This window comes from Homo sapiens, chromosome 18 (genome assembly GCF_000001405.40).
Source record: "Homo sapiens chromosome 18, GRCh38.p14 Primary Assembly".
Lineage (NCBI taxonomy): Eukaryota > Metazoa > Chordata > Mammalia > Primates > Hominidae > Homo > Homo sapiens.
Window position 1 is genome coordinate 14,503,441 of NC_000018.10, and position 576,716 is coordinate 15,080,156.

A 576,716-nucleotide genomic window follows, 5' to 3' on the forward strand; every position below is an offset into this window, starting at 1 on the left:
CCCCTGGGTGGTAATCCTGCTGCTTTCTGTACTCGAACATAAAGTCCTCCTCAAGACAGCCTGTGGTCTGCCTCTTGGCAACCAAGAAGCCCGCAGTGACATACGAGCCCCGAGCCATGGACTGGAGCACCAACGGCAGTGTACACCCTACTCCTGAGCCTGCCTCTAATGTCCTCTGTGTGGTTCCATTTGTAGAACAGTTGTTGCACTGAGACTTGTGCATGCTGGGCAAGGCCAAGCTGGCTCAAAGAGCAACCAGCAACCTCTGCAAGGGTGTGCCAGGAGGAGGTGGACCAGCCACGAACATCACTCGCTGCCGGACATGGTACCTCAGTTCTTCTACCCTAAAGGTAGGGCCCCAGTGCCATCTGCTTTTCCTCAGTCCTCTGCTCCATCAGCCATCAGGTGGCAGCCACTCAGGCTGTGGGAACCTGGCCATCCCGGCTTCGTTGAGGGGGTGAGATTGGTGGCTGGTCCAACTGCTCTAGGCACACCCTTGCAGAGGCGTCTGGTTGCTCTTTGAGCCAGCTTGGCTTTGCCTGGCATGCACAGGCCCCAGGTACTGACACACTGCTCTGAGTGAGCGTGTCATGCCTGGGACCAAATTCTAAGCCTGGCCCGGGTCACAGAAGCCTGAGTCCCCTAGGTTGTAATCCTGGCTGCTTTCTGCACTTGAACATAAAGTCCTCCACAAGATGGCCTGTGATCTGCCTCTTGGCAACCAAGAAGCCCAAAGTGCCATATGAGCCCTGAGGCATGGACTGGAGCCCCAAAGGCAATGTACACCCTGCTCCTGAGCCTGCTGGTCATTTTCTGTGTGGCTCCATTTGTAACACAGTTGTTGCACTGAGGCTTGTGCATGCCAGGCAAGGCCAAGCTGGCTCAAAGAGCAACCAGCCACCTCTGCAAGGATCCACCTGGAGCAGGTGGACCAGCCACCAACCTCACCCACTTAAGGAAGCAGGGAATGTGTGTTTGTACCATGCATTTCACTACAAGTACATTTCTCCTGAGTTTGGTGGCCTAGGTTTTCTTCTAGGTTTTTTATGGTTTTAGGTCTTAAGTTTAACTCTTCAATCCATCTTAAGTTAATTTTTGTATAAAGTGTAAGGAAGTGGCCCAGTTTCAGTTTTCTGCATATGGCTAGCCAGTTTTCCTAACACCATTTATTGAATAAGGAATCCTTTCCCCATTGCTTGTTTTTGTCAGGTTTGTCAAAGATCAGCTGGTTTTAGATGTGTGGTGTCATTTCTGAGGCCTCTGTTCTGTTCAATTTGTCTATATATCTGGTTTGGTACCAGTACCATGCTGTTTTGGTTACTGTAGCCTTGTAGAATAGTTTGAAGTCAGGTACTGTGATGCCTCCAGCTTTGTTCTTTTTGCTTAGGATTGTCTTGGCTACTCGAGCTCTTTTTTGGCTCCATATGAAATTTAAAGTAGTGTTTCTAATTGTGGGAAGAAAGTCAACGGTAGCTTGATGGAGATAGCACTGATTCTATAAATTACTTTAGGAGATATGGCATTCAGGCACAGAAATGTCCTTGTGTTAGGCAATACCATTCAGGACATAGGCATGGGCGAAGACTTCATCACTAGAACACCAAAAGCGATGGCAACAAAAGCCAAAATTGACAAATGGGATCTAATTAAACTAAAGAGTGTCTGCAAAGCAAAAGAAACTATCATCAGAGTGAACAGGCAACCCTCAGAATGGGAGAAAATTGTTGCAATCTATCCATCTGACAAAGGGCTAATATGCAGAATCTATAAAAACTTAAACAAATTTACAAGAAAAAAACAAACAACCCCATCAAAAAGTGGGCAAAGGATACAAACAGACACTTCCCAAAGGAGACATTTATGCAGCCAACGAACATGTGAAGCAAAGCACTGGTCATTAGAGAAATGGAATTCAAAACCATAATGAGATACAATCTTACGCCACTTGGAATGGCCATCATTAAAAAATCAGGAAACAACAGATGCTGGAGAGGATGTGGAGAAATAGGAATGCTTTTACACTGTTGGTGGGAGTATAAATCAGTTCAACCATCGTGGAAGACAGTGTGATGATTCCTCAAGGATCTACAACTAGAAATACCATTTGACTCAGCAATCCCATTACAGTGTATATACTCAAAAAAATATAAATCATTCCAATATAAAGACACATGCACACGTATGCTTATTGCAGCAGTGTTCACAACAGCAAAGACTTGGAACCAACCCAAATACCCACCAATGATAGACTGGATAAAGAAAATGTGGCATATATACACCATGGAATACTATGCAGTCATAAAAAAGGATGAGTTCATATCCTTTGCAGGGACATGGATGAAGCTGGAAACTGTCATTCTCAGCAAACTAACACAAAAACAGAAAACCAAACACCACATGATCTCACTCATAAGTGGGAGCTGAACAATGAGAACACATGGACACAGGAAGGGAAACATCACACACAAGGGCCTGTCAGGGTTGGGGGCTAGAAAAGGGATGGCATTAGATCATGGGTTGGTGCATGCAGCAAGCCACCACAGCATGTGTATACGTATGTAACAAACCTGCACGTTCTGCACATGTACCCCAGAACTTAAAGTATAATTTAAAAAAAAGAAATTTGCTTTTAATTAATCTTTTCATCATAGAACTTGTAAAGAAAATACTTCTGAATCTTCTACTACCACATCATAGCTGGGACAAACTGCTGATATTTTAAAAGTAACACAAATATCAAACAGAAAGAACTAGACTTAGGAACCAAACTCAGGTTTCTGTAGTGAACAGGGCAGAATCTTAACTTTGGGTCGCCACCACTACTCCTTCAGTTTGGCCTTGGCTAGCAAAAGATGCAACCACTTATGTAAAAAATAAAAATAAAAAAGTTAAAAAAAATCATTTCTGCTAACTGGATTTTTTTTTTTTTTTTTTGCAGCCACATGAGTTTTAGCCAATTCAGAAGCCTTGTTCCCCACAATTTGGAGCATTCTTTGGATCTGACCAAGTCAGGAAGAGATGGGAGAAAAGTGAAACAACATCAACAAAACCCCAAACATAAACAAACAAAAAGAGTTAAGCAAAACAAACAAATGCACAATTCATATGATTACTGAATGTTCTAATGGTAAGGAGAAATTAAAAGCAGCTGGTGAGTAATCTTAAATTTTAGTCATTAAGGAAAAATTTTAAGACAAAACTCTAATTCAGCTACTTACCTGGAAATAAGTCTCAGGCTAGTGATTGTTCTCTGCCATCTTAGAAGCTGGAAAAAACTTACACTCACCTTCCCTGTCAGAAGCAAGCTGAAACTCAAGAAAGGAGGTGCCTGCTCTCCATCATCATGGAAGCAGGAAAACTTGCCTTGTTGGAAATAAGTAAAACTTCAGAAAAGGAGTTGTATGGCAATCAATCTTAGATATCAACCAAATTTTGGGAGATCAGGGATTCTCTGCAGGGGAGAAGCTCCCTAACCTCAGCACATTATCCTATTGGTTTGGGCAATAAAGATAGCCCAGGTTGGTATCAAGCAATAATGAGATTTATCAAAGGTCAGGACCACCTTTGTAATCTCCTTCTCTGTGTTTTTTTTTTTTTTTTTTTTTTTTTTGAGACGGAGTCTCACTGTCTCTCCCGGGCTGCAGTGCAGTGGCACGACCTTGGCTCACTGCAAGCTCCACCTCCCAGGTTCACACCATTCTCCTGCCTCAGCCTCCCAAGTAGCTGGGACTACAGGCACCCGCCACCATGCCCAGCTAATTTTTTGTATTTTTTGTAGAGACGGGGTTTCACCGTGTTAGCCAGGATGGTCTTGATCTCCTGACCTTGTGATCCATCCATCTCAGCCTCCGAAAGTGCTGGGATTACAGGCGTGAACCACCGCGCCCAGCCCTCTGTCTTTTTTTTTTTTTAAATCTTTATTGGTATAGTCTGTTTTGTCAGAAACTAGGAGTGCAACACCTGCTTTTTTCTGTTTTCCATTTCCTTGAAATATTTTTCTCCATTCCTTTATTTTGAGCCTATGTATGGCACTGCATGTGAGATGGGTTTCTTGAAGACGGCATACTCCAATGGGTCTTGGTTCTTTATCCAGCTTGCCCCCTGTGTCTTTCAATTGGAGCATTTAGCCCATTTCCATTTAAGGTTAGTAATGGTATGTGTGGATTTGATCCTGTCATCATGCTGTCAGCTGGCTCTTTTGCAGACTTATGTATGTGGTTGGTTTTTAGCATCACTTGTCTGTGTACTTCAGTGTGTTTTTGTAGTGGCTGGTGGTGGTCTTTTCTTTCCATATTTAGTGCTTCCTTCAGGAGCTCTTGTAAGGTAGGTCTGGTGATAACGAATTCCCTCAGCATTTGCTTGTCTGAAAACGATCTTGTTTCTCCTTCACTTATGATGCTTAATTTTGCTGGACATGAAATTCTGGGTTGAAATTTCTTTTCTTTGAAATGTTGAATGTCTTTTCTGGCTTGTACAGTTTCAGTTGAGAGGTCTGCTAAGTCTGATGGAATTCCCTTTGCAGGTGATGTTGCCTTTCTCCCTAGCTGCCTTTAACATTTTTTCTTTTATTTTGACCTCAGAGAATCTGATGATTATGTGTCTTGGGGATGATCTTCTCATGGCATATCTTACTGAGGTTCTCTGGATTTCCTGAAGTTGAATGTTGGCCTGTCTGGCTAGGTTGGGGACATTCTCATGAATGATATTCTGAAATGTGTTTTCCAAGTTGGTTCCATTCTCCTCATCTCTTTCAGGTACATTAATCAGTCATAGATTTGGTCGTTTATATAATCCCATATTTCTCGGATGTTTTGTTCATTCCCTTTCATTCTTTTTTCCCCCATTCTTGTTTGCCTGTTTTATTTCAGAAAGCCAGTTTTCAAGCTCTGGGATTCTTTCCTCTTCTTGGTCTATTCTGTTAGATGGTCTTGCACATGAGATGGAGCTGGTCTGACCTCAGCCCTCCCTAGTCTGCTTGCCTCTCCCAGGACCCCAGCCTGGCCACACCTGCTTACAGGGCACTCTCAGGTGCCCACACATACTACAATAATATTCATAATGCAATCACACACAATCACCATGTGACTACATTATGAAAATTCTTCTAGTGTGATTTACAGCTCTGTCAGGTCAGTTATTTTCTTCTTTATACTCACTATTTTGTCTGTTAGTTCCTGCAATGTTTTACAATGATTTTTAGCTTCCTTGTATTGGATTACAACATACTTCTTTCACTCAATGAACTTTGTTCCTACCCATATCCTGAACTCTGCTTGTATCATTTCAGACATCTCAGCCTCAGCCCAGTTCTGAACACTTGCTGGAGAGTTGATGCAGTCATTTGGAGAAAAGAAGGTATGCTGAATTTTTGAGTTTTCAGTGTTCTTGCACAGAGTCTTTTTCTCATCTTTATGGGCTTATCCATCTTCAATCTTTGAGGTTGCTGACCTTTGGACAGGGTATTTTTCCTTTATTATATCTGATGACCTTGAGGATTTGATTGTGGTGTAAGGTGGATTCAGCCAACAGGTTTTGTTTTTGGAGGATTTTAAGGGGCCAACATGCAGCTCCCAATTCTTGGACTGTGTGCTTTAACTCTGGGGAACTTGTATTGGGCCACAACTTTGTCCTCTGGCTCCTCGAGGTTTGGAGTCCACTGCACTGAGGGGACCAAAGTGCAGCAGCTGTGGCAGAATGCTAGCAGATGCAAAAGTCCCTGCCTCCCTGTGGGCATTCACCCAGTGGTGGAGGCAAAACAGCTGGGGTGTGGGCCACGGGCCCCTGCTGACTGTGTGTGCTGTTGCACTGGAGGTAGTGCTGGTTTGGGGTGGGTGGCTGGCCAGTGAAGGTGCCTTCTCTGATCCCCCCCAAGCAACAGTGGTCACTCAGGGTATAAGAAGGTCCCTTTTCCTCTGCACAGCATTACCTCAAGGGTGAGATGCTAGCAGGGGTGGGGTTTTTGGTTCTGTGCCCACCATGGCTTCATCTTCAGTGGCAGTTGGTGTGGGTTGGGGTGTGTGCTGCATTCCCATATGCTGTTAGGGCAAGTACAACAAAACCCACCTGTGTAAACACACACAGCAAAGTGATGTAGGAAGTTTCCATATAAAGGGCTGCAGTATGGAATGGTAATGTGCAGGCTAGTGCGTGGCTGTAGAGGTCACCTTGCTGCAGCTCTCCACTGATCAGGCACGGTCCGCTTGTACAGAAGCTATGGTGTGGGCACCCGAAAGTGCCCTCTAAGCAGGTGTGGCCTGGCTGGGGTCCTGGGAGAGGCAAGCAGACTAAGGGGTGCTGAGGTCAGACCAGCCCCATCTCATGTGCAAGACTGCCCAGCACAGATCAGGTCTCAGAGGAGAACTCTCTCAAAAGTGAATCCTCAGCACAGCACAACTGCTCTACACAAACGTGGCCAGACTTCTTTTTTAAGCAAGTCCCCTTTTTTACGAAGAGAACTCTTAGACCTGATCTGTGCTGGGCAATCTTGCACGTGAGATGGGGCTGGTCTGACCTCAGCACTCCTAAAGTGCTGGGATAAAGTGTCTCATAAGAGCAAGTGGAGCCTAGAGACATAGCTGTCCCTGCCCTCCAGGCTCCACATCAGCTGACTTGCTGCTCCACTACTTTCCTTGTCTCCTGGGGGCTCCACCCCAGAGAGGTGTAAGTTAGCAGTTACTTAATGTAATCACCCCAGGATGGAGGGTCTGTGTTGTGGGCCCAAGCCACGGTTCCTTGTCTGGTGATGAGCAGTAAGGGGTGTGTTGTACCTGTGGAAGATGGACTGACTTGTTCCTTGTGTCAACTGCAGCTTGTTGGAGGTGTCAATATGGCACTTAGGGTCTTTGCTCCCTTGATATTCTGAGGGTAGCAAGGGCAGTTCCACTGCAGAGGCAGTGGCAGAGAGGATTTCTGTTGCTCCTGGAAGCTCTGTCCAGGGAGTTGCTGAGTTGCTACTGGCTTGAAAGCTCAAGTGGGGGGCTGGCTGGAGACCCAGGCCAGGAAGACCTGCCCATCGAGGAGATATGGAAATGGGCACCCACATAACAGTCTGGCCACTTTTCTGTGGGGCTGCCGTGGTATGCTGGGGGTCCACTCCAGTCGCCAATTGCCTCGTATTTTCCAGTGGCTGAAGGTATCAGCAGTGAAGCCTGAGAAAAAGCAAAGACGATAGCCTGCCCTTCCCTCTGGGAGCTCTGTACCTCTGAGGTATGAACCTGTTGCCAATCTCAACACACCTGTAGGATGTGACTGGAAGCAAGTTGAGAAGTCTTGCCTAGTAAGGAGGAACAGGAATAGGGACTTGTTTAAAAAAGAAGTCTGGCCACGTTTTTGTAGAGTGGCTATGCTGTGTGGGGGGTTCACTTCAGCCCCTGGTCTCCTCAGACACTCTGAAACTCTAAGACTGAACTGGCTGAGTCATCCAAACAGCAAAGATGACAGTCTGGTCCTCCCCCTGGGAGCTCTGACTCAGGAGGCCTGAAACCTCTGTGAGCCAGAGAACAGCAGTGAAGGTGGCTGGAGACCCTGGTTGAAAGGCTCCACCCAGTGATTAGAAATGTGGTTGGGGACTGGCTTAAACAAGAATCTGGCCACGTTTTCGCAGGGTGGCTGTTCTGTGCTGAGGTACCACTTCCACCCCTGGTCAGCTTGGGCTCTCCAAAGCCCACAGGCCAGAAGGGCTAGTTGCCCAAACAACAAAGGTCATGGCCCACCCCTCTCTCTGGGAACTCTGTCCCAGGAAGGTTTCAAATCTCCATTGGCCAGGGAACACTGGTGGGTGTAGCTGGAGGCCTCAGGTGGGAGATCCTGTCCAGTGACGAGGAACAGGATCAGAGGCCTGCTTACAGAAGCATTCTGGACATGATTTGGTAAAGCAGCTGTGCTATGCCACAGGATCTCTTCTGCCCCTGGTGGGTTTGTACTCTCCAAAGCCCGCACGCTGGAATCGCTAAGTTGCCCAAACAGGAAAGATGGTGGCCTGCCTCATCTTTTCTCTCAGAATTTATCCTGTGTGATGGAGCTTAATTTTTAGGTTGTTAATTTTACTGTCAGCGTTAGAGTTGTTCAGAAAGAATCTCACTGTTATCTTTTAGGTGAGATATATGAGAATTCATTTTCTCCTGTAAATAAACCTGTTCATGTTTGTTCTCTGGAAAGAAGTCCCTTTCAGCTATCTGACTTTGATCACAATCATGTAGAGCAGTAGTCAGTCTACAATGACATGATTGAATTTCCATTTCCAGTGTTTCCTAGCTGTGTCTTACATTCTCCAGTTCAGAACTGAGCATTCTCAGTTGTCAAAATCCTAAGCTGTCCACTGTACTTAAATATTGGTTTTCGTTAATGCTTCTTCATTCAATTGCATAGCCCTTAGAAGTTTATCAGTCTTTTCTTTCACACTTTCAATTTCCTCCAAAATTTTATTTTCCCTTAGCTGGTTCTGATGTTTTGTTTCATCTAGTTCCAGTCTCCAGAAATTAGCATGGCAATTTCTTCCTGCAACATGCTGTTTTCACGCAAGAGATCTTCTTCTTTCTTATGACTAAGAGAAAGCTAAGTAAACAAAGGGAACTTTTAGTTAGCACTCAATAGAATGACATATCATGATTTCTTCTAAAATTAAAGAATGACATTTATATTTGTATAATGAAATAATTCCCATAGTGGATATTTAACTGGAAAAAAGTTGGACAAAACTTCAAATCTAAAAGAGTGTAAATTCCAAAAAGTTGAAATATTTATCTAAAGACCATGAAAAATAAATCACTAGAGGATTTTTAAGAATTTCAGAATTGGAAAAGCCTTTCTCTGAATTACAAAAAACCCAGAGGCATAAAATAGAAGATTAATACATTTGGCTACATTTTTTAAATTGGGTTTACACTCTGATATCTAACCTATAAACCACACCATCATAAGAGCCTTAGCTATGCGTATATTAGGACAGAAGCAATTCCTCAAAGTTCTTTAAGTTCCTTTTTCTGAGGAATGTTTTATCAATATACTGCTGTCCTAATATTTTTACAGTCAGTTGTAAGCATTACATTTATTCATAACTGTTAAATCTAAGCATTGTACCCTTCTACAATGTACACATCTGCGTCTAAGCATTGCACTTCTACCTACAACACTCAACTCATTTAGGATCACGATTCTTAAAAGGAGAGGTCAAAAAATATATGCAGCCAGGACCAGTGGCTCACACCTGTAATCCCAGCACTTCAGGAGGCTGAGGCAGGAGAATCGTGTGTACCTGGGAGGCAGAGGTTGCAGTGAACTGAGTTTGTGCCACTGCACTCCAGCGTGGGTGACAGTGCAAGACTCCATCTAGAATACACACACACACACACACACACGTATATATGCAACGTGCAGGATTTTTGCCAGGTCTTCTGATGCTACTGCTAGTGATCCTCCACAAAATCACAGTTGCTTCTGTAGTGTAAATATATAAATACAAAAGAAGCCTTTTATTTCAAAATACAAATGGTAAATAAGATATAACTTACAAGGCTTTTCTTAGAAATCATGAGATTATTTGCCATTGCAATAACTTTTCTTTCCTCTTTATAATGTTTGAAACATTATAGTAGTAAGTGTGAAATAGGGGAAACATACTCAACTATTCATCTGGGAACAAAATACTTATCAATAAATTATCACTAAATGTGTATCATGGCATGTCATTGTTTTCAAAGCTCTTTGCATTGAAATGAGAAACTACTCGGAGCAAACTGTTCCTCTCCTCAAAAGCAAGGATAATGACATCCACAATGTGGCCTCTGACCCAGCTGTACATTTCCTACTTTCCTATTAGTGAAAATAACAAACTGACTTCTCTATTAATATTTTAAAAAGAACGAATGTCCCAAAACTAGCAAATCTGTTGTTAGTAGCAAAACTTATTTTTGATATTGGAAAGATAATCAATTCTTATGAAAAATATCAAATGCTTTTCCTTTGGATTGAGGCCATTGTGAAGGTCACTACTCGACTGTTGCAGGCAAATGCAGTTGAATTAAGAACATGGCTTTATCCTATATGTACATATATAGATATATGACCAAGGATATACAGGGTGTGTGTTTACATATATACACACACACACACACACACACGTGTGTATATATGTGATTTAAAAATCCTTTATACCTTCCAAAATAAAGCTTTTTAAAAATATATACACATATGAAAACATTTGAAAATGACTAAAGAAAATACCTCAGAATTCATTTTCTTTTCAGCCACTTCTATCTGCTTTTGTTTATTAGTCAGAATCTCATCTTGTGATATTCCAGTGTTCTGTTCTTCAGAAAGTTGTTTCCGGGTATCATTTTGTTCGTCACTAGAAGAAATTTTAATTTTCATGAAATACTGGAGGTGTCCCTAAAATGATCTACAGGGCAAGATGGCACCATCAGATGTCATTCACACAATGCATATCTGCACATTAATCCAAGACAAGACAAAGGGGTCTCACATCTGTTAACCCTGCTCTCCCAGTCATGTTGGCACCAGGGACTAGTTTTGTGGAAGATAATTTTTCCATGGACCTGAGGTGGGGGATGGTTCCAGGATGATTCAAGCACATTACATACATTGTGCACTTCATTTCTATTATTACTAATATATAATGAAATAATTATATAACTCGCCATCATGTAGAATCAGTGGGAGCCCTCAGCTTGTTTTCCTGCAACTAGATGGTCTCATCTAGGGGTGACAGGAGATGGTGACAGATCATAAAGCATTAGATTCTCATAAGGAGTGAACAACCTATATCCCATGCATGAGCAGCTTGCAATAGGGTTCAAGTCACACTCCTATGACAATCTAATGTCACCGCTGATCTGACAGGAGGAGGAGCTCAGAAGGTAATGTGAGTGACAGAGAGTGGCTGTAAACAGATGAAGCTTCACTTGCTCCCTACCACTAACCTCTTGCTGTGTGGCCCAGGTCCTAACAGGCCAGGGACTGGTACTGGTCTGTGGCCTGGGGATTGGAAACCCCTGTGTCAACCCAAACTTTTTATGTTTATTTTTTGGAAACAGTTTCCACTTATATTCTTGATTCCTCTGTAATTTATAGACAACTTAGAAATTCCCTTTGGAACAAGACAGGGTCTAATATTGTGTTTTTAACATAGAACTTTGAATTCATTTTATCTGTGTATGAGAGAGAGATGTGAAATAAACTGATCAACAATCGCTTTCAATTTTACTTTTATTTCATGCATATTAAGAAGAAAACTGGGAAGCCCTAAGGCAGAGCAATTGGGCAAGAGAAATAAAGGGCATCCAAATTGGAAAAGAGAAAGTCAAACTCTCTCTTCAGCAATGATATGATCTTATGCCTAGAAAACTCTACAGACTCCTACAAAACACTCCTAGATTTGATAAATGAATTTAGTAAAGTCTCAGAGGTTACAAAATATACAAATACCAATGAATAGTACCACTATACACCAACTACAACCAAGCTGAGAGTCATATCAAGAATCCAATCCTTTTTACAATGGCTGCAAAACAGCAAAATACCTAGGAATATACTTAATGAAGGAGGTGAGTCATCTATCAAAGGATAACTGGAAAACACCACTGAAGAAAATCACAGATGATACAAATAAATGAACATACATTCTATGTTCCTGGACTGAAAGCATTGATATTGTGAAAATGCCATAGTGCCCAAAGTAGTCTACAGAGTCAATACAGTTTCTACCAAAGTACCAATGTCATTCTTCACAGAGTTATTTTAAAAAGCTGCCATTCATGTAGAACCACAAAAGAGCCTGAATAGCAACAGACATACCAAGCAAAAGGAACAAACATGTTGGCATCACATTACCTGACTTCAAATTATACTCTAAGGCCACAGTAACAAACATCATGGTACTGGTATAAAAGTAGATACACAGATCAATGGAACAGAATAGACAACTCAGAAAAAAGGCCACTTACAACCAAATGATCTCTGAGAAAGGATACAAAAACATACACTGGAGAAAGTACACGTTATTCAACAAATGGTGCTGGGAAAAAAAGATAGTCACATATAGAAGAATAAAATTGGATCTCTACCTCTCACCATGTAAAAAAATTAATTCAAGATGGATTAATGGCCTAAACCTAAGACCTGAAGACATTAGCCTAGGCAAATAATTTATGATGAGGACCCTGAAAGCAAAAGCAACAAAAATAAAAATAAATAAACAAATAAATAAATAAATAAATAAATACCTAATTAAACTAAAAAGCTTCAGCACAGCAAAAGAAATAATCATCAAAGTGAGCCAACAACCTATACAATGGGGAAAATATGGGCAAATTATGAATCTAACAAAGGATTAATGTCCATAACCTACCAGAAACTCAAACAAATCAGCAGGAAAAATACAAATAATTCCATTAAAAAGTGGGCACATGACATGAATAGACATTGCTCAAAAGAAGATGTACAAATGGTGAACAAGAATATAAAAACATGCTAAATATTACTAATCATCAGGGTACAATAAAACAACAGTGAGATATCACCTCACTTCAGCCAGAATGGTCACTACTAAAATAAAAAAAACAGCAGATGTTGGTGTGGATGTGGTGAAAAAAGAAGAGTTATACACTGCTGGTGGGGATACAAATTAGTACAAATCTATGGAAAACATTATGGAGAGTTCTGTTAAAGTAGATCTTACCATTCTATCCAGCATTCTCATTTCTGGATACCTACCCAAAACAAAAGAAATCATACTCTCAAAAAGACACCTATATACATATGTTTACTGCAGCACAATTCACATATGCAAAGATATGTTATCAGCCAGTGTCCATCAACTGATGAGTGGAATAAAGAAAATTTTATATATATATATATATATATATATATATATATATATACCTATACCTGAGACTGGGTAATTCATAAAGGAAAGAGGCTTAATTGATTCACAGTTACACATGGCTGGGAAGGCCTCAGGAAACTTACAATCATGGCAGAAGGTAAAGGGGAAGCAGGCAACTTCTTCAAAAGGTGGCAGGAGAGAGAGAAGTGAAAGGGAAAGAGCCCATTATAGAATTATCTGCTCTTGTGAGAACTCACTATCACGAGAACAGCATGGAGGAAACCGACCCCATGATCCAATACCTCCCAGCTGGTCTTTCTCTCAACACCTGGGAATTACAATTTGACATGAGATTTGGGTGGAAACACAAAGCCAAACTACTGGGGGGGGGTGTATCCTTACTTTTAAAATATCAAAATGTCATTATTTATATTTCAAAGATAGCAATTTTTATTAGTAATGATTTTGTTTGAAAATAAAATGACCTGGTAAATTTTCTTCACTTTTAGCCTAGTATTTAGTCAAAATATAAAAAGCTGAATTTGCCAGCAGCAAACTGTAATTACTTTTAAATGAGGTAAAGTTGTATAAGAATATCACCGTTATTGTACTGAGAAGAAAGTGAACAAGAAAAGGAATTTAAAAAGAGAGTAGAGTATCACTACCATATACATACATGAACTGACAAAGAGACTAAAATCTCCTACTGGAGATTATGTTAGGACTTGAGCAAAAGCTTCTAAAAATACCAAAAACAGAAAGAAAATAATTAATTTTAAGGAATAAATTATACAGAGAAATATGTATTTTTTTAAAAAGAAAACAGATATTCCTGAGAGCTGTTATTAACCAATTCACCTTGACCAAAATTTTAAAATGAAGTCTACAATTCTGGAATATAAAATAGTTTCATTTTGAACATAGTTAATTGAAGGCAACTTTTATACAGAAAATTTTCAGTTAAAGTTGACTCTAACTTATGAAAGAAATGACTTGTACCAATGGTAACAAGAAGCCACCCAAAGCCAGTTTGAAATCTAGTCAATCAATGACCACTGCTCTTGCTCACCAACCAATATCAATGTGAGCAGCTTGCTTCTGAAATACAGCCACGCAGCAGTACCTGCTCCATCAGAATAGACAGTGCCTGACCAGTATTCCTCTTACTATAGGAAGCAAAAATTCCAACTCTGTCTCTTTATTTCAAATACCAAAGGTTCATAATCCCTTGAAAAGAATTTTCAAGTCCATTAAATGTGCCACCCTAATTTTTTTTTTTTTTAAAATAAAATACTAGTGGCCAGGCGCAGTGGCTCATGCCTGTAATCCCAGCACTTTGAAAGGCCGAAGTGGGTGGATCACCTGAGGTACAGAGTTCGAGACCAGCCTGACCAACGGGGTGAAACCCCATCTTTATTAAAAATACAAATATTAGCCGGGCATGGTGGCATGCCCCCGTAATCCCAGCTCCTTGGGAGGCTGAGGGAGGAGAAATGCATGAACCAGAAGGTGGAGGTTGCAGTGAACTGAGATCATACCACTGAACTCCAGCCTGGGGGATACAGCGAGACTCAATCTCAAAATAAAATAAAATACCAGTAAACTTTGCAATTCCTCTGACTCAGTTTGCCATAATTACAATTATGATTACTAGTAAAAGAATAAATAGTGAATAACCACAATATTGGGCTTTTCTCTCTAAATAAAAAAATTAATATAAAGAATGTAGCTTATTATAAAAAGCCAAAACAATTTTAAAAATGCACATAATTACCGGGCAAAACTGTTAGAATGAACCATGTCAAACATTTTTAAAGTGAGAATTAATCAAACAATATATCCAGGATAAACTCCATTCACTCATTTAATAAGTATTTATTAGGTAGCTTCATCCAATATGCTAGGCCTTTTTCTAGGCAGTGAGGATATTGTAGTGAAAAATAAAAACCCTATTCATGAGAGTGAGAAAAACACACAATAACAACAGACAGATAAGGCAAAATATACAGGATGTTACAGGAGAAAAACTAAAGCAGGAAAATGAAATGTTTATGTGTTTGATGGGGAGGGTGGTGGGAAAGTTGGGATGGTCAGAGAAGTCCCTGCTGAGAAAGGGGATTTTTTTTTTCTAATACAAAAAACCTTTTATTTGTATATAAAAGTCTCTAAGAAATGATGACATAAGGTTAACAGCGTTGATGTCAAGATACAAATGGGTTTGAAGTTAGAGATGATAAATCACTTTGTTTCACTGAACCTTCCCTTCGTTACGTTAGAGAGCATCCCTGGTAGGCACCCAATTGAACCTTAAGCATGACGCGTCTGGGTAGCACACCGTTCTTCCTCAGAAAGTGGTTGTTCCTTAATGTGTTTCTTTTTACCCTTTTTCCTCTTCTTCTTAGAAAGGGGGTTTTAAATAAAGAACTGAAGGAATGGAAAGAGAAAGCTAGGAGGATATCTGGGGAAAAAGCATTCCAGACACAGGGAACTGCGAATCACAGAGGTGTGCCTGGCATCTTTAAGCACTAGGGGTAGATAAGGGATGGCAAGAATTCAGTGTGGCTGAAGCAGAGCAAGGGAGATAATTAGGAGGAACTTTGACATGTACTCCGAGTGAAATGGGAGATAATCAGAAGGGCTGGGGCAGAGGAATGAAACAATTTGACTTATGTTTTAAATACATCCACTGAGTTAAGAATTGATGAAAAGGGAAGTTTTTAAAAACCAGGACTATCAATTCCCAGTCTATGACACTCATCTAGACTGCAGATGAGGGTGGCTCAGATGTATGAGATATGACTGGCTTCTGGACATATTCTTCAGGTAGACCTGACAAGATTTACTGAGAGATTAGATGTGAGGTGTCAGAGAGAGAGAGAGAGATGAGTCAAGAATGACACCAAGATTTTTGGCAGAGCAACTGGAAGAGTTGCCCTTAACCAAAGTAGGAAAGACTACATGAGGTTTAGCTTTCAGGAAGGACATCAGTAGCCCAATTTTGGATCTGACAAGTGTGTGATACCCAATAACTAACCAAATAGAGATGTCAAGTAGGCAGGCTGATATAGAAATCTGGAATTAAGGAGAGAGATCTGAGCTGGAGACATACATTTGGAAATCACTAGCATATACACAGTAGAAAAAGTCATGAGGGGCCGGGTGCAGTGGCTCACACCTGTAATCCCAACACTTTGTGAGGCCAAGGCAGACAGATCACCTGAGGTCAGGAGTTTGAAACCAGGCTGGCCAACATGGGGGAATGCTGTGTCTACTAAAAATACAAAAATCAGCTGAGCATGGTGGCATGCACCTGTAATGCCAGCTACTCAGGAGGCTGAAGCAGGAGAATTGCTTGAATCCAGGAGGCAGAGGTTGTAGTGAGCCGAGATCACACCACTGAACTCCAGCCTGGGTGACAGAGCGAAACTCTGTCTCCAAAAAAGAAAAAGAAAAAGTCACAAGAAAGAAGATTGAGGAGTGAGCCCTGGGAAACAACAATGTCCAAAAGGAGAAAGATGAGGAGGAGCAAGCAAAACAGAACATGATGAATGGACTAGAAAGGTAGGAGGAAAAGCCTGAGGCAGTGAGGTCCTGAAAGCCAAGTGAAGACGCCGTTAGGGAGGAGATGTCCTCCATTGCCTCAAATATTGCTGACAGATTAAATAAAATGAGGTGGAAGAAAAGTGCCTAGATTTATTACAGAAAAAAATTAGTGATAATCTTGAGGAAAAACGTTGGAGGACTGCTGAAATTGAAGACTTACTGGCATGAGATCAAGAGTGAATGAAAAAAAAATTTGAGTTCGTGAGTGTAGACAGTTCTTTTAAGGACATCATACTTAGGAGTCATGGCTGAGAATGTTGTAATTTTCTTCCACAGTCATGGAAAAGTAATAGACAAATAGTTTCAAATTTTACATAACAGGTGTAGTTTTCAAATTTTATATAACAATTACATATTTTAAAGCTTATAAAAATTATACACATTTGGCATTAAAAATGCCAGACCAAGGTGTTAAATTCTTAAAACTATAGAACTAAAAGTTGCCTTGACCATTTCTAGATTACAGAAGCTGATTATTATTTTGTTCATGCTTATACATAAAGACCAAGAAAAACTAAAAGCTTCAATGAGAGTACTTCTTGCTTGATAAAAATCAGCCAATTCTAGGACAGTTGATACTCATCAAATATACAAAGTAATTGATCACTGTAAAATACTGAGTTCTATTAACAGGAATAAAGTGGCAGAAATGCAGAAAATAATCTTATTTTACAAATGAAATTTTAAAAATTATATGACATCACTGTGGAAAAATATGGTGAGGTGAATACTGAAATATATCCTTTTCTCAAAGGAAAGATAATGTCACACATGCAGGGCACTTTTACAAATAAGTGTTACTGCATTAGCAGCACCTTCCTTTTAGCACACGGGTCAGCAAATTAGCACCTGTGGGCCAAATCCAGCCCACTGCCTGTTTTTGTAAGTAAAGAATCTTGGAACACAGCCATGCTTATTCACTTTACAGTCCATAGAGTCAATTAGCTGGGTGTGATGTTGCACACTTGGGGTCCTAGCCAGTAGAAAGGCTGAGGTGGCAGGATTACTAGAGCCCAGAAAGTCAAGGCTGCAGTGAGCTGTGATCACACAATTGCACTCCAGCCTGGGCAACAGAGACCCTGTCTCAAAAAAAATAAATATATATAGTCCACAAAGCCTAAAATATTTACTAAATGGCTCTTTGCAGAAAAAGCTGGCCAGCTCCTGGTTTAGCAGATGAAAGATACTTTGATATATTTTAATAAAAGTTTCACCCAATATACTCAAATGTTTATATTAAATATAGATCCCCATGTACAATCCCTTGGCAATATTCAGATTGAAGGTCCAATATTTCGGCACTCAGGCACTGACAACAAAAATTTAATAACTAGCAATCTTGTTGCTAACAAGGTACAGTGTCCATGTAGCGTGTAGCTTCCATTTGCAACACAGCAGATATTACAAGAATTCTAACAAAATTATCTTAAGATGTGTTACCAAACTAAATGCTTTAAATACATTTTAATTGTGAAATAATCAGTATACTCTAGATCTAACCTCATTTGTAAAAAATGGTTGCATACTGCATTATTTTCTGGGTATGAAAATTGAGCTATTTCCTATTGGTAAGGATTTACTTTTGATAATGATAAATTCCTATTGATAAGGATCCATCTTTTTATATAATAATGCTGTAAGGAATGTCCTTACACATAAGTATATATGTGACAAATCTATACAAATATCCTTAACATACCTACATATCCTTACTATGTTATATATATGTGTGTGAATATGCTACTAAATTAATGTTCAAAATGTATTTACCAACAGTGTATGAAATGTCTTTTTCAATGAGACCATTTCCTTTGCAGCAACACACATGGAGCTGGAGGCCATTATCCTAAGCAAACTAATGCAGGAACAGAAAATCAAATGCCACATATTCTTCTTACTCATTAGTGGAAACTAAACAATGAGAACTCATGGACACAAAGAGGAGAATAACAGACACCAGGGTCTACTTGAGGGTGGAGTGTGGCAGGAGGGAGACGACCAAAAAACTACCTCTCGAGTATTTTGCTTATTATGTGGCTGATGAAATAATCTGTAGTCCATACCTCCATGATACAGTTTACCTATATAATAAACCTGCACATGAACTTCTGAAGCTAAAATAAAAGTTCATTAAAAAGAAAAGAAAATGCCTTTTCCCTCACATTTGCCAATGCTGGTTATTTTTCAAATAAATTAATGACTGGAAAAAACAGTAACTCATTGTTTACTGATTTTCATTTTTCTGATTAACAGGCAAGGCTGAATATTCTAGTAAAAGTATAAAATTTGTTCATCATGAATATTAGCCCAAATTAGGATTAGTTTGACAGCATATAGTTATCTCCTATTAAATGTTGCCATAGGCTTACCTGTGATACTCTTCATTCTCAGTGTCAGGAAATTGCTGATTTTCAGGTTTTCTGCTCCTCCTTTGTGGAATTAATCCATCATCACCATTGCCAGCACTGGCACCATTAGTCAGGTTTTCTGGTAATCCCACAGGATTACTTCCATGCTTCTTTATTTCTTCTTCAACCTTGAGTGGAAGTTTGATATTAAGGATGGTTATCACTTTATTGAATAAAAATAACCTTTTTAATTGATTTTATCAATTGACTCAGTTTGCCATTATTTTAGTCATTAAAAATATCTCACACTTAAATTTGATCATATATACAGAACTATTACCGTATAATTTTAAGATGTAATTATCATGTCATTAGTATATCATTGAAATTTTTGTAAAGTCTTCTTGATTGCTGTTTGACTGAATAAAACAGAATTTTCCAAAATTCAAAAAGGGCCCTCCTTCATTTTGTGCTTTTATTCCCAAAAACTCTTCAGAATCTTATATATGAATTTACCCCATTTGACTCGTGGGAACACAAAAATAAAACGACATAGACACAAAATGTGTCTTCTGTCTTTACCACCTAGATTTTACATTAAACACTCAGATGTAGAGGATGAGACACTGGGGGACTTCAGGAATAGAAAGGAAGATGGCCCTTTTCTGCACTAAGATATTCTCCTCCCCCACTGCCTTTGATCGTTCTTTTTTCGTTTGGTTCCTGGATATCAAAAACATGATGGTGCTCACTGAAACATGAAAACCAAAGTTTGCCACAACACAAGGAGCAGAGTGAAACTGCTGAAGTGCAAGCGTGGAATTCCAGAAAATTAGATGCTCCCCAAATTTCACATTCAATAGCTATACAATTTTCCAGCTGGAAGTTACAAAGAATAAGTAATTATCTTCTTTAGCCACATTATCTAGTGATAATCAGACTAAAACCAAGAAAGATAAAATGATTGGTCCAAAGCTCCTAAAGTGGCATTACCTAGCATTTTATGGCACCATTCAGGATTGTTCCATAATAATGAAAGAATCTCTCTAGGGTTTGTATCTCTTGAAAACTCAATGTACAGAACTCTTTCTGAGTCAAATATTAAATTTTTCACTGGTGATTTATGCTACTTACATGATAGGATCATGTATGCCTACACTTACTACACTTTGTTAAACAGCATAACATAAAAATCTAATTCAACAGAAACATTTGAACATAAAGGTATACCTCTCTATCACAGTCCTTATTTATTTCTGGTTCTTGAGACATTTTCTGCAGATGCAAAAATAGAAGGTTAATTTGCTTGTTGTATTTCCATGTATGTCTCCTCTTTTGGAATGCATGTTAAAATAATTTTATTCTTAAGTAATCAAGTATGGACATGAAAAATTAGAAAATAAAATAAAATTTAACTGTTAAAATAATTAAATAAATAAATAATTAAAATTAAGAATTAACTTTTTAATCTATGTTTAGCTACTGCCACATCATTGGCTTCTGACTAACATGTGAAAAATAATTCACCTCAGACAAAGGGAGAATAAAAACATCAACCAGCAAACTTAACTTTGTTACCATTTGTTTGGACTAAACTTAATTTGTTATGTGTTAAATCTACCAAAAATGAATTAGCAGATGATTTGTAGTGTTCCAAAGGCTTCCTCACTTGAAAAGAGCGTATCTCATGAAACCCTAACTAGTGAGCCCTTGTAGTGCACTGAAGTGCTTTTTTAAAAGATTCCTAATTGGATTGTAGGCACGCTTTAAATTATTAGGAGCTGAAATCAACACCAAACAGAAAGAAATGCAAATTCTTAAATTTTAATTGAAATTATATGCTGTAATATGATAGTGTTATGTATCTAGATGATCTGCTTAAGTCCAGTTCTAATATATTCTAAGGTGTACTAATTATAGTGGATAAAATTTTTTTAATAATCTGTACTGATTTTCTGCAACTAAAATAAGGTAGAAGGTTATTGTGTTTGTGCACTAACACCAAATGTCCCATTCTGCAAGATATGATTCTTGTAATAGGCAGTTGGGTTGCTTTTATGACCTGGTTTCCTCCCTGAGCAGAAATGCTGAAGTCAGTGAGAGACCACAAGGCAGAATATGTCTTTAACCTTGGTATCAGTGACTGACAATATAAAACTGCAGATTTTCAATCACTGGCCGTGATTATTCTTCAACCATGAATCCAGCTCAGGGACCTTCAGTGTTACATTGTTCATAGTTCTATTGCTTAATAATATAATCCAATAATTGATGTTACTTTATCATGTTAGGGTGTTGTAAAAATAAAAGAACAAACAAAGGTCTGGAATATGTTTTTGCCTCTATTCCAAAAGGAAAGATTAGCTATAAGCTAATCAAAAAGGCAGATAAGAATATTTTAAATAAGAATACTGTAAAATAAGAGTATTTTAAATTTTATAGTGGTTATGTTTTTAAGCTAAATATCAAATGTTAAATTAGAATTTATTGATTCTTCTGTTAATGAGATTGCTGAATTTATTAAAATAAATTTTAAGAATCTTATTAAAAAATTCTTAAAAAAAGAATCTATTGATTCTTAAAACCTAGTCTGAAAGGTAATTTCATTTGGACTATCTAATATCGTTAAAGCAAAGAAAACAACATTAAATCAAAAATTTAAATTTAAAATTTTCCATGCCTCTGGCTGGCTATTTTCACTGACTTTAAGCCTTTGTGACTCTTCCTCTGATGTTAGCTTTAAGTCTTGTTCTGTTGAGAAATCCATATATTCAGTTAAGATGAACCACTTAGAACAGTTAAAAACTATTGCCTTTATAAAAACAGATTGAAGACAGCATTTTATTTTATTTCATAAATTGAGTGTTTAGTCTTTCATGAAATAGTTACTTAGGAAATAATTCTCCAAAACTTCAACAAACCACTTGGGGAGACACCTGATGTGATTCACTCACAAATTCATCCACCCCACATAAATGAACAAAACCACCAGAAACACAACTTTAAAATACAGTAGAAACATATAAGGTAACTCAGTATGTTGTTCACTTCCTAATAGTGAAGCAGGAAATGTAAAGAAAAGAACATTTAGTTTTAAAGAGAAACAAGTTTTCCTGCACTTAGCTACTCTGACTCTAAGGATAGTATCAGGCAGGGCCCAGGAAAGGTCGTGGTTACCCTGTCTGAGAAGCCAGAGCCCACAGGTATGGGCTCCAGACATCCCAGAGAAAAGTTAAGAAAACAAATTCCTTTACCATCTCCCCTCCCCCTCAGCATTTATTCATAGCTATTTTTACAAATGCATATATTTTGCAAATTCTTGTTTTCCTTCAATGCAGCTGCAAGGTCACAAGCTATGCAGTGGTTGCAAAACTGTCACTATATGATTAACTGCCTTTGTTCTGCTTCTGTAAGTTTGCCTATATAAGCCAAGCCCTGTCTTTGTTCAGGGCTCAGGTTTTTGATGCAAATCCGCTGAGCTGGTGTGCACCTAAATACAATCCTCTTGTTTGACCCACTGGGTCTCTCCTGCCTCCTGTTTTCTGCAAAAATAGTATCTTACAAATGATTTCCAAAATTACTACTGACACCTTTGTTAGTGTACAATGTCTTCTTAACATCTAAAATGTTTCCATCCACTATTATGACAAATTTATATTCATTTTTCTTTTTTTTTGTTTTTTTGTTTGAGCCAGGGTCTTGCTCTGTCACCAGGCTGGAGTGCGGTGGCACAATCTCAGCTCACTGCAACCTCTGACTCCCTGGTTCAAATGATTCTCCTGTCTCATTCTCCTGAGAAGCTGGGATTACAGGCACACACCATCATGCCCAGCTAATTTTTGTATTTTTAGTAGAGATGGGGTTTCACCATTGGCCAGGATGGTCCTGATCTTTTGACCTTGTGATCCACCTGCTCCAGCCTCCCAAAATGCTGCAATTACAGGTGTGAGCCACCACACCCAGCCTTATTTTCATCTTTTAAAACAATGCTATGGGAAGTCTTCCTTGATTCTGCAGATCTTTCCCCAGATAAACAGGTAACTCCTTCCTTGAGGTAGCCTTAGGACCTCACTGATTTTTCTACTGCACCTTTACCACCTGAACTGTACATTATTCTTCCACAGGTCTGTCCCCTCTACTCCAAGACTGCAGAGGACAGTCTTGCACATCATCTTTGTAAAAACAGTCTTTATTTTACTCAGAAATTTCTTATTGAGACCTGCTACATACATGCTAGGTGTTAGGGTTTAAAAAGAATGAAAATAAAGCCTGTCAGGGATGGCTTTTCTAGAACACCTGCCCAAGCAGAGACTCAAATATTGAGGCTAGCTAGATTAAAAGTGGTAGAGGGCAAGAAAGGGTGACAGCATGCCACACAGCAGCAAGAGCAGGAGCGAGGCCTGAAAGAGTGAAAGTATTTGCCTGCAATAGAAGGAGGAGTGAGTAGGGCATTAAGAGCCACTCAGTAATGCCAGAGAAAGGGCACACAGGGAAAAGGGCTAACGATGTAGAGTAGGGCAGAAGTCAGATTATGAAAGCCTTATGTGTACTTTTAAGATGCTTAGACATTAACGTTCAAGAGTGGTCCCTGGTCCTATCTGTATTTAGATGTAGATCATTTTAATGCCAAAACCAATATTCCTAGTGAGCCATTATTCATTAAGACAAGGTGACAGCTAGCTCATGTGGACACAGCTGAGATGATACTACGTAGCAAATTCTTAATAATTCTCATGAACACTTGGAAAGTCAATTCTATAATAAGTCATAGAAATTATAATAAATCACTTAATATTTGGGAAGGTGCTTTATAAAGTTATAGTGTATATGAATATAACTAATAGTTGTGAATTCAGAGCTGTGACAATAAAGCAAAAAATCACACTGTGTTTGAGTCAGCAATATTTAGATTTCTATCTAGTCTTCCTACCCAGTCCATAAATTCTAAGTATAATCCTAGTACTCGCTCTCAAGTTTAAGTTAAATGCTAGCCTATACAAAAAACACTCTTTCTCTTACTTCTTTTTTGTTATTTATATGTTGCTTTGTTTAAAGGAAGAACAGAAAAATGCCCTGCTAAAGGGATTCTGTTTGGCTGCAGGCTGCAAGAGGGGAAAAACACAAAGCACATTTTGCAGAAAATGATTTTTTAGAAGTCAGAACTATGACATGAAGTCAAGCAGGGCACTCTAGGACTGACTTTGCTGTGCTTCCTTAATATGCTCCTTGCTCTCTTTCTTTTCTGGAAGCTGTGACTCACACAGGTCATGGAGAAAATTTCCTACTCCTTCCTCATGTCCAGGTTAAATACTAGTGTACAACGTGGAAACCTGTAAATTATCTGACATTTCTCTCTGTCCCCCAAACCTTTCTCATTCAATTATCACTAAATCATATTGACTATACCTCTCTTCTTCCTCTGCTTTATATTACCACTGCCACTGAGAACATAAACATTTACAAAATGGCTTTTATTACAAACAACCCTTCCAACTATTAATGTTATTTCTTACATGAAAAAAATTAAGCAAAACAAATGAAAAAAGCATAACACCAAAAAAAGGCCAACACATTAAAATGAGTAACTGAGATTCCAAACTTTATTTTGCCATGGGCAGGTGAAAACCTTAGAATACATTGATACTAGTCCAAGGGTGTGTGACATGGAAACTATAGCTGACTACTGCAAAAGCTTCCTTTGTCTCCTGGTTTCTTTACATGGTTATCTTCCCTCAATCCCAGCAAGCTATAGGCCACAGGCCAAATCCAGTCTGCCTTTTGGCTTTGTAAATAAAGTTTTATAGGAGCTCAGTCATGCCTGTTTGCTTACATATAATCATGGTGGCTTTCACACTACAACAACAGACAACAGCCTGGTTAAGTAGATATGACAGAGACCACATAGTCTAAAATATTTCCCACCTGGTCCTTTACAGAAAAAGCTTGCTAACCCATTTTACACCATAAGCAGAATATGCCTTAATACTCAAATTTAATCTTGTAACTTCCCTGCTCAAATTTCTCCAATGAGCCCCTGCAGCACACATTGTTGGCTCCCTATCAATAGCCATTCCTTATTCTTTCTTGCAGAAGAAACACAAGTCTATTGGGATATTTATTATCCCAATCCCCCTCCTCAGCCTCAGAAAGAGAAATGTTTATTCTAAGTTAATCATGTATTTGCCTTCCCAGTGCCTGGTTTGGGAATGAGCATGTGGTGTGACCCAGCCAATGGAATGTTACAGGAAGCCCCTTGCATGCTTCTAAGTTTTCTCCCTGTTTAAAAGACACATGTGAAGAAAAGCAGCCCTTGAAATGTTGTGTTGTGAGAACAAGATGTTTGGAGCTGCTGCGGATTAGCCAACCATGAAAGGAGACATGAATAAAACACTGCCAACAGCACAGCTGAAAGAGGGACAAGTGGGATCCTAGGATATCACTGAACAACCAAAACAACTCTGGTTCCTACTGTTTTAGCCACTGCTCATCTAGTATTTACAGTCCAAAGCATTGTACCTGGTAAATTTCCCGTGGCCCACAGGGTAAGACCTACTCATTTCTATAGTATTTAAAAAGTCTATCATAAACTTGCCTTAGCTAAGTATTCACCTTATTCCCAACCTCTGGTGTCTCACACTTTTGGTACTAGCAAAAGTGAACTGCTCAGAAACCCTGCAAGGTTCACTCAGCATCTTGCGTTTTGCACTTGCTGCTCTTCCTGCCAAACAGGCAACCTCATTAGATGTTCTTCTGGCAAACACACAATCTTGTTGCATGTTCCTTCTGCCAAACATTATTCTTCTGCTTCTTTACCTAGAAAAATTCTTCTCACTCTGCATGCTTACCTTGAATCATACCTACTTTTTTTCAAAACTTTCATTCCTCATCACATATGTCTGGCACATAATTAATATATAATAAATCATTATTATAAGCTTCCAGTGGGCATCGAGCACACAGTAAGCACTGAATAAAGTAGTAAAATAATAAAAATGACAATGATAATAACAAGCTCCTGTCTGTATTTTTAATTGTGTGTGTTCTGTAACATTAGAAAAATGATTAGTATCTAAAGGACATTTAATAGTTATTTGTTAAGTGGACAAGTGAAAACATAGAAATGTTTTCTTTGTAAATTCTGTTGAAAAAGCACAGAAATGAAATAGAGACAGCTCTACTATGAGCACCTTAAGGATCAAAACTACATCTATTCCATCTTTGTCTCCTGCAACTTATAAAACCTAACTTACAGAAGCTTTTTGATAAATAGATGGCTAAATTAAAGGTGTCCTAATACAGTTTGGATTATACAATGTATTAGGTGTCCACAACCAGGTGGCATACTAGTATTTTTGTTAATGTGAAACATTTTTCTACTTTTATTATAATCTGCTGAGCCTAGAAGTGGGCAATTTGTATATTTATTATGACAATCTTTTGGTAAATGGTAGCAGAGCATCTTGTTCTAACAAAATTACTGTTATCAAGACAATTGACCAGCAGGTAGAAGAACACATCTTGTTCCAACAAAGTAAATGTATCTCTTTCCAACTTCAAATGAGGAGGAATGAAGTCAGTAAGAGTGAGACCTTGTTGGGACAAGGATATGTAACATGACTTGTGCTTTGGCGTTCTTTTGTGATCAAAAATTCCTTACTTTTATTTTTTTATCTACGGTAGGACCACCCAGAGCAGGGGCCCACAACTCTCAGGTCACAGACTGGTACCACTCCATGGACTATTATGAACCACACCACACAGGAGGAGGTGAGCAGCAGGCAAACCAGGGAAGCTTCACCTGTACTTACGGCCACACCCCATGGCTCATATTACCGCCTGAACTCTGCCTCCAGTCAGATCAGTGATAGCACTAGATACTCATTGGAGCATGAACCCTGTTGTGAACTGCTCATCTGAGGGATCTAGGTTGTGTGCTTCATATGAGAATCTAATGCCTGATGATATGTCACTGTCTCACTTTGCCCCCAGATGAGACCATCTAGTTGCAGAAAAATAAGCTCAGAGTTTCCACGGATTCTACATTATAGTAAGTTGTATAATTATTTCATTATATATTATGATGTAATAATAATATAAAGTAGCACAATAAATGAAACATGGCTGAATAATCCTGAAACCATCCCCACCTTCCCCCAGCCCATGGAAACACTGTCTTCCACAAAACTGGTCCCTGCTGCCAAAAACATTGTGGACAACTGACCTAAAGTAATTCATTATCACAAGTCTTACCTGGATTGCTGTTTTCAGAAGAGATTTTTAGCATCTGTTTTTCTTTATAGTCAGAAAGTAATTCACAAATTCTATGTATAAAAATGTAATAAACCAAATTACTATTTTAATACTGATATAAAAAATACTTACCAAATGTAAAATTCTTAGAGTATTTCAAACAATATCATAATATCAGAATTTAACAGTATTATCCCATACACTTATGAGTACATTCTACAAACTTTTCTTTAAGCTTCTAATTAAAGCAGAAAAAAAATTAGGTGAAATGCTCATAAATCAAGGGCACTGTGACCCAGTAAATCAGCATGCATTAGCATGACATTATAGAAAGTGTCCCAACTCTGCATAAGTCCTAGCTCCATAATGAACAGCTATTTGTTCTTGAACAAATTTCTTCTCTTAGGCTCAATGTCTTCTTCTACAAAGTGAGGACTTTGCTGCCTTATTTCACTAGGTTGTTATAAAGATTTAACAAGGTAACATTTTTTAAATGCTCAGAGAAATAGTAAAGCAATGGAATAATCTGTTCCTAAACTTTATGACTAAAATTATCTTGGAATCCCAAATAAAACCCCATGTGTATTTTGTTCATAGGTTCTAATATGCAAATGCTGTAGTTTTCAGAAAATGTCATTAAGTCCTAATTTTGCTTCTTAGTTGTCCTACTCCTTATGGCTTATAATTCAGGGCATCTCAACTGTGTCATAGTTTGTAACTAAATTTTTTCATAAATCTCTCATTAAAGTAGATAATGTGATTGTCCACTATTACGGAGTTGACCAATTTGTTGTGCTAAGGGCAGAAAAACCAATGGATGTTAAGACCTGGCTTGGAGCAATGATCCTTCTCTATAGACTCAAACTCTGAGCCAGCAGATGTTTGTTAGGATAATGCTTTATATTGATGTTCAATTCCAGCTGACATGGGAGACCAAAACTCTACTTTTATTTTTTTCCGTTTTCATGAAGAAGCTGCAAATTGACATTCTCTAATTTTTGACATACATACTTATAATATATTTTGCATCGAACACATTATTCAGCTCTAAATCATCTCACAGACCATCTTCCATGACTATTTTTGCAGCACAAATCACATTTCGATATTTTGGTGGCACCCATTTTGCTTTGATTCACACTGTTTCCTTAGAGCTAGTCAGCAAATAGTGAAATGATCTTCCAGTGACTGCACAAAATATGGAATGCTTCAAAGAGTTGTGCTGCCTCCTTATGCAGAAGCCATGCTAACTTTCTCTGTATTGTTCCAATTTTAGGATATGTGCCGCCAAAGCAGGCACAAAGCCCTACTTTTACACATGATTTGTGATGAGTCATGGACAAGGCTTGGCTCTTGTCCATGACTCATCACTACTTACTTAACCTACTTGAGATTCTGAGAATTCTCTTCAATGGCTTCCTGTGAGGTACAATTTGAAAATATTTTAAAATCTTGAGCTAGAGATGGAAGTAGCTTGGATGATTTTCATTATCATGTAAATCAGATCACTCAAGGGGCCAACCACAGCTGGGAGCCACTGCTTGGGGAAGGCTCATATGGGACTTTCTACTGCCTAAGGTTCTACACAGGATATAAAGGTGCCTCACAGTATAGATCTGGTAGCAAAGAAGAAGAAACAAACACTGATCTCTTTCTGCCACATTATTTGAACCCCTCTGACCCTTTATAACAAGCCCACCTCATATCTGCTAGAGAAAAGACCAACAACGGCCTGAAAGGATCTCTTACCATGAAGGTCTCAGCTCATTCTTGGCTAAGATGTGGGTTCCACATTAGGTTCTGAATACAGGAGGAAGGGTCAATTTGCTCACTTTGTGTGCGGATAAAGTCAGGATGCCCAGCGGCCAGAGCAGGGTGCTGGTGCTTTGGGAACAATGGCTGAGCATATAAGCATAGGTAAGGGAACTAAAAAATGTTGTAACTTCAAAGTCACTGTATGAATCCCCATGAAGACTTGAGGGATCTGAATCAGTAAGGGCATCTTGGTGTCAAAGGTCAACAATTACCAGGCAGCAGAACCAGTTTGAGTGGCAACAATGCAGCAACAAAAACAATGGAAACAACAGAATGATTGGAATGTCCTTTTTTTTCTCCTCCTTCTGACTTGATAAAAGGGACTGTCTTCCTTGGATTTAGTGAACCCCTTTGGTTCTTGAAAAATTCAAGGAGTATGTAGGAGATAGTCCCCAGAAGACAGTACAAGACTTTCTGCTAAACTGGACATTTCAAGACCCAAATAACTAATCAGAAAAATCAAAGATGTGATACTCTTTTTTATCCCATGCATAGGTGTTATACTTGGATGAAATGAACAATATTGGGATCTCTAAGGATAAAGGTCTTAAAAGTCCTGAGGTAAAGAATCCTGCACCCATTGGTACTTCTAACTTGTCTTGCTTTTTGTCTGATTTCTGGCTGATGCAGGGGACTAACTCACTGCCAATCTAAAACTACCTGAACCAAACTATGACATCTCACCTGATATGTAAGATGCAATTGTTATAATTATTTTAAACCTCAATTTAGCATTAACTAGCCTTTTCATGTAAACACTTACACATGATGATGACTAGAAACAGCATACTCTCTGGCCGTCTGTCCAGATAGATCTTGAGAAGATACATCAACATTTTGCTCAAGGAGAAGATTGACTATACTTGCTGATCCACAACATACAGCAAGTATGAGGGCAGTTCTAAAATTACAGAGATAATTTCTCCTTTAGGAACTGTAATAAAGTTATTTTAAAAGCTAATTTGATATACTTTACCAATTTAACATCTTGCCTGTCCATGCAGAATCAAACATTTACATGCACTAAAAGACATAAGCATCTTGGGTGCTCAAGAGTTCATCTTTGTAAAATACCACCAAGGTTAAAAGGAAGGGACAAAAAGGAAACCTCTTATCTCAGTGGGGTATTGCATAGCAGAAGCTACTAATTTAAAGTCCTTTGATGGGCAAGAAACAATGCTAGGGCCACTTATCTGAAGTGGACAAAGATTTAAGTGAAGATTTTGTCACAGCTTCCCTAGACTGATATGCTGTAATAGAAAATTAGCTAGGGGGTAAGATAAATAAGAGCTCTCTGCATGCTGAAAGCAGTAATATTAATAATAATGGTAAGAATAGTAGTCACAGGAGTTTCAGTTAATGATGCCAATAAGCATGTGCTACACACTGAATTAAATGCCACATGTATCTTTCTTGCTTATGCACAGCCAACTTTGAAGGATATATTCTCCTACTTTTCACATATGACAACATATTGGGTGGTAAATAACGTTCCCAATGTCACACACGTAGCAAGTAAGAAAGTTAGGAATTAAATCCAGTCTTGTGTGAATCCAAAGCCTAGCTCTTTTCTCTCTCTTTTTTTTTTTTCCATGCCCAGCTAGTTTTTTTTTTGTTTTTGTTTTGTTATTTTTTTTTAATTATACTTTAAGTTTTAGGGTACATGTGCACATTGTGCAGGTTAGTTACATATGTATACATGTGCCATGCTGGTGCGCTGCACCCACTAACTCGTCATCTAGCATTAGGTATATCTCCCAATGCTATCCCTCCCCCCTCCCCCCACCCCACCACAGTCCCCAGAGTGTGATATTCCCCTTCCTGTGTCCATGTGATCTCATTGTTCAATTCCCACCTATGAGTGAGAATATGCGGTGTTTGGTTTTTTGTTCTTGCGATAGTTTACTGAGAATGATGATTTCCAATTTCATCTTTTCTCTTTATCACCCACCTACAGCTTGCCTTCATTAAAGGAAAAGTGTATCCACTTAAAACTATCTTCACTCCCTCTCTCCATACCAACTAAAAATAAAAACATCAAAATACACTGGAAATAAAGAAGAAAAAAAGCTGTTGAACCCACAGTATGTGGGAATAGCAATTAATTGTCATGTGGCGATAAGCTAACATTAATATTCTTCAAAGAAAGCAACTTAAAGCAGAGTCGTTGAAAAGATAAAAGGATTTTCAACTCCTATTTATGTTTAATACAGCATATTTAGTGGAAAAACATATAAGATACAGAGGTTAAAACCTACTAGAAAGGGTTAAGAAGTTCAATACTGAGTCATAAAGTAAACTGAAAGTTAAAGTTCAAACTTCATAAAATTAATATGAAATCCCTTTAGCTAACATAAGATCATGTAACCAAAAACATCATACAACAAATAACATCAGTCAATATAATAAGAGAAGATGAATCCTACTAAAACAGTTCTTTATGTTGCCCAGTCCAAATAATTGCTTTTCTACTTAACTGATTTGTGTTGATACTGATCACTATGTCCCAATAAGTATAATTTAATCTTATTAATTTATTATTTATGACTTGAGTGACTGCTATCAATCTAGAACAACACACAGATTAAAAGAAATAACCATACCTTCCATATCTATCAAGTGCATTTAAATTAGCTTTTTTCTTGATTAAAAATTTCACCACTTGCTGTTTTTGTTCATGTACGCCAAGCAAAAGTGGTGTGAGGCCACACTGTAAAACAATATAAAACAAAAACAATATGTAATTCAAAAAATTATGTATTTCTCAACTGAACTGGAAGCTTATGGACTTACACTCACAGAAAGTAAATAAAATTTGGTCACTTCCTTCTCACTCTTCTGTACTTTCCCACATGCCACTCCTTCCCTTGGAAACATCCCTTCTCTGCCTCACCACATTAAATCTGATCATCTCAAAAACTCACTTTAACATTTACTGTTTCCAAGACTCTTTGTTTCTAAACGAGCATTTGGCATGGCACTTTTGGATGATTTTTTTTTTCATTTAAACAAAAAGCTTCTTGAGGGCGGGGGCTGTATCTTTTATCTCTATATTATCCAACCCTAAGACAAAATTGTTGTGTATAAAGCAAGAATTTGAATGTAAAATATTTCTTTAGTTTCACATGTTTTACCAAAGTTCAAGCTCCAACGTGCAATAAATATTGCTATTAATAATCACACTGCCCATTTCAAGAATTTTTCCAACATTTATTCATTTAAAATCTATTTGTATTTAATTTTTCCAGATTGTTAACTAGATAGATAATCAGTTCATAGGATTACTGAAACTAAGAGATTTCCTATCTGTATTCTTAATAACTCCATGGTTTTTAGTGTTTAAACCTGCCATCCTGATTAAGCCAAAGCTCTACAAACTTAAGAGACATACTGGATAATACAGCTTCAATTGAAAAAAAAGGTTTAGAATTTGCTACAATTCTGAGAAAACTCTGCTCTTAAAAACGACTTACTGACCTAAGCACTTGAATGATTGAACAAAGGGACACAAAGTCCTGAGAGAGCCATCCTCTACTTATTGGAAGACTACTCACTGCAAATTTCTAAAGACCTTCTGAATGGCAGTGAATAACTGATGGTAGAAAGGAAAAGCTATTATTCTGTAAGCTGATAGATAGTGCCAATAATATTCATTTTAATGTCCCAACGACAGAGATAAGTCAGACTAGGCCAGGAATGGTGGCTCACACCTGTAATCTTAGCATTTTGGGAGCCTGAGGTGGGTGATTCACTTGAGCCCAGGAGTTCAAGATCAGCCTGAGAAACATGGCAAAAACCTCATCTCTACTAAAAAAAAAATACAAAAACAGATTGGAGGACCACCAGAGCTTAGGGATGTCAAGGCTGTGGTGATCTGTGACCGCATCACTGCACTCCAGCCTGGGGAACAGAGTGAGACCCCATCTCAAAAACAAACAAAAATTTAGATTAATGTTATTGGAAAGGAAAGATTTAAAGGAATTAGCACATATCCAACTCCAACTCTTCTAGAAATATCTGAAGTTTCTGAGATATAAGAATTTACATATTACACTTATGTATTCAGTGGTTAAGCAGGAGTGTATCCGGATTTTGAGAAATTTGTTGTTGTTGTTGTTAGAGACAGGGTCTCATTATGCTGACCAGGCTAGACTAGAACTCCTAAGCTCAAGCAATCCTCCCACCTCAGCCTCCCTAGCAGCTGGGACTACAGCCATGCACCACCATGCCTGGCTTCAAGGAAACATTTTTAAACATACATATCCAGGCTTTATTAGACTTACTCTATCAAAATCTTCAGGGGAAAACCTAGACTTGAAGATTATTTAAAAATTTTCCTGAGGTAACTGGAATGCACAACTCTAGCTGGAAGCTAGTGCAATAGACAATTATTTCAGTCTCATCTCTCATCCACATAAACAATTCCCTTTATCATTTGAGGATCTGGCCAAAAAGAGGAAAGAGTAGGAGAGAGACTCATTTGCTGAAAACACCACAAAATTTTCCCCAGTAAGAGTAGAACAAGGTCTAGTAAACTCAAAATCCAACCTGATCTTTTTACTTATAAGCCTCTTATCTCCCACCTTCCCATCAAGACATTCTAGAATTGAAAGCAGAGTTGAGACTCTAATTGGCCATTTCTACCAGAATAGGATACTAAGTTGGTTAATTACTTGTTATTCCTTCTACTCAAGGGTTTCCCACTACATTACCACATATTCACTGCCAATCTGGTTCCTCAGAGGCCTCCTAAAATTTATCTCTAGGCAGTTTACAACCCACTAACTCCCTCTCCCAAACTGAAAACTGTCATTCTCTAAAATGGAAAAGAACCCTGTCTCACCATATAAAGGAAACGAATGAACAACAATAACAACACACACACACACACACACACACACACACACACACACAAAAAAAAAAAAAAACAAAAAAAAACCTCTTCATGGTCTTTTCCCCCATTACCTAATTTCCAAGTTGGCCTTGATATTTCTGATTGCTGCATTTTTCCCTTTCCACTTCTGCCTCATGAGCAATCAGAAATATCTTAAGCCTTGCCACTGAGAGATACATCACCTCATATCTATTAGTGTTTTTTTAGGAATTTGTCAAAGTAGCAGGATTACTATTCACTGAAACATGTTTAAGTTTTCTTGGAGTTTTAATGTAAAACCTATTTCCAGGGCAAATTTTGTCATTTTACATTCGTTAGGGAAAAAAAAGTTGGCAGGGAAAAATTGAAAAAAAAAAGTATTACCTTTTACAAATTCAGTGTTTTTTTTAAAAAAGCATTAACCACAAGTGCACTGAAAAAACTGTACCCTCTAATGCTTCTTTAAAAGTAACAATATTTAAAATAAAGTCTTAGATAATTAAGTCATTTCAAAATATTTTCATTCAGGTTATGCTTGAGCTTCCAAATACGGAAAACTGGCCCTTACACAGGTCAATGTTAACACGAATGCATTTCAGTATTTTGAAGATAAAATTGGTAGATCTATACCTTGTTTTTTGATTCAATATCAGCACCATATAAGAGCAGTGCTTTGGCCATTAATTTATCTTCATTGTGGACAGCATAGTGTAGAGTGGTATTTCCATACTCATCTGGAATATTTTGATCAGCGCCATGTTCCAGCAACATTAACACACATTCATCTTCCTGGCATTGTACGGCCTGTCAGTATTAGACCAAAAACAAATTATTAAGTCCTAGGAATTCAAAATAACATTCCACAGCTTTCACCAACTAGTTATATTTAAATGAGAAAACTCATTTTTATGCTATCTATTGAAATCAAACCCATCTCACGCTGATATAGTTGACTACTGCATACCTTTATCAGAGCTGTCCTTTTTTTGTTGTCAAGGACATTAAGTTGACATCGTCTGTCCAGCAGGAGTTGTACTACTTCTGAATTTCCATTGGCAGAGGCCAAATGTAGAGCAGTCCTATGAGAGTGAGAAGACTTCAGGAAATTGTAGTGCACTAGCTAATGCCACATTAATGATTCATGTAGTTGCAAACACTGAATAGCCTATTACTCTGCCTTCAAAACAAACTCAATTTTCCTTTGAAGAAAGCACACTACTTATTACCTCTCATTACTCACTGTATTAATGAAAGAGCAGCCTATTTGAATAGAAAGAGCACAGCTCTTGGATGACATTCAACTTGGGCTGGAATCCTACTTGAAGCTCTGTCGCTTCCTAGCTGTTGCTTAGCCTTTTTGTGTCTCAATTTCCTCATCAATAAAATGGGAATGAAAATAGTCAGTTTCTCAGAGGAAACCACTGTAATGCTTAAATAAGACTCTACACAAAATATAGAATAGTTCCTAACACAAATAACAGCTCAAAAATTGTAAGATATTATAATTTTTACTAATACCACTAAAGACAACATTTGAATTAAGTGAAACGATACAATTAAACCTACACTTTCAGGTACATTTTAAAGATTACAGGTAGCGCTGTACTGTATTTTATTGAGTCTAAGATGGTCATTGTCTCCATGTTTTAACATTTCTTACACGGAAATACCACTTATAATTCATGATTTACTATAATTATAATTGGCAGCATTTAAATAATTTTCTTAGTGAGACATAAAATACAATCCCTGGTGCCTTACATTAAGTAGAATATGTTATAATATAACAGGTCTGGGGCAGTTCCAGTCAGATGACTAGCATTTAGATAAATTTTAGTTCTTAAAAGAACTATGGAATAAGAGGGCTGAGGTGAAAACAAAAACAATTTTCTAAAATAATCTATTTCTTACTTTGGTTTTCAAAAACTTTAAGCCAAAGAAAACTTGAAATTCAAATGAATAGCATGGGCTCATTTTTTTCAATACTTAGATTTATAAAATGTATGTACATCAGATATTTCTAATCATTCATATTAGGATTTAAGACTGTTATAAATTTTCTCTTTTTAAAATGGATTTATGAAACTATTTGTGGAGCTTTTTTCAACTTTTACATTCGGGGATACAGGTGCAGGATGTGCAGGTTGGTTAACATAGGTAAACGTGTGCCAAGGGGGTTGGTTGTACAGATTATTTCATTACCCAGGTGTTAAGCCTAGTACCCGTTAGTTCTATTTCCTGCTTCTTTCCTTCCTCCCACCCTCCACCCTCTGATAGGCCCCAGTGTATGTTGCTTCCCTCTAGGTGTCTGTGTGTTCTCCTCATTTAGCTCCCACCTATAAGTGAGACCACGCAGTATTTGGTTTTCTCTTCCTATGTTAGTTTGCTAAGGATAATGGCCTTCAACACCATCCATGTCCCTGCAAAGGACAGGCTCTTGTTCTTTCTTTTATGGCTACATAGTATTCCATGCTGTTTATGTACCACATTTAAGTTCTTAAAACAGCTAAAACAGTCTTTACCCAAGCCTTATACATTTTCAAAAGGGCAGTTAAGGGTTATCTTTCACTATTTTCCACCTTCAGAAATGCTTTTGTTTGAAAGCAGGGAGGAAAAGCTTCAATTGAGATTAAGTCCTAATGCCCCAATTTTGATTCTCTCAGCTTGCTCAGGCGCAGCAGGTAAACATGAAGTTTTCAAAGGTGGAAGGATCCTGAGAGATGGCAGAATATGCCTGCCATATAATAGGTGTCTGGCTTATGTTTGATGACTAAACGGATTGAAAGAATGGATAAACATAGGTTGGAAGTTCAATATTTTTAAAAGAAAACTCCTGTTGAGTAGAGCAATACATTTGTGATAGTAACGATCATTTATATTTGCTATTTTAGTTTTCATAAATATATAACTAAACTAAAATAATTAATCCATACTATTTACACATGTTAATCTATATATAATGAAAGATAATTATATAATAAAATGTATATACAATAAAATCTACCAGAAGAGGTAAACAGAAGCCCTCTACTTCTGAAGAGGGTAAAAGTTCACAGAAGATAGCCATCCACAGGTATAAAAATAAATAATAGAATGTGAGAAATTATTTGTATCTATGCAAGTAGCATATTCCTTCTCTTCCCAAGTATTATTTCATTACTAATGAAACTTAACTAAAACTTTTCAGATGTTCATTGCAGAAATCACAGATAAGAGAAAGGGAAAAACTTCACTTACAAATCCCCAGAAATAAGTTTGATTATATTTTCCACATATTTCCAGCTAACACAAGAGCAGATTCTGTTTGTGTATATGTATAACAAACTGATTTTTTCTCACTTGATATAGCAAAGTACATCTTTGCATGCCGACATATCTCTGTATCTACTGACACCCTCAATGGTTACATATTATTCCATCCTATGGATGCACTAAAATTTGTTCATAAAATCTTTATATGAGTTCTCAACACATGGCTATTTTAAGCAATACTAAGAAAAACAGCTGTGTCTGTTTCATATAGATATTTCAGTATAATGGAATAGATGGGTAAAAGGCATACACATTTTAAAAATGTGGTTCTTACCATCAAAGTGTCTATTTGAAAAGTCGCAGCAACTTAAACTTTCAGCAAGTAATATAAGTACCACTGTTCTTCACCCTCACAAACTTTGTGGACAGAAAACAGTATTTCATTCCTCTATATTTATTTATTTATTTTTATTTATTTATTTTTTTGAGATGGAGTCTCACTCCATCACCCAGGCTGGAGTGTAGTGGTGCAATCTCAGCTCACTGCAACCTCCGTCTCCCTGGTTCAAGCAATTCTCCTGCCTCAGCCTCCTGAGTAGCTAAGATTACAGGTGCATGCCACCATGCCCAGCTAATTCTTTGTATTTTTAGTAGAAACGGGTTTCACCACGCTGGCCAAGCTAGTATCAAACTCCTGACCTCGTGATCCACCTGCCTTGGCCTCCCAAAGTGCTGGGATTACAGGCATGAGCCACCATGGCTGGCCTTTCATTCCTCTTCTAACTTAAACAGAAAATAGTCTTTCATTCCTCTTCTAACTTAAATTCCTTCTCTTAGCAGGAATGCTATGTTTTCCTATGTGCACAGGTCACTGGTAGACATGCAAAAAAGTACCTTGCCCAATTTTAAATTGAGCTTATTTTATTATATCTGCATATATATGCCGGTTTCAGAGGCTCATGACTGTAATCTCAGCACTTTGGGAGGCTGAGGTGGGTGGATCACAAGGACAGGAGTTCAAGACCAGCCTGGCAAAGATGGTGAAATCCCGTCTTAAGAACACAAAAAAGTAGCCAGGCATGGTGGTGGGTGCCTGTAATCCCAGCTACTTGGTAGGCTGAGGCAGAGAATTACTTGAACCAGGAACCAGAGGTTGTAGTGAGCTGATATTGCACCACTGCACTCCAGCCTGGGCCATGGAGTGAGAGTCTGTCTCAGAAAAATAAATAAATATTTGCACATATAAATAGGCATTTGTGTTTTCTTCTGGTACTTTTCTCCTTTTGTATCTTTAAAATTTTTAATCTATACTCCAGGAACTTATTTTTGTGACATAAAAATCTAGGTAGTTTTCTCCAAACAGCATGCATTTAATTTATGAATAATTCACCTTGTTTTACCAATATGAAACATCACCATTATCAAGTGCTAAATTCTTACATATATTTGGGTATTTCTGGATTTCCTATTCTGTTCTGTTCATTTATGTCTTTTCAGCTGTTAGTAAACAATTTGTGGAAATAACACATGCACATTTTGATATCTGGAAAAGCAAGTCTTTTTCCATTCTGTTACAAAAAATCAATTTATCACAATGATAAAATACATCATGTGCAATTTAAAGACACTAAGACTTTGCTATTTTTATTTGGCTTATGTAAAAGTGATAAACACAGAAAAAGCTCACATCTTAAGAAAAACGAACCTTCCTATTCAAAGATATGAACCATACTTCCCATTTCAGTTTCCTTTTAAGGTTACTCAGTAAAGAACGTATTTACATAGGGCACATCGATATAAAATCCATATTGGATTTTATTTGAAAAATATTTAGCCCAGAAGTTGATATATTATGGGGCTTAGTTCTCAATATACACCTTTCTATAGTGTATAGAACATTGTTTTAAAATGTGTACATTAAAAATAATCTGCTGCATTGACTTAATTTTGCGAGTTAAATCACTTTAAAACCGTCTATTAGTGTTCTATAAGGGAAATTATAATTGGATTGAAAATCAGCTAACATTTTTTGTGTTGCTGTTTATAAAGGGACCTGGGCCCTGACCTCTCTGAGGTTTCCACACCCAGGGTGGTGTGGGGCCTGCGGAGGAAGAGAAAGCCTGGCTCCTCCCTCCCTGCGCCAGGAGGGTATGTCCCCATCATCCCCCCATGTCCCGCCTCCTCCCATCCCAGGCCCAGTTACCTCTTTTGCTTGTCCCTCTTGTTCATGTCCGTGTCCCTGAGCATGACGATGAGATCCTTTCTGGGGACCTTACCCCACCAGGCAGCTCTGTGGAGCTTGTCCAGATCTTCTCGACGGACGTGGTACCTCGGCTCCATGAAGGCGCTGTCGTCGTAGTCTCCCCAAGCGCCCACGTTGCTCTTGCCGCTCCCCCTGCAGCAGGGGAAGCAGTGACAGCACCACTTGCCCATCTTGCTCCTGAGCGTCTTCATAAAGGAGTTGTCATGGTCTCCAGAAGTGCCCACGTTGCTCGTGCCGCTCCCCCTGCAGCAGGGGAAGCAGTGGTGGCAACACTTGCCCATCTTGCTCCTGAGCATCTTCATAAAGGAGTCGTCGTGGTCTCCAGAAGTGCCCATGTTGCTCTTGCCGCTCCCCTTGCAGCAGGGGAAGCGGTGGTGAAACCACTTGCCCATCTTGCTCCTGAGATCGAATGGCTTCTTCACAGCAGAGGCAGCGGGCATTGAACAAACCTCAGTCACCATCTGCTTTTAACAGCCCGGGGAGGCCGGTAGTAGCGAACAGATCGCGTCTACCAACCAGTTTCACCAACTAGCAGGAAACCCTGGGTTTCCAATCTGTTTGAAGAGAAAGGTCAATCCCAGCCAAAACTTGCCAACCCCAGCAAGGGAGCCCAGTCCACCCCACCCAGGGAAAACCCACACCCACCCGGGGAAAGCCCACGCCCACCAGGGGGACCCAACGCCCACCCCAGGAAAGGCCAAGCCCCCCCTCCCAAGGAAACACCCAGCCCAGTCAAGGGAATGCCAAACCCAGCAGAGAAAAAGTCAAGCCCAGCAAAGGAATGCGAGGGAGGAAACGCCAATCCAAGCAAGAAACACCAGGCAAAGCGACTAACGCCAAGCCAAGCTAGGAACGCAAGGCCAAGCGAGGAACGCAAAGCGAAGCGTACCCGTTACAGGTAAGCCAAGCCGTTATGCGCGTGCGGGGCGCGCGTGCGGGGCGCGCGTGAGGCGTGCGCGCCTCAGACGTTACGCGGCGTGCGCGTGAGGCGTGCGCGCGTCATTGCACGTGGTGCAGGAAGTGGCCGATGTGTGCAATCCGGGTGCGCAAGTCTTGGCGCCACAAATGTCAGTGACAGCCTTGCGTTACTGGCAAAGTTCATGGGAGTTGGCCCAGCTTTCGGGCCACTGAGGAGAAGCCTGTGGTGGGAAAAAGCCTCTTGAAGCAGGACTGGGGCTAGAGCGCCTGGAACTCGAAGATGCTGACAGCCTCCTCTGAAGAAAGCCCCCAAGACACTAGTGGTGGTGCTGTTGCGGGTGGCCGCCGCTGCAGCTTAGAGCTCTGGTTGGCGGAGCTGGATGCAAATGGCCTCAAAATCTCCGAGCACAAGACGCCCACGGAGCCCAGGGCCTGCCTGAGGCGCCTTCCACACCTGCTCCTCCTTGGTCCGCACCCAGAACACAGGGTCATCAGCAACGGGGCACTCGGGGCCACAGAATCGGGGCTGGGCTGCTAGCTCCTGCTGTGGTGCCCCCTGCCTGGTGTCCAAACCAGGGCCAACAGCTGTGGGGCTTCTGGCCCGGGGTGCTTCGCTTCACTGGCATGCAGTAGGGTTGAGGTGCAGGCCGCTGTCTCCAGGCCTGCAAGAGGGAGCTGGGAGGAGCACCTACCACTGATGGGGAGATGCAGGAAGGCACCCCCACGTGCAGATCCTGGGAACAGGACACTGCCAGCACCAGGGAGCCAGATCGGAGCCTCCCTGGCAGCCTGTGAGCTGGACCCAGGCAGTGGCACCTCGACCCTCCTGCTGGGACCCTCCTGCTGTGCAGGCTTATGTAGCCAGGCTCCAGGCTGCTTCACCCATACTGCAGGTGCTTTGGTGTGGGAGGAAAAATGCATTCTGGCCGGGCACTGTGGCTCACGCCTGTAATCCCAGCACTTTGGGAGGCTGAGGCGGGCGGATCATAAGGTCAGGAGATAAAGACCATCCTGGCTAACACGGTGAAACCTCATCTCTACTAAAAATACAAAATACTAGCGGGCATGGTGGTGGGCGCCTGTAGTCCCAGCTACTCGGGAGGCAGGAGAATGGCGTGAACCCGGGAGGCCGAGCTTGCAGTGAGCCGAGATCGCATCACTGCAACCTGGGCGACAAAGCAAGGCTCTGTCAAAAAAAGAGAGAGAGAGAGAGAGACGGAGAGAAAGAGAGAAAAATGGATTCTAAGCCTGGGACACCGACCTGCTCTTGCCAACAAAAGCAGAGGGGAAGCCAATTACAAGTGCAAAAAAAAAGTTTTTATTTCAGTGGGATGAATGTCTAGGTGTGCAGTCACTGGAGTAAACGTCACTGGGACATGATGTGTAATTCTTTGTGTACATCGCTGAGTTCTGCTGCTAATGTTGTTAAGAATTGGTGTATCCATGTTCAAGAGAATTACCGGGCTATAGTTTACTTTTTTGTACTATTTTGATATCAGAGTAATGTTAGCTTCATAAAATGAATTGGGAAAGATTCTCTATTTTCAGAAAAGATTGTGTGTATTGGTGTCAATTCTTTAAGCAGTACATAAAATTCTTTAGTAAAACCATTTTGTCCTGGAGATTTCTCCTTCAGGAGTCTTTAAAATTAGAAATTAAATGTCCTTACATTTTAGGGCTATTAAATTACCTATTTTAGATTGGGTGAGTTTTGTGGTGGTTTCTGCTTTTCATGAAATTGGCCCATTTTCCCCAAGTTGTCAAATGTATGTGAATGGAGTTGTTCATGACGTTCCTTTATTATCATTTTCATGTCTTCAAGGTCTGTAAGGATAGCCCATTTCATTCATGAAATTGGTAATTTATGACATCCCTTTTTTCTTTATCATTATTAGTTAAGGTTTGTCAATTTTATAGATATTTTCAAAGAACCAGCTTTATTTCTTTGCTTTTCTTTGTTGTTTTCTTTTGGCTGTTTCATTTATTTCTGCTCTTATCCCTATTATATTCTTTCTTATATTTGTTTTGATTTTATTTTGCTACTATTTTCTACTTTCTTGATGTGATAGCTTGAATTTTTATTTGAGAGATTTCTACTTTTCTATTATATACATTTAGTGAAATACATTTTCCTCTCAGCACTGACGTCAACTGTGTTAAATCAAGTTTGATATGTTGTATTTTTATTTTTATTCAGTTTAATATATTTGTTTCCCTTGAGACATTCTCCTTAGAAGTGTGCTTGCTGTTTAGCACTATTCACAATAGCAAAGACATGGAATCAACCTAAATGCCCATCGGTAATACACTGGATGAAGAAAATGCAGTACCCATACAACATGGAATACTATGCAGCCATAAAAATGAAGGAGATCATGTCCATTGCAGGGACATGGATGGAACAGGAAGCCATTATCCTCAGGAAACTAATGCAGAAACAGAAAGCCAAACTTCTAATGTTCTCACTTATAAGTAGGAGCTGAACAATGAGAACACATGGACACAGGGAAGTAAGCAACACACACTGGGGCCTGTGGATGGGGGAGGGAGAGGAGAGCATCGGGAAAAATCTCTAATGCATGCTGGGCTTAAACCGAGGTGATGGGTTGATAGGTAGGGAAAACCACCATGGCACAAATTTACCTATGTAACAAACCTGCACATCCTTCACATCTACCCCAGAAGTTAAAATAAATAAAAATGTAAAAAAAAGAACTAAAAAAGTATGCTGTTTATTTTTCAAGTATTTAAGATTCTGCTGTTATTTTACTTTTTTATTTTTAATTTGATGCCATTTTGGCTGAAGGATACATTCTACAGGATTTCAGTTTTTAAAAAATTCTTAATGTTTGTTAAAATCCAGGATACAGTCCATTTTGGTTTATGTTCTGTGGGTACCTAAATGTTCTGCTGTATTCTGCTGCTAGGGGGTGGAGCCCGTTTTTTTCTTTTTTTTTTTTTTTGAGGCAGAGTCTCACCCTTTTGTCCAGGTTGGAGTGCAATGGCGCAATCTCGGCTTACTGCAACCTTTGCCTCCCGGGTTCAAGTGATACTCCTGCCTCAACCTCCTGAGTAGCTGGGATTACAGTCATGCACCACCACGCCCGGCTAATTCTAGTATTTTTTTTTTTTTTTTTGTGACGGAGTTTCACTCTTGTTGCCCAGACTGGAGTGCAATGGTGCGATCTCAGCTCACCACAGCCTCCACCTCCCAGGTTCAAGTGATTCTCCTGCCTCAGCCTCCCGAGTAGCTGGGATTACAGGCATGCACCACCATGCCGGGCTAATTTTGTATTTTTAGTAGAGATGGAGTTTCTCCATATTGAGGCTGGTCTCAAACTCCTGACCTCAGGTGATCTGCCTGCCTTGGCCTCCCAAAATGCTGGGATCACAGGCGTGAGCCACCGGGCCCAGCCTTAATTCTAGTATTTTTAGTAGAGATGGGGTTTTGCCATGTTGGCCAGGCTGGTCAACTCCTGACCTCAGGTGATCCACTCGCCTTGGCCTCCCAAAATGCTGGGATTACACCCACCGCACCCAGCCAGTGGTGGAGCACTTTATAAATGCCAGTAAGATCCTGTTGCTTGATGGTGTTGTTGAGTTTTTTTTTTTTTATATAACATTGATAGTATTTAGATCTAGTTTTTCTACCAATTATTGAAAGATGCTTGTTGAAGTCTCCAATTACAATTGTTGATTTGTCTATTTATTCTTGCAGTTCTATCAGATTTTGCTTCACATATTTTGTAGCTCTGTTATTGGTTGCACATACATTTAAGATTGCCAAATCTTTTTCGTGAACTGACTCTTTTTTTCTTATGTGATGCCCTTCTCTGTCTCTCCCAATTGTCTTTGCTCTGCAATTAATTTTAGCTGGTATTGAGATAACACTCCTGCCCTCTTTTATTAATGTTTACATAACATACCATTTTTCCTCCTTTTACTTTCAACCGATCTATATTATTATTGTGTGCTAGTGTAGACTCTCATTTCTTCATCTTATGAGTTTTAAAGAAAACTCCTAAGACTGGTTATAAATAGCAAAACAGACCAAATGGCAATAACCACCTACCCACTAAATCTTGTCATGTGATATTCCTGTATATCATACTTGCACCTTCTCTGTTCAATCATTGTGACCCACTTCAAAGAATTTGGCAGGTTCAGCACAGTTTCTTATATACATAACTAATTGTCCAACCTTTCTCAAATTTCCAGTCAAATCTTAGCTCTATTTACAAAACATATATTTTGGATAGCAAACTAAAATTTATTTTTTTACTAAATTCCATATCAATTCCTCTCTAAGAGCCACGGTAACTCTTTCTTTCCTGGTATCCAAAAGACACAACCTTGGCTGGCTCTGATTAACATTTGCTTATACATGCTGATAGGCCCACTAAACTATGCAATTATGACAGAATAATATTAAAAAGCTTAGAATTAATCTGTTTTCAAGCCCAAGAGTATATGAAAAATATAGAACATTTACCAATTAACTTTGTATTAGGCACTTCACACATTTCTCATATTCTTATTTAATCCTTGTAATTGCACAAATGATCTTCTGTGGTAGGCATCATCATCTCTTCTTTACAACCGAAAAACTGAACTGAACATCAGGTAGCTGGAATTAAGCTGGGCTTTTACTGACACTCACCTTTGTGCCAGTCTTAGAGAGGTTGCACATCTGACTAAAATGTTCACACTTCTCTGAATCCGCTCCATGTGTAGTGTCTTTCTACTATGGCTTGGTGACCCAGGTTTACTCCTGGGGCTTGCTTTGACCAGTGGAACTTTGGCAGGCATTACAAAAGCAAAGGCTTAAATGGAGTTTGCATAATTAGACTTGATTTGTGCCTCTTTCACTACCATGAGACAAACATATCTCAGCTAGTCTCTTGTTTCCAGGAAGATGAAAGAAAGGTGGTGCAGATCCTCGTTAGATAATTTGCCCAATGCAAGCCAGTAAATAATAAAACCCCCTCCAGTCAGTAAACTGCAGAAGTGCAAGTTCAGTGAAGCCCAACTAGTTTCAACCTAGATCAATTTGGTCTTAGATGTTTCCAGATACTTGAGCTGAGAGGATAAATGATTATTTTTCTGAGTTGTGGGGTGGTTTGTTATGCTGCAGTTGATAACCAATACAAAATTGGAAACTCTTTCCTCTGCTTTTTGCAGATGACAAAATGAAACACAGTGTCTGATTGGAGAAGCTTACAGAAGTGTTGAAGCATCTTTGTTGACCGTGCATAAGGAAAGTTCAACATTAATGTTAAGAGGCCAGAAAGACTGGGTTTAGGTGGCTTGTTAGTTTTTCTGTCCGAAAACAGTACATGATGTTCTCTATTAATCTAGGACAAAAGATGAGAACTGAAAGGAAAGGATAGAATACTCTCCATGATGTACTGTAGTAACACACCGGTATACTTCTCAGTATATAAATGTCAAAAAGAATTGTTCTGACTAGCTCCTCTCTGTATGCCCTGCTGGAAGAGGTAAAATATAACATGCAAGACTCACTTTTGCAGTTAAAGTAACCAGGGAAATTTTAAACGTTCCATCATGGTTTGACAAACTATAGCCCATAAGCCAAATCTAGCCTGCTGCCACTTTTTATTAAGTTTCACTGAAGAAGACAGCCATATCTCTCATTACATATTGCCTATTGCTGCTTTTGCTCCACATTAGCAGAGGTGAGCAGTTGAGAGCGACAATACAGCACATAAAACTTGAATTACGGTGGTGGCTGCTTTCCCCCTCTCTATTTGCTTGTCCTTTATCTGTTTTCTTTCTTCTTTTCTTTTTTCTTTTTTTTTTTTTTGAGACGGAGTCTCTCTCTGTGGCCCAGGCTGGAGTGCAGTGGTGGGATCTTGGCTCACTGCAAGCTCTGCCTCCTGGGTTCACGCCATTCTCCTGCCTCAGCCTCCCGAGTAGCTGGGACTACAGGTGCCCGCCACCACACCTGACTAATTTTTTATATTTTTAGTAGAGACGGGGGTTTCACTGTGTTAGCCAGGATGGTCTCAATCTCCTGACCTCGTGATTCACCCGCCTCGGCCTCCCAAAGTTCTGGGATTACAGGCGTGAGCCACCGTGCCCGGCCTTGTCCTTTTTCTGTTTTCACACTCCTCCCGGCTGTGTAGTCACTCATTCTCTCTCATTTATCACAGCCTTTCCCAGTCCTGACTTACTATCTGGCTCATTTTAGAAAATGTTTGCTGACCCTTGCTGTAGAGTGCTGTAGGAAGGCATGGCTGGAAGACGTTGGACTAGAGCAGGAAAGTACAGCTGATCATGTGAGGAAATCGTGTTGGTGTAGTTGTGGCTGTGGTTGTAGTACTGTGGTTGTACTTAACAAATGGGAAAAGAGACATGATTGCAGGGAATTCTCACTGGAGTCCATTGTGAAATTTGAGGTCGATGCTTCTGTCACTCACCTGCTGTAGAAAATTATTCAATGGCTTATCTACTTTAAAAAATCTTATTTTTATGCAGCACCTTTACAACATTAGTGTCATCCCAAAGATTTAACTTGATTTCTAGATGGAAATTTGAACCAAGAGAAATGGGACACTCTGGAAATGTAGCCAGGCCCAGATATATTTTCTATAAAACATCGTGTGTGTGTGTGTGTGTGTGTGTGTGTGTGTGTGTGTGTGTGTGTTTAAAAGGTATCAGTCAGATATTGCCCCAATAATATGTATGCTTGGATCAAGCACAAAGTGTAGACATAACTGCAAGGCATATGCTGTCTGACCATATTTCAGAGCGCTCTAAATTATTTATTTGTTGTGTGCATCCTCCAGCCCTGACAAATCCCCAAGGATGAAATAAAGACTACACTCCTTTCCACTTCAAAGTTCCTCTCAGTTTTACTGTTCAAATTACGGTGGTGGCTGCTTTCCCCCTCTCTATTTGCTTGTCCTTTATCTGTTTTCTTTTTTCTTTCTTTTTTTTTTTTGTTTTTTTTTGAGACCGAGTCTCTCTCTGTAGCCCAGGCTGGAGTGCAGTGGCGCGATCTCGGCTCACCGCAACCTCTGCCTCCCGGGTTCACACCATTCTCCTGCCTCAGCCCCCGCTAGCAGCTTGGACTACAGGCGCCCGCCACCACTCCTGGCTAATTTTTTGTATTTTTTAGTAGAGAAGAGGGTTTCGCCGTGTTAGCCAGGATGGTCTAGATCTCCTGACCTCGTGATCCGCCCAGTAAACTAGTTTTCTGTAGCTTGTATACTGTCATATATTCACAAGGATTCATAAAAGAAATATTCATTCTTTTACATTGTTTCATATCTCTTAATACCTTTATTTTCTCTTTATTTTCCTTCAGATTTATGAACTAAAACGTTAATGCTTGAAGCTGAAACTTTTTCCCTCAGCTTTTGTACATGTAAATCTCTTTTTATATTGCAACTCTTCTTGCCATGTTCAACGTTATTAAAATATGTTCACATTTTTGTAGATGGATTGTTGTGCTAGTAACATTTTTGTAAACACTTTTCCTTTGACTACCTTAATTTGCTTTCGAATTTTTTCACAATCCTTACAATATCATGAATTTTGAAAACATGGAATAAGGGCTTCTGACATTAAGAAGAATGGGTTTAACGAAATCAGCTAATTTGGTTTCTGAGTATATTTTGCCACTCTTTAGCAAAACCATCATAAAATTGTGATAGAAGATGTCTGTTAGTTGTATGGGTGGATTGTTTTAAACACTGGCTGGGTATGCATAAACAGTCATTTTCTTTTTTTTTTTTTTTTTTTGAGACAGAGTCTCACTCTGTCACCCAGGCTGGAGTGCAGCGGTGTGATCTTAGCTCGCTGCAAGCTCCGCTTCCTGGGTTCATGCCATTCTCCTGCTCAGCCTCCTGAGTAGCTGGGACTACAGGCACCCACCACCACGCCTGGCTACTTTTTTGTATTTTTAGTAGAGACAGGGTTTCACCGTGTTAGCCATGATGGTCTCGATCTCCTGACCTGGTGATCTGCCCGCCTCGGCCTCCCAAAGTGCTGGGATTACACACATGAGCCACTGCACCCAGCCTATATAGTCATTTTTTAAGATAGAATTTTAATTTTAGAATAGGTTTAGATTGCTAGAAAATTGACTATAACACAGAGTGTTCTCCCATACCCCACACTCAGTTTCCTCTCTCAGTAACTTCTTGTACTAGTATGGTAACTTTTTTGAAACTAACAAGCCAATATTGCCACATGATATTAAATTAAAGTCCATACATTGTTTAGATTTCCTTAATTGTTATCAAATGTTATGAAGCCATTTTGATAGGAGAAAAATTTATGGTATATATATACAGATTGACCACCTCCAAAGAAAGAGGGGAGGTAAATAATAAGAAGGTCTGATGTTTTGCTATAATTTTTACAATCACAGTTTTAAATCATGGCATTTTCCAAAATTTATTAGCTATGTAATCATAGTCAAGTTACTTTGCCTCTTTAAGCCCTACTTCCTTTATGTAAAAGTGAGCAAAACAATAGTATCTCACAGATTGGTGATGAGCATTAAATAAAATGTTGCAGATAAAGTTCTTAGTAAAGTCTGGAACATAGTTCTCAATAAATGTTGGCTATTTTTGCTATTATTACTAAATTTAAAGGCTGAAGACAAGCCGACTGATAGTATTCAGAATTACTCATAGAATGTTTATATTGGCTCAGACTGATGAGTATAACAGACCCAATATTCACATTATCTCCAGGTACAATTTGCCCTATGAGACACCTGATATAGTAAGTAGCCCGTCAGGTATCCAGCAGTAAAAACTAAATTAGAAGAAGGAAGTCCTGTCCCAACTGTTTTGACATATTGTGGCTGAATTTTTAGGTTTTAGTGAAAATAATAATGATGGCTTGATCTTCAAAGTTTTTTTTTTACCATTTCCCAAATAGCTGGGGATTATTGTAGTGTAACCACTTAAAACTCTGATGAAATGTGGAAATAATTTCTTTTTCTAATTGATACTTTGTGAGTGCAACTACTTTGCATTGTGCAGAGAGAAAAATATATATTCCAGGTATTCGCCATATCAAAAGTGCACAAACAAGTCCCTAAATTTCTTCCTGTCCTCAGATTTGCACCATAAAGTTTCAGACCAAATAAAAAATTGTTTTTTCACTAATTTTCTTTGAGGAAATGTAAGAGAAAAAAAAGAAACAAGTGTTTTGAAGGGTAGAATTTTGGCAATTATATGAGATTGTAAAATCTGAATGTGGATTAGCTTCAACCCATCAAAGATTCAAGAACAGCTACAGTTCTAAGAATGAGCCAAAAAAACCCCAAAAAAACAGGTATGCATTGAGGGGAGGGAATTAGGAAGGGAATTTATAGCCATTCAGACATTTTTCCAACATTAAGCCTTCACGAATTTTGCATTGGAAAGAAAAATTTATAAATTAAGAAACTCAGTATCCAGTCCACCCTGTGATAAATGCTGCAATGTGCCCAAGCATTCCTAGTTGAGTATGGCTTTGTGCTTTGCCAATCATAACAATGGGAGAGAGAAGTAATAAGAGCCTGCATGAAGCACTGTGCTAATGATAATGTTCCCAGTAAGAACAAAAGAGAGGCTATTACTTTTAAACATCATTGAATATAATCAAACACTGGGTAGGCTTGTCTGTATTTAGATTTTATAACTCTATGTTTATAGCTATAAAATAAAAAAGACATGAAATTTCTGTCGTTAAGAAAACTATTTATTATTACAAATGTGAATTTCTCTAGACGGTAAATTCTTTGAAATTAGTTGACTTCATGTAAGTTTATTTGTTCAGTAACACAGAGTAGACTTCTTGTAAATAGGAACAAGCATGCATCTGATCAAGATCCACTATTTTCTTATATATATATCCCTTTTCTGCCCTCCCTCAGAATACTATCTTTCACAAAACAACACACATCTCTTCCACCAACTTCTCCCCAGAATATTGCATATTCGATCAGTGTCCACAAATGTTAGATACAGAATGTTAAATTACTATTAGGTTGGTGCAAATGTAGTTGTGATTAATGGCAAAAATCTCAATTATTTTTGCACCAACCTAATAGTAACATTGAAAAACAGTATTAGTTATTCAACATCAAAAAGATCTTCCGGAACAGTCATCACCACAGATGGGCCGAACTATTATTTGTAGGGCATTGCAGTAAGTTAGAATTTTATCAAATTCATAAATTAATGGATATTTTGTTAAGGGATGTGAACAGCCTGTAGTATAAATTTGAGCTATACATTGTTGGGAGAACAAAATAATAAAACAATATAATAGTAGCAATCACGTGGTGACCTTTCCATCACACTTACAATTTTCAATGCACTTGTCTATTTATCATTTCATGCGTGGATGGGTTAGCTGAGTGGCGGGGCCATCAGATGTCATATATACAGATGACTCCCTTCTATACACCCTTCTGCAATTAGTTGATGTATATTTTACTTTTGCTTTTCCCTTCCCATTTCACTACTAGTTAAAAATCCTAATCTTGAGTCCTAAATCACACCTAGTTTTACTCATGTGTAGTTGTACCTGACAAAGAATTACACTACATAAATTCCATCCATTAGAGGTGTGGCCAAATGGACAGAAAACCATTAACATTGATTACTTCAGTGCATGTGGGATTGCAAATGCAGATGAGAAGGAGAAGATTTTTATTTTTTCTTTATATAAGTTTACCTTATTTATTCTAATAGAAGGCTCAAGTATCATTTATAGTGAAACATTAAAACTTTCTTAAAAGTTCATGTCCTTAATGTTCTGTAAAGGGAGCATAAACTCATTTATTGCAACAAATGCAACAATTTATTTCATTCCTCAGATTATTGATCCTAATATAAATAAAACTGTTCTGAACTTGCACAGAGATATTTAAACAAACAAACAAAAACTAGAGAAGAAGTGAAAAAAAAGAATGCTTTTTAAATTACTTAATCATTGTTGATGGACTGAAAACATCCAACTTACATCTCCTGAATTAAATCTGATATTTTCCTGGAGAGTAGTGAGGAGTAGTTGAGGGTAGATAGAAAACAGAGTGTATTTTGAAAAATGTAAAATTTAGAGAAGCTTAATTTAAACACTCCCTGTGTGTCAAAGAGCTATTAAATAAAATTTTCATGATTTTAATGTAAGTCAATCTGAACTAGCATATGGTCTAAATTTCTCTTAGGTTGCACATGGATTTAAAATGTAGGGGGAAAAGATCACTTGGCAAATATGCTTTTGGTTTTGAAAAACTTCCAAATGTTTAAAAAGTACTTTTCAAATCAACCATAGCCATATGCATCCAGGTTTTCTCATTCTCACCACTGAAGGATAAAAAGAACTAGAATTAAGGCAAAATGGATGGAGAGGTCATACATATGCTGTAAAACTAAAATCAGTTGATTCTTTAGGGAATTGGTTAAAAAAATAAATTTAGTCCTTATGGCAATTTAACCCAAAGAATCTAACACTTATTCTTAGTGACTTAGGATCATGGATGATATTAATCTGTCACAAAATGATTCTATGACTATTTCCAGAAGTGGAAAAGTGCAGAAATAGAAAATGCACATGATATTGCTATTTTATTTTGTTCCAAGTCTTGTTACTATTGGTGGAAAACAGTGTTCCAAAGGAATGAATATTTAGATAAATTATGGCATGAAGAATCATTTTCAATCCTTTATGCATAGATACATTGATAATAACTGAACATCTTTGGCATCTGGCTTCCAGATACAGTGACGATTCCCTCACGATATCTAGAAATTAAATAGATGTGCATGAACACTTTAAAAAATGTAAAAACATTAAATGTCAGCTATTTTGAAATAAGTTATTTTTTTAAATAAGAAGCATTGTTAATTAAAAATTAGAAAATAGAGAGCTATATTTGGACAATTAGTTACTCAATGTTTTTTCCAAATAACAGATGAAATATATTTAGACGTTTTTTGTTTTAAATAAATGCAAATATATAGATGTAAAACAAATCAGACATTGCTACAAATGAAATATGTGTGCTGTCTGTAATTCTCAAACATTGAATAATATTCAGTGAACTTCAACACATGCCTCTGGTGGCCCGTTAAAATTCATTGTAATGAATTTTGAATTAGACTCCAAAATGAACACACTATTTTCTTAGCTTTTAGTGTCTGTTGGTTTTTTTCTATTTTCATTTTTTTTTTTTTTTTTGACTGAGGTGGAGTCTCACTCTGTCACCCAGGCTGGAGTGCAGTAGCGCAACCTCGGCTTACTGCAAGCACCGCCTCCCAGGTTCAAGCGATTCTCTTACCTCAGCTTCTCAAGTAGCTGAGGTTACAGGTGCGTGCCACCACGCCCAGCTAATTTTTGTATTTTTGGTAGAGATGAGGTTTCACCATGCTGGCCAGGCTGGTCTCGAACTCCCGACCTCAGGTGATCCACCCACCTTGGCCTCCCAGAGTGCTGGGATTACAGGCGTGAGCTACTGCACCTGGCTGGTTTTTTTTTTTTTTCTATTTTCATTACTAAGACTAAACAATAGTTATGTGACTGAATACAGCTGATCATTTTACCAACTCCTTTCAGCAAATTCATTTTGTCATTTTAATTAAGTACAAATTTAAGAAGTGAATAAATATAGATACTATAGCACATATATTTCCCAAAACATAATATGTGTGTGTGTGTGTGTGTGTCTGTGTGCATTTGGGAAATAAAAGAGTATTATATTTTACTCAAACAACATCAAACATGCGGTCAGGTAAGTTTGATGAAGAAGGTAATATTTCAGCCTAAGAATGAAAATTCTGTAAGACAATGTGTTACTTTATAGTATCAGTTATGTGACCCTTCCACATTGATATTTTGGGTGCAATTAAACCCTCTTTGCCATATACCCTTGGGAGAATAGAAGGTTCTTCACGTTTTTCCATTCATTATAACTTCTGTAGGATGGCCCACAAATACATTTCCTGGACTATATTAAGGAAACGAAAGCAAACAAATATGAGAAAATAATAAAGGTAAGTGTCTGGGAGGGTGGGAAATCAAATTCAGTGGGGTTTAAACTATATCTCATACAAGTGCCCCAAAGTTGTGCTTTTAGAGAAATTCACCTTGGAAAGAGACATGGTCAAGTGATATATTCCCTTTACCTTTTTAAAAAAACAATACATAGCTGTATCCTTGGAAGAGAGGCAAGGAGTGCTGTAGGGTGACTATCTTTGATTTCTGTTGTGCTTCAGAGGAAGTGTAACTTTCTTAAAAGATACCTTGACTTTTGTCATATTTAGCTATTCGTTCCTTTTTATTTAGGAAAAAAAGTCTGAGCCTGCTGTGGCTTGGGCTCTTATTATCTTTTCTTGGACTTCTTGGATCTCATAAATGATAACTCTACTTTTATTGTTGCCTTCTCCAAAGGAACCTGAATACCAGCGTCACCTTCATTTACCCTAAAGCATGATTCTCTGCCTAAGAAAACCCCTATAGCTGACATTTACATTTACTTTATACCTCTCTTAATCTTTTGAGGAATGCCTCTCTACCTATTCTGCATAGTAAAGTTCTAATTAATTACAACTATGAAACAGATATTTCCTTTTCTTATGTTTTATATATTGAATTACTTTATTATTGCCAAGCACAATCTGCTTTGCTAAATTATTCAATATAAGCTTGCCTCTTCCATTAGACTTTGGAATTCCTGAGATAAGAAATTACGTTTTATTCTGAAAGTGTGCTTAAATCAATGGAAAGATGGTTTGTCCAAACAGGATATAGAGGAATAGAGTTATTCTGTACACAGCCACCTTTAGTTGCAAGAGCGGCTAGAAATAGGAGTTATGCTACCTTTTTAAAGACGTCCTCAGCCAGGTGCAGTGGCTAGTGCCTGTAATCCCAGCAATTTGGGAGGCTGAGGCAGGCGGATCAGGAGGTCAGGAGATCGAGACCATCCTGGCTAACACGGTGAAACCCAACTCTACTAAAAATAAAAATAAAAATAAAAATAAAATAAAATAAAATAAATTAGCTGGGTGTGGTGGTGAACGCCAATAGAGGCAGAAAATCGTTTGTTTTAACATCCATTCATGTCTGTAAAAAATTCTAAGTACATTGGAAATGAAAGGGAACCTCTCCAGTCCAATAAAGGGCAATTATGAAAAACCTATAGCAACCATTATAACATATGATAAAATCTTGAATGCATGCCCCTTTAAGATTAGGAAGAATGCAAGTATTCATGCTTTCACCACTTCTATTCAACATGTGCTAACCACTGAAATAAAGTTTTTTTTTAAAGGTATTAATATTAGGAAGAAAAAATAAAAATCTATTTATTCATAGAAGAAATATATGTGTAGAGCATACTATGGTGTCTTTAAAGAACTATAATTTACAAGGAAATTTATCAAGGGTTGCAGGATACAAGATCAACATTTAAAAATCAAATCTTGGTGAGAATGTGAAACAACTATTAACTCTGAAAAATGAAACAAAGTAAACTTAAATGTTCTTCTTCCTTTGATTTTTTTGTATAAAGTGTTAAGGATATAAAAATATTAGAAGTCATGCCATAAAAGTAAAAAAAGAAAAAAATTCTCTTTGAATTTTTATTTTTTGACTTTTCTTTTCTTTTCTTTTTTTTTTTTTTTTTGAGATGGAGTCTCGCTCTGTCGCCCAGGCTGAGTGCAGTGGTGCGATCTCGGCTCACTGCAAGCTCCACCTCCCGGGTTCAGGCCATTCTCCTGCCTCAGCCTCCTAAGTAGCGGGACTACAGGCGCCCGCCACCACGACCAGCTAATTTTTTTTTTTTGTATTTTTTTTTTGTATTTTTTATTAGAGACGGGGTTTCACTGTGTTAGCCAGAATGGTCTCGATCTCCTGACCTCGTGATCTGCCCACCTTGGCCTCCCAAAGTGCTGGGATTTAAGGTGTGAGCCACCGTGCCCAGCCATTTTTTGACTTTTTAATAACAGTCCTTCTGACTGGTGTGAGATGGTATCTCATTGTGGTTTTGATTTGCATTTCTCTAATGAATAGTCAAGCTGAGCATTTTTTTTTTCATATGCTTATTGGCCGTATACATGTTTTCTTTTGGGAAGTATCTGTTCATATAAAAAGTGGTAATATTTTTTGAGAAAAAAATGAATAAATTCAGAGACAAACTCTTTTGTTGGTTAAAAGTAATATTATTGAATATATACATGCCAATGCATAAATTGAATACAATTTAATAAAATACCAGTAATACTTTTCATTGTAAAATTAATTCAAGATTATCTAGAGGAAAAAATCTATCCAAGGTGATAAAACTTTCCTAGAAGGATTAAAAAGTCTCCATTTTGAGGACTATTTTAGATCTTCAAATTAATTTTATCTTATGTATTAGAGTGAACATTAAGAGGTGAGTAAGATCCTGGATTATATGCACAATTATGAAAAAAATCATGTTTTTAAAAGTTTTGGTGGCAAGACTAACCTACTCCAAGATGGGGTTGTTATTCCACCTAAGAACGTATCTAACCTCATTCATTTTGCTTCCTTTCTCTATTTTCCTTTGTGCAGCTCTCTTTATCATTGTTTTCTTTTTGTGGTTATATGGATTTGTAGACTGTGCATTTATATGGACTGCCATGCGAGCTGTCACAGCCCAGGCAGTGGAGTGTGGTTGGCTTGTGGGTAGTAAGAAGAATTTACCAACAACTGTATAGATTTGGAAAGGAAAGCTGTATTAGATGGAAAGAATGCTGCAGAGGAGTGCAGCAGGGCTCCTCAGCAAGAGAGGACTGAGTACGCCACTGCACTAGATTTTTCCTTAGGGTATTTATGGACCTTAAAGTGGGAGCTTAAGGGTAATTTTTACCATATTAGCCACATAGGTCATGGTAAACAATTACATTTATAGACATTTTGGTGCCTTGATGTCAGCAAGGGTTGCACAATGAGTTTAGAATACATGCATTCCAGAGATGCATAGAAATTCTGGTTACTCACAAATTTTTGGAAAAGAAATCTCATACCAGATGCCAGCTTTACATAATAGGGATGTCTAATTACTTCTGAATTCCTTAGATAAGGAGTTCTGCCTCTAGATGGTCTTGCTCTCCTCGTGGACTAGTATCTCTCTGTCTCTTCACCTTTTTTTTTTTTTTTAAGTCATACGACTATCTTTCCATTTATGTCTCTGCTAGTCTTTCTTTTCCCTTTTCTCTTGATTTTTATTTTGATTATTGTAACTTTTTCTGTACTTCTCTCTCTCTCCTTTCTTCTTTCTTTCCTTTTTCTACTCTTACACTTTGTTTTTGAACTGTGAAATAAATTAGAACAAATATATTTGGTGCTAAATTATGTTTATTACCCCCAAATCTGTGTTCTTATTTCACTTGTAAAGTGACCCATAAACTCAGTGTTTTCTTTAAAGCAAAAGATTAAAATAATTTTAAAATAAAATAAAATTAATTTGCATTTATTTTTTCTGACTCAATTAATTTTTAAAATTAATAATCTTTAATGGAAAAATGTTTTTCATCCTTGTTTTAGTTGAGCAGAGTGAAAGGGAACAAATTACAAATACCAAGATCATGACACATCTTTTCATGCTATGTAGGAGGTCACCTTCCCTTTAGCAATTGTTCTATCCTATACCAAGAAACTATTTTCTCTAAGAAGAATTACGCAACAGTATTCACGAGCTTTTCAATATTTCCTTTGCTAATGTCCTTATCACCGTCAACATCCTACAACTGAGGAAGGTGCTTATCTTGCATGCAAAATTTAAAGGCGTGCCCAAAAACTCAATAGTAGAGATAAACATTTTAATCAATATTTTGAGAAATCAAAATTAATTTTAAAATTTGTGATAAACAAAGTACCAAATTTTAAGCAAAGTCAGGATCAGCAACTGCCATGTTGAGCCACGTTGGAACCTGAGGCAACAGGAAAAATAAATAATATTGGTGAAGTCTTTTTTAAAAATTATACTTTAAGTTCTGGGATACATGTGTAGAATATGCAGGTTTGTTACATAGGTAAATATGTGCCATGGTGGTTTGCTGCACCCATCAACCTGTCACCTACACTAGGTATTTCTCCTAATGCTATCCTTCCCCTAGCCCCCCACCCTGTGACAGGCCCCCGTGTGGGATGTTCCCCTCCCTGTGTCCCTGTGTTCTCATTGTTCAACTCCCACTTAAGAGTGAGAACATGTGGTGTTTGGTTTTCTGTTCCTGTGTTAGTTTGCTGAGAATGATGGTTTCTAGCTTCATCCATGTCCCTGCAAATGACATGAACTCATCCTTTTTTATGGCTGCATAGTATTCCATAATGTATATGTGACCAATTTTCTTTATCCAGTCTATGATTGATGGGCATTTGGGTTGGTTCCAAGTCTTTGCTATTGTGAACAGTGCCTCAGTAAACATACATGTGCATGTGTCTTTATAGTAGAATGATATATAATTCTTTGGGTATATACCCAGTAATGGGATTGCTGGGTCAAATGGTATTTCTGGTTCTACACCCTTGAGGAATCGCTACACTGTCTTCCACAATGGTTGAACTAATTTACCCTCCGCCAATAGTGTAAAAGGGTTCCTATTTCTCCACATCCTCTCCAGCATCTGTTGTTTCCTGACCTTTTAATGATCACCATTCTAACTGGCATGAGATGGTATCTCATTGTGGTTTTGATTTGCATTTCTCTAATGACCAGTGATGATGAGCTTTTTTTTCATATGTTTGTTGGCTGCATAAATGTCTTCTTTTGAGAAGTGTCTGTTCATATCCTTTGTTCACTTTTTGATGGGGTTGTTTTTTTCTTGTAAATTTGTTTAAGTTCCCTGTAGATTCTAGATATTAGCCCTTTGTCAGATGGATAGATTGCAAAAATTTCCTCTCATTCTGTAGGTTGACTGTCCACTCTGATGAGAGGTTTTTTTTTTTTTTTCTGTGCAGAAGCTCTTTGGTTTAATTAGATCCCATTTGTCAATTTTGGCTTTTGTTGCCATTGGTTTTGGTGTTTTAGTCATGAAGTCTTTGCCCATGCCTATGTCCTGAGTGGTATTGCCTAGGTTTTCTTCTAGGATTTTTATGGTTTTAGGTTTTCCGTTTAAGCCTTTAATCCATCTTGAGTTAATTTTGTATAAGGTGTAAGGAAGGGGTTCAGTTTCAGTTTTCTGCATATGTCTAGCCAGTTTTCACAACATCATTTATTAAATAGGGAATCCTTTTCCCATTGCTTGCTTTTGTCAGGCTTGTTAAAGATCAGATGGTTGTAGATGTGTGGCATTATTTCTAAGGTCTCTTTTCTGTTCCATTGGTCTATATATCTGTTTTGGTACCAGCACCATGCTGTTTTGGTTACTGCGGCCTTGTAGTATAGTTTGAAGTCAGGTAGTGTGATGCCTCCAGATTTGTTCTTTTTGCTTAGGATTGTCTTGGCTATACAGGCTCTTTTTTGGTTCCATATGAAATTTAAAGTTGTTTTTTCTAATTCTGTGAAGAAAGTCAATGGTAGCTTGATGGGGATAGCATTGAATCTGTAAATTACTTTGGGCAGTATGGCCATTTTCATGATATTGATTCTTCCTATCCATGAGCACAGAACGTTTTTCCATTTGTTTGTGTCCTCTCTTTTTCCTTGAGCAGTGGTTTGTAATTCTCCTTGAAGAGGTCCTTCATATCCCTTGTTAGTTGTATTCCTAGGTATTTTATTCTCTTTGTAGCAATTGTGAATGGGAGTTCACTCATGATTTGGCTGTTTATCTATTAATGGTGTATAGGAATGTTTGTAATTTTTGCACATTGATTTTGTATCCCGAGACTTTGCTGAAGTTGCTTATCAGCTTAAGGAGATTTTGGGCTAAGATGATGGGGTTTTCTAAATATACAATCATGTCATCTGCAAACTTTGACAATTTACCTCCCTCTCTTCCTATTTGAATACGCTTTATTTCTTTCTCTTCCCTGATTGCCCTGGCCAGAAATTCCAATGTTGTGTTGAAATAAGAATGGTGAGAAAGGGCATCCTTGTCTTGTGCTGGTTTTCAAACAGAATGCTTCCAGCTTTTGCCCATTCGGTATGATATTGGCTGTGGGTGTGTCATAAATAGCTCTTATTATTTTCAGATACGTTCCATCAATACCTAGTTTATTTAGAGTTTTTAGCATGAAGGGGTGAATTTTATTGAAGGCCTTTTCTGCATCTATTGAGATAATCATGTGATGTTTGTCATTGGTTCTGTTTATGTGACGGATTATGTTTACTGATTGGGTATGTTGAACCAGCCTTGCATCCCAGGGATGAAGCCAACTTGATCATGGTGGATAAGCTTTTTGATGTGCTGCTGCAATCGGTTTGCCAGTATTTTATTGAGGATTTTTGCAGTGGTGTTCATCAGGGATATTGGCCTGAAATTTTCTTTTTTATGTGTGTCTCTGCCAGGTTTTGGCATCAGGATGATGCTGGCCTCATAAAATGAGTTAGGGAGGAGTCCCTCTTTTTCTATTGTTTGTAATAGTTTCTGAAGGAATGGTACCAGCTCCTCTTTGTACCTCCGGTAGCATTTGGAAGGCAAGCTGATTAGCAACCTTAAATCCATCTACAAAGTCCCTTTTGGCAATTCAGGTAACATATTCACATTATAATATTGTAAGGTCTTATATATACTTGGTCTATATATAATTCATTGTTCTCAAGTCCCTTACATTGTCAGTTGTTTTTTGTGCTTCTCCAATATTACTTAGATATTACAGTTTTATAATTTGTTTGCAGATTTGATCTTCAACAAAGCTGACACTGGGGAAAGGACACACTCTTCAATAAATGGTGCTGGGAAAATTGGATAGCCACATCCAGAAGAATGAAACTGGACCACTATCTCACTATATACAAGAATCAACTCAAAGTAGATTAAAAACTTAAACAGAAGACCTGAAACTATAAAAATACTTGAAGAAAACCTAGGGAAAAATTTCCTGGCCTTTTGTCTAGGCAAAGAATTTATGACTAACACCTCAAAAGCCACAAACAACACAAATAAAAATAGACAAATGGGGCTTAGTTAACTTAGAAAGCTTCTGAGCAGCAGAAGAAATAATCAGCAGAACGAAGAGACAACCTCCTGAATGGAAGAAAATATTTGCAAACTGTTCATCTAATAGTGGACTAATACCTAGAATTTACCAAAAACCCAAACAACTCAACAGGAAAAAAAATTCCACTGGAAAGTGGCCAAAGGATATAAATAGACATTTCTCAAAAGAAGACATACAAAGGGCCAAAAGATATATGAAAAAATGCTCAACATCACTAATCATTATATAAATGCAAATCAAAACCACAATGAAATATTATTTCCCCCTAGTCATAATGACTATTACTAAAAACAAAAACAAAGCAAAACAAAATATAACAGATTGAAAAAGGAACTCTTCTACACTGTTGGTGGGAATGTAAACCAGTATAGCAACTGTAGACAACATTATGGCGATTCCTCACAAAAGTAAAAATAGAATTACCATTGGAAACAGCAATTTTACTACTGGGTATTTACTCAAAGGGGAAAAAAATCAATATACCAAGGGGATACCTGCACTCGCATGTTTATTGCAGTACTTTTCACAATGCAAAGATATGAGACCAACCTAAGTGGGGGTTTGGGCTTATGAAGGTGATAGTAAAAAGACTCAGGGTTTGTGAAGTTGGTGAGGGATTTTGCAAAGCTCTTCAAACGGCATGAAGAACTGTTGACCAGTGAAGATGGCAAGGTGGACGGCTCAGCAGCCAGGGATGTGCTGGTGCGCAGGGGCAGTAGCATGATGTGCAGGTGTACCCAGCCATGTTTGGGGTACTCAGGTCCCAAGTGGTGCTTGGAAGAGGTGATGAAGCTCTGAAATAATTTCCGAGCATGATCTATTATCAAGCCAGTAACATACAAAATACAGAATATTTCATGATGATATCCTCCAATAAAAATCATGAAAAAATAAAACAGAAAACAAACCAACAAAAAATGTGGTGTATATACACAATGGAATATTATTCACAGCCATAAAAAAGAATGAAATAATGTCATTTGCAGCAACATGGATAAAACTGGTGTGAAATAAACCAGGCACAAAATGGTAACTATCCCATGTTCTCGCTTATATGCAGGAGCTAAAAAAATTTCATCACGTGGAGGTAGAAAGTGGAAAAATAGATCACAGAGACCGGGAAGAGTGAGTGGAAAGGGCAGGGGAAAGAACAAAGAGAAGTGCACTAAAGGATAAGATAGGAGGAATAAATTGAATGTTTGATAGCAGAGTAGGATAACTATACTTTAAAAAGTATTGTACTGGAGTGACGAACACCCTAAATATCCTGACTTAATCACTATGCATTACATACACGTAACAAAATTCCACACGTATCCCATAAATTTGTACGAATAAAAAAAGCTTAAGTTAGCTAAAAACCAAAACATAAAGCAAACAAACAAAATGAAATAATATTTCTAATTCTTGACTACTTTAATCTGATTTGCCTTCACACAAACTTTGAAAATTATTTTGTGAACTCAAAAATATCTCATGGTTTATTGAATTTCATTTTATAGGAGGGAAAATGTATGTGTTGAACGATGTTGCATTTTTCTCCAATACCATAATAAGTATTTAAATTTATTTGTCAACTTTTTTTTTTTTAGAATAGTATAGCTTTTGTCATTTATAAACAACACATTTCTGTTTAAGATTATTCCTATTTACTTTATATAGCCTATTGTTCATCTGAATAGGTTCTTTTTGGCTACATTTTAACATATTACATTTTAATATATTACATATTTAATATAATGTTATATAATGTTAAATATATTTATTTAACAATTAAATATATTTAAGTTCAATATATTTATTTAACAATTAAATATATTTAAGTTCAATATATTTAAGTTCAATATATTGTTGAATAATTTGTAAGAAGGTTATTGAATTTATTTTCTCATTTTGAAATTTGCCCTTGTACTGAATTATCTGGGTTTACTTTTTAAAATTCTACTTTATAAAATTATCTTAAAGTAAAATGGACCTTTTCTTTGTTCTGGTAAACAATCCATTAATTTTAGCATATATATAGATTATGTAATCAGCACCACAACCAAGATATAGAACAGGTTACTAATACCAAAAAACTCCTTCATGCTCTCTCTTTCTGAATTATTTTTATTTCTATTCTTTTTCTGTTTATTCTCTTGCCTTTTCCAGTATTACTCTAATAATAATTATACCTGTTTTCCAGGATTTATACAGTTTTCCAGGATTACTCTAATAATTACTATATATCCTTATTTCTTGTTTTACAATTGGATACATATTTTAGATTTACAGCTAGCCCTCTTTTTCTGTGGGTTCCATATTCTTGGATTCAACCAATAGCGGATCCAAAATATTAATAAAAAACAATACAAATAATACAAATTCAGAAAGTGATACAGTATAACAACTAGTTACATAGCATTTATATTGTATTAGGCATCATAAGTAATCTAAGATGATTTAAAGTATATGGGAGGATGTGTTTAGATTGTATACAAATATCATGCCATTTTAACTCAGGGATTTGAACATCCATGGATTTTGGTATCAGCGGGGGTCCTGGAACCAATCTTCTATGGATACCAAGGGACAACTAGAAAACTATTAAATCTTTATACCAGTTTTGTTAAGTTTTTAAAAAGTCGTTTCCTTTTTCTTCGTAGAAGGAAAAACATCTTAAAACTAAACTTGCTTTCTTATTTCAAAGAGTGCTAGAAATGTGGTCAGCTAGGGAAGATTTTCTTGGGGTCTATTGCCAGACCTGTGGGGAATGTAGGATGGATATGACAGTTGGGAAGAGTTCAGTCTTTGAGGTATTTGGGAAACAAGTCGTGCTTAGAGAGCAAGCCACAGATAAATGATTGACCTGCAGGTAAATATGGCAAGACCCTTGGCTTATGGTTTTGGGTTGTGAATCCACATCTGTATCTTCCTGGATAATCCATTATGAACACTTCAAAAATAATGATAATTATTATAAACATCCCTGCTATTATTTCTACTATATTTTATTAAGTACTTTCCTTGTAGTAAGCATTGAACTGAATGTTTAACGTTTATTTCTATAATTTAATTTTTACACTATTCATCTAAGGTACTCCATACTACCTCTCTTCTCTCCTCCTGGCTATGTTGGACTTTCCAACGTCCCCCTTTCTATGATTCACCTATCCCTCGAAACAGCTATCAGTATTAGTTTGTGCTAATTTTTTAATGTATTGTCAGAAACTTTAATGCATGATACTTCCTTTAATACGCAACTTCCAGTAAGCAAGTATTTGCTGGAGACAAATTGCCTTAGCCTAAAAGAATAATTTTCCAATTGTTGGATTTTGAAAACTGGGGCATAAATATGGGAATATTTCCATAACTAAAGGAGTAATTTTTGTTCCCCATATGCTCTGTAAATGACTGCTTCAATGTTTTCTTCTCCTAGGCCAGTCCCAGTTGTGCTTTTCTCCAATGAACATTGCTACATCACAGGAGTGCATTCCCACTTTAAATAGCAAAGACACACTTCACAGTTCTTGTTGCAACTCTGTGAAAAGTTGGGTCAACATTTTAATGACTCCCACTGCAAGTAGATTATAGTGTTTAATCCCTGATCTAGTCAATGTCACTGCTTTCTAAGGGGTTTTATAATAAAGACAGGAGAAAAATATACATCCGTACTCCAGGCTTCTGATGCTTACTAAAGAACTATGGTGATTTCAGTAGGCTTGCATATGTTATTAATAATAAAACACACTGATTATTTCTGAACAGCATTGTTAAATTTGGATTTTGAAACCTAGAAAATTTCTTAAATTTTGCCCAGAAAATATGCTTCAAGCTTTACATAGACCATCTAATATAATTCTCACAAGTAGAGGTCAAATCTTAGGCTACTGAGACATAAGTGAAGTCAAGAATACCGTAACTACTCTTAACTACTGGGCAATATACTCCTTTTAAGAATTCTCAAATATCATTCCATGACAAAATTTAAAAATAATTTTTTTTTTTTTTGAGATGGAGTCTAGCTCTGTCATCCAGGCTGGAGTGCAATGGCACCATCTCAGCTCACTGCAACTTCTGCCTCCCAGGTTCAAACAACTCTCCTGCCTCAGCCTCCCAAGTAGCTGGGAATACAGGCATGCGCCACCACGCCCAGCAAATTTTTTTATTTTCAGTAGAGATGGGATTTCACTATGTTGGCCAGGATGGTCTTGAACTCCTGACCTCATGATCCACCCACCTCGGCCTCTCAAAGTGCTGGGATTATAGGTGTGAGCCACTGCACCCGGCCAAAATAATTTTTCAATATTGACAAAACAATTTAAATATGTGCAAATAAATGGAGATGTAACCAGATTTTCCTCCACATGGGAAAACATGAGGTCATCTAAAGGAAAAATATTGCTGAGGGTAACATTTATTTGTATTTTTATTTTTGAGATGGAGTCTTGCTCTGTCTCCCAGGTTGGAGTGAGTGGTGTGATCTCTGCTCACTGCAATCTCCGTCTCCTGGATTCAAGCAATTCTCCTGCCTCAGCCTCCCAAGTAGCTGGGATTACAGGTGCCGGGATTACAGGTGTCCACCACCACACATGGCTAATTTTTGTATTTTTAGTAGAGACGGGGTTTCACCATTGTTGACCAGGCTGGTCTTGAACTCCTAGCCTCAAGTGATCCACCCATCTCGGCCTCCCAAAGTGCTGGGATTACAGGCATGAGCCATTCCACCCGGCCGTGAAAGTAATATTTACAATTTTGATATTTAGTGTTCAATCACAGAATGAGTTAAGGACGGAATAATAAGGTAAATTATAATTAACTGAGTACAATTCATTTCCAGTACATTTGCTTCTGCACAGCAACAATTAAAAACAAATTAAAAATTTTAAAAATGAATCAGATTTTTTCCCATTTTTATTTTTCCACTTCTAACTGGACTCTGAAAGTTGCTGCAACAGAACAATTGCTATAATCCTTCTATTCTAAAGTCAGAATGTGTAGTCAATGTAAAATTTGTGATAGTTATCCAAAAAAGAAGCCAAAATTGTTTTGGAACATTTGTTTTAGTTTTTACTGCAAATCAGATAAGACTTTTTCTTTAGACTAGAAACCATGCCACTACTTTTAACTAAAAGCAATCAGCTAATCTGCAAATTTAATCAGCCAATCAGTTAATTCAGAAAAAAGGGGGCACATAATCATAAAACTTATTTTTTCACTGAATTGATACATTGGCACTGTCAGACAGTTAAATCTATATGTGTATTGATCTACAATCTAAAATTTCAATAGTCAGAAGTCTCAGGCATTCATAATGCAAGATTTTCTTTTTTATTTATTTTCAAGAATTTTTGGAAGGATCATTGGGAATAAATTAATGGAAGAGAATGAAGAAAATAAAAGTAAAATAGTTCTTTTTTTTTTTTTTTGAGACAGGTACTCACTTAGTGCTCAAGCTGGAGTGCAGTGGCATGTTCTCGGCTCACTGCAGCCTCTGTCTCCACCTCCCAGGTTCAAAGGATTCCCCTGCCTTAGCCACCCGAGAAGCGGGTGTGGGATTACAGGTGTGTGCCACTACGCTTGGCAAATTTTTGTATTTTTAGTAGAGACAGGGTTTTGCCATGGTGGCCAGGCTGGTCTTAAACTCCTGCGCTCAAGCCATCCGCCTGCCTCAGCCTCCCACAATGTTAGATTACAGGCATGAGCCACTGTGCCTGGCCCATTTTTGACTCTCTTTCCATTTGTTCATTCTTTGAGTTTGTAACAATGATTTTATTCTTTTCTTAGCATATTAATATTGACTATAACTTAAATATTAGTATACTGATATTTTAAAATTTTTGACATTCGTCCACCATGTTTCACTGACATAATGAAATCTTTTTTAGTGTACCTTGAAAACTTTTATTGAAGAAGGAATGAAATATTGCATTTTCAAAGACGGATAAGTTAGAATACAGGATTAGATAAAATTGCATTATCTATTATAATTAAATTATTATCAAAACTAGATAAATATTCAAATATATAAAGTGAAATATTCAAATGTGTAATATAACAAGGGAATTCATGTAGTTTTACATGTGGAAAAAGCAATTTAACTAAAAAAAAGATTTAGATGCATATAGATTTATAAATGCCTGATCTAACACTATATTTTTTTACTTAATTAATTTTGGTCTCATCAAATTTTCCAGTAACCTGGACAAATTTCCAGTTACGCAGCTAAAATTTCTGTAGTCAAAGGCTTAAATTTCATTAGGTGGCTGGCAAAGTAAACACTACCTGGTCACAAAATTAGCTTTCATTTACTAGGACTAAGTTTCACTTGTTTTGTACCACACTTTTGACTGTTTGGTAAAGACATTGATATTCCGTAGGAAATAAAATTTCTAGAACTTGGGAAGCACTGTAAATGAAAAAATTAATTTTGAAAAATAATTCTGAGTTCTTAATGTATCTTTTTTGTTTGTTTTTTCTAGTTTAAAATATAGCTTTGGGTAGAATGAAGAGAATTAAATGAGGGAGATTCTCTTTTTAAAACATGTTTCTATGAAATAATAAATTACCAAAAGTGGAGAATAACTCTTGTAGGTTACAAGAATGCCTTTTGGTTATCAGTTGTCTTATGGAATTAAGAAATTAAAAATTAAATAATTTATCACCCTCATAAGATATTAAATGGATCTTCTGAAATCATTAAAGTCTTAGTTAAGTCTAGTGTTTAACAATAGTTGACTCAAAATATTCACATTTTTGTGTGTAAGAGAAACCTTTGAGAGTTCAACACTTATTTTATTTTTAGTTTTATTTACATGCCTTATTCAGTAGAGCACACAAATGTAATGTAATCTGCCTCAATAAATGTGTATTACATAACTCGTTAAGTAGTATTCAGATAGGTGTATAATTGTATGGGCATGTGATGACTACAGCTCAACGTGTACTAATGCTAGTCAAAACCAAGAGGTTAAACTTTTCAGATTATATCTGGTAGCAAATGTTAAGTGATTCCCCCCAAAAATGTTTACCCTGAGAATTTTTAGTTGGATTCTAGTAATCAATCTTTAAGCGAATGATAAGTTAATATGTGGTTGTAGAAATATCACACTTTCAAACTCTGTAATTTTGTTCCTTTTACAATTATAAAGCTGAGTCTGCAGATGAATGGAGGGGTTCAACTATTCCAGAGTATCTGAATTCATGTTACTTGGACTTACTGATTCTCCTGAACTCCAGATATTCTTTTCTGTGGTGTTTTCTGTCTTCTATTTAATGACCATGTTGGGCAACTGCCTGATTTTGCTCACTGTCCTATCCACCTCACACCTTCACTCTCGCATGTACTTCCTGCTCAGCAACATGTCTCATTGACATGTGCCTGTCCTCCTTTGCCACACCAAAGATGATTATGGACTTTTTTGCTCTGCGTAAGACCATCTCTTTTGAAGGCTGCATTTCTCAGATCTTTTTTTTACACCTCTTCAATGGGACTGAGATTGTGCTGTTGATCTCCATGTCTTTTGACAGGTATATTGCCATATGTAAACCTCTCCACTATTCAACAATTATGAGCCAAAGAGTGTGTGTTGAGCTTGTGGCAGTTTCTTGTTGGACAGTGGGCTTTCTACATACAATGAGCCAATTAGTTTTTCCCTCTATTTGCCCTTCTGTGTTCCCAATGTTGTAGACAGTTTTTTCTGTGATCTTCCTTTGGTCATCCAGTTAGCTTGTATAGATATTTATGTTCTTGGGACCTCCATGATTTCAACCAGTGGTGTGATTGCTCTTATAAGTTTTCTGCTTTTGCTCACCTCCTACATCATTGTTCTTAATATTGTCAGGGACTACTCCTCCACAGGATCCTCCAAGGCTCTTTCTACCTGTACAGCGCATTTTATTGTTGTGTTAATGTTCTTTGGGCCCTGTATTTTCATTTATGTGTGGCCTTCCACAAACTTCCTGGTAGACAAAATTCTCTCCGTTTTCTATACCATCTTCACTCCCTTTCTGAATCCACTTATCTATACTTTGAGAAACCAGGAAGTGAAGACAGCAATGAAGAAGAAACTGAATATTCAGTATTTCAGTCTTGGGAAAACTGCTCCGTGATACTTCATGCAATGAATAGCGATCTCCTTTGTGAGATATAATATCAACAGTTATGTTCTTAGAGCAATCAAAAAATTAAACTTAGAATTTACCTTTCAAATAATTTAGTTTAAATTTATGAAAAGAAGTCAGGGATAAGAAATGTGCGACATCTTGACGAAAAGTTAGCGCAGTGTTTACAAACCTTTTGAGTTATGGGTCTATTTGATAATCTGGTGAAATGTAAAGGTGATTTTCATAGAAAAATGAACATATCATCAAAATTGTGAACATAAATTCAGGACTTCATAGACCTCTGGATCCTACAAACATACCTCGGATTAAGACTAATTAAAGAAACCTGAGATAAAATATGAATCTCTTGTTTTCTAATCCAGAATACTCCCATTCTGTACAGCCTTGTGGTACTCTGATGGTGTTTAGATTAATTTAGAAGTATAATTAGCAGTGCAGGACAAAACAAGTATAACACTGGAAATAGTTTTATGGGAAAATTTATACTGTGAAGAGATTCTTTTAGTTAATGTTCAACAATCTTGATTTAAGGGGTTCAGTTGTTTGAGTTCTGTGTCAACTCTGAAAATAAGAGAACAGTTCAAAGATTCAGAAATTTAACAATACAGTTTCTTAATAGGTGTTTATACCACTATCACACTTCATAATTAATATAGTAAATAATCAAATAATAATTTCTAAAGTTTAAATCATAGACAGTAAACTATTCAAATGTGACTGGCTTTCAAAATCGGGCTGAAAATTATAAGTATGATGAATTTATTTACTACCAAGACTCAATGTTTGGGAAAAATATTAGCTATTAAATTAATCATAATTTTTTCATTTCCAAAATAAATATTGCAGCATATTATTAGTCTTAGAAGAAGCTTTGTGTCTAATTTTCAACATAATATAACCTATGGAAAGAAAGGAAAAAAAGAATTTAAGAAATACATAGCATGATTCTCCCTAATTTGGTATATTATTGATCATGTTAAATAGATTTTTCATTACAAGAGAGTCTTTGGAAATCAGCCAGTCCAATTTTCTAACAGCTGACGTATTGAAGGTCCAGAGAATTCACAGGACAGATTTAAGGCTGAATCACTGTAAGGGGCAAAGACATTTCTGTAGACAAACATGGACCCTGGAATTAAATCTTGATTCTGTCATTTCCTAGTTGTATTATCCCTGGGGATTCACTTTACCTTTCCCTTTTTCATCTCTAAAAATATTGTAAAAGGTAAATTAAATATTTGTCATGACTGCTTTATGGAAAGTAATACAGAATGGGTTCTAAAAATGTCGTTTCTATTTCCCTAAAACTTCTTCCCAAAATACATCTTATATTAAAGTAGTATGCCTTTGAAGAATAACTTCTTTCAAAAAAAGTCACTAGCAGGTTAAATTCGATATTCTAGTTTTAGCATGTCTCTAAGACTGCAGCTTGTTAAGACATATGACAGAAAAACGAATAGAACGTTTTCCAGTTTTTCATTACTAATATGGTTGGGGTGACAAAACTAGGTTAGATTGCATGGTATTTTGATATGCTGATAAAAATGTGTCTACTTAAAATGACTGACGTACATAAAAAGAGTTCCAGAAGCAATCAGTCATCATAGATTTGAACAGCGAGTAGCATAAGAAAAACACGACTTTGCCTTGCAAAGAAAGAAATGGCATTAATAGTTTTGCCACTTAAAAGTCCAAGATAATTGTAAAACATGCTTCAACACAACCTCCAATCCAAATATTTAACATTAAATAATGTGCAGAAGCTTATGAAGAAATGTAGTGTTGGAGCTAGATAGAAAACCACATTTTAAATTTGAAACACTAGTTCATTTTAACAAATTATAGACATAAAGTCCTTGCCCATGCCTATGTCCTGAATGGTGATGCCTAGGTTTTCTTCTAGGGTTTTTATGGTTTTAGGTATAACGTTTAAGTCTTTAATCCATCTTGAATTGATTTTTGTATAAGGTGTAAGGAAGGGATCCAGTTTCAGCTTTCTACATATGGCTAGCCAGTTTTCCCAGCACCATTTATTAAATAGGGAATCCTTTCCTCATTGCTTATTTTTCTCAGGTTTGTCAAAGATCAGATAGTTGTAGATATGCGGCGTTATTTCTGAGGGCTGTGTTCTGTTCCATTGATCTATATCTCTGTTTTGGTACCCCTACCATGCTGTTTTGGTGACTGTAGCCTTGTAGTATAGTTTGAAGTCAGGTAGCATGATGCCTCCAGCTTTGTTCTTTTGGCTTAGGATTGACTGGGCGATGCGGGCTCTTTTTTGGTTCCATATGAACTTTAAAGTAGTTTTTTCCAATTCTGTGAAGAAAGTCATTGGTAGCTTGATGGGGATGGCATTGAATCTATAAATTACCTTGGGCAGTATGGCCATTTTCACGATATTGATTCTTCCTACCCATGAGCATGGAATGTTCTTCCATTTGTTTGTATCCTCTTTTATTTCCTTGAGCAGTGGTTTGTAGTTCTCCTTGAAGAGGTCCTTCACGTCCCTTGTAAGTTGGATTCCCAGATATTTTATTCTCTTTGAAGCGATTGTGAATGGGAGTTCACTCATGATTTGGCTGTTTGTCTGTTATTGGTGTATAAGAATGCTTGTGAATTTTGTACATTGATTTTGTATCCTGAGACTTTACTGAAGTTGCTTATCAGCTTAAGGAGATTTTGTTCTGAGACAATGGGGTTTTCTAGATATACAATCATGTATCTGCAAACAGGGACAACTTGACTTCCTCTTTTCCTAATTGAATACCCTTTATTTCCTTCTCCTGCCTAATTCAGGGCAGGCCGGAATTTCCAACACTATGTTGAATAGGAGTGGTAAGAGAGGGCATCCCTGTCTTGTGCCAGTTTTCAAAGGGAATGCTTCCTGTTTTTGCCCATTCAGTATGATATTGGCTGTGGGTTTGTCATAGATAGCTCTTATTATTTTGAGATACAGCCCATCAATACCTAATTTATTGAGAGTTTTTAGCATGAAGCATTGTTGAATTTTGTCAAAGGCCTTTTCTGCATCTATTGAAATAATCATGTGGTTTTTGTCTTTGGTTCTGTTTATATGCTGGATTATATTTATTGATTTGTGTATATTGAACCAGCCTTGCATCCCAGGGATGAAGCCCACTTGATCATGGTGGATAAGCTGTTTGATGTGCTGCTGGATTCGTTTTGCCAGTATTTTATTGAGGATTTTTGCATCAATGTTCATCAAGGATATTGATCTAAAATTCCCTTTTTTGGATGTGTCTCTGCCAGACTTTGGTATCAGGATGATGCTGGCCTCATAAAATGAGTTAGGGAGGATTCCCTCTTTTTCTATTGATTGGAATAGTTTGAGAAGGAATGGTACCAGTTCCTCCTTGTACCTCTGGTAGAATTCGGCTGTGAATCCATCTGGTCCTGGACTCTTTTTGGTTGGTAAGCTATTGATTATTGCCACAATTTCAGAGCCTGTTATTGGTCTATTCAGAGATTCAACGTCTTCCTGGTTTAGTCTTGGGGGGGTGTATGTGTTGAGGAATTTATCCATTTATTCTAGATTTTCTAGTTTATTTGCGTAGAGGTGTTTGTAGTAGTCTCTGATGGTAGTTTGTATTTCTGTGGGATCGGTGGTGATATCCCCTTCATCATTTTGTATTGCATCTATTTGATTCTTCTCTCTTTTCTTATTAGTCTTGCTAGTGGTCTATCAATTTTGTTGATCCTTCAAAAAACCAGCTCCTGGATTCATTAATTTTTTGAAGGGCTTTTTGTGTCTCTATTTCCTTCAGTTCTGCTCTGATTTTAGTTATTTCTTGCCTTCTGCTAGCTTTTGAATGTATTTGCTCTTGCTTTTCTAATTCTTTTAATTGTGATGTTAGGGTGTCAATTTTGGATCTTTCCTGCTTTCTCTTGTGGGCATTTAGTACTATAAATTTCCCTCTACACACTGCTTTGAATGTGTCCCAGAGATTCTGGTATGTTGTGTCTCTGTTCTCGTTGGTTTCTGGGATCTAATTAAACTAAAGAGCTTCTGCACAGCAAAAGAAACTACCATCAGAGTGAACAGGCAACCTACAAAATGGAGAAAATTTTTGCATCTGACAAAGGACTAATATCCAGAATCTACAATGAACTCAAACAAATTTACAAGAAAAAAACAAACAACCCCATCAAAAAGTGGGCGAAGGACATGAACAGACACTTCTCAAAAGAAGACATTTATGCAGCCAAAAAACACATGAAAAAATGCTCACCATTACTGGCCATCAGAGAAATGCAAATCAAAACCACAATGAGATACCAGGTCACACCAGTTAGAATGGTGATCATTAAAAAGTCAGGAAACAACAGATGCTGGAGAGGATGTGGAGAAATAGGAACACTTTTACACTGTTGGTGGGACTGTAAACTAGTTCAACCATTGTGGAAGTCAGTGTGGCGATTCCTCAGGGATATAGAACTAGAAATAGCATTTGACCCAGCCATCCCATTACTGGGTATATACCCAAAGGACTATAAATCATGCTGCTATAAAGACACATGCACACATATGTTTATTGCGGCACTATTCACAATAGCAAAGACTTGGAACCAACCCAAATGTCCAACAACGATAGACTGGATTAAGAAAATGTGGCACATATACACCATGGAATACTATGCAGCCATAAAAAATGATGAGTTCATGTCCTTTGTAGGGACATGGATGAAATTGGAAACCATCATTCTCAGTAAACTATCACAAGAACAAAAAACCAAACACCGCATATTCTCACTCATAGGTGGGAACTGAACGATGAGAACACATGGACACAGGAAGGGGAACATCACACTCTGGGGACTGTGGTGGGGGAGGGGGGAGGGATAGCATTAGGAGATATACCTAATGCTAAATGAGGAGTTAATGGGTGCAGCACACCAGTATGGCACATGTATACATATGTAACAAACCTGCACACTGTGCACATGTACCCTAAAACTTAAAGTATAATAATAATAAAATTTAAAAAAAACAAACAAATTATAAACTCTTCCTTATGTCAGCTAAGCAAATAAAAAAAAAAGGTTAAGGTGGAAATGTACTTTTACCTCATTTTGACTTTTCTGCCAAAATTCTCATCTTTGTTTTTGAATATTAATCTCTGCTCCTGAAATGTCAATCTTTACTTCAATAATTATTTGTTGGACATGTACTCTGTTTCAGGCCCTCACTGGGTGCCGGAGATCCACTAGAATACAAGATCTGTTTCTGTGTCTTTGAGGGACATGTATCCAGCAATTAGTTACATCAGTCCCTTGTAGATGTCAATTCCAGTGTCACAAATTTCTTGTTTTGCAACGTTGAGCAAGTTTTTTTCAATGTTTCTAAGCCTCAGTTTTTTTACCTACAAAATGTAATAATATTTAACCATTAGTAATGTTGTGAAAATTAAGCAAAAATACATGTAATATATTTAACAATGCTTGGTGTTCATTAATGCTTTAATATATACTAACTACTTATATTATTGTTGCTGTTGTGTTAAACATGCATAAGACAGCAGGTACTAGAATGGAAATAAGGGTTCTTACTTGAAATTAAATGGCAGAATTTCATACTGTAATAGGATGTATCAATTTACCTAGTATTAATTAGTGTTAAAATACTGGATTTTTGTCAATTATTATTAGTCTTTGATGCATTTCTGTAGCTAGCATTGTCTTTTGTATGTGTTGGCCTTTGCATATTTTTCCAAAGAAGTATTATATACTTTTGGGGTTTCTTATTTTGAATTGAAGAATATGCTAAGATTGCATAAAAGGAAAAATAATAAATACACTATGTTCAATAGGTCAATGTCTTGTTTTTTGTTTTTTGTTTTTTTTTCACAGCAATGATTTTAAATAAAATAAACATAGTTTAAAAGTCTGAAGTATTTTGTCCTTCATCTCTTACCTATTCAAAAGATAGTAATGGAAATGCTGTCTTCTATAAATTAACTGAGAAGTAAATGACTTAATAGTTATCTATTGAATTTTTTAAAAACACGTTAATAAACAAGGCAGACTTTGTCCAGACTTATAAAAATATAACAAATTGTTTATTTTGAGACATAGTAGAATGTACTGTTCAGGAAATTGTTAAAAATAGAACCATAAAATTAAAGCATGAAGTAAGACATTTCATCTAATAAAAGCCCTAAAGCTGGAGAATAAATAACCTCTACCGGGGAATTTCTGGTAGAAGAGCTCATCTGGGGGGAATCAGCTAAGCCCTGAACTGTGCCCTCAAAGCCTTACTCATGGAGCCTACTTAAAATTTCTGGATAAATACAGCACGTCAGATTAGCCATTCTTCAACTTGTTCCACGTGCCAGTATCTGAATATGGCTCTCACATTTGCAGTACCCTTGACTCCTCCTCAGACTGCAGTTTAGGTGACTCACTTTAGAGGCCTTGTCACCAAAGAAGGAAGATGAATCAGAGGTACAAAGAGAAGAAATTGGAGGTAGAATGAGAGGAAAAATGGATGCATTCAAATAAATAGTTAGCTATTAATAAATTCACAATTTTGATTCCCCTTTTTTCTCATCCACTACTCCATACAATCCACTAAATAGTCCTCTTATTTTAAAAATATATATTGACTTAATTTATGTCTCTTCATCTCTGCTGCCATCTCCCTAGACAAGGCAGTTGTCTAGGCTACTAAGACAATGGCTAGCCAGTTATCCCAACACCATTTATTGAATGGAGAATTCATTTTCCATTGCTTGTTTTTGTCAGGTTTGTCAAATATCAGATAGTGGTAGGTGTGTGGTCTTATTTCTGGGTTCTCTATTCTGTTTCTTAGTCTATGTGTCTATTTTTGTGCCAGTACCAAACTGTTTTGGTTACTGTAGCCCTGTAACATAGTTTGAATTCAGGGAGCATGATGCCTTCATCTTTGTTAGTTTTGCTTAGGATTGCCTTGATTATTCAGTCTCTTTTATGGTTCTATATGAATTTTAAAATAGTTTTCTCTAGTTCTGTGAAAAATGTCAATGGTAGTTTGATGGAAATGGCACTGTATCTATAAATTGCGTTGGGCAGTATGGCCCTTTTAACGATATTGATTCTTCCTATCCATGAGCATGGAGTATTTTTCCATTTGTTTGTGTCATCTCTGGTTTCTTTGAGCAGTGTTTTGTAGTTCTCCTTGTAAAAATATTTCACCTCCCTAGTTAGCTTTATTCCTAGGTATTTTATTCTTTTTGTGACAATTGAGAATGGAATTTCATTCCTGATTTGGCTCTCAGCCTGACTGTTGTTCATGTATAGGAATACTAGTGATTTCTGAACATTGATTTTGTATCCCAAGACTTTGCTAAAGTCGTTTATCAGCTTAAGAATCTTTTGGGCTGAGATTATGAGGTTTTTCAGATACAGGATCATGTCATCTGCAAATAGGGATAGTTTGACTTCCTCTCTTCCTATCTGAATGCCCTGTATTTCTTTCTCTTGCCTAATTGCCCTGGCCAGAACTTCCAATATTATGTTGAATAGGAGTGGTGAGAGAGGGCATCCTTGTCTTGTGCCAGTTTTCAAGTGGAATGCTTCCAGCTTTTGCCAACTCAGTATAATGTTGGCTGTGGGTTTGTCATATATGGCTCAATATTTTGAGGTATGTTCCTTCAAAGTCTAGTCTGTGGAGTGTTTTTATCATGAAGGAATGCTGACTTTTATTGAAAGCCTTTTCTACATCTATTGAGATAATCATGTGGTTTTTGTTTTTAGTTTTGTTTATGGAACATTACTATTTTAAAATTGGTTTAGCTATTAGATTCTCACTAGATCTTATTCAGTGTGTTCAGAAAGCACTTGTATTACTATATCACCATTGAAAAAATATTTGAATACTACAGTTTAGTGTAATTGATTTTCTTTGTGTTCTTATATTCTTAAGTTTAATTTATTTTTAATTGACAATAATTCTACATATTTATGTGGTACATAGTGATGTGATACATATAATATGTAGAGATCAGATCAGGGTAGTTAGCATACCCATCATTTCAAATATTTATCATTTTTTGTTGGGAATAGTTGATATCTTTTCTTCTAGCTATTTGAAAATATAAAAAATATTATTTTTGGCTATAGTCATCCTACAGTGCTATAAAACATAAGAACTTATGTCTCTAATCTAGCTGTGATTTTGTGTCCTTTAACAAATGTCTCTTTTCTCCTTTTTTCTCTACATTTTTCAGCCTCTAGTAATCTCTATTCTGCTTTTTCCTTCTGTAAGATCAAGTTTTTTTTTTTGTTTTTTTTTTTTTTGGTTTTTTTTGAGACGGAATCTCGCCCTGTTGCGTAGGCTGGAGTGCAATAGCACGATCTCTGCTCACTGCAACCTCTGCCTCCGGGGTTCAAGCGATTCTCCTGCCTCAGCCTCCCGGAATAGCTGGGAACGCAGGCACCCGCAACCATGCCCGGCTAATTTTTGTATTTTTAGTAGAGACAGAGTTTCGCCACGTCGGCCAGGCTGGTCTCAAACTCCTGACAGGGGATCCGCCTGCTTCGGCCTCCCAAAGTGCTGGGATTACAGGCGTGAGCCACCGCACCTGGCCAAGATTAACTTTTTAAAATTTCCACATAAGAATGAGAACATGTGATGAACAGCTTTTTGTTCCTGCTTTATTTCACTTAACATAATGTACCCCAGTCTCATACATGTTGTTGCAAATAACATGATTGTTATTTTTATAGCTGAGTAATATTCCATTGTATATTTGTACTGCATTAAAAAAATCTCTTCATCTGCTCTCAGACACGGGTTGATTTCATGTCTTGGTTATTGTGAATAGTGCTGCAATAAATATGAGGCTACAAATGTCTCTTTGATATACTGATTTTCTTTCCTTTGGATAAATGCCCAGTAGTGGGATAGATGGATCATATGTAGTTCTATTTGTAGTTTTTTTGTTTTCTTTTGGTTTGGTTTTTAAAGGAAACTCTGTATTGTTCTTCATAGTGGCTGTGCCAGTTTATTTTCCCACCAATAGTGTATAAGAGATCTTTTTCTGGCTCACGCCTGTAATCCCAGCACTTTGGGAGGCCGAGACAGGCGGATCATGAGGTCAGGAGATTGAGACCATCCTGGCTAACATGGTGAAACCCTGTCTCTACTAAAAATACAAAAACTTAGCCGGGCATGGTGGCGGGTGCTTGCAGTCCCAGCTGCTGGGGAGGCTGAGGCAGGAGAGTGGCGTGAACCCCGGAGGCAGAGCTTGCAGTGAGCCGAGATGGCGCCACTGTACTCCAGCCTAGGCGACAGAGCAAGATGCCGTCTCAAAAAAAAAAAAAAAAAGAGTTCTCTTTTCTCCACATCCTCACCAGAATTTATTATTTTGTCTTTTTGATAATAGCCATCCTAACTGGGGTGAGACAGCCTATCACTGTGGTTTTGATTTGCACTTTCCTGATGATAAGTGATGTTGAGCATTTTTTCCACATATTTATTGGCCATTTGTAATTCCCTGTATATTTTACCTTATGTGTACAAGATATTATTCTGAGAAGGGTCCAGACTTCACCAAACTTCCAAAGGGATATATGATGTATTTGTATATGCACACACACACACACACACAAACACACACACAGAGCTAAGAATCCCTGGAGTGGGGATCAAGAGCACCGTAATTGAAACTGGATTGCCTGATTTGAATCTAGCTTTTCACCATTTTCCAGGTTTGTGGCTTGGGGAATGTTAATTAGCTTCTCTATTCTAATTTTCTCATCATCTTGTAAGCAGAGTTTGTAAGTTACCAGGCTGCAAGCCATAACTGTCCTCTATTCCCAACGTGTTTCGTGTTCCCTCAAAGATTTATAAAGAAATCAAGTTAATTACCAAAATTAGATAGTGGAAAATTTCACAAATAAATACAGATTTATTTATTTTCATGAAAAATGAAGCAAACAAATATAAGCCCGGCAATATTTGGCCAGAATTCCAAGTTGGAGCTCAGCTTTTAGATCGAATTATAACCAGAGACCTCGTCTCTCTGTTTTGTTTGCACCAGGCCACTCCATTCATGTATATTACACCAGCAGTTCTGCCTACATGAATAGAGCAGCCTCGTGCAAAACAGAACCTGCCCTTTCTACCACCATGCCTACAACTTTTTTTGCATTTCTAACTCTCACTTTACTGTAATCCACCCTTGTTCCTAGCCTTTCATGCCTTACTCTCAACAAACATTAGCATTTGTTGAATCACCAGGAATATAATGTTTTTACAAATTATTCCTATATGAGACTTTAGGTCAAGCAGGATCATAGAATCTGTTATACTTTTATCCTCTTCTTGTTTTATACCTCTCTTCCTTGTATCCTGATTCGTTTTCTGTTTGTACTCTAGCAGAAATCTGTTTTCAGTCATTGGCATTTCATTATACACTGAAGAGCTATGCTAGCTCTTCCAAGGATATGTCTAATTATAAGAGGATAGGATTTTTCTCTAGGTGAAGTATCTCAGAATTAGTAGGGAGGAGATGACTGTCGTAAGTTGAATTTTCTGCCTTTTAGGCTACTCTCAGTAAAGATAATCCAAGAAATGTTTTTTGGCCCTTTTTACATATCAGAATCTGTGAGATGTACTGAGGAAACAGAAATGATAACATAACTTTCCTATCCTTGAAGAGATTATATTCTAACAAGAGGAAAGATAATTGCCATGGTGTAAATTTGCATGTAGTGATATGGGAACCTAGGAAAAGGCAAGTCTAAATGTCCCTGGCAAAGTCAGAGTAAGCTTGGAGATCAGATGTAGTGCTGAATTTGAGATCTGAATGACAGGTTGGAGTAAAATAAGCCAGGAAGGGAACAGCATGGACAAAGGCAGAGGAGCATAAAATGCCCAATGAATTCAGGACCTACATTTGGTTTACTATTTCTGGAGCACACGATATTAAGTTAGTAGTAGCGGAAAGAGAATCTGTGCTGATAGGAGGTGGTCAGAGCCTTGGATGCTACTATAATAAAGACATTAGGCATATTGTAGAGGTAATGGGGAAGCACTGATTAAGTGGGGGCAGACTATCAGCAGCTGCTTAACTTTTATCCAGTTTCTGCTGTGAGAACTTTTTACAGACTTCTCGGGTGATTTGCTTAGGATGTTTTATCTTATTTTTCCCTGTAGTGGATAAAAGGATGCTAAACATACAGTCTGCACTTGAAGACTATATTGGAGCTACAGAAAAAAAGTTATCCTTGTTCTTTTTGTCTCTTTCCACCCCTCCTGTATAACTTTGAATTTGCTTGTTTTGACCAACATACTGAGACTTGGCTTATGTGGAGTTATGTGGACTATTAGCCTAAGTAATTTCCAGACCGAAATCTCTCTTTTCCCTCTTATTACCTTCTTTCCTCAATGCCTTATGTCTTGAAGCAACTTCTCAGGGTCTTTCTACCTCCCATACTCTGAAATGACCTTATTGGTTTATGGAAATCTGTTCCTCTGCATTGCAATTCTTGCATTTTCACTGATGTGGCAGTTGGTGGAAGCCTAGACCTTAAGATGATAGAACACCTGGAGGGGAGCAGGAAGGATTGCCGAAGAGATCTAGATATCCCTCATGAGGGAGGCACTGCTCAGCACTTGTTTTTCCAGGTGTGAAGTATTCTGACTTGATACTAATTTTGACAATTTTCATCCACTATTGATGAATATCATATATTTATTTATTCTCAAATATTTATTACTGAAAGTTTATAATGTGATGGGCATTATTTTATGGATTACAGAAAAAATAGCAGTGAGGCTGGGAAATAGAAAGCAACAAATTACTACAGTGTAGGATTCTGCCTACCTCCACAGCCCTATTTTGCATTTTTCTCCTCCTTGAACACTAACTTCCCTTGTCTTCTAGCGTGCCAGGCTCCACTGCTGTTGGGGCCTTTTCCAAATGCCATATATCTAACATAATGATATCCATTTGCTCAACCTGCCCATGTCCTATACATGTACCCTCAGGACTAAACCTTGATGGAATTTCTCCAAGAAGTCTTCCAATGACCACAGCAACCGGGGAAGGTTCCAGCATTATATGTTCTTTCGCTATTCTATACATGTTCCTAATAGTGCCCAGCATAATTATAATTAGAAATGATTTTGCTATTCTTTATTGAATACCTTTATATCCCCCCTCTAGACTGGAATTCCTTGAGGGTAGAGAGAAATACATCATATTTACTCTCTATTGCCAACAAGTAACAGAAGGCCTGGCATACACAGATACTCATGCACTTGTTGAAATATTAAATGAGCTGCAATGATAGAAGTATCTGCAGGTTAGTTTTGGAATATAGAGGAGGGATTGGCCAATTATCACAGGTATAAAGGAAGGTTAATTGATGTAACAGAATGTGGTGATAGTCTAGTAGAATCTTAAAATAGGATCTTAGGACAGCAGGGTTGAGGGGAGAGCATTCTAGGCAAAAGGAAGAGCATATGCAAAATGTGGAGGGTAAAACAACATGATGTGTTCTGAGAATGGAACTCATCCATCAGTTTAGAAGAAAAAGATGCTGGTTAGGAGACTGATAAGATATGAAGCTAAAGATTTAGGCATTTAGATAGACCTTAAACTACTTATAAAGGCAATTTTTTATTTACAAATGTGCATACCTTTTGAAATAAAATCTTATTACTGAAGATTTATTCTATGAATACGTCTGGATACATAAGAAATGATATATGTTCACTATTACTTATTGTGGCACTATAATAAAATAAATAGGAGAAAACTTCATTAACTATCAGTAAGATACAAATTAAATAAATTATCCATAGAGTGAAATAATATGAAATGGTAAAAATAATTAGAACTCTCTGTACTGATATTCAAAGCTTCCATACTATTAAGTAAACAAAAAAATAAGTTGAGATATGTAAAATGAATACTCACTTTAAATGATAAGAAGCAAAAAGTATTAATCTATATTTGAATCTGCTTGTATCTGGTTAAAGAAACCACAGATATGGTAATAAAAATTAAATAAAATTAATAAAGTAGATTCAGATGCGTGTATGTTTGTGCATGTGTATGCATACATGCAAGGGAAACTGGAGAGATAAGAGCAGGGATGGAAAGCACACTTTCAATTTTATATATTTTGATACTATTCTGATATTCTCTTTTTTATTATATTACCTTATTTTTATTTTAGTATTATGTCATGCATCAGTTTTATCTTCTTATCAAAGTTGATATACACCTTTCTTTATAGAATTTCTTATCAATATCTTTTTTATTTAAGCAGTTACATTTTTAATTATGAACATGACAATTTCAGCAAAAATAATGTACCAACTTTGTGCCAATAGTAGTGGAGGATGCAAAGGAAGGCAAAATCTAGTGGTCTGGAGAATCTTCCAATTTAGTCAGGAAGACATGCAGCACATAACTAGGTGTATGTTTAAGTATTTTACCATAGATCTACAACATTCATGACATAATCTCAGCTACACAGGGCAATAGGAACACCTTAAGTATTGTCAGGTAAACTAAGAAAATGTAAGTGATATTTTAGCAGTCAGTTATGCTCACTACCTGGGTGATGAGATCATTTATACCTCAAACTTCAGCATCATGCAATATACCCATGAAACAAACCTGTACATGTACCCTCTCAATATAACGTAAAAGTTGAAATTTTTTGTACATATTATGGGGTACATGTGATGTTTTGATACAGGCATACAATGTGTAATGATCAAATCTGGGTAACTGAGGCATCTATAACCTCAAGCATTTATCATTTCTTTGTGTTAGGAGCATTCCAGTTCAACTCTTTTAGTTATTTTTAAATATACAATAAATTATTGTTAATTATAGTCACCCTATTGTGCTACCGAATACTGGACCTTATTCCTTCTGTCTAACTGTATTTTTGTATCCATTAGCCATATCGTCTTTATCTCTCCCTCCCCACTACCCTTCCCAGCCACCATTCTATTCTCTCCATGAGTTCAATTTTTTTAGCTCCCAAATATGAGTGAGAACATGTGATATTTGTGTAAGTCAGCTTAATAGCTTCTGAACAGCTTGACTAAAGAAACATACATTGTATTTTTTTCTTTTTTTTTCCTAACTAATGTTGGTGAGGATGTGGATAAAAGGGAACCTTCGTATGCTCTTGGTGGGAATGTAAACTGGTACAGCCACTATGGAGAACATTATGGAAGTTCCTTAAAAAACTAAAAATAGTACTACTATATAATCCAGTAATCTCATTCCTGGGTCTATATCCAAAAGAAAGGAAATCAGTATATTGAAGAGATATCTGCTCTCTCATGTTTATTTCAGCACTATTCACAATAGCCAAATATGGAATCAACCAAAGTGTCTATCAATGGACGAACAGATAATTAAACTGTGGTGCACATACACAGTGAAATATTTTTCAGCTATACAAATGATAAAATCCTGTTATTTGCAAAGCATGGATGGAACTGGAGGACATCATGTTAAGTGAAGTAAATCAGGCATGAAAAGACAACTATCACATGTTCTCACTCATATTTCTCACTCATATCTCAGCTAAAAAAAACTGAACTCAGAGAGAGAGAAAGTAGAATGATGGCTACTGGAGATTAGGAAGGGTAGTGGGGAGGGAGATATAAAGAGGATATGGTTAATGGGTACAAAAATACAGTTAGAAGGAATAAAGTCTAGTATTCGGTAACACAATAGGGTGACTATAGTTAACTATAATTCATTGTCTATTTAAAAATAACTGAAAGAGTTGAATATAATTTTAGAAAAACATTTTTTTCTGTATATATATATATATACACATTTCTGTATATCTGTATATATGTAGAAAATATTTTAAGCTATTAAATTTAACTAGTGCATTTAGCAATGTTGTTTGATAATGGTTAATTTTTCCCAAATTGATCCATAGATTTAATGCAATCTCAATCAAATTTCTAATAATATATTTGAGCAAATTGACAAGCTGATTCTAAAATTTATATGCAAATACAAAGAGGTAAGAATATCCAAAGAAATTCTGAAGGAAGGCATACACTACATATATCAAGACTTTCTTCAAATTTTGAAAGAAGACACAAGAAGTCTTCATATATGGTAGACTATGTCATCCTTTGAAACTTTCTTGACTATTCTTGCCTCTTTGCATTTCCAAAAACATGGAATTAACCTAGATGCCCATAAATAGTAGACTGGATGAAGAAAACAAGATACATATACACCATGGAATACAATGCAGCCATAAAAAAGAATGATATCATGTCCTTTGCAGCAACATAGATGAAGCTAAAGGCCATTATCCTAAGCAAAGACACACAGAAACAGAAACAAAAAACCAAATACCACATGTAGTCACTCATAAGTGGGAGCTAAACATTGAGTAGGAATGGACACGAAAAAGAAAACAATAGACACTGGGGCCTACTACAGAGAGAAGGGTGGCAGAAGGGGGAAAATCCAAAAACCACCTATTGAGTACTATGCTTATTACCTGGGTAACAGAGTAATCTGTATAACAAACATCTGTGACATATAATTTACCTATAAAACAAACTTGCACATATACCCCTGAAATAAAAATAAAAGTTAAACAAAAGACTATATATTGAAATCTTGTATTGGTAAAGAAAAAAGAAACATGCTAGTGAAACACATTAGAGATTCTGGGAATAAAAAGAAAGTATATAGTCACCTGATCTATGAGAAATAGGATAATGAAGAGAAGAAACAAAAATATGATGCTTGGCAATTATGCTCCTACCTTGAACAAACAACTACAAAAAAGCTTGGCTCTAAATTCACAAAATTCACAAAAATAATTCAGAATAATATATATCTCTATATAAATAAAAATAAAGCTTTCAGAAGATGATATAGGAGATATAGGAGAATGTTCTCATGACTTTTGTATATGCAAGGATTTCTTAAATACGACAAATTATTTTAAACAAAAGAAAAAATGACAAACTAGACTTCATTAAAATACATTATCAATCATCATTAAAGACATTATGAGAGTGAAAATGCAGCTCATAATTTGGAAAAGGAAATTTACTAAGCATATAAGCAGCCCCCAAGATATTCCTCCTTTTAAACTTTATATTGAAAATACTAAAAGTCTGCTTATAAATCAGTAAGAAAAAAGCAGACTAATGGATAAATGGGCAAAAACTTGATAAGCTGTTTACAAAAGGAGATATTCAAATGCTCAATAAGCATATGAAAGTTTGCTTAACTGTATTAATAATTATTCATATACATATTGAAATTTTAATGCAATATGTATTTATATACATCAGAATGGCTAAACTGAAAAAGTAATACTCTCCTAGATGTTAATTAGGATGTGGAGCAACAGAAACTCTCACAGACTATTACTGAAACATGCATTTATACAATCGTTTTGGAAAGCTGGAAGAATATACCAAAAGTGAACACACATATACTACTCTACCACACACTAATTCTACTAATTTTCTCCTAGTTGTATGTCCAACATACAATATATACTAAAAGGCATGTATGAAATATTCATAGCAGTTCTATTAGTAGCAGAACTGTAATACAAGCCATATGCCCATCAACAATAGACTAAATACTGGTATATTAATAAAATAGATTACCATACAACAACGAGAATAAAAGAACTATAATTGTACACCAAAACATAGATGTATGCTGAGCAAAAAGTCAGACAATAGTTAAAACAAACTGTATTACTTTATATAAATTCTAAAATGGCAAATGTAATCCATTTTGTTAGAAGTCAGGGGACTAATTACTCTTCAGTTAACAAAGTCAAAAACTGATAGAAAGTTTAAAAGGAAGAATAACTTAGGGGCTGGTAATGTTCTTTAGATCAATCTATTAAATAGTCATGTGGCTGAGTTCATGTGAAGGTATGGTAGTCTCCCAAAAGGTATTCATGTCTTCATTCCTGAAATTTATAAATTTTACCTTATATTTGAAAAAAGGGGTATTTGTTGTTGTGCTTAATTTATGAATCTTGAAATCTGGAGATCATCCTGGATTATCTAGCTGGGCCTAAAATTCAATCACATGTATCCGTGTAAGAGGAAGGCTAAGAGAGACCTTATACATAAAGTGGTAGATTGATATAAAGTTGGAGCAAAGAGATTTGAAGATGTGAGGGTGATGTGGCCAATAGCCAAGGAATCCTCACGGACACCAGAAGCTGGAAACGGCAAGAAACAGATTTTTCTCCAGAGTTTCTGAAAGAAGTGTGGCCCTGTTAACATCTTGATTTTGATCCAGTGATACTGATTTTGAATTTCTGTCCTCCATAACTAAGAGAAAATATGTTTCTGTTCTTATGAGCCACCCAGTGTGTAGTAATTTGTTACTATAGGAAACTAATACAATGGTGATTCATCATTCATCAAACTATACATACACTTATGATTTGTGATTTTTTATGTTTCTGTTACACCTCAGTAAAGAGTTTACTAAAAATTAAATGCGTAAAGAACAGGCTTAAGTGATGTATGAACTTCTTCAACAAATATTAATAAAGTTTTTATTCTATCCAGAATTTCTGCTAACTACTGGGAATTTAATGATGAGAAAAATGAAAAATATCCCAGTCCTAGTGGAAAAGGCAGGTTAAACAAATAGCTATAGAGTCTAAATTGCTTTGATACAGACTTAAGAGCAGGTAAGAAAAATCTGAGGCCTGAAGTATGTTAGTAGACAAAGAAGAAAAGTGAAGCTCTCCCTAGTACAGAAATCTACTTACAAAGGAAATTATCTACAAAGGATAATCAGATAACCACTGCACTGGAGAAATTAAAAGCTCAGATTATAGGAGACAGAGTAAATTACGGGGAACTAAGTATTCATCAATTTTCTTATATCTTCTTCTAGAGTGTAGAGCTGTTACTGGAAAATAGCTCCCCTTCTGGAACTACAATTCTTAGTCACCTTTCTTCTAAGCAAGGCCATATGTCCTATTCTTACCAACAAAATATCATATTCTTATCAACAAAAAGAAATAATTTGACTAACATAGTAATAATGAAGTCTGCCTTAACTCTTTAGTCCTTTGTCTGCCAAGAGGATGCAGAAGACTCTGGGATCCTAAATAAATCTTAAATCAAGAAGATGCAAGAGGAAGTGACACCAATAAGATAGCTGACTAGAAGTTCCTAACACTCAACCTCCTCCCCGGCCACCACACAAAAGGACCAAAGAAACAAATAAATAACCACATTTCAACTAAAATATATGAAAGAGAGCCCTGGAGTACAACAAGGAAATGGCAGAGACCATGTGGATCACGGAGACTCAGGATGGCCATATAAAAAAGGGAATGGAACACTCTGCCTTTACCATCTTTTCTCTCCTAGTGGGATGAGGTCAGAGCCAGGGCAGACTCTCCTTACAGAGAAAAGGTATGCAGGAGGCCCTCAGCAACACAAATTAAAATGTGGACACCCACAATCTTTGCTCCTGGAGATCACTGTAGTCCTTACAGGTCCTAGGCCCAGCCTGAGGAGTTGCCTGGAGTTCACATGTCTATGTTACTCCAAACAAGGAGCTATATTGTGTCTCATCCTGCCCTATTATCGAAGCTGCTGCAGTGTAATGACATCTTGAGACTGAAGCCACTGCTAGGGTGCCTTCTCATTTGGGGGCCAGTAGCCACTCTATCTTCCCATATCCTAGGCTTCACTGCCACTACACCACACCTACTCATGGTAGCGCACCATTCTGCAGCTGAGCAGCTACAACTTCTAACCCCATGGAAACAAACTGCCAAGAAGGCACTCCATCTTTCCATCCCAGTGACTGCGGTATCTTGGCTCCGTCTACTCAGAGCCTAGGACCAGCACAACAGCTGTAACCTTAGCACCTGAGCCCATGTGGCACCCTGTTCCCCAAGGAACAGGCACTCATGCCCAGTGATGAGGCTGTACCCAAGCTAGCATAGCAGCCTCACAAACTCCTGCAGCCTAAGACATTTTCTTATGAGGAAATCCCCCTATATGGGACTTCATGGCTGTATCTTGCTGCTCGGACTATCAGCATATTTCTCAGAATATTTCTCAACCTTGCAGGCCAGGAAATAATGGGATAATATATTCAAAGTGCTGAGAGAAAAAAATAAAACTTCTAGTCAAGAACAGTATACTCATCAAAGTTATTCTTTAAATATGAAGGAGAAGTAAAGTCTTTCCCAGACAAGCAAAAGTTGATGGAATTCATCACCACTAGAACAGCTGTACAAGAAATGCTTAAAAGACGGCTTCAAAGGATGTTAATTGCCACCATGAGGTGAAAGGATGTTAATTACTACCATGAAAGTATTTAAACTCACTGGTAGAAGTAAACTCATAATTAAATTCAGAGTGCTACATTATTGTAGTGGTGGTATACAGTATGAAGGTTAAAAGTCAAAATGGTCAACAATAACCATAGCTACAATAAGTTTTTAAGAAATAAACCATATAAAAGATGTGAATTAAGACAAAATTATAAATTGGGTTGGAGGGTAAAAGTCTAGAATATTTGCAGGCAATCAAAGTTAAATTGTTATTAGCTTAAAATAAACCTTTAGAACTATAAGATTTGTTATGTAAGCCCCAGAGTAACAAAAAAGAAAAAAGTTACAGCATATATGCAAATGAAAAAGAGAATGGAATAAAACCATGAAACCACAAAAGCAAACACAAGAGAGGAAGAAAGAAACAAAGACCTACAAAATAACCAGAAAACAATGAACAAAATGGCAACAGTAAATCCATAACTATCAATAATAACCTTCAATATAAGTGTATTAAATTCTGTAATTAAAAGATGGCTGAATGCATTTTAAAAACATACAACTATATACTGCTTACAGGAGACTTACTTCACCTGTAAAGACACATATTGACTAAAAATAAAGAAGAGAAAACTATATGCCATGCAAATGGAAATCAAAAGAGAGCAAAAGTAGCTATACTTAGATCAGATAAAATAGACTTTAAGTCAAAAACTGTAAAAAGAGACAAAGATGGTCATGATATGATGAACAGGTCAATTCAGTAAGGGGATATAACAACTACAAATATATATGAATCTCAAACCAAAACACCCAGGCATATAAAGCAAATATTATTAGATGTAAAGGGAGAGATAGACTCTAATGCAATAATAATAGAGGACTTCGATATCTCACTTTTGGCAAAGGACAGATCATCTAGACAAAAATTCAGCAAAAAAAAACAACAAATATAAAGCGCACTCTAGATCATGTGGACCTACCAGATATTCACAGAACATCCCACTCAACAGTTGAAGAGTATGCATTCTCCCCATCAGCACATGGAAGTGTCTTCAGGGTAGATCAGATGTTAGGCCACAAAACAAATCTCAGCAAATCTGTAAAAATCAAAATCAAGTATCTCTTTTGACCATGATGGAATAAAACTAGAAATCACTAACAGTAAAAACTTTAGAAACCATTTAAATACATGTAAATTTAACAACATACTCCTCTATAACAAATGGATTAATGAATAAGTTAAAAAGAAAATTCAAACACTTCATGAGACAAATGAAATTGGAAACACAGTATATGAAAACTTATGGAATACAGCAAAAGCAGTTCCAAGAGGGAAGTTTACAGCAATAAACACCTACGCCATAAAAGACAAAAAGTCTCAAATAAACAGTCTAACCTCATACCTCAAGGAACTAGAACAACAAGAACAAACATAAAATTAGTAGAAAAAAGAAATAAATGAGTGGATATAAGTGGAATAGTGACTAAAACAATACAGAAATCCTTGAACAGAAACAAACCTTTAATTAGATTAACTTAGAAAAGTAGATGGAAGGTTCAAATAAAATCAGAAATAAAAAAGTATACATTACAACTGATGTAACAGCAATACAAAGGATTATAAGAGACTATTATGAACAACTACATGCCAACATATACATATACAACCTACCAAAATTGAATTATGAAAAAGTAGAAAATCTGAAGAGACCAATAGTGAGCAACAACATAGAATCTATAATAAAAAGTCTCCCATCAAAGAAAAGCTCCAGATATGATGGCTTCACTAGTGAAATCTACCAAACATTTAAAAGATGTTATCAATACTTTTCAAACTATTTCAAAGTAATTGAAGATGAGAGAATTCGTCCAAACTCATTCTACAATGCTGGCATAACTGATACAAAAACCAGTCAAGGACACAACAAAATATGAAACGACAGGACAATATCTCTGATAAAAATAGATGCAAAAATATTTAAGAAAATACTAGCAAACCAAATTCAACAGCACATTAAAAAGATCATTCACCATGATCAAATGGGATTCATTCTAGATAATACAACCTACATAATACAATAAATGTGATATAGCACATTAGCAGGATCAAGGACACAAGCTAATCTATCACTTTGATAAACAGAAAAAGTATTTGACAATATTCAACAATGCTGTTTGATTAAAACTCTCAACAAAATGTACCTCAACACAATAAAGGCCAAAAATGATAAACTACAGCTAACTGGAGAAAAGTTGAAAGCTTTTCCTCTAAGATCTGAAACAAGACACAGATGCCAATTTTCACCACTTTTATTCAACATAGTACTAAAGTTCTAGCCAGATAAATTAGGCAAGAAAAATAAATAAAAAGGATCTATTTGGAAAGAAGGAAGTCAAATTGTTTATTTCATGATTTTATACATAGATTTTATATAAAGGTTCAACCAAAAAGCTCTAAGAAGTGATAAATAAATTCAGTAAAGTTGCAGGATACAGCATCAACCAAAAATATCAGTAGCATTTCTTTTTTTTAATAACTTTTATTTTAAGTTCAGAGGTACATGTGCGGGTTTGTTACATAGGTAAACTTGGGTCATGGGAGTTTGTTGCACAAAATAATTTCATCACCCAAGTACTTATTTGTTCTATTGGCTGCAGGGTGACTATAGTTAATATTGCATATTTCGAAATAATTAGAGGAAAGGATTTTAAGAGTCCTTACCACAAACTAATGATCAATGTTTTAGATAATGAATATGCTGAATAACCTGATTCTATCATTACTGAATATATGCATGTATTGAAACATCACACTGTGCCCCATAAATATGTGCAATTATTATGTGACAATTAAAAGCAAAATAAAACTTTTCAAAAATAAAGATGGAAGAAACCTGGGTTGCTCAATCTCTGACGGGTGACCAGTCACCAACCATAACACTACTGAGCATAGGTACATGAGCAGATATATCATTTCATGTGGCTAAGTACCTAAAATTTTATGATATTTTGTTACATTAGCTAGAATTACTCACACTAATAACAAAGAGAGTGAGATATAAGCCTGGGTAGAATAATCAATTTTAGAATGATGTTGTTAAGTCTTACTAAGAAATCTCAACTTTGCTAAAAGGACAATGGAAAGATTGAGGTATTTTAGGAGGTTTAATGTTATATATTTAGACTAAGCAATTTGATTGATTACAGAAAATGTATTACAAATAAAAAAATCATAATGAGATAAGTTGATGACACCTATTGCATCAATCCAGTGTGTAATGAAGTTGGGCTAGTTGAAGATCATAGTAAAATAGAATTGAACAGACTCAGAAGTAAAGTTTATATAGATAATGCCTATTACTTGACTACATTTGACTGTAAGGGAGAAACAAAATTGGTGTAAAATTTTCTTGCTTGAGGAGCTAGCAAGACAATACACAACTCCAGGAGTTCATTCATTTAAAAAATGTCTTTATGAATTGTTACATAAGGGAAAGATAAGTTGAATATTGTCCATAATGAATTTGAAGTGTGCATATGAAAACAAGTGGAGATGCTCAGTAGGTAATTGAATATATAGAAAAATATACAGAAAAAAAAAGCATGCTATTAAAAAAAAAAGTACCTTTAACACCTTCTCACAGGAGAATGACAAAATTCCCCCTAAAACCAGAAGCCATTTATTTAGTGAAATAGCTTGGTGGGTCACATTTTTGTAAGTGTTGAGCAAGAAGCAGACCCATTACAATGGGTCAAGAAGTGTATTAGTCAAGGCCACAGAAGAAAACATAAAACCTATTTGGCAAAGGTTTTCAACATAATATGAGAATCAACTATCTATAAAAATCTTGGCAGGATTAAATGAGGCATCCTACCACCAGAACCAGCAGGAAGCTTTATTACTCTTGGCCTGGAGAGACAAGTAGAGGGTTAGAAATTGTTGAGAGCTAGAGCCATAAAGGGACCTACAAGGTATAAATACTCAAGGATAGATTACTAGAAGAATTCTAGTGAAGTGGCAGGGAGGAGAAACTGAGTAAAATCCAGACCTTTCTCTCCTTTTTCCCTCTAATCTCCTGCCAGCTCCTTTTATTCTCCAATCTCAATAAAGGCTAGAGGCAGAAAAGCCCAGATAATGTAGCCATGATAATGAGCCAACAGGGGCCTAGAATAGAAAAGGGTGGAGAATGAAACAAACAACTAAAGAAAACTTCAAGAGAAATCAATGGGAAATGATGACCTGGGGACAACCGACATGATGTAGTAGTTGATTTCAAGAATTTAGGGTATAAATGGGAAGAGATGAATTTATAGTTGGGAGGCGATGTGTTAAGAAAGTTAGATACTTAAGAGAGAAAGTTGAAGGAATTCATACTAATGGGGATGGGTTTGGTTTTACAAAGTAAGAAATGAATTTATACAGTACATATATACATATCCTAAGAGCCCATGTCAAGAAGAAAATCCAAATATCTTGTTCTAGGGTGTGAGAATGATCATCAAGACTGTTTTCTGTGCTTCCTTCCCCCTAACATTACATAGGTCCATAATGGCTAAATCTCCTTACTGTCCAACTGTACAAGAAGGGACCTAATTCTGAGTGGTCTATTTCGGTTCATTTCTATGCAAATTATCTGGCATTAAAATTCAATTTAAAAAATTAGCTCAGCTCCTATTGTGCCACCAGGATGATTTAAATTCTGTTTTTTCTTAAAAGAAAAGGAGCAGAACATCTCTAAATCTTTGCATTTCAAATATTTGGTTTCAGTTTTGGGTCTGGTTCTCAACACTGACCACTAGTATTAACATACAGTTTACTAGAGGAAACTTGTGTCAAATTTTCTATAACAATAGTCACAACAACATATAATGAAAAGAAAAAAATGTAACATCAACTAGGATGGGATGCTAGCGTCGACAGTTTATTTTTACTCCTGGTATTACAACCTATATTTTCACTGTTTTAAAAAAGATTCAAGTTCCACATGAACCTAGCGGTACACTAACAATATGACAACAACGTAGCCACTTATCTCAGTAAAACAAAAATTTTACTACTTTTGGTGGTGCCTTGCAGACTCATTTTTTTCAGAAATTGCTTATCATCTGTTTATTTATAATATTCAAGATACCCATAGGTGATATGGAATGAAATGATAGCCAATTGTATTCATTAGATTTTGCTCCATATTAAGCCACCTCAAAATTTATTGAATTAAACTAGGAACCATTTTATATTTGTTCACAAACCACATGAGTACCTTTTCTTGTCTGGGCCAAGATGTTTGATTTCTACTAGGATATCTGGTAAGTCTGGGTGAGCTGGACAATCTATACTGACCACCCTCATATGTCTGGTAGCCTCCAGGTTAGCAACATGAGCTAGTTTACTGTCAGCCAGGCCCCAAATTCTCTCCACGTGGTCTCTCATCTGCCATCAGCTGGAGCTGACTTATACCTGAATGAGAGCTTGTTTTACATTATCAGGGGTTTTGTGAGGTAGTTATTATACACTTGGTGGCTTGAAATCTGCCATAGTGGGAGTATTTGTACCATAGACATTGGAAAATACTACATATCAGAGCCTTCTCTGCCCCCTTTACCCCAAGAAACAGCTCCTAAACATTTACCAGGACATCATTGCTTCTTGTCTTCCAAAAGACTGGCTTAGGCTCAATTCCATGGTGGCCTCAGTATTCCAATAGTAACAATAGAGGGCAGTCCCAATGCAAAACTCTCTTGTGCTATTATTCCTTTCAGCAGAACAAGACACATGGCCAAGTCCAGAGTCAGTGCAGAATACCACTCATGAATTTAAAGGAACCAACGATTGATTCACAGAGTAACTGGGGTGAATCTCAAAGGCATTATGTTGAGTAAAAGAAGCCAGTGTCAATAAAAACATATGTATGACCCCATTATAACATTCTCATTTTTTAAAAAAAGAGTTTTATGGTATTTTTGAGAGGTAAAAAGTAACCACCTCGCAGCCGCTTGTACACTCATTTATTCAGTGAATCAATAATATTCTGTGGGCATCTACTATTTGCTAGGTTCTGGGCCAGGTGTTGGGGTGATGATAGTGATCCTAAGACACTCAGTTTTTCCCCACGAGTCCCACAGTCTTGGAGTGGAGATGCAGGAAGGAGAGAGAAACAAAAACATGTAAGAAAATCAAACGAGCAAATTAAAAGTTTAATGAGTGTTATGAAGGTAGTAAATAATGTGAGATGAGAAAAAACAAAGGAGTGAAGAGGGTGGAATGGTGCTCAGAAAAAGCCTCTCTCTGCTCTGTGTAATGAATAATCTTTTATTTAGTTCCAGTGAGAAGGATATACAATAGAAGAGCCGAAGGAAACAATATTCAGGCAGACAAGAGAGAAATGGAAACTCCCTGAAGTGGAAATGGATTATGTGTTTCAGAAAATGAAAGCAGGAATTTAGTGAATGACCAATGAGTGAGAAGAGATGAAGCTGAAGGTTAATATGTAAAATACAGGATATCAAGGGCTCATTATGGAGACTGGATTATATTTCTAGAGCAATGGGGACTATGATGGTCCCTTGGTGTCTATGGGGAATTGGTTCCAAGATCCCCGCAGATACCAAAACCCATGGATGCTTCAGTCCCTGGTATAAAGTGGTGTAGCATTTGCATATAACTTATGCACATTCTCCCGTATACTTTTAAATCATCTCTAAATTACTTATAATATCTAATACAATGTCTACATATCACTTCGTTTAAGTGAATTCAATGTAGTACTTGGTGTGTTGCAAATTTCAGTTTTGATTTTGAAGATTTGTGGAATTGTTTTTTTCTAAATACTTTTGATCTGTGATTGATTGAATCCATAGACACAGAACCCATGCATACAGAGGAATGACTGCATGTTTATCATTTTAAAGTTGTTTGACTTATTTATCTTATTTTTAATGATTTATCTTATTTTTAAAGACTGCTCTGAGCATTCAGGAGAAATTGACTGGAAAAAAAATCAGTGCAGAGAGCTGGAGATTACTAGAAGCCCTTCGAAACATTTAAGGAGAAAGAAAGGGAAGGTTTAGACAAGGGAAATTGTAATAGAAAGCTTTGATGGAAGTGGGAGTGAGAAAATGGAAGGAGCGAAGTTTCTGGTTGAAGCCACTGCGGGAATACAAATGCCGTTACCTGGGTTAAGGGAGACTAAAGGAGGACTAGATTTGGAAACAGAAGAACTGAAATGCCTGTGAAAATTAAACAGAAGATGTGAAGAAGAAACGTGGTCTATCAGTCTGGGCTAACGATTGGGCTCCTTTCCTCAATTAAGCTCATCAAATTTCCTGGGCACTCACTCTGTGCCACAACATTTACTTTTGTCTTTGTCGCCTGCTCTTCTCTGTAGATTTCCTAAGTCTTTCTACAGCTCTAATGGGATATGTTTCCATAACATCCCAAAGCAAGCTATTTTTATATCTGGGCAGTTTTACCCACTTATGTCTGTTGTATGGTCAAGTACTGCGTAGTGATAATTAAAATATTGGATAATTTTGGCAAAATATTGTGTTGTATGGAATTTGAAAACCTTGACATAAAAATTTTCAAGAAAAGGAAGAAGTATAAGATTAGAGAAAACAAAATTCTAATTTTCTTAGACCCATTGCTGGATTTGCATTTCTTTGGATCTAGTTTTCTTCAGGCCCTGTGCATGTGTGCTAGTGCTTACTGGCACCGTCACTTTAGATAAGGACAAAGAAAGCATAGAGGCAGAACATTAAATGAGGGTAAATGTAGTTGCTGCAAACTTTGAGGTCACTACATTTCTGTCTCATGACATATGTTCTCATTTGCAATTATGGGCAAACAATTTAAAAGTTCTTACCATCTTGATATGGGGGAGAAGCAACCAAAATAGTGTTAATAACTACCATAGCAAGATGAATTCACTTAACGAAGTTTGTTTTTTAATTGGCTTTTGCAATTCATGAGATTGCCTATCTGAGACTTTGGGGAGTATCATGATATTTAAATAGTTCCTTTATAGGCTCCTGTGATTCCCTTTTTTAAATTATTTTTTAAAAAGTTTTGGAAACTTCTCCTCTTCACCCTTTTGTTACTTTCCTGAGATTTATCTCAAAATTGGTATGTGGAATTTAATCGCATCAAGCTTAAAAGCTACTATACATGTTGCCACTCAGAGAGATAAAGGGATTCTGGGCTAAAGTTATTACCAAATCAAGGCAACCTGGGTTTTTGAGCATGAGGACTTGGGGTTTGGGTGTGAGAGCCTAATATAAAACAAAATAGTGAATTATTGCTGATTATTGTTACTGCTAACACAAGCATGGGATTGAAGTAGCAAGATAAAAGTGAGCATGCTGATGTATACTTCAGAAAGAGCAGAGAATATCATTGGGCACAACTTTGTTATTTTAGAGGTAGGAGGATCACTTGAGGCCAGGAGGTCAAGGCTGCCGTGAGCCATGATCACATAGTTGCACTACAGCCTGAGTGATAGAGCAAGACCCTGTCTCTTAAAATAATAATAATACTAATAAAAATTTATTTTAAAGACCAGGTAGACATCCTTAGATAGAGGTTTTCCGCAATCAGATCCTTATTTAAGCAATATATAGCAGTTAAACGTATGTTCTTTGTGCATTCAAACCTTCAGACTACCAGTGTGCCTTGTGACGCTAACTTTAGCACTAAATTGTAGCTGCTTCTAACACAAAGTTAGGATTATAATAATATCTACTTTATAGTATTGTAAGGATAATAAGGTAATCATTATCCTTATCCTGGTTACATATCACTGCAAGATAACTAAATCAATCTCATCATACATTCGCATATGTTCTCTTACCCATTATACATGTTTTTAGAACTTAACCCTCTCTGTCAGACTTATTTTATTACCTATAAAGTTTTGTGAGTCGAATATTATGAGAATATTTTCTAAAGATATACAAATAGAAAACAAACGTAGCAAAAAAATGGATCTAACAGATAATAAAAATGGACCCCTATTAGATTAATAAAGAGTAAAACAAAAGGATATTACTAAATAAGACAGAAAATTTGAAAACATGGAAGCTCTATTTGGTCAAAAATTACTGAACAACTTTTAGAAAGCAATTTGCTGTATTTATCAAATTATGTCCATATTCATGAGCTGATAATTGTATTTCTAGGAGTCTATCTTGAATAATTTCTTCCCTAATTCTGTAACATAAAATTAAATGCATATATATATATATATATATATATATATATATATATATATGTACATTGGAAATGATGAACTGTAGAAAATATAGCCTCATGAAGAAATGGGTAAAGCAAGTCATAAGGAGAAAATAAACTGTTGATTTTCTCAGTGCAAGAGTGTCATCTGAACACCTACTATCTACCCACAAAAACTGAAAATTAAAATTAAAAAATTAATAAAGTGTCATCTGAAACAGACTGACATTGTTTCCTCGTTCTGAGAAAACGCTGCTCCACTCACATAATGAGCTAGAATAATTCTGACTTCAAAATTTGAAAAGGGTCATATAAGAAGGAAAAATTATAGGCCAATCTCGCTCAAAAACAAAAATACAAAATTCCTTTAAACAAAGAGCAATACAAATTCAGGAAAACAGAATAATAAAATAGCATCCATTTGAGATCACACAGCAATGCAATGTTGATGAACTGAATGAACATTTGATAATAATTTAATACAATTCACTGTATTAACAGAATAAAAGAAAAACTGTATATATAATATATATATAGTTACTTCAATAGGTGCAAAAGCTGTTTAAAAATAATAATTATTGTTGTAAAGAAAATTTTCATAAAGAATATAAAAAGTATATATGGCTGAAAAGTTTAATATCAGCCATAAGCACACAATGCTATCTAGGAATGACACTGTGATCTACTCCCCTTATTTGAAATATCAACGCTGAAGGCAAAAATAATTTTAACAAAAAAGCCAAAAATGTAAACATAAAGTAGAAGGAGGTGAGGTTCACAGCACATGAGGTGAGGAGGTGAGGTTTACAGCACATCTAATTCAAAAGGACTTTAGAGGCCAACTAGTTGAGTGGTTATCAGATTCATCTGATCATCAAAATCCCTGGAAATTTTTTTTCCTTTTCAACTTTTATTTTAGATACAGGGGATAAATGTGTAGATTTGTTACAGGGGAATCTTGTGTGATGCTCACACATACGATGGGATCCATACTCTAAACCTCACATACTGAGTATGGATCTCACAGGTAGTGAGCATAGTACCTGATAGGTGGTTTTTAAACCAAGCTCCCTTTTCACCCTCTAGTAGTCCACAGTGTCTATTGTTACCATATTTATATTTGTATGAGCTCAATGTTTAACTCCTAGTAATAAGTAAGAACATGCAGTACTTGGTTTTCTGTTCCTGAGTTAATTTGCTTAGGATTATGGCCTTCAGCTCTACCCATGTTGCTGCAAACAACATTATTTTATTCTTTTTTATAGCTGCATAGTATTCCATGGTGTATATTTACCATTTTTATAAATCCAAACTATTATACCACTGATGGACATCTGGGTTGATTCCATGTCTTTGCTATTGGGAATAGTGCAGTAATGAGCATACAAGTCCATGTGTGTTTTTGGTAGAATGATTTATTTTCTACTGAATATATATCCAGTAAAAATGGTAAAAGAAAAAACACCCTACAAAATAGAGTGTTATGCCACCAAAAATGATAAAGTAAGGAGCTAATCTAAAATCCCTCTTCCATAAAGAAATGAAAAATTGACAAAAATTTACAGAGCCACTGTTTCCATATCCCGGAGATTAAGGAAAGGCTTACAGCAACCCAGGGAACATTTATTAAAGAAAAGTAGTTTGGTTCTTAACAGTAAATACTAAAAAGAGCCCGTTAGGTTGAAGTAAAAGTCCTAGACAGTAACTTGAATACATATGAAGAAATAAAGAGGACTAATAAAGGTAAATGCATATGTAAATGTAAAATACATAAATACGTATTTTATTTGTAATACTTTTTTCTCCTACCTGATTTAGAGGATAACTTCACAAAGAAACACCTACAAATCGACTTGTTGTTCAGCACAACATGTATAAAGATGTAATTTGTATGACAATAACAGCCCGGAGAAAGGGTAAAAACAGAGCTATAAGGAAGCAAAGTTTTAAAAATATTATTGAAATTAAATAGATATTAATCCAAACTTGATTGTTATAAGTTAAGGTGATAATTCTAAGCCCCAGGGAAACCACTAATACAAGATAATTAAAACAATATACTAGCAAACATATGTTTAACATGAAAGAAGACTATAATAAGAAAGAGAAACAGAAAAGATACAAGACATATAGAAACAAATAACAGAGTAGCGGATGCCCTACCTTATTATTAATGACTAAATGTAAATAGATTAAATACTTCAATTAAAAGGCAGATATAAGCAGAATGGATTGAAAACATGACTTATCTATATGACGCCTATAAAAAACTCACTTTTGATTCAAACATACAAATAGGTTGACAGAAGATTCATGAAAAAAATATACAGTATGCCAACAGCCATAAGCAAAAGAGAGTTGGAGTGGATATATCAACATCAGATAAAATGGACTTTATAACAAAACATCTTTACATATATATATATATACATATATATATATATACACATATATATATAATACTTTCAGTTTTAGGGTACATGTGCACAACGTGCAGGTTAAATATGTATACATGTGCCATGTTGGTGTGCTGCATGGCACACACCAATGTTAAATGATGGTTAACTCATCATTTAACATTAGGTATATCTCCTAATGCTATCCCTCCCCCCTCCCCCCACCCCACAACAGGCCCCGGTGTGTGATGTTCCCCTTCCTGTGTCCATGTGTTCTCATTGTTCAATTCCCACCTATGAGTGAGAACATGCGGTATTTGGTTTTTCGTCCTTGTGATAGTTTAATAGAGAGAGAAGGACATTGTGTAATGATACAAGCATAAACCCATCAAGAAGATTAAACAATTTTGTACACGTGTGTATGTGTTTATTTATTTCATTAAATGGCAACAGAGCCCTAAAATACATAAAGAAAAAAACTTACGTAATTCAAGGGAGAAATAGACAGTTTCACAATAATAGACAAAAATTTTAGTACTTTTAAGTAGAACACTAAGATAGTGTTCAGCAAGGAAATAAAAGACTTGAAAAACTCTGTAAGTCACCTAGACTTAATGTATTTATAAAACACTCCACCAAACAACAGTAGAATACAATTTCCTCAAGTGCACATAGAACATTCTCCAGGATAGACCATGTATTAGGCCCTAAACCAAGTCTCACTAAATTTAAAAGGATTAGAATCATGCAAACTATGTTTTCTGATTACAATGGAATCAAATTAGAGATCAATAACACAATAAAACTTGAAAAATTAACAAATAGTGGAAGTTCAACAACATATTCCTAATATCCATTGGACCAAAGAAAGAATTACAAGGCAAATTATAAAATGCTTTAAAATGAAAATGAAAACACAGCATACCAAAACATACGTAAATCTTTGTGACTTTGGATTAGGCAATAATTTCTCTGATTTGACACCTGAAACACAAGTAACCAAAGAAAAATAGATATTTAATTTTATCAAAATTAAAAACTGTTGAGGTTTAAATGACACAATCTAGAAAGTTCAAAGAAAACTCACCAAATGAAAAAAAAAATTGTGAAGTTATATCTGACATGGGTCTCGTATCCAGAATATATAAAGAACTCTCAAAAATAACTAAAGACAAATAACCTACTTAAAAATGGGCAATGGATTTGAATAGACTTTTCTCCAAACAAGACATGCACATAACCTTAACCACATAATATTGCTCAACATCATTAGTCATTAATAAAATGCAAATTTAAACTACAATGATATACCAATTCACAACCATTAGGATAGCTGTAAGTAATTTAAAAAATGGAAGATAACAAATGCTGTCAAAATTGTCAAGAAATTAAATTCCTCATCTATTGCTTGTAAGAATGTAAATTGGTATAGCCACTCTGGAAATCTGTTTGGTAGTTCCCCAAAAAGTGAAACATATGCCCCAGAAATTCCAATTCTAGTCAGAGTTCATAGGTTTTTATTTCATTTCAGAGAAATAAGATGTTTATCCAAAAACTTGTACACAAGTATTCATAGCAGCAGTACTATCGACAATCAAAACTGAAAACAACCTAAATTCCCATCAACTGATGAATGAATAAACAAAATTTCTATATCCTTACAATGGAATATTACATAGCTATAAGAGGGAATACAGTATTCATACATGCCATAACATGGATGAAACTTAAAAACAATATGCCAAGTTAAGGAAGCCAGACACATTATTATTATGTCATATCACTTATTAGAAATGTCCAGAATAGGCAATTCCAAAGAGTCAGAAAATAGTTTAATGGTATCCAAAGGCTGCATTTAGGGAGAATGGGAAGTAAATGCTAATGGTTGCAGGGTTTCTTTTGGGGTTGTGTAAAATGTTTTAGAGTTAGACAGTAGTGATAGCTGCATAACCTTGTTAACATGATAAAATTTACTGAATTGTACACTTTAAAAGGATAAATTTCATGGTAAATGAATTATAAATCATTTTAAAAGAGAAGTAAACAATATTCATGATTTTTTTCTTTAAAAGAAGACAGTATGAACTTCCACTTCCAGCCATGAGGTACTACTGGATTTAATTTCCCTTCATAATCAACAAGAAAACTGGATAAAATATACCACTACATTGTGTTTAAGCATTAGTCTACATGCAACACAAGACTAAGATCCTTGAGGGAATAAAATATAAGATTAATATTATGATCAACCTAGTTTCCTCCTTGGAGGTACTTTCTACATTTCAGGGCAGCAAAGGCAATTCAAAGCAGAGTACAGTTGACCTGATGAGTTAGAAACAGAAAATGGAGTTCAGAGAGCTGGCAATGGCCAAAATCTACATCCAGGACAACAACAACAACAACAACAACAACAACAAAACAGAAAAACTCTCCAGAAGTTTCTATGGGGCCCACTTGAGTTGTTATTGAATAGTAAGATGAATACACAAAGGCTAAATCTTCTAAAATCAAGGAAAAATTTTGTAGAGCTATAAGCTGAACTGTGTGAGTTTACTCAGGAGACGTATGATGTCTGATCAGCCAGAGAAGACAGTCTTTTAAAAATACCCAAGACTGGACGGGTGCGGTGGCTCATGCCTATAATCCTAGCACTTTGGGAGGCCGAGGCGGGTGGATTACCTGAGATCGGGAGTTCGAGACCAGCATGACCAACATAAAGAAACCCCATCTCTACTAAAAATACAAAATTAGCCAGGCTTGGTGGCGGATGCCTGTAATCCCAGCTACTTGGGAGGCTGAGGCAGGAGAATGGGTTGAACCTGGGAGGTGGAGGTTGCGGTCAGCCGAGATCATGCCATTGCACTCCAGCCTGGGCAACAAGAGTGAAAACTCCATCTCAATAAAAAATAACATAACATAGCATAACATAACATAACATAACATAACATAACATAACATAACATAACAACATAACATAACATATAAAATAAAATAAAATAAAATATAAAATAAAATAAAATATAAAATAAAATAAAATAAAAATACCCAAGACCCTAGTCGACCCTGGGCAATTCCTTAAATACCAGATACTTCCTTAATACTAAGGTTAAAGTAGCTTAGAGAAGCCTACTCTAAACCCATCTTAAAATATTTAAAAATAAAATGACATAATTAGCCTAGCCCACAAGTAAATTTGCGACTGAACAAAGACTACTACTTTTGAATAAAAAAAGAATCCAGCACTCAGAAATATTTTTAGTGTCCACCATTGATAAATGTAATAAAGCATAAAAATATACATCGTAATGAGTAGAATTGGAAACTGATTCAAATAAGCTCAGAAATTACCAAGATGTGGAAATTAGGATAAAATAACTTTAAGAGAGCTGTCATAAATATGCTCAAGTATATAAATAAAAAATATAAACAGAATGAAGAGAGGAATGGAATATATTAACAACATCAAGATTTTGTGAGGTGAAAAATGTTAGGCACCACAAAGGAAATTATCAGTAAACTAGAAGACACAGCAATAGAAAATCTCTAAACCAAAGTACAGAGACAAAAATGTGAAAGGAAAAACTGAACAGAGTCCCAGCAATATGCAAGAGAATGCCAACTGGCCTAACACGTATGTAACTGGAGTTCCAGAGGAAAGGATAAAATGGGGACCAAAATGTTCTGAATTTGATTGAAAGTTATAATAAAAAAAGTCAAGAAGTTCTACCAACCTCAAGCGAGATAAATCAAAAGAAAATCACAAGAAGACATATCACAATTCATATGGGAAACTTGTCATACAGAAAATATCTTACAGTAGCCATGGATAAAAGAACAACCATATACTGAAAAACCAGGATTTGAATAACTGAATGCTTATTATAAAACAGGATTCGAATTGTTAAAAAAACTGAATGAAAACAACAGAGTCAACACAATCATTTAAGTATGAAAAATATCCTTCAAAATGAAAGTGAAATGAAGACTTTGTAAGTCAAACAAAAGCAAGACATATCATGGTTGATATTATTCTACCACAAAAACGGAAAGTAAAGGAAGTCCCAAATTAAAAAAAAGTAGCAAGGTAGTAGATATAAACCCAACATATCATTTACATTATATGTAAATAGTATAAGAAGTCTACTAAAAGGCAGACATTGCTAGAATGAACAATACAAGCAAGAGCCAACTATTTGCTGCCTACCTTGAATCCACTTTAAATATAAAGGCACAGACTACTTAAAACATAAAAAGATGAACAAAGATATACAATACAATGCAAATAGTAATTATAAAGGAGCGAAAGCAGTCACATCAATATCTGACTCTGTAGATTTCAGAAGAAAAAATATAATCAAAAGTAAAGAGAAGCATGTCATATGAGAAGGGGCTTAATCAATCATGAAGACACACCAATCCTAATCTGTTTGCACCTAATTTCAGAGTTTAAAATAGATAGAATCAAATATTTCTTATCAAATCAAATCCTCCACCTGACTTGAAAAATAACATAAACATAAAAACCTACAAAAAATGTTTATAGCAGTTTTATTCATAATCACCAAAAACAGAGAAAAAGCAACCAAGAAGTCCTTCAATATACAAATGGATACACCAACTGTGGTGGAAATACAATGGGATACTATTCCATATAACAAAGAAAGAGCTATTAATCCATGCAACAACAAGAATGAATCTTGAATGTATATTGCTAAATGAAAGAAGACAGTTGAAAAGGCTACACTTTGTACAATTTCATTTGTCTCATGTTCTGGAAAAGGCACATCTGTGGGCACGGAAAACAGAAGAATGGTTTCCAGGTGTTTGAGGAGGGGAAGTGGTTATCTGTAAAGGGGTGCACAGGGGAGTTTTGATCATGACACATCTAGACTGTATGGTACTAGAGTCTTGAGTTTTGTACTATGAACCTAGAGTCCCATTAATGCTCAAATTCTTTATTTGAACTCAGAAGTATAAATGTTTGCAAAATTATTTGGAGTCTCTTTACTAGAATCTACTCTGTAGGATACAGTATCTCTATTGTATTAATAAAGCAGCTTTCACTTTTTTACTCTAAAATACTTGCCCTAGAAACCAAGCACATGGCTCTTGTGAAGCTGTCAAAATGCCAAGGTGTTTGCCGTGTAATATGCACAGTCACATGATGACTCCCCATCAATTTTTGACACGCCCAATAGTGCTTTTCTAAAGCTCTTCGGAAACATAAAGAATTAGCTAACAAAATTACTCATTGCTTTTTAAAAAAAGTGTTACATCTCTTACAGAACAAAGCATTTCCATTAGGCCTGCTGCTTCTTCCATTTGTGAAATCCTCAAGGTGATGCACCATAATTATTGTGGGCAAACAAATTGTCTCACGTAATTATCCCTGATTAAAGGTATTTCTGCTATCACAACTCTCCTCTGGGTCTCTTGGTCACTACAGTCCAGTGACGACAAATTCCTAATTAGCTTGTAATAATCGTGATGGCTTTTCTTATATCAGTGTGCTGAGTATACTGATACTGCAGAGTGTAAAAGGTGAAGACTGAAGTCTGGAAAGACATGGGTTCTCTATCTTTGTCCCTCATCCAATGGCTCCTGGTGAATTTTGTTTTCCTGGGTTGGTGCTGATATTTTAAGGCCAGGGACAGAGATTGAGTCAGAACAGAACAGAGACCAGAGACAGTCAGTTATCCTCCGTATTGTTTTAAATTAATCTTTGAATATTCTACACCCATTTTACCTATTTACCATTGTCCCAATACCTAACTCTGAAGAGTGACTGCTGCCATCACTTTACTAAAACCAGGTGTTTTACACTTTTGATTGGATATACCTTAATTTCAATATAATATTTTATAATTATTCTTATCTTTGAATTGACTTACTCATTTTGGATCATGTTTTTCAAAAACCGGAGACTGCATTTGGGAGAGGGAATTCTACTCTTTTTTTGAGGAAACACAGAGCACCTGGGAGGGTATGTAATTTGCTTACAACTATAAAGTTATTGAGTGAAAGATAGAATTGGAAAATATATTTTCTATATCCTAGGCTAATACATGTATTTAATTTTTAAAAATTAATATATTCTTTTATCTCAATAACTTTTAGGATACAAGCAGTTTTTGGTTACACTGATAAATTATATAGTAGTGAAGTATAAGATTTTTAGTTCACCTATCACCCACAAACACAAGTAGTGTACATTGTACTCAAGATGGCTAATACATTTTTGATAGTCCATAATGTCTTTGGCCAGCATCCATTGATTTGAACTTCAGGTTTTTAAAGCTTATAGTTTAGAATGGTCCTTGTTAATCTATGACTAGAAAGTAGTAATATAAACCACTAATGAAATTTAACATTTCTTGCTGGATATATATTCTATTTGTGAACAAAAGCATATCCCATATATAATTCCTTAAAATATATTTTAAAATATTACTATTATGGTAAATTCATTATATCACTACTGCACAAGATGTTTGATTTAGTTATATAATGATTATATATATCTGTCAGAAGCAAGTAAAAAGTCACCTACACTTTGAATCAAGGGAAAGTCAGATGAAAGGAAGAAAACCCTAAATCTTCCCTGATGAAATTTTTGATAAAATAATGCAATATCTTACTACTTCAGAGTCTTTACAGATCCCAAATCATATAAAAATCACTATTATTGATGGTACTTCCTAAAACATTCTCCAGTTTTATAGATCCAGTGAGGCTGAATCCTTTGCAAAATTGTGAAGCAGAAGATTTTGTTTTCAGCATTTCTTCTTTTCAGTCTACTCTTTTTCTCCTTTCAGATTCCCGACTGCTCCAAATGCTCCTCTAGTTGCCTAAGACTTAGATTAAGATACAGCATCCAGACCTGTCTCACCTCCTTGAAAACAACTCAGCTACAGACACCCTGAATCCACTTCTGTCTTGTTTAGAAGTGAATTCTTTATGACTTATCTCCTGAGGGATTGTTCTGTTTTCTTAGGAGATGTGGAAGTAACAACGAAATTCTTCCCAAGCATTAACAACTATAGATTATAGGATAGCTCCACACTTTCCATTTCATCTTAGGTAAGTAAAAGTGTTTTGTCAGCATCCTTCTGAAGACCATGCACCAGCATTTGTCTCCAATATAGTCTATAATAGAGAGACTGCTATTTCTCTGATCTGCATTTGGAGTGGGAGGGGGGTCAGGGGAACAGCAATATTGGCAAGTTTGTGAAAGATACCTATTTGAACTTGTAGAGTTTGGTGGCCCCTGTAAACGATACCTATTTATTTCACTTCATCTATCAGTCATAATGTCTGAGATAGAAATATTGAGGCAAGATTCATTTGACAGAATTTAAAATAGGAGGGAACTGATATTTGCTGAGCACAGCCCTGTATACATGCATTAATCCATCTTCAAATTTTCAAGAATTTTTTTAAAAAAACGTCTTTACATAAAACATCTACTTATTGGAAACTCATTCTTGTGTGAGTCAGACCACATAATGTAAAATTATGAGAAAATACTTCTTCTGATCTAAAATAATACATTATTAAGAATGCATACATATACTTAGTCACTACAGTTGGTTAAAGAATTTTCATTTATATAATCTTTTAAGAAATATTTTTAGTGTCTCTTTGAGGTTAATAGTCTCAAGATTTAATATTTGATGATAATAATCCCTGAATGGCTAAAGGAACTGCTCAGCGTCACACAGTTACCCAATGATACAACATAGAACATTTTAAAATAATAGCTTTGTTTTCACTACAGTACAGCGATTTTATTGGGAACAAAAATACAGTCCATTTTATCTAATAGGGAATGTACTAGGGGTAAAGGGAAGTGAATTCGTCAGCTTGTCTAAATAAGGAAAGGGTTATTAATATTAGCAAATAATTTTTAGGGAGACAAGTTATAAACCTAACTGCCTCATCACCAGTGCACAGCACAGTGCCTGGGGAAAAGCAGGCATTTAAATTTATATAAAGTAAATGAACCAAAAAAGAATGGATTTAGGTAAGAAACAGGTTCAGAGTTCATGTGTTCCACCACTTTCATCTTATATACTAAGAAAGTTCTTGATTGAATCAATTTGCCCAATGTTTTCTCCATGAAAAACAGGGTCTTTTCTTTTTCTGAGCACCTGAAGAAGCCAATGAAAATGGAACAATAGAGCTCTGCAGAAGAGTCAGAAAAGCTATCGGGAGGATGATTCTTATGACTGTCGTTCACACAGTTGGATTATGTGTCTTAGCCTAAAGACACCAGGAAGTTTCTGTGCTCAGAAATGCCTCCTGATGCCCCTCTCTGCTGCAGCACCCGGAGGGTCTCCATAGGACACTCATTCCTTGTGCTTATGGCTTTTCTCTTTCTGATGGAGTACCTATGAACTCCTATTCGCTGATTTTGTTAGATTTTACTTCTATTCATGCCTTAGGGATTCAATGCAGTATTTACGTCACAGGATTGAAGGGTCAGGACTTCTGGGAAGTGAGAAGAAAGAGAGATTTGTATAATTTTTTTCGGTAGCCTGCTTTACCTTCAAGCTCCACTTGTTAAACTCTTCTAACAAGCCTAGAGCCATAGTTTTGATATAATCTGTGATAATACAAGAGTTCTCCCTTATCCATGGTTTTGTTTTCAGCAGTTTCAGTTACCTCAGGTCAACTGTGGTCCAAAAATATTAACCTATTTTGAGAGCGAGAGAGAGGAAAAAAAGAAACACATTCACATAAATGCTATTTCAGTATCTTGTTATACTTTTTTATTTTATTGTTAGTTATTACTGTTCATCTCTCACTGTGCCCAATTTATAAATTAAACTTTATCTTAGGTATGCATGTATAGGAAAAATATAGCTTATATAGGAATCAGTACTATCAGTGGTTTCAAGCATCCACTGGAGGTCTTGGAACACATCATTTGCAAATAAGGGAGAAAATTTGTATTTTTTTGGGAGAATTGGAGATTTGAAATACAGAGGTGAGTCTAAATTTGGTTTCTGGGAGTTAAAATTATTTATCACACGTTCTGTTCTTATAAATAAACCCTCCAGTCTAACCCAAAGAGAGACTTAGCAATTTGCAGCTATGATCTAAGAAGACATTAATATCAAAAATTGCAAGTGGTTAGAAATGAGTAAAATAAAAGACATCCTCTCCCAAGACCTGGTTAAGATGTAGAGAAAGATTCTTCAAAATCAGATAATGTAATGCTCCTTTAAAATTCACATTTTATTTTTTCTTATTTACCATAAAACTTTTCTAAGTTCTAAATAGTTTCTACAAATAAAAATAACATAAAAGGAAGAAAGTTCTGATAACATAGAATATAGACTAACTGAGTAGAAAAGAAAAATCTTTTTTTTCTGGTCTGATTTCCTTAGTAATAAGTAATATAACTTATTAGTTATATTAGTATTTATAGTAAGCAATATAACTTATAAGTTTTTAAGTCACGTCACATCAAATGAAATATCAATCATAGCTCAATAAACTGTCTATGGTTAGTAACACCAATGGCTAAGTTTAAAGACGCTTCATACCTTCAGGGATTAATTGAAAGGAACCAGTGTGCTAGATTTCATGATAAAGTAGAACTCCATGAAAAGCTGAATCATAAAAGAGTTCCAATAATATTGGGGCCTTTCAGTTTTGCCAGGGTTCTGTACTTTAGTTTACATAATGTTTAACTATAGAGAAGAAATAAGATATAATCACTTAAGGCAATGATTTCTCCTGTGAGCTCTCTTACACAAATCTAATGCTGTCTCTCTTTCTATTTTAATTTTCATAATTATGCAACTTATGTATAGAAAAGAGAAAAAAGCAAAAGTTCATATTTCAGTAAGTTTTCATAAAGTAGACACTCCCATGTAACTATCAACCACATCAAGAAAGAATATTACCAGCACTTCAGAAACCCCTCCCATGACCACTTCCTGTCCCTTAAGGATAACTGCTATGAGGTTTTTCTACACCTTAGTTTTGCCATTTTTGAACTTCATTTAAATAGACCAATACAGTGTATACTCTTTTGTGTCTAACTTTTTTAGTCATCAAGTTTGTGAAATTATCTTCCTCTGTGGCAGATGTTCAAAAAATTTTTACTATCATTTACTTTAGAAAAATTGGTTTAGATTTTGTCTCTGTAGACTTTTAGACTGGATTTCTGTAGTGTCACAAAAATGCTCAAATTCATTTTTAAATTGTCGATTTTATTTCTTAAATTAATGTATTTAGATATCCCAGTTGGTTGAACATCTCCTTGACAACTCTCCCCTTTAACCCAATCTTCCACACTTAGCTGTATAACTTGTAATAACTCATGAAAACCCAGACACATACATAGGAATAGGAATTGGAATTCTGAAAAGTTTAAGTGTAACTGGAAAACCAAACCCATGCTCACTTCATTAACTGATCTCTGTTTCTCTCCTATTCATGTAGCTGAAATTAAGTCCCTTCCAAAATTCAATGAATGAGACAAATCATTCTTGGGTGACAGAATTTGTGTTGCTGGGACTGTCTAGTTCAAGGGAGCTCCAACCTTTCTTGTTTCTTATATTTTCACTACTTTATCTAGCAATTCTGTTGGGCAACTTTCTCATCATCCTCACTGTGACCTCAGATTCCCGCCTTCACACCCCCATGTACTTTCTGCTTGCAAACCTGTCATTTATAGACGTATGTGTTGCCTCTTCTGCTACCCCTAAAATGATTGCAGACTTTCTGGTTGAGCACAAGACTATTTCTTTTGATGCCCACCTGGCCCAGATTTTCTTTGTTCATCTCTTCACTGGCAGTGAAATGGTGCTCCTAGTTTCCATGGCCTATGACCGTTATGTTGCTATATGCAAACCTCCCCACTACATGACAATCATGAGCTGCTGTGTATGTGTTGTGCTCGTCCTCATTTCCTGGTTTGTGGGCTTCATCCATACCACCAGCCAGTTGGCATTCACGTTAATCTGCCATTTTGTGGTCCTAATAAGGTAGATAGTTTTTTTCTGTGACCTTCCTCTAGCGACGAAGTTAGCCTGCATAGACACTTATGTTGTCAGCCTACTAATAGTTGCAGATAGTGGCTTTCTTTCTCTGAGTTCCTTTCTCCTCTTGGTTGTCTCCTACACTGTAATACTTGTTACAGTTAGGAATCGCTCCTCTGTAAGCATGGTGAAGGCCCACTCCACATTGACTGCTCACATCACTGTGGTCACTTTATTCTTTGGATCGTGTATTTTCATCTATGTGTGGCCCTTCAGCAGTTACTCAGTTGACAAAGTCCTTGCTGTATTCTACACCATCTTCACGTCTATTTTAAACCCTGTAATCTACATGCTAAGAAACAAAGAAGTGAAGGCAGCTATGTCAAAACTGAAGAGTCGGTATCAGAAGCTTGGTCAGGTTTCTGTAGTCATAAGAAACGTTCTTTTCCTAGAAACAAAGTAAACTCATGAGACTGTTACCACTTTAGCCCTGTCTCCATACACTTACAAGTGGATTCACTGTAATCTTAAAGCAAATCAACTTGGCCTGTGGGAAAGGTCAGTTGATTGATTCGAAGCAAACTGTAATGATAATAAAAACTCATGAAATAAACTTTAGTGATTTTAAGTATTCTTTCTCCATTGTATATCTTTTAAATTTCCTACTTTGTATTCTTTATTTTAAAACTTAAGATATAGACTTTGATGACATTGAGAAAATGACATTGCCTTATAAATAACTGGTTACTATACTATTATCTCTCCCTTTGAAAACAGTACCACTCACACCAACTTTGGAGTAATGATAGGTGCATATCTCCAAGCCACAGAGATAACAGATCTATTTATAAGTATATGATACGTGATATACAGTATGTGATAGATCTAGATACGAATGCATTTTATACTGCACTATATATCTGACAGCACATGAAGACACGTCTATGAATGGTGTGAAAGATACAGTAAAATGTAAAAGGGCATGACTAACCAGCAGAAGGCATTTACTTTCAACACTTTCACAAACCCTTCGTCACAGTGGCTGCTTAATATATGTTGTTCATGAAAAACAACCACCTGAACAAATTATTTACTGGTGTGTTATGTATTGGCCTATGTTAACTTCTGTTTAATACTGATAAAATAATCTGGGGAACCAGAGATGAGTTATAATTCTCTACCACCTATCTTCATGATAGTAGGAGTCTGAATCTTAGTATAAAATATTTTCCCCCTAGATTTTTATGATCTTATCTTCTTAGAGTATTTTTATATTAGTACTTGGTAGATATTATAATTTTTTCTATGTGGACTTTTTAATTCAGTTGACGTTTCATTTTTAAATTGCCCAAGTAAGCTCTGAAAATGACAGAACCCTATTTCAAGACCTTAGATTTCATCATAAATTTACCCCTCCTTGATCACTTACAAGACCAAGACTTTTGGGGATTCACCACTACAGGCTATTTTAGGCTTTTCCTCTTTTATAGCATTCAAGGCTATTTCTATATTTTTTTACTGGGTTCTAGTCACAGTCTGGTATAATGTTAACCAATTGTTTTCCAGACTCAGTCTTTAGAGTCTCCTAAAGGGATTCAATAATTCCTATTAGTGAAGGGAAAAACATGTTTCTGAGCCAAAGCATTCCGAGTTATTTAAGAAATAACAAAATGAAAAGAAAACAAATGTGCATTAGCATTTAAGAAAAAAATTAAATACAAAAAAGTATAAGAAAAAAAGTAAGTATAAAAACGTAGTAAAACTTTTTACAATAATACAACACTTCCAAAATTTTACAATATTTTTGCATATTCTAATTTTATGCATAAAACAAATGATATCTTGTGGTACTAGTACTAATTACAACTGAGTTGACATTGAACAACAAGAAATGTAGTAATAGTTTTACATCTTTTTAAGCTTTAAAATATCTCTAGGATATATTCATTCCTTTCATTTTACATCTGATAAAAATAAGATAAAGAAGCATTAAGAATACGGTGCAATATTATAAAGCTAGAAAATAGCAGAATGGATTTCCTACGCAGGTTTTGTGGTGTTTTGTTTTTTTGGTTTCTTTGACCCAGATGGCACACTTTTTAAATGTATTACTGCTTATAGTAGTACATTTACTGTGTATTATAGTTGGAGTACAGTGTGCCTTGTCCAGAAAATATGATTCTCTGGTTATCCTCTCACACACTTTTTCCTATTCCTAGTATGCAAAAATGTCTCCGAATATTATGTTTTTCACTAAAGAGGGTACCCAAGTTCCTTGCAAAGTTACTCAAATAACAAGAGCTCAGGCTGACTGGTACAGTTTTTCTGTAAACTGGACATTAAAATAAAAGCACGATGGGTTTTTCTTAAAGCACTAACCTGTTCTTTAACAAAAATTATAAAGGCTTAAAAAGAGTCTATAAAAATCTTACCTTATGGTCAGACATTAAAATTGGATAAATATGCCTACAAGGTTTTATTAAAATTGAGTTTAACATTAATGGCACACTAATATAAAGGTGAAATTTAGCTTATCTGGTATAAAATCATACAGGAAGCATTGTCAAATATAAAATGGTGTTTGGCTTTCTTTGGTCTAAAAACTAATAAAAATAGGTGCTAAAGAGAATTTAGAAGGAAAATGGATATTGCTAGACCAGAGAGAAATGTTATCCAAGCCCCTTATAAGGGAGTTCTTGTTCCAACTGCATCAAGGGACCGATTGTGGGTCCCAAGCCATGTGTGATGCAGTCCTCAGAGTTTATGGGTGCATAGGAATTTATACCCTGGCCAAACAGGTTACAGACAGTTGCTTAGTAAAAGATTACCCTTTGGGCGAAGGAGTCCAGGCTTAAGGCCATTCCAAAGTATCCAGATTGATTACACACAGATGCCTCCAATTGGTCGTCTGAAATATTTATTAGTAATAGTAGATCACCTTACTCATTGGGTAGAAGCTATTCCCTTTTCAAGTACAACTGCTAATAATGTAGTCAAGGCATTAGTTGAAAATATTATACCCAGGTTTAGATTAATAGAAAACATTAATTCAGATAACAGGACTCATTTCACGGCACATGTCATTAAGAAATTATCCCAGGTACTGGATGTAACATGGGATTATCATACTCCCTGGCACTCATCTTCATTAGGGAAAGTAGAAAGGCCTATTACCCTGTTAAGAGTCTGAACTGCTCCCCCAAAAGACACAGGCCTATCCCCTTAAGAGATGCTTTATGGATCACCTTATCTACATTCTACTACTGATCTTCCTACATTTGAAACAAAAGATCAGTTTCTCAGAAATTATATACTTGGTTTATCTTCCATTTTATCTTCCCTCAGAACTAAAGGTCTTTTAGCACAGGTGCCACCTCTGAGTTTCCAGTACACCAACATCAGCCTGGGGACCACGTCCCCATCAAAATTTGGAGAGAAGGAAAAGCTGGAACTGGCCTGGGAAGGACCTTACCTAATGCTCCTAACTACTGAAACTGCAGTCCGAATAGCAGAAAAAGGATGGACCCGTTACACCTGAGTCAAGAAAGCGCCACCCCCTCCAGAGTCATGGGCCATAGTCCCAGGGGAAAACCCTACCAAACTAAAGCTAAGAAAAATTTAACTTCCTTTCATCTATTCTGTTACTCCTTCTTCTTTCCTCACTCTATTGCTGACCACCTAGTTATTAATGTAACCAAGTCAATTTCACCTCAAACTATTAAATTTGATGCTTGCCTTGTTACATCCTATGGAGACTTTTTAAGTCAAAGACAGCTCTCCACTTCAGAAAAGTACCTCTGTCCTTCCCGGCTCTTCTCAGACTGGACATTATTGAATTGGGATCATTTAGTCTGGGAAGATTTCAATGAGGACCCCGGCATCAGCTGGGAGTCTTGCCCCCCATAGAGCTTTTATGCTGCAGTTGGTCCAACGTTCTGTGGACCACTAAAGAGCAAGGATGGACTGCCTCAACCAGTAGTTGTAATTTCCTAAAGCCATACATTCATTTTACTAAAGGAACAGCTTCACCTAGCTGTCAGCTAAACCAGTGCAATCCAATACAGGTTATTACCCCAAACCCTCAAAGATCTTCCCCTTCTCTAAGCTGGTTCCCTTCTTTAAGCTGGTTTTTATGGTATGGGGGATGAGGTTTCAGGAACAGACCCTATCAGATACTTTGAAATATGTTTCATTGATCCCCCACCACCTACACCTTCCCCTAAGCCTTCTTCCAAAACCTCTCACAATGAAATAGTTGTTACTCCTCCATCTAATGATAGGACCAAAGTAGACGCCGTAGAAGTAAATGATTTAAAACAAACTTTAGCAATAGAGACAGGATATCAAGATGCAAATGCCTGGTTGGAATGGATCAAATATTCCGTCTGCAGGTGAAACAAAAGCAATTGTTATGCTTGAGTGCATGGCAGGCCAGAGGCCCAGATTGACCCCTTTCCACTAGGGTGGTCCTCCAGTCGACCAGGCATGGGCTGCATGGTAGCTCTTTTCCAGGATTACACAGCCTGGGGTAACAAGTCATGTCAAGTTCTCTCTCTGCTATATCCCAAAGTTCAACACTCTGCAGGTCAGCCCCTGAAGGCCATCCAGCTTCCATCTCCCCACATTAATTTCACTTCTTGTCTCTCATGACAGGGAGGAAACTTGGTGTTTCTTGGAGACCTGAAAGGATGCAATGAGCTTAAGACTTTCCAAGAGCTTACCAATCAGCAGCCCTTGTTCATCCCTGAGCAGATGTATGGTGGTATTGTGGTGGACCTTTACTGGACTCTCTGCCAAGTAACTGGAGTGGCACTTGTACTCTAGTCCAGTAGGCTATCCCTTTCACCCTGGCATTTCACCAACCAGAGAGAGGAAAAATACAACATCATAAAACAAGGGAAGCCCTTTATGTGTCTTCTGACTCTCGCATTTATTTAGATGTAATTGGGGTCCCATGAGGAGTACCAGATAAATTTAAAGCCAGAGATCAAATAGCTGCAGGATTTGAGTCAATATTTTGGTGGGTGACAATGAATAAAAACATAGATTGGATAAATTACATTTATTACAACCAACAGCAGTTTATTAACTACACTAAAGATGCTGTTAAAGGAATAGCTGAGCAATTAGGGCCTACTAGCCAGATGGCTTGGGAAAATGGAATAGCCTTAGACATAATATTAGCAGAAAGAGGAGGAGTCTGCATCATGATTAAAACTCAATGTTGTACCTTCATCGCAAACAACACCGCCCCCTGATGGAAGTACAACGAAGGCATTGCAAGGTCTAACTGCCCTGTCCAATGAGTTAGCCAAAAACTCAAGAGTGAATGACCCCTTCACAGGGTGGCTAGAAAAACGGCTCATTAAATGGAAAGGTATCATAGCCTCAATTCTTACTTCTCTTGCAGCTGTAGTAGGTGTACTCATTCTTGTCCAGTGTTGTGTCATACCATGCATCTATAGACTAGTGCAAAGACTTATAGATGCAGCATTTACTAAAACCTCCCTTAGCTCTCCTTCACCTTATTCAGATCAGCTTTTTCTTTTAGAGGATTAAGTTGAGCAGCAAAGCCAAGATATGTTAAAAAAAGTTTGAAGAGGAAATACTATGAAAATTGAAAGGGAGAAAATTGTAGGATATCATAAATTCCTCCTCAAAAGTTTTAGCCTGTAAATTGTTAAATACTATGAGTTCTGAGATCCTCTCCAAAGAACCAATGTATCAGTATGTTCGGCTCCCCGTTCTTTGCTCTTCATTTTAGAGTTGAATTTCCTTGTTCTTTATGTCTCCTTGCCCCTAGTTTCAGTAAACAACCTCCTCCTACCCTCTGTCACCTGCTCTGATCTTAGTCACCCTTGTTCACCTGCTCTGATCTTGGTCATCCTTGGTCACCTGCTCTGTTCTTAGTCATCCTGAGTCACCTTTTCTGTAACTGTCCTTCCCACCAAACTACTCATCCTGCCACTCTGGCTCATACCTCTGTTCTCTTTAAAATAGCCAATCTGAATTAGCTTAGATGTGCGGTCTGACCCTAGCCAATAGGGGAATGACGCAGCAGTAGGGGTGGTGAGGGATAAGAACCCCTTCCCCTCCCTTGTTCGGGTGTGCTCTCACCGTTGCTCCATCCATGAGACACACGCTTCTATAGAAGTAAAATTGCCTTGCTGAGAAAATTCATGTTCGAGTGCTATTTCTTTTGCGGCACCAAAAATTTATTTCCAACACTCTCTTCTAGCTATTTTGTAATATACAGGCTACCATGCATATGTGAATAGAATAGGAGATAATTGATCATATAGAGCAGAGATTGGCAAATTTCTTCTGTAACAGGCCAGATATTAAATATTTAGACTTTATGAGGTGCATATAGTCTCTGTTGCATATTGTTCCTTACTGTTGCATTTTTTTCTTTTTTACATCCCTTCAAAAATATAAAAACACTTCTTAGCTTGTGGGCCATACATAAACAGACTATGAGTGAGATTTGGCCCATGGAGCCATAATTTGCCAACCCTGGCTACAGATAATCAATTATAGTAGGGGACACAGAAAGCAAGTAAACAAGCAAACAAACAATAAGTAAGTGCTAAACTAACAAGAAAACATCACTACCTATAACATATAAATCACTCCCAAGGGATCCCTTGTAATACTATGGAGATCCTGTCCACTCTCCTCCCCCCAGAGAACCACTGGCCTACTTTTTGTCTCTTTAGATTAGTTTGAATTTTGTAGAGTTTTAGAAAATTGAAGTCATACACTAAGAACTAATTTTTTAATCTGTTTTTCACTCTGTCTAATCATTTTTTCAATTCATACATGGTCATTACAGGAAAGGTGTCTGGATCCAGACTCCAAGAGAGGGTTCTTGGATCTCATGCAAGAGAGAATTCAGAGTGAGTACACAGAGTAAAGAGAAAGCAAGTTTATTAATAAAGTAGAGGAATAAAAGAATGGGTACTCCATAGACAGAGTCGTCCCTACGGATGCTGGTTGCCCATTTTTTATGGTTATTTCTTGAGTATATGCTAAACAAGGAGTGGATTATTCATGCCTCCCCTTTTTAGACCATATAAGGTAACCTCCTGATGTTGCCATGGCATTTGTAAAGTGTCATGGCGCTGGCAGAAGTGTAGTAGTGAGGACAACCAGAGGTCACTCTTGTCACCATCTTGATTTTAGTGGGTTTTGGCTGACTTCTTTGCTGCAACCTGTTTCATCAGGGACTTGTATCTTGTGCCGACTTCCTATCTCATCCTGTGACTTAGAATGCCTTAACCTTCTAGAAATGCAGTCCAGTAGATCTCAGCCTTATTTTACCTAGCTCCTGTTTAAGATGGAGTTGCTCTGGTTCAAACACCTCTGACATTTCCCCCTCACTTTTATAAGAGAATCCTTAATACCAAGGGCTGCAAAGGGATGAAGATCCATCTTCTGAAACTTCTTCAGGCTGAATAGGGGTAATGATATTCCTGCCTAATTATTAGGGTCCCCTGTATTTGGGGTAGAGAGGAGCTCAGTCAGAAAGCATCAGTATGGTGAAGGCCATTCCTAACTCTGAGTTCTGACAAAAGGTGATATCTGGGAGATTATTAGTAAGTGTTTAATTTAAGGAAACATTGAATAAGTTTATCCTATGTTCCTACACAGAGAGTACAACAGCAATATATTCCACAAGAGTAGAGCAAAATAAGTAAAAATATCTGAAGTAAACTAAATTAGAAGGCTTTCCGTGAGCTGGGCAGTTGTTGGAACCAAGCTAATATGAGATTACTAGCCAATTCCAATATGTGCCCAGAATTAGAAATATTGATTCAGATTTTTACATTATCCATCCCTTGTTTCTTCTGAACAGCAGTCAGAGATCACTGGTTGGCTTAGAAGGATTCTTGTTAAAGGCTGGCCAAGAACTTAGCTATCAAAGGTTGGCAGTAAAAAAACGAATTTGATTTCAAGGTTGCAGGGATTCTTACCAAACTGACTTAACAGGATTTTTCACTAAAACCTGGCTAGGTAAGTCAAGAGAGTAGGGTGTTGTGTCAAAAGACAACAGGGGTGGCTATACTAATATCAGAAAAATTAGGATTTAAATAAAAATGTTTACAAGAGACATAAAAGGACATTATATACTGATGAAGGGTTAAATATAGTAGGAAGATATAACAATCATAAACGCTTACAAACCATCAAAATATTTGAAGCAAAAACTGACATAATGGAAGGGAGAAATAAGCAATTCTACAATAACAGTTTAAGACTTCAATACCCTACTTTCAATATGGATAAAACAAGCAGACAGAAGATAGGTAAGGAAAATAGAGGACTTAGAATAAACCAAATTGTTCTAACATATACAGAATATTTACCCAACAACAGCATACACATCCTTCTCAAGTGTATATGGGATATTTTCCAAGACAGAAAATATGTTAGGCCCAAATTAGGTCCCAGGAGAATTAAAAGATAGCCATCACACAAAATATCTTTTCTGAACACAATGAATTAAAGTGAGAAATCAATAACAGAAGTAAAACTGGAAAACTGACAAAATCGTGGAAATTAAACACACTCTTACACCATCAGTTGATTAAAGAAGAAACCACAGTAGAAATTAGAAAATATTTACAGACTAATGAAAATGACAACACAGCATACCAAAACTAATGGGATACAGCAAAAGCAGTACTAAGGAGAAAATTTATAGTGATAAATGTATACATTCTGAAAACAAAGTTTTTTTTTTTTTTTCAAGCTGACTGGGGAAATTACATGCCAGCTCTTCTCAGAAAGATCAAAGTTACCAGTGAATGAACAAGTTTTGAATGGAAAATATAGAGAAGTGAGGACCTGTTGGAGTAACCACGCGAAGAAGTTGAAGCCCAGAAGAAGAATGCAGCAAGACTCTGGCTGATATCAACCTCTGAGCAACACAGAGCTCAGCCAAAATGGTAGGTAGAAGTTGCTTCTTTCTACACCCCTCTGACCACCTGCCGAGTGCTAAACGGTTGGGGAGCCCCTTTGCCCTTGCTAGCCAGGGCAACACAATCAGTGATGATTAGAGAATTTCCTGAGAACACAGAACCAGTGGCCAGCTCGCACAGCCATACCCACTCTCCCCTTGGACCTGAACTGAGATGGTGGGCACCATACTGGTTGTGCACCAGTGTGTCACTTTCCTTCCCAAGGATCCTCTGCCCTTAAGTCATTGCACCACCAGACCACCTGCAAATATACTCCACAACCTGCTCTGACTTTGGCAAGCACAGGGGACCAGTGGGTGCCTGGGGTATTGTAGGTTCTCTGGAGATCTTACTCTCAGCATGGAGCCACCCTTTAAGGAGCTGGGGAGCACAGCCTGCGAAAGTACTCCCTGGGACAAACGAAATACAGATGTGGCACCAACTGAGGAATGAGACAGCATCAATATCCAGGAATAATTATGAAGAAGAGGATCGTCTCCCACCTTTCATCCACCGTACACTGTTATGAATGCAGTAGCAGTTCTTCCTGCAAGAGCTGGTGAGTGTGCACTGTAAGAAAGTGATTCTTTGTGCTTTCAGCAGGGGTGGTGGATCCATCCCTGCTGAAAATGAGACTGTGCCTGCTCTGGCTTTCACAAGGGGTGGGGTCCAACTCCCCCTTCCAACACAGAGTGGCAGCACCCTGACAACAGAGGATAGACTACAAAGTTGTCTGTCCTGTACTGGAGGAAGAGGTTCTACCCTGACCCTCGTTATAGTGGTAGCCATCAGAGAGGCAGATCCATGGCCCACAAAGGCACTGTGCTGGGAACTAAAGGATGAAGATTTTACAAACAAGGTCATGAGACCTGTGACAGGGATATGATAGGGAAGCAGACTGCATTTCTTCTAGTTCAGGATGAAGAGCTGGTGCACCCCTCCATCTCTTTCCTGGAGGCTTCAGGGCACTCCATCATGATCTCTTCCCACCATGCTCATCAGTGCAAATTCATCCAATGGGCAGCAGCTTACCTGCCATATCATACTCCTAAGTGCTATATACTGGACTACAGCCTGAAATGCACCATCAAATAAAAAATACATGGCTATACCAAACAATATCTGATAAAGCCACCACACAAAACGTATCCACATATCCACAACCAACATGTAGAGCCTTGTCGCCCACCAAAAGCATTCAGAAACTAAGCCAAAATACATAACATCCACCACAGTTACACCCTCAAGGGAAAAAAAATAAAGAGCCCCATCCAAACAATACAAATTCAAAAATAAGAAACAACACTTTCCTTAGATGAGAAAAATCAGCATAAGAACTCCAGCAGTACAAAAAATCACAGTGTTTCAACATCTCCAAAGGATTGCACTAGCTCTTTAGCACTGAAACCTAGCCAGATTGAAATGTCTGAAATGACAAATTAAAAATTTCTAAGTATGGGTTGTAAGGAAACTCAATATTCAAGAGGATGTTGAAATCCAATAGAAAAAAAAACAGGAAAATGATTCAGGATATGAAAGATGACATAGGTATATTAATGAAAACCCAAACAGAACTTCTGAAATTGAAAAATTTACTACAGGAATTTCAAAATACAATCAGAAGACTTAATTGCAGACTAGACAAGCAGAATAGAGAATGCCAGAGCTCAAAGACCACGTTTCAAATTAACTCAGTCAGACAAAAAGAGAGGGAAAGAATTTAAAAAATGAACAAAGTCTTCAAGAAATATTCTATGATATTATGTTAAACAACAAAAACCTATGACTTACTGGCATTCCTGAGAAAGAAGAAGAAAGAGTAAGCAAATTGGAAAACATATTTCAGGAAATAATTAAATAAAATTTCCCCAATCTTGTTAGAGACATTGCCATCCAGATATATGAAATTAAGAAAACTACTGAGAGATACTAAACAATATGACCATTCCCAAGGCAAATAGTCATCAGACTATTCATGATTAATGTGAAATAAAAAAAAATCTCAAAGGAAGCTAGAGAAAAGGGCCAAATTACCCATAAAGGGAATACCATCAGACTAATGGTGGACATCTCAGCAGAAACCTTATAAGCCAGAAGAGATTGGGGGTCTATTTTTAGCATTTTGAAAGAAAACATAAATGCCAACAAAGAATTATACATCCCACCAAACTAAGCTTTATAAACAAAGAAGAACTAATGTCTTTTCTAGACAAGCAAATGCTAAGGGAATTTGTTACCACCAAATCAGTCCTACGAAAATTTTTAAAAGAGTTCTAAAAATGGAAACGAAAGAATGATACTTGTTATCATAAAAGCACACATAAATATAAAGCTAACAGACCCTATAAAGCAACTACACAATCAAGATTACAAAGAAACTACCTAACGACACTACAACAGAACAAACTCTTACATATAAATATTAACCTTGAATGTAAACAGCTTAATTGCTCCATTTAAAAGATAGAGTGGCAAATTGGAAAGAAAACAAAATACAACCTTCTGTTGCCTTCAAAAGACCCATCACACATGTAACGACACCAATAGGCTCAAAGTAAAGTGATCCACCCACCTCAGTCTCTCAAAGTGCTGGGATTACAGGCGTGAGCCACTAAGCCCGGCCTTAACCCTAATTCTTAAAGTATGTGCACTGAGGATTTTCAAATAACGTTTGGACAAATACAAAAATACTGTTATAATTTCTTGTATCCTGGTTGCATCATTCATTATGTTATGTAAGAATTTCCTTTTTCTCTGAGATGAAATCGCTTTCTGCTACTAATACTTTCTATGTGAACATAAAATTAGCATTAACTCTTCATTGTTTTATTCCTTGAATAACTACTCTCAATGTATTAGTAGAGCTTACAAAAAACATAGATATTCAAGTCACCAGTTATGCAACTTTTTTTCACATCTCTAAAATATTGTAATGGACAGATGTATGTATGTATGTATGTATGTATGTATGTATGTATGTATGTATGCATTTGAGACAGAGTCTCGTTCTGTTGCCCAGGCTGGAGTGCAATGGCACAATCTCTGTACACTGCAAACTCTGCATCCCAGGCTCAAGCGATTCTCCTGCCCCAGCCTCCAGAGTAGCTGGGATTACAGGCACAGGCCACAGTGCCCAGCTAATTTTTGTATTTTTAGTAGAGATGGGATTTCATCATGTTGCCCAGGCTGGTCTTGAACTGTTGACCTCAGTTGATCCACCTGCCCCGGCCTCCCAAAGTGCTGGGATTACAGGTGTGTGCCACCATGCCTGGTCCGATTAACTCTTTCTTATTGGTATATTAGGCTTTTCTTATTGATGTGAACACACTCAATATTATACAAAATAAGTTATCATTCAAACTTGTGATGGTATTTTTTAATTACAGCAAAAATATACACATAAAATTGACTATCGTAATCATGTTAAGTGTAGATATCATAAGTATTAACTATATTCACATTTCTGTGCAACAGAGCTGCAGATATTTTCCATCTCACAAAACTGTAACTCTATAGCCATCAAGTAACAACTCCCCATTTCCTACCTGTTGTGGTGGTTTTAAATATAATGCAATATATACTAGCTTAAAATAGAAAAAAAAGGAATCCATGAAAATATTAAATGCATAGCACAAAAAATGAATAACAGTGTAACTTTGGTTATAACTTTAAATGAGAGAACCCAAAGTAAAATAATGGTATAAATATCATATAAAATGCACAATTTATACCTAAATTTTAAAAAATTTAATATTAACAAAAATAAATGTAATATACTACACAAATAGGTATTCAATAAAACTAAAGTTAAATTACTTTTTAAAACCATGTTATACTATGGATAAATCCTATTAATTTTTAAATATTTAGGAAAGAAAACAAAGTACATCTCTTCTTTAAAAAGTTTGACTCCAATTTTTAACAAACAGGTGTTTTTGGTAACCAGTTTATTTCCTTAGTGAAATTTTGAAGGCACAGAAAGAAGTAATATCTATTACATTGTCAAAAACAACAGTACCTGGAAGATTTAGAGGCAAAAATGAAGCCTGAGAATAGCAGGACATAGACATATTTCATAACATAGACTCATAGCAGAATGATGGTTATGTTGGTTCATCAGGGAAGAAAACACTAAACATCGCTTGCAAATCCACCCAATATACGATATCTTGTGACTTTAACAAGTTAGCCATGCAGAACCATGAGGCAAATGCAAAAACAAATAAATACACTAAAATAAATCCATTTTCTAGAAAAAAAATTAAAGTGAATTTTCTAGATTCACTAAAGAATTCAGTATTGGCTTATTATGTCTTCATTTTATTTTATACTGGAACGTGTCTAATTTTATGCTAAATTTATGCTGTAAGGACACCTACTCTGGAAAGGTTAAGAGGACACACAGTGGGTAGTGGACCATACTCTATTAAAAAAGAGCATATTTTGACACATGACTTTTGTGCCTCTACATTTTTAACTAAGGATAAAGAACCTGATGATTAATTAAATGATTTTTCAGTTGCTCATCAATGCCATCAGATGCCTTGAGTATACTGATGGGGGGGATGGCATTTGGAAGAAAAGGAGGAGACCTGAATAATACTTCAGAAGAAGTCTATTTCCACATCTTATTTTCCCTATCTCTGCAGCTCTGAATTTAATTATCTGTATTGTGAATCTGGGTGAACCACCTCAGAAGACATCAGGCAACCGGATGACTGCACTTTAGATTTCATGCTAGTGATTCTTATCCTCTCTCCACCCCGACACTTTGATACTTCCTTGAAATTAGATTACATAGGCGATAGAAACAAAGAATGCAGCTGTCATCATGACTCTTTCTCAGGGGCCACCGCATCTGTGTTCATGATGTGATTACTGTGCCACCTGCCTCCCTCTTCTTAAGGCCCTTTTTTATTCCTGGAGATGTGCTTACAACGAGATAGCTACAAACATATCATCTGCTTGCCCTGCCAGTTATAGCAATTATGAAAATAAATTTGCAGCATCATATATAGCCTGAATATTCTCAAAAGATGTTCCTAACAGTTCTAATCACAAAAAAAGTTTTCCATAGAATAGCTGTACCTACATGCTCTCTGCTTATGCAATCTTATGTTTTAATTAATCTTAAAGCAAAACTTTTCCTAAAATTTCAGAACTGAAGTCTTTTGTCATTATATGAAGAAAGACACAGTATCTAATATTGTGAACTTCTCTATTTTAAGAAGTTTTCAGACATCAAGTCTGCATAATAAAATTAATTTAACAATTTGGAATATAATTTTATAAATAAAAAAAGCTTTAAACTATATGTTACTAACACGTTTTTCTTCAAGTGTGGTTGCCCTTGCAACTTTTTGGTAGTTCAATGAAAACCACTACTTGAGAGAAAACTGAAATAGACTAGGACATAGAAGATAGATAAACAGAGAAAGAAAAGGTAAATTAACTATTTGTGCCACATGGCAAAGAAAGTTTACAGTATGTAGTCATTAATGTACTTGGTTATAATTATATAACCAACAATGAATAATTTTAAGTGCGATTTAGAATTCAAAACGTTTTATACTTGATATACATTTCTGAAAGAAACATGAAATCTACCGAATGAGGGAGATACTTTATATGTGTAATTACTTACACATGGAGAAAAGTTTTACAATAATTTTGATTATAAACTGTAATCAAGAGATTCAGTAAGAGTAGCATTTTTTTCTTCCACAAACCACTTTAATTGTGTGCTCACCACCTACTTCAGAATCTAAGAGAACTCTGACACCTGTTTTTGGCACCCCATTGCCTTCTCATCAGTCTAACTCCAAGACCTTCCTCCAAGTGGTAGGCTCTGGTAATTCAGCGAAAGCAAGGCACTAACAGGCAAGTGTGAAGCCAAATGGCTCCGAGTAACATCCCTGACACCTTTTTGCCAGCTATTCACATGTATTTAATATATACCACTTCCCTGTGACTGTCTGCATCCTCTTCTACCACCAATTCCTCCTGATTTATCCTTCTCCTCCAGCAATTCCTAATTTCTTTGCCTTTCTAATAGATGTGGCCTAACAGAACACCTTTGCTGGAGTTCTTTAAAGGCTAATTATAACCATAAGGAACAGGAAATAAGAAGCTATTCCTTGTAAGTTTGCTAATCTTATCTGTTCAGAGCAATAAAAGTTCCCCATCAAAGACTTATGAAGGGAGATTTCATTCCCCCAGCTTGCTATTCCTACTCTTTTTGCATTCTTAAGACAGGAGGCAAGTGCTTTACCTTTTCCTCGGAAAAGCTGAGGCTGAATATGCAAGTTGTCATGTAAATTTGCTGAAGATAATGAGAGGGTCACAAATTCAAAAACCCAGTTGCTCTAGGGCAGGGGGTTGGGAGGAGAGCCAATAAATAAAATGTGTGGTATAAATGCCTTTCAGGAAAGGGTGTGAAGGGTGCGGTGGATTTACCAGAAGCTTTTGCAATCAGCTTTGAAGTCTTCTAGAAAGGAAAAGTGTAGCCTTCCAGGGAAGCAGCCTGATGACATCTTCCATAAGGCTGATGTGTTGGGAAATAGCAACACATGAGCAAGAAGTCCCTTGAAAAATTTTCCTCCCTCCTTCTTCTTCTGGAACTGTTGGGAAACTAGGTAAGACCCAGGAGTCTGGTTTTTGAGAATGGCCCGGAATGAATTTTTAGTTTCCGGGTAGGAACAGAGAGCTCAGAAGGTTGTTCTTTCCTCCAAGGAAATCTGGCCATTGCTTTTTTCCTGTTCTATCCAGAGCTTGTGTGCTGGTGGATTAAATACATCTGTGCACAGGGCCAGGGTTCTGGCAAACAATCTCAGGGAGGACGGCAAAAGGAGAAGCAAAAGGGGATTGTTCCTCTACCTCACATCTTCTTTTCCCAAAGGAAACAGAATCTACTCACCAACAACAATCCCAACACCACAAAAGGGACATGGAAATAAATGTGCATGCAACTGGGACACATACCCTGTGTCACCTGCTACAAATGGAGAAGTGGGAGAGAATTGAGCCACTGGGAGCCTAGGCCTTCTGAGCTGTAGCTTACTTCCAGAGGATGCAGGCTTCCTCACTGGTCTCTGGGTGGCTGAGTAACTCTACTTCCCTGACCTGGGAAGGATGCGGGAATAACCAGCTATGAGGAGACACCCATCCTCTTAGGGCTGCCTGGGGTATCTTAAGCAGAGGTGGTAGCAGCGGACTCCTCAACAGAGGCACTGAGATCCAAGAATTCCAGGATAATGTCCCCAAGGCAGTAAATCAAATGCCTGTTGATGAGTGGTTGTTGTAGTGACTCCAAGACTAAACACTCAGCTGGCATTTGTTCACCCCAAGAATTTCTACTATGAGATCTGGGAAGACTCCCATTAGGCTCTGCAAAGCCTGTTTCTCAGCAGCCAGTTTCTGCTCCTGGGTCCTTACAGGCCGTGGAAACTTAGGCAAAACTCCACCAGGCCAGATGGACTCCTGAAGAAGCCAGAGGTACTGCACCCAGCACTGTGGACTTGTTAAATTAGCTACCTGCACCTCTAGCCACCTTTGAACTAGGGTACCAAAGATAAGACGAAGAAACTTCTGCATGTTTTCAGTACACAGCCATTTCCACTGTTCTGTTAGTAGCAAGAGAAGCAGATTCAGGGCTGTGTCAGCTAACTCTGTCTCTGTTCCTGAATCGCTGTTGCTGGGATCTTGGGCTGGCACAGCTGCATCTGACAAGCAACTGTCCACATGTCCTTTGGGAAGTTGTTCAGGATCTTTTTCTGGGGCTTCTTTTGGCTGCATCTCCAGTAACTTTGTCTGTTTTTCAATAAAAGATTCCATCCCAGACATGGATAGGGTCTTGGACTCCACATTGCCTTCCTGGAGACAATAAAGAATCTTGTCTTGTGCTTCAGTCACACTTAGTGCTGGAGAAATTTTACTGGATGAGAACCTCAGCCTGGACTTCCTAGCCTTCTTGCCTTCTGTTTGGGACTTGCTTTCAGTCTCGGCCTCACTCAGCTCCTCTGTGGGGCCCTGGGATTCAGAGCAAGGAAATGCTGTCTTCAAGTTGTCCACAATGGCACTCACCACCATCTTCTCTATTCTAGAGACCATAAATGGTTTCTTGACAAAGGAAACATGAGCATCTGTGTTCACAGCAAGAAACTCCTGCACCTCCTCACTGTTAGCGATCTCTGGAATGGCACACAATTGCTTCAGGAATTATTACAGGAGGCTCTTTCGGGCTTCTACTCTGTCACTGTCTATGTTTTCCAAATGGAAGATCTGGAAAGAGCTTTTTAGAACCCTTCACATTTTTAATGAACTTTCATAGATCTGGTTTCTTCTCCTGATGGCCTGCAGATTCAAGAACTCCCAATGGCGGTGATTCACAGTGTGGTAGGCCAGCTGCTGCAGGCTGCTGTTTTCACCGTCAAGGGATGTCTCACACTTCACAGTATAGCGTGTGCATGGGTACAATCCGGTGCCACTGTGCTCTCGGGCTGTAATGGTGCCAGTGATATGAAGGTTCTGGATGATAACTGGGCCATCTGGACTGCTTAGGGGCTCAAAGCTGAAGGTGGCTGAGCTGAGAGGACCAGGTGAAGAGGAGGAAAGCAGAACTGGTGGCAGACTAGGATCAAGGTAGGTCACATCATTGGTGAGATCCTTCTCTAAGCATGAGGGCCGTGAGGAGCAGGTCTTTTCCAGCCCCTCCATCAAAGCTGTAACAGAGGTGGTAACTTCTCCTTGTTCTATCTCCTTGTCTGCTATGTCAATCTGTATCTCTGGGCAGAAGTTCAGTGTGGAGACAGGCAAGACTGTCTCTGTTTCTGTCCCTGGACCCTCAGCCTCTACTCCTTCAGATCCCTCACCACCTTTGGGTTCCAGAGCCTGGGAACCCTCTAGGGCACACAGGGCATCCTGAATCCTGTCAGACAGAAAGTGGCCTGGAGTCATGAGCATGATGGTTTCTTAGCCTACTTCAGACAGCGGAGACTCCAGCTCTGAGTCTCCACATAAGAACAGGAGGCCTCAAGTATTTGGCTATAGGAAATGAGATGAGTTGTTTCCTACGTTTCTTTTTTCAGACATTCCACCCAAATCTCCCTCTACAGCTTCGTGGCCACCTTCAACCTCTGAGGAGGGGCCTGCAGGAATCTCTGGCTCACTGTTTATCTAGGAACCCTGGGGCTGCTACTGGAGAAGGAGCCCTCCCTTCTGGAAGCTGCTGTACCTCAGCAATAAGTGGCAGAGACGTGGGCACTGAGGGCTGTTCAGGGCCACTGGCTGGGCAGGGTGTTGGATCTCTGGCCTTGGAAAAGATACCCATGAGGACAAGGTGGATCCAGTCAGGATCTGACAGCCTGCTGATCAGTGGTAAGACTACACTGCATATGATGAGTTCAACCACTACATGGCATCCAGTATGAGTCTCCAAGTGGGACTTGGGCACCAGCCCTTGAAGCAACAAATTCACAATACCACATGTATAGATGACTTCAGCACTGGGGCTGTGCACAGCAGGATGTGGGGCAGTAGCCCAGCAGTAAGCCTCCCAGAGGTGGGAAGGCTCAACTGGACCATTCTTCCCTGTAGTGGCCTCCTTTGCCTGAATGTAGCTCTGCAGGTGAAAAACGACAGAGAGTAAGAACACTCTGAGCAAGAGCATGATGGTCCATCATGCTCATCCTCCTCTGAAGCTCCTGGACCAACTCTTTCATGGCTGCCTCCATTTCCTCTGCAAAGGCTGGCTCCTGGCTCTCAGAACGGTACCAGGATAATATAAAATCTCAAATAATCACATCTGGATGGTGCAGTTGATCTCCTGTTCCAGTTGTCTTTCTGTCTCAGGGAATAGAGGACAGGTGGCCAATGGGATGAAGCCTTCCAGGAGCAGTGGACTTGAAGCCACTCCAGAGACACTGGAGCCCAGCCATCCTCCCAGCACCACTAGCAATGCAGACAGAAGGCACAGCAGCCACATGCTGACCAGAAGGTGTATGACCAGGAGCCAGCAAGCAAGACCCCCACAGCCATCACCTTCCGCCTACTCAACAGGTTATTGAGGTGACAGCTGGATCCAGCTGGAGTCTCCTGGAACAATGGCACTGTTTCTGTCTTCATGGCTGAACGGACAAGGTGGCTTCCCCAGATGACAGCCTCAAGATTTTACTGCAGAGTTAGGGAAGGGGGGAATGAACTGTGTCCCCAATACAGGGTGATCTGGGTGCTGTTCAGGGAACTGACACTCCAGGCCCTCTAAGTCCTACAGGCACTGCAAAGCAACAGCAGCAGCTCTGCATTTGCCCATGGCTACCACCCACAGAGTCCTCGAACTCGCCCCTTCCAGTCGAGGTGTGGCTTTGGAGGAAAACTCTGCAGCCTTGATACTGCCCCAGGCAGAAGGCCTCTTCGCAGCCCTGGGGCCCGCAGAGGGCGGCGGCTGGCCAGGACTGGGTCACACGCTGCCGGGAACCATGTGCCCACACTCAGCCCCGACCTGAAGTGGGCTCATCGGGGTCATCTCCGCTGGCCTCGGCCTGCTGCTCCTGCAGACCTGGGTGACTGCACTCGCAGCCCTGCCTGTGTTAGGGCTGCCCGCCTGCCAGCCACCGGTGACCAACAGTAGCTTTTTATAACTTAAATTTTCTATATTTTCCTTGCATATATTTTTGACTTTGATCATGTATTTTATTTAACCTGCTAACAGAATGTACCTACAGTAAGATTACAATAAAAATTACCATGGTCCATGACAAATTTACTTGTAAGTGCAGTGGGAAAAAAAGTTTAATAAAAACAATAGAGATATACAATATGTGGCTTTTCACACAGTCTTTTGTCTCCCATATTATTCCTATCATTTATTCTATATTTCTAAGGTTAAGTAATGTTAAGATCAGGTACAAGCGTTGTAATGTGCTTTTAATTATGATATATAAATGTATCCCATGACAATTACATTATTTCAAGCTATGTACAATTTTAATAATAATTTTATACACGTTGCTTTGAAAATGAGAGCGCATTTGAATATAATCAATAATCACAAAAATATTTATCAGTGCAAATATTCTCAGCAAGATTTGAATTGTTGGTAAATTCAAAACAAATAGAATTAAATAGATGCTAGAGGAATTAGGAGAATGCAATAAAACAAGCAAAATTTTGTATGATTTTCATTTAGTTTATGTTAAGATGTTTTGAATTCAGATTAATCACATACCATGATATAATGTTTTTGGTTTTGTTTTTTTGAGACAGAGTCTTGCTCTGTTGCCCAGGCTGGAGTCAGTAATATGATCTCAGCTCACTGCAACCCCTGCCTCCCAGGTTCAAATGATTCCGGTGCCTCAACATCCCAAGTAACTGGTATTACAGGGGGGTGCCACCGTGCCTAGTTTTTTTTTTTTTTTTTTTTTTTAGTCAAGACAGGTGTTTGCCATGTTGGCCAGGCTGGCCTGGAACTCTTGGCCTCAAGTGATCCACCCACGTCAATTTCCCAAAGGGCTGAGATTACAGGCATGAGCCATGGTGCCTGGCCCTGATATAATGTTTGAAAGTAATGGGTGAATAGTACATTTGAGATACTAGAGACCTATTTGGAACATTAAGTGAATGTATCTTACTCTCTTCTTTCTTTTAAGAATGTATTCTTTACCATTCTATGCAATAGCTAACATACGTGCATATGTTCTTGGGCTGTCTACATGATATACAAATATTTGGATACATACAGTAACATAAACCACTCATCTAAAAGCTTTTCAACCTGACACATAAACTCGGGTTATTTGAAAATGGAATGGTAAGTGTTACTGAACAGCTTTTACTATGGTTCACGTTTGGTAGTATATGCTAATATACTAAAAACAAAACAAACACAAAAAATACCTTGATTTTATAATCTAACTTCTGATGTCTAAATTAATCAATAAGATAATTTTTCTATTTTAACTAACTGTATTATATTTTATTTTGATTCTGTGTAATTTCACAATGGATTAAATATTAGCTGATGCTCATCAGAGGTAAACTAGTGAATTATTATCCCATTAAGATAAATTTTGTTTCTGCTAAAGTAACATCTTATTTTAAATGGAGGAATTTACTAAATCAAGTGCTAAGATTTTATTTCTGCTAGTAAATGAAAGACATATGTAAAATTCAAATACATTCCATTACTCAAACTATTCTTTGTAATCATGAGAATATAGACAGCATATTTTACACAGAGCATACATACAAAGCCTTATCTTCATCGAATTGCAAGTAAAATATAGGTATGTAAATATATATACATAATTTAGATATTAAATGACAGAATTTACTTATTTACCTGTGCATGACAGAATTTGATTCTATTATTCCAGGTAGAGTAACTGGCTGAAAATGGGACATGAAGTAAACTAATAGTCTTAAAAGTGACTACATCCAGTGAATTCATTTTAACATCTCCAAGCAAGGCAAGACCACCTTCTTGAGATAAGGAATGAGGGATTACTTATTTTGGCCAAGTTGGCTCAATGATCTGGGGAACCAAAAACTGTATGTACATGGATAGTTGTTTTGTTCCCCCCACAAAAAAATTGGGGAACCCATTATTTCCCAATTCACGCTTTTATTTTCATGTAAGAGAACAGTTGATGCTCCAGAATCTAAAATTTTAATTAACCAAATACAATGTTCCTAAAGATAAACATTTCCTTAGAGTTAAGCCGGCCAGGCAAGGTGGCTCATGCCTGTAATCCCACCACTTTGGGAGGTCGAGGCGGGCGGATTGCTTGAGGTCAGGAGTTTGAGACCAACCTTGCCAACACAGAGAAACCCTGTCTCTACTAAAAATAGAAAAATTATCTGGACCTAGTTGTGTGTGCCTGTAATACCAGCTACTAGGGAGACTGAGGCAGGAGAATCACTTGAACCAGGGAGTGGGAAGTTGCAGTGAGCCAAGATCACGCCACTGCACTCCAGCCTGGTGACAGAGCCAGACTCCGTCTCAAAAAAAAAAATAAAAAAATAAAGATGGGGGGAAAATAGAGTTAGGATAACAGAAAGTTAAGGAATATGAAACAGAAAAAAATCAATAAACCAAAATGAAATGTTTGGAAAGATAAAAAAATTGGCAAATGTTTACTTAGGCTAAGCAAGAAAAAAAGAGATGAAACTCAAATTATTAAAATCGGCAATAAAAGAGAACACATCACTGGCAGTATTACAAAATAAATATGATTAAAAGAGAATGCAATGAAAAATCTTATGCCGAAAAAGTAAGATAGCCTAGACAGAATGAAGTCCTAGAATGACAGAAACTAAAACAGTCTAAAGGAGAAATTAAAAATATAAGTAGATCTATGGAAGGTTAAAACATTGGATTGTAATTTTAAAACCTTACAATAAAAATCTCATCTCAGCTAGCTTCCCAGGTGAATCAAACACTCTGAGAAATTAATATCAATTGTTCACCAACCCTTGCAGAAAATAAAAGGGCAGAGAACACTTCCCAATTCATTTTACAAACAGGATTACTCTGACACCAAAACTGAATAACAAAACAATATAGACCAGTGTCTTTAATTGTTTTATAAAATCAAAAATCTTCAACAAAATACTGCCAAGCTGAACCCACCAACATATAAAATAGATTATGCACTGTGTGCAGATGTGATTGATCCCAGGAATGCCCCATTGATTTAATATTTGAAAAATCAATGAATGCAAACACCATATTAACAGAATAAAAGACCAAAATATATGAGCATCTCAATAGACAGAAAGCATTCGAGAAAATATTACACATTTTCATCATGAAAACACTCCAGTTATGGACAGTAAGATAACTTCCTGAAACTAGTGGTAGTTACCTATGAAACCCACAGCTATCATTACACTCTGCAATGAAAGGGTGAATCCTTTCCTGGCATGGTTACTTACAAGAATGTCCACTCTTGCAAATTCTACTCAACGTTATACTGTGGATTCTAGCGAGGTGTATTTAGTAAAGAATAGAAAATTGAAAACATCCTGAATGAAAAAAAAATAAAATTATTTATATTTACAGATGGCATGATCTCATATATATGTAATTCTAAGAAATTCAGTAAAACTGTATTCAAAATAATAAATTTGGCATGGTTTCCAGATATAAATGTAATACTAAAAATTAATTTTATTTCTATATACTGTCAATGAACTGCCTTAAGATGATATAAAAGAAACAATCCCATTTATAATAGCAACAAAACAAGTAATAAATTTAGAAATTAACAAGAGCAGTTCAAAACTAATACTCTGAAACCTCCAAAACATTGTTGAAATAAACTGAAGAAGAACTAAATAAATGAGAAGAGGTGGAGCGAGATGGAGGATAGAATCTCAGTGACTGTGTCTCTGCAGGAATATTAAATTGAACCACCGTCCAACAATCCAAGCAAGATAATACCTTCACAAGAGCTAAAGAAAGCAGGTGACAGATCACAGAACCTGGTTTTAGCTTAAAAACAAGAGAACACACATTAACGAGGGTGAAAAGACAGTCTTGCAGTGACTGCACTGCCCTTCCCTCAACCCCAGGCAGTGCAGTGCAGAGAATGTGTCCACCTCTTGCAGGAGGGACAAGGAAGGGTCCGTGGGACTTTGCCTTGGAGCCCAGTGCCAGCTCTGCTATAGTAAAGGACAACACTGGGCAGAACCCCATGGCCTTTCGTTCCAGGCTAGTGCCCATAGATACAGCATTTAGACACGACCTGGTCTAAAAGGGAATCCACTACCCTGGTGGGACAAACCTGAGTCCTGACTTGCTTCACCACCAGCTGATTCAAGTGGCCTCAGGCCCCAAATAAATTTCAGTGGCAGGCAGGCCAGAGTCACTTTGGTCCTTGGGTGAGCTCCAACAACCAACAATGTGCTGGTCTGGGAGGCTGTGGGCTTCCTATGTGACATCAGCTGCAGTGGCCAGAGGGCTGCCTGTGTTACCCCAATCCCAACTCCAGGCAGTGCAGTGCAGAGAGAATTCCTTCCCTATGCGAGAAAGAGGAGAACCCAGTATCAGCCCTACTACAGTGGACACAGTGTCAGGCAGAATACTGTGGCCCTGATCCTAGGCAGGAGCTCCCAGACACCTACAGACCCCCCTGCAGGGAGAAGGGATTCTGCCACCCTGGCGGGATGGACCCAAACCCAGGCCAGCTTCATCACCAGCAGACTAACCTGGCTTAGAAACCTAAATAAGTCAGCAGCAGTCAGGCAATATAGTGGCCACAGGACTCAGATAAACCCCAGTGCTGCTCTGGTCTGGGAGGCTGTGGGCTTCAGGTGTGTTGCGCCAGCTGCAGTGGCCATGAGAGTGCCTAAATCACATGAGAGTGCCCAGATTCACAAAGCTTGGTGCCCAGATTCCTTGCAAGGGGAAGAAGATGGACGTGAAAGAAGAACTTTGTCTGGGAACCCAGGGAACCCCTCCCTTATCTTCTCCAAGTGTGTCACGGCCACCAGGGACCTCAGTCTGCAAAAGTCATGGTGAACCTGAGCTTAAGGTGCCCTCTGGTGCTGTAACAGCTGCAGTGACCACAGGCTTGGGGAACTCAACAGTCTTGAATTTCTTGGAATTTCTGGACGACTGAAGAAGGACAAGCACACACAAGAACAGACTGCAAAAAGTGGAATAAATACACACTTATTCAACTCCCCGGCATGAACATATGCTCAAAAACGTTAAGAACATTCAAGGAAATAAATAACAACAATAAATAAGTCACCAGTGACCAGAGCTACAGATGTGAGACTCGACTGGGTGTGGTGGCTCACACCTGTAATCCCAGAACTTTGGGAGGCTGAGGTGGGTGGATTACCTGAGGTCAGGAGTTCGAAACCAGCCTGACCAACAAGGTGAAACCCTGTCTTTACTAAAAATACAAAAATTAGCTGGGTGTGGTGGCAGGTGCCTGTAGTCCCAGTTATTTGGGAGGCTGAGACAGGATAATTTCTTGAACGTGGGAGGCAGAGGTTGCAGTGAGCCAAGATTGTGCCTCTGTACTCCAGGCTGGGTGATGGAATAAGACTCCATCTCACAAAAAAAAAAAAAAAAAAAAAAAAAAAAAAAAAAAAGATGTGAGACTCTCCAGACAGGGAAGTAAAAATGGCTGTTTTGAGGATACTCAATGAAATTCAAATACAGAGAAGTAATTCAGAAACTTATCAAAGAAATTTAACAAAGAGATAGAAGTAATTTAAGAAGATGACAGAAACCTCAAAGCTGAAAAATGCAACTGATGAACTGAAAAATGCATGAGAGGGCCTCAACAGTAGAACTAATCTCAGCACAATAAAGTTCATATATGAGAAATCCACAGCTAACATCATAATCAATGGGGAAAAGTTAAAAGCTCTTCTTCTAAGATCTGGAACAAGTGTGGCTACTTTTACCACTTTCATTCATCACAGTACTACAAGTCCTAGCTAGAGGAATTAGATATGAGAATGCAATAAAAGGCATCCAAAATGGAAATAAAGGGAGTCAAATTGTCTCTGTTTGCAGGTGACATAATCATACACATATGCAGAACCCTAAAGATTCCACAAAAAAACCTACTAGAAATAATAAACACATTTCATAAAGTTGCAAGATACAATATCAATATATAAAAATGAGTAGCACACCCATGTACCAATAGTGAAACACCTAAGAAAGAAATCAAGAAAGCTATTTTATTGCAGTAGTTACCCAATGCCCCCCAAAAAAGATACCTAGAGATAAGCTTAACAAAAAGGCGAAAGATCCCACAATTAAAATTATAAAACATAGACGAAAGATATTAAAGCAGACACAAGTAAATGTAAAGATATCCCATGTCCAAGCACTAGAAGAATATCGTTAAAATATCTGTATCACCCTATGTGATCTACAGAATCAATGGAATCCATGTTAAATTAGGAAAGAGATTCTTCATAGATATAGGAAAAAAAAAAAGCGGCCAGGCATGGTGGCTCACGCTTGTAATCCCAGCACTTTCGGAGGCCAAAGCGCCTGGATCACGTGGTCAGGAATTTGAGACCAGCCTGAACAACATGGTGTAACCCCGTCTCTACTACACACACAAAAATTAGCCAGGCGTGGTGGCGCACTCCTGTAATCCCAGCTACTCAGGAGGCTGAGGCAGGAGAATTGCCTGAACTCAGGAAGCAGTGCCTTCAGTGAGCCTAGATCGCGCCAATGCACTCCAGCCTGGGCGACAGAACAAGACTCCGTCTCAAAAAAAAAAAAAAATCCTAAAATTCACATGGAAATGCAAAATACCTCAGATAGACAAAAGAATCTTGAATAAAAAGAAAAAAGCTGGCGGCATCACACTACCTGATTTCAAAATATACCACAAACCTAGTAACCAAAACAGCATGGTAGTGGCAAAAGAAAAAAAATAGGTAGGGGATAGACAGAGCGAGAGAGAGACAGAGATACACAGACCAATGACTGACAGACATAGACAAATGAAACAGAATAGAGAACTCAAAAATAAATTCAAGCTTTTACAGTCAACTCTTTTAACAAAGGCACCAAAAACACACATTCGGGAAGGACAATCTCTTCAATAAACTGTGCTAGGAAAACCCAACACCCACAATACATGTAGGCTGTTATCTTATCATCTACTGAAAATAAAGATTTAAATGTAGGACATGAAACTATGAAACTACTAGAGAAGAAAACATAGGAAAATGCCTCGTGAAATTGGTTACAACGGATTTTCAAATACACATCAAAAACACAAGCAACAAAAAGCAAAAATAGACAAAATGCAGTTGCATTAAACTTAAACGCTTCTGCAAAGTAGCGAAAGCAATCAATAGAATGAAGAAACAATCCAGAGAACCGAAGAAAGTATTTGCAAACTATGCATCAGGCAAGGGGTTAATACAACAAAAAATATATAAAAAACTAAAACTACTCAAAGCAAAAATACAAATAATTTGATTTAAAACTCAGAAAAAGTTCTACCCAAAAACTTTGTCCCCAACCTTCTTTTCTCAACCACCTTTGGCCCCCTCCCTCTCGCCACCCTTTTTCTTCATCTACCCCAAAACATTTCTCCCACTATTTTTCCCCACTGTCATTTCGCAAAGCCTTCTCTACTCTCCTGCTCACCACCCTTTTCGCCAACCATCTACCCGAAAACTTTTCCCCCCTCACTGGATACCCTCTTTTTCTCCCTTCTGCTCTCATTCCCCTTTTGTTCCTCCATCTACCCAAAAACTTTTCCCTCATATTTTCCCAAAGCCTTCTCCCCATTCCTGCTGCTCGCCACCCGCTTTTCCAACCTCCATCTCCCCAAAAACGCCCTCTTCTTTCCACTATCCTTACCATCCTCCTTTTGCCCTCCATCTACCCCAAAACTATTTTCCCCATCGTCTTTTTCCCAACTCTTTCCCTCCTCCCTCTCGCCACCCTCTTTTATCCTCCCAATTGCCACCCTCTTTTCCCGCTGCATCTACCCACATTTTACCCACCGTCTATCTTTTCTTTCCCCATCATCTGTCTTTTCTACCCATCTTTTTCACAAAACCTCGTCTCCCTCCCACTCGCCATCCTCTTTTTCGTTCTCCCGCTTGCCACCCTCTCTTCCCCTCTCCCGCTTGCCGCCCTCTCTTCCCCTCTCCCGCTTGCCACCCTCTCTTCCCCTCTCCCGCTTGCCACCCTCTTTTCCCCTCTCCCGCTTGCCACCCTCTTTTCCCCCTCCATGTACCGAAAAACTTTTCTCTCCCCACTGTCTTTTCCTTACGGTCTTTTGGCAAAACCTTGTCTCCCTCTACTTGCCACCCTCTTTTGTCCCTCCTGCTCACCACGCTCTTTACCCCCTCCATCTACCCAAAAACTTTCTTCCTCACTGTCTTTCCCCCCTCACCATCTCTTCGCAAAGCCTTCTGCTCACCACCCTCTTTTCCCCATTCCTGCCCCTCCTCTTACATGCCACCTTCCTGTCGCCCTCCATTTACCCCAAAACTATTTTTCCATCGTCGTTTTCCCAATCGTCCTTCCACTCTCCCGCTTGCCACCCTTTCTCTCCTCCATCTACCCAAAAACTTCTCCCACAGTTTTTTCTCCCCACTGTCTTTTCTTCCCACCGTCTTTTTGCAAAACCTTCTCCTTCCTCCTACTCGGCACCCTTTTTTCTTCTCCTGCTCACCACCCTTTTTTTCTCCATCTACTGAAAAAAAATATTTCCCCACCATCTTGTCCCCATCGACTTTTCACAAAATCTTCTCTCCCTTCTGCTCACCACCTTCTCTCTCTTCCCCCCACTCTCTGCACCCTCTTTCTTCCTCCCGCGTGCCACCCTTTTCCACCTCCATCTACCCAAAATCTTTTTACACATCTTTTCTTTCCCCAATGTCTTTCTGTTGTCTTCACCGTGTTTCTCCCCACCGTCTTTTTGTAAACCTTCTCTCCTTCCTACTTGTCCCCGTTTTCCCCCCCTCACCACCCTCTCTTTCCTCCTTCTACATGCCACCCTTTTTTACCCGCCTGCTACCCAAAAACTTTTTTTAACCATCTTTTCCCCACCATCTTTTTGCAATGCCTTCTCCTGTTTGCCATCCTCTTTTCCCCTTGCCGCTAACCACCCTCTTTATCCCTCCATCTACCCAAAAACTATTTACCCCCTCCTACCAGTCCAGCCGAGCTGCCGTCTCTGTCGCCAGCACCCACCACAGCGAGGCGAGCCGTGGTGCCACACGCTCCAGCCTCCAGCTGTGGCAAGTGACTACCCCTTCTCCTGGTCCTCCAAGCCTGGCACGGAGCAGCTGCGCAAGCAGCCACACACGAGTCTGGAATGGCCTGACGCCCTTTCTGCATCCTTTATATGTGAGGTTATGCAAATGAGGTTCCTGGACTACATATTCTGATTGGATGAGAGAAAACTTCTAGGCCTATTCTGATTGGACTTTATTTTCATGCTGTGATTGGTTGTCCTAAGACTTGCTCTCATACAATCAGAATCGAAGCTGGGAGCTCAGCTTAGAGAACAGGAAGTGGGAGCCACGTACCCCGAGCTGGAGGCTTGAGCCTGTGGCATCTAGGCTCGCCTCACTGCGGTTGGTGGAGGTGACGGAGGTTGCAGCTTGGCCAGCATGGTAGAAAGGTGGCAGGGTAGGTGAGCTATCCAGGGATGCACTACCCTGGATAGGAGCACTATCAAGGTCACATTGCCGGTAAGGGTATCAGGGGCATGGGTTGGCAGAGTTGGTGGGGGCTATACTGCCTGGTGGTGAGGGTGGTTGTGTGTGCTACAGGGGGCTGACCGCCAGCTGGGGGGAGGGTTAGGGGTGCTATCAGCTCCTGCACTGTCATGACAGGGGGGGCAGGTTGGGGGCACTATCTGGGCTGTCACTACCCCCAGCAAGGGCTGGTTGGGGGCACTATCCCTGGCTGCACTGCTGGAGGCAGTGGGGCAGTTTGGGGGCACTATCAGGTTTACATGCCCTGTGGCATGCCAGTGGGGGGGCACTATTGGGGTTTGCACTGCACTGCTGCTTCTGGCAATGGGCTACGGAGGTGGCAGCGATAGCTGTGGCCTCCAAGGAAGGGGCCGTCCTCCTCTTCCCAGACTCTAGATTCTAGAGGGCAACCTCTGTTTGCTCGTGCTGGAGCGTGGCAGGTGCACAATGTTTCCTTGGGAATCCTGAGCACGGTAAGGCCCCCACACCCGCCATGGTTCCCGGGCCTGCACCCTCTCACTGTGTTGCAGAGACAATCTGGGACTCCTGGGCACGGAGTAGCGGGCATCACGGGGGAACAGGGCCCTGTGGGTGGAGGCATCAGAAACAGGAACTGGCACTTGGTTGGAGAGAGCTGGCTGGGTCTGAGTTTCTGCTTCTCCTGCTCACCAAGGAGTGCAGCCAGGGTGGGCCCAGCAGTTCCTGGCCAGCTGGACCTAGCCAGAGGCCAGTTTCAGCAAAGGCAGTCACACCCACCCCAGGTCCCAGTTGTGCCTTTGCCGAAACCAGCCCCTGCCACCCAGTGACCAGCATGACAAGGTGAGCCTCTAACACTACCACTCCTTCCATCCTGTTCTAGGCACATCTGGCTTTTACCACCCAGATGCTTCGAGCCAGGAGCTGGAGGAGTCATCTGTTGCACGCTGGAGGCTGGAGCCTGCAGATGGCATGGTTCTGTGGCTCCCCTCGCTGCAGTTGGTGGCAGAGACAGAGACTGCAGCTTGACCGGAGTGGTGGAGTGGTAGGAGAGTGTCTGCAGGGGCCAGGTGGTAGGAGGCTTGTAGGGTGGGCCCATGCATTGAGGGCAACAGCAGCAGTGGTCATGTTGGTGTTGGTGTTAGTGGTGGCAGCAGCAGCAAGTCTGGGATCCGAGAAGTGGGAGTGGGAATGCTGTGGAGCCCACCGGGCCCAGCCTGGCCTGAAGTGGGGAGGCAGCTGCAGGTGCTGTACCACGGGCCGAGGTGGCAGCAGTGGAGGCCCAGCCAAGGCAAGGAGGAGTCCTCCTCCTTCTCTTGCAGAATCTGGAGGTGCCCTCCTCCTGCTGGTGCCTGGGCCAGGTGTGAGTGGCAACATTGTCTTATTCTTAACAAAATTTAGGGGGTGACTATTGGTGTATCTTTTAGCTTGGTTTTGTTGTGAAAAGTCTTGAAATTTTTTCAAAGTTCATAAATCAGGAGGGGAAATAAGGTATCATAATAGGCTTTCTAATTCCCACACCTGTTCTTCTTCCTTTCTTTCAGTCTGTTTTTTCTTCTTCTAATCATCATCTTCTTGTTCCTCTTCATTTTCTTATGCTGCTGCTTCTATTTCTTTTTTATATTCTTGTTTCTCCTCCTCTTGTTTTCATTATCCTAAGCAATGGCCTTAACAAACAACAAACCAAAACTGAGTTAAACATAAACTATTTGTCACCGAGTTGTATTCTTAAAATAATCAGTCCATTACTATGCTTTAGAGATGAGGAAAAACATTGATTGCATAATTATTTGGTTACTTGAATAGCTATGCTTTTCATGATCCTGTTAATGTGTTGTAAGTAGTTATTCAAGGAATCAAAAATGAAGCATCAAATAAAATATTGCTAGCAAACAGCCATTTCATCTCTCTCACATAGTCTGGAGCTATGCAAGAGTCAGGGGGGTAATTAGTTCCAATTTATGAGATCATTAAGTGAACTGTATTCCTTTCATTTTATTTCTCTGCCACCATTTTCAAGAGTATTGTCATCTGCATGAGCAAATCTGGTTCATCACATCTTTGCAACAGGAAAAGGAAGGGAGGATCATGTGTATAATGTTTTAAGGCCAAGATTCACAACCAAAACAAAGTCTTTATTAACTTTTGCCTTCAAGAACCTGCAGTGTTGAGCCCTTTTTTATTTCTGTTATTATTACCTTTGGTATGAAATCTTTTTTTTAGTGAGTACTCTAGAAGTTTATGCATTTTATTGACTACTTTAAAGAAACAATCTATATTGCATCATTTTTCAAGCCCACAGAAATGCGTAAGGTCTATAATTTTGACGCTTTTTATTTTTAAGGTTATGAGCATGTAAAATACTGTTGATATGTGTAAGGATATGTAAAAATGCCACTAGATAGCTTATATTGAAGAGATAGTGTCTAAATTTTGGTCCAGAATGGATTGGTTGCTGTTTCTTAGGTGTGTTTCTCAATATATTGCCTCAATGTTTTAAAGCATATAGAAATATTAATACTATTTAACCTCATATAGTCCTTCGTAGGTTGTTTAATATTTCTACAGACTAAAGATATCACAGCCTCCGTTAATATTCAGTAATATTAATAAAATTTGGGATATATAGCGTTAGAATCCAAGAAATCCAGAGGAAAATTGTTAAATTATATAGCTGTAGAGCAGGAAATGAAACCCAGGTTCCAAGCTCTAAGGGGCCCACGAGCTACCATACAAGTGAATCAGTGACGGACATAGAGTTAGCAGAATTACAGGATGGTTAAAAGAGAGAGCTGTGCAGTCTAACACTATGTGAACATAAAATTTTAAACTGCATGGTGCCTCAGTTTATCTGTCTTTACAATGAAAGTAGTACTAAGTTTTTCTTTTCCTTCTTAGTTGTCTGAATTACTTTCCTAGTCTGTCTTGTTGCCACTCTCGATGCCCACATGAGAGGACCTGAGATAATTTCTGACAGCCTGAGAATCCATGGGAAAAACAGAAGGTGCCACAGACCCCCTTTTAGGAGAAACCTCTCTTTTCCTCATGGAATCCCAAGAACTGTAGGCAGACAGGTCCCTCTCAAAATCTAAGGCTCTATTGTTTTGCCTTGCATTACCTGATCTTGTTTGATTTGGGTGGGCATAAGAAATTAGTAGGGAGGAGAGATACAAAGAAAATTGTGGATATGAAGATGAGTTTATGGTTAGAAATGTTATGAAGAAATGTTACATGAGAGAGGAGCTGGTATGGCAAATTCTTGTCCTAAAGTAGAATGACTAATTAGGAAATAGGGAAAGATAGGACAAGTCATAAAGTTCAAGCATGTCAAAGAGAGTCTCCCTCTGTCATCCAGGTTGGAGTGCGGTGGCATGATCTTGACTCACTGCAACCTCCACCTCCCGGGTTCAAGCCATTCTCTTCCCTCAGCCTCCTCAGTAGCTGGATTACAGGTACCTCCCACTACACCCAGGTAATTTTTTGTGTTTTTAGTAGAGAGAGTTCACCATGTTGGCCAGGCTCGTTTCAAACTCCTGACCTCGAGTGATCCAAACAGCCTCGGCCTCCCAAAGTACTAGGGTGCCAGGTGTGAGCCACCATGCCTAGCCTTATCTATGATTTTATTTTGGCTTTCTTTCTCTTTCCCTTAGTCTAGTTAAAGCTTGTCAATTTTGATTTTTTTTTCAAACCCCCCCAGCTCTTTGTTCCATTGGCTCTTTGTATTTTTTTGCATTTTATATTTTTTGTTTCTATTTGTAAAATTTCTGTTCTAATCTTTCTGATATTCTTTCTACTAATTTTAACATTTGATATTTTTGTTTTTCTCATTACTTGAGGTGTACTGTTAGGTTGGCTATTTGAGATCTTTTTACTTTTCTGATGTAGGCATTTATAGCTGTGCACTTTTCCTCTTACAACTGCTTTTGCTGCATCCCACAGGTTTTGTTATGTTGTGTTTCTATTTTTATTTATTTCAATAAATTTTTAATTTTTTTATTTCTTTATTCATTGTTCATGAACATGTATTTTAATTTCCATATGTTTGTACAGTTTTTAAAGTTCCTCCTGTTACTGATTTCTCATACTATTCCACTGTGATCAGAAAAGATGCTTGATATGAATTCAATGTTTAAAAATGGGCTGTGACTTGTTATTTGGCCTAACACATAGTCTGTCCTGGAGAATAATCCATGTGCTACTCAGTAGAATGTGCATTGTGCAGTTGCAGAGTGGAAAGCTGTGTAAATGTTAGGTCCATTCAGTAGAGATTACAGTTTAACTGATGATTTTTTGTCGTTTGGGTGATCTGTTCATTGATGATAGTGGGGTGTTGATTATAGTTGAGTGTTGAGGTACTCTATTATTGTATTGCAGTCCATCTGTCCTTTAAGGTCTGTTAATATTTGCTTCTGTGTTTAGGTGCTTCAGTGTTGGTTGCATTTGCACTTATAATTGTGATACTGCTGTATTGATTTCTTTCTCATTATATAATTATCTTTGTATTTTATCTAATATAAGTATAGCTACTCTTGCTTTTTTGTTTCCATTTGTATGGGATATCTTTTACCATCCCTTCATTTTCAGTCTATATGTCTTTATAGGTGAACTGAGTTAGTTTCTTGTAGGCAGTATATAGTTGGATCTTGTCTTTAAATCCATTCAGCCACTCTGTCTTAATGGAGAATTTAATTCATTTATATTCAAGGTTATTACTAACAAGTAAAAACATACTACTGCCACTTTTACTTGTTTTCTGGTCGTTTTGCTACTCTCTTTTTTCTTTTGTTATTTCTCTCCTCATTTCTTCCTCTTTCTGTTCTCTCTCTCCTTCCTTCTTTCTTCCTTTCCTTTCCTCCCTCCTTCCCTTTCTTCCTGTCTGTATTTATAGTGAGGTAATTTTCTCTGGGAGTGTGATTTAATTGTTTGCTTTTTAGGTGTCTATTATTTTTAGGGTGTCTGTTACTGAATTTTGTTTTCTAGTTACCATGAGGCTAAAGAATATCATTGTAACCAGTGGTTTTAAACTGAGGAAAACTTAACTTTGATTGCAAAGAACAAAAAGGAGAGAAACAAAAAGCTATAAACATTTATTACCTGTATCCCCCCCAACACACACACACATTTTGACATTTGGATCTCTTCAATATCTTTTTATATTGACTCCCAATTTAAAAATTGTTGGGTTATTATTATTTTAATAATTTTGTATTTTAGCCTTTTGTTATTGTTAATTGCTGTTTGCACCATTGTTCAATAATGTCTTAATTTGTTCTAATAAATACATATATATATATATATATATATATATATATATATATATATATATATACACACACACACACACACACACAAATTTCTTAATGGCATGGGCATTTTCTTCACCATTGTTTTTCCAGCCTCTAGTTCCTATGGCCTAGCGAATAGAACGCTTACACTAAATGCTTGTCAGATGAGTAAAAGAGCTCTTTACAGTGAGCAGATCTTAACACGTTGCTATATGTAATTTGATTTGAAATAATTTTCCAATAATTTAACTCATTTTGTTCTGTTTTAAACTTCTATTTTTTGACTGGGGTACATGTGTAAGATACACAGGTTTGTTACATAAGTAAACGTGCATTATGGGGGCTGATTGTACAGATTATTGCATCACGCAGGTATTAAGCCTAGTATCTGTTAGTTATGTTTCCAGCTTCTCTCCCTCCCCCAACCCTCCACTCTCTGATAGGCCCCAGTGTGTGTTGTTCCTCTCTATGTGTCCATGTTCTCATCATTTAGCTTCCACTTAAAAGTGAGAACATGCAGTATTTGGTTTTCTGTTCCTGCTTTAGTTTGCTTAGAATAATGACCTCCAACTGCATCCATGTCCCTGCAAAGGACATTATCTCATTTTTTTTTGTGGCTGCATGGTATTCCATGGTGTATATGTACCACATTTTCTTTATCCAGTCTGTCATTGATGGGCATTTGGATTAATTCCATGTATTTGCTATTGTGAATAGTGCTGCAAGGAACATATGCATGCATGTCTTTTTGCAATGGAACAATTTATAATCCTTTAGGCATATACACATTAATGGGATTGCTGTGTCGAATGGTAATTCTGTCCTTAGGTCTTTGAGGAATTACCACACTGTCTTCCACAATGGTTGAACTAATTTACACTCCCACCAACCATGTAAAGTGTTCCCTTTTCCCCACAATCTCACCAGCATCTGCTTTTTAACTTTTTAGTAATGGTCCTTCTTACTGGCATGAGTTGGTATCTTATTGTGGTTTTGATTTGCATTTCTCTAATGATCAGCGATGTTGAACTTTTTTAATATGCTTGTTGACCACATGTATGTCATCTTTTGAGAAGTGTCTGTTCACGTCCTTTGCCTGCTTTTTAATGGCCTTGTTTTTTTCTTGTAAATTTGATTAAGTTCCTTGTAGATGCTGGATGTTAGACTTTTGTCAGATGCATATTTTGCCAAAATTTTATCCCATTCTGTAGGTGTCTGTTAGTTCTCATGTTCGTTTATTTTTTTCTTTTTGCTGTGCAGAAGCTCTTTAATTTGATTAGATCCCATTTGTCAAGTGAAAGAGAAACATTTTATAATGATAAAATAATTGATTCATTTAAAAGACAAAACAATTTGAAATGCATATGCTCTTAATAATATAACTTCAAATTATATAAAGTAAAATTTTACATAGCTAAAAATGAACAGCCAAATTCCTAATCTAAAGATTTCAAGTGGGGTTTATACCAGGTATGCAGGGAAGGGTTAACATATACAAGTCATAAATGTGATACATCACGTAAACATAATTAAAAACAAAAATTATACGATCATCTCAATAGACACAGAAAAAGCATTTGGCAAAATTCAGAATCCCTTTATGGTTAAAATCTTCAGCAAAATTGGCATAGAAGGGGCATATGATACAAGCCATCTATAACAAACCCACAGCCAACATCAGACTGAACAGGGAAAAGTTGAAAAGCATTCCCCCTGAGAATATGATGCCCACTCACCACATCTATTAACCATAGTTCTGGAAGTCCTAGCCAGAGCAATCAGATGAAAGAAAGAAAGGGCATCCAAGTCAGTAAAGAGGAGGTCAAACCGTCACTGATTTCCAATGATATAATTGTGTATCTAGATAACTCTAAAGACTCATCTAAAGAGCTCCTAGATCTGATAAATTCACTTAAGTTTCAGGACACAAAACATCAATATACACAAATCATTAGCACTGCTATACACCAACAACAATCAAGCTGAGAAATCAAGAACTTAATCCCTTTTACAACAACTGCAATATACATATATATGTATATAAACACACACATAAATATATGTATATACATATGGATATGCATATAATATACATATTATATACATATGGATATGCATATAATATACATATTATATACATATGGATATGCATATAATATACATATATGGATATGTATATGCATATAATATACATATTATATGGATATGTATATGTATTATAGCATACATATATGGATATGTATATGTAGTATAACATACATATACACGTGTATATGTATTATAACATACATATATACATATGTATATGTAATATAACATACATATTATATACATATGTATATGTATATAATATACATATTATATACATGTGTATATGTATTATACATATTATATACATGTGTATATGTATTATACATATATACATATGTATATGTATTATAATATACATGTTATATACATATGTGTATATGTATTATATACATGTTATATACATATGTATATGTATTATAATATACATATGTATATGTATTATGATATACATATGTATATGTATTATGATATACATATGTATATGCATTATGATATACATATGTATATGCATTATGATATACATATGTATATGCATTATGATATACATATGTATATGCATTATGATATACATATATACATATGTATATGCATTATGATATACATATATACATATGTATATGCATTATGATATACATATATACATATGTATATGCATTATGATATACATATATACATATGTATATGTATTATGATATACATATATACATATGTATATGTATTATGATATACATATATACATATGTATATGTATTATGATATACATATGTATATGTATTATGATATACATATGTATATGCATTATGATATACATATGTATATGCATTATGATATACATATATACATATGTATATGCATTATGATATACATATATACATATGTATATGTATTATGATATACATATATACATATGTATATGTATTATGATATACATATTTAATACTTATACATATGTATATAATATGTATATAATATACATATTATATACATATGTATATGTGTTATACATCTGTATGTATGTATATGTATTATACATATATACATATTATATACATATGTATCTCTTAGGAGCATCCAAAGCCAAGGAGGTGAAAGATCTCTTCAAGGAAAATGGCAAAACACTGCTGAAAGATATCATTGACCACAGAAACAAATAGATAACACATCTCATGCTAATGGATGGGTAGAATCAGTATTGTGAAAATGACCATACTCTCCAAAGCAATATACAGATTCAATGCAATTCTCATCAAAATACCATCATCATTCTTCACAAAACTAGAAAAAACAATCCTAAAATTCATATAGAACCAAAACAAGAGCCTGCCTAGCCAAAGCAAGACCAAACAAAAATAATAAATTTGGATGTATCACATTACCCAACTTCAAACTATATTACAAGGCTATCCTTACTGAAACAACATGGTACTGGTATAAAAATAGGTACATAGACCAATGAAACAGAATAGAGAACCCAGAAATGAAACCAAACACTTAGCAGCCAACTGATCTTCATCAAAGCAAATAAAAACATAAAGTTTGGAAAAGACACCCTATTCAACAAATGGGAATGGAATATTTGGAAAGCCACATGAAGAAGAATGAAACTGAATTCTCATCTCTCATCTTATACAAAAATCAACTCAAGATGGATCAAAGACTTTAATATCATAAACCATAAAAATTCTACAAGATAAGATTGGAAAAAACATTAAAAACATCGGCTTGGTTCTTCATGACCAAGAAACCAAAATCAAACACAACAAAAACAAAGATAAATAGATTGAACATAATTAGACTAAAAAGCTTCTGCACAGCAAAAGGAAATAATCAGCAAACAGACAACACATAGAGTAGGAGAAAAACTTTGCAATCTATACATCCAACAAAAACTCATATCCAGAATCCACAAGGAACTCAAACAAATCAGCAAGACAAAAAAAAAAAGTCCATCAAAAAGTGGGCTAAGGACATGAATAGAAAATTCTTAAAGAAGATATACAAATAGCCAACAAATATATGAAAAAAATGCTCAGCATCACTAATTATCAGGGAAATGCAAAGTAAAAACACACTGAGATATCACCTTATTCTTGCAAGAATGGCCATACTTTCAAAATATAATAGATACTGACATGGATGTGGTGAAAAGGGAACACTTTTGCATTAATGGTGGGAATGTAAACTAGTATAACCACTGTGGAAAACAGTATGGAGATTGCTTAGAGAACTAAAAGTAGAACCTCCATTTGATTCAGCAATCCCATTACTGGGTATCTACCTAGAGGAAAATATTTCATTATATGAAGAAGACATGCACATGCATGTTTATAGCAGCACAGTTTGCAATTGTAAAAATATGGAACCAGTCTAAATACCCATCAACCAATGAATAGATAAAATGTGGCATGGAATACTACCCAGCCATAAAAAGAAATAAAATAATAGGCCGGGCACGGTAGCTTATGCCTGTAATCCCAGCACTTTGGGAGACCGAAGCAGGCAGATCATCTAAGGTCAGGAGTTCAAGACCAGCCCGGTCAACATGGTGAAACCCCATCTCTACTAAATATACAAAAATTAGCTGGGTGTGGTGGAAGACACGTGTAAGACCAGCTACTTGGGAGGCTGAGGCAGGAGAATTGCTTGAACCTGGGAGGCAGAGGTTGCAGTGAGCCAAGATTGTGCCATTGTGCTCCAGCCTGGGCAACAAGAGTGAAACTTTGGCTCCAAAAAAGAAAAGAAAAGAAAAGAAAAGAAAAAAACGTGAAATAATGGCGTTTGCAGCAACCTGAATGGACTTGGAGGTTATTATTCTAAGTGAAGTAACGCGGGAGTGGAAAATCAAACATTGCATGTTCTTAGTTATAAATGGGAGCTAAGCTTTGAGGACACAAAATCCTAAGAATGATATAATGGACTTTGGGGACTTGAAAGGAAGTGTGGTAGGAGGGTGAAGGAGACCACACATTCTGTACAGTGTACACTGCTTGGGTGATGGGTGCATCAAAATCTCAGAAACAATTGCTAAATAACTTATAATGTAACCAAAAACCACCTCTTCCCCTAAAAACTATTAAAATAAAGACAATTTAACACCTTTCCATCACCACTTGATCAAATGAATATCAGTATGAAAAAAGAAAAGTTAAAAAATAAAACAGAAATAAATATTTGACATTTATAACCAATTAACTATATATATATATATTTTTCCATTGGTAAATATTACCAAACATTTAACAAGATAGAATATATGATGAGTTATACGTTGTCTCAATATATTTGAACTTTTTGTGTCATAGAAAGTACATTCTCTGATCACAAGCATATTAAGTTAAAAATAAGTAAAAATCAGATACTTAGAAAAACACAAGCTATCTGGGAAATAAACCATAAACCTCTGTACATTCTGTAACTAATGTTTTAAAAATTCCTTATATTGGGGTGTGTGTGTGTTTTGTTATTAGACTTACCATATGTCAAATAAATATATCAGTCTTTCGCAGAACAAATTTTTCCTTGTATTTTTCTCTGTCCTTAATTTCTACTTTTATATTTGCTGTTGCCGTTCTTCCTCCTTTAGTTTTAATGTAATCTGTTTTTGTAGCTTATCGTGGATGTTTAGAAAATTGATTTTGCATTATCTTTTTTAGGATCAATACACAAGACTATAAATATTTTTAATACTGCTATGTTTGCATCCCACAAATTGTGATATATAGTAGTATCATTATTTTTCAGTATGAAAGGTTTTCCAACTTCCCTGTGAATTTTTTCTTTGATTCAAGTACAACTAAGAGAATGCCTTGAAGGAACATAATGTCTGCATCTTTTCAGGAAAAAGACAATGATAAACAATTATAGTACAATGTTACAGTTGGGGACTTTTGATACATGGTAATTATTGGTATTATTAAGTCAACTTTTCTGTAAGTCGGCAATTATGCCAAAATGAAAATTTTAAATTAAGTAAGGCTTTTACTCTATTAAAAAACACTTACATCAGGAACTCAAGGATAATACAGCTTTAAAAAACTTATGTAAACATGTCATATTAAAAGATTAAGGAAGGAGGATTATACAGTTATCTCTACAGTTTTAGAAAAATACACCAAAAAATAAATATTTACTCCAAATTTTAATAATAATTCTTAGAAACCGTAAGATTGAAAGTTCTTGTTTGGATAGAGCACATGTATGAGAAATATATTGTATATTATGTTTAAAGCAAAACATTAGAAAGATATCTTTTATTTTGGAAACTAGGATGCCTGTTATAATTAATTTTAAATGCAAAAATTGAGATGATTTTCAATAAAATAAGAGGAATAAAACTGGAAAATACATGAAAGAGTGAATATCAAGCAGAATCTAGATTCTTATGTATTGCAGAAGTCATAATGATATGGTTAAGATAAAAATAACTAGGCCAGGCATGGTGGCTCAAACCTGTAATCCCAGCACTTTGGGAGGCCGAGGCTGGTGGGTCATGAGGTCATGAGTTCAAGACTAGCCTGGCCAAGATGGTGAAACCTCGTCTTTACTAAAAAAACAAAAATTAGCCAGGCATGATGGTGGGTGCTTGTAATCCCAGCTACTCTGGATGCTGAGGCAGAGAACTGCTTGGACCTGGGAGGCAGAGGTTGCAGTGAGCTGAGACTGCGCCACTGCACTCTAGCCGGGGCGACAGAGCCAGGCTCTGCCTCAAAAAAAAAAAAAAAAAAAAAAAAAAAAGAACTAATAAGATTGTATAGAACATGGTTAATTGTAAGGTCAGCATAAAACAAATAACATCTTTCTTATACATTATCAAAAGAAAAATGAAAATTATATAAGAAATTCATTTTACAGAGGAAATTTATGTCTACATGCAAATTGCCTAGGAATAAATTAACAATAAATACATTGGAATATGGAATATAATCTATTAAAATTTACTGAACTATGTAAAAGAAAAAAATTAGAGAATTGCTTTTAATGCGTGGCATAAGTCAATATTTAAAGACCTCAATTTTTTCCAGTCTCTCTCTCTTTTTTTTTTTTTTTTTTTTTTTTTTTTGAGACAGGGTCTCGCTGTTATCGCCAGGCTAGCCTGCAGTGGCACCATCTCAGCTCACTGCAACCTCCGCCTCCCGGGTTCAAGCGATTCTCCTGCCTCATCCTCCTGAGTAGCTAAGACTACAGGCACGTGCCACCACACCCAGCTAATTTTTGTATTTTTAGTAGAGACAGTGTTCCACCATTTGGCCAGGATTGTTTCAAACTTCTGACCTCAAGTGACCCACCTGCCTCAGCCTCCCAAATTGCTGGGATCATAGGCATGAGCCTCCATGCCTGGCCTTTACTATTAATTCACAGTAATATCAGTCTGTTCCATCTAGGATACTTTTTGAAACTTAATAATTTCTTTCTAAAGTTTATATGGAAGACTAGATGGGTGGAAGTGGGAATTACAAAGAAACATTTAAAAAGAGTAAAATGTTTTACCAATTTAAGGATCCCTGCCTATACTTATAAAAATACGATATTTATCTAAACATGATAATTATGTTAATTCAAACCAGACAATAATGATGGAATAGCAAAATTAAATAATGAAAGAGGAAGACTAAATATATGTACTATAGCTCAGATTTTGTTAAATTTGGATTTTCTTCTTCTTTTTTTTTTTTTTTTTTTTTGAGACAGAGTCTTGCTCTGTCACCCAGGCTAGGGTGCAGTGGCGCGATCTCGGCTCACTGCAAGCTCCACCCCCCGGGTTCACGCCATTCTCTTGCCTCAGCCTCCTGAGCAGCTGGGACTACAGGTGCCCGCCACATGCCTGGCTAATTTTTTGTATTTTTAGTAGAGATGGGGTTTCACGGTGTTAGCCAGGTAACTCCTGACCTCATGATCCACCCATCTCGGCCTCCCAAAGTGCTGGGATTACAGGTGTGAGCCACTGCGCCCGGCCAAATTTGGTCTTTCAAAGCAATGTTATTATTCAATATTATTTATACCACACAGATGTAAATGCTGTATTATGCTGAAATATTTAAGCATTTGTTTTTGTGCCCCCAGTCAAATGATCACAGATCACATACATCTATGATATGTATATAATAGTGAAAATCCTACATCCCTGAGATAATTACTTGTTGATTTGATTTCTGCTATTTTCTGTTACTAGATATACTGCATTTATGTTTTTAAATAGAATTCATCTTGTGTGTGTAGTGCATACACATGTGAGGTGTGCACACACACATGCACACATATGCCCTCATATGTGTGCATAAGCATACTCAGGTACACTTATTTTTGAGTTTATACTAGCTTTGTATGAGTAATTTCTAGTTTTTTTGTGTTTTTGTTTTGAATCAATTTATATACTAAGGAAATTATGCATTCTTTCTTTTCCTTTCTGAACTATGAATTCTGGGCCCAGGGACTTTATTAGAGGAATTCTTTGATGAAGTTCTTTGATAACCTTCTCATTAATTATTTGTATGACAAATATTTTAGTATTGATTTCTTCTAGAGTCAGTTTTGAATATTTCAGACCACACATTTTAAAAAATGATTTGAGATTGGCACTTCATTTTTGGTTTATATTATGTCATTAATTATAATTCCTGTTTTTTCTCCTGAGTTTTCCATATTCTGTTTATATCATTGTACTTTTTGAGTAGCTAAATATATTTTTAAAAATATTCTCATGCCATAGAAGAAAGAGCCTAAACACCTTTTGTGTGATCCATATCACTAGTTAGAATAAAGATCAAATAAACAATTTTAAATGCTATTAAGTTTTGATCAAATATTATTTCTCCACACCAGAATACCAAGTGAATGATGTGAAGTGTAAACCAACCATTGTTGTGTTTCATGTTACTGTCATACACTTGTTTCCTTCAGCATAATGTTAGCAAAAATTGTGTGTGCAGTCATCAGATAAATTTTCTGGGCATGATTTCCTTCCAGATGTAATTTTATGATCATCCATTTTCCAATTTCCTATGAAATTCACTCATTTAGTAAGAATTTAGTGAATATCTTCTGTGCACACTGCTTTGTACTGAAATTGGTGATTTAAAAAGAAGTTAAAATGTGTTCTTTATTAATACTTTTTGGGAACATTCATTGTACGTGTGCATCAAAGACATGCACATAGGAAGAATCTGCAACAATTTAATTTACATACAATATGAACTATAAAAATGTGTGATACAGAAACTGTGTCTAAAATAACAAACTAGCCCTGCAGGAAATAAATTAGAAAGACAATGAGAATCTGTACTTGAACTGGACATTGAATAATAAGTAAATTTTAAGAGCCAACAGGAATAGAAAGACAATTGGAAAATTAGGTATATGAAAATAATATTTTTTGAAAACCTCTTTTCTGTTTTTATTCCGTTAAAATTTTAGTATGTTGGCGCAAGATAAATCTAAGAGATTACCATAGAATAGTAAATATGTGCTATAGACCTTAATGGTTGTCTAATTGCAGAAGTTTATTATATGGTTTAAGTCTGTATTGATTCAGAAAAAAATGCATTATTTTTATATTTACTTTCCCTGCTGAGTCATTTGGCCTTCTTTTTAGAAATGTATATGGGTTATTCACATTATATCAACCACATGTATAGACAATTGAAGAAAGCTGTAAACAAAAAGAAATTGCTCTGATCCTCACATAATTTATATTCTAGGAACAAAAGATACAATTTAATAAACAAGTCAGATAATATGCACTTTATGACAGGAGACATTATCCATGTCAAAGGTTCATAAACAGTCCCCTGGATATGACCACGGCATGCCGATGTATGTATTGTGGAAATATCATAATGTTGTAACCGAGCGAGTTGTAGTTAACTGCCACACTATGAGACGAATTCAGGAGTCCTTTATTAGCCGGCAACCGAGAGACCCTTAGTGCTCAAAATTCTCTTGGCCCCGGAGAAGGGGCTAGATTTTCTTTTATACTTTGGTTTAGAAAGGGGAGAGGGAGCTTAGCTGAAGCAATCAGCTGAGTAAAAAAGGCAAAAAAGTTAAAAGGACAAATGGTTACGGGAAAACAAACAGTTCCAGGTGCAGGGGCTTTAAATCCATCACAAGGTGATAGACCTGGGGGCTTTGGGTGCTATCAACGGGACACAAACCCCGGGGGCTTTGGGTCCTATCAACCGGGCGAATTCCTGGGAACTGCGGATATAGCTTGCCACAGTGTCTTATCAGTTAATCGTGTTCTTTGATGTGCTGGGAGTCAGCCTGCACAAGTTAAGTCCTTGAGAAAGCGGGGTGGGTAAGAGGCTGCAAGGGGCTGCAAGTGAAGGAGCCAAACTGGAGTTTGTGTGGCTCTCTCAGCTAAGGGAGAGTCAATTCAGGTTAAAACAAGGCAGGATATCACAATAAGACCTTCCGTGTGAAAAAGAATTGAAAGGAATCCTAGACTCGAGCAAATATGTAAAAAGTTTTTATAGAATGTTAAGCAGGAAATGATTGTGATTTGAAATAACAGGTTATAGGTGGGAATGGAAAGAGTAAATAGACCAAGGAAACATTTGAGAGAAACATACTTTCTGATGTTGTATTTATGCTGCAAGGGAACAGAGAAAAGGTATAAATGATTATTTTTCAAATTTTTGGCTTAAAAATGTGTTAATCCAGTGCCTGATACAGGGGGTATTAGTTAAGACTAACTGCTTTGGTTGCCAGGTAAAGAAACTCTACTTTGTCAGGAAAAGGCGGGAGTCAATAAACTATGATCCACAGCTAAATTGGTCTTGCCATCTGTTTTTGTAAATCAAGTTTAACTGCAACACAGCCATATCCATCACTGGAGCTTAATAGTTGCACCCAAACCTTATGTTCCATAAAACCTAAAATATTTGCAATCTAGCCCTTTACAGAAGATGCTTACTGACCTTGGGCTAAAACAGAAAATTAAAATTCGTCAGTGTTCAACGTGTTTTCAGGTGTTCAGACAGTGTTATCCGGACTCTGCCTCTGCATCTTTCAGTTCTGCCTCAACATCAGCTCCTGCTTCAGTAGGCTCAGAAGGTGCTTCATGAGACAGCAACATTACCCTATCCATTTAGAATCCAGAGGGAGTAAACTTTGTCCAAAAATTTTAGCTAAGTTCATGGAAGTCACTGTCTCTACTGAGGTCTGGATTTCATGGCATCTATGGAGTTATAGGTGGAATAAAGTCATTTGGACTGATTTCTCCAAAGGAAAATCATGGTACTATTATTACCCACACCTGATGTCCAGCATATTGGGAACATAGGAGAAGCATAAGGTCTTGAAAGAGAAAAAAATACTTAATTTTAGTCATAATGAGTTAAAAAGATACAGTAATTAAAAAAATGAATACTCATGCAGAACATATGAGCTAGATAAAGTTTTGGTCTTTGGAGAATTTTATCTATATTGACTCTATTGTCTCTCACAATGCTGCTGTGAAATACATATCTCCATTTTTCAGATGAGAAAATTTAGGGAAACTGATATTCAGAAATAATAGCAACCAGCTAATACTGTTTATTTACTATTTGCTAAATAATTTCCTAAATAAATTTTTAAAGTAATTATCTTTCCTGGCAATGAATAATTATCGAGAAGTCACTGTTACAAGCATCAAATGCCTAGCTATGTACAAAAAGACAAAGTTTCTGCTGTCTGGGAAATCATGCTACTATGACATAATAGTAAGCAGGTAGAAAAAGTTGGCTTTCAATACTTAAATACCATCAGCAAAGTGTGACGGGAGGCCTTCATTTTAAATGAATGCTGTATGTTTAGCCCAACTCCCTCTAAACATAACTGATATATGAATTGATATCATACTAGATATTTCTGTTTTTGAGTCTCAGCATAATTTCGAGTGGAGAAAAAATATACATACATCTTTATCTGCGGTGAGATGCTCCCTCTATGTAGAGAAAATTGAAATAGAATTGTGTTGTTTCAGAAAAGCAAGATTAAATTTCTTTTGTTTAATAAATGTAAATTATTTACTTATTGAAAGTAGGTAAGGGAAAGATCGTGATCACAGTTAATGATTATTGAGTCCTTGAAAAACACCAAATAGTCTTCACTTAAAGCATCTTTAGATTGACTGGCATTATTATAAACCTATTTTACCAGCATAGAAATTCTTGTGGTCAGCGGGCTGTTAATGCACCATATGCCGTATAGTCAGGATTTGAACCCAGTGAGATACAGCTAGAGTAGCATGCTTCTACTCACCACACCATGATGCCTCCATAGAACCCCGTGGTTTTCATTGGTGCTTCTTGTTCTCTTGTCTCAACTGTGAAAACATCTGAGACTTTGCAGTTGACTCAGAGAAGTAGAAAGGAAATTGCAGGCCCTTTCCTGATAATATCAGGGATAGGAAAGTGACTGCAAACATTGAACACAATTTTAAGAGTAAGAAATGCTTGGACTCACTATTTCCTGAATCGCATAGTGCAGAATATGAATTCAGGCAGTGGCTGACTTTGTCCTCCAGCTGTATAAACAAGGCAGTAGACTCCAGGAGGGAATCTGAGATAAGTTTTTTAATTTGTTTTAGTTATTAGTTTTGTAACCTGTGACACCTGGAGGTGCAGTTTCTGTGGTCCTCTTTAACGCTAAACGGATTATGGAGCAAGTTGATAATAGTCCATCACCTAGAAAACAGTTACGAAGAACAGGCCTCAAAAAACAACTTCATTAACGTCTATGTTTTTGGAAAAGAAATTCTCCCTTATGCTTTTCACAGTTACAGAAATCTCAGGCACAAGAAAGCCTTTTCCTAAGTATTAGCATATGCATTTTTTTAAAACAATGAGAATGTTTTAAATGTTACAAAGAAAATATAAGGAGACATAATAGTTACATTTCAATAATACACTTATGTACAAAGTAGTAAAAATCGTATGTTGTAATAGATGGGAATCGTATGTTGTAATAGATGGGAAATAGTAATTTGGTTCAAAATATTTGGAGCATGTTCATTAATCTAGATTAATACATTGTCTAATTTAGATAGAAATAACATTTTTATTTTATAATTATATAAGAACATAGCTATTTTTCAAATTTATACATTATTTCCTTAGAATCTGAAACTAAAATTTGGTTTTAACTGTATTGTCACCTTAGTTTTTCTTTTCGGAGATATGTAGTTTAGGTCAGCTTAGTAATATCCAGAATTTACACGTGTAAAATTTAGCAGGATTTTAAGATATACCGATATTGTCAAGAAAGTATTAAATAAATCATAAATTAATGAAAATTAATGATAAAATAATACTAACAATAATCATGGAAAACATTGATCTTACTATCCTTGAAATACCAAAGAATTGGCACAATGATGGGATTTTTTTAGATTAAATGATCTAAATAATTGCTTCCGTCTTCTATTATACTTTCCCAAACTAGATTCTTAGGACTTTATGATATGTGGTAGTTAAGAGTATACAGAATGGAAGAAATAACTTCCAGTAAGTTGTTTGCTTAACATACTTATCACAGTTCTCACTTATAAGCTAATTTAAGCAATCTTTTTTAGGTATGCATGTTCTAAGCTAAATCTAACATGGTTTTATTTTCTGATCTCAAAGAAGATAAATCTTAATTCTACTGAAGATATTGTTATCAATATCACTGTCTCATAAACTTGCTAATATTTAGATATTGTGATACATACATGCATACATACTTGATAAAATATAGGAGTAGACATACCTAGAAACAGATCTACCTTTTTTAATGAGGCTTTAGCTCATGGCAACTTGTGCACAAAGAAAGCATGACTGTAGCATCCATAGTAATAATATACAGGAGTAATCCTACTTCATTGAAGTACATTTATGAAAGGATAGCATTGTACCACAAGAAAAGTCATAAATTATAATGATACTGGTGAATGGATTTGTTGGAGAAAATAAGTAAAATGGTATTCAATTTGTGAGAATCATTTAACACTCAAAATTTTATTTTTCTCACTAACTTCTACGAAACTTTCTATTGTTTTTTTCTTGGATTTGACTTCTCCATTTGGCGAGCTGTCATTTTGACAGGGGTTAACACCAAAGATCATCTTTCTGGAGGGCCATTTTACTAGAAAGCTTGAAGACAGCTGTGGTGGGATTTGCTTTATATTAAACCCAGTTTAGAGGAGAATGCAAAGTCCCCAGGTATACTGTTAAAGCAGGGCGTTTCAAAGTAACATCTTGCTTGGTTGCCGCTGTGAACTGCTATATCTTTATATTGTTGAAGCAGTATTTTTTTTCCTCTGCCATTAAAGGTATTAATTGTAAGTGCTTGAAAAGAACTTGTAACAAAGCACCTCTGCTCCTACTATCATTTATTTAGTTTTAGCTTTCAAAACATAGAGAAGTAACTGTTGTTTTATTTTTATATAACAGCACTTTAAAATGTTTATTTTTATGCTGTTCCTAAACAAAGTCATAAAGTCATCTCCATTACAGATCTTTCTGCTTATTTCAAACATCAAAAATTATCCATATGTGCTGAATAATTTTCACACTGTATGAAAGCTTCGGGTTTTCCTTATAATTTTTCCCAATATAGAATTTTGAATCTACATGGTTTAAGTAGTCCAGACCTTTGGTACCCAGATATGGGTGAATTAATCATCGATGACTAATATATATTTTATATAGTTTGAATTTTATTAATTTGTATAATGAAGGGAACTTCAGCCTGTTGTATTCCATGGGAAAGCAATCATCTGATGTACAGTGTTTACTTCCCAGCTTTGCAACTATAGTGACTGGAAATGATGAAGTAGTTCCCAGAATTTCAGTGTTAATTACAGTGTAGTACATCATTGGCACCTTGTTTTAGAAAAGAAAAACTTTTCAAGATTGGTATTACATTACCATCTACTTCAAATGCAGTTTAATTGTATAAGAAACATTGTTTTTACAATTTTGATTTTGAGTATTTTCCTACTAAACTATATCAAAGATATTTAATGTTTTCAAAACATGTTTTTGTAAACATGTTTTGAAAGAAATAAAGAAATGAATCACCCTAATAAATATTTTTAAATTGTTTTAGATCTGGGATATTGTAGCTGTTATTGTGATACTCTGTCAGTTTTCCTCTTCGGGGCCTCCAAGAAAACCATTTCCCAGTTTATGAAGAAAACCATTTACAGCTTCATCACTCAATTAGGAATTGCTCTCAACCACAGGAAACTGCATAGTCAAGAGTATGCCCATTGTGTGAATGCATCCTGAGGTCCATTGTTGTCCTATGGTGGGGATATCAAAGTTGAACTCTTACAACTCAATTTGGAGCAATGTGAAGGCTCATTTTAAGTCCAGAGCTGTTTATAGAATCAGCAGAATCCTCCATTGTCACCTTATTGTTTGGCAGCTTCCCCCTCTGTCTAATCCTGCATTTCTCACTTCTTTACAGGTGTGTATCTCAAGATCACTCCACAACAAAGATTCTGCCTGCAGTCCTCCACTTCAAGGTCTGTTCCAGGAAACCTGTGTAACACAGTTATGCATAGAGTGGTCTTAGGAAGCTGACTGTGACATGAAAATTTAGAGTTGGATCTTTTGCTGACCTATTGAATATTCGTAAGAGCATATGATACGTTTGTCTACCATAAACATGTCATTTCAAAAAACCCTCAAAGTTGCCTTGTAGAGCATAATTTTAAAACTAGTGTGTAGGAATATTTCATATCAGTTATTCAGTCTTCTTAATAGCTGAATCCAAATTAATCTTCCATTCTGCTTTCATTTATAAATAATATGATTTATTGTCAGATTCAATAATCTATATTTTCATTTATTCTGAAGTAGGAAATACCAGCATAAAAATAAATTGTTTGAAACAAATCACATTGTTGTCCCATTTTACCATTACTCACATGTAGAAGATAATTGTTTTTAACAAAAACAATAAGAGAAACAGAAACTACCAATTATTAACTGATGCTTACTGGAAGCTTTAGAAGGATTTTCTTATTTAACTTTCAATCAAGTTTTTCATGGACATTGTTGTTATTGACAAATAATTTTAATTTATCAAATCCTCACAGCAAATTGTAGGTGCCATTATTAACAGATTTTTTTTAAAAACCTGATTCATAGAAAAGGTTAATGATATGGTTTGGACTTTAACTCCATCAAATCTCATGTTGAATTGTAATCCCCAGTGCTGGAAGTGGGGCCTGGTGGGAGGTGATTAAATTATGGAGGTGGAGTTCTCGTGAATGCTATAGCACCATTCCTTTGGTGCTGTCTTGTGATTGAGTTTTCATGACATTTGGTTGTTTAAAAGTTTGTGGCACCTTTCCCATCTCTCTCTCTCTTGCTCTTCCTGCAGCCAGGTGAAGGGCTGTTCCCCCTTCGCCTTCTGCCATGACTGTAAATTTCCTGAGGCCTCCCCAAAAGCTGAGCAGATGTCATCATCATGCTTCCTTAACAGCCGATGGAATTACGAGTCAATTAAATCTATTTTCCTTATAAATTACCAGTTTTTGGTTTTTCTTCATAGCAGTGAGGAAATGAACTAATTCAGCTAGTAAGTGACAAATGCCATAAAAATAGCAAATAGCACACGAAGATATCCAACCTAGACTAGGGGACTCCAGAACCTAAGGATTTCTAAAAGCATAGGTTTTTAAGAGTGTGAAGAAACTAAGCCTGGGACACATTTAGGAACTCAATTACATAAGTAATAAAAATCATATATAGACTATTTAAATTTAGAAGAGGAGGAGAGGAGAAAGACGAAGAGGAGGAGGAGGAAGAAGACATTCTGGCTTAGCACATTTACTCTAGTCTGTAGGGAAAGCTCAGTTATACCCGTTCCCCACTAACCCTAAGAGGAGCTCTAATGTTCATAAGGGGCTTTCTCAAGGACTCAAATAAATCCTCAGGGATACAAAATAGGGTGGGATACCAAGCAGTAGAGTTGTGTGTGTCTCTCTCTGTGTGTGTGTGTGTGTGTTAGACAAATAGATGAAAAATTTTATTTTCTTTTGAGACATAATCATTTTGTTTGGAGAGTCTCTCTTTTTCTCTCAATTTTCTCTTTCTCTCCTTCTCTGTCTTTTTCTTTCTCACTTTCCCTTTGCAATACTAGTGAAGTAAGACAAAATGAAATGAGCATGGGGTCTTTCTCTAGCTTGATAGATCGTTTGTTATTATTTGTTTCTTCATTACAAACTGCCCTGTTAAACTTTCATGGCTTAAAACAAAATAATATATCTTGTTCCTGTTGGCAGCTTGTGGTCTTAATCCTAACCGGCCCTCTGATACCTTAGATTCTTTCTTTCCTATTTGTGAATAAAACTTCTGCTCCAGTAGGATGAGCCTGTTTCCCTTGTGACTGCCTGATTAATCTATTGTTTTATATCCCAGTTTTTAGAAGCAGGCAGATTATATTACTGGGATTAAAATATTTTTGACACTAAAGGTAGTATCTTCAGTTTTTACTTATAAGTTACTTTATGTACAGCTTGGATTAAATTACATGGATTGAGTTTCCATAGCTTTCACCATAGTGAAAATGGAAAACAGGGAGCATTCCACAGCAAACCCTGAACTTCTAGAGAGTTAATTGTCTGAGCAAAGCAAGCATTCATGCTAATTTGTTTGTGTGTGTGTGTCAGTGACAGATGAGCATGGTACTTGAACCATAATTGTACTTCTTCAGATTCCAATATCCAGTAATTTTATCACATAGATACACTAATATTAAATCCCTAAACCTACTTGAGTCTACTGTGTATTCATATTTTAAAATAATGTTTTCCAGCTTCCAAATATGTGTTATATTTTTTTCTGAATTAGAAACGTTATTTGGATTGAGTTAAAAGGATCAGTTTTTATATGTTTATTATGTCTTAAAAGTGTTTGCATTGTTACCTAGCTTCTCTTTTCTCTTTCAATGTGAATTTTTACTGGTTTATTGTATGTTGTTTATTTTCATTTTATGAAGCCATTATTATTTAGAGGGCAATGATGGAACAGTACCAGCAGAAATTGAAGTACCAGCAGAAGGATAGGAGAAAAAGAGATTTTATATTTTACTGTATTTTTTGTATTTATTTATTTTGAGACGGAGTCTCACTCTGTCACCACGCTGGAGAACAATGGCATGATCTCAGCTCACTGCAATTTCCGACTCCTTGGTTAAGCGATTATTCTGCCTCAGTCTCCTGAGTAGCTTGGATTACAGGCACACGCCACCACACTCAGATAATTTTTGTATTTTTAGTAGAGACGGGGTTTCACCATGTTGGCCAGGATGGTCTCGATCTCCTGACCTCATGATCTGCCTACCTCGGCCTCCCAAAGTGTTGGGATTACAGGTGTGAGCCACTGCACCCGGCCTGTTGTATGCTTATTCTATTTTATAGATTACATTATTCTTTTTTTTTTTTTTTGAGATGGAGTCTTGCTCTGTCACCCAGGCTGTAGTGCAATGGCGCGATCTCGGCTCACTGCAAGCTCCGCCTCCCGGATTCTCGCCATTCTCCTGTCTCAGCCTCCCGAGTAGCTGGGACTACAGGTGCCTGCCACCACGCCTGGCTAATTTTTTTGTATTTTTTAGTGGAGACGGGGTTTCACTGTGTTAGCCAGGATGGTCTTGATCTCCTTACCTCATGATCTCCCTTCCTTGGCCTCCCAAAGTGCTGGGATTACAGGTGTGAACCATCACGCCCGGCCAATTTTAGATACCTTATATAAGTAGACTTGTACAATATTTTTCCTTTTGTGTCTGGTTTATTTCCCTTAGCATAATGTTATCAAGGCTCATTTATAACACTAAAAGAATTTCCTTCAAAAAAAAAAAAAAATATATATATATATATATATATATATATATATATATATATATATATTTGTAGAGATGAGGTCTTGCCATGTTGTCCAGCCTGGTCTCAAAATTCTGGGCTCAAGTGACCTGCCCACATTAGCCTCCCAAAGCGCTGGGATTACAAGTGTAAGCCACCAAACCTGGCCAGATTTTTTTTCTTTTTATGGCTGAATAATATTCTGTGTATGTATATATTACATTTTCTTTATTCATTCACCTACTGATGGGCTGGGTTGGTTTTACCTTTTGGCCACTGTGAATAATGCTGCTATTAAACAGGTGTACAAATACCTGTTTGAGTCTCTGCTGTCAGTTTTTTTGGGCATATACCCTTAAAGGGTGTTGTTGGATCATATGATAAGTCTACGCTTAGTATTTTGAGGAAATGCCAAACCATTTCCCACAGGGGGCTGACATTCCAAACAGCAATGCATAAAGTTTCCAATTTCTCTATATGCTTACTGACAGTTAATATTTTCTGTGTATGTATTGTATTTTTATAGTGTTTGAAATTCATCTGAGGGTTTTTACTGATACCAAAATATTAGAAAAGGTTTTCCAAAGAAAATAATATGCTGTATTATAAAGACTTTTACATATTACGTGATGCCCTGTGATCTATTTTGTCAGTAAGAAGAGGAACTTCTCTCCACCCAGCCTCATTCCACTGCACCCACTCTTTTCTGTGTAGGGTTATGGACGGGAGTAAAGGAGCTTGGCACCTCTTTCCTGTGTTGATGTGGTAGCCCATCACTGGGTTGTAAAACGCCTTGCCTCCTCTTTTATTTGGGAGAAATATACTGGGTGACGTGTATTTATTTTCGGAGTGATACTGATCTAACTTTATGGAAGTAATACTAGCTAGAAAGTTAGGGAATGGATTTTCTATCTGATGAGAGTTTTGGGCAAATCGAATACCTAGTTTCTGAGCCTTATTTTTTCTCTGATGCAAGAAAACTGTAAATTAGGCAGTGAAAAACTCTCACAGCTCTGGATATGGGTTTAGGGCACTGGATTTTTACCACTTACTTTCTTTTCTTTGTGTGTGTGTGTGTGTGTGTGTGTTTTGTTTGTTTGTTTTTGAGATGGAGTCTCATTCTGTTGCCCAGGCTGGAGTGCAGTGGTGCGATCTCCACTCACTGCAACCCCTGCCTCCTGGGTTCAAGTGATTCTTCTGCCCCAGCCTTCTGAGTAGCTGGGACTCCAGGTGTGCACCGCTACGCCCGGCTAATTTTTTTTGTATTTTCAGTAGAGACGGGGTTTCACCATATTGGCCAGGCTGGTCTCAAACTCCTGACCTTGTGATCCACCCACCTCACCCTCCCAAACTGATAGGATTACAGGTGTGAGCCACCACACCCTGCCCACCACTCACTTTCTTACTACTTCTCTTGTGCAGGGATCATGGCCCAAGTTTTAGTGTCTACCCTGTCCATTGAAGATGAGGACTCCTATGAGAGCAGGATGGTGGTGACGTTCCTCATGTCAGCTCTTGAGTCCACGGTGAGGCCTTCCGTTCTAACATTCAGTAGTTCAGTAGGACTTGGTTGTAGATACGGTTGATTTGTTTTTGTAGAACATACAATTTTATGTTTTTAAGTTCTAATGAGTAGTTTTTTTTTTTCTTGAATAGTAGTTATGGTCAAACACTTCCAACCAAATGTGCGTGCAGAGTTTCTACACCAATTTTCAGACAATCTGGATACCAACCCAGTATCCCATGATTCCATTCTGACACTTCCTGGAGTTAGTGCAGACCGCACAGGTCAGGGCTCAGTCCCACAAGACTACCCTCACTTCAAATGCCAATTGCAAGCCCTGAGTTGTTACATGTTCTTTTGACCAATCAGTTAGAACCAGGGTCTCATGGCCCCCTTTTTGGGTGTTTGCTAAAACACCTTGTAGAACTCAGAAAACAGGTTATTTTCCTTTTTTTTCCTGAGATTCAGGGTCTCACTCTGTTGCCAGGCTGGAATGCAGTGGTGTGATCAAAGCTCACTGTAGCCTCAAACTCCTGGCCCTAAGTGATCCTCCCACCTCAGCCTCCCAAATAGCTGAGACTAATATAGGACTGCACCACCATAGCTGGCTATGTTCTTTTATTTTTTGTAGAGATGGGGTCTTGTTATGTTGCCCAGGCTGGTCTCAAATTTCTGACCTCACATGATCCTCCCACCTCAACTTCCACAACGTGCTGGGATTATGGACGTGAGCCACTGTGTCTCACCAATTTATTATTACTGGTTCATTGTAAAGGATGTATCCAGAAACAGCGAGTGAAAGAGATGTACATGCTGGGCACAGTGGCTTATGTCTGTAATCTCAGCACTTTGGGAGACTGAGGCGGGAGAATCGCTTAAGTTCAGGAGTTTAAGACCAGCCTGGGCAACATGGTGAAAACCCATCTCTACAGAAAGTTTTTGTAAAAATTAGCCAGGTACGGTGACATGTGCCTATAGTTCTAGGTACTCACTTGCTATTTAGGAACTTAGGAATTTTTCACTGGAATTCATGTAAAGAAAGACCATGGGCATTTGCAATGGATTTAGCATTCATCATTTGACTGCATGACTCATGCCAGAACCATAATTTTACTAATTTTTCAGATACTACTCAGCTGGGAACTGAGCCTAACCAGCAACCCACCCTCAACCATTCAGTGGTCTTTTGTTTTACTCTATTCCTCCTGAAAGTCCATTACTCTCAGAAGGTGATAAAAACTTGCATTTCTTTTTCTTTTTTCTTCCTAGAGACAGGGTCTTGCTGTGTCACCCAGGCTGCAGTGCAGTGGTGCGATCATGGCTCACTGCAGCTGGAAACCCCTGGGCTCAAACAATCCTCCCACCTCAGCCTCCCAAGTAGCTGGGACTACAGACATTTGCCCCTATGCCCAGCTGACTTCTTTGTTTTTTATTGTACAGATGGGATCTTACTATGTTGCCCAGGGTGGTGTCAAACTCCTGGCCTCAAGTGTTTTTTCTGCCTCAGCTTCCCAAAGTGCTGGGATTATACGCAGGTGGGAGCCACCTGTGTTCAACCCCTATTTTCTTTCTTTTTTTTTTTTCTTTTGGAGACAGAGTCTTGCTCTGTCACCCAGGCTGGAATGTAGTGGCATGATCTTGGCTCACTGCAAATTCCACCTCCCTGGTTCAAGCAATTCCCCTGTCATAGCGTCATGAATAGCTGGGATTACAAGTGCATGCCGCCATGCCTGGCTAATTTTTTGTATTTTAATAGAGACAGGGTTTTGCCATGTTGGCCAGGCTGGTCTCGAACTCCTGACCTCAGGTGATCTGCCCGCCTCAGCCTCCCAAAGTGCTGGAATTACAGGCATGAGCCACAGCACCCGGCCCCTTTAATGATTTTATTGAAATATGATTAACATATCATACAATTCATTTGTGAAAGTATGCAGTTCAGGCTGGGCACAGTGGCTAATTCCTATCATGCTGAGACTTTGGGAGGCTGAGGGAGGTGGATCACTTGAGTTCAGGAGTTTGAGACTAGCCTGGGCAGCAAGGCAAAACAGCATCTCTCTTAAAAATACAAAAATTAGCTGGGTGTGGTGGCTCATGCCTGTAGTCTCAACTACTCGGGGACATGAGGCTGGAAGATCACTTGAGCCCAGAAGGCATAGGTTGCAGTGAGACCAGATGGCGCCACTGCACTACAACGTGGGTGACAGAAGGAGACCTTGTCTCTAAATAACTAAAGAAAAAAAGAAAGTATACAATTCAGTGGTTTTTAGAATATTCAAAGAGCTGTGTATCCATCACCACAGTCACTTTTAGAAGTGATTACTCACTTATGAGTTACCCACTTATGAGTGAGAGACCCTCACTTATTAACTGCTACCTCCTACTTCCTCCATATTCCTGTGTCTTCATAGACGACCACTGATTTATTTTCTGTCAATGTAGTTTTGCCTAATCTGGACCTTTTATGGAAATAGAATTGTACAATATGTGATCTTTTGTAGTTTGCTTTTTTTTCTCTTAGCACAATGTTTTCAAATTTCTTTCATGTTATAGTGTATATCAGTATTTTTTTCTTTTTGTAGCTGAATAATAGCTTATGTTTATCCATTCATCAGTTGATGGACATTTGTGTTGTTTCTGCATATTGGCCATCATGAGTAATGCTGCTATGAACAATCATATGCAAGTTTTAGTGTGAACATATATTTTTATTTCTCTTGGATTTACACCCAGGAGTGAAATTGTTGCATTATGTGGTAAGTTTACATTCAGCCTTTGAATAACGGCCATGTTGTTTTTCAAAGTGGTTACACCAGTCAGGCACAGTGGCTCACACCTTTAGTCTCAGGTATTTGAGAGGCTGAGTTTGGAGGATTGCATTAGCCCAGGAGTTCAGGACCAGCCTGGGCAACATAGGGAGACAATATCTTGATTTTTTAAAAAATCAAATGACAAGAAAAGAAACACCCAAATTGATTACACCATTTTATGTTCCCACCAGTAATGTATGTGGGTTCCAATTCTTCCACGTTGTCACTAACTTCTTTTTTTTTTTTTGAGACAAAACCTTGCTCTGTTGCCCAGGCTAGAGTGCAGTGGCGTGAACATGGCCAGTGCAGCCGTGATCTCCCAGGCACAAGTGATCCTCTCACCTCAGCCTCCCAAGTAGCTGGGACTTACAGGTGAATGCCATCATGTGTGGCTGATTTTTACATTTTTTTGGTAGAGATGGCGTTTTGACATGTAGCCCAGGTCTGTGTCAAACTCCTGAGCTCAAGTGATCTGCCTGCTTCAGCCTCCCGAAGTGCTGGGATTACAGGTGTGTGCCATCAAACCCGACTGGTGTAACCACTTTGGAAAACAGCCACTGAGCCTAGCCTTCACCGATATACCAATATTTGTTATTATCTTTTTTTTTTACTTACTGTTTTTTATTTTAAAAAACTTAGATTTTTTGTCTGCCTTAGTAATTATAATAACAAACAATTTTGTAGTAGAGTCCCCCAAAAAAGTGTTTGTTGTTTAACTGAAATAGTTTTTTCTTTTAACCTGGATATATATTTTTTCATTTTCATTTTATTTTTAGTTTTATTTAAAAAAAATTTTTTTAATATTTTTTATTTAATAGGTGTTTCAGAAAAAGGTGGTGTTTGGTTCCATGAATAAGTTCTTTAGTTTTGAGTTCTGAAATTTTGTAGTACCCCTCATTACTCATTAAATATATATTAATTCATTATAAAGTAATTAATAAACCAAAGACTTTAGTAAAATGGAAATTTTATTTTAACTTGCAACCTGAGAAATAACTGTCAAAAAAATTAGAGAAATTACCATATTAAAGTTTGAAAATCTTGACCCTAGCAATGAAAACGCAGGTGCACTTAAGAACCACCAGCCCGCTGGTCAAGGTGAACAAAACTAAATAAAAAGCAAAAGAAAACCAAATTCAGGATTATTCGGTATTCTGTAATGCTATTTTATCTTGGGAGTCACAGGAAATGCTTCTTCTTCTTCTTCTTCTTCTTCTTCTTATTATTATTATTATTATTATTATTTTGATATGGAATCTCTGTCACCCAGGCTGGAGTGCAGTGGCACAATCTCGGCTAACTGCAACCTCTGCCTCTTGGGTTCAAGTGATTATCCTGTCTCAGCCTCCAGAGTAGCTGGGATTACAGGCATGCTCCACCATGCCTGGCTAACTTTTGTATTTTTATTAGAGACAGGGTTTCACCATGTTGGCCAGGCTGGTCTCAAACTCCTGACCTCAAGCAATCCACCTACCTTGGCCTCCCAAAGTGCTGGAATTACAGGCATAGGCCACTGCACTCAGCTGATTTTATGCACATTCCAAGTCAGAATACATTCTATTCTTGAATACTTTGTGAATACCCAAATCATAAGCATTTTGCTGGATGCATTCATAAATATTTTATTTAAAAAGAACATTAATTGAAGTTTTACACCATTTTATGATTCATCAAACGCAGCAACTGAATACTGGCATATAGCAACATTACAGAGGTTAGTCTAAGATAAAACTCATAAAAGAGTAAAAGGAAGGAAAGGAAAAAGGATACCAAGCTATATAAAGATTTTAAAAACAGGCCGGGTGCAGTGGCTCATGCCTGTAATTTCAACATCTTGGGAGGCTGAGGTGGGCGGATCACGAGGTCAGGAGATCAAGACTCATCCTGGCTAACATAGTGAAACCCTGTCTCTACTAAAAGTACAAAAATTAGCTGGGCGTGGTGGCACGCACCTGTAGTTCCAGCTACTCAGGAGGCTGAGGCAGGAGAATCTCTTGAACCTGAGAGGCAGAGCTTGCAGTGAGCCGAGATCGTGCCACTGCACTCCAGCCTGGGTGACAGAGTGAGACTCTGTCTCAAAAAAAAAAAAAGAGATTTTAAAACAAACATTATATGTCTGAATCTTTGCCTGGAGTTTCATATTTTGTGAAAAGCATTTTGTAAGTAGAGGACTCATAAGTGCTATAAGTCACCTAGTACACTACAATGGCATAGATGTGACAGATACTCAATGAAATGATTATAACTTCTGATGTATGTTATTTTTGTTGTTCATTTATTAATCTAGTGAAAGCCAGCCAATAGATGGAATGACATTCACCTGTAAAACTTCCAAGATCCCATCCAAGCTTAGTGTCCTCTGAAGTTCTCCATAATTGATTGTCTGTTCCCACCAACATTTAGCATAAGCTCTAGAAGCTTATATTGTTAATCATCCTTCTATGTTTATGTGCTGACTTGCAAATAAATGGGCCTATGTGGCCTTTATCTTCACAGCCCTAATAATATCTACATAATGTAATAAATTTGTTATAAACCTGATGTTTCATACAATTATGTCTTATCACCTATGTTCTGGTAAAAGAATTGCTCATTTTTGCTTAAGCTTTTCTGACTCTCCATTGCCTGCTGAATACAGTAAGTTCTTACTTAGTGTGAGGATTTAATATGTTCTTGAAAACTGTGACTTGTAATTAAACCAATTTTACCATAGCCTAATTGATAGAAATAGTTTCTATGGCATATTTCTGATCACAAAAACATCACCAAACTTGGAAAGCCCCAAAACACTTACAATATTAAACACTGAAATAAATGTGCGCTCTACATACGTTTAAGAAAAATTAGGTCAGGCTCAGTGGCTCATGACTGTAATCCCAGCACTTTGGGAGGCCCAGGTAGAAGGATCACTTGAGGTCAGTAGATTGAGAGCAGCCTGGCCAACACGGCAAAACCTTGTCTCTACTAAAAATACAAAAAATTAGCTGGGTGTGAGGCTGAGGCAGGAGAATCGCCTGAACGTGGGGGGAAGTGGAGGTTGCAGTGAGTTGAGATGGAGCCACTGCACTCCAGCCTGGGTGACAGAGCAAGACACCATTTCAAAAAATAAATAAATAAATAAATGAAAAATTAATAAAAATATTACCAGGGCCACCCTGATGAAATAACTGGCAAAGTTCTTTTTCTTACTGTGTTTCTTTAGTTTCTTTATTTGTAGACACAGCTGCATAAAGAAACCAGATGGCCCAATAGCACCAGAGCTTCTCCACCCCTGACCAGATATCAGAAGGAGATAAGATCTCCAACCAGCACAAACTTGAACAGGTGACCCCTAGTTGCTTTTAGATCTTTTTTTTTTTTTTTTTTTTTTTAGACAGAGTCTTACTCTGTTGCCCAGGCTTAGGTGCAGGGGCACCATCTCGGCTCACTGCAACCTCCGGCTCCCAGGTTCAAGTGATTCTCCTCCTCAGCCTCCCAAGTAGCTGGGATTACAGGTGTGTACCACCTCACCTGGCTAATTTTTTTTTTTTTCTATTTTTTATTAGTAGAGACCGGGTTTCACCATGTTGGCTAGGCTGGTCTTGAACTCCTCACCTTAGGTAATCCACCCACCTCAGCCTCCTAAAGATGTATGTTTATGCACTGAACCTATGCACCTAGAGTCCCACCTTGTACAGTTCTTAAAAACCCCTGATAAAATTGTGTATTTATTCTAGTGATATTTTAGTGAATCTTTTTTTTTTTTTTGCAGAAAATTACTTCATTTGCAATAATGACGGTTCTACTTTTATTTTACAATCTGGACAATTTTTTTCTGTTGTAGAATTTTCCTGGCTAATACTACAATGCTGAATAGAGTGGTTAAAGTGGAAATTCTTGTCTCTCAAACTTTCAGGTAAAGAAGCACAAGTCTGTCGCCATTAAGTATGATGGATGTTAGCTGTAGGTTTTTTATAGATACCTCTTAGTGGGTCTCAAAATCTTTTCTATTAGTAGTTTGCTGGGGGTTTTGTCAGGAATGATGCTTGATATTTGTAACTTTATCTGTATCTATTTAAAGGATCACTTTTTGTTCTTTACTAATATTGGGTATTATATTGATTGAATTTTAGATACTAAGTCACAATGACATTTACAAAACAATCACATTTGTTCTTGGTGTATATTCATATTTTATGTGCCTGGATTTAGCGTGCTAAAGTTTTCTGAGGCTGTATGTGTCTACATGAATATGGCATATTTGCCCACACACCTTCTGTTTATACTTGTGTCTGGCCTTAGTATTACAGTATTACTGGCCTCTAGAATGAATTGGAAAATATTCCCTCTTCTTCATTTTTTGGAAGTATTTTCTGCTGAAGAATTAGTATTAATTATTTATTGAATATTGGTAGAATGTTTTATATAGGTTAGTTTGCCCTGGACTTTTCTTTGTGAAAATATTTTAAATGAATACTTTTGCTTTACTCGAATAACAATCCATAATATATAAATATTTATTTTATATTATACTTTTCAGTTTACTTTTATAATTTGTACATCCAAGGTGTTAATTTCTAATTTATAACATTCCATGTGTAGTAGATTTTCTAGGCTGTTAACATGAAAAAATTAGAAATAATAGAGAGTGAGTGAGACTTCAGCCCAATCAATGAATGACCCAAAGTCTGTCTATTGTAGGATGAATCATTTAAATATGATGTTATCCTTAATGTTTACATTTTTGTGTGAGGAAAATAAGGTACTGAATCTAAAGGAAATTAGTAAAACTACCATTTAACTTTGGATTTTCTCAAGAGGGCAGAACAAGTAGACCTTCTAATTTTTGTTGCTACTTAACATAAGACAGAAACATAGTTTTTAATTAGAACAAACAATATGCCATTTGAAGAATGGTATGAAGATGATAACTTGATCAATAATTTTACTAGTACTTGCTTAGTGCATACAATATGTTAGGCAAGATTCTAAGCCATTACACACACACACACACACACACACACACACACACACACACACACACATATATATAGACCTTATGTATAATTGTTTAAGGAACCCACAGATTCATGAGCAGTGAAAAATTGACATATTCTCAATCTTAGTAACTTTAAAACTATCATAAAAATTTACTGTTTTGATTTACAATAACTAAATGTACATAAAACTATTAACTTCATTAGAAAGTTTGACTCGGCATGGAGATAAATGTGTTGCACAGTTGAAAAGTAACCATAGACACATTCTTATCAAATACCAAACAAAAGCATTTAAAAAAAGATTAGGAGGGAAAGATGCCATAGAATTTGTCACAGCAAAAATACAACAGAGCACACTTTTAGGCACTGTGATATGTTAATAAAAATGATCAATTAATGTGTAAACACAGGCCAGTGTGCTCATCATTACATGAAAAAATTTTAGAACTAGTAAACAAAGTCAGTAGGTTTGCAGGATACTATATCAATGTACAAAAAATCAATTGCATTTTTATACCCCAACAACAAATATCTGGGAAAAATCAAGAAGACAGTTACATATACTATAACATCTAAAATAATAAAATATTAGGCTGGTAATGGCAAAAACCACAGTTACATTTGCACCAATCTAATACTTAGAAATAAATATAATAAAGAAGGTAAAAGATTTGTACAACAAAAACTGTAAAATATTAGTGGAGGCAATTATAGAAAAGACAAATTAAAAATACTTAGTGTTCATGGATTAGAAAAATTAGTATTAAAACATTCATGCTGGCCAGGCATGGTGGCTCACGCCTGTAATCCCAGCACTTTGGGAGGCCGAGGCGGGTGGATCATGAGGTCAGGAGATCGAGACCATCCTGGCCAAAATGGTGAAACCCTGTCCCTGCTAAAAGTACAAGAATTAGCTGGGTGTGGTGGCACATGCCTGTAATACCAGCTACTCGGGAGGCTGAGGCATGAGAATTGCTTGAGCCCAGGAGGCGGAGGTTGCAGTGAGCCGAGATTGTGCCACTGCACTCTAGCCTGGTGGTAAAGTGAGACTCCATCTCAAAAAAAAACAAAACCAGAAAAAAAAACATTCATACTACTGAAATTGGTGTATATATTTAAAGCAATTTCTATCGGAATTTCAATAGCATTTTCAACAAAAATTAAAATCCACAGTTTGTATGGAATTACAAAAAACCTCAAATAAAGCAATTTTGAGCAAGAGGGACAAAGCTAGAAGCAGTATGCTGCCTAATTTCAAGCTATATAGCAAAGCTGTGGTCATCAAAACTGCAAAATATTGGCATAAACACAAACACATAAGCCAATGGAACAGAATAGAGAGCTTAGATATGTATAAAATATATCCATCTGTGTATGGTCAACAAATTTTCAACAAAGGCATATAAACACATAATGGTGAAAGAATAAACTCTTCAATAAATGGTGATGGGAAAATGGGATATCCATATGCAAAAACAAATTGCACCCAACCTTTACATCCTACATAAAATTAACTTAAAATATATTAAAGACTTAAACATTGGACTTGAAACCATAAATCTTCTAGAAGACAACACTGAGCAAAATTCTTTGGCATTGATCCTAGCAATAGTTTTTTTTGTATTTGACACCAAAAGCACAAGAAAAAAAAGTAGGACTACATCAAACTAAAAAGTTTCTACTGCATAGCAAAAGACCATCATAGACATTAAAACGCTATCTACAGAATTGGAGAAAAATACCTGTATGCCAAATATCAGATAAAGGATTAATGTTCAAAATCTGCAAGAAACTCATAAAACTTAAGCCCCCAAAATAAAAATAACAACAAAACGTAACACATACTTTTAAAAAGTAGCCAAAAAACTAGTTTTTTTTAAAGAAGCCATTAGTAATTCTGAGAAAAATGCAAATCAAAACCACAGTGAGTTAGCATTCAAACACATATTAAGGTGATATTTATCAAAAATTCAAAAGAAAGCAAGTGTTATCAAGAATATAGAGAAAAGGGACCTTGTACACTATCACCAGGAATGTAAATTGGTACAGCCGTTATGGAAGATGGCATGGAGGTTCATCAAATAATTAAAAATAAAACTATCATGTGATTCAGCAATCTCACATCTAAGTAAATATCCAAAGAATATAAATTCACTATCTTGAAGAGATATTTTCACTCCTATGTTGATTGAAGCATTATTAACTATAGATAAGGGGCCGGGTGCAGTGGCTCACACCTGTAATCCCAGCACTTTGGGAGGCCAAGGTGTGTGGATCACGAGGTCAGGAGTTTGAGACCAGCCTGGCCAATATGGTGAAACCCCGTCTCTACTCAAAATACAAAAATTTGCTGGGTGACAGCAGGCACCTGTAGTCCCATCTACTCGGGAGGCTGAGGCAGGAGAATTGCCTGAACCTGGGAGGTGGAGGTGGCAGTGAGCCTCCAATGTGCCACTGCACTCCAGCCTGGGCAACAGAGTGAAACTCCATAGGCTGGGTAACATAGCAAGACCATGTCCCTACAAATTAGCTAGGCATGGTGGTGTATTGCTGTGGTCCTTGCTACTTTGGAGGCTGAGGTGAGAGAATAATTTATACCCAAAATTTATAGGTTACAGTGAGCTATAATCATGCCATTGCACTCCAGCCTGTTGTTATATCTAACAACAACAAGAAAAAGGAAATGTTACATATACGTATTGTATGTATGTGCGTGTGTGTGTGTGTGTGTGTGTGAGAGAGAGAGAGAGACACAATTCAGGCCTTGAAAAAAATCTTGACATTTGCAACCACATGGATCATCTTGAGGGCGTTATGCTAAATGAAATAAGCCAGACACAGAAAGATGAATACTGCATTATCTCAATTATATGTGGAATCTAAAAAAGGGCTTGAATTATAGTTACAGAGAGTAGAATGGTAGTGACCAAGGGCTGTGGCTTGGGGGAATGAGATATTGGTCAAATAGTACAAACCTGTTTTATAAGATGAATAAGTACTGGAGACCTAATGTACAGCATGGAGGCTACAGTTAATGTATAGGTAAATTTTATTAATAAAGAAGACCTCAAATATTCTTATTACACCAACAGTAACTATGGGAAGTGATGAGTATGTTATTTAGCTTGATTGTAGTGATTTTATTGTATATATTTACATATACATAAACCACATTGTATACCTTAAATATATACAATTTTTATTTGTCAATTATAGCACATGTGGGAAAATATTGTGTAACCATATAGTATCTAATTACATGTAAATTTCATTTAAAACCCTTTAAAATAAATTCTAAATTAAATGTAAAATCCAAATTGACATATTTCCAGTCAGGGAGGTTCTAATGAACAAGCATAGTATAAAAGCTAAAATTGGATATTTAGCTAAAGTACCTTTCATAAATAAGAGTAAATTAAAATATATTCAAAAGTAAAAACATTGAGAAATTTGATTACCAAGAGAAGATTGTTAAGAGTATACTTCAAGGCAGGGTGCGGTGGCTCACGTCTGTAATCCCAGCACTTTGGGAGGCTGAGGTGGGTGGATCAAGAGGTCAGGAGTTCAAGACCAGCCTGACCAACATGGTGAAATCCCGTCTCTACTAAAAATACAAAATTTAGCTGGGCATGGGGGTGCGTGCCTGTAATCCCAGCTGCTCAGGAAGCTGAGGATGAGAATTGCTTGAACCCAAGAGGTGGAGGTTGCAGTAGCTGAGATTTCACCACTGCCCTCCAGCCTCAGCTACAGAGCGAAAAAAAAAAAAAAGAGTATACCTTGAGAGAAACATTTTCTACTACCAAGATAAAATGAAAATAAAAATGTAAGAAACTTGATACAGAAATGTCAACCCATGGTAGACACTGGAATTAAAGAAATTACATGGTCCTTAGAAGCATCAGTTTTGAAAGCATATAAATATAATAAAAGTATGATTCCATGCATTTTATTAAATAAGATAAAAAGAACTCCAGGGCTACTTGAACAATTGAACTATAGGAGAAGACTATTTTTTAGAAATGTTTTCCATCGCCAACTTGTTAAAGCTTTATAGCACTTTGCATATTTTGGAGAATGTCAACTATATTTTTATCAGAGCTGATTTGTTCCAGTAGAACAACAGTGGCATAGACATCGCCCACAAGGTTCTGCATACTCAGGAAGACTGGGTTACACGTCCACAGCAGGGTTGAAGAAGATGAGATGATGAGGTCCACCCAGCACATGACCAGACAGTAGCTCACTAACAGCGGGATGGTCTGAGCAGCCCTTTTCTCTGGGAAGGCTTGTGGAGAGATGCTGATGCTGTGAAGGTGCTGAGATTGCGTCTCATGCCTGGACACAAGGATCACCATGTGTGCAATTGAATGCAGTGTAATTCCTATAATGAAGACATCCCTGGATAATGTCAGAGTAAAAAATACTTTTCTCATGAAGGACTTCATGGGAGAAAGTGAACAGTATTGCTGCCCTTAGGTAGACTGTTCTGGGTCACATTAGAAGAAGCCACAGTAAAGAATACTATGTTATAACTGAAAGACAAATTGATGGACCAAAAAAAAAAAGAAAAAAAAGATGACATGATAATGTTATTTGTGAATTTCTGTTTAAGCCTTGCCAAACAGAAGTTGTTGGGGCTGATGGTGTTGGCCTGGTGTATACTCAGGAGACAGATGTTACAGATACATAGGCCCATCCTCACTCTGTTTATGTAGGACAAGGACTTAAATTTGAACTCATTCCCTAAGTGCAGTGATTCAGGCATATCTGGAGGCCAAGCATCCACCACAGTGAGGAACATCACTACATGAATGAAGGCCGAATTACAGCTGATGAGGTCATGGGGCTTCGATTTCTGATCCTGAAGGAATATGAAGATGTTGAAGAAAAGGAAAAAGGTGTTGGCTAAAAGTCCAATGGTAGCTTGGGAAAAAAGGTTTTTTTTTTTGTTTTTTTTTTTTTTTGAGACAGAGTCTCGCTCTGTTGCCCAGGCTGGAGCACAGTGGCATGATCTCATCTCACTGCAAGCTCTGCCTCCTGGGGTCATGCCATTCTCCTGCCTCAGCCTCCTGAGTAGCTGGGATTACAGGCACCTGCCACCATGCCTGGCTAAGTTTTTGTATTTTTAGTAGAGATGAGGTTTCACCGTGTTAGCCAGGAAGGTCTCGATCTCCTGACCTTGTAATCCGCCCACCTCGGTCTCCCAAAGTGCTGGGATTACAGGCATGAGCCACTGCACCTGGCTGAAAAAAGGTATTTTTAAGCATAACAGAAGCATTGTGCTTAAAGTATGTTCATCTTAATAACAAAGAAATGTATTTCATGTATCTGGGAAAAAACAGATCTCGCATTATCAATGTTTGTTCTTTAGTGCTCCAAATAATTACCACGATCATTTTAATTTTACCTTCTCCTTGGTTATCTCTGATTATCTCAGGTACATTCTGGATAATCTAGCCTCTTCACTCATTTCCACATCAAATAATATAAAACATCAACACAGCCACAGAGTGTACAATTTCTAAACTTTTATTGTACCATCTGGGTTCCAAACTTTTTAATGTGAAAGCTCAGTTTTCTACGTAGCTTCTGCCTAATGAATTGTATGTTCTCAGAACTTGTCAACAAAATATACCTCCCAATAATCCAGCCTTCAAAATGTGCACAACACAATATCACATTTCCTAATGTGTTTCTATGGGTTCCCTACAGGTGATTTGTAGTGTTCTTCAAATATGTTCCTTAGTGGATTTTATTTTTCTGAATTGAACTAAAGCAAAAGTATTTTGGAAGTCAGAAAAATGTTACTTCTTTCAGAGTTACATAGGAGAAGTGCTCTGTCCTCCAGAGGACACGTCTGTGACACAGAGCATGAGATACAGAGAGGAAAACCTAGGCTGCTTATTACTTCCACTCCCATCAGTTTGTCCTGATGCATTTATTGAGAACAGAAGGATATCTCCATTCCAGGCCCTGAGTTTTGTGTCTTGTAGTGAGTCTGTGCCTCTGTCTTGTCATCTTAAAAAATGCTTCACATTTCTTTTCCCACCCCCTTAGGTTTAACAGGAAGGCTAGAGGGAATGGGAGTTGCATATGTTTCTTCTCTCACATGAAGGGCTCAAGTGGTCTGAAGTTGAATATTTCTCTTCTTCCCCACTGAAGACTGCAGCAGTCTGGTGATGGGTATTTCCCTTAACTTAGGTCATATAAACTCTGACAAAACCCCAGTAGGTTAGGCTTTGCTCAAATAGTTTTCTGATGGCAGAGCTTGGTAAGAAGAATAGAATGTTCTAGGTGGCTTTTAGAATGGGTACATTTCCTTTCCCTATGCCAGAAACACGAGATTTTTCTACCTCTAGTCTAAGAATCTGGTAGGGCTTCTGACGATAAAACTCTTCAAAAGTGAGAAGGAGGGACTAAGACTGGCTTCCCTGGAGATTTTAACTCTCACGCTTGTCCACTCTCAGGCTTCAGCAATTCCTCAATTACAGTGTAGGTTTCCTACCATAGTACTAATTGCTACTGAAGATTTTCTTACACGTTTCTCTTCTGGTAAGTGGTGATGATCTTTATTCATATACCTTTCCATACAGTTTGGGGGCAGATGTTTAGCTCATGACCTCATTTTTCCTTTTTTAATTCTTTTTTTTGAGACAGAGTCTGACTCTGTTGCCCAGATTGGGGTGCAGTGGCATGATCACAGCTCACTGCAACCTCTGCCTCCTGGATTCAAGCAATTTTTTTAATTATACTTTAAGTTTTAGGGTACATGTGCACAATGTACAGGTTAGTTACATATGTATACATGTGCCATGCTGGTGTGCTGCACCCATTAACTCGTCATTTAGCATTAGGTGTATCTCCTAAAGCTATCCCTCCTCCCCTCCCCCCACCCCACAACAGTCCCCAGAGTGTGATGTTCCCCTTCCTGTGTCCATGTGTTCTCATTGTTCAATTCCCACCTATGAGTGACAATATGCGGTGTTTGGTTTTTTGTTGTTGCGATAGTTTACTGAGAATGATGATTTCCAATTTCATCCATGTCCCTGCAAAGGACATGAACTCATCATTTTTTATGGCTGCATAGTATTCCATGGTATATATGTGCCACATTTTCTTAATCCAGTCTATCATTGTTGGACATTTATGCTGCTTCCAAGTCTTTGCTATTGTGAATAGTGCCGCAATAAACATATGTGTGTATGTGTCTTTATAGCAGCATGATTTATAGTCCTTTGGGTATATACCCAGTAATGGGATGGCTGGGTCAAATGGTATTTCTAGTTCTAGATCCCTGAGGAATTGCCACACTGACTTCCACAAGGGTTGAACTAGTTTACAGTCCCACCAACAGTGTAAAAGTGTTCCTATTTCTCCACATCCTTTCCAGCACCTGCTGTTTCCTGACTTTTTAATGATTGCCATTCTAACTGGTGTGAGATGGTATCTCATTGTGGTTTTGATTTGCATTTCTCTGATAGCCAGTGATGGTGAGCATTTTTTCATGCGTTTTTTGGCTGCATAAATGTCTTCTTTTGAGAAGTGTCTGTTCATGGCCTTTGCCCACTTTTTGATGGGGTTGTTTGTTTTTTTCTTGTAAATTTGTTTGAGTTCATTGTAGATTCTGGATACATTAGCCCTTTGTCAGATGAGTAGGTTGCAAAAATTTTCTCCCATTCTGTAGGTTGCCTGTTCACTCTGATGGTAGTTTCTTTTGCTTTGCAGAAGCTCTTTAGTTTAATTAGATCCCATTTGTCAATTTTGGCTTTGGTTGCCATTGCTTTTGGTGTTTTAGACATGAAGTCCTTGCCCATGCCTAGGTTTGGGCATGGTAATGCTTGAATGGTATTGCCTAGGTTTTCTTCTAGAGTTTTTATGGTTTTAGGTCTAATGTTTAAGTCTTTAATCCATCTTGAATTAATTTTTGTATAAGGTGTAAGGAAGGGATCCAGTTTCAGCTTTCTACATATGGCTAGCCAGTTTTCCCAGCACCATTTATTAAATAGGGAAGCCTCTCCCCATTGCTTGTTTTTCTCAGGTTTATCAAAGATCAGATAGTTGTAGATATGTGGCATTATTTCTGAGGGCTCTGTTCTGTTCCACTGATCCATGTCTCTGTTTTGGTACCAGTACCATGCTGTTTTGGTTACTGTAGCCTTGTAGTATAGTTTGAAGTCAGGTAGCGTGATGCCTCCAGCTTTGTTCTTTTGGCTTAGGATTGACTTGGTGATGCGGGCTCTTTTTTGGTGCCATATGAACTTTAAAGTAGTTTTTTCCAATTCTGTGAAGAAAGTCATTGGTAGCTTGATGGGGATGGCATTGAATCTATAAATTACCTTGAGCAGTATGGCCATTTTCATGATATTGATTCTTCCTACCTATGAGCATGGAATGTTTTTCCATTTGTTTGTATCCTCTTTTATTTCATTGAGCAGGATTCAAGCAGTTCTGATGCCTCAGCCTCCTTGGTAACTGGGATTGCAGGCACCCGCCACCATGCTCAGCTAATTTTTGTATTTTTAGTAGAGACGGGGTTTCACCATGTTGGCAAGGCTGTTCTCGAATTCCTGACCTCAGGTGATCAGCCCACCGCAGCCTCCCAAAGTGCTGGGATTTGTACAGGCATGAGCCACCACACCTCGCCTTTAATTTTGTTTTTAATTGGCACAATAATTTTACATATAGATGGGGTACAATGTGAGCTTTAGATATGTGTTTATATATGTAATAATCAAATTAGGGGATTTAGCATATCCAACATCTGATTTATTATTTCTTTGTGGTGAGAACATTCAAAACTCTCTTTTCTAGCCATTTGAAATATTCAATACAAAATTGTTCACCATAGTCACCCTACTGTGCACTAGAATATATTCCTCCTGTTAACTGTAACTTATTGCCCATTGACCATTTTCTCCTCATTTTGCACTCTGTTGCACACCCTAGCTTCTAGTAACCACCATTCTACTCTCTACTCCTATGAGATCAACTTTATTAGATTCTATATATTAGTGAGAATGTGCAGTATTTGTTTTTATGCCTGGCTTATTTTACTTAACACGGTGTCCTCCAGGTTCATCCATGTTGCTGCAAAGAACGGAATTTTATCTTTTTATGGCTGAATACTATTTCATTGTGTGTGTGCGTGTGTATATATAATGAAATATGATTGTGTATTTACATTATTGTGTAATATATATCTATATTACATTGTGTAATATATTACATTGTGTACACACACACACACACACACCACATTTGTAAAATCCATTTATTTATTAAAGGACATCAGATGATTCCATGTCTTTGCTATTGTAAATAGTACTGTGTACTAGTACAATAGTACTAGTACTTAGTATGATTGTAAATAGTATTGTAATAGTACTGTGATGAACATAAGCATGCATGTGTCTTTACAGTTGAATGATTTCTGTTTTGGGGGTATATACCAAATAATGAAATAATGGAATTGGTGGGTCAAATGGTAGTTTGGTTTTAAATTCTTCGAGAAGTCTCCAGAGTACTTTCTAAGTGGCTGGAAAAATTTACATTCCATCTAGCAGTGTATAAGCTTTCTCTTCACTACCCACCAGCATCTATTATTCTTTGCCTCTTTAATATGGCTACTGTGACTGATGTGAGATGGTATCCAGTGGTTTTGATTTGCATTTTTCTAATGATAGTGACATTGAGCATTTTAATATGCTTGTTGGATGCGTGTCTGTCTTCTTTTGAGAAGTGTATGTTCATGTTCTTTTTTCATTTTTAGTAAGGTTTGTTTTTTGCTTGGTGAATTACAATTTTTTAAATAGATTCTACATATTAAAGCTTTGATGAAAAACATAGTTTGCAAGTTTTTTTTTTCTCATTCTGTTGGTTGTGTGTTTACTCTGTTGATAGTTTCTCTTGCTGTGCTGAAGCTCTTTAGCTTAATCCAGTATCATTTGTCAACTTCTTGTGTGTCAGTTGCTTTTAGAGTCTTGAAGTCTTTGCCAGGGCCAATGTACAGCATGGTATTTCCTAGGTTTTCTTCTAGGGTTCTTACACTTTTAGGTTTTATATTAAGTCTTTAATCCATCTTGAGTTAATTTTTATATATGGTATAAATGAAGTAGTCCAGCTTCAATCTTCTGCATATGACTAGCCAGTTATCCCAGCACTATTTATTGAATAGGGAGTCTTTTCCTTCCTTTCCTTTTTTTTTTTTTTTTGAGATGGATTCGAGTTATTGCCCAGGCTGGAATGCAGTGCCACGATCTCAGCTCACTGCAACCTCCGTCTTCCAAGTTCAAGTGATTCTCCTGCCTCAGCCTCCAGAGTAGCTGAGATTACAGGCACCCTCCACCACGCCCAGCTAATTTCTGTAATTTTAGTATAGATGGGGTTTTACCATATTGGCCAGGCTGGTCTCAAACTCCTGACCTCAGGTGATCCACCCTTCTTGGCCTCTGAAAGTGGTGGGATTACAGGCATGAGCCACTGTGCCTGAGGGGGAGTCCTTTCCTTATTGTATGTTATTCTTGGCTTTGTGAAAAAATCAGGTGGTTTTAGATGTGTGGCTTTATTTTTATTTATTTATTTATTTACTTATTTATTTATTATTATACTTTAAGTTTTAGGGTACATGTGCACAATGTGCAGGTTAGTTACATATGTATACATGTGCCATGCTGGTGCGCTGCACCCACCAACTCGTCATCTAGCATTAGGTATATCTCCCAATGCTATCCCTCCCCCCTCCCCACACCCCACAACAGACCCCAGAGTGTGATGTTCCCCTTCCTGTGTCCATGTGTTCCCATTGTTCAATTCCCACCTATGAGTGAGAATATGCGGTGTTTGGTTTTTTGTTCTTGCGATAGTTTACTGAGAATGATGATTTCCAATTTCATCCCTGTCCCTACAACGGACATGAACTCATCATTTTTTATGGCTACATAGTATTCCATGGTGTATATGTGCCACATTTTCTCAATCCAGTCTATCACTGTTGGACATTTGGGTTGGTTTCGTCTTTGCTATTGTGAATAAGGCCGCAATAAACATACGTGTGCATGTGTCTTTATAGCAGCATGATTTATAGTCCTTTGGGTATATACCCAGTAATGGGATGACTGGGTCAAACGGTATTTCTAGTTCTAGATCCCTGAGGAATTGCCACACCGACTTCCACAATGGATGAACTAGTTTACAGTCCCACCAACAGTGTAAAAGTGTTCCTATTTCTCCATATCCTCTCCAGCACCTGTTGTTTCCTGACTTTTTAATGATCACCATTCTAACTGGTGTGAGATGGTATCTCATTGTGGTTTTGATTTGCATTTCTCTGATGGCCAGTGATGGGTGAGCATTTTTTCATGTGTTTTTTGGCTGCATAAATGTCTTCTTTTGAGAAGTGTCTGTTCATGTCCTTTGCCCACTTTCTGATGGGGTTGTTTTTTTCTTGTCAATTTGTTTGAGTTCATTGTAGATTCTGGATATTAGCCCTTTGTCAGATGAGTAGGTTGTGAACATCTTCTCCCATTCTGTAGGTTGCCTGTTGACTCTGATGGTAGTTTCCTTTGCCATGCAGAAGCTCTTTAGTTTAATTAGATCCCATTTGTCAATTTTGGCTTTGGTTGCCATTGCTTTTGGTGTTTTAAACATGAAGTCCTTCCCCATGCCTGTGTCCTGAATGGTAATTATTTCTGGGTTCTCTAGCCTGTTCCTTTGGTCTCTGTGTCTATTTTTGTACCTGTATCCATGCTCTTTTAGGTATTGTAGTCTTGTAGTGTAGTTTGAAGTTGGGTAGTATGATGAGTCTAGCTTTGTTCCTTTGCATAGAATAGCTTTGAGTATTCAGGCTCTTTTTTTGTTTCAAATAAGTTTTTTCATTTTTAAAAAATTCTGCAAAAAAATGTTGTTGGTAGTTTAATAGGAATAACATTGAATTCAAAAGTAAATTTCTTTCAGTAGCAGGGCCATTTTAGCAATATTGATTCTTCCTATCCATGAGCGAGGAATGTTTTTCTGTTTGTTTTTGTCATCTCTAATTTTTTTGAACAATGGTTCGTAATTCTCATTGTAGAGAACATTTGCCTTCCTGGTTAGCTGTGTTTCCAGGTATTTTATTCTTTTGGTGGCTATTGTGAATATAATTGTATTTTCAATTGGATGTTATTGGTGTATAGAAATGTTACTGATTTCCATACATTTATTTTGTATGCTGAAACTACTGAAGTTTTTTTTTCCAGATCTAGGAGCCTTTGGGCAGAGACTGTGGGCTTTTCTAAGTATAGAATTATATAATTTGTGAAATGAAATCATTTGACTTCCACTCTTCCTATTTGGATGCCTTTTATTTATTTCCACTGCCTGATTGCTTTGGCTGGGACTTCCAATATTTTATTTAATAGGAATAGTGAGCATGAGTATCCTTGTTTTCTTCTGGTTCTCAAAAGGAATGTTTCAAGCTTTTGCCCTTTCAGTATGATCTTGACTGTGGGTTTGTTATAGATGGCTGTTATTATCTTGAGGTATGTACCTTTGATGCCTAGTTTTTGAGGGTGTTTAACCATGCATCCCAGGAATAAAGCCTACCTGATCATGTTGGATTAGCTTTTCTGATGTGATGCTGGATTCAGTTTGGTAAATATATTTATATTTATATGTAAATATTTATATTTATATGTATTTATATTTATATGTAAATATTTATGTTTATATGTAAATATTTATTTTATATGTAAATATTTATATTTATATTTATATGTAAATATTTATATTTATATTTATATGTAAATATTTATATTTATATTTATATGTAAATATTTATATTTATATTTATATGTAAATATTTATATTTATATTTATATGTAAATATTTATATTTATATTTATATGTAAATATTTATATTTATATTTATATGTAAATATTTATATTTATATTTACAGAAATACATAAATATATTTATATAAATATGTTTATGTAAATATATATTATTTATATAAATAAAAACAATATATATTATATATAATATATAAATTATATATAATATATATTATATATTATATATAAATTATATATAATATATATTATATATAATATATAAATTATATATAATATATATTATATATAATATATAAATTATATATATATAATATATAAATATATATATATATATTTTTTTTTGAGGTAGAGTTTCACTCTTGTTGCCCAGGCTGGAGTGCAGTGGCATGATCTCGGCTCACTGTAACCTTCACCTCCCATGTTCAAGGGATTCTCCTGTCTCAGCCTCCCAAGTCGCTGGGACTACAGCCCTGTACCACCATGCCCAACTAATTTTTTCTATTTTTAGTAGAAACGGAGTTTCACCATGTTAGCTGGGCTGGTCTCGAACTCCTGACCTCAGGTGATCTGCTTGCCTCTGCCTCCCAAAGTGCTGGGTTTATAAGCGTGAGCCACCATGCCCAGCCCAATTTGCTTTTTTTTTTTTTTTTTTTCCCATATCTGCTAGGTTTTGGTTTCAGAATGATGCTGGCCTCATAGAATGAGTTAGGAAGAAGTCTTTCCTCCTCCTTTTTTTGGAATAGTTTCAGTAAAACTGGTACCAGCTCTTCTTTATATGTGTGGTAGAATTTGGCTGTGAATCCATCTGGTCCAGAGTTTTTCTGGTAGGCTTTTTATTATTGATTCAGTTTCAGAAGTCAGTATTGGTCTGTTCAGGATTTTAATTTCTTCCTGATTCAGTCTTGGGGGTTTATATGTTTCCAGGTATTTATCCACTTCTTCTGTGTTTTCTAGTTTGTGTGCATGAAGGTGTTCATAACAGTCTCTAATGGTTTCATGTATTTCTGTGGCATCAGTGATAATATTTCCTTTGTCACTTTTTATCATGTTTAGGTAGATCATCCTTTTTTCTTTAGCTAGCAGTCTAACAATCTTATTTATTCTTTCAGAAATAAGTTTCACTGGATTTTTGTACAGTGTTTTTTTTTTTGATCTCTGTTTCATTCAGTTCAGCTTTGATATTTCTTGTCTTCTAGCTTTGGGGTTGATTTGCTGTTACATTTCTGTTTCCTCCAGATATCACCTGGCACAGTGGCTCATGCCTGTAATCCCAGCACTTTGAGAGGCCGAGGTGGGTGGATCACCTGAGGTCAGGAGTTTGAGACCAGCCTGACCAATATGGTGAAACCCCGTCTCTACTAAAAAGAAAATAATTAGCTGGGCATGGTGGCACACACCTGTAGTCTCAGCTAGGCTGAGACAGGAGAGTTGCTTGAACCCGGGAGATGGAGGTTGCAGTGAGCTGAGATTGCTCCACTGCACTCCAGCCTGTGTGACAGGGCAAGACTCCGTCTCAAAAATAAATAAATAAAATAAAAAGATACAATGTTAGGTTCTCAATTTGATGTCTTTCTAACTTTTTAATGTGGGTATTTAGTGCTACAAACTTTCCCTTTAACACTTTTTTTAAACAGTTTCTCAGTGATATAGGTATGTTGCATCTTTGTTTCTGTTAGTTTCACATAATTTATTGATTCCAGCCTTAATTTTATTCGTTACCCAAAAGTCACCAGCAGCTGCTTATTTAATTTTTTATTAAATTGTATGGTTTTGAGAGATCTACTTGGTATTGATACCTATTTTTATTGCACTGTGGTCCGATAGATAGTGTGGTTGGTATGATTTTGATTCTTTAGAATATGTTGTGAGTTGCCTTATGGCCAAGTGTGTGGTGGTCAGTTGTAGAGTATGTGTCATGTGCAGGTGAGAAGAATGTACATTCTGGTTTTGCTGGCTTGAGTGTTCTGTAGATGACTGTTAGGTCCATTTGGTTAAGTGTCAAGTTTAGGTCCTAAATATATTCTGCCTTGGTGATCTGTCCAGTGCTTTCAGTGGGGTTTTAAAGTCTCCCAGTATTATTGTGTGGTTATCTAAGTCTCTTCATAAGTCTCTAGGAACTTGATTTATGAATCTGGGTGCTCCAATGTTGGGTGCATATAATTAACATTTAGGATAGTTAAGTCTTCTTACTGAATTGAACCCATTATCATGAAATGCCCTTCTTTGTCTTTTTTGATCATTGTTAATTTAAAGTCTGTTTTGTCTGAAAAAAGAATAGTAACTTCTGCTCTTTTTTGTTTTCTGTTTGCTTGGTAGGTCTTTCTCCATCTGTTTTCTTTGAGCCTGTGGATGTCCTTGCATGTGAGATCGGTCTCTTGAAGACAGCATACAGTTGGGTCTTGCTTCTTTATTTAACTTGTCACTCTGCGCCTTTTCAGTGGGGTATTCAGCACATTCTTTTTCGAGGTTAATACTGATATGTGCAGATTTGACCCTGACATTGTGTTGTTAGCTGTTTGTTATGTAAACTTGATTGTGTATTTACATTATAGTATAAATAGCCCATGTACTTCAGTGTGTTTTTTGTGGTGGCCAGTAATAGTCTTTCTTTTCCATGTTTAACATACTCTTAAGAATCTCTTTTAAGGCAGGTTTGGTGGTAATGAATTCCCTTAGCATTTGCTTGTCTGAAAGGATATCTTTTATCTTTTGTTTATGAAGTTTTAGTTTGGTGTGATTAGATTCTTGGTTGGAGTTTGTTTTCTTTGAGAATGCTGAATATAGGCCCCCCAATTGCTTTTGTCTTGTACAGTTTCTGCTGGAAGGTCTGCAGATAGCCTAATGGAGTTCCCTTTATAAGTGACCTGCACCTTGTCTCCAGCTGCCTTTAATATTTTTTCTTTCACACAGACCTTGGAGAATCTGATGACTACATGTCTTGGGTATGGTTATCTTGTGTACTATCTCCCAGGGGTCCCCTGAATTTTCTGAATTTGAATTTCAACCTCTCTAGGAAAGTTAAGAAAATTCTTATGGACAGTATCCTAAAAAATGTTTTCCAAGTTACTCGTTCTGTCTTCCTTTCTCTTAGAGATGCCAATGAGTTGTAGATTTGGCATCTTCACATAATCCCATATTTCTCAAAGGTTTTGTTCATGAAAAACAATCTTTTTCAGTTATTTTTGTCTGACTGAATTAATTCAAAGAACTGGTCTTTGAGCTCTGAGATTCTTCCCTCAGCTTGGTCTCGTCTGGTGTTAATATTTCTGATTGTATTACAAAATTCTTTTTGTGAGTTTTTCAGCTTTATCAGATCAGTTTTGTTCCTTCTTAAGAAGGTTATTTCATCTCTCATCTCTTGAATAGTTTTGCTGAATTTTTTAGATTCCTTGAAATGGGTTTCAACTTTCTCCTGAATCTTGAAGATCTTCATTGGCATCCAGGTTCTGAATTCTCTGTCTGTCATTTCAGCAATTTTATGCTGGTCCTCCACTTGAGTACTAGCCATAGGTCTTGGCTTGGCACTCCCATCCCATAGCCCTGTGCACCATAGCTCTGGGGTGAACTCAGGCTTTTCTTTTTCTCCCCAGCTTGGGAGCAGCAGTGTTGGGGACCTTGGCAATGGCAATGGCAGAAAGCCTTTCTGTTGTCTCTTGGGGTACCACATCAGAGACGTGCAGAGCTCTGCCAATCAGAATGATCAGTCAGAAATGGAGCAGCTGCATTGTGAGCCCAAGCTGGGACCCCTGTCTAGTGAAGAGCAGGGGATTTGGGGCCAACAGGGAAGAGAGACTGGGCTTCCCTCCATATGGTGCCTGTGGCCTGCTGGAGGTGTGAGCAAAGCACTCAGGCACTTTGTTTCTTCCCCAGCCTGAGGGCAGCAAGGGCAGTATCACTGCAGCAGTAATGGCAAAAGGGCTCTCAGTTGCCTCTGGGAACTCCACCCCAGAGAGACGCAGAGCCACTGCCAATGAGAATGTTCAGCCAAGGGTGAGGTGGCTGAACTGTGGGCTTAAACCTGGGCCTCCTTCTGGTGAAGAGCAGGTTGCCAGAAGCTCACAGAGAAGAGAAACTGGGCTTCTCTCCAACTGGTGGCTGTGGCACACTGGAGGTGCTGGCAAAGCAATCAGGGTCTTTATTCTTTCCCCAGGCCAAGGGCAGCAGTGGTGGTACTGCTACAGTGGCAATGGCAGAGAGCCCGTGGGTTACCCCTGAAAGCTCCATCTCAGAGAGATGCAGAGATGCCACTGAATGAAGCAGTCCTTCAGGGTGGGGGTGCAGGATGGCTGTGCTGGGGGCCCAGATCAGGAGACCCTACCCAGTGAGGCATAGCAGGGAGGGGGACCCACGTGGATACAGTTTGCCCACTTTCTGTAAGGCAGCTGTGGTGTGCTAAGAAGCCTATGATAGTTCTTGGGCTCTTCAGTCCCTCCCTAGCCTAGGAGAGGTAGAGGCAGGGACCATGGCAGTTGCAAAAACAGTAGGCCTGATAGTTACCTCTAGGAGGTCAGTCTGCAGAGTTGCAATTAGCCTGAGTGCTCAGGCAGAGGGTAAGTGGCTGCACTGGGACCCAGGCCAGTGGGCACTACCAGGAGAGGTGTAGTGGAGGTGAGGCCGCTACAGGAGGTAGAGCAGAGACAGGAGGTGAGTCTGTCTCCTCCTCAGCACTGTAGATATGGCCCCTATCCTGGGGGCATGTGAGAGAGTCTGGCCTCTTCTGGTGGCAGAACTATAGCAGCTGGCACTATGGTGCTCAGGGGTCCAAGGCCCTTAGGGTTCCATGTGGGCCTGACTGGAGGCTCTGCCCAGACTCCATGCAGTTCTCTGTGTCAGTTGAGGAGCCCTGAGGGGAGGGTGTCGGGGGATTTTCTGTGCCCAGGATTTCAAAAGTCGATGGCAGAAAGGTGAGTCACCAGTGGCTCTTGCTCACTATTTTCCTGCCGTGGGGAACCCCCGCTGGGATCCACACCAATTCTGGGTGGGTGGCTTTTCTGTCTCACTCCTCTTTGTTCTCCGTGGTTCACATTTCTTCCTTGATGAATTCCCCATTTTAAAACAACTTTACATACATTTGTGGAGTGTAAGTGCAATTTTGTTACATGCATAGATTGCATAGTGCTATCAAGGTTCATCTATAGCAGTATCAGAATTTTTTAAAAAAAAACTTACAGAGATGAGGTCTTGCTATTTTGCCCAGGCTGATCTGGAATTCCTGGGCTCAAGTGATCTGCCTGCCTCGGCCTCCCAAAGTGCTGAGATTACAGGGGTAAGTCACTGAGCCTGGCCAGAATTGTTTTTTCTTTATACAGCTGAATAATATTTCATGTATGTGTGTATATCACATTTTGCTTATCTATTTACCTATTGATGGGCAGTAGGGTTGGTTGTACCTTTTCGCCATTGTGAATAATGTTGCTATGAACATGAGTGTACAAATACCTGTTTGAGTCCTTGCTCTCAGTTCTTTTGGGTATATACCCTGAAAGGGAGTTGTTGGATTATGTGATAATTCTATGCTTAATATTTTAAGGAGCTGCCAAACCATTTTCCACAGGGGCTGCACCAGTTACATTCCAAAAAGCAGTGCATAAAGGGTCCAGTTTTTCGATATCCTTGCTGACATTTAATATTTTCTGTTTATGTGTTGAATATTTAAAGTGTTTGAAATTCATTTGAGGGTCTTTGTAATTACCAAAATATTATAAAAAGTTTTTCAAATAGAGCAATATGCTGTAATATAAATCATCTTATTTGTTTCTTGGTGCCCGTGATCTATTTTCACAGTAAGAAGAGAAACTTCTCTCTGCCCATCCTCAGTCCACTGCACCCACCCTTTGCTGTGTCAGGATGTGCAGGGGAGAGAGGGAGCTTGGCAGCTCTGTCCTGCATTGGTCTGTGGTAGTCCATCACTGGGTTGTAAAGCACCTCTCCTCCTCCTCCTTCTTGGGAGAAATTTCACTGATTCTGAGTGCCATCTGCATTTATTTTGGGTGTGATATTAACCCAATGTTATTGAAATAACACTAGATAGGAAGTTAGGGGGTAGATTCTCTATCTGATGAGAGTTTCAGGCAAATCATATACTTAGTTTTTTAGTCTTGTTTTTTCTCTTAGGTAAGAAAACAGTAAATTAGGCAGCCAGTGGGAGATCCTCAGAGCTCTGAATGTGGATTTGGAACACCACATTTCTACCACTGATTTTCTTATTACTTGTCTTGCACAAAGATCATGGCCCAAGTAACAGTGTCCACCCTGGCCGTTGAAGATGAGGAGTCCTCAGCAGGATGGTAGTGACATTCCTCATGTCAGCTCTTGAGTCCATGGTGAGACCTTCTATTCTGACATTCCATAGTTGGGTAGAACTGGGCTGTAGATAAGGTTGATTTGTTTTTGTAGAAGATATAATTTTATGTCTTTTTAGTTTTAAGGAGTAGTTTTTTTTTCTTGAATAGCAGTTATGGCTTTCAAATGACATTTTATTACCATGCTTCAGAATGTTTAATTTTTACTTTGAATCTCAAATAATTTTCTACCATTATTTTAGGCAATCTTTTGTTTTTGTAAGTGTGAATTTTGAAATTATGTATAATATTTGTGGTTACTCAGAATGAGTTTATATACTAGAGTATGGGGCTGGAGTTTTATTGTATCAATATGTAGAAGATTCCCAGAATTTGGGGTCATGAGGGCATCTTTACTATTGTGTATCTATATTTCTTCTGCTTACACATTCACTATTGCATTAACCACCTCTTTCTAAATTGTTTAGTGTTAGCTGTTTATGTTTCTTTTTTTTTTTTTCCGGAATCTCACTCTGTCACCCAAGGAGGAGTGCAGTGGTGCGATCTTAGCTCACTGCAACCTCTGCCTCCCAGGCTCAAGTGATTCTCCTGACAGCCTTTCCAGTAGCTGGGACTGCAGATGTGTGCCACCACACTCAGCTAATTTTTGTATTTTTGCTAAAGATGGGTTTTCACAATGTTGGCAAGGCTTGTCTTAAACTCCCGAGCTCAAGTGATCTGTCTGCCTTGGCCTCCCAAATTGCTGGGATTACAGGTGAGAGCCACCGCACCTGGCCAGCTCTTTACTTAAAAAAAAAAAAGCCTATCATATGCATAATTACAGTGAAATATTGAGTACTGATTATGTAGTTTTGTATTTTTATATTACTATCATGGTAGTTATACAATTAATTTATATTTTTATGGGTATGTAGTTGGAAATAGTATTTATTATAAAAAGTATCAGGTGGCTGGGTACGGTGGCTCACGCCAGTAATCACAACACTTTGGGAGGCCAAGGAGGGTGGATCACGAGGTCAGGAGATTGAGACCATCCTGGCTAACACGGTGAAACCCCGTCTCTACTAAAAATACAAAAAAAATTAGCTGGGTGTGGTGGCGGATGCCTGTAGTCCCAGCTACTCGGGAGGCTGAGGCAGGAGAATGGCATGAACCTGGGAGGTGGAGCTTGCAGTGAGCCAAGATCGTGCCACTGCACTCCAGTCTGGGCGACAGAGTGAGACTCTGTCTCAAAAAAAAAAAGAAAAAGTATCAGACTTAGGTATTTTCTTTTTTTTTTTAACCTTTTTTTTTTTTTTTTTTTTTTTTGAGAAAGGATCTTACTCTCTTGTCCAGACTGGAATGCAGTGGTGTAATCATGGCTCACTGCAGCCTGGACATCCTGGGTTGAAGTGGTCTTCCCACCTCAGCCTCAGAGTAGGTGGGACTGTAGGCATGTGCTACCACATCTGGCTACTTTGTTTTGCTTTTTAGTGGAGATGAGGTCTTAATATATTGCCCAGGCTGGTCTGTAACTCTAGAGCTCAATCAATTCCACCTCTGCCTTTCAAAGTCCTGAGATTACAGGCATAAGCCACTGTTCCTGGCCTAGCTAATTTTTAAGCTTTTTTGTAGAGACAGGGTTTCTTTACGTTGCCCAGGTTTGTCTTAAACTCCTGGGTTCAAGCAATTGTCCTGTCTTGGCTTCCCAAAGTGTTGGAATTACAGGTATGAGCCACCATGCATGGCCTTAGGTGTTTTCTGACATATTAAATGTAAATGTTTTAAGCAGGAGTATGCATTTTCCTCCTCTTAAGTGGGTGAAAAGTATTTAGGTGGTGCTTAACCTCACAGAACTCTGTGTGACAAAGTTTGTGGATGCTTTTTTTTCATTTTTTTGAGACAGGATCTGACTCTTTTAGGTTGGAGGGCAGTGGCATGATCATAGCTCAGTGCAGCCTTGACCTCTTGGGTTCAAGTGACTTTCCTGCCTCAGCCTCCCATAGTGCTCAGATTACAGGCTTGAGCATCTGTGCTTGGCCATCTGTTTTGTTTTCTTATTAGGGCATTAAAAAAATGTTTTAAGAACTTTATAAAATTATCTCCTTAAAGAAATTTTAGAATGGTTGGTGGTTATATGTTGTTATTTTATGAATGACTTGTTTCTGCCTTGTGATCATAAAACCAGGCAAAATTTGTGACTTTAATGTTAAATAAAAATTTAGAGATGAAATGCTGTTCTGTTGATAATAAAATATTTTTTTTAAATATTGATCTCTGCAAAGAATACCATAAGGCCATGTAAGATCCATTCACTTCCTTAGAGTTTCTTAACAGTTCCCTCATCTTTGGCATAGTCATTTCACTATTCTCAGCTTTTATGTCTTCCTTGCCAGCATTATTAGTAAGACCATTTCTCCTCCTATTCCTAGTTGTATATTACACGGTATAATTAAAGTTGTAGAAACTGCTGAGTTTTTCACTGGCTTGTCAGAGTGCTAAGCAGATCCAAGCTGACTTTATCTCTTCCTTGGCTGGTAGACTTGTTTTATCTAATCTATGGATAGTACATGAATCTTGCTTACTCTTTCATAAACATTGCCTTTGTTGACAGGATTGTTTTAGAGTGTGGATACTGAAGCAAGAATGTACCCTCATTTACCACAAGGTAAGTAAATAATAGTTCCTTACAGGAGAGTAGCCACAGCACATGTCATGTAAGTGCAACGGAAGGAAATTACTGAGGCTCATCATTCTTCACGCTGGGGCAGTTGTTGGCCCACCTCCAAGTCAGAAGTTCTCTACCATGGCTTTATTATAGCTCAAAAGATTTCTGATCACCTCACTAGCTGCTAAATTAGTTACTGAGGATAACATTTTAAAGCAATATTATGCTGAAATAATCTCCATTTAAGAAATTAGAGGGCATTTATTGTACAAATCAAAAACAAATACTGGAAAGCTTACAGTTTTCAACAAATGATACTGAGAAAATAGGCTATTTGGTAAAAAGTAAAAATTGTGGTAAAAACAAGCTTCAATGTATAGTCTTCATCATGTGATGAGTTAAATTCTAGATGAGCAAAAATAGTTATACTGAGACAAATTTTAAAACCAAAACAAAATATATGTAATTATTGTATAATTATTTAATTCCATAAATGGCCTTTCTATGCCTAAAATAAGTGATGTACCTCTATGGGTCAGTTGGAGATACACTAACACATTTGATAAATAGACAAAAGAAATGGTAATTTGCAGAAAATTATGCTACGATACTCTTTAATTTTAACACCAATCAGTGGAGTATGTTTATGACACTAAGATACCCTTTTTCAAGGTTTCTGGAAAAGTCACATGGTAACATTTGCTAGGATATTATGAACCTTATTAGAAAGCAAATTTTAGTAGATTTTGAGTATTTGGAGTATTGACTCTTAATGGTTGTTTTTCTTGACTCTCATGTCTTTTTTGAGAAAGTCACTGAAGATGTACATAAATATTTGCTTCCCAGGTTATTACAGTAGTGTTATTTTTAGGAGGGAAAATTGGAATCACTGACCTTTGAAATGATGCTAGCACTAAAGGAATTATGGTGTATCCATAAAATGGAATACTATGTACTCTATAACATTTTTAAATAATTTGACTCTCATAGAAATATTCTTAGTGAAAGTCAGTAAGTAATCACCTAAATGTGATTCTGGCTATGTGTAGATGGGGTAATACTTCTGGAGGAGGGGATTATGTACTGAATACTGTAGTGTGGGTTTCAGTCCCTTCTTTCAATTCTGATGGCACTAATTTCCCCAGCTGCTGCGAGTGTTCGAGTCACCTTGTCCACCTTTTCCCTGGGGAGGGCCACACTGGCTTCTGAGCTCTTGGTGCAGCTGCATCCCTGTTCAGCACTTTGCCTGTTCAGCCATGCCTGCCTCCCTCCTCCTGGGTGCTGTTATTGGCAGTGCTCCCCAGCAAGCCTGTGTGAAATCTCAGTCTCTTTCTTGGAGTATCTGACCTGTAATAGATTACAAGGGATTTCTGCATTTTTTTCTTACAAATCTTGTGGTGTCTTTTGCTTAAAATCAGGCAAAAATCTATTTAGAAAGAGTAGTAACTTTAAAAAATGGTGTTAGATTTTTTTTTTTTTTTAAACAGAGTCTTGCACTGTTGCCCAGTCTGGAGTGCATTGGCATGATCTCAACTCACTGCAACCTCTGCCTCCCAGGTTCAAGTGATTCTCCTGCCTCAGCCTCCCAAGTAGCTAGGATTACAGGCATGAGCCACCACACCCAGCCTTTTATTTATTTATTTGTTATTATTATTATTATTATTTGCATTTTTAGTACAGATGGGGTTTCACTGTGTTGGCCAGCCTTTTCTCAAACTCCTGACCTCGTGATCCACCCGCCTTGGCCTCCCAAAGTGCTGGAACTACAAGGCATGAGGTGCTGTGCCCAGGCTTGTGTTAGATTTTTTAATTCATCTAGCAGAAATGGTGCTTTTAAATGTCTGCCTTTAACATAATATTTGCTGTTCTTATTATACTTTAAAGAACTGGCCAAGTTTAAGGCCAAAGTGGCCTGCATCACAGAGTATAAAGCAGATCTCTTTGCCTTCAGAACTGAAGGACAGAGGACACAATTTTTTCAATACCAGAAAGGATTTTCAAGCCGATTTTGTGAAATATTGTAAGCATTGTATTGTTATCATTTTTATTTCATTGTTTTTAAACCTAAATATTTATAGATAACACTAGTCATATTTGCTTCTAAAGCAGAATGAGGTTTAAACTATAAAAAAAATTTTTTTTTGAGGTGGAGTCTCATTCTGTTGTCTAGGCAGAGTGCAGTGGTGAGGTCTCGGCTCACTGCCACCTCTGCTTCCTGAGTTCAAGCAAATCCTCAGCCTCCTGAGTAGCTGGGATTACAGGCACGTGGCACCACACCCAGCTAATTTTTTTTTTCTATTTTTAGTGGAGATGGGGTTTCACCATGTTGGTCAAGCTGGTACTGAACTCCTGACTTCAAAAGATCCACTCACCTCGGCCTCTCAAAGTGCTGGGATTACAGGTGTGAGCCACTGTGCACGGCCTAAACTATGAATGATTTTCTGAAATGTTTATGAAGACATTTCAAAATGCTTAAAAGGAATCACTGAAGTGGTGATATGTCAGGGTAGATACTGAAGAGTTAAGAACAATGGCAAGTGTTGATTGTACGGGGCTCCTTGCTTGGCTTCACTCTGGATTAATGAGATGCATTAGAAGATAATGAAGGGAGAGAAATTTTGAATACATTAAACGTTCATACTCAGATATGGAGTTCTAGATAAAGGTGGTGAACTGAAAACAAGAAATTCACTGTGCAAAGGAGTTTGTTTAAGCATGATGCAGAATTAAACAGTTCTCAATTTGCTAAGTGGAATCACCTTATCTGAATCTTCAGTGGGTTTTGTAATCCTCGTTTAGAGCAATGAGCTTATTTGACATTGGAACACAGTATTAAAATTTACTATAGGGTGTTAATACTTATGGCCTTTCACAGTATGACAGTTTTCATATCTGTGTGTAACCTAACACTGTCGATAGGTTTCATGTTAACTGAGTGAAACACTGAAAGGGAACAAAAAAAGGCAGGGCGTCTATAGGCACAGAATACATACAGGCATAACTCATTTTTTTGAGCCCTGCAGATACTGCAGTTTTTACAAATTGAAGATTTGTGGGAATCTTGTGTCAAGCAAGTCTTTTGTGCCATTTTTCCAACAGCATGTGCTCTCTTTGGTTCTCTGTGTCACATTTGGTTACTCTTAGAATATTAGAATATTTCAAACTTTTTCATGATTATTATATGTGCTGTGGTGACCTGCGATCAGTGAGCGTTGATGTTACTGTTGTAATTGTTTTGGACTCCATGAATGCACCCATATAAGATGGCAAACCTCATTGGCAAATGTTGTGTGCTCTGACTGATCCACCAGTCAGGTGGTTTCCCATCGCTTCCTCTCCTAACGCCTCCCTAGTCCGTGAGACACAATATTGAAATGAGGCCAGTTAACAGCCCTCCAGTGGCCTCTAAGTGTTCATGTAAAAGAAAGAGTTGCAGTCTGCTCACTTTAAATCAAGTTAAAAATGATGAAGCTTAGTGAGGAAGACATGTTGGCAGCTGAAAGCTAGGCCAAACAGTTTGCCAGGTGGTGAATGCACAGGAAAAGTTATTGAAGGAAATGAGAAGTGCTGCTCCAGTGAACCCACAAATGATAAAAAAGCAAAACAGCCTTATTGCTGATACGGAGAAATTTTGAGTGGTCTGGATAGAAGGTCAAACTGGCCACAACATTCCTGTAAGTCAAAGCTTAATCCAGAACAAAGCCCTAACTCTCTTCAATTCTGTGGTGGCTGAGAGGAGGTGAGTAAGCTGCAAAAGAAAAGCTGAAAGCTAGCAGAGGTTGGCTCATAAGGTTTAAAGAAAGACACAGTCTGTATAATATAAAAGTGCAAAGTGAGCAGCAAGTGCTTGATGTAGGAACTTCAAGTTCTTCAGAAGATCTCGCTGAGATAATTCATGAAGATGGCTACACCCAAAAAACAGATTTTTAATGTAGACAAAACAGCTTTATATTGGAAGATGCCTTCTGGGACTTTGCTAGCTAGAGAGAATTCCATTACTGGCTTCAAAGCTTCAAAGGACAGGCTGAGACTCTGGTTAGGGGCTAATGCAGCTGATGACTTTAACTGAAGCCAGTGCTCATTTACCATTCCAAAAATTCTAGGGCCCTTAAGAGCTATGCTAAATCTGCTCTGCATGTGCTCTATCAGTGGAACAGTAAAGCCTGGATGACAGCATATCTCTTTATAGCATTGTTCACTGAATATTTTAAGCCTACTTTTGAGACTGACTGCCCAGAAAAAAAAGTTCCTTTCAAAATATTACTGCTCATTAACACTGCACCCAGTCCCTCTGAGAGCCCTGATGGAGGTTGTACAAAGACATGAATATCATTTTCATGCCTGCTAATGCAGCATCCATTCTGCAGCCCATGGATTTAGGAGTAATTTCAAGTCTTATGATAATTATTATTTTCTTTTTTGAGAAGGTCATCTTACTGTTGTTCAGGCTTGAGTGTAATGGCACATTCACAGCTCACTGCAGCCTCAGTCTTCTCAGGCTCAGGTGATCCTCCCACTTCAGCCTGCTGAATAGCTCGGACCACAGGTGGTGTACCAGCATGCCTGGCTAATTTTTGTAGGGTTTTTTTTTGCAGAGATGTTTTGTTTCCATGTTGTCTAGGCTGGTTTCAAACTTCTGAGTTCAAGCAATCTGCCCACCTTGGCCTTCTTTAGAGCTTGGGATTACAGGTGTGAGCCACTGCACTCAGCCTTCAAGTTTTATTCTTTAAGAAATATATTTTGTAGGCCAGGCGTGGTGTCTCATGCCTGTAATCCCAGCGATTTGGGAGGCCAAGGCAGGCAGATCACAAGGTCAGGAGATCGAGACCAGCCTGATCAACATGGTGCAACCCCATCTCTACTAAAAACACAAAAATTAGCTGGGCGTGGTGGTGTGTGCCTGTAATCCCAGCTACTCAGGTGTCTGAGGCAGGAGAATCACTTGAACCAGGAAGTCAGAGGTTCCAGTGAGCCGAGATCGCACCACTGCACTCCAGCCTGGCAACAGAGCAAGACTCCATCTCAAAAAAAGAAATAATTACATTTTGTAAGGCCATAGCTGCCAGAGATAGTGATTCCTCTGATGGATCTGGGCAAAGTAAATTAAAAACCTTCTGGGGAAGATTTACTGTTCTAGGTGCCATTAAGAACATTTGTGATTCATGGGAAGAGAACAAAATTAACATTAACAAGACTGGTGGAAGAAGTTGATTCCATCTCTCATAGGTGACTTTAAGGGGTTCGGGATTTTAGAGGACGAAGGAACTGCAGATGTGGTGGAAATAGCATGTGAACTAGAATTAGAAGTGAAGCCTGCTGGCTGGGCACAGTGGCTCATGCCTATAATCCCAGCACTTTGGGAGGTCAAGGTGGGATCACCTGAGGTCAGGAGTTTGAGACCAGCCTGACCAACATGGAGAAAGCCCATCTCTACTAAAAATACAAAACTAGCCGGGCATGGTGGTGCACGCCTGTAATCCCAGCTACTTGTGAGGCTGGGGCAGGAGAATTACTTGAACCCAGGGGGCAGAGGTTGCAGTGAGTGGAGATCCTGTCATTGCACCCCAGCCTGGGCAACAAGAGTGAAACTCTGTCTCAAAAAAAAAAAAAAAAAAAAAAAAGGAGCCTGCAGATGGGACTGAACTGCTGCAATTTCATGATCAAACATGAACAGATAAGGAGTTGCTTCTTACAATGAGCAAAGAAAGTCGTCTCTGAAATGGAACCTACTCCTGGTGTAGATGTCGTGAATATTGTTGAAATGACAAAAGATTTAGAATATTCCATAAATTTACTTCATAAAGCAATGGCAGGCTTTCAGAGGATTGATTCCGATTTGGAAAGAAGTTCCACTGTGTGTAAAATGCTATCCAATAGCATCATACCTCCCAGAGATCTTTTGTGAAAGAAAGATTCAACTAACTTTTAAATGCATTGGGAAATGAAGACATTTGTGTAACTTCACTTTATACTTCCATGATTATGGTGGTCTGGAATTGAACCTACGGTATCTCCCACAGATGTCTGTATGCCACTAAGCTTTAAACTTAAATTTGCGTTGTCAGATTAGATTCAATTCATGATAAATTGAGCACATTACTAGTGAATTAAAAATTTTGCTAATTCACTAATTCCTATTCCCAGTAGTATTTTTAGTTTCTTAAAAAAACTATCCTCGCCACTGTATCCCTCCCCTCACCACCTGTGTTATAATCTTCCAAGCTTTATGGTAGTAACCTATTTTTTAAATTTTGCCAATATTTTAGTTTTGAGAAATGTTAAGTCCTTGATTGTGTGTTTCTTTATACTAATAATGCTGTTTTGATTGTGTGTATCACCTGCCCTCTGACCCACAAATACCACAATCTCGCGGGCAGCTGTGTTTATTCTCCCCTCCCTGTGCTCCGTGGCTTACATGGTTCTCCACTGATTCGAACTAAGCCTTAGGGGAGTTGTCCTCATTGCGAGTTGTAGTCCGCACCTATTGGTATTTATAGTTTGTTTACATTGCTACTAATTTGATACCATGGAGAATGGTTTTTGTACCTAATTCTCAAGTACCTTTTATTTGTTTGCAATAGTGTTCTTCTGAAACATAATCAATAGTTTCATGAGGAAGTTGTAGAAATTCTTCAGGAGAATTCTGAGCCCTTTTCTAGGATTTAGTGAAGTGCTATTACATAGAACTAAATATAATGCGAGTCATTCACATGATTTAAAACTTTCTAGTTATAACATTAAAAATACAGGGAAACAAGTGAAAATCATTTAGTGGTAATACTTTAAAATATTTCAATGTGTGATCAATATAGAAATTATTAATGGGATATTTGGAATACTTTTTGTGCTGAGTTTTCAAAAGTCAATGTGTATTGTTCACCTACAGCACATCTGAATTTGGACTGGCCACATTTCAAGTGTTACATGTGTCTAGTGGTTATTGTGCTGGACTTTGTAAGCCTAGAATTTGTTTCCTGATGATAATCTTCCCATATTTAAATTTATAGCCAATAAATTACTCTTATTTTACCTTTGTATTTTAAAAGCTCCCTTTAAGATCTTCCCCTTGCCTTTTTTTTTTTAAACACAGGGTCTCTTTTTGTGACCCAGACTGGTATGTAGTGGTAAAATTATAGCTCATCGTAACCTTAAATTCCTGGACTCAAGCAATCCTCTTGCTTCAGCCTCCAAAGTAGCTAGGACTACAGATATGCACCACCACACTTAATTTTATTAATCTTTTTTTATAGGGATAGGTTGTTTCTATGTTGCTCAAGCTGGTCTTGAAATCCTGGGCTCAAGCAATTCTGCCTCAGCCTCCCAAGGTGGTGGGATTATAAGTGTGAGCCACTTCACTTGACCTATTTTTTGTTTGTATAACAGATCATAAATATTGGAATATAGGAAAAACTATTTTTACTAAAAGCCAAATAAATATTAAGAAAATAGATATGCACCTGAATATTTTTTACAGGTGTTGAAGAAGAAGAAAAGGTTGCAGAGATGTGTAAAATAAAGTCTACAACCCAGGTGAATCAGATGAGTGTAGATGTTGTAGAAATGGCAACACTCGGAAAAAAACAGTTGAGGACTATTTCTGCTTTTGCTGTCTTAAAAGCAACACACTTAAATTTTATAAAAGATACCTGATATAATAGAGTTTTTAAAGGGTAGACTATGTTATGTCATTGACTTAACAATCATATAACAACATTTTCACAAGCTGAATGGATGAGGAATAACCTTACTTTCCACTTCCTTTTAGGAGGAACCCAAGAAATACGCCAGGGTAGGACCATCTTAAAGACAATAATGCAAGAAATCAGACATCTCTCTCTCTTTTTGTGTAGTTTTTAAAGTCAGATATTTAATATACTTTACATTTTGGCCCTTTGGATCGGTGTCAGGTTTAGAACTTCTTACATGTGAATAGGGTGCTGTAGTGTTAAGTAATTTTAAAACCACATGTTACAAAAGATCACGTATGCCTTTATTAAGCCACAATAAGGTAGTGATGATTTTGTTTTTTAATCTTAAAATTTAATGACATTTATCTGCTTTTTGCCTCTCCCAGGGAAAGCTTTACAAAAACCCACAGAGGTACCTGTACCATATGAGAAGATGCTACAAGACCAGTCAGCTTTGATAGTACAGGGGCTTCCAGAAGGTGTTGCCTTTAAACACCCTGAGAATTATGATCTTGCAACCCTGGAATGGATTTTGGAGTACACAGCTGGGATTTCATTTATTATTAAGAGGTGAGGTGCTTTCTCCCTTCGTGCCCATCAATGGTTTATTCATATAAATTTGAATATTCAGCTTATGTTAATATAGTTTAAAAATTCTTGGTTAAGACAATTCATTTAAATTCATGCTGTCATTAATTTTATGTATTCATGTGTAGTTTTATTAGATTTGTTTTATTGCAGATCTTTCTTAGAGCCAAAGAAGCATCTAGATTAGTGATTGCTTTGCTTCCTTGATAGCTGGCTGGCTTCCTAATCCCCTTTTGCTAGATTTAAATACACTTTAATGGTTTCTCTTTTATTTTCTTTGAGAATATGATGTAAGACATTTTCCTATGGGCTGCTTAGATATTTATATAATCCAAGAAAAGTTCATTGAGCTGAAAAAGTAGAGACTTGTTTTTTGTTTTCAGATCAGCTACTTGTTTTCTACATAAGATCATAGATCTGCGCCCACTTCCAAGCATCATGAGTAGGATTAATGACCTAATGTCACTGAATAGGCATGGCATTTTTGGGCACAGCTTTGGGTGGGGAGGGGATGCACAGCTGTGTATAAGCATTATGGCTTTGGAGGGCTCGGAGTCTCGTGGAAGGGAGAAAAGTTTGTAAAATGGCCATGGCAAGAGCCTCACATCCCTGCTGTAAGACTGGTTCAGAGAAAGTGCTGCGAATGTTCATTAGGGGTTGGATTCCTATAGTTCAGGAAGAATTTCATGAGGAAGAGGGCATTTACATGAGCCCTTGGGGAATGAGAAGGATTTCAGCTTCCTTTAGGGAAGTTTAGCCATTTCATTTGAAGAGAAAAAATGATAGAGTGGTACCTTTTGGAGTCAATTTTTTTTAGACTTTTGAAATAACAAATATCATTGGAATACTCTTCACAATGTAAGGATAAAAGGGAAAATAATATGTACATAAACACACACATTTTGTTTTCTGTTAACCTTTGTTTTATTCTCATTGTGGTGAAAAGGTTAATTTTTAGCAGCTTTATTGAAGTATAATTGATGCACCATAAAATTCACCTGTCTGAAGTATTTAATTCACTGATAGTAAATTTAGAGTCTTACATTTTTTTAAATGATTTTGCAACAATCATCACAATCTAATTTTAGGATGCTTTTATGACCCCATCTCTGAATTATGATATAGAAATTGAGTACATAGTGTGTTTCCTATTGAAATTAGTTTTTTTTCACTGAGCATAATTCACCTCAGGCTCAGTGGGCTTGTTGCGTGGATCAGTAGCTCCTTTTTATTGCTGAGCATTAAGTATTCTATGAACATACCAACTGTTTAATCATCACTTGATGATTCTGTTGTTTTCATTTTTTGCTGTTATGAATAATGCTACAGTGACCATACTTGAGCAACTTTTTGTCTGGACATATACCTTAGTATCTCTTGTATATATACCTAGGGGTATAATTACTAGGAATAGGGTACATTTACACTGAACTTTTAAGAAACTGACCGGTTGTTTTCCCAAGTGGCTGTACCATTGTATATTCCAGTAGCACATTATGAAGGTTCAGATTCTCCACATTGCTGCCAACTTACTGTCTTCTTGATGTTAGCCATCATAATAGGTGTGAAGTGGTATCTCATTTTGGTATTTTGTTTTGTTTTGTTTTATATTTCTCTAGTGACTATTGATGTTGTGTTACCTTTTACTTTTTTTTTTTGAGACAGGGTCTCACTCTGTCACTCAGGTTAGAGTCCAGTGGCATGATCTGGGCTGAGTGCAGCCTCAACCTTCCTGGCTCAGGTGATCCTCCTGCCTCATGTCTTGAGTAGCTAGGACTACAGGTGTGCACCATCATACCTGGCTAATTTTTGATTTTTTTTTTTTTTTTTGTAGAGATGGGGTTTCCTCACATTGCCCAGGCTGGTGTCAAACTCCTGGGCTCAAGCAATCCACCTGCCTAGGCTTCTCAAAGTGCTTGGATTACAGGTTTGTGTTATCTTTCAATGCGCTTATTGGTCATTTACAAATTTTTTTGCAGTAATGTCTACTTAGATCCTCTTCCCATTTTAAAATTGGGTTTGTCTTTTGTTGAGTCATAAGAGTTTTTTACATAGCCTCAATATAAGTCCCTAATTGATTGATGATTTTGAAAAAATTTGCATGTGAGACAGGATGTCACACTTTCATGCAGGCTGTAGTGTAGGATTTGGAAATATTTTCTCCAATTCTAATAATTCTACATTATTCTTAATATATAAGTTGTCTTCTCCCTTGCTTGGTAGTATCGTTTTGAGGCAGAAAAGTTTTTAATTTTGATAGAAACCAGATTATTCTCTTGGCACTTGTGCCTTTGACTTCATTTTTTTTTTTTTTTTTTTTTTGAGACAGTTTCGCTCTGTCACCCAGGCTGGAGTGCAGTGGCATGATCTCGGCTCACCGCAACCTCCACCTCCTGGGTTCAAGCGATTCTCCTGCCTCAGCCTCCTGAGTAGCTGGGACTACAGGCGCCCGCCACCACACCCGGCTAAGTTTTTGTATTTCTAGTAGAGACAGGGTTTCACTGTATTAGCTAGGATGGTCTCTATCTCCTGACATCGTGATCCACCTGCCTCAGCCTCCCAAAGTGGTGGAATTACAGGCATAAGCCACTGCATCCAGCCTTGACTTCATATTTAAGAAACCATTGCCTAACCCAAAGGCATGAAGATTTTATTTTGTTTTACTTTTTTTTTTTTTGGTGACATGTCTATGTAAGTGTCTGCCCATTTAAAAATTGTGTTTTTCTTCTTTTACGAGTTACAGGAGTTCTCGATATGCTCTGGATACAAGTCTTTTATCAGAAGTAAGATTCTGCACATACTGCTTCTGTCTGGCTAGTTGTTTCATTTTCTTGGTGGTGTCCCTTATTGCTCAAAAGCTTTTGTTTTGGTGAAATTCAGTTTTTCAAGTTTTCCTTTTATTACTATGCTCTTGGTGTTGTATCTAAAGAATCTTTGTCCAACCTAAGGTCACAAAGGTTTAGACTTAGATCTTCTTCCTGAAATTTATAGTTTTAGCTCTTATGTTTAGGGGTAAGATCCATTGTGAGTTATTTTTTGCACATATTGTGAGGTAAGAGTTTAAAGTCACCATTTTGCATGTGATGTACCAGCAGCATCTGTTGAAAAGACCATTCCTTCTCTGCTTACTTGCCATAAAACCTTTTTCAAAAATCAACTCTTGGGCTCAAGTAGTTCACTCAACTTGGCCTCCCAAAGTGCTAGGATTACAAGCATGCATCACCGTGCCTGGTACTAGTTTGTATATTAAGGGATTTATAGCTTATATGTTCCTTTAAGCTATATAACCTGTCTTTAGGTTATATGTGGGGTCCAAAAATTTTAATCATATGAAACACAATTTTACATTGTTGAAAAATAGTCAATGTCTCTGGGCTTAACCTCTTGCAGAGGGTGGGAGCCAGTTGTCAGTTGCATTATATCTGAATTCTCACTGTTGCAGATCCTGCCATTGTGGGGCTTTTAACTATGCTTTCACATGAGTTCAAAAAATATCTTATGGCTCAGTGTGATGACTCATGCCTATAGTCTCAGCACTTTGGCAGGCTGTGGCATGTGGATTGCTGGAGACAAGGAGTTAGAGACCAGCCTGGGCAACACGGCAAAACCCCACCTCTATCAAAATACAAAAATTAGACAGGTGTGGTGGTGCATGTCTGTAGTCTCAGCTACTTAGGAGGCTGAGGCAAGAGGGTCGCTTGGGTCCAGGAATTGGAGGCTGAAGTGAGCTAGGATTATACCATGGCACTCCAGCCTGGGCAACAGAGCAAGATTCTATCTCTAAAATATAAAAATTTATATTCTACAGTGAATTTCATATTTAGGATTTATCCAGAAACACAGGATAATTTTATAAAAAATCTTAATTCATTTTCTCATATTATTGAACTAACTAGAAATAATGTATCATCTGGGTGTCTCATGAAAAAGCAGCAGAAATCCTTAATATAATTGGTTGGAATATTATTGCAAAGGCCAACCCATTATTGTCTAATAGTAAACCACTAGAAGCATGCTTCATATGAAAAAGATACACACTCCCACCAGTTGCTCATCAGTTTCCTAGATGTATAAACCAGTACAGATTAGTTGCAAATAATTAGAAAGTAAAGGGCACATCTTGTTTTGCAGGTCATATGATTGTATATGTAGGAAACCAGTCAGAATCATTTAGAAAATGAATAAAATCCAAACATTTATAATCTGACATTACTTTTAATAAATGTTAAAATCCAGATATAATAAGACTTTAGATTAAAAGCAGGTGAAAAAAGAAACACTTCAGTTTCTTGAAATGTTTCCTGAGCCTACCTTTAACTAAAAATCGAAAAGTTTTGTATGGCAAAACCATCTAAAATGTGTCAAAGGACGTGTAAGAGAAAGGGTAGGCTATTTGCAAGAAAATGACAAAGGGTTTGATTTACGAAGAACGAATCCAGGCTGGGCATGGTGGCTTACACCAGTAATCCCAGTCATTGAAGGGCCAAGATGGGAGGATTGCTTTCACTCAGGAGTTTGAACCCAGCCTAGGCAACAAAGGAAGACTCCATCTATATGTTGTTTTAAAAGAAGCAAGCCACAAAATAAATGAGCAGAGACTCAAGAAATTCTCAATCTCGTTAAAGAAGTGGGGATAACAATCTAAGAATGAAAATGTTTGACACCTAGCAGGTTGGCAGACAGTAAATTTTGCTTATGCTCAGTCTCAGCAAAGGGTTTGGAAAAACAGGCAGGTTAAGACATTGTTTATGTGCATATAAACTGTAGCTATCTTGTGCATGGTACGTTGACAATATTTATTATTTTAAGATGCATGTATTCTTTAACCCATTGCTGCCTTATAAAAAAGATAATTAACCTACTGTTCCATTCTGGAAATTCCATCCATGTTGCCAGTAAACACAAAGTGATAGATCTGTTTATATTCATGTGGAAGTACCTGTAAGATAGACTACAAGAGAAAAGCTTGATGTAGAAGAGATAAATAATACTGTAATTCTTTAAAATTTTTGTTGTAAAATCATTTACAATTTGAAGCAATTTCAAGCTAACAGAAAGACCCCAGAAAGCATCCATGTAGATGGTGCAATAAACTTTTTCCTGTACTATTTGACAGTAAGTTGCCAGCACAATGCCCTATCTCTCAGCTACTTCCATGTGTAATTTTTACAAACAAGGACATTGGCCTGTGTAACCACAGTACAGTCAGCACAATAAGGAAAATCATCGTGTGCATGCACACATTTACATCTGTATTTGTCTGTGTACTTACACATGTTGAAGGCCAAAAGCTCATACCTGTATCTTCAGTTCTGTTCTTAACATCCAGAGCTTGGGTTGGTTTGTTTGTTTCTTTTCCTATTTACAATGCTTTCATAGAACCATGCCACCCAGATATTCTCGGCCTATTGATTTATTTCATCATTTACCCAGTATTTATCTTGTGTACTAGTGCCACCATTGAGCCTCCTGCTGCTGAGCCCATGTCCTTTACTCACATGGGACACTCTTTGGTGGGCTGTTACCACCTTGCCTGCCCCTCATCTGCCTCTGTCTGCCCAGGCCCTAGGCAACTTCTCCTGCTCCTCCTAAACCTTCTCATCTTGCTGTGTTTCCCGGGGCAATCACCTGCCACACTTAGCACCATCTAATGGCATCTGGAATGAATTGTTGGGGAGAGGGGAAGAGCTGTGATAATGTGTGTGTGTGCATGTATGTGAATGAGCTTTTATGTATGTAAATGTATTTTGGGAGAGCTGCAAGAAACCATAGAAGTATTATTATTTTTTGTTTTGTTTTGAAATGAAGTCTCACTTTGTTGCCCAGGCTAGAGTGCAGTGGTTTGATCTCAGCTCACTGCAACCTTCGTCTCCCAGGTTCAAGTGATTCTCCTGCCTCAGCCTCCTGAGTAGCTGGGATTACAGGTGAGTGCCACCATGCCCAGATAAGTTTTGTATTTTTAGTAGCGACTGGGTTTCACCATGTTGGCCAGGCTGGTCTTGTACTTCTGACCTCAAATGATCCACCTGCCTTGGCCTTCCTCCAAAAATTAGAACACTAAGGTGTCTAAGGAACAAATCTAGGTCATGGCTGCCACTGCACCCACTCTCATTTTGACTTTGGAGGTGGGATACTGTGTGCTTGGCACTGGCGGCTTTGGGGCATAGTGAAGCTGTCGGTAGTGTCAGAGACATTGTCAACCAGACACGTGTCTTGTTATTGGAGGGCCTTCATTCACCAGGCTGAATGAAGGTACCAAGGAGTGACCTTGATGGGATTAGGGTGCAGACAAGGAGACAAAAAGAAGGCACAGATCCCTTCCCCTTCTCTAGCCTATTGTCTCCACATAGTGTGTTCTTGTGGTAGAGACTCACGCAAAGCCAGTTGCTGTGCAGAGCTCAAGCTTCACCAGAAACCCAGAGGATGGGTTTGCAACTAAGAGACATCAGCTTTAATGGCTAGTCCTGGCTGCCCTCTGGCTACTCAGGAAATATACACACCCTTCCCTGCACATTTGACTTTCTGTACAACAACACAACTGTTCCATCCAACAGAGTGCAACTTCCTACAAAGAAATCAATTTTTACCATCTGCTCAAAATGAGGAGACGTAGTGTTCCAACAGCCACACCCATCTCTGGGAGACTGACTATCTAGTCATGAGGCGTATCACTTACTCTTCAAATTCAATCCTAACCTATTTGAGTAATCTCTAGTCTAATGGACAAATGGAAAAGAAACCTCCAATAAAACTTCTGTAAAATACTGCGCATAGAAGAAGGGAATAGTTAATATATGCAAATACATAATCTGCATACAAACACATTCATAGCAGGAAAGGAAGAAAATACGTACAGTTGCTACAGTCTACTTTTCTGCAACTTACAAGACTTTTTTTGGATTTAACCTTTTTAGTTCATACATTTGTAGGTTTTTATAGGGTAACTGTGATATTTGTTATATGTATCATCTGTGTCATGATGAAGTCAGAGTAGTTGGGGTGTCCATCACCTTGAGTATTTATGATTTCAAGTCCTCTCTTCTAACTAATTTGGAATGTACAATGCATTGTTGTTAACTATAGTCATTCTCATCTGCTGTCAATTGTCACAAAAATTTATTCCTTAGTTTACTACGCTTACATTAATGTTTTTAGTTTTTTTGTTGTTTTTTTTTGTTTTTTTTTTTGAGACAGTCTTGCTCTGTCGCCCCGGCTGGAGTGCAATGGTGCGATCTCGGCTTACCGCAAGCTCTGCCTTAGGGGTTCACGCCATTCTCCTGCCTCAGCCTCCCGAGTAGCTGGAACTACAGGTGCCCACCACCACACACAGCTACATTTTTGTATTTTTTGTAGAGACGGGGTTTCACCATGTTGGCCATGCTGGTCTTCAACTCCTGACCTCAGGTGATTTGCTTGCCTTGGCCTCCCAAAGTACTAGAATTGCAGGCATGAGCCACCACACCCAGCCTACATATTCAATAACAAAGATTTCATTTGCCTATTTTGACCTTCAAATGAGAGGAATTACCCAATATGCACTCTTCTGTATCTGGCCACAAAGGTGGCTTCAAATTACCTGTCCTAATTGTGGGCAAACCTTTATGCAGAAAGGTGTGCTTTGTCCTCTTGTCAATAGAAGAGATTTATGAGGAGGAAAAAAAAATCAATGTATCTCATTATTGAAATTGCCAAAAATTATACCATCTCTACTCTGGAATATTGAGTTATTAAAACTGATGTATATAACAGTGGTTTATAATAGTAGTTTTAATATTCAGTGAACATGGATTGTGACTAAATTTTCTTTAATTCTAAAGATAAGAATTTGCTGGAGAAAAAATTTGGCAGCAAATAATTGCAGAATATTAATAAATGGTTAAAACTTTGTCTCGGTTGGGACTATAGGTGATTCCTACACTCTGCTACCTGGTGAACTTTTGTCCTTTCAAAGACTTTTAAAGTCTTTATTTAAAATGGGTATTCATTGCTGTATTTATAGGGAGCATGGAGAGGATTTCCCTACACAGTTTAGCTGAAAGCCCTGACATGCAATCATATAATTTCATTTGCTTTTATAGTCATTTCCCTGGAAGTGGCAGCTGTGACAGTAAAGGAAGAATCAGAAGATCCTGATTATGATTATATCACATTCAAGGTAATAAGGGTGAATGCAATTTTTTAATAAAAAAAATTTGTGGTTAAAATTAAAGTTTATCAGTTGCTTTAACTTAAATAGTATTTTATTGATTAGTTCTTGATGGACATCTATATTTGTAAATAAGTCACTGGGATAAAACATTTTAAAAATGTGGATATAAGGTCAACTCACACAATTCAGGGGATATGTAAAATAGTCATTCATGTTTGTAAAAGTATAAGCACAAGTTGTGGCACAATTTAGAATTCAATCCCAGTTTCTAGTGTTGCAAAATAAACCTATTAGGCAAATGCAGATATAGTCAGCTTAATTTTTTATCTATGTGTAATTGTAATAAATTAAACATTTGAAGTATAAAATCCAGTTTTGGCATGTACATACCTAATAAACCATCTTCATTGCAACCGAGATAATGAAATATCCATACCCCCGAAAGTTTTCTCATGTCGCCTTGTAATTCATGACCCTGCCCAGTATTCAGGCAACATGCTGATTTTCCATTTTAGCTTAATTTGCATTTTCTAGAAAGTCATATATATGATATCATATGATATGATTAAATGTGGACTATTTTCATGGGGTAGGGACTATTGTGACTTCTTTACTTCACATGATTGTTTTGAAATTCATCCACAATGTTGCATGTATCAGTAGGAGATTCTATTTTGTTGTTGATTAATATGCTGTTGTATACATGGGTCAAAATTTGCTCATTCCTTTGTTTGTTGATAGCCATTTGGGTTCTTCCAGTTTGGGGTTGGGGCTACTGCAGGTAGAGCTACTATGAATGTTTGTGTACAAGTTTTTGTGTGGACATAGGCCTTCATTTCTCTTGAGTAGATATCTGGGAATGGAATAGCTGGGATCTATAACTTTTGAAGGAAATGCCAAACTGTTTTCCAAGGCACCTGCATTATTTTACATCTCCATCAGCAGGGTATGAGAGTTTTGGTTGACATTCTTGTGAATACTTGTATGGTCAATCTTATTTTTACCCTCTTAAGTTGATATGCAGTGGTTCCTCATTGTAGTTTTAATTTGCAATTGCCTAACAGGTTTATTTTCTCTCAGAGGATAGCTTTATCAGGTCTAGAGAACTCTGAAAGTGTTTTGAGTAAACCTTCTGGCTCGTAATTATGTGAATATGTGTATACACATGTTAGGCCGTGTCCAAGTGAATTGCATGTTTTTAGCAGTCAGTTTTCAGTAATTGTCTGCTTGTGACAATAGGAATTAGTTACATTCTTTTTTTTAATAAGTTGGTAAAATATGCCAGTGAAACCATCTGGGCCTTGAGGTTTCTCTCATAGAAAGTTTCCTAACTCCCTTTGTTACAAAAATTACCCTCATCTGGGTTTGCACCCTGTTGTCCCAGCCACTCTCAAACCTGAGGTGGGAGAATCACTTGAGCCTGGGAGTTCTAGGCCAACCTGGGCAACATAGTGAGATTCCATCTCTTGGGAGGCTGAGGTGGGTGGATCATCTGAGGTCAGGAGTTAAGACCAGCCTGGCCAACATGGTGAAACCCCGTCTCTACTAAAAATGCAAAAACAAAACAAAACAAAACAAAACAAAACAAAAACCCAGCATGGTGGCAGACACCTGTAATCCCAGCTACTCGGGAGACTGAGGCAGGAGAATCACTTGAACCTGGGAGGCGGAGGTTACAGTGAGCCAAGATCTTGTCATGTCACTCCAGCCCAGGCAACAAGAGCAAAACTGTCTTAAAAAAATGCTTTTAATCGATACAGGGCTATCAGTTTTCTCTTCTGTGAATCTTGTAATGAATCTCAAAATGGATATACAACACATTTTCCTATTTAAGGTAAAGTACACATTTATACCTTAGAATAGTCAGAAGTCAGTTTCTTATTGTATAATTAGTAATGAAAATATTGATAAGGTCATGTTCATACTTAGTACTGATAAGAATTCTGAAATATTCATTTGTCCATCTGTAAGTTTTATGAATTGATTACCTTTTTTGGAATTTTTCATAGTGTTCCCAAACTTGATACTCATAGGCTATTTGTAACAGGTTTTACTTTGATCTACTCTGGTTTTTAGAACATGAAATGGATTTTCTTTAGGTCTAGCATATAACCATACATTCAATTGTTTCAGATTTTAAAACAACAAAAAGGACCTATAGAATCATTGCTTAATTTGAAACTAGCCCGGTCGTCCCATAGACGATAAACGTAGAAATTTAACCCTGCTGTTAAAGCTTGAAACTATACTTATCTGCCTTCCCTCCTCAAAAAAACATCTTCAGAAAGTATCAAAGATCTGAAATTCACCATATCACAGTACCCAGATGCTTCCTTGCTCCTCCCTATTTCCTGTTTTCTTATACATTGTTGCATTTCTTCCTGCCAAATAGACTCCTAGTTTTAGTCAGTGAAGGAGATGGATTTGAGACTGAGCTTCCCTCTCCTTGGCTGCAGCACCGGGTTACAGCCTTCTTCCTTAGCAATACTTGTCATTGGGTTTCTGTGCAGTGAGCAGCAGGACCTAGACCAAACCTCTTTTGTTTCAATAACGACATGAACAACCATCTTAACTGTTCTTCTTTAGTGAAAAATTTTACTTTTTAACTCCTGGCCCATTTTTCACTGTCTCTCCTTTCTTTGACCTCACATCTCTTTTTGCTTTTTGATTTTACAGTCAAGAACTTAATGCTCCATAAATTCAAATTTTACGGTTAAAAAAAGAGGAATAACTAATTTACACTCCCAGAAAATGTGGCACATATACACCATGGAATACTATGCAGCCATAAAAAGGATGAGCTCATGTCCTTTGCAGGATGAAGCTGGAAACCATCATTCTCAGCAAATTAACACAAGAACAGGAAACCAAACGCTGCATGTTCTCACACATAGGTGGGAGTTGAACAATGAGAACACATGGACACAGGGAGGGAAACATCACACACTGGGGCCTGTGTGAGGTGGGAGGCTACGGGAGGGATAACATTAGGAGAAATACCTAATGTAGATGACAGGTTGATGGGTGCAGCAAACCACCATGGCACGTGTATACCTGTGAAAGAAACATGCATGTTCTGCACGTGTATCCCTTAAAAAAAAAATCTCCTAACTCAGAGGATTGCTTTGAGGATTAAATAAGATAATGCACATAAAAAAGGGAAAGAAAGTGTGTGTAGAGAAAGTGTATTTTTTATTGAATTAAAGGTTGATTCATAGGTATAGGTTTATAGATTTACCTAGAGGTTTGAGTTCATGTGCATTTTTACAATATAAGTGGAAAAGAATCTGAAGGTTATTGTGACATGATAAAGCTGGATATTGAAAACCAAAAAGATTTGGCCTCAGTATGGCATTAGTCGCTGAATGACAGTTTTTCAGACTATAATCGTTGCTCTTTAAAAATTAAGAGAAAATATAACATTTGTATTACTTTTATTACAATTTCTGAATTTAGTTATCAGTAGATAAGACAAAATAGATAAGCATCTGCTTCCCTTCCCCCTAAGTGATGCATTCTTACTCAGATCTAATGTATGTTTATTCATACCTGAAGGCAGTGTTTTTCAATCTTTTCCATGTTCGTAGCTCAGGTCTTTAAGGACAGAGGATGCATATTGGGGGCAGCTTGCGTTCTTAATCCTAAGTGGCTCTCTGATGTCTTAGGTTCTTTCTTTCCTATTTGTGAGGATTAAGGAGATAATGTATGCAAAAGGCATGTTACTATTATTATTGGTTGTATTAATAATCTGCTTTCTAATGTGAAAATCTCCTTTGTATTAAATAACCCTGGCAGATGATCCTTGACCCTTATGTAGAAAAGTACTCATTGTCTAGTGAAAAAATTTACTGCCCGTTCCTAGCTGTGAGACTTTGAGAAAGATACTTGGCCTTGAATGACTCACAGACTTTCATGAAGCTTAGTCAGATAATGGCTATAATGTATCCAGCACAGCATTTGATAGGTAATATATACCATTCCATTTCTCTTTGGTTTTTAGAAAGGATTGATTTAAAATGTGTAAAATTCAGTGGCATTTAGTTACATTCACAAGGATTACAACCATCATGACTATGTATTTCCAGAATTTTCCATCATCCCAAACAAATTCTGTACCAAATAAGCAATAACTTTCCATTCTCTCCTCCCTGATACCCTGGTAACTTCTTAATCTAATTTTTGTTTCTATGAATTTCCTTATTTGGGTACCTCATATAAAAGGAATTATGCAATACTTGCCCTTTTATGTGTGGCTTATTTCACTTAGCCTAATGTTTTCAAGGTTCAGCCAGGTTGTAACAATATATCTGATAGCATTGATCAGAACTTCATTCTTTTTCGTGGTTGAATAATATTCCATTGCATGTATATGTCACATTTTGTTTATCCCTTCATCTATGGATGGACACCTGGGGTTTGTCCACCTTTTGGTTATTGTGATTAACGCTGCAGTAAATACTGTCCTTGGACTTTCCTTTCTTCTCTTGTCCCGAGCCAACATCAACACTTGCACATCAGCACTCGGCATGTTTCTGAGTTCATTTTTTCAATTCTTTTGGTTATACACCTGGGAGTGGAATTGCTTAGTCATACGGCAATTCTGTGTTTAACTTTTTGAGGAACTTACAGACTTTTTCACAGTGACTGTACCATTTTACATTCCTAGAGAGAATATTCAAGGGTTCTAATCTCTTCACTTCTTCACCAGTGCTTGTTATCTTTTCATTATTATTATAGCCATTCTAGTAGGTGTGATGTGATATCTCATTTTAGGACTGATTTTCTTTCCCTAATAACTAGTGATTTTGAATATCTTATGTGCTTATTGGCCATTTCTATATCTTTGGTGGAATTACTATTCAAGTCTTTTTTTTTTTTTTGACAGAGTCTTGCTCTGCCACCTGGCTGGAGTGCAGTGGTGTGATCTCTGCTCACTGCAGCCTCCGCCTCCTGGGTTCAAGTGATTCTCATGCCTCAGCCTCCTGAGGAGCTGGGACTACAGGTGCGTGCCACCATGCCCAGCTAATTTTTGTATTTTTCATAGAGACAGGGTTTCCCCATGTTGGCCAAGATGGCCTCGATCTCTTGACTTTGTGATCCGCCTGCCTCGGCCTCCCAAAGTGCTGGAATTACAGGTGTGAGCCACCATGCCTGGCCTACTATTCAAGTCTTTTGCCTATTTAAAAGTTTAAACGATAAACTCTGGTCAGCTATATGATTTGTAAATATTTTATCCCATTCTGCAGAGTGTCTGTTCTCTTTCTTTTTAGAGACAGACTCTTGCTGTGCTGTTCAGGTTGGAAGTGCAGTGGCACAATCATAGCTTACTGTAATCTCAAGCTCCTGAGCTCAAACAGTCCTCCCATCTCAGCCTCCTGAGTCACTGGACTTACAGGCGCACACTACCCTGCATGGCTTAATTTTGTTTGTTTGTTTTTGTAGAGACAGAGCTACCTCTTTCTTCATAGGTAGGAGAGTGTTCCATAGTAAAGATTCCCTGGTGATGGATGGATCCAGCTCCCTGTTGAGTCCGGCAAATATTTGAGAGCGGTTGTCATATTGTGTTCTTTCTTCCAGTCCAAAGTCCTCCCAGTTCCTTTAGTCCAAAGGTCAACACATTAAAGGGCCAGTTGCTAAATATTTTAGGCTTCAAAGGCTAAGAGACAAAACCAAGAATGGCATGTAGGTATAACAAGAGAGAAAACAAATTTCCACAAAATTTTAATGAATGAAATTCAAAATATAAATGAGTACAACTTTTTGTAATATAGCTCCATTAAGGAGAAGAATTGGGTTGTTTTGTAGGGGATGGGGTAGGAAGTAGGGGGTAGGGTGATCCACAAGAGGATCTTGTGCTAGAAACCTAGGACTAAGACCAAATATTGAAACAAAAGATGCTCCTATCACCTCTATCACTGAGGACTTTATAAGAGCTTTAGAAGCTCTGTGCCAGGACCAGGGGCGGAGACCAAATGTGTCTTTCTCTTCTTTTGTTTTCTATTTTTGAGACAGTGTCTCACTCTGTGACCCAGGCTGGAGTGCAGTGATGTGATCATAGCTCACTGCAGCCTCAACCTGGGCTCAAGCAATCCTCCCGCCTTAGCCTCCTGAGTAGCCAGGACTACAGGTGCATGCCACCTACGCCCAGATAATTTTTTTTATTTTTTATAAAAATGCCATCTTTTTATGTTGCCTAGACCGGTCTCAAACTCCTGGGCTAAAGCAATTCTCTTATCTCAGCCTCTCATGTAGCTTGGACTACTGGTGTGCATCACAACGACTGGCTAATATTCATTATTACTACTATGTCTGTAGAGGTGGAGTCTCACTATGTTGCCGCTGGTCTTGAACCCCAGGCCTCAAGCAATCCTCCCACCTTGGCATCCCAGGGTGTTGGGATTACAGGTGTGAGCTACCATGCCAAGCAATCACAAGGGTCTTTATAATAGCAAGAGGGAGGTAGAAGAGTCAGAATTGGACGAGATGTGATGATGGAAGCAGAGGTGAGAGAGGCATATTTGAAGATGCTCCACTTCTTGCTTTGAAGACGGAGTTAGGAGCCATGAGCCAAGGAATGTGGGTGGCTTCATGAAGCTGGAAAAGGCAAGGGAACACATTCTCTCTAGGCCCTCCAGGAGAATGCAGCCCTACTGACCCCTTGACTTTAGCCTTGATATGCCTATTTTGGATTTCTGAGCTTCAGAACTGTCAGATAGTAGACTTGTGGTGTTTTAAACCACTCAATGTAGGGTAGTGTGTAAAAGAAGCAAGAAGAAATGAACACAAAGCCAGGCACAGTGACTCATGCCTGTGATCCCAGCATTTTAGGAGGCTGAAGTGGGAGGATGAGTTGAGCCCAGGAGTTCAAAACCAGTCTGCACAACATAGTGAGACCCTGTCTACAAAAAAACCAGTCTTGGTAGCACACACCTGTAGCTTTAGCTAGTAAGGAGACTGAAGCAGGAGGATTGCTTGAGCATATGAGTTCAAAGTTGCAGTGAGCTGTGATTGTGCCACTGCACTCTAGCCTGGGTGACAGAGGGAGGTCTTGTCTCAAAAAAAAAAAAAAGAACAAATGAGTGAGCATGGTGGGAGTGGGGACAGATGGCAATATTAAATAGAGTGTTCAGGGTTGTCCTCATAAGTGAAAATTGAGCAAAGGCTTCAAGGAGGGAAAGGAGCTGTCCAAGGTGCTTAGGGAAGAGCATTGCAGGCAGAAGCAACAGAGAGAAGATGTTAGGAGGGAACTCCTTGGTGTGTCTAAGGCTCAGGATGGAGTCTGGTGCAGCAGAGAGAGGGAGGAAGAGAAGCAAGGGAGGAGGCCAGGGAGTAGCTGGGCTGAGATCAGTACAGATTGTGTAAGCCCTGGGAGGTTATTGCTGGGGCTTTGACTTTTACTCTGACTGAGATGGGAACTACGGGAAGGTTCTGAGCAGCCAAGTGACATCATCTGTCTCCCTATTTAAAAGCACCCCTGGCTGCTGAGTTGGGAAAGACTATAGGAAGATTTTGGTAGAAGCAGGGAGGCCGAGCTGTTACCACATCCAGGTGGGAGATGATAGTGGTCCTGACCAGGGTCATGGTGGCGGTGAGAGATGGTCAGAGCCTGGAGACATGTTGAAGACTGTCAACAGGATCCTGACAGACTGGACATGGGGTGTGAGAGAAGGCAGGGGTCAAGGCTGAGTTTGATTCAAATTGAATTATTAAGTAATTAAAAAAACCCACTGCTGCCTTTCCCAATCCTACTAAGTAAAGGATGCTAGATTAAAGAAATCTCAGGTCAGGCCGGTGCAGTGGCTCACACCTGTAGTTCTAACAGTTTGAGAGGCAGAGATGGGAGTATCTTTTAAGGCCAAGAGTTAGAGAGCAGCCTGGGCAATAATAGCAAGACCTCCTCTCTACAAAAGTAGAAGAAAGAAATTTAGGAAAATAAATATAGCCAGGCATGGTTGTGTATTCCTGTGGTTCCAGTTACTCTGGAGGCTGAGGTGGGCAGATCTCTTGAGGCTAGGAGTTTGCAGTCAGCTTGGGCAACATAGCAAGACTTCTTTCTCCACAAAAATTAAAAAAAAAAAAAAAGCCTGGCATGGTGGAACCTGCCTGCATTCCCAGGTATTAGGGAGGCTGAGGCAGAAGGATCTCTTGAGGCCAGTTGGTCAAGGCTGCAGTGAGCTATGATTACACCACTGTACTCCAGCCTGGGTGACAGAGTGGAACCCCGTCTCAAAATACAAATCCAAATAAAATGAAATCTCAAGTTGGACCAGTCCCATCTAGGCTATGCAGGCCTTTCAACTGCATAGCCACATGATCGGGTTTGTGTGGCTGTGGATGAGGAGACCCCTGCCCAATTGTTGTTGACTGTACAATCGGTTTATTTTTAAATATAGTAATCAAATATATTTCATCATACTTGATGGTCTCAGATATGTGTGGGTTTTGGAATTCTCCTTGGAACAAATTTTAACATCTTATTTGTTCCATCATTTCATAATTTTTTTATCTGATCAATTTTTTTTTTTGAGACAGAGTCTCACTTTGTCACCCAGGCTGGAGTACAATGGCACAATCTCGGCTCACTGCAACCTCCACCTGCCAGGTTCATGCGATTCACCTGCATCAGCCTCCTGAGTAGCTGGGATTATAAGCACACGCCACCACTCCAGGCTACTTCTTTGTGTTTTTGGTAGAGACGGGTTTTTACCATGTTGGCCAGGCTAGTCTGGATTTACAAGTAGATTTACAAGAATCCACCACCATGCCCGGGTAATTTTTGTAATTTTTAGTAGAGAAAGGGTTTCACCATGTTGGCCAGGCTGTTCTCGAACTCCTGACCTCAGATGATTCGCCTGCCTCGGCTTCCCAAAATGCTGAGATTACAAGCATGAGCCACCACGCCCAGCCCTTTTCTTTCCCTTTTATAGACAGAGTCTTGCTCTGTCGCCCAGGCTGCAGTATAGTGACATGATCATGGCTTATTGCAGCCTCAAACTCCTAGTCTCAAGCAATCCTCCTACCTCAGTCTCCCAAACAGCTGGGAATACAGACGTGTGCCACCATGCCCAGCTAAATTTTTTTTTTGTTTTTTATTGTAGAGGCACGATTTTGCTAGGTTGCTCAGGCTGGTCTCAAACTCCTGACCTCAAGTGATCCTCCTGCCTCACCCTCCCATGGTGCTGAGATTACAGGCAGGTATGACTACCTGTGCCCAGCTCCTTATTATTATTATTTTAAATAACAGCTTTATTAAAATGTAATTCACATATCATTCAATTTATTTGCTGAAATCTGCAGTTCAGTGGGTTTTAGAATATTCACAGAGCTGTGCACTGATCACCACAGTCACTCTTAGAACCTTTCCTTACCCTGTAGAGAAATCCGCACCCCTTAGCCACTGCCTCCTACTCCCCCCACCTGCCTTTGCCCCCAGCCTCAGACAACCATTGATTGATTTTTCTGTCACTGTAGATTTGCCTAATCTGGACAAATAGAATTGTACAATATGTGTTCTTTTGTGGCTGGCTTGCTTTCCTTCTTAGTACAATGTCTTCAAAGTTCCTTTATGTTGTAGCGTGTATCAGTATTTCATTCCTTCTGTGGCTGAATAATATTCCATGGTAGAAACACACTGCGTTTTGTTTATCCATTCATCAGTTGGTGCACATTTGGGTTGTTTTCATGTATTGGCCATTATGAATAATGCTGCTATGAAGGTTCCTATACAAGTTTTTGTATGGACATATATATTTTTTTTCCTCTGGGATATATGCCTAGGAGTTAAATTGTTGCATTATGTGATGACTGCACATTTAGGCTCTTGAGAAACTGCCAGACATTTTCTAAAGTGGTTAGATCAGTTGGGTGTGATGGTTCACACCTGTAATCCCAGCTACTTAGGAGGCTCAGTTGGGAGGATGACTTGAGCCCACAAGTTCAAGACTAGCCTAGGCAAGATAGCGAGACCCTGTCTTGATTCCAAAAAAAATCCAATTAAAATGATAAGAAAAGAAATTCCTAAAGTAGTTATGGCACTTTATGTTCCCACCAGTAATGTGTGTGGGTCCAATTCCTCTGCATCTTCACTGACGTTATTTTTTTTTTCTAGACAGGGGCCTGCTGTGTCTCTCAGGCTGGAGGGCAGTGATGTCATTACAGTTCACTGCAGCCTTGAACTCCCAGGCACAAGTGATCCTCTCATCTCAGCCTCCCGAGTAGCTGGGAATTACAGGTACACAGCACCATGACTGGCTAATTTTTATATATTTTTTTTGTAGTGATGGGGTTTGACCATGTTGCCCAGTCTGGTCTCATACTCCTGGCCTCAATGATCTGGCCACCTTAGCCTCCCAAAGTTCTGGAATTACAAGCTGAGGCCCCGTGCCTGGCCTTCACCAACATTTGTTATTATCTGTGTTTTTTTTCCTTTTATACCTTAAAGCAGTATAAGAACAAGTGTCTTCAATGATAGTAAACAAAAAATATAATCCCAGGGCATTGGAAGCTGAGGTGGGAGGATCTGTTGATGCCAGGAGTTTTAGACCAGCCTAGGCAACCTAGCAAAACCTCATCTCTACAGAATATTTAAAAATTAGCTGAATGTGCTGGTGCCTGCCTATAGTTTCTCTCTCTCTCTCTCTCTCTCTCTCTCTCTCTCTCTCTCTCTAACTTTTTGAGGCATGGTCTGGCTCTGTCACACAGGCCAGAGTTCAGTGGTGTGATCATGGATCACTGCAGCCTGAAACTCCTGGGTTGATCAAGTGATCAGTCCTCTCACCTCATCCTACCAAGTAGTGGGGACCACAGGTGCATGCCACCCGGGTCTTGCTATGTTTCCCAGGCTGGTCTTGAACTCTTGGCCTCACGTGATCCTCTCCCCTAGGCCTCCTAAAGTGCAAGAATTACAAGTATGAGCCACTATGCCTGGCCCCCACCCTGCCTATTGAGAACCAAAAGAAGGAACCAAATTCTCCGTAGCTCAACTCGAGCCATTTCCTGATTTCTTCATCAGGAATGAGCTGGTTATTGGGCTGTCCAGGCCTCTCAAGCAGCACAGAAATGAGGTGAGTGTGTTTTCCTGCTGCTCCACTCTGCGGAGAATTAGAGGATGTTTACTCATTTTCAGAGAGAGATGCCTTGTAGGCACCTTAGGATGGAGGAAGCCCTGATTCCAATGTCCTTTTTTTTTTTCTTCAGAAACAGGATCTTGCTCTCTCACCCTGGATGGAGTTCAGTGGTGCAATCACAGCTCATTGTAGCCTCAACCCCCCAGGCTAGCAATCCTACCACGGCCTTTCGAGTAGCTGTGACTACAGGTGAGCGCCATGACACTCAGTGAATTTTCAATTTTTCGGTAGAGGTGGGGCCCGGCTGTGTTGCCAGGGCTGGCCTTGAACTCCTGCACTCAAGGGATTTTCCTGCCTAGGGCTTCCAAAGTATTGATATTACAAGCATGAGCCACTGTGCTCACTCTGTCTGGTTCTTAACTTCCTGCCTCCCTCTTCCATATTTAAAGAACCCTTGTAATTACATGGGCTCACCCAGATACTACAGGATAATCTTGTTTCAAGGACAGCTGATTAGTAACATTAATTCCATCTGCACTCTTAATATCCCCCTTCCTCTGAAACTGTGCTGTGTAACCTAGGACGTGAGCAATTGGTAGGGGGCATTACTTTGGCCACCACAGTGACCAAAAGGATTGGTGGGGGACAGGTTAAAGATACAGGGAAGTTGGAGGAACAACTGACAAGTGAGGTTCCAGAGAGGGCAGGTGAAGAGGAGATTCCAGCAGGGAAATTAGATTATCACTTTCTTTTTCTTTTTTTTCTAAGACAGGGTCTCACTCTGTCACCCCTGCTGGAGTGCAGTGGCATGATCTTGGCTCACCACAGCCTAGACTTCCCAGGCTCAAGGGATCCTCCCACCCCAGACTCCCAAGTAGCTGGAACTACAGTTCTGCACCACCACCATTCCTGGCTGTTTTTTTTTTTTTTTCTTTTGTTAGTAGACACAGGGTCACACCATGTTCCCCAGGCTGGTCTCTAACTCCTGGTCTCCAACTCCTGGTCTCAAGTGATCCTCCTGGTTCGTCTTCCAAAATTGCTGGGATTATAGGCCTGGGTCACCATGCCTGGTCTCTGCTAGTTGTATATTTTATTTTATTTTAAGTTCAGGGATACAAGTGCAGATTTGTTACATAGGCAAGCTTGTGTCATGGAGGTTCATTGTACAGATTATTTCATCACCCAGGTATTAAGCCTGATACCCATTAGTTATTTTTTCCTGATCCTCTCTCTCCTCCCACCCTCCTAGGTCTCTGTGTGTCTATACATTCTCATCATTTAGCACCCACTTATAAATGAGAATGAGAACATGTGGTATTTGCTTTTCTGTTCTTGTGTTAGTTTGTTAAGGATAATGGTCTTTTCAGAAATCTGTAACGATACTTACTAAAATGCAAGTGATATATAAGTGAACTATGATAGGAAGCTAATTGGCACATTTCACCATTTCATCTCACCAACTTGTTATGCTAAAGACCTTTGAAAAGTGTTACATAAAATTTCAGCATTTTTAAAAAGTTAAATTGTAGATTTAAATTCAAAATTATTAACTTCATTTCAAAATTTGCTTCACTGATCTATCACAAAGGAGATAAAAATATATTGTTAATATTGCTATACTCAAAATAGGTTATGATAGCTTGTTTTTTAAAAGAATATGCATTCATCAAGCAACTGGAGATGTAATGCCTGCAATCAGCATTCAGCAGAGGAAAGAGACATTTTGTTTTTTTTAAAAAACTATTTGTATATTAAGTACAGGAAGTCCTTGCTTGATGTTGTTGATAAATGCTTGGCAACTGTGACTTTAAGCAACATTACATACGGAAAGTCTTTGAGTAACATCATTTTCTTCAAAATTGTTTGGTTATGCCATTGATAAGAAAAAAATTGGTTTTGTTATATGTCATTTTGAATAGATATTTAGAATTTCAATGTATTTTCCTATACAAAACTATTATATTTGGTAAATTAATTAGACCATCCTCTTTGCGAATAAAATATTTACCAATTGTGAAGGGAAGAAAGGATAGTGATTTATGGAGAGACAAGGAAGGTTGAAATACATGCTGAATAAAAGAAATGTTTAACTATATGGCACTGGAAACAAACAATTTGAGTTTGAAGGACATATTTTCTCTCAAGGATTATATAATATGAGAAATTAATCAGAAATTGAAGCAATGAATTCAACCAATTACGAAAATTAGTAGAATGGTATGAAGTATAAATGAAGAAAATGAATTTTAAAGTATAGAAAATTTGGAACCATGGTGTATGTCCCACTTAACAACCAGCATAATAAAAATTTGATTGTGCAAAAAGTGATTATTAAATTTACTAATAGAATTTGATGAGGGTAGATATTGAATGCTAGGAGATGGGTAACAGAAAGTTTCAATAAGGCATTTTCTAATAATTTCATAAACTTCTTAACTTTCAATAGCTACTTGCTACCTCCAGTTTATTGGTGGATCTCCTGTCATTGGGCTTCATTAAAATAAAAACAAATCTGTGGCATTTATGTCAAGTCAAAAGAATCTATGCATTCAGAGTTGTGGCAGGAACTGCATATGAATAAAGGAGTCCCTTTACTACATTCTAAGGAAGAATTTGTATGTTCTATTACAGACAATGCTTTGTTCTCAGCCATGTCTGTCCTGATATGGCTATCCAGATAGACTTATCTTCCAATTCCTCTGACTCCGCAAATCTTTTTTTGTGTCCTCTGGAATTCATGGCCAGTCAGCAGCATAATTCTGTATAATCTCAATATATTTATTTTATTTGAATGTTGCCCTAATAGGAGATTGTGTTGAAGACACAGCTTGTTCAGCAGCTCATATCATTCACATCTCCCTATGCTTTCCTTCAATCTAATGTGAGTTCATTTTTTAGCACTGCAGGTCCAAAATGTTGAATAGATAGTTCGACTTTCAAGATTTTTAGATGCCTTCTTCCGCCCCTTTCAATTGGCAAATGCATCATAGCAAAAATCTGAACAGAACATCTAATTTATGTTCGTGTGCTTCCCTTCTTTCTGGAGTCTTGCATCCTCAAGTCTCTGCTGCTTGGTAGCTCTCAGGTGCCCTCTAACACATTATCTTTCATATTTTACCCAGCCTTACTAATTAGTCTAGCAAGAGGGATGGTCATATTCAAGTTCATGTACTATAGCTAGAAGTAAATATCCTTGTGTTAGCTATTAAGATTTGACGAGGCATGAGAAATAAAGATGCAAAATTGTCCTCATTTACAGATGATATGATTCAACACTTTCAGTATACAGGAGCCAAGACTGAAAAAAATGACTTAAAACATGATGATAAATTATTATGATAGGTGAATAAAAAACAAAAATAAATCGTTTGTAATGTATACATTATATAATTAGAAAACACCCTATTTTGCAAAGCAAAAAACTTGAAACAGACCTCACAATGTGTACGATTTTTAAAGGGAAAAATTATATACTATTGGAAGATTTAAAGTAAGTTGTTAACAAATAGTAAGCATGTAATGTCTTGTAATAAAAACACAACACCATAATGATGACAATTCTGTCAATATTAATATATAAATTTAAAAGAACAGTAAAATAGAAATGTTTTCTGCAATCACTGTGAAGTCAAGCCCAAATTTTATGTAGAAAGATAAAACAACCAGAAAATTCCTAATAAGGCGGATGGATAGCCAGGAGGAACAAGAATGAACATATAGGAAAATATTGTATAACCTTATTAAAGAATTTTATTTAAAGAAGCAACTTGATCCTATTCCCATTTTAGTAAAATCACTGTAATACATAGAAAGGATTATGAACCAACAACACTGAGGAGAGAAGTTAGCTTTTTCAGAGAGAAGTTAGCTTTTTCAGTGATACTTTCAAAATCATAGAATTCTGAATTAGCAAAATAACAGTGAGGCAAGAGGGAGAGATTTAGTAGATGTTATCAATCATGATACTCTTAACACAGCAGTAGCTGCCACATAGAGTGTTTATATAGTTAGGTGCTGTGTATATCTCAATGTATTTAACCCACACAAAAACCTTTGTGTTGAGTTCTACTTTAATTTCAATTTGGCAGATGTGGGAATTAAGGCACAGAATTATTGCATTAATTGCCCAAGATCATGCAGTTACTTTAAAAAAGCATGATTCTGGCTTCAGATTCTGGGATCGCACCCTCAAAAGTATACAATTTCACTAAGAGTTTCTGTGACATCATTGTCTGTGGCCTGTGACAATGTCAATGAACTTGTGTCTGACTTGGGGTGTGGGTGAATTGTAGTAGTGCCGTGTATAGAAATATGTGCACACACACACACACATACACATACACACACACACACCCCAACAACTAAGAATCAAAGAACTTGGGTCATCTTTTGAGAAGCATGATTTGAATGATGTCTCAAAAGCAGTGTATATATAAATCCAGCTATGATTAGTGATATCTGAGCTGGCAGAAGAGACCTGGGAATTATCAGTCCATCAATAATAATTAAAGGCATGAAAATGAGATAAAAGTCATTACAAATAAGAAGCAATTTGAACTGTCACTGATCTCTAAATAATAGACATATTGTAAAGAACAGGCAGAATAAATTGAATGAAGAGGAACTGAGAAGGCATATCCAGAGAGGGAGAGAGAGAGAAAGAAAGAAGCAAACTCAAAGAAGTATGGTGTTCCACATGATAATGTAAGTGAACAGAGTTTTTGAAGGTAAAATTCAAATAGACAACTGCCATGGTTTGAATATTTATATCAAAACTTAACGTTGATATTTAATCATCAGTGTAATGATATTGGGAAGTGAGGCCTTTATGAGGTGATTAGGCCAGGAGGGATCTGCCCACATGGGTGGGTTAAACAACTGTTGAAAAGGGCATTCAGAAATGAATTTCAGCTCCTCTGTTCTGCCATGTGGGGAACAGTGTTCCCTCCCTCTGGAGGTTGCATCTTAGAAGCAGAGGTGGGGTCCTTATCAGACACCAAACTTGCGGCTGCCTTGATCTTAAACTTCTCAGTCCCCAGAACTGTGAGAAAAAAACATTCTGTTATTTATCAATTACCCAATTTCAGGTATTTTTTTTGTAGAAGCACAAAACAGACTAAGATAATAACTCCTATCTTTATTCTTATATAATTTTAATATGATTCTTTTATAAGATTCCCAAAATATTAGCCCTGTCATTTTCTCTCCGTTATTTACAGCAATTTTTCTTTAAAAAAATTCAGCTTTTATTTTAAATACGGGGGTATATGTGTAGAAATGTTACATGGTATATTAGACCCACGTAATGAGCATAGCACCCAAGGGGTAGTTTTTCACCCACGTCCCCCTCCTTCCACCCTTTCCCCTTTCCCTAGTAGTCTACAGTGTCTATTATTTCTATGTTTATATCCATGTGTGCTCAATGTTTACCTCCCATATATACATTCTTAGTATGGGGGTACCATTCTTACCTGTAGGGCAACAGCAAACATTACTATCTGTGGACTTGCAGAGTCGTGGTTCCACTGGCGTGAAAACACATTATTATTACATTAGACCAAGACCTAGTTTATAGCAAAGGAGAAGAGCAAGTGGGCCCATGACCATGAGATGACGTACTTACCCATCCAGAAGCTGTCAGCTGGAGAGAGAGTTGAAAAGGCCCGCACAGCTAAAATGTCAGTTTGGAGCCAGTACTTTCTGAGAATTGTGTTTCATCATCTAGGATGCAGCAGATAGGTTGAACAGAAGACCTTTGATGGCTCTGTGGCTCTAGTGGAAAGAATATATGCATTTGGAATCTAAGGTATGCAAAGAAGAATGGCGCCATTAATTAATATAATAGTTCCCCCTTATCCTCAGTGGATCTGTTCCAAGAACCCCCTGGGGGTGCATGGAATTGCAGGTAGTAACATATCCTATGTATACTAAGTTTTTTCCTATATATACATATCTATCATACAGCTTAATTTATAAATTAGGAACAGCAGAGATAACAATAACTAATAATACAATAAAAAATTAAGATAGTATGCCAGTATTATTAATCTTGAGCTTTGGGATTACTGTTAAGTAAAATAAAGTTTACTTAAGCACAACCACTCAATCACTAATAGCCTACTACTGACCAGAAGCCTTACTAACAACATAAAAAGTAAATTAAAATATATTTTGTATGTAATTTGTATTATACACTGTATTCTTAACAAAAAATTAAGCTAAATAACAGAATGTTATTAAGAAAATCAGGCCGGGCACGGTGACTCACGCCTTTAATCTCAGCACTTTGGGAGGCCGAGGCAGGCGGATCTCTAGGTCAGAAGATTGAGACCATCCTGGCTAACATGGTGAAACCCCATCTCTAATAAAAATACAAAAAAATTAGCCGGGTGTGGTGGCGGGTGCCTGTAGTCCCAGCTACTCGGGAGGCCAAGGCAGGAGAATGGCGTGAACCTGGGAGGAGAAAATATACAAAATATATTTACTATTCATAAAGTGGAAGTGGATCATCATAGTGATCTTCATCTTTCTCATCTTCATGCTGAGTAGGCTTAGGAGGAGGAAGAAGAAAAGGGGTTGATCTTGCTGTCTCAAGAGTGGCAGAGGCAGAAGAGGTAGATGAAGTGGAGGGAAGGTAGGAAAGGCAGTCACACTTGCTGTAACTTTAATTTTTAAAAATCACATATAAATGGGCCTGTTCAGTTCAAACTTGTGTTGTTCAAGAGTCAACTGTATATTAAAGTTATTATGAATTGTCACAGAGCCGTTCATAGTGAAATGTTGTACATAACTTAAGTGTCAGATCAAGACTGCCTAAATAAATTAGAGCACACCTGTACAATGGAATGACATTTAGCAAAAAAAGGAGCTAGCCCTTTTTATAGAAGAATCATCAATATATATTTAATGTGAATAAAGAATGGTGCTGATATATATATATAGTATGATATTAGTTTTGCAACTTAAGCAAAATATTTGTAAAAACATTTGCTTCTGTATGCCTAAAACCATTGGAAAGATTGACAAGAAACTAAGAACGTGATTTTATTTTGAGTAATAGTTGTACTGAGTGGACTGAGGATGATTTTCACTGAATAACCATGTATATTTAGGTATCTGTTTAATGGTTTAGCTACTCAAAAAGTATATAAAGTTATATCAAGGACAAATTATTCCAATGAGCAGGATTAAAAATATTTCTAACATAAATATTATAACTGAAATATTATCTACTTATTAAGAGACAAATAAATGACTAAAGTACTTCACTATTCTCTAATATTTTGTTTGGACCAAAGAAGGAAATAATTTTAAAAGCAGTATCTTTAAAAAAATCTTAGTCTAACAAAGTACACTAAACTATTTGTTGCTTAAACTCCATCACTTTAAGTTTTACCTGTAAAGCCATCTAAATAAATACTTAAAGTTAGAGGGGGAAGATAAATAAGTAGCTTTTCATCTGAATACATTACAGTTGAATTACAGTTGATCTTTAAATAACATGGGTTTCAACTACACCACTCCACTATAGTAGATTTTCTTCAGCTTCTGTCATCCCTAAGACAGCAGGGCCAACTGCTTCTCTTAGCCTACTCAATGTGAAGACAATGTGGTTGAGACCTTTATGATAATCCATTTCCACTTTATGAACAATACATACATTTTCTCTTCCTTATGATTTTAATGTTTTCTTTAGCTTTATTGTTAAAAATACAGTTATATATATGTATATCATACAAAATATGTGCTAACTGACTTTATATGTTATTGGTAAGGCTTCTGGTCAACAGCAGGCTATTAGTAGTTAAGTTTTGGGGGAATCAAAAGCTTTTTGGGGATTTTCAACTGCTCCAAGGATGGTGCTCCCAACTCTATAGAGTTGTTCAAGTGTCAATTGTATTCTTGCATATTCTGTTAGTGCAGTAAGGTGTCCAATTTAGAATGCTAGGAGTTGTTACAAACTTTTCTATTTGACTCACCATGAATAATCAACTGGTAGCCAAATACTGATTATAAAAATCTCCATTGTGTGTGTGTGTGTGTGTGTGTGTGTATGTGTACAGGTACTGAATACTTTTTATTACTATTAGTAAATAGACCTAAAGATTCCTCCCTGTTTTGCTGAGACTGTTAATTCATTAATCTACTATATACTAGGTGTATGTCATTATTTCATTGTAAAGTTTGATATTAAACATCACTCTTTCATGATGCTTGAGAGGTTACTCTGGGAAGAGGCCATGACATTTTTTGTCACTATGGCTTTGTCATTTTACAGAGTGAATGACAACAATAGTTTGTTGAATAAATGTGTTGATATGAGATCTACTTCATAAAAATGCACATGAATGCATGATGGAAATTAGAATAAATCATATTGAAAATTATGACTGTGACTCTTCTCTTCCAGTTTATCTATATTTTTTGCTTCAGAATAATTCTTAGTTTTCTAAAGTGTCATAGAAATTACAAAGGGTCTAGTCCAAAATGCTTATCTCATATCTATTATTTAAAAACAGGAGCCCTTGAAGCTATGTATTTTCAATTACTTTATAATTACATACATTGCATGATTGAAATCAAATTGAGAAACATGTTTCTCTTGTGCATACAAAAAGTCTTATCATTGCCAACGTGCAGCCACTTCTGACAATTAAAGTTCTTTACATCAAGAACTGTTTTTTCATTTTCAGTCAAAGATACCAAGCATTAATTCAAGTGTTTTTCTTATTTTTTATTACATTCATGGACGTGTTGAGATGGAAGTTAGAAACCGAGGTAAAGAATAACTCTCATCTGAGATACAGGAAGAAAACTCAGGTATGCAGGAAAATATTAATATAGTGCTTTAGGCCAAAGAGAGCACATCACCCTCACACGCAGCTTTAGCTTTTGGGGATTTGATATGGTTTGGCTCTGTGTCCCCATCAAATTTCATCTTGAATTGTAAGCTCCATAATCCTTACCTGTTGTGGACAGGACCTGGTGGGAGGTGATTGGATCATGGGGACAGTTTCCTCCATGCTGTTCTCATGATAGTGGGTGAGTTCTCATGAGATCTGATGGTTTTATAAGTGTTTGACAGTTCCTCCTATGCGCTCTCTCTTTTTTTCTCTCTCTCTCATTCTCGCTCTCTTGCCTGCTGCCATGTAAGACATGACTGCTTCCCCTTCTGCTGTGATTGTAAGTTTCCTGAGGCCTCTGCATCCATGCTCATGGAACTGTGAGTCAATTAAACTTCTTTTTGTTATAAATTACCAGTCTCTGACAGTTCTTTATAGCAGTGTGTAAACGGACTAATATAGGATTGATATAAATACAAATAAAAGTACCCATTTGCAATACAGCCTCTGCCAATCCTGTGATTCTGACAACTCTCAGAGACAACCCTGATTCAGGTAAGCAGGCTTACACCAACTACATGTATATTACAAAATATTTCCAATTCTGTCTCAATCTAAATATAAAAGTACAGCTATCTAAAGTCTACTTTGTATATGTAATATATCTAACTTGAAAGTATGTGAAATTACACAAAAGCCTAGGAATGAACTTCAATCTCTGTTCTTTTTCCTAAATTATTTATGCACACCATTTAAAATTCCAATAGGCTATCAAACTGTTTGGCAATTTCAATAATAAAAATTATCTAGATTTTTAAAAAATTCAGATATTGCAATATATCCATCCTTTTATACTGTTATTTTAAAATTCTTTTTTTGATAATAGTATTTTAAAAATAATTAATTATAATAAACATTTAAACACAGTTTTCAATTATTTATTATATACCTGGTAATGTGTTTTAAAATTTATGAAATTATCTAACTTAGTTCTTACAAACTCTTTGAAACAGTTATTAGTATTGTTCAGTTTTACAGATGAGGACATCAGGCTCTGATTTATTACATTCCATTCTCACTTGAATCAATTCCATTCCAACACTTCAAAAAAACAAAATGAAACTATTATTGCCAGTGTTACAAATAAAATCCATTTTGAAAATCTAATATAAACTTTTACTTCCTGCCTGATCTTTCTACAGCATTGAATCTTCCTACTACCATTTACCTGGAAACTGTTCCTTTATTTCAGGGACAACATAACCTTCCCTCTTCTCTCTCATGTCTTGCTTGCAGGTCCTTCTTACTTCATTCAGAAACTCATCGTCCAATCTCCAACCATGTAACTTTGAAATGTTCCACAGCTGAATTTGAGGCCACTGCGTTTATTATCAAGATTCACTCTCCTGGTTCCTAAATCCTGTCTCATGGCTTCAAATATCATTTAGATGCTGAGAATTAAAAAAAAATGCATCGCCAGTTATGGCCTCTATTTTAAAATCCAGAGTCAAGTTTAATTAACAATTTGACATTTTTCCTTGAACATATAGTACGGTAGACAATCTCAAATTAATATGCCACAATCGGAACTCAATCTAACCTTTTCATACTCTGATCACCCCCTTCAGATGTGCTTTTATTCAAGGGTTCCATATTTTATAAAAATGAACATATAAAAATATTTGCAAATAGCCTCTATCCTATTAGCATTGTCAAAAATATTTGAATTTTCATCAACTCCTCTATTTATCTTACACCATGTATTGAATCTAACAGGAAATTCAATTAGCACTATATGTAGCCACAATAACTGGTTCTTGCCACCACCACCCTTTCTCTACTATATATTTTTCACAGTGACCTTTAGATTTTCTTGCTTCTGATTTGACAGCTCTAAGTTCAATCCAGGAGCCATTGTCAGTTTTTCAAAAGGAGGTGAGAATGTATGACTCTTCTGTTCTCTGGTTTCCCATCTCACTCAGAAAACACATGCACCATTCTTTGTGCACCAAATAGCACAATCTTTAAAAGTAAAGGTTTATATTTTGCTTTATATATATTTTATCATCAATTTCCTTGAAATATATATTTCTAGTCAGTACAAACCACAGATTACTAGAGACTCTTCAGCAGAATAAGAAATAAGCTAAATATTATGATAAATAAATAACACTCCAAAATAAGGAAAGGCTTCTGATGAATCTTGCCATTTTCAGGAAATCCACCTGGAATCCCATTCTCACAGTATTGGAACTCCCTAATTCTCCCTTTAGCTGCTCATTGTTCACCTAGTCTTTTCACTCTCTCCATCAAAAAAAAAATTTCCTCAGGAAAGGCTCTGATAGAGGAATCATAGTTAGATGAACTAAAACTTCAAATTCTACATATATATACATATATATACGTATATACACATATATACATATATACACATATATACATATATATACATATGTATATATAACTTTAGCAGTAAAAACAAGTAGACTTTAATACTGTTACTTTATAATTCATTTAGGAAAAGAAGGAACACCTTTGCAACTACTCTCATTAAGTTACCAAGATTTTTTTCAATACTAATCTTCACAATTCATATTCAAATACTAAGAATCACTAATGCCTTTAAAAAATACATGTGTATTTCCAATAATTTGATATAGGCTCTCAAAAAGTCATTACATTTTGAGGGTAAAATTGAAACAACCTAAACACTAATGCCGAGTAATGAATATAATAGTTCACACATATTAAACAGCTAATCCATATGTGTAAGACATTGTTATATATATACTTATACACAAAAACAAACATGTATGTGTGTGTATAAAATCTCAACAAATCTCCATAAGAATTATTAGAACTAGTAATTAGACACAGTTGTTCTACTTCTGTAACCCATGATCTTAAACCATTATAGAATAAACCTTAAAAGCAATCATTATTTTCAAAGACAATTTTGAAACTTGCCTTGTGCAAGTTAGTAAATAACTGTGCTCCTTGGTTTCCTCATCTGTTACACGGGTAGAACCTACACTGTTACATGAAGATTAGAGCAGTTAATAGAATATTTTAGTATTTATAGATCTAGAATATAAAAAGGAATTAATAAGTTTTAAGGAGAAAAAAATAAGGGAAAAATAGTCTCATTTTCAACCCTACTAAACATAAAATGTTTTTTACATTTAATTTATACATGCAGGGTAGGTCAGTATACTAAAAATAAAGCACATTTAATTTGAAATTTTAGAAAGGGGTAGATTGTTCTTATTTAGAAAATTGCAGTACATTTTAATTTGTGAGCAGGAGGTCATGGTGTTATTTAGAAACAGTGACAAGAAACTTTTTTTGGCTATTGTAAATGGAAATGGAAAAAAAGAAAGAAAAGCCAAGAGTAGTCATTTGACTCCAACAAGCAGTTTTTAAAAACTATTTCATGTGATTATCAGCTTCAGTTTGAAAGGTTATATATCTGATAAACAAAACACAAAGGAAAAGCTTGATAATTAACAAAAAACTCTATAGTATTTCCTTTTTTTCCATCTTTTCCCAGGTCAGATTCTTGCAAGCAATGGAAAATTAGTGTTTATTTAAGATTTAATGACAATGTTAATGCCACTGTCAATCTGGATTCTTTATCTAGAAAGGCAAATCTGATTTACATTAACCTGAACACCTTAATATCTAATTAAAATCTCAGCCTTATGGCTAAGTTCTTAGACATTTATTCTGTTTAACTCAGCAACAAAATATTATTAGTCACTTTCTTTTGAGAAAGGTGAGTCTAGTTTATCGGTACTATTAGGGCATTTTATAATCTGCAACCTAATTAGCCTTAACAAAATATTTTGTACTCAGCATGACTCAAATATTTTACCCAATAACTTACTGAAAAATAATTCTGCCATTGCATTTCCACTCTAATATACTGCAGTGATTTTCTGTTTGCACATATTTGTCCATGTCATATGTTTGCTTGAAAGAATGTAAAACAAAGAATGCATATAGATTATTAAAGAAATCCTCCCAAATTTGTTCACATATATTAGATCCTAAAACTAAATAGGTTAGTTTTTTTCTGAATTGAAATAGATTAACAGAACATATTAACTGAAATAACTGTCATATTATTTATAATTCTTATCAGACACATGCAATTGAGCCTATGACCGAGCATGAAGACTCTATAAAGGACATCGCTCAAGTACACAATATGATTTTCTTTAATTTTGATCTGAAAGACTGTTAATAGAAAGACTGAAATTCTGTCAAACAAATTGATTACATTTCTACTGGATTTGGGAAATATGTAGCATCTGTGATAAAGTACTTAATCATCACTTATTGTCTTTAGTGTGCAATTTATTATATCCATATTTTTATACCCCTCAAAGTATTTGCAAAATTAATAGAACTTTCTTAAGAATACAGTGACTGTCCTCAAAATCCACTTAATAAATTGGTAGCCTCGAATTTATATTTCATCTACTCTTCCAAAATAATTATTGTATTGTTGGTTTTAAATCTAACATCTCACTATTTCTTTTCTATTTTATCATATGCTTTTCTGGTGCATATTTTTTTCTGCTTTATGTTGATTTTTATGATCCTATTTTTTTCTTTATTAAGTTTTAGGTGTAACTTTTTATTTTGGTAGTTACTTCATAGTTCATAATATGCAGCTTTAACTTACCACAGTCTACCTTCAAATGATATTACATCACTCAGACTGATTTGTGAGTACAGAGAGACTGGGCAGGGACGTAGATGATGAATCAGAAGCACCTGACTCATTTAAAATGCTCACTAATCTTAGTAAAATAAACCCATACAGAAAATTCTTTTATTTTAAGGTGAGTAAACATGCACACACATGGCCCTGCAAGGTCATTCTGTCAATCAGCCTTAATCCAACCCATGAGATATCAGTTTACCAGTTTATGATCATTGCCATAGAAGAGTTTTTTTATTTTAGATTCTAAGTTTAAACTGAAGATTCAATGGATGTGGAACTAGTTTTATTTTTGAGCGAGAAAATAACTCAATTAAATGTACTGTGTCTCAAAATATGCAGTATACACACCACCATGAAAACGAGACAACAGTAAATAAATTATGACATCTAGAAAATTAGGTAAGACTGTGTTCAATAATGAGGCAAAACAGGATGTGAATGTCACTTACGCTATCAGAGAGAAATGTGGGGTTTCATCCACTAAATGTGAGGTTGAATGTATAGAACGTTATTTCAAATATGTCTTGATTTGTATCTAAATTTATATCCTATAAAATCATGCAGAATATGAGGAGTCATTATCTAATTTTCAGTAGGAAAAATGTGAATCAGTACTAATACTAAAAACTAATAATTTACTCAATGCCAGGCAATGTTTCTTGTGTTTTATGTTTTTAGAAAACAATTATGAGATAATTGTGAAGAAAACAATTCTTCACTTTTCAAGAAAGAAAACCAAAATAATGAGAAACTAAGTAAGTGGCCCACCCAACGTCGTATAGTTAAGAAATGACTAAGTTGTAGACCTTGTAGACCTTAACATGGTTTGTTTGTTTGTTTGTTTGTTTGTTTGTTTTGAGATGGCATCTCACTCTGTTGCCCAGGCTGGAGTGCAGTGGCAGGATCTCGGCTCACTGCAAGCTCTGCCTCCTGGGTTCACACCATTCTCCTGCCTCAGCCTCCCAAGTAGCTGGGACTACAGGTGTCCACCACCACTCTCAGGTAATTTTTTTGTGTTTTTAGTAGAGACAGGGTTTCACCATATTATCCAGGATGGTCTCGATCTCCTGACCTCGTGATCCGCCTGCCTCGGCCTCCCAAAGTGCTGGGATTACAGACGTGAGCCACCACGCCCGGCCGACCTTAGCATGTTTTTAAGTAAAATGTATTATTTTTCATGTGTAATATTTGCTCTGTCTCTCATGTATACATAAAATTATAAATATAATCATGAAGAGAATTATAATAGCCAACTTTCTCTATATTTCAGAGATATTGGTTTGGCATTGCTTTCGGCAGATATTTCAACATTAGCCTCTGGAGTGGAGTTGGGGACAGGTTGATCTCAGTGTTTCAAAAATATATGAGAACTGTGAACCTATATTAGTGGATTGCCTATTGGCGACTTCTAGTTGAACACTATCAAAATTGACAACTAAAAAAATAATGAAATGAGAGAAAGTGTTTATAGCGCTTAAGAGGATAAATTAGTTTCTTTATGTCTAGATTTTATATTAAATAAAGAGCTTTCAGGAAAAGTAAATGACAGTTAATGATTTTGATTATAATCAGTCAGATTTTTTTCCATATTTGAGCAAAAATTGTAATTGACTTATCCACTGCTTTCAGTGTAGATTAGCTGAATCATCTAACTTATGTCATCTCTTATAAATATTGATTGAGATGAAAAATGAATAAATGATTTATTTATCTTATAACAGTTCTATGTTGATAATGTAAAAAATACTGACAGGTTCATCTAAAATATGTTTGGATAAGCTACATTATATATGATTCATATCTTATGTATAATTTATATATCATATTTGATTGGTTCATACACAAAGGAACAAATGTTTCTATATAAGAAAGTTATTTTGCTTATTATAGAATTTAAAACTAAAATGATTCTTCCACGATGGCCATTTAGCAATTTAAATTTAGGAAACTTCTGGCATGTTCAATTGAGTATTTACTTTGCATAATTGTGTTCCATATCTTAATGCATTCCCTTTAGCAGTTTCTTTCAGCAAGCAACACATGTAACCTTGTTTCTCACTAAATATTTTTTATTTTAGCAAAGTTTTAGACCTAGAGATTTAAAGAAAAATTGCCAAGATGTTACAAACATGAACTCTTGAACCGAATCTTTTATTTTTAAGCATGCAAAACGGTGTGGTTTTTTAAAACCCTGAAGACATAAATGTACCACTGAGAACCCAAAGAAAATTGGACTGTTTTGTTTTGTGATTTGATGTCTGAAAAATAAAATCCTTTAGTTTCCTTTCATTTTTCCTCAGAGAATATAGACTGTGTTGTGATGTCAAACTCATTCTGAGTTTAGATGCCCCATGGGCAAATCGTTTGGTCTAATTAAAACAAAATGAAGACAAATCTCTTACAAGTAAATCTTTGATGGTGGGAAATGTAGCGTCATGTTTTAAAAGCCTTCACAGAAGACAAAGTACCTCTCAATCTTGTAACTCTACTTTTTATAGCTACCCAAAATAATTATTAAGGCATATTTGATATATTGTAATCAATTTATATTTGTGTTTTGTTTAATAATTGGGCTCCTTTGGACCATTTGCTGCAAATATCCTATATTAAAAAAAACTTTGTCTAAATATATCATGCAGAAAAATATTTATACCTAAAAATATAAACTCCATTAACAAAAATTGTTCAGCAAAACTCTATTAATTCAATACATTGTATGGTTAATTTTTGTAGCCAATTTTTCCTTTTCTTCTCTCTAATGATGTGATGTTCTTCAATGTCTTCTGAAAACTTGAGCATAGGAAGTTGGAAGTGTATAAAGCAAAACAAATAGTAAGGAGAGAATTTAGAATGCTAATTTTTGAAGGGGAAATATAAATTTTACAACTCTTAGTTTGCATTTTAAATTTATATTATTATCTGTATTTAAGTATTTAAGTTGATTTTCACCAGCGTGTTAGTGTGTTTGTGTTGTTGTAAAACAAATACCTAAGACTGGGTCATTTATAAAGAAAATAGATTTATTTGGCCCTTGGTTCTGCAGATTGTACACAATGCATAGTGTCAGCATCTGCTTGTGGTGAGGGCCTCAGGAAGATTACAATCATGGCAGAATTTGAAGGGGAGCCAGCATGTCATAGGGCACGAGAGGGAGCAAGAGAGAGAGGGAAGGTGCCACACTCTTTTAAACAACTAGATCTCCTGTAAACTCTTTACCACTCATTACCCAGGGGAGGGAACCAAACCATTCATGAGGGATTTGCCCCCATGACCTAATACCTCCCACTAGGCCCCATATCCGACAATACAGGTCACATTTTAATATGAGACTTGGAGGGGATAAAACATCCAAACCATATCAACTGTTCACTGCTAACTACTAAATCAAAGAATTAATTTTTTACAGGCAATGTATTATTCTTCATTCAAAGAAAAATACTTGACTGGACCTTATGAGGAGAAAATGTTAATCTCTTGCAGTTTTTAATTAAATAAAATAGTTTGAGGCTATTTGTGCAAATTAAGGCCATTGAGAAGGACTGTAGACTATAAAAAGATTCCAGACATTTTCTATAAACATATTTCATTTTATATATATATATATATATATATATATATATATATATATATATATATATATAGTTGTTATCATGGTAGATTTATACCACTGCCATCTGGAAGTAATTCCCTTATTCAATACAGAAGGATTTCTCATCCTTCTCCTAAATATTTTCTTCTAGCTCAGAGTGCCTGTGGCCAAAACAAGGGATTTTAAAACAAAAACAAAAAATTCTGCTATCCCCATGTGGGTTATCTTTCTTTTGTAGTCTTCTTTTTACTTGAGTTAAAATATTTCCTTTGAATTTCGACTGGCAAAGATACTGAAGGACATCGAATGTGGTTTAGGGCACTGTTCCTGCGCCTGTGTTCACTAGATCAGTAGTGGAGGTGACTGGAGATATTGGAAGAAAGAAAGAAACTAGGGTAGCTCATATCACCCATTCCACGTTTTTTCTCTTTAGGATGTCCCAGCCTGCAGTGAAAATGAATTCTGTTCTGCCTCTGCTGTGCGGTAAATTTAGCGATAAAGTTTCTGCTCTGTGCTCTGTACTGGAGTGTAGTGTAGGAAAATCCCTGTTGCTAAGCACCACGCCAACAACACCATGAGCTACAGAGATCACATGTTTATTTCATTATGCTTTACTTCTGTTTTTTGTTTTGTTTTTTTTTTTTTTTGAGACGGAGGAGTCTGGCTCTGTAGCCCAGGCTGGAGTGCCGTGGCGCGATCTCGGCTCACTGCAAGCTCTGCCTCCCGGGTTCACGCCATTCTCCTGCCTCAGCCTCCCGAGTAGCTGGGACTACAGGCGCCCACCACCACGCCCAGCTAATTTTTTATATTTTTAGTAGAGACGGGGTTTCACCGTGTTAGCCAGAATGGTCTTGATCTCCTGAGCTCATGATCTGCCCACCTCGGCCTCCCAAAGTTCATTATGCTTTACTTCCATGTCTATCTCGAATTGTTCCATATTCAGAGAAAACAGGAAGGTAAGTTGTTAACATTCTTCATTGCAACCAATTTTTTAGAACTAATTCTACATTGAGGAATGTCTTATATTTTAACCAAAACCTTTCGATAAATTACAGAGTTGCTGAATATATCTAGATCTAAATCTTAAACTATATCTATAGCTATTATATAGATGTATATGATTTATCAAGAGCTATTATCTGGAATATATACTGGATTCCTTTTACAATTTTCATAATGTAACCAGAAAATGACCCTTGAGATCCTTGAGAGTGATTATGTAAACATATCCTTGATTTGGTGTCTCCAGCCTAATTATCACAGTTAAAATTTTGGTATTAAAAATGGAGCAAAGATAATAAGACTTGTAAAGCAGCAGACCTTACAAAATGTTAAAAACAATTTTATTTACGTAGTGCCTCCACACAGACCTAATTATATGTATTAAACCTAATGTTTAACATTATTAGCGAGTCAGAGAATTTAGAAAAATCAGACATAATTTTAGATAAAATAAATATTAATACTAGTCATTAATATTAATCCCTGTTTGATAAAATGACTCTATATGAAAATAACTGCCCTCAAATTACTTTCATCTCACATATTTTTAATGAAAGGAAATGGTGGCTGGGGGCAGTGGCTCACACCTGTAATAACAACACTTTGGGAGGCCAAGGCCGCAGATCACTTGAGATCAGGAGTTCAAGACCAACCTGGCCAACCAGGTGAAACTCCATCTTTACTAAAAATACAAAAGTTAGCTGGTTGTGGTGGTGGGTGTAATCCTAGCTACTCGGGAGGCTAAGGCAGGAGAATCACTTGAACACAGGAGGTGGAGGGTGCAGTGAGCCAAGATCGTGCTACTGCACTTCAACCTTTGCAAGAGATCAAAACTCTGTCTCAATAAATAAATAAATAAATAAATAAATAAATAAGGAGATGGTATGGAATCATTATTAATGTTGGGCCCCTCATGTTAGCTAATATGTTTAAACCTAGGTCAAGATAGAAACTGACCCAGATTATTAGCATGTTTCAGTGCATAATATTTTAAAATAATTCAACACTGACACATAATACTATGCTATTCCACTTAGATATAAAAAAATGGCAAGAGAAGTCTCATGTTCTTGTCCCGGCATGGTGACTTACACCTGTAATCCTAGCACTTTGGGAAGCCAAGTGGGGAGGATCCCTTGAGGCCAGAAGTTTGAAACCAGACTGGGCAACATAGTGAGACCTATCTCTACAGAAAATTTAAAAACTAGATGGGCGTTGTGGCAAGCACCTGTAGTCCCAGCTACTGGGGAGGCTGAGGTGGGAGAATTGCTTTTCCCAGGAGTTCCAGGCTACAGGGAGCTATGATCACATCACTGCACCCCAGCCTCCGTAATACAGTGAGACCCTGTCTCTTAAACAAAAACAAAAAATAATCCCAGAATTCTAATGTTCTTATATGATACAGGACTTTTAAAAATTAGCCAGGCATGGTGGCCCATGCCTGTAGTCCCGGCTACTTGGAAGGCTGAGGCACGAGAATCACTTGAGCCTGGGAGGCGGAGGTGGCAGTGAGTCGAGATCACGCCACTATACTCCAGCCTGGATGGTAGAGTGAAACTCTGTCTCAAAATAAATAAATGAGTGAAAGTACACCGAAAGTTTTAACTTAACAAATTTTATTTACGCCTCACATTGATGGAGTGACAAGAACAAATAAGTAATACTAATGAAGGTATAGGATATTTTACAATTTTTTAAAAATTAGACCCTTATATACACAAAGTAATTGAATTTTTTTTTTTTTTTTTTTTTTTTTTTTTTTGAGACGGAGTCTCGCTCTGTCACCAGGCTGGAGTGCAGTGGTGCGATCTCGGCTTGCTGCAACCTTCGCCTCCTGGGTTCAAGCAATTCTCCTGCCTCAGCCTCTCGAGTAGCTGGGACTACAGGCACGCGCCACCACGCCCGGCTAATTTTTTGTATATTTAGTAGAGACGGGGTTTCACCATGTTGGCCACGATGGTTTCCATCTCTTGACCTCGTGATCCACCTGCCTGGGCCTCCCAATGTGCTGGGATTACAGGTGTGAACCACCACGCTCAGCTGCAAAGTGATTTAAATTTATCAACAATTTTAATGCAAAATTTTTGTCATTTGTGATATTTTCCAATAGCTTATCCGAATTCCTTAGAATCAGATTTCAAAATAAGATTCCCAAGTCAGATTTCTTTGAAATTACAATCCGAAAATATTTAGATTTTAGAAAGGTAATGTGGTAAATATTCTGCCTATTATGGAATAACTCTAATGGCAAATCATATGAATAATCACATGAACTGGGATCAATAAGACTATAAATACCCCTGGTCGGGTGCGGTGGCTCACACCTGTAATCCTAGCACTTGGTGAGGTTGAGGCGGGTGGATCACAAGGTCAGGAAGTCGAGACCATCCTGGCTAACACGGTGAAATTCCGTCTCTACTAAAAATACAAAAAATTAGCTGGGCGTGGTGGCAGGCACATGTAGTCCCAGCTACTCGGGAGGCTGAGGCAGGAGAATGAATGGCGTGAACCCAGGAAGTGCAGCTTGCAGTGAGCCAAGATCAAGCCACTGCACTCCAGCCTGGGCGACAGAGCGAGACTCCGTCAATTCACTAGGGATAAAAGTCAGAAGAACAGAAATTGTGAGTTCCTTTGTGAAGATCCAAGGACCTTCAAGGACCTCTGAATAGCCAAGAATAATCATTCCTGTTTTTCATCTTCAATGGATAAAAGAGCCCATTATACCTTTCTAGCCTATTCTGGAATAAGTAACAATGAAATTTTATTTAGTGTAAACTAACAAAGAAAACAGAGTAAGTTAATGAAATGTAGTCTCTACAACTTGTTAGACTGTTTATTTTTTATTTGTTTTTTATTTTTAGTTGGACTTTGTTTTTGAGACGGAATCTCGCTCTGTCACCCAGTCTGGAGGGCAAGGGCTTGATCTCGGCTCACTGCAACCTCTGCTTCTCAGGTTCTAGTGATGCTCCCTGCCTCAGTCTCCCTAGTAGCTGGGATTACAGGCGCACACCACCACGCCCAGCTATTTTTAGTAAAGACAGGGTTTCGCCATGTTGGCCAGGCTGGTCTCCAACTCCTGACCTCAGGTGATCTGCCCGCTTCAACCTCCCAAAGTGCTGGGATTACAGGCTTGAGTCACGGCACCAGGCAACATGCTAATTTTTGTATGTGTGGTAGAGACGGGGTTTCACTCCATGTTGGCCAGGCAGGTCTCCACCTCGATCTCAGGTGATCCACCGGACTCGGCCTCCCAAAATACTGGGATTACAGGCCAGAGTCACCGCGACCGGCCTGCGTCCATGTTACTTAAAGTACAAAGTAACCTACAAAGTAACCCGCCAGGCGCGGTGGCTCACGCCTGAAATCCCAGCATTTTCAGAGGCCGAGGCAGGCGAATCACCTGAGGTCGGGAGTTGCCGAGACCAGCCTGACCAACATGGAGAAACCCCGTCTCTACTAAAAAAAAAAAAAAAAAAAAAAAAAAAAAAAATTAGCCAGCATGGTGGCACATACCTGTAATCCCGGCTACTCAAGAGGCTGAGGCAGGAGAATCGCTTGAACCTGGGAGGCGGAGGTTGTTGCAGTGAGCCGAGATCGCACCATTGCACTGTAGCCTGGGCGTCAAGAGCCAAACTCCGTCTCAAGAAAAAAAGATTACATCCTGGCACGGTGGTTCATGCCTGTAGTGGCAGCAGCGGTGGCAACCCCAGAACCTGTCCGTGCCACCAGCAGCGGGGAACCCCAGGGTCGGACGCCGCCACTGCGCCTAAATCAGGCGGTGGGACCTCAGCTGTGTGAGGGCGGGAACCTGCCGCAAAGCCTCATCCTGGCAACTATACATGGCCCAGAGGTCGCGAGCCTGCGCTGCCAGCGCGGGCCAAGGAAGAGCAGAGCCCAGGGTGGAAGGGCGGTGCACTCGGCGACCCTCAGCGGTCTGGGCCCAGCCCTGCAGCCTCCACCGTGGACTCAGGTGCAGCTCCCACCTGAACATGGCACGCGGCAGCGGGGGCTCCAACCCGGACCCTGTCCGTGCCAGCAGCAGGGCGGATACTTGGGCCAGAAGCTTCCAGGGCGCCTAAGTGAGGGGGTCGGTCCCCAGCTGCAGGAGGGCGGGAATCGACGCTCAGCGCGGCCCTGGAGGCTGCACGGTGCCCAGTACCAGGGTCCAGCTCCTGGATCGCGGGTCGAGGAGGGGCCAGGGGCGGCTATGTCAAGCAGGCCGTGTTGCAGGGAGCCCCACACGTTCCGCTCCAGGGAGGCCCGCCAGCCCGGCAGCGCCTCAGCGGCCGGTGCCACCTGCACGCGGTGCCCGGTGGAGCGCGGCCAGGGCGCGTGTCTCCTCAGCCTGCTGAGCTGCGCGTGAGCTGCTGCTGTAACGCTCTAACGTTAGAGCAGCTAACGGCTCTGCTCAGAATTTCTCCCGACAGAGGCCGGAGTGTTCAAGAGCTTGGCGATACAGAAATTTCTGCTGGTGTTGGGGCGGGTGCGGGAACTGAAGACGGGCGAGTGCGAGCCGGGGGCGGGTGCTGGGGAAGGGTAAGCGGGAAGCGAGGGCGAGGGGTAGGGGCTGGGGAAGGGCGAGCGGGAGGCGCGGGCTCTCTCTAGCAGGGGGCTGCAGCCATGAAGAGGCTCTTAGCTGCCGCTGGCAAGGGCGTGCGGGGCCCGGAGCCCCCGAACCCCTTCAGCGAACGGGTCTACACTGAGAAGGACTACGGGACCATCTACTTCGGGGATCTAGGGAAGATCCATACAGCTGCCTCCCGGGGCCAAGTCCAGAAGCTGGAGAAGATGACAGTAGGGAAGAAGCCCGTCAACCTGAACAAAAGAGATATGAAGAAGAGGTACCAGGCCCTGCCTGAGCCGGGGCTGCAGGAGGAGGAGGCGGCTGTGGGAGGATCGCCCCTTCAGAGTGGTGGCTGGGGGTCCTGGGGACGAGGGGAGCAGGTGGAGGAGTGGCGGGCGATGGGGCGGCCGTCCTGGGCCCCGAGGTCTTGGCCTTCTTCCCGGTCAGGCCCCCCAGGCCTGGGATGGGGGCGCCCTGCAGGGCAGAGGGCACAGGCCACCTTAAAATCAACCCCAAGCTTTAGCTGCTTTCTCCTTCACTCCCACTTCCCCTCACAAAGCACTCTGTAGAAAATTTTAAAGTGATTAAACTCACAAAATTAAGTACATACAGGGTTTTACTTTTAATGTACAGGTTTTAAAAGATAATGTTAGATACACTATGAAATGGTGCATAATGAACTAATTCCCATAATATATGACCTTCTTGGCTAAAAATTCTTTGGATAAAGTCCAATGTCCATTTTGATATCAATGAATGTCTATGTAAATATGTTCTTTGCTGAGGGACCTTAGAAGGAAACTTCGAGGTGGGAAGATAGTTTATGTTCTTGAATTTAAGAAGACTCATTTTTCTCAAGATGCGACTTACCAGTTTTACATAAACCAAATAAAGCTATTAACGTTTTAACATTTTTTAAATTACACAGGCTTTTACTGTTGTGATGACATTTTAAATATTTTGTAATGGAGTAGAAAAGTCTTGCCCTTCTAGATATCAAAATGCGCTATTAATTTGCACAAAATGGGCCAGGAGCGGTGGCTCACGCCTGTAATCCCAGCACTTTGGGCGGCCGAGGCGGGTGGATCATCTGAGGTCAGGAGTTCAAGACCAGCCTGGCCAATATGGTGAAACACCGTCTCTACAAAAATACAAAAATTAGCTGGGCCTGATGTCGGGTGCCTGTAATCCCAGCTACTTGGGAGGCTGAGGCGGGAGAATTGCTTCAACCTGGTAGGTGGAGGTTGCAGTGAGCCGAGATCCCACCATTGCAATCCAGCCTAGGTGACAGAGTGAGACTCTGTCTCAAAAAAAAAAAAAAAAAAAAAAAAAAAAAAAATCACAGATTGTTTGCTAACAGCTGAAAAGACAGGTAAATGAATACAACAGAATAGAAAATCCAGAAACACCCAAACATATGTAAGAATTTAGAACTTGATAATGATCACAAGGATCATTATCCTTGTGGAAAAGAATTAGTTTCATAATTCTTTTAGGAATATGAATTATTAGGAAAAGAATTAGTTTCATAAGTGAAATGCCTGCTTTTTGGAGAAAACTAGATTTTTATGGCACAAAATAAGTTCCTGATGGAATATAGATTAAAAATTTTTAATATACAAAAAGATAAAAATACCAGAAAAAACATAAATGCCTATTTACACAGATACATTTTTATGTTGACAAAACCTTTCTAAGAAGCTCAGAAGCAAGCATTCTGAAGAGTAATTTAGTAAAACAAAAATTAAATCACCCTGCATATGAGAAAAAATAAAAGGCAGCATACTTGTAAAATATTTACTACTCATGTATGTGTGTGTGTGTATACATATTAGAATTAAAAATCTTCCTTTTATAGAGAATTCACTCAAATCAACAGAAAACCCTCTAATTTAAAATTGGGCAATTTAAGTTAGAGATCTAAATTGCAGATCTAAAAAAGTACTTGGCCTCTAATTTAAAACTGGGCAAAGTCCTTTTTTAAGATCTGCAAGTAACCTATGCACACAGGAAACAATATTAGTGTTCCTGGTTAGAGAAGGCATTTAAGTTAAAAGAGGAATCAAATACTGTTTTCTATCCACAAAGTTTGTGAGGATAAAAAGCAGTGATATTTATAGTACTCCTTAAAGTGTAAGTTGCAGATGAGTTTTCAAATAAACAATTTGATGGTAAGTACCATATTTAAAAAATTGTATATGCCCATTAGTGATCCATTCTATTATACTAAAATATTTTTAGAAAATAATGCAACATACACACAATTTCTTTTCTGAGCACTGCTTAAAATATCAATGTATTAAAAAGAATCCATTTAATGGCTTTTATAAATACATTTCAGTGAGTTTACAGCATGGGATAATATGTGACCACTCAAGGTAGAAACATATACGGAAGTATGTTGACATTTGAAAATGTATTTTGGTGTACCAAGTGAGGGTAAAATTCAGTTTGATTATACATACAGACTATGGTCTTGTGTTATCTGAAATTATGTCCAAAATTTGATAACATTTGCTATTTGAGGATACTTGTTTTAATATAAAATGTTTTTCCTTTTTTTATCTTTGATTTCTGCATTGAGCATGTACGATGCTATTAGTAAAAGTTTATTATTAATGAAATAATTTTTGGGAGGAGCAGCAATATGTATTTTGCACAGATGAAAATAATTTCTCACTTTCTATATTTTATTTTTTTGTGCATTTGTATATTCTGTGAACTTTTAGCATCTTCAGAAGAGAATATTTTTATCTCTGCTTATTGATTTACATATACATTTTATTAAACACATTTTTATTATATATAGGCTTATTACATATATGTCAATAACTATAGATTAATCATTTTAGTGTAGTTTTATTATTAGAAAAATAAAATGACAAATATAAGTGTTTTATTTATAGCAGTTTTTTAAGATACTGTACTTCCCAACTGTATTTATCCATTCTTTTAATCCATTTATCACATGTAAGCTGGATGCCTATTATGTAGAAGATACATTCTATTAACTCTCAAGACCTTTTCATCCTTAAAAATTTCATGTTTACCTGCTCAGCCTGAGCAAAGTGAGAGATTTAAAATTGGAGTATTAGGACTGAATCTCAATTAAGCTTTTCCTCTCATGTTTCAAACAAAAACACTTCTGAAGTGAGAAACGAGTAAAAGATAACTACCAACCAGGTTTTGGAAATTTATAACAGCTCTAAATAGTAATATTAATCATCAAAAATACCTAATTTACATGCATTCTATAAATCTAAATATGAATTTCCATACATTCTGTAAATCTAAATAGGGAATAAAATGAGCCATACCTATTTATTTGAAACCAAAGTTTTCTTTGGCTTGAAGTTTTTAAAATCTTGAGGAAGTAGTTTGTTTTAACAATTTGTTGTTTTTATTTCAACTCTCCTATTGTGTAGTCCTCTAAAAAGCTAAAATTTCTTTCAGTGTTAATCCTGTGACTAGGACTGCCATCGTCCTGTTGTATATACCGTATTCCACTTCTTGGAAGACACTGTGAATTGTGTGATGCCTCTTTATTTTATGCACCAATTAAAGATTGTTTAAATTTCTGCCAAATATAGTTGTAATAAATAATGAATTATAAATGGCATTTCAATGTCAGAGATGTTAAAATATGAGCAATTGAGCATCTTAGAATCATTAAAATACTGTGTTATCTCTAACCTTTAAAACACACCACGAAGTAGGCATAATTGCACCATTTTACTTAAAATGTTTTCTTTATTAAGTAGTAGTAATAATTATAATATCTAACAATTACTTAGCTGTTACATGTACTAGGAACTCTCCAAAATACTTTGCATAGATTCTCAATGAGGCATCACAGTGATGTCCTGTGAGATAACGGCTGTATTCATCTCCATTTTATTGATGAGAAAAGCGAGGTGCAGAAAGTTTAAGTGACAGCTAGAAAGTGAAAGACCTTAAAGTAATATTCAAGCTCAAGTTGAACTGAATCCAAAGGCCAAGCTCTTTGTATTCAAACAGGCCACTCTTTCATTAATGCGGTGAGTAATAAGAGAACGAATGTTGTACTTTCTTCAGGAGAATATTAAATATTTGTTTTGAAGGTAGAGAAAGAGCATGGTATTTAATGTTTACAATTACCTAAATCGTTGTATGTTTTGAGACAGTGGGCTATACTTTGCCTAAAAGTCCTCTCACTCTCGTAGGACTGCTCTACACTGGGCCTGTGTCAATGGCCATGCAGAAGTAGTAACATTTCTGGTAGACAGAAAGTGCCAGCTTAATGTCCTTGATGGCGAAGGGAGGACACCTCTGATGAAGGTAAATAGTAGCCAGTTTTTTCAGCGGGAGATGGATTTGGTTTAAATACATAGAATAAAAATGAATTTAGTTGAAATACAACTAGTTTGTGAAACCTGTGGAATACTTATTTTGATTTCCTATAATTTATAATGTACTTCTTGCTTTAATACTGACAGGCTCTACAATGCGAGAGGGAGGCTTGTGCAAATATTCTCATAGATGCTGGTGCTGATCTAAATTATGTAGATGTGTATGGCAACACGGCTCTCCATTATGCCGTTTATAGTGAGAATTTGTTAATGGTGGCAACACTGCTGTCCTATGGTGCAGTCATCGAGGTGCAAAACAAGGTAGACATTAACCAATGTTATTTTCAAAATATTTGAAATCCATTTGTTTTAATGTTAACATATGTAAGGCTTTTATATTTGGAAACACAAACATTCCTTGAGTGAAAATAATTTGAAAGAACTTAATTATCTAAGATTTAACCTTAAATATTAATTTTTTAAAAGAACTATTAGAGAGTATGGCTTTTCTGTGCATTTATGATAAATATTTGAATTTGTTAAAGGTAAAACTTTTTCAAATATTCTTTCCTACCCAAGGTTTTTTTTTCTTTCCAATTAGTGTAAAACTACAGGAAAGCAAAATTTGCCTGTGTAAATTGAGTCAACATGTAAAATTTAGGATACGTGCAGAAATCTGGATTTCCTCTTAAAGGATTGCATCTGGTGTCTCTTGAGCACATATGACTGTTTGGTATGCTAAGAGAACGTTCTAGCTTTACACAAAGCATGTTTCCAGTTTGCCACTGTGCCCACCTAGTTACATCACTTACTGAACTTACCTCTTTTGCCTCTGTAAATATTTCAGTTATCAATTCCTCTCTCATAGTATATTTTGGTAAAGGTTTCAAGGTATTCAAGACAGTTGATAGCTGTTTATAATATATAGTTTATATTTTACATTAATTCATTAATACTGGGGTTGACTTCTAGAATTTCGAAGACTTTTTAAACAATGATTTTTCTGTATATAAACCATAAATAATAATCTTTTATTAGAATGCCTTTAAGCCTTTTTAGATTAATTTTGGTTGTATTTGAATAGGTTATGCATATTGCAGAAAATATTATATCCTTCTTCTTAGAATTGTCCCTTAAAATTCAAGTGATTTAGGGGCTTCTGTTATGCTAATCCACATAGATGAGTTAGAACTTTCATTAGTAAGCCATTTTATTCATATTTTTGATATTTTTCCAAAAATTAAGTAGCAATTACAATAGCAACCAGAATAAAAATGGATTATTGCATTTAAAGAAGTAGATATGCATTAGGATCCTAGGATTATCATTATAATTGAGAATAAACTTTTATACTGAATTTCTAATAGCCGAGAAAAAATTCTATTGTCTTGTAATAGGAGAAACCTCATGGACCATTTAATAATAAGCAGTCAAAGTTCATTTGAAGCCAATCTCTTTTGATTTAGAGCCACTTCCTTAGTGACCCATTTAGAGCAGGAGTGCCTGACATTGGCATCTGGGATCTTGGGATTATTGATAGAATAGAATCAAGAGAGTTTGTATCACCTACAGGAAACCTCCATTTTTCTTGGGAAGCTTTCAAAACTGTATGCCTGAAATTCTAATTTGTCAAATGTTAATCTCTGCCACAAAAATATATTGTCAAGTAAGTATTAGGCAAAGTTCAAGTCATTTATTGAATAATGGACATTTAGTTCACAGTTTTATAATATTTCTTGAACATAGATAATGGTGGAATCTGTTGGGGTACAGTGCTTCTGGTAAGGTAATTATTCTTTGGAATATAGTTTAAGAAACACTGCTCTAGAGGTAATATTATAGATTACTCATTTAGTCAAAAACAAAGTATTTACTACTATGTCTTAGGGTTTAAGGATATAGAGATAAAAGATACAGCCCTTGCCCTCATGAAGCTCTTGGTTTAGATGGGAAACCATAAAATCATTACAATATAATGATTTTTGGAGATAACCAGAATTAATGTGGTGATGCAGAGGCTGAATATTTACAAGGGAAGGTGCAGTGCATGGGAAAGCACAGAAAAAGGAGAAAGAAGGGACTGCTATTGATTTACTTATTTACTTTCTACTTTATGTGTTTAAGTTAATAGGATATAATATAAGGTATTCAGTTCAGCTGAGAAATATGTAATTTCATGAATTATATATTGTTCTGCTATTTTACAGGCTAGCCTCACACCCCTTTTACTGGCCATACAGAAAAGAAGCAAGCAAACTGTGGAATTTTTACTAACAAAAAATGCAAATGCAAACGCATTTAATGAGTCTAAATGGTATGGTAGTTCTTTTTTTTTACTAAAAAACACTTGACTAGTGTTCTAGAGTAATAATGCTCAAGTCAGAAATATTAAATTAACAACATTTAGTTAAAATTATTAGATTATAGTGAAACATATCAACACAAATTATCAGAAGAAAAGCAATTATTTGGACTGGTCAACATAAAAAACAGTGTATAGTAGGACTTATCTTCTCTTATTATATTGACTGATTCTTATTTGTAATCTGATGATTTTGGTTGCATTATTTTCTATTAGCTAAAGTGGTTCTGCATCAGTTTTAAGAAGTATGAACTTTTTTAGTTTGCTTTATAATTCAATATTGAATTATTAACAGTTTTATAGTATTTTTCTAACTTCTCTTTTTTATACACTTTTTTAATTTCTTTTTTTATTATTATTATACTTTTAAGTTTTAGGGTACATGTGCACATTGTGCAGGTTTGTTACATATGTATACGTGTGCCATGTTGGTGGGCTGCACCCATTAACTCGTCATTTAGCATTAGGTATATCTCCTAATGCTATCCCTCCCCCTTCCTTCCCCTCACCCCTCAACAGTCCCTGGTGTGTGATGTTCCCCTTCCTGTGTCCATGTGTTCTCACTGTTCACTTCCCACCTATGAGTGAGAACATGTGGTGTTTGGTTTTTTGTCCTTGCGATAGTTTGCTGAGAATGATAGTTTCCAGCTTCATCCATGTTCCTACAAAGGACATGAACTCATCATTTTTTATGGCTGCATAGTATTCCATGGTGTATATGTGCCACATTTTCTTAATCCAGTCTATCATTGTTGGACATTTGGGTTGGTTCCAAGTCTTTGCTATTGTGAATAGTGCCACAATAAACATACGTGTGCATGTGTCTTTATAGCAGCATGATTTAGAGTCCTTTGGGTATATACCCAGTAATGGGATGGCTGGGTCAAATGGTATTTCTAGTTCTAGATCCCTGAGGAATCGCCACACCGACTTCCACAATGGTTGAACTAGTTTACATTCCCACCAACAGTGTAAAAGTGTTCCTATTTCTCCACATCCTCTCCAGCACCTGTTGTTTCCTGACTTTTTAATGATCGCCATTCTAACTAGTGTGAGATGGTATCTCATTGTGGTTTTGATTTGCATTTCTCTGATGGCCAGTGATGGTGAGCATTTTTTCATGTGTCTTTTGGCTGCATAAATGTCTTCTTTTGAGAAGTGTCTGTTCATACCCTTTGCCCACTTTTTGATGGGGTTGTTTGTTTTTTTCTTGTAAATTTGTTTGAGTTCATTGTAGATTCTGGATATTAGCCCTTTGTTAGATGAGTAGGTTGCAAAAATTTTCTCCCATTCTGTAGGTTGCCTGTTCACTCTGATGGTAGTTTCTTTTGCTGTGCAGAAGCTCTTTAGTTTAATTAGATCCCATTTGTCAATTTTGGCTTTTGTTGCCATTGCTTTTGGTGTTTTAGATGTGAAGTCCTTGCCCATGCCTATGTCCTGAATGGTATTGCCTAGGTTTTCTTCTAGAGTTTTTATGGTTTTAGGTCTAACATGTAAGTCTTTAATCCATCCTGAATTAATTTTTACACCTTATACACTTTTTAAAAAATGCAATATTTGCTGGGCATGGTAGTTGTTGCCTGTTATCCCAGCAGTTTGGGAGGCCAAGGTGGTTGGATCACTTGAGGCCAGGAGTTTGAGACCAGCCTAGCCAATATGGTAAAACCGCATCTCTACTAAAAATACAAAAATTACTGCCATGGTGGCGCATGCCTGTAGTCCCAGCTACTCAGGGGACTGAGGCACGAGAATCGCTTGAACCCAGAAGGCAGAGGTTGCAGTGAGCTGAGATCATGCTACCACACTCCAGCCTGGGTAATAGAGCGAGATTCTGTCTCAAAGGAAAAAAAAAGCAATATTAAATAGAAACAGGAGTTTAAAACCATTTTGTCTTTAGGACGACTATTTGCTTTAATAAAGTTGTTTTCTTTGAAGCATATTAATTTTAGGTTATCCCTATGTGACTGACTATTAATTGCTATCACCAGATACTGTGAATTTATTATTTTTTTCATTTTTTTCATAGTGTATTTTTATTTTTAATTTGTATGGGTAGAGGGAAGAAAGACATCTTTAATTTGATTAATATTTTAGTTAATTAAGATAAGCCATAGGTGAATGATAAAGAGAAAAGAGATAGGCTTTTGATTCACACAAGACTGAGTTTAATTTCTAGCTTCCTCACTTGATAGGTGTGACCTTGCAAACATTACATAATACCGAGTATGACTTTCTATGTGAAAAGGAGAATAATGATATGTGCTTTAAGGATGATTGTGTTGAAGTAACATTATAAATATCAACAGCATTTAATTCAGTGTCTCATACATTCTTATCAACATCATTAACTAAACTTACTATGACTACTACTAATATCATTATTCCTAATATTGTTTTAAGCCTTCAGATTGCTCTCTCTTGTCTGACTTCTAGCTGATTTTTAAGTATAAAATATTATATCAGACTAAGCAAGAAATAGATAATTCTTCCCTTAAATCTTTGCCTCTTTTAGGTTAGTGAACAAATCATAATTCCTTGCCCCTCAAGGGACTTTATGTTAGCCAATTCTAGTATGCCACACCCCAGTGGGACATGAGTCTTTTTGCCCCTTCCTTTTAGATTTGGTGGTGATTTGCAAGGATAAACACTTGAGCACTCAAGATACTTATGTTTGTTAGTACATGTAAATGGTTAATTCTACACTGATAGGCACATATTAAATTGATTCTGCTCATAATAAGTTATCTCTTTGTTATTTTAGCACAGCCCTCATGCTTGCCATATGTGAAGGCTCATCAGAGATAGTCGGCATGCTTCTTCAGCAAAATGTTGACGTCTTTGCTGAAGACATACATGGAATAACTGCAGAACGTTATGCTGCTGCTTGTGGAGTTAATTAGTAAGTGTTTACATTTAAAGGCTAGGTGAAATTTTATTGTTTGTTTCAGGGAGTTTTTGAAAGACAGTGACTTAGTTCACTTCATCAGCCAGAAACTAGGCAAAAAGCCAGACTAGTTAGAAGGAGTACTGGGTCCAGGATTCTTTATTTTAGGACTTTCAACAGCTTTATCCCTAGGGATCCTAATGTTGACTGCTTGATTTGAAGTATAACCCCTAGGCTCGGGATAAACACAGTGTCACAATTTTGATTTTTCTAATTAGTTATTTGGGTCTGGAAATGTCCACTTCGGCAGAAAACCTGATAATGTCCCCTGGGGGCTGTCTTCCATACCTTAATACTTGAATTTTTAAAAGGAATCTAAGGGGTTCCTTAAGTCCAAGGAAGACATTCATTTTGCATAAGTCAGAAGGATTTGGGGGGACACGGCCATTCTCTTCTTTTTGTTGTTTCCATTGATTCTGTTGCTGCGCCGTTGCCATTGAAACTGCCCCTGCAGTCTGGTAATGATTGACCTTTGTGACCAGGATGCCCTTACTAACACAGATCCCTCAGTTTTCATGGTGATCCATATATAGACTTCAAAGTCATTACAGTTTTTTAAAGTTCACATACATATTCTCAGCCATTGTTTCCAAAGTACCAGCACCCTGCTCTGGCAGCTAGGACTTTTATCTTTTGCCACACACATAGTGAGCAAATTGACCATTCTCCTCCCACTCAAAACCTGATGTGAAACCCACATCTTAGCCCGGACTTGGCCTAGACCTTCATGATAAGTTATCATTTGAGTGACTTTTTCTATTTTCTCTAGCAAATATTAGTTGTGAAAGTTTAAGACTGTACGACAGGTTGAAATACTGTTACAGGAAGAAATTAGAGATCCATTTTTATTTTGTTACCAGATCTATATTCCTGGCACTTTATATCCCGTGTAGCACCATTTTATAGGTAGTGGAAGGTCTCATCTTATTCTGTAAAATCCCATGTCATCTTTCCAAAGTTGTAGTGGGTTCCAACTTGTGGTTGTTCCCTCAAGTGATTCCCTTTTCCTGAAAGTAAAAATCTTCCATGTTACTTGCATCTTTACCTCGAGTTTTTAAAATCTTTTCAAATTCTGCATTACCATGAAGGCATTCAATAGACTTCACTCTATCTCAAGTAAGTTGCTTAGATTTAACAGAGCTAAGCCTCATCCATCACTGATCAGTCTTCACATATAAAAGTAGGGATTTGTGCTGGTGTCAGGGGTACATATACTAAAATTGAAACAATGTCAAGAAGGTTAGCAAGGTCCCTGCACAAGGATGACACACAAATCTGTGAAGTGTTGCATATTTCTTGCAGTCCCCAAAAGGACATTTGACTAACTAGCTCCAAGGAAATGGTGTGAGTCAAAGCAAAATGGGTGACTCCCAGGATTGCACTTGTGATTTTCATACAAAAAATATTTATGTAAGGTGATCTATGAAATGAGATGTGGTAACACATAGGATCTTGTGTGCAATATGTTGTTAGTAGGCCTCTCAGAAATGAGAAAATACCAACTTGCATCTTGTTTGTGGAACTTACAAAAAATAAAGGTAGGGTTTTGTGTTCCACAGCAGCTGGAAATGAACATCGTGACTTAAGCATCATTCTAACAAAGATTTGTTGATTCAGGTTTAAGGAGGTAGATAAACAGTAGTAGTAGTCCAAGCCAGGTGCTGAGATCTGTTAGTTTTCTGCCCTTGGTGTGATTGATGAGGTCGGTAATAGAGGATAATCAGGTTATCCAATGTAATGAATTAATATATTTACAAATAAATTTCATTACAAATTATAAAATAGCTTAGATGCCTTGAATTACAAGCCACAAAGAATAGAGCATCTAATAACCAAAAGTAGGAATTAATAACAGAAAACTGCAACATTTCAACATTACAACCTATGAAGAAACACTTTTTTTAAAAAAATTAAATTTATTTTTTGTAGAGACAGGGTCTCCCTGTGTTGCCCAAGCTGGTCTTGAACTTCTGGGCTCAAGCAATCCCCCTGTCTCAGCATCCTAAAGTGCTTGCATCACAGGCATGAGCCATTGCACCAGGCCAACACATTGGGTTTTATTGGGAATTTTAAAATAGTTTCAGCAATAAGATTCAAGAATAAATTATTTCATTGCTTCACTATTTCTTTGAGCATTTTAAAAATGTTATCTTGTTAAATCTTTGTAATAACCTAGTGAAATAAGTCTCTAAAATCCTCATTTTTAGAAGACATTGAGCCTAAGAGAAGCAACTTGTTCAAGAAAAAATACCTGTTGGTAACTGCGCTAGGACTTTTTCTGAGTTAGGGACATTTTCCATTAAGCCAAGCTAACTCTAGTTAATTTACTGAGTTATACTGCCCTCAATTCATGAGTATTTCATCTTACTTTATTTATTATTTAATTAGAAGCTTAATAAGTTCATAGAGCTTACAAACTTAAAGTCTGTGAAATAAGTAACATTCTGATGTTAGCTCTGATATTGTCTGAAATACTCTAAGAACTTAATAAATTTGGTAAATGTTTTTTATATCTTGTTAAAATAGTAATTTTATTTATTACATTTTTATACATAGCATTCATCAACAACTTTTGGAACATATACGAAAATTACCTAAAAATCCTCAAAATACCAATCCAGGTAAGACTTCGGATAGCAAACTACTCTTGATGGTGCTACCATAAGATTAGGGAAGTGCTGATCACAAAAAAGCAATTCAAAAAGCAATGTGCAAATAGCATGTGTTTACATATATACATATATGTGGGTGTGTGTGTGTATATATATGTATACATAGCTTTGATTTATTTTTTAAATTTATTATTCAGAATTAGTTAAGAATTTAGGTGTAGGTAGTTTATAATCTCAAAAAATATTATCTGAAAAAATATTTAATTATGGTCCCTAAAATCCTATATAATATTTTGTGTATATAGGTAACACAATTTTTAAGTTTGTATATTGTTTGATTCCTCAATTGTCATAACAACTTAGACTTGTTATACAATGTATAATCCTTGGTGTGATTGATGAGCTCAGTAACAGGGGATGATCAGGTCATCCACTTTAATGAATTAATATATTTATAAATAAATGTTATTACAAATGATAATTAGTTTACATGCCCTGAATTACAAGCCACAAAGAATTGAACATCTAATAATGGAGAGTAGGAATTAATAACAGAAAACTGTAACATTTGAATATTATAACCTGCGGGGGTCTATCCTGCAGATCCCGGCTGCATGACGGATGAGACACATACCCAGACACCCATATTCAGTGAAAGAGCAGCAAGGGTTCCGAGCCCATTACAGACACCAAGGAAGGTGCTGTAAGGAGTCAGCAGCCACAACCCTGGCAAGCTGGCCCTGTGGGCATTTATTAGCAAAGTTTTAATGACAAAGGCTTTGAGTCAACATACCTGTGGGTAATTAATCTGGTCACCCCACCCCAGGAGAGCCATCCTGCCCATGGGTGATCAAAGGGGAGTCTTAAGACTGCATGAGTAAACAAGCTATTTAGATAAACTACTCTACTTTCCTTTGTACCCACTTTAGGCTATTTACTCAAGGTAAGGATTAGACTGCTTTCAGCCATAACCCTATCTTGAGACTTTTACAAAACCTTCTGGCCTTCCAAGGAGATTTGTGTCTATGTCCTATAATGTCATCTTAAAATGTTTCCCACAAGCCTGATGAACTCACACAATAAGCTATGAAGAAACATGGTTTTATTTATTTATTTATTTATTGTAGAGACAGGGTCTTCTTATGTTGCCCAGGCTGGTATTGAACTTCTGGGCTTTATTTAATTTTTACAATAAATGGTTTGCATTTAGTAAATGAGAGTTAATTACAGTTGAATCTTGAGCAATATGAGAGTTAGGGTGCTGATCCCCCATGCAGCTGAAAATCTGCTTCATATGAAAATCTGTTTCTTTTGACTCCTCCAAAACTTTGCTAATATTCCACTGTTGACCTGGAGCCTTATTGAAAGCATAAACAGTCAATTAAACACATAGTTTCTATTTTATATGTACTATATACGGTATTCTTACAATAAAGTGAGCTGGAGGAAAGAAACTGTTATAAGGAGGAAAAAATATATTCACTATTTATTAAGTGGAAGTCAATTATTATACATAAAGGTCTTCATTCTTACTGCCTTCATGTTGAGTAGTCTGATAAGGAGAAGGCAGAGGAGAGATTTGTCTTGCCATCTTGCAGTGGGAAAGGAAAAGAAAAATCTATTAGTGGGCTCCTAGAGTGAAAACCCTTATTCAAGGATCAACTGTGTGACAAAGTGACTTGTGTCACTAAAAAAGTAACTATCTTTAGAATTTGGAATTTAATAATACTTTTCTGGCACCATAAACAAATGTCAGCAAGAATTACAAAACTTAGCCAGGGTGCATCAGTACCAATAGGAGATTATCTTTCAAAGATACCTACTGAGTGCAGAAGTCAGAAAAGCAATTCTTTGTTGAGAAGCGCAGGTTATGTTACGTAGTCTTGTACCAACAAGGTCTCACTATTATCAACTTCATTCCGTCTAAGTTGAAACCAAATAAGATATATTTACTTCATTAGAGCAAGGTATGTTGTTCTATCTACTGGATAATTAGTGTGTTAATAGTAATTTTGTTACAGCAAGATACTCTAATAGCCAAAATATTATCATTATAAATATTCAAATAGCTTAACTCTAAACACAAAAAATTATAAAAAAATTACAAAAACTTTTCACAATAATGAAAATGCTACTGTGATACCTAAATGTGACACAATGCATTGTACAATATGAACTGTATGAGCACATCTTTATTATATATTTATCAAAGGACCTCTATAAGTTAGGTTTGGCAAGTTGCAGGAGACAAAGATGGAATACACATAGTTTGGGTCTTTAAGGTGCTCATAATACAGAAGAGCTGTGCCTATTGAATTTCTGCATTTTTCCAACAGAATTTCCTTAAAAATGTTTTTTATTCATTTATCTGCTTGTCCACTTAACAAATAACTGTCAGGTATCTTTAAGGTACTAAGTATCTTCCTTGTTATTATCATTGTCATTTTTTATTTGCTTCTTTATTAAGATACTAAGCATTTTTCTTATTATTATTATCTTTTTTATTATTTATTACTTTATTTAGTGTTTACTCTGTGCCAGAACCCCTTTTGGAGCTTATAATTATTACTTACTATGTCATGCCATTACCATATTCAGCATGTGTCAGAAATTTTATATCCAAGGTGAAGAATTAAAGCTTTAAAATGTTTGGTAGTGTCCAGGCACAGTGGTTCACTCCTATAATCCTAGCACTTTGGGAGGCCAAGGCAGATGAATTGCTTGAGCTCAGGAATTTGAGACTAGCCTGACTAACATGGTGAAACTCGTCTCTACTAAATACAAAAAATTAGCCAGGTGATGTGGCCTGTGCCTGTAATCCCAGCTACTTGGGAGACTGAGGTAGGAGAGTCGCTTGAGGTAGGAGAATCGCTTGAATTGCATTGAGCTGAGATCATGCCACTGCACTCTAGCCTGGGTAACAGAGCAAGACTCCATCAAAAAAAAGAGAAGAGAGAAAAGAAAAGTTTGGTAATATTTAAGGAAAGCATACAGAATAAGTAGAAGTTTGCCAGGTGAAGTCAGGAGGATGATATTTAAGCAGAAAGAAAATTTAACCAGATTGTGTGTTTGGCAGAAGGAACATCTACAGGAACACCTGATGAGGCTGCACCCTTGGCGGAAAGAACACCTGACACGGCTGAAAGCTTGCTGGAAAAAACACCTGACGAGGCTGCACGCTTGGTGGAGGGAACGTCTGCCAAAATTCAATGTCTGGGGAAAGCAACATCTGGAAAGTTTGAACAGTCAACAGAAGAAACACCTAGGAAAATTTTGAGGCCTACAAAAGAAACATCTGAGAAATTTTCATGGCCAGCAAAAGAAAGATCTAGGAAGATCACATGGGAGGAAAAAGAAACATCTGTAAAGACTGAATGCGTGGCAGGAGTAACACCTAATAAAACTGAAGTTTTGGAAAAAGGAACATCTAATATGATTGCATGTCCTACAAAAGAAACATCTACAAAAGCAAGTACAAATGGTAAGATGCTTGAGTGAACTTTGCAGGGTTTATTGGCACTTTGGGTTCCCTAGTGAAAAAAGTGTGATATGGGAGTTGTTGGGAATGTCTTGAATATCTAAATAAGGCAAGCTTAGGCAACACTTTTTAATAGTGTAGAAATAAATAGATCTTATTCTGTAGGCCCTGGAAAAATTCTCACAATACTTCTGGTTGTAAATACTAGATGAACTAACTAACAGTGGCTAAAATCATAGGAACCAAAGTTGTTTTGGTAGTACAGGGATATCATAGGATCCCTTTTGTATTTTTTATTTTATTTTATTTATTTAGTTTTTGAGATGGAGTCTCGCACTGTTGCCTGGGCTGGAGTGCAATGGCGCGAGCGATCTCGGCTCACTGCAACCTGCGTCTCCTGGGTTCATGCAATTCTCCTGCCTCAGCCTCCCAAGTAGCTGGGATTACAGGCACCCACCACCACACCTGGCTGATTTTTTGTATTTTTAGTAGAGACAGGGTTCCACTATATTGGCCAAACTCCAACTCCTGACCTCGTGATAGCCCCGCCTTGGCCTCCAAAAGTGCTGGGAATTCAGGTGTGAGCTACTGCGCCCAGTCAGGATCCCACTTTTGGTTGGCTAATTAGCAACAGCTCCAATCATCATGCTCTCTCAAGACAATATTTAAAGGCTGGAAGGGCTGCTTTGTTCACATTTTTCTTTTAAATAGAGAGAAAACTTGGAAGCTTGCAATAATCTTCCTGTAACATTTTGTTGGCTGGATTATACCACATGCTCATTTCTAAGCCAGTCACTAGGAAAGCAAATGTAATTACTGTGATTAGCTTAGAAGAATGATTTCTATTTTTGAGATGGAATGGGGGTAATGGAATAATGAATATCTAAATAAACTTGTGTTTCTGCAGCAAAAAAAGAATAAATAATGACTAGGCATAGGAAGCCAGTAATGTTTTCTGCAGGGATTCATTGGAAAGGTTTGAGCAGGGGAGTCACAAGATTGGATCTGAGCATCAGGGCATTCTGGTCGTGGTATAAGGCAGAGATTGGCAAACTTTTCCTGTAAAGTGCCAGATAGGAAATATGTTAGACCGCTGGGTGTGGTGGCTCACGCCTATAATCCCAGCAGTTTGGGAGGCTGAGGCATGTGGATCGTGAGGTTAGGAGTTCGTTCGAGAACAGCTTGGCCAATATGGTGAAGCCCCATCTCTACTAAAAATATGCAAAATAGCCAGGCTTGGTGGCACGTGCCTGTAATCCCAGCTACTTGGGAGGCTGAGGGAGGAGAATTGCTTGAACCCAGGAGGCGGAGGCTACAGTGAGCTGAGATCGCACCATTGCACTCCAGCCTGGGTGACAGAGCAACACTCCATCTGAAAAAAAAAAAAGAAAAAGAAAAAGAAAAAGAAATATGTTAGGCCATGTGTCTCTATAACAGCTATTGAACTCTGCATTGTAGAGTGAAAGCAGCCATAGATAATGTGTGAGCAAATAGGCATGATTGCACTCCAAGAAAACTATGTATAAAAAACCATTTGGTAAGCTGAATTTGGCCTGTGATACACAGTTTGCTGGCCCTTCACATAGAAGATAGATGGAGGGTAATTACATAAAAAGATTTAAAGACAAAGTAAGCTTTTGTAGTAGTTCATGCTATAGTCTTTTTTTTTGTCACCAATCTGTGGCCTAGTATCAGTCTATTATGAAAATTTGACCCTTCCAGGGTAAAAGGAATCAAGTTCAGAAGCTCAATTTACAGATTTAAACCTGTATGTCTTTCTTTGCCATTATTTTATTTTGATTTGTTTTACTGAATTTTTTTTAACTTAAAAAATAACGATAGTAATTGGTAGGGTTTCTTTTTCACTGTGAAAGCCATCAGTTAAGGGGCCATGTCTAAGTAGGAAATATAAATATAAAATAATAAGTTTGTATTCCCAGTGTCACTGGAAAGATAAAGCAAGGGCAGAAAAGAGGTACAGTTAATATGGTTTAGTTATTATTGAGTTTAAAAAGCTAGGGGACAGAGAAAATCTCAGGTCTTAAGTTTACAGACTGTGCATGAGCATTTACAATGCTCATGGGGAAGGAGTAGAAAATTGTCAGGTCAGGGCTGGGCATGGTGCCTGTAATCCTAGCACTTTGGGAGGCCAAGGTGGGCAGATCATGAGGTCAGGAGATGGAGACCATCCTGGCTAACACGGGTGAAACCCCGTCTCTACTAAAAATACAAAAAATTAGCTGGGCGTGGTGGTAGGTGCCTGTAGTTCCAGCTACTCAGGAGGCTGAGGCAGGAGAATGGCATGAACCCAGGAGGTGGAGGTTGCAGTGAGCCGAGATCTCACCACTGCACTCCAGCCTGGGTGACAGAGCGAGACTCCATCTCAAAAAAAAAAAAAAAAAAAAAAAAAGAAAAGAAAAGAAAAGAAAAGAAAATTGTCAGGTCAGCAGAGAAGTGCAAATAGTCATGGGACAGACCAACCATTTTCTTTACATATTGAGTTCAATGAAACATTCATGTGGGATATTTTCTGTAGGTAATTGGTTTATACGTATTTCTAGCTGGAGATAGAACTCTGGTTGGAGATGTAGGCTTAGAATAATTTTATTATAATTATTAGGCAAAGCCATAGATCTCAATGAGCTTATCCATGATGCAGAAGATGTAGAATAAGAAGAAAGCCATTGACAAAACCCTGGGAGTATCAACATTTCACAGAGTCAGAAGACTTGGTAAAGGAGATTGAGCAGTGGCTAATGAAAAGTAGGAGAGGAGTTACTTTTAAATGTGAGAATTTCAAGCAGTAAGATTACTGAAAAGCCAATTAGATTTAACTTACAAGTTCTTCAGTGGTAATCTGTTCAAAAGAATTATTTTAGGGTTGTTAAGTATACTGTTGATATGGTTGATATTTCTGGTGTCGAAGAAAAAATCTCCCAAGATCCTACCTAACTTTTTGTAACTGAAGCAGCCAACATACCCAGGGTCTGGAAAATTGTCTAGACTGGTAAGTACACATGCCAATATTTTTCCAGAATTGTCAAAACCTAAGAGTAAAGTGTGAGGAAAAGTGTTGTCTTTTTTATCTGCTTCTTGTGGAGAGTGGAGATCTGTGTTGTGTCTCTCTCTCACACAAACATAAACAAACACACACAAATAAGTACAGTAATTCACCCTTATCCATGGGGGGTATTTTCTAAGACACCCGGTGAATGTCTGAAACTGTGAATAGTATGAAACCCTATATATACATGTTTTTTCTATATATGCATATTTATGATAGTTTAATTTATAAATTTGGCACAGTAAGAAATTAAGAATAACTCATGATAAAATAAAACAATAATAATACATTGTAATCAAAGTTAGGTGAATACGGTCTCTCAAAGTGTCTTGTATTGTACTCACCCTTCTTTTTCTTGTGATGACTGTGAGATGATATAATGCCTATGTGATGAGATGAAGTCAGGTGAATGAGGTAGGAGTTGTCATGTGGTGTTAGGCTACTAATTATTTCTGGCTATCTGACTACATATCAGAAGGTGGATCATCTGCTTCATGTGATGGTGGATCATTGAGCCATGATAATGTTGATGGTTGGGACTCAGAAACAGACCATTTTGATGGGCAGATAGCATATGCAAAGGAATGATTCATGACCTGGGTGAGATGGAAAATGATGTCTTTATATTTCATCATACTCCTTAGAATGACACATTATTTAGAACTTATGACTTGCATATTTCTAGAATTCCCCATTTAATATTTTTGGACTATGGTTGACCATGAATAACTGAAATCACAGAAATCAAAACCATGGATATTATATTGTGAAATCTATATTTGGTCTTCAACACTGTTTTCTGGCGTACAACTCATAGAATGTTTAGAATCTCCAAAGTGATGTCTTTGTATGCTAATAATTGAGTGATGGCTGGCAGTCCCTAGGTAGCTTCAGGATAGGAGCTGGTCACAAGAAAGAAGAAGACATGATGTGTTGGGACTTTCAGCCCCACCCCTCAACCTCCTAGGAGGTGAAGATTAGGTCAATTACCAGGAGCCACAGATTTTTTTTATTCATGCCTATGTAATAAAGCTTTCTTTAGAACCCAGAAGGACTGGGATCAGAGACCTTCCAGATAGCTGAACATATGGAAGTGTTTGGAGGCTGATGTGCCCTGGGAGGGCATGGAAGCTCCATGCCCCTTTCCTATAACTTGCTCTATGCATCTCTTCATGTGTCTCCTTTGTGATACCCTTCATAATAAACTGGTAAATGTGTTTCCCTTAGTATTTGGGGCACTCTAGTACGTTAATCAAACCCAAAGAGGGAGTCATGAGAATCCCAACTTGAAACCAGCTGGTTAGATGATTCAGAAACCCACATTTGCAACTGATGTGGGAGGGCAGTCTTGTGAGACTGAGCCCTCAGCCTGTGGGATCTAACACTATTTCTAGATAGATAGTGGAATTAAATAGAGGACAACTTGCTGGTTTCTGCTACAGAATTGTTTGCTTATTTTTTGGTGGACAAAATCTTCCACACATTTGGTCACAGAAGTCTTCTGTTTTGATGACTGTGGCATGAGAGCAGAGGGAAATCATGTTGTGTGTGTTTCTTTCTACACATAGAGCAGATAAAGAGAGACTACTGTGTACTCTGCTCTAACTGCTCTTAGTTCATTTTTCTAGAAATTATACTTTCTAAGGTTGACACTGTCCACTTACACTAATTCTGATAATAATACAATTTTCTGTCCGTCTTACAGGATTCTGTTTGGATTATGACTATTGTATACTGTAGCTCACTTGTAGAGATCAGATTGTGATAAATTCTATTTTTCCGTGCATTTGAGAACTATAAAGGAGGGGAAAAGTGTTCTTAATGCATTAATTTCCTACCAAGAGTATACTTAATAATAATTTTACTATAGTCTCAAGGTATGGTCCCAAAGGAAACCTTTATATCAAATCATCTGAGTCTTCATAACAAAGTGTTGGAATATTATGCTTTTTTAAACAAGATCTGGATCATGCACGAAAATATGCATGATTCTTTTAAATTAAGTTGAAGTCTCGCAATGTCTCCTAGGCTGCTTTCAGACTCCTGGGCTCCTCAGGCGATCCTCCTGCCTCACCTTCCCAAGTAGCTGGGATTACAGGCATTTGCCATCGTGCCCTCTTACGTTGTTAATACTCTGTATTTTCTATTTATATTTGTTAATTTAATGTATTTTACTTTTTTTCTTTAATAGTGGATGTGAGTTCTGTAGAGCCTATATTCAGGTAAGACTTTGCGGTTTTTTAAAACGAATAGGTTAACTCAGAAAACATAGAGAAAAGAAATCACTATCTGCTGAGTATTCTACTCTGGGCTAGACAACATATTATGTGCTTAATATTTATCATCTCACATAGTCATCACACAGCTTTGCAAAGCATCTGTGCTACTGTCACATACTTTGTATTAAACAGGCAAATGTGGTTCAGAGAGGTTGATTAATTGGCCTATGATTCATAGCTAAAAAGTAGCTGACCCTTGAGTTTGCCATCTGCCTACTTTGGTCCCTAATCCCTTCTCTTCTCCCTCAGCATAGATTGATGGAGACCTCTGCATCACTGAGATCAAGGTACAGGTCCAGATTGGATCAATTCACAAAGTTACATTTTGTTACAGGTTAACTCTTTTTAGAGTTTTCTCTTAGAACACTCATTCATCAAATACTTTGTTCTAACATGTTTAACTGTTAAAGCGGTAACCAGTACCTTGTTATTATCATCAAAGTGTTTAGAGCAGATCTTACTTAGCTGTGGCCACAAGACATAGGCTTTTGTTTCATAAGAAGACCAGGTAAATCTATAGATGGATTATTTTACTCTTAGTGGAGAATAGATATAGATATGTTATGTTAATCATATTTAGAGGCTATATCTTATAGAATTCTCTATTGACTGACTTCCAAGTTTAGTTTTTCTTCAAAGCAGTTCCCTGCCTAGTTGCAGGCATTTTTCATTTTTTTTCTAGAGTCTTTTTTTCTTCTTCCATGACTTTTCTATAATCCTTTCCTGATTACTTTCTTCTCTGCTTTGCTTGGTGTTCTTTTCTTCTATTGTTTTATTCCTTTCTGCCAGCACCATTTTTCTATAGCTAAAATAAAAGGCACGTGGAATTTTAGGATTTTAAGGACTCTTGGAGGCTAATCAAAATACTTTCATATTTCAACATGTATTTAATATCCTGGAAAAATGGTTGTTCAGATGGAGAGTCTGAAACTCAAAGTGACTTATTTAAATATAGGAGGTAGGAGAAGTAATATTTAAACTGATTTCAAAGCCCATTACTCTTGTTTTTATATCATCATGTAGGTGAGTGTTTGAATAATAGGAAGAGGGAATGGGTCTAATTAAACAAATGGAAAAGGATAAGAATGGAATTAGCTGGAGAACCCAGTGGAAGTAGATAAGAATGGAATTATCAGGGAAAGGCCAAGTTTGAAAAGAAACAATCCCAGGATTGGTAGGAGTAAGGGTTTTACCAAAGAGATCAGAATGTTGGATTTTATGACAAGTTTGATTAAAGATAAATTAGAGGATCAAAAACACAGAAGACATTGGGAGTTATCTAGAAGAGCATACTAAAATAGGGTTCAAAGACGTCCTGAATAGGTCACTGCTTTTTTGCTTGTTTAATTGGAGGAATGGGCAAACTTCAAGCTTTCTATTGAAAGATAAAAAAAAAAAGAGCCACTGGGAAAGGTCTCTACAATCCGATAGAAATGTCCTATTCTGTTCTTTCACCCCAAATCTCACAAGAGTGGCTTAGAGCCCCTTGAATGCTAGGGGATTAAAGGTTGCTGAGTCACATAGATCTGTGGCCCAAGGCAGATGTCCCCTCCCCTTTGTCTCTTTTCCCAAGCCTCAGATGTCCTACCCATGTACATATAAAGCAGGGGTAAGATTGACTGGCAAGTAAGTCGTGGTTCAGTTGGGTTTTTGGTAACATGCTTATGCTGGAGGTGAATGACTGACTGAGACTCCATTTCGTTGTTTTTCAGGAACAGGTGAATACAGAACTTCTTGGTTGGTCATTGAGTTTATCTTTTCAGTAGTCTGTGCTTTGATGAGCTGAATATTTAAAGGTTGGAGACTGCCATGAAGCCCTGCAGAAGAAAGATCTGGAAGTGAGAGAGACACTTTCACTATATATAGTGGCTCCCACTTCCAGATCTTTCTCTCTGTATATATAGTACTTAGAGAAATCCAACTATCAGGTCTCAGTTTTTCTAGCAGTCTCTCTCCTTGGGTATAAGTACCTATGAAGATTTTTAAGGCTTTGCTAGTTTATGTAGACCTGAACAAGGAAGGACAAGTATAAAATAAGTAGTTAGACTTTCTTACTTTTAATGTTTCAATTTTTGTGAGAAAATATTCCGAATAACAAATATACATTTGCAACTTGAAATTTGTAGGTTCAGCTTTTCAACATTTCAAATATTTCAGGGCACTGTTTTGTAGTGTTTCAGGGTGAAGGGAAGCAACAGGGCCTTCTTAAGTGGCTTTTATGTTGAAAAACAAAGAATGTCATTTTCCAGTGACACAGATTAGTCTTTGAATCAGAGATAGACAATGGATAAGGGACAAGGTAACTGTATCTTTCTTCCTTATTTTAGGTTATCAAGTTTGTTCCAGTTTATATATCAAAAGTTATGTCAGCCATTAAGTAGATTTCCAGTTCATCATTGAGGACAGTTTGTGAGGATGAATTATACTCAGGGTATGCCAATTATATTGGCAGTCACTATTTCTTATGGAACTAAGAGTCAGTCTTTATTGTATGTTTTAGGTTGGGGAGGTAGAGTCAAAAATAGGTAACTAAAATCATTTTTAAAAACAGAGGACATATTTTAATTCTACCAAGAAACATGATATAATATACAGAGGACTGGTCTTTCCCCAGATTTTGTTTTTTGTTTTCATTTTATAGAGTGAGCACCAAGATATGAACTAGCAGATTTTCTTTTTAAATATATGAATTTGCTCATTTATGTTGTATCATTTTTCTTTAAAGTCTTTTTGGCACACGGACTATTGAAAATTCACAGTGTACAAAAGTTGAGGAAGACTTTAATCTTGCTACCAAGGTAAAATGTTCTTTTGTGAAGTTGATTTTCTCAGTTGCAATATATTTCTGTATAGTATTTCTTAGCAGTGGTGTATGTATCATTATTTCATGTTGGTAATATAAAGTTGGTCAGATAAAAACATTTTATAGAAATAGGAGTAGTTGATTTAAACAGTTTTTTTTTTTTTTACTTTAGTAAATAACAAATGATTGGTAAATACTTTGAGGGTGTGAGGGCCGAAAAATGGAATGGGCTGGAGAATACATAGTGACAGGAACATTATACTAGAAAAAACTTTTCCACAATAGAGAATATATAAAATCTGGTAAAGATTTATTTGGATAAGTAAACTTACTGTGACTTTTAAAATTATTCTTTTGTAACTTAAAACAAAATTCATGCTTAAATTTGTCTTGATGGACCCAGTTTCTTATTATAGTAATCAAGGAATCTCTCTGATACTGTTCAGTTCCGAAACTGTGCCACATAGCATATAGGGTTTTTTTTTTTTTTTTTTGCATGTATTATTTTGATATCACGTAGTTTTCAGGAGAGAGCTTTTTCTCAGTTTCTCTTCTTGGTTCTTTAATTACACCAAAATAATATTAGAAATTGTGAAAATTTATTTGGGCATGGTGGTGCATGCCTGTAGTTCCAGCTACCAGGGAGGCTGATGCAGGAGGATTGCTTGAGCCCAAGAGTTTGAGACCAGTGTGGGCACATAGCGAGACCTTATCACTAATTTTAAAAATAATTGTAGAAATTTAGAAATGTAAATTCTGTTTCTCAGAATCTGTATTATTAAGGCATGCCAGTGTGTTTTCTAAGTTTTTCATTAAAAGTATGCTTTAAATTCTTCATCTAAATGAAGAATGCAGATTTTACCCCAAGTAAACAACCAGTTCTGGAAGCAGAGACTCTGAATAAGCATATAGTAAGATTTTAATTTCAGAATTTTTAAATTGCAGTTTTTAAATATATTGTTCAAAGATCTTTGATCACATTTGAAAATCTTAAATTATGGAAGATTTTGTATTTAGTTATTTAAATAATCATTTTGGAGCTCTTGCATCACTATGAGATACTGCAGGTTAGAAAACATACGTGTGTGCATCCTAGTGTACCCAGAATACAGTCTTGCCTATAAAAAGATTTTAAGAGGTTTTCAATGTGAATAAATAAGCTGACAAATGAATTTTTATATAATGGAATATTACAAGTGAGATAATATGCATGATATATCTTATAATTAAATCTAATGCATTTCAAAAATATGGCTTAAATTTATATTTTCTTTTAATATTTAGAATGCATAAATTCATGTGAAAATATGTCTCAAATAAGAAGACAATCAGAGATATGTAGTAAATAGGAAAGAAGATTACACTATATTTTCTAGTATCCTCCAAGTGGAGTTTAGATTAAAATAATTTTAATCTCAACTCATGTTCTTTTTTTTTTTTTTGAGACAGAGTCTCTCTGTCATGCAGGCTGGAATGCAGTGGTGTGATCTCGGCTCACTGCATCCTCTGCCTTCTGGGTTCAAGCAATTCTCCTGCCTCAGCCTCCTGTGTAGCTGGGACTACAGGCGCATGCCACAATGCACAGTTAATTTTTGTAATTTTAGTAGAGACAGGGTTTCACCATGTTGGCCAGGATGATCTCTATCTCTTGACCTCATGATCCGCCCGCCTTGGCCTCCCAAAGTGCTGGGATTACAGCTTGAGCCCCCGCGCCCATCCAAAACTCAAGTTCTATTAAACATATCTTGTCAAGGAATACATTACTCTAAAATTCTGATTACCAGTACTTTCTTCAGGTGAAAAGTTTATGGAACATTCCATTTTAAATTTTTTCTCTCTCTGTAGTAAGAATGTTCCCGCTTTTAGGTATTGGCTGAAGACCATGTTTAACTAATTGAATGTCTTATTATATAATAATAAAATTAAAATCTTTATTACCCAGGTATTAACAAATAACTAATTGTAGTGTAAATACTGATCAGCATTATAGGAATATATTATGAACAAAAGTCTGTACTTTATGTGTTTCATCATATATCTTATAGTTGTTGTTTTTCATTTTATTTAATGACTGAAGCTCATACTTGATTGACTGGTCACGTCTCTTGTTTGTTTCTCCCTCCTCTTTCACCTTTTTAAAAATGATTTGCCCCAGACTTTTTTTCTCACAGAATACATTTCTTCAGTGTCTGCTTTTTAGAGCATTGCTGTCTCAATTGTCAGCATATTTATTTACAGGTTTCTATTTAGTGGCTATGTATGATTTTCATTAATCAATCATTGCCCTCTCCATGATTTATTCTTTTTTTCTCTGTTTCTTGGAAGAAGCAGAATTTATACAATTATTTATACTTAGCTTTTTGCCGTTCAGAATAGAAACAACCTATACTATTTCAATGCAAACCCAGTTAAATAAGGTACTATTAAAAACTAAACTTTCATATTTTTCCACACAAGAGGTAATTAATACAACTGTAAATTAGGAAGAGATATTGCAAAATATAACATGTAATTTAACTTTTTAAATTTTAATTATTTCTACAATACTATAAACTACGTAAGAGTAAATTTTTGTTCTAGGTTATTTTAGCTAAAAAAAAAAAAAATCTAAGGGCCAGGTGTGGTGGCTCATGCCTGTAATCCCAGCACTTTGGGAGTCCAAGGCCGGCAGATCACGAGGTCAGGAGATCGAGACCATCCTGGCTAACAAGGTGAAACCCCATCTCTACTAAAAACACAACAAAGTAGACGGGCGTGGTGGCGGGCGCCTGTAGTCCCAGCTACTCGGGAGGCTGAGGCAGGAGAATGGCATGAACCTGGGAGGTGGAGCTTGCAGTGAGCCCAGATCATGCCACTGCACTCCAGCCTGGGTGACAGAGCGAGACTCCATCTCAAAAAACAAACAAGCAAACCAAGAAATTATTTTCTGACATTTATCAGAACATACTTTATAATCATGTATCAAGTAGATAACAGCTGCATAGTGCAATTCTGCTAATTTGCAGGATTAATTTTGAAGCCAGTGTAGAATAGTGCAAAAGAAAATAAGGCTTAGAAGGCACTAGGAATCTATTTAGTTCTGAAGTTGTTTGTCTAAAAACTAAATAATTTCTCTGCATTGATTTATGGGCAATTATATGATTCTGTGTATATCTAGATGTACAAAAGCTCTAATTGGATTCAGGGAGAAAGAGTTTAAACTGTAGTCTTAGTCTTGCTCAACTTGGAACTTGAAAAGATAATGCCTGGGACTTCAAAATATCAGTATTGGTATATTTTGATTATCCAGTATAGATCTGAAGGAACATTTCTGGAGTTGGATAAACATGAGAAATAGGACACCTGTAAAACTATAATAACAACAATTTGGTCGAGTAGTATTTTAATAAGTAGACATTCTTTTCACAAATAGAACTCTTTGAGTTTCTTTGTGGCAGCCATGTTTGCAGCCACATAGGTATCAAATAATAATGATGTATTCCAAGGTCACAACTGTGGATGTGGAAGAGATAGCAAAGGCCTCACCAGTTAGGTAGAAGCAGCAGCTGCATAGTGGTAACAGCAATGAGTGGATGTCAAAAGATAAGTCTGTATTTGGTTCTGACACTTACTAGCTATGGGAACTTGGAAAAAATCAATTAACTTAACCAAATGCAACTAACTTGGTTTATAAAAATAGCGCTCATATCTACCTCTTAGTTGCATGTGATGAAATAATGTTTTAACAAATGTGAAAACATTTTTTAAACTGGAAAGTCTGTATACAAATGTAAGACAAAATGATCAAAGTGGCATTTATGTGAAAGCAGTATTGTTAGCACAAGAATGGGAAGTAAGAACAGGCATGTGGATTTCTAATTTTGGGTAAGGGGATGGTAACTTTCAGCAGGCTACTACTGCAGATTTTCCATAGAAATATAGCAGTTTGGAAAGTGAGACTTTCCTGATGAGATTTTCAATATTTTGACCTGGAGTAATTCCTTTCTGAGTACCAACTGTGTGCTAGGCAGTGAGTCTGAATATCCAAGATGAGGGATTATGCTGTAGTAGTAGGAAGAGAATAACAAATAAAAAACACTTATAAGCCACTATAACTTTTTCTTTAAAACAAAACAGAGAATGTTCAGTTAGAGAAAATTGGAGAACTTTATAATTAGCATGCGTATGGGAGTGGCAGTGGAATTCTATGGTCAGAGTAGATCTTTCTGAAACTGCCATTTAATCTCCCATCTCAAAGATGAGGAGTAAGCCATATGAAAGTCTAGGAGGAAGACATTCTGAACAGAGAACAGTGGACCATATTTGTTCATCATTTTGTTCTTAACAACTTAGAATGACTAGCATGCAGAAAGTGGGGTAACCACCCATGTCATCGTCATCCTCATTTTTCTAAGGTGAAGAAAAGTCTGCAAATATGTGTCTGGCATATGTTAGATGTTTCACGAACACGTTTTTATTTTTCTCTTTTTATGAAGGCTTGCTCTACTTTTCTGAAGTTGTGTATTAAGAATGAATTGCGTACTTTATCTAATGATTGTTTGCTTTCATTTAAAAATAACATAAATATAAGTTTTCCTTATGAATCTTTCCTTTTATTCAAGCAGTTCTGTATCAGCAAAAACTTGTAAAAATCATTCTTATTATTTTAAGCCCTTGTTTTCCTAACTGAATCAGCTTCTACAGAGTTCTACTCCTACTCCGCATGACATACTCTGAAAATTCTCTTCATGCCATGCATAGTTTTTAACAAAAATTCTATAATTATGCATATGTCAAGTGTTTAATCATATTGTGTTCTGGTTGAAATGCCCTATTATTTTTGGTGAGGACTACAGAGTAAGGCAGATACTTTGAAGTTAATTCCTTTTGAAATATGTACACGAGTGAATTTTTTATGAATATGATTTATTTTCCATGCTCAGTAACCCAGTCAATAGCCACATGAAGATAAAAGGTAAGTGTGATCTACAAAGCATACGTGAGGTTTTCTCTTGAAATGTTTTGGTTTTCAATATGTGAACAGCTTTAAATCTAATTGCCTTTAAAGTTAAAAAAAAGTTTTAATTATTTTTTTTTCTTTTTTGAGACAGAGTCTTGCTCCGTCACCATGCTGGAGTGCAGTGGAGTGATCTCAGCTGACTACAACCTCCACCTCCCAGGTTCCATCGATTCTCCTGCCTCAGCCTCCTGAGTAGCTGGGATTACAGGCACCCACCACCACGCCAGGCTAATTTTTGTATTTTTAGTAGAGACGGGGTTTCACCAAGTTGGCCAGGGTAGTCTCGATCTCTTGACCTCGTGATCCCCCCACCTTGGCCTCCCAAAGTGCTAGAATTACTGGCATGAACCACTGCACCTGGCCCCATAAAAAAGATTTTAAATAAAAAATATTGATGCTTGTCATTTTTATTATTTTTAAATTGAAATTATTTATTGATGTGGCTCAAGCCATAATCCCAGTGCTTTGGGAGGCTGAGGCGGGCGGATCACTTGAGGTCAGGAGTTCGAGACCAGCCTGGCCAACATGGTGAAACGCCATCTCTCCTAAAAATACAAAAAATTAGCCAGGTGTGGTGGCTCCTGCCTGTAGTCCCAGCTACTCAGGAGGCAGAAGGAGGAGAATCGCTTGAACCTGGGAGACAGAGGTGGCAGTAGGCCGAGATCACACCACTGAGCCACCCTGTGAGACTTCATCTCAAAAAAACAAAAAAAGGAAAAAGACAAATTATTTATTGGTATTACCTTTAACAGATTATCTCTAAGAGTGCTGCACAGAATTATACGTGTTTACCTGATGCTACATATCAAAAAGATATCAAAACAATAAATCACAAAATAGAAGGTAAGAACCATTTTTTATTTAAAACATCTTTTGACCAAATGTTTGTCTAAATTCATGAGGACTGATATACTCTGACAGCCAGAGAAAATTATTTTTTAAATGCATAACACGGAAGAACAAAGGCAGTGAAAGTTATGTGTCTTCTCAGGTGTTGACAACAGATTATATTGAGAGTGCCAAAAAAGAGCTGAATTATTAGTTTAAATTCAATATACTGTAAGACCTGAGGAAAGGAGTGAAAGAGGGAATGAAGGCTGAGGAAGACAGAGAGTACAGAGAGTACATGAGGCAACAAGAAATGGGTTTAGGTAATAGAGGATGGTAAAATAAAATAATTCTTTAGCGAAAGATAAGGCATGATTAGAAAGTTTTGAAGAATATAAGGTGACCTTTCTTTACCAAAATTTGCCAGAGAATTACAGCAAACATGTTTTCACTCTTGTCTTTCTCACCGGTGGGAAGGCATTAGGGATGGAAGCACCTGACCATGGAGAGTTGTGTTTTATCTGCAAAGGGTTAATATAAGCATATTTGCACAGCTGTGCGTGTATATAATTTGTCATATACACTCGGTATTGACCAGAAGTTTTCAAACTTTAGAAAATCAGCTGAATACCTTGTCAACAATGCATGCTGTGATTCAGCAGACTTGGGATTCTGGAATTTTTAATAAGTTCTCAAGTGATGCTGATGCTGGTGGTCCTTGGACCTCACTCTTAAGTAGCAAGGGAATAGCCTTTCCTTTGGAAAAATCTGGAAGAAGGGCCATTGGATAGAAGGTCAAGACATAACAGGGTCAAGGGAAAGCATTATATTGCTTTTATTTCTGAGTATGTTTCTGACCAGAGGGGAAAAAAGAGGTAAAGAAATGGTAATTACAGATGTCAGATACTACCCCTAAACAAAGAGAAAAAAAGTGTTGGGAAAATTGATTTTAAGAGATGTTGAATGGGAAGAATCAAGACTACAGACGTAGACATTATTTTGGCTAAGGAAGAGGGATTGTGAGGCAGGACACGGGATAAGAGAGAAGATAGCCAGGCAACTTTCGAGTTTCTGAATAGGATATTTGAGTGAATTCACTTCAGATGCATTTAGAATATTTCTGTTAAATGAATATATTGATTTTCTGCCTCATGGCTCTCAGTACTCCTTGGACCTTTAATTCCATGAAATGTGGGAAATTTAGGTTACTTACAGCAATCATTTTTCCTAGAAATGTCTAATGTTTCTCCAAGGAGGCCCAAGTTGATTCTGAAGCTATTGTTGCATTGAGGAAAGACTATCTCATTGTAATTAAAGCAGCTTTTAATTTATATGCAGTACAAGTTCTTTAAGCTTATTTATTTAAAACGCATTCACACCAAATATACTGTCATGGCATATTGAAATTTCAAAGGGTTGAACATATATTTCCTAATATCAAAAAGTTAATTTCTTGAAGAATCTTACTTATTGATAATGTTTTTTGAAGAACTGTGTAATAAAGATTGCTTAGTCAATCAAACTAAGTAATACTAAAAAATAAAAACAGAGAGAATTGAGAGATGATAAGTAATTAAAGTTATCTGAGTGAATAGCAAATTTCAGACATAGTGTGTTTCATGGGAGAAGAGGATATTATTTCTTTTGTGAGGAAATAATTAATACAAATTAGTCAATTTTTATTGCTTTTTGCATTCTAATGAATATAAAGTTAATTTTTAGATTTTTAAGATTGTAGTTCTAACCAATTGACTATAGAAGTGGTGGTTGTTATTCAATAGAATATACAGGCTCCAGAAGAAAGTCCACAGATTCATGAATGAAAATAGATTTGTATATGTTTTTAAAATTTATAATAAGGAATGCTCTCATGAATGTATCTGTGATTAACATTTTTAGATCAGATGTTCCCATCAGAATCCAAACGAGAGGAAGATGAAGAATATTCTTGGGATTCTGGGGTATTGTGTATTATTGCTGTTATTATTCTCTAAAAATATTAATATTGAGTGATGTGAAAATGCAAAATCAGAGGCTTTGACTTGGTTCTCTTACCACTGCATATGCTCAGAAGAAATTCTGATATTTCTAAAAACATACTTGGCTGGGTACTGTAACTCATGCCTGTAATGCCAGCATTTTGGGAGGCCTGAGGTGGGAGGATCACCTGAGTTCAGGAGTTTGAGACCAGCCTGGCTAATATGGTGAAACCCTGTCTGTACTAAAAATACAAAATTAGTTGGATGTGGTGGTGCACACCTGTAATCCCAGCTACTCGGGAAGCTGAGGCAGGAGAATCACTTGAACCTGGGAGGAGGAGGTTGCAGTGAGGTGAGATTGCACCATTGCACTCCAGGCTGGGTGACAGAGTGAGACTCTGTCTCCAAAAAAAAAATACTTAAAAAAAATCTATGTGGTAAGTAGATTACTGCTTAATGGTGAAATTCTACTAATTTGCAGAATGAGTTTTAAACACTAGTGTAGTATAGTATAAAAAATAAGGCTTAGAATTCACCAGTAATTCACAAGTTCTGAGGTGAAATTTGGCCAAAAATTAAAGAATTACTCTGAGTCCACCTGTGGGCAAATATATGATTCAGTGGTATATCTAGATGTACAAAAGTTCTAATTGGATTAATAGAAAAACAGTTTAAGCTGCAGTTTTGTACAACTTGAAACATGAAAAGATAATGCTTTGGACTTGAACTTATTGACATACGTGTATTGTCCAGTATAGATCTGAAGGAACATTTCAGGAGAAAAATATGCATAAAGAATAGGAAACCAGTGGGACAATTTGTTTGAGTAGTGTTTTAAAAAGTAGAAATTATTTTTATAAATAGAACTCTTTGGGTCCGTTTGTGGTAGCCATGCTTATAGCAACATAAGTATCAAATAATAATGATGTGTAGTCCAAGGTCACAACTGTGGAAAGACACAGGAAGTGTCTGACCTCTTACATCCAAGCCCCTGCTGCACAGTGGTAACAGAAATGAGATGTCAATAGACAAGTAGATTTTATCTAATTTGTCCATAGACCAAAAAAAAGACTTTTTCTAATATTTGTCTGCTTTCATTTAAACATAACATAAACATAAGTTTTCCTTACTACTTTTTCATTTTATTCAAATACTTTTTCTATCAGCAGACATTTTATCAAAAACATTTTGATTATTTTAAGCCCTTGTTTACCTAAATATAGCCGCTTCTACAATGTTCTGAGTATTCTTTTTTTTTTTTTTTTTTTTTTTTGAGACAGAGTTTCGCTCAGTCGCCCAGGCTGGAGTGCAGTGGCTGGATCTCCACTCACTGCAAGTTCTGCCTCCTGGGTTCACGCCATTCTCCTGCCTCAGCCTCCGGAGTAGCTGGGACTACAGGCGCCCGCCACCACGCCCAGCTAATTTTTTTGCATTTTTTTAGTAGAGACGGGATTTCACCGTGTTAGCCAGGAGACTTATTCTTAACATTCTCTTTATGCCATGCATCATTTTTAACACTAAATAATTCTATAATCATGAATATTTTCCATGTTTAATGCAGTATGTATTTGCGGCAGCACTCCTCTCCAGGAGGCACCAGCTGCAGGGAGTCTGTCCCTTGCAGACCCCTGACCCAGGGAAAGATGAATAAAGTACATTGACACACAGATATTCTGCTCTGCCAGTCCAGCTGAGAGTGTCCGTGTGGCTTACAGACTCCCTGCTGAGTTCTGTGAACAGTTGCCACTATGGCCCTGATCAGCTAGTCAGACTCGCATTTATTCAGTAAGATAATAATTAACAAAAGCTTGAGTCAACACCATTAGAGGTTAATTGACATTGTGGACTTCCCAAGTAAAAAGCACTTAAGCACCTGTGGTACATCAAAGGTTAGTCTTAAGATTATATGAGTAAACTAGCTAGCTAGGTAAACTACTCTGCCTTCCTTTATGACTATTTTAATTTGTTTAACGAAAGGTAAAGATCAGGTTGCCTTCAACCATATCCATTACCAAAGTTATGCAAACTTCTCGGCCTTCGAAGAAGTTTTGTGTCTATCTCTATAACTATCTCTAATATTTTTCCCACCAGCCTGATTGAACTCCAACATGCGTTATGGCAGGTAGCAAGTGTATTGTATTTTGTTTGATGTGCTTTCTTGATTTTTTGGTGCAGAAGATAAAGTAAGATATTTTTAAGTGCGTTACTTTTTGAAATATGCAGATGAGTGAAAATTTGTGTCAATATTATTTATTTTTCATGCTCAGTAACCGAGTCAATAGCTGCATGAAGACAACAGATAAGTTTTGACCTAGATAGCATATGTGAGGGTTTCCATCAAAATGTCGTGATTTTCAATATGTGCCTATCCTCAAATCAAATTGCCTTTGAAGTCAGAAATTGAGTTTAAAAAATATTTTAATTAGGAATTTTGATGCTTCTTATGATTTTAAAATTGAAATTATCTATTGATACTACTTTTAACAGAGTCTCTTTGAGAGTTCTGCAAAGACTCAAGTGTGTATACCTGAGTCTATGTATCAGAAAGTAATGGAGATAAATAGAGAAGTAGAAGGTAAGAACAACTTTTTATTTGAAAAGTCTTTTAACCATATGTTTGTCTAAACGCATGATGACTGAAATACTCTAATAGCCAAATAAAATTACCCACTAAATACATAACATCGAAAAGAGAGGAGTAAAATGATAAGTTATGTATCTTTTCAGGTGTTGGCAACAGGAATATATAGAGAGTGCAAGAAAAAAACCGAATTATTTGTTTGAATCCAAGATACTCTAAGACATGAGGAAAGTCAGGAAATAAGTAAGGGAAAAGGAGTAAAAAGGGAATGAAGACTAAGGAAGGCAGAGAGAGTACAGGGAGTTCATGAAGGAACAAGAAGCAGGTTTATATAATGGAGGTGGCAAAATAAAATATTTTTTAGAAAAGATAGACCATGCTTAGAAAGATGGCAAGAATATAAAATGATCTTCTGGTCCCAAAACTTGTCAGAAAATTATTGCTAAAGTTTTTTCACTTTTCCTGTCTTTCTCACTACTGGGGAGGCATTAGGAATGGAATTATCTGAGCATGCAGAATTGTATTTTATTTGCAATAGGTGAGTATTAACAAAAATGCATAGGTGTGCATCTATATAATTTGTCATATACAGTCAGTATAGACCAATACTTATGAAACATTTAAAAATCAGCTGAATACCTTGGTAATACACAGTATCATTCAGCACAATTGAGTTTCTAAATTTTAATAAGTTCTCAGGCGATGCTGATGTCAGTGGTCCTTGGAGCTCACTTTGAATAGCAAGAGGAGTGCTCATTAGGTTTCTATGTTACAATCAGGCATGACAAATATATATTTTGCTGATGTTAGCTATTCAAGTGAGATATATTTGAAACTAAGAACATTGCCTTTATATTTTAAGAAAGTGAGTTGTTTTGGTAAAATTGCCATTCCAAAAAAATTTATTATAGACTAATGATACACCAAATCAGACAAATTGTAGGAACTAAAAAAATACTGAATTTATACTTGAATAATAAGATTGCTTTTTAAAATAAATATTGTGGTGACTTAACAATATAAAAAGTTATTTATGTTTAATACATCTATTGCAATTAATTTTTATATAAATATGTCAATATTGAAAGCTTATAAATTATTTCCATGATGAGTTTTATACATCTTCTTGCATAAGTGGATCAAGAAGCATTCAGATGGATAAACTGGAGGATACAGAAATATAGGCATATGATTACACCATATGGTTATGGAAAACAGTGAATATTTATATTTAGTATTATGACCTAAGTATATATCCAAGCTGATCAATTCATAACACTTCACTGATGAGATGTCAATTCTACATTCAGCTGAACTCTCATCATAACTATGTACCTTTCCAAAGATAGGCCATATTAAAGAACATGATGAATAGAATAATATAAATGATTTTAATGTGTTTCATTAAGTATATGGTGTAGCATTCCATGTTCAGGTTTGACATTTATTTTCTCATATCAACCCTTTTTACACGTGAAACACAATCTCGCTTTTGAGGTCTTAACTGCATGATCTATGAAACCTATATTTATATTTTCTTCAGTGAATTCCTGTCATGTGTGTGTCCTAAACAAACCAAAAGAAAACTTCCCAAATCTAAACTATTCATTCTCAAAGTCAACCAAGAGGACTCAGTTAGATACTATCACTGCATTCACTCGGTTGGCTTTGTCATATTTACTTATGATTGATGATAAATCTCTTTTGCATTTTAGAGCTTCCTGAGAAGCCATCTGCCTTCAAGGTATTTAGTTTTATGGTTTCATTTTGAATGACTTATTAACTATGTACTTTGTGAAGTACACATTCTTTATTGATCATTTTTCTTCCAAACCCATTTAGCCTGCCGTTGAAATGCAAAAGACTGTTCCAAATAAAGCCTTTGAATTGAAGAATGAACAAACATTGAGAGCAGGTAAATTTTTCAATTTAACTATGCAAAGATGAATAGTTCAATATTGGACATTTTGATAGTCTTTCTATCCCCAATGATTTATTTCTTTTAACTTTGATGAAAAGATTTGATCTAGATAATGCCAATACTGGTATTTATGTTTGAAAACCTGATATTACAAGAACAGTAATTTTCAATATATTTTTTTTAAAAAAATGTAGCCTTAATCTCAGGTGTTTCTACTTTTGTATCCCGAAACTGTAATGTTTTCTATTTTGAACTTCTGTATTTCTTAAAGATTCAAGAAGGTGAATTTTGAAACTCTAACTTTTTTAGTTCTTTGAAGCTTGATTCAGATTCCACGGTTTACTTCGGGGATCAAGTCTTTTACTGATATAACACTTGTGTTTTAATATTAATTACCTCATTTCCGGTGTTGTCACTTTGGGAATCTTAAGAAACTCAGTAACTCGGATCAGTGAACTCTGTGTGTTTGTGTTTGTGTGTGTGTGTGTCTGCGTGTGTTCCTGTGTGTGTCTGTTTATGTGTGTGGTACCTTTACCTTGTAAAGATGAGGAAAGTAATTAGTCATTTATTTGTGAATATTTGATAAACACATTTTTCCTAAAACTGTAATTCTGAAGCATTTGGCTTTAGAGTCTTTTTACACTAACCTACTTTTTAAAACTATTCTTATGCATGTTTAAATATTTTACAACGTGTGCATGGTCATATTTAATATGTACAATTTTTTTCAACTTCTAATGTATACATGGTTGTACAGTGTAATGTTCAGCAACATTCTTATTTGATCAGCATTATAATTTTTGGATTCATCCATAAAGGACACAATTAACTGTGTTTTTAAATATTAGGTTGTTTATAAAATTCCATTGTATGACAGTAGCATAGTTAATTGCACAGTTTTTATGCTGATAAGTAATAAATAAAAATGAAAACATGCAGATTTCCAAGTCTTTAAAAAGTTAGTTTTATGTGCTAATTTTTTAGTTATTAGAAATTAAAAGTAAAATATTTAAAATATTTCCTTGTGCAATCATACATTCCACTAAGAATTTGAACTGTGCCCCACAGCTTCTTAGAGCTATGGTGTGGCAACACGTAAGATCTCTGAAACGATCCAGGGTATGCTTCTGAAAATGAGTGAAAATGGTGACTTACCAAAGTATGATCTGAGTTTCTTGGACCCTCTGCATGAAATGTGAACATCAGGGATGCTGAGATCACAGGTTAAATTTACTTTTGAAAACCAGGTAGATTTGGGAGGCCGAGGCGGGTGGATCATGAGGTCAGGAGATCGAGACCATCCTGGCTAACAAGGTGAAACCCCGTCTCTACTAAAAATACAAAAAATTAGCCGGGTGCGGTGGCGGGCGCCTGTAGTCCCAGCTACTCGGGAGGCTGAGGCAGGAGAATGGCGTGAACCCAGGAAGCGGAGCTTGCAGTGAGCCGAGATTGCGCCACTGCAGTCTGCAGTCCGGCCTGGGCGACAGAGCGAGACTCCGTCTCAAAAAAAAAAAAAAAAAAAAAAAAAAACAGGTAGAGAGTTGATAGATGTCGAATGATAAATGTACTGTTAATGATGAAACGGTCTTTTAACTTTTAGTTGTGCACGTTTGCTTTTTTCTTTAACCTGACTCAAATAGTTGTAATTTGTACTTTTTGCTGATAAAGAAAACTGGAAGTTATTTTTGGTATAAATTCATTTTCTGTCTTATGTGCCTGAGAACTCCTCAAGTCTTGTGTGGGCCTTGATTTTATCCTATACAACATGTGGGAACGTTAGATTACTTAAGGCAATTATTTTTTCCTATACATTTCTGATGTTTCTCCAAGGTGTCACAAGCTGACTCTGAAGATATTGTTGCATTAGGGAAGCAGTGTGTCGTTGTAATTAAAGCAGTTCTTAATTTATATGCAATAAAAGTTTTTTAAGCTTATCATCCTAAAACATATACACACCCAAAACACACCCAATACACTGTCATAGCATATTGAAATGTAAAAGGGTTGGACATATAGTTGACTAATATCAAAAAGTTAATATTCCTAAAAAATTTTATTCATTGATAGATCATCTTTTTTGAAGAGCTGTGTAATAGAGATTGCTGAGTCAATCAAACTAAGTAACACTAGAAACTAAAAATTTACAAAGAAATGAGAGATGATAGGTAATTAAAGTTTTCTGAATGAACAGCAAATATAGGACATACTGTGTTTTACAGGAGAAGAGGATATGATTGCTTTGTGAAGAAATAACTCATACAAGTTAGTCAAATTTCTATTTTTCTTCATTCTAATGAAATAATGTTAATTTTCAGACTTTTTAGGTTTCAATTCTGATGGAGTGACTATAGAAGTAGTCACTGTAATCAACAAAAAGAATATACAGGCTACAGAGGAAAAACTACAGATTCGTGAATGAAAGTAGACTTGTGTATGTTTTTAAAATTTATAGTAGAGAAATGTTCTCATGAATACATCTGTGATTAACCTTTTATAGCTCAGATGTTCCCATCAGAATCCAAACAAAAGGACGATGAAGAAAATTCTTGGGATTCTGAGGTACTATGTGTTATTGATTTTTTTAAATATTAGTATTGCATGAGATGAAAACATAAAATCAGATGCTTAGACTTTATTTTCTCACCTCTGCATATGTCACCCCCAAATTATTTTTTGATATTTTTCAGAATACGCTTAATAGAGAATATATGTGCTAAGTAGATTACCACTTCATGGTGAAATTCTGTGAATTTGTAGGATTAATTTAAGAAGCCGGTGTGGTATAGTGTAAAAAATAAGGCTTAGAATTCACTAGAAATTCACATGGGATCTGAAGTACGTTTGTCTAAAAGCAAAAGAATTACACTGAGTCCAGCTATGGGCAAATACATGATTCTGTCTTATATCTAGATGTACAAAAGTTCTAACTGGATTCATGGAGAGACACTTTAAACTACAGTATTGCAAAAGTTGGGACCTGAAAAGTTAGTGCCTGGGACTTGAACGTATTGACATATCTTTATTGTTCAGTATAGATCTGAGGGGACATTTCAGGAGAAAGAAAAGCATGAGGAATAGGAAACCTTGTGGGAATATAATAACAAGAGTATTGGTTGAGCAGTCTATTGAAAAATATAAATTATATTTTCACAAATAGAACTCCTTGAGTCACTTTATGGCAGTGAAGCTGCAGCAGCATGAGCGTGAAATAATAGTGATGTGTTTTAAGGTCACAACTGTGGAAAGACATAGAAAGTATCTGACCTCTTAGAAACAAGCAGCTGCTGCCTGATGGTAACAGCAAAGGGTTGAAGTCCATAGAGAGGTAGATTTTATCTGATTTTTTATTAGACAAAACACTTTAATACCTGTTTGCTTTCATTTAGACATGACATAATTTTTTTCTTACTGCATTTACATTCTATTCAAGCACTTTTTCTATCATCATAAATTTTGTCAAAAACATGTTGCTTATTTTAAGCCCCTGTTTACCGAAATAAAGCAGCTTTTTCAGCATTCTGTGCATACACTATATGACAGACTCTAAAAGTTCAAGACAGACATCATTTTTAACGCTAAACAGTTCTATGACCATGAATATTTTAAATGTTTAATGCTGTATGTGTCATGGCAAGTAGAAAATGTATTGTATTTTGTTTGAAATGTCATTTATTTTTGATGAGGACTACAATATAAGTTAGATATTTTTAAGAGAGATACTTTTTGAAATATGCACGTGTGAATTTTTTCATGAACATGATTTGTTTTTCCTGCTCAGTAACCAAGTTAATGGCCACATGAATGTAAAGATAAGCTTGATGTAGAGAGAGTTATGTGAGGTTTTCTTTTATTTTCTTTTATTATTATTATACTTTAAGTTTTAGGGTACATGTGCACAATGTGCAGTTTAGTTACATATGTATATGTGAGCCATGCTGGTGTGCTCCACCCATTAACTCGTCATTTAGCATTAGTTATATCTCCTAATGCTATCCCTCCCCGCTCCCCCCACCCCACAACAGTCCCCAGAGTGTGATGTTCCCCTTCCCATGTCCATGTGTTCTCATTGTTCAATTCCCACCTATGAGTGAGAATATGCGGTGTTTGGTTTTTTGTTGTTGCAATAGTTTACTGAGAATGATGATTTCCAATTTCATCCATGTCCCTACAAAGGACATGAACTCATCATTTTTTATGGCTGCATAGTAATCCATGGTGTATATGTGCCACATTTTCTTAATCCAGTCTATCATTGTTGGACATTTGGGTTGGTTCCAAGTCTTTGCTATTGTGAATAGTGCCACAATAAACATATGTGTGCATGTGTCTTTATAGCAGCATGATTTATAGTCCTTTGGGTATACACCCAGTAATGGGATGACTGGGTCAAATGCTATTTCTAGTTCTAGATCCCTGAGGAATCGCCACACTGACTTCCACAATGGTTGAACTAGTTTACAGTCCCACCAACAGTGTAAAAGTGTTCCTATTTCTCCACATCCTCTCCAGCACCTGTTGTTTCCTGACTTTTTAATGATTGCCATTCTAACTGGTGTGAGATGGTATCTCATTGTGATTTGATTTGCATTTCTCTGATGGCCAATGATGGTGAGCATTTTTTCATGTGTTTTTTGGATGCATAAATGTCTTCTTTTGAGAAGTGTCTGTTCATGTCCTTCACCCACTTTTTGATGGGGTTGTTTTATTCTTGTAAATTTGTTTGAGTTCATTGTAGATTCTGGATATTAGCCCTTTGTCAGAAGAGTAGGTTGCGAAAATGTTCTCCCATTTTGTAGGTTGCCTGTTCACTCTGATGGTAGTTTCTTTTGCTGTGCAGAAGCTCTTTAGTTTAATGAGATCCCATTTGTCAATTTTGGCTTTTGTTGCCATTGCTTTTGGTGTTTTAGACATGAAGTCCTTGCCCATGCCTATGTCCTGAATGGTAATGCCTAGGTTTTCTTCTAGGGTTTTTATGGTTTTAAGTCTAACGTTTAAGTCTTTAATCCATCTTGAATTACTTTTTGTATAAGGTGTAAGGAAGGGATCCAGTTTCAGCTTTCTCCATATGGCTAGCCAGTTTTCCCAGCACCATTTATTAAATAGGGAATCCTTTCCCCATTGCTTGTTTTTCTCAGGTTTGTCAAAGATCAGATAGTTCTAGATATGCACCATTATTTCTGAGGGCTGTGTTCTGTTCCATTGATCTATATCTCTGTTTTGGTACCAGTACCACGCTGTTTTGGTCACTGAAGCCTTGTAGTATAGTTTGAAGTCAGGTACTGTGATGCCTACAGCTTTGTTCTTTTGGCTTAGGATTGACTTGGAGATGCAGGCTCTTTTTTGGTTACATATGAACTTTAAAGTAGTTTTTTCCAATTCTGTGAAGAAAGTCATTGGTAGCTTAATGGGGATGGCACTGAATCTATAAATTACTTGGGCAGTATGGCCATTTTCATGATATTCATTCTTCCTACCCATGAGCATGGAATGTTCTTCCATTTGTTTGTATCCTCTTTTATTTCATTGAGCAGTGGTTTGTAGTTCTCCTTGAAGAGGTCCTTCATGTCCCTTGTAAGTTGGATTCCTAGATATTTCATTCTCTTTGAAGCAATTGTGAATGGGAGTTCACTCATGATTTGGCTCTCTGTTTGTCTGTTATTGGTGTGTAAGAATGCTTGTGATTTTTTACATTGATTTTGTATCCTGAGATTTTGCTGAAGCTGCTTATCAGCTTAAGGAGATTTTGGGCTGAGACAATGGGGTTTTCTAGATATACAATCATGTCATCTGCAAATAGGGACAATTTGACTTCCTCTTTTCCTAATTGAATACCCTTTATTTCCTTCTCCTGCCTAAATGCCCTGGCCAGAACTTACAACACTATGTTGATTAGGAGTGCTAAGAGAGGGCATCCCTGTCTTATGCCAGTTTTCAAAGGGAATGCTTCCAGTTTTTGCCAATTCAGTATGATATTGGCTGTGGGTTTGTCATAGATAGCTCTTATTACTTTGAGATACGTCCCATCAATACCTAATTTATTGAGAGTTTTTAGCATGAAGGGTTGTTGAATTTTGTCAAAGGCCTTTTCTGCAACTATTGAGATAATCATGTGGTTTTTGTCTTTGGTTCTGTTTATATGCTGGATTACATTTATTGATTTGCGTATATTGAACCAGCCTTGCATCCCAGGGATGAAGCCCACTTGATCATGGTGGATAAGCTTTTTGATGTGCTGCTGGATTCGGTTTGCCAGTATTTTATTGAGGATTTTTGCATCAATGTTCATCAGGGATATTGGTCTAAAATTCTCTTTTTTTTGTTGTGTCTCTGCCTGGCTTTGGTATCAGGATGATGCTGGCCTCATAAAATGAGTTAGGGAGGATTCCCTCTTTTTCTATTGATTGGAATAGTTTCAGAACGAATGGTACCAGTTCCTCCTTATACCTCTGGAAGAATTCGGCTGTAAATCCATCTGGTCCTGGACTCTTTTTGGTTGGTAAGCTATTGATTATTGCCACAATTTCAGATCCTGTTATTCGTCTATTCAGAGATTCAACTTATTCCTGGTTTAGTCTTGGGAGGGTGTATGTGTTGAGGAATTTATCCATTTCTTCTAGATTTTCTAGTTTATTTGTGTAGAGGTGTTTATAGTATTCTCTGATGGCAGTTTGTATTTCTGTGGGATTGATGGTGATTTCTATCAAAATGTTTTGATTTTCTATACGTGTGTACTCTTAAGTCGAATTGTTTGCAAACTAGGAAATTGTGTTTTTAAAAAAGATTCTAGTTAGAAAATTTTGATACTCTTCATTACTAGGATTTTTTCATTGAAATTATTTATTGATATTACTTTTAACAGAGTCCCTGTGAGACGGTTTCACAGAAGGATGTGTATTTACCCAAAGCTACACATCAAAAAGAATTCGATACCTTAAGTGGAAAATTAGAAGGTAAGAACCATTTTTTAATTAAAAAGTCATTTGACCAAATATTTATCTAAACTGATGAGGAAGGATATCCTCTAATAGATGAAGAAAATTACCTCCTTAATGCAAAGCACAGAAAAAAGAGAAGTGAAACGGTGATAAGTTATACGTCTTATCAGGTGTTGGTAACAGAGTATATTGAGAGTGCTGAAAAGGAACTGAATTATTAGTTTGAATTCAAGGTATTCCAAGAGCTGAGGAAAATGAGAAAATAAGAAAGGAGAAAGTAGTAAAAGAGGAAATGAAGATCGAGAAAGACAGAGAGTACAGAGAGGACGGGAAGGAACAAGAGGCAGGTTTATATAATGGAGGATGGTAAAATGAAATGATTCTTTAGGAAAAGATTGGGCATGGTTAGAAATTTGGGAAGAATGTAAAGTGACTTTCTAATGCCAAAACATACCAGAGAATTACAGCAAAAATATTCTGACTCTTCCTGTCTTTCTCACTGGTGGGAAGCCATTAGGGATGGAAGCAGCTGACCATGGAGAGCTGTGTTCTATTTGCAATAGTTGAGAATAAGCATATATGCATGGCCACACATGTATATAATTTGTCATATACACTCCGTATAGACCATAAGTTTTCAAACTTTAGAAAACCGTCTGAAAACCTTGTTAACAATTCACACTGTGATTCAGCCGACTAGGGATTCTGCATTTTTAGTAAGTTGTCAGGTGATGCTATTGCTGGTGGTCCTAGGACCTTGCTCTGAGTAGCAAGATGAGAGACCTTTGTGGGAAAAATGTGGAAGAAGGGCCATTGGGTAGAAGGTCAGGACAGAAAAGGGTCAGGAGAAAGCATTATGGTGCTCCTATTTTTGAGTATGTTTTTAGTTAGGGGAGAAGAAGAAAGGGGCAATGGAATAGAAATTGTAGACGGAAGATACTACTGCTAAACAAAGAAAAAGGAAAGAGTGTGTGTTGAATGGGAAGAAACAAGAGCACAAGTCTAGAGATTACTTTTGCTAAAGAAGAGAGATTATGAGGCAGGAAGCAGGGGACAAGAGAGAAGCCAGCTAGATTATTTTGGATTTTGTATGAAGGAAAATGGAGTGAATTCACTTCGGAAGCATTTAGAATATTTTCACTGCAGAATGTTAGAGTGTGGGTGCTCCAGAGACTTTTGGAATCATGAGGATTACTAGAATTGGACTAAACCTCAGTGACTCATTAATTTTCTTTATTACTATGAGGCATCAAATATATATATATATATATATGTATATATTTTGTTGATATTCACAGTTTGAATAAGATATACTAGAATGTAAGAACCTTGGCTTTATTTTTAAGGAAGCAAATTGTGTTGGTAAAATTGCCATTTTATAAAACCTCATTAGCGAATAACATGATATACCAAACCAGACTAATTTTAAAAACCATAATTCTGAATTCATGACTTGAATACTTAAATTGTTGTTATTCATAGGTATTTTACTGATTTTAACCTAGAAAATTTTGTTAATATTTAATGTCTGTTGCAACTAAATTTATAACAAATACATCAATATTGAGGGCTAATTAAGTTTGCTGTTCCTGATGAGGTTTGTACATCTTCCTCCATGAGTTGATCAAGAAATATTGAGATGGCAAAGCTAGAAATTACAAAAATGTTGGATACTATTGTAGCATACGGGTATGAAAATCAATGAATATTTATATTTAGTATTATGCTCCAAGTATATATCCAAGCTGATCAATTCATAACACTTTCACTGATGAGATGTCAAATCTACATTCAGCTGAACTCTCATCCGAACTGTGTACTTTCTCAATGACAGGACATATTAAAGAACATGATAAATATTTGTAATGTAATGATACAAATTATTATAATGTGTTGCATTAAAGACACATGGTGTAGCATTCTATGTTCAGCTTTTGCATTTATTTTCTCAGTGTCATGATTTGCTCCTCTGATTCAAGATCACTTATCTCCTCATCACTCAGCGTATACATATTGGCATTAACATTTTTTGCAAAAATCATATATAAATGGGTGTACAATGTTCTTGTCATTCTACAGCAACTTTTTATTTTTTGTTCAGCGATTAGCTTGTTTTTCATTTATTTAAAGATTTCAGGCCAGGCGTGGTGACTCACGCCTGTAATCCCAGCACTTTGGGAGGCCGAGGCGGGCGGATCACGAGGTCAGGAGATCCAGACCATCCTGGCTAACACGGTGAAACCCCATCTCTAATAAAAATACAAAAAATTAGCCGGGCGTGGCGGTGGGTGCCTGTAGTCCCAGCCACTCAGGAGGTTGAGGCAGGAGAATGGCCTGAACCCGGGAGGTGGAGCTTGTATTCTGCCGAGATCTCAACACTGCACTCCAGCCTGGGCGACAGGGCGAGACACCGACAAAAGAAAAAAAAAAAATCATAGTGTGCATTTTTACTTTCCACCACATTTAATTAGACTCTCTTCATGGTGACTAAAAAGCATCATAATAATTATAGATGTCAACAAGCCTTTGTTTAAGTGTATGTCCTACTTCACGCTATATTAGAAATTAAAAGTGAAGTAATTAAAATGCAAGGATGCACAGCCATACATTTCAATAGCCATTACAAATGTGGCTCACTAATCTTTAGAGCCATGCCATGTGACCTGTCCTGATTTTAAAAAACTCCAGTGTACCCCTTTATAAAAAAAAGTAATTTAAAAAAATAACGAAGGTAGTATTTCCCTGCTTGCTTCCTCTGCATGGATTTTGAACTTCAGGGATAATCAGATCACATTTTAGAACCAGAGTTTTCAACCATAAATAGGATTCCTAAATGCCAAGTGATAAACGGTTCGTTGATGATGAGATAGCTCTGAATGTTTCATCTCTGCGTGTTTTGCTTTTTTATCTTGTCTTAGAAAGGTCAAAGCCAGCTATTTTCTTCATAAAGGAAAATATTTTGGTTACATACTCATTTCCTATCTCATGACACTCTGCTTTCTTTGCACTTAGTGAGGATGTACATTTATCATATTTTTACCTAAAACAAGCAGATGAATTAATGGTATCATTTCCTATATATGAATTTCTGAGGTTTCTTCAGTGCTTCAGAAGTAAAGTTTAAAGATATTAATGAATCGAGGACGATCTTCTCATCGTAATTAAAGCGGGTTTTTATTTAAAGTGTATTGAATACAATTTTAAGCACTTTTTTTCTAAAACACATACCTGCAACACGGTCATGCATATTTAGCCTTAAATCGCTTGGACATAAATTGTGTGTGTTTTAGAGAGTTTATGTCCCCTGAAGTGTCTTCATTACTGATCAATCAACTCCAAAGGAAACAACATATATACTTGATATGTCTAAATATATTAAAGTGTGTCTTACTGAAAAATAACAAAGTAGAGAAAAATGAGAGATTAAGCATGTTGTATTCATATTATTTGATGAAAGGAGATATATTTCTATTTCAAAGAAATGTCTGTTTTTTCTTGAAGCTAAGCTTTCTATAAAAGCTTTTTCATAACAGTGGCTTAACAACTCACATGGTATAACAAATAGAATTAGTTTTAGCAACAAAGCAATTGTAGAATTCATTCCTTGAACAATAAAACTGTTATTTTCAATAACCATTACTCTAACATTGAAATATGCAGGTTAATGATATGTAAAAAGTCTCTGGAAATTGACATCTAGTTTTTGATACTTTCATATCAGGTGTTTTTTCTTTTGTTGAGACAGAGTCTCGCTCTGTCATCCAGGCTGGAGTGCAGGGGCATGATCTTGACTCACTGCCACCTGGGCCTCCTGGGTTCAAGTGATTCTCACAGCTCCGGCTCCCAAGTAGCTGCGGTTACAGGCATGTGCCACCATACCTGGATGATTTTTGTATTTTTTGTGGAGACAGGGTTTCGCTATTTTGGCCAGGCTGCTTTGGAACTCCTGGCCTTGAGAGATCCGCCCTCTTCAGGCGTCCAAGGTTCTGGAGTTACAGGCATGAGCCATGCCACCTGGACTGTATTAGTTTGTGGATGGGTGTGCTTTGACTTTTCTGTATAAGTGGATCAGGAAATTTTGAGAGGACTAAACCAGAGAACCCCATAAATGTAAAAATACTCCTATTTCACAGAGGTTCAAAAATAAATATATTTATAAACTTTTATTCTATAAGTAGATATTTATGCTGATAAATTTAGAACATCCTCTGCAATGATAAGTAAATTGTACCTTTGAATTCTCATCGCAGCTTTGCAATTCTTAAATTACAGGACAAATTGAAGAACATAATAGCTACTTGCAGTATATTGACATAAGAGACTCTGATGTGTTTCCTTAACAATATGCCATAGCATTCTTCCGTTACCTAGGACTTATTTTTTTTTTTTTTGGCGGTGGGTCATGACTTGGTCATCTTAGTAAATTCAACTTCTTTCCCTATACGGCAGATTAATCTTACTGGTATTAGGATTTTTCTAATTTAGTTATTGTCAGTTGAAATATATTTTGATTGTTAAAATCTCCATAGCAAGTTTGATGAAGGTTATTTTTTAAGTTTTCTTAAGTATATTTCTGTCCCGTTGGCATGTTAACAAATACAAAAGCCCAAAAGACCCCAAAACCTAGTGTAATCCCTTTTCAATCCAAGCATGAGGATTCATCTTCATATTCACATTGTACGAATGCTTGGTAGGCTTTGTCAGGCTTGCATATAATCAATTATATATGTCCCTTTACGTTTAGAGTCTCCTGTTAAAGATGGTCTTCTGAAGGTAATAACTTTTATATTGCTATCTTGAATACTAACTACATATTTTAGGAAGCATATATTATGTATTAATTTTTGTGTTTCCAAACCCATTTAGCCTACCTGTGGAAGGAAAGTTTCTCTTCCAAATAAAGCCTTAGAATTAAAGGACAGAGAAACATTCAAAGCAGGTAAATTTTGTAATTTAACTTTTAATCTGTAATTAAGAATATTAAACTATTTGAAATGCCGAGAGGCTTTTATTCCCAATGTTGTTTTCTTTTGAAAATTTGGTGGGAAAATTTGAAACAAATAATGCCAATGTTAGCATTTATGTTTGAGAAAATGCCATTTACAAGCATAAGATTTAGAGATTAACAAAAAATTCAGCTTTGCCTCATGTGGATATCTGTCCAGCAGCCTGCAATACAATGGGGCCTTGTCTTTGTTCCCAGGTGGATCGGCAGGTTGAGACATAATAGACACAGACAAGATAGTGAAAGCTGGGTCCAGGGGAATCACCACCTTGTCGTCCCGTAGTGCCAACAATTCACTGGATATACCCACATTTATTATTAAGTTTAGTGAGGGTGGGGGTGGGTTAATGAGGGATTTAGGGTCATTTGATTATGAGGTGAGATGGTCCCATGTGGATGAAGTAATTCTGTAACTAACATCTGTATGCAGAAATACAGTATACAGGGATAAGAATTTACAATATAGTGTGTGCATCGGTAATTTCTAACAAAGCCTTAAAACAGAAATGCAGACTTTCCATAACCTATGATTAGCAAGATATTAATCAGCAGTAACAGTTGCAGCAAAAGCTGGTTACAAACAATCCATAGAAACAGGATGTGAAGCTAGACAACTGGGTAGACCAGAAATTCTCAGAAGGGAGTATGCCTTAACCCTAAAGAGGCCTAGAAGAGCCGTGGCAAGATGAGGGCATTCATAGCACTATCTTATCCATATGGACAGGTACCCCCCCATGCGTCTGTTTATAGGCTCTCCACAAGGGTAGGATTCCATTCCCAGAGCTATGAACATATGCCTTTCTGGGACAGGAATCTTGGTGACGCGAAACCTCCCTGACTGCACATCCATTCACAGGTTCTCTGCAGGGGGAAGCACATCACGTGCTGTTGGCTCATTCTGGCAGTCCAACCTGGCATTGTCTTTACACAATCCTGCATGCAGTTTTGTATTTACAATAACCAGGAGCATTGCATCTTTTATTCCATAGCAATAGTTTCAGGGGGTCTCCCTACAGTTGGCATGTTAACAAATACAATAACCCAAAGGACCCCAAAACCTAGTGTAATCCCTTTCCAATCCAAGCATGAGGATTCATCTTCATATTCACACTGTATGAACGTTTGGTAGGCTTTGTCAGGCTTGCATATAATCAATTATAAATGTCCCTTTTCTTTTAGAGTCTCCTGATAAAGATGGTCTTCTGAAGGTAATAGCTTTTATGTCTCTATCTTGAATATTAACTACATATTTTTGAAGTGTACATTATATATTAATTTTTGTGTTTCCGAACCCATTTAGCCTACCTGTGGAAGGAAAGTTTCTCTTCCAAATAAAGCCTTAGAATTAAAGGACAGAGAAACACTCAAAGCAGGTACATTTTGTAATTTAAATTTTAATCTGGAATTAAGAATATTAAACTATTTGAAATGCCAAGAGCCTTTTATTCCCAATGTTGTTTTCTTTTGAAAATTTGATGGGAAAATTTGATACAAATAATGCCAATGTTAGTATTTATGTTTGAGAAAATGTCATTTAGAAGCATAAGATTTAGAGATAAAAAAATTCAGCTTTGCCTCATGTGGATATCTGTCCAGCAGCCTGCAATGCAACGGGGCCTTGTCTTTGTTCCCAGGTGGATCAGCAGGTTGAGAAATAATAGACACAGACAAGATAGTGAAAGCTGTGTCCAGGAGAATCACCGCCTTGTCGTCCCGTGGTGCCAACAATTCACTGGATATACCCGCATTTGTTATTAAGTTTAGTGAGGGTGGGGGTGGGTTAATGAGGGATTTAGGGTCATTTGATTATGAGGTGAGATGGTCACATGGGGATGAAGTAATTCTTTAACTAACATCTGTATGCAGAAATACAGTACACAGGGATAAGAATTTACAATATAGTGTGTGCATCGGTAATTTCTAACAGAGCCTTAAAAAAGAAACACAGTCTTTCCATAACCTATGATTAGCAAGATATTAATCAGTAGTAACAGTTGCAGCAAAAGCTGGTTACAAACAATCCATAGAAACAGGATGTGAAGCTACACAACCGGTTAGACCAGAAATTCTCAGAAGGGAGTATGCCTTAACCCTAAAGAGGCTAGAAGAGCCGTGGCAAGATGAGGGCGTTCATAGCACTATCTTATCCATATGGACAGGCACCCCCCTCCGTGCGTCCATTTATAGGCTCTCCACAAGGGTAGCATTCCATTCCCAGAGCTATGAACATATGCCTTTCTGGGATAGGAACCTTGGTGATGTGAAACCTCCCTGACGGCACATCCATTCACAGGCTCTCTGCAGGGGGTAGCACATCACCCACTGTTGGCTCATTCTGGCAGTCCAACCTGGCATTGTCTTTACACAATCCTGCATGCAATTTTGTATTTACAATAATCAGGAGCATTGCATCTTTCATTCCATAGCAACAGTTTCAGGGGGTCTCCCTACAGTTGGCATGTTAACAAATACAATAACCCAAAAGACCCCAAAACCTAGTGTAATCCCTTTTCAATCCAAGCATCATGAGGATTCGTCTTCATATTCACACTCTATGAACGTTTGGTAGGCTTTGTCAAGCTTGCATATAATCAATTATATATGTCCCTTTTCTTTTAGAGTCTCCTGATAATGATGGTCTTCTGAAGGTAATAACTTTTATATTTTTATCTTGAATATTACCTACATATTTTATGAAGTATACATTATATGTTAATTTTTGTGTTTCCAAACCCATTTAGCCTACCTGTGGAAGGAAAGTTTCTCTTCCAAATAAAGCTTTAGAATTGAAGGACAGAGAAACATTCAAAGCAGGTAAATTTTGCAATTTTAATTTTACTCTGGAATTAAGAATATTAAACTATTTGAAATGCTGAGCACCTTTTTATTCCCAATGTTGTTTTCTTTTCAAAATTGGATGGGAAAATTTGATAAAATAATGGCAACATTAGTATTCATGTTTGAGAAAATGCCATTTACAAGCATAAGAAATAGGGATTTAGAAAAAAATTCTGCTTTACTTCATGTGGTTCTTCTTTAATATCCCGATAGTATAAAGTTTCCAATTTGCAATTTCTGTACGTGCTCGGTTTTAAGGCAGGTGAATTTTGAAACTGTGAAATATTTTCAGTGTTTCAAATGCTGACTGGAATTCTGATCTTTACTTTGAGGAAAGTTTCACTTGCTGAGGTGACAGTTGTGAGCATTGTCACTCTGAGAATCTAAAGAAAATCAGTTTCTTGTTTTTCTGATTAGGTGACTGAGTGTGTGTGTGTGTGTGTGACATATAATTTTTAAAAATCATTACTTGATGATTCTTTGCTAGATACACTGTTTCAGAAGTGTGACTCTAAAGCTTTTGGCCTTGGTGTCTTTTTATGCTACTGTAATTAATTGCCTAGAGGTACAAAACAGCCTGAATTAATTTTTGTTGTCATTCCCATGCATGTTTAAATCATGTTACAACAGGCTGTGCACGGTGGCACATGCCTGTAATCCTGGCAATTTAGGAGACCAAGGTGGGCAGATTACTTAAGGTCAGGAGTCGCAGACGAGCCTGGTCAACACAGTGAAACCCCATCGCTACTAAAAATAACAAACAATAGCCGGTTGTGGTGGTGGGTGCCCGTAATCTCAGCTATTCTGGAGGCTGAGGCAGGAGAATTGCTTGAACCCATGAGGCAGAAGTTGCAGTGAGCCAAGCTTGTGCCACTTTAGCCTGAGTGACAGAGTGAGACTCCATCTCAAAAAGCAAACAACCATAAATTCACAACATATGTGTGTGGTTCTGACTATGTGTAGAATTTGTTTTGACGTCTTAAATTTTCTTTTTTTTTTAAATTTTGATATGGCGTCTCGCTGTCTCGCCCATCTCGTTGTCTTGCCCAGGCTGGAGAGCAGTGGTGTGATCTTGGCGCACTGCAAGCTCCACCTCCCAGGTTCACGCCATTCTCCTGCCTGGGCCTCCCAAGTAGCTGGGAATCCAGACGCCTACCACAACGCCTGGCTCATTCTTTGTATTTTTAGTAGAAACGGGGTTTCACCATGTTAGCCAGGATGATCTCGACCTGCTGACCTTGTAATCCACCCACCTCGGCCTCCTAAAGTGCTGGGATTAGAGGCGTGAGCCACCGCGCCCGGCCCAGAGTCTTTTTACACTAGTACCATTTATTGCCTAGAAGTAACCAATATTCTAAACTACTTTTTAAAAGTATTCTTATGCATGTTTAAACATTTTCCAACATGTGTACGTGGTCATATTTAATACATAAAATTTTTTTCAACTTCTAATGCATAGGTGGTTGTACAGTGTAATTTTTGACAACATTCTGTTTTGATCAGCATTATAATTTTTAGAGACGTCCATAAAGGACACAATTAACTGTCTTTTTAAATGTCAGATTGTTTATAAAATTCCATTAAGTACACAATTATTATGCTGATAAATAAAAATGAAAACATGAAAATTTCAGAGTCTTTAAGTTAGTTATATCTACTGACTTTTTAGTTGTGAGAAATTAAAACTAAAATATTTAAAGTATTTCCTTGTGCAATCATACATTCCACTAACAATTCCAACTGCGACCCACAGATTATTAGAGCTATGCTACTGCAACACATTAGATCTCTGAAACGATCCAGGGTACACTTCTAAACATGAGTGAAAATGGTGGCATACCAAAGTATGATTTTAGTTTCTTGGTCCCTCTGCATGAAATGTGAACTTTAGGGATGCTGAGATTACATGTTAAATTTACTTTTAAAAACCAGATACACAGTTGATGGATGTCAAATGATAAACGTACCTTTAACGATGATACAGTCTTTTAGGCTTTAGTCGTGCATGTTTGCTTTTTTCTTTAACCTGATTCAAAGAGTTGTAATGTGTACTTTTGGTTGATAAACAAAGCTGAACGTTATTTTTGGTATAAATTCATTTTCTGTCTCATTGGCCTGAGAGCTCCTCAAGTCTTGTGTGGGCCTTGATTTTATCCTATAACATGTGGGGATGTGAGATTACTTAGGGCAATTATTTTTTCCTATACATTTCTGATGTTTCTCTTAGTTGTCACAAGCTGACTCTGAAGACATTGTTGAGTTAGGGGAGAACTATGTCATTGTAATTAAAGCAGTTCTTAATTTATATGCAATAAAAGTTTTTTAAGCTTATCTTCCTAAAACATATAGACACCCAAAACACACCCAATATACTGTCATGGCATATTGAAATGTAAAAGTGTTGGACATATAGTTTACTAACATCAGAAAGTTAATATCCCTAAAAAATCTTGTTCGTTGATAAATCATCTTTTTTGAAGAACTGTGTAATAGAGATTGCAGAGTCAATCAAACTAAGTAATACTAGAAAATAAAAATTTACAAAGAAGTGAGAGATGATAGGTAATTAAAGTTTTCTGAATGAACAGCAAGTATAGGACACACTGTGTTTCACGGGAGAAGAGGATGTAACTGCTTTGTGAAGAAATAACTCTACGAGTTAGTCAAATTTCTATTTTTCTGCATTCTAACGAATGATATAATGTTAATTTTCCGTTTTTTTAGATTTCATTTCTAACGGATTGACTATAGAAGTAGTGATTGTAATCAACAAAAAGAATATACGGGCTACAGAGGAAAAACCGCAGATTCGTGAATGAAAGTAGATTTATATATGTTTTTAAAGTTTATAGTAGAGAAATGTTCTCATGAATGTATCTGTGATTAACCTTTTATAGCTCAGATGTTCCCATCAGAATCCAAACAAAAGGATGATGAAGAAAATTCTTGGGATTTTGAGGTACTGTGTATTATTAATTTTCTTTAATACTAGTATTGCATGATACAAAAACATAAAAGCAGAGGCTTAGACTTTATTTTCTCACCTCTGCATATGTCACTCCCAAATTATTTTTGATATTTTTCAGAATACGCTTAATAGAGGATCTATGTGCTAAGTAGATGACTGCTTCGTAGTGAAATTCTGCTAATTTTCAGGCTTAATTTAAGAAGCCGGTGTGGTATAGTGTAAAAAATAAGGCTTAGAAGTCACTAGAAATTCACATGGGATCTGAAGCAAGTTTGTCTAAAAGCAAAAGAATTACACTGAGTCCAGCTGTGGGCAAATTTATGATTCTGTGGTGTATCTAGATGTGCAAAAGTTCTAACTGGATTCGTAGAGAGACAGTTTAAACTGCAGTATTGTAAAAGTTGGGACCTGAAAAGTTAATGCCTGGGACTTGAATGTATTGACATTTCTGTATTGTTCAGTATAGATCTGAGGGAACATTTCAGGAGAAAGAGGAGCATGAGGACTAGGAAACCTTGTGGGACTACAGTAACAAGAGTATTGGTTGAGTAATCTTTTGAAAAATATAAATTATTTTCACAAGTAGAACTCCTCGAGTCCCTTTGTGGCAGGCAGTCAAGCTGCAGCAGCATGAGTGTGAAATAATAGTGATGTATTTTAAGGTCACAACTGTGGAAAGACATAGAAAATATCTGACCTCTTAGAAACAAGCAGCTGCTGCCTGGTGGTAAGAGCAAAGGGTGGAAGTCAGTAGACAAGTAGATTTTATCTGATTTGTCGTCAGACAAAAAGACTTTAATATTTGTTGGCTTTCATTTAGACATGACATAATTTCTTTTCTTACTGCATTTACATTCTCTTCAAGCACTTTTTCTATCAGCATAAATTTTGTCAAAAACATGTTGCTTGTTTTAAGCCCCTGTTTACCAAAATAAAGCAACTTTTTAAACATTCCGTGCATGCATTATATGACAGACTCTAAAAGTTCTCTTCACGGCATGCATCATTTTTAACACTAAACAATCTATGATCATGAATATTTTAAATGTTTAATGCAGTACGTGTTATGGCTAGTAGCAAGTGTATTGTATTTTGTTTGAAATGGCGTATTTACTTTTAATGAGGACTACAACACAAGTTAGATATTTTTAAGAGAGTTACTTTCTGAAATATGCACGAGTGAATTCTTTCGTGAGTGTGATTTGTTTTTCCTGCTCAGTAACCAAGTTAATAGCCTCATGAACGTAAAGGTAAGTTGATGTGGAGAGTGTTATGTGAGGTTTTCTATCAGAATGTTTTGGGTTTCAACACATGTCTGCTCTTAAGTCGAATTCCTTGTAAAGTAGGAAACTGTGTTTTTAGAAAAGATTTTAATTAGGAACTTTTGATACTCCTCATTATTGGGATTTCTCCATTGAAATTATTTATTGATATTACTTTTAACAGAGTTTCCTTGAGACTCTCTTACAGAATGATGTGTGTTTACCCAAGGCTACACATCAAAAAGAATTCGATACCTTAAGTGGAAAATTAGAAGGTAAGAACCATATTTTATTTAAAAAGTCATTTGACCAAATGTTTCTCTGAACTGATGAGGAGGGATATCCCCTAATAGCTGAAGAAAATTACCTCCTGAATGCAAAGCATGGAAAAAAAGAGAAGTGAAATGGTGATAAGTTATACGTCTTATCATGTGTTGGCAGCAGACTACATAGAGAGTGCTGGAAAGGAACTGAATTATTAGTTTGAATTCAAGGTATTCCAAGAGCTGAGGAAAATGAGAAAATAAGAAAGGAGAAAGTAGTAAAAGAGGAAATGAAGATCGAGAAAGACAGAGAGTACAGAGAGGACGGGAAGGAACAAGAGGCAGGTTTATATAATGGAGGATGGTAAAATGAAATGATTCTTTAGGAAAAGATCGGGTATGGTTAGAAATTTGGGAAGAATATAAAGTGACTTTCCAGTGCCAAAACATACCAGAGAATTACAGCAAAAATATTCTGACTCTTCCTGTCTTTCTCACTGGTGGGAAGCCATTAGGGATGGAAGCAGCTGACCATGGAGAGCTGTGTTCTATTTGCAATAGTTGAGAATAAGCATATATGCACGGCCACACATGTATATAATTTGTCATATACACTCCGTATAGACCGTAAGTTTTCAAACTTTAGAAAACCGTCTGAAAACCTTGTTAACAATTCACACTGTGATTCAGCCGACTAGGGATTCTGCATTTTTAGTAAGTTGTCAGGCGATGCTGATGCTGGTGGTCGTTGGACCTTGCTCTGAGTAGCAAGATGAGAGACCTTTGTGGGAAAAAATGTGGAAGAAGGGCCATTGGGTAGAAGGTCAGGACAGAAAAGGGTCAGGAGAAAGCATTATGGTGCTCCTATTTTTGAGTATGTTTTTAGTTAGGGGAGAAGAAGAAAGGGGCAATGGAATAGAAATTGTAGATGGAAGATACTACTTCTATACAAAGAAAAAGGAAAGAGTGTGTGTTGAATGGGAAGAATCAAGAACACAAGTCTAGTGATTACTTTTGCTAAAGAAGAGAGATTATGAGGCAGGAAGCAGGGGACAAGAGAGAAGCCAGCTAGATTATTTTGGATTTTGTATGAAGGAAAATGGAGTGAACTCACTTCGGAAGCATTTAGAATATTTTTACTGCAGAATGTTAGAGTGTGGGTGCTCCAGAGACTTTTGGAATCATGAGGATTACTAGAATAGGACTAAACCTCAGTGACTCATTAATTTTCTTTATTACTATGAGGCATCAAATATATATATATATGTATATATTTTGTTGATATTCACAATTTGAATAAGACATACTAGAATGTAAGAACCTTGGCTTTATTTTTAAGGAAGCAAATTGTGTTGGTAAAATTGCCATTTTATAAAACCTCATTAGCGAATAACATGATATACCAAACCAGACTAATTTTAAAAACCATAATTCTGAATTTATGACTTGAATACTTAAATTGTTGTTATTCATAGGTATTTTACTGATTTTAACCTAGAAAATTTTGTTAATATTTAATAAGTCTGTTGAAACTAAATTTATAACAAATACATCAATATTGAGGGCCAATTAAATTTGCTGTTCCTGATGAGGTTTGTACATCTTCCTCCATCAGTGGATCAAGAAATATTGAGATGGCAAAGCTAGAAATTACAAAAATGTTGGATACTATTGTAGCATACGGGTATGAAAATCAATGAATATTTATATTTAGTATTATGCTCCAAGTATATATCCAAGCTGATCAATTCATAACACTTTCACTGATGAGATGTCAAATCTACATTCAGCTGAACTCTCATCCGAACTGTGTACTTTCTCAATGACAGGACATATTAAAGAACATGATGAATATTTGTAATGATATAAATTATTATAATGTGTTGCATTAAAGACACATGGTGTAGCATTCTACGTTCAGCTTTTGCATTTATTTTCTCAGTGTCATGATTTGCTCCTCTGATTCAAGATCACTTATCTCCTCATCACTCAGCGTATACATATTGGCATTAACATTTTTTGCAAAAATCATATATAAATGGGTGTACAATGTTCTTGTCATTCTACAGCAACTTTTTATTTTTTGTTCAGCGATTAGCTTGTTTTTCATTTATTTAAAGATTTCAGGCCAGGCGTGGTGACTCACGCCTGTAATCCCAGCACTTTGGGAGGCCGAGGCGGGCAGATCACGAGGTCAGGAGATCCAGACCATCCTGGCTAACACGGTGAAACCCCATCTCTAATAAAAATACAAAAAATTAGCCGGGCGTGGCGGTGGGTGCCTGTAGTCCCAGCCACTCAGGAGGTTGAGGCAGGAGAATGGCCTGAACCCGGGAGGTGGAGCTTACAGTCAGCCCAGATCTCAACACTGCCCTCCAGCCTGGGTGACAGGGCGAGACACCGCCAAAAAAAAAAAAGAAAAAAAAAATCATAGTGTGCATTTTTACTTTCCACCACATTTAATTAGACTCTCTTCATGGTGACTAAAAAGCATCATAATAATTACAGATGTCAGCAAGCCTTTGTTTAAGTGTATGTCCTACTTCACGCTATATTAGAAATTAAAAGTGAAGTAATTAAAATGCAAGGATGCACAGCCATACATTTCAATAGCCATTACAAATGTGGCTCACTAATCTTTAGAGCCATGCCATGTGACCCGTCCTGATTTTAAAATCTCCAGTGTACCCCTTTATAAAAAGAAAGTAATTTAAAAAAATAACGAAGGTAGTATTTCCCTGCTTGCTTCCTCTGCATGGATTTTGAACTTCAGGGATAATCAGATCACATTTTAGAACCAGAGTTTTCAACCATAAATAGGATTCCTAAATGCCAAGTGATAAACGGTTCGTTGATGATGAGATAGCTCTGAATGTTTCATCTCTGCGTGTTTTGCTTTTTTATCTTGTCTTAGAAAGGTCAAAGCCAGCTATTTTCTTCATAAAGGAAAATATTTTGGTTACATACTCATTTCCTATCTCATGACACTCTGCTTTCTTTGCACTTAGTGAGGATGTACATTTATCATATTTTTACCTAAAACAAGCAGATGAATTAATGGTATCATTTCCTATATACGAATTTCTGAGGTTTCTTCAGTGCTTCAGAAGTAAAGTTTAAAGATATTAATGAATCGAGAACGACCTTCTCATCGTAATTAAAGCGGGTTTTTATTTAAAGTGTATTGAATACAATTTTAAGCACTTTTTTTCTAAAACACATACCTGCAACACGGTCATGCATATTTAGCCTTAAAATGCTTGCACATAAATTTTGTGTGTTTTAGAGAGTTTATGTCCCCTGAAGTGTCTTCATTACTGATCAATCAACTCCAAAGGAAACAACATATATACTTGACATGTCTAAATATATTAAAGTGTGTCTTACTGAAAAATAACAAAGTAGAGAAAAATGAGAGATTAAGCATGTTGTATTCATATTATTTGAGGAAATGAGATATATTTCTATGTCAAAGAAATGTCTGTTTTTTTCTTGAAGCTAAGCTTTCTATAAAAGCTTTTTCATAACAGTGGTTTAACAACTCGCATGGTATAACAAATAGAATTAGTTTTAGCAAAGCAAAGCAATTGTAGAATTCATTCCTTGAACAATAAAACTGTTATTTTCAATAACCATTATTCTAACATTGAAATATGCAGGTTAATGATATGTAAAAAGTCTCTGGAAATTGACATCTAATTTTTGATACTTTCATATCAGGTGTTTTTTCTTTTGTTGAGACAGAGTCTCGCTCTGTCATCCAGGCTGGAGTGCAGGGGCATGATCTTGACTCACTGCCACCTGGGCCTCCTGGGTTCAAGTGATTCTCACAGCTCCGGCTCCCAAGTAGCTGCGGTTACAGGCATGTGCCACCATACCTGGATGATTTTTGTATTTTTTGTGGAGACAGGGTTTCGCTATTTTGGCCAGGCTGCTTTGGAACTCCTGGCCTTGAGAGATCCACCCTCTTCGGGTTTCCAAGGTTCTGGAGATACAGGCATGAGCCACGGCACCTGGACTGTATTAGTTTGTGGATGGGTGTGCTTTGACTTTTCTGTATAAGTGGATCAGGAAATTTTGAGAGGACTAAACCAGAGAACCCCATAAATGTAAAAATACTCCTATATCACAGAGTATCAAAAATAAATATATTCATAACTTTTATTCTATAAGTAGATATTTATGCTGATAAATTTAGAACATCCTCTGCAATGATAAGTAAATTGTACCTTTGAATTCTCATCGGAGCTTTGCAATTCTTAAATTACAGGACAAATTGAAGAACATAATAGCTACTTGCAGTATATTGACATAAGAGATTCTGATGTGTTTCCTTAACAATATGTCATAGCATTCTACCATTACCTAGGACTTATTTTTTTTTTGGCGGGGGGTCATGACTTGGTCATCTTAATAAATTCAACTTCTTTCCCTATACGGCAGATTAATCTTACTGGTATTAGGATTTTTCTACTTTAGTTATTGTCAGTTGAAATATATTTTGACTGTTGAAATCTTCATAGCACGTTTGATGAAATTTATTTTTTAAATTTTCTTAAGTATATTTCTGTCCCATTGGCATGTTAACAAATACAAAAACCCAAAAGACCCCAAAACCTAGTGTAATCCCTTTTCAATCCAAGCATGAGGACTCATCTTCATATTCACATTGTACGAATGCTTGGTAGGCTTTGTCAGGCTTGCATATAATCAATTATATATGTCCCTTTTCTTTTAGAGTCTCCTGATAAAGATGGTCTTCTGAAGGTAATTACTTTTATATTTCTATGTTGAATATTAACTACATATTTTTGAAGTATACATTATATATTAATTTTTGTGTTTCCAAACCCATTTAGCCTACCTGTGGAAGGAAAGTTTCTCTTCCAAATAAAGCCTTAGAATTAAAGGACAGAGAAACACTCAAAGCAGGTAAATTTTGTAATTTAAATTTTAATCTGGAATTAAGAATATTAAACTATTTGAAATGCCAAGAGCCTTTTATTCCCAATGTTGTTTTCTTTAGAAAATTTGGTGGGAAAATTTGATACAAATAATGCAAATGTTAGTATTTATGTTTGAGAAAATGTCATTTAGAAGCATAAGATTTAGAGATAAAAAAAATTCAGCTTTGCCTCATGTGGATATCTGTCCAGCAGCCTGCAATGCAATGGGGCCTTGTCTTTGTTCCCAGGTGGATCGGCAGGTTGAGAAAGAATAGACACAGACAAGATAGTGAAAGCTGGGTCCAGGGGAATCACAGCCTTGTGTTCCCGTGGTGCCAACAATTCACTAGATATACCCGCATTTACTATTAAGTTTAGTGAGGGTGGGGGTGGGTTAATGAGGGATTTAGGGTCATTTGATTTTGAGGTGAGATGGTCACATGGGGATGAAGTAATTCTTTAACTAACATCTGTATGCAGAAATACAGTACACAGGGATAAGAATTTACAATATAGTGTGTGCATCGGTAATTTCTAACAGAGCCTTAAAAAAGAAACACAGTCTTTCCATAACCTATGATTAGCAAGATATTAATCAGCAGTAACAGTTGCAGCAAAAGCTGGTTAGAAACAATCCATAGAAACACAATGTGAAGCTAGACAACTGGTTAGACCAGAAATTCTCAGAAGGGAGTATGCCTTAACCCTAAAGAGGCCTAGAAGAGCCATGGCGAGATGAGGGCGTTCATAGCACTATCTTATCCATATGGACAGGCACCCCCCATGCATCTGTTTATAGGCTCTCCACAAGGGTAGCATTCCATTCCCAGAGCTATGAACATATGCCTTTCTGGGATAGGAATCTTGGTGATGCAAAACCTCCCTGACTGCACGTCCATTCACAGGCTCTCTGCAGGGGGAAACACATCACGCGCTGTTGGCTCATTCTGGCAGTCCAACCTGGCATTGTCTTTACACAATCCTGCATGCAATTTTGTTTTACAATAATCAGGAGCATTGCATCTTTCATTCCATAGCAATAGTTTCAGGGAGTCTTCCTACAGTTGACATGTTAACAAATACAATAACCCAAAAGACCCCAAAACCTAGTGTAATCCCTTTTCAATCCAAGCATGAGGATTCATCTTCATATTCACACTCTATGAACATTTGGTAGGCTTTGTCAGGCTTGCATATAATCAATTATATATGTCCCTTTTCTTTTAGAGTCTCCTGATAAAGATGGTCTTCTGAAGGTAATAACTTTTATATTTTTATCTTGAATATTACCTACATATTTTATGAAGTATACATTATCTATTAATTTTTGTGTTTCCAAACCCATTTAGCCTACCTGTGTAAGGAAAGTTTCTCTTCCAAATAAAGCCTTAGAATTAAAGGACAGAGAAACATTAAAAGCAGGTAAACTTTGTAATTTAAATTTTACTCTGGAATTAAGAATATTAAACTATTTGAAATGCTGAGAGCCTTTTATTCCCAAAGTTGTTTTCTTTTGAAAATTTGATGGGAAAATTTGATACAAATAATGCAAATGTTAGTATTTATGTTTGAGAAAATGCCATTTAGAAGCATAAGAATTAGGGATTTAGAAAAAAATTCTGCTTTACGTCATGTGGTTCTTCTTTAATATCCCGATAGTGTAAAGTTTCCAATTTGCAATTTCTGTACGTGCTCAGTTTTACGGCAGGTGAATTTTGAAACTGTGAAATATTTTCAGTGGTTCAAATGCTGACTGGAATTCTGATCTTTACTTTGAGGAAAGTTTCACTTGCTGACGTGACAGTTGTGAGTGTTGTCATTCTGAGAATCTAAAGAAAATCAGTTTCTTGTTTTTCTGATTAGGTGACTGAGTGTGTGTGTGTGTGTGACATATAATTTTTAAAAATCACTACTTGATGACTCTTTGCTAGACACACTGTTTTAGAAGTGTGACTCTAAAGCTTTTGGCCTTGGTGTCTTTTTATGCTACTGTAATTAATTGCCTAGAGGTACAAAACAGCCTGAATTAATTTTTGTTGTCATTCCCATGCATGTTTAAATCATGTTACAACAGGCTGTGCATGGTGGCACATGCCTGTAATCCTGGCAATTTAGGAGACCAAGGTGGGCAGATTACTTAAGGTCAGGAGTCGCAGACGAGCCTGGTCAACACAGTGAAACCCCATCGCTACTAAAAATAACAAACAATAGCCGGTTGTGGTGGTGGGTGCCCGTAATCTCAGCTATTCTGGAGGCTGAGGCAGGAGAATTGCTTGAACCCATGAGGCAGAAGTTGCAGTGAGCCAAGCTTGTGCCACTTTAGCCTGAGTGACAGAGTGAGACTCCATCTCAAAAAGCAAACAAACAACCATAAATTCACAACATATGTGTGTGGTTCTGACTATGTGTAGAATTTGTTTTGACGTCTTAAATTTTCTTTTTTTTTTAAATTTTGATATGGCGTCTCGCTGTCTCGCCCATCTCGTTGTCTCGCCCAGGCTGGAGAGCAGTGGTGTGATCTTGGCGCACTGCAAGCTCCACCTCCCGGCTTCACGCCATTCTCCTGCCTGGGCCTCCCAAGTAGCTGGGAATCCAGGCGCCCACCACAACGCCTGGCTCATTCTTTGTATTTTTAGTAGAAACGGGGTTTCACCATGTTAGCCAGGATGGTCTTGACCTGCTGACCTTGTAATCCACCCACCTCGGCCTCCTAAAGTGCTGGGATTAGAGGCGTGAGCCACCGCGCCCGGCCCAGAGTCTTTTTACACTAGTACCATTTATTGCCTAGAAGTAACCAATATTCTAAACTACTTTTTAAAAGTATTCTTATGCATGTTTAAACATTTTCCAACATGTGTACGTGGTCATATTTAATACATAAAATTTTTTTCAACTTCTAATGCATAGGTGGTTGTACAGTGTAATTTTTGACAACATTCTGTTTTGATCAGCATTATAATTTTTAGAGACGTCCATAAAGGACACAATTAACTGTCTTTTTAAATGTCAGATTGTTTATAAAATTCCATTAAGTACACAATTATTATGCTGATAAATAAAAATGAAAACATGAAAATTTCAGAGTCTTTAAGTTAGTTATATCTACTGACTTTTTAGTTGTGAGAAATTAAAACTAAAATATTTAAAGTATTTCCTTGTGCAATCATACATTCCACTAACAATTCCAACTGCGACCCACAGATTATTAGAGCTATGCTACTGCAACACATTAGATCTCTGAAACGATCCAGGGTACACTTCTAAACATGAGTGAAAATGGTGGCATACCAAAGTATGATTTTAGTTTCTTGGTCCCTCTGCATGAAATGTGAACTTTAGGGATGCTGAGATTACATGTTAAATTTACTTTTAAAAACCAGATACACAGTTGATGGATGTCAAATGATAAACGTACCTTTAACGATGATACAGTCTTTTAGGCTTTAGTCGTGCATGTTTGCTTTTTTCTTTAACCTGATTCAAAGAGTTGTAATGTGTACTTTTGGTTGATAAACAAAGCTGAACGTTATTTTTGGTATAAATTCATTTTCTGTCTCATTGGCCTGAGAGCTCCTCAAGTCTTGTGTGGGCCTTGATTTTATCCTATAACATGTGGGGATGTGAGATTACTTAGGGCAATTATTTTTTCCTATACATTTCTGATGTTTCTCCTAGTTGTCACAAGCTGACTCTGAAGACATTGTTGAGTTAGGGGAGAACTATGTCATTGTAATTAAAGCAGTTCTTAATTTATATGCAATAAAAGTTTTTTAAGCTTATCTTCCTAAAACATATAGACACCCAAAACACACCCAATATACTGTCATGGCATATTGAAATGTAAAAGTGTTGGACATATAGTTTACTAACATCAGAAAGTTAATATCCCTAAAAAATCTTGTTCGTTGATAAATCATCTTTTTTGAAGAACTGTGTAATAGAGATTGCAGAGTCAATCAAACTAAGTAATACTAGAAAATAAAAATTTACAAAGAAGTGAGAGATGATAGGTAATTAAAGTTTTCTGAATGAACAGCAAGTATAGGACACACTGTGTTTCACGGGAGAAGAGGATGTAACTGCTTTGTGAAGAAATAACTCTACGAGTTAGTCAAATTTCTATTTTTCTGCATTCTAACGAATGATATAATGTTAATTTTCCGTTTTTTTAGATTTCATTTCTAACGGATTGACTATAGAAGTAGTGATTGTAATCAACAAAAAGAATATACGGGCTACAGAGGAAAAACCGCAGATTCGTGAATGAAAGTAGATTTATATATGTTTTTAAAGTTTATAGTAGAGAAATGTTCTCATGAATGTATCTGTGATTAACCTTTTATAGCTCAGATGTTCCCATCAGAATCCAAACAAAAGGATGATGAAGAAAATTCTTGGGATTTTGAGGTACTGTGTATTATTAATTTTCTTTAATACTAGTATTGCATGATACAAAAACATAAAAGCAGAGGCTTAGACTTTATTTTCTCACCTCTGCATATGTCACTCCCAAATTATTTTTGATATTTTTCAGAATACGCTTAATAGAGGATCTATGTGCTAAGTAGATGACTGCTTCGTAGTGAAATTCTGCTAATTTTCAGGCTTAATTTAAGAAGCCGGTGTGGTATAGTGTAAAAAATAAGGCTTAGAAGTCACTAGAAATTCACATGGGATCTGAAGCAAGTTTGTCTAAAAGCAAAAGAATTACACTGAGTCCAGCTGTGGGCAAATTTATGATTCTGTGGTGTATCTAGATGTGCAAAAGTTCTAACTGGATTCGTAGAGAGACAGTTTAAACTGCAGTATTGTAAAAGTTGGGACCTGAAAAGTTAATGCCTGGGACTTGAATGTATTGACATTTCTGTATTGTTCAGTATAGATCTGAGGGAACATTTCAGGAGAAAGAGGAGCATGAGGACTAGGAAACCTTGTGGGACTACAGTAACAAGAGTATTGGTTGAGTAATCTTTTGAAAAATATAAATTATTTTCACAAGTAGAACTCCTCGAGTCCCTTTGTGGCAGGCAGTCAAGCTGCAGCAGCATGAGTGTGAAATAATAGTGATGTATTTTAAGGTCACAACTGTGGAAAGACATAGAAAATATCTGACCTCTTAGAAACAAGCAGCTGCTGCCTGGTGGTAAGAGCAAAGGGTGGAAGTCAGTAGACAAGTAGATTTTATCTGATTTGTCGTCAGACAAAAAGACTTTAATATTTGTTGGCTTTCATTTAGACATGACATAATTTCTTTTCTTACTGCATTTACATTCTCTTCAAGCACTTTTTCTATCAGCATAAATTTTGTCAAAAACATGTTGCTTGTTTTAAGCCCCTGTTTACCAAAATAAAGCAACTTTTTAAACATTCCGTGCATGCATTATATGACAGACTCTAAAAGTTCTCTTCACGGCATGCATCATTTTTAACACTAAACAATCTATGATCATGAATATTTTAAATGTTTAATGCAGTACGTGTTATGGCTAGTAGCAAGTGTATTGTATTTTGTTTGAAATGGCGTATTTACTTTTAATGAGGACTACAACACAAGTTAGATATTTTTAAGAGAGTTACTTTCTGAAATATGCACGAGTGAATTCTTTCGTGAGTGTGATTTGTTTTTCCTGCTCAGTAACCAAGTTAATAGCCTCATGAACGTAAAGGTAAGTTGATGTGGAGAGTGTTATGTGAGGTTTTCTATCAGAATGTTTTGGGTTTCAACACATGTCTGCTCTTAAGTCGAATTCCTTATAAAGTAGGAAACTGTGTTTTTAGAAAAGATTTTAATTAGGAACTTTTGATACTCTTCATTATTGGGATTTCTCCATTGAAATTATTTATTGATATTACTTTTAACAGAGTTTCCTTGAGGCTCTCTTACAGAATGATGGGTGTTTACCCAAGGCTACACATCAAAAAGAATTCGATACCTTAAGTGGAAAATTAGAAGGTAAGAACCATATTTTATTTAAAAAGTCATTTGACCAAATGTTTCTCTGAACTGATGAGGAGGGATATCCCCTAATAGCTGAAGAAAATTACCTCCTGAATGCAAAGCATGGAAAAAAAGAGAAGTGAAATGGTGATAAGTTATACGTCTTATCATGTGTTGGCAGCAGACTACATAGAGAGTGCTGGAAAGGAACTGAATTATTAGTTTGAATTCAAGGTATTCCAAGAGCTGAGGAAAATGAGAAAATAAGAAAGGAGAAAGTAGTAAAAGAGGAAATGAAGATCGAGAAAGACAGAGAGTACAGAGAGGACGGGAAGGAACAAGAGGCAGGTTTATATAATGGAGGATGGTAAAATGAAATGATTCTTTAGGAAAAGATCGGGTATGGTTAGAAATTTGGGAAGAATATAAAGTGACTTTCCAGTGCCAAAACATACCAGAGAATTACAGCAAAAATATTCTGACTCTTCCTGTCTTTCTCACTGGTGGGAAGCCATTAGGGATGGAAGCAGCTGACCATGGAGAGCTGTGTTCTATTTGCAATAGTTGAGAATAAGCATATATGCACGGCCACACATGTATATAATTTGTCATATACACTCCGTATAGACCGTAAGTTTTCAAACTTTAGAAAACCGTCTGAAAACCTTGTTAACAATTCACACTGTGATTCAGCCGACTAGGGATTCTGCATTTTTAGTAAGTTGTCAGGCGATGCTGATGCTGGTGGTCCTTGGACCTCAGACTGAGTAGCAAGAGGAGAGGCCTTTCATGGGAAAAATGTGGAAGAAGAGTAATTGGATAGAGGGTCAAAAGGAGAGGCCTTTCATGGGAGAAATGTGGAAGAAGAGTAATTGGATAAAGGGTCAAGACAGAAAAGGTTAGGAGAAAGCGTTATGTTGCTCTTACTTTTGAGTATGTTTTTAGCCAGAGAAGAAGAAAGAAAATTCTGAATTTATTGCTTGAATACCTAAATTGTTCTTATTCATAGGTATTATAGTGATTTTAACATAGAAAATGTTATTAATATTTAATAAGTCTGTTGCAACTAAATTTAAAACAAATATGTCAATATTGAAAGCTTATTATATTTGCTATTCCTGATGAGTTTTGTACATCTTCCTCCATGAGTGGATCAAGGAATATTGAGATGGCTAAGCTACAAAGTACAAAAATGTTGGCATACCGTTATGCCATATGGGTGTGAAAATTAGTGGATATTTATATTTAGTATTATTCTCTAAGTATATATCCAAGCTGATCAATTCATAACACTTTCACTGCTGAGATGTCAGTTCTACATTCAGCTGAACTCTCATCCAAACTTTTTACCTTCTCAGTGACAGGACATATTAAAGAACATGGTGAATATTTGTAATGTAATGATATAAATTATTATAATGTGTTGCATTAAAGACACATGGTATAGCATTCTACGTTCAGCTTTTGCATTTATTTTCTCAGTGTCACGATTTGCTCCTCTGATTCAGGATCACTTATCTCCTCATCACTCAGCATATACACATTGGCATTAACACTTTTTGCAAAAATCACATATAAATGTTTGTAGAATGTTCTTGTCATTCCACAGTGATTTTTTATTTTTTTGTTCAGCGATTAGCTCGTTTTTCATTTATTTCAAGATTTCAGGCCGGGCACTGTGGTTCACGCCTGTAATCCCAGCCCTTTGGGAGGCAGAGGCATGCGGATCACGAGGTCAGCAGATCGAGACCATCCTGGCTAACATGGTGAAACCCCGTCTCTATGAAAAAATACAAAAAATTAGCCAAGCATGGTGGTGGGTGCCTCTAGTCCCAGCTACTCGGGAGGCTGAGGCAGGAGAATGTGAGAACCCATGAGGCAGAGATTGCAGTGAGCCAAGATCATGCACCTACACTCCAGCCTGGGTGACAGGGCCAGACTCTGTGAAAAAAAAAAAAAAAAAAGAATTTATTTATTGTGGCACTATTCACAACAGCAAAGACTTGGAACCAAACCAAATGTCCAACAACGCTAGACTGGATTAAGAAAGTATGGCACATATACACCATGGAACACTACGCAGCCATAAAAAATGATAAGTTCATGTCCTTTGTAGGGACATGAATGAAACTGGAAACCATCATTCTCAGCAAACTCTCGCAAGGACAAAAAACCAAACACTGCGTGTTCTCACTCATAGGTGTGAATTGAACAATGAGAACACATGGACACAGGAAGGGGAACATCACACTCCGGGGACTGTTGTGGGGTTGGAGGAGGGATAGCATTAGGAGATATACCTAATGCTAAATGACGAGTTAATGGGAACCTGCACATTGTGCACATGTACCCTAAAACTTAAAGTATAATATTAAAATAAAAAATAAAGAAAACATTTCTGACTGTGCATTTTTACTTTGCACTACGTTTAATTAGACTCTCTTCATGATGACTCAAAAGCAACATAAATATAATTACAGATGTCAACAAGGTTTTGTTTAAGTGTATGTCTTACTTCATGCTATATTAGAAATTAAAAGTGAAGTAATTAAAATGCAAGGATTCACAGCCATACATTTCAATAGCCATTACAAATGTGGCTCACTAATCTTTAGAGCCATGCCATGTGACCTGTCCTGACTCTAAAAAACTCCAGTGTACACCTTTATAAAAATAAAAGTAATAAAAAAATAACAAAGGCAGTATTCCCCTGCTTCCTTCCTCTGCATGGATTTTGAACTTCAGGGGTAATCAGATCACAATTTAGAACCAGAGTTTTCAACCATACATAGGATTCCTAAATGCCAAGTGATAAACGGTTCGTTGATGATGAGATAGCTCTGAATGTTTCATCTCTGCATGTTTTGCTTTTTTATCTTGTCTTAGAAAGGTCAAAGCCAGCTATTTTCTTCATAAAGGAAAATATTTTGGTTACATATTCATTTCCTATCTCATGACACTCTGCTTTCTTTGCACTTAGTGAGGATGTACATTTATCATATTTTTACCTAAAACAAACAGATGTATTAATGGTATCATTATATATGAAATTCTGAGGTTTCTTCAGTGCTTCAGAAGTAAAGTTTAAAGATATTAATGAATCGAGAATGACCTTCTCATCATAATTAAAGCAGGTTTTTATTTAAAGTGTGTTGAATACAATTTTAAGCACTTTTTTTATAAAACACCTACCTGCAATATGGTCATGTATTTAGCCTTAAAATGCTTGGACATAAATTTTTTGTGTTTTAGAGAGTTTATATCCCTGAAGTGTCTTCATTATTGATCAATCATCTCTGAAGGGAAACAGCATATATACTTGATATGTCTAAATATATTAAAGTATGTTGTACTGAGAAATAAAAAGTAGAGAAAAATGAGAGATTAAGCATGTTTTATTCATATTATTTGATGAAAGGAGATATATTTCTATGTCAAAGAAATGTCTGTTTTTTCTTGAAGCTAAGTTTTTTATAAGAGCTTTTTCATAACAGTGTTTTAGCAACTCGCATTGTATAACAAACAGAATTAGTTTTAGCAACAAAATAATAAAACTGTTATTTTCAGTAACCATTATTCTAACATTGAAATATGCAGGTTAATGATATATAAAAATTCTCTGGAAATTGACTTCTAATTTTTGATACTTTCATATTAGGTGTTTTTTCTTTTTTTTAATTATACTTTAAGTTTTAGGGTACATGTGCACATTGTGCAGGTTAGTTACATATGTATACATGTGCCATGCTGGTGCGCTGCACCCACCAACTCGTCATCTACCATTAGGTATATCTCCTAATGCTATCCCTCCCCCCTCCCCCCACCCTACAACAGTCCCCAGAGTGTGATGTTCCCCTTCCTGTGTCCATGTGTTCTCATTGTTCATTTCCCACCTATTAGTGAGAATATGCGGTGTTTGGTTTCTTGTTCTTGTGATAGTTTACTGAGAATGATGATTTCCAGTTTCATCCATGTCCCTACAAAGGACATGAACTCATCATTTTTTATGGCTGCATAGAATTCCATGGTGTATATGTGCCACATTTTCTTAATCCAGTCTATCATTGTTGGATATTTGGGTTGGTTCCAAGTCTTTGCTATTGTGAATAATGCTGCAATAAACATACGTGTGCATGTGTCGTTATAGCAGCATGATTTATAGTCCTTTGGGTATATACCCAGTAATGGGATGGCTGGGTCAAATGGTATTTCCAGTTCTAGATCCCTGAGGAATCGCCACACTGACTTCCACAATGGTTGAACTAGTTTACAGTCCCACCAACAGTGTCAAAGTGTTCCTATTTCTCCACATCCTCTCCAGCACCTGTGGTTTTCTGACTTTTTAATGATTGCCATTCTAACTGGTGTGAGATGGTATCTCATAGTGGTTTTGATTTGCATTTCTCTGATGGCCAGTGATGATGAGCATTTTTTCATGTGTTTTTTGGCTGCATAAATGTCTTCTTTTGAGAAGTGTCTGTTCATGTCCTTCGCCCACTTTTTGATGGGGTTGTTTGTTTTTTTCTTGTAAATTTGTTTGAGTTCATTGTAGATTCTGGATATTAGCCCTTTGTCAGATGAGTAGGTTGCGAAAATTTTCTCCCATTCTGTAGGTTGCCTGTTCACTCTGATGGTAGTTTCCTTTGCTGTGCAGAAGCTCTTTAGTTTAATTAGATCCCATTTGTCAATTTTGTCTTTTGTTGCCATTGCTTTTGGTGTTTTAGACATGAAGTCCTTGCCCATGCCTATGTCCTGAATGGTAATGCCTAGGTTTTCTTCTAGGGTTTTTATGGTTTTAGGTCTAACGTTTAAGTCTTTAATCCATCTTGAATTACTTTTTGTATAAGGTGTAAGGAAGGGATCCAGTTTCAGCTTTCTACATATGGCTCGCCAGTTTTCCCAGCACCATTTATTAAATAGGGAATCCTTTCCCCATTGCTTGTTTTTCTCAGGTTTGTCAAAGATCAGATAGTTGTAGATATGTGGCGTTATTTCTGAGGGCTCTGTTCTGTTCCATTGATCTATATCTCTGTTTCGGTACCAGTACCATGCTGTTTTGGTTACTGTAGCCTTGTAGTATAGTTTGAAGTCAGGTACTGTGATGCCTCCAGCTTTGTTCTTTTGGCTTAGGATTGACTTGGCGACACGGGCTCATTTTTGGTTCCATATGAACTTTAAAGTAGTTTTTTCCAATTCTGTGAAGAAAGTCATTGGTAGCTTGATGGGGATGGCATTGAATCTGTAAATAACCTTGGGCAGTATGGCCATTTTCACGATATTGATTCTTCCTACCCATGAGCATGGAATGTTCTTCCATTTGTTTTATCCTCTTTTATTTCATTGAGCAGTGGTTTGTAGTTCTCCTTGAAGAGGTCCTTCACATCCCTTGTAAGTTGGATTCCTATTTATTTTATTCTCTTTGAAGCAATTGTGAATGGGAGTTCACTCATGATTTGGCTCTCTGTTTGTCTGTTATTGGTGTATAAGAATGCTTGTGATTTTTGTACATTGATTTTGTATCCTGAGACTTTGCTGAATTTGCTTATCAGCTTAAGGAGATTTTGGGTTGAGACAATGGGGTTTTCTAGATATACAATCATGTCGTTTGCAAAGAGGGACAATTTGACTTCCTCTTTTCCTAATTAAATACCCTTTATTTCCTTCTCCTGCCTCATTGCCCTGGCCAGAACTTCCAACACTATGTTGAACAGGAGTGGTGAGAGAGGGCATCCCTGTATTGTGCCAGTTTTCAAAGGGAATGCTTCCAGTTTTTGCCCATTCAGTATGATATTGGCTGTGGGTTTGTCATAGATAGCTCTTATTATTTTGAGATACATCCCATCAATACCTAATTTATTGAGTGTTTTTAGCATGAAGGGTTGTTGAATTTTGTCAAAGGCTTTTTCTGCATCTATTGAGATAATCATGTGTTTTTTGTCTTTGGCTCTGTTTATATGCTGGATTACATTTATTGATTTGCATATATTGAACCAGCCTTGCATCCCAGGGATGAAGCCCACTTGATCATGGTGGATAAGCTTTTTGATGTGCTGCTGGATTCATTTTGCCAGTATTTTATTGAGGATTTTTGCATCAATGTTCATCAAGGATATTGGTCTAAAATTCTCTTTTTCTGTTGTGTCTCTGCCCGGCTTTGGTATCAGAATGATGCTGGCCTCATAAAATGAGTTAGGGAGGATTCCCTCTTTTTCTATTGATTGGAATAGTTTCAGAAGGAATGGTACCAGTTCCTCCTTGTACCACTGGTAGAATTCGGCTGTGAATCCATCTGGTCCTGGACTCTTTTTGGTTGGTAAACTATTGATTATTGCCACAATTTCAGATCCTGTTATTGTTCTATTCAGAGATTCAACTTCTTCCTGGTTTAGTCTTGGGAGAGTGTGTGTATCGAGGAATTTATCTATTTATTCTAGATTTTCTAGTTTATTTGCGTAGAGGTGTTTGTAGTATTCTCTGATGGTAGTTTGTATTTCTGTGGGATCGGTGGTGATATCCCCTTTATCATTTTTTATTGCATCTATTTGATTCTTCTCCCTTTTTTTCTTTATTAGTCTTGCTAGCGGTCTATCAATTTTGTTGATCCTTTCAAAAAACCAGCTCCTGGATTCATTAATTTTTTGAACGGTTTTTTGTGTCTCTATTTCCTTCAGTTCTGCTCTGATTTTAGTTATTTCTTGCCTTCTACTAGCTTTTGAATGTGTTTGTTCTTGCTTTTCTAGTTCTTTTAATTGTGATGTTAGGGTGTTTTTTCTTTTGTTGAGACAGAGTCTCACTCTGTCATCCAGGCTGGAGCGCAGTGGCACGATCTTGACTCACTGCCACCTCCGCCTCCTGGGTTCAAGTGATTCTCACAGCTCCGGCTCCCAAGTAGCTGGGGTTACAGGCATGTGCCACCATACCTGGATGATTTTTGTATTTTTTGTGGAGACAGGGTTTCGCTATTTTGGCCAGGCTGCTTTGGAACTCCTGGACTCGAGAGATCCGCCCTCTTCAGGCTTCCAAGGTTCTGGAGTTACAGGCATGAGCCATGGCACCTGGACTGTATTAGTTTGTTGATGGGTATGCTTTGACTTTTCTGTATAAGTGGATCAGGAAATTTTAAGAAGACTAAACTACAGAACCCCAGAAATATAAAAATACTCGTATTTCACAGAGGTTCAAAAATAAATATATTTATAAACTTTCATTCTATAAGTAGATATTTATGCTGTTGAATTTAGAACATTCTCTGCAATGATAAGTAAATTGTACCTTTGAATTCTCATCGGAGCTTTGCAATTCTTAAATTACAGGACAAATTGAAGAACATAATAGCTACTTGTAGTATATTGACATAAGTGATTCTGATGTGTTTCTTTAATAATATGTCATAGCATTCTACCATTAGCTTGGACATTTATTTATTTATTTTTGGTGGAGGGGTCATGTCTTGGTCATCTTACTAAATTCAACCTCTTTCCTTATATGGCAGCTTACTCTTACTGGTATTAGGATTTTCTGCTTTAGTTAATGTCACTTGAAATATATTTTGACTGTTGAAATCTTCACAGCATGTTTGAGGAAATTTATTTTTTAAATTTTCTTAGGTATATTTCTGTCACTCTGGCATGTTAACAAACACAATAACCCAAAAGACCCCAAAACCTAGTGTAATCTCTTTTCAATCCAAGCATGAGGATTCATCTTCATATTCACACTGCATGAATGTTTGGTAGACTTTGACAGGCTTGCGTATAATCAATTATATATGTCCCTTTTCTTTTAGAGTCTCCTGATAAAGATGGTCTTCTGAAGGTAATAACTTTTATATTTTTATCTTGAATATTAACTACTTATTTTATGAAGTATACATTATATAGTAATTATTGTGTTTCCAAACCCATTTAGCCTACCTGTGGAATGAAAATTTCTCTTCCAAATAAAGCCTTAGAATTGAAGGACAGAGAAACATTCAAAGCAGGTAAATTTTGTAATTTTAATTTTACTGTGGAATTAAGAACATTAAAATATTTGAAGTGCCAAGAGCCTTTTTATTCCCAATGTTGTTTTCTTTTCAAAATTGGATGGGAAAATTTGACACAAATAATGCCAATGTTAGTATTCATGTTTGAGAAAATGCCATTTACAAGCGTAAGATTTAGAGATTTAAAAAAAATTCTACTGTACCTCATGTGGTTCTTCTTTAATATCCTGATACTATAAAGTTTCCAATTTGCAATTTCTATACGTGCTTGGTTTTTTTTTTTTTTTTTTTTTTTTTTTTTTTTTTTTTTTTTTTTTTTTTTTTTTTTTTTTTTTTTGAGACGGAGTCTCGCTCTGTCGCCCAGGTCGGACTGCGGACTGCAGTGGCGCAATCTCGGCTCACTGCAAGCTCCGCTTCCCGGGTTCACGCCATTCTCCTGCCTCAGCCTCCCGAGTAGCTGGGACTACAGGCGCCCGCCACCGCGCCCGGCTAATTTTTTGTATTTTTAGTAGAGACGGGGTTTCACCTTGTTAGCCAGGATGGTCTCGATCTCCTGACCTCATGATCCACCCGCCTCGGCCTCCCAAAGTGCTGGGATTACAGGCGTGAGCCACCGCGCCCGGCCACGTGCTTGGTTTTAAGGCAGGTGAATTTTGACACTGTGAAATATTTGCAGTGGTTCAAATGCTGATTGGAATTCTGATCTTTACTTTGAATAAAGTTTCACTTGCTGACATGACAGTTGTGAGTGTTGTCACTCTGAGAATCTAAAGAAAATCGGTTTCTTGTTTTTCTGATTAGGTGATTGTGTGTGTGTGCGTGTGTGACTTATAATTTTTAAAAATCATTACTTGATGACTCTTTGCTAGACACGGTGTTTTAGAAGCGTGACTCTAAAGCACTTGGCCTTAGTATCTTTTTATGCTACTGTAATTAATTGCCTAGAGGTACAAAACAGCCTGAATTAGCTTTTGTTGTCATTCCCATGCATGTTTAAAATATGTTACAACAGGCTGTGCATGGTGGCACATGCCTGTAATCCTAGCATTTTGGGAGACCAAGGTGGGCAGATAACTGAAGGTTAGGAGTTCCAGACCAGCCTGGTCAACATAGTGAAACCCTATCTCTACTAAAAATAACAAACAATAGCCGGTTGTGGTGGTGGGTGCCTGTAATCTCAGCTACTCTTGAGGCTGAGGCAGGAGAATTGCTTGAACCTAAGAGGCAGAAGTTGCAGTGAGCAAAGATCGTGCCACTCCAGCCTTGGTAACAGAGTGAGACTCCCATCTCAAAAAGCAAACAAGCAAACAAACAAAACCCCAGAAATTCACCACATATGTGTGTGGTTCTAGACTATGTCTAGAATTTGTTTTCATGTCTTAAATTTTCAATAAATAGTTGTACACTGTACATATTATTTTGGAACTTCCTTTTTTTTTACTTATCTTATATTTTAGGTGTACTCAATACAGTTAGCTCCGCTTTGATTTCAGGCTTCATAGTTTGCGATTTTAACTCTAAAACACATTTAATTAGGCTGTCTTTCATAGCCACTGAAAGTCAACATCAAATGATAGCTTATATCAGAGAGCTTTTATTGAAGTGGGAATATTTACTGCTTCAACTAATATTAGAAATTAAAATGAAAATATTTAAAATACTGGAATGCATTTTAAATATTTGTGTTTTTGGAGATGGAGTTTCCCTCTTTCGCCCAGGCTGGAGTGCAACGGTGTGATCTTACCTCACTACCCCCTCTGCCTCCTGGACTCAAGTGATTCTCCTCCATCAGCCTCTGAGTACAAATACTCATTTGTAAACCAGTCACTAGAAAAGCAAATGTTCTTACTGTGATTAGCTTAGAATAATGATTTCTCATTTTGTAGATGAGATGGGAGTAATGGAATAATAAATATGTAAATAAACTTGTGTTTCTGCTGTAAGAAAGAAAAAATAATTTCTATGCATTGGAAGCCAGCAATGTTTTCTGCACAGATTCATTGGAATTATTTGAGCAGGGGAGTCCCAAGATTAGATTTAAGTATCAGAGCATTCTGGTCATGGTATAAACCAGACATTGGCAAACTTTTCTTGTAAAGTGCCAAACAGGAAATATATTAGGTGATGTGGTCTCTATCACAGCTTTTCAACTCTACCATTGTAGCATGAAAGCAGTCATAGATAACATGTGAAGAAATAGGTGTGATTGTACTCCTATAAAACTTTGTCTAAAATCCATTTGGTAAGCTGAATTTGGAATTCCATAACCATGGGTTGTGGAATACAACAGTTTGCATTGTGTCCCTTAATTGAGGGACCACGATACCAAGTCTCCACTAGCTTTAAGCAGCTTTTTCAATACTTTCATATACTGTTTCTTTTGTGCTGATAATTGTTGTCCCATGATGAAACCCTCGCCTGAACAATTTCCCCCGAACCTGGAAATCCTGAGCAGGCACCAATGACTTACTCGCTGCCTGTGCAGTTCTTTTCACCTTCATATTTGAGGGTTCCATCACGATCCTTTTGCATAGTTTGTCTTGCCACCTGCCGGGTCCATCCCATGGACACTGACCTAAGTGACAGATGAGAGACATATACTGAAACAGATTTTTTGCCTGTCAGTGCAGCTAAGGGGTTCTGCTGCCTGAGTCTGCATTCTTGGCCTCGATAAGCCTGCAAAGTTCACATTTATTTAGTACAGATTAAATGACAAAACTGTTGAGTAAACATCACTAGAGGGTAATTAAGATTGCCAACCCCCAGTACAAAGCAATCATGCACCCTCGGATGATCAAACTTTTGTCTTAGGACCACGTGAGTAAACAAGGTATTTAGATAAACTCCTCCACATTCCCTAGATATTTGCTCTATTGCTACCAACTCAAAGTAAAGAAGATTAGGCTGTTTTCAGCCAAATCATTTACTGAAGCTATGCAACCCCCCGGCCTTCCAAGAAGGTTTGTGTCTATTTCCTATAACTATCTTTATAATTTTTTTAACCACTTTGTCCGATCCCCTACAGGTAGGGTTGCTTTTTTCCTGTGAAAGCCATCAGTTAAGAGGCCATGTCTAACTAGGAAATATAAATATAAAATAAATAAGTTTGTATTTCCAGTGGCAATGGAAAGATAAAGCAAATGCAGAAAAGAGGTACAGTTAATATGATTTAGTGATTATTGATTTGAAAAAGCTAGGGGAGAGAAGAAATTTCAGGTCATTCATAAGTTTCCACATGGGGAATGCTCATGGGGAAGGAGTAAGAAATTGTCAGGTCAACAGAAAAGTGCAAACAGTCATGGGACAGACCAACCGTTTTCTTTACATATTGAGTTCAATGAAACATTCATGTGGGATATTTTCAGTAGGTAATTGGTTTATACGTATTTCTAGCTGGAGATAGAACTCTGGTTGGAGATGCAGGCTTAGAATAATTTTATTATAATTATTAAGCAAAGCCATAGATCTCACTGAGCTTATCCATGATGCAGAAGATGTAGAATAAGAAGAAAGCCATTGACAAAATCCTGGGAGTATCAACATTTCACAGAGTCACAGGACTTGGTAAAGGAGACTGAGCAGTGGCTAATGAAAAGTAGGAGAGGAGTCAGAGAAAGTGATGTTGCAAATTTCTTTTAAATATGAGAATTTCAGCAGTAAGATTATAACTGAAAAGTCAATTGGATTTAACTTACAAGTTCTACAGTGGTAATCTGTTCAAAAGAATTATTTTAGAGTTGTTAGGTATAATGTTGATGTAGTTAATATTTCTGGAGTCCAAGAGGAAATCTCCCAAGATCCTACCTAACTTTTTGCAACTAAAGCAGCATATATACACAGGGTCTAGGAAATTGTCTAGACTGGGGAGTACACATGCCAGCATTTTTCCAGAATTGTCAAAACCTAAGGGTCATGTGTGAGGAAAAGTGTTGTCTTTTTTATCTGCTTCTTGTGGAGAGTGGAGATCTGTATTGTTTCTCTCTCTCTCTCTCTCCCCCTCTCTCTCTCTCTCTCACACACACACACACACACACACACACACACACAAGTACAGTAATTCATCCTTATCCAAGGCGTGTATTTTCTAAGACACCCATTGAATGTCTGAAACTGTGGATAGTATGGAACCCTATACATCCATGCTTTTTTTCTTCTATAAGTGCATATTTGTGATAAAGTTTAATTCATAAATTAGGCACAGTGAGAGATTAACAGGAACTCATAATAAAATATAACAATAACAATATATTGTAATCTCAAAGTTAGGTGAATATGGTCCCTCAAAGTGTCTTGTATTGTACTCGCCCTTCTTTTTCTTGTGATGACTGTGAGATGATATAATGCCTATGTGATGAGATGAAGTCAGATGAATGAGGTAGGAGTTGTCATGTGGTGTTAGGCTACTAATTATTTCTTGCTGTCTGACCACACATCAGAAGGAGGATCATCTGCTTCATGTGACCCTGGATCATTGAGCCATGATAATGTTGATGGTTGGGATACAGGAACAGACCATTTTGATGACTAATGGGCAGATAGCATATACAAAGGGATGATTCATGACCTGGATGAGATGGAACAGGATGCCTTAATATTTCATTGTACTCCTTAGAATGACACATTATTTAGGACTTATGACTTGTATATTTCTGGAATTCCACATTTAATATTTTTGGACTATCATTGACCATGAGTAACTGAAATCACAGAAATTAAAGAGACCCAGATTTGCAACTGGTGTGTGAGGGAAGTCTTGTGAGACTGAGCACTCAGTCTGTGGGATCTGAGACTATTTCTAGATAGACAGGGTTGGAATTAAATAGAGGACAGTCAGCTGTTTTTTTCTACAGAATTCATTGCTTATTTGTTGGTGGAGAAAATCCTCCACACATTTGGTCGCAGATGTCTTCTGTTTTAATGATTTTGGTATGAGAGCAGAGGGAAATCATGTTGTGTGTGTTTCTTTCTACACATACAGCAGATAAGAGACTACTGTATACTCTGTTCTAACTGCTTCTAGTCCATTTGTCTAGAAATTATACTTTCTAAGTTTGACACTGTCCACTTATACTAATTCTGCTAATAATACAGTTTTCTGTCAGTCTTATAGGGTTCTGTTTGGATGATGACTATTGTACACTGTAGTTCACTTGCAGAGATCAAATTGTGATAAATTCCATTTTTCCTTGCATTTGAGAACTACAAAGGAGGGGAAATAAGCATTCTTAATGCATTAATTTCCTACCAATAGTATACTTAATAATAATTTTACTATAGTCTCAACGTATGGTCCCAAAAGAATGCTTTGTAACAAATCATCTGAGTCTTTGTAACAAAGTGTCAGAGTATTATGCTTTTTAAACCAAGACCTTAATCATGCATGAAAGTGTGCGTGATTCTTTTAAGTTAAGTTGAAGTCTTGCAATGTCTCCCAGGCTGCTTTCAGACTCCTGGACCTCTCAGATGATCCTCCTGCCTCACCTTCCCAAGTAGCTGGGATTACAGGCATGTGCCATCGTGCCCTCTTATGTTTTTAATATTCTGTATTTTTTATTTATATTTGTTGATTTAATGTATTTTACTCTTTTCTTTAATAGAGGATGTGAGTTCTGTAGAGTCCACATTCAGGTAAGACTTTGCGGTTTTTTAAAACGTATATGTTAACTCAGAAAATATAGAGAAAAGAAATCACTATCTGCTGAGTATTCTACTCTGGGCTAGACAACGTATTATGTGCTTAATATTTATCATCTCACATAGTCATCACACAGCTTTGCAAAGCATCTGTGCTACTGTCACCTACTTTGTATTAATCAGGCAAATGTGATTCAGAGAGGTTGATTAATTGGCCTATGATGTCATAGCTAAAAAGTAGCTGACCCTTGAGTTTGCCATCTGCTTACCTTGCTCCCTAATCCCTTCCCTTCCCCCTTGGCATAGATTGATGGAGACCTGTGGATCACTAGGATCAAGGTACAGGACCAGATGGGATCAATTCACAAAGTCACATTTTGTTATATGTTAACTCTTTTTAGAGATTTCCCATAGAACATTGATTAATCCAAGACTTTGTTCTAACATGTTTAACCGTTAAAGTGGTAACCAGTACCTTGTTTTTATCACCAACGTTTTTAGAGCAGATCTTACTTAGCTGTGGCCACAAGACATAGGCTTTTGTTTCATATGCAATACCAGGTAAATCCTATAGATGGATTATTTCACTCTTAGTGGAGAATATCTACATATAGATATGTTAATCATATTTAGAGGCTATTTCTTATAGAATTCTCTATTTACTGACTTCTTAGTTTAGTTCTTCTTCAAAGCAGTCCCCTCTTAGTTGCATGCACTCTTCATTTTCTTTTCTAGAGTCTTTTCTCTTCTTTCATGACTTATTTATAATCTTTTCCTGATTACTTTCTTCTCTGCTTTCCTTGGTGTTCTTTTCTTCTATTATTTTATTTCTTTCTGCCAGCCCCATTTTTCTATAGCTAAAATTAAAGCACATGGAATTTTAGGATTTTAAGGACTCTTGGAGACTAATCAAAATACTTTCATATTTTAAACTCTATTTAATATCCTGGAAAAATTGTTGTTCACATGGAGAATCTGAAACTCAAAATGACTTATTTAAATATAAGAGGTAGCAGAAGTAATATTTAAACTCATTTCAAAGCCCATTACTCTTGTTTTTATATCATCATGTAAGTGAGTGTTTGAATAATAGAAAGGAAAAGGGGATGGATCTGATTAAACAAATGGAAAAGAATAATGGAATTAGCTGGAAAACCCAGTAGAAGTAGATAAGAATGGAATTATCAGGGAAAGGCCAAGTTTGAAGAGAAACAATCCCAGGATTGGTAGGAGTAAGGGTTTTACCAAAGAGATCAGAATATTGGATCTTATGACAAGTTTGATGAAGATAAATTAGAGGACCAAAAACACAGAAGACATTGGGAGTTATCTAGAAAGGCATACTAAAATAGGGTTCAAAGAAGTCCTGAATAGATTGCTGCTTTTTTTGCTTGTTTAATTGGAGGAATGGGCAAACTTCAAGATTTCTATTGAAAGATTTAGAAAAAAAGACCAACTCAGAAAAGTCTCCACAATCAGAATAGAAATGTCCTATTCTGTTCTTTCACCCCAAATCTCACAGGAGTGGCTTAGAGCCCCTTCAGTGCTAGGGGATTGAAGGTTGCTGAATTACATAGATCTGTGGCCTAAGGCAGGTGTCCCCTCCCGTTTGCCTCTTTTTCCAAGCCTCTGATGTCCTACCCATGTACATGTAAAGCAGGGGGAAGATTGGCTGTCAAATTAGTCATGGAGCTTCAGTTGGGTTTTTGGTAACATGACTGAGACTCTGTTTAGTTGTTTTTCAGGAACAGGTAAATACAGAGCTTATTGGTTGGTCATTGAGTTTATCTTTTCAGTAATCTGTGCTTAGATGAGCTAAATATTTAAAGGTTGGAGACTGCCATGAAGCTCTGCAGAAGAAAGATCTGGAAGTGGGAGACACTTTCACTATATATAGTGGCTCCCACTTCCAGATCTTTCTCTCTGTATATATAGTACTTAGAGAAATCCAACTATCAGGACTCAGTTTTTCTAGCAGTCTCTCTCCTTGGGTATAAGTACCTACGAAGATTTTTAAGGCTTTGCTAGTTTATGTAGACCTGAACAAGGAAGGAAAAGTATAAAATAAGTAGTTAGACTTTCTTACTTTTAATGTTTCAATTTTTGTGAGAAAAATATTCCCAATAACAAATATAGATTTGTATTTTGACATTTGTAGGTTCAGCTTTTCAACATTTCAGATATTTCAGGGCACTCTCTTGTAGCGTTTTAGGGTGAAGGGAAGCAACAAGGCCTTTTTAAGTGGTTTTTATGCTGAAAAACAAAGAATGTCATTTTCCAGTGACACAGATTAGTCTTTGAATCAGAGATAGACAATGGATAAGGGACAAGGTAACTGTACCTTTCTTCCTCATTTTAGGTTATCAAGTTTGTTCCAGTTTAGATATCAAAAGTTATGTCAGCCATTAAGTACATTTTCAGTTCATCATAGAGGACAGCTTGTGAGGACTAATTATACTCAGGGTATGCCAATTATATTGGCGGTCACTATTTTTTATGGAACTAAGAGTGAGTGTTCATTGGATGTTACAGGTTGGAGAGATAGAGTCAAAAATAGGTAAATGCAATCTTTTTTAAAAACAGAGGGGCCGGGCGCGGTGGCTCACGCCTGTAATCCCAGCACTTTGGGAGGCCGAGGCGGGCAGATCACGAGGTCAGGAGATGGAAACCATCCTGGCTAACACGGTGAAACCCCGTCTCTACTAAAAATACAAAAAATTAGCCGGGCGCAGTGGCGGGCTCCAGCCCCAGCTACTGGGGAGGCTGAGGCAGGAGAATGGCATGAACCCCGGGAGGCAGAGCTTGCAGTGAGCAGAAATCGAGCCATCTCACTCCAGTCTGGGCGACAGAGCGAGACTCCGTCTCGGAAAAAAAAAAAAAAAAAAACGAAAACCAGATGGCATATTTTAATTATGCCAAGAAACATGATTTAATATATTGAGGACTGATCTTTCCCCAGATTTTGTTTTTTGTTCTCATTTTTTGGAGTGAGCACTAAGATATGAACTGGCAGGTTTTCTTTTTAAATATATGAATTTGCTCATTTTTGTTTTATCTTTTTTCTCTAGTCTTTTTGGCAAACCGACTACTGAAAATTCACAGTCTACAAAAGTTGAGGAAGACTTTAATCTTACTACCAAGGTAAAATAGTCTCTTGTTAAATTGATTTTCTCAGTTGGAATCTAATTCTGTATAGTATTTACTTTTCATGTTTAGCAGTGGTGTATGTATCATAATTTCATGTTGGTAATATAAAGTTGGTCACATAAAAACATTTTATAGAAATATGAGTAGTTGATTTAAACAGTTTTTTTTTTGTTTTTTTGTTTGTTTGTTTTACTTCAGTAAATAACAAATGATTGGTAAATACTCTGAGGGTGTGAGGGCCAAAAACCGGAATGGGCTGTAGAAATACATAGTGACAGGAACATTATATTAGAAAAAACTTTTCCACAATAGAGAATATATAAAATCTGGTAAAGGTTTCTTTGCATAAGTAAACTTACTGTGACTTTTAAAATTATTCTATTGTAACTTTAAAAACACCTCATCCTTAAAATTATCTTTAATGGATCCAGTTACTTATTACAGTAATCAAGGAATCTGTCTGATAAACTTCAGTTCTGAAACTGTGCCACATAGCATATAGGTTTTTTTGGCGCATATTATTTTGATATCATGTAGTTTTTAGGAGAGAGCTTTTTATCAGTTTCTCTTCTTGGTTCTTTAATTAAACACCAAAATAATATTAGAAATTGTGAAAATTTATTTGGGCATGATGGTGCATGCCTGTAGTTCCAGCTACCAAGGAGGCTGATGCAGGAGGATTGCTTGAGCCCAAGAGTTTGAGACCAGTGTGGGCACATAGCGAGACCTTATCTCTAATTTTGAATATAATTTAGAAATTTAGAAATGTAAATTCTCTTTCTCAGAATCTGTATTATTAAGGCATGTGAGGATGTTTTCTAAGTTATTTCATTAAAAGTATACTTTAAATTCTTCAACTAAATGAAGAATGCAGGTTTCACCCCAAGTAAAAAACCAGTTCTGGAAGCAGAGACTCTTAATAAGCATATGGTAAGATTTTAATTTCAGAGTTTTTAAATTGCAGTTTTTAAACATATTGTTCAAAGATCTTTGATCACATTTGAAAATTTTAAATTTCAGAAGATTTTGTATTTAGTTATTTAAATAATCGTTTTGGAGCTCTTGCATCACTATGAGATACTGCAGGTTAGAAAACATACTTGTGTGCATCCTAGTGTACCCAGAATACAGTCTTGCCTGTAAAAAGCATTTTAAGCGGTTTTCAATGTGAATAAATAAGCAAATGAATTTTTATGTAATGGAATGTTACAAGTAAGATAATATGCATAATATACCTTATAATTAAATCTAATGCGTTTCTAAAATATGACTTAAATTTATATTTTCTTTTAATATTTAGAATGCATAAATTAATGTGCGTTATCTTGAGAAAATATGTCATAAATAAGAAGACAATAAATCAGAGATATGTAGTAAATAGGAAAGAAGATTACACTATATTTTCTAGTATCCCCAAGTGGAGTTCAGATTTTAAAAAATTTAATATATTTTAGTCTCAACTCATGTTTTGTTTGTTTGCTTTTTGTTTTTTTGAGATGGAGTCTTGCTCTGTCGCCCAGGTTGTAGTGCAGTGGCGTGATCTCGGCTGACTGCAACCTCTGCCTTCTTGGTTCAAGTAATTCTCCTGCGTCAGCCTCCTGTGTAGCTGGGACAGCAGGTTCATGCCACCATGCCCAGCTAATTTTTGTATTTTTAGTAGAGACAGGGTGTCACCATGTTGCCCAGGATGGTGTCGATCTCTTCACCTCGTGATCTGCCCTCCTAGGCCTCCCCAAAATCCTGGGATTACAGGCGAGAACCACCGCGTCCAGCCGAAACTCATGTTCTTTTTTTTTTCTTTTTTGAGACGGAGTCTCGCTCTGTCGCCCAGGTTGGAGTGCAGTGGCGCCATGTGGGCTCACTTGCAAGCCCCACCTCCCGGGTTCACACCATTCTCCTGCCTCAGCCTCCAGAGCAACTGGAACTACAGGCATCCGCCACCACGCCCAGCTAATCTTTTCTATTTTTAATAGAGAGGGGGTTTCATCGTGTTAGCCAGGACGAAACTCATGTTCTATTAAACATATCTTTTCAAGGAATACATTACTCTAAAATTCTGATTACCAATACTTTCTTCAGGTGAAAAGTTTATGAAACATTCATTTTTAAATTTTTTCTCTCTCTGTAGTAAGAATATTCTCGCTTTTAGGTGTTGGCTGAAGACCATGTTTAACTAATTGTCTTATTATGTAATATTAAAATTAAAATCTTTATTACACAAGTATTAACAAAATAACAAATTGTAGTGTAAATACTGATCAGCAATATTATTAACAAAAGTCTGTATTATTTGTATTTCATCACATGTCTTAGGGTAGCTGTTTCTCCTTTTCTTTCACGACTGAAGCTCATGATTGACGCATCATGGCTCTTGTTTGTTTCTTCCGCCTCCTTCACCTTTTAAAAAATGATTTACCCCAGACTTTTTTAATCACAGAATACATTTCTTCAGTGTCTGCTTTTGAGGGCATCTCTGTCTCAATTGTCAGCATATTTATTTACAGGTCTCTATTTAGTTGCTATGTATGATTTTCATTACTCAATCATTGCCCCCCGCATGATTTATTCTTTTTTCTCTGTTTCTTGGAAGAAGCAGAATTTATACGATTATTTATTCTTAGCTTTTTGCCACACAGAATAGAAACAACCTATACCATTTCAATGCAAACCCAGTTAAATAAGGTACTATTAAAAACTAAACTCTCACATTTTTCCATACAAGAGGTAATTAATACAACTGTAAATTGTGAAGAGATATTTCAAAATATAACATGTAATTTTAAAATTTTAATTATTTCTACAGTACTATAAACTGTGTAAGAATAAATTTTTGTCGTAGGTAATTTTGATTAAAAAAAATCTAATGGATACCAACATATTTGTATAATAATAAATTAGATGAAGGGGATAATAGGAAATAATTCATTGAAGAAGGGTAAGATAAACACAGAGACTACATGAGAGAGGATGAGACAGATTCTTATAAAAGCACAGCAAAAATAGTGGTTTAAATGAGAGCAGGAACTCTCTAGAATAAAAGATATGATATAAATTATTTAAAATAAAAATTAAGAAAACATAGCCAGCTAATAAAAGATAGCTCAGGTGTTTTTGAGTGACTTATAGCTGATTTTAATAAAAAGCTGACAGAAAATATAAGGACGAGTATAGGTAGGAGCAATTTGTTGTACTCTTTAAAATACCTAGTAGAGAATAATTTGAATGTTTCTAGCATAAAGGAAAGATAAATACTTAAGGTGATTAATATCTCAATTATTCTGATTTGATTATGTGAATGTATTAAGTGATAATATGTACCCCCAAAACGTACATTTATAGTGTGTCAACAAAAAAATTATAAACAAGGAATGAAAATTTAATTCTTACTTCTTTTAGTAACTTTATGTCTTATATTTAATCTAGTCATACTTATAATTTTGTAGAATGCAAAGTGAAATCTGTTTTAGGCCTTGCCAACTTTATTGTGAATTATTACTTTTTGATTCTTTGGTTTCTGGTTTAAGATTTCTAACTTAATATTTGACATATTCTTAGGTTATTTAACTAATTTATCTTACTCTTTTATATAACCTTGGTAGCTGTTTTGAATATTTTTGATAATAGAGTATAAATAAGCATTTTATTTAAACTTGTTATTAAAATTAAAGTTTCTGATCATATGAACATGGTTCTTAATCTGTCTCTTAAAAGAGAAGAATCACTTTTAAGCTACAACACTGTCAAAGAAATGTAGAAATTATTAATCTCTAGAAATACTCTGACATTTTTGCTCATAATATAGGTATGTAATGGTATTATATACACACATCAAATGAATGTAATCAGTATTTGTCAATTGTTTTAAAGTAAAGTACCTATTATCATAGAATCATACGTAAGGGAAGATTTAACAGAGTAAACAAACTTATCATTGGAAGAATACTTTTTACACTTAAAAGTATCTCTTGCAATGGGGATATTTTATATTATTTCCAGGAAGCCTTATTAACTTTAGTCTTCATAACTATTACACCTTGCACATATATTTGTTTATTTCTAAAACTCAGGAATCTTGTTGACTTGAACTTTTTAGTTTCTTTCTTCACTTCTCCTATGAATACTGAATTCTGCTTGACAATCATAGATATATGTAAAAACTATTAAATCATCAACTTGAATAATTGTTGCTTAATTTTCTTTATATGAAATCTTTTCTCCAATTTTAAACTACCATCCTATATGGTGTAAATAGGCAATTTGAGCTAGTATTATATTGTTTCATAAGAAAAGCATGTGAATTTTAAAACAGAGTTTCACATTTCTATCTCACTTTATAGTAGTACTTAAAAATGCCTTATAATTCTATGGGTAAGCATTTCTCTTGTACAATTAAAAATTTCAAGGTTTTTATAAAGGTCATTTTGCAGAATCTTGTTTTAGAATTAAATGTTTTCATTCAATTCAAAGATGCATATTGCAAAAAATATTTCAGAAATAAATATTTACCTATATAAATAAAATTATATTCTTGAAATAAATTTGGAAATATATAACTGAGAAACTTAATCCCATGTTTTTCTCTCTCCTTTGATTTCATTTTCAAAATTTCAGCAGTCTGCATAGATTTGTGTTGCTTAATTCTACCCATTTAGTCTATCTTATAAATATTTATTTTCTAATCACTATGTAATTTTCCTCATGTAGGTCATCTACTCATACTCCAAATGTATTTATCTAGATCTTTCTTCTAAGCCCCATAGATGCCTCAAATCTTATAGGTCTCAAACTGAAAACATCATTTTTATTTTTTTCTGACTCTTTTCTGACTCTTTGTAATCTACTCTGTCATCTGGTTTCCCCATCCTAGTAAATAACAACTAGGAAGTAGCCATGAAATGCTCAAGCACTTCAACCGGCACTTCAACCGTCCCCTACATCCTGCACTTCAACCCTTCTCCATGTCACCCATCCAGTCACACACCTAATTTTGTATTTTCTGCCTTCTTATAATTTTCCATATCTTATTACCATAATTAACTCTCTACCTATAATTTTGAAGTACTCCTTTCTAGTTTTGCCCCATCTCCCCATGTTCATCTTTACATCACTGGAAAAGTCACCTTTCTAAAATATACTTGTAATGATGTAACTCATCTGCATATTGAGTGGATACCCATTACATGAAGGGGTAAGTTCACATTCTAGGGTGATATATATCTTATATGGTTTGGTCTCATTTTATCTCTTTAACTCATTTGCTCTGACTGTGTTCCAGTTTTACCACATCACTCTGGCATCCCTCAGTGGCCATGTTGTTTCATGCCTTATTATTTTGCACATGCTATTGCACCTAGAGTCTTTGTATCCTGACTCTGCACGTTGTCTGTCCTTCCCAATATGGCCCCATTATGGCAGCATTTTCTAAGCTTTTCAGGTAAAACTGATTTTTCTCTCCTTTGTGCCCTTATGTATTTTATTGACTTAAATTGTAGAACTGGTGAATTTTACTTTTCTGTTCTTATTTGTTTTCACATATCTCTACCATTTCTTGAACATAAGCCAGAATCTATCTTCCATGTATATTTTCTGCTTCTCCCAGGATAGTGCCTATGATTTGACAGATACAAAGTATGTTTTTTGTTGTTGTTGTTGTTTGTCTTTCTGACAAATTGATTGAGTGAGTGAATAAATACAATTTTTTTCTGAAGTTTTTTTTTTGTGTTTGCTTTCTGTGTTTTGTTTGTAATAGGAGGGAGCAACAAAGACAGTAACTGGACAACAGGAACGTGATATTGGCATTATTGAACGAGCTCCACAAGATCAAACAAGTAATGACAATTTTATTTTTTATACCAAAATAATAGAAATGGTAAATTAGTGAATATCTCTGAAAATTTTTCTATGTTTAAATGCTGTTATATAGAAAACAATTTTTTAGCCCAAAATACAATGTCTACTTAAAAAAGTACATTTTGATATCTTTCTTCATACTATCAACTCTTTTTTTTCTGAACCTGCTTCAATTCTGAAATTCTATTTTTGCTATTATTTTTATTTTTGAAATACTCATAAATGGAAATAGATTTGTATATAGTTTTATGATTTACAGTAATAAACATTCTCATATACATGTCTGTGAATAACATTTTGTAGATAAGATGCCCACATCAGAATTAGGAAGAAAAGAAGATACAAAATCAACTTCAGATTCTGAGGTACTGTGTATTGTTGTTGTTGTTATTTTAAAACTTAAGTACTCAGTAATCTTAAAACATAAAAAGATGATTTGACTTTATTCTCTCACCTCTGATTATGTCCATAAGGCGGGTGGATCACGAGGTCAGGAGATCGAGACCATCCTGGCTAACATGGTGAAATCTCGTCTCTACTAAAAATACAAAAAATTTAGCTGGGCATGGTGGCGGGCACCTGTAGTCCCAGCTATTTGGGAGACTGAGGCAGGAGAATGGCGTGAACCCAGAAGGTGGAGCTTGCAGGGAGCCCAGATCATGCCACTGCATTCCAGCATGGGCAACAGAGCGAGACTCCATCTCAAAAAACAAACCAAAAAAAAAGAAATTATTTTCTGACATTTATCAGAACATACTTTATAATCATGTGCCAAGTAGATAACATCTGCATAGTGCAATTCTGCTAATTTGCAGGATTAATTTTGAAGCCAGTGTAGAATAGTGCAAAACAAAATAAGGCTTAGAAGGCATTAGGAATCTACTTGAGTTCTGAAGTTAAGTTTGTCTAAAAACTAAATGATTTCTCCACATTCATTTATGAGCAACTGTATGATTCTGTGTATATCTAGATGTACAAAAGCTCTAACTGGATTCGAGGAGAAAGAGTTTAAACTGTAGTCTTAGTCTTACTCAACTTGGAACTTGAAAAGATAATTCCTGGGACTCTGAAAGTATTGGCATATTTTGATTATCCAGTATAGATCTGAAGGAACATTTCAGGAGTTGGATAAACATGAGAAATAGGACACCTGTAAAACTATAATAACAACAATTTGGTTGAGTAGTATTTTAATAAGTGGACATTTTTTTTTCACAAATAGAACTCTTTGAGTCCATTTATGGCTGCCATGTTTGCAGCCACATAGGTATCAAATAATAATGATGTATTCCAAGGTCACAACTGTGGATGTGGAAGAGATAGCAAAGGCCTCACCAGTTAGGTAGAAGCAGCAGCTGCATAGTGGTAACAGCAATGAGTGGATGTCAAAAGATAAGTCTGTATTTGGTTCTGTCACTTACTAGCTATGGGAACTTGGAAAAAAATCGTTTAATCTAATCAAATACCAGTAACTTTGTTTATAAAAATAGCGCTCATATCTACCTCTTAGTTGCATGTGATGAAATAATGTTGTAACAAATGTGAAAACATTTTTTAAACTGGAAAGTCTGTATACAAATGTAAGACAAAATGATTAAAGTGGCATATATGTGAAAGCAGTATTGTTAGCACAAGAATGGGGAGTAAGAACAGGCATGTGGATTTCTAATTTTGGGTAAGGGGATGGTAACTTTCAGCAGGCTACTACTGCAGATTTTCCATATATAGCAGTTTGGAAAGTGAGACTTTCCTGATGAGATTTTCAATGTTTTGACCTGGAGTAATTTCTTTTTGAGTACCAACTGTGTGCTAGGCAGTGAGTCTCTGAATATCCAAGATGAAAGATTATGCTGCAGTAGTAGGAAGAGAATAACAAATGAAAAACACTTATAAATTACTGTAACTTTTTCTTTAAAACAAAACAGAGAATGTTCCTTAAGAGAAAATTGAAGAACTTTATAATTAGCACGCGTATGGGAGTGGCAGTGGAATTCCATGGTCAGAGTAGATCTTTCTGCAACTGCCATTTAATCTCCCATCTCAAAGATGAGGAGTAAGCCATATGAAAGTCTAGGAGGAAGACATTCTGAACAGAGAGGGCAGTGGACCATATTTGTTCATCATTTTGTTCTTAACAACCTCGAATGACTAGCATGCAGAAAGTGGGGTAACCACCAATGTCATCGTCATCCTCATTTTTCTAAGGTGAAGAAAAGTCTGCAAATATGTGTCTGGCATATGTTAGATGTTTCACGAATACATGTTTTTATTTTTCTCTTTATATGAAGGCTTGCTCTACTTTTCTGAAGTTATGCCTTAAGAACGAATTGCATACTTTATCTAATGATTGTTTGCTTTCATTTAAAAATTACATAAATATAAATTTTCCTTATGAATCTTTCCTTTTATTCAAGCAGTTCTGTATCAGCAAAAAAGATGTAAAATTATTTTCATTATTTTAAGCCCTTGTTTTCCTAAATGAAACAGCTTTTAACAGAGTTCTGTTCCTACTTCGCACGACATACTCTGAAAATTCTCTTCATGCCATGCATAGTTTTTAACCAAAAAAACTATAATTATGCATATGTCAAATGTTTAATCATATTGTATTTTGTTTGAAATGTCCTATTGTTTTTGGTGAGGACTACAGTGTAAGGCAGATACTTTGAAGTAAATTCCTTTTAAAATATGCACGAGTGAATTTTTTTGTGAGTATGATTTATTTTCCTTGCTCAGTAACCTAGTCAATAGCCACATGAAAATAAAAGATAAGCTTGATCTACAGAGCATATTTGAGGTTTTCTCTTGAAATGTTTTGGTTTTCAATATGTGAACAGCCTTAAATCTAATTGCCTTTAAAGTTAAAAAATGTGTTTTAAAAAAGATTTTTAATAAAAAATGTGATGCTTGTCATTATTATTTTTAAATTGAAATTATTTATTGAGGCAGGCTGTGGTGGCTCACACCTGTAATCCCAATATTTTCGGAGGGCGAGGTGGGCAGATCACTTGAAGTCAGGAGTTTGAGACCAGCCTAGCCAACATGGTGAAACCCTGTCTCTATTAAAAATACAAAAATTTAGCCAGGTGTGGTAGCTCATGCCTGTAGTCCCAGCTACTCGGGACACTGAGGCAGGATAATTACTTGGTCTTTGGAGCCAGAGGTTGCAATGAGCCAAGATCATGCCACTGGGCAACCCTGCGAGGCTTCATCTCAGAAAAACAAAATTAAAAAATAGTAAAAAAAGAAATTATTTATTAATATTATCTTTAACAGATTATCTCTGTGAGTGATACACAGAATTATGAGTGTTTACCTGAGGCTACATATCAAAAAGAAATAAAGACAACAAATGGCAAAATAGAAGGTAAGAACCATTTTTTATTTAAAACATCTTTTGTCCAAATGTTTGTCTCAAAGCATGAGGACTGATATACTCTGACAGCCAGAGAAAATTATTTTTTAAATGCATAACATGGAAGAACAAAGGCAGTGAAAGTTATGTGTCTTCTCAGATGTTGGCAACAGATTATATTGAGAGTGCCAAAAAAGAGCTGAATTATTAGTTTAAATTCAACATACTCTAAGACCTGAGGAAAGGAGTAAAACAGGGAATGAAGACTGAGGAAGACAGAGAGTACAGGGAGTACATGAGGGAACAAGAAGCAGGTTTACATAATGGAGAATGGTAAAATAAAAGAACTCTTTAGAGAAAGATAGAGCATGGTTAGAAAGCTGGGAAGAATATAAAGTGACCTCCCATTACCAAAATTTGGCAGAGAATTACAGCAAACATGTTGACAGTCTTGTCTTTCTCACTGGTGGGAAGGCATTAGGGATGGAAGCACCTGACCATGGAGAGTTGTGTTTTATCTGCAGTATGTGAATATAAGCATATTTTCACAGCTGTGCGTGTATATAATTTGTCATATACACTCAGTATAGACGAGAAGTTTTCACACTTTAGAAAATCAGCTGAATACCTTGTTAACAATGCACGCTGTGACTCAGCAGACTTGGGATTCTGGCATTTTTAATAAATTCTCAAGTGATGCTGTTGCTGGTTGTCCTTGGACCTCACTCTTAAGTAGCAAGGGAACAGCCTTTCCTTTGGAAAAATCTGGAAGAAGGGCAGTTGGATAGAAGTTCAAGACATAACAGGGTCAAGAGAAAGCATTATATTGCTTTTATTTCTGAGTATGTTTCTGACCAGAGGGGAAAAAAGAGGTAAAGAAATAGTAATTACAGATGTCAGATACTACCCTAATCAAAGAGAAAGAAAGTGTTAGGAAAATTGATTTTAAAAGATATTGAATGGGAAGAATCAAGACCACAGATGTGGACATTATTTTGGCTAAGGAAGAGGGATTGTGAGGCATGAAATGCAGCAAGAAAGAAGATAGCCAGCCAACTTTGGAGTTTCTGAAAGGAAATTTGAGTGAATTCACTTCAGATGCATTTACAATATTTGCACTCCAGAAGATTAGATTGTGGGTACTCCAGAGACTACCGGAAGCGGGAGGATTACTAGAATTGGAGTAAACCATGGTGACTCATTAGTTTTCTCTATTACTATCAGGCATAAAATGTTTATATTTTGTTGATATTAGCTATTCAAATGAGAGATATTTGAATCTAAGAGCATTAGCTTTATTTTTAATGAAGCAAATTGTTTTGGTAAAATTGTTGTTCTATAAAAATCTATTAGACACTTACCATAATAAACAAAGCCAACTAATTTTTAGAAACAAAAAATTACAGAATTTATTACTTGAATTCTAAAATTGTTTTTTAAAATAAATATTGTCTGATTTAAAAATATAAAATGTTATTTATATGTGATAAGTATGTTGCCATAAATTTTCAAATAAACATATCAATATTGAAAGCTCATTATGCAATATTTTTTAATGAGTTTTATAGTATTTTTTGCATGAGTGAATCAAGAAAATTTCTGAGGATAAACTAGAGGATACAGCAATGTAGGCATATGATTACACTGCAAGGATATGGGAAACAATGAATATTTTATTTAGTATTATCCATTAAGTAAATATCCAAGCTGATCAATTTGTAACATGTTCAGTGATGAGATGTCAGTTCTGCATTCAGCTGAACTCTCATCATAACGGTGTACCATCTCAATTGTAGGACAAATTAAAGAACATGATTAATGTAATGATATAAATTATTCCAGTGTATTTCACTGAATATATGGCGTAGGATTCTATATTCAGCTTTGACATTTATTTTTTCTGGGTCATAATTTGCTCCTCTGATCAAAGATCATTTCTCTTTTCATCACTCAGCATATACATATTAATATCAACACATTTTGCATGCACAACACATTCTCACTTTTGAAGTCTTAAGTGCATGTTTGATGAAGCCTAGATTCCTAGTTTCTTCAGTGTATTTCTGTCATGTGATTGTCCTAAAGAAACATACCGAAAGAAAACCCCCTAAACCTAAAGGAATCATTCTCAAAGCTGAGAAAAAGGACTTAGATACTATCACTGGATTCATTTGTGGCTGGTTTTGTCATATTTACTTATGACTGATAATAAATCTCTTTTGCTTTTTAGAGTCTCCTGAAAAGCCTTCTCACTTTGAGGTATTGAGTTTTATAATTTTATCTTGCATTATTTATTAACTATGTATTTTGTGAAGTACACATTCGTTATTAATCATTTTTCTTCCAAACCCGTTTAGCCTGCCACTGAAATGCAAAACTCTGTTCCAAATAAAGGCTTAGAATGGAAGAATAAACAAACATTGAGAGCAGGTAAATTTTACAGTTCAACTATATTAAAATGAATATTTCAATAGTTGACATATTAATAGTCTCATCTCCCCAATGTTTATTTTTCAAATATTATGGAAATATTTGAGTTAATAATGTCAATAGTGGTATCCACATTTGAAAAACTGATTACTTACAAGAACACGAATTTTAATTAGTTTTTTTAAAAAGTAGCTTTAATTTCAGGTGTTTCCACTTTCACGTCCTCATACTGTAATGTTTTGTATTGGGAATGTCTGTATGACTTAAAGATTCAAGAAGGTGTATTTTTAAACTCTAATATTTTTTTCTGTTCAAAAATTGATTCAAATTCTACCCTTTACTGCAGGGAAAGCTTCAATTTTGACATGCCAATTGTGTTTTAACATTGGTTACCTCATGGGACTGTAGTCATTTGAAGCATCCTAAGGAAATCTGTTGTTCTGATTAGCTTACTTTCTGTGTGTGTGTGTGTGTGTGTGTGTGTGTGTGTGTGTGTGGTGTGCACGTTTGTGCCTGTGTGCATGTATATGTGTGTTTGTGTGTGGTACCCTTAATTTTTAAAAACTGGGAGAAGTAAGTCCCAGCTACTCGGGAGGCTGAGGCAGGAGAATGGCGTGAACCCTGGAGGCGGAGCTTGCAGTGAGCCGAGATGGCGCCACTGCACTCCAGCCTAGGGGACAGAGCGAGACTCCGTCTCAAAAACAAACAAACAAACAGAAATAATAATAATAATAAATGGGAGAAGTAATCATTTCTTTATGATCATTTTGGTAAAACTGTGATTCTGAAGCATTTGGCTTTGTGTCTTTTCATTGTTTAGAGGTAAACAATTGTCTAAACTGGTTTTTTATATTATTCCTATGCATGCTTAAAAATTATACAACATATGTGCACGGTCATAGATAATATGTAGAATTTGTTTTCAACTGCTAATATGTAAATAATTGTACATTGTGTAATTTTCTGTAACATTCTTTGTTTGATCAGCATTATATTGTTAGATCCATCCATAATGTGTAGAATTAACTTTGGTTTTGTTTATATTAGGTTCTTTATAGAATTCCATTATATAACTGCACCACAACTAATTAAAATTTGTTTATGCAAAAAACAAATATATGAAAATAAAAACAAATGAGATATCAGTCTTCATTTAAGTTGGTTTTTACCTACTGATTTTTGATATATTAGAAACTGAAACTAAAATATTTCAAGTATCACTATGTACAATCTTCTACTTTAATAAAAGTGAAAACTGTGACCTATGGACCATTAAAGCTATGCTGTTGTAACACATTATTTCCCTGAAACAGTGCAGTATAGACTTCATAGTACATATGAACTTCATGGTACATATATGACACATTTTCTTAATCCAGTCTATCATTGATGGGCATTTGGGTTGGTTCCAAGCCTTTGCTATTGTAAATAGTGCCACAATAAACATATGTGTGCGTGTGTCTTTATAGTAGCATGATTTATAATCCTTAGGGTATATATCCAGTAATGGGATCGCTGGATCAAATGGTATTTCTAGTTCCAGATCCTTGAAGAATTGCCACACTGTCTTCCACAATGGTTGAGCGAGTTTACACTCCCACCAACAGTGTAAAAGTTTTCCTATTTCTCCACAGCCTCTCCAGCACCTGTTGTTTCCTGACTTTTTAATGATCGCCATTCTAACTGGTGTGAGATGGTATCTCATTGTGGTTTTGATTTGCATTTCTCTGATGGCCAGTGATGATGAGCATTTTTTTCACGTGTCTGTTGGCTGCATAAATGTCTTCTTTTCAGAAGTGTCTGTTCATATCCTTCACCCACTTTTTGATGGGGTTGTTTGATTTTTTTTTAAAACTTGTTTAAGTTCTTGTACATTCTGGATTTAGCCCTTTGTCAGATGGATAGATTGCAGAAATTTTCTCCCATTCTGTAGGTTGCCTGTTCATTTTGTTCACTCTGATGGTAGTTTCTTTTGCTGTGCTGAAGCTCTTTAGTTTAATTAGGTCCCATTTGTCAATTTTAGCTTCTGTTGCCATGGCTTTTGATGTTTTAGTTCTGAAGTATTTGCCCATGCCTATGTCCTGAATGGTATTGCCTAGGATTTCTTCTAGGCTTTTTATGGTTTTAGGTCTAACATTTAAGTCTTTAATCCATCTTGAGTTAATTTTTGTATAAGGTGTAAGGAAGTGGTCAACTTTCAGTTTTCTGCATATGGCCAGCCAGTTTTCCCAACATCATTTATTAAATAGGGAATTCTTTTCACATTGCTTTTTTTCCAGTTTTGTCAAAGATCAGAGGGTAATTTTCACATTTCAATGAATTTGTCCATTTTGTCTAAGTTGTCATGTTTATTCACATAAATTTTATAATATTACCTTGTATTTTTAAGTATCTGTAGAATCTAAAATAATGTCACATTAACTCATTTCCAAAGTTAGTAATTGTAGCTTTCTCTTTTCAAGAGCTAGTTTGGCTAGATAGACTTTTGCTTTTATTGATCCTCTCAAAGTGTTTGGTATTTTTCAACTCTTCCATCATTTTTGTGTTTTATTAGTTCCATCTCTGATGTTTTAGTTCTCTTTGCCTAGTATTTAAAAAATCTATAGTTGGGAGCTTATCAACAACATAAATTGAATTCTCACAATTTTGGAAGCTGCACAGTTCAAGATCAAGTTATCATCAGATTTGATGTCTGAAGAGGTACCACTTCATGATTCATTGATGCATTCTTTTTCCCTGTGCCCTCACATGGCAGAAAGGGTAAAGAGGCTCTCTGGGGTTATTTCTGTCAGAGCATTAATCCATTTATGAAGGGTTGGCCCTCATGACCTAATTACATCCAAAAACTCCTACCTCCTAATAACGTCACCTCTGTGATTTGATTTTGGCATATGAAAATTGCAAGGACAAAGACATTCAAACCAATACGAATATTTATCCTTTCCTCTGCTTCCATTGGATTTACTTTCTTATTTTTTTTTTTTTTTAGCTTCTTCAGGTAAAAGTCGAAGTTATTTACTTGAGAGTCTTCTAATGTAGACATTCAATGCTGAAAAGCTTTATTTAAGTGCTGTTGTAGATGCATTTTACAATATCTAATGTGCTGTGTTTTCATTTGAAGTTAGTTCAAAATACTTTCTAATTTTTCTTTTTACTATTTTTGGAACCAACCCAGGGTTATTTGGATGTTATGTTACTTAATTTCCAATAGTTGTGTTGTTTCAGGTACATTTTTATTATTGATTTTTAATTTGATTGCTTTTGGGTCAGGTAACATGTTTTGTATGACTTAAATCCTTCTTAATCCTTTTACTAAGATATAATCTAGAATATAGTCCTTGAGTACTTCTGAAGAATGGTGTTAAGTCTACCATATTCTTGCTGATTTTCTGCCTCCTTATTCTACCACTTGAGCAAGGGGTTTAGAAATTTTAGACTATACTTAGGCATTTGTCCATTTCTTTTGCAGTTCTATCTATTTTTGTATCATGTATTTTGAAGCATTTATGTTATTATCTACATAAATATTTAGGACTGTTATGTTTTCTTGATTAAGTGAACCCTTTGTCACTATAAAATCACCTTGTTTATTGCTGGTAATGTTTTTGCTGTGAAATGTACTTTGGTATTAATACAACCACTCTTCCTCAGCCTTCTTTTTTCAAGTGTTAGTGTGGTATATCTTGTTTCATCTTTAACCAATTTTTGTCTTTATATTTAAAGTTTATTTCTTATAGGTGTTATACAGGTAGATCTCACTTGTATATCCGTTCTGACAATCTGCCTTTGAGCAGAGGTTTTTAGACCAGTTTAATTTATAATGTAATTATTGATGTGATAAAAGTTGTCTGTCACCATGCTGTTTGATTTCTGTTAGTCCCAGATCTTCTTTGCTCTGTTTTGTTCTTTTATTGCTTCCTTCAGACTAGTTTAGTAATTTTTATGATTTAGTTTTATATATATATATATATATATATATATATATATATATATATATGTATAATGTTTTTTAGTTATTGATCTGGTTGTATATTTCTTCATGATTTAGTCATATCTTTTTGTGGTATAAGTTTATTTGGCTATTAGGTATAACTCTTTGCTTTGCTGTCTTAGTGGTTGTTTTAGGATTTATAGTGTATGGATTTACCTCATCACAACTCACCTTCAAGTAATATTATATCATATCATAGATGGTATAAGAAATTCCAATCATATATTTTCATTTCTTCACTTCCAGCCAGATACCAGCCTGGATCTGTGGGATTGTAGCATTTGTTAAGTTTAGAATATATTTAGCCAATTTTTCTTCAGATGTTTTTTCTGTCTCTCCTTCTACCTCTTTGTGGACTTACATATTACCTGCTGGGAGTTTGCTCATAGTTCTCTAGTATCTCAAATTTGTGAATCTTTTCTTGCATAGATGATGGCAAATCAATCTATGCTCATATCTACTCAGTGTAGCTTTCATCTGCAGCATTGTAACTTGTATCTCTAGAAGTGCAATTTAGTTTTTAAAAGTATCTTCTATTGCTTTACTTATCTTCTTGATTTTTATTGTAGAATAGAGTTGAGTTACTTATAAACAGCTTGATCCTTTTCATTTTTGCTTTTTATGAGCTGACTCCCCACACCTGAGGCAAGGCCTTTCAGACTATTCATTTTCCTGTGAAGTCTGAGTCTTCCCAGGCAAATCTATAAAAATAGACACTCTTCTTGGCACTATGTGAGCACCAGGTGTGATTTTCTCTAATTTTATAAGTTCCGCCCTGACCTGGCTTGGTCTTAGGTAGTTTTCTGGCTTACATGCAATCTTCATTATTTTGCTAAATACTGGGAGGCAATTTCCAGGGGTTTCTTGCTTTTGCTTCTGTATCTCTGTCTCCTCTTCAGTGTTCTGTTCTATATTGTCTGTCTCCTTTGGTTTTACCAGACTCTAAGATTTATCACTGTAACCAAGAGAGTCTGGTAGGTTCCACCTCAGTTTTTGTTTCCTGTGTCAGGTCTTGGAATTTCTGTCAAGGCAAGAAGCTGAAACATTCATAAGGTTTGCTTTCCACTTTTTTTTTCTGTTTTTCAGGGACTATCATCTTCTTTGCCTAATGTCCACTGTCTAAAAAATTGTTTAGTGTATTTTGTGTGTTTTATTTTTAGTTATTTTAGCTAAGAAGAAAAATCAATACCTGTTGTTCTCTCTTGGCTGGAGGCAGACTACACTAGAGCTTCAGCACATGCCACACACTGGCTAAAATGCTTTTCTTCCCCCCTTGCTCAACTGCTTCCTTTTCAATCTTTGTTCCTCAGTGTAGCCATACATTCCTCGGGGGAATTTTCCGTGGGCCTAGTACAGATCCTATTCTTAGCAATCTATTTTCTTACAGTATCTATCTGAATTTATAATTGTAACTTTTCTGGGGCTTTGCTTTTCAGTATATTTTAAGCTAAACAAGAGCAGAGTTTTTTTTTTTCTGTTTAATCTGCAGAGCTTAGTATAATGCCTTCCACATGGTAGGCAATCAATATATATTTGTTGAGTGTATGAGTTAGTGATTGTTAAAATATGCAGCCCTTTATATCCCAAAAGTACTAATATATTTTATTTCTATCTCCTCCTTGAGACAGATTCAACTACCCTATCAAAAATCTTGGATGCACTTCCTTCTTGTGAAAGAGGAAGGGAACTTAAAAAAGATAACTGTGAACAAATTACAGCAAAAATGGAACAAACGAAAAATAAGTTTTGTGTACTACAAAAGGAACTGTCAGAAGCGAAAGAAATAAAATCACAGTTAGAGAACCAAAAAGCTAAATGGGAACAAGAGCTCTGCAGTGTGAGGTATGACATCCTAGTTTTAAATAAATATTTCAACTATTTATACTAAAAGTATGTAGGATACTTTTTGTAAAAGCTGACTTACCTTCTGAGATTTAACTGGAGAAAAAAATCTGTCTTGTAGAGTGTCAAATTCTTTTAAATAATAAAAGTTCTTAAATGTGAATACTTCCACTGATAATTAATGCATATTTATTTAAATCACAATTTTAATGGCTATATAGAAGGCCATTATTTGGAAATACCATTACTTAGCAAATTAATTTTTTTGATTTTTAATTTTTTGTATTATAAATGCTACAAGACATAACTGCATGTAAATCTTTTTCTACCTTTCTAATTATTGACTTGGAATAAATTCTTCAATATAGAAATATTTAGTTAAATTATAGGAATTTTTAAAAAGTTCTTTGTTCATTACTTCTAAATTGTTCTCAAGAAAATTTATATTCATTTACAGTTCAACAAAGACAGTGTGAAACGGCCATTCTTCTCTCTCCAAGAATCAATTTCCTTTAACTATACACTTTTAATCTTAATGTGCATGGAATATAAAGAAAATATAATTTATGATTAGTTTATTCAACATCTCTCGCTCTCCTACATAAATAAAATTAATTCAGAGTTCTAGGTTAAAAATACATATTATTTTTAGTCTTTAATTAAATATTTATACTTTTTCTTGTTCTAAAGGAGATTTAAAATTTGTTGAAAAATATATAATACTCAACAAGATATGTTTAACTCTTACTCAAAAAAGAAACAAAAGGCATATGGGATGACACATATTAGACTCTTTAATCTAGTCTGAGATCATAATATTCAAATTATTTTTAGGGATATTTGCCATATTTTATAAGTAGAAATATTTATGTCTAATAAATCTGTAAACTTTTTTTATAAAAAGTAATGTCACTTTAATCAGTTAACTCTAAATGATCTGTCCTCACTGAGGACTAATTTTGACTGTGTGATATTTTTAAAAAATAATTTTCAACTTATAAATTTACTAGATAGCTTCCAATATTCTTTTCCATAACAGTTGTCAAAGTTACTAGTAACAGAAACTTTCTAACTAGAAGAAGTTTTTTCTCACTATTTTTCAAGTATGTATGTCATTTGGAAGAGGTTACGGAGTAATGAATACCAGAGAACTAGAAAGAAAAAAAAAATTCAGGAATATAGGAATTTTATTGGAATAATAAACCAGTATAGGAAGAAGTAGATCTCAAAGTGAATTCTATTTTCTAACAAAATGAATTTTAAGATAAGTATGTTTAATGGCAGATTGACTTTAAATCAAGAAGAAGAGAAGAGAAGAAATGTCGATATATTAAAAGAAAAAATTAGACCCGAAGAGCAACTTAGGAAAAAGTTAGAAGTGAAACAACAACTTGAACAGACTCTCAGAATACAAGATATAGAATTGAAAAGTGTAACAAGTAATTTGAATCAGGTAAATCAATCTCTGGCAAAAATTTTATATTTCTGACTTTATTTCATCAGTATTACTTTTAACATCCCTTTGATTTAGTATGTGTTATTCAGGTCTAAATCAAAGAAAAGTATTGTCTTAAAATTAACTATGACTTTTGTAGCTACAGGTATTTATTATAAATTATGGCATGCAAATAGTATCTTATTTCAGTACAAAGAGCTTTTGAAAATAATGATAATCCCTACCATATACTTAGTGATAATTTATTGGTAAGTATTTTATTCCTAGCAACATAGATTAGTGTATTTTTCCTAGTTAACATTTAATACTGACTCAAACATTATCAAGAGGAAGCAAAAGTTAGTGTCGTAGTAAATAAGCTCATGGTTTTCTAAGTAGGGCTCTCTAGATTTTATCTTCTTTACCACTTTTGTTTTGAAATAGAAGACTTCTTTTATATTTACGTATTTACCCAGTAGAATTAACTGAGATTTGGTGGAGAAGTCCTGGATGTAGACTCAGAAGACTTGGAGAAAATCCTACAACTTGATTATATTTTTAATCTTTTCCTTTCAGAATTGTGATAACTAAAAGTGCTTGTTACAATGTCTCAACTTATCAAACATTCATAAATATAATTCTTACAATTAACTATATTTTTTAGAAACACAGAATATCTAGAGAATATTCTCAGGAAAAAGGAACTGAAAGAGCTTCCAGAAATTTTATCTGTCTAAATATATGTAGCACTAAGGCTCTTAGTATGGGATGTTGTATAGGTTAGACATCAGAGTGTAAACCCAATTTTTGTATGTAGTCAAATTGATTAATCTTTTATTTTATGCTTTTGAGCTTGTTGTAATTCAGGGAAAGTTTTTTTTTTTTTTCAATTCTGAGGCTCTTAAAAATTCTCTAGTCGTTTCTCTTTTACTTTCATGAATTCGTTGTCTCCAAATAAATGTTTGAACTTTGGGGAATTTATGCTCTATAGTATTTGAAGTTTTGATTCAATGGTTCTTCAACTGATACCTACTTATAAAAACCCTTTCATTGTATAAACGTACAAGTTGTTCTTTAATTTCAGAGGAACTATGATATGCCATTTTATTGAGTGCTAGTTAAATTTTTATTTTGTTTTATTTAGGTTTCTCACACTCATGAAAGTGAAAATGATCTCTTTCATGAAAATTGCATGTTGAAAAAGGAAATTGCCATGCTAAAACTGGAAGTAGCCACACTGAAACATCAACACCAGGTGAAGGAAAATAAATACTTTGAGGACATTAAGATTTTACAAGAAAAGAATGCTGAACTTCAAATGACCCTAAAACTGAAACAGAAAACAGTAACAAAAAGGGCATCTCAGTATAGAGAGCAGCTTAAAGTTCTGACGGCAGAGAACACGATGCTGACTTCTAAATTGAAGGAAAAACAAGACAAAGAAATACTGGAGACAGAAATTGAATCACACCATCCTAGACTGGCTTCTGCTTTACAAGACCATGATCAAAGTGTCACATCAAGAAAAAACCAAGAACTTGCTTTCCACAGTGCAGGAGATGCTCCTTTGCAAGGAATAATGAATGTTGATGTGAGTAATACAATATATAACAATGAGGTGCTCCATCAACCACTTTATGAAGCTCAAAGGAAATCCAAAAGCCCAAAAATTAATCTCAATTATGCAGGAGATGATCTAAGAGAAAATGCATTGGTTTCAGAACATGCACAAAGAGACCGATGTGAAACACAGTGTCAAATGAAGAAAGCTGAACACATGTATCAAAATGAACAAGATAATGTGGACAAACACACTGAACAGCAGGAGTCTCTGGAGCAGAAATTATTTCAACTAGAAAGCAAAAATAGGTGGCTTCGACAGCAATTAGTTTATGCACATAAGAAAGTTAACAAAAGCAAGGTAACAATTAATATTCAGTTTCCTGAGATGAAAATGCAACGTCATCTAAACGAGAAAAATGAGGAGGTATTCAATTATGGTAACCATTTAAAAGAACGTATAGATCAATATGAAAAAGAGAAAGCAGAAAGAGAAGTAAGTATCAAAAAATATAAATACTTTTCAAACTTCCTGAAAGAAAGTGGCCTTGGCTAAATGCTGAATCTAGTTGAATATATATATATATAAATAGATGATAAATGTACTTACTATATCAGCTTAGAAACATGCCTCATTTCCACCAAATGAAAGTGAAAGCTAAGAGACGTTTTACTTTGAGTAAAGGTATTGTGTCACTGATGAAATTATAAGAGTTTAAGTTAAAGATTTTTAATAGATTAACATTAATGACATTGGCTTATACTGCTGAAATAAAGGTTTTAATGTCTCTTTGTGGCCACATTTTTTGACTACAATGAAGCAGAAAAATGGGAATGCCCATATCAGCAATTAGTATTTTGAAATTAAGATTCAGTTCAGCAATTTACATTGACAGTTAATTCTAAATTTTCCAGAGGAACAGAAGTGTATTTGAAGTATATTTTGAAGTGTACATTTCTGCATCTTGTAATAACACTTTTTAAGTAGCTTTTTATATATTTTATTTGGTAGAATTTTATTTTCATTTATGTCAATTTGACTTAATCTGAACATATTTGAATCTGAAATTATGTATTGTTAAAACCTCTCAATTTTTTAAAGGCATCTGTGTTTTGTTAAATAATACCTTAGGACAAATGTAGTGGATTTTAGCAATATCAAATTTGATTTAATCACCCCACTGGTATTCATAATTTATTTTGAATATTGTTACAAATCATTTGCTCATAATTTCTATTTCAAGGCTCAAAAACTATCATGTGGATAGAACTTTGTCCCACAGAAAGATGATTGTAGCTATCTGTGATTTATTAGCTTTGCATTGGATCCCCATTTTTCAATTCATAAGGGGTGGCAAGGTTCATGTATAGTACAAAAGAAGTGAGTAGAGGAGAGAAACATAGGAGCTGAGGTCAGGAGGGATGTGGAGACCAGGTTACCAAGGGCCTGTAAAGTTTGAAATAAAATTACTTTTATTCTGAGATAAAAATCTATTGGAAAAATTTCAGCAGGTGATTGAATATGTGAGGAACTTTGATGTTGATTTGTGCTTCTAATACAGAAGAAGGAAAGAATTCCACTGTTTAGAATTTACCACCACTAGTCCTGCCTTTTTTTTTTTTTTGAGACTTCAGTAAGTTGTGAAGAATTACAGATTCATTAAGGGAAGAAATTACCAGTGAGATGAATCTTGTGTCTAGTAAGACAGTACCAATTTGGCAGAAAGATTACACCTTCTTGTGTCCTTAAGTAAATTCACTAACAAGCAGCAGTGTGCACAAATGAAGAAAATAAACTGAATCAATATATTTGGGGATCTTTTTGAAAGTAAATATTGTTAATTTGATAAGATGATTCACAAAATCAAAAACATGTCTTTTCAGGTCATTGTGAGACAACTTCAAAAAAAATTGGCGGATCTTAATAAACAGTGTGAGGCTTCACTAAAGGTTACATCACATTCTCACTCTCTGAGGCATCAATAGAGGCTACATCACATTATCACATTAATCTCAAAGGTGAGATACAGGATTTAATGAGGAAATGATTTCAAATCAAAAGTCAAGTGTGTGTTAAATGTAACATGCCAACAGTGAGTCTATAACTGGTTAAATAATATAAATTGTTTTATGATACTAATATCCACAGGAAGACTTCTTTTATATGTTCATTATAATTAGTTTTATTACAATTTTATTATCTTTATAATGTGCTTATTTTTAAAACTGTGGCTATCATTCTGCAATGTTTTTCTTTTTTTTTTCAGATTAAACAGTAAAGTTTATTGTGAACATTTGCTTCTTTTTCCATTTTAAAGTTAAACAAGAAGAAAAGGTAAAATGAAAAGAAATAACCAAAAATTTACTTCCCAAGATAGGATGTACAGAACTAAAATGATAAAAGTCATATAACAATGGTACCCTAAACCACCCACCTCACAGCATAGTGCAGAGATGTCCTGGCAGTGCTTCTGGTGTGTGGGATGGGGGTAGAATCCCATGCATGAGAAGGGGACAGGTCCTTTCTTCACAAGACCAGTCTTTGCTCCAGAAATGAATCCTTATCATGAATCCCTGACACGTTCAGTGTTTTCAGTTATTTTTCTTGGCTGTAGGAATGTCACAATGGACTGCAGAGTGTCATACATAGTTTTCAGTAAAATACTGGACAATAGAGTTTATAGTCTCCCATTTAGGTACAAGCCTAGACAGACAGGAACACTTTTTTATAATTATAAAAACACAAATTTCCTTGTTTTGTGGAAATAAATCCCAACTATTGAACCTTCTAGTTAAGAGATTGACAACTCTATACTTGGTTCAGGATACTTTCTCCCCTCTTTTCTCTCTTCCTGTCCCAAGACTCCAAGTTCCTGTCTTATGGTTAGCTAGGAGAAACTATCCACGAACACACACACACACACACACACACACACACACACACACACACACACACGCTCTACCCTTGGGGTGATGCACTATGCTTTTTTTATTATTATTTATTGATCATTCTTGGGTGTTTCTTGGAGAGGGGGATGTGGCAGGGTCATAGGATAATAGTGGAGAGAAGGTCAGCAGATAAACACGTGAACAAAGGTCTCTGGTTTTCCTAGGCAGAGGTCCCTGCAGCCTTCCATAGTGTTTGTGTCCCTGGGTACTTGAGATTAGGGAGTGGTGATGACTCTTAATGAGCATGCTGCCTTCAAGCATCTGTTTAACAAAGCCCATCTTGCACCGCCCTTAATCCATTTAACCCTGAGTTGACACAGCACATGTTTCAGAGAGCACGGGGTTGGGGGTAAGGTTATAGATTAACAGCATCCCAAGGCAGAAGAATTTCTCTTAGTACAGAAGAAAATGGAGTCTCCTATGTCTACTTCTTTCTACACAGACACAGTAACAATCTGATCTCTCTTCCTTTTCCCCACATTTCCCTCTTTTCTTTTTGACAAAACTGCCATCATCATCATGGTCCGTTCCCGATGGTGGCTGTCTCTTCGAAGCTGTTGGGTACACCTGCAGAAAGGCTGTCACTTCACACTTGGAAGATTGCACAACGGCCAGGCAGAGGTGCTCCTTACTTCCCAGATGGGGCGGCTGGGCAGAGGCGCTCCTCACTTCCCAGATGGGGCAACCAGGCAAGAGGTGCTCCTCATTTCCCAGATGGGGCGGCTGGGAAGAGGCACTCCTCACCTACCAGATGAAGGGCAGCCAGGCAGAGGCACTCCTCACATCCCAGACGATGGGCGGCCGGGCAGAGGCACTCCTCACCTCCCAGACGGGGCGGCTGGGCAGAGGTGCTCCTCACCTACCAAGGGGGGCAGCCAGGCAGAGGGGCTCCTCACCTCCCAGACAATGGGCAGCCAGGCAGAGGTGCTCCTCATTTCCCAGACGGGGTGGCCAGGCAGAGGCACTCCTCACCTCCCAGACGTCGCGGCCAGGCAGAGGTGCTCCCCACTTCCCAGACGGGGCGGCTGGGCAGAGGCGCTCCTCACCTCCCAGATGAGGCGGCCTGGCAGAGGCGCTCCTCACCTCCCAGATGATGGGCAGCTGGGCAAAGGCGCTCCTCACCTCCCAGACTGGGCGGCCAGGCAGAGGTGCTCCTCGCCTCCCACATGGGGTGGCCGGGCAGAGGCGCTCCTCACCTCCTAGATGGGGTGGCCGGGCAGAGGCGCTCCTCACCTCCCAGACGGGGAGACCAGGAAGAGGTGCTCCTCACTTCCCAGATGGGACGGCCAGGCAGAGGCGCTCCTCACTTCCCAGATGGTGTGTCATCCGTGAAGAGGCGCTTCTCACCTCCCAGATGATTGGCAGCCAGAGAAAGGTGCTCCTCACTTCCCAGATGGGGCGGCCGAGAAATGCCACTCCCCATTCCCAGATGGGGTGGAGGTCAGGCAGAGGCGCTCCTCACCTCCCAGATGGGGCAGCCGGGCAGAGGCGCTCCTCACCTCCCAGATGGGGAGGCTGGGCAGAGGCGCTCTTCACTTCCCAGAGGGGGTGGCCGGGCAGAGGCGCTCCTCAACTGCCAGACCGGGCGGCCGGCCAGAGGAACTCCTCACCTCCCAGACAATGGGCGGCTGGGGAGAGGTGCTCCTCACCTCCCAGATGATGGGCAGCCAGGCAGAGGCGCTCCTCACTTCCCAGATGGGGCGGCCGGGCAGAGGCGCTCTTCACTTCCCAGATGGCGCGGCCAGGCAGAGGCGCTCCTCAGTTCCCAGATTGTGTGTCGTCCATTCAGAGGCACTCCTCACCTACCAGATGATGGGCAGCTGGAGGGAGGCACTCCTCACCTCCCAGATGGGGCGACTGGGAAGAGGCGCTCCCCACTTCCCAGACAGGGTGGGAGCTGGGCAGAGGCGCTCCTCACAACCCAGACAGGGTGGCCGGGCAGAGGCACTCCTCACCTCCCAGACAATGGGCAGCCAGGCAGAGGCACTCCTCACTTCCCAGATGGGGCGGCTGGGCAGAGGTGCTCCTCACTTCCCAGATGGGGCAGCTGGGCAGAGGCGCTCCTCACTTCCCAGATGGGGCAACCAGGCAAGAGGTGCTCCTCATTTCCCAGATGGGGCGGCTGGGAAGAGGCACTCCTCACCTACCAGACGAAGGGCAGCCAGGCAGAGGCACTCCTCACATCCCAAACGATGGGTGGCCGGGCAGAGGCACTCCTCACCTCCCAAACGGGGCGGCTGGGCAGAGGTGCTCCTCACCTCCCAGGGGGGGCAGCCAGGCAGAGGGGCTCCTCACCTCCCAGACAATGGGCAGCCAGGCAGAGGTGCTCCTCATTTCCCAGACGGGGTGGCCAGGCAGAGGCACTCCTCACCTCCCAGACATCACGGCCAGGCAGAGGTGCTCCCCACTTCCCAGACGGGGCGGCTGGGCAGAGGCGCTCCTCACCTCCCAGATGAGGCGGCCTGGCAGAGGAACTCCTCACCTCCCAGATGATGGGCAGCTGGGCAAAGGCGCTCCTCACCTCCCAGACTGGGCGGCCAGGCAGAGGTGCTCCTCGCCTCCCACATGGGGTGGCCGGGCAGAGGCACTCCTCACCTCCTAGATGGGGTGGCTGGGCAGAGGCGCTCCTCACCTCCCAGACGGGGAGACCAGGAAGAGGCGCTCCTCACCTCCCAGATGGGGCGGGCTGGCAGAGGCGCTCCTCACCTCCCAGATGATGGGCAGCTGGGCAAAGGCGCTCCTCACCTCCCAGACTGGGCGGCCAGGCAGAGGCGCTCCTCGCCTCCCACATGGGGTGGCTGGGCAGAGGCGCTCCTCACCTCCTAGATGGGGTGGCCGGGCAGCGGCGCTCCTCACCTCCCAGACGGGGAGACCAGGAAGAGGTGCTCCTCACTTCCCAGATGGGGCAGCCAGGCAGAGGCGCTCCTCACTTCCCAGATGGTGTGTCATCCGTGAAGAGGCGCTTCTCACCTCCCAGATGATTGGCAGCCAGAGAAAGGTGCTCCTCACTTCCCAGATGGGGCGGCCGAGAAATGCCACTCCCCATTCCCAGATGGGGTGGAGGTCAGGCAGAGGCGCTCCTCACCTCCCAGATGGGGCAGCCGGGCAGAGGCGCTCCTCACCTCCCAGATGGGGAGGCTGGGCAGAGGCGCTCTTCACTTCCCAGAGGGGGTGGCCGGGCAGAGGCGCTCAACTGCCAGACCGGGCGGCCAGCCAGAGGAACTCCTCACCTCCCAGACAATGGGCGGCTGGGGAGAGGTGCTCCTCACCTCCCAGATGATGGGCAGCCAGGCAGAGGCGCTCCTCACTTCCCAGATGGGGCGGCCGGGCAGAGGCGCTCTTCACTTCCCAGATGGCGCGGCCAGGCAGAGGCGCTCCTCAGTTCCCAGATTGTGTGTCGTCCATTCAGAGGCACTCCTCACCTACCAGATGATGGGCAGCTGGAGGGAGGCACTCCTCACCTCCCAGATGGGGCGACCGGGAAGAGGCGCTCCCCACTTCCCAGACAGGGTGGGAGCTGGGCAGAGGCGCTCCTCACAACCCAGACAGGGTGGCCGGGCAGAGGCACTCCTCACCTCCCAGACAATGGGCAGCCAGGCAGAGGCACTCCTCACTTCCCAGATGGGGCGGCTGGGCAGAGGTGCTCCTCACTTCCCAGATGGGGCAGCTGGGCAGAGGCGCTCCTCACTTCCCAGATGGGGCAACCAGGCAAGAGGTGCTCCTCATTTCCCAGATGGGGCGGCTGGGAAGAGGCACTCCTCACCTACCAGACGAAGGGCAGCCAGGCAGAGGCACTCCTCACATCCCAGACGATGGGTGGCCGGGCAGAGGCACTCCTCACCTCCCAGACGGGGCGGCTGGGCAGAGGTGCTCCTCACCTCCCAGGGGGGGCAGCCAGGCAGAGGGGCTCCTCACCTCCCAGACAATGGGCAGCCAGGCAGAGGTGCTCCTCATTTCCCAGACGGGGTGGCCAGGCAGAGGCACTCCTCACCTCCCAGACATCACGGCCAGGCAGAGGTGCTCCCCACTTCCCAGACGGGGCGGCTGGGCAGAGGCGCTCCTCACCTCCCAGATGAGGCGGCCTGGCAGAGGAACTCCTCACCTCCCAGATGATGGGCAGCTGGGCAAAGGCGCTCCTCACCTCCCAGACTGGGCGGCCAGGCAGAGGTGCTCCTCGCCTCCCACATGGGGTGGCCGGGCAGAGGCGCTCCTCACCTCCTAGATGGGGTGGCCGGGCAGAGGCGCTCCTCACCTCCCAGACGGGGAGACCAGGAAGAGGCGCTCCTCACCTCCCAGATGGGGCGGGCTGGCAGAGGCGCTCCTCACCTCCCAGATGATGGGCAGCTGGGCAAAGGCGCTCCTCACCTCCCAGACTGGGCGGCCAGGCAGAGGCGCTCCTCGCCTCCCACATGGGGTGGCTGGGCAGAGGCGCTCCTCACCTCCTAGATGGGGTGGCCGGGCAGCGGCGCTCCTCACCTCCCAGACGGGGAGACCAGGAAGAGGTGCTCCTCACTTCCCAGATGGGGCAGCCAGGCAGAGGCGCTCCTCACTTCCCAGATGGTGTGTCATCCGTGAAGAGGCGCTTCTCACCTCCCAGATGATTGGCAGCCAGAGAAAGGTGCTCCTCACTTCCCAGATGGGGCGGCCGAGAAATGCCACTCCCCATTCCCAGATGGGGTGGAGGTCAGGCAGAGGCGCTCCTCACCTCCCAGATGGGGCAGCCGGGCAGAGGCGCTCCTCACCTCCCAGATGGGGAGGCTGGGCAGAGGCGCTCTTCACTTCCCAGAGGGGGTGGCCGGGCAGAGGCGCTCAACTGCCAGACCGGGCGGCCAGCCAGAGGAACTCCTCACCTCCCAGACAATGGGTGGCTGGGGAGAGGTGCTCCTCACCTCCCAGATGATGGGCAGCCAGGCAGAGGCGCTCCTCACTTCCCAGATGGGGCGGCCGGGCAGAGGCGCTCTTCACTTCCCAGATGGCGCGGCCAGGCAGAGGCGCTCCTCAGTTCCCAGATTGTGTGTCGTCCATTCAGAGGCACTCCTCACCTACCAGATGATGGGCAGCTGGAGGGAGGCACTCCTCACCTCCCAGATGGGGCGACCGGGAAGAGGCGCTCCCCACTTCCCAGACAGGGTGGGAGCTGGGCAGAGGCGCTCCTCACAACCCAGACAGGGTGGCCGGGCAGAGGCGCTCCTCACCTCCCAGACAATGGGCGGCCAGGCAGAAGCACTCCTCACTTCCCAGATGGGGCGGCTGGGCAGAGGCGCTCCTCACTTCCCAGATGGTGTGTCATCCATGCAGAGGCGCTCCTCACCTCCCAGATGATGGGCAGCAGGAGAAAGGTGCTCCTCACTTCCCAGACGGGGCAGCTGGGCAAAGGCGCTCCCCACTTCCCAGATGGGGTGGCGGTCAGGCAGAGGTGCTCCTCACAACCCAGACGGGGCAGCCAGGCAGTGGCGCTCCTCACTTCCCAGACAGGGCTGCCGGGCAGAGGCGCTCCTCACTTCCCAGAGGGGGTGGCCGGGCAGAGGCGCTCCTCACCTCCCAGATGGGGCAGCCGGGAAGAGGCACTCCTCACCTCCCAGACATTGGGTGGCCAGGCAGAGGCACTCCTCACCTCCCAGATGGGGTGGCTGGGCAGAGGGGCTCCCCACTTCCCAGACAAGGTGGCCGGGCAGAGGCGTTACTCACCTCCCAGATGATGGGCTCAAACAAAGGGCCAAATTACCTATAAAGTAAATTAGATTAACAACTGACTTATCAGCAGAAACCCTGCAACCTAGAAAAGATTGGGGCCTAGCGTTAGTCTTCTTAAAGAAAAAAAAATGCCATCCAATAATTTTTTTTTTTTGGAGACAGAGTCTCACTTTGCCACCCAGGCTGGAGTGCAGTGGTGTGATGTCAGCTCACTGCAACCTCTGCTTCCTGGATTCAAGCAATTCTCCTGCCTCAGCCTCACCAGTAGCTGGGATTGCAGGTGTGCACCACCACACTTGGCAAATTTTGGTATTTTTAATAGGGAGTTTCTTCATGTTGGCCAGGCTGGTCTTGAACTGCTGACCTCAGGTGATCTGCCTGCCTTGGCCTCCCAAAGTGCTAGGATTACAGGTGCGAGCCACTGCACCCAGCCAGTGCAAGAATTTCATAACCTGCCAGACTGAGCTTCATAAAGAAAGGAAAATAAGGTATTTCCAGACAAGAAAATGCTAAGGGAAGTCGTTACCTCCAGACTGACTCTAAAAGAAATGTTTAAAGGAGTTTGGCTCGTGAAAATAAAAGAATGATACTTGCTACCATAAAAGCATACATGAATACAAAATGTACAGAACCTATAAAGCAATTAAACAATTGAGACTACAAGGTAACTAGCTAACACTATAAAAGGAAGAAAACCTAACACATCAATATTAAGCTTGATTGTAAATGGCTGAAATGCTCCACTGAATAGACACAAAGTGGCAAACTGGATAAAAAAAAGAAGACACTTCTGCTGCCTTTGAGAGACCCATCTCATGTGTAATGATACCAACAGGCTCAAAGTAAATGGATGGAAAAATATTCATCACATAAATGAAAAACAAAAAAGGAGAGGTATTGCTATTCTTGTATCAGATAAAACAGACATTAAACTAACAACAGTAAAAAGAAATACAAAGAATGACATTATATAATGATGGAGTGTTCAATTCAACGAGAAGACTTAACTGTCTTAAATATATATGCAGCCAACATTAGAGCACCCAGATTTTTAGAATAAATATTACTAGACCTAAGAAAAGAGATACACAGCTGTACAATAATCATGGAGGACTTCAACACCCCACCGACAGCAGTAAGCAGATTAGTTAGGCAGATTATTAGGCAGAAAACTAACAATGAAACTGTGGACTCAAACTGGGCTCTTGACCAAACAGACCTAATAGATATCTACAGAATACTCCACCCAGAAACCACAGAATGTACATTTTTCTCATTTGCACATGGAACATTCTCTAAAATTGACCACATGCTCAGTCATAAAATAAGCCTCAATAAATTTTTAAAAATCACAACTATATTAAGTGTCTTCTCGGACCACTGTGGAATAAAATTAGAAGTCAATATCAAGAACTCTCAGAACCACAGAGGTACATGGAAACTAAACAATCTGCTCCTGAAAGACTTTTGTGTAAATAACAGAATTAAGGCGGAAATTTAAAGAAATTCCTGAAACAAATGAAAATAGAAACATAACATACCAAAACGTCTGGGATACAGAAAAAACAATGTTAAGAGGAGAGTTTATAACACTAAATGCCTACATAAAAAGAGAGAAAGATCTCAAATTAACAAGCTAAAATAGCCAAACACACTAGAAAAGAACAAACCAAACCCAAAGCTAGTAGAAGGAAATAACAAAGGTTAGAGAATAAGTTAATGAAATTGGGACCAAAAAAACCATACAAGGAATCAGCAAAATTAAAAAGTTGGTTCTTTGCAAGGACACATAAAAATGATAGATTGCTAGTTAGATTATACAAGAAAAAAGAAGATTCCAATAAGCACAATAAAAAATTACAAATGAGACATTGCAAAGGATACCACTGACATAAAAAAAGATCCTCAGAATATGTTTGTGTGCATAAACTAGAAAACCTAGAGAAAATGGATAAATTCCTGGAAACACACAACCTTCCAAGACTGAATCAGAAAGAAACCAAAAGTCCACTAGGGCAGTGCCAACAGGAAATATGGGATTGAAGCCTCCACACAGTCCCCACTGGGGCACTACCTACAGGAGCTGTGGGAATGGGGCCGCCACCTCGAGATCCCTGAATGGTAGAGCCACGGGAAGCTTTCATCCTGAGCCTAGAAATACCACAGGCACTCAACTCTGATCCAAGACAGCAGCCATGGTGACTGTACACTGCAAAGCCACAGAGGCAGAGCTGCATAAGGTCTTGGGAACCCACCCCTTGCACAAGTGTGCCCTGGATGCGGGACATGAAATCAAGAATTATTTTGGAGCTTGAAGGTTTTATGTTTGCCCTACTGGGTTTCAGATTTGCCTGAGGCCTGTTGCCCCTTTCTTTTGCCCAACTTCGCCATTTGGGAATTGGAATATTTACCCAACACCTGTACTGCATTGAATATTGGAAGCAAATAACTTGGCTTTGATCTTATAGGCTCACAGATGGAGGAACGTACCTTGAAGTTCAGATGAGATTTCGGACTTTTGAGTTGATGCTGAAACAGCTTGAGATTTTTGGGGACTACTGAGAGATGATAATTGTATTGTGCAATATGAGAAGGACATGAGATTTGGTGGGCATAGGTGTGAAATGACATTGTTTGGATGTGTTTACCCTCCAAATCTCTTGTTGAATGTGATCTTAAACGTTGGTGGTGGGCCTAGTGGAAGGTGTTGAATCATGGGGGTGGACTCTTCATAATTTGCTTAGCTCCATCCCCTTGGTGATGAGCAAGTCCTTGCTCTGTTGTGTCACATGAGAGCTGGTTGTTTAAAACAGCCTGCCGTGTTCCCCTTCTTGCTATTCATTTCTCTCTTGACACGTGATACACTGGCCCTCACTTTGCCTTCCTCTGTGATTGGATGCTTTCTGAGGTCTCACCCAAACCTGAGCAGGTGCTGGTCCCATGCTTCTACTGCCTGCACAACTATAAACCAAATAAATATTTTTTCTCTATAAATTTAAAAAAAATCTGAATAAACCAGTAGTTAATTATGAAATTGAATTTGTAATAAAAATATTTATCAGGCAGGAGAAGCCCAGGACTAGATGAATTCACAGCTGAATTTTACCAAGCATACAAAAAAATAGATGGTATCAATCTTACTGCAACCATTCTAAAACATTGAGGAGAAGGAATTCCTCTCTAACTCATTCTACAAAACCAGTATCATCCTGACACTAAAATCTAGCAAGGAAACAACAACAACAAACTACAGGCCAATATCTGATGAACATAGATGCAAATATCCTCAACAAAATGCTAGCAAACCAAATCCATCAGCATATCAAAGATGTAATTCATCATGATTACATGGGTTTTATTCCTGGGATGCAAGGACTATTTAACATATGCAAATCAATAAATGTGATTTACCATATAAACAGAATTTAAAACAAAAATCATATGATTATCTCAATAGATGCAGAAAAAAATATTCAATAAAATTCAACATCCTTGCCAGGTGCGGTGGCTCAAACCTGTAATCCCAGCACTTTGGAAGGCAGAGGTGGGCCAATCAACAGAGGTCGGGACCAGCCTGACCAACATGGAGAAACCCCATTTAGAACTAAAAATGCAAAATTAGCTGGGCGTCGTGGTGCATGCCTGTAATCCCAGCTACTCAGGAGGCTGAGTCAAAAGAATGGCTTGAACCGGGGAGGTGGAGGTGGCAGTTTGCCAAGATCACACCACTGCACTCCAGCCTGGGCAACAGAGCAGGACTCCGTCTCAAAAAACCAAACCAAACCAAACCAAACCAAAACAAAAAAAACCCTGAAATCATATCAATTATTTTTTCTGAGCAGAGTGGAAGAGTATTAAAAAATCAGTAACAGGAGGAATTTTTTTCCTGACCGTCTTTGGCTCCCTCTCTCACCACCCTTTTTCTTCCTCCATCTACCCCAAAACTTTTTCCCCACCATTTTTTCCCCACTGTCTTTTTGCAAAGCCTTCTATACTTTACCGCTCACTTCCATTTTCCCCACCCATCTACCCCAAAACTTTTCCCCAACGTCTTTTCTCCCTCTCCCTGGCCAGCCTTTTTTCCACCTCCTGCTCTCATCATCCTCTTTTGCTCCTTCAACTCCCAAAAACATTTCCCTCATCTTTTCCCAAAGCCTTCTCCCCACTCCTGCTGCTCGCCACCCTCTCTTTCCCCTTCCATCTACCCAAAAACTGTTTCCCTATCATCTTTTTCTCCCATCCTCCTTGCCACCCTTTCCCTTCTCCATCTACCAAAAACATTTTCCCGCCGTCTTTTTGCAAAGCCTCTTCTCTCCTCCTGCTCACCACGCTCTTTTAACCCATCTACCTCCCCAATTTTTCCCTGCCACCTTCTCACAAAGCCTTCCCCGCTTCCCGCTCACCCTCTTCTTTCCTCTGTCCTGCTTGCCACCCTCTTTTTGCCTTCCATCTACCCCGAACTATTTTCCCCATCGCCTTTTTCCCAGTCCTCTTTCCCCACTCCCTCTGGCCACACTTTCTATTCTCCTCCCACTTGCCACCCTCTTCTCCCCCTCCATCTACCCAAACACTTTTTACCCACTGTCTTTTCTTTCTACACTTTCTTTTCTGCCTATCGTCTTTTCGCAAAACCTTTTCACTTTCCTCCTCGCCACCCTCTTTATCCTTCTCCCACTGGCCACCCTCTTTTCCCTCTCCATCTACCTAAAAGCTTCTCTCCTCACTGTCTTTTCACAAAACCTTCTCTCCCTCCTGCTTGCCACTCTCTCTTCCCCCTCCCTCTCTGCACCCTCTTTTCTCCTTCCACTTGTCACCCTTTTCCCCCCTCCATCTACTCAAAATCTTTTTACCTACAGTCTTCTTTCCCTTTCTTCTCTCCCCACCGTATTTTTGCAAACCTTCTCTCCTTCCTGCTCATCCCCGTTCCCCACTCACGACCCTCTCTTACCCCCTTCCATCTACCCAAAAACTTTTTCACTACCGTCTTTCTGTGAAACCTTCCGTCCCTCCTGTTCACCACCCTGTTTTTCCCCCTCCATCTACCCCCAGTTTTTTTTTTCCCAACATCTTTTCCTCACCATCTTTATGCAATGCCTTCTCCAGCTCACCATCCTTTTTTCCTTTTGGCACTAACCACCCTCTTTACCCTTTCATCTATCCCAAAACTATTTTCCCTTTCCTACCGCTCCAGCCACACTACAGTCTCTGTCACCACCAACTGCAGGGAGGCCAGCCATGGTGCCACAGGCTACAGCCTCCAGTCTGTCCTGGTCCTCTAAGCCGGGCTCAGAGCAGCTCGGTGAGCAGATACAGAAGAACCTGGAATAGCCTGACTCTTCTTCAGCACCATTTATGTACTGAGGTTATGAATATGCCTTTCCTGGACTACACGTTCCAGGATTGGATAAGAGAAAGCCCGGAGGCCTACTCTGATTGGACTTTGTTATCATGTTCTGATTGGATGAAAGAAAGTCTTAGGACAACCAATCAGAGTATGAAAATAAAGTCCAATCAGAGAAGGCCTAGAGGTTTTCTCTCACCCAATCGGAACATGTAGTCCAGAAACCATGTGCGTAACCCCACGTGCATGCTGAGGAGGCCTCATGCCAGTTTAGGCTCTCCAGTATCTCCAGCCAAGCTACTCTGTTCCCGGCTTAGAGGACCAGGAGAAGGGGGAGCTGGAGGCTGGAGCCTGTAACACTGTGGCTCGTCTCACTCTAGATGGTGGTGGCAACAGAGATGGCAGTGTGGCTGGAGTGTTAGGAGGGTGGCCTGAGTGGTAGGAGGGTGGCCTGAGTGGTAGGAGGGGGGCTGGAGCAGTAAGATCATGGCCGGAGTGGTAGGCGGGAGGCTGGAGCAGTAAGATGGCAGCCGGGGCGGTAGGAGTGCAGCCTGAGCTGTAGGAGGGTGGCTGGCAGCTGGAGCTGCTCTTGACCAGCTAGAGGTCTAGGAGAAGGTGGGGACCGTGCCCAACGCTGGCAGCTGGAGCCTTGGCCACCATGGCTCGCCTGGTTGCGGTTGGTGGTGGCAACGGAGACTGCATCTCTGTTAGAGTAGTAGAAAGATGGCAGGGTAGGTGCGCTCTCTGCAGCTGCACTGCCCGCTTGTGGGGTGGTGGTGGGGTGGGTTGGGTGTGCTTTTGGGGCTGCACTGCCTGCCGCAGGGGGCTAGTGGGTGGCGCTATCGGGCGTTGAATTGCTGGCAGTGGGGCAGGTTCACTGCGCTATCAGGGTCTACACTGCCTAAGGTGGCAGGCGGTTGGAGGCAGGTTGTGTGCGCTGTCGTGCACTACCAGCGGCGGGTGGCAGGGGGTTAGGGGAATTAGCTGCTGCACTGGCCAATGCAGGGGGCAGGTTGGGTTAGCTACCATGAGCTACAATGTCAGCAACAATGCCAACTGGCAGGCAGTCCGGGGGTGCTTTAGGGGAGCTGTCAAATGTTGCATTGTCCGTGGGGGAAAGGGGAAGGTGGGGTCGGGGGGTTGGTTGGGTGCAGTACCCCGGGCGTTCACTGCCTGTGACAGGAGCAGATTGGGGGCGCTATCTGGGGCTGTGCTGCTTGTGGTCCGGGTGGGGGGCGGGTTTGATGGGGCACTATTTGGTGCTGCAACACCCGTGGCAGGGATGGGTTGTGGACACTATCGAGTGTCCACCACGGGTGGTTTGGGGGTGCTATCAGGGTAACACTGCCTGCAGCAGTCTCTGGGTGTGTTGTGGGCACAATCTGGGGGCTAAGCTTGTGGGGAGGGGGGGCAGGTTAGGGGTGGTATGGGGGGAGGCTGCACTGCTGCTGCCAGCAGCAGGTTGTGGAGGTGGCCATGACAGTGGTGGCCTCTGAGGAAGGGGCCCTTCTCCTCTTCCTGGACTCAAGGTTCTAGAGGGTGAACAACTTCTGCTCGTGTTGGAGCGCAGAGGGTGCACAGAGTTTTCACGGCAATCCTCTGACCACCGCAGGGCCTTCGCACCCACCATGGTTACCCGGCCCTTGCCCTCTTGCTCTGTGTTGTGGAGACCATCTGGGAGCCCCAGGCATGGAGTAGTGGGCACCACGGGGGCTCAGGGTCCTGTGGGTGGAGGAGTCAGGAATGGGAACTGGTACTTGGGTGGGGAGGACTGGCTGGGTCTGAGTTTCTGCTATTCTTGCTCCCCAGGGAGCCCCGGGCACTGTGGTGTCTCCAGTCCCCACCCCAGGTCAGGAGGCCAGCTTGGTCTAGGAGGAGAGGCTGGACTTTGGAGGGTGGGTGTGAGAGCCTTCGCCAAAACTGGCCCCAGCCACCCAGTGGCCAGCATGACAAGGTGAGGCTCTAACACTGTCACTTTCTGCATCCTGTTGTAGGTTTTTCTGGCATTGTCTGCCCAGCTGCTCCAAGCCAGGCTGATGAAGGAGGTGTCCCCTGTGGTGAGCTGGAGGTTGGAGCCTGAATATGGCACAGCTCTGTGATTCATCTCCTATGGTTGTGGCAGCCATGGTGATGGAGACGGCAGCTCAACAGGAGCGGTAGGAGGGTACCTGTGGAGGCCAAGTGGTAGGAGCCTTGGAGGGTGGGCAGGTGCATGGAGGGTGACAGCAGCGCTGGTTCCTTTGGCGTCAGTGCTAATGGTGGCAGCAGCAGCAAGTCTAGGGGCCAGGAAGGGGGAGTAGGAGGGCTTTGGGGCCTGGCCCAGCCTGGGATGTGTAAGAAGCTGCTGGTTCTGTACCACAGGCCTCAGTGATGGTGGAGGTGCAGCCAGGGCAAGGAGGAGTCCTCCCCCTTCTCCTGCAGTCTCTGGAGGGTGCCCTCCTTCTGCTGGCATCTGAGCCAGGTGTGAGTGGCAGCATTGTTTTGTTCTTAACAGAATTTAGGGGCTTACGATTTGTGTATCTTTTTGTTTTTGGTTGTGATAAACCTTAAGGGACAAAAGGCTTCTTTCCTGGGTTTTGGTGTTGTGGGATCCCCCCATGTAAGATAAAGGGTGCTTTCTTGGCAAGCTGTGTGTTGGAGGGAGTTCACCAAGGGGAAGAAAGGGAACCTCTCAGGAGGGTGGCTGCTGTGGCAGGTCCCCTGCCTCTGGGCACCCTTTGGGCCACCTAGTTTCCCCTGTGGAAGAGGCGAGGCTTAGACCGGTATCACTTGTATCATCAAAGAGGCATCCTCCTGGACCAGTTGATTTGACCTTCCCACTTCTTCAGCCCACCTGCCCATGGTGTCACCTGGGGAAAGTGGAACCTTAGGCCACAGGGGCAGAGGCTTCTCCGGCAGGCTGATTGCTGTAGCAGATTCTGTTCTGCCTGCTGCTCAGGAGGGCTTCTATGGCCAGGAAGTGATGCTGGGACTCTCCTGTTGGTGTTCTGCTGCCTCCGTGTTGTCTCTGGCTTCTCACGGACTCTCAGATGTGTGAAGGCAAAAAGGTTTCCTGGCTAGTTTGCGTGGTGTGGTTGGGATCACTTTTGCTACATGCCTCTCAGGCACCCTAGTGGGGGAAAAGGGAATTTTAGATTTAAGGAGAATGTGTCTATGTTGGCTGCTTATTGTTAGCAAATTTCTGAACAATTCTATTCTAAATGGTCGCCTCTTGTTGAGTAGACTCCAGCTCCATTGGAGAAGAGATGAGCTTACCTGGGCTGTGTTTTCTTGCTAGCTTGAGGGTTGAAAACACTAGGATTTTGTCTCCTTTTCCAGTTGAGTTAGGGAAGTGACATGCATTGCCACAAAACAATTTCTTCAGTTCTGGAGTCCTTAGACGGTCATCTTACTAGCACCTTCCAGCATTCTCCTTTCAGTGAGATAATAAGGGAGGGTTCCTAATCTAAAAGGAAACATGGATGGTGTTCTTATGTTGTATGACAAGAAATATGAAATAATTCTGAAAAATTTAGTCATTCTTCTTTTAAATTTAGAAACCCGTTTTTTATATTTATAATATTTAAAGCCATTAAAAGTTAAGATGTCATAATTAAAATAATCTTTTAACATTAATTAGCATTTAGCAGATGACCATAATAAATTATTTTTAATTATGCTACATTAATTGCCAATACAAATTTATTTCTGGTTTTTACAAATCTGTTTGCAAAATTTTATTTTGTCATTTATTAAATTTTTGTATAATTAGCTGCTACATTGCAGGTATAGGAACTTCCAGTATTAAGCATGATTACAAATACTTCAGTTTTCATGTCTTACCTTTTATTAATAGTCTAAAAGTTATAAAATGCTTTGTGCATTAGTATTGGTAACATTCTTTAGTATGAACTATCATTTGAAAAATGTTAGGAACATAGCTTTCCCATCTTATTTATTTTCTAGAGGTGGGGTCTCACTCTGTCGCCCAGGCTGGAGTGCAGTGGCCTGACCTTGGCTCACCGCAACCTCTGCCTCCTGGGTTCAAGCTATTTCTCCTGCCTCAGCCTCCTGAGTAGCTGGTATTACAGGCACGGGCCACCACGACCTGCTAAGTTTTGTGTTTTTAGTAGAGATGAGGTTTCACCATATTGATCATGCCGGTCTCGAACTCCTCACCTCAGGTGATCCACCTGCCTCGGCCTCCCAAAGTGTTGGGATTACAGGAGTGAGCCACCACGCGAAGCCTATTTATTTTAGATACAGTGTCTTCCTCTGTTGACCAGGTTGAAGTGCAGGGGTGTAGTCATAGCTCACTGCAGGCTCAGACAATCCTTCTGCCATGGCCTCCCAAAGTGCTGAGATTACAGGCATGGGCCACTGCGCCTGGCCTAAATTGTAATAATTTTACAGTTTGCCTCAAATGGGTGGTGACGTCTGGGCAAGGTTTGCTGGGGGCCTCCCACATGCAGGCAGTCTCTCTGCTGTGCCCTCCACCAGCACTGAGGGTCACCTGCCCACAGGCACCCCTCTCCTTTCCCCTCTGGGGAAGGCCAGAAGTGACTTTTGAGGTTACCCACGGGACTTTGTCTGGAAAAGTGTGTGAAGCTGAAGCTGATGGCCTCAGTGTCCAAAGGGGAACACTTCCCACAGGCGTTTGGAAGCCACAGACCTGACAGTGGGGTCCTGGTCTTGGGGGTCTCAGTCACCTGGCCACCCATTCCTTCCTCACTTAGGCATCCACCTAGTGGGCTGCCTACACCCTCTTCTATCTGTCTGTGCTCAGCCAATCAGGCAAGCCAGGGTTACAGCCCTCCCTGTCCTGGGCCCTGGCTCCATGAAGCACCATGTGCCTTGAAAGACCTCCCTGATTGATCCCATCTCCCCAGTATCTTCTGCTAAGGCAGAGGTTTCCCTTGGCCCCTGCTCTGGTCCGCTTCCTTGGCACAGTTTGTAGCTGTGCCTGACACAGCCCACCTGCCTGGCTTCTGTCCCAAACCTGCAGCCAGGCCATGTGACAGCTGCTGCCCCCGCCCAAACATTCATCCAGCCCCACCCAGAAGAGCCAAACAGGCACTCACACCCTAACCCACACACTCTCACCCGCCCACCCCCACCCACACACCCCTACCCACACACCCTCACCCACACCCCCACCCACACACCCCCACCCACACACCCCCACCCACAGACCCCCACCCTCACCCGCACACCCTCACCCACACACTCTCACCCACACACCCTCACCCACACACCCCCACCCACACACCCCTACCCACACCGGCACACCCTCACCCGCACACCCTCACCTGCCTGGTCCTGCTGCACCCCCACCCCACCCTCCCTCTAAACCTACTGGGTGAGCAGCTTCCCCTACATTCGCTTGCTCCACCTCCTCCTAGAGCTGGGTCACATACCAATTCCCACGCTCTTGGCAGGTTGGTCATGGTCCCAGCAGATCTGAGGACAGGATGGGCACAGGACTGTGTGCAGCATAGAAAGGTCAAGGAGTGCAGCCTCGTACTCTGTGCCAGCTGCCAGCCCCTGGAGCTTACTAGGCTGATGGGGACAAAGAATGCACCAGAGGGGACAGTGACCATTGCCCCTGGGTTAGTCCACCACAGGACTGTTGGGAAGTCCATGGATGTACTGATTGCCCTGTTGCATTGGTCCTCAGGGGCAGATGCTGAGATGGGGTTAGGAGAACAAAGGGGAGGAAGGGAGCTTGGCATGGTGGCTCATGCCTGTAAATCCTAGCACCTGGGGAGGCCCAGGTGGGAGGATTTCTTGAGGCCAGGAGTTTGAGACCAGCCTGGGTAACATAGCAAGACCCTGTCCCTACAAAAAAAAATATTAAAAATTAGCCAGCCATGGTGGCTATATTCCCAGCTACTCGGGAAGCCGAGGTGGGAGGAACAGTGGAGCCTAGGAGTTGTCAATAGAAATCAAGTGTTGGGATATTGAGAATGGCATTACAATGAGGGTCCAGAGTATGTTGTTAATACTAATGGTATAATTTTGAGCTTCTGATATATACACAAACATGTATAGCTACACCAGAGATTGTGCTCAAGATTTGACTTACATTAGCTTGTTTAAGCCTCTCCCACACACTATTTGAGGCAGGTACTGTTGTTATTTTATGGATGACAAAACTGAGAAGCAGAAAATGTAGGAAACTTGCCCAAGATCACACAGCCACGAAGCAGACACCAGAACCAGAGCCCTAGGCTCACAAACTTCACTGCCTTCACTCCTAGGCTCTATGTTATTCTGACCATCTCTCAGCCAGGAAGTCACTTCCTTATGCAAATGACATTGTTGGTGCTGATGGTGAAATATTTCTATTCTCACAACATTGGAAAGAGAGAGCCTGATTTGTTAGCTAAGCCCCAAGGGTTTCTCCTACCATTTCTAAGAGATGGAAACTTTTCTTTGCCCCTAAACTGTGGCAAAGGAAACAGAGAGGAGGAAACAGCCATCAGAAGACTAAAAATCTCTCATCTTTGCAAATAAGAATTCACTCTGAGCTTTTTTGCATGCAGCACTGGGAAGAGACCTTGTTTTTTATTCTATCAACTTATCCATTTAACAATTTATTGAGAACCTGTTGTGTATCCAATGCACTGCTGCCATTGGTTATATAGAAATCAATGCAGCGTGGTCCTTTCCCCAAGCAACTCAGTCTCCTGCTTGGTTCTCTTTTCTGGATCATTTTAATTATGGTTCTCCTTTTAAGTAAAGGACAAACAGAGAAGTAGCACTGAGTCAGATTTTTGCCACTAGTCTTATACAGGTGACCTATTTTTCTTAATGCTCCCCACACATGGAATCTGAGCCAGCTGAGCCCTGAAACCTTCCAGGCTGAGAATGTAGTGTGGCACTTCACATGAGACTGTGCAGGAGTCGATACAACTGGCATGTTAGCCACAGAAACCCTGCCAAGCGTTCGGGAATAGAAGGGGTGGACAGGACCCCACCTACTTTTCCTAATCTCATGGATATCAGGCACCACGCAGCCTTGCCCCTAGAATGGAGACATCTCAGGTAGGAGTTGTCACTGTTCCAAGCTTCCTTTGATGCCGTTTTGATCCTGGATGTAGAGTTGCCACATGGAGAGTGAAACCACCAGAATATATAATTGAAAGAGGAATGGAAAGATGGACAGATACCTAAATAGATACATAAATACTTTGCAGAAGTCTGGGACAGTGGAACGTAGGAAGAGAGCCTCAGATAGAGAGAGAACAGTAGGTTGATTGTGGTAAAGGGAAGACTTCACTTTGTTATTCAGTATACTTATTTATTGAATTGTTTAAACAATATGTATATCTTTATAATTAAAAGATAATTTGGGGCCGGGCATGGTGGCTCACACCTGTAATCCCAGCACTTGGGGAGGCCGAGGTGGGTGGATCACGAGGTCAGAATTTTGAGACCAGCCTGGCCAACATGGTGAAACTCCATCTCTACTAAAAATACAAAAAATTAGCTGGGCCTGGTGGCAGGCACCTGTAATCCCAGCTACTCAGGAGGCTGAGGCAGGAGAATCACTTGAACCTGGGAGGCAGAGGTTGCAGTGAGCCGAGATGGTGCCATTGCACTCCAGCCTGGGTGACAGAGCAAGACTCCGTTTCAAAAAAAAAAAAAAAAAAAAAGAGAGAATTTGGGCTTTAGAATAAGATTGGAGTGTGAATCCTGGCTTCTGCTATTTCTGAGAGCTATGTGACTGTGGGCAAATTGTTTCAGTTCTCTAAACCCCCAATTCCCTTGTTTATGAAATGGAGGTCATGGGGATTGAATGAGATTAAGTCCTGTATAAAATGCTGATGGAGTTCTCAATAACATCAGCTCTTTATTATTAATAGCATTAGGCGAGGCTGAGAGTCAGCTACAGAGGAGACCTCTGTGGGCAGCAGAGAACCACAGAGGAGTTAGCAAGTAGCAGTAGAGCCGAGCGAGGAATGGGTTCCATTTAACTCGGTGTCAAGTGCACTCCTCATTAGGGAGATGTACCTCCCTCCCTTCTTAACCTGCCAGCACTTGTTTTCTCCTGGGGAAACACCCGGCATGGCAAGCTTTGTATGTGGTAAGGTGGCTGAGAACATGAGCCCTGGTGCCATTGATTTCCATTCTAGCTGTGCCACTTACTTGCTTAGTCAGTTTCCTCACCTGTAGAATGGGAATGGTGATTGTGTCTACCTCAAGAATTGTCTCACCAATTAAGTGAGTTAATGCATGGGAAGGGCTTCAGAAGAGCCTGGCACAGAGTAAGTGATTTATAAATATGAGTGCATATTCTATACTCTGGTTCTAGAGTAATCCTAAGACTTTCGAAGACCCTGAACGCTCTTCCTTTTGGAGATTTCAACCCACATTTTATCAAACATACTGAAAGTCACCCACATTTCACGTTAATTATTATTATTATTTGCTGTAGTATGTTTAAAAGAGGTTTTAATGATTTTGCTTGTGGTTGGCTGTGACTAACTCATGGCTATGAGGCCTTAGCAATCGCTGGACTTATTTGAAAACCCTTTCAAAGTGAGTAATTCTAAGGAACAAATTGTTTTTAAGTGTAATACAATTTGTATGAACATCAACCTTAACAATTAATGATGTTTTCATAACATTCCATTATGTAGATATTTAATTAAAGTTTTATCTATTTCGATTTTTCAGTTTTCTCTTTTTGTATTTTGAAGCCAAAAAAAAAAGTGTTTACAGACCTCAGGTTAAGGGAATAGATGAAAGTGGTTAGCAGGGACCAGAAAGACCTCTTGGCCACCCTCCCGAAGTTGTGGTTCAGCAGAATCAGGCAGAGCCTGGGTGTAGAAGGGACCTATAAGCTTATCTATCCCTGTTCTTCCCTTTTATGAATGGAATAACTCATGTACAAGGAGGGGAGTGACTTGCCCAGAAGATAGTATAGTTTGATTCTTCAAATGCAGAGTCCTGAGCCCTTTCAAACTTTTTGTTGTTTGTTTTACGCATTCCAAGATGATATTCAAGGAGTGGTTCTCAAAGCCTAGGGGAGTGACCTCATGAGAGGTCAAGGCCGCTGATGCTGGGAAGACTCATACAGGTCCACTCAGGCTGCACGTGTGTGTAACCCAATGACCAAATCAACAGTGACTTGAACCCGCAGCCAGGGGAGTGTGAGTGAAATATGAGCAGACGTTTTCACCAGCTGTTAAAACCTAGCAGGGGCATGAGGAATCAATCGCAGACTGTGCCTCAGCAAACCTCCATGAGGAAGGCTCAAGGGAGCAGAAGAGCAGTCACAGGTCTCCACTAGCCAAGAGCAAATCCAAGCAGAGCTAAGCGATTTTGTGTCCTCTGGAGCAAGGAAACCCCATAACCTTGCAGACTTTCGGGAATGATGGAAGCTGAGAAGCTACATGGCCATGTCAGGAGGATGATGAGGTTGCCAGGCAGCTGCCATCAAATTAGAGTTCAGAGCGGTCCTGGAAGAGGAGATGCCCCTGCCCAGGACCACACAGGACAGAAGGGCATCTGGACAGTGCCAGGCCATGTTCAGAAAGTGAAGGGGCTTTCCCATAGGAAGGTTATGGGCCCAAACACTTATTGAGCGCTTACTGTGTGGCTGGCATAGTCAATAAGTGTTAAAGGAAGGGAGAGAGAAACTGCGAGGGAAGAGAGGAGGAGGAGCCCCTGGACAGCAGGTGCTGTCACTCTGAGGCTCCTCCATGTCCACAGTTGGTGGCTTCTACCTTACATCTTTATACCTTTGAATTGAATGAAATGTATTTTCTCTTGGTCATTAGGGCACTGGTGCACAATTTCAGTATGACCTTGTTGGTTCGTTCCACCTGGTCATTAAGGTTCTGGGGACTGTTTATGAAGCAGTATCATACAGGAGAAGGAGGCAGGCAAACCTGGTTTTGAATTCCAGCCTAGCCACTATATAGCGGTGGTACCATAGAGACATTCTTTACCCTCTCTGAAAGTGCGTTTCTTCATCTGGGCAATGGGCGCTAAGAATTCTTGCTTCCCAGGGCTATAGCAATGTGCTAACACAATCCCTGCTACATCATAGTAGAGGCCCCATAGAGTGCCTTTTCATGTCCCATGGTCAAGGTGGTCTTGCCTGAAACTAAGACATAGCTCATTGTACTGCTCAAGTCAGAGCAAGCCAAGTGTGCTTTGGACAACTAATGTGCCTAAGCCTGGGTCGTGAGAATCCTAAAAAGGAACAGGGCATGGCTCTGGACCTCAGGGAAACAGAGTAAGATGTGGGGGAGACATAGATCTGGAAAAAAAAAAAGCACCGGGCTTGGGGTCTGGAGTTTGGGTCACCTTCCCAGCTTTGCCACAGATTTGATATGTGTCCTTGATTAAGTCACAGTTCTCTGAATCTCAGTTTCCTCTTCTCTCCTGCAAGGGCAAAACTTGATGGTCTCTAAGATTCATCCTTGTTGAGTAAGTAAGTGCTAAGCTGCATGGCACAAATTTCAGATGCTTCTTCAAGTGTGTCCAAGAAGAAAATTCTCAGAGTCAGTTGGAGTGCCTGGGAGTGGCTAGAAAAAATTAGGGAAATGATGCCAACATTTAGCCACAAGTGATACAACTAACTTAGGATTCTGCTCCTGATCTCATGGGGGTCTTAAATTCTTCCCTCCAGTCCTTCTCTCTTGGGTTGTATTAGAAAGATTACTGAGGTAACCTTAAGCACAGCAGGTTGGATTCAGGTTAGATTTAAGGAAGGACTTCCAAACAAATGCTTTTAAAGGCATGAGCTTGTAAGTGAACAGAGAGAAAGGCATCATCTACTTTTTAAAAGACTTAAGATGCTGGGCACAGGTATATTTTGCATTCCTGAAAACTGTGTGCTAAGAGAATACACTGAATCACTCCTGCTTAAAATGCACCAGAGTGTTCACTATTTAAAGGCATGGGGATACCCTTAAGTTCACCTGTTTATGAATACGAGCTTTGTTTAGCCAGGTTTTTAAGGTGAAGATTCTAGCTGGATCTCTGTCACGCAAAGTTCAAATGTAATCTTCCTCAGAGGCAGAGAAATAAATTCAGTGCATTCTATTCTCAAGGTTGCTTTCAGATCTATGGGTCCAGGAATGCATCAAATACAAGGATGTTTATGATGTTTCTGTATTGGCCAACATTCCTGGCTTCTGTCCCTGGAGGACCTGCAGAGCCAGCAGTCTCTTCTTTGAGTATGTCTCAATCGTGAGCACCAGGCAAAACCACAGGAGCAGTACCATTGTTCTGGAGAGTTTAGTCTGGGGCCTACTGGGAATTGAGTAGAAGTTGGAATCTGATTTGACTTCCACTTACTCTGCACCTTGTACTTTGCAGTAACAAGACTGTCAGTGCCATGGGGCAGGGAGTATTTGTGATTTGCTTCTCATTGCCTGGCATGGAACGGGTACTCAATAAATGATGAATGAATGAATGAATGAATGAATGAATGAATGAATGAATGAAAATGGACACATCAATTCTAGTTGACTTTCTGGCCTTTGGCCAGGTACTTAACTGCTCTGAGCCCCAGTTTCTGCATCCATAGCATGGGGGATAGTAAGAGTTCCTACTTCACAGGGTTGTCATCAGAATTCAATGAGACAAAATATGCAAAGTACTTAGCGCGTTGTGTAGAATGTAATAGGCACTCAACCAATGTTAGCTTAGTACTACTTTTTCTGTGTAAGATTATGTTGTCCTTTCCACAGCCCTGTAAGGAGAAATATACCATCCCCACTGAACAGATGAGAAAACTGAGGCTCAGAGGTGTCAGGTGACTGCCTGAGGTCACAGGTGGGACTGGGGCTCCTTGGTCTGTCCTCTTTCTACTGCGAAACAATCTGGTGAAGCCACAGAAGGACCCATTCCTGCTAATGAGGCACTAAAGGTAATGCACGAGGAACTCTCAGGAATATGTGGAAATTCTCCTGGGTTTTCCAGCTCCTGAGAGAGCCCTGGCTTTGTGGGGTGAAGTCCTTTGATTGCCTCAGGTTCCTGATCTGTTCGTGACCCTGTTAGCCCAAAAGCTGGCAGAGCTCCATGTAAGTGCTACTGTTCTTTTTGTCTCCCTGACTCTCCCCTGCTACCCACCTGCATCGCCTTAGGCATTTATTCTTTGCTTAAACATGCCTATTTGCAGAGACACACTGAGCTAAGCAGCAAAAGTGGAGGTTGCCAGTGAGAAGTCCACTGTGAGGGAATAGGGTGTCAGGAGAGGTCCTACCAGCTCATCTTGACCGAGATGCTCGTGTGCTGTGCTTTTGAAAACACAAGCAGTCAAAGAACATTTAAAATGCACTCAGTGGATACTCTCCCTTTGTGGAACCGAGCAGATAGTAGTGCAGTGTGAAACATGACGTCCATATGGAAATAGAAGGACAAAACGCGGTCTTTGTTAACTTGATTATCTACCCTGTGGTTAGAAATGAGGGCCTGGCTAAATGCAACACAGAGAATCTAGAAACTTTGTTTTGCAAAAAAAGGCACCTACCCCATTTACACTTTACTGCACTATTATTAATAAGGAGCTTATGAGTCTATTAGATACGGTCTTTGCCTTCTTTCTCGATTCTAAGGTTGGGTTTCTGGGGACAGTGAAAAGCCCCAAAGGTGGGAAAAGCAAGAGGAGGGCAAACAGAAAGTCTGCAAACTCCATCATCCGAATAACAGGGCTGATGCTTTAGAGTGTGCTGCTTGAAAATCTGGTGTGCATATTTAAATTATAGCTTTCCACACACAGAAAGGGCAGCCGTTCCCTTTATCCCAGCCCCCTTTCCCTCTTATTATTAAAATAGAGGACAAAAGGGGTGCTTCTTTTCCTGGGTTTCTATTTTGGTATGAGTTTACAAAATGTGGTTTAACTATTGATTTTATAGGAAGAATGTCACATTTTAAGATTCAGTGTTAGGCGTGGAGCTTTCTAAAAGATTGTTAAGTAAGTATTAAGGCCAGGAAAAAGGTGCTGTGCAGCAATGCCCAGCAATAGAGGGCATTCAGGCAGGAGGGGCTGCCATTCATCAGCTACCCAGTCACCCTCTTGCGAGGGCGGAGCTGAGTTCTCCTCTGCACAGACTTCGGAGATATAGCAAAGGCAGAGCAGTGTTCTCCTCAGCACAGACCTGGGCAGGCAGGCAGGCCGGGGGCACCGCGAGGGTGCAGCTGCGTTCTGCTCAGCACAGACCCGGGGGACACCGCGAAGGCAGAGCAGTGTTCTCCTCAGCACAGACCTTGCGGGCACTGCCTCGCTTTGGGACAACTCGGGGCCACATCGACAGTGAATAAAATCCTTCCAGTTTGCAGCCCTGAATAATCAGGGTCAGAGACCAGTTAGAAGGGTTCAGTGTGGAAAACGGGAAACCAAAAGCCCCTCTGAATCCTGCCCACCGAGGTTCTCCCCAGCCAAGGCGAGGCGGCCACAGTGCAAGATCCACACCACAGCCTCGGAAGACAAATGCAGCATTCCTAATGCAGACATGACACCCAAAATATGACACCCCCATCGCTCATATAACAAGCACCTGTAATGCTAATGCACTGCCTCAATACAAAAATATTAATATAAGATCCGCAATCCCCTCGCTGCCGTGCAGTCCTAAGACAGCGATCATAACAATCAACATTGACATAGTCAATACAAATGTAGTAACGAACCTAGGGTTAAGGTTGGTGTTAGGGTTAGGGGTTAGGGGTTAAATTTAGGGTTTAGGGGTTGGAGATAGGAGTTAGGGTCAGAGTTAAGGGTTAGGAGTCAACGTTTAGAGTTAGGGGTTAAGAGAGGTTAGTGGTTTGGGATTAGGGGTTAGGGTGAGGGTGAGGGTTGGGGTTAGGGGTTAGGGTTAAGGGTCCAGGGTTAGGGGTTAGGGGTTAGGGTCAGGGGATAGGGGTCAGGGTCAGGGGTTAAGGGTCAGGGTCAGGGGTCAGGGTCAGGGGTCCCACTTTGTGGGTTGTCTACTCTGCTGACTGTTTCCTTTGCAATGCAGAAGCTCTTTAGTTTAATTAAGTCCCAGCTATTTATCTTTGTTTTTATTGCATTTGCATTTGGGTTCTTGCTCATGAAATCCTTGCCTATACCAATGTCTAGAAGGGTTTATCCAGTGTTATCTTGTAGAATTTTTATGGTTCAGGAATTAGGTTTAAGTTCTTAATCCATCTTGAGTAGATTTTTGTATAAGGTGAGAGATGAGAATCCAGTTTTATTCCCCTACATGTGGCTCGCCAATTATCCCAACATCATGTGTTGAAAAGGGTGTCCTTTCCCCACTTTACGTTTTTGTTTACTTTGTCGAAGATCAGTTGGCTGTAAGTATTTGGGTTAATTTCTGGGTTCTCTCTTCTGTTCCATTGGTCTATGTGCCTATTTTTAAACCAGTACCATGCTGTTTTGCTAACTATGGCCTTATTGTACAGTTTGAAATCAAGTAATGTGATGCCTCCAGGTTTGTTCTTTTTGCTTAGCCTTGGTCTGGCTACATGGCTTTCTTTTGGTTCCATATTAATTTTAGAATTGTTTTTGTAATTCTGTGAAGAATGACGGTGGTATTCAGATGGGGATTGCATTGAATTTGTAGATTGCCTTTAACAGAATGGTAATTTTCACAATATTGGTTCTACCCATCCAAGAGCATGGGGATGCGTTTCCATTTGTTTGTGTCGTCTATGATTTCTTTTCTTTCTTGGTTTTTTTTTTTTTTTTCAGGGGGAGTTTCGCTCTTGTCGCTGAGGTGGGAGTGCAATGGTGTGATCTTGGCTCACTACAACTTCTGCCTACTGGGTTCAAGTGATTCTCCTGCCTCAGCTTCCCGAGTAGCTGGGATTATAGGCATGCACCACCGTGCTTGGCTCCCTCTATGATTTCTTTCAGCATTGTTTTGTAATTTTCACTGTAGAGGTCTTTTGATTCCTTTGCTAGGTATATTCCTCAGTTTTGTTGTTTTATTTTTGTTTGTTTTTTGCAGCTATTGTAAAAGGGATTGAGTTCTTGATGTGATTCTCTGCTTGGTAGCTGTTGATGTATAGAAGAGCTACTGATTTGTGTCCATTAATCTTGTATCTGGAAACTTTGCTGAATTCTTTTATCAGTTCTAGGAGCTTTCTAGAGGAGTCCGTAGGGTTCTCAAGGAGAAAGGTCATATCGTCAGCAACCAGTGACAGTTTGACTTCCTCTTTACCGATTTGGATTTCCTCTATTTCCTTCTTTTGTCTGATTGCTCTGGCTAGGACTTCCAGTACTATGTTGAAGAGGAGTGGTGAGAGTAGGTTCCTCATCTTGCTCCAGTTCTCAAAGGGAATGCTTTCACCTTTTCCCCATTCAGTATTATGTTGGCTGTGGGTTTGTCCTAGATGGCTTTTATTACATTAAGGTATGTCCCTTGTATGCCTATTTTGCTGAGAGCTTTAATCATAAAGCAATGCTAGATTTTGTCAAATGCTTTTTCTGCATCTGTTGATATAATCGTGTGAGTTTTTTTAATTCTGTTTATTTGGTGTATCACATTTATTGACTTGCATATGTTAAACCATTCCTGTATCATTGGTATGAAACACACTTGATCATGGTGGATTATCTTTTTGATATGTTGTTGGATTCAGTTAGATAGTATTTTGTTAGGGATTTTGGCTTCTGTGTTCATCAAGGATATTGGTCTGTAGTTTTCTTTTTTGGTTATGTTCTTTCATGGTTTTGGTACTAGGGTGACGCTGGCTTCATAGAATGAATCGGGGAGGGTTTCTTCTTTCTCTGTCTTGTGGAATAGTGTGAAAGGATTGGTATCATTTCTTCTTTGAATGAAAGAAGACATTCTTTGAATGTCTGGTAGAATTCTGCTGTGAATCTGTCTGGTCCTCGGCTTTTTTTTTTGGAAATTTTAAAATTACCATTTCAATCTTGCTGCTTGATTTATTGGTCTGCTTGGGGTATCTAATTCTTCCTGATTTAAGTTAGGAGGGTTGTATTTTTCCAGCAGTTTATCCAACTCTTCTAGGTTTTCTAGTTTATGTGCCAAAAGGTGTTCATAGTACCCTTGAATAACCTTTAATATTTCAGTGGTGTCAGTTGTAATATCCCCTGTTTCATTTCTTAGTGAGGTTATTTGGATTTTCTCTCTTCTTTTCTTGGTTAATCTTGCTAATGGTCTATCGATTTTATTTATCTTTTCAAATAACCAACTTTTTGCTTTATTTATGTTTTGTATTTGTTGTTGTTGTTCTTGTGTCAATTTCATTTAGTTCTGCTCTGATCTTGGTTATTTCCTTTGTTTGCTGGGATTGGGTTTGGCTTGTTCCTGCTTCTCTGGTTCCCTGAGATGTGAACTTAGATTGTCTGTTTGTGCTCTTTCAGACTTTTTGACATCAGTGTTTAGGGCTACAAACTTTCCTCTTAGCACTGCCTTTGCTGTATCCCAGAGGTCTTGATAGGTTGTGTCATCCAGTTCGAAGAAATTTTTTACATTTCCATCGTGATTTCGTTTTTCACCCAATGCTCATTCAGGAGCAGGTTATTTAAATTCCATGTATTTGCATGGTTTTGAAGATTCCTTTTGGAGTTGATTTTCAGTTTTGTTCCACTGTGATCTGAGAGAGTGCGTGATACAATTTCAATTTTCTTCAATTTACTGAGACTTGTTTTATGGCCTATCATATGGTCTATCTTAGAGAAAATTCCATGTGCTGTTGAATAGAATGTGTATTCTGTGGTTGTTGGATGAAATGTTCTGTATATATCTGTTAAGTCCATTTGTTCCAAAGTATAGTTTAAATCCAGTGTTTCTTTGTTGACTTTCTGTCTTGATGATCTGTCTAGTGCTGTCAGTGGAGTATTGAAGTCCCCCACTATCATTGTGTTTCTGTCTATCTCATTTCTTATGTCTACTAGTAATTGTTTTATAAATTTGGGAGCTCCAGTGTTAGGTCCATGTATGTTTAGGATTGTCATATTTTTCTGTTGGATGAGACCTTTACCATTATATACTGCCTGTCTTTGTCTCTTTTAGCTACTGTTGCTTTAAAGTTTGTTTTGTCTCATATGAGAATAGCTACTGCTGCTCGCTTTTGGTGTCCATTTGCATGAAATGCTTTTTTCTATTCCATAATCATTCTGATGCAAAAACAATTGTAACTCTCTTTCTAGTGCCTACATTTCCTGTGAGCCCCAGTTGTGCATAGCAGAAAATACGGAGGCATCTAGGAAAACCTAGGGGCAGGAAGGGCTGGGAGGGAATAAGCCCTTTCAAGGTGTTTAAAGAAGAGACAAAGATGAAGAAGCAGGCATAGTTTCTGAAGAGGTTTTTTGGTTTTTGTTGTTGTTTGCATTTACCTAATTAGTTCTCAACTACAGAGGCACATTAGAATCTTCTGGGGAATTTTTAAAATACCACTGCATGGGCCACCTGTCATATACACTGATGTAATTGGCCTGATTTGGGGCCTAGGTGTCTCTCTCTCTCTCTGTCTCTCTCTCTCTTTCTCTCTCTCTGTCTGTCTGTCTCTCTCTCTCTCTCTCTCTCTCTCTCTCTATATATATATATATATATATATATATCTATATATATCTCCTGTTCTGTATATATCTATATATCTATAGATATATACGGAACAGGGGATACCAGTGTGTACCTACCATTGAAATCAATTGTTTTCAAGTCTTTTTAGGTCTTATTCTCAGACGGTCTTGGGTAAATGGTGGCTGATTGCCTTCAGCATCTAGAACAAAACACTCTATGGCCCAGAGGAATTCCAGCTGGAATCTATGATCTTATTCTCTTGAGGTAGGGCAGCCAAAGGGAGGATTATCTTCATGTTGAGTCTGATGGCAGGGTAATTTGCTTCATGTGGAGGCAAAGGCATATTGTTAGTTTTCCAGGTACATTGGGAGTTCTAAGTAGCCACATCTCAGGCTAATAGGAAGTCCAGATTGGTTCAAACCTTTTCTTAATTATCCTGTGTAGGAATGGACCATGCAGTATCCTTCAAGGAAGAATCAAGAATGTTTCCACAGAGAATATACATATTTCATCTCTTTCTCTGCTGAATGGATCCCCACTGAAAGCCATGAATTTCTCTTATTAGACCCTGTAGAATCCCAGTTTATGGCAGTGACATTAAAAACATCTAGTTTATGACTTGGATTAGGCAGCCTGTAAAATGGCTTCCAGTGATCCCTGCTCTCTGGTATGTATGCCTTTGTATAATACCCTCCTCATGAGTGTAGGCAGAGGTAACATCACTTTTGAAACTAGGTTATATATATTCAAACAAACAAACAAACCTGTGGCTTCCATTTTGGGTACTTTATCTCACACTCTGATTTCTTGCTTCGTGGGAAACAGACTGTAATATTGTAAGCAGTGCTATGGAGAGGTCCATGTGGTAAGGAAGTGATAGGTCCTGATAACAGCCAGTGAGGATCTAAGGTGGATCCCTTTCTGAGTTGAATATTGAGATAGATGACTACAGCCCTGGCTACACCTTGATTGCACCTCATGAGGAATTCTGAACAAAAACACTGTGCTGAACTGTGTCCAGGCTCATGAGCCACATAAACTATGAGAAAACAAATATTTGTTTCAAGCCATTAAGTTTTAATTTGTTACACAGCAATAGATAACTACCACATGGAAGGATTCAATAAGAGAAGGGTTTTTCATAAGTGAAATGTTATTTTCATCTCACATTTCAATTATTAGAATATAAATGAAAGAAAATAAATTTGGATAGGCTCTCATAAATTCAATGATAAGAATTTGGAAAATGCAACCACATGAAAACCAGGAAGTAAAAGGAAAACATAAGAGACATCTTCCCAGATGAGAGTAAATATCTGGTTCCCTGAGAAGTGTAGTTTGAGAATGGAGAAATCAGATGTTACTGGAAAGAGGCTAGGACTATATTATTTCTTGCTTCCTGTCAAGTCTTTTCAACTCAAGAGAAAGTAAATTTTCTTGACAAACCATTCAAAATTAAAGGATAGGTGGGAGTATATGTGTCCCTGAAGGAACAAGTGACCTTCATTGAAAGCAGCAGCTTGGTTGAATAAATACTGTACAGAAGTGGAATAAAGAGTAGCTGACAACAATGCTCAAATAGTTACACATGAAGTTTTAATGAGCTATTTCATATTAAGATACATATTGAGAATTCAAACCAGAGAGACCAGTTAATAGATATTTTCCCAACTCTGTTTTAAGGTGATCATAGAAATGATACCCACAAGTTAGTCACAGTGGCCTGCATCCATTTCGATATATCAGTGATGTATTCTGATTGGCCAGTAATCACCTATACTGACTGTTAAATATTTTAGTTATCACTCCTATGCATGGTGAATTTGAGTTCTGGTTTTCTTTAGCCTTGTGTTATTTATGTGTAAAGTTGGATTATGGGAGGCAAAGACTTTCTCATGTATCATTCATGCTCAAGTAAATGGCAGTGGGGTAGGGATGTAAATGAAACTGCATGATAAGCCCTGCAAGTCATTCTGAGGTATCAATTTTGCTTACTGGTGTTTAATTGCAGTCATTGTCATATTAATGCAACCACTAATACATTATGGAGTAAGATGCAAAAATCACATGAGTCTTAAGAGAAAAGAAATGTGCTGTCTGTGGTGGGCCCCCTTTGCATTATTCTCTAACTTCATATTTTATACCTCTACTATTAGAGAAATTTCAGTAGAAAATAGTGAGGGGCACCGTTTTAGAGTTTTTGTTGTTATAGGAATGCTTTTACTACAGCTAGGTCCCCTCGTACATCTTTATGTTCTTTGGCAGTCTAGAGAACCAGAAGAGCAAACTCTATGAGATAGAAACCCTAAGAATTTACCTCCAGCATCCCTTCTCTTCTGTCATTAAATTGAATTTGTAGCCAACTCAAAGGCTGACAACTTATACTATGGTTTTTATATTTTTATATTATAATTTATATTATGGCTTATGTCAAAATGTTTTGTTCACTGCTTTGAAAGTATCTTCTGTTTACTTTTGTTATCATTTCATATTTTAATTTTTTCCTTTCTAATTGTTAGAAACTCATGTATTTAATTTTATCTTTCAAAGAACATTTTTAAAAGGCTTACTCTGTTTATATGTATATTTTGCACAAAGCTTTCCATTCATAAACAAAAGGTGAATAGGAATCTGAATTGAAAACTACGTAATTTCTTTTCTCCTTTTTGTCAAATCATCACAGTATAGATTAGTCATTCTGTATGAAGTGCATTGCCAAGACATAGTCACATTTGTGTACAAATGTGAAGGCTATATCTCAATAGAAATCAAAAACAAAAAAATACAGAAGACCATTAGCTAATAATACTAATGATCTAGTGTAGAAAGCATGTGCCAACTGATCTAGACTCTTGTGACAGTTGTATATCTACCCAGCTGCATGACCTTAGGTTTATCAAAATCTTGATCTCCCAGACTACAAATGATTAAGAGGGATGGAGGCCCCTTACAGTTTTAAGATTCTAGAATTCTAAGTGTGTGTAACTGGAGCAAATTTTATTTTCTAAAATTTGCATAATAAATTTAAAAATAGGAGAAAAACAAATAATTAAGGTACATATTTCTAGAAGTCTTTTTTAGGTGATTTATACTACCAGGAATGGATTTACTACTAAATATTGGTTTTGCCTAATTCAGCATTGCTATGTAATTGGTATAACTCCATAGACAAAGAGCATTTGGTCCTAACATAGCTTGTATTTTATATGTATATACACTATTTCTATTTAAGTTTCTGTGTAGTCATGTTTTATCCTTTCAAAATGAAGATTAGTTTTATTATGTATTTTCTTTTGTCTATAAACATTCAATGAATTCACACTGAAAACTGATTATGAACAGATAGTCTGGTAGGCACTTAAGGAAACACATATGAAAGACTAAGTCCCCCTCTGCCCTCAATATGCTCACAAGACTACAGTTACTGAATCCTGATCTCAAAACCTAGCTAGCAAAGTCCTTGAATCAGGTGATAGTTCAGAATACCATTCATGCTCTCTCCCAGGAGTATATCTGAGGAAGGACAGTTCTTTCTAGTTTTCTACATCCTGGTCGTATAGGTCAACCACAGGAAAATTAAATGAATCTATTGTTTTGTTGACCTAGCCTTTTCATATAACTCTCATCTATAAATGTATTACCAAATACTATTTATGTAAAGGGACTTGAATGACAAATATTTTGAAATTAAAACCACAATGGTTAGCAAACCTTTTAAATTAGATAAATGTTGACCTCCCATTGGTGAACATATAAAGTGCTACCAAGATCTGCCTATGAAAGACTTTGGAAGTGGAAATTCATCTTTGTAATAATCCTGTTATCTGTAGGCTGACCTCAAGCCTTCATGACATTCAGGGCCCCTTATTCCTAACTGTATCTTCTATGTTGGGCATTGTGCTCTTGCATCTAACAGGAAAACAACTTTCAGTGTTGCCACCTTTTGAACAGGAGAGATTTCTAAAGATTAGAAAATTACTAAATTTAAATATACATAGTTCTAAAATATGATACTTTTCTACCCATGCATTCAAATATATTCTAACTTTAAAATCCTGTAAATATTTATATTTGTAATGATTTTATTTATCTGATCCAATTAATTGGCAAGAATATGTGGTGAAAGATTTTTTACATATTTGTATTGTTCTGTGTGAGACATCTATTGTAAGCATTGCTTCAGGCTCTCATTTTTGTCTGCCTTCCAGGATTTGCTGGCCCAAGTGCTGTGTGCTAGACTTAGTGTCAGTCACAAAGGGGAAGGAAACTTGCAGTTGAGCCAGACAGTTTTGTTATTCCTTTAAAATTAAAAGCATATGAAACAGATACAGCTTATTAAAGTTTTTTAATAAATAAAATAAACTTAAATAACAAAACAATAAAATTCAAAAACAACTTAAAATAGAGTTTAATGCTGTAACCGTAGGAAAAAAGCATGATTATTTGTGGGAAGAACATTATTAAAGGCCATATTCCCAAATATGAATTATACAAAGATAGATTATGTTACTTGAAAAAAACTTAAAGATTTCTCAATTTTACTTTGAGGAATTATAAAATGTTATTTTGTGGCAAGTAAGATGAAGTACAGTATTATCATCAATCACTGTTGCTATCTTATATACAAGATTTTTGGAAACATCCTTTTAGCAATACCTTTTCCACTTGAGCAGCATTAGAAATTTTGTTCTTGTTAATAGGTATAAGCATGTTCTAATCCTGTACTTTTGTTAAATTATCTATTTTATTGACTTTCATAATAGATTTTTTTGAGAATATTCTTTTTTTCTGATTAGAGTTTAAGTAGATTATAATTTTTCACTAGAAAGCATTTAAAATGCTGCTCATTTTCCAAAGTTAGTGTGGCTTGATTATCTGACAAATCCTGCCAGCAGCCTGTAGGTCTGATATACCTTATGTAACATCATCTGCATTATTATTATTATAGCAGCCATTTTATAAGCAGATAGGAATGTTTAAATAATCATTATCAGGTAATCAAATGTAACATACTCTTAAGGGTAAATTAATTTAAAAAAATCACTATTACTAACATCATGATTGTACAACCAGTTTTACAATTTTGTACAACCTTTAGTTACTAAATCTGATTTTTGTGTATACTTTTCAAATCTTTCTTTAATGCAGTGTCTTAAAACAAACATAAATGCACAAGTCCAGCTTGATCAGTTTTTCAGTAGTTTTCCAGCCTTTCTTGATTACTAAAAAATAAAAGGAAAGAAAATTTTGAGAAGAAAACAGTCCACTTAAAGAAATCTCCCTGCTGGAACTGGTTCTTTATATACCATATACAATTAAGTTATTGCCATAGGAAGAACGTGGGCTGTTTTTGTTCTTTCTTCATTTTTTTTCCTCTTAGAGGAATCCCCTTTTGATTTAAGGCAACAAACATTTCCCCTCCATTGTGTGTCCATTTAGCTGAGGCATATGTGTTGTAATGGTTTTCCAGAATTAGTCCTTTGAAGTTACAATCTTCATTGCATTCTTTCTGTTAAAACAAACAAACAAACAAACAAACATGTTCCAAATGATTTTTAGAGAGGCTCAATTAAACGAAGAGTAAGCAGGTAATATTTGTTAGAATTGAAACATACACAACTTTTTTTAACCCTCAGATTGAGCAGGCCTAATGTGGATTGTTAGCTATACTTATGTAGTATATTTGCATAAAAAGGTATCTTAAATTTGAAATAAAAACACCACATAATACACAGCTAGTTATGAAATATGTGTAGCTTTTTGGAAGTTCATGTCAACTATTCTTTAAAATTAGGACCTATTTCCCCCTAAGTAACAGGCCTCATATTACTATTCCCATATCACTCATTCTTTAACCACTGGAAATTTGGTATAACTAGCAGAACATCTGCCTCCCTCAGGTGAGAGACTTGTTTCATAACTTTTCTTTATTTACTTCTACATTGTCTTCAATGGTAATGGAAGATACAAGGTTAATTTGTTTGTTCATCCATGCAACCATTTGTTCATTCAATTAAACCTGTATCATTATATAATTAGCCTGTTCCAGGCATTATACTGAGCTCTGGGAATACAAAGGGAAAGCCAATTATATTTTATTACAGTGGGATGAACTGTTACATATTTTGCATTGTAGTGAAGTGGGAACAATGTGAATAATTACAGTTCAAAGCCCATGATTGTGAGATTGATGTTGATGAATGAACTAAACATTTCAAGATTTTTTCCCAAGAATTTTCATGTCAGCAATGTGCAAATTGGGTGAACTTTAACAAAAAGAGCTTTAATACTGGCAAATGGAAATTTTGGATTTTAAATATCTAAAATGCACATGGAATTTTAGAGCTGGAAGGATCCTTAGAGGTCAGCTGATTCAACTCATTTTACAGATGAAGAAACCAAAATCCAAAGAACAAGCCATTTGTCCAAAGTCACACAGAAAACATTTTTTCTTAACGTTTGAGTATAAAGTGTTTTAATAAAATCATTATATTACACAGTTGGAGATAAATTAAGTCCATTTTTCCTTTTCAGAATGGTGAGATATTTCGACAAAAATGAGTTTTAAAAATTAAGCCTAAGCGATCAATTATCAATACCTTTGCGTAGAGTTTTCCTTCCTCATTCATTGCAAGATAGAATTCACTTTCCACCCCTTTGATTGCCACAATCCCAACTGCCACTGTCCTGATTTCCATGATATATTCAAGGAATCACAGAAAGACATGTCAGGTATTCGTTCAGCTTTGCCAATGATCCATGAATGGCCATTTGTTCTTATTTCTGTTTTAATCGGAAGTTTTTAAAATTTTTAATGTGATTATTTACACAGCCCAAGACTCCGACCCACAACACATACACACAAACACCAGAATAGTCATTATATAAGGGAAGTGCAAACTGACGGTTTTTTATTTTGTAGAAAATATGTCTGTATCAAATAAATAGTTACATATTTGAGTTCAGCTTTTTATTCTCTAGAATTAAATTTCTAATTTACTATAATAATAATAGCTAATGTTTATTGAACTCATACCACATGCCAAGGATTATTGCATTGCTCTTATGTATTAACTCATTTACTCATAACCACAGATTGAGGCAGGTAGTCTTGTTATCCCAGTTTTACAGATCAGGAAACTGAAGCACAGAGAAACTAAGAAATTTGCCCAAATTCTTATACCTGAGAAGTAGCAGAACTGGAATTTGAACCCAGACATTCTGGCTCTTAATCATTATATAATTACTTTTCTATTTGGATAAACTTTATCTTAAAAATTATGGCTAACAGAATAGCTCTTGAATGTACTGAAAGTGAAGAAAATTCTAATTAAAGCAATTGTAAATGATGGTAAACAGAGCCTACTACCTTAAAAAAAGAGATTGTTTTAAACTGATAGTATTTTGATACATGAAAAGACCATTTAAAACAAAATTATGAATCCGGTTTATATAATACTTCATAACTTTATACCTTTGTAATTAACTTTTAAATCTTTGTTGAAATAGTATTTACAAAACATGTTTGCATAAGAATGGTAACTTACTATTTTCCTTTATTACATATATCTTCCTTAAATCCTGTATTTTAATGACACACTAAATAAAGTAAAATCTCAAGAAATTTATTAAAATGATGTAAGAATTAAAATTTTAGCGTACTTTTATGCAATTTGCTATTAATTACATTTTCTACATGAAGGTATAGTGCTGAGACATTCTTTTACCTATGTCTAACACAGTGCAAAGAAAAGTCGAAGTGTCAATTATCTGTGTGATTGGGCCTTCAGAAGCTATTTTCTAAAATATTGACTTAAAGAAAAAACTAATTGTTTTGCCCCATACCTTCACTTCATTCTCTTATTTATTTTTTTGACTTCATTTTTGCTACCTGGATAATAAAATTTCTATTCATGTCATTGGGATTTAATGTAGCCCAGCTAATATTTCTCATTTGCCTCACATATATGTTGCATATAAAGCCCTGTTCCCAATATACTATACTTAACACTAGTCAGAGCTCATCCAGTTGAGAGTTTCACAGCTACTCATCCAGAAATTGGGTTTAAGAAAATGTAAATGAATGGATATTAATCTTTTTATATATTTATTAAGCATTATCACAATGCATACAACCCTACTGTGGTTTTAGGACACAAATTAAGAAAAACAGCCCTGGTTTCTGACACCAGAAGTTAAAACCTAATAGAAACAGCAAACACGTCCATATATTTTGGAGAATTTTGAAGAACACAGGCCTGAATAGGCTAGAGAAAATTTTAATAATTGCTTACAAGCACATGAAGGATTATGATGTTGATGCATTCATGTAATGTTCAACAGATCTTCACTGAGAGCCAATTCTATGCTAGGCTCAATTCACAGACAAGCCTTGCCCTTTTAGAGCACTCTATTTGGTAACTACAGCTTCATTGCATTAAAGGAAGCACAAAGGGAAATAACATGCAGAAGAATACTATTAGGTTAAATTTGTACTAATACAATGAAAAATACTGAATAAATTCATTGATTCAGCATATTTGCAATACCTCCAAAATGGAATAAATGTATCAGTTAGGTTGGTGCAAAAGTAATTGTGGCTTTTGCCATTACTTTTATGACAAAAACTGTAATTACCTTTGCACCAAACTAATATTTAAAAGACAAATGGAGTAGTTGGTTTCTAAAGGTCTTAGCATTGTAAAATATCATTAAGAAGTCAATATTTTCTTTTCCTTCAAGTCTCTTTACTCCTGCCATTCCTCCCTTTATTTAATATATTTTCTTTTAGATAAAAAGAGAATGCTGATGCACAAGCTTAGAGTGTCTTTCATGATCAGTTATTAGGGACTGGAATCTGTAATATTTGCTGGCTTTTCTTTTACAGAACAATTGTAAAACATAAATGTTGACTGATAGAGTTATTATTAATTATGATAGGCAGACATCTTCCCTTTTTGGTCCTGTCATGACAATAAGTTCATATTGTCCCACTCCCAAAACATTTTCCTCTATCCCCTGCCTGTCTATTGCCCACTATTTCTTTACTGCACTTTACAAGAGGTGATGGCTGGATGTGGTAGCTCACACCTGTAATCCCAGCACTTTGGGAGGCTGAGTCAGGCAGATCACTTGAGGTCAGGAGTTCAATACTAACCTGGCCAACATGGCGAAACCCCGTTTCTACTAAAAATACAAAAAATTATCCGGGTGTGGTGGTGGGTGCCTGTAATCCCAGATACTCAGGAGGCTGAGGCAGGAGACTTGCTTGAACCCAGAAGGTGGAGGCTGCAGTGAGCCAAAACGGTGCCACTGCCCTCTAGCCTAGGCAACAGAGTGAGACTCTGTTTCACCAAAAAAAAAAAAAAAAAAAAAAAAAATTAGTTGGGCATGGTGGTGAATTCCTATAATTCTAGCTACTTGAGAGGCTGAGGCAGGAGAATCACTTGAACTTGGGAGGCAGAGGTTGCAATGAGCCAAGGTCACACCACAGCACTCCAGTCAGGGTGGAGTGAGGCTCTGTCTCAAAATAATAGATAAATAAATAAATAAAAATAAGGTGGTGAACATTTTTAATCTTATCCCTCCACATATTAGGGTTAAGGATACCAAAAATTCTTTGTAAAGATTCTACGTTTAGCTGAGATGAGAATATACTTATATTCTTAATTGCTTGACATATTTAAAAAACACCATTCACACTGGGAAATAACATATCTAAAAGACAATTGCTTGGGGAGAGCATTAAGCAGTATTGGCAGAATCAGTACCTTATCAACCCTATTTTCTAGTCTATTTTGTTCCATATCCTACGACCCTCTTTTATTCAAGAAAAGCTCAAGAATAAAGCAATTAACATTATCACTCTTTTGTTCAGTTGCAGTGTGGGGAGTGATGTTCCTTTCAATAGGCACAAATATTTATAGAAGTGTTAACTATGGGCTGGGCGCAGTGGCTCACGCCTGTAATCCCAGCACTTTGGGAGGCCAACGCAGGCGGATCACCTGAGGTCAGGAGTTCAAGACCAGCCTGGCAAATATGGTGAAACCCCATCTCTACTAAAAATACAAAAATTAGCCAGGCATGATGGTGGCTGTCTGTAATCCCAGTTACTCGGGAGGCTGAGTCAGGAGAATCATTTGAACCTGGGATGCGGAGGTTGCAGTGAGCCGAGATTTCACCATTGCACTCCAGCCTGGACAACAAGAGCTAGACTCCATCTCACAAAAAAAAAAAAAAGTATTAACTATGAAATCCTACCCTCCAAATCAGAAGCCACGAAGTTGCTCAGAAAGCATAATAGAAAAATATGTAATATGCAGATATTAAGTTAGTTAACAATATAAGTTAATTATACTTGGTCTTTTTGTCTACAGTGTATCCGTTGCCTCACATAAAACAAATAGAAGAGGCTGTCTTTCTTTGTGGATTTCCATTTGTGCTTAAGAGAAGTTTGTTCACATAAGTAGCACTCAGTAAATTTATTCCCAAAGATTTAAAGCATATTACATAGATGCATCAAATTGTTAACATAATGTCCATGATAGCATAATGGTAGAGTTCAAAAATATAAATAAAAGAGAGAGAGAGAATCAGCTCTTGCAATAGAACATGAAAAACCAGGCAATATGTCAAGCACATTGACCATTTAGCCTTGCCAGCAATATTGTCAACAATAGCATAAATTTATTATTTAGGATGTCACCCTTACACACTAGAGACTATGCCCTAAATAGCTTCCCTATTGTTTATCGTCTGGTTCAATAATTCATGAATTTATCTAAACTTTTTTTTCTGTTTATTATTTAAACCTGTATCACACTTGGAATGAAAAGTGGGGAACTTTGATCTAAATTGCAATTACTTTTTTAAAAAATTATCTGAAATCTTTCAGAATTTTAGGTGTCCCTCTAATCTTGTATTTCAGAAATTGATACTAATTCTTTTTTAATTACCAATAGCTTTGTGATTTTAAAGTGCTTTAACTTTTCTGTTTTAAAAATTACTTTTTAGTGTCTCACTACACAGAATCCATGCCCACCAATCTCAGCATCATTAATATTTCTTTTTCCTGAAACTGTTAAAGCTTTATGTTTAAAGTTTTGAAGGGGTATATATTAATATGGCTGTGCTAGCATGATAACTAAATATTATTTTCAAGTTGCAAAAAAAAGTGGAGGCAGTGGTTTGATATTTAGCCAATCAGAACATTTAATCTTGTCCTTGATCAAGTATACCCTCTTCGGCATGTTAAAACTAAGAACTAGTATCAACAAAGAAAAAAACATTTAAATTTAAATACATTTTATGATTTTCTGTCAAGCCTGGATTGTTGAGTGGGAAATCTTAACCATTATATATTTATATTATGTTTAAGGCTATAGATTCCATTCATTTTACGTCACTAAAATACACCAACATATACATATATGCAAAAAATATATCAATATATCCAACATATACAAAAAACACTGAAAACACAACAATAAGAAAAAAACCTAGTTAAAAAGTGGGCAAAATCTGGACACATCACTAAAGATACACAAAGGGCAAATAAGCAGATGAAAAGATGCTCAATATCATAGATCATCAAGGAATTACAACATGGATGCAGCCGGAGGCCATTATCCTAAGCAAATTAACACAGGAACAGAAAACTAACTACTGCATGTTTTCACTTATAAGTGGGAGCTAAACACTGGGTACTTAGGGACATAAAGATGGCAACAACTGACACTGGGGACTACTGGCGGGTAGTAGATGAGGGAAGGGTTGAAAAACCATTAGGTACTATGCTCAGTACCTGGGTGATGGGAGCAATCATACCTCAAACCTCAGTATCACACAATATACCCAGGTAAAGACCTGCACATGTACCCCCTGAATCTAAAATAAAAGTTGAAATTATTTAAAAAGGAATCGCAAATTAAAACAACAATGAGATACCTCTATACAACTATTAGCATGACTAAACTCCAGAAAACTGACAGTGCTGTACGCTGGCAAGGATGCAAAGCAACCAAAACTCTTTCATTACTAGTGGGAATGCAAAATGGTGCAGTCACATGGGAAGACAATTTGGCAGTTTCTTAAAAACTGAATATGCTATATAATCCAGCAGTCATGCCCCCAGGTATTTGCCCAATTGAATTGAAAACTTATGTCCACACAAAAACCTGAACATGACTATTTATAGAAGCTTTATTCGTATCATCAAAAACCAGATGCAACCAACATATCCAATAGGTAAATGGATAAACAAACTATGGTACACGTATACATTGGAATATTATTTAGCAATAAAAAGGTATTGAGCTGTGAAGCCACAAAAAGACAAGGGGAACCTTAAGTACATATTGCTAAGTGAAAGAAACCAGTCTGAAAAAGCCACATACTGTATGATTCCAGCCATATGACATTCTGGCAAAGGCAAAACTTTAGAGATAGTAAGATCAGTGGTTGCAAGGGCCTTGAGGAGAGGAGAAAAAGGATGAAAAGCTGAATCACAGGGGATTTTTAAATCAGTGAAACTATTCTGCTTAATACTGTAATAGTGGATACACGATATACATTTGTCAGAACTCATAGAACTATACAAAGCAAAGCGTGGACCTTAGTATAAACTGATGGTATAAATAAATATTGGCTCATCTATTGTGATAAATGTGCCACATTAATGCTAGATATTTATAATGGAGGAACTGTGGGGGGAAATGGAGATTGTTTATGGGACTCTATTATCTGCTCATTTTTTTTTTTTTTTGAGGCACTCTCACTCTGTCGCCCAGGCTGGAGTGCAGTGGCGTGATCTCGGTTCACTGCAAGCTCCGCCTCCCAGGTTTGTGCCATTTCCCTGCCTCAGCCTCCCGAATAGCTGGGACTACAGGCACCCGCCACCACGCCCAGCTACTTTTTTGTATTTTTAGTAGAGACGAGGTTTCACCGTGTTAGCCAGGATGGTCTCGATCTCCTGACCTTGTGATCTGCCCACCTCGGCCTCCCAAAGTGCTGGGATTATAGGGGTGAGCCACCGCGCCCGGCCTATCTGCTCAATTATTTTTTTAAATCTAAAAATGTTCTAAAATACAAATTCTACTAATTTTTAAATGCAGCTGACTTTAATAATATAATATCATTGAGTGTAGAGAAACTATTTGTACCGACATTTTACATTATTTATTTATGTCCCAAATATATAGAACATATGGGATTTGTTATTAATTACTATTAAAAATGTCTTTGGTAATGGATTAAGATCTTCTTCCCCAATGGATAACTTCTTTTTGTGAAATATGGACAGTAAGGAGGAGTAAGGTCATAATAAAAACACACTTTGGAGATTGTAGGCTACAAATGCTGGATATGCAGACCACTGTTTCACTTGTTAAGTGGACAGTATCTCTCAAGTGTTTGGGAATGGAAAACAAGAGCCAGTAATATTTTAGAAACTTGATCTGATTACTTTAATTATGATATCCTATCTGGATATTAATAAATATATACAAAAATTCAGTTAGTATTTTTTCTTTCCACAGAAAAAATAAAATGAGTGCTACCTAGCAGTATATGCCAATTGCAAAAAAAAAAAAAAAACAGGAAAATAAATAGGAATTCAGAAGAAAGAAGTGGCCAAGGGAGGATGTGAGGAATAGATAGAGCTTGAATTAGATCTTGATGGATGAATAGAGTTGACATAGGTAGAAAAGATGGAAACATGCTAATCGAGAGATAAAAGTACTATGTGCAAGGCCATGGAAGCAAAGATTCAAACGTCGTGTTCAGAAGATTGAAACTAGAGCTGTATATCTGGAATAGGAAGTGTAACAAAATAGTGAGAGGGTGGAAAAAGAGTCAGGGCCAAATTGTCAAGGGTCTTGAACCTCCCAGGTTCAAGCAGTTCTTGTTCCTCAGCCTCCCCTGTAGCTGCAATTACAGGCATGCACCACCACGCGCGCCTAATTTTTGTAATTTTAGTAGAGACCCGGTTTTGCCATGTTGGCCAGGCTGGTCTCAAACTCCTGACCTCAGGTCATTCACCTGCCTCAGCCTCCCAAAGTGTTGGGATTACAGGTATGAGCCACCATGCCCGCCCCTAGCTGTAAATTTTCTGCAAATTGTGTACATTCTTGGGAATTGTTACAAAGTAAAAAAAATCAAATTGATTTTAGATGTTATGAAAAAAATTAATAAATTTAATAAATAAAGTTAGCATAATATTTTTTTGGTTAAATATCTGCTAATCTGTATATTTTATTTTCAAATTTTACTGTCACTATCAATATTAAAGTTTAAATACATTTGCAAGCCTTTGAAATTTTCACAGGCTCCCATCTCTGTGCCTATAGGTCAAATGAATAAAATGTCCCTGCCCTTAACTCTGAAATCTTTTCAAAGGACTACCCTAGTTCCTTTGCACTAGCACCAACTTTCTTGAACATGCAGCCAGAATCTGCTCATTTTTCTTCAATTTAACTTTTGCATCCTAACTTCTAATCTCTTTATTGGCGTTCTCTCTTCAAGCTCATGAATAAACTCCTAATTGCCAAATCCAAGAGTTCTTTCAGTAACGCTTTATTTTATGCACTATTAGGCTCACTTCACACTTCTTCTTCTATTCCTAATTCTCATGTTTCACTAATCGTGCACTACCGGAGTGCAGGGTGAAAAAATTAATCAAGCTGATCAGTTTTTGTGTAACCAATTCTATAGATCTTTTGTGATAATTTATTATATTGTATCTATGCTTAAAAGTATGTTTTCCATACCATTGTCTGAAATATAGTTTATTCTAACTTTTATAGTTTGAATTTTAAATATAAATTCAAATTATCTTAAATTCATCTGGAATTAATTCTGGGGTATGGTGTGAGACGATACTCTAAACCAGCAGTCAGGGGATGGCAGCCGGGGGGAGGTTCAGGATGAAACTGTTCCACTTCAAATCGTCAGGCATTAGTGAGATTTTCATAAGGAGCGCAAAACCTAGATCCCTGGCATACGCAGTTTCACAATAGGGTTCACGCCCCTATGAGATTCTAATGCCACAGCTAATCTGACAGGAGGTGGAATGCTTGCTTACCCACCACTCACCTCCTGCTCTGCGGCCTAGTTCCTAACAGGCCACGGACCAGTACCAGTCCCCAGCCCAGGGGTTGGGGACTCCTGCCGCAAACTGGTATTTTATTCCTTCAAATAGCTATCTAGTTTTTTCAACATTATTTATTAAACATTCGATTCCTTTTTTACTGATGCCTCTCTTTTACCTTTTATTGACTCTTTTGTCCCATTGATTTACCTGTCTGTCAGCTCTATAATCTCATTAATTGTAGGTTACCAGTTTTCAGGTGGTTCATTACATTTACAAGTAGCTCTGATTGTGTTACCAATTATATGTGAATATATCCTCTGAAGCTATGCAGAATAAATCAATACCATTTCCACATAACAGCCCTTGAAAGAGGTGAAGACATTGATCATGCTTCCCATTATCCTTAGTTTCTTTGGCCCTTTCTCATACAGTATGAATTCCAGACTCTTTACCAGCTACATTATTTACTTAAAATAAGTATCTCAGCAAGAACTGGACTGATATAGATAGCCTAAGACAGAATATTGTTCATTATTTTCCTTGATATAGACCATAAACGTATTTTACAGTAATATCATCTCACCATCTCCTTAAAAATATTTTTAATCTTGTCATTATTTTAGAGTTTGAATATAATAAAAAATTTGCCTATCAAAAATAAATTTTGTTTTAGGTTAGTATATTTTTCAAGGTTATATTATAAAGTTTGTTTAAATATGTTTTATATATAAAGGCAAATGTCAACTGTTCCCCTTCAACAAATGATGAATGTTCTTCATTTTCTTTAAATTAATTATGTTTTTAAAAACCTCATGATTTTTGAAAAAATAAATTTTAAAATGACCTCATATAGCATGTGTAGAATTAAAAGTTAGTTAAATAAATATATGTTGAAATATAAATGTTTTAACATCAAAGATGACAAAATCTAGTTTTGGGATCTAATCATTAAAATTCTTTCTATGCTTTAAAAAAATTAGCTCACTTATTTTTACAATTTATTTGGTTTCTAAATGTTGAAATAAGAGAAATAGTTTTATTCTTCTATTTGCAAATAGTGCTCCATAAATAAAACATTGCAGGGGTAGAGAGTCATTATACCCCTCCAAAACATGCGACCAACTCCAATATGATTGTCACAATATTTTCTGTAACATACAAAGTTATTTAACAAGTATTTATTGAGTGTTTATTGCCAGACCCATTCTTGGCACTAGGACTGTAGTGACCTGAAGAAAATTATCTAAAAGTTAACTGTAAATTGTCAAATATACATCAATTTAAAAAATAAAAGCAAATTTTGGAGTTATTTTATGCTTCTAATAACTTATATTTAACTCATTGTTCTTTATACTTTCTCGTTAACCAATGGTTTGTTAAGGTTATAAATTTAGCAGCATATGACAATGAATGAACTTATTTACATAATAGTGAACATCATTGTGACTTCATTAAATGACGAACGGATGAGTTAACTAAACTGTGAGTAAATCTATCTCATCTTTCTAAATTCCAGGCATTCATATTTGATGTGTTTGTGGAGGCACTCAAACCATTCTTTTCTAAATTGAAAAAATACAATTTTTTAAAAAATATTAAGTTGAAAAAAGATTACAGTATGCCTTTAGTTAAATTAATCCCCCAAGTACCTTTGGAAACATTTCAGTGGTCCACATACAATTGCTTAAGAAATGGTGAGTTTTAATTCAGCCACTTTAATTCTGTTTATAATTTGGCATGGAATAAATCACAAATAAGTGATACATGAGTATATTAAAATTTATGGTACCCAAAAACTTAGATACTCCTTTCTCTTATTTGTCATTGGCAAATTTGGGAAATGTCTTCATCTATAATGTCATGTAACTTTTCCATCTACTATTTATCATTGCATCTGTGCTTTTTTTCTACCCATTTGAAGTTACACGTTTTGATTCTGGCCCTTTTCTTATGAGGCATAATAAGCTTTCTATTCTCTTCTTGTCATATCTTTGCCCCTTAAGTCTTCAAGCTTATGACGGTATAATGTCATTCATTATGATGTTCATTCCTTCAATCATATGTAGGCATTTTTCTCCCCAACTTACTGAGCAAAGACTTTTAATCATTCCCAACTTTTATTCTCTCCTTTTTCCATGGCAATAGAATTTTTAGCTGACTGCACAAAATAAACTTTCCATTTCCCAGTCTTTGTTACAGCTTAATGTGGCCATGTGACCAAGTTTTAGCTGATGTGATTTAACTGAAATGTCCTATGGCAACTTCCAAAAGTCTTCCATAAAAGGTAGCCAGCAGAAGCCCTTTGTGCTCACTTTTAATCCCTTTATTCCACCTTCCTGCTGGAATTTGGATTCTACCTTGAGTTATGAGAACAAAGAGATTATGGAACGGTGAGCTAAATGGAACTGGAAACTTCCAGATGTTTTTGTGGAGCAGAGTTCTCACTCTTCCAGATGTTTATTGCATGGAGAAATAAATAATTTTTTAAGCCAAACTGAATCTTAACTAATGCACCCCAATTTCATTTTACTTCAAATGCATTCTTCATAAAATGTACATAAAACTCCAGGAGCCTATTTTTTCAGTTATTCTAAGCTGAATAACTAAATAACCACTGAAAGAGTGGAGGGGATGTTGCTTGGCATTCACAGGTTTTTGTTAGCCATAGAAATAATCAAATTTCCTTGTCAATTGTGTCTTTAACCATGGCTATTCTGTCTTTTGTCATTCATAGACAATATCGCTTTACTTTGATTCATTTCAAAAAGTGGTTTATAGTTGGCTACAGCCAAAAATTTACTTCTTTTACAAGAAAATTCATGAAAAAGACCATAACAAGTATTCTTGAATGTAGGTTTTTGATAATTTTGGAGATTATACCATTGGATTAGGTAAAAACTTACAAAACTCTAATAAACAAATGAATGAGTTCATGAAGATTACTAACCCAACATCAAGTAGAACAAAATTAATTACATGAGACTGAACTGATGAAAGACCAAAACAATTTTTGTAACTTCTTTTTATTTGAAATATTGCTGATTCTTTTTATTTTTTGCTTTTCAGAGTCAAGACAAAGTTTTTTTTTTTTCTTCCTTTCTTTTAAGCTATTTACAGCTTACAGCAATTGGGTAAAATATATTGTTGTGAGCAAAATGGGAACATTTACCTTTCTTTCTACCTGATCCCTACAGAATTTGAAAACTATTCGTGGGTATTTGTATTTTATGTCAATATATTATTAGCATAACTTCAATAAGAATTTGCTCTCTTTGTGATAGGGCAATTAGGAGTATAGCTTCCATTACCAAAGCTTTGATTGAGATGTCATATTTTCAGATTGACCAGATTGCTTTGAGGAACTAAGAAGCTGTTAAACCTTTGGAAGAACTGGCCTGATACGTTGTCTACATGGTTCTCCTACAAGGTGCATGAGTCCATTTTTATGCCGCTGATAAAGACATACCTGCAACTAGGAAGAAAAAGTTTAATTGGACTTACAGTTCCACATGGCTGGAGAGGCCTCAGAATCATGGCAGGAGGCAAAAGGCACTTCTTACATGGTGGCACCAAGGAAAAATGAGGATGATGAAAAAGTGAAAACTCCTGAAAAAATCAGATTTTGTGAGACTTATTCACTACCACGAGAACAGTATGGAGGAAACCGCTCCCATGATTCAAATTATTTCCAACCCGGTCCCTGCCACCCCCTCCCCACAACATATGGGAATTACGGGAGTACAATTCAAGAAGATTTAGGTGGGGACACAAAGCCAAACCATATTACAAGGTTTATAGGCTTGCAGTAAGTAAAGAATACCATTTTCTGACAAGCCCAGGAACTTCAGGATATTTGGGGGACCTCAAAAAAGAGGGATTTACCCAATTCATACAAGTATTACAGGCAAAATCTGAGGGTGAATTGTTGGCCCGGCTTCCAATCTTAAGAGGCTTTTAAAGATTGAACCTGAAATTCCTTATAAAAAAAAGTTTCAGTCAAGTCAATTTAAAAAGTGCTTACATGGCCAAGTACTATTCTGGCTGTACTTTAGTCAAATAATCAGGCCAAGTATAACAAGTCTAAAACTTTATTTTGCAAATAAATTGGTCCTACTCTCCTGCAGGGAGCTGTCCTCCTCCTTTCACCTGTTAAACGTCCACTCTCAACCTCACTCTCCATGTGTCTGTATCCTTTAGTTCCTCAGCCGTGAGACAATGATCCCAGGGTACCGCCCCAGACAATGAGGCCATTTCACTTGCACACTCACTTGTACACTCGATTTGTCCCACTCTAGGCCCCCTACTAGGTACCTTGGGTAAGTAATACAGCATATTTTTCTCCTATGTTTTCTTAAAATAAGTAATGGGGATACTAGAAGCTGCAATCTCAGTTATGCCAACAATTATGGAATCCATGGGAAGCACTTGTTACAGGACTTGGACCTGGTGAGCATCTGTATTTTTTCTGTGGCTGCTGTAACAAATTACTACCAACTTGGTGATTTAAAACAATTCACACAGTAGAGATGGCCTGAGTTCAAAGCACTTTCACGGGGCTAAAATCGAGGTATTTTGGGAGAGCTGCACTCCTTCTGGAGGCTCTTGGGGAGCACCAGCCCTTGGCTCTCCTGACTTCAGGTGGCTGCCAGCACTCCTTGGCTGCAGTGGCCTCACTGCAATCTCTGTCTCTGTAGTCATGCAGGGGCCAAGGCAACACTTCCCCTTCACCCTCTGAAGGCTTGCTAGTAAATAAACTGACAAAAGGCAGATTAATTGGAGGAAAGGCGTGAACATTTATTAATAGGTGCCTGGGGGAGAGCCACAGAGTGATTGTCCCATATTCCAATGGGGCCCAGATACTTGTATAGCCCTATTTCAGAGGGGAAGAGGAGATGGGAATGTAGGTAATTACAGGATGATAAATGATTACTGAAGAGAATAAATAGATCAGGGAACAGGAATTCACTTGTAAATCATGCTCTTTGAAAATTGACTGAGACTGAGAGATAGATATTGTCTTGTGAAAGTCTGTGCTGGCATGGTTACACTCTTGTTCCTGTTTTCTGTAATAGATAATGAGCTAACAGGGAGAGGAAGGAAAGACAATTGTTCTCCTTGGATACTCCCTCTGGTCTCTATGTAGACAGAGAACGTTCTCCTCCAGCCTCTGTTGATCTCTGAAGGTCTTTAATTCAAAATGCACGTTACATCAGGGACCACTATTTTGGGGTAAAGTTCTCTGCACTCCTTCAGTTTCACATCTTCTGCCGGTTAAGCCACCCTCTGTCTCTCTCCTATAGTAGCACTTGTGATTCCATTTAAGGTACACCTGGAAAATCAGAGCTATTGCTCCACCACAGAATCCTTAAGCACATTCCCAAAGACCCTTTTTCTACATCGAGGAACAACTACACATTCCAGAGATTAGGACCAGATACCTGTGTAAGCTATTATTTAGCTCACCACTACATTTGATATATACTTGTCCCTGGCCCCCAATCATTAGATTATAAAGAAGGGCTGTCCAATTGTCATCTGTCTTCACTGTGGTTCCAACCCCAGAGCTCCATTGTTATTAACACCTGTATAATCCTGAGCCCCAACATGGTTTCATCCACCCACAGCAGGGCAGACCTCATCACATGGGCCATGGGGCATTGACCTACTGTGTTTATCGGTGATCAGTTCTCTTCCCATGATCTGGCCTAAAGTTTCTGGAAAACAGTTTCTATGCATAATTATCCCAGCTGGATATTACAGAGCTATAAAAGGCAGAGGTCCTGTCCTGGCCGTGTGTCTAAGCTAGAGAAACATTTATTTCAGGTTATTCTGAGGCTTGATGGGAATGAGCCTGGCTCCTGGTCTAACCTAATAGTAAACATGTTCCCACAGCCAGGCTCTGAGTACTCCTTGGGGCCTGAGCTAACCTCAGTTTTGGGGGACTGTTCTATTTTGTGAGTCACTTTACCAGGCACACAGGATCTGAACTTCTTTTCTCCTCTCTTCTTTCCCTCTCTTCCTCATTCTCCCTCTCCTCTCTCACTCCATTGATCTTTTTCTATTCCTCAACTCCCCATTTGCTGTCCTCTACTTTGATTTCCTCATTCTCCCTCATGTCTATATATCCATTTACAGCTTAATCCCCCCCATCTCATCTGATTCCTCTGTTGATGAAAAAGCCAAACTCTGTAAAATATTTAGAGATTTATTCTTAACCAATATGAGTGACCATGGTCAAGGGAACAGTTTTAGAAGGTCTGGAGAAAGTGAGGTGGTTGGATTACAGCTTGGTTTATACTTTTTATGGAGACAAAAGTTACAGGCAAAGACATAAATCAATACATGTGTCAGAGGCTTTTGAATCAGAGAGACTCCATCTTGAATAGGGGCATGGTAAAATAAGGGTGAGACCTACTGGGCTGCATTCCCAGGAGGTTAGGCATTCTTAAACTCACAAGATGAGATAGGAGGTTGGCATGAGATGCAGGTCATGCAGACCTTGCTGATAACACAGGTTGCAGTAGAGAAGCTGGTCAAGACCCCCGAAAACCAAGATGGCAACGAGAGTGATTTCTGGTCTTCTTCACTGCTACACTCCCACTAGCACCAGGACAGTTTACAAATGCCATGGCAATATCAGGAAGTTACCCTATATGGTCTAAAATGGGAGTCATGAATAATCCACCCCTTGTTTAGTATATCATCCAGAAATAACCACAAAAATGGGCAAACAGCAGCCCTTGAAGCTGCCCTGCCTATGATGTAGCTATTCTCTATTCCTTTACCTTCACTTTACTGTATGGACTCACCCTGAATTCTTTCTTGCACAAGTCCAAGAGTCCTCCCTTGGGGTCTGGATCCTGACCTCTTTCCAGTAACACATGTAAGGTATACATTGGTTGGCCCAAAGTTGTGGAATATTTCAAAGTGGGGACTTACAGGTAATAGGTGAATTCAAGGATTTTCTGATCAGCACTTGGTTGAAAGAATTTAGCTTTGTCTAAAGACAGTAGAAAGAAATGCTTGAGTTAAGAAAAGGAAGGTTATGGAAGCCAAGGTTCTTGTTATGTAGATGAAGCCTCTAGGTAGTATTCTTCAGAGAGAATAGATGGTCAATGTCTCTTTTCAGATTTTAAATAGAGTCCAACTCAGTTAAATCTCCTCTAGACCTGGCAAAGACCTAGAAAGGGAAAGAGATTCTAAAGATGCAAAATTTTACCCCACAAAAGGCTTTGCAGGGCCATTTCAACATATGTCAGATAAATATATTTTGAAGTAAAGTGTGTTAATTTCTTTCAGGGTCTGCTGTCATGTGATGCTATACCAGAGTCAAGCTGGAATTTGGCATCTTAGTGCCAAAGGGTCTGTTTCATCCATGAAGGGATGTCTATTTTAATGTTAATGCTGGTAAGTTTTGCCTAAACTCCAAAAAAAGAAGGGGTATAATGAGGCATGTCTGACCTGTCTTCCTTTCATGGCCTGGAATTCAGTTTTTTGGGTTTCTTTATGATTTGCTTGGCCCTGAAGGTGGTTCCATTCATTCGGTCTGTTAGAGGGCTTAGAGATTTTTTTTTTTTGGTTTACACCTCAGACTCAATTCAAGTCAGCAAATACTTTTAGCCCAAAGTATATGCCACACATTGTTTAAAGTGGCATAAAGAACAGATGGTATGCCTGGCATGGTCCTGATCTGGAAGGACCTAACCTCTTCCTGCCTCTTCCTGGAATCTGTCTCTGCTTTTCAAATGCCTGCCAGTCTCTGCCTCTCCCTTCCACTCTATGTCCTGATTTCCTGTGTTCTCCTGTCACTTTCTCTTGTGTTCTCTGTCCTCTCTCTTTTGTTGTAAAATGGCATCAAAATCTTATAATAAAAATCTATCTCCCATGTTTCTTGAATGACTCTCTACCAATCTCATTATGTTTGTTATAGATGAATATAATATGAGTGATTTTAAAAATATTATTTTATTAAATAAATTATGAAAAGTACACAGCAAGGCCTGGGATTGATATGCTCATTTTCAGCCTCAATATTAAATCTCTGGACTGCACAAATGATTACACATTGAACTAAATGTATGGTTTTATCTTTTGTGCATATAAAGAAAAGTCTTTCATATTATACAATTTGTACCACTTTCTCTTTTTTTTGCACACACACTTCTCCAGCTCCATTGCCAAACCTCAGCTGTCAATTCTGTTTAGTCCCATTGATGAAAAGAACCAAATTCTAAAATATTTGAAGAGATTCATTCTGAACCATATAGGAGTGACCATGGCCCATGACACAGCCCTCAGGAGATCTTGAGAACGTGTGCTCAAGGTGGTTGGGGTGTGGCTTGGTTTTATACATTTTAGGGAGACATGAGACTTCAATCACACACATTTAAGAAGTACATTGGTTTGGTCAAGGAAGGTGAAGTGTGAGGAGGGTGGGGGGTTGGGTGGCGGTGGGGGTCCAGGTTATAGGTAGATTCAAAAATTTTCTGACTGGCTATTGGTTAAGTTCATATAAAGACCTGCGATCAATAGAAAGGAAATGTCTCAGTTAAGATAAGGAATTATGGAGGTCAAAGTTCTTATTATGAAGATGAAGGCTTCAGGCAGTAGGCTTTAGAGAGAATAGATTGTAAGTGTTTCTTATCAGACTTATGGTCTGTGTTGATGTTAATGCTGGAGAGTATAATGAGGCAGGTCCGACCCCCACTCCCTGTCATGGCCTGAACCAGTTTCTCATGTTAAATTTTAAGAGTGCCCTGGCCTAGGAGGAATTCTATTCAGATAACTAGGGAACCTTAGAATTTTATTTTTGGTTTATATTCCAAACTCAATTTTACTGAAAAAAAAAAGACATCAAATGATAGGGTCATTGTATTAACACTGAATAGGTCTAATTTCTTTCATTGCTGGTTTGTTGTGCCTGTGGAATAAGAAAGTGGGTCTGAGATTGTGTTTGGTGGTGCTGGTGTCAGGCCCTGGGCAGTGATGTCCCACCCGGGCCTGGAGACACTGAGCATCCCAGGGAGAGGGCGTAGGAGCGGCTTAACAGAGGTCCTGAGCAGAAGATGGGCTGGCGTCTGTGCTGAGGCATGGACACGGCCTCCTCTGGGTCAGACTTTGACAAAGATGCACTGAAATTAGCACAGCCCTTATGTGGGTCTTGGGAGGCCGAGGCTGTCTGATTGATGGATCAGCATGTCCCGGATGTAGCTGTTTGGACAGAGAAGACACTGCGTCCTGTCCACTGGCCTCCCAAGCGTCCTGGCAGGATTCTCATCTGGGTACCCTTCCAGATCTGGCTTCCCCCTACCTCACAGTTACTGAACCCCTTTCTTTTTTCCAAACTGACACTCTGCCAAACTCCAGGCTCTCCCAGAGCCATCATTTCATCTCTCTACACTCTGCACATGGGTATCTCTGCCTAGACTCCTTTGTAGAAAAGTTTGAATTTTCCCCAGAAGGTTTCATAATTTGAGATACATTAACAGAAAAAAAAGGCAGACAAATTTTATCATATGCATATACGTGCGCAGGAGTCATATAAAATGGACAGATGGTTGATGCTTTTATACCATTTTGAGCATACAGAAATAATTGGGGGTTTGCAGCATGACCGAAAACAGGTATGTTGGCAAGACAGGTTAATGGGAATAAGCAAAGAGGAGGCATGGCTAGCAGAGGTGTTTTGGTTGTATGAAGCCTCACAGGTAGGCAATCCTCAGAGAAAATAGTAAATGGATCTTTAAGACCATTAAAGGTGTCAGACTCACAGTTCATCTTTCCTAGGATCCCTGCAAGTGCCTCAGGGAAAGCCTGAATGCCTCCGCTGTTTACTTCACTTTAACTCCTCTACAGATGCAACTCCCCTCCACAAATGACAGCTGTGCGGGACTCTTTCTGTCTGCAGGCCCTCTCATCAGCCAACTCAACATATTTGGCTTCCTTCACCTCTTTGACCTTTGGCTGCCTGTAGAACATCTCCTAATTCTTGGAGGTCACTGTCTCATGAAACTCCCTCAGCATCCGAGGAGATGTGATCTGCAGCCACTCTGCGCCTCACTGTGCCTGCCAGCCCCCTCCCCTAACCCTCTCGCTCTGACCTCACCATCATCCATGTGTTCGTGTGCTTTACTTTCTAATCTGTGAGGTCTTTGAGGGCAGGGTCTGTGTCCTTTTAGTGTCTGTGTCTTTAGCTCCCGTGTGGAGCCCAGCTCAGAGCAGGTGTTCTGATGCTGCCTGGCTGAGTGACTGAGTGAATGAGAGTGCTGGAGGGGCCAATGCTGGGAGAGAATTGCTGGATTCCAGGCCTCGGGACACAGCAGCTTCCAGGGCTCCTGAGGGCCCTCCCCTGTGGTATGGGAGGATGTGGAGCTGGCTTGCAAATATCCACAGGAATATTGCATTTCAATGACGTCCTTGATCCTGGGGAAAAGCTATCTATCCTGTTGTCAGGACTCACTGCCACTAGTCCTGCCACCATAGATGGACAATGGCCAAGAAGGGCTGGGTCTCTCTGGAAGGAGACAGGGAAGCTGTCGGAGGATGTGCTGTCTCTGAGTGCAGAGCCAGCCTTTGTCGTCTGATGGGACTTGACTGACAAAGTCTGCACCTGTCTTCTTTCTGCCAAAGCCATCAGGAGGGGCTGCATAGGAGGCAGTGGAGGGGTTTTGTCTGGGACACAGGACATCTGAGCCAACCTTTTCTGGGCTTCTGTCACCATGTCTGTAAATTGACAGGGCTGAACTCTGTGCTTGTTAAGGGTGTCCCTGTTTGAAGTTCCTGTGCTCCCCAGTGTCCTAGGTGGAGGGAAGAGTCCCAGTGTGGGGAAGGCAGTGACAATGAGGGTGATGTTTGTCGGACACTTGCAGCATACCTGACACTGCTGAACAGTCAATATTGTTTAATCCTCACCACGATCTAATAAGGAAGGCGCTATTTGTTGTTGTTGTTAGACAGTGTCTTGCTCTGTGGCTCAGGCTGGAGTGCAGTGGTGTGATCTCATCTCACTACAACCTCCGCCTCCCGGATTCAAGTGATTCTTCCCCCTCAGCCTCCCAAATAGCTGGGGTTACAGGCGCGCACCACCATTCTAGCTATTTTTTTGTATTTTTAGTACAGATGGAGTTTCACCATGTTGGCCAGGCTGGTCTCAAACTCCTGGCCTCAGGTGATCCACATGCTTGGCCTCCCAAAGTGCTGAGATTACAGGCATGAGTCACTGCGCCTGACTGGAAGGCACTATTTTTAATCACTATTTTACAGATGAATTCTCTTAATTTTGCAAAGTTATGTATATTATTCAAAGTTGTATTTCTAGAAGTGGTGGCTGGGTAGGATTTGTATTTCAGGGTTGTTAGACTGCAAAGCACACAATACTAGCATCTACTTTGTGGTTTCCAGCAGGTCAAGCAGTACCTGAGAGCACTGAGGAGCACCTGGACCCAGTAACTTCTCTAAATCTAGTGTGGGGGAAGATGCGCCCCTGCCATGGAGCCATGTTCTATGGCAGGCAACCACTGGTCAATAAAAAAAAATCAGATGATGTCAAGTGTATATCTAATTGACATTAAAATACACATTTGAAAATTTGGAAATCCTTTTTTAAATAAAATTTTTAAATTTCATTTTTAATATATTTAGGGAGTCTAAGTACAGGATTCTTCCATGCATATATTGCAGAGTGGTGAAGTCTAGGCCTACAGTGTACTCATCACCTGAACTGTAACCCAAAGGCTGTTTTTGTTCCTCACCCCTCTGCCACCCTCCCACCTTTTGTAGTCTCCGAAGTCTATTATTCCATCTGTATGTCTATGTGTACTCACTGTTCAGCTCCCACTCATACATGAGAACATGTGGCATTTGACTTTTCTCCTTCTGAATTACTTCACTGAGGATAATGGCCTCCAGTTTCATCTACGTTCCTAAAAAGACATGATTTTTCATTTTTTTATGGCTAAGTAGTGTTACATAATATATATGTGTGATACATATATATACACAATGTAAAAATATATATATATATATATAAAATTTCTTTATCCAGCCCTCCATTGATGGACATGTAGGTTGATTCCACATTTTTGCTATTGGGAATAGCGCTTCCATAAACATACAAGAGCAAGTTTTTTTTTGATATAATAAATTATTTCCCTATGAGTGTATTCCCAATAGTGGGATTGCTGAATCAAATTGTGGTTCTATTTTTAGTTATTTGAGAAATCTCCATTCTCTTTTTCATAGAAGTTGTACTAATTTACATTCCCACCAACAGTGTATAAGTGTTCTCTTTTCCCTGCATCCTAGCCAACATCTATTGTTTTTAGGCTTTTTAGTAATAGCCATTCTGATTGGTGTAAGATGGTATCTTATTGTGGTTTCCATTTGCATTTCTCTAATGATTAGTGATGTTCAGCATTCTTTCGTGTTTCTTGGCAACTTGTATGTCTTCCTTTGAAAAATGTCTGTTCATGTCCTTTCCCACTTTTTGGTGGGTTTGTTTTTTTATTCTCATTGAACTGTTTGAGTTTCTTTTAGATTCTGGATATTGGCCCTTTGACTGATAGTTTGCAAATATTTTTTTCCATTCTGTAGGTTGTCTGTTTACTCCATCGATTATTTATTTTGCTGTGCAGAAGCTTTTTAGTTTAATTAAGTTTCATTTGTCTATTTTTGGTTTTGTTGCACTTGCTTTTGAGGACTTAGTCATACATTTTTTTTTGCCAAGGCCAACATCCAAAAGAGTTTTTCCTAGATTTTCTTCTAAGAGTTTTATGTTTTCAGGTTTTACCTTTAGGTCTTTAGTCCATCTTTAGTTGATTATTATATATGGTGAGAGGTAAGGGTACAGTCTCTCCCTTCTGCATAGGGCAATCCAATTTTACCAGAACAATTGAGTGAATACAGTGTCTTTTCTCCAGTGTATATGTATTTTTGACTTTGTCAAAGATAATTTGATTGTATATATGTGGCATTATTTCTGGGTTTGCTATTCTGTTTCATTGGTCTATGGGTCTATTTTTATACCATTACCATGTTGTCTTGGTTATTGCAGCTTTGGAATAGAATTTGAAGTCAGGTAATGTGATGCCTCCTCCTTTGTTCTTTGTGCACATGATTGCTTTGGATATTCAGGCTCTTTTTTGGTTTCATATGGCTTCAAGATTGTTTTTTCCAATTCTATGAAAAATGATGTTAGTAATTTAATAGGAATTAAATTGTACTTCTGGGTTGCTTTGGGCTGTATGGTCACTTTAACAATATTAATTCTTCCAATCCATGAGCATGGGAAGTTTTTCCATTTGTTTGTGTGATCAATATTTCTTTCATCAGTGTTTTGTAATTCTCCTAATAGGGATATTTCACTTCTTTGCTTACATTTATTTCTAGGTATTTTATGTTTAAAGATATTGTAAATGGGATTGCCTTCTCAATTCGGTCCTCTGCTAGACTGTTACTGGTATATACAAATTTTACTGAATTATGTACATTAATTTTGTATTATGAAATGTTACAGAATTCATTTATCAAATCTAAGAGTTTATTGGTGGAGTCCTTTAGAGTTTTCTACATATAGATCATATTATCAGTGAATAGGAATAACTTGGCTTCCTCTTTTCTAGTTTGAATGTCTTTTGATTTATTTTGTCTTATTCCTCTGGCAAGGACATTCAGTACTATGTTGAGTAAGAGTGATCAAAGTGGGCATCCTTGTTTTGCTTCAGTTCTTAGAGGAAACGCTTTCAACTACTGCCTGTTAAGTAGGATGTTGGCTGTGGGTTTGTTGTATATGACCTTTATTATGATGAGCTGTATTCCTTCTATGCCTAGTTTTTTTGAGGATTTTTATCATGAAAGAATGCTGAATTTTATTGAAGTATTTTTGTGTCTATTGAGATAATCATATAGTTTTTGTTCTTAATTCTGCTTATGTGATGCATCTTATTTATTGACTCATGTATGTTGGACTATCCTTGCATCCCTGAGATAAATCCCACCTGATCATGGTGTATTATCTTTTTGATGTGCTCTTGGATTCAATATGCTAGTGTTTTTGTTGAGCATGTTGTGTCTGTGTTCATCAGAGATATTGGTATGTAGTGTTCTTCTTTTGTTGTGTCCTTACCTAGTTTAAGTATCAGAGTGATACTGGCCTTGTAGAAAGAAGTAGGAAGAATTCTCTCCTCCTTGATTTTTTAGAACAATTTCAGAAAGATTGGTATTAGTTCTTCGTGTGTTTGGTATAATTAAGCTGTGAGCCCATCTGGCCCTGGGTTTCTACTTCTTGGGAGATTTTTATTAGTGATTCCATAAAATTACTCATCATTGTTCTGTTTTGGATTTCTACTTGCCTGGTCTGATCTCAGGATGTTGTGTGAAAACTTAAAAATCTACAATCCAAGCTTGTGTGATGCATGAAAGAAAAGCAAAATATTGAGCTGAGTGCTGGGAGTTTTGTGTACTGGTTTGTTTTTATTTTCTTCAGCTGTTATCCAAATGTTTGCAATTATGCAATTGCTGGGTCCAAGCTTCTGGGCTTACAGGTTTCCTGTCTGTGACTGACCCAGCATGAGATGAGCAGAGAAGGACCCATTTTATCAGTGCATTTTCTTGGCCACATTGCAGGCTCTTTTGGCAGAGGCCAGATTTCCTGCACATCCATGTGGAATCTGTGGCCCTTTAATGCACTATTTAGACTAAGTACCAATTGAAGCTTTCAGTGAGCTCAGTGCTGGCAGCCTACAGCCTTTTAGTTACCCAGGGTTAGCTATTAAATAAAGGATTGCTGCCGAAGTGCCATGCTGACAACCATTCACAGCAGCTGGCCAGTCCCTGTCCTGCCCAGCCATCTGTGCACCTAAGGGCCAGAGAACATGGACAAGCTACCCAGAAGGAGGCTGGTTTGGGGAGAATTGTATCTACAGAAGAGGGAATTTTATGAATTTCCAATATCAGGCTGCAACTTCAGGGAATTATTTTTCTGGGTATTCAAATATATTAAGATAATTTATTATAACTTCATACTATATATGAACAATTCACACTCTCTTTTAGGATGTAATCTTCATCAGGACAGGATCTGCGCTATTCAAGAGCAATATTTGACATCAGTTAGAGGCTTATTACGTGGCAAGCCCTTACAAAATGCCATATACATATACACACCTTCCCAAACCCTGAGAACTATTTGTATCAACATTTCATAGTTTTTAACAATGACTGTAAAGAAGTCATGGGCCTGTCTGGGGTCACTCTGATGGTAAGTGATGGGGTGAGGGTTTGTCCAAGGTCCCTTGGACCCCAGATCCTCTGGGATGTGTTTCCCATGTGGTTTACTCTCCCTCTCACAGTGTCCTGTTGGTAAAAGTAAAAATTAACATCTATACAGTGTTTACTATGAGTTGGATGCTGTCCTGTGTGTTTTGTATAAATTACCTTAATTAATCTTTACAAAAGTCTTAATGAGGAATGTGCTGTTAATTTTGTTCCTGTTTTATAGGTGAGAAAATTGAGGTATAAACGGGGTAATTTGTCCAAAGTACTGCAGCTTGTGTCAGAGACGGGAGTTGAGCCAGAAAACCTAGTACCAGAGACCATCCTCATAACTTCCCTGCTGTCACAGCTCTTCAAGGATGTTAAGAATGTCCATGATGCTGATATTTTAGCATAAAAACAGGTTGATTGGTCTGGAAATTCACATGGCAATTATTAACATTGATAATCTTTCTCTGTTCCTCCATGTTTATAAGCAGACTTGCCACACAGATTTAAATAAAGGTGCTTTGTTCCATGGCCTAGCTGATTTTAGATTCCTGAGTTATGAGTAAGTTACCTCTGGGAGGCTCACAGGCTTTGAGTATTGGAGTCTTTTGATTTGTGTGGGGATCCACTGCTCCTGCTACTGACTAGGTAGCCTGCTTTAACTGTTATTGAGCTTTATTGAGCTGAGGGTCAGATTTTTTCAAAGACCAGAGAGCTCTGGGAACAGGGCCCTTGCTCCTGGACAGTGAAGATAACTGATGGAAAGATTGTCTGTTAGACCAAATAGACAGCACTTTCAGAAATTCTGGAAGGGTATGATGGCTGTTTGGGCAAGAATTGTGGTGGAGACAGAGAGAAACGCATAAATATAAGGATTGTTTAATAAGAACTTCATAATGAATTGAATTATGGGGTGAGGGGAAATGAGGAAGTAAGGGTGTTGAGTTTCTAGCTTTTGTTACTAGATGAAAGGTCATTTATTTTAATTTGTTAGGAAACAGTACAGAAAGTGGACTAGTTTCAGAATGAGAGAAGGAAGATCATAAACTCTATTGGGGGGTTGTCGTGTTTTAGGTCTCTTGAAACATCCAGGAAGATAAACCAAGGAGGCCATTGGACATAGGGGTCTGAAGCTCAGAAGAGAGGTCTGGACGAGAGACAACATTAGTGTGTCATCCACATATGGTGGTGATAGGATCCACAGGCTTGTATGACATACTCTAGGAAAAATGTTGAGTGAGAAGAAAAGCAGGCTTAGGATCCAGTTTTGAAGGGTCCCAAAATAGCATGGTCAGGTAGAGAAGAATGAGCCTACGAAGTAAATAGCAGCAGTGATCATCCCATTCCTGTCTCTAGGGGTCAGCTGATCTCCATGCTCCCCCCACTATTTCCATCAAGGTTAGCACTGAGTAGACATGGAATTAGGCAGTGAGCTGAGCCTCTTCAATTAGAATGAGGCAAGTAAGAGAGCAAACAGCAGCAGACAGGGGGCCTGATGTGAAAGAGGAGCCTTGGTAATTTGTGTCTGAAGGTCACTAGACTATCCTACCAATGTGGTTGTTTTTTCTGTCCAGAAAAAGACACTGCACCTCTCTTCTCCTTCTAGAAAATGGTTCTTCCTCCACCACTCTAACAAGGTAGCTGGAGTAAAAATAGGCATATTCTGTTTGATTTGTTTCCACAGCAAGTCCTTGACCCAACCTAGACCAGGTAGAGACCTTCTGGGGTTATCTTATCTTTTAACATGAGCCTTATGAGGACCCATTGCTGTTCCCCTCAGGGCCTAGTATGAGGTGAGTGCCTAGGCATTGCCATGTAGACGCTGTCTGAGAGATGAAGGTCATTCTCCAAGGAGCAGAGAAAATGAGTATCGTCCTCATCAACCAAGCTACTGGGTCAAGTCACTCTTGAGACTCAAGGGTCAAGTCACTCCTGAGACTCAACTGTATTCCAAACTTTTGTGCAGATTGATTACTTACAATAAATGCTGTTTTTTATCTTAATACTCCTTGTGTTAGATTTCAAGCACATATACTTCAAAATGTCCTGATACGTAGATATAGTAGGCCCTCTGCATCCACAGGTTCTACATCCACAAGTCAAAAGTATTCAGAAAAGCAATAAAATATAACAATAAAAATTATTCGAATAAAAAACATGGTATAACAACTATTTACATAGCATTTGTGTTGTATTAGGTATTAGAAGTAGTCTAGAAATGACTTAAAGTTTTTGGAAGAACGTGTGAAGGTTATCTGCAAACACTACACCATTTTATATTAGAAATCTAAGCATCTGTAGATTTTGGTATCTGGAGATTCTTGGAATCAATGCCTATGGATACAGAAGAATGGCTGTATGTGCTGAGTAAATGGTTATGCTCTTGGCTGATGGTGCTGCTGTGGGCCTCAGCCAACCCTGATGGTGATTGTAAAGTGCCTAAAGGGGGTGAGCACTGGTTCCCAGGAGGCCACCAACAGTTCTGGGCTGCAGGTATCCTCTCCAGGAAGTGTGATCTGCCCTGGGATGGGTGGCAGGAATCCCGTCAGGGAGGGGGCAGATGTGTGTAGTTCTCCTGTGAATGGCCACAGGTTATGTTTTGTGAATCTGCATCTGGGATCTGGAGGTCCCATTGTCTCTTACCAAGTACTGAGCCTTGAGGAGGATACCACTTTACAGAATAGGCTGAGTTCTGTTGAATCATTGGAGTAAATTGCTCAAGTCACTCAAATGGAGGGAGAGAGGGAGATGCCTCCAGCTGGAAGAAGAGCAGATTCACAGCCAGGGGCTTCTCTCTAACCCTGTATTCCCCACTAGGAGCTGTACCATGCACACTGGGAAGCAGAAAATGACAGAGAGAGTGTATGTGTGTGGTGGGTGGGGGAGGTTGTGATATAAAAGCAGAGTGATCTAGAACAAAACTTCTTACTAAATTAATTTTTCTATTAATTATCTGAGCTTGCTGCAAACTGAGTTATGCAAACGCAGTTGATCTAATCAATATGTAATGTGAAGGCCAACAAGAATGATAGCTAACATGCATTTTATTGCCGACCCTGGGTGTTACTTGACCCTGGCTCCTATTTCCTTAATGTTCTTAATGATCCTGCAAAGTGAGCACTGTCATTCCCACTTGGTAGTTGGAAACACAGGCTCAGAGGAGCCAGTGACTTGGCTAAAGTCCCCACAGGAAAGAGGCAGAACCAGGACTTACTTAAATGTCGGTCATCAGTCTCTAAATCCAGAAATTCAACTGTTTCCACGCTGGCCACCAACTCAGCCGGGGGCTGCTCTGAGCTGAGAGACACACAGAGGATATGAGGTGACCATGTGAAGCCAGCCACCTCTCTGCCAGCTGACACTCTGTCCTCAGGCTTCAGCTGGACTCCCTCCCCCTGGCTGCGTCCTCCGGCCCCAGTGCCTACTGCAGGCTATTATGCATGTCATTCTCCGTCTTCTGTGCAGCTATTTCTTCTATTTTTCCCTTTTCTCTAACTGAAATACTTGTGTTTTTGGTCTTTCTCTCTCCCTGCTTTCCCACAATTTCCCCAACATGCACAGAAACTTCTTAATTGTTCTCTTTCCTTTCTCATTGCCTTTCTCTCTTTTCCCCACTGTGTGTTCCCTCTGTTATCATTTTCCTGTACCCTCACCTTCCTCTTCCATCTTTCCCTTCCTGTCTATCTGCGCTTCTCTTTCTCTGTGTCCTCAGTCCCAGGTTTCACCCTTCCCTGCCTGCAGACACGGGGTCTGGCCATGCAATCACCCTGGACACCAGCCATTTAGGCAGGTCCTCAAGGAGTCACCAGACTGTCCTGGTTGGTAAATCAGGTGGGGGAGAAAAGGGAGAGGGATTTATTCAGAGTCAAGTTTGAGCAGTTTCACACATCAGAATCCCTCAGTGCTTTGGCCCAGGCCTGCTGTACACCCTGAACAGCAGGCGTACACATGTGGGGCCATGTAACTAATGTTCCTCAGGGATGAGACCTGGCACAGCATGAGTGTGCTCAGGGCCTGCTCTTCACAGTTCTGCCAAGGCTCCTGCCAGTACACTTGTAAGCAAAAGAAAAGCTGATCCTGTTTAGGAACTCCTGGCCCATCTGGGCTCAGATTTATTGGTGTTTATTTGGAACAATTGCATGATCACCTTCTTCTCCCCCAGGGCGATGAGCAAGGTGTTCTTGTAAAAAGAAAGCCAGATGTTCTTCTTTGGCTAATTTTGCTGGGGAAGTCTCCAAGGAATGAGGTGGGAATTGAAGACACGTCTTATCTGAAGAACTAGAAAACTTCTAATCCCTGGCACCTGTAAGAAAGCCCAGCAAGAAGAAAGCGGGGTGTGGATGAGAAGGGTAGGGGAAGGACTCCCGTACTCAGGCATGGCATAAAGATGAGACAGCAATCACTTGACAAGGCTGGTTTACTTTAGTTCCCTTCCCCAGACTTTATTATTTCTTGCCTGGAAGACTCAGCAGTTTTGTTTTTCCTCCTACTAGCCCTTAGATATATGATAATTCTCCTGAGACATGCTCAGGTATTCTCCTGAGGCATAAGCTTGTAAGGGTTGCTGCACCCCTTGGAACTGGGATGTCAGCAATACATCTATTTAGATTTTGGTTTAATTTTAAAATCTTTACTCTGCCAGAAATATTAGTAATAGCAGTAAAATTAATGTAGGAGCGTATTAATATCTTATAGGACATGAAAACCTTTTCTTATGCCCCACAGAAGAATAGGCATAAGAGTGAATTCAAAGCTGTTAGGACAGGCTCCCCGACTCCAGGCACAGAAGGCCAAATAGGCCCTCCCCATGAGATATCCCAATATCCAGGCTCTAGGGATGTATGTCTTCCTGAGGCCACTGGAAGTCACAATGAAGGCACCCAGGGAATGCAGTGGAGGACAACATCAGGCCCCTCATCAAGAAAAAAACTGTAAATATACAGGAACTGGGAACCAAGATTTATCAATGCAGTGAAGACTATGGTCTCATGATTGCTTGAAAGTAAACAACCTATTATTTATTTCCTAAGGTCTGAATGTTTGTGACCCATTCAAAATTCCTAATTTGAAACCCAACCCCCTAGTGCGATAGTGTTGGGAGGTGGGGCCTTTATGAGGTAGCTAAGTCATGAGGACAGAGCTATCATGTGTGGGTTAATGTTGTTATGAAAAGAGCTCACAGAAGTAAGTGCTCACAGAAATTAGTTCACTGACTTGCCATTCCAGCTTCTGCCATGTGATGACACAGCAAGAAAGCCCTCACCGGATGCTGATACTTTGATCTTGGACTTCCCAGCCTCCAGAACTGTGAGAGAACAACCTTGTGTTTATTAGAAATTACTCGGTTCCAGGTATCCTGTGAGAGCTGCATAAAATGCACTAGGTCACCATCCCATTTTGAAATTGAGACAGTTTCATTGCCCACTAGGTTATAAGGGATTAGGGCAAGGACTTGCTAGTGTTCTTCAAAGCACCTCAGATATAAGGAGGGCCAAAATGTTTCTTGAAACACACATTGTAAAATGTCAGCAATGCTGGCTCTATTTCCTTCACCCGCATTTGGTAGGCCTGACAGGACTCAGAAGCCAGCAGCCATCCTGGAGGTGAAGGTGTAGCTCTTTTGACTGCCCTCTCCCAAACCAAGAACCAGTACCTTGGGGCCCTGCAGCTCTCCCTGCTCTGGGCTGCTCTTGATTCCCTCTGCCACATCCCAGGTAAGGATCATAAGCAGAGGTGTGAGCCTGCAGTGATTTAAGGTGGGAGGAGCTCCCATGAGGGACAAGAGATGCTTGTCCAGGGCTCCAGCATGTAGGCACCAAGTCAGCTGGCCCACAATCACACTCTAAATGACAGGTACCCCAGCCCTGGTCCCATGGGGAACTGAAGTGTTTTCACTAACTGCCATGTCCGTTGTAAAATCAAGGAGGGGAAAAAAGTTTCTAACATGATGAACATATGCTTTTTATTTGTCAGGAAAAACTCTTAGTTATAAAAAGGTTTTCTGCCCACTGGCCCCACCCTGCTGGCCAGGTGACTTTGATACCCAACTTACTTTTCTGTATGAAGAGTGCCACATAGCTCCTAAATCAACCCTGGTAAATGTTTAAAAACGTTCTGCACCTGGACTTAGGCCAAGCTGGGGCAGAAGTGGGGGCTAGAACAGGGCTTGCAGGTCAAAGTCCAGGCTTCTGTGCTGGTAGTGGCTCTGGGGAAGGCCCCAAGAGGCTGCTTTCCTGCACAGGCCTCTGAACTGTGCCTCATCCACAGGCTCAGCCACTTGATGTGGGAAGTTTTCCCCAGGAAGGCAAATCAGCTGAGGCCCAAGGAAAGAGAGGGTCAGTAAACAAGGCACTGAACCACTGTCCTTGGTGTGTTGTGGTCAGTGGATGGAGTGGGGAGTACAGGCTGACCATGTTGCCCCTTCCAGGACCCTCCTTGTTCATTCATTTATTCGTTCATTCATTTGAACATGTTGTAGGTACTGGGTGTTGTGTGAAGCACTGGTTCTATAGAACATGCTCACTGAAACTTGTACATCTAAGCTTGGCTTCTTGACGCTCAACTGACTCACTTTGACTTTGGCTTTCTCACAAATTCCTCTAAGCCTATTTCTGTAACTCTGAAAAGTATTTAACTGCACCCTGTAACTTGGAAGGCTTAATTAAGGTAATGAGTGTCACCATAGTGACTAGTGTCACCATAGAGTCACTATAGTGTCTAGAAAGACACACCATAGTGTCTAGAAAGGGCTAAACAAAAGTTAAAGACTATCAGAATTCCCCAGTCTTAGGGATCTTGTAGCTTCCTGGGGCTATAGCACAAAAGAAAAAAATGAGTGACAGCAGCCAAAGTCTGGGTGTCCCTGGATTTCCCAGACTCCATTTTAAGAAGCAATCTGAAATTAGTGTTTTGACTTCCCAAGGTCCTGCCTGATCCTAAGACATTCTCCAGGCTGAAAGTGTAGTAGGGTGGGATCCCCTGCAATGCACACCACTTGTCCTCTTCAGGTGGTTTTTGCAAGCCTGCCCCACCATGGGAACTCCTTCGTCAGTGGGGCCTATCTTGTGGGTGCTTTTTGTGGAAAACATTTTGTGTTGATGTTTGAAATAATTGACAAGTTACCAAGTGCAAGTGCATGTAAGATTGGCTGAGAGCATTTACATGTCACACATATAGATACACTTATTTTTATGTCTCTGTCTCAGAGCATTTTACAATGTTGTGTGATTGCTGATTAGGGAAACTTGACATTCTTGGCTCTGTGGACAAAGAAAATGTTTTTACTTTTATCAAGGTCTTTGTCTGGAAAGAGCATAATAAGGGGGAAGAAAGGTGGAGCCCAGTAATGAGGAAGTGATCAGGTGGCAGGTGTAATTGTCAAAGGGAATCAGCAGTGGTGGAGAGGGCAGGAGGCAAATGAGGGACGTGTTTAGATACAACTGCCTGTTGTGGTGGGTGGAGAGGGCAGGAGACACATGAGGCATGTGTTTAGATACAACTGCCTGTTGTGGTGGGTGTAGAGGGCAGGAGACACATGAGGCGCATGTTTAGATACAACTGCCTGTTGTGGTGCAACCAGCAGAGGTGGAGAGGGCAGGAGACAAATGAGGTGCGTGTTTAGATATAATTGCCTGTTGTGGTGGGTGGAGAGGGCAGGAGACAAATGAGGCGCGTGTTTAGATATAATTGCCTGTTGTGGTGCAACCAGGCTTCTGTGAGCAGGAGACACAACCCAAGGTGTCACGAGGCCCCACCCTGTCTGCTGCCCCTGTTTTCCTCACACATACACTGAGATCCTCAGTGAGGGTAGAATCTATGTAGTAAAAAGGGAAAAAAAAATCATAGAATAGCCTTCTAAACCAAGCACTATGAAAAAATACTAGACAAAGCAAAAATGAACAAGACAGCTCCTGTGTAAAGGAAGTTCTAAAACCAATGGGAAAGTGGACAAGTACACAGAGAGTTGGCAGGTAAGGCTGTTTATAATGCAAACAGAGGCATGGTAGTATTTCAGAGATGGGCAGGGTGTCTAGAATGTGACCAGAGCTGCCGGCTCTGCCTATTTCTCACCACGTGGCCTTAGGCAATTGGCGGTTCTCAGTAGTATTGTTTTCCGATGCATAAATTGTGGATAAGGGAAAAAGGGGAGACAGAGCAAGAGGGTCAAAAAGAAGCCTCCACCAATGGTCCTCCCTGCCAGACACCAAATTTAACAACTATCTATACACACAAACAAAAACAAACAAAAAAATCCTTCATTAGAACCAAGAATCAGGTGAGCAATCAAAGTACATCCTTTTAACTTCATATGACTGAAAGAGGCATTGAAGAGGGTAGGAAAGACAGTCTTAAATTGCCAACACCATCCCTTCCTCATCTTCTGGCAGGAGGAGAATTTGTTTGTTGGAGGAGAGAGAGAGTGGAGATTGGGGACTTTGCATTGGAACTCAGTGCTGCCCTGTCACAGTGGAGAGCAACACTGGGCAGAACTCAGCCAACACCCACAGAGGGAGCATTTACACCAGCCCTAGCCAGAGGGGTATCTCCCATCCCAGTGGTTAAAAGTTGAGTTTCTGCAAGCTTCACACCATGGGCTAAAGTGCTCTGGGGCACTACATAAACTTGAAAGTCTAGGTCACGGCTGGGCGTGGTGGCTCATGCCTGTAATCCTAGCACTTTGGGAGGCCGAGGCAGGTGGATCAAGAGGTCAGGAGATTGAGATCATCCTGGCTAACACGGTGAAACCCCATCTCTACTAAAAATACAAAAAATTAGCCGGGCGTGGTGGCAGATGCCTGTACTCCCAGCTACTCAGGAGGCTGAGGCAGGAGAATGGAGTGAACCTGGGAGGCAGAGCTTGCAGTGAGCCAAGATCGCGCCACCGCACTCCAGCCTGGGTGACAGAGTGAGACTCCGTCTCAAAAAAAAAAAAAAAAAGAAAAGAAAAGAAAGTCTAGGTCACAAGGACTGAAATTCCTAGGCAAGTCTTAGTGCTGCGCTGTGCTCAGAACTGGTGGATAAGAGGGACACAGGACATAGAAAGACACCAGCCCAGGTGGTAAGGGAGTGCTTGCACCACTCCTTGTAAAAGCCGAGGCAGATCAGCTCACAGCAACAAAAGTGACTCCTTCATTTCGCTTGACAAGGGTAGAGGAAAGAGGAAAGAAGACTTGGTTTTGCATCTTGGAAACCAGCTCAGCCACAGTAGAATAGGACACTGGGCAGAGTCACCAGGCCCTACTTCCTGGAATACGTATCTAGACACATCCTGGGCCAGGAAAAAACCTGCTGCCTTGAAGGGAAGAGCTCAGTCTTGGCAGGATTCATCACCTGCCGAATAAAGAGTCCACAGGCCCTGAAGAACCAGCAGCAATACCCAGGTAGTAGACTGTGGGCCTTGGGTGAGACTGAAATGTGCTGGTTTCAGTAACCAGCTCAGCCACACTGGGGTAGACCACCAAATGGGCTCTTCAGGTCTCTGATTTCAGGCCTTGGCTCTTGGATGGCATTTGTGGGCCTGCCCGGGGTCAAAGGGAGCTCACTGCCCTGAAGGGTGAGTCCTAGGCCTGGCAGCATTCATACAAGCTGACTGAAGGGCCCTTGGGTTCTAAGTGAACATTGGCAGTGGCCTGGCAGTACTCCCTGTGTGCCTGTGGTGGTGACCATGAGGAGAGGCTTCACTGCCTGTGGAAAGAGGAGAGAAGAGTGAGAAGGACCTTTTTTTGTGGTTTGGGTGCCAGCTCAGCTGCAGTAGAATGGACCACCAAGAACATTTGTAAGGTTTCCGACTCCAGGCCCTGTCTCCTGGATGGCATCTCTGGACCTTCCTGGGTCCTGGAAGAACTCACCACCCTGAAGGGAAGGACAGAAGCCTGGCTGGCTTTGCAACCTGCTAATTCCTAGGGCCTTGAGTGAAAATAGCAACAAGGTACCCAAGTAGGGTTAAAATGGGCTGTGGGTAAGACCCAGTGATGTGCTGGCTTCAGATCAACATTGGTGGTCTTGGATAAGATCTGCAAGAAGTATCTGGATTAACAGGCAGAGAATCTTGTTCTCTTTCCTTACTTTCTTCCAAACAGTCTCTCTCTGTGTGTTGAGCTGTCTAAAGCTGGGAGAGGGGTGACACCAGTAGTATCCTTCTGGACACCAGTACTGGGACTGTACTGAGTCACATCTGAAGACACTATATCACCTGTGGTGCTGGGATACCCCTTCCCATACAGCTTAGATCTCATGGCTTGTTCTTAGTTTCCAAACTCTCCATGTACTCTGTGCTTATATGTCTCATCTTCTCACCTAGATTGTCCCAGCATCACAACGTAGTGCATGATCCATCACCAAGTGTCCCATACACTGGTCATGTCACCTCTGACACTTGCTTAATTACTCTGAATCTCTCTTTCCTTGAAATAAAGAGAAAAGAAACCATCCTTCTCACCTTACCAAACTGTTGTTAGAAATAAAATGAACAGTAGAACTGTGGTATTTTAGCATTGAAAGAAAACTCAATAATATCCAATCACTCAATTTCCAAGTGGTGAAACAGGATTCTGGGAAGTTCACAGAGTTCCTTTCCCTGGCTACGGAGCTAGCAATGATAACTAATACTATCTTAAACTTACTGTAGCTATATGTAGATGGTGATTCACTTATGGGGCATTTTTACATAACCAACTAATTGAATCATTGTTCATTTACAAATAAGCACGTGCTCCATGCCCGGCCTGTGCTAGGCAGAGGGGTAAAGAAGATCCACACCAAGCTCCATCCTCTCAGAGTTGTGGCATCTCAAGGGGGACTGTCATGAGGAACTGGCATGAGGCCCTAATACAAGAGTGAGAGATACAGCAGAGCCGGGGAGCACACAGCAGGGGCTGGGGCCAGGGAAGCCTCAGACAGACGAGGTCCATGAGGGCCCTGGGCTACAGACAGGAGACTTTTAGGTGAGATCACAACCAAACTGAAATGTAACTTTGGTTTTCAACCCCAGTGTCGGGGCTGTCTCTGCATCAGTGTCATGCAAACTAAACACAGAGGGATCGGGGGAAGATTCCTGGTGTTCCCCAGGCTGAGAGGGCTCAGACCTTGAAATGACTCTGGGAAGGGAGGTAGCTCAGTGCAGTGGTTAGGACACAGATGGGGCTGGACTGCTCAGGCCCATGTCCTGGCTAACCACTTTCCAGCTGTGTGACATAGACAATTGCAACAACCTTGCTGTGCCTTGCTTTCTCATCTGCAAATGGGTAGAACAGGGCAGTTATGAGCACTGAATGGGGCAGAATTTCCAAAGGCTTAGACCATGGCCTGGTATGTAGCCCATGCAGTGAGAGTACTGGATAATGAGCCCTTGTTCCCCCATCAGTGGGACAGGAGTGGCTGTTTCATGCCAGAGTTGACATCGACATTTTGGGGAAGAAAGTGGAATCTGAGTGGAGGGTCAGAGGAAGTGCTGGGTTTGGATAGAGGCTGAGGAAGGGAGAGGACAGCTGTGTCAGGAGGAGTGGAGACATGGGAAGCACTGAGCTGGCCTGAACTTCTGACAAGAGAGCCAGGGGCTGAGCTCTGCACTGCCATCTTGCCCCTGGCTGTGGGGACCAGGGGCCCTGGCACACTTCCCATTGGGGGTTCTTTCCTCTTGGGCTTGATGTGCTGTTCAGATGCAGCAGGAGCTGTCCGGAAATGTCCAGCTCCTTTCCTCACATTCGGCTCTGGGAGAGTGGCCTGCCAGAGAATGTCCATGGAGACTTATCTACAGCCTGGGGTTTTGGTTTTGGTTTTGGTTTCTAACTTATTTTAACTTCCAGATGGAAAGTGTTATTTTGCCAGATGGTAGCAGGCTAGGTTTTGTGGGCAAGGCCCACAGGGTTGTGGCCAGCTCTGAGGGAAGAGTGTATTCGGCCCTGGCCTGGCTGTCATATTGAGAAGCTGACAGTGTTTCCAGGCTGCTCACAGCCCAGATGGTGGGCTGTGCTGGCTGCCCTGGAGGCTGGGGCTCCCAGGTGTCTCAGTGCAGGAATCAGAGCTCCACCTTGCTGAGCTCACACAGCGCCTGGAGCCAGGCCCCGGACCCAGAGGCCCGAGGGAGAGATTGAAGAGGAGCCTGGAACTGACCAAAAGAAGGAGGGCACCTGACCCTGTAAGGGGAGCAGGCTCGCAGCTGAAGACCCTGGAGAAGCAGCTGCCACAGAGGGGGCGTTTGCACCCACCTGTCCTGTGCTCACAAAAGGTGACTTTGTGAAGTGTACTTATAAATTTTGGGTTTTCAGATAAAAAAAAATGACAACATTTTTAAAAGTCAAAAGATATTAAGAATTTGAAGATAAACCTCAATTGCATTCCTCATGCCTACCAGCGGCAGAGTTAGCCCAACACGGCAGCGAGGAAGACCACATTTTGGTGATCTCTGCGGCAGTTGGAGTCCCGGTTTCCTGAAGGTGTAATTACCTATGAGCCCAGGAGGGGTAAAAAGGTCCAGCAAATAGAGGAGGCAATGTTCCTACTAATCGGCTCACCTGCATTTTGCCAGAAAATAAGCCATCTACAAAAATGTGACATGAAAAGAACAAGAAATGTGATGACAAGCACCAGAATAATGGCCAGGCCAGAAGCAGGTCATCTCCTCCCTCAGAACTGGCTCCAGCCTGGGATTTGCCCACTCTGCTCAGCTGGCTCCTGCTTGGGGAGGACTCCCTTGATGACCTGTGTGGGCAGCTCTCGTGGGGCATCCCAGCCAGGATTCCACACATTGTCAAGGTGAGACAGGGCCCTGGGTCCTCTGCTGTGGCACAGGTGTGGACCCAGCAAGCTTTGTGTGGATGGGCAAATTTATAAAGCTGGACAAGGTAATATTTGAATTTTTTAAGTAACTTACAAATATTTTAAATTTTAACATTTTATATTTGTTACATAAAATGAGACATAAAAATTAGAAGCATAAAAATCAACTTTGGGAGGCCATGGTGGGAGGATCACTTGAGCCCAAGAGTCTGAGACCAGCCTGGGCAAAATACTAGGACCCCATCTCTACAAAAATTAAAAAACAAATTAGTCAGGGTAGTGGCGCGAGCCTATAGTCTTAGCTGCTTGGAAGGTTGAGGTGAGAGGATTTCTTGAGCCCAGGAGTTGGAGGCTGGAATGAAAGAAAAGTACAAAGCACTGTCTATGTGTATTCCCATTTGTGAGCAAGGGTTGTGTGTGTGTGTGTGTGTGTGTGTATGTGTGTGTACTCTCTTTATAGAGACTATCTCTGAGAGGAAATACAAGTAATTGGTAGTAGTAGTTGGTCTAATTTTTGTTTCTTCTTCTCTTTTTTTTTCCTATAAGAATGGATTTTTACAATAAGAAGTACTCAATTTAAAAACTGTATGTTATTTAAAGTAAGTAATTTAAAAATTTATGTGCATAGGCAGAGGAAATTAGGCAAATGCTAACAACTAGGGAATTTAGGTAAAGGCACAAATTACCTTTGTACAATTATTGCAAATTTTTAGAAAATCTAAAATTATTTTAAAATTATAAAAAATACCCACTAATTCCATAATCAGTTCTTTTAAACTCCGAACTCAGGGCCTACACAATTTTCCATACCCCACCTAGCTCACATGCCCTATGTGCAGATGACCTAATACTGTTGACCCTCAGTTTCCTCATTTCAAAATTCAGAATGATGGTAATATTAAGCCTGTAGGGTTGCATCCTGCACATACTGAGCATTCAATGCATCTTACTGTGCCCTTCTTTCCTTAATCTCTTCCAACACCTTCCTAACCAGCTAAACCATGGACAGCACAGGAGGCCAGGAGGCCAAAGCACTTTGTGATTCTGTAAAGAGGAAGCCAAAATTGCAGATGAAGCAAAGCCTATTATCTTTGGTGTTAAATCCACAGAGAACATATCTGGATTTGGTCACCTCCTCCTCCTGTGCTTTAAGATATTAAATATTTTGCTGTCAAGAAGCAATTCCCCATAAACTCCAAAGTTCCTGGCTCTAACAATTCTAAACCTTGGGCTACAGATGAGAATTTTGAGCTAACTTAGTAGCTATCTCAAATATATGCAGCTTTTGATGCCAAGAGTCTTATACCAGCTATGTCCAGCCCCAGTAAGAAATGAACCAACAGAAGCATTTGTTCTGCAGATGTAGGCTCCACCACACGTGTGGAATTTAGGAGCTCTGTGGTGATTAAGTTTAGACTTAGGAATGAACAACTGGGTGAAACAAGACCGTGTGTGATGGTAATTTTTTTTTTTTTAGTGGAGTCTCACTCTTGTTGCCCAGGCTGGAGTGCAATGGTGCTATCTCAGCTCACTGCAACTTCTCTCTCCTAGGTTCAAGCGATTCTCCTGCCTCAGCTTCCTGAGTAGCTGGGATTACAGGCACCTGCCACCATGCCTGGCTAATTTTTGTATTTTTAGTAGAGACAGAGTTTCAGCATGCTGGCCAGGCTGGTCTCTAACTCCCGACCTCAGGCGATCTGCCTGCCTCGGCGTCCCAAAGTGCTGGGATTACAGGCGCGAGTCACCACGCCTGGCCATGTGATGTTAATTTTATGTGTCAGCCTCATTGGGCCATAGGGTGCCCAAAACAGATATTTAGTTAAACATATTTCTGGATGAATCTGTGAGGATGTTTCTGGATGATAGAAGCATTTGAACTGGTAGGCCGAATGACGAAGATTGCCTTTCCCGATGTGGCTTGGAATCACCCAATCAGCTGATGGCCTCAACAGAAAGAACAAAGTGGTGGAGGAAGGAGAACACATTTTCTCTGTCAGATGGCCCGAGTAGGGACATTGGTCTTCCCCTGCCCTCAGGCCAGAAGTTCACTATCAGCGATCCTGTTCTCCGGCCTTGGAACTGGAACTGGAACTTGTACCACTGGTTATTCTGGTTCACAGGGCTACCACTGGTCTCCTGAGTCTCCAGATTGCAGATGGAAGACTGTGAGACTTTTCAGTCTCTATAATCCTCAACCTTTCCCTCTGCCTCTCCCTCCTCTATTGGTACTGTTTCTGGAGAACCCTGACTAATATGTTAATCATGTTCTGTCAAATTTTGGTGATATATTTTTCTTAAATCTGTCTCATTGACTATTCTCAAAATCTGCCGAGTGGGGCCATTCATTGTTTCTCAGCTGAAGGACTGCAGTCACTTTTAGGTACTTCCCTACCTTTGGTCATGCGTCTCTATTCTTCATCCTTTACACAGCTGCCATTCCAGTCTTTCTAAACTAGAACTATTCCTCTGATTAAAAATGAAACAAAGCTTATTGTGACTGTAATGAAATCTGTGTACTGGACTTCTGTTGGCTCTGTGGTTCTCAGCAGCCTACCAGAACACAGAGCTTTCCAAACTCAGCCCTGGGCACATCTGTTCCTTCATCCAGGCTTTCCACCCTGCGTGGCTCTCACCCTTGTGTGTCCGTCCTTGTTTCTTAGAGGAGTCGTGTGCCTCCAAATGCATATGCCTACGACCTTTTCTTTCTCTTGCCTGAAATGCCAAACTTCATTCTCCATCAGGTGAATTCCAACTCACCCCTGAAGATGAGCTCAACTGTCTCTCTTGTGTGAAGCCTTCCCTGACACCCCTGAGAATTTTCCATCCACGTCACCACAGAGTAATGTCCATCCTCCTGTAGAACCATTCACTCATCACAGGTCTGGATGCCCATTGTTCATAGGAGGTCTTCCCCACTAGACTTCAAAGCTTCAGTGATAGGCGCTTGTGTCCCTGGCCTACACGAGGCCCTTATTCCCACTGCTCTTTTTTGAAAAAATAATAGTTTCTTCAGGCCTATATAAGCTCAAAGAGATCCCAGAGGACAATGAGTCCAATTTTTTTACTTTCCAGAATAGGATACTGGGATATTTTAATTCATGGAATTATTCTAGCATCAAACTTTACATAATAAGTATTCGTTGAGGACTTGGAGTGTACCTGTTTCTAGGTTCTAGGGAAACAGGATTGACTATGACGGGCAAAGTTACTGCCCCATGGAGTTCACCATTTGGGGATTGGTGGGTGGATAACAACGGCAACTACAAGATATGTGCATGCATGTGTGTGTGTATGTGTGTGTGCATTTCATATAGTGCTAGGTGTAATAGATAAACGAAGGTGGTGACTGGGGAAATGATCCAGGAGAAATCTCTGAGGAAATGACATTTCATCTCACAGGGTAATGAGGAAAATGAGGCAGCCAGATGGAGTCCCAGCAAAAGCAGACTTCAGGCAGAAGGAACGGCAAGTCCAGGGCTCTGGATGAGTAAGTGGCTTCCCTCACAGGTAGATGGGAAGGGGTCATGTGAGGATACTTCAGCCATGTTAGATGAATGTATTGCCTTAAGAACATCCTGAGATAAAGGGTGGCATATGCAGGTGTGTGGCTCAGGTGAGTGAATAGGGGGAAGAAGCAGGACACTGGCTCGCCAGGTGGGTTCCTCCAGAAGGCAGGCTGCATCTGCCAGGGTCCATCCCAGGCCAGTCCCTGAGAGGCTGGGCCGACAGAGAAGGATGGTGACCTGGGCCTGGATTGTCAGTGAGGCCTTCCTTGAGTGAAATATACACTAAATGGTCTCAGAAGGCCGCACAAGGGCAGGGCAGTGAGTTTCTGGGAGGAAGGTGGGTGGTGGGTGGGGTGCAGAGCCTGGGGCAGAGGGACTCCTCTGAAGTTAAATTAATGCAACTGACCCACCCCTCAAATGATTTCAGGCCATGGTCTTCTCTGATGAGGACTCCATCCCTGTAAGAAAACTAAAGAGCTGGAGAGTGGAGAGGAAGGAGAGTGTGGGATGTGAATTCTAAGCTATCAAAGAGGTTCTGCTTCCTCTAAGGCCATGGACGCTGGGTGTGCTATGGGGTAGACACACCACACTCCTATTGTCCAGCCACCTATTATACCTTCCACACCCAGGAAGTGCTGAGGCCCTTCCTGGAGTCTCCCCAACCCACACAACTGAAACAGCATGGGGTGTCCACAGGCCCTATCCACTAGGATGGCTCCTTCCCCAGCACGGTGGCTGAGCTTCCTGAGAATGATGCATCCTCGTGGCTCTGCTGGTCCTCACAGATCTCCAGGTAGAAGCTCATTGTAGAATAGCATTTGCCTTGAATGCTCTGATAATTTTCTGCTAACCTAGTTGTGGCTAATTAAAGTCAGGAGTTTGGTGCTGGCCTCACTTTGGTGCTTGGAAAACTGGGGACATTGTACTCAGCAGAGAAGTCATTGGAAATACAGACTTGCCAGTCCTACCACAGAAGATGATGATTTAGTAGAGTTATGCTGGCCCAGCAATCAGCATTTACAGAAGCATTCCTGGAGATTCCGTGATTGTGCTGCGAGGTGGCATTTGGCAGCCCTGCACCCAGAGCCCTGAAGCTCTCTTCAGCAGTAATGACCTGCCAGGCTACTGTCTTTAGTGACAGGGGATGCTACGAAGAGTGTGCATCACCCAAATGACAGCTCACCATTGACTCTTAAGATGGAAGAGACTTTAGAGGCTCTTTAGTCCAAACCTCTCATTTTTCAAATGAGGCAGAAGTGTCCTAGAGTGGAAATGTGACTTACCCAAGGTCACACACCAGAGACTAAAAATTCTAGAACAAGGACGAGTATTTTGATCTCCAGTGATCTGGAAAACTCTGCATGTCAAACACCCATTTCTGTTCCCAGCATCTGGTAACCCCTTAATTCCTGGTCACCTCCACCCCTCCTCAATGCCCAGACTTTCCGTCACATGGAAACCCACTAGGCTTTTGACCTCACATGCTGTTTCAGCAGGCATCCCCCTGTGCTGACCTTAGCTCTAGCAGTGTAAGGCGGAGCTGCCCTCCCTGAACTGACAGAGGAGGCTACAGTGTGTTGTGTGGGTGTGGGAGGCTCCAGGAAGGGCCTCAGTGCTCCCTGCGCATGGAACATAAAATAGGCAGCTGGACAACAGGAGTGTGGTGTGTGCCCCACAGCGCACACAGCATCCATGGCCTTAGGCGAAGTACAGCCCCTTTTGATAGCTCAGAATTCACGTTCCACACCCTCCCTCCTCTCTCAATCCAGCTCCTCAGTTTTCTTACAGGGATGGAGTCCTGAACAGAGAAGACTCTGGCCTGAAACCATTTGAGGGCAGAGCAGTGGCATTAGTTCAACTTCAGAGGAGGCCCTCTGTCCCAGGCCCCCCACCCCACCTCCCTCCTGCTCTGTCCCGGGCCCCCCACCCCACCTCCCTCCTCCTTCCTCCCTCCTGTACTGTCCCAGGCCCCCCACCCCACCTCCCACCTCCCTCCTGCTCTGTCCCAGGCGCCCCACCCCACCTCCCTCCTGCACACTCACTGCCCTGCCCTTGTGGGGCTTCTGAGATATTTAGCACATATTTTCTTCAGGGTACATTTCACTGATAGAATTCAGGCCCAGGTCACCATCCTTCTCTGTCGGCCCAGCCTCCCAGCCCCTTGTGCCTCATCCCAGACCTGGGAGGTGGGGTGGGGGGCTCCTGCCTGGCGTCAGGTCTGAGTCCTGCTCCTGAAGGCTGTGGCAGTGGCCTCCAGGGCTGCCTTTGGCCCAGGGAGCTGGAGAACAGTGGGTTCCTCTCCCCTATCTCTATCTTTTTGTTGTTGTTGTTGTTTTTGAGACGGAGTCTCACTCTGTCGCCCAGGCTGGAGTGGCGTGGCGCGATCTCGGCTCACTGCAAGCTCCGCCTCCCGGGTTCACGACATTCTCCTCCCTCAGCCTCCCGAGTAGCTGGGACTACAGGCGCCCGCCACCGCGCCCGGCTAACTTTTTTTGTATTTTTAGTAGAGACGGGGTTTCACCGTGTTAGCCAGGATGTTTTTGATCTCCAGACCTCGTGATCCGCCCGCTTCCCCCTCCCAAAGTGCTGGGATTACAGGCATGAGCCACCGCGCCGGCCTCCCCTATCTCTATCTTAATGAATATTTTGTCCTGGGTATGTTCTGGGACCCAAGTCCATTCTCCCTGTAGCCCCTGCTCCCCAGTCCTGAAGACCCTCTCAGGCTCTTCCCACTTTGCACTGCCAGAAGCCCCTGTGGGCTCACAGCTCTTGCCCTCTTCTCTCTTAAGTGCACCAGCATTCAAGCTCCTCCCTGGGCTGCTGGGAGGACAGATTGCTTCATAAATTCTTAAGAACGTATTTGGAACTAACAGCTTAATCATTATAATGCATTATTCAATCAACCAACAGTGTTTTTTGGAGGGAAAAAAATACACCATGAAATATATCTTCATTTTAAGTACATCTGTTGTTTCTTGAAAGCCATCAGCTGTCAGTGAATCATCAATTTTGTTTCGTTGTGTGGCTAAGACTATTTGTTCTAATTAAAGACCATGCACGAATCTAAACAAATTTGCCTTATCTGTAAAAATGGAACTTTCAGTCCTGCTAAGCGTGACAATCCTAAATGTGCTGGAGAAGCAATTTTCTCCAGGTCTTACCAGGTGCATCTGTGGGGAGTGGGGGAATGACAGTGGGGCTGTAGCCTCCTCTGCATGCAGGGTCCAGCCCACCAGGACCACTAACCAGGTGCCTGTGTCCCACCCTCCTTCCCCAGCCTGATGCAGCTCTGACCTCCTAGAGAGGAGGCTGCAGAGAGAGCCCCGGCAGCTCCTGTCCTGTTCTGCAGTGCAGGCCATCAAGGGGACAGCAGCAGGCCCGGGGGTGGGTGCCTTGGGTTCTGGGCCAGGTGGGAGCTGGGCCTGCAGAGAGCAAGGGGCAGGAAATTGGGGCCAGGTGGGAGCTGGGACTGCAGGGAGCAAGGGCCAGGAAATCGGGACTGGGTGGGAGCTGCATGGAGCAAGGGCCAGGAAGGAGGTGGATCCCGGGACCAGGATTCTTCCCTAGAGATGCAGGCTCAGCTGAGGCTTCCTCTCCTGGGCTCCAGGTGCAGACAGGGAGGGGCAGTGCTGGGAGATATGCGTGCAAGCGGGTGTGCTTGAAGGGCAGGAAAGGAAAGGGGTTAGGGACTGGCATTAATCAGTGGCCACTACGTGGGGAGAGGTGTTTGACTCAGAGGAGGTGAACTCGGAGGGAAGGCGCATTGAGACCTGAGGCATTTATGACTTTGCAACTACGTCAAGTGCAGATGGTGAAACATAAAATGAACTTGCCCTTTGTACAGGGCTGCTCTGAAACCTAATTTTTCACAGAAATGAATTGGTCTTGGCCCTGTCTCCTCTCAGACTCCAGGCTCTTTTCTAACCCTTGTCAGCTTCTCTTCTCTAAACGATGTCTCAGGGCCTTGCCCGCCTCCCGCCTCTGGATCGTACCCCAGACCATCCTTCCTCCACCTCAGAGCCCCTCTGGAGCCCTCTCTGCTTTGCATTCCACCCTGGGCAGCCATAAAAAGCAAGCAAGGGGTCCACCCACAGCCTCACTGCAGGGCAGGCGCCCCAGGCCCTGGAGCAGGTCTGCTGACTCCACTGCAGGCTGCTGGGCTGGCTCCGCCAGGCTTGGTCTCCTGAGCCTGGCCTGGAAGGCAGGCAATGTGTGCCATGGGCTGCAGGCAGGGGCCATGCATGGGCAGGGGCGTGTCAGTGCCTATGAGGCAGGTGCTGGCCAGCGAGAGGCAGGCCCGAGGGGAGCTGGGGAGTTCGATTCCTCTCCTTTCCCTCACCTGTCCTGACATGGACATACTCACAGCAGTGACACTTGCTACCCGGCAGTGATGGCACACAGGTCTGCCCGCCCTGCCTCCCCACCTCAGTCCACTGCTCCTCCTTCCTGTTTCCCTGAGGCTGCACTCATTAGTAAGTTGGTAGCACTGAAGCTTCTGCCTCAGGTTGCACTGTTAAAAGACCCTGGATGAAGACATAGTACTCTGAAGCCAGGAGCCACCGATGCATCAGAGGGAGTGGGATGAAATGCACTGGAGAGGCTGTGGTGGAGTTGGTATCCATGCCAGGCTAGGGCATCTGGGGCTGGGTCAGGGAGGGGCTGGCATGGACACTGAAGCCTGAACGTTGGGAATATTCAAGGAGGAATAGCAAGAAGGGATCCGGAGCCAAGAGCAGCCAGAACTGCTGAAACAGAAGGCATCTGGGAGCAGTCATGGGAGACGCTGGCACAGAGCTGGCTTTTGGTTCCTGGAGTGCAGGCATGCGGCTGCAGGGGCTGCAGGAGAGAGAGGGGTGTGCACAGGTAGCCCAGCACATCCTCCTCCCTCTACCACACACACACACACACACACACACACACACACACACACACCCCATCGTGTCTGCAGTCAGTACAGATGCCCTGCACCCTCCCAGGCCCCCTCACAGACAGGACTGCGCTCTCAGGGACCCTGGGCTCAGGCCAACCCACCCCACTTAAGTGGAGACTTTAAAATAAATGAACATATTGTTAGCATGGTTTCCTCCTGTTTGAGCATTATAGCATGCTAGTCTCATGAATCAGACCTGATTAGCACAGCCATTGTCATAGCCTGGGAGGGGTACCTCGAGGAGGCATTCAAAGGTAGACTCATGAAATGGAGAGGGGTATGTAAGAGCAGCCATGGCTTCCTGTGCTGCTAGGACACTTTCCTCACTTAGAGGATGAGCTTTCCAGCTAGTTAGCTTTCCGGTGTATTCTTTTTCACAACCAAGTTAACCTGGAGCAGAGACAGCCCTGGGCCTTTTGTGGCTGCTCCTCCAGAAGGTCGCCTGTCCACAGACTACTCCCTGGCCCTGAGAAGCAGTGATTCAGGTAAAAATCATGTGCATCCAGCAGCCCAAGGTGGAGTCATACTCCAAGCTCCTTCCCTACGGTGGGCCTGACACCTGCAGGCCACCACTGACAGGGGCAGAGGCTCTGCTGTGGTGTGACAGGTTTATGTGCAATTACTAGTTCTGGTCACCTATTTTTCTTCTTGCAAATGTGTGTGTGTGCATGCATGTGTATTTATATGTGTGTGTCTCTGGGTATGGTATGTGCATGATGCTTGCATACGTGTGTGCATGTGGGTATATGTGTAGTGCATGCATATGTGTACCTGCATGCACACGTGTATGTGTGCATCTGTATGCCTATGTATGTGTGCACGTGCATGCACAGTGCATTCTGCACTACCACTGCCTTTTATGTATTTTGGCTGCACACAGAGACTGTCTCAAGGATGTTCCTTGTGTTACCCCAGGGAGTGCAGCCTGTGAAAGGCAGTGTGAGAAACACCCTCCTCTGTACACACAGCTCCTTTCCTTTACCTTCAAACTTGCACTTAAGGAGTGAACTCTTGAAAATAAATTCTTTGCTTTGAAAGGTGAAACCAGAAAGAAAGGCAGTCAATTGCTGTTGTCTTCTTCTAAAGCAGCTGGCAAAGCCTGGAACCTGAGCGCTTGAAGAGCCTGAGTGTGGGTAGGCTGCAGTGTTGCAAGGGAACATTCCCAAATAGAGCACAAAACACCACTGAACCTTTCCCTTTCCTTCTCCTGGGCCCAAGGCATGTCTCACAGCTTATGGACCTAAGAGTTGCAAAGTTCTTCAGGCTGTCAAAAAGTCGACACTGTGAAAGGACTGTCTGTGTTGGAGGTGTTTCCCATCCTTCATGTTCAATTTCCAGAAACAAAAGTATTTACTGTGTGAGATTTTTGAGGCTGCCAAAGGTACATCTAACAGCTTCTTCCATCCTCCCTCCTCCACCTTCCTCCCTCTTTGCTTGCTTCCTTACTTCCTTCCTTCCTCCCTCCCTCCACAAACGCATCCTAAGCCCTGCAATCTGCTGGCCCAGCAATCCACATTTATGATGCTGGGGATAGGGTGGAGAAACGAGAGGCAGTGCCTGCCCCCAAGGACTTTGTACCTAGGGCGGAGGGTAGGGAGGGATGTGAAACAAACATATAATTAGAAATGATAGTCCTTGCCTTGAAGAGGGACACCAGGGCTGTGAGGGAGACTCACAGGCAATTCTCATCTAGGCTGTGGGGCAGACAATAAGAAACAACCTCTCTGTGTGAGTAGCACTCCATTCTTTCCTCAATCAACGTTCTTCCACCATTTCCTGAAAGCCTACTGCTCTAGGGGCTGGAGAAACAGTAGGGATCAGAGTAACTGAGGCTTCACATCTGCAAGGATGCTATTTTTCAGAGAACAGACACAGACAGTAAGCAAGACGGGGCCAGGCTGGGAGCCAGCAGCCCTGGGCTGAGATTCACAGAGGCTGGCTGGAAAATCATGATGGGAAGGCATTCAGAGGACATGTTTTCTCCTCTTTGCACACTTTCTACCTCCAGTCCTGGGCTCCAGGCTGGGAGAAGAGAACTAGGACCCCGCTGGGTCCCCCATTATGAGACTGAAGGACTGCAGAGCCCAAGCTGTGCTGGTAGTGACCAACTGAAGACCCTAAGTCCATGACCTGGGAACATACTGGTCATGAGCCTCATGTCACTGTGCAAAGAGCTTACTCCCTACAGCAGGGACCTCCCATGACATAAGGTGAATACATCATTGTGCTTGCCTCCTTCAGCACTTTGGTCATGAGTGTAAAGGAAAATGAAAAGAAATCTCAGAACCCCTAACTTCTAGAGACCGAGTCACAAAACACCACCAGCTTTTTCCCAAATAAACAACAGTTACTTTACAAGCTGGTGTCCAAGCATTCCACACTCAACAAACTGTGGCAGGAGAACAGGGAGTTAGAGTAAACGGGGGTTCAGCAGGTGTAGCCAGTTCATATAAGCAAAAGAACAGCAGGTGCCGCCGGTTTGTATAAGCAGGAGAGCAGCAGGGGCTGCATACAGGCCACGTCCTCCCGCCCATGGTAACAAGCCACTCCAGCCTCTGATGGACTGCAAGCTGGGTCTCCACTGCAGCCTCTGATGGGTCGCAGGCCAATCTTTCATGGGGTGTAGCCAATTGGAGGCCTCTAAAGGGCATGGAGGGGTGTTGCCAGGTTCCTCGAGCTTAATAAAACCCCTAATTAAGGAGGCTATTGACCGCTTGCTCGAGCCGGTTCCCGCTCTGTGAATTGTCCTCAATAAATCTGTGCTTTTGTTGCTCCGTTCTTCTGTTGCTTTGCCTTTCGTTGCTTCGCCTTTCGTTGCTTCATTCTTTTGTTACTTTGTGTGTGCATTTTGTTCAGTTCTTGGTTCAACACTTCAAGAATGTGGACAACTTTATCTTGTAACAAAACCCCATAGAAAAGCAAAGGCCCCTGGCGTCTCTGGGTGACTGCCCCCACAAACTGTTCCTTGCTGGCCTGGAACCGTTTCAAGATGTACATCCTCCCATCAAACAAGGATATGTCAATGGTAACTTCAGGTCTGCAATCCAACCGCTGCTCCTAAAACTAAAGTCTTTTCCATTCCGCACTGATGATGCTCATCTTCCCAGGTATGAAACTGACGAGATGACCCATTCTTCTGCCTTCACTCCTCTCCCTACATGCCTTCCCCAACTTAGGAGGAAATGCATAAACACCGAGTCTCAGTCACACACACAACCGTGGCTGGTGTTTCCTGGATGTGCCCTCAGCTCTGGCTGAATATACCTCAGCTGATTGAGACTCTTGCCTCAGTCACTCATTTTGGATTAAACAAGAAAATAAATGCAAAGGTGTTTTAGAAAATTTAAAAAGTGGCTTTAGAAACTAAGTATTCTCTTCTTTTCCCACAGAACACAGTCTCAACAGAAGAAGGATGAAATGCTCCCACGCTTGCCGCCCTCTGCTCTTTTACAGGTCTTGAGTTGTCGCTGGCCTTCCTGATCACATCTTCCACCCCCAACCCATATTCCCTTTCTCCTCTTCAGGCATCTTGGCTGGCCATGGCCCTCAGTCCTCTACCTGGTAGGGGACACAAACTTTCATTCCGGAAGGGTCTGAGACATTCATAGTTCATCTGGACTGGCTATTTGCAGTTTTCAACTGACCTCAGTCACAGGACATGGCAGTACTAATAACAGACAGGACTTGGGGGATCTCTTCTTGAACCTCGCTGACCAGATGTTTAAAATATTTAGTGTTGTGTTGAACATGGGGAGTCGGGCTAAAGGGCACCCATGAGGCGTAAGCATATTGAAGATGACTGTAAGAGGGGGACAAGATGCTCACCTCCTGTTATTAGTCTTGATGCGTGTGGGACTGGACAAAGCAGATTTAAATTGAAGCAAGATAAACTTGGATCAGACAAAAAAGGGAGTCTTAAAGAAGAGCAGATTTAGGTTCTGCAGGGTATAATAAAGACAGCTTTCATTTCCCCCCCAGGAGAAGATCAACAACAGGAGACAGAGGGACCCCTCTAGAGGCAGGAGGAAAGATAAATGGCCACAGGCTGCTGTCATCTAGGCCAGGGTTCTGGCAGCAATGAAAACACGTCTGCAGGAGGAGAAAGAAGTGCTTTTGAATCCATCTTACTCATCGTCTGTCTCTTGTCTCTTCAAAGTGAATGCAGTTGGAAGGAAAGGGACAGGTTGGTTCTGTGCTTTGCCCAAGTAGGTCCAAATTCTGTTTTTTTTCAGGATGTAGCAGGGTGAGCTGTTCTGACAAACTTGATCTTAGCACAACAGGGGCAGTAAGGTCATCATCCCCACCAGTCCTTTGCCCTAGGATTACAGGACCTGCCCCCAGAGGGACAGGAGCTCATCCTACACTGTCCCAGTGTTTCTGTGAAACACCTTAGCTCCCTGGCTGATTCCCCAGTGGCTCAGGGGCCCAGGGAGCCTCCTCACACCCAAGGTCCCTGTCCCCAGGTGTGGGGGATCCCTATGTATGACATTGTGGGTGACTGGGACTCCTCACTGAACAGGATCAGTAAAGGGCCTGCCTGGCTCTAGGCACTCATTCAGCTGCACTGGAATTTGGAGAAAGAGGCTGCAGAATACACCCCTAGCCCTAATTAGGAAAGAAACAGAGTGGTCTTGAGTCAACTCCTGAAAGCTGTGTGTGCCCTGGATCAATGGCCCACGGGACATGTAGAACAGAGGCAGGAAGTCCCACTGTAAATGGCAGACTTCAGTTTCCAGGACTTAGATTCCACTGGGAAGCAGCTGTCCAATTCACAAAATTGTCAGTGATCAAAATAAATATAATAAAGTAGTTCATTTTAAGCAATGCAAAGAAAGCTGAGTGGCAGATAAAGCTAAAGATGAGCTCCAGATGCCACCAGGCATAGCACGTGGAGGGACTGCATACCCGCGTCCAGCGTAACTTACAACTCCTGGAATGCTGGGACTGTGCAGTGTTAATTCTAATGGCCCATGGAGGCATAATTAATTAACCTTTCAGTTACTCTGGGCACTGCCCTTATCCAAACATAAATATGTGTATGCCGGGAAAATTTTGCAATATAGAAAGCCGACATCGTTGACTCCTTATTCATAGGCAAATCCAGTGCTTTTCAATTTTGACTGTGCAGCAGAATCACCGATGGATTTTATTTTTAAAATAGGGGTACGTATGTCTCATCTCACCCAGGGTGAGGTCCATGGATCTAATGTTATGAAGCCCACAGTGGGTCCCAAATCCCAGCTGAGCTCCAGGACTAGGAATGTCACCCAGCCTCCCTGCTGTAGAGCTGCACCATGGCTTTCGTTCTTCCCGTGGTGGAAACAAAGCTTGCCTAGAGTTTCTGGATGCAGCATCTCTCCGAAAACAAGCTGGGGCTCTGCCGCCCTCACTGGAGCACAGCCAGTGCTGTGGAGCCCCCAGAGTGGCCACAGGGATAGAGGGGACTTAAAACTGAGTAGGGGGCAACAGAGTTGGGGGTCTATCCACCACATGTGGACACACAGCAAGTCAGGCATGTGGGAAGGAGGGAACAGCAGCGTGGAATGGAAATGGCAAATGTTCATCCAGCCAGGTGTTATTTTATTTATGGCTTCTGGGGAAATGGGATGAACAATTTCAGAACAGCCTTGGGTTGAACTTGATGCTGCAAATGGAACTTAATTGCTCAAATAATGTCATATCAATTTCATATAAATGATAAAGAAGGAAAGTCCCTCTTTCTAGAGAGAAAACTCTCCTGACGGCATCAGGCTGTCCTGGGAAGTCACTGCTTCCCTTTTCTGTTGTGGGGCATAACGGGAGATGAAGCTGGGAATTGACAATCTCTTTTTTCTGCTGGACTGAAACCTCCTGGAGCAGAAAAATAGTTTTTTATTTTGCAAATGAAAGTCAAAGATGTGGCAGGAGTTGAGGGTGGGCATTGCAAGAGCTAAATCCGGTGCTTCTGACAGCCCAGCCCTAGTGAGAGGCCCCTTCTGAGAGTCCCAGGGACTCTTATGTAAATGAAACTCAAATAGAGCTCCCCACAGCACCTGAGCTTAGGGTCACCAGGCTCTGGGACTCTGTATGTGCTCCCAGGAGATTCCATCCCCAGGATAACACTGCAGGTCAATTTGTGCTTTTCCTACCATGCAAACCATACTCTGGTAACTGTGCAGGATTCTAAGAAATAAACTTATTGAACCAAAGTATTGTATAACTTATTTTAAGTTATATATTTTTCCTTGTCATTAGTAACCAAAGAATAATTATTCTGCCATTTTTAATTACAGTGTGTGCATATAGAAAGTATTTCTTTCTTTTTTATTAGAGAATGTGTGCTACATACCTTTAGGCTCTACCTTCCAAACTGAGTGGAAGGCAGGCACGCTCCCTCTTCACCCGGTAATAGCCCTTGGAGTACAGATTTGGTGTCTAGGAGAACATCCCAAGTCTCTGGCATGTGGCGTCACCACCCTGGGGAGTGGCAGTGGCTCTCCTGCGTGGAGCACTCTGTGCAGGCTGTGCCCCTCCCAGGCAGGGCAGGCATGCTGCATTCAGAGCCTGTGAGACACTCCCCAGGGCTGGTCGGAAAGCAGCTGGTTCTGAAGAGGAGGCTGTAAGGCTTCCAATCTTGGGGACCCCTTGTGTCTGGAAAGAGGGATCTGGGAGTCCTAGAAAAATCTTCCAGGGCAGGTCTCCATTCCAGAGAGTAAAAGCTGCAGCCTTGAGCAGCCTCTTCTCCTCCCAGCTGTCCCCGTTCAGGTCAGGGACCAGGGCAGTCTTTGTCACCAGGGAGGTGGGTACCAGGTGGTCCTGGCCAAGTGGCCAGGATCCAGGTCTTGGGCAGCCTTTGAGCTGTCCCTGCAGGGCTTGAGAGGTGGGGAGGAGGGAGAAGGACAGGCTAGAAGCCCAGTACAAGGAAGTGAGGTCAGGCCTGAGTGCAGACACTGGGCAGCCAAGGTCCAGAGATGCTGAGGTCTGCTCTGGCCACAAATGAGCCCAGACTGCAGCTTCTGACCCTCCCCATGACTCTGTCCCCACACACGGGGGCCTCTCATGGGCCTCAGCCTATGGCCTACAAAGTACAAGCTCCTTACCCTGCCCCTTGCCCAGCCTGGCACCTCCCATGTTCTAGGAGGATGAGGAAGTCCTAGGAACCATTTCTCTATTTCCCTTCCTCTCTGAACCGTGAATCTCTTCTTCTTACTTCCAAAAGGCCAGGGCAGAAGTCACAATGGCTGCTTGGACCGTGGAAGCCTGAAGCCTGGTCCCTAAAGTGAATATGGTCTTGGCAACATCAGAACTGCCAAGAGCCAAGGTTTCCTTATTGGCTAAATTAAATCACAATCCTCCCCTGGCTAACCTAGAACTCTGGGAATCAAATATACCAATAAAATGTCTGTAAAAGCACTGTTTGAATTTGCATTTGCACCACTACTCTTAGCAGAGGAAGCGGCAGCCTGAGGCTGGTGTGAGCACTGGGCTGGGAGTCAGCGGTTCTAAGCGTGAGCCCCAGCTCTGCAACCTACCAGCCTATTTGGGACTCTCCATTTCTCATCTGAAAATGCGTAGGCCGGAAATAGCTGCTGCCCTGCCTGCTGTCATCATCTCAGTCACTGAACAAGTGTATGGGGATCATCAGTCTGTATCAGGTACCCTTGTAGACATGGGACTGGCATTGTGTGTTCAGACACGGGCCCTGACTGCACGTCTCACATCCCAGTGGTGAGGAGACAGACAGCAAACAGGTAGGTAATTAAATAAATACGATCATTTAATCTTCTTTATGTGTGTGGTGATGCTGGCATAAACAGACATACTGCTCTGCCAGTCCTATAAAAGTCTAGCACACACAATTATATTCTGTACATAATAAGTGATAATGATAATAAAAGGTTTACTGATTTACATATTTACTATACTATACTTGTTATGGTTGTAGAGTGTGGGCTCCTTCTACTTATAAAAATAAGTTAACTGTAAAATGGTCTCAGGCATGTCCTTCAGGAGGAATTCCAGAAGAAGGCATCGCTATCACAGGAGATGACAGCTCCATGTTATTGCCCCTGAAGACCTTCCAGTGGGACAGGATGTGGAGGTGTAAGACAGTGATAGTGACAGTCCTGACCCTCTGCAGGCCTTGGCTAATGTGTGTGTCTGTGTCTTAGATTTTTTTTTTCCGGAGACAGAGTCTTGCTCTGTCGCCCAGGCTGGAGTGCAATGGTACGATCTTGGCTCACTGCAACCTCCGCCTCCTGGGTTCAAGAAATTCTCCTGCCTCAGCCTCCTGAGTAGCTGGAATTACAGGTGCCTGCCACCACACCCAGCTAATTTTTGTATTTTTAGTGGGCGAGGTTTCACCATGTTGGCCAGACTAGTCTCAAACTCCTGGCCTCAAGTGATCTGCCCTCCTTGGCCTCCCAAAGTGCTGGGGTTACAGCATGAGCCACTGTGCCCAGCCTGTGTCTTAGTTTTCAACTGCAAAGTTTAAAATGTTAAAAAAAGAATTTGAAAACAGAAAAAATCTTACAGAATAAGGATACAAAGAGAAAATATTTTTTACAGCTGGACAATGTGTTTGTATTCTAAGCTGAGTCATTACAAAAGAGTCAAAAAGTTAAAAGCATAGAAATTTATAAAGTAAAAAGTTACAGGAAGCTTATTTTCTTTCTGAAGTTCAGTCTGGGTGCACAGTAGGCTCCACCATCTGGCCTGGGTGCGCAGTGGGCTCCGCCATCCGGCCTGGGTGCACAGTGGGTTCTGCCATCCGGCCTCGGTGCGCAGTGGGCTGTGCCATCCAGGTGTGTGTAAGTGTGCTCTGTGGTGTTCACACAATGGCAAAATCACCTAATGACACATTTCTCATAACAGAGCCCTGTTGTTAAGGGATGCGTGGCTATAAGAATGTCGCGTTCAGGGAGAAATTGGGGCTGAGGACACAGATGTGGCAGGAATTGTGAATTTGGTCGTTAAAGTTGTGGCACCTAAGGGACACACCCAGATAGCAGGAGCGAGGAAAAGTCAAGATCCAGCTCTAGACGAGCCCACAGGAAGAGGACTGGCTGAGAAGGGAGAGCTGACACAAGACAAGGAGAGGGAGGGAGGTGGCGCAGGTGAAAGGAGCCGGGGTGGAGTGATGCATGGTACCCCCTGCTGTTAGGGTGCAATGAAATACAAAATATAATCCTTTCAATAAGTTTTAAAGCACTGTTTAACTGTTAGTCACAGTGGGCCCCTGGGTGTGGGCGGAGGGAACAGCTGACCACAGCAATGACGAAGAGATGACAAGAAGCTACCTGGGCCACTGGTTCCTTGGCTCCCTGGTCCTGGAGGAGGCTGGGCTAGACTTGGGAGGAGGGGAGGAGGTGTCTCCTGCAGCCACCAGGACCATGGCCGCCCTCCCTCACTTGCCGTGGGCCTCCCTCCCTCTGCTCTTCCCTCGCTCGCCACCTGGGGGTACTGGGTCACTTACTTCCACACTCATTCTTCAATGTCCACGAGCAAACCTGGAAATGAGGGTGGCTATACTCAGGACAGGATCAGGGTCCATGATGTTGGGTGTTTACAGCGCCTCCCAAAAACGTCGTGATACAGGACCAGGAACCTCCAGCGAGGGCCCTTCCCAGTCACACGGCAGCAGTGCATGTGCACGTGGGGCCCAGGATGCTTCAGATCTGAAGGAACACCTGGGAAGGGCCCCATCAGCGGCAGGGGGCCGGGGGGGGGGTTCGTCCAGGATTTCGTGCATGTGTCACTGCAGTTATGTCATTAAAGATTTGTTTTGCTTGGGCATTTTCATGGAGTGTATTGTTTTTATCTGAGTTACAAACACATTCGGGTAGATACACACATGCCCAGCCTGTGATATTTTTGACAAGAAGTAAGACCTATTAAAAAGCATATTTTTACTGATTCAATCCCTTAGGCCAAGAGCAGAGACATGGAGTTATGCAGAGGTGGGGGTGACAGGGCAGGAGGGTGTTTCAGGGGAAGCGTGAAGCAGTCTCCTCCCTTTTTTCTGGGCCACCTCCTGGGTGAGCTGGAGTAGCTGGCCAGGCTCGGATTGCTCCTCCAGGCAGCGGAAGGGGCCCCTGCCCAAAAGGTGGGAGATGCCAGATGGCCTGGGGCACAGCAGGCTTGGCTAAGTCGGCCCCCAGAGCACAGAAAGGCTCTCTGAGAGCTCGGATCCCACCTGCTTTTTCAGAGTGAGTATTTCCTTTCTAGAGGCCAGGAACGGAGATGCATCAGCCTCAGCTGAGTAAGCAGGGTTCGAATAGGACACCACTGGGGCCATTGGGCTTCTTCCATGGCACTGACTTCTTAGGCAGCTCCCCACCTTCTCAGGAGAAACCATCTCCCCTCAATGTCAGGGTAAGCAGTGCCCGTCTTTTCAGGGGGAGGCAAGTATTCTTCATGTACAGAGGAATAGATTTGAGCATGCTGGGAAAACCAGGGTCACACAGCACGGAAATCCCTCTGTCGAAGGAGGAGAACAGGAGGCCCAGGTGGGACTGAGGGGCCACTCACACCCAGGAACCACCTCCAGCTCCCAGCCTGGGGTGCCTGATGGTGCCACCTTTGGTTAGAGGCTGCTGTGGTCACGAATGTCCCTTCTCCAAGGGTTTTGGGTCTGAGGACCCAGTGAGCCTCTCCCCTCTGCAGTGTACTCACAGGAAGCTGAATTCCCTGGGGTTCTGGGGTCAGGAACACCCACCTAGAGCCACAGAAGACCCAGGTTGAGCCACTCCTGAACATCCCTGGTTTTGTTTTTACCAAAACCCAGGAAGAGGCTTCGATTTCAAGCATGAAGTTAGGGACAGGAAGAAAACTAATATCCTTGGCTACCTACTCCACAGCAGCCTTCTGAAACTTCTTTAACCCTCTACCAATGGCAGCACCCATTTTGCAGAGGTGGAAACTAAGATTTAGACCAGGGCTGTCCAATAGCACTCGCTGTGGAGCTGGGTCAACACAGCGGCCACCAGCCACAGGGCACTATTGAGCAGTGTGGCAAGTGCACCAGCGAAGTGGGATTTTAAATTGTATTTCCTTTTATTTGAATTAAGGGTAAATGCAAATAGCTTCCTGTGGCTAGTGACTGCTACATTGGACAGTGCAGATCTAGGGAATAAATGACTGTCCAGGATCACACAGCTACTAAGGAGCCGGACTGGAGTCAAGCCCTACCTCTTTAACTTTCCTGAGGCTCCGCTCCTTGCCCCACCATGTGACTGCCATGTGAGCAGTGACCACAGAAAGTGAGGGAGCAAGTGATCAGGGAGGGCCCTTCCCATTGGAGCTGTTTCCTCCTGAGTCAGCCCGAGGATTCGGGCTCGCACTTCAGGCCACTCCTGCACCCCGGGACTTTCACTCTGAGAAATCCTTTACCGTGGAAGCAGGTAACATTTTTGTGAGACACTTTTGTGATGTTTGTGATTGAAGTCTGTGTGAAGTTCTAGCCTGGGTGGAGGGAGGGTGCCCAGGGCCAGGGATGGGAGAGAGGCTGTAAAAGATGAAGCAATCATTGAAAATCTGAGACTTCATCAGAAACTTTCCATTCAGCTCAGATCTTTGCTGAGACTGACCTTCCAACTGGATTTAACTCCTGCATTTTTGCCACCAGGTTTCCAGCTGCAGAGATCTGATACCCACTCAGTATTTATCACTCTTTGGTTGTACAAGATAGAAGCTTTGCAATTCACAATGAGCCTCGGATTTCACCTGATACCATCTCCAAATCTTTGCTAGAGGGTTTCTTGTGGCCCTGAGGCCCTTGTCCTGCTCACATTTTCAGGGGGCACTGAGTGTTCTCACAATGCAGAGACGGCCTGACCTAGAAAAATGGTATCAGCCCTGGGTCAAATCCTGCCCCTCTGGGCCACATTTCCCTCATGTGCGATCACAGTGGTAATAAAACACCAACAGCCATCACTTCCAGGGGTTTGCTCTACACCAAACAGACACTATGTGCCTATTTATTATTTTATTACATTATTACCTTATTTCCTTGTCAACACATCAGTGCTAATCCCACAGGAAAGCACAGTGACTAGCCCAGATCACCAGCTGGTAAGCCGAGGGCCTGGAGTCAAACTTCAATCTGCTCTGCTCCCCTGAATATTCTCGGATTTACTGTGTTCCACAGCTTCAGGGATGATGAGAGTGTTACCTACACCAAGAGGTGTCAACAAGTGAGGGTGAACATATCAGCTGGACCAAACACTGAGCGTGTAGTTATATGTCCAAAAGAGAGGGAGATTCGGAGCTATGGACTGTTCTTTCTTCCTGAACCATCCTTTTCTGGATTTCACCTACTTCAGCCAAGCTGGTGGCCCTGGGGGTGGCTGGTGGTGAGCTCGACCTGCCACTTGTCTCTTGGGTAGGTCCCCTGTCCACATAGGTCACATGGACTCCCACCATCCCCACATTAAAATCTGCCCAGCTTACTGACATTTTAACTGCTTCAGCTTTCACTGACATCATTTTCTTCTTCTTTACATTTTCTAAATTACTGCATTACCAAGACACAGAGGCTTAAAATCAGAGAGTTTTAAAGTAAAATGTAGAAGACAAAACCAAAGCAAATCAAGCAAAAGACAAACTGTGATCCAGTGGAACTGCCAAGTGGAGATGGCCAGCGGGAGGATTCCCTGGCACTTGGCAGGGCAGCTGACATTTGTCCAAGGCTTAGCTTGAATTTCAAATTTCATCCTGGCCCTTGGTGTCCTGGCAGGTTTAGCAAGCCTGGCATTATTGTCAGAGCAGCTCATGATTTAGATGATGTCAGAGTGTTCAGGCTGGACCAGTGGAGACATTCACATCTGCAAATAGGACTGGAAGGGGCGGCAAGAGTCAGAGACAGACAGTCAAGCATCTTGGCTCTGCTACCACTTCGTGATGGGGAGGCCAAGTTATGCGATGCATTCCAGCTCAATCAATTTCTGGAGATGGGCCCTTTGTGGAATCTTCTTCATCAGAAAGTGACTAATACCTTCTATGATGAAGCCCTCCTCCAGCTTTGCCCGGCCAGGTAGGCTCCTTTCCCTTCTCCTGCAATGTGTGGTGCATCCCGCATGCTGCTGTACCACGGTTAGGGGCATTCAAGTGTGGGTTTGCATCATGAGATTATGAGCCCACCGAGGACAGGGGCCTTTGTGTTCCCAGCTCTTAGCATGTTTCAAACTTATATTTCTAGCTCTTAGCATGTTGCTGACTTATATGAGGTCCCTTTATAGATGTTGACCAACTTGAATTATACTGAATGGAAACAGACACAACTCAGGGAGGTGTAGGTAGTCCCTTCAGTTCCAGGGATGGGCACCAAACTCCTATCCTGGCTCCCAGCAGCTGGGAACCAGTGGGCTGGGTTCTACCGTGGTCTGGAACTGTGCAAGTGGCAGGTGTCATTTTGGAGGCCTTGAACTCTTGTGAGGGGAGATGCCCAAGAACCTCTTGCAGCCAATTTCGATCCTGTTTGGGGAGCCTCCCTCATTTCTTTCCCAAGTAGCTAAAGGGCAGCATTCTGGCACTTGTTTTTGCCTTCTTCACCCATCCTGATAGGGTTTCCTTCTCCCTTAACCATCAAGAAGAGGTACAAAGAGCCAGCGAGGGAGCACCTCAGGTACTTCTCAGGCAGGGAGCACAGTCTCATTGCTGCTGAGCAGGTTAAGAAATTGTCCAGGTTGTGCATCAATTGCTGGCTAAAGAATGACCTTCAGAAGGCCCTGGGATGCCCTACTTGATGCTCTTTTAGCCTCATCTGTTCTGATTTGGGCTTTGGAAATATATCTTCAGCTCGCACTGAGAAATTGTCAAAAAATACACCATTTGTCTGTCTATGTCCTCATGTAGTTGTAGCTGAGAACACATAATGTCTTCAGTAAAGGTGGTGCATGGAGAAATCTCTCTGATCGGCATTCTAGGAGCAGCTGTGCCCCTCCACAGCAAAACAAACAAATAATAACCTCATAGCCAATTTGGAGCTCACTAATAATAACTCTCAGGCCCCCAGACAGCAACACCACAGAGGCTGGAACCATGCAGTTTTGCATACGAACGTCTCTCCTGACCTCACTCTATCTTTCACCCATTTTTTTTCCTTTTTCTTTTGTTCCTTGACCCACTTATTTTACATTTGACTTCATCTTGCTTGGTTCTATATATCTTTTTGAGGTGCCTTAATGTTTTTCTTGAACTGCTTTGAGTACAGATCCATAAGTGCTTAAATAATAGATTATTGTACCCTGGCAGAGTTGTCATAAATCCTGCCTTCATCCTGGGCTTAATCTCTATGGCTGGGGAAAAGGGAAATCACATATACATGCAGACAGCTGGCTTGGTGGTTTTCTTACTTAGTCCTCACAGCAACCCCACAAAGTTATTTTCTCTCAGTTACAGATGAGAGAATTGGGGCTAAGAGAAGTTAAGTGGAGGTAGTGTGGTCTGCTCAAGAAACTTTTTCATTATACAAAGCATGGCTTTGCCACATATCAGTTTGGGGAATTTACATGAGAGTTAACCTCCCTAAGTCTCAGTTTCCTTACACATAAAATACAGATGAAAATACTTTAGAGAGCTATTATAAGCAATATGCTTCGTGAATATATAAAAGTTATATTGGTGCTTGAAACATGAGAATCAACAAGTGCCAGGTCCAACCCTCCTCAGTTACATACAACCTGTCATCCTCAGTGATGTGGTCCAGGCTGAACCACCTAGCCTGACCCTGTGCTCTGTCCTATACCACTCGGCCTTTCCACAATGCCAGCAGCCACTCAGCAGGCACGTAAACATCCACATGCATGCTGCATTGAGGAATCTGTATGCTTTGGGCATAGGTGACTTGCTGAGCAGCAGGAGATAGAAAAGTATTGCTGGGCCCAAATTTGAACAGAGGAATGCACAATTTAAGATTTCCAATGTTAGTGCCTAGATTATATACCAGAAGAGCTCTGCTATGTGAAAAGCAAGAAATATATTGCATCTTCTGGGTCAGTTTCTCAACCCCAGATGGAAGTGACCTTACTGAAGCCACACGGCCAGAGTGGGCCCAGGTGTTTCCGTGCTCCATGTGGTTGGCAAGTCTGTGGCTGACAAGGCAGCTTTCTCAATGGAGATGGACCCACAGGGGCAGTTGGGACCTGTCTTCTAGGCAGTCCACAGACAAGGGCATCAGTCTAGAGACAAAGGCATAAGAAAAGATCTTGCCAATCCCTCAGGGAGTAGTCTTTCAGAAGGTCAGTGTGACGAAGGCCAGGAAACAGAGGCTTCTCTGCAAAGCTTAGGAACGTGATTTCAGGGTAAATTTCCTCGCATGATTGCATTTTATTGCAGAGTCATTAGGATAATATTGCTATTCTTTCCACACCAGTGGCATCTCTGCCTGATTTTCATGTTCTGCTAGTTCTTTGTTTTTGTGCTGAGAGCAGGTTATTTTTGTAAGGCAGAGGTTAAGAGGGATGGACACAGAGCCATTTGCCAAGGTCAGGCTGAAACCATCAGCTTCTTCCTCCCCATCCATCAGGGCCGTCTCCAGGCAGGAGTCTCCTGGAGAGGCAGAGATGTAAGCCCCATCTCTCAGACACCTTGGGACTGAGATTCACACACTAGCTCTGTGTGATGAAGTGGAGGCTCTTGTACCCTACGTGCCTCTAAGTTTAAAATTGTGGACAGGTGCAGAATGCTTGTGAGTACATGATTTATGTGGAGTAACCATCTCGATCAGTCCTCGAGCTTTATAGAGGCCCTCAGCTGAGGAGCCATGTGTTTTCACAGAGGTTTAACAGAGAGAGAATGGCTTCATCTATGAAAAAAAAAAAAGGCATTGCTCTGGTGTCAGGGGTTAGAACTTGGTTCGGATACCGTTCCTGTCACTTACCCATCGAATCACCTTGGAGGAGTGACTTTAAGATTCCTGATCCTTCGTTTTCTCGCCTATAAGGAGAGGTGATGATTCTGCCCTGTCTGCTGATAGCGCTGTTGTAAAGATGAAATGAGCTATTGCAGATGAAAACAGTTTTCACGATCTAAAGCAGAGTACAGACATCAGCTGTAAAGCACAGTCACTAAGAGCGAAGATTTTGGAGTTTACCTGTTTGAGTTTGAAGCCCAGATCTTCCACTGATAGCTGTGTGATCCTGAGTGCTTTGATTAACATCCCCAACTATAAACTTTTGCTAAGCAGAATTCCTTCAAAAATTTGTTATAATATTTACATGCATTAATACATGCAAAGTACTTATGTTAGTATCTGGCACATAGTAAATAATATTTACTGTTTGTTGCTCTTGATGTTTTTGTTACTGGTTGTGTTATTATGACTTGTGGTTTGTTATGATTGTTTATGTCATTGTAGACTTGACTGGAGCAATTCACAGTGCCACTATCTCTGGTTACAACTCATGCTTCCAGAAGCCAATCTAAGTGCAGGATTCTATGTTGATCCTTCCTGTTGTATTAACAGAATCATAAGGCATTTGAACTGGGCAGACTCTACTTTCCAGCATACTCTATGTTAAGTTGCAGCCCTGCACCATTTACATACCCCCCTGCAATGTGGGAGGGTTTCAATTTCTCAGCATTTCTGCCAATGCTTATTGTTCATTTTTTTAAAAAAAATATCCATTGTGATGGGTATGAGTGGCATGTGACTATGGTCTTGACTTGCCTTCCCCTGGTGACTCATGGGGCAGAGCATCTTTTCATGGGCTTCTTGGCCATTGATAAAGTTCCGGGAGAGATGCCTATTTAAATTATTTGTTCACCTTAATTGAAATATTTTCCCTTTCATGATTGAGCTGTAAGACGTCTTTATTCTTTATACTAGACTCTGGTCAGATTATAGTTTGCAAATATTTTTCCCATTCTGTGGGTCAGTTTTTTACTTTCTTCATAATATCTCAGTCTCACTTGCTGAAAAGATGATTATTCGTTATTGAATGGGCTTCGCATTCTTGTTAAAATCAGCTGAACATATGTGTGTGGATATTTTTCTGGAGTGTCAGTTCTGTTCCTTTGCTTTATGAGTCTATCTGTATGCCAGCACCACACTGTCTTGATGACTGTAGCGTGGCCCTGTGTTTTGAAATGTGTACGCCAACTCTGTTTTTGATTTTTTTCCTCTTTAAGATTGTTCTGGCTTTTTGGGTTACCTTGAATGTCCATATGAATTTGCAAATCACCTTGTTCATTTAAAAAAGCAGTGAAATTTTTATTAGGATGGCATATTTGAAGATTGATTTTGTACATATCACCATCTTAACCATATTAAGTCCTCTAATTCATAAAGATGGGATGTGTTTCCATTTAATTAGGTCTTCTTAAATTTCCTTCAACAATGTTTCATAGTTTTCAATGTAAAGTCTTGCACTACTTTGGTTAAATTTATTTCTAAGTATTTTTTAATGCTATTGTAAATTAAAAATTTCATTTTCAGAAATTTTATTGCTACTTTATAAAAATATAACTGATTTTTATTTTTGTATATTTATTTCATACCCTGTATCTTTGTTGAATTTATTGTCTATAATACTTTGTGCATATGTGTGTATTATTTGGTGTTTCTTTAATGCCATCTACAGATAGAAAGAGTTTTATTTCTTCCTTCCCAATCCTTATATGTTTTATGGCATTTTATTGCCTAATTACGCTGGCTAGAATTTATAGTATAATGTTAAACAGAAGTAGTGAGAACAGAAATCCTTGCCTCCTTCCTGATTTCAAGGGGAAAGCATTCAGTCTTTCATCAGTAAGTAGGAGGCTGGCTGTGGGTGTTTTGCAGATGCTCTTTAACAGGTTAAGGAAGATCCCTTTTATTCTTAGTTTGCTGTGTGTTGGTATTATGAAGGCGTGTTGGATTTTGTCAAATACTTTTTCTAACTATATTGAGGTAATCATCTCCTCCTTTTTATTCTTTTATTATAGCATATTACATAGATTGATTTCCCTATGTTGAACTAGCTTTGCACTCTTGGGATAAATTCAACTATGTCATGATGTGTAATCCTTCTTATATGGTGCTAGATTCATTTGCTAGTTTTGTTGAAGATTTTTACATCTGTATTTATATAAGGAATATTGTTCTGTAGTTTTTCTTGTGAGTCTTGTCTGAGTTTGTTATTTGGTCTTATAAAATAAGTTAGAAAGTGCTTCCTTCTATTTTTTGGAAGGGTTTGTGAAGGATTAGGGTTAATTATTTAAATGCTTAAGAGAATCCACTAGTAAAGTCATCTGCTGTGGGCTTTTCACGTGGGAAGGATTTTTTGTAAATTATTATTAACTTCTGTAGCTCTTATAGATGTATTTACATTTTCTATTTCTTATTGAGTCAGTTTTGTTATTGTTGTTATTTGAGACAGGGTCTCACTTTGTTGCCCAGGCTAGAGTGCAGTGGTAAAATCTTGGCTCACTGCATTCTCAAATTCCTGGGCACAAGGGATCCTCCCACCTTAGCCTCCCAAGTAGCTAGAACTACAGGCATGAGCCACCATGCCTGGCTAGTTAAAAAAAATTTTTTTTTGGTAGAGATGGGGTCTCACTATGTTGCCCAAGCTGGTCTCAAACTACTGGGCTTAAGTGATCCTCCCACCTCAGCCTCCCAAAGTGCTGGAATTACAGGCTTGAGCCACCACAGCTGGCTTTGAGTCAGTTTTTGGTAGGTAGCTCATGTCCTAAAAATTTGTTTGCTTCATCTGAATTATTTGATTTGTGGCAAATTGTTTATAGTATTATTTTATAATCTCTTTTATTTTGTTCCAGTTGGAAGTAACATCCCCTTTTTATCTGATTTCAGTAATTTAATGTTTAACTCTTTTTTTCTTGATTATTTTACTTAGAAGTTAGTCAATTTTGGTGATATTTTCAAAGAAACTTTTTTCTCTTTTTTCGTCATTTTTTATTTTGTTTATCCATAGTCTAATCTTAATTATTTCCTTCCTTTTGCTTGGTTTAGATGCCATTTTCTCTTCTTTTCTTACTTGTTTAGACAAAAAGATGAGTTTATTGATTTACAATCTCTAATGTTTTTAATATAGGCCTTTGCAGCTCTAAATGTCCCTCTGAGTGCTGCTTTCATTGCATCCTATAATGTCTGGTGTGTTACGTTTTTGTTTTCATTCTGCTGAAGCTATTTTATAATTTCCCTGTGATTTCTTCTTTGGCACATTGGCAATTTAAAAATGTCTTAATTTCCATATATTTGAAAATTTACCAGATTTCCTTTTGTTATTGATTTTAGTTTTATTGCAGTGGCTTGAGAACATAGTGTTATATGATTTCAATCCCTGTAAATTTATTGGGGCTTGTTGTATAGCCTAAAACATGGTCTGTCATGGAGAATTTTCCATATACACTTGGGAAGAATGTATATATTTTTTCCATTGTTATGTAGAGTGCTCTGAAGCTGGTTTATAACACTGTCCAAGTCTTCTATTTTCTTTGCAATATGCTATCTAGTTTTTGATCCATTATTGAAAGTGAGATATAATAGTCTAATATAATAGTATAATAATCTCCAACTATTTTCCTAAATTGCATATACCTTCCTTCAATTCTGTCAGTTATTATTTCATTTATTTGCATAAAATTTACAGATATATTTTTACCTTTTTGATAAATGTACTCTTTTATAGCTATAAAGTGTTGTTATTTAATGAAAATTTTTCTCTATTTTGTTTGATACTAGTATAGTCACTCCTGCTCTCTTTTGGTAACTTTTGCATGGTATATATTTTCCATCATTTTACCTGCAACCTATTTTGTCATCGAATCTAAAAGGAATGTCTTGTAGATAGCATATAGTTGGATCATTAAAAAAATTATTCTGCTAATATCTGCTTTTACTTGCAGAGTTTAATCCATTTTCATTTAATGTAATTGTTTATGGGTAGGATTTACATCTTCAGTTTTGCTATTTGTTTTCGTATGTCTTATGCCATTTTTATTCCTCAATTTCTCTATTATTGCTTATTTTTATTGCATGTTAAATTTTTCTAGTTTACTATATTAATTTTCTTACCATTTCTTTTACTGTATATTTTTGAGTGATATTCTTAGTGGCTCCCCTAGGAATTACTAATAACATCTTAATTTATAACAATATTCAAATTAAAACAAACAATTTCAATCATAAGAAAAACTTTGCTGTTAAATAACTCCACAATCCTTTTATGTTGTCATTGTCACAGATTACATCCTTATACATTGTGTGTATATTCCCTTGTGCAGTTTTTTTATTAGATAGAGGAAAAAGTGGCATAAAAATAAATTAATATTGTCTTTATATTTACCTATATTGTTACCTTTACCATTGCTGTTTATTTATTCATGTTAGTTTGAGTTACTGTCTAATGTCCCTTTATTTCAACCTGAAACTCCCCCTGTAATATTTCTTACAGGGCAGGTCCTCTAGTGACAAAGTCCCTCAGTTTTTATTTATCTGTGAATATGTTAATTTTCTTTTCATTTTTGAGGGATAGTTCTGCTGAATATAGTATTCTTAGTTAACAGGCTTTTGTTAATTTGATATATTTCGGCACTGCCTTATGGCCTTCATAATTTCTAATGAGCAATTATCTCTTATAGTTATCGCAAACTTCTCGTACATAAAGAGTCACTTCTTTCTTGCTGCTTCCAAGCTTTATTTTTTTAATCAACAGTTTGATTATGATGTGCCTTATAGTGGCTCTTTCTAAATTTCTTACTTGGAGTTAGTTAAGCTTCTTAGATGTATAAAGTAATATTTTTTCATCAAATTTAGAAATTTTTGACTATTATAACTTCAAATCATTTTTTCTTTTTTCTTTATGTTCCATGAACTAAATAATTTCAATTGATTTCTTATTAAGTTCACTGATGATTTTTCTTCCTGCTCAGATATGCTGTTGAATACCTCTAGTAAATTTTTCAAGTCAGTTATTGTACTATACAATTCCAGGGTTTCTATTTGGTTCTTTTTCTATAATTTAAATGCATTTATTGATATTGTGTTTGGTGAGATATAATTATCATTTCCTTTAATTCTTTAGACATGATTTCCTTTAATTCTTTGAATATACTTAAAATCAGTGATATAAGGTTTTAGACTAGTAAGTTCAATGTCTGGACTTCCTCTGGATCACTTTCTATTTATTCCATTTTCCCTGCCATACTTTTTTGTTTCTTTGCCTGTCTCCTGGTTTGGTTTTTTTGTTGAAAACTAGACATTTTACGTTATATAGCATGGCAACTCTGCAATTCAGTTTCTTCTCCCTCATAAGAGTTTGTGGCTATTGCTGCTTGTTGTAATTATTGTTTATTTAGTATCTTTTTCTGAACAAATTCTGTGCAGTCTATATTATTTATTGTGTTCAGCCACTAAAACCTCTATTCAATTTAGTTGTCAGGTAATGATTGTACAGACATTTCTTTTCTTTCTTTCTTTCTTTTTTTTTTTTTTTTTTTTTGATACAGAGCCTTGCTCTGTCACCCAGGCTGGAGTAAAATGGTACAATCTCAGCTCACAGCAACCTCTGCCTCCTTAGTTCAAGTGATTCTCCTGCCTCAGCCTCCTGAGTGGCTGGTATTACAGGTGCACGCCTCCACACCCAGCTAATTTTTGTATTTTTAGTAGAGACCGGGTTTCACCATGTTGGTCAGGCTGGTCTTGAACTCATGACCTCATGATCCACTCATCTCAGCCTCCCGAAGTGCTGGGATTACAGGCATGAGCCGCCACACCTGGCCAGGTATTTCTTTAAACACCTAAGACCAATAAATATTCCAGTCTTTGCTGAGGGAATTCTGCATGTGTGTTAAGGCATGTCTTCAATGGTTTAAAAATCTATCTTAGCCTTCACTTTCTGCTTGAACAGAGCCTGAAACTCAGCCAAAAGTGAGAGCTTAGGGCTTTCACAGATACTTTCCTGAGCATGTGCATAGCTCTACATATATTTATAGATGTCTATATTTCCATGAATATGTCTGATATTTTTAAAATCTCTGTGAACATCTTGCTTTTCAGCAGGCTCTTTTAAGCTTTCTGGTTAATATATGTTATTTGATCCAACTGTTATCCACCATATCTGGCAAACACAACATTTACAACACTTGCCTATAATTTTTTTTTTCAAATTCCCTCTCAACCACTCTTTTTGTAGATGTTTTTAACAGCGCATAAGATCTAAGTAAGGTTACATAAAGAAAATCCTTTCCAGCCCAGTTTTCTAGGGAACCACCAGACAGTTCAAATAATTGCAATTCTTTGGGAATTAGGATCTAACTCCATTCTGCTCCTTTCTGTGATAGAAATGCTGTTATTTTTCAAGACTATGACTTCACTGTGGAAGGGTGGGTGCACCTATGGCAAGTTAAAACACAAATATTGAGTTCTTGTGGAGATCTAGCCTTTTTTTAATACATGCTTCTAACATTCTTTAAGCCTTTGGTTAATTGCCTATGTTTTGAAAAAGTTGACACTGAATCTGACAATTCTTTTCAGATTTCTGTTGCTTTTATGGAGGGGGAGATTTTCAGAGGCTCTTACTTCATTATTTTTACTAATAAAATTTCACTCTGGTTATTTTAATGAAGAGAATGTAATTTAAAAACTCAATATGCCATATTTAATTGCTTTTAGCAGTTCTGTGATATATAGAGTTGTTCTACATGGGAAGATACTGAGACAAGATACCAGAAAAAATATTAAAACAAAAGTATTGTTATATAAAAGTTGCTTAAAATGCTAAAAGATCATTGATAAGAGGAAAAATGATGTTTGTGCTTAAGATCAGTGAAGTCCAACATGTTCAGTGATGTAGAGATAGATAGACTAAAATTTCCCATGGCCCCATTCACTGGAGGGTTTATTTACTCAAGCTGAGAAGTCGGTAAGACAGGAAGAACGAGGTGATCTTGGAAAGGAGACACCAAGAGGACCAGATTTATTCTCTCAGGAGGACAATGGTCTCTCCTCTTTCATCACTAATCAATGTTCCAGTGGCACCCCAAATGATAGCCTCATTGAGTCCCTCATGATTTCACCATCCCCACTCCTTGGGATGCAGGCATGTGTCACTTTCCCTCCCAGGCCTACAGTGCTGTGCCAGCTTGGTTTCACTTCTCAGACCAACACTTTCCTTAGGGGATGACAAGAGCTGAGGCTCTATATCCACAGGGACTCAATAAATGAAGAATGGAGTCAGTCCAAGAGGCAGAATGACCACTGTGATTCGGGAGATGGAGTCAGCCTTAAACTTAATATGTAGATTCATTGAACAGCTATTGGAGGACTGGCAAAGGAAAAGGGAACACTGAAATAGCAAAAAAAAAAAAAAAAAAAAAAAAAAAAACTCAAGTATTTTTTTCTCTATTAGGAATATGACTACTTCTTGAGATCCTCATAAACATTCAATGAGATAGCATGTAAAGTATTCAGCAATGAGATATCTCAAAAAGATTTACCAATGAAAGATTGTTTACTCTCTTCTTACCACCCATCATGAATAAATTGCTATAAATGTATTACCAATTGTAAATATGCATTCTAAATTTGAAGCTGCTATAATGACTACTGATCCTTTTATCTTTTCCAATGTCATGTGTATACTTTCTTTAGTCATATGATTAGACATTTTTGCATATTTAATTTTATTTTCCTATACCCCAACCCCCTCCTTATCCATGAAAAATATCTTCCTAGACTCCAGTGAATAGCTGAAATTGTGGATAGTACCAAACCCTATATATATATTTTGTTTTTTCTTATATATTCATACCTATGATAAATTTTAATTTATAAATTAAGTACAGAAAGAGATAAACCATAACAACTAATAATAAAATAGAACAATTATGATAATATTTTATAATAAAACTTACATAAACATGGTCTTTCTTTACAAATATATTATTGTACTTAACTCACCTTTCTTCTTGGGCGCTGTCAATCTGATAACCTAGACTGCTGCTATGAAGAGTAAATATGCTGGACAAGGAATGATTCATGTTCCACGTGGGACAGAGCAGGACAGCATGAGATTTTATCATGCTACCAGAAAGGCATGCAGTTTAGAACTTGTAAATTGTTTATCTCTAGAATTTTCTATTTAATATTTTTGAATCTCGTTGACCAGAGGTAATTGAAATCACAGAAGGAAAACCTCAAGTACAGGGAAGTACTGCATTAGGTTTGGCTTAAATCAAACTCCATTTACTGATGAGTTGGGCAGTTGGGAGAGGGAGTGGGTGTCCATCTAGGAATGCGTTCTCTCAGATCAGGACCATGAATGGAACTGTGCGACGTTTGGTTCATGTTTATTACTGCTTAGAAATGTCTTCAAAGCTCAATCATAGGAATAATGTCAACCCTAACTGCAGCAGTAATTAATACTTCTCTTTTTGTTGGTATTAACTTTATTACTTATTTTATAGTATTGGCCTTATCGTAAATGTTTTTGTTATAAGACAGATCTCATCCTTTTTTGGGGTTTGGGAGGTGGGAACAGTAGAACATGAAGATACATAATAAGTCCCATACAATAGTTAATAATAAGTCACCAACAGGATTATTCCTAACTCCAGCCCTCCAAATGCTGGGGCATGGATGTATGTGTGCAGGAATGGCATCAGACTAGACACAGACTGGCACAGAGCCTGCCAAGGTGAAGACAATGCACCTTATAAAACAGTTACAGTAACATCTATTGCATACATGAAAACAATTTGCAGCAGATTAAATACCCTTAAGAAAGGAGGCTACCAGACGAACCACCTCAACACCAAAGCAGGGTTTGGTCGGCATCTGACAGCGCTGTGGACAGTGGCCAGATGTGGCCCAGCGGCTCTCCTTGGATCTGACAGCACTGTGGACAGTGGCCAGATGTGGCCCCAGCAATCTGACAGCGCTGCGGACAGTGGCCAGATGTGGCCCAGCGGCTCTCCTCGGGCTGTTTCTTCCAGGAGCATGAGCTTCTTCTCTATTTCGGTGAGATTCTCTGCCTGAGTTGGCGTTCTGAGGAGCATTCAGAAATTGTTTGTTCTGAATTTCTAAAACACGAACTATTAGAAAAGGACAAAAAAAATCTACAGACTGTGGGAAAAGTTAGTGTCAAACAAATACAAAAAGGAAAAGTTGAGAACAGCAAATGGTGGCTGTGTTATGTGGAAGTGACAGAGTTGAAAAATGATGCATTGATAAAGGGACAAAAAAAATCCGGAGGAGGAGGAGAAGCAGGAGGAGAAGGAGAAGGAGGAGAAGGAAGCTAAAATAACCATTCTTGGTTTGATCTGGATTTATGTTTCTTCTTCATTAGGTTTGTTTATTGCAGCATTTCTGCCATGGTGAACTAAGTGCTCTCCATTTTTCCCTATCAGTTTCTTCTTATCCAGAGACCCTGGAGTCTTTGCCCAGGGGCCACTGCCTGGTGATGAAAGTCATATTGTTCAGCTTCCATAAACAACCTCCACTCTCATGATTAGCATTGGAAAATCAGCTGAATCTTAGCCTTTAGCTTCACAGTGTATGTCTATCTGTCTGTTTTATTTTTACAAAAGGCGGGGAAAAATTAAATACTTAAAAATAACAATTGAGTAATTTCAACAAAAGATTGTGATCAGATCAGGCTCTTGGGGAATGCAGAATCAGGACCTCTCCCTACTCTTCTCACCACTAATTGTTGCCATGCAAAGTATCGTATACTTTAATTGTCTGAGTATTTAAATCTACCCACTAAGCATATTTCTTTGTTTCTATAAAATGAAATGAGCAGATTTATGGACAGATGTATGAGTTTGTCTCAGGGTCTAGAAATCTTTTTTTCTTTCTCTCTTCCACCTAGGTCCAAGTCTATAATTTAAGTTTTAAACTTTCTAAATAAAAAGTTGATTTTAAATTTAGCATTAGCAGAAGGTCAGCAGCAATTGGTAGTGTTGGCTTGATGCTGGGGGAGAGGTAAAGGGTTGGTGTGACAAAAGTGGTGAAGGGATGGGTTGGGAGGCCATGTGGGTGAGAGGAAGGTAAGGAGGGAGGAAGCCTGTGCCTTCTGTTGGCAAGATCTGCTGTTCTTAAAACATCACTTTGAGTTATTGAATGTGTTAGTCCATTCAGGCTTCCATACTAGAATACCATAGACTGAGTGGCTTACAAACAACAGAAATGCATTTCTCACAGTTATGAAGACTGGAAGTCCAAAATCCAGGTGCTGAGAATTCAGTGTCTCGTGACAGCTTACTTCCTGGTTTATAAGCAGCCGTCTTGTCACTGTGTCCCCACATGGAGGGTGAAAGAGCTCTCTGGAGTCTCTTCTAGGAGGGCACTGATCCCATTCATGAAGGCCTCACCTTTATGATCTAATCACCTCTCAAAGGCCCCACCTCCTAATACCATCACCTTAGGTGTTAGGAGTTCAACATATACATCTTGAAGAGACATAAACCATCATTCTGCAGCATTCAGCTCCTGGCCTAGAATGCTTCTAACATGCAAAATGCACTAATTACATCCCAATAGCCCCAAAAGTCTCAACCCCTTCAGTGTCAACTCTAAATCTCAAATCGGAAGTCTTATATAAATATCCTCTAAATTAGATATGGCTAAGACTCAAGGTAAAAGTCATCTTGAAACAAATTTCTCTCTAGGCAGGAATCTGTGAAACTAAATGTTATGTGCCTCCAGAGTAGAGTAGTGCTGCAAGCATAGGACAGACATTTCTCCCAGAGAGAGAAATAGGAAACAAGAAAGGAGTAATGGATCTCAGGCAAGTCCAAACCACAAGGCAAACTCCCTGGAATGAAGAGCGTTGAACCCGATTTCCTTTGGCTCAATGATCTGCCTTCCAGGCCCACTGGGACACACTGCCCACTTGCTGGGCCTACTGGGTTCAGCAGCGTTTGTTCATTCCTTCCCAGGTTGGAATTTTCACATTGGAATCTTGGAAGGAAACAAACTTTCAATCTACATCACTGGATTATCTGTGAAGCTATGCATACTGTTTCTTAAATGTCTATTCACTCATAGACAACTTTGCATTTTATATCTGGCTGCCGCAATTTTATCATTTACTAATTTCTTTCTCCAGGAAAACCACAGTACATAGGGAGTTAATAGATTCTAGGCTCTAGTGCTGACTTGATCACAGGTTTCTGTCTTTTGCCCTCTGCATACCTAGGTTATGCTGTACAATTGGAGGCATTGTACTGATCTCTTCCTACCACACTGAATATCGCATGATATCCTGAAAGTGATCTAGATGAAGTTGTGCCAACAACATCATGACCTGCTGGATTCCACACTTCCCAGTGCAGCAGAGCCCTGACCTCACTCTCACATGCCTTATGTCCCTGGAATCACGTAACAGCCACCGCCAGGCAGTCATCGCAGAGGTAAACTTCCACGTATTGAAACCAGATTTCCACAGCTTTGTTCACTGGCTTGAAGCTGTAGCTGAAACATTTTATCTGCTTTTAAAGCAGAAAGAAAAGCATATAGGAGAAGAAATGTCAATCGTTTCTTATAATAGGGAAAGCAGAACATTTCCTGAAGCCTTTATAAAATCCTATTTACATTCCAGAACTGCATCAGATGTCCACGCTTAGGGGCCGAAGAAGTAGAATTCCAGGAGTCATAAGGAAATATTCAAGTTGGTAATTTTATGTAGATTTTAAAACAGCAATCTGCATCTCTCACCTCACTTCCACACGAGACTGGAATTCCACGTTCTGTCTCTGACACCCTCCAGCCACAGTTCCCACAGTTATACGAGGCCTCCTTGCCCCATCCCAGCCCTCGGCTGCCTCTGCGGGTGGAGATGGGGAGGAAGGTCTGTGACTGATGAGATGAGACTCAGTGAGACAAGAGACCTGTGCTTCCTCCTGGGTGGACCGGGGCTGAGTTCACAAGCTGGTCAGGGCTGAGCTCTAAGGCCACGTTCTGGCCACAGGCCACCTTCCGGGTGGAGGAGCAGCAGGGAGGGCCCTGCTGGAGCAGCTGGGCCCAGCCACACTCAGCTTTGCCCACCAGTCAAGCCCAGCCTCACAGAAGCAGGTTCAGTAAGCCCCCCATGCTTCCCCAGGGAAAGGGCTTTGTTTCATTTATGGAGGACGATGGTTCCTCACGGGAGTGGGCAGACTCTGGAAGCCTCTGAAGGGTGAAATTCTGCAGCCTGGGAAGGCTGAGAGGCAGGAGGGTTGAGGAAAGGGGGCATGGCTGACCCCTGACTTCCACAGGTTTCCTGCTGGTCAGGGTTAGGTGGAAGGGGGAGCTGGCTGGCTCTGAGGGGCATGGACCTGAGCTTCCTGCAGACAGGGGCCTTGGGGTAGGTGGTGTCCAGCAACTCACTTTGGTCTGGTCACCTGAAGAAACCACTTCAGGGCATAAATACTTCTCTGAAGCTGCTCAAGAGTATGGTCAGGCATCTGCTCTGCCGTCTGTGAGACGGCTTGCCCTGCCCTCTCTTTCGGGAAAGTGAGAGGTGGGCCCATGGATAGAGCAGGGAAAACAAAGCTGTGTCAGAGACTCCAGACTGTGTGTGCTCATGACACAACACCCGGGAAGGCTTAGCTGATGGAGGGGCGGCCTCTGGTGACAGCCAGCATGGCTCCAAGCTGACATCCTACCTTCCTAAGTTCTGGTTCCACTGCCAGCTGCCAGCTCCCACAGCCGGGCCAGTGGAGGGGCAAGATCAGTGGGCTCTGAGCACCCACTGCAAGGGGAGTCCTCTGCCAAAGACCCCTGGTTCTTAGCAGGTGCTTGGAGAGTGGGTGTTTGCAGGGATTTGGTTAGCTGTTGATAGGAATTCGGGGAAGGGGAGGAACAGGAGGCTCTGAAGCCACGTGGCCCCTGCTTATATCCTCCACAGCAGTGAGGAGAGAGTATAAGGAGCCTGACTCCATCTGCTGCACCTCCCGCTCTCTGCTCACCTAGAGGTCCCAGGGCCACTCTGCACAGCCAGGCGGGAGGAAGGACTCCAGCTGTATCATGTGCATTGGCAGAGGGACAGTGCTGCAGTGGGGATGGGGTGCTCACCCTCCCTGGAAACTCCTCTCTCCTCCCCCCAAATCACTTCATGCTTGGGGCCTTTGCTGCTCCTCCTCCTCTGCCCATGGGGCTTCTTAGTCTCCAGAGACCTAAGTTCACATAGGGCTGGGCAAGATTGAGATCAGGGGACACCTAACCTAGCCAACTTGTCTCAGAGTTTCCAAGAAGACCCCCATGCAGGGGCAAGGGTACGGAATGTAAACTGAGTCACCATGGGGGATGCAGGTCTGTGCTGCTGACATAAGCTGTGTATCTTCAGGGACGCGTTGACTCAGGGAGGGAGGCAGCTCTGGTGGACCTGCGATGCTGTGCAGCCAAGTCCTGTGGGAGATCACGTAGCTTTATTAAACATTTTGATAAATTCAGTCACACATGAGAGGAAACCCTCTGTGAATCGCAGCATTTCAGGAATCCACTTCATGAACCTAACCTGGGCATAACAGAGTGGCAGCCTCCTGGAATAGAACTGCAATCAAATAGAAAGCCATAGAAGCTCCCTTGGTGTAATGGTGATTGCCTCTTTTGAGGATCAGTGCATTTCCATTCCAATAATTCTGGGTGACACACTCCATGTGCCTCAGACCAGGGCACTGATGATGGGCCTCAGAGGATTGCAGTTTGGAGCAAGCCAGTCTGGGAGAAGGGGCTGGTGTCTGAGAACATGAGGATCTGCACACATGGTCACATTTGGAGTGACTGAGAAGCCTCTCTCATTAGGATTGCATGATGCAACTGCACAGAGACACAGTGACCTTGTTCCACTTAAAAATCCAAGTGAGCATCAAGGTTTGATGAAATCCTTTCATCAGAAAATAACTTGCTTTGGTCTGCTGAGACCTAGAGGGAAGAGAGGATTTAGAATTCTTGGAACTTTCTGTGTCTTTGTAGATTGTTAATGCATTTATTAAGCTATTTCTAAGTGTGTCTATTGCTGGTGAGTGTTTCAACCTTGAATATCACTAAAATTCATTTTCTCTGCTTCAAGCCAGTGTTCTGAGGGGGAAATGCATTCTGTGCCCTCCATGGCAAGCTTCTCTCTACCCCTCATTTTCTCTCTCCTCTTCTCCCTTCACCCTCTGCCCATCAATGACTTCTCTTTCTCCCTCATGCCCTGTCTCCCTCCCATCCTGCCCCTCTCTCCTCCTACCCTTGGTCTCTATTTACTTTCCCGCCCAAACCTTCTCCACCATCTTCTCTCTAAACAGATAGGAAAGAGGGTCCTGGTGCTGTGTTTCTTCTTCACTCTGTGCCTCTGTGCTGCAGGTGAGGGAGAAGAGTCCAGGACAGTGTTTGAAATGCCCGAAGGGTAAGAGGGGGTTAGAGAAGAATATCGAGAGAGTTGCTCTATCAAAACACCGGACTGTGCAGGTTGGCAGATGCCCATCTCTGCAGAACAGTAGCTGATTGTATCTGAAGGGGCAAGAGCAAGTGAGCTTTAGCTCACACCCATCACTGTCAGCAAACAGGGTCTCAGGCAGCGTAAAGGAGAAGCTTTATTCTTGTCATTTTTAAGCTGATATCAAGCGATTTATCTTCATGCCTGATAACAACACCTCTTGCAGCTACTTTGACCTTCAGCCATCTTCTGCCCTGGCCAAGTTTATGGTGAGGCCACTGATCTCTGGCACCTGGCACACAGGTGGCTCAGCTCTCTCATTGCACCCAATTATTTTCACCAGAAAACAAGGAAAACACCACGTGGATTCCCTCGGGATGAGATCAGGTGCACGCTGCCAGCTCAATGGGTCCACCACCCACCAGAGACTCCAGCCCAGTGTCGCAGCCGGCGGGGCGGCACCCACTGCTCTCCCACTCCAGACCTGATTTCACATTCACATGGAGCCACGGTCAGGTGGTCTTCGGTCCCATAAAGGCAAGTAGAGACACAGATGGGTCACATGGCTACAAGAAACGTCCAAACTGATGAGGATCAGGATCCTAGGGAGTTGCCAGTTCCACTGCTCTGGAGTTCAAAGTCTTCCTCTGCCCCGTAGCTTGCTGTGCAAGCTCCAGCAGAGACTGTTACCAAATCCAACAACCACAGCTTTACACACCATGGGATCTCCAGCAAGTAAGCACACATGCTGTCAACACTTCAAGCCAAAAAAGGGAGGACAGCACAGGAACACTGCCAGGCTCCCTGCAAACATAACAGGCCAGCCCCAAAGACCCCAGGAAGCGAAGTCTTCTTACTTTTTCATAATTCAGGGCCATAAAGATGCCTGATGTAAACCCTCTTACATACAGGTGAGGAAGTTGCGCTCAGAGAGGTACAGCAATTTGCCCAAATTCACATGGGGAATTAGGGCCTGTGATGGCATCAGAAACTCAGTCACCTAAACATTGGCCCATGGCTGCCTCTGCCGCACTCTGTGGGTGTCTCTATAGTGGAGATGGTATTGAGTTGTTCAGTCAGGTCTTACTGAGCATGTGTTGAATACCAGAAACTCCAGCATTTCAGTGATGAGCAAATCAGTCCCTTCCCTCATGGAGCATAGTGTGTAGGACACACACTGTAAGCAAGTGAACGCTCACTCACTCAGTGAACAATGGACACAATGTCCACTACCGAGGCCCCATGGAGACCAGCACAGGAGCAGTGCCTGGGTCCAAGGAGCCTCCTTCCATCAGGGGGGTCTATGGGAGGAATAGCCAGGCCAGGACTGGCAGGGAGAGCACCCCAGCAGGGGAGGGCCTGTGTGGAAACTACGGGGCAGAGGAAGACTTTGAGCAGCTAAAGGGGGTCAGTGTGGAGGGACTGGGCAGTGCAGGGTGTGGTATCAGGGGAACCTGGGGGGCCGGCAGGGGCCATGGCTCCCAGGAGCTTCTGGAACAGGTGAAGAAGTTTGAATTAAATACAAAATGCCACAGGATGCTACTGATGAATCATAAGTAGAAACAATGTTATTTAACATACGTTCTTAAAGATCACGTGTTTGTATGTGACTGTATGTGCATGAGTGTGTGAGTGTGTGTGGTGGTCATGCATGTGATTGTGTGCGTGTGTGAGTGTGTGGTCATGGGTATGGAAGTGAGTATGAGTGTATGCAGTGCTGTGTATGTGTGTGTGGCAGTGTGCATGTGAATGAGTGTGTGTGAGTGTATACGTGTATGTGCAAGTGGAATAGACTGGAGGGAAGCAGGAATGTGAGCAGGGTGTGTATCTGGCAGGCTGACACTGGCTGTGGTCATATCTAGATGAGAGGTGTCTGTGGCTTAGAGTCAGATGATGGCTGTAAACACAAAGAGGTACCCAGAGATTCAAGGTATACTTTGAAAGTGAAATGGTCAAGGCTGAGAGATGTGTTTAAACTGAGTGATAAGACAAAGGGTGGTGTGAATGGTAAGTCCTACATTTATGGACTCAAGCAACTGGTTGGGTAGTGGTGCCATTTACTAAGATAACCAAGACTTCAGTGAGAACAGGCTGGTGAGAGAAGGCGGCATTTGGGACACCTTCTCTGGGGGTGCCTGTGAGCTCTTCGAGAGGGTCTGCAGGGTGGGCCATTTGAAGAGGGTGGGTCTGGTCTGGAGGTGAGGCTCTGGGCACTGTTGGCAGGTGGATGATCCAGATGCCACAGCGGGAATGACATCACCCAGGGAAAGTCATGGTGTGGGATGTGGATTCAGGAATGACATCACCCAGGGAAAGGCATGGTGTGGGGTGTGGATTATGTGCTATCCTCCTAGAATGTCCTGAAGAGGCCAAGCTTTTCCTTAGAGAGCCTGGTGCCCCCTTTGACTTCCCAACATAATTGTGTGTTATTTAAACACTGCCTCCATCTCCACTGGTGGTGATGCTACCCTGCCTCAAACCTCTGAACTGTAGCAGGTCAGGTGGCAGGTCAAGGGAAGGACCTGCCATTTCATTGAGATAAAATTGACATATACAACTCTATGTATGTAAAGTGTGCAGCATGATGTTTTATATAGACACACATCGTGAAATGATTACCACAATCAAGAAAATTAACATATCCTTCACCTCACAAGTACCTGTGTGTTTGTGTGTGTGTGTGTGTGTGGTGAGAATACTTGAGATCAACTCTTTCCAAGTTCCAAGTGTCAAACACATTATTAACTAGAGTCCCCACGCTGTACACTAGGTCTCCAGAACTGACTCATCTTACACCTGCAAGTTTGTGTCCTCTGACCTTTGACCATCATCTTCCTGTTTCTCCTACCCCCAGCTGTTGGTGGCTTTCATTCTACTCTATTTCAATGATTCCAACTTTTCTAGATTCTACATATAAGTGTGTAGTATGTGATTTTCTGTGCTTGCTTTATTTCATTTAACATAATGTCTTCTAGGTTTATCTATCTCATTGCAAATGGCAAGATTTTCTTCTTGTTAAGGCTGAAAGATATTTTAGTACATGTGTCTGTGTGTGTGTGTGTGTGTGTATCACGTATTCTTAGTCCATTCATCTGCCAACCTATGGAATAAAAGACATCATTTTCAAACCATATATCTGAAAGGGGGTTAATATTTTAAATAAATAAGAAACTCATACAGCTCAGTAGTAAAATAATAAGAATAATAACCTGATTAAAAATGGGCAAAGGACCTGAATAGACATTGTTCCAAAGAAGACATACAAATGGGCAACAGGTATATGAAAAAGTCCTCAACTAATCATCAGGGAAATGCAAATTAAAACCGCAAACAATTATCACCTCACACCTGTTAGGATGGCAATTATGAAAAAGTCAAAAGGTAACCTGTGTTGGTGAGGATATGGAGAAGAGTGAACCCTTATTCACTGTGGGTGGGAATGTGAATTAGTAGAGCCCGGATGAAAACAGCCTGAAGCTTCCTCAGGAAAAGACAAACAGAGCTTTGATATGATCCAGCAGGTCCCACTTCTGGGGACAAACCCATAGGAAAGGAGGTCAGTGGGTAGAAGAGCTGCCTGCCCTCCCATGTCCACTGCAGCACTGCTCACTGTAGCAAAGACAGGGAAACAACCCAAGTGTCCCTCAGCAGAGGCCATTTGTTTTTAAAGCTATCAGGCCACACCTGGCCACAACATTGTTTTACTTTAAAAAAAAACAAAACCACGTTCTAGGGCAGGTGAAATCTGGGTGTACTCACATCTCACATTAGCATATAGTGCTCCACTGCAGAACATGTGAACTCGGCAGCTCAAGACAACCCACACAACCCACAATTATTCTATGAAAATGGTTGACTGAATAACTGTACATTTAAGCAAGTCTCAACCCCACTGTGTCTCAACCCCTACTGCCTGTGCTATCGTTAAGAGGAACTGTCCCAAGTCACTCTACCCTGTTTTGCCCAGAACCCTCCTGGTGACAGGCAGCCTCAGTGCCTTCTTCCTCCTCACTTTCTTCCCTTATAGAGTTCAAATCTCACATCTTTAGGTTTGTTCAGAACTAACCAGCAAAACTGCACCCAGCTGTTTTCCTAACATCTTCCACGTGCAGCTCCATGTATCACAAGGAAAGAGATTCCTGAATGTACAACCGAGCCACACCAAGTACAAAGCTGCACATCCTAAAATCTGCCCACTCCCTGTAGTAGCTGCTCCTGCAGCTCTCGCTGTGGGCTCGCATGGCCACTTCAGCTGTCTAAACAGAAACATTTGCATCCCCAGCTCCACTCCTTTAGCTCCTGCACAGTGAGAAAGAAAGAGCGAGTCAAACATGAAATCCATTAATATATTAATTCAGCTCAACAAGCAAAACCCAAGAGCCCCCAGCTCAGCAGAGCCTACCAGGCATGACTAATCAGATCCCTAGCTGAAGCGACGCTCTCTTCCTCGGTCCTTTCTGGAAGTGTGCCGGTTATGCAGCTTCTTCCCCCGAGCTCAGGAGACTCTGAAAAATGCAGTTTAAAAGGATGTAAATTAGGAAAATGTAAATACCCCTGGCTCCCTCACACAGGACTAGGTTTCGTGGTGGGGGAAGTTGCTTTACCTCATCGAGTCTTGGTTTTCTCATCAGTGATGACTTGCAGAGTTTTGTGTGAAGTCCCAGGGCCCTGGCCCCACTACAAGGAGCTCGAATTTAGCAGGTCTGCAGTGGGCCTGGGCAGCTGTAGGTTTAAAAGTTGCACAGTGACTGCGATGCTACCCAGCTGAATGGCATCAGCTTAGCTCATGGCTTCTCAGATGTGACGTGCAGACTCCGATTCAATATCTTTAATGTAGGCTCTGAGGTTCTACATTTCTAACAAGCTCCTGGAGGGGCCAGTGCTGCTGGCACGTGGACAACTCTTTGAGTACCCAGGTTCCAGGTCTGTGGCTCCCGGTCTTGGCTGCACTTCAGATTGGTCCAGTACCTCCTGACTGGATAAGATCTTATGGGACTGTTGGTCAGGAATCCCTACCCTAGCCAAGCTGCAGGAGTGTGACTCAAGCTGGCTGATTATCTGGATCCTCTGTGAAAGTTGATCCTGGTGCTCAGTGACTCAAAGACTGTGGAAAGTCAGAGTTCATGAATCCAGATTACAATGACATGCGAGACTGTTCCTGGTCCCCGAGATTCAGTTCCCAGAGCTACTATGGCTTATTAGGTACAGGTGCAATTTTCCTTTTGTAAGATGCTCCATATTATTCCAAATATGGCCTTTTTTATTTGTAGAAAAAATATCTTTTTGTCACTGACAATTAAAGAAATATAACTGATATTTCTGTAAGATGTAACATCCCATAATTCTGCTCTCCCTGTATCAACCTGCATGTTAGTGTTATCTTCCTTATGGGGAAGAGGTGATAGCAACCACCTGCCTGGCCCCACACCTCCACCCTCACCTGAAACCCCAGGCATGGAGAACACACTTGTCACCTCCCCTGCCTTGTGTTTGAGTTTCTCCCTCCGTAAAGAAGCGCTCTAAGGCTGGGTTTTGATAAAATGACTCCACTGATGGAGGAAAACTCCTGCCCAGCTGACTCTCACTTCTGGGAAGGACTGGTCCTGGCCAAATCATGAAGGAGCCAAGGCTTAAAGAAGGCCTTTCTTCATTCTTTTCTTCCAGTTATTTGTTCAGTTTTCATCTCCAGCCTCCTCAGCATTTGCCTGATAGGAACCTATTGATGAAATATGTCCCAAAACCCTTCACCAAAGAACTATTTATCCGTCTAGATCTTCAGTCCTGTCTGCTTTCTAATATGACCAATAGACAATCCAAGTGTGTAGTCAGTATTGGCTATTGACACCAACGGCCAATAACAGCTTAATTACTCACTGTCCTGAGGCTGCGTGCTCTGATCCAGAGACAGATTCTAGCAGTGGGTTTTAGGTACGTTTCTCAGTATCAGTCAGTACCTGGGAGAAACTTAGGATTCTTATTTCTCTCCCCCTTGCTTCCACGTGGCCCATATAGACACTTTATTACTAATCAAGGGTGAGTTGGGTGGCAAGTAATAACACTGCCCATCCCACATGCTTTTCTTACAATGTAAGCTTAACTCACCAGCCATGGAATGATGGTGTCTGTCCCCTCTCATTCAGTCTGGCTGGATCTTTGCGACTGCCCTGATTAACGGAGTACAATGAGAAGGACATGATTTTACTTCCAAGGCTAGCATGCGAAAGGTGATATGGCTTCAGCCTGGTTCTCTTGGGATGATCACTCTTAGAAGAAATTTGAAGAAGCCCAAATAGCCACATGGAGAAGCCACAAACAGATATTCTGGCTGGCAGCCCAGCAGAGGTCCCAGCCAGCAGCCAGCATCAACTGCCATGTGAAGAAGTGTGCCTGCAGGGGGTTTCAGACCCCAGCTGCCAAGCTGCTTCCAGCCTCCCGGTCTTCCAAGCTGAGGATGCAGACAGTGTGGAGCAGAGATAAGCCACCCTACAGTGCTGTTCTCAGATCCCTGGCTCGCAGAACTCAAGAGCACTATAAAACAGTTGCTATTTTACATTGCCAAGTTTGGCATTGCTTGTGGCATCAAGGACAGGAAATTCCAAGCTCTCGGTCAATGGTTAGTCATATTGTCCTGGGTTTGTTTTCAGAGAAAGCACATGACAGAGTGGCCCCTTTTCTCTCTTACCTCTCCAGTGACTGCAACGAGAAGTGCCAAGGGCCAGACAGGCTTTCTCTCTGAAAGTTCTCTTTTCCTAATACAGCAACCAGGCTTGGCTGGTTCTGCACTGAGCACTTCAGACAAGCAGGGTCCCTTGTGCTGTGACTCCATTTCCTCCTGCTATTGTAGGAATTCTCTGGTCTGGTTGATGGAGTTAAGCTTAAGGTCTGATTGTGAGTGCATAAAAAGGAATATACTGCCCAGCACTTGGTTCTAAGCTCTGAGCTGCCTTATGCATATTCTCATAAATTCTCATGAAGAATTTCCCATTGAGTCCAACCTAGTTTAATGGAATTCTGTTTGGAGACTTGGAACCAAAGCCCCAATTAATAATAAAATGTTGCTTTGCTTTCCTTTGCCAGTTTAGCCTATGCATGTATTTTCCTCAGAGAGCCCACGGAGGAGAGAGAGATGGCTAAAACAAGAAGAGATCGGTGGATGACTACATCTGCCGGCCAGAAGACCACTCTGATAGCTTTCATGAGGATGACTGCGTCTCCCAGCCAAAAGGCCACTCTGATAGCTTCCATGAGGATGACTGCATCTCCTGGCCAAAAGACCACTCTGATAGCTTCCATGAGCTCTCCCTGGGGCATCCATGGAGAAGATATTTTTGAGGGAGAAATCCCCAATGCTTCTTGAATCTTGCAGCCCACACAGGGATTTCCTACAAGCAACCCAGCCTTGAGCTATAAAGACCTGATCACTTTCCTGGGTGAAGACAGCAGACTGACTCAGTTATTCTGTGGATAGGTGACTTGATCAATGAGTTGGCGAGAGTTCTAAGATGTGTCTTTCAGGCACATATCTCAGATTTGTAAAATTATTATTTATTTATTTAATTCATTTTTTTTTTTGAGATGGAGACTCACTCTGTCACCCAGGCTGGAGTGCAGTGGCACAATCTCGGCTCACTGCAACCTCCACCTCCCAGGTTCAAATGATTCTCCTGCCTCAGCCTCCTGAGTAGCCGGGATTACAGGCACCTGCCACCATGCCCAGCTAATCTTTGTATTTTTAGTATAGACAGGGTTTCACCATATTGGCTGCACTGGTCTCCAACTCCTGACCTCAGGTGATCCACCTGCCTCAGCCTCCCAAATTGCTGGGATTACAGGCATGAACCACTGTGCCTGGCCTCAGATTTGTAAGATAATTTAAACAAGACTCAGTGTCTCTGCATCTCACACTGGTTGTATATTGCATTAAAATGGTGATAATTCTCCCCTAATCAAACTGTGCCCAATGCTGGCAAGGACACTAATGTTATGAAGACAAGAGGTAGCTGAAAAATAAAGAGACAATAGCCACGAGACAGACCCAGAGGTCAGGCAGGGCAGGGTTGCCGTGAGGACATGGCTCGTCCCACAGGACCTGGGAACTGGTGGTCACAGCAGTGCAAGGTCCTGTTCTCTCCTCTGCAGGGACAGACAGGCCACCAGCCTGACAGAGACGGCATTAGTGGGCAGCTGCCAGGAACTAGCAGGGATTGCACTAGACTTTATAGCGCCATAGTTCAGAATTGCTGGATTTGGAGACAAAATCCAGGTTTGAATTGTGATTCTATTTCTTACTGCTCCGTGTCCTGGGGCAGCCAGGTCAGCTCTCTGAGCCCTATGGTCTCCATGGCTGAGTGAGAATGCCCGCCTCCACTCAGAACCAGCCAGTGTGGTGCCAGCAACCTATCTAACACAAGCAAAGAGGATTTCTTAATGAAAACATTTTGTCTTGCACAAAACAATACTCAATTTAAGAAACAGCAAATGCAGAAAAGGAAAAAGAGGATTAGAAAACTATAGAAAGAGCTCAGTGCATGGCAAGAGTTTAATAAATATTAGTTCTTCCCATTTAGTTTTGCTTTCCAACCCAACAAGCGTGCTTCGAAAGACAGAGAAGAAAGAGGGATTATGGCAAAAGCAGTGATAAGAGTTTCTTGCATCTTCACAGATCAAGCATCTTGGTCTGCAACCAGGTTTTTCTGAACAAAGGGTTAGGAGCCAAAGTTTGGGGTGGTGAAAGCCATGGGGCCCATGTTAGGATGAGGACAAGTGTGCATATGGGTGGCAGGTGGTTTTGCCCAGAATGAACTGGAGGGTGATGATCCTGGATCTGGCAGTGAAGCGGCAGTGTCTGCTCAGCAGGAGCGGGAGGTGTGGAGCCACTTCGTCACACTCTCAGCTGCACGGCTTTGGGCCACAGCCTGTAGACACTGGTGGAATCTGCTTAGAGCTTTGAGGAGAGAATTCCCAGAGCCAAGCTATGGATGGTACTAGGAAGTGAGCGACCAAGAACAGCTGCTCTTCACCTCCACAGGCAGGGTGGGGCAGGGTGGGAGGTGAGCTTTGCCAAAAGCCAGGCTGAAGGTGATGCAATGCCTGCACCATGGCCAGGAGCAGAACCACACGTTCTTTTTGGTTTCTGTATAACTCTTGCCAAATTTACAATAAACCCTGCAAATCTGCTGGAGCCTCTCTCTTTCTTTCCCAACCTTTGCAATGACCTGTCTTGAAACTCCTTGCCTGATTCCCCGCTTCTTGTTTTTCCCTGTTCCTCCTGCTCCCTTTTTCTTTTCAGCTTTCTCTCCAATCATGTTCCTCTCTATTCTTTTTCTTTTTGCTAACCTGCATGGTGAATATTTGCTATTTTCCTGCTCAGCAGAACCTGCTCTCCCCACTCTCAGCCCATGAGTGGGTGGGCGGGGCTTTAGCACCTGGTGATGTCACTTGAGAACCTAGTTGGCTGAGCCCAGACTTATTAGGTGGTCAAGTCAATAAATGCCCATTATCATGTTTAAGCTGCTTGTGGTTGGGTTTTCCTGCTTGGCACCAAGAGGCCTGAGTCATTTCCATCCTCGGGACCAGCCCATGCCCCATCTCCAGCTTACACCTCACCTCATTCCCACCCCTAAACTGCAGTCAGGCCGAGGTGCTGACAGGCTGCCCCCATGCCATGCCACTGCTGTTCCTCAGTAGGTCCCTGCCTTCCTGGCACTTCTTGGTATCATGGTTTTCTGAGCCACAGTGCTGTTCTAATTGTGAGGCAGTGGTATCTGCCTGGCTTCCTCCCCAGCCCCACCCCCAGCCCCTGCTGTGGGGACTCTGCCTGAGCTCTGAGGGCAGGCGGGGCACCCTGCTCCTTGCACAAGCACTATTCCCACCTCTCTTCTTCGTTGCTGTCCGGCTTCCCCTTGCTTTTATCCCCTCCCCTTCTCCTGCTTCCCATTGGTCAACTCTTCTCCCAGGGCCTCCCAGGGCCTAGGTCTGAGCAGTGGAGACCTCCACGAGGAGGCAGAGGGCAACCAGGCAGGCTCCATCCAGAAGCAAACAGGCCTGGACAAGATGCAGATTCTCCCAGGCTCTGCAGGGCCTGGCAGGGAAACTGCTGCACCTGAGCTGCCTTCAGGGGAGTCCTCAGAATAAGGGGAGCTATTAACAGGCAGATCAGTGTTTTATGAAGACAGTTATGATCTTGTCACTGTCCTCAAGGAGCTTCAGGTCCAGGAAGGAAAAACGAGCCACCTGGGAAGCAGAACTGTGTGATCACCTGGCGAGCAGGGAGGAGCCCACCCAGACACCACAAAGACAGGGAGCACTGGGAGGGAGAAGCGGGGCCAGGCTGGGGAGGCCTGCAGAATGGGGCGGGGCTTCCGGTTTCAATGCTTACTCGCTGAGTGGCCTTGGACAAGTTACTTCATCTGCCTGAGCCTTACTTTCCTCGTCTGTAACATGAAAATGCCAAATATACCAGCACCTGGATTGCCACGAGGATGAGGTGATTACATTGCGTATGGTCCTGAAACAGTGGTGTCCCTCTCCCCACCCCACCTTTACCCAACCTCTGGTCTTCAAATCGACCTTGTAAGGCAGGTATTTTTATGTTTGCTTTGCAGATGAGAAAACCAAAGCTCTGTATAATGACACATCCGGGAAATGTGAGGACAGGGTTCAAATCCAGGTGTGTCTGGGTCAAACCTGAGCATTCCCTCCAGCCCTGCTGTCCCCTCTCTGCATCTGATCTTGGCTGGGGTCAGTGTCTGGCAAGCACACTGTCTGGCTGGCTCAGGCCTTTTGCCCCAGCTGTGGCCTTCACCCCCAACTAATTAACTAACTGACAAGCTGTTTATGAAGCTGCACTCCTGGTGACGTTGTTGGTGGCCATGATAATCATCCTGTTTTTTCACTTATTCAGCCACCTTCTGAAGGGTCTTTTTATGAGACCGTTTAATGGATTATCATTGTTCTGGGCAGTTTATTATGCAAATGAAGCCTCAAAGTGCTCCATGCTGTCTGCTGAAATGTGTTTTATAATACATTTTTTTCCACAAATCAAAATAAACTAGTGTAAATGACAATGGAACTAGAAAAGCTTTGCTCTTTATAAAAAGGGACGTGTGAGATTCTTTGAAACTGAGCGCTGGCGGAGTCTGTACTCTCTGACCCTGGAGGAAGAGATGCTGTTCTTTGAAATGAGGGTTTTCTTTCTGGAAGAGGCTTTGTGAGCATGGAACAGCAAAGCCCAGGATAGGAACTGAGAGAGGTCACCGAAGTGTAGACACCCTGGCCTCAGTCTCTGGAGTTCAAAAAGGCTGCAGTCAATTGTTGGAATTTCTTTTCACATGAAGAAATCTACATTCTGTGTAAATAAACCACTTTAAAAATGTGTGTGTTGTCTTAGTTACACAGACATTTCTATAAAAGTACTTGTAATTGTGTCTAAAAGACTGAAACCATTTAAAAAAACACCTTGAAAAATATTTTTCTCTGCCTGGTTCAGTGAACAGTTCCTACAAGCCCCTTTTCTCTCTCTATTGGAAAATAATAATTCCAGATTTTGTGCCAATCCGTCCACTAATCTAAACCATGACTCTTCTGTGGGCCGCGCACTCATGCCCTTCCTCACTTTAATCATACGCCCCTGCTGGGAGGGCCGCGCTGCTCCTCCCCCTGGTGGTTGCAACCCTGCCTGTGAGTCATTCTTCTGACTCTGCTGCACCCAGCCTGGTGGTTTACAATAAACTCCTCCATTCTCAGAGGCCAGGGAGGCAATGGGAGGAGAAGGGGTCTGCACAGAGAAGCCAAGCGAGAGGCTCACATGCTTGTATGTCGTTAGATGAGAAACACACCCCCAAGCTGGGTGAGCAAAGAGTCTGAACCTCATGCTGCTCTCTGTGTGTACATGGAGAGTATCCTCAGCTTGCCAGAACCCTGACTCCACCCCCAGGCCCCAGTGTGGAAGATCCATCCATGGATGATCATGGTCCAAACCAGCTCCTCACTTGAACTTCCCTTCCCCACACTCTTTTCAAATTGCACCAGGATTCCCTATGAATCGTTGATGTTTCCCTAGCACTGATTACATGGTCTCCTGGATGGAGAAGAATAGGTTTAGGAAAGTACATCTTTAAGCATATTCAGGATAGAAGTCCAGGCCGAAGACATTCATAAAGGGGTCACCAGCAACATAAATAAGCCAAAACAGTACTGGGACTCCATAAACTGAGAGTGCTCTTTGGATGTAGCTCTGGTTTTCAACAGGTGATGGCCAGGGCGCTGGCAGGCAGCAGCAAAGCTAGCACTCAGGCCTTCTTCCCCACACCTGAAGCCCCCAAGACCACTTCCAGCCCCCACCTGATCATTACATAGGGGTCTTCTCTCAAATGATGTGCAGGGTGTGGGCAGTGGCATCATTGCCCAGGCCCTTTATCTGACCTGTGCAGGTTTGGGATAGGAGGACCAGGATGGAGGTGAGGAGGAGCTCAGGCAGAGTGGTGTTTTTCTTTGTACTTAGCATTGGGTGTGTTTGGCCCAGGAGAGGTGAACGTGGCCAGAGCAGAAACAAAACGAATCAGCAGGGTTATACAGTGCTTGCTGAAATGCTCCACTATCCAGGAAATAAGCAGACGTTGGTCATCGGAGTAGAGACAGCTGCAGAGCGCAGTGAAGGGCCATTTTTAGGGTTGCAATCAGAACAGAGCAGCTTTCCCCTTACCAAATGCCTGGCATCATCTCTGTATCTGTGGCCCCACCCTCCAGGACAGCAGCAGAGAGGGGCCCTACACATTCTCCTCCCGTAAGTGCTGGGACATCGGGGTAAGGGATATGAGACTGCGTATTTTCCCTTTAACACTTTTCTGTATTTGAATACCTCAGGAAGTAACACTATTTTCTCAGTTGAAGGATTGCTCAGAAGTCTAGGACTCCCCTTCACCTCACCTATGCCACCAAATCCCCTGCTGAAATAAAGTTCCAGGGTGTTTGGCCACTGCATGTGGTCAGCTGCATCCCTGGTCCCCCCTCCCACAGGGAGGCCTCTTTCCCTGCATTTGTGTCTCTTGCATCCCTGTCAAAGGGGCCTCCCTGCTGGGGGCCATGAAGGTGTCAGGCAGGCCTTGACACAGAGCTCCAGAAGGAGAGGGACCGCTGAGAGGAGGGACCAGCGGGGCTTCCCCACTGCACTGTGCAGGGCTCTGCAGCCTCCTGCCCTGGGTGAAGAGCGCAAGCCACCTTCACTTTTATGTTATTGGAGAAGGCAGAATGGAGGTGGGTTTCTAATATGGAATAAATAAGAGAAAGACAGGCAAAGAGTTTGAGAGTAAGTTTTTAAAAATTCCTTGGTAAATGACTGAATGTAAACATAAATCCCGCCATTCAGCTAGCTGGAAATAGTCCCAGCAAGAGCACGAGGGTCCCAGGGGCTTTTTTGCCACCGACAGCACAGCAGCATCACTGGACTTTGCTGCAGGCGAACATGTGTTCAAATACCACCTCCGCTCACAGGTGCTGCCTGTCTGAATTTAGGCTCCAGGCTTCTCATCTTTTCAACGGAAGGGATAATAACGTTCACCTGCACAGTGCTCTTTTGAACAAGAAACAAGATTACGTATGCAAATATCTTAAGTGCCATTACTTTTAAACAAATGGAGTTTGTTAATTTTATTATTTCTACTTTTATTATTCCCCAAGTCATTATTTGAACACCTAGAATGGTGCTTGGCAAATAGTAGTCACACAATACATATTTGTAGAACAGATCTTTGAACAAATACATAGTAAAATGAATGAATTAATGAATACCAAATTACTGTGAAAAACGTTCAGACCGAAGAAAAATTTGCTGAAAAGGAACCAGCTTCCCTTTCGTGTCTCTCCCAGCTCAGGCAAGCAGCCCACAAGGGGGCGCTCCCTGAGCCTTCTAGAGGCAGAGCGGCCTGTTGGGAAAGGTCTGAGGGTGTCAGTGGGAACTGCCTGCTTTGCTGAGGAAGCAAAGGCTTGTGTGGGAAGGAAGATCACAGCTGGTCCGCAGCCTCAAAGAGCAGGAAGCAGGACAGAAGGAGCCCCTCGGTGTACCCTGCAGCCCCCAGCCAGGGAGAAGCAGCAGGAGACAGAGCTACTTCCTCTAACCAGTGGTGGTTCCTAACTCCAAGACATCCTGGACATTGGTTCTGAGCAGCAATCATTGCAATTTGCTCTTTTCTGCAGCCGTGAAACTACCAGGATAAAGTAATCAGAGTGATCCCATGATGTGCTGGGGCAAACTAAACATTTCTCGTCAAAATAATGGTCAGTTTCCTACTGAATGCTACATGATAAGTGCAGTATGTTTGATTATGACATCAGTGAGTTTGCTACTTAGAGGATATTTATGGGTGATACATTGAAATTTACCTTTGACCATCTGTTTTGGCAGAAGGTGTCTCTCCAATATCCAAAACTTGGATAATCCACATTAAAACTAATTTTATTGTGGCTAATTTTTGTTAAATGTTATTAAAAATAATAATCACATTGTATTTATTAAATATTTGTTAAATTTTATAGAATTTATTAAATTTTGTTGATCACCACTAAAAGATACATATATATTTAATGTATATTAATATACAGCGGCTCATCTTCCTCCTGACAAACCTAAAGTTGGTGGCCTCAATTATGATTGTTGTTTTGATTTGGTGGTTGTGTTGCTGTTATTATTCATATCATTATCACCTTCTGAAGCATGCAGTCCTGGGCAAATGGGAAAGGCCCAGTGCCAGGTCATGGAGGGCTTGCAACTGCGAAGGAAGAAAAGAAAAAACAGGAAGGGCCACTCTGCTCCTCCCACTCCACACACAGAGTGGCTGACTACAGCAGGCTCACTACAGGACTGTGCCAGAAGCAGCGTTGTCTCTGCACTAAGTGCTTCATCTTCCCTTTCTCTGCATTTCTGTGTGTGTATATGTGCATGTGTGTAAAGAAGACAGGTGTGTGGGGCTGTTGACCGTGAGATGCTCAGAAGAAAGTCCCTGGGTCATACTGTATTCTCAACTTTTAATTATGTTCAGACATTTTGCAAAATCAAAGACTAGAAAATATCATTTAAAGTAATCCAAGCTTGTCCAACCTGCCTTATTTTGTGGTGGTTGTTTTGTTTTAGGCTTTTAGCAGCCCAAAGCCACAGTTTTTAGTTTTGGTCTCTAGTGATAAGTGGAAAAGAGGGATGAGGAAGCGGTTTTACCGGCCCAACCAGAAACAGGAATGAAGAACCCAAGACTGTATTTTGTCCCTTAGACACCCATGTGAGCTCTTGCACAGACTGAGGCTTCAAAAACAGTCACTGTCACTATTATTGTGAAGGATCTGATAGTTGAGGAGTTCTGCCCTTGACGAGGCCCTCACTGTGGAACACCTCCATCTCCCAGAGCCTTCTGACCCATCCTCATCCCCTTGCTCCAGATCCTGGAAGGAGAGGGGTAAATGCAGAGGGTGATTCTGCCCCCATCCTAAGGATCCCCAGGATCTGGGGAGGTGGTATGACACTGACATTTGGGCCACAGTGAGTTCCTGTAGTTGCCTACAGTGGGGATATTAGGGTACATGCTGTGGTTTGGATGTGGTTTGGTCCTGCCAAAACTCATGTTGAAATTTGATCCCCAGTGTGGCAGCATTGGGAGGTGGGGTCTAGTGGGAGGTGTTTGGGTCATAAGGGTAGATCCCTCCTGAATAGGTAAATGTCCTTTTGTGGGGGTGAGCTCGCACTCTTGCTTTCTCAGGAATAGATTGATTTTCACTGGAGTGGGTTGTTAAGAGCCTGCCTCCCTTGGTTTCTCCTGTTTCTTCTCTTGTCTTGTGGTCTCTTTGCACACTTACTCGCCTTTTGCATTCCACTAGAAGTTGAAGCCATATGAGGTCCTCACCAGATGGAGCTGACAAATCTTGAACCTTCCAGCCACCAGAATTGTGAGCCAAACAAGCCTCTTCTTTTTATAAATGACAAAGCCTCAAGAACGCTGTTATAGCAACACAAAACTGATTAAGACAATAGGTTAGCACAGAAAATAAATAGCAAAGAAGAATTTTCTGGGTGAAGGCCTGCTCCTCCCCACCTCCATTCCATGCAAGACACACCTGCAGGACATCCTCCCACCCTGCCCTTCTCTCTGTCTCCACTTACAAGATACAGAATCACAGAATGGATAAGAACTCACCAACTAACTATCTGCCTTCAGGAGACTCACCTAACACATAACGACTTACATAAACTTAAGGAAAGTGGTAGAAAAAGGCAACAGTAGCTAAAAGAGACAAAGACAGGAAGTATATAATGGTAAAGGTCTCATCCAACAGAAAAATATGACAATCCTAAGCATACATGAACCTAACACTGGAGCTCCCAAATTTATAAAACAATTACTAGTAGATGTAAGAAATGAGATAGACAGCAACACAATGATAGTGGGGGACTTCAATACTCCACTGACAGCACTAGACAGGTCATCAAGACAGAAAGTCAACATAGAAACACTGGATTTAAACTATACTTTGGAACAAATGGACTTAACAGATATATACAGAACATTTCATCCAACAACCACAGAATACACATTCTATTCAACAGCACATGGAATTTTCTCCAAGATAGACAATATGATGGGCCATAAAACGAGTCTCAATAAATTTAAGAAAATTGATATTGTATCACGCACTCTCTCAGATCACAGTGGAATAAAACTGAAAATCAACTCCAAAAGGAATATTCAAAACCATGCAAATACATGGAAATTAAATAACCTGCTCCTGAATGAGCATTGGGTGAAAAATGAAATCACGATGGAAATGTAAAAAATTTCTTCGAACTGGATGACACAACCTATCAAGACCTCTGGGATACAGCAAAGGCAGTGCTAAGAGGAAAGTCTGTAGCCCTAAACACCTACGTCAAAAAGTCTGAAAGAGCACAGACCGAATCTAAGTTCACATCTCAGGGAACTAGAGAAGCAGGAACAAGCCAAACCCAATCCCAGCAAACAAAGGAAATAACCAAGATCAGAGCAGAACTAAATGAAATTGACACAAGAACAACAACAACAAAAAACACAAAACATAAATAAAACAAAAATTGGCTATTTGAAAAGATAAATAAAATCGATAGACCATTAGCAAGATTAACCAAGAAAAGAAGAGAGAAAATCCAAATAACCTCACTAAGAAATGAAACAGGGGATATTACAACTGATACCACTGAAATATTAAAGATTATTCAAGGGTACTATGAACACCTATTGGCATATAAACTAGAAAACCTAGAAGAGTTGGATAAATTCCTGGAAAAATACAACCCTCCTAGCTTAAATCAGGAAGAATTAGATACCCCAAGCAGACCAATAAAGCAAGCAGCAATATTGAAACGGTAATTTTAAAATTACCAACAAAAAAAGCCGAGGACCAGACAGATTCACAGCAGAATTCTAGCAGACATTCAAAGAATGTCTTCTCTCATTCAAAGAAGAAATGATACCAATCCTTTCACACTATTCCACAAGACAGAGAAAGAAGAAACCCTCCCTGATTCATTCTATGAAAGCAGCATCACCCTAATACCAAAACCATGAAAGGACATAACCAAAAAAGAAAACTACAGACCAATATCTTTGGTGAATGCAGATGCCAAAATCCTTAACAAAATACTATCTAACTGAATCCAACAATATATCAAAAAGATAATCCACCATGATCAAGTGTGTTTCATACCAGTGATACAGGAATGGTTTAACATATGCAAAACAATAAATGTGATACACCAAATAAACAGAATTAAAAAAAAAACTCACATGATCATATCAACAGATGCAGAAAAAGCATTCGACAAAATCTAGCATTGCTTTATGATTAAAGCTCTCAGCAAAATAGGCATACAAGGGACATACCTTAATGTAATAAAAGCCATCTAGGACAAACCCACAGCCAACATAATACTGAATGCGGAAAAGGTGAAAGCATTCCCTCTGAGAACTGGAGCAAGACGAGGAGCCTACTCTCACCACTCCTCTTCAACATAGTACTGGAAGTCCTAGCCAGAGCAATCAGACAAAAGAAGGAAATAGAGGAAATCCAAATCGGTAAAGAGGAAGTCAAACTGTCACTGGTTGCTGACGATATGACCTTTCTCCTTGAGAACCCTACGGACTCCTCTAGAAAGCTCCTAGAACTGATGAAAGAATTCAGCAAAGTTTCCAGATACAAGATTAATGGACACAAATCAGTAGCTCTTCTATATATCAACAGCTACCAAGCAGAGAATCACATCAAGAACTCAATCCCTTTTACAATAGCTGCCATAAACAAAACAAAACAAAACAAAACAAAACAAAACAAAACAAAACTTAGCAATATACCTAGCAAAGGAATCAAAAGACCTCTACAATGAAAATTACAAAACACTGCTGAAAGAAATCATAGATGGAGCCAAGCACGTTGGCGCATGCCTATAATCCCAGCTACTCGGGAAGCTGAGGCAGGAGAATCACTTGAACCCGGGAGGCAGAAGTTGTAGTGAGCCGAGATCACACCATTGCACTCCCACCTCAGCGACAAGAGCAAAACTCTCTCTGAAAAAAAAAAAAAAAAAAAAAAAAAAAAAAACAAGAAAGAAAAGAAATCATAGATGACACAAACAAATGGAAACACAACCCCATGCTCATGGATGGGTAGAACTAGAACCAAAATTGTGAAAATTACCATTCTGTTAAAGGCAATCTACAAATTCAATGCAATCCCCATCTGAATACCACCGTCATTCTTCACAGAATTACAAAAACAATTCTAAAATTAATATGGAACCAAAAGAGTGCCATGTAGCCAAACCAAGGCTAAGCAAAAAGAACAAACCTGGAGGCATCACACTACTTGATTTCAAACTGTACAATAAGGCCATAGTTAGCAAAACAGCATGGTACTGGTTTAAAAATAGGCACATAGACCAATGGAACAGAAGAGAGAACCCAGAAATTAACCCAAATACTTACAGCCAACTGATCTTCGACAAAGTAAACAAAAACGTAAAGTGGGGAAAGGACACCCTTTTCAACACATGATGTTGGGATATTTGTCGAGCCACATGTAGGGGAATAAAACTGGATTCTCATCTCTCACCTTATACAAAAATCTACTCAAGATGGATTAAGAACTTAAACCTAATTCCTGAACTATAAAAATTCTACAAGATAACACTGGATAAACCCTTCTAGACATTGGTATAGGCAAGGATTTCATGACCAAGAACCCAAATGCAAATGCAATAAAAACAAAGATAAATAGCTGGGACTTAATTAAACTAAAGAGCTTTTGCATGACAAAGGGAACAGTCAGCAGAGGAAATAGACAACCCACAAAGTGGGACCCCTGACCCTGACCCGTGACCCTGACCTTTACCCATAACCCCTAACCCCTGACACTGAACCCTAACCCCTGACCCTAACCCCTAACCCTTAACCCTTAACCCTAACCCCTAACCCTAACCTCAACCCTCACCCTCACCCTAACCCAATCCTAACCCCTAATCCCTAACCCCTAACCTCTCAACCCCTAACTTAAACGTTGACTCCTAACCCCTAACTCTGACCCCAACCCCTGTCTCCAACCCCTGACCCTAAACTTAACCCCTAACCCCTAACCCTAACACCAACCTTAACCCTAGGTTCGTTACTACGTTTGTATTGACTATGTCAATGTTGATTGTTATGATCGCTGTCTTAGGACTGCACGGCAGCGAGGGGATTGCGGATCTTATATTAATATTTTTGTATTGAGGCAATGCATTAGCATTACAGGTGCTTGTTACATGAGCAATGGGGGTGTCATATTTCGGGTGTCATGTCTGCATTAGGAATGCTGCATTTGTCTTCTGAGGCTGTGGTGTGGATCTCGCACTGCGGCCGCCTCGCCTTGGCTGGGGAGAACCTCGTTAGGAAGGATTTAGAGGGGCTTTTGGTTTCCCGTTTTTCCACAGTGAACCCTTCTAACTGGTCTCTGACCCTGATTATTCAGGGCTGCAAACAGGAAGGATTTTATTCATCGTCGATGTGGCCCCGAGTTGTCCCAAAGCGAGGCAGTGTCCCCAAGGTCTGTGCTGAGGAGAACGTGGCTCTGCCTTCACAGAGTCCCCTGGGGCTGTGCTGAGCAGAACGCAGCTTCACCCTCGCGGTGCCCCCGGCCTCCCCAGGTCTGTGCAGAGGAGAACTCAGCTCCGCCCTGGCGATGCTCTCCGGGTCTGTGCTGAGGAGTACGCAGCGCACCGGCGCTGGCGCAGAGAATGCCCAGCCGTCATTCTTGCACTCTGCATGCCCATAGGCTTAATACCACATGGAAGTTGCTGAGGCTTATAGCTTGCACCCTCTGAAGCAGTAGCCTGAGCTGTATCGGGGGTCTTCTGAGTTGAGACTGCAGCTGAAGTGGCCAGGATGTGGGGAGCAGTGTCCTGAGGCTGTGCAGAGCAGTAAAGTCCTGGCCCTCAAAAGCATTCTTTCCTCTTAGGCCTCAAGGTCTGTGATGTGATGGACTGCCATGGAGATCTCTGGAATGCGTGCAAGGCCTTTTCCCCATTGTCTTGGCTATCAGCATCTGGGTTTTGTTTTAATTATGCAACTCTCTCTAGCAAGTGTTTTCTCCACAGCCTGCTCAAATTTTTCTCCTGGAAAAAGCTTTTTCTTTCTTTGTCACATGGCCAGTCTGCAAATTTTCCAAATTTTTCTGGTCTGCTTCCTGTTTAAACATAAATTCCAACTTTAAGTCATTTCTTTGCTCCTGGATCTGAGTATAGAAGCAACAAGGCCACACCTTGAATGCTTTCCTGCTTAAAAATTTCTTCCATCAGACACCCTAAATCATCATTCTTAAGATTGAACTCCCACAAATTCCTAGGGCATGAACAGAATGCAGCCATTTAACCAGTCTCTAAGAAATTTCAAACTTTTCCTCATCTTTGTCTTCTGAGCCCTCCAAACTCTTCCAACCTCTGCCTGTTACTCACTTCCAAAGTCACTTCCACATTTTCATGTATCTTTATAGCAAAACACCACTCTTCAGTACCAATTTTCTGTGTTAGGCCATTCTTTTATTGCTGTAAAGAAATACCTGAGGCTGGGTAATTTATAAAGAAAAAAATGTTTAATTGGTTCACAATTCTACAGGCTGTACAAATGTGGTGCTGGTGCCACAAATGTGGTGGGAGGGAGGTGCCATACCCTAAAACAACCAGATCTCACAAGTACTCACTCACTATTGAAAGGACAGGACCGATTCATGAGAGATCTGCCCCCATGACCAAAGCACCTCCCACCAGACCCCACCTCCAACACTGAGGATTATATTTCAACATGAGATTTGGACAAGGTCACTAAGTGCCTTCTTGTCCCTGGGGAAATGCTGATCAAAATCAGTGCTGAGCAGTGGAGCTGACAAATCCCCCTCGCAGACATTCTCGCTGCACTGGGTACGTGTCTGCCCAGGAGTGGGGAACACAGGGGCTGGACACAGGTCCTCCTCCTTCTGACCCTGTGTATTCCTTTACTTAAAATGGGAGAAAGATACTTAGACCAGGACAGCTTCTCAGGTCCCTTCCACTCCAAACTCCCTGACCTATGACCCGGTTTCCTGCATGAGGCCTGGTGTGTAAAAGGCTCCCCTCTGCTGTACCCATGTGGCTCTTTGCTTGCATAGAGGAGGAACAAAGGAGTGATTCTGGTTTCATAAAAGAACTTATACACTTGGCCTCCCTTAATTCGTGCATGTCACTGGCAGCTGTTTATTGAGCACTGATGGGATGCCAGGCCCTGTTCCAGGCAGGATTCTCTTAGGTCCCCATGTGCCAAAATCTATATTTTACAGGGCTTAACTACAGATTTCTACACCCTCCCAGTGATGTGAAACCATTTCACCACTAATCTGAAAGGGGAGCTCCCTCTGTAGTCTGTGTTTGCCCACCTAGGACTTCAGGGGACCCAGGGCTGCTTCCCCCCATGCTGCTCTGCTCCAGGAGGCCCAGCCTCCCTCTAGGTGATTGGGAGAGAAAAGATTCCCTTGTGGTGACTGAGGTGAGGGGGCTCAGAGCCCTGCAGCCTGGTGCTGAACCCCGGTGTTAGTTCAGAAATCAAAGCCTGTGCTTTGAGTTCTTTGAGATTAAGCTCACAAAGGGTCACACAGCAAGGTGGGAGACTGGGGTTTGAGCCCCAGTCCTGCCTCTTTGCTGCTCACAGGCTAGTGGGAAGAGACCATTACTGTTCCCCACAGGAGCCCAGTAGCAAAGTGCCAGGACCCTGGACCTGTGTGGGGCCCTGGGATGCCCCCCGTCTCAGCAGGGAAAGCGGGCCTCAGTGGTGTGTGGTTTGCTCCCTACAGCAGCACCCCTGTCGAATCCTGGGGTGCACTGTGCTTTCCTTGAGGGGAGAAGTGTTGAGGATTGCCTGGCTGCCTGGAGAAGAGGGTGAGAGGGGCAGCAAGAAAGGCAGGGTCTCCAATGGACCTTATTCCTCAGGCACTGGGAGCCCTTGTAGGTTCTTGAGAAGAGGAAGAGCCATGTGAGGCAAGTGGACTTACCTGTGGGGTGTCTGGGTGATTTCTGCTCATAGTCGACTCTGAAGAAATGGCCAGAGATGAAGAGATAAGGTGTTTGGACAGCTGCCTGAACCTTGATGTAAGGAGTAGGATTCAAATGTGACTCTGAAAAGGCAAGTGCCTGCAGGGCAGAGGGGAGGTGGGCAGGCCTGGCCAGCAACAGCCTTCGGAGCTGGGCCACCTGTACCCTCAGTCCAGCAGTCCCCAGGGAGAGAAAAGCTGGGGTGGATGGCGCTTGCTGACTGCTTCCTTTGGCCCTAGCCCATGGGACACACGAAGTCTATGGGCTGAGTCCAGCACAGCCTTTCAGGAAGCACCCACTCTGCCAGTCCCCCCGAGGCAAATGCACTGACCCCTGACACCTGGGGCTGGTGCTGGCCACTCTGGACACAGTGCAGTGGGAGTGGGAGAAGGAGGCCCCCAGCAGCTCATTGGTTAGCAACTGACCTTGGGGTAAGAAGGAGTGCTCACAGATGGGGATGGGCAGAGGCCATGTTTGCCACTGTCCTAAAGCCTAGGGCAGTCTGTGGAATGTGGGTGGGGTGAGCTGGCTGCATGGCTGTATCATAGGGCCTGTTGGAGAGAGTCCTAAGCTGTGGTGGGGTCCACCCAGTTGGAGCTTCCCGGCTGCTTTGTTTACCTAAGCAAGCCTGGGCAATAGTGGGCACCCCTCCCCCAGCCTCGCTGCCTCCTTGCAGTTTGATCTCAGACTGCTGTGCTAGCAATCAGCAAGACTCCGTGGGTGTAGGACCCTCTGAGCCAGGTGCAGGATATAATCTCCTGGTGCGCCATTTTTTAAGCCCCTCAGAAAAGCACAGTATTCAGGTGGGAGTGACCTGATTTTCCAGGTGCCATCTGTCACCCCTTTCTTTGACTAGGAAAGGGAACTCCCTGACCCCTTGTGCTTCCCAAGTGAGGCAATGCCTCGCCTTGCTTCGGCTCGCACACAGTGCGCTGCACCCACTGTCCTGCACCCACTGTCTGGCACTCCCTAGTGAGATGAACTTGGTACCTCAGATGGAAATGCAGAAATCACCTGTCTTCTGCGTCGCTCACGCTGGGAGCTGTAGACCAGAGCTGTTCCTATTTGGCCATCTTGGCTGTGATCCCTTCTAGGGTAATTATTAAAACATTAAGAAATACTCTTTAATCATATATGATAAAACTTGTAGAAAATCAATAACATACAAGTAAAGAAGATCAAGAAGCCAAAAAAAAAAATAATTCCAAGTATAGAAAGCATGGTGAAAAGTGATGGAAGAAAACTGCAGAAATTTAAAATGAAAAATTAAAATACAACTCTATAATTCATGATACATAATTCTTTGCTGAACCCTGAATCTGTCAGGACATATGTGTGATCTTGGATAACGCATTCAACCTCCTCAACATTGAATTCTCTTGAGTGTAAACTGTTTTAGAGATGTTCCTCACCTGGTTGCATGAAGCACATCTGTGTGTGTTAAGGCACTTCCCATAGCATCTGCGACACAGAACAGCGGCAGCTGTGCTCTTCGTGGTCCCTGCACACAGACCCACAGCAGTATGTTGTGTGTTTTTTTATATAAAAGGCTTTGAAAATGTCCCACAGCTTCCTCAGTAACTGACTGTCAAAAGGGGCAGCCTTCAAAAGTAGAATTCTGGCAAATGTCTTCAAAAGACACAAAATTCTGGCAATGGGCTCATTTCTCCTCCTGCCTTGCTCTTCTGGATGCATCCATTCTCTCCCACAGCATAGTCATTTTCTTCCACTCCACTGTAGAAATTTTCCTTCTAGTGGCAAGAGTGACGTGAGTGATATGCGGAAATATCTTTCCAAGCCTGCTTGGAGAAGCTTCCTCTGCCTGCTTCTCTTTGGCCACCTCCAGGGCTGCTCTGTCATGCCCAACAGCATGGACCTCACTGCAGTCACTTTGGAAGCTTCCCTTTAAAGGAAGCTTGTGCAGGAAACATCATGCATCGAGCAGCATGGGGACAGGGGCTGGCCAGCTGGGCAGGGCTCACACTCCTGACACCCAGACTCCAGGATACTCCTCTGTCCCCACCCAGGGCAGATCCCTGCCCTAAAAGTTTTCCCTCTCATGTCCAGCAAATGCTGCATGGAGCCCTGGAATTCTATGTGGAAAGCTAGGAAGAGGGAGAGCTGAAATGAGGATGTAATCACCCTTTCCAAAGAGGTCAGTCCAGTACTACCCTGTGCTCCTGGGCAAGCTCTCCAGGCTGAGGAAACAGGAGCAGGGGTTATGTCAGGTGAAGGTGGAAGTGAGGGACCTCCCATGAGGTGTAGAATATTCCACTAGGGACACCTCATACCCTTCCAGGATTAGACCTTGAGGCCTGGAGATCCCCAGGCAATTAGTATTGAAGGTCGAAAGGCCAATGACAGGAATAGGAAGGCCCACCGTGTCATTCACAAAGCACTTCCAAACCCATCACCACAGGTGACCCTCACAACAACCCTGTGAGACCTGCAGGGCAGGGGCTCTCACAAAGGAGGAGTCGGAAATGTCAAGATTTTAACACCTTCTCCAAGTCAGGATCAGGAAATGCTGTCCCAGCACTGACCTATATTCCCTATGCTTCCTCCCACAAAAAAGCTTAAGGTGACTGCCAACTTGTGGGCAGAGACCCTCACTTTCCAATCCCCACGAGGGGCTGTGCAGTGGGGAGGACAAGGCCCCTTCCTCTGACTGTCTCCTCCAAGACCCTGTTTTCTGAGGAAGGTCACTCCTCAGAAACTGTTGGCCTCTGCAAATGGGGGCCTGGACCATGTGGAAAGATGATGTGAAGGTCACACCTGGCAGGGACCAGTGCTGGAGGGCAAACCTCACCTTTAAAAACTCACACTTTTTATTTTAAATTTATTTTTATTTTTAATTTCTATGAGTACATAGTAGCTGTATATATTTATGGGGTACATGAGATAGTTTGACACAGGCATGCAATGTGTGATAATCACATCAGGGTAAATGAGGCATTCATCACCTCAAGCAAGGGAAATGCTAGATGCTTATGAAACCATCAAATCACATGAGAACTCACTATCATGAGAACAGCATGGGGGAAACTGCTGCCATGATTCAGTTACCTCTCACTGGGTCCCTCCCAGGACACATGAGGATTATGGAAATTACAGTTCAAGATGAGATTTGGGTGGCAACACAGCCAAACCATATCACATTATAAAATTAATAATGTGAAAATAGCAGTGGGCCTGAGTCCTGGCCCCTGCCATGTGATGCCCCCTTTTGGGGAGGGCCTGGCTTCTGTGCCATGCAGAAACTTCCCTGTGCTTCATGTGGGCTTGGGGTGATCCAGGTCCTCCTGGGGGAGCTGGGCACTGTGGGACATGAAGGTCCCTGGCCTGGAATCTCCATTTGCCTCCTTACCCCATCAACGAAACACCAGAGGAGCCAACTCAACAAACCTCAATCCTGGACCATAGGTGCTCAGGGCCCCGTGAGCTGCCCTGGGGCAGAACACTGGGCAGTGGCCAGTGCTTCCCCAACAACTCCCCCATGCACAGATGCCTGGTGGACACACTTCCCTTAACCCTGCTCAGCTGGAGCTCAGCCCCCATCCTAGTACCTCTGCCTCTTCCTCCAGGGCAGGATAAGAAAACCCAACTCCAAACCCATGGAGAATCCCCATCTTGGGCGAGGCCCTGGCTGGGACTCAGCCTCTTGTCAGCCCCTCGAGGAGCTCCATCTTTCCCTGTTTCCCTGCCCCATGGGACCCTGGGCCTCTGGGAAAGAGTTGAGGGTGTCGTCCACTCAGCAGGTACCACATGATCTTTGGGAAAAATTTGTGTTATACCTGCTCCTGGTGGGATAGGAGCCTCCGGAGCTGGGCAGTATTTGGGCTGTAGAAAACTGAGAAGCCCCTGACCCATCATGCATCAGAGCCCACTCCCAAGATGTGGAGCTGTCAGCTGGAAGAGCTGGGCAGTGGCAGGGGACCCCGGACCCTGAGGCCTTCCTCCCTTCCATTAGGTGACCCTACCATGTGGCCTCAGCTCTAGGGAGGTGGGCCCTAGCCAGAGGAACTGCACAGCAGCATCCTGGGTAGAGGTGCCCGGAGGGCAGGCCTGCCTTTGAGGCTGTGAGGCAGGGCTGCGGCAGGCAGTGGCCAGTGGAGGGAACAGGGTGGGTGCCAAGGGGCTACATGGCCTCTCCTGGACATGGGGTCAGGCTGGGGGACATGGGATGGGCAGACACTGCCATCTCGACTTCATTGGCCCATCTGTGGGCTGGGAGGGCAGCTGGGAGTGTGGCCAGCTGGGAGGTAGCAGGACTCTTGAGGAAGTGACGGTCACCTGCATGAACTCAGAGCTAGAGGGCTGTGGCTCTGGGACACACAGGGTGGCCAGGGGGAGGCTGCAGCGCCCTCTGCTGTTGGGGATGAAAGGTGTCTGCCTTGAAGTGAAAGGGTCCCTGTTCAGCTCTAGGCTCCTGTGGGACCCTCAGCAGGGATGTCCTGAAGGCTCCTAACAAGCTGGAAAGCAAGGAAGGTGCCTTGCCGGGAAGTCAGGATCGCCCAGGCAGGGTGGCCGTCCCATGGCCTGGCTGTGTGAGGCCCTGGGGGTAGCTGTCCGCCTACCCTGCAGGGAGTGCCTCTCCTCAGCCATCAGCTGATCCAGTGCCCAGAAGGTGTCTTCCTCTGGCAGATACAGGAGGAGGATGGCAGTTAGGCAGCTCATGTCCCTGTAGTAGCCCACCTCCTGCAAGAGCCAGAGTCACCATGGAAGCATGTCACTTGAGAGGGCTGAGGCCATCTGGGAGGACTCATGTCACTGGAGAGGACAGAGGTCACCTGGGATACCTCCCTCAGGCCCTAGGGGATTTGGGGTGCAGACTCTGCACCCCTCCCCTGACCCTGGGCATGAGGACTAAGCAAGTCCCCCACAACTCAGTTGAAAAGGGACCTGGAGGGACTTCTGCAGTGAGTGTCCAAACTCACATGGTCCAAAGAAGCACAGGCAAGGATCATTCATGTCCCCTATCCTGGGCCAGGCTGGGAAGGCCACGGTGCCAGGCCTGGGGCAGAACCTGTGAACTGCACCCACCACAAGGGCAGGCGGTGGGCCACTGATCACCACACAATGTGTCCTGTGATGGCCCAGAGGCTGCCTGCCAGGCAAAAGAGGGCAGGTGGGTCCAGACCCCATGTGGGCAGCCCATGGAGTGAGCTCAGTGGCTCTCCCTGCCTGGAATGGTCTGGTACCAGAAAAAAAAAAAAAGGTTTATAGAGTTAAAAAGGTACAGTAAGGTAAGGTTAATTTATTGCAAAAGAAAGAAAATATTTTTAATAAACTTATTGCAGCCTAAGTGTACAGTGTTTATAAAGTCTCCGGTAGGGTAGGTCATGTCCTAGGCCCTCATATTCACTCCCCACTCATCACTGACTCACCCAGGCAACTTCCAGTCCTGCAAGCTCCATTCATTGTGAGTGCCATATACAAGTGGACCATATTTTACTTTTTTTTTTTTTTTTTTTTTGAGATGCCCAGGCTGGAGTGCAATCCCGGCTCACTGCAACCTCTACCTCCTGAGTTCAAGTGATTCTCCTGCCTCAGCCTCCCAAGCAGCTGGGATTACAGGGGTGCACCACCACTCCCAGCTAATTTTTGTATTTTTAGTACAGATGGGGTTTCGCCATGTTAGCCAGGCTGGTCTTGAACTCCTGACCTCAGGTGATCTGCCCGCCTCAGCCTCCCGAAATGCTGGGATTACTGGTGTGAGCCACCATGGCTGGCCTTATTTTACCTTTTATATTATATTTTTACTGTGCCTTTTCCATGTTTAGATACACAAGTACTTACCATTATGTTCCGATTGCCTACAGTATTCAGTTCAGTCACACGCTGTGTAGGTGTGTAGCCTAGGAGCAATAGACTATACTTGTATAGCCTAGGTGTATAGTAGGCTATACTGTCTGGGATTGTGTAAGTACATTCTATGGTGTTTGCACAGAAATGCCTAGCCATGCATTTCTCCGAACATATCCCTGTCATTAAGTGATATATGACTGTATAGTTTTGTATCTGTAATCGTACACATACAGTATAAAGCAGTTTGCCTTAAAATTACACTTACTTAACACATGGCTATACAATTTTATAAAGCATTGATTTTGTTTATAAACCCCACAAACGTCCAGGCGCGGTGGCTCATGCCTGTAATCCCAGCACTTTGGGAGGCCGAGAAGGGCAGATCACAAGGTCAGGAGATCGAGACCATCCTGGCTAACATGGTGAAACCCTGCCTCTACTAAAAATACAAAAAATTAGCCGGGCATGGTGGCAGGTGCCTGTAGTCCCAGCTACTCAGGAGGCTGAGGCAGGAGAATGGTGTGAATCCGGGAGGCGGAGCTTACAGTCAGCTGAGATTGCGCCACTGCACTCCAGCCTGGGTGAAGGGTGAGACTCTGTCTCAAATAAATAAATAAATAAATAAATAAATAAATAAAAATAAACCCCACAGACTTCCTCCTTCAGCTTCTTCTTCGACTGGTTTTGAGTATATTGCTTGAATATATTACTTTGGTTCCTCTGTTTTCTTTTCTGACTGGCTTAGCCCTTAGCATAAGCCAAAATCACTGAACAAGTTATATCCCTGTTTCTCTAGAGAACTTGATTGATAATTGAACTATGATTCAAGAGTTCTAAATATTGATGGGAGGAGAAGGCGGAAAGTCGCAGTCATCTCTAAGAATCTGATGAAAATTCACAGCTAGTATGGCACTCTCAGGTGAGATTTTTGTCTCATTAAATGGGAAATAGCTTTGGGGTACTGGCTTGAGTCAACAGGGTCATATGAATCAGCTATAAATTGTCACCTGGATTAGGTCAGAGGGGTCATAGGTATCCCTGGACCTTGAAATAAGGGCTCTGTCTTAGGGCAGTCACCCATCTCTTTGAACTTCAGTTTCTCAAAATGAGAATGACAATGATGAAATTTGCCCTCTGGAAGCAATGTCCTGAGGTGCTAGCCATCCATTTGGAAATCTGTGTTCGCTTGTGTGCACAATGAAAACAAGTGTAACCTGTCCATTCCACTGACTCTTCAGAGGTTGCTTTTACCACTAGGACTTGTAGTTCGGTTTACCGTTGGAGTGCTTTATTTAAACTCTAATCTAGTTATATAAACACACTTCAGCACAATTTATAGGCTTGCGATTCTTTCTAGCATGGCTGGCTCTTTTTTTTTCTTCTTGAAACAAACTCTTGAGTCTAGACTTTGTCAGGTTGATACATGAGTTTGGGGACTGTTTATAAGGAAACCATATACATATTCCAGAAACCTGCCTTGTTACTGATCTGCAATAAAGATGATAAGCCTTTGACTCATAAAAAGACACCCACGATATCCTTTGAAGTGCAAACCCTGATCTACTACTGAAAAGGGGCACAAAGAGATTCCTCAAAACTGGCCTTGTTGCTTTAAGAAGAGGTGACTATTAATGAGAGAGCAACTCTATGGGAGAGATCTTTCTCATGATACAAACTGTTAGCAATGCAAGAGGCTGGGGAATCTGTAAATAGTGACTTTCCTCCCGGGGGAAGTGCTTAAGCAAGACTGATTGACCATCCTCAAGAAACAGTATGAAAGGGATTCAATCAATCAATGGGAAAGAAGATGGATTTGTAGGTACCTTTCAATTCAAATATCCTGTCTTCGATTTCTCTAATAAGCCTAGGAAGACAGGATTGTGCTAATGACTCAGTCCTAAGGAATAGATCCGTGTAAACAGTGAATGTGGCCACCCTACCATTGGTGATGTAGTGCAAGTGATGGGGGTATAGTGTGGTAGTCCACTGGGTGTTTTAGGCCAAGTATGTAGTCCAAAGAACACATTTCTAAACTTTTAAAACACAGACAAATTATACTCAAGAAATCAATGTTCAGTGACTGTTTCTTGCCACTGCAGAAAAAAAACTAACATAGAAATGGACAAAGTTTACTTTGCCAATCTGTCATAGACTACAGACTATTAGGAGGGGGATCTCAGTAAAGGTCAGGCCTAAAGCAATGAGGAGAGAAGGGGAGCTCTTGGTCCTTCAGAGAGGACCGATGTCACAGCGTGATGACAGTCCAACTAGTACCAATGCACATGAGAAGCAAATCAGTTCCTGAAGCTTGATGCTATATATTCATCACAAATAAATCTGAAATGCATTACCTGTTCTCTTCTGAATCTCATATGGATCAGTATCTAAAGAGCAATAAAGTTCAGGAGCTGTGTCTTCCAATACAAATGACTATATGACTATAGATATAGATAAACATAGATGTAGATCTAAGGATATATGTACATACATTATTTTGGCCAATAATTTCTTCTCTTTCAACTACCAGAAAGTAAAAATATAGAGATGAAACAGTGGTGATTTTGTTACTTCTTTCTGGGTTTTATTGTTGTTATCATTTTTCTTTTCTTTTGTTTTTTTGAGACAGGGCCTTACTTTATCACCCAGGCCAGAGTGCAGTGGTGTGATCACAACTCACTGCAGACTTGACCTCCCAAGGCTCAAGAGATCCTCCCACCTCAGCCTCCTGAGTAGCTGGAACTACAGGTGTATGCCACCATACCCAGCTGATTTGTGTATTGTTTTTGTAGAGACAAGGCCTTGCCATGTTGCCCAGGCTGGCCTTGAACTCCTGGACTCAAGCAATCCACCTGCCTTGGCCTCCCAAAATGCTGGGATTACAGGTGTCAACCACTACTCCTAGCCTTCTTACTATCTCCTGTGTACTGATGACTCACATCCTACTGTGGAATAGATAGACTGCTTTTGCCTTCCCAGCATTGAATCCTTTTTGTCTAGAAATAACACCTTAGTTTTCCTTTGGGGAACCATATCACTCTACGCTTGAGTGATTCTGGTGGGACAAACCCCATTGCTGGCTCCAGATATGAGCTAGTAACCTAGGTATGCTGATACGGTTTGGCTGTGTCCCCACCCAAATCTCATCCTGAATTGCAATCCTCTTAATCCCCATATGTTGAGGAAAGGACCTGGTGGGAGGTGATTGGATCACGGGGGCAGTTTCCCCATGCTGTTTTCATCATACTGAGTGAGTTCTCATGGGATCTCATAGTTTTATAGCTATCTGGCATTTCCCTTGCTTGCTCCTCTCTCTTCTCTCTCTCTCTCTCTCTCTCTCTCTCTCTCTCTCTCTCTCTCTCCCCTCTCTCTCCCCCTCCCCCTCCCCCTCCCCCTCCCCCTCCCCCTCCCCCTCCCCCTCCCTCTCTCTCTCTCTCTCTCTCTCTCTCTCTCTCTCTCTCGCTTGCTGCCATGTAAGACGTGCGTGCTTCTCCTTCTGCCATGATTGTAAGTTTCCTGAGGTGTCCCCAGCCATGCCGAACTCAGTCAATTAAATCCCTCTTCTTTATAAATTACCGAGTCTCAGGCATTTCTTGACAGCAGTGTGAAAATGAACTAATACAATAAATTGGTACCACACATAGGATACTGTATAAAGATACTGGAAAATGTGGGTGTCCGGCAGTGGTGTCAGGATCAGCGTCTCCATGTCGGGCTTGCCACTCCGCGCCAGGGGCGGCCACGAGGGGCTGCCGGCTGCCAGCGCTACCTTGGCTAACTTGCACACTGTTGGCCCATCGCTGGGTGGCGTGGGCACGGGCAGGGCGGATGTCCCCAGGGGCGCGGTGCTGGGTCCCACGGCCACGGCCACGCTAAGCAGGAAGCTCTGCCGGCTCGTAGAGGCGCCCAGCGGCTGCCAGCTCGCGTATGTAGCTGCCCAGGGGCGCCGCGTGTGTGGCCAGCTCACACTGCGATAGTTGGGAGGGGGATAGCAGCAGCCCCTCCAGGCCAAAGCACAGGAAGTTTTCAGCTGAGCCTGGACTTGGGAAGCCCAGGAAGAGCACGCTGCGCCTGCGCGACAGGAAACCCACACGAGCCATGGGCGAGAAAGCGAGGTGCACCGGGCCACTGTCACAGCAAAACTGCAGCATGTGGCGGCACACGCTGCCCACGCGGCCGTACACGCAGCGCGCCTTGTGGACGTCCCAGTCCTCGCCGCGGCACAGGCGTGAGCAGTAGTAGGTGTAGCAGCTGTGGCAGGACTTGACGTAGAGGCAGGCGTTGAACATGGTCTCTGTGTGCCAGCAGCGCGCACTGGAGCAGGTCATCAGGTCGTCTTCGTCGGCGCTGGGTTCCGGGGACATGTCAGCCGCCTCTCCCGGGGCCGCGGGCTCCTGGGTGATGCCGGTGGAGGCTGGGGGCGAGTGTGGCGGCACCAGCGCGGGGGCCCCGGAGCCCGCGGGCCGCGAGTCCAGCAGTTGGCGCAGTTGGGGGCCCAGGCAGTGGGCTGCCGGCTCTGAGGCCTGGCCGGCGGGGGGTCGCAAGTCGATGACCAGGTCCGTGATGAGCTCGTCCAGCTGCTCTAGGATCCGCTGGCGGCCAGAGGTGGGGCCGTCGGGGGCCGCATGAGGAAGTGGCCGCGTGCAGCCCCCGGGCAACTCCCAGGCCCTGGTGCGCGCTCGGTGGCGTGCAGGTCATTGTCAGTGATGGTGATCTCGGGCATCACGTACCAGTTGCGGCCCGGGCCCTCACCCGCGCGGCCCTTCTCCGTCAGCGACGTCTCGGACAGGGACAGTGGGGCATAGCGTCTGGGCGAGGTGGACAGGTTCACGACGACAGGTGGGCACCAGCCTTCGGGGGACACGCCTCGCGGCTCCCGCACCTCACGCCCCAGCAGGTTCTCATAGCTGCGGCCACGGCCCCACTGGTCTCGGCACGGCCCCACTGGTCTCGGCACGGCCCGGGGCCAGAATGTTGTCCCAGGAGCACGAGTAGTGGCGGCTGTCGGTGGCCAGCCGGGGTGGACTGGTGCCGGTGCCGCCATGCCAGGAGGCGAGCAACCGGTCGGGGTTAGAGGACTGCACCACTTGCAGGGTGCGGTAGGGTCGCAGGCCCCAGTCCGCCCAGGCTGGGCTGCTGAGCGGGTGCGCCTACGTCCGAGCAAGGACGTCACGCTCACGGTATTTTCCGAAGTCCTCCGTGTAAAAAGGGCGGGCGGTGCAGTGGGCCCGGGGCTCCTCAGGGACATAGCGGGGCCCGTAGGGCAGGCCGTAGGCTCAGGGAGCCTCCCCATAGTAGGAGCGGGAGGACGGTTCCTGGATTGGGAAGGTGCGCACCTCTCCTGCGTAGTAGCCCCCCGTGCACCTTGGACTGGGCCCTGGGAGCTCCTCCGACGGATAGGGCCTGGGGCAGTAGGCGTCGAAGGTTGGACCGGGACTGGCCGCAAAGCTGCCCCGGAAGCCTTGGGGCTCCTCTGTATAGAAGAACTGGTGGGGCCCGGCGGGGTGATGAAGGGCAGACTGCGGCGCTCAGCGTAGTCACGGGGCCCAGGCAGGGGCTCGTCGCAGTAGAACGCCCGGGGATCCGCACGGTATGAGTCGCTTGGCGTCGGGGTGTGCGACAGCGCCATATGGCGGGGCCCGGGCACCGTGAGGCCGTGGAACTGCGGGGCGGGGCGGGCCCGCAGGACCGCAAGCCCCAGGCGGCGTGCTGGAGCACTGCGTCCTCTGGCTTGATGTCCGGAAGGAGCGCACGTAGGGGTAGGGACCCGCGGGTGGCTCGGGAGGTGCGCAGCGGCCCGCGGCGGCGCACAGGGGCGCGATGTGGCCGGGGCCGCCCAGCTGCGGCTGCAACTTGATGGGACGCAGCTAGTTGGCAAGGGCGCGGCGATGCCTCGGCCCGCGCCGCACGCTGGGCCTCCCGCCCTCGGCTGGGCAACACCTGCAGCAAGGCGGGCGCGGGCGTCAGGCCCGGGGGCGCGCGGGGCGCGCTCTTGGAGTGGGCGCGGCGGTGTGGCTCGGCCTCGCGGGTCCGGGCGCGCGGCACAGCGGGCTCCAGGGGCGGTGGCTCCGGCAGGGTCTCCATGGTTGGCCGGTCCAGCGCCTCCAGGAAGTCGAAGCTGCCGCAGTGGCGCTTGTTGAAAGGCGCGGGCTCAGCAGGCCGAGCCAGGGATCGCTCACATGGCGAGCGCTTGGACGCGGGTCCCGGGGTCGCCACCTTGATGTCCTGGTACACGGTCGACACCAGCAGGTCCGGAGCGTCCGTATGGGTCATCTTAAAAGAGGTCCTCAGGCTGGCGGCTCCAGCTCACACTGCCTTGCGGGGCTTTTGCCCTGGGGGGAGACGCGGGTCAGGGCAGCCCCATCCGCAGCCCAGGCCCCGCTTCTCCCCCACGCTGGCCCGGCTTACCTGGGGCGCAGCGGGCGTAGCAGCCCTGGCTGCGGGCCTGGGCCGAGAATGCAGGCGCTTCCTCCATGCCGGAGTCAGAAGCACCTGCGGGAGGAACCCAGCTGTCCAGGCGCCCGTCCTGCCCCTCCCCCGTCCTCTCCCTGCGATGGGGCGGGCGGGCCAGAAAGGCTTAGCGGTGGCTGTGGTTCCCGCAGCGGGAGCTCCCGCGTGAAGCTCCAGGGCCTCCCCTCCCCCGACTAGTGACCGCAGGGCCGGCTCGGGTGGACCCCTTTCCGGGTGGGGTAGGGGAGTGGGGGCGTGGTCCTGGGGCTGCGCCCTCTGGTGTCCGCAGCTTGAAGGACGGGCCGCATTTGGGCCTTATTTATAGGTGTTGCCCCACGAGACGTCAGTGACTGCGCCCCCGTCACAGCGCCCACTGCAGAGCGACCCCTCCGATCGTGCACAGTCGAAGGCGAGTCCCTGGGCCTCAGCCTTAGCCGGCTCTGCACCAAGTGGGTGACACCAACCACCCCACCTGCTGGCCGGGCCGAGCACAGAGCCCCGCCCCCAGCACTGCAAGGACCCACGCCTAGGTGCCCTCAACTTCCCGTGAGCCCCAGGCCAGAAAAATGCCCCCAGAGAGCATACCTGGGCCCTAAATCTCCCTTTCCTCTGCCGACACCTTTTCTGACCCTAAGTATGTTTGGGTGGTTGAAACAAGGCCCCAGCTTTGTGTAAACGCACAGGACACCCCCCTAGGGTTTGCACGGCAGTCCCAAACCATCGAGCCACGAACTCGTGGCAGCCCCTCTCCTCTGAGCTGCGCAGCAGGCCCGGAAGCTGCCCACTGGGGGTGGGCAGGGCGGAGGGTGGGGGAAGCCCCACTGCTTTGCAGGAGAGGGCCCTCCCCATTTCGCTCAGAAGGTTCCATGGAAACCTGCGTTTCTTAGGCCCCCACGCTGCAGGCTGGCCAGGGTTCAGATGTGGGTTGCCAACCCCTCTGTGGTCCCAGAGCCAGCTGGGGGGTGAGTCAGAGAGTGGCCACAGGCCTGGTCTCTGCACACCCAACACCTGGTCTGGGGGGGGTCTACCCCAGAGTGAGCTGGGGAAAGCGGGTACCTGGCCAGGCCCCTTGCAGGGCAGAACCTCAGGTGGATAGGCCTCTCAGGGTCTGGCCGGGTCCCCCCTCTGTGTCCCAGGTGTGCAGGGGCTTCCTGCTGGCAGGGCTGTTTTTCTGGGTCAGGGCCACGAGTCCCGGGCTTTGTGCCCATCCCAGCCTCCCCCACCCACCCCATCTCCCCCCTCCACCCCACCCGTGGCAGGACTGTCTACCCTCTTTCTCCCTCTTTCACCCTAAGCTCAAGGCCAGGCCAGAATCCGGCTGGATGACAGGGTGTGAGGCTCCACCCCAGGGAGGTGACAGTCGGCCTTGCTGGCTGCGGCTGTCGGTGACACCCCCTCCCGTGGGGATGGGGGTGGGGTCGGCCCTCTCCTGGGCCTAAGGCCTTCTGAAGCCCACGGAGATGGCTGGCGGCCTTCCCCACCTCCCAGCCCTGCCTTGCCTTGCCCTGCCCTGGCTCGAGCGGCCCTTCAAGGGATACAGCCGGTGTTGCCTGGGGACGGGGACTCCCCATCCTTTCGGCCGCCCTAAGGCAGCCTCCCCCGCCCATGACAGTGACACACTCAGCAACTCGGCCCCTAGCCCCTTACCTGGGTGCTGCTCCAGCTGTGCCCTGGTGGGCTGTGCTACCCCCAGGTCGACTCCTCCGTGTCCCTGGCACTGCTGCGTCCCCGGCACCGGCAGAAGTTTCCAGGCAGCAGCGTGGATCCTGGCCTGGCTGCTCAGTGTTGCCCCCGATGGCAGCTGAAGGGGCTGTACTTAAAGGGGCCGCACCCAGTGGGGGCTGCACGGTGGAGCTGGGGATCCTGAGCTGCACTGGTTCCAATTTGGGGCTGTGCAGAGCACAGGGTCCCTGCAGCACCCCCAAGACACAGACCTCAGTGTCTAAGCAGGAGTCCTGTGGCCCGGAACAGCCTGCCAGTCCCGCCAGTGTCACCCCAACATACTTGACTGAGAGGAGGGGCCCAAGCCCTGGCCTGGGCTGCAGAGATTGGTCAGGGGCATCTTGGAATTCGCATCTCCTGTCGGGTGAGGCAGGAGCAGGTGGGCTACTCTCTGCCCCACTGGCCTCTCCCCAGCCCCTATTGGCTTCAAGGCTGCCAATGCCAAAATCTTGGCGGGTTCCTGGGGCCAGATGGCCCCTGAAGTCTCTTGTGTCCCCAAGATGCCATCCTCTCTGGGTGAGGCCACTCCTGCATCCGGTGTCCCTGCCAGCCTGGGAAGGCCTGCACGTGACCTACCATACCTGCCTGGTAATGTCCTCGTCCCACTCTGCCAGCCCCTCCCAAAGGCATTGGGCCTGGGAACGTTCTATCTTGGCAGAGGGGTGGGGAGCCAATGCCCTTGGCTCTGAAGGGCAGGACCTACCCCATTCTGAGCTGCTCAAAGCAGGGCCCACTGAAACCCCAACATAGCCATCCATGGTGCGATCCTGGCAAGTTCACATACTGTTGACCCATCCCCACACCAGGAGAACCCCTGAACCCGGCCCTGACCTCATGGGCTGTGGGCTAAGGGGCCAGGCTCCTAAGCTTGCTGTGGGCCACAGCACCTGCTCAGGGACTGCAGTGATTGCCCCACACCCTGGGGCCACAAAGCTCCCAGGCACAGGAGCCTCCAGCTTGGCCACCTCCTCCCCTTCACTGGCACACTCTTCCTGCCCGCCCTGCAGGGTTCTCATGGCAACAGTAGCTGTGGGGGTGGAGGCTGGGTGCTGCTGACAGCTGGAGTGGGCAGGGGCCTGAAGGCAGGGGTGGGGGGGCAGGGCTGCAGGCGGCTGCCTGGGAGCCTTGCAGAGTGGACTTCCACCTCCTGGGGCTGAGGTCCCCAAGTGTGCTGGGTGCAGCTGCTGAGCCCTGGCACAGGTGGGCTGGGATGTACCCAGGGTGTGGCCAGACTTGGTGGGACGTCCTCACACCACTGCTGGGCAGCCTCCTGCCTCAGAGGACTTCCCTGCCAACCCATGGCAGCCTGGGCCGGGGCAGCGGGAGCAGAGGTGCAGGGAGAAGAACAGACATGCAGAGTGAAACAGGAGTGCTTTATGGTCTGAGTGGAGTGTTTGGGAGGAGTGCCTCCCAGATCCTGCCTGTGGGCTCACCTGAGCGGGGGCGCAGCTGAGGCCACTGTGGGAAACACAACCCCCACTCCCAGGAGAGGCCTCACATGCTGCCTTTGGTCTCTTGCCAGCCTTGCCTAGCATGGGGCCTGGGCCGCCCTTTAGGGTGGGTCTGCATACCGGTGTTCAGGGCTCCTGGCTGGAAGCGGAGCCATAGGCATGCTGCGGCCCTGGGTGAGCGTGGAGGGCAAGCAGGTGCCGGGGCAGTGTGCACCCCACAGCCAAGCGGCCCCTGCCCAGCCTCTGTAAACAGACCCTCACGGGTCCCTCCTGGGCCTCAGTCACATCCCTGAGAAACACTGGTGACTGGCGGCTTTGCCCCGAGAGGGCCAGGGTGTCCACCGAGCCTGGCTGAAGCCAGCTGTCCCCTCATTTCTTGCAGAGCAGGCTCATGCCAGGCCTGGAGGCCCAGCACCTGCAGGGCCCAGCCCGGGGACCACCAATGCCCAGCCTCTTCCAGCTCAGAAGTGCACACGGCAGCCGCCGGGCAGCGGCAAAGGCAGGCAGAAGTGGCCCTGGGGTGGGGGGCGTGCCTGTCACTGCCTGGGGAGGCGTTTGCCTCTGCACACCCCCAGGGGTTGTGGGATCTCAAACCAGGCCGGCAAAGCCCAAGTGTGGGGACATTAGATGCCTCTTCCAGAAGCCTCCTCCCACTGCACCCACCCAGATCAGGCCTGCGGGAGGGACCCTGGCCTCCTGGCTGACCTCTGCGCCGGGAGGACTCATCTTACTGCCCTGCACTGTGTGTCTGATGCCTCGCTCTCAAAGTCGGGGTCATCCATGACGAAGGACAGCATTTGTGCAGTGATGGGCCCCTCGGGGTCACTCTCGGACGAGGAGGCCTGCTCACCCTTCCCTGGCTCAATCTCAGCAGGGGGCCTGGTGCTGCTGCACTTCTCCAGACCTGTGCCAACAGAGGCACCACCTGGTCAGGGGGGTGCTGCAGCCCTCATGGGAGCTGTCCCCCTCTGTGGCTTCGAAGCTGGTATGGAGGACCTTTGTGGACAAGCACAGGGTCAGTCAGGGTCCTCCGGAGGTGTCCTGAACTTCCCCACCCCAGTCTCCAGGCCGCACCCATGGGGACACCTGCCCTTACCACTTGGTCTCTGGCTCTGAGCACTGCTGGGGAGCTGGGGCAGGGCCTTTTGGGGGATCCGCCACTTCTGCTTCCTCCTCACTTGAAAGAGTGATGTCTTGACTGGGGACAGGGCCCGCGGGCGGCGGGGGACTCCCACGTGGCTGGTCTTTGAGGTCCACATCGTCCTGGAACCCTGCCACCATCGGGTTGCCGCCCAGGGCCTCCCCATCACTGCGAAGCAGGGGGCAAAGCAGTCAGAGGCCACAGGGTAGGGATGACCGGCCGGGCTCACAGGCCTTGGTTCCAGGCACCCTGGTACCCAGCACACCCTGGCCGTGGGGCCACCACGCCCCAGGTGCTGTGTTGTAGTGGAGAGGCCCCCTCATGGCCGTCACAGGGCTTCTGAGCAGGAGGGGGTCAGGGGCACAGGGTTGGACACAGTGTTGCCCTGCGGCCAGTCAGTGGGTGAAGGATGTGGAGCTGTGCAAGTGGGCACTCATGGATGAGGTGGGCCCAGCTCAGGGCCACCGGGCTTTCTATCCTTTGCGTATTTCTGGAGGAAGCCACCGCCCCACAGCAATGGGTGAGGCTGAGGTGCTGAGGCCACTGCGCGTGGAGCCTGTCCAGTGGAGTCCACGCCTGGGACCAAATGCAGGGCTTTGCTGCAGGCAAAATTTGGGGCAGCTTGGCAGACAGTGGTGGGAGGGGCTGGCAGATGGCTGGGGAGGCGGCTCTAGCTCCCAGCTCTAGGACCTGCAGGACGCCGCCCCTGTCTCTGCAGCACCTGGGCCCTAGCCCTGCAGAGACCATATCTGGTGGCCTGAACCTCCCATATGACCTGGAGTGGCCTCGCCAATGGCCTCCATGTGGAATCTGCCCACAGAAGACCCCAAGGTGCCCCTGTCCTCTCCAGGGTGTGGGCAGAGCAGGTGGCCAGGCCTTTCTGATGTCTGGAAGCCCCGTCAAAGCCCTTCCCTCATCTGCTCCAGCCACAGATCTGCTCTGTCCTCAGCCAACAGTGACCAGCCAGCAGGGGGCCCCTTCTGCGCCCCCAGAAAGCCAGCCCCACTTGCTGCTTGGGCGCCCTGGAGGCTGGGGGCAATGGGAGAGGAGGCCCAGGCCCACCCCTCCCCGAGTCGCTGTCCTGCTGGGCAGCCTTGGCCCCCACCTTCTTCTCGTCCCTGGCGGGGGTTGTGTCTTCCAGGAAGCTGCGGTCCAGGCGGTCATCGGGAACAAAGTCCTCCACACTCTGGACTGTTGCTGGGGCCTCTGCGGCTGGGACTGGCTCTGTGAACAGTGATGCTGGGTCCTCTTCACTCGGCACCAGAACCCTCACTGCACCCAACCCCAAGCCGGGCCCACCCGGGATGTGCCCATGGGACTGGGACAAGCAGGAAGAAGCGCGGAGCGCTCCGAAATCCAGGGCCCCACCTGTGAAGGCGTGGGGGACTGGGACCAGTTTGGGAGGGGCAGCTCCAGGGCCTACCTGGAGGTGGAGGGGCTGCCTCGGAGGCAGGTGACGTCCCAAACAGCCTAGAGATGATGCTACGCCGTGGGGCGGGGGCTGAGGGGCACGCAGGTGGGGGCAGGGCCTCTGAGGGTGGTACAGGGGTCACAGAGGATGGTGGGGCAGCATTGAGGGGCAGCTGTGGGGCAGGCTGGGGTGTGCCGGGGCTAGAGCTCCCTGTGGACACGGCGCCTGGAGGCACCACTGGTGACTGGGAGCCTGAGGATGGACTCTGCCCCTTGGCCGCCAGTGGGGACGCATGGCCATGACTGTGAGCCTCCATCATCTCCAGGAAGCTGGAAGGCAGAAGGCAGGTGAGAAGCCTGGCTCCCCTGCCTCTCCCTGAGGCCCTCAGGTGACAGGGGGCTCTCTGCTGCTGCTGATGAGACTGTGAAGAGCTGCTGTGTTCTGGGCCACCCACCCCACAGGGGCCATCATCCCCATCCACTTCCAAGGGCAGCACCTGTGTTGGCTGTGAACACAGATTTCCAGGAAGCAGAGCATTGCAATCTCTCCCACCACAAACCTGGACCATCAGGGATGTTTCCATAGCAGCATCTATGCCAGTGAGGAATCTGGATGTGATCTGTGATGCTCTCTCCGCCTTTTCCCTTTCTCTTAGGATGGGACAGCCCAGCCTGGAGCAGCTAGTGTCCTGTAGTGACTCCAGTTTGCTGCTCTCTTCCTTTCTTTCTTCCTCCTGCCCTCTGCCTCCTCTGCCTCCTCTGCCTCCTTCACCTTCTACATTAGTAAACTCAAGTCACCTGCCTGAGCCTGAGAGTCTCATCTAAATCACAGAGTTCCAGTCAATGCCTCCCTTCCTCTTCCCAGGGAGTAACTTCAATCTTCCCTGCCTGCCGTGGGGAGCTAGACCCTACCCCTTATTCCCTGTGGGACCATCCACAGCCTAAGTTTCCTCACCCCTGTAATGGGACAGCAGTCCTGCCTGCCCACCTGGCAGTGCTGATTCCAAGCCTGGGGCCCTCCTGGGCAAATCGCCAGTGTGGGTGACATGGTGGGTGTTTGTGTGTGTGGAGGGGTGGGGCTGCCATCTGGCCATTTACAGACCCCATCCTTCCTCTCTTCCCATGCTTGTCACATGTCAGGAATCCCTCTCCGTTGTGCCATGAGGCATTTTCAGATCCATCATCTTATTGAGCCTCACATCTCCTTGGTGAAGTTGGAGTTATTGTCACTATTTTACTGATGAGTAAACTGAGGCTCAGAAAGGGGAAAGTCATTGCCCAAGGTTCCACTGTGGATTTATAGCAGAGCTGGGATAAGGATGCGTGTTCTATATACCCACTGGGGTGCTGGCCCATCTGCAGCCAAGGCCTGTCTTCCTGATTCCACGAGGACCCCTTCCCATTCCTTTCCTTCCCATGACAGCCACTGTCACCACCACCCAGGGTCTGTGCTCACTGTCACACCACCCTTCACTGACCCCTACAGCTGGGCTGGAACCCACCATGTCCATAAGATTGATTTACATAAATGGTGGTTGGGCTTCAAATCCACTGTCCCCAGACTGACACAAATTGCACCCCAGAACCAGACTGATGAAGCCACCATCACTCGGAACATTGCTGCACACCGAGGCTGAAGGAAATCACAAGCAGGGACTCACATGCAGCTTTCTAAGCACAGCCCCAAACCCAGAAGTCATCCATGGCTGATAAATTTGACTCCATGAAAATTAAAACTTTCTATAAAAAAACCCACAAAGTCAAAGATCTGTCAACAAACTCAAAAAAGTTCTGCAACATACATAAGAGATGACAGGCTAATGTTCGCACTGTATGTTAAAACCTACTGCAAATCACCCAACAGAAAGCCCACAGCCAGACTGGAAAAATGAAGAGACAGTTCAAAGACAAACAAATGCAGATAATTTCTTAATGTAAGACAAGATTAAAATGTTTGTCAACTTTGTGTGTGGCCCTGGGTGTGGCCATGAATGGGTAGTCACTAGTGGTATTCAGATATTCCCTTTTTTCTCCTCTTGGCACTTGGTGCAACTGCGTCTTCCCACCTGTGAAATTATGTACAGTCCTGCATCTTGCTTTGGAGGAGAAAGTGTGAGCAGAAGTGGGGGAAGCCGCCTGTGAGTCCTGGTTGCTTCATCAGTCTGGTTCTGGGGTAAGGACAATCATGTAGTGAAACGAAGTCTTCAGGGGACATGTTGTGTTTGAGAGAAATAAACCTCTGTCATGTTGAGTTTTGGGGTGTGTATGTGGTAGAAGCAGAACCTAGCCTATTCTGACAGATTCCTCCAGCATTGCTGGTGGGTTGACAGTATTAACATAAAACATTTGTGTGCCTTTTATCTCAAAATTCCACTTTTAGGAATTTATGAAACAGACACACTCACATTTGCAGAGAGCATGGATAAAGAGAGTCATTACAACTTTGACTGCAATAGCAAAGGACAGAGAACAGCCTACACACCAATCAATAGGAAATTAGTTAAGAACATTGTGGAACATCTATAGAATGAAATGATCTGAACCCAGAAAAATAAAGAGAGTAGACGTTTGTGCACCGATGTGGTGTTTATCCCAAGATTAGGGCTGGGTTAGGATGTTAGAGATCCCAGAAGCTAAAAAGATTAAGGTACCCTTTTAAATTATATATAATTTAAAAAAACATAGGTACTTCATTAATTTTTAAAAATGGGTTTAAAAGTACATTTAAAATATTTTTATTAAAGTAGATTATCTCTGAAAAGATATGCAATAAATGGATATATTGGAATTCTAAGGCTGCTGTAACAAATTACTACACATGTGGTGGTTTCAAATAAGAAAAATTTATTCTCTTGCCATTCTGGAAGCAGGACTTCTGAAATCTAGGGTCCGCAGGTTGTACTCTTGCCATGGCTCTAGAGGAGAAACCTTCCTTTCCTTTTCCAGCTTCTGTTGGCTCCTGGCACTCCTTAGCTTGTGTCAGCACAACTGCAATCTGTGCTTCCATCATTATGTGGCTTTCTTCCCTAGGACTCTCAGTGTCTTAAATCGCTCTCTTTCTTAAACCTTTCTCTTAAAATACCAGTCATTGGATGCAGGGCCCTCCCTAAACCCAGCATAATCTCATCATGAGATCCTTAGGTTAATTACATCTATAAAGTCTGATTTCCAAATAAGGAAACATTCACAGGTACCAGGGGTTAGGATTGAACACATGTATTTGGGGGACACATTCAACCCACTATCATGGATAACAGTGGTTTCCACTGGGAAGGTGGCAGTTCGGGAGTGGAAGAAAGATGAATTTTTCACTGTGTATTCTTTTGAACAACTCATGTTTTAAAAGACATTTTCCTTATTTGCAAACTACGCACCCAACAAAGGTCTAATATTCAGAATGTATAAGAAACTTAAATAATACTATAAGCAAAAAACAACCCCATTAAAAAGTGGGCAAAACACATGAACAGACCCTTCTCAAAAGAAAGAAATACAAGTGGCCAAGAAACATATGAAAAAATACTCAACATCACTAACCAGAGAAATGCAAATAAAAAGCACAATGAGATACCATCTCACACCAGTCAGCAAAGCTATTACTAAAAAGTCAAAAAGCAACAGATGCAGGCAAGGCTGCAGAGAAAAGGGAACACTTATGCACTGTTGATGGGAATGTAAATTAGTTCAGCCACTCTGCAAAGCAATCTGGAGATTTCTCAAAGGACTTAGAACAGATTTACAACTTCACCCAGCTATCCCATTACTGGGATTTGTCCATCAAAAAGACACATGCATTCATATATTTATTGCAGCACTATTCACAATAGCAAAGCTGTGGAATCAACCTAGGTGCCCATCATTGGTAAACTGGATAAAGAAAATATGGTACATATACACCATGGACTACTACACAGCCATAAATATGGAAATCATGCCCTTTCCATGGATACAGCTGGAGGCCATTATCCTAAGTGAATTAATGCAGGATCAGAAAATCAAATACCACATGTTTTCAGGTATAAATGGGAGCTAAACACTGGCTACACGTGGATATAAAGAAGGGACCAATAGACACTGGGAACTACTTGATGGGGGAGGAAGAGAAGGAGGCAGGGGTGGAAAAACTGCCTATTGGGTACTATGCTCAGTACCTTGGTGACAGGATCAATCATACCCCAAACCTCAGCGTCACACAATATACCAAGGTAACAAACCAGCACATGTGTCCCCTAAATCTAAAATAAAAGTTCAAATTATTAAAACAATTTAAAATAATACATACATTTTTTTCCTGTAAAAATGTTTTTAATCAAACACAAACCTGTCTCAGCCTCCCAAGCAGCTGGGATTACAGGGGCGCACCACCACTCCCGGCTAATATTTGTATTTTTAGTAGAGATGGGGTTTCGCCATAGCGGGTCTCGAACTCCTGACCTCAGGTGATCTGCCCGCCTCAGCCTCCCGAAATGCTGGGATTACTGGTGTGAGCCACCATGCCTGGCCTTATTTTACCTTTTATATTATATTTTTACTGTACCTTTTCTATGTTTAGATACACAAGTAAAGCAAAAAGCCGCGGCGGCGGGGAGCAAAAAGCCGCAAAAGGCGCGGCGGCGGCGGCGGCGGCGGCGGCGGCGGCGGCAAAAAGCCGCGGCGGCGGGGGCAAAAAGCCAGGGCTGGGAAAATTTGATATCCATACGTCAAAGAATGACACTAGACCTCTAACTTTCACCATGTATGAAAATCAACTCAAAATATGTGAAATATTTAAATGTAAAACCTGAAACTATTAAACTACAAGAAAACTGGGGAAATGCTTCAGGACGTTGGGCTGAGGAAAGATTTTAAAAATAATACCTCAAAAGCACAGGTTGCAAAAGCAAAAATAGACAAGATTAAATCAAACTAAAAAGCTTTCACACAGCAAAGGAAACTATTAACAGAGTGAATATACAAACTACAGAATTGGATAATATATTTGTAAACTACACATCTGACAAGTGATTAATATCCAGACTATATAAGGAATTGACTCAACGGAAAAAAATAAACCAATTAAAAATAAGCAATAGATTTTAATAGCCATTATCAAATGAAGATTATAAATAGCCAGCAGGTATATTTAATAATGTTCAATATCTCTAGTCATCAGAGAAATACAAATCAAAACCACAATGAGTTACCACCTTATTCTCTTTAGAATGGCTATTACCAAAAAGACAAAATAAAACAAGTGTTGGTAAGAATAAGGAGAAAAGGGAATATTTACATACTACTGGTGGGATTCTAAACCAGCACAACCATTTTGGAAATATGAAGGTTCCTCAAAAAATTAAAAGCAATTCTACCATGGGTATATATCTAGAGGAAGTAAAATAAGTATGTTGAATAGATATCTGCAGTCACATGTTTACTGCAGCACAATTTAGAATAGCAAAGATAAAAATCAACCTAAGTGACCAACAATTAATGAATTCATAAAAAATAAACGTATTGTGTGTATACACACACAAAAACACACACAGTCAAACACACACACATATAATGGAATATTATTCAGTTATAAAAAAGAAGGAAATCCTGTCTTTGTGACAAATAGATGAACTTGGAACTTGGAGAAATGTCTGTTAAATGAAATCAGCCAGGAACAGAAAGACAAATCCTGCATGATTTCACGACGTGGAATCTAAATATGTATCATAGAAGTAGAGAGTAGAACAGTGATTACCAGATACTGGAGAGGGGAGTGGAGATGTAAGGATGGGGAGACGTTGGTCAGTGGGAACAGAGTTACAATTAGATAGAAAGAATAATTTCTCATAATCTTTTGCACAGTAGGGTAACTATGGTTAACAGTAAAATATTGTTTATTACAAAATAGTTAGAAGAGGGGTTTTTAAATGTTTTTACCACAAAGAAATGATGCATGCGTGAGGTGATGGATACAGTAACTACTCTAATTAGATTATTATACAACATAGATATGCGTCAAAATTTAAAACTGTACTTCATACATAAGTGCATATACAATGTGTCAATTAAAAACACAAAAAAAATTAGCTGGGCATGGTGGCGGGCGCCTGTAGTCCCAGCTACTCAGGACTCAGGAGGCTGAGGCAGGAGAATGGCCTGAACCCGGGAGGTCGAGCTTGCAGTGAGCCGAGATCACGCCACTGCACTCCAGCCTGGGCGACAGAGCAAGACTCCATCTTAAAAAAATAAAATAAAATAATAAATAAATTAATTAATTAATAAATTTTGTTTAAAAGTTTGCTCTCAGGCTGAAAAAAAAAGAGAAATTCACATCTAGAATATGTACCAAACTTTGAAATTAGTAAGACAAAGACATCAAAGTAAAAAAATTGTCAAAAAGAATTTATCAGAAACCTCACAAAAAAAGAATATTCAGTTGGCTAATCAACATATGAAAGTACGTTCTACTCTGTGAGATATCCTGAGAATACAAATTTAAACCACAATTAGATATCTCCGTGCTTTTGCTAGAATGACTAACTCATTTTTCAAAAGATAAATAATAACAAAACTGATGACGATCTGGAGCAACTTGAACTCTCATACAATGTTGACGGGAATGTAAATTGATATTATTACATTGGAAAATTCTTTGGTAATATATGTTTATCAATAGATGCATATACTCTGCCCTAGCAGTTCTACTCTTAGATTCTCTATATACCTAAGGGAAATGAATTACATATTTACCAATACACACATTTACATATATACACACACACACACACACACACACACGTGAATGTTAACAGAATACTATTTGTAATAGCCACAAACTGGAATCAACCTAGTAGAAGTAAAATGTACTGATGATTTAATATCGTAGATTATTAAGAATCATATCACAGATTATTAATAAATCATGTAAATCCAGTAAAAAAAAGGAAGGTCTACTGATACATACAACACTTTGGACAAAAACATTATGCTAAGTGAGAGAAGCCAGACACAAAAGTCATGTATTATATCAAGCTTGTGCAAACCATAGCACATAGGCCACATGTGGCCCAGGTGATTTACATGGAATCCATTTTTCTTCATAGCATCTCGATAAATTCATCTTATCAACTGTCTTAAATATACAACACTAAACTAAATCTACAAAAGTTAAATAATGTACCACAAATTACACAATTAGGACTGATTCATAAGTGTGAAACCTGTGTGGTCTCATGGGGCTTCATGCTGAAAAGGGCTCCACAAATGGTTACTGCTTTGCTGTTGTCATCGTGAAATTTTTAACACTATTTCAACAAGGGGCATTGCATGTTCATTTTGCACTGTGTCTCACAAATTATGCAGCCAGTTTCATTTACCATAAACAGGTGAACTAAGGTTCAAATTCATACATATGATTTTAAAACAAAACAAAACAAAAGCATCTATGCCCTTGCCAGAACAAACATAAGAATTTTGATATAAACTGAATGTAATCCGCCTTTGACTTTGGCATTGAAAGTTTTAACTCTACTAAATGTAGGTAATTTTGATATCCTGTTGAGACATTTTTATCTATTTTTACACTTAATCTTGAGAAGAGCCATTGTCATAGATAGAAATTTAAAAGTTAAACAACATAGATTTTTGCCTTGAGACAAAATACTGATTTTTTTCTCTTATTTTGATAATATCACATAATGAAAGCACTTTTTCATTGAGAATATTATGATGTATTTTATTTTTTATTTGAGTCACTGTAATAAAAATGTCATAAAATTATAATTTGAGGTGCTACTCAGACACAAAATTAAAGAGGGTTTATGCTGAATCTTTAAAGACTCCTCAAATCTTACTTGATAAGTTTATTTATAACAATGCTTCCTGGAGATCCACAACTTACTTTAGAAAGTTTGACTTGGATCATGATCTTTTGACCAAATGTGATGTGGTAATATTATATAAAATAAAATTCTAACTTGCAACTTACTGCAGTTTTTTTCCCACTTCTGCGATGACTTGCCTTATTACAGTTTCTCCATATTATCAACTTACTGATATACTTTAGATAGCGGAATTGATTTTCAGCAGCCAATCTTTTCCCTCTTACATTATTTATTATTTCACAAATTCAGTTGAGATGAGAGAAAATCATTTCACTTGATTTATACATAGACTAACCTCATTTTCAGGACATTGTACAGTATAATTTTGGTATTTAGTCAGATGACTAAAATATTGAGCATGAAGATTACTCGTAATGAAAATGATGAATAAATAAAATCCCTATTTGATGGTACACAATACTGAATCTCTGGTTACATCTCATTATGAGAAATGAAATCTACCAATAGTCCAGACTAAAAATTTGATTAATTTCCAAGGTAAGAAATATACAGTTAATTCCTGCTAACACTAACACAGAAAAAGTGAATAAAGATTATCAAAAACTTTTTTAATAAAAGAAGCATTTCTGTAGTTAAAGTGATTAAGAAGAAATGAGGTAAATGAGAACAAACTTTATGAATCAGGAGAAAAATAATCATTTGTAAAAAAAAATCCTCAAATGCAGTCATCTTATGCTAAACTCTGCTCATATTTTTTTCAATAAACAAGCAATATTATATGCAAATTATTATGTAGTTAACATTTTTGGAAATTTAATTATAATGAAAAGAGTTTGGAGTTTTTTTGAAAGACATAAATTGAGTCTTTATTCAGATACCAACTACATGATTGTAGGCATGACATATGTTCTAGATCACGGATTTTCATCTGTAAATTGGGGAAGCTAATTTCTTTTTAAGATTATGTCCCAGTACATTATTGCATATTGTATATACTTTGCATTATTGCCTAATTCCTTGTGCCTGAGTTTATTGTATAAATTACTGAGGGCCAAAATTAAGTTGTAAACCAACATTGAAAAAAGAAGCACACTAAAATCAAATAGTAAGCTGAAAAATAACTAGTTTAAATTTCATCCAGATGTATCTGCTCATATGTCATTCAAAATCTTCGGCCAATTATTATTTACATTTAAAAAATGCAAATGATATCTGCTAGTACATTGGGAGTTTTACTATTACAACATTTAATAATCTTCTGTGAAGGTAAGACAAAATTGGAATGTAAAATAAGAATATTAAGGCTTGTTTCACGCAAAAATCTATAGTAGTGACACTTTTGATCTTACCAAATCATATGTTTTGGTCCCATTGAGGACTATCACAGATTTGAAATGATTTAGAAGCATCCCTGATCAATGAATTATTTACTGTGCACTTAAATATAGTAGCTACCATGGAGAAATGTACCAGAACTTATGGGATTTTTGTTATTGTTTGGTGTCTTCACTTGGGTGCCATCAAAAGTAGAGGCTGAGATAAGGTCTTAGGTGTGGGCTGGTTACTTATGAGGAAAACACAGAAAGTTAGAAAATGGAAATAGGGAAAATGTGATGGAGGGAAATCCAGTAAAATGTTGCAATATATTGCAATTTCAAGGTGTCTGCTCTACAGTACATGGACTCAATTCAAAACATATGTTTCTCTTGAGAAACATAAACGGACGTTTACGTAAAAGATAGGAGACCAGATTATTTAGTTAGGGCCCACAAGATCCTGTGTCTCAAATTATTGAGACTTATTATAACAGAAATGATATTTCCATCTTGGTTCTTTTATATTACCTAAGAATATATCCTGGAGGTTACTGCATATTTGTATCAAGAAATTCTGCCTCATTTGTTTTTATATTCCTCCATGTAGCAGAGAATATTTAAGAAGTCCACTGCTGATGGACCTTTGAATTATTTCCAATGTTTTATGTTTACAAATGAAATCATGATAAATATTCTTGATGATATGTCACTGTGAATTATTAACAGGTTGTATATGGGATATATTTCATGGTAATGTCAGGTAAAGGCATAAATGTATATGCAGTTTTTCAAGATGGTGTCATAGTCCCCTTCACAAAGATTTTGTTATTTCATATTCTCACCAACCATGTGCAAAAATGTCTATTTCGGTATAATTTTACCCACAGGGTATGTTGTTAAACTTTTGAGGTTTTTTTTCTATTTTTATAGATGAGAAATGGCATCACAATGTTGTTTAAATTTGTATTTTATTCATTATTATTGAAGGAGGAAAATATTTATAATGTATATTGGGATTTTCCATATGGAATGCTTATATATTGTGCCTGCTTTAAGATGGTTTTTGGTCCTTTATTTTTATTTTTTAACTTTTATTTTAAGTTCAGGGGTACATATGCAGATTTATTATATAGGTAAACTCATGTTATGGGAGTTTGTTGTACAGATTATTTTGTCATACAGGTATTTAGCCTTGTACCCATTAGTTGTTTTTCCTGATCCTCTCCCTCATCCAACCCTCCACCCTCTGATAGGCTCCAGTGTTTGTTGTTCCCCTCTATATGTCTATGTGTTCTCATAATTTAGCTCCCAGTTATAATTGAGAACTTGTGATATTTTGTTTTCTGTTCTTGCATTAGTTTGCTGAATTTATAACTGCGTGAATTTATAACTATAAAAAACTACATGTACAAGATGTCCAAGATGAACAAAACTATACAATAGAGTTCATTTCAATATACAACATGTATTATATTCAACAAGGCTCAAATATTTTGATAAAAGGAAACAGAGACCTCTTTTTCTAGCAGGAAGATATTTTTTCTTGGGAAGTTTTGTTTATGCTGGCTTGAATAACACTATGGTGAATGTCATAAGATTAATTCATTTTTAACATCTCTGTAAAAGCCAAGGATGCAGTGTGTCCATGGGGAATTTAAATCATACATTTTAATACACATATTAAAATTACAGATTCTCAAGTAATGAGAGCTATATATATGTACGTATATAGCTCTCGCATACTAATTTTTGATCTTGCAAAGTAACATCTCAGATTCTTTGCAGTTTTGAACTAAACAGAATCAAATATACATTAAACACCAGAATAATATTGAGTATCACAACTGAGTAAGATTACTTCCATTATACAAGTATGTCTCAACATTATTAAATCTATTGATATACTTCATCACATGAAAAGATTGAAAAAATAAGGCAATCGTATTATTAAATTTCAAAACAATTTGATAAAATGTTGCATTCATTGCCAATAAAAAAAAAACCACTTAAACTAAAAAATAAGAAATTTTAACTCTATTACTATAAGCCACAGGTAGAAACCTACTATAAACATACTTAAGAGAGACAAAAACAAACATTTTAATATACTTAGCAAAGGAGAAAGATTCACACCATTGGAGCCCTACTGCAATAATACATAATAAAATAGTGGAAAAATTTTTATTATAATGAATAATAAAACAGGGATACCTGCTATCATTCCTTTATATTTTTCTATAAAATACTATAATCCTAGCTAACTCTGAAGATGACACTCAATATTTGTAGATTAAATAATTACTATACGAAAATATGGTTTTCAAAGTGTGGCCCTAAACCAGCAGCAGCTGCAGGTTCTAGACTTATTAGAAATGCATTGTCCAGTGGCTCACGCCTGTAATCCCAGCACTTTGGGAGGCCGAGGTGGGCGGATCACAAGGTCAGGAGATTGAGACCATCCTGGCTAACACAGTGAAACCCCGTCTCTACTAAAAATTCAAAAAAATATTAGCCGGGTGTGGTGGCGGGCGCCTGTAATCCCAGCTACTCGGGAGGCTGAGGCGGGAGAATGGCGTGAACCTGGGAGGCGGAGCTTGCAGTGACCGAGATCGCACCACTGCACTCCGGCCTGGGCGACAGAGCAAGACTCTGTCTCAAAAAAAAAAAAAAAAAAAATGCATTGTCTCAGGCTCTATCACAGACCTGCTGTACCCAGTGATTTTTGCTGTAATAAGCATCCTGGGTAATTCCTATGCACCCTAAAATATGAGAACTACTAATATAGAAAATTCAAGAAATTGTAATACATTTCAAGATAATTAAAGATAATAAACTGAAAAAATATTAGAACAACATAAAATCCATAACATACACCGGAAATATAGCTTTATAAATACATGTATTAATGTCTTACTAAATGTCAGAAAGATATACAGAGCTAAAAGCTTTGTAAAATATGTGAGATAATATATAAACATCACCAGTATATAAAAAATACTCAATGCAAAACAAATAGAGATAAAATATATGAAGAAAACAAATGAATGACCTATCAAATATGTAAACATATTCCAAATCAAACACTCATGAAAATTAATGCAACATTATAACTTTTTTTTATTCATTACATTGACAACACTGAACGACCTAATACCCAGTATTGTCTAGGCCATAGAAAAATTCACACTCTTTGAAGTTATCGTGGAATTGTAGATTGTTAAAGCTTCTCCTGGAAAAGGGATAATTTAGCATTACTCATTAAAATTAATGTCAGATTTGTTCTTTGCCCCCAAATTTATACTTCTAGCATGTTATTCTATAATGATTCTTAAACGTGTAAAAACATGAACTTCCGTGTGTGAATCAAAGTATTATTCACTGATAGCAAAACACAGCAAGAACCTAAGTAATCTTTAAGCAGAAAATTATATAATAAATTTGTGTGTGTGCATGCAAATGTGTAGAAATGGAACTAGCAGAAATGACCTCTGAAAAATGAATAATTCATTGATAGAAGGGGAAAAAAGAAACAGCATAACCAATTTGAGAAAGAGAATGTTTCTCTTTCCAGTGTCATTGATCAATTTCAAGACCCCGTCTTTTCTCATGGGCCTTTAGACTGGGTGGGGGCATGTGTCCCAGAAATTGAGATTCATGGATCAGATGCAGCTTGTTCATCTTGTTCGCTGGTACAGGAAATGATGCGGAGCTCTTCCAATGGATTCAGAAAGAGTCACAAGTGGAGATTAAATTTAAGTGGATTTTAGCTGTCACTGAAAAGGAAGAAGAGGTCATGTAAATGAGTTTAAAATGATAGCACTTAAGAGCCTTCATAATGAAGGAATGTATTCCAACTTAGATAACAGGACCATTTTAATAGCTAATTTGTTCACTTTTCTGATTTCTTACTAAGTCCACAACATTCATTTATAAATTTCTTTAAAGTCTTTACATATGCAGTTGTTGAAACAAGACAAAAAGAAAGTCAACCACACAATAGCAATGAATACCTCTATCCTTATTATATCTGAAATAGTTTTCAGAATTATCATAATTAAATGAACTAATATTAAACATGTTCAAAATATATAGCTACAGGATTATATGAATAAGTGTCACAAATTACAAACATAAGTGACATTTGTTGATAGAACAAAGCAGTGCTTTTTGTTGTTAAAAATACTCACATTTTAAATAATTTGTGGATGTTAAGTTATTCTGGGGTGAGAATAGTAGCAACTGCTCAATTCTAGATCACAAAAATTGTGCACCCATTTCCTCTTGTAATGCGATAGGATTAGTTGTTACATTTAAGTCTCTGATCTATATTGAGTTAATTTTTGTGTACAGTGTAAAACAGTTGTCCAATTTCGTTCTTTTGCACGTGGATTTTCAGTTGTCCTAGCCTTGCTGAAAACACTATTCTTTCCCCTGTTGAATTGTTGCAGCACCTATGTTGAAAATTAATTGACCATAAATGTGAAGTTTTATATCTGGATTCTCAAATATATGCCATTAAATAAGTACAGCATTGTCTAATTATTGTAGTGTTGTGGTAAGTTTTGAAATCAGGAATAGTGATTCTACCAAATTTGTTCTTTTTCCAGATCATTTTGGCTATTCTGGATCCCTCAAATTTTCATATAAAATTAAGGATTAGCTTGTCAATTTCTGTAAAGAAACCATCTGAGATTTTGACAGGGATTACTTCAAATATGTAAATAAAATTGGAAAGTACTAATACATTCTATATACTAATATTTTCTTAATAATGCAAATGCCTTAGTTCATGGACATATTGATCTTGTGTCCTGCAATCTTGTTGAACTAATTTCTTAGTTTTAATAACATTTGTGGATTCTTTAGTATAATCTATATACATATTAGTATGTTCTCATGCTACTGATAAAGACATACCTAAGAATGGGTGATTTACAAAGAAAAAGAGGTTCAATGGACTCACAGTTCCACGTGGTTAGGAAGACCTCATAATTATGGTGGAAGGTGAAAGACATCCCACGTGGCGGCAGGCAAAGAGGGAATGAGAACCAAGTGGAAGGGGTTTCCCTTATGAAACCATCAGATCTTGTGAGACTTACTCACTACCATGAGAACAATATGGAGGAAACTGCCCCCCATGATTCAATTATCTCCCACTGGGTCCCTCCCACAACACGTGTGAATTTTGGGAGCTACAGTTCAAGATGAGGTTTGGGTGGGGACACAGACAAACCATATCATTGCAGGGGCCCTGGCCCCTCCCAAATCTCATATCCTTACATTTCAAAAACAATCATGCCTTCCCAACAGTCCCCCAAAGTCTTAACTCATTTCAGCAATAACTTAAAAGTCCACAGTTCAAAGTTTCATCTGAGACAAGGCAAGTCCCTTCTGCCTATGAGCCTGTAAAATCAAAACCAAATTAGTTACTTCCTAGATAAAATGGGGGTACAGGCATTGGATAAATACAGCCATTCCAAATGGGAGAAACTGGCCAAAAAAAGGGATAAAAAAACCCATGCAAGTCCAAAATCCAGCAGGGTAGTCAAATCTTAAAGCTCCAAAATGATCTCCTTTGACTCCATGTCTCACATCCAGATTACACTGATGCAAGAAGTAGGCTCCCCTGCTAGGCAATGCCCCGGTGAGGACACTGTGTGGGGGCTCCAACCCCACATTTCCCTTCCACACTGCCGTAGCAGAGATTCTCCATGAGGGCCCTGCCCCTGTAGCAAACTTCCACCTGGACATCCAGGCATTTCCATACATCTTCTGAAATCTAGGCGGAGCTTCCCACACCTCAATTCTTCACTTCTGTATACCTGCAGGCTCAATGCCACATGGAAGCTGCCAAGGGTTGGGGCTTGGACCCTCTGAAGCCATGGCCCAAGCTGTACCTTGGCCCCTCTTAGCCATGGCTAGAGAGGCTAGGATGTAGGACACCAAGTCCCTAGGCTGCACACAGCAAGGGGGCCCTGAGTCCAGCCCATGAAACCATTTTTTTTTCTCCTAAGTCTCTGGGCCTGTGATGGGAGGGGCTGCCATAAAGGTCTCTGATGTACCCTGGAGACATTTTCCCCATTGTTTTGGCTATTAACATCTGGCTCTTTGTTACTTATGCAAATTTCGGCAGCCAGCTTGAATTTCTCCTCAGAAACTGGGTTTTTCTTTTCTATCACCTCAGGCTGCAAATTTTCTGAACTTTTCTCTGTTTTCCTTTTAAAACTGAATGCTTTTAACAGCACCCAGTCACCTCTTGAATGCTTTGCTGCTTAGAAATTTGTTCTGCTACATACCTTAAATCATCTCCCTCAAGTTCACAATTCCACAAATCTCTAGGGCAAGGGTGAAATGCCACCAGTCTCTTTGCTAAAACATAGCAAGAGTCCGGCCGGGTGCGGTGGCTCAAGCCTGTAATCCCAGCACTTTGGGAGGCCAAGGCAGGCGGATCACAAGGTCAGGAGATCAAGACCATCCTGGCTAGCATGGTGAAAACCCGTCTCTACTAAAAATATAAAAAATTAGCCAGGTGTGGTGGCGGGTGCCTGTAATCCCAGCTACTCGGGAGGCTGAGGCAGGAGAATGGCGTGAACCCGGGAGGCGGAGCTTGCAGTGAGCTAAGATCCTGCCACTGCACTCCAGCCTGAGTACTCCGTCTCAAAAACAAACAAACAAACAAACAAAACATAGCAAGAGTCACCTTTATTCCGGTTTCCAACAAGTTCCTCATCTCCATCTGAGACCACTTCCACCTGGATTTCATTGTCCATATCATTGTCAGCATTTAGGTCAAAGCCGTTCAACAAGTCTCTAGGAAGTTCCAAAATTTCTCACATCTTCCTGTCTTCTTCTGAGCCCGATCCCTTCAAACTGTTTCAGCTTCTGCCTGTTACCCAGTTCCAAAGTTGCTCCCACGTTTTAGGGTATCTTTATAGCAGTGCCCCACTACCTCAGTACCAATTTACTATATTAGTTCGTTTTCATGCTGCTGATAAAGATATACCTGAGACTGGGTAATTTACAAAGAAAAAGATTCAGTGGACTCACAGTTCCACGTGGTTTGGAAGGCCTCACAATTATGGCAGAAGGTGAAAGGCACATCTCACATGGCAACAGGCAAAGAGGGAATGAGAGCCAAGGGAAAGGGGTTTCCCCTTATAAAACCATCAGATCTCGTGAGACTTATTCAATACCATGAAAACAGTGTGGAGGAAACTGCCCTCATGATTCAATTATCTCCCACTGGGGTTCCTCCCACAACATGTGGGAATTATGGGAGCTACAATTCAAGATGAGATTTTGGTGGAGACACAGGCAAACCATATCAATATATAAGACAATGTCTTCTGCAAATAGACAATAAGTTTGAACATTTCTCCCCCTTGCTCTCTCTGCTGAATTACCACTTATTCTCCACATCCATCCACTGAATGTTGCAGCCCCTGTCAAGCAGCTCTGACTATGGCTATTTTCTGTGTGTGCTACTAATCAGTCTCTCTCTTTGTCCCTTTAGGCCCCTGGGTGCCAATGGCTTTTTGATTTTTTTAGCCCTGAGGGACCTCATTAACTATTATACATTTCTTATAGTCTTGCCCATACAATTTTCCTACCTTAGAATATCTTTTAAATTATATGTTAACATACTAATATGTATAAAAATCTAAGACATAGTCTAAAATGATAAAAATAATTTGCATTGTGAAAAAATATATTACTTCTTTCAATCTAAGTATGGGAAACCTTAAATATCTAAGGCCCTAAATCCTATGCTACTGCTAATTTGCCTTTGCTTTTAAGGATTTAGAAATATTAATGCAAAGCAAGCACAGTGAAACAATATGTAGCATTTATACTGAGAATCACTATTTTGAGAAATTTCTAACCTTAGTGTATGTTGGGAATTTAGAATCTATTAAAACGTCATGAAGAGTGCTGCATTTGTCTTTCAATAGTGATACATGTAAGGCAAATGCATTAATTGGCTTTTGAGTCAGAACAGTTTTTTTATGAATTACATATTAGCTGCAGTTCAAATTAATCCATATGCCTCAGTTTTATTTGAGAGCAGAAAATGCCAGGTTTGAATAACTACCAATAAGTGACATGTCAAAATAATTCATATTAAAGTATTACATATACTTCAATATCCTCAAACATATCAGTCAATTTTACAATAGCTTCTATTGAAATTCATCATAATTTTCAAAGAAAATTAGGCATAGAACAATTATTCTCTCCTTATCATTGTGTTTAGTGTCTTAGAAATAAGCCAGTTACTGAGTGAGAGAGATTTTGAAAGAAAAAAGGCATTGTAAAACAGCACCTTAGGTGGAAGAATTACAGATTTTAATTGAAAAACATTACGCTTACATTTCAATAGCTGGCATTTCTCACTTTTATATAAAATTTTAATAATAATGGGTATGATGAAAAACACACTTGGTAATAAGATTTTGCATTTAAAATCTATTAAAATTTTATTAGTTTCTCAAATCCAGGAAGAAGATATTTTTGCATATAAGGTACATATTTTCCCTCCTGTTGTTGCTCCAGTGCTATTTCTTATAAGAAACTCAAGCTCTTTAGCATTTGTGCCTGCCTTATGAAATTTACTACTTTTTGTTTTTTTTTACTATTCTACTTATCATCTCAGTTTCATTTCGTTTTCCCACCTCCTCTCCATAATTCAGCCTGTAGAGATGTATTACTAGCCTGTGGAACATGATCTTTCAAAACATGCAGCCAATTGTGCAGAGGTCTGTATCTTTGTTGCTTTGATATTTCCAAGCTAAAATAAGGCAGATGTCATTATTGGGGATCACTTTGAAAAGATCTTAAATCATGGGTAATTCCTTCTTTTTGTATGAGGAATGATTGTCCACGGAAACTAGGAAGGCGAAGACACATAAAATCCCTGGGCCCATGTATGTTGATTATAAGAAGGTTGCAGGACCTGAACAATGACATTATGTCTGTGGATAATAAATACAGATGACTTTATAGCTTCCAAAATATGTTCCAGAAACAATTTTATGTTACATACATTATAGTCCTCATTTAATTAACAAACACATAGTTGCAAAACTTTCCCAAAAACTCACATATACCCAAATTCACAGCATTCTAAAAACAATTGCTAAACCATCCACGTGGTACTTGCCAAATGATGGCCCCAGAACTATTCTGCTGACATTAATGCATTACCCATTATATAAAAAAAGGGACAAGGATGAGAGGGGAGAGGGGAGGGAGAGAGTTTATTTTAAGGGAACAGTGTGAATGGCATTCCATTTATCCATCACCATCTGTGGCTGAAAGGAAGAAGGCGTTTATCTTTTAGCTTAAGTCAAGTGAGGAGGGGAATTTCAGGAGAACACACACACACACACACACACACACACACACACACACACACAAACTCACCCATATAACCATACAACAAAACAAAACAAAGCCTTTGAGACCTTGATTTAAGCGCAGGATTTCAGGAGATACGAGTATGTTGTAGCTTACTGAACAAGGATACAGCGATCTATGTGTTTTACAATGACAAAGCAAAAGCATGAATTTCCCAAGGACTAGATTTAAGAACATGCTAGGCTTGTGTTATTGTAAAAGGGATCTTGATCAAGACTACCATCAAGAGAGAAAATGCAGCTGCAGCAAGAGCAAGAGACAAGGTGAAGTCCAATGGCTCACTTCAAAAAATAGTGGCCAAAGGACCCCAGAAAGAATATAAGAGTAACCTTCACTGTCATCCTACTGGAAGACAATTCCACTTTCAACATTCATTCACCAAGTCCAGAGAGTACCAACACCATCTCTGGTGTACCATACGCGTAAGCCTGTGTTCACTACTCCAAATATCAGCTTACCTGGGCCCTATCTGTTAGGCAAGGTAGCAGAAGAGAAAGTAAGGTAAGGAGAAGGAAACAAAAGCCATCACATTTCTCCCTCCACTACAGACTCCTAACACTGGAGTGAGCCCAAGTTAGGGGAGACAAGAAACGTTAAACAGATACATGTTTGTCATTCGGACTTTTTACAATGGATTGGACTATGTATTGGTACTGAATGAGTAGGACCATTTGAAATGTCAAAACATCAATTGCTGAGCATGTAATTATCAGGAGTGGTATGTTCTGCTAGAGATTTTATTTAGTGAGACAGAGAAAAAAAGAATAAAGTTGCTTTCTCCTGCATACTAGTGAATCCAGGATGATTTTTTCTTATAGAAACAATACTTTTCACATCCTGCTGTTTAGACAAATTCACATCAGCCCTTTTCTCACATATAAAATACATATCTGTTTTGGCACTTACAAACACTGAGGAGCAGCAATTTCCTTTCTTCCCTCATCACATTTTTGACATATCAATATAACCTTAATCAATTGATCATTGCCAACATGCTAATCATAAGCACTAGCTCAGCCCAGGTTTATTGCAATTAGGTTATTTCACAAGTTGAAAACATCCCCTGGTGGATTTTAATAAAACAGGGAACTTTGCTGTGAAACTCTAGTTGTGATATGTTCAAAAAGCACATGTTATTAAAAATTTTAGGGATTTAAACTTTTATATACATATTATGTGTTAAAATTAACATTTCAATATAAATACAATAGAAAAAGGGGGAGCAGATACAAAAAGAAGCTGGCAATACATAGATTTTTTACATGTTATCAAGATATGAAAATATTTTAATAAAGTACTGAATCTGTTTAAAATATCGAATTCTACTCATGTGTTAAAAGCGTGTTTTGAGTAGTTAGGACGCTCAAAATGCTGATTACATCTCCAGCACGTAGCCCGTGCTGGATATTTATATATCTGGTCCTACCTATTTACGAGAAAAATAAGAAACAGAAAAAGAAAGAAGCAGAAATTAAAAGGATAAGGAAGCTAAAAAGGCAGGCAACGAAGAGATAAACTCTATGATAGTGTTATTATTTATTTCAGATGTAAAGTTATATTACATATTCTTTTTAAGTCTATTTGTCCTCTAGCAGCAAATGTACTCCTACTTTTAGGATTATAAATCAAAACTATTTATTGAGAAACTGTCATAAGTCAGGCACTATATTCAAGCTATGATTCTTTTACTATTTGAAATAAGGTTTAACCAGAAGGTTTACATGGAGTTAAAAAGTGACCAAATATTTAAAATGACTCAAACTGAATATGCTTTGTTTAGTTCAGGTCCATTAAACATCAAGGGTAGACATGCCAGAGTTGCTTGAGTTCAGTACTGAGCTTGGTCAACTATCTCCTGCTGATAAATAACAAAGAGGCAAAGATGACATTGAAACTAAATGATCCTGAGAAGGTGAAGGTTGAGCCCTCTTGAAGCACATCCATAAATATATGCACACACACACACACACACACACACACACACAAGCCCCAAGTCACTTGGTCACTTCATAGGAAATAACTTCAACTACCAATGTGTATGTTTTGGGAAATAAACATGGAAGAAGATAGGTCAGAGTCAGCTTAGTGTCATCATCAAAAAATGCCTGTACTACTTGGCTCTTCTTTAAATACGATACTTGGGTTAGGAACAAAGACTCTGCTGGAAAAGCAGTTTAATTATCACCAGCCTTCTCAAAGCAAAGCACAAAACAACTACTGTGGGATTTCAAATCTGTCATCAATCTCTCTTATACTTCATTCATCACAAGGCCCCTGTATTTAACAAGCACTAGGCCTCACCCACTTCAAAGACCATGGGGAAACCCACTTCAACAAAAGTCTCCTTTGAGCCTATGTGGAGTGATTTTACTTTTTTCTTACTCTTCATCCCAGAAGTTAATTCCAGAGTTGGTTGATACAATAATCTTGAGCAATCGACTGCAGACCTAAACACTTCTTGGCTGACTTTATCCCATTTGAAATGCATAAAGTTACTGTGATTCAAGTTATGCCCTAGGTGTTGATTTTTTATGAGCCTATAATCCCAGAGATGTAACATTTGATTTGTTCACATGGTGTCTATAAGAGTACCTTGCAGTGATAGAAAATTAGAAACAACATTTATTAATAAGTGCCAGGTTTCAAGGACTCCTGATCCATCCCCATGACATAAATCCTGGAATCTGCAGCATGTATATTTGAAATACATTACCATAAAATATTTATAATTACTTTTTAAATTCTCTTGGACTTGTCTTGGTGTCAGAAATATAATATTTATTTATTATTATTTTTCTCTTGGCTCATTTCTCTGTGCATTTTCAGAGAATAACACTTGACCTAAACATTTGCATTTTTAATTTATTTATAATAAAAAGAACTGATAATTTGCCAACCGAGACATTATGGTGATCTTCACCACAAGACATAGATGCTATGTATCTATGTGTGTACATACTGTGATGCAAACAAAGAAAGTAAAATGTGGAGCAACTAGATAGTTTGTCCAAGGTCACACTGAAGGAAAGCCAACACCCAGGAATCTCACTCTGTTGCCTGTTTGCTTAACAATACCTTAAGCTGCCCATCTATCAACTGCAGCTCAGTTCAAATCCATCCTCCTTCGTGATCCCTTCTCTGACCTCTTGGACTCCAAATCCTTTGCGGCATCCCTACGACATTGGCTGTGTTGTTTATTTAGAACATATCATGTACCATTTTCCATTGTCAGTTATCTAAGTGGACTAAAATTTCTGGTAGGCAGATCCTAAATCTTGGATTATCAAGGACCTACACCCAATATCATCCGTAAGACTCAAAGCTAAGCAGTTACTCGATTTTATAAGCTCTTTAGAAGAATCAAAACTGGAGTATATAAAAAGCTTTTCTAAATACAATTTTGAATAATAGAGTCATAGATTTACTATCATTAATACTTGCGTATAAAGAAAGAAAACCAAAGGATTTATTTACTTTTGCATCTTATAATTATCCAACTCATATCTACCAAAAGTAGGTACTGATTACAGACCAATGTTTCACAAGCCCCAGTGAGCACGGATTGCTTAACACAGAGAGAAATTGTTATTCCCTGATACACAGACTGAGAAACAGAAATGATTAAGAAAGGCCTACCCGCCTGTGGCCAACCTCTTTGGAAGTAGAGGATATCTACATCATGTTTCCTTTGATGTTAGGAATGAGGACTCCAGACTAACACAGATTGTATTTTCCCTGATACTAATCATAATTTCCTCAAATTTTCCAGTTCCAACCACTAGATGTCATGCAGAGACCACAAAGTAGAACATCTTAGTGGTTTTCGTTGTTTTTTTTTTTCCCCACGTCGAGCATTACCAATTTTATTAACTTCAACATTTAAGGTGGTTTGGAAAAATTTTAAGTAACAGGCACTAAAGACACAGGTCAGTGCAATTTATTTCACAGGCTGGGTGCATAGACATTATGGCAAAAATGTATAGAATTAAAAGTACTACTTCATTCATAGCAAAGCATTATTTCTGGAATCTGAAAAATTCATGCAAGTGGGTTCCAAAAAAATAAAAAAGATAGACAGAGAGAGAGAAATTCTAAAGCCTCCCTTCTTTAGCAATCATGTACTTTACCCTGGTAGACAAAACTGGAATTCAAGAAAATAGAAAGAAAGCTTATATAATAGAAAAAAAATTAAAAGTTTTGGATTAAATACTAGCTTGGACATGTGCTAATTGAGTAAACCTGCTGTAGTACTTAACTTCTGTAAGTATCTGTTTCCTGGTCTGTGAAATGAGAATACCTGACATGCAATAATTGGGAAGTTTCAATAAAACATTGTGTATATATATATATATATATATATATATATATATATATATATATTTTATATATATGTATATATGTATCTCAGGACCTCAGAAGAGAATTAAAGAGTTATAGATTCTGGAGTCAGCAAGTTATGAGTGAGAGGTGAAGCAACTGGAAGAGGACTAAGTTGTCCAAAAAGACTGCAGCAGATTAAAAAAAAAAAAAAAAGAGCATCTGGCTTTAGGCATGGGAACATTTCAGAAATGGGTAAGCAAAAGATAAGAAAGAATCTACAGATACCAGTTTGGGTGTATAAGTAAAAAGATAATTTCAAAATCATTTCTTTATTGTTTATAATTAGATAAGCCTCCACTAGTGGGAAATGAGAGTAAGAAGACAGAAAAAAAATTGACCTCTTGAGAATAAAAATTCTCAAGGAGGTGAAAGGAGATGGGATTCAGACCTGGACAAGGCTGATTGGAAAGATAAAGGATCCCTCCAAGCATACAATTAAAAATACAAACAATAATAAACCAAAATAAGTTTAAGGGAGGCCAACAGAGTTTGAAGAAGTAAACAATATAACATCTCACCCACCACCACACAAAACTAGCTTTTTAATCAAGAGAAAACTTATAAAATGGGAATCATGGCCTTTATCCTAAGAGCCATACTGGATGTAAAAATCTCTCTAAAGTACATGATACATATTTAAATATACACATATACATACACACATACACATACGCATATATAAGTTTTTGAAAAACAAAATTATGAAAAATTTTTCTTTTTTATGCATCTTTTGCTTGTATCAATAAATCCTACAGTCAACTTACAATGAAGGCCAGTTCTTCTCAAACACCATAATGCTCTGCCTAAATCATTCATTTAAAAAATCATGGGTAAAACTTTATGAATAAAATGAAGTATACTTTATGTTAAATAATTTTGAATTTTCTCTATTTAAAAATAATATTGAGATTATGACTCCAGTAAACAAAACTGAAATGCTAAAGATTACATTTAAATAACACATTCTTTATTATTATTATTTTCTTATTTTAAGTTTTACTTTAAGTTCTGGGATATGTGTGCAGAACATGCAGGTTTGTTACATAGGTATACATGTGCCGTGGTGGTTTGCTGAACCTAACAAACTGTCATGTAGGTTTTAAGCCTCGCATGCATTAGGTATTTGTCCTAATGCTCTTCCTCTCTCCCCTTGCCCCCCACCCCCCGACATAGTGCATTAAAACATCAAGTATTGTAATTTGCAGTTTGTGATACACCATTTAGGCTAGAATAAGAAACCTTTTAAGTATGAAATAGGAAGACATAAAGAAATTAATTAATTTTTAAATTTAATTTTAAATTTTCAATTAATGTTTATATTTTAATAATAATGCTTATAGTTTAATATTAGCTATTGATGTTTTATCTATAAAGGTAGACTATGAAATTTACTTTTTACATATTTCAACTTTCTTAGTTTTCAAGATTTTTCAAATCATGTACATATTTGATGATTTTTATGATTCATTGAGGTAACTATTTGATAATATTGTTCAAAATGACCACATTAATTATGTTTTTAGTAATGATTTACTCCCCAAAAGGTATATGTTTCCACCTTAAATTCCTGTAAATAAAATTCTTGTGATAGCTTCTTAAAAAGTAAGAGAAAAGAAAGACAGAGAAAACTGATTCCTTTCTACTTGGAGCTTGATTTCAAATATGTAAACCCCAACTACGTAATTCTGTACACAGGGATCTCATTATTTATTTTCATAGTTGCTGCTTTGTTTAAAATTTTGTCTCTAAAGTTTGTATTTGGCAAGACAAATAGAAATAAGCTGGTTTATAATTTTTCTTATTCTAAGATGTGCATGTGTATATGTGTAAGTATGTTTTAATTTCTAATGGCCTGTCCAGATGATGGTATCACTCCTGGAGACATGGCAACCCATATGAGAATGTTTATATACACTGGGGTGGAGAAGAACAACCATGCCCACATCCTAATTTAAATCACCTTCACCTTTGAAATGTTAAAACTGTATGTGTCCTTTTCAATTTCTCTCTGCTCCTCCTTTTCTCCTATGCTCTTGCTCAGAAAACATTTAATTTCAACTCAGGTGTATTTATTAGAAAGAATCCTTCCATTTTAATTTTTTAAAAGTCATTGGAAGCAGATCCTGTGTCCTTATAAAATTCCACAATAAAACATTTACTTTTGTAAGCTATGTGTACCTAGATGGTGATATTATTGTTAGGAAATAAAATGAGAGCATTTGGTAACTATGGCAACATGATATGTTTCAAAAGAAATATGAACTCTTTTTCCTTGACGAAATCAGATATTTTCCTTGGCTGGTACTTAGGGATCCAAGTCTAGAAGAGAAATAGGAGTTTTAAAGGCTCACTATTTTAGTCTTTTTTTTTGGGGGGGGGAAATTGTTCACTTAGCCACATCTGACAAAATAAAAGATTAAATTTGAGGCTGCAGAAACAAAACTGCAGTTGTAATTTGCCAGCACCTAGTCCATGTTAGGGTAAACAAACACAGTCAATTCCCATTTGTCTAAAGTTTAAGCAATAATAATTTTCAAAAATGGAATTTCTTGCCTTATTATTTTTTCTCTGAAACGCACAAAATGAGAATGTGTTAGTCTAGTCTCATGCTGTTGATAAAGACATACTGAAGACTAGGCAATATACAAAGGAAAGAGGTATAATGGAGAACTCACAGTTCCACATGGCTGGGGAAGCCTCACAATCATGGCAGAAGACAAGGAGGTGCAAGTCACATCTTACGTGGATGGCAGCAGGCAAAAAGAGAGCTTGTGCAGAGAAACTTAACATTTTTAAAACTATCAAATATCATGAGACTCATTCACTGTCTTGAGAACAGCGTAGGAAAGATCCACCCCCATAATTCAATCACCTCCCACCCGGTTCCTCCCAGGACATGTGGGAATTGTGGGAGTTATAATTTAAGATGAGATTTGGGTGGGGACACAGCCAAACCATATCAGAGAATATTCCTTACATAAAGATATATTGAAAAATGTTACTTCTTGTTTCAGTCATTACACAATAATAGAGTCCAACTTCTAAGTCAATAGTTTTAAACAAACAATTTATTTTCACCACAAAGATTCCAAAACACTATGTGACTGTGAATTATCATCCTAATCACATTAATTTTTTGGTATAATTTTAGGGTTAGTTTGGATTATTTATGTATGGGTTCTGTGAAAATTATGACAGTAAAATATGCCTGTAGCCATTAGCCTATAACAGGAGATCTCATTGTGAGCTCAAGGAAGAAGTAAACACACTGAAATTTCTATATTGGTGCAGGATGATGGTAATTGCAAGAAAGGGCTTAAATAAAACAGTAGAATAAAATTCAATCTGATACAAAAAAGTCAGAGGCAAGACAAAAATAGTTTATAAATATAAAATAAGGAATCAAATCTAAGCTTGTGCATGAATAAGATAAAAAAATTATCAAATTCATGTTCAGTCTGGTAGGAGTGACCTAGACAAAACATGAGGAAGAAAGAGGGACTATCTCAGTAATTTTATGGGATTATTATGACTTTTAAAAATATTTGATCTTTTGAACATCTCACAGGATAAAATATTGAATTAATTAGAATATTTAGTTGACTGAAACACCCATTTTCCTACTCATTTTAAAAAACTGAATTTTAATGTGTATAAGTATAGATTAATGAACGTATACATAAACAGAGAAAGAGAGAGAGGGAAAAAAACATTCTCTGCATATTGTTTCTTCTTGCAAGAATGTTAAGAACAAAGGTTTTTCTTTATGTCTCTCTCCAATTAAGTTAAAGATGGTGGAGCTGCATACTAGTTGCTATTATAATAGCTTTTGCATAACATTTTATTCACAGTTGGGAAAAACAAATGAGCAAATAAACATTGAGATGTAAAAGCAGTATACCACTACCTTTAATGTACCAGTCTTTATTAGGTAAGAGAGTGTATTGATGTGTATATTATCTTCTGCTTTATGAGGTAGCTTACTTTCACCTGCTTAGGTGGGAACAGATAGATGATAGATGGATAGATAGATAGATAGATAGATAGCCAGATAGATTAGATAGATAGCCAGATAGATTAGATAGATATATAGACATATAGGTAGATGGATAGATAGCGTCTTAGTCCATTTTGTGCTAATGTAGCATACCTTAGACTGGGTGATTTATAAAGAACAGAGACTTATTTCTTACAGTTCTTGAGACTGGGAAATCCAAGGTTGAGGAACCTACATGTAACAAGGACCTTCCTCCTGTGTTATCCCATGGTGGAAGGCAGAAGAGCAAGACAGCATGTATGCATGTGACAGAGAAATAGGAATAGTGCTGAACTAATCCTTTTATCAAGAACTCACTTCCTAGGTAGCTAACCTACTCTCAAGATAATGGCATTAATCAATTCATTCAGCAGAGCACTTGTAACCTAAGTTACCTCTTAACAAAAACATTTTTGTCAACTAAAGTACAGTGTTCATGAGACAAATAAAATTCATTTATATCATATATAAAGTAACTTAGGTTAGCACATTTTCTTCCTCTACTGACTTCAGTGAGGTTGTGTCACACATGTGAAATACAGTTAGATTTTTTTTGCTTAGTTGGTGTCAGGGATCTCCAGACATACTATATGTTTCTTTTTAAATTTGCATACATTAAGGTTTACTATTTCTTCTGTAAAGTTCTGTTGGTTTTGACAAATATATAATGCCATGTATCCACTATTGCAGTATCATACAGCATAGTTTTATTGACAGAAGAATCATTTGTGCATCAATTATTCTTCCATCCTCCTTTACTCCCCACAAACATTTGGCAACCCCTGATAGGGTTCTTTCTTGTGGAATATCACATAATCAGAATCATTAGTCTGTATCCTTTTCAGATTGGCTTATTTCACTTAGAAATTTGCATTTAAGATCCTTTCATTTTTTTCATGGTTTGATTACTCATATCTTTTTATCATTGAATATTATCTCACCATATGGATGTATCACAGACTATCTGTTCACCTCTTGGGGAACGTCTTGATTGCTACCAGTTTGGGGTAATTATGAATAAAGCATCTATAAAAATATAAATAGAATTTTTGTGGGCAAAAATTAACAAATAAGTTTAGTGAAAATCTAGGAGCATGATTGCTGAATTATATGTTTAGCTTGATAAGAAATTGAAAAGCTTGGGAGGCTGAGGCAGGAGAATGGCATGAACCTGGGAGGCAGAGCTTGCAGTGAGCCAAGATTGTGCCACTGCACTCCAGACTGGGTGACAGAGTGAGACTCTGTCCCAGAAAAAAAAAAAAAAAAAGAAAGAAATTGAAAAGTTGCCTTCCAAGGAATCTGTACGGTTTTTCATTTCCACCAGAAAAGAATGAAAGTTCCTGTTACTCTGCATTCTTCTCAGTATTAAGTATTATCAGATTTTTAGATTTTAGCAATTCTAATAAATAAGTAGTGGTTCCTAATTGTTTTAATTTGCAATGTTCTAGTAACAAATGATGTTGACCATTTTTATTTTCTATCTGTGTATCTTCTTTGATGAGGTGTCTATTTAATCTTTTGCCAACTTTCAAATGTGATTGTTTTCTTATTGTTGAGTCTTAAGTGTTTATTGTATATTTTGGATACAAACCTTTTATCAGATGCATGTCTTGCAAATTTTTTCCCAGTCTATTACTTTTTAAAAATTATCCTAACAGTGACTTTCACAGGGCTGAAGTTTTTAATTTTAGTAACATCTAAGCTTTCACAGAATCTTTTTGTGGTTGTATCTGAAATCTTATGGCCAAATTCAAGGTCACCTAAATTTGCTCCTATATTTGTAGTTTTGCATTTAAATCTATGTCCTATTTTAAGTTGATATTTTGTGACGCTCTGAGGTTCGTGTGTCCAGGTTCATTTTTTTATGTGTGTGCAGAAGGATATCCCATTGTTGCAGCACCACTTACTGCATTTATTGCAAAGACTATTCCTTTGCTATTGAATTGCATTTTGCTCCTTTGTCAAAGATCAGTTGATTACATTTGTATGAGGCCTATTTCTGGACCCACTAGTTCCACTGAACTATGTGTGAATTCTTTAGTCAATACCACACTGTCTTGACACTGTGCCTTTATAGTAAGTCTTAAAATCGGGTAGTATGCATCCTCCAACTTTATGGTTTTTCAGTTTGCATTGAGTATTTCAGGTTTTTTGACTTTTCATATAAACTTTATATATCTGTTTGTTGATATCTAAAAAAAGTATTTTTCTAAAAAATTGGGATTGCATTGAATATATTCATCAAATAGGAGAGAATTAACATCTTAACAATATTTAGTGAAGTAATGTTGAACTTATCACACTTTATTTAGATCTTCTGTAATTTCTTTTATCAGAATTTTGTAGTTTTTCACATGTAGTAAAAGACATGTAGATTATTAAAAAATTTTGTCTGATTTATATCAGTATTTATTTTCATGTCTGTGCAATTGTAAATGGCATTTTTAGAAACTAATATTGTTTCTCATTGCTCACTGCAAAGGATGAATTTCATAGTAAGTAACTAACTTTTGTATATTGACCTTGTTTTCTGAGATCTTATACTTAAATTAGATTTTAAAAACTTCTTGTTTTTGCAAATTCCTTGAGATTTGTTATATAGATAATAATATAAACTCAGCACAGATAGTTCTAATTCTTCCTTTTCTATCTTTTTTATTTCTTTTCTTGTCTTATTGCTCTAGTTAAGACTTTTAGTATGATGTTGAGTAGAAATGATGAGAGAAGTTATCTTTGCCTTGTTCCCAGTCTTAGAAGAAAAGCTTCCAGTCTCTCAACATTAAATATGATTCCACCTGTAGGATTTTTGTAGGTGTCTTCATCAAATACAGGGAGTTCCCATCCTCTCTACTTCTAATTTGTTAATACTTTTTATTATGAATAGGTGTCATGTATTTTCAAATGCTTTTTCTGTATCTATTGATATAATTATTCAATTTTCTTCATTTGTCTTTAATGTGGTAGATAACACTGACTTCTGGATGTAGAACAGCCTTGTGTCCCTGGAAAAATTCCTTCTAGATCATGGTGTAGAATTATTTTTATATGTTGTTGTTTTATTTGTCAATATTTTATTGAAAAATTTTGAATCTGTGTTCATGTGAAATTTTCACCTGTGTTCATAATCTTTAGTTTTCTTTTCTGTAAGGGTTTTATCCATATTTAGTATTAGAGTGACACTGTCTTCATAAAAAATGTTAGGAAATATTCTTGTTTTTTTCTACTTCCTGACAGAGGTTGTGGAAAATTTGTACAATTTCTTCTTAAACAATTGGTGTATTTCAGCAGTGCAACCATTCAAATATTGTGGTTTCTTATTTGAAAAGTTATTAGTTATTGATTGTCATATTTTGTTTTATGTGTTAACTTTCCTGGATCACGGGATCCAGACATCTGTTTAGACAACATTTCTCAGTGTCTCTGTCATGGTATTTATGGGAGAAATTAACATTTTTATCAATAGACATAGTAAACTTGATTGCCCTTCTCTATGTGTGATATCAACTAATTCAGTGAGCATCTGAATAGAAGAAAATGGTGAAGGACAGGAGAATTCACTCTTTCTCTGCCTGATTGATTGAGCTGGAATATCTATTCCTCTCCTTTCTTTGAAATGCCAGGCCTACAAACTGGGACTAAAATTACACCATTGAATCTTTGACTTTCAGGCCTTCAGACTACACCAGCTGGGTCTCCAGGTTTCAGAGGACAGATTTTATTGATTTTATTTCTCTGGATAACCCTGACTAAGACATATATTGGTACTGGGAGTGGTTTTACAGAAACAGAATTTTATAAATAACTTTCCCAAATTGATGCTGTAGATTTTGGAATAAATTGTCTAATCTGATTAGATGTAAAGGTTTGGATGACTCTATTTCCGGTAGTAAAGAGAGCACTAACATCCATGACATAATCTGGTAATAGAGATATACAAAATATCTGCCTTGGATGCCACTTATAAAAAGCAAGGAACTGAATGACTGTGTAGATGATGCTTTTGAACAGTTTTGGAAAACTAACAAATATAACAAGGTTGGCCGTTTGCTCCTAATGTCACTGGACAAAGTGGTGAAAGAAAAGGATGAGCTTAGGATTTAAATTCCCACAAGCATAAGTGACCTGAGGACTTATTGTCATCTGAAGATAACTCTTATTTTTGGTGTCCACAGAGTTGAGATTGCAGAAAGTGAAATGCAGAATCTCATCCTGTGAATGGCTGAATTGTAACGGAAATTAAACTCCAAGTCTTTCAGCATGTTCTTGTTAAAGCAAGAACATTTGTTGAGATAGAATGGGGAAAGGGTTTCCAGAAGGCTGTGTATGTTCTGTATCAGCATCTGATATATGATCCTGTTTCTCCTACAGCCAGCATTCGTGGGTCTAGGAATTAAGGAGTAGAAATGGGAGTGAAAACCCTCACTACTACCACTACTAACTCACTAGCAAAATATTTATTTTCTTTTCCCAAACCCTGTGCTGTGCTGGGCTGGAGGTCTTAGTTGCAAAGGGAGGAGTCCTTCCATTAGGAGACACAATAATGATTCCATTGAAATGGAAGCTAAGACTCACCTGGCCACTTTGAACTCCTCATGCTTCTCAATCAATAGGCAAATAAGGGAGTTAAAGTACTATCTGGGGTGATCCTGACTACCAAGGGGAAATTGGACTGCTAGTTCATAATGTAGGTAAGGTAAAATACATTTAGAGTGTGGGTGATCCCTTATAGTTTTCCTTAGTATTACCATGCCCTGTGATTAAGGTTAATAGGAAACAACAGCCCAATGAGGACAAGGTTGTTAGTGATCACAGCCCTTCAGGAATAAAAAATTGGGTAACCACAAAAGACAAAAAACCACTACCAGCTGAGGTGCTTCCTGAAGACAAAGGGAATACAGAATGGTTAGTTGAATAAAGTAGTTATAAATACTAGCTATGACTACATGACCAGTTACAGCAATGATAATTTTGATTGTCATAAATATGATCTCCCCATTTTGTTATAAATGCATTTTTGATTGTGTATATATTGTGTATATAATACCGTTGTTTTCTTCTTTCTCCTATTCTCTTATCATGTAACATAAGATATATTGGCTTTATATCATAGTATTTAAGTATGTAAGGAGATGAATATAAGTGCCACATTGACAATTAGTGTATTTGTGAAAGTTAATTTTGTTAACTTGACTGGATCACAGGATGCCCAGATAGCTGATTAAACGCTATTTCTGGGTGTGTCCATGAGAGTGTTTATAGAAGAGATTGGCATTTTAATCAGCAGACTGAATAAACTGAGTTGGCTTCCCCATTGTGGATGGGTAAGATTTAGTCCCTTGATAATTGAATAGAGCAAAAAGATGAAAGAGAGAGGATTCATTCTCTTTCTGCCTACTTGAACTGAGACATCAATCTTTTCTTGCCCTTGGTCCTTCTGTTTCTCAAGCTTTCAAACTCAGACTGAAATCTATACCATTGGCTCTCTGGCTTTCAGGCTTTTGAACTACACCACTGACTGTCCAGTGTCTCCATCTTGCACAGATGGGATTTCTCAGACTTTATAATTCCATAAGCCTATACCTCATAATAAATCATATATATATATATAAATCATAATATATATTATATATATAATATATATATATAGCTATAGCCAGATCATAGATAGATAGATAGATAGATAGATAGATAGATAGATAGATAGATAATTAGTTTGTTCTTAGGCTGCTGTAGAGAAATACCTGAGGCTAGGTAATTTATAAAGAAAAGAGGTTTAATTGACTCACAGTTCCACATGGCTGGAAAGTCCTCAGGAAATTTACAAGCATGGCAAAAGGCACCTCTTCACAGGGTTTCGGGAGACAGAATGAGTGCAAGCAGGGGAAATGTCAAATTGTTATAAGACCATCAGATCCCACGAGACTCACTCATTATCATGAGAACGACATGAGGGAACTGCCTCCATGCTACAATTACCTCTACTTGGTTCTGCCCTTGACACATGGGATTATTACAATTCAAGGTGAGATTTGGTTAGAGACACAGAGCCAAACCATATAATTTCACCCATGGCCCTCTCAATTCTAATGTCCTCACATTTCAAAACACAATTATTCCCTTCCAACAGTCCCACAAAGTTTTAATTCATTCCAGCATTAACTCAAAAGTCCAAGTACAAAGTCTCATCTGAGAAAAGGCAGTCCCTTCTGCCTATGAACCTGTAAAATCAAAAGCAAGTTAGTTACCTCCCAGATACAATGGAGTATAGTCATTGGGTAAATATGCACATTCTAAGTGGAAGATACTGGCCAAAACAAAGAAGCTACAGTGTAACGGTTAATATTAAGTGTCAACTGGATTGGATTGAAGGATGCAAAGTATCGATCTTGGGTGGGTCTGTAAGGGTCTTGCCAAAGGAGATTAACATTTGAGTCAGTGGGCTGGGAAAGGCAAGCCCACCCTTAATCTGGGTGGACACAGTCTGATCAACTGCCAGTGTGGCCAGGATATGAAGCAGGCAGAAAAACGTAAAAAGCCTAGACTGGCTTAGCCTCCTAGCATACATCTTTCCCCTGTGCTGGATGCTTCCTGCCCTGGAACATCGAACTCCAAGTTCTTCAGCTTTGGGACTTGGACTGGCTTCCTTTCTCCTCAGCTTGTAGATGGCCTATTGTGGGACCTTGTGATCATGTGAGTTACTACAACATAATAAACTCCCTCCCTTTCTATATATAGATCCTATTAGTTCTGTCTCTCTAGAGAACCTTGACTAACACAGAGTTTGGTATCAGGAGTGGTTCTAGAGGAACAGAATATTAATAATGGAGTTCTTCTGTTGTTTTTAGCATTTCTAGAATGGCTGTTTAATATGATTAGACCCCAAAATGCTAAGGACTCTACTCTAATAGTATGGAGAACACTGATAGTCCTTGGCATGAACAGTTTAGATAGTTATGAAAAATAAACCCATTTGACACTCGTGATTCACTGCTCATGACAGTCAAGGAGTTTAGTGACTCTATACATAATACCTTTGACTATATATGGAGAATGAAGGAACAAAATGAAGTTGGTTGGGTGCTCCTAAGTTCACTTGACAAAAGGATGAAAGAAAATGATGAACTCAGGGATTCTAACTCCCAGGTTCAGAAGCAGATACTAACTATCAAATCTGCTAAGATTACCCTGAGTGGGAGTCTTATCTCCTGTAGAGACAGAGCTGAAATTGTGGAAAAACAGATACAAGCTCTTATCATGCGAGTGGCAATACTGCGATGAAAGTGCATGCACAGCCTCACCAGGTGTCTACTGTTAAAGTGAGGGCATTAATTGGAAAAGAATAAGACCCTGCAACTTGGAAGGGGAAGGTGTGGGAGGACTCTGATGAAGGTGGGCACACTGAGCTTGTCAACTCTGATGAACCCTTTTTGCCAGAAGAAACAGCTTCTCCATGCCCAATAGTGGCAACATCCCCTCCCCAGTCCATGCTGCCATCAGCCTTTCCACCTTTGTCTGAGGAGATAAACCCTGCGCTGCCTGAGGCAACAGTGATGACCTCCCCTGAGGCAGTCGTCAGGCAAGATAATGTTGATTCTCCTCAGGAGCCACCCCCAACACTCCTGTTTGCTTCTAGGCCTATAACTAGACTAAAGTCCCAGTGGACCCCTAAGGGGAGATTGAGAGTGTGACCTATGAGGAGGTGCACTACACTCAAAAGAACTGCTTGAGCTTTCCATTTATATAAGCAAAAATATGGAGAACAGGAATGGGAATGGATATTAAGGGTATGGGATAATAGTGGAAGGAACATACAGTTGGATCAGGCTGAATGTATCGATTTAAGCCCACTAGGTAGGGACTCTGCATTTAATGTTACAGCTTGGGAAGTTAAAAAAAGGTTCTGATAGTTTATTTGCTTGGTTGGCTGAAATATGGATTAAAAGATAGGCTACTGTGAGCGAGCTGGAAATGCCTAATTTCCTCCCTTGGGTTAATGTAGAGGAAAGAATCAAAAGGCTTAGAAAGATTGGGATGATGGAGGAGATTAGTCATTTTACACTTACTTATCCGAGCTGAGTGGGTCCAGAAGATATACCCTTGACCAATGTTTTGTGAAATAGACTTGTGAGGCAGCACCTGCATCTTTGAAGAGTGCTGTAATTGCTCTTCTCTGTATATCAGATCTAACAGTGGGAACTGCAGTCACTCAACTACAAAATTGAAATACAATGGGAATAATTGGATCCTGAGGTGGCAGGGGCCAAGTGGCAGCACTAAACCATCACAGGCAAGGTGGGCATCGCTATTATAATGAACAGCAGAGGCAATGCAGCAATTAAATAGTGCAAACTCATGTAGAACTCTGGTATTGGCTAATCATGATGTTCCTAGAAATGAAATTGATAGGAAGCCAACTGAATTCCTGCTTAATTTATATAGGCAGAAAACGCCCAGGTCAAATGGACAAAAGACTAACTTGAATGATAAAAACAGAGAACCATGGCCCCTCAATGAATTTCCAGATTGAAGCCAGAACCAGAACCCCTTGAATAAAGGGGAGGTCAGGTCCCTTTGATCAAGAACCCCACTATACTACTGACAATTTATGCTGTTATTCTTTCTCCCATTCTTCCCCAAGGAGACTTCTGACCTGTTACCAGGGTAACTGTGCATTGATGAAAGGGAAATGATTAGACGTTTCAGAGACTACTAGACATTGACTCTAAGCTGACCTTGATTCCAGGGGGCCAAAAATGTCACTGTGGTCCTCCGGTTAAAGTAGGGACTTATGGAGGCAGTAATTGATAGTTTTAGCTCAGTCCCTACTTACACAACTCCAGGAGGTTCCCAGAGTCATCCTGTGGTCATTTCTTCAGTGCCAGAATGCATAATTGGCATAGACATACTTCACAGCTGGCAGAACCCCCGCATTGGCTTTCTGACTGGCAGGGTGAGGGCTATTATGGTGAGAAGGGCCAAATGGAAGCCATTAGAGCTGCCTCTACCTAGAAAAATCATAAATCAAAAACAATATTGCATCCGTGGAAAGATTACGGAGATTAGTGACACCCTTAAGGACTTGAAAGACGCAGGGGTGGTGATTCCCACTACATCCCTGTTCAACTGTCCTATTTGGCCTGTGGGGAAGACAGATGGATCTAGGAGAATGATAGTGGATTATTGTAAGCTTAACCAAATGGTGACTCCAATTGCAGCAGCTCTACCAGATGTGGTTTCATTACTTGAGCAAATTAACACGTCTGCTGGTATCTTGCATGCAGCCATTAACTTGGCAAACTCCTTTTTCTCCATTCATGTCCATTGGAAGCAATTTGCCTTCAGCTGGCAATGTAAATATACCTTTACAGGAAATATACCTTTACTGTTCTATCTCAGGGGTATATGAACTCTCTGACTTTGGATCATAATCTTATTCAAAGAGACTTTGATCACTTTTCACTTCCACGAACATATCACACTGGTTTGTTACATTAATGACATTATGCTGATTGGACCCAGTGAGCAAGAAGTAGCAAACATCCTGGACTTATTGGTAAGATATTTGCATACCAGAGGATGGGAAATAAATCTGACTAAAATTCAGGGACCTTCTACCTCAGTAAAATTTCTAGGGGTCTAGTTGTCTAGTGGTGTTGGACATATTGAGACATTCCTTCTATGGTAAAGGATAAGTTGCTGCACTTGGCCCTTTCTACAAGCAAGAAAAAGGCACAATGCTTAGTGGTTTTGTGCCTATTTGGATTTTGGAGGCAACACATTCCTCATTTGGGTGTGTTATTCTTGCCAATTTACTGACTGACCCAAAAGGTTTCCAGTTTTGAGTGGGAACCAGAACAGAAAAAGGCTCTGCAACAGGTCCAGGCTGCTATGCAAGCTGCTCTGCCACTTGGGCCATATGACCCAGCAGATACAAAGGTGCTTGAGGTGCCAGTGGCAGATAGGAATGCTGTTTGGAGCCTTTGGCAGGCCCCCATAGGTCAATCATAGCAGGGGCCTCTAGGATTTTCTAGCAAGGCCCTGCCATCTTCTGCAGATAACTACTCTCCTTTTGAGAGACAGCTCTTGGCCTGTTACTGGGCTTTGGTGGAAACTGAACTTTTGACTATGGCTCATCAAGTCACCATGTGACCTGAATTGCTTATTATGAACTGGGTGCTTTCTGAGCCATCATCCCATCAAGGGGACCATGCACAGCAGCATTCAGCATCCAGTCATCAAATTGAAGTGGTGTATATGTGATCTGGCTTAAGCAGGTCCTGAAGACACAAGTAAATTACCTGAGAAAGTAGCTCAAATGCCCATGGTCTCCACTCCTGCCACCTTGCCTTCTTTCCCTTAGCCTGCACTGATGGCCTCATGGGGAGTTCCCTATGATCAGTTGACAGAGGAAGAGAAGACTAGGGCTTGGTTCACAGATGGTTATGCACGATATGCAGGCACCACCTGAAAGTGGACAGCTGCAGCTCTATAGCCCCTACCCCTGAAGGACAGTGGTGAAGGCAAATCTTCCCAGTGGGCAGAACTTTGAAGAGTATACCTGATTGTGCACTTTGCATGGAAAGAGAAATGCCCAGTAGTGCCACTGTATACTGATTCATAGGCTGTAGCCAATGGTTTGGCTGGATGGTCAGGCACTTGGAAGAAGCATAATTGGAAAATTGATGACAAGGGAATTTGGGGAAGAGATATGTGTATATACCTCTCAGAGTGGCCAAAAACTGTGAAGATATTTGTATCCAAAGTGAGTGCTCACCAACGTGTGATCTCAGCAGAAGAGAATTTTAATGATCAATTGGACAGGATGACCTTTTCTGTGGACACTACTCAGTCTCTTTCCACAGCCACACCTGTCATCGCCCCATGGGCCCATGAACAAAGTGGCCATGGTGGCAGTGAAGGAGGTTATGCATGAGCTCAGCAACACGGACTTCCACTGCCCCAAGCTGACCTGGCTATGGCCACTGCTGAGTGCCCAGTTTACCAGCAGCAGAGATCAACACTGAGCCCTCAATATGGCAACATTTCTCGGGGTGATCAACAAGCTACCTGGTAGCAGGTTGATTATATTGGATCTCTTCCCTCATGGAAAGAGCAGAGGTTTGTCCTCACTGGAATAGACACTTATTCCAGATATAGGTTTGCTTATCCCGCACCCAATGCTTCTGCCAAAACTACCATCCATGGACTCACAGAATGCCTTATCCACCGTTGTGGTATTCCACACAGCATTGCCTCTGACCAAGGCACTCATTTGCGACAGTGGGCACATGCTCATGAAATTCACTGGTCTTACCATGTTGCCCATTATCCTGAAGCAGCTGGATTGATAGAATGGTGGAATGGCCTTTTGAAGTTACAATTACAATGCCAACTAGATGACCATACTTTGCAGGGCTGAGGCAAAGTTCTCCAGAAGGCTGTGTATGCTCTGAATCAGCATCCAACATATGGTACTATTTCTCTCATAGCCAGAATTCATGGGTCCAGGAATCAAGGGGTGGATGTGGAAGTGGCATCACTTGCCATCACCCCTAGTGGTCCACTAGCAAATTTTTTGCTTCCTGTTACCATGACATTACATTCTGCTGGCCTAGATCTCTTAATTTCAGAGGGAGGAATGCTGCTACCAGGAGACACAACAAAGATTTCATTAAATTGGAAGTTAAGAATGCCACTTGGACACTTTGGGCTCCTCCTACCTTTCAGCCAAGAGGGTAAGAAGGGAGTTACAGTGTTGGCTGGGGTGACTGAACTGGGCTATCAAGATGAAATCTACCTACTACTTTACAACAGAGGTAAAGAAAAGTATGCTTGGAATACAGGAGATCCATTAGGGCATCTCTTAGTATTACCATGCTCTGTGATTAAGGTCAATGAGAAACTGTAAAAGCCCAACCCAGGCAGGACTACAAATGGCCCAGACCCTTCAGGAATGGAGATTTATGTCACTCCACCAGGAAAAAACCCACAACCTGCTGAGGTGCTTGCTGAAGGCAAAGGGAATACGGAATGGGTAGTAGAAGGTAGTCATCAATACCAGCTATGACCACGTGACCAGTTGCAGAGACAAGGACTGTAATTGTTATAAGTATTTCCTCCTTCTTTTGTTAAAAACTATTTGTGCCTGTATGCACTTGTACTAAGAAAATATCTCCATTTTATTCCTTTTTTCCTTTATCATGTTACATAGGATTTATTGACTTCATGCTAGCATTTAAGTATTGTTAACTTTATGTAATAGCATTTGGGTTGGGAATTGATATAGTTCTGGTTGTACCAATGATAGTTGTATTATGTTAGGTGTAATTATGATCTTATTATTGCCTTTATTTGAAGATTATGTTTGATCTCAGGTGATGTGGGTGGGTTCAAGTTGACAAAGGTGGACTTGTGATGGTTAATACTGAGTGTCAACTTGATTGGATTGAAGGATGCAAAGTATTGATCCTGGGTGTGTTTGTGAGGGTGTTGCCAAAGGAGATTAACATTTGATTCAGTGGGCTGGGAAAGGCAGACCCACCCTTAATCTGGGTGGGCACCATCTAGTCAGCTGCCCGTGTGGTCAGGATATGAAACAGGCAGAAAAACATGAAAAGTCTAGATGGGCTTAGCCTCCAACCTACGTCTTTCTCCTGTTCTGGATGCTTCCTTCCTTTGAACATCAGACACCAAGTTCTTTAGCTTTGAGACTTGGACTGGCTTAGTGATGGAGGACTTGCAGATGGCCTATTCTGGGACCTTGTGATTGTGTGAGTTAATACTACATAATAAACTCATATATATATATATATACACACACACATATATATATCTCCTATTAGTTCTGTTCCTCTGGAGAACCCTGACTAATACACACAGGCTCTATGCAAGTCTGAAATCTAATAGGGCAGACATTAAACCTTAAATTTCCAAAATTATCTCCTTTGACTCCATGTCTCACATCCAGGTCATGCTAATGCCGGAGGTGGGTGCCAATGACCTTGGGCAGCTTCGCCCCACTGCCTTTGCAGGGTACATCCCCCTTCCCTGTCTCTATCACAGGCTGGCATTAAGTGTCTGTAGCTTTTCCAGGCATACAGTGAAAGCTGAAGGTATATCTACCATTCTGGGGTCTGGAAGATGGTGGCCCTCTTCTCACATCTCCATTAGGCAGTGCCCTGGTGAGGACTCTGTGTGAGAGCTCTGACCCCACAATTCCCTTCCATACTGCCCTAGCAGAGGTTCTCCATGAGGGCCCCATCCCTGCAGCAAACTTCTGCCTGGACATCCAGGTGTTTCCATACATCCTCTGAAATCTAGGCAAAGGTTCCCAAACCTCAGTTCTTGACTTCTGGGCATCCACAGGGTCAACACACATGGAAGCTAACAAAGACTTGGGGCTTGCATGCTTTGAAATCATGGCCTGAGCTGTACCTTGGCTCCTTTTAGCCATGGCTGAAGCAGCTGGGATACAGGGTACCAAGACCCTAGGCTGCACACAGCAGGTGGGCCCTGATGGCCCATAAAACAATTCTTTTTCTCTCTTAGGCCTCCAAGCCTGTGATGGTGGGGGCTACCATGAAGGTCTCTGACATGACCTGGAGACATTTTCCACATTGTCTTGGTGATTAACATTTAGCTCCTTGTTACTTATGTAAATTTCTGCAACAGGCTTGAATTTATCCCCAGAAAAAATATATATCTTTTTTCCTATCACATTACCAGGCTGCAAACTTTCCAAGCTTTTGTTCTCTGCTTCTTCTTGAATGTTTAGCCCCTAGGAACTTTCTTCTGCCAGATACCCTAAATCATCTTTCTCAAATTCAAAGCTCCACAGATCTCTAGGGCAGGGGCAAAATTCCACCAATCTCTTTGTTAAGCATAGCAAGAGTGACCTTTACTACAGTTCCCAAGAAGTTCCTCATCTCCATCTGAGACCACCTCAGCCTGGACTTCATTGTCCAAATCACTAACAGCATTTTGATAAAAGCCATTCACCAAGTCTATAGGAAGTTTGAAACTTTCCCACATCTTTCTGTCTTATGAACCCTTCAAGTTCCTAAGAAGTCTCAAACTTTACCATAGTTTCCTGTGTTTTTCTGAGCCCTCTAAACTGTTCCAACCTCTGCCTGTTACCTAGTTCCAAAGTTGCTTCCACATTTTTGGTTATCTTTACAGAAGCACCCCTCTCCTGATACCAACTTACTACATTAGTTTGTTCTCATGCTCCTGTGAAGAAATACCTGAGGCTGGATGACTTATAAAGAAAAGAGGTTTAATTGACTCACAGTTCTGCATGGCTTGGAGGTCTCAGGAAACTTACAATCATGGAGGAAGACACCTCTTCGCAGGGTGGTGGGAGAGAAAAATGAGTTCAAGCAAGGGAAATACCAGGTGTTTATAAACCTTTATAGACCTTGCGAGACTCACTGATTTTCATGAGAACAGCATGGGGGAAATAGCCCCCATGATCCAAATACCTCTACCTGGTCCCACCCTTGACACAGGGAGATTATTACAATTCAAGGTGAGATTTGGGTAGGGACACAGAGCCAAACCATCAGATAGATAGGTGGATTATTCTTTTGATTTTTGTTTTGATTCTGTTTCTCTAGTGTATTGTGACTAATAAATTGATTCAATGTATTTAATAGATATAGACCTATTTAGATGGTCTAATGACTCTTGTTTGCATTTCAGAAGCTTTTGTATTTTGAGAAATTGTTTTATTTTATCTAAGTTATAATATTTTTATCATAGTTATTAATATTATCCCTTTAATGTGCTTTTAATGTCTATAGACTTGTTAGTGATGTTCCAACTTTCATTTCTAATATTGGTAATTTTTTCTTTGGTTGTCATGCTAGCATGCAAGTCATGCAAGCATGCAAAATACTACATTAAAAATAAAGACAGATGTAAAGCACAAAAAAAGCCTAAGTTATTCTTACAAAACTGAGAAAAAACAGAAGAACGTTTTCACAAAAGAAAAATGAAAGGGAATGTAATCTTTAATTTAAAAAGACATCAAATATAAGCAATGTGAATAAACTCAACAGACAATTGTAAAGTTAATTGAGCAGAGAACCAAAATGACAACATTATGGAGATAATTAAATGGAAACCACAGAAAACAGATTAGACAGTGTGGATGATAAAATTAGTAACAGAAAAAGCCATGAAGTAGTCTCAGTGAAATAAAGGGGTAAAAAAAAGTAATCAGAAAGAAGTTAATGTTAATGGTATACAGGAAATGTGGATCCAAAATGAAGGTAAATGATTCACCAGCAAAAAAGCCCAACAAGTGAAATTAAAAAGAATAATTATGTAATAGAAGAAAATATTTCTAAAATGTAAAATAATACTCATAGACTTAAAGAGGCATACTGTTCTCAAGAAATTCATTAGAAGAACCAATTTTATGACACTCTGGTAAAGTGATTGAATTTCAAGGATAAAGACAGAATTCATCAGGTATCCAAGAACTTACAAAGGGGATAAATCTGGCTGGGCTCAAATGCCTCCATGGAAAAATAAAGTGCCAGAAGATAATAGAACAATATTTACAAAATTCTAAGGGAACAAGTGTGTCTCAAGAATATTATAACCAGGCAAGTTGTTATCCAAGTACAAAATGGCAGTACTGGCATACCTAATCATGCAAAAACTCACAGAATATGTCATTCCTTATTCTGTCTTAGAATGAAACTATGTAAGAGATAAAAGAAGAAACCATTGTAAAAGAACTGAATGGAGCCTTGTTGCTGCTTCCTCAGAAGGGAGGGGACACCATGTCCTCACATGTAGCAGGTACAGAAGGGAACAAACCCACACCCTCAAACCCATTTATAAGGGCCCGAATCCCTTCATCACCTTCTAAATACCCCATCTCTTAGTATTATTACATTGTCTATTCAGTCTCAATAAAAAATTTGGGGCACACCCAATTTGGTCATTGTTTGGATATTAGAAGACAAAATTTAATTACTCAGTTTCTTGCTATACATAAGACATTATTATCACCACATTGATTTTATTTGTTATTTTTATTACAATTGTAACAAAACCTAGGAACATCTGTATACAGAACTTAAACACAAACAAAGACTTTTCTGATTTTGTCATTTAATCCCCAAATCTTACCACTTAAGGTAAGGTATCTTAATTACGGTTATCCCCAAACTTATGCAAATGCAGAGATTGGAAGAGCTAAGTAACCACTAAGTTGTGGAGCTAAGACTGAATTCTGGGTTTCAGACTACAACTTTCAAAACATTTCTGTTGCATAATGAGGTAAAAAATATAGTGCCTAAACTGAAAGGTTAAATGATTCCTTCATAGAGGAAATTCAAAAAACAATATAAAATAGAAGAAAACAATTCCTAGTTATTTTGGAAATTGTATTATGTGTTGCAAAACAATGACAATAAATGTACTTAAATAAATCACCAACTTAATAAATCATCTTCAGTTGAATCCTTAGTTTTCTCATGCAAAGTCTAGTGTTCTTACAGAGCCAGAACAGTGCACAAGGAACAAGACAGGGAGATAAAATAAATGCTAGCTTAGTTTTATATGAAGCAGCAATTGGGAATATTAACTGTTCTCATGTTTAAATATTTGCTTTTGGCAAAATCCAAACAAGCTCACTATTTGTTAGATTAGTAGGTATAGAGTCAATGTGGCAGTAGGTCTGGAGTGGGGCACATGTATTTTGTAGATTCAAAGATGTTGTCAATTTTAAAACATTAATTTTATATTAAATTTGGAGAGAATACCACCTTATTGAGTGCATGCCAACATTTTAAGATGTCTTCCATTTTCAGAGCAATTTTATAAATAGGATATATTGAAGTTTATTCTACTACAGGCATGAAAGTTACCACGCAAACCAGAGATAGATTTGCTCTTTGTGAAGAAGCTTCTGCCCATTTGTCCATTTTAGTATATCATTTAAACAGTACAGCCAGTGCTCAACAGAGGCATCAGCTGAAGTCACCATCATGGCTACACAAATTGATTCCTTTTGTGGGGAAAAAAAAATCCTCAAATGGCAGATGGACAATTAAATATCTTGGTTCCCACGTTATCTCCCTGGAACCTCAAGTAGTTTTAGTCAGACCCTTGTTAATTGATAAATATGATTGAGGACTTTGCTCTATCTTTTTTTCATTAAATGAGTACGTTACTCAGAAACGTAAGTAACCCATTGTAGTGATCATTGCCTACATGGGGAGATTTTTAGCTTCAAGTAATGGATACACAACCCAAAGTGAACATTTATTCTATGAGAGAACACAAAGTACAGATGGAGCATGGTTCCGTGATTGATTCAGTAGCTCAGTGACACGATCCATGTGCTAGGTGTTTTTTCATCTTTGCACTCTCCCAGACTCAGCCTATCAGCCAAGTGTAAGTCCGTATTTCCAAAACGGCTGCAGCCTTTCCAGGTCTTTGCAGGGAGAAATGATCATGACCACATTCTCTGAAGGAGAAGAAGGGAACTTCCTCCCCTGAGTCCCATTTTTTTAAGGAAAAAAAAAAACTTTTTACATGCTCAGCCCTCACCCTGAAGACATTCACAATTCTTATTTTTCAATAGCAATTAATTTTATTAGTTTGGCAATTTATGATAATAAAACATTGCAATTCAAGAAATGACTAAAATGTGTTAAAGAAAATATCAGAATTATTCCTGGCAGTTATATCTAATATTTCAAAACAGACTATTTCAGCAACTGATTTATAAAGTGCTAATATAAAAATAATCTCAAATATGTTTAATTTCATCCATAAACTGTAACTTATGAATTGCTATAAATTTTTGGTTCACAAAAAAAGCCAAAATATTTTTCCTCATGAGACTGAATTATAGTGATAATTAATTTCAAGAGCACTTATATAGACTGAATGTTGACACAAGAAGTAGTTTTTGCATGAACATTTTGAACATTATCTTGGAATTAGAAGTAGTTTTAAGTCATTTTCCCCTCTGTATTGGTTTCCTGCTGCCTCTGTAACAAATTACTGGAAACTTGGTGGCTTAAACAATAGAAATTTATTCTTTTACAGTTCTGGATGTCATAAATCTGAAATCAGTATCGGGGGTTTGGAGGGTGTGGCCATCAGGAAAGTTCTAAACAGATAATTCCTAATCCTTTAGATAATATTTCTAGTGGCCACCAACATTCATTGGCTTGTGGTACATCAGTCTAACCTCTGCCTGTGTGATCACATCCCCTCTCCTTTTCTGTCTGTGTGGTCAAATTTCTTTCTGCTTCCCTCTTATACAGATACATGTGATTGTATTTAGAGTCCATCTGGCTAATACTGGATAATCTTTTAGGTCAAGATCTTTAACTTAATCACATGCAATGATTGATTTTTGTTTGTCTGATTTTTCATGTAAGGCAATATTCAGAGGTTCAAGAAATTTAGATATGAATTTTTTTTCTGGAACATTTTTGGCTTGCTGCACACTCATTCACTTATTCAATTATGCATTTAACAAATATTATATGAATACCTGCAATGGACCAGAGACTGTTCTAATGCTGGGTATATAACAGCAAACTAAAGAGACAAAGGTTTTACATTCTTGGAGTTTACATTCTAGTACAAACATTGGCAAACTGTTTCTGTAAAGGGCCAGATAGTAAATATTGTTTGTAGATCATACAGTTTCTCTGTTGCAACTACTGAACTCTCCTGTTGTAGCATAGACACAGCTCCTCTCTAAATACAGAAATGAATAGCTGTGGCTATATTCCAATAAATAATTACATATGAAAACAGGAAGCAAGCTAGATTTGGCTCTTGGGTTATAGTTGGCCAACACTTTCTCTGGACAGAAGACACAGGAGAAAAAGTGACAGGCAAATACAGAATATGTCAGATGGTGATAAGTGATGTGGTTTTAAATAAAGCACATTCAGAGACATAGGACATTGAATTGGGAAGGCTATAACTAACTGCTATAACAGATAAATAAAAAAATTTTAGTGGCTTCCCAAAGAGCCATTTTCTCAGTGTTTATGTGAAGTCCAATACTAAGATTTCTTATTAGTGGGAAGCCTTCCATGTGGTCATTCAGGAACCCATCCTCCTGCTCTCTTGTATCTGCCCTCCTGAGAACTCTAGAACCCTGTGTTCAGTTGGTGGTTGAAGAAAGGGAGTAGAGAACAGCACACAGGCATTTTAAGGAAGCAGGATTACAAGGTTTGATCAATTCCACTCAGTTTATATGCATTTTCTTGTCTAAAAGCTCCATTGCCTGACTTCACCTAACTTTAAGAAAAGCAAAACATGCAGTTGAGCTGGGTGTCCAGGGACATTAAAAAAACAGGATTGGGCCGGGCCCAGTGGGTCACACCTGTAATCCCAGCACTTTGGGAGGCCGAGGCAGATGGATCACTTGAGGTCAGGAGTTTGAGACTAGCCTGGCCAACATGGTGAAACCCCGTCTCAACTAAAAATACAAAAATTAGCCAGGCGTAGTGCTGGGCACCTGTAATCCCAGCTACTTGGGAGGCTGAGGCAGGATAATCACTTGAACCCATGAGGTGGAGCTTAGAGTGAGCCAAGATCACACCACTGCACTCCAGCCTGGGTGACAGAGCATGACTCTGTCTCAAACCAGCAAACAAACAAGCAGGATTGGAGATCACTGAGCAACATTTAATTTAGGAAGTGTTGCTCTTGTAAGCAGGGTAGCCAGAAAAAGTTTCCCTTGTCTTCCTGAGGAAAGCAGGGGACTAATGTGGCAGAGATCTGGGGGGGGGGGGCATTCTAATATTTAGGCTAGCTTTGTGCTTCTGAATTTATCTCTTTGCAGATAGATTAGTCATGAGACTGAGCAGTAGTTGTTGAAATGTGGGAAGGAAAAATGTAGGCCATTTACAGGTCAGACTCTTAAAACTCACTGTACTCTTCTCCTTGCTTTTTCTTTCTCTCTTTAGGACCAAAATCAAGGACTTAATCTCTGCTTAGAAGAGAGCTAACCAGAGGTGCTGTCATATTCTCACTGGACTGTAATATTAGCCAAAAAAAAAAAAAAAAAGATATTGTATTAAACCACTTAGGTTTGTAGTATATTTTTCAAATCAGCAAGTGTTATTTACCTTATATTCTAGTTCTAGAGCTATCAGAGAGTAGAATGTTCCAGGAAGAGGTCCTGAGTCTGGATCAAGTTCAAGGATTCCAGGGTATAAGGAAAAGAGCTAGAGAAGGAGAGAGGTAAGAAATGAGGTCAGGAGATAAGATGGACAATTATGAGGTGCCATTGTTAGACCTGGCTTTTACTCTGAGAAAGAGCGTTTATACTGAGAGAGAGAGAGGATCTAACTTTTATTTTAAAATGGTCATTTTGGCTGCTGTGTTACGAGCTGATGTTGGAGGTGGTGAAAAAAAAGAGCAGCTTCTTAGGAGGATATTGCAATAATGCAGGTGTAAAGTGATGATGGCTTGAAACAGGTGGTACAGGGGTGGGTGAGATATGTGATGTAAGAGAAAAATATTAATCAAGGATGAACATTAGGTTTTCCACATCAGCATCTGGAAGAAAGTATTTGCCATTGTTAATGAGATTGTGCATGTTCAGGATGATATGGCCGTAGAGAGTATTTACCATTACTGAGAAGAAGACTTGAAAATTTTATTGGAAGAGGGAAGTATGAGGGAGATCAAATATGGGCATGTTACATTTGAGATGCTTTTTAGATAGCCATGCAAATATTTAGAGTAGGCATTTAAATGTGGAAATATAAATTGGGAAATCATCCATGTGTAGATGATACGAGACTAGATGTGTTCAGTAGGGCAATGGGCATTTTTAAAAGGAAATATCAATGGACTGAGTTTTAGTGCATCCCAAATTTCAAAGGCTGGAGAGTTGAGAAAGATCAAACAAAGAAATCTGAGCAGAATCTCATGAGAAGAATCAAGAAAATGGCATCCTGGAAATAAACTGGACAATGTGTTTCAAGAAGGAAAGGGATCAGCTAATTTAAGCACCACAGAGGTCAAGTAAGACAAGTACCAGGAATTTACCTGAACTTAGCAACTTTGAGATCAATAATGGTCTGGGTGGAGGATCTCATTTTGAAGTCATAGGCCTGAGAGTCTTCCAGGGCTAGATTAAGGAGAGAATTCTGTGGGAGAAACTGGAAACAGTTGGAAAAACTTTAATGTAAAGAAAAAGAGATAAATGGGGTGGGAAACGGAAGGAGACCTTGGATCAAGAGAGGCTTTTTTCTGTTATCTATTATAGCTGTAAATTTATAAGAATTATCCTTTTAAAAGGGAAAAATTGGAAAGCCAGTGATATGCGAGAAAATAAGCGCCAATGCTAGAATGATACAACTGGGATCTAGTGAAGAGATGCCCTCCTTGGACAGAAGCATGGAAAAAATCTTCAGCAGTACTGAGAACAAAAATGCACAGAAAAATTTCTCCACAGTGGTAGGAAGGATGATCAAGAGTCGGGAGAGATACAGGTAGAGTGATGATTTTCATGGTGGTAGTTTGTATAAGTACTCTTCTGATTTTTACTATTGTCTTTGTATAATAAGAATCAAAGTCATTAGGTGAGATAAGAATTGGCCAGGAGTTGCTGGAAGGAGACAGAGAAAAATGGAAAATCTTTTAGGAATGTGAAAGAGTCAAAGGAGCAGACAACTATTAAAGCGTTGGTACTGATCACTAATAGACCACTTGAAGTTCATGGTTAGTAATTTATGGTAAAATCCGGCAAGCACAGTTGTGGGTTTTACCAAGCGAGGGTGAGAAACATGAAGCACAGAATTAGATTCAATTGGATTGGGGATTTTGTAAGGCTTCTATGATGAAAGGAGTGCATGGCAAGGAAATTGAAATCAGATGTTGGGAAATAAATATAAGCTTGATGAGGATGAGGATCTTGTTTATTTTTTTTTTTCACTGATGTGACTTGGGCACCTAGAAGAGAGCCAAGCACCTATAAGCATGTGATAAATATTTCTGGAGTGAATGAATTAAATCCAATGCCTTGACACATCAATTGGGCTGGGAGGTACATGAAGACAGAATGGAGTTGACAGACAGAGTGAATAATGGTAGAATTCATGGGTTGTATATCTCAGAGGTGTAACAGACATTTAAATGTGGGTGGGTGAACTGCTTGCCATTTTTGAGGCTTATCTTCTTCAAAGGTAAAATTATAATACATAATTACATGGAATCATGGCAATAACTTACAAAATATGCTCAGCACAGTGCCTTGTATATAAAGAGCACGACTACCTATTCTCAGTCATTGTTGTACAGAGAGCACTATGTATTGTTTTCATTTTAATTCCTTAGCTTTAAACTAAAAACTTGCTTGCATCATACATGCCTGGATATCACTATATATTATTACCAAGAGATTGATTATATGACTAAAGTAAAAGGCAACTTGTTGAACTGAGAGGTAAGATTAATTAAATGTACTGTCTAGGGACTTCCAGGAAAATCAGAGTTCTTTCAATACACAAAGATTAAACTAGCATAAAACATTATCTAAAATATTAGCATCATATAGTATATAAAACCTTCTTAGAAGTTTCTCTTCTAGATAATGTATTTTCTCAAAATGTGTCTACAAGCATAATGAATGAGAGCTAAGCATGGCAGCTGACAGCATCAGCTTTAGTAGAACAGATTAGATTCCATGTAACTAGTACAGATCTCTCTGTAAGATGTGAAGAGTGATTAGCGTTGTGCAAATACATAAGGGAGCTGTGTTCCTCAGCTTCTCCTGCTCACTTGCCATCTCTCCATCATTCACTTTTAATTAAAAGATTAGTGGGTAGTTTTGAAAAAGAAAAAAGAAACAAGGGAGGAAGTTCCTGTCTCCTTCTATGGTTTCAAGTAGTAGGGTTATTGAAAGAAAGATTTGGATTGAAACGCAGATCTCATCTTTTCATATATGTAGCTTTTTTCTTGACCCATTATTTGAAGTTATAAATCAGTAAGAAACAGGACGACAGGAGCTCTATATTTAGTGTTTAAAGGTAGGTAGCAGGTTAGTTTTTTCTGTTTACTTGGGTTCTTTACTTGTATGTTTGCATTTAATGTCAGGTTGTTGACTGCAACTGAGTTAAGTTTATATTTTGAATCTCTAAGTTAAAGTGGGTCAGGTTTGTTCACCCCACTTCTCAGCCATATCTAAATAATCTTCAATAGTGTTTTGATTTCCTTTATTCACATTTACCAACTACTGAATTTAATTGAATAGATAAGCAAAAGGTACTTCTGTTCTCAGGCCAGGAATGTAGAAAAATTTTACAGTGACTTAGAAAAACCACTGAACAATAAGACATGGGACTTAGGTCCTTATTGTGGTTCTGCAGCTGACACATTGGGGTCTTGTTTTCTTACGGTTTAAATGGGAAGTCAATCTTGAAGGTCTCCAATGATCTTTATTCTGCAGGGGTTACATGAATGTGGATTGATTACTGGAGTTGATCTAAGAATGTTTACAGGTGTGCAATCTGTCCTGATGAGAGTGGAATTAGAAAGGCTAAGGCCAAATGTGTGTACATGCGTGTAGGTTTATATTTGAGAAATAGGCAAACCAGTGGCATAAACTACATTACAATCAGAAGGCATTGCTGGGAGATGTAAGAATCATTTTTATCAGATAAGGCAGCTCAGGAAAGTGAAAAAGAATGTGTTTTCCCCTGGGGAATAAGGCTGAGATGATTCCACTAGTGGGCCCTGCTCTTGCCTCTCTCTCCTGTACTTCACATTGGCAGAGCCTTTGAAGATAAAGGCAAGAAGGAGACATTTCTCAGCCACTCCACAAAGACAGTAACATCAAGCCATATGAAAGGAAAATAATTTAGTGGGAATCACACACATTTTCAATTCCTCTTTGATTTGTGTAGTAAGCGGGAATGAGTTTTGAATATATTTAATTGAAGAAACCACTTCCAGAATCCCTTTTAAGAATCATCCCCACATTATTATTTTCCATAAATGGATATGAAAATAATTAATATGTGTTGAATTTGATAATTCCTATATTAGATATTTATTTATTTGGATACAGGATCTCGCTCTGTCACCCAAGCTGGAGTGCAGTGTCACTCTCATAACTTTTTTTGTTTTATTTTTAGTAGAGATGAGGTCTCACTATGTTGCCCAAGCTGGTCTCTAACTCCTGAGCTCAAGCAATCCTCCTGCCTTGGCCTTCCAAAATGTTTGTATTATAGGCGTTAAGTGCCATACCTGGCCCATAATTCTTATCTTGCAGAAGGCAGAATAATAATGATTTACACGGATCATTGTCAAGCATATTTTAAGGTCATCAACATTATTAGAATGTTAAATAACAGAATGCATAGACCAAAGTGTATACATAGACCAAATGTATGTATTGCCTTGCCCAAAGGCAAATGTGTCTCTTTTTCAGGGAGAGAGGGACATGACAGTGTGGCCAGGCAACCTCCATCCATACAGTCTTCCAGGCTGACTGAGGCACTTCCATCACTGCAATCTTCAACATTCCTCAGTCATCTGGTTATCCTGGAACCTGTGAACTAGAAGTAGAAAGAGCATGAGGAACATTTGCAGGACTTTTTTGTCCTGCAAATTTTATACATTAAAGTGTGTAACATAGTGTTTTGATATACATATGCATAGTTAAAACACTACTGTCAAGACAATTAACATATCGTTCATCTCATATTGTTAACTTTTTTGTGGCATACACTATTACCAGGTAGAGTCCTCATGCTCTATATTAGATCCTAAATACAGTTATCCTAAGTAATTGCAATTTTATACCCTTTGTCCTATATCTTCTTATCTCCAACCCACTTTGTCTCTGGTAACTGCTGTTCCTACTCTCTGTATCTGTTTATTGAACATATTTTTAGATTCCACACGAGAGAGATCACGCAGTATTTTTTGTATGTGCCTGGTTTATTTCACATAGCATAATGTTCTCCAGGTTATCTATGTCGTCTCAAATGGTAGGATCACCTTCTTTTGTTTAAAGGATGAATAATATTCCATTATATGATGTGCATATGTATATGTATCATGATATCTTTCTCTGGCCATTCATATACAGATACGTTGTTTCTATATCTTGGCTATCAGGAATAATGCTGCAATGAACATAGGAGTGCAGATATCTTTATGAAGTACTGATTTCATTTCCTTTTGGTATATGCCCAGAAGAACGATTGTGGGGTCATATAGTAGTTCTATTTTTAATTAAAAAAATTAATTTCTTATTTTGAGATGGAGTCTTGCCCTCACCCTGGCTGGAGTACCCTGGCGTGATCTTGGCTCACTACAACCCCCGTCTCCCGGGTTCAAGTGATTTTCATGCCTCAGCCTCCCAAGTAGCTGGGATTACAGACAAACACCACCATGCCCAGCCAATTTTTGTATTTTTAATAGAGATGGGGTTTCACCATGTTGGCCAGGTGGGTCTTGAACTCCTGGGCTCAAGTGATTCCCCCACCTTGGCCACCCAGAGTTTGGGGATTACAGGCATGAGCCACTGCGCCCAGCCCTCTATTTTTAATTTTTCGAGAAACCTCCATACTTCTTTCCATTATGGCTGTACCAATTTACGTTCCTACCAACAATACACAAGGGTTTCCTGAGAAAATCTTTTTTTTTTCGGATGAAGATAGTGGGCTTTACTCGAAAAGAATGGAGGGATCTATTAGCAAAAAGTTGTATAAAATTCAAATTCCTAAAACGTCTATAGGTCAGACATATAACATTCTTCATAATTAGTGATTAAAGACCCTAGAATTTCATTTTAATTTTACTAAGACACTAATTTGAGAAATTGTGATACTCTTGTAAGAGCTTCTGGGAATTAACTCAAGGCCTGTGCACACAATCTGCCAAGCTTCTACATCTTGACCTGATTTTGTGGCACTTTGTTATGTCTTGTCCATATTTTAGGGAGAAAATTACATGCTTTGTGAATTTAAGATTTTATAGAGGTCTCAGGATTCCTTCTGAATGCCCAAAGCCTACTGTATTACAGGTTTTGATATTTGAGGTAATTTTATGAATAGCAATATATTTAATCTTTTTTGGGGGGAGGCAGGGATGGAGTTTTGCTCTTGTTGGCCAGGCTGGGGTGCAGTGGTGCAATCTCGGCTCACTGCAACCTCTGCCTACTGGGTTCAAGTCATTCTGCTGCCTCACCCTCCCCAGTAGCTGGGATTACAGGCGCCTGCCACCATGCCCAGCTAATTTTTTGTATTTTTAGTAGAGACTGGATTTCATCATGTTGGCCAGGCCGGTCTCAAACTCCTGACCTCAGGTGATCCATCCACCTTGGCCTCCCAAAGTGCAGGGATTACAGGCATGAGCCACTGTGCCTGGCCGATATATTTAATCTTGAATGGAATTGAAATTATAGAAAAAATATGTCACTGAGAGTATATTGCTGAACATTTTGCAAAGGGGGATGGGCAGTGAAAAGAAGGCACCATGAGAAAACAGTGTGTTAACTTGAGTCCAGGAGTCTGAAGCTGTAGTGCACTATGACTGCATCTGTGTGTGTGTGTGTGTGTCTGTGTGTGTGTGTCTGTGTGTCTCTCTCTCTCTGTGTGTGTGTGTCTGTGTGTGTCTCTGTGTGTGTGTTTAGAACTATATATGTGGCCAGGTGTGGTGGCTCATGCCTGTAATCCCAGCCCTTTGGGAGGCCAAGGCAGGCAGCTCACGAGGTCAGGAGATCGAGACCATCCTGGCTAACACAGTGAAACCCCATCTCTACTAAAAAATACAAAAGAAATTAGCCGGGTGTGGTGGGCACTTGTAGTCCCAGCTACGTGGGAGGCTGAGGCAGGAGAATGGCGTGAACCTGGGAGGCGGAGCTTGCAGTGAGCCGAGATCGTGCCACTGCACTCCAGGCTGGGCAAAAGAGCGAGACTCCAACTCAAAAAAAAAAAAAAAAAAAGAACTATATATGTTATGTAGCATTTGTAGTGTCACATTATATCTTTATTAAGTATATTTAAATGTGGTGGATACAGAAGTCCCACCAAACTTTATAGTACAGTTTCTTAGGGTTGAAAAATATACTTGCTGTTTTCTATTGTCTACAAAATACACTGTACTAACTGCACTCCTGTTTATGGTACCAAAATATCTAAAGGATTAAAACTTAAGACACAAATCAAACATATCTGGGAAAGAAAACAAATTTCTATCCACATAAAATGTTTAGGATAGTGTTGTTTCATTTTTAAATACAGATTCCAGAAGGATTTTAAAGAGGAAGCTGAAGTCAACATTTTCTACAGTGACCTGCACAGTTGCTGACCCACTTGACGGAGATACTGGGTACTCCACACCTAACTTATGTCTTGGCCCCTTGTTTCCTACTGTCTTGTTTCTTCTCTCCTACTTACTGATTTATTTTACTCAGATCTTCAGGCTCAGCTGCTATCTTCTAGGGCATACATTTTTTCAATTCATACAATAACTAGTTAAATCAAGACATGACAGTCTATCTTTGACCTTATGCCTCCATCTTTTTGTAATTTGGCTTCTGTCCTGTCTGAAACCGTTCTAAGCACTGTGGCTTACTTTTACTTTCATTTGGTTCCCGTGATGGTAGCAGCCCTCCAGACAACCTGCCACTGCCATCACCCGGCTGGAGCAGGGAGGCGTGGTTGGGGCTGCCTACTGTGTGGAGCCAGGGGACCGTGGACAAGCTGGAGCCCCACCCCTTCTGAGTTGGGGTGGTAGCTCCCCGGGTGCTGCTGCAGCTGCCCAAACCAGGGCTGCATACCCAGCCTCGCTCCGTGGAGCAGGCAGGAGTCCTGCCCCACTCCCGGGTGCAGCTGCAGCTGCCCAAACAGCGGCTGCAGACTCAGGCATCCTTACACTCTTGGAGGCCTGGGAAAACCTCCCTGCACTCTCGCTCAGGAAGGCCCCTGTCCTTGCAGGCTCGGAGGTGCCTGTTCTTGATGTCTGGTTTCTCTCTTTTTTTGTGCCAGGAGATAGGAGCAAAGTCAGGCAGCCTGGTTGCCTTGAACAGCAGTAGAAGGATGGCAGGTTCATGGGCAGAAGGGGGCAGGTCCCCGTGAAGCCCCGCCTTTAGGCCGGGGAAGGTCTGAAGCCTGGGGCAGGCTGCCAGTCTGAGGGGGATCTTGTGGTGCTTTTACGTGGGCCTGCCATGGCTGCCCATGTAACAATCAGCATGCCCTTCCCCGCTCTGAGGCCCACAGAAGCCCTGGGCTCAGCCACAGCAGAGCAGAGAAGCAGATAACCAGCTGCAGAGAGGAGCTAGGAGCTACTTTGCTGATAGCTGGAGAATGTAGGGACAACCAGCGGCAGAGAGGAGCTTCCACTCCAGGGAGACCTGTCTGTAGAGAGGAGCAACCTAACCCAGGGCTTTCTACGCTCTGCTGAGAGCTGAACACTCGTCCAGACACCCTGGCTACAGAAAAGAGCTATCTACAGCAGGTCTCTGAGCTATTCTACTGCTCAATAAAGCTCTTCTTCCTCTTGCTCATCCTCCGCTTGTCTCTGTGCCTCATCTTTCTGGTTGCAGGACGAGAACTTGGGGCCTGTCAAATGGCAAGTCTAGAAGAGCTGTACCACAAACCCACAAACAGGACTGAAACATGCCCTTTGCTCACCTCGTTGTGGGCGAACAGAGGGAGAGAAGAGCTACAGCCCTTGTAGGAGCCCAGACCTGGGAGCTCTCCTAACCAGGGCTGTTAGTCCCTCTTTAAGGCCCTGCGGTTCCTGGCATCTCAGAGCTTCTGGGTGCCACCACATTCTCCAGTGCCAGCTGCTTGTGGGGTGCCTGTCCAGCTGCAGCCTTGCAGAGAGCTGGCACCCATGCCAGCACCTGGTGCTGCCTGCATTGCAGTAGCTGAAGGGTCTGACTGCGTAGAAGCTGGACCTCACGCTTGCTGACACACCCCTCGCCACTCCATGCCTAACTCACCCTTGGGAGGCATGGGATACAGGCTAGTAGCTTGAGCCAAGCATAGCCTGCCAGGCTGAGTGGGTGGAACTAGCCCAGCAGGCCGAGCAAAACTCAGGAAAAGGCACCACTGGACAGAGGTTTTAGGCCAGAAAATCTACACCCCCAAGGATCCCATAACACTATTGTGCCTGAAATCCTGACTTGGTTGTCTGACGCAGTTTTCCTTGGCCAATCCCCCTACTTGAGACTAGACACACGTCCTCCATCTGTAATAGTGCTGGACCTGGACCTCAGCTCCAGCTATGTTAGAAGGCGTACATTTCCTGAAGACTTCATACCTCTATTCTATCAGTCCTAGAGCCGCTGAGTGGTTCTGATTGTTTTACAAACTGAAAAATTAAGCCAAAAATAATATCTAGGAACGTCTCTCACTCTCTCACAGATTCCAGTATCAAGATAAATTAAGTTTATCATAGCTTTTACTTAAGCAAACAAGCTATATCAAGACCCCCATACATGCTTTGAAGTTCATCCTAAGTGTTATGGATTATGAAAAATTTGCTGTAATAAATGTTCAGTGGATGAACATCTAGTACCTTTTACCCAAGTGTGATTATATTTGGCCTCAGAATAAATAATACAGTCTTTTCCAACCTCTCAACAGTTGCCAAAGTGCAGGAAAGGATAAGATTATGGCGTGAAATAATTCACGTGAAGCAGTTCATTAGGAAATACATACTGAGCTTCAAAAACACTTTGTGTATGCGTGTGTTTGTGTGTGAAAAAGAAAAATAAGACAAGAATAAAATTGTGTAAGGTGATTGAAGAAAAAGCACACTAATGTTCCTTTAGGTATCGTGCATATATACACAAGATATAGAGAAAAGGGAGGGTTAGAAGCATTATGGCATTTTTCAAAGAACTAGATATCAGTTTCTTTGAAATTTTTATTACATTTTACTCTGCTCTCTTGTCTAGAATACATTCAAGTGCACGTGTTTGCTGCTGCTAGAAGTTTGCCTATGAAATTCAGATTTATGGTTACCCTGGAATAAATTATAAAGCTGCTTTTCAAATCTCACACACAAAAAAACATGATTACATAATTGAGTTTCTGATCCTGCAGGCCCCTGAACTTCTGTTTGTGAAATGTTATTATGAAATCTTATTTCTCTATACTACGGTTTTCTCATCAGTCCTGTCCTAGTAGTGTCATTTCATGTTAAGCTGACTGATGAGATACAATAACACTCCATAAGGATACATTGCCTTAATTTTAATCTCAGATTATTTTGACTTGTAAAATGAATTTTCTTTATGTATTACCAGGTATTATGGTTAATTTTATGTGTGCATTTGGCTAGGCATCAGTACCCAGATATTTGGGCAAACATGATTCTGCATGTATTATGAAGGTATTTTTTAGGTAAGATTAACATTTAAAACAGCTGAATTTGAGCAATTACATTCCAAAGCAGATTACATTCCATTATGCTGGTAGGCCTCATCCAATTAGTTGAAGGCCTTAATAGAAAACTGCCTTCAAACTCAAACTGAAGCATCAACTCTTACCTGGGTCTTCAGCCTGCTAGCCTATCCTTCAGATTTTGGAATTGCTAGCTCCCACAATTTTGTAACCTAATTCCTTAAAATCTCTCTCTCTCTTTCTCTCTCCAGAATTATCAATAGGCTATATGTGCCTATATATATACATATACATACACATATGTATATATACATCTGTGTATATATAAACACGTGTATATACATACACATACACATCTGTATATATATGTGTGTGTGTATATATATGTTTCTGTTTCTCTGGATGATATTAATACACCAGTCAAAATGTTAGCTGCATTATAAATATAAATGGTTCTAAATGCCTCTTCTAGGCAAAATTATTATCACTCAATGATTGTACTTTCTTCAATTTTTGTATAAGCACACTGAATTCTTATATATTTTGGGAGAATGATGCTATATTTTCTTTATATTCATTAGCAGGTTAGTGTGAATTAATTTGTCCTATCACTTTGATTCAAGTGTTGGCCAGGAGAATTGGTTAAATTACTACTAAGTGGTTAGAAAAAGCTGGATATACAAAATGATTCCTTAGGAGAAAGAGGATCTCATATGAATGTTTTTCTCAGGTAATAGATTAGGATCAGGTTAGGATTAGGGATGGGAAGAAAAGAAGACAGATTCCCTGTGTGCTCAAGTAAGCCACAGTGGAGAATTAAACCAACAAGCAAATAAAACCTTGACCAAAACTTTAGGAGAAAGGGGGAGTGTTAGGCTTGAATCTAGAATAATATCTCCTGAGAAAGTGATAAACATAATTAAACAAAAAAGTATTTCCATGGAAGGCAATTGTAGTATAGTAAAAGGTAGTATTGACCCCAAACTCCAGATGTGAGTTATAATTCAATAAACTTAGGCAAGTTTTATTATTTACTCCAAGTCGTAGTTTACTCATGTTTCATGCTAATATTAAGGCCCCAAGATTTTAAGAAAATGTGTCATGTAAAATATTCATTAGTTCTAAAATCTTGCTGTGAAACAGGCTTTAAAAAAAGTATGTAGAGTTCTTTAAAAGTTTAGTCTACTGGGACTCTACCTCAGAAATACTGGTTTAGAATCTCTGAGCACTGGTACCTCTAAACTATCTCTGGAAAACTGTCTTCAGCTAATACTGATCCAGTTGTTGAATGTATATGCCTTTGAAATTTATTGAGCTCTGAAATGTCTTGTTCACTAAATGGCCTAGAGATAATTCTCCATGAAAAGATGATCCTGAATGGGTGCTATGAATGAATGGGTCTTCATGCCTTCCTGTTTCTCTTGCCATCATATGGCAAATTTCCACTATGTGAAGGATTCTATGTGTGACACTATGTGAGATACAAACCCAATATATAGCAAGAGACAGCTTTCAAGAAGGTACTATTTTTTAGTAAGGCAATATAAATTCACAAATACCTATAAAACATGATGAAATACAGAAAATTGCATAATAGACACACATGACTGATTTCTAAGTTATGGGGATAGATACCAAGGAATGAAAAAGAAATGTCAATTTCCATGAATTTTTAAAATATGTGCAGCAAGTAAATTGAGAGGATTCTGTCAATTGAAGAATGATGAGGTTCATAAATTTGGAAAGGAGAGACTTATTTCTTATAAAGAGTTGCAGCCTGCCTGGTGGATATTCTTTTTCTGTTTTCCTTTTGACACAGGGTCTCACTTTATTGTGCAGGCTGGAGTGCAGTTGTACCATCATGGCTCACTGCAGCCTCAATCTCCCAGGCCCAGGAAATTCTCCCACTTCAGCCTCCTGAGTAGCTGGGACAGCAGGAATGCACCACCATGCCTGGTTAAATTTTTAAATTTGTGTAGAGATGGAGTCTCACTATGTTGCCCAGGCTTGTCTTGAACTCCTGGGCTCAAGCGATCCTCCTTTATCAGCCTCTCAAAAGGCTGGGCTGGAATTACAAGAAGATACATTCCTTCTTGTATTAGTAAGGAAAGCGTATTAAGAGCAAAATTTCCAGAGAATAATTTCATTTTAGGTAATGGGAAAAAAATAGTGATGAATGTAGAGATATTTTTATTTGTAGGTAAGATCTTCAAGAGCTGAGAGAATTTTTTTATAGAGAAGCTGTAGTATATAGACTGTGAAGTAGAAGAAATTTTACATAGGGCAATATCACAAAGTTGATTATTTTTTCATAATTTAGTTTTGTTTTCTTAAATAAATTACAATATGGGTATATCTCATACTTTAACAGTCTTTCCTATATACAAAGTATAAGATTTGTAGTTTTCTTGGTAAATATATAAGTGATTGAATAAAGTGATTGGACTATTAAGAGAGGATTCATTCCTACCTTAGTAATAATTTCTACATAAGATACAGAAGTAAACTTTTTATTTATTTTATTGATTCATATTCTGAAAAAGTTTCCTGTAGAAAGAGTTAAAGTGAATGTACTATATCAACCTTCAAATTTATAAGACATTTTGCATTTTCTAAATTCCTTGTAGATACTTAAAAAGATAACTTTTTCAAAATCAACCTATTCGTTTATAAATTGATAAAAACCTAGTCTTATGTGGGTGATTTTTGCCAGGATATTCATAGCCCAAATAATATTTTAGTGAAAAAAATTCAAATTTATTAATGCTGAATTCAATCAAGATAAAAATTGATGTAAACATCCTAAGTGTTATGGATTATGAAAATTTGCTGTAATAAATGTTCAGTGGATGAACATCTAGTATCTTTTACCCAAGTATGATTATATTTTGGCCTCAGAATAAATAATACAGTCTTTTCCAGCCTCTCAACAGTTGCCAAAGTATAGGAGAGGATAAGATTATGTCATGAAATAATTCACATGAAGCAGTTCATTAGGAAATACATACTGAGCTTCTATAATATATGTACTTCCAATAATTGAGAACAATACTTAGAGCATGATAGCATTGTGTGGGCTTTTAGCCTTCATTTAACTTTTCTACTTTATTTAACTGGTATTACTAGAAAATACTTTTACAATCTTTGTCTAATTAATAGTCTTAAAAATATAATGGTGGATTCCACTGGATATTCTAAATAATTTTCTGCTTGTTCTCTGCCTATATCAAGTCTACAGCAACAAAAACAGCCATGCAACTCCCCCTGCATATTAAATTAACATTAATTTTAGGAATTGAATAGATCTAGTGAATGATTAATATGTGCTAACCGACTTACCATTTTAGGGCAATATTTGCACATGGCTAAACAAATAGATCTTTGCAGAAGATAATGAGATACGTGTCTGTTCTTTGCTTTCTACATTTATTTGGATCACTGTACAATCATTAAGCTGAAGTCTATCTTAAAGAGGAGAGAGGGCTGCTGGCAGGAAGCCACTTTGGCAGGCTCTTCTATGTTGTGGTCTGTTTGGTTCATCCACAGAGACATGGATTAATATAGAATTATAAGAAATCCTATTGAGTAAAGGCCTACTGGATGAGAAAAGGGAAAATTAATTTAAGCCTCTTTACTCCTTCAACATAACCTTTTAAAATACTAGGTTACAGCATGTTCATTTCACTTGTGATTCTGATGTAAGATACTAATGGAAATGACATTTGAAAAGGGACTGATGTGTGTATAAACTGTCACTGGCAGGTCCTAAAAGTACCTTTTCATGTGCGCATTCAGTATGATGACATTTTCCAGGTTATGGGAGTAGATTAGAAGTTATGAAATTCAAAGCCTATAAAGGCATGTTCAATCTCTATCTCTTAGAGGGTAAAGAGTTCTGAAATCTTGATTTATGGAATAAAACATTAACCCAGGACATTGTTAAGGATATCATAATTTTTTGTCTATTGTTTTAATCTGAGGATGGAGGCTTAGAAACATTTTTGTTTTTTCTTAGCCTGTATGAAATCCACTGCGATGCAACCCTGGGATAGTGAATTGGATTCCTTTAGCTCGTGTACCCAACATCTTGGTCAGTCATAGATGAGGGTCCATCTGACCTAATAGTAATACTAATACAATGCATATGCGAGAGTGCAGAATGTTCAAAGCTCTTCCATCTATATCAACTATTTTCTCCTCTCACACAATTCTATAACTGGTCTCATTTTGTAGTTAAGTCGACAGGGGATGAGAGATTTAAGTGACTTCTACAACATTATAGAGTCAGAGATGGAGCTGGGAGATGCATTAAGGCCTTTGAAATCTACTCTTACCCATATGTTTCCTAGTAGTGTCAGCTGTTGACCATCAAATGTATGTGTAGCTTATATTGTTCTCAGAAATTTTTTTAAAAAAAAGGAAAAGAGAAAAGAAAAAGGAGGAAAAAAAGAGAAGAAAAGAAAAGAAAGAAACAACTTTTGGAGTTTTGGCAGAAATATTTCTAGTGCCCTAAAATGAAGACAAGGCCTCAGATTCCAAGGGCACAGATGTGTGGCATGCAGTGAAGTGGCCACTAGCCAGACAGCCAAATCCCCATCCAGGGAATGCTCGGCGCTGGTGCCAGAGGAATAGAGTGGGGGAGGGGCAATAAATGACCAGTGTGCCCAATAAGATGAAAAGGCCAAAATGTTGCTTGCTCAGCTTAGCTTACTATTTTAACCAAAAGTTTGGAAGCCATAGCTAATGAAGGTATCCAAAAAACGTTTGAATAGTTGCTATATGCAATAGCCTGGAAAATGAGAATGCAAAGACAAACAGAAGGAATGATACTGTGGGTCTATGTGTCCTTCGTGCTGCAATGAGAATAACTCAGCTCACTGGAAACTTCCAGGGAAGATGGCAACTTTTCAGGAGTGATTGTTTTGAGATTCTTTTCCCAAGTGTTTCTATATTTTAACAGGTTTAACAATTTTAGTCATGAATGAGAAATCAAGCAACAGAAATCTAGTGTAGAAAAATCACAATTAATATTTTTAAAGACTTAATATGTCCTCTATTGGCTTAGTAGTAGCTTGTGTTTAATTAACTCAAAAAGACTTTAGACTTGGCCATGAAAAAAACTTGTATCTTTTCCACTTACTGCTCACTGCTAATTCATTTCTCTTTCTCTTTTCTTTATTGATATATATGGTTGGGGACGTTAAGGGCAGGAGAGGAATGAAAGGGCCTGTAATGTAAATGTGAAAGGTACATTTTATGTGCTTTATTCATGATAAAAAGAACAAATGAAAAGAGCAAGTTTTCATTTGTCATGAATAAAGCATATAAATGTATCATGAATAAAGCACATTTCATTTATCATGAATAAAACACATAAAATGTAAAAAATCAATTTTTTGTAATGAAGCATTGTTAAACGCCATGAATAGTTGAGAATGTTCAAGTCATTAATGACAAAACATATCTTTAGTTGGTGTATTAGGCTGTTCTTGCATTGCTATAAATACATAACTGAGACTGAGTAATTTATAAAGAAAAGAGGTTGAATAGGTTCATGGTTCTGCAGGCTGTATAGGAAGCACAATGACTTCTGTTTCTGGGGAAGCCTCAGGAAGCTTCCAATCACAATGGAAGGCAAATAGGGAGCAAGCACATTACATGGTGAGAACAGGAGCAAGAGAGAAAGAGAGTGGGGGTGGGGGCGGGGGAGAGGTGCCACATAATTCTAAACAACCAGACCTCACAAGAACTCACTCACTATCACAAGGACACCACCAAGGGGATGGTGATAAAACATTTATGAGAAATCCATCCGCATGATCCAAACACCTCCAACCAGGCTCCACCTCCAACAATTAGATATGAGATTTGGGCAGATCCAAGTCATATCAGTTGGCAAAAGTATTTGGAATATATCTGTGCATATGTACCTATAATCTGTATATCTACATATCTATGTATCTATCTATTTATATGTGTAGATTGCTATATCTACCTATTTTTCTGTCTAATGGGTGGTTACAATGGATATTATCCATTATTTTCACTCTCAGGCAAAAACTAGATTTTATGCATATATTTTATACAGAAGTACTAGAATATCGTCTGCTAGATTTGCTGAATTTGTAAGTACTGTTTTCCGTGAAGATAGTTGTCTGCCTAACAGGAGGTGGAAAGAACTGGATGCTTTCTACTTCCTAACCCACCCCTGGTAGAAGGATGATGTCAGAGAATGCTTTGGGGACCACAGTGAGAGGATGCTTTGGAGAACTGAGTGTGGGTCCCTGGGTCCAGGAGATAGAAACCAGCATCAATCTATTCAGGTGTCTGAATATAACTTACAATTCTGGCAGGATATAGGCTCGGGAGTACATAGAAGAAAAGGCAGAGCCTTCACTATGAACCCAACTAAAGGTGGCCACCAGGTAGGACTAAGCAAGTCCGAGTCGGGGGCTGCATGTTGATATGCACATGGAGCACAGGCTGAGTAGCAGGATGTTTGCTGTGGAGGGAATGCCTCAGAAAACTGCAGGACGGTGATGTTCAGAGGAGAGGTTGTCAAGGAGCCTGGGAGGCACCAACAGGAGATAGTCAGCTGGAGGAACTGACCCCCAAGAGCAGTGACATTTGACTGCTCCAGTGTCAATGTACAAGTGAGGTAGGTTGTGCCCCCTTTCCCTCCCAGCCCACCTCTCCTGCAGCTCATTGAGTGGGTAAGAAATAGAAAAGTAATGAGGAAAAAAAAAGTAACAAACATGCAAACACACACACACACAACACACACACACACACACAAACAGCCCAGGCAGGCTGACCCAAGTAGTGGCTAAGGCTGGAACTTGTAAGTGCATTTCTGCGTGTGTGTGTGTGTATGTGTGTGTGTGTGTTTATGTGTGTATGTGTGTGGGTATCTAGAATGTGTGTGTGTGTGTGCATGTAGAATCTTTGAAATGGATGTAAGATTAAAGTTTAGATTTGAAGTTTGACCTTGGCTAACTTCAATGCCATTTGAGAAACCTCAGCAAACATTACCAACTATAAAATTTATGTTGTGACACATACATATCACTTGCTTATGAATAAGCCATCTAGATACTTATGCTTATTTGTGCTCTGAATATATATCATAAGAAATATGTGCATAAAACAAATTTTCATGCAATAAAATTGTGCGGCTTTTTTTGTAACTTGTTGATATTTATGATTAATGCTTGCCCATAAATGTCTACATTTAAAATGTAGTGAGAATTTTCAAATTGCATTCCTTTTTTTAAATTACTAAAAACCCATTTGATGAAATTTGCTTAGTAATTACCAAAGAATTTTTATTCAACTGTAATACTGATATACTAATATACTGACTTTTAAACAAGTTTTGCTGCTTGGCATTTGTACTTTCATAGTATATATAAGTTTTAAACAAATCTCTCATCTATGCCATTTCTAGTTTGAAATATTTCCCACTATATTAAATATGATTTTTATGTTTCTTAAATATAATGTTTAGTGGTTTTATCCTTTGACCATAATGGCTATTAGATTTTTTTAAAGGTAGAATAATAATTTTTAAATCATTTTTCACTAAACTAAACTAATGAGCAATTAGGATGTGAATTTTAGAGCTAGCTGGATAATGGACATGACTAATCAGGGAAGACAGAAGAAAATGAAAGGCTTCAAAATACACACACAATCTCTTCACCATTATGCAACTATTCATTCATAGGTATCCCATCAATGAATCATGAGGCAAGAGTTATTCCAGAAATGAGGAAAAAAATATATGTCAAGACCATTGCCTACAGTCAAAGCTTGTATTTTCCTCATTAACCAAAGTTTGTTTGAATTCAAAGCTCATTCACTTATTAATCATTATTTCCTGGGGAGAAATATGGAATGAATTTGATTTTCATCTACATTTGATTAATGTTTCCTAGTAAAACCACATTTTGCTAAATTCAAAATGTATCATGTGAAACTTCTTGGTTTTCTTTGATCCTTTTTATCTACCTCAATGATGTCATTAACATATTTTACAACTTAATTTTTTTATAGAGGGAAACATATGCCAAAGGAGCATGTATGCAAGTCCATATTACATCCATATTACACCCCCTTGCACCTTATTTTCAGTCTGAGTAGTTCTGATTCCTTTGTCTACTGACAGAGTGTGGACAGTACCTCTAAGATTTCATTTTAGGCAATGTGTCTGCTCTCTGAGAAATAGGACAGCTTGAAGCACTACACTAGAAGCAGGCGGAAGTGCTATTAGACAGGCACTGGCTGCTGATTGCCAAGAATCACCAGGGGCAGGGGATGAGACATGTGGAATTGACAGATGGTGAGAGATTATTGTTGTTCTGCAAAGCAAGATGTCAAAAGATATTCCTAGCTGTTTGCCAGATGACAGACCCGTTGGGGATATTTTGTGTGAAATGATTATTCTCAGTCACATTCAGAACTTTAAGCAATGATGTCAGCATTATCCTAGAGATTAAGAAAAAAAAAGAAAAAAGGAAAGAAAAGAAAAGGGCATGCAGAAGCAGACACCCAGTCTGTCTTCTAGAGAGCCATAAAATGTTTTCTTATTTCCTGGCTACATATAGTTCTTTTTAATGATTTGCATTCAATGATCTGGAAAGTGTCAACCCATATACATTGTGTCTGAATTGAAAACCCTGAGGTACACTGCTAAAAGATGGACTTTGGAGTTCTACTTTGCTGGTTTCTCCAAACAAGCAAACAAATCAACAATAACAACAACAACAAAAACAAACAAACAACAACAAAAAAAACCACCTTCTTCTCAAAAACTACCTACTTTAAAATGACTATGCCATGGAATAAACTCTACCCGACTTTTCTACATGCTTTTTTCTTTCTTTTTTCTTTTCTTTCTTTCTTTCTTTTTTAATATTTAGGGTACTGCTGTCATCATTGCTTAAGAACTTGTGTGTAAATGCACAAAAAGAGACTTTCAAACAGATCGATGTTAGCAGCTCAACATAGGAATCAGCTGCACTAATTAGAGTGGCTCTTTCTTATGTAGCTGACTCCACGATAATCAATTGTGAAAGCAATTAGGAATAGATTCCAAGTGTCTGCACAAAGGTTTGTGGTGTGACTAACAGGTAGCTGAATGTGTCCTATAAGTAAACGGATATAAATTAAAGACTAACATAACCTAAGATACTATATGAAAAGGCCAAGGAATTATACAGAAAGTTAAGAAGACATTAGTATGTGTGGGTGGAAGCTTAATGGAAATGAAAATCACATCTTGGATTAAAGAGTGATTTCTAAGTGCACCATAAGAACCTTCATTTAACAATTTTCATAACTGCTATCAAGATGTAATAATGTTCAAACTTCTCAATGTGTATCATTCTTAGACCTTGGTGTGCTTAGCAAATATGTGTTGCATGCCTGCTTTTTCACAGGAAAGCAGAATGGGCTGCTCAGATACTTACCTCTACTCTAACTTACTACTAGCGTCCTGTACCCGCAGGTCCCTCATAGTAATAGTTCCTTTCTCTATGATTACTACAGATAACCACCACTTATGAATTAACTTGAGAATTCGATAACATCATAATTTTAGTAGCATTAGATATATATAATACTCTGGTCAACAAACCTAAGATACAAAGACTTCATTTAAGTGTTATAGTTGTTTTTTCCCTTTTTCCCCCACTCTAAGTCCTAGACTAAAGATTTGTGTTCCATTTGTTGATACAGAAGCTATATCTGGCTTGAAAAAATGGCACAATTTCTTTACGTAAAGCCCAAGTACGTCACTACTTACACACTGCTTCTTTCTAACATCTAGGAGAAGCCAAATCATAATGTTTACATAAACCTGTTGATTTACTTCAAAAGACCCACAAAAAGAAATGTGACAAAATTTGAACAGCAATACTACTATTTAGGTATTTTTTCCATGAAAATTGAACTAAGTTATTTATCCCAAAAATATTCCCCAAAGAAAGCACAGCGTTTTTTTATTATGGAAACTTGAGAATTTTCCATAAAAGATTTTAAAGTCCATGTAGAGTTTAAAAGGTATATTACAGTATATTACTTATCAAAAATTGCCAATAAACCTGTTTTAAAATTCCAGTGCTGCACCCAAAAGCCCTGTGTAACACCCTTAATTGCCTTACAACTCCTCTATAATTCTGGATGGGAAATAAAGGCAATGGCGTAACAGGAAAGTGAAAAATTCATTCCTTCATGTTATAATCCATAAGTATAAGTTCACAATTAAATCAACACAATTTGTTGTTTGATTTCATTGGGGAAAATTGGACTCAAACTGCTTTTATCATATGCTGTACCTTCAATTTGACAGTTTGCTATTCAGCAAAATGTCTCCATTTGGGAAAATTATGTGCTAAATGACACACTTGTAATTTCTGCATTAATATGATCCCAGGATTTAAATTCAAATACAGTGTAAGACCTAGTTTTCATGGAAAATACATCTTATTTGGATTTAATAGAAAATAAATAGAATCTACAACACAATCTTCAATAATCTTCTGTTCTAAAATATTAATAAATCACTGTTAATATTTTTTAATATTTCCTGAAGTGTAACCAAGTAATAGTATACTTTTGTGCTCACAAATTATTATTATCCACAACACATTCAATAGTCTTCTATTCTAAAATATTAATAAATCACTGTTAATCAATATTTTTTTAATATTTCCTGAAATGTAACCAAATACTAGTATAATTTTGTGCTCACAAATTATTTAGGGTCATGAGAAATGTGTAGATATTTGAGCTGCAATCCATTCTTATCATTGTTTTCTCTTTACTAAATTTAAGTGTATGAGTGTGTGTATTTGCATTTCGAGTTGGTGACAAAAAAAGAAAATAAAAACATATAGTTTCTTTCATGGTTACAAATAACAGATTTAATTCATCTTATGTGGATATACTGTACACTCATGGTCTTAATCTTCCAACAGATCATCTATGTAATGTTTTCAAGGGCAAGTAATAAATAATACTCAAAATAGAATAAGTTTTGGAATTTCAACAAAAGAAATAAAATAAAAAAACCAAAGTAGGAAAACTTTATCCTTTTTTCTTGCTTTTTTCTTTGTTTATCCACTTATAATAGGTCTTTAAAAACATCCTGTTTTATTTTCATCTTTTCTACTGTTGCCTGCTGTCTGGTCTCTCTCTACAAAGTAGACTGTGGAATGGAATGCTGTTTCCCTATTCCCTACTTCCTAGTTGCCCTAAAGGAAAACTACCTAGTCTCTTTTTATTGTAAGGTTTTACTGCTCAATATCATGGGGAAACACATAAAAAATAAAAATATTTTAAATAAGGTTAAACATGCTCATAGTATATGCCTGAGAGCTAAGTCAGATTGACAAGATTATTGTTTTGGTTTCACCACTTATTATTAGCTTAGTCAAGATATTTAACTGCTTCTTTTTCTCTTCACTATGACCTTAGTCAAGATATTTAACTGCTTCTTTTTCTCTTCACTATGACCTTAGTCAAGATATTTAACTGCTTCTTTTTCTCTTCACTATGAAGAGGATAATGGATCCCTACCTCACTTGGCATTATAATGATTGAATGAAGTACCTGTAGAATGCTTAATACGGTGCCTGACATATAGTAGTGATTCAATGCTCATTAGCTCATTAGTTATCTACATCCTTGAAATATCTACACTTCCCCTCTTTTTTTTTCTTCCTGACTTCTATTGTCGATCCTTCATTTGTATTTCAGGAAAATGAATAAATAAATGAATTCCTTCTTATCCTTATTTACCACCCTTCATTATTTTCTTAGGTGAAGGCAAAGACAGGAACGAGTGTTCCCTTGCCTAATGGGAGCATGATAATCTTTAAGAAATCCTCAGATTTCATGACATGTATTCCCCTAAAATTCAGATCCTGCAAATAATTTTTTCTGTAATGAATTATTGCAAGTAAAATAATTAGATCAGTGGCCATAGTAGTTCTCATTTAGTGTCATCTATTACTATTTGCTATCATTACTATATATTTTTGCTATTATTACTGACATTATTATTCTTTAGAGGATGATATGCTTTGGTTGTGTTCCCACCCAAATCTCATCTTGACTTGTAACCCCCACAATTCCCACATGTCCTGGAAGGAACCCGGTGGGAGGTGATTGACTTATAGGGGCGGGTCTTTTCTGCACTGTTCTCCTGATAGTAAATGAGTCTCACAAAATCTGATGGTTTTTGAAAATGGGAGTTTCCTTGCACAAGCTCTCCTCTTTTTTGCTTGCTGCCATCCACGTAAGATGTGACTTGATCCTCCTTGCCTTCCACCATAATTGTGAGGCTTCCCCAGTCACGTGGAACTGTAAGTCCAATTAAACCTTTTTCTTTTGTAAGTTGCCTAGTCTTGGGTGTGTCTTTATCAGCAGCATGAAAATAGACAAATACAGGGGATATTACTTTACAACTGTTGAAACTGCAGTGAGCAGTTTAATTTCAAATTTTGCTTAGTACATATTGGATTCTCTTGAAGTAATTCATAGCTCTTGAGCATATGTAGCTCCAGACACTCTGCTTCTTCTGTACGTGTAAGGGTCCCTTATCATCTCTGTTAACTTACGTTTTCACCCCCGAGGGTGCATGATGATAGGTTGCTAAAAATAATAGCAATACCAATAACTTCTCAATGTACAGACACTGTCCCCCTTATGCTGAGAAGAGATAATAGTAGGGGAAGCTTTTCAGCAGCATACTCAATATATAATTAAGCCTAGATTGGGAAAAATAATTTTTACTCTTGACTAATTGTGTAATATGCTGAGCTATATGATACATCAGGGATATGAGGTGGTGGGCCATATAATAAATCCATAATTATACTATAATCGTGCCTCAAAACAGGGTTTTACTGTATTATTGTTATTCTATTTTTTAACATAATAAAATGAGATGAAAACTGTGTGTCAAAGAATTACTCAGTTAGCAAGCAAGCTTTTTCTAATCAATTGTCCATTGTTTAATTGTAATCAATTGTCCATTGTTTAATAATTGTCCATTGTGTTTGTTTCTTCTTTTATTGTTAAAAAGAAAACAGTCACAGAGGCTAGCCATTTATGTCTACTAAAAGCAGACATGCTCATACAGAAGATGACTTTTTGAGTATTCAGGGTAAAGATTTCATTAAAAGGTAGCGTGATAGAAATGTACTGTATTGCAGTGAAATTCCAGGATAGTAGAAACCACTAGTTGTCTGGAAAGATCTGTTTAACTTATTTTTGTGAGCCTTGCATTGGACAGAATTCAAGCAAGGAATTTTATTAGGAGGTAGCATAGGGTGGAGAAAAGCAAAAGTGGAGGAGTGACAAAAAAGAAGGAGAAGCCAAGAAAAAGATTCTGTTGGGCAGTATGGAGTTCATGAGTTCTTCCCTGGGGGTTGTTATCAGTCTTGCTAAAGCTTTCTGGATGAGCCAAATAAATTATCATTGCCTTATATATAGCAATAGAATGAGTAATGGCGATTAGGCTTTCCTGACATTCATGCATTCACCTAACAAGTACTCACTGAGTATCCTTTTTTGTTTTTTGGAGACGAAGTCTCGCTCTGTCACCAGGCTGGAGCACAGTGGCATGACTCGGCTCACTGCAACATCAGACTCCCAGGTTCAAGTGATTCTCCTGCCTCAGCCTCCTGAGTAGCTGAGACTACAGGCGCATGCCACCACGCCCAACTAATTTTTGTATTTTCAGTAGAGACGGGGTTTCACCATGTTGACCAGGATGGTCTCGATCTCTTGACCTTGTGATCCACCCACCTCAGCCTCCCAAAGTGCAAGGATTACAGGTGTGAGCCACTGCACCCAGCCTCATTGAGTGTCTCTTATGTGTTAGGCATTGTTCTAGGTTCTGGAGGTATAGTAGTAAACAAAATTCACAAACATACCTGTCTTCCTGTAGTTTTCTTTCTGTTATGGGCTAGGGGAGATGTATATTAAAATCCACTAGATGGTTGTAAGTGCTATAGAAACAAAGCAGGAAAAGAAGATAAGGAATGCTAGAAAATGGGAAAACTTGAGTAGTAAGTCAAATAAGTCTTCTCTAAGCAGGTGACATTTGATTCCAGTCCTGAAAGAAACGAGGAAATGAGCCATGGAAATAATTATGGGAAGAATGTTTCAAGGCAAAAGAAAACAGCAAGTTCAAAAGCCTGGGTTGGAAGCAAACCTGGCATGGTTAAGAAATGGTTCACAAGCCAGTGTGTTTCTAGAATGAGCAAAGGGAGGAGTAGTAAGAGGTAGGCTGAGCAGAAGAAAAAGGATATCCAAGTTAACAGAATACAATTTTCTCATTGTATTTCAATCAAAATCTAATTATATTGAGAGCAGTTGAGTTACAGAGTATCCTGCCTCTTTTCATTTCTCTCATCTTAACTTTGCTTGATGGATATTTGATAATGTTACTTAGTCATCTAGCTCAAGAGTAAATCATCTATGGCATTGAAGGCCATTGTAAGGCAGCCAATGGAGGCTTAGAAGAGAGGAAAGCCATGATCTGAATTAGGTTTTTTGAGGATCACACTGGGTGGCTATGCCAAAAGTAGATGGCACAGGATGGAAGTAAAGGCCAGCCAAGAAACTATGGAAATAATCTAAGTGAGAGGTGATGGAGACTTGGATCACAATGGTAACAACAGTGCAGGTGGTGAGAAGGAACTGGTTCCATAAATATCTATTTTGAAGGTAGAACCTGAGAAACAGAGAGGATAGAGATGTTGATGATTGAAATGGGAAAGTCTGCAGGAGGAAAATATTATGGTTGGGAAAAAATGGAAATCAGTTTTGGACATGTGAAATTTGAAATACCTATTATTAGGCTACCAGCATTTATGAAAGTGAATATGCTATTGATTGATGTGTAATTGCCACAACATTGCAGCTGATTTGTACCACTCAGTTACTCATTCAACAGATATTTGTTAAAAGTTTATTACATGAGTGACACCATGGTTGGCACGGGGTATGTCTCAAGAGCAATACAGATACTTTTATGCCCTCTCTAGTTCCATTCGTCAAAATCAATATCAAAGACATAATTAGAGGAGCAATGAAAATATATTCACAGTGTCATTCGTTGTAGCTTGATGTTTAGTAGGTTTGAATGACATATATTATTCAACTTGATTAACATATATTGTAGTAACTGAGTAACATGTAGAAAGGGGTCACCATCCACTCCTAGACCTGTTTCTGATATCTTGCATTTACATATATCTTGCATTTACATATATCTTGCTCAGTTTGCAGGCTCTTCTGCATCTAGGATGGGAATTTCTTTGCCTCCTATAACCTTTGACCACAATGATCCTCTAACACAAGCAAGTCGTGTACAGCTTTTTCAAAATAAATTCCTACCGAAGACATAAGAAAAAAGAAAACAAAGATGAATTAATGCAGTACAATGTTCTTATTACAGGTTAACCAAAATCTAATTATATTGAGAGCTGATGAGTTATAAGCATGTTTGTCTTCCTATCTCTCATCCTAAGTGTACCTGATAGATGTTTGATAATATCATTCCAGTAGGTTGCTTAAGAGTGATTTAAAATTTATTTATTTGGGCCAGGCACGGTAGCTCATGCCTGTAATCCCAGCACTTTGGGAGGTGAAGGCAGGCAGATCACCTGAGGTCGGGAGTCTGAAACCAGCTTGGCCAACAGTGAGAAACCCAGTCTCTACTAAAAATATAAAAATTAGCTGGGTGGTATGGCAGGCTCCCATAATCCCAGCTACTCAGGAGGCTGAGGCAGGAGAATCGCTTGAATCCAGGAGGCAGAGGTTGCAGTGTGCTGAGACCATGCCATTGCACTCCAGCCTGGGTAACAGAGGGAAACTCTGTCCCTCCCCGCAAAAAAAAATTAAAAATTTTTTTAAATAAAATTCACTTATTTGGACTTTAGAGAGATTTCTGTTTCTGCCACGTTCTGATTCTGTCTTCTCTCTAGATACAGATTAGCTCTTAGGAAAAGCATCTATTTATACCCATTTTAAAAAATTTGGAATAGTCTTTTTCATTTGTCAAGAACACATTCAATAGCCACATTTAAACAGAATCATTAACTTTGGGGAAACTTGGCTTTGACACCTAATCTTCTATGCTGATTTACATGCTTATTTTCATTTTGGGGGGCATTCATGAAGGCTGAGGCCATCTTGTTCTGGAATAAAGCTGTATTGCTCAAGCCTTTGTCAACAGCTATGTCAGAAACTTGTGGTTTAGATGCTCTCCTTTTCCACCTTGATAGGATACCCTATCAATAACCTGTTTTCTAACTGAGGAACACTTGTGATACTCAGGTCATTTGCAGGTAGACGTGATTCAGCTTTTCCTGGTTCATGTTAGTACCACTACTTGCTTTTCCACTTTCTCTCCCCATTTTCCTCCAAGCAATAGTTTCACTTAGCTCAATATCTCTTTTAGGAATCTAATATTTTAAACATGAAACACGCTTAACAGACTACATTAAAAGATAAATGCTATTTTAAGAAATAATAAATATTGTTGTTCTTAAAAAATAATAAGCATTTTTTATTTTTAGAAATAAACAAATGATTATGGTTGTATTAATCTAAAATTATAAAATAGATGCACCATTTTATACAACTTATGAATTAATAGATTAAAAAAGTGTATTTCAGCAGGTATTGCTGTGTTTTGATAAGTTGCTTCTGATGGTAAAAAAAATTCAATGAAATGTAAAAAATTTGGTAATAATCATAAACAATGACCTACTTTATTGCCACTGACAAGAGTCACTTTACTGAAGTATATTTTAGATTACTATTTGAAGGAATTTCCCAGTGGCCATCTAGGGCTCTATAAATGTTAGGAACAACAAAAATCTTATTAATTTGTTAACAGCAATATATAATTCTTATACATTCCTTAAAGGGAAACTACTATACTACTA

General features: G+C 39.3%; 2 protein-coding genes, 9 long non-coding RNA genes, 1 other non-coding gene and 10 pseudogenes across 29 annotated transcripts; 9 read left to right on the forward strand and 13 right to left on the reverse strand.

The window, feature by feature from the left end:
* Positions 1 to 3,898: 3,898 nt before the first annotated feature.
* Positions 3,899 to 40,160, reverse strand: POTEC (POTE ankyrin domain family member C). Of its 2 annotated transcripts, NM_001137671.2 has the most exons (11): positions 39,186 to 40,160; positions 34,695 to 34,809; positions 34,361 to 34,534; positions 31,461 to 31,567; positions 29,621 to 29,758; positions 27,043 to 27,113; positions 21,473 to 21,543; positions 20,023 to 20,067; positions 18,814 to 18,980; positions 10,222 to 10,345; positions 3,899 to 8,553 (listed from the first exon to the last, which is right to left on the reverse strand). In NM_001137671.2, exons 1-11 carry the CDS (start codon positions 39,704 to 39,706, stop codon positions 8,458 to 8,460), a joined length of 1,629 nt encoding a protein of 542 aa, NP_001131143.1. In that variant the 5' UTR covers positions 39,707 to 40,160; the 3' UTR covers positions 3,899 to 8,457. The 2 variants fall into 2 exon arrangements, 1 of the variants encoding a protein (NP_001131143.1); NR_134878.1 differs by lacking the exon at positions 21,473 to 21,543.
* Positions 28,236 to 28,342, reverse strand: RNU6-1021P (RNA, U6 small nuclear 1021, pseudogene; annotated as a pseudogene).
* Positions 40,161 to 51,768: 11,608 nt separating the features above from the next.
* LOC105372004 (uncharacterized) lies at positions 51,769 to 139,069 on the reverse strand. 5 transcript variants are annotated; one of them, XR_935172.2, is made up of 8 exons: positions 138,905 to 139,060; positions 108,839 to 108,985; positions 107,834 to 107,982; positions 98,701 to 98,819; positions 88,646 to 88,762; positions 73,449 to 73,744; positions 53,060 to 53,139; positions 51,769 to 51,937 (listed from the first exon to the last, which is right to left on the reverse strand). It is a non-coding gene; the product is annotated as an uncharacterized LOC105372004 (long non-coding RNA). The 5 variants fall into 5 exon arrangements; XR_935171.2 differs by lacking the exons at positions 51,769 to 51,937; positions 53,060 to 53,139 and adding an exon at positions 56,964 to 57,088; XR_935174.2 differs by lacking the exons at positions 51,769 to 51,937; positions 53,060 to 53,139; positions 98,701 to 98,819 and adding an exon at positions 56,964 to 57,088.
* On the forward strand, positions 67,304 to 68,276 carry OR4K7P (olfactory receptor family 4 subfamily K member 7 pseudogene; annotated as a pseudogene).
* OR4K8P (olfactory receptor family 4 subfamily K member 8 pseudogene) lies at positions 109,770 to 110,741 on the forward strand (annotated as a pseudogene).
* Positions 124,943 to 129,862, reverse strand: SNX19P3 (sorting nexin 19 pseudogene 3; annotated as a pseudogene).
* A 207-nt stretch (positions 139,070 to 139,276) lies between the features above and the next one.
* On the forward strand, positions 139,277 to 203,165 carry GTF2IP8 (general transcription factor IIi pseudogene 8; annotated as a pseudogene). Its single transcript, XR_007066431.1, has 9 exons — positions 139,277 to 139,384; positions 140,312 to 140,473; positions 160,236 to 160,293; positions 165,058 to 165,161; positions 180,280 to 180,286; positions 196,587 to 196,722; positions 202,177 to 202,310; positions 202,777 to 202,960; positions 203,132 to 203,165. The product of XR_007066431.1 is annotated as a general transcription factor IIi pseudogene 8, transcript variant X1 (transcript).
* Positions 176,966 to 177,882, reverse strand: VN1R74P (vomeronasal 1 receptor 74 pseudogene; annotated as a pseudogene).
* A 4,656-nt stretch (positions 203,166 to 207,821) lies between the features above and the next one.
* On the reverse strand, positions 207,822 to 224,738 carry LOC105372006 (uncharacterized). The gene is made up of 4 exons (XR_935177.1): positions 224,651 to 224,738; positions 216,582 to 216,783; positions 214,677 to 214,804; positions 207,822 to 207,929 (listed from the first exon to the last, which is right to left on the reverse strand). It is a non-coding gene; the product is annotated as an uncharacterized LOC105372006 (long non-coding RNA).
* Positions 211,051 to 225,774, forward strand: LOC105372005 (uncharacterized). Its single transcript, XR_935176.2, has 4 exons — positions 211,051 to 211,133; positions 221,236 to 221,358; positions 222,010 to 222,190; positions 222,324 to 225,774. It is a non-coding gene; the product is annotated as an uncharacterized LOC105372005 (long non-coding RNA).
* Positions 225,775 to 225,925: 151 nt separating this feature from the next.
* LOC105372007 (uncharacterized) lies at positions 225,926 to 243,913 on the reverse strand. The gene is made up of 4 exons (XR_935178.2): positions 243,873 to 243,913; positions 232,265 to 232,487; positions 227,817 to 227,965; positions 225,926 to 227,234 (listed from the first exon to the last, which is right to left on the reverse strand). It is a non-coding gene; the product is annotated as an uncharacterized LOC105372007 (long non-coding RNA).
* An 818-nt stretch (positions 243,914 to 244,731) lies between these two features.
* Positions 244,732 to 437,695, forward strand: ANKRD30B (ankyrin repeat domain 30B). Of its 11 annotated transcripts, XR_007066151.1 has the most exons (49): positions 244,732 to 245,200; positions 249,126 to 249,240; positions 249,399 to 249,572; positions 251,459 to 251,565; positions 254,375 to 254,512; positions 257,114 to 257,178; positions 260,246 to 260,650; positions 265,903 to 265,933; positions 268,716 to 268,788; positions 274,545 to 274,635; positions 276,520 to 276,581; positions 279,087 to 279,174; positions 280,896 to 280,924; positions 281,023 to 281,095; positions 283,599 to 283,660; positions 287,961 to 288,051; positions 292,781 to 292,809; positions 292,903 to 292,975; positions 294,221 to 294,249; positions 294,342 to 294,414; positions 295,661 to 295,689; positions 295,783 to 295,855; positions 298,777 to 298,838; positions 300,294 to 300,384; positions 305,111 to 305,139; positions 305,232 to 305,304; positions 306,546 to 306,574; positions 306,668 to 306,740; positions 309,664 to 309,725; positions 311,181 to 311,271; positions 319,043 to 319,071; positions 319,165 to 319,237; positions 324,838 to 324,868; positions 327,943 to 328,015; positions 333,771 to 333,849; positions 334,175 to 334,236; positions 337,148 to 337,238; positions 339,457 to 339,485; positions 339,584 to 339,656; positions 345,276 to 345,489; positions 346,774 to 346,942; positions 348,069 to 348,980; positions 350,369 to 350,503; positions 350,752 to 350,819; positions 351,988 to 352,129; positions 364,463 to 364,624; positions 402,336 to 402,443; positions 426,471 to 426,558; positions 435,486 to 437,695. XR_007066151.1 is itself a non-coding variant. In NM_001367607.2 (44 exons), the coding sequence occupies exons 1-43, from the start codon at positions 244,980 to 244,982 to the stop codon at positions 350,468 to 350,470; spliced, it is 4,578 nt and encodes a 1,525-aa protein (NP_001354536.1). In that variant the 5' UTR covers positions 244,732 to 244,979; the 3' UTR covers positions 350,471 to 350,503; positions 350,752 to 351,227. The 11 variants fall into 11 exon arrangements, 6 of the variants coding, with proteins under 6 accessions (NP_001354536.1, XP_011523966.1, XP_011523967.1 ...); XR_007066152.1 differs by lacking the exons at positions 402,336 to 402,443; positions 426,471 to 426,558; positions 435,486 to 437,695 and adding exons at positions 374,159 to 374,337; positions 398,376 to 398,555; XR_935057.3 differs by lacking the exons at positions 402,336 to 402,443; positions 426,471 to 426,558; positions 435,486 to 437,695 and adding an exon at positions 398,376 to 398,555.
* LOC105372008 (uncharacterized) lies at positions 255,489 to 264,170 on the reverse strand. Of its 2 annotated transcripts, none has more exons than XR_935181.3 (3): positions 264,056 to 264,170; positions 258,993 to 259,092; positions 255,489 to 255,564 (listed from the first exon to the last, which is right to left on the reverse strand). It is a non-coding gene; the product is annotated as an uncharacterized LOC105372008 (long non-coding RNA). The 2 variants fall into 2 exon arrangements; XR_935179.3 differs by lacking the exon at positions 255,489 to 255,564 and adding an exon at positions 258,337 to 258,526.
* Positions 255,748 to 255,854, forward strand: RNU6-1210P (RNA, U6 small nuclear 1210, pseudogene; annotated as a pseudogene).
* Positions 326,726 to 326,802, forward strand: MIR3156-2 (microRNA 3156-2). The gene has a single exon (NR_036153.1). It is a non-coding gene; the product is annotated as a microRNA 3156-2 (primary transcript).
* On the forward strand, positions 374,358 to 380,610 carry LINC01906 (long intergenic non-protein coding RNA 1906). Its single transcript, NR_170236.1, has 3 exons — positions 374,358 to 374,491; positions 380,088 to 380,212; positions 380,393 to 380,610. It is a non-coding gene; the product is annotated as a long intergenic non-protein coding RNA 1906 (long non-coding RNA).
* Positions 382,256 to 386,651, reverse strand: FGF7P1 (fibroblast growth factor 7 pseudogene 1; annotated as a pseudogene).
* Positions 406,918 to 414,024, reverse strand: LOC105372010 (uncharacterized). The gene is made up of 3 exons (XR_935187.1): positions 413,948 to 414,024; positions 413,509 to 413,591; positions 406,918 to 406,957 (listed from the first exon to the last, which is right to left on the reverse strand). It is a non-coding gene; the product is annotated as an uncharacterized LOC105372010 (long non-coding RNA).
* Positions 437,696 to 442,826: 5,131 nt separating the features above from the next.
* LINC01443 (long intergenic non-protein coding RNA 1443) lies at positions 442,827 to 470,316 on the forward strand. The gene is made up of 4 exons (NR_104164.1): positions 442,827 to 442,888; positions 458,630 to 458,843; positions 462,177 to 462,370; positions 468,916 to 470,316. It is a non-coding gene; the product is annotated as a long intergenic non-protein coding RNA 1443 (long non-coding RNA).
* Positions 466,167 to 467,028, reverse strand: LINC01444 (long intergenic non-protein coding RNA 1444). The gene is made up of 2 exons (NR_110783.1): positions 466,438 to 467,028; positions 466,167 to 466,338 (listed from the first exon to the last, which is right to left on the reverse strand). It is a non-coding gene; the product is annotated as a long intergenic non-protein coding RNA 1444 (long non-coding RNA).
* On the reverse strand, positions 493,916 to 496,701 carry LOC100887076 (apical junction component 1 homolog pseudogene; annotated as a pseudogene).
* Positions 499,768 to 502,748, reverse strand: LOC284269 (chromosome 9 open reading frame 86 pseudogene 1; annotated as a pseudogene).

Coding starts and splice junctions, on each gene's coding strand:
- POTEC (NM_001137671.2), bottom strand. CDS start 39,706: ATGGTGACTGAGGTTTGTTCAATGCCCGCTGCCTCTGCTGTGAAGAAG. Junction 31,568..34,360: donor ATATTGAATCAAAAAACAAG/GTATAGATCTAC, acceptor ATTGTTTTACAG/TGTGGCCTCACACCACTTTT. Junction 21,544..27,042: donor TTCTGAAAACAGCAATCCAG/GTAAGACTTGTG, acceptor ATTTCTCAACAG/AACAAGACTTAAAGCTAACA.
- ANKRD30B (NM_001367607.2), top strand. CDS start 244,980: ATGAAGAGGCTCTTAGCTGCCGCTGGCAAGGGCGTGCGGGGCCCGGAG. Junction 328,016..333,770: donor ACTTTAATCTTACTACCAAG/GTAAAATAGTCT, acceptor TGTTTGTAATAG/GAGGGAGCAACAAAGACAGT. Junction 337,239..339,456: donor AACAAATGGCAAAATAGAAG/GTAAGAACCATT, acceptor TTTGCTTTTTAG/AGTCTCCTGAAAAGCCTTCT.